General features: G+C 43.8%; 3 protein-coding genes and 2 long non-coding RNA genes across 10 annotated transcripts; 1 reads left to right on the top strand and 4 right to left on the bottom strand.

Annotated features, from left to right (window-relative positions):
- Positions 1-10,544: 10,544 nt before the first annotated feature.
- On the bottom strand, positions 10,545-12,866 carry LOC112221376. Its single transcript, XR_002949014.2, has 3 exons — positions 12,664-12,866; positions 11,975-12,120; positions 10,545-11,563 (listed from the first exon to the last, which is right to left on the bottom strand). It is a non-coding gene; the product is annotated as an uncharacterized LOC112221376 (long non-coding RNA).
- A 3,381-nt stretch (positions 12,867-16,247) lies between these two features.
- On the bottom strand, positions 16,248-26,111 carry LOC121840430. Its single transcript, XR_006079617.1, has 2 exons — positions 21,158-26,111; positions 16,248-20,549 (listed from the first exon to the last, which is right to left on the bottom strand). It is a non-coding gene; the product is annotated as an uncharacterized LOC121840430 (long non-coding RNA).
- A 28,891-nt stretch (positions 26,112-55,002) lies between these two features.
- LOC112221377 (RING finger protein 223) lies at positions 55,003-64,048 on the top strand. The gene is made up of 2 exons (XM_024383528.2): positions 55,003-55,577; positions 62,066-64,048. Exon 2 carries the CDS (start codon positions 62,165-62,167, stop codon positions 62,882-62,884), a length of 720 nt encoding a protein of 239 aa, XP_024239296.1. The 5' UTR covers positions 55,003-55,577; positions 62,066-62,164; the 3' UTR covers positions 62,885-64,048.
- Positions 64,049-66,864: 2,816 nt separating this feature from the next.
- Positions 66,865-181,422, bottom strand: LOC112221573 (tyrosine-protein phosphatase non-receptor type 11). Of its 5 annotated transcripts, XR_002949043.2 has the most exons (17): positions 181,081-181,420; positions 136,262-136,384; positions 112,860-113,054; positions 112,139-112,331; positions 110,740-110,859; positions 110,399-110,512; positions 106,177-106,273; positions 105,992-106,086; positions 101,248-101,403; positions 100,594-100,725; positions 91,657-91,811; positions 91,159-91,226; positions 90,717-90,868; positions 89,430-89,533; positions 89,128-89,255; positions 72,954-73,025; positions 66,865-69,102 (listed from the first exon to the last, which is right to left on the bottom strand). XR_002949043.2 is itself a non-coding variant. In XM_024383707.2 (16 exons), the coding sequence occupies exons 1-15, from the start codon at positions 181,092-181,094 to the stop codon at positions 89,165-89,167; spliced, it is 1,806 nt and encodes a 601-aa protein (XP_024239475.1). In that variant the 5' UTR covers positions 181,095-181,422; the 3' UTR covers positions 66,866-69,102; positions 89,128-89,164. The 5 variants fall into 5 exon arrangements, 4 of the variants coding, with proteins under 4 accessions (XP_024239475.1, XP_024239477.1, XP_024239474.1 ...); XM_024383707.2 differs by lacking the exon at positions 72,954-73,025 and having other exon boundaries at positions 66,866-69,102; positions 110,740-110,856; positions 181,081-181,422; XM_024383709.2 differs by lacking the exon at positions 72,954-73,025 and having other exon boundaries at positions 66,866-69,102; positions 106,007-106,086; positions 110,740-110,856.
- A 13,376-nt stretch (positions 181,423-194,798) lies between these two features.
- Positions 194,799-469,041, bottom strand: LOC112221492 (agrin). Of its 2 annotated transcripts, XM_042303574.1 has the most exons (35): positions 466,972-469,041; positions 464,566-464,604; positions 398,868-399,083; positions 367,285-367,509; positions 365,370-365,594; positions 361,083-361,289; positions 341,995-342,216; positions 332,156-332,353; positions 330,620-330,820; positions 303,993-304,135; positions 303,594-303,699; positions 301,349-301,468; positions 300,623-300,787; positions 294,302-294,445; positions 287,498-287,622; positions 287,226-287,331; positions 262,682-262,801; positions 259,479-259,606; positions 257,912-258,026; positions 251,726-251,845; positions 251,164-251,523; positions 247,516-247,708; positions 244,507-244,722; positions 243,881-244,110; positions 239,890-240,024; positions 236,496-236,586; positions 234,257-234,421; positions 233,439-233,550; positions 230,450-230,461; positions 227,011-227,127; positions 223,291-223,474; positions 222,901-222,988; positions 202,058-202,282; positions 201,221-201,324; positions 194,799-197,306 (listed from the first exon to the last, which is right to left on the bottom strand). In XM_042303574.1, the coding sequence occupies exons 1-35, from the start codon at positions 467,132-467,134 to the stop codon at positions 197,137-197,139; spliced, it is 5,490 nt and encodes a 1,829-aa protein (XP_042159508.1). In that variant the 5' UTR covers positions 467,135-469,041; the 3' UTR covers positions 194,799-197,136. The 2 variants fall into 2 exon arrangements, with proteins under 2 accessions (XP_042159508.1, XP_042159509.1); XM_042303575.1 differs by lacking the exon at positions 230,450-230,461.
- Between the last annotated feature and the right edge of the window lie 57,400 nt (positions 469,042-526,441).

Below are 526,441 nucleotides of genomic sequence, written 5' to 3'. Positions count from 1 at the left end.
ACAGAGCGGTTGAACAGAGCTGTTTTCAGCACGGAGCGGTTGAACAGAGCTGTTTTCAGCACAGAGCGGTTGAACAGAGCTGTTGTCAGCGGGGAGCAGTTGAACAGAGCTGTTGTCAGCGGGGAGCGGTTGAACAGAGCTGTTGTCAAGGAAACGAGTTTGTGTTTATACAGGACATCCCGCCCCCACCTACAGTCAACCAATCATGTCAATGCGGTGCGATACTGAGCCCTCCACTCTTACAACATTTTGGAGTCGCATGGAGATGCTGGGCAGAGTTGTATTTGGCCTCTGCGTGCCCCCTGAGGCTCCGCGATTGCATCACACGGAGCCTCCGACCACATTTTCGGATGAAACATAAGTTGGTTTTTAGTTGAGCACAAAGCAGGAGCCGTGTTGAATTTAAAAATATGAGAGTGGGCTCAGTCATAGCACAGCAGCAAACTCTTACAACATAGGGTCAAATTAAAGTGTCAAACGAGTAAAATTCCAATGATTGAGAGAACGTTAAGTGTGTTTTTACTATATTCCTCAAATGTTGGTTAAACATTTAAGAAATGAAAATATAATGAATGCAGGTTACATTATTATCCACTGTGATTCTAGTTGCATACAATTATTTTTGCCTTTTCAAATGAGGAACGCAACAGACAACTGATATGCCTCACTTTATATTTACAGTGGGGCAAAAAAGTATTTAGTCAGCCACCAATTGTGCAAGTTCTCCCACTTAAAAAGATGAGAGAGGCCTGTAATTTTCATCATAGGTACACTTCAACTCTGACACAAAATGAGAAAAGAAAATCCAGAAAATCACATTGTAGGATTTTTAATGAATTTATTTGCAAATTATGGTGGAAAATAAGTATTTAAGCTGAAACACTAGGATTCTTCTTAACCTCATTGAGCATTCTGCGCTGTGCTCTTGCAGTCATCTTTGCAGGACGGCCACTCCAAGAGAGAGTAGCAACAAAGCTGAACTTTCTCCATTTATAGACGATTTGTCTTACCGTGTACTGATGAACATCAAGCTTTATGCAAGTCAACAATTCTTAGATCTTCTGAGATCTCTTTTGTTCGAGGCATGGTTCACATCAGGCAATACTTCATGTGAATAGCAAACTCACGTTTTGTGAGTGTTTTTTATATTGCAGGGCAGCTCTAACCACCGTCTCCAATCTCGTCTCATTGATTGGACGCCAGGTTAGCTCACTCCTGACTCCAATTAGCTTTTGGAGAAGTCATTAGCCTAGGGATTAACATACCTGTTCCAACCTACACTGAATGTTTAAATATTCAATATAGACAAGAAAAATACAATAATTTGTGTGTTATTAGTTTAAGCACACTATGTTTGTCTATGGTTGTGATTTAGATGAAGATCAGATCAATTTTGATGTCCAATTTATGCAGAAAGTAATTCCTAAGGGTTTACATACCTTTTCTTGCAACTGTAGCAATGTGTTTAAGCACACTATTTGTCTATTGTTGTGACTTAGAGGAAGGTCAGATACATTTCTTTTTTTTTAACCAATTTATGTGGAAATCCATCATATACTTTTTCTTGCAACTGTATTCCCCCCCCCCAAAAAAAAAAATACAATATATGACAAAATAAATGTGCTCAGTGCATTAAGACTTACTTCCCATATGAAACATTAAAGAAATATGTTTGGTTGTTTTATCCTCTTCAATCTTTGCGATAAATAACTTCACGTTATTACAGGTAGACAGTAAAGGGTTCACTTCAGGGCTTTTAAAAGTACAGTAAGTAAACCAAATCAGTCAGCTAATTGCAATACGCAAAGTAAACTCATGATTGTATAGATGGAATAAACATTTTGTTAATTTGCAGTGAATATGAAAATCAGTTCAATCAAAGCATTTTCTGATTCCAAATCATATGCAAATTTGCTTCAACTTTTGTTATTAAAACTAAACTATCAGTAAACTTTGCCATCCAGTAAATGCTTTCGCCCAATGGTTTGTTTGTAGGGAATGAAAAAAAAAAATAAGATCATCCTGAGACATCTCACATTCAAAGAGACCAAAACATTCTCAGTACCCAAGGTGCATTTCTGATAAAGAGCAATGCCTGGACACTTCTGACAAAAAGTGTGCCATCTTCAGAATGAAGAATAATCATGTGCCTTTACCAGAAAGGATGTATGCTTTCCTTCTCTAGAAACATAGTCATGAGACAGTTGATGACTGGTGTTGCATCACACATACAGTATAGACATCCCTTTGCATGGGATTGAGATGAGCAAATACACCTCAGATGCTAAACTCACCTCTCCAAAGTTGGCTCACACTTACAGTGCAATATGACCTAAGAATCAAAATGGTTCAGAGCTGGAAAGACTAATACTGGTCTACTTCAGGTCTACTTTGCAGCTGACAAACATTAAAGGGATGGTTGGTAAAAAAATAAAAATAATAACTCAACCATTTGAATACAAAGGTGAAGTACCCCTTTAATAAATGCCTTGGGTTATTTTTTATTAGACTTCAGGTTGTTTCAGAATTGTTTTAAACTGACAAATTCCCAATATTGTTGCTTTGTTCAATTCCATTTTCTCAATGATAGTGAAGACTTTGTACAGATACATATGAGGATGTAAAAACCTTCTTTTAAACCAGTTATTAGATCAGATGTAAACACTTTCAAAGTAATATATGGACCCATAGTGTAAAATGTATGAAATCCAACTGCAGTCCACTAGATTAAGGATTTATATCTCCACTATATCTGCATGATTCTTTCCTTCTCCGTCCTCTCCCTAGCTGTGTTGATATGATACACGTCAAATTATCAAGAAGTTAACCTATATTTTGAGTCTGGTCCATTTAAATAAAAACTGACTCTCTAAAATTGAGAATTTGAAGGCCAATAACGTTGTTCACTCTTCATTACAATGTAAAATAAAAAAATAGCCAACGAGTAGACTATTCTATTGCAATTATAGAGCATCAGAAACGGATACCACGAAGCATAGACTGATAATGATGTGTAGCAACTCTTCAGTGCCAAGAGCCCAGAACTGGAGCTTATTGGCCACCAAAAGACAGGCTAAGATGTGTGCGTACGACAAATCTACTGCTTGCACAAGGTACCTCTTTTTGTTACACTTTGCTCTCAACGTCTGTGGCAGCAAAGTGTTTGATATAAATAATAAAATATAACCTTATAAATATAGAGAATCTAGGGCTGTGTATGTGTGTGTACACATGGCTGGTTGTCCGTTACTGTGTGCATGTGTTTTTCTCTGTGTTAGTGTTTTTCAAGGAGGGGGGGGTCAAAGGTGAATAGGCCTCCCCTCCCCCACCTCCTGGAAGAGTGAGGTGTAGAACTCCGGGTCCAGCAGCTTGTTGCAGTAGCGGTGCACATGCGGCGGGCTGTACGTCTCACTCTCAAGCCACTTCCACCGGCACACGTTGATCACCGTCTGCCGCACCAGGAACCCTGGGAAAAAACTGAGAAGAAAGTAACACCATGAGCCAAAGTGAAATGGGACTAGACTTTAGATGACAAAACCGTTAACTGCCGACACCTATCAGCATTCAGTTGACTTCAGTTTATTTAGTAAATAAACACTTTGATAAAAAAATATGGAAATCTGATTACCGCAACAGAGGAGACATTAAGGGCAAATGGGTTGAATGCAGCTTAAACATAAATGACAATAAGACCGTAGCATTTAATCTAGAGACAAGGGTAGAGAGAGAGTGGTCACCTAGTGGTCTGTCGCTGACCACTATGCCGTCCACGAGGGGAATGACCATGCTGAACTTGCCCATGGCCCTGTGGAGCCTGACCCGGAACAAACCCATCCTCAGGAGGTGGATGACAAGCAGAGGCATGTCCTTCTCCAGGAGCCCCGACCTGGGGAGGTAGGGGGAAGAGAAAATTGACATTCTATTCAAAAGCAAATTTGTGTTGCAGGGGATTTTAGGGCGTCATAACTGAAAATGTCCACAGTGGTAACCTACTGAAATTGTCATTCTACTTGACATGAATAAAAAATATTCCTTACTGCTGAAATGATCATATCTATACCGATGAACTATTATAGGTGCTACTTAGAAATAACTAAGAAGGATATAACTGTCAAGAGGAAGGCATTCCATTGAAATATTTGCTTGTACATCTGGCTCTTCAGTACATTACTCCTTTCACTATAACGGACTGCCATGTTTGGTATGTTAGCCTGGCTATGAGCCTGAGGGTTACTGTTTGGTTGGGCGTGGGCCTCAGGACCTGCAGGAAGTGCTGTTGTTAGGGTTCACCTCCAAACCTGTGCTGGTTTCCACCAAGAGATTAGACAGAGGGATGTTCTCTAGAGAAAAACAAGGGGAAACACCTTCAACAGTGTCTCACTTTGGTTTCTCACTTTGGTTAGGCAGGTACTGCTAACGGAACAGTAAAAACAAATGATGGGTGGTCTTATGCAAAATCATATGAGGACAGAAACACAGACGCAGGTCAGAGGGTGAACGTGTTATAAAGTGGTGCTCCACCCAGACCACAAGCACCTTGGTCTCAGGCCCCAGGGGAGGAGCAGTCTTTCCTGTAGATGATCTCTTGGTCTTCAACATATGACTCTGCTAGAGGAGAGAAGAGATCAGAGAGAGAGATGTCAATAGACCAGGCATAGAAGTGTCCAGAGATACCCTGAGATTTAATATTTTCCTCAAACAAATTCTTGAAGTTTGAAATTCTTTGAACATTTTATATATTCAAAATGAAGTAACGTTAAAGGTGCAATCTGGGATTCAAACAACAACAAACCCAAACAGCTGAGTAATGGCGTTGGAGAAATGTAACCAAAAGGGCCTTGGTTAGGGAGGTGACCAAAAACCTGATGGTCACTCTGGCAGAGCTCCAGAGTTCCTCTGTGGAGATGGGAGAACCTTACAGAAGGAACACCATTTCTGCAGTACTCCACCAATCAGGCCTTTATGCTAGAGTGGCCAGACGGAAGCCACTCATCAGTAAAAGGCACATGACAGCCCGCTTGGAGTTTGTAAAAAGCACCTAATGGACTCCGACCATGAGAAACAATATTCTCTGGACTGATGAAAATAAGATTGAACTCTTTGGCCTGAATGCCAAGCGTCACGTCTGGAGGAAACCAGACACAGCTCATCACCTGGCCAATACCATCCCTGGCTGCATCATGCTGTGGGATGTTATTCAGCGGCAGGGACTGGGAGACTAGTCAGGATCGAGGGAAAGATGAACGAAGCAAAATACAGATAGTTCCTTGATGAAAACCTGCTCCAGAGCACTCAGGACCTCAGACTGGGTTGAAGGTTCACCTTCCAACAGGACAGCAACTCTAAGAACACAGCCAAGACAACGCAGGAGTGGCTTTGGAACAAGTCTGTGAATGACTTGAACCCTATCTAACATCTCTGGAGAGACCTGAAAATAGCTGTGCAGTGACGCTTCCCATCCAACCTGACAGAGCTTGAGAGGATCTGTAGAGAAGAATAGGAGAAACTCCCCAAATACAGGTGTGCCAAGCTTGTAGCGTCATACCCAAGAAGACTCGAGGCTGTAATCGCTGCCAAAGGTGCTTCAACAAAGTAGAGATTAATTTTATTTTAAGTACATTTGCAACAATTTCTAAAAAACTGTTTTTGCTTTGTCATTATGGGTTATTTTGTGTAGATTGATTAGGGGGAGACACAATTTAAGCCAGTTTAGAATAAGGTTGTAACATAACTGTAACGGTTTTCCTCCTCTTCTGAGAAGGAGTAGGAAAAATCGGACCAATGCGCAGCGTGGTAGGTGTCCATATTTTAATGAAATGTAACCGAACACAAAAGAACAAGAGAAAGAAATGAAAACCGAAACAGTTCTGTATGGTAAAACACAGACACAGAAACGATTGCCAGCTGCCTCTGATTGGGAACCTTACCAGGCCAAACACATAGAACACAAAACAGAGAATGCCACCCCAACTCACGCCCTGACCAAACTAAAATAGAGACAGAAAAAAGGAACTAAGGTCAGGATGTGACAATAACAAAATGTGGAAAAAGTTAAGGAGTCTGAATATTTTCTGAATGCATTGTATATTTAGACTTCAATTTCAGCATATTGATACGGTCTAACTGGTAAAACTGCAATGTTTTCATTTGTAAAGTTCAAATAGAGTATAGTCTTGCATATCACAATATTCGATTGAATTATATATCGGCCCAGCCCTAAACTTAGCAAGAGTAATTCAATGTCGACCCTGTTGTTGTGACAGTTTTATCTTGTAATGTTTTAATTTTCCTGTTGTCACGAATACCACCGAAGGTGGCTACCCTTCCTGTTCGGGTGGCACTCGGTGGTCGTCGTCGCCGGTCTACTAGCTGCCACCGGTCCCAATTGAATTTTTGTTTGTTTTTGTCTAATTGTTTTCACCTGTTCCTTGTTGGGGTTTTGGGTTGAGTGTTATTTAAGTTTGTTTAGCCCGCTGGTGTTTGTGCGGGCTTGTGGTTATTTTACGTGAGTGGTGTTTGTGTACTTTTGGGTTTTCGCTGTCCGGTATTTTGGTAACAGTGGGTTTGGTTTCGATAACAGTGGGTTTTGGTAACAGTGGGTTTGGGTTTTCGCTGTCCGGTATTTTGGTAACAGTGGGTTTGGGTTTTCGCTGTCTGGTATCTTGGTAACAGTGGGTTTGGGTTTTTTTCGCTGTCCGGTATCTTGGTAACAGTGGGTTTGGGTTTTCGCTGTCCGGTATTTTGGTAACAGTGGGTTTGGGTTTTCGCTGTCCGGTATTTTGGTAACAGTGGGTTTGGGTTTTCGCTGTCCGGTATTTTGGTAACAGTGGGTTTGGGTTTTCACTGTCCGGTATCTTGGTAACAGTGGGTTTGGGTTTTCGCTGTCCGGTATTTTGGTAACAGTGGGTTTGGGTTTTCGCTGTCCGGTATCTTGGTAACAGTGGGTTTGGGTTTTCGCTGTCTGGTATTTTGGTAACAGTGGGTTTGGGTTTTCGCTGTCCGGTATCTTGGTATTTTGGGTTTTCGCTGTCCGGTATCTTGGTAACAGTGGGTTTGGGTTTTCGCTGTCCGGTATCTTGGTAACAGTGGGTTTGGGTTTTCGCTGTCCGGTATTTTGGTAACAGTGGGTTTGGGTTTGCGCTGTCCGGTATTTTGGTAACAGTGGGTTTGGGTTTTCGCTGTCTGGTATCTTGGTAACAGTGGGTTTGGGTTTTCGCTGTCCGGTATCTTGGTAACAGTGGGTTTGGGTTTTCGCTGTCCGGTATCTTGGTAACAGTGGGTTTGGGTTTTCGCTGTCTGGTATCTTGGTAACAGTGGGTTTGGGTTTTCGCTGTCCGGTATCTTGGTAACAGTGGGTTTGGGTTTTCGCTGTCCGGTATCTTGGTAACAGTGGGTTTGGGTTTTCGCTGTCTGGTATCTTGGTAACAGTGGGTTTGGGTTTTCGCAGTGGGTTTGTCTGGGTATCTTGGTAACAGTGGGTTTGGGTTTTCGCTGTCTGGTATCTTGGTAACAGTGGGTTTGGGTTTTAACGCTGTCTGGTATCTTGGTAACAGTGGGTTTGGGTTTTGGTAACAGTGGGTTTGGGTTTTGTCTGGTATCTTGGTAACAGTCTTGTCTGGTATCTTGGTAACAGTGGGTTTGGGTTTTGTCTGCTTGCAGTGGGTTTGGGTTTTGTTGCGTGTTTTGGGCTTCACCCATGTTTGTCCCTGTTACTATGATTGAGGACATTAAAGCTTTTTTCCCTGTCTACCTTCTGCTCTCTGCGTCTGACTCCACACCCATCACTATCCCGACGTTACACCTGTTATGGAGAATAAAAAGTTGGCTATAGTAAAACTCAAAACTTTGTCAGATATGTGCTGGTTAGCCAGCTAAAAAGCTAGCAACAGACTAAAACATTGTCTAGAAAGTTGTTTTTAGTTGCCTGTCTTGTGAGATTGACATATCCTAAATGCATTTGTAAGCAGATGGGTTTTTTGATGCAAAAAAAAGCAAAATAGAGAGCAGGTAACGTTGCTATTTGGACCAGACTGCTGAGATTTAATGCAGACTGACATTTGTTTGTTTATAGTTTTACATGAGGAAAAGGACAAGTTTAATGTCGGACAACAACAATAGAATGTTCATGATTTAATGCATGCCGAAGACTGTAAGATGAGAGGCGATGTTTATACTGAGGGGTTGGGAGGACTTTTAAACATTACCGCATTCATGCCTAGGTCAGTTGGCAGAAATAGAAGTAGTGGCTTTTTTGACGGCAATACCTTTCAGATATAAAGCTAAGGTTGGTGGGTTGGTGTTTTTTTGTATAAAAAAATAAATAACTACTATACATTGGCCATAAACTACATTTTCCTACCTTTAGTGTCTCCAAAGACAGGAAGCCGAAGTGAGAGAGGAAGATGAGTGCCGCCTGAAACTCATGGGCAGGCAGAGGGGGCTGTAGTCGGTCAGTGGGTCCGGGAAGGACTTAGAACTCCAGATGTCCTTGCTGTGATGCTCCAGGGAACACTCATACTCCATCTGCTGGCTCATAATGCTTCGCAGCCTAACATGCTGCATCTCCAGCTGAGAGGATGGAAAAGGTAAAGTATGTGTGAGCAGGGGCAACTGTAAGGATTCACACACAGTCATACACACCTCATGTTGTAGTGTTTGTACATATTAGTGTATGTACCCGTGACTGTACCCACCCTATAATCTTAAACAATGTAAGTAAACCAAGTTCTGCCATAACCATACCTGTAAACAAATTCAGAGCTGCAATCAAGAATAGACCAATGTGGGGTTCCCGAGTGTTGCAGCGGTATAAGGCCCTGCATCGTAGAGCTTGAGGTGTCACTACAGACCCGGGTTCAATTCCAGGCTGTGTAACAACCGTCCGTGACCGGGAGTCCCATAGGGCTGCGCACAATTGGCCCAGCGTCGTCCAGGTTAGGGGAGGGGTTGGCCGTTTTTTTTTTACTTGACTCGTCGCGCTCTAGCGAGTCCTTGTGACTTACGGTCGATTGTCAGTTGAACGGTGTTTCCTCCGACACATTGGCGTGGCAGGCTTCCGGGTAAAGCGGGCGAGTGTTAGGAAGCGAGTTTTGGCCGGTCATGTTTCGGAGGACGCATGACTCGACCTCTCCCAAGCCCGTTGGGGAGTTGCAGCGATTAGACAAGATTGTAATTGGATTGCAATTGGATTTCACGAAAAAGGGGGTAAAATACATTTTTTACATTTTATTTACAAATGTTAGAGCCCAACCGATATGGGATTTTTGGGTCTGAAACTGATATTGTTTTTTAGAGGTGGATTGAAAAACATGTATTTTTTTACATAAATTGTACTCCAAATGATTAACAGATACTCTAAATGATGACTTCTTAACTAAATATTAAATTAATATTATTGAAGAACATTTAATTTGTGGTTTACATGAAGCAACTATATTCTCTATACGAAAGTAAATACAAAACACTTGTTCAGTTTATCTTCTTAGGTACAACTTAAAATATTTGCATCCATGGCCGTGGATAAGAATGCAGAAGTGTTTGTGCTGAAGCACCACAAGCACACTAATAAACAAGAAGGGCTGAATAATTTAAACTTGGTCTCAAAGTAATTCTGAAACTGCACTGTTCACAACCTATGCAGTGAAATGCAGTAACATGCAGGTCATAATGTCACCACTAAATGGCAGCATTTGTATTGAGTAGATTCACTACAGTACATTACAACAAAGGTAATGGGTAGAATCACTTTATGACAACCTAGCAATGAGAGCTTGTTACGACAAGCACACGCTAGGTGCTCATTACAACAATATTTTCTTACTGAACCTATAATGTAAATTAAACTTTTATAGCCAATACATTTTGTATTGAATATCTTTCAACTGCAAATGGCACGCGCTGATGAATGAAAACATTAATGCAGGAATGCATGAACTTGCCGCACTGGCTTTAGTCACACACATTCTAATTTAGCTAGCTAGCTAACAATCTTATCTCATCATGAATGCAAGCATATGGCCTGAATGATAGATCTGCACCAACTGTCTTCATTTTGCAGATTGTATATTTTGGAAAACAAACTAAATAAGCCCACTAACATAACAGGCCCAGGCAGTAACTATTTTAATCAGGATGAGTATTCACTTTGGCGCCAGTCCAGTGTTTGTACATTAGTAGCACAGATTGCTAGCTAGCTAGTCAAACTACCTTGCTGGCTAGATAGCCAGGTAACGCTAACTAAGTGAGAATGTGATGAGGTCAGGCCTGCTCGCTTGGTGAAGTGTACTTTAGATTTTTTACTTATTTAAAATACACTGTTGCCTACTTTCTCTCACATTGTGACTTAGGGATGAATGATGTTCAATGAGCAGGGTGTAGAGCACCCTCTTCAGGGAACCATTGAAAAAAAAAATGTCCGCAAAGGAGCAGATGTATTGGTTCATTCTATGTTTATAAGATCAGCGCTTTATCAGTGGATTAAAGACCGATACAAATATTTCGGTGAAGGCTAATATTCGGCAGATAATATTGGTCAACTGGTTTATCGTTCGGGCTCTAATGTTAGTCTAATCAAATTCAGTATCTGAAGCGAAACACAGTGCCCCGGCTTTGATATAAAACAGCCCTCAGTTAGATAGTGAGGAAGAAACGTAACAATGTGAGTTTACTCCATGGAGTCCGAATTTATTTATTTTTTAAATCTCAGCTACAAGTGAATGAGACAACTGTGGACAAAAAGAATAACAAAGGAAACGTTTATCTCAATATGTAATGTACTGTAGGTTGCACGTGGTTTTTATAACAACTAACAGAAAGACAAGACACAGTATAGGAAAATAAAAACTATAAAATGAACAAAGACAAAGCTGCAATAAAAAGTTTGACAAAAAAACAAAAGAGACATGGAGGTGCCAGATCTGGTTGACCTTTGACCTGTCTGTCTCCGAAAGGATGGGACAACTCCCGCGTGGGTGATTATATTTCAGTATGCATGGCACACACACTTCATCCTGCCAGTTCATAGACGACACTTGATTCCACATCAATAAGAATGTACTATAGTAGCTGGTCTGTCTCCATAAGCGTGGGTAACATTATCATTTTACTCTCTTTATTCTCCACATCTAGGGTTTTGTCCAAAAGTCATTCACTTTAGAATAAGTTTACATTCAATTTGGACAGTGATAAGAGCTGCGTTCCAATATGATAAACTACTTTGACCCTCCTGTCCCTGCATTCTTTCCTTTATGATCATGGATAGTAGAAAAAACTGGATAGGTGAGAGAAATAAGATGAACATGTTATCAAGGTACTTTCATATCATTAGTCATGTAAGAGAGGATATGAGAAGACTAGGATAATCAAGAGTCTATTGGGGTCATGGTGGGGTCAACATTGTCGCTCACACCTCCTTGTTGACTATGTCGTCCAGGTCTGGAATGCAGACGTCAGCTTTGACCAGGGGGATCTTGTCCACCACCTCTGGGAAGGGCCTCTGCTTGATGTTGTAGCGGATCCCCACGTTATCCTTGGACACTGGGCTGCCCTCTGGGACAAACACCTGCTGTAGGAGAGGAGAGGATGTTCAATTAGTATTTATTATTATTATTATTATTATTATTATTATATAATACTGGGTATAACAGTTGTGTATTACTATAAGAGTAGAGTATGGAATCAGCAGAGATTTGAGAAATACTAGTTGGTGTAAACAGCTACCACAAAATAAATCATTTGAAGATGCAAATAATCGCTTGTTATTGTAGTTTGCTAGCCATTTCATTTCTAACATTTTCCTATTGGTAATAGGGAAATTGGTAACTTTTGTATGGAAGCAAAGCTCTCATACCCTTTCCACACTACTGAGCTGAGCTAAGCAAAGCCACGCTAAATTGTACTATGACAATATCAGAGCCAGAACAGTAAGGTTCGGGTTATTAAGGTAGTGTGAAAGGTTATACTCTGTGTGCCTCACAGACAGACTAAGGTGGACCAGTGGGCCAACTAACTGGTCTCCCCCTCTGGTTGGCCCGTGCTCCTCTGGGCTGGTGGAAGAGCTGCATGGTCCAGGTGTGTCGGCCGGTCACGCCCCGGATCAGGAAAGCCACTGACGGGCGGGGTCTGCCAGAGAGCGGAGAAGCGGTTACACCAGGGTTCCCAGTGCTTGAGACAAAATGGGTGCCTGACTAGCCATCTGCCATTGAGATGCCTACTCACTTTCATAAGCCAGTGTCCTATTTGCATTTATGTATCTGACTTATTTTGCTGTTCATTGTACAAGGTGAGTGTCATGATTGAGAAACTTAGCAAAACAAGCTTGATTTTGAGTAAAAAAAGCAACACAAGCATCAACCAACAGACACGACAATACGACAAAAACAACAGCAACATGCAACTACTTATACAACTGACAATAGTTAATAAACCTAGTTGTTACATGTCAAAATCAATGCAGTGCACTATGCTTGTAGTGAATGTGGTTATAGTAGGTGGTTATAGTGCTTATAGTGAATAAATTGTCCTGCACAGATGTGATCGCTATAAGAGGAATGTACAGTAGCTGCAGTCTATCCAAATAAAGTCAGTTTATCCAAATAAAGTGAAAGCCCAGCTCTTTTTAAAAAGGGAGGTCTGGTTTTGTCAGTTCTGCTCAGTCCTACTCACTCTGCTCATTGCCCAACGGTTGCTCCAGCATGGCCAGGATGACTGAGTTGTCCAGGACAAAGTAGCGGAGGTTTCTAGGTCCCGTGGCTTTGAGGCGGGCGTAGCATATCAGAGTATCCTCGTTCAGCAGGCTGCAGGTGGAGGCTGGGCCACTGGGGGAGGGGAAGGCCCCCAGGACCTGGATGATACCGTGACAACAACAACAAAACCAACGAGAGCGAGAGGAGGTTGGTTATAAAGTGGCTACCCAGACAGGAGCAATTAACAGTATTTATTTAGTTATTATTGGACATGTGCAATTTTGGGGAAAAATACAATGGTCATGTTCATCAAGGTACACCGTAGCAAAGTGTTTTGAAACAGAAAACAAAAATATATTTGTTAATGGACAAGTCTGGGCAGATACACCCTGAATCAACCATTTTCCTTCATTTTTATGCCTAATGAACACAACCCAGGTGTTTGGTGCACTGGTTTTAGAATCTCACCAGGAGAGGGTGGCCACGGCTGCATCCTTAACCCTAATGGAGGCCGGGATGTGCTCCTTCCCTCTCTTGTGCCTCACCTCCTGCTCTTGTTTAGACTTGCAGCCTGAGATACCCATCTCTACGATCTACAACACCTCCACCTGACAGAGAGAGAGACACAGGTCAAATACAGGCAAAACTCCACACATGGTCAATACCTCAGACATGGTCCTACAACAAACATAGTGGTCATATATGGTTAATAAACAAATAGACAAATATAGTGAGGTCCAAAGGTATTTGGACAGTGACATGTTTTGTTGTTTTGGCTCTGTATTCCAGTACTTTGTGATTTCATCCAAATCGGGTGAACCGTTGAAAAAATTGCTGTTGGATGCATTTGCAGTTTGTTTTGGTTGTGTTTTTAAGATTATTTTGCCCAATAGAAATGTAAATAATGTAGTGTGTTATTTTGAAGTCATGTTTATCGTAATTAGAATGTGTTTCTAAACACTGCTTCATTAACGTGGATTCAACCATATTTATGGATAATCATGAATTAATTAATCATGAAGAGTGTGAAAGGGAAATGCTAACCTCCCCTGTTATTGTAATGGTGAGAGGTTAGTATGTCTTGGGGGTATGATATAAACTGCTAACCTCCCCTGTTATTGTAATGGTGAGAGGTTAGCATGTCTTGGGGGTATGATATAAACTGCTAACCTCCCCTGTTATTGGTAACGGTGAGAGGTTAGCATGTCTTGGGGGTATGATATAAAATGCTAACCTCCCCTGTTATTGTAATGGTGAGAGGTTAGCATGTCTTCCCCTGGGTGAGAGGTTAGCATATGATATAAAATGCTAACCTCCCCTGTTATTGTAATGGTGAGAGGTTAGCATGTCTTGGGGGTATGATATAAAATGCTAACCTGGTGAGAGGTTACCCTGTTATTGGTAATGGTGAGAGGTTAGCATGTCTTGGGGGTATGATATAAAATGCTAACCTCCCTGTTATTGGTAATGGTGAGAGGTTAGCATGTCTTGGGGATATAAAATGCTAACCTCCCTGATTGTAATGGTGAGAGGTTAGCATGTCTTGGGGTATGATATAGGTGATAACTGCTATGTCTTGGTCTTCAGGTAAATTCTAACCTCCCCTGTTATTGGTAACGGTGAGAGGTTAACATGTCTTGGGGGTATGATATAAAATGCTAACCTACCCTGTTATTGGTAATGGTGAGAGGTTAGCATGTCTTGGGGGTATGATATAAAATGCTAACCTCCCCTGTTATTGGTAATGGTGAGAGGTTAGCATGTCTTGGGGGTATGATATAAAATTCTAACCTCCCCTGTTATTGGTAATGGTGAGAGGTTAGCATGTCTTGGGGGTATGATATAAAATTCTAACCTCCCCTGTTATTGGTAATGGTGAGAGGTTAGCATGTCTTGGGGGTATGATATAAAATGCTAACCTACCCTGTTATTGGTAATGGTGAGAGGTTAGCATGTCTTGGGGGTATGATATAAAATTCTAACCTCCCCTGTTATTGGTAGGTTCCTGAGAAACAGCCACGAACTGTCATGTTTCACTGCACATCAGTGGCGATTTTAGCATGTAAATCATGTGGGGCAAACTCCCCATTTTTTTTTAGATACATGCCAGCAAGCCATTACACAACACAACACTAAACAATACATTAATCGCACTATAAATCACTGGAGACTGAGACAGGAGGGGTCGGGAGACACTGTGGCACCGTCTGACGATACCCACGGAAAGGGCCAACCAGGCAGGATATAACCCCACCCACTTTGCCAAAGCACAGCCCTCACACCACTAGAGGGATATCTTCAACCACCAATGTACCATCCTGAGGCAAGGCCGAGTAAAGCCCGCAAAGATCTCTGCCACAGCACAACCCAAGGGGGGCGCCAACCCAGACAGGAAGATCATGTCAGTGACTCAACCCACTCAAGTGACGCACCCCTCCTAGTGACGGCATGGAAGAGCACCAGTAAGCCAGTGACTCAGCCCCTGTAATAGGGTTAGAGGCAGAGAATCCCAGTGGAGAGAGGGGAACTGGCCCGGCAGAGACAGCAAGGGCGGTTCGTTGCTCCAGTGCCTTACCGTTCACCTTCACACTCCTGTGCCAGACTACACTCAATCATATGACCTACTAAAGAGATAACTCTTCAATAAAGACTTAAAGGTTGAGACCGAGTCTGCATCTCTCACATGGGTAGGCAGACCATTCCATAAAAATGGAGCTCTATAGGAGAAAGCCCTGCTTCCAGCTGTTTGCTTAGAAATTCTAGGGACAGTTAGGAGGCCTGCGTCTCGTGACCGTAGCGTACGTGTAGGTATGTACGGCAGGACCACATCGGAAAGATGGGTAGGAGCAAGCCCATGTAATGTTTTGTAGGTTATCAGTAAAACCTTAATCAGCCCTTGCCTTAACAGGAAGCCACTTTAGAGAGGCTAGCACTGGAGTAATATGATAAATTTTTTTCGTTCTAGTCAAGATTCTAGCAGCCGTGTTTATCACTAACTGAAGTTTATTTAGTGCCTTATCCGGGTAACTCGAAGGTAGACAAAAAGTGACAAAAAAAATCTGCCTAATTTTTGGACAGGAAGTGTAATGCAATGTTACGTAGATGGAAAAAAGCTGTCCTTGAAACAGTCTTGATATGTTTATCAAAAGAGAGCTCAGGGTCCAGAGTAATGCCAAGGTCATTCAGTTTTATTTGAGACGACTGTACAACCATCAAAATTAATTGTCAGATTCAGCAGAAGATCTCTTTGTTTCTTGGGACCTAGAACAAGCATCTCTGTTTGATCAGAGTTTAAAAGTAGAACATTTGCAGCCATCCACTTCCTTATGTCTGAAACACAGGCTTCCAGCGATGACAACCTTGGGGCTTCACCATGTTTCATAGAAATGTACAGATTTGTGTCTTCCGCATTGCATTGAAAGTTTACATTATGTTTCCGAATGACATCAATGAGGTGTGAAAACAATTGTGGTAACTAAAACGGAACCTTGAGGAACACCGAAATGTCCAGTTGATTTGTCAGAGGACAAACCATCCACAGAGACAAACTGATATCTTTCCGACTTTGTGAAAATCAATATAGACTTTTAATACAACAGTATCATAAGCCGGAGCGGTCCGCGAAACACACACCCTTTTTCAGAGCCCTCGCCCTGAGTTATACACCTACCATATAAGTCCCTCCCATATGCAAATTAAGTTACATCCCAATCCATGCTTCCTGCTTGTTCAGCCCAATAACGCCCCCATCTGCTTTCCATTAGATCCTAATGGTGACAAGACCCTTGCTTTGACCCTTCACTCAGCTTAATGCATTCTCCTGTTTGTGTGTTATCTAGGGTCAGCAGACTATGTGTCTCTTCTGTTTTTAGCATGCTCAGCTATACTAAAAATACTATACATTTCTCTATGCTATAGGCTTGCTTTATCTCTGTAATTAACTCTGTGTGTCTTTTGTATGTGTCTTTCATCTCCTTTAGCTTTAGGGTGCCCAGCTGTTCTGGTCGCCTTCTCTTCATATGGTTGTCTAAGATCAAACAGACTTGTCTCCTGTGATGTGATTGATGTCTGTAATCCATCAGTTGGTCCTTTGGCTGACCCCCTCCTTAGACAACCTCTGACCTTTGTATGTCCAGCTGCCCTAGGCGTCTATGTGTTGCCCTCTCCCATGGCCCCACTCTGGCTTCCTGTCCTATACAATAGACAATGTATTTTACCAGAACAGGAAATGAACCCATAAGTGTATCTCTCTTGTGTTACTATAATCATGAATATAATCTCTCCCACATAACCAATTTCTCCCACATAACCCCCCTCTGGGGCTAAATAGCCCCATAATAATTCAAATATAACCCTAGGACGGTGAATGAGAATACCTGTGATAGACAATAAAACATAAAAACAGAGTAACACATATAATACCAACTGAACCAAACATCTCTAGTATTTCATAAGAGTAAAAGATCCAGTTATGTATAGAAACAACAAAAAATAATACATTACATTTTGTTGTAGCATGAGCACATAAGTACATAACCTCAGGCAAGGCTATCTTAGTTTATGTGAAAAAGAAAAAATATTTCAAAATAAAAGTGACACATCATTTTAAATTTAAGCTATCAACACGATCCTCCCTCTCAGACACCTCTCGAACAAACAGGATACCAACCTCTCTTAAAAGATTAAGGACATGGTCCATAGACACTTGTAACCGGGATATCCCACTGTTACCTTCATGTTTTGAAATTAACCTAATATTTAGAAGGCAAAACCAACTTCTAATTAAAAGAAATAGTCATTGATATACCTATCAAAAACATTCAACAAAACATACTAAAACACAAGACCACAAGCAAAATATAAATATTAAAACCATACATAGTACCCCTGTATTTACTATGAAAAATACCCTTTTTGTGGATATGTATCAGTTGACTGTCCTATGAATTTGGAATGTCAGCATATACATGTAAACCATCCTTATGAAAACCCTGGCAAGTTGTAACCACCTCCAGAGACCACTCCATACAGGCAGTTTGGATTACCAAAAGAGCAGTCAAGGGGTCCACCAACCACATTGCATAACTGTCCATTTCCATCAGTATAGTGGCCTGGCCTACCCGGCACAGGATCAACTATCACCGGAGTGTCAGCTCTACTTACAAACATCTGTTTAATCGTTGTCTGGATCACAAGTGATTTCACCCAGGGTAAAACACAACAAAATACAATACCCAGAGCCAATAACCCCCTCCCAGCATAAAGGCCATCCTAGCAAACATGGCTCCCCATTTCCCCAATGCTAAGTCCAACCAATCCCAAACATGAGAGTCCACCCCAGCATTTTCCTTAACCTCTTCTCTTAACCCTTTAAGTTTAGCCATAGTGATTGCAAAGAATCCATTAGGCGCAGTGTTATTGGGAATAAAGGTGCAACAATCATCCCCGAACATAACAAACTCCACCCTTCTCTGCCAAAAGCCAATTGAGAGCCTGTCTATTTTGCCAAGACATTTTACTGGTATCCTGTACCTGTTCCCCCAACGCCGTTAGAGCCGAGTCAGTATAGTTAATGAATCTCTGTTGGTTATAGTATATATAATTAATCCACTCTAAGTTCTTATTTGGTGTTATCCACAAAAATATAGATTCAAATACAGATTTAACTTCATCTCTTGCCTTGAACTCCTGAGGTACCCCTCTAGGCTGTCCAATTACATCAAGGTATACCTCAGTGTCTTTCTCATACGCCCTCTTAACTCTATAGTTAACACAGTCATCATGGGGTGATTCAATAATGGTAACCTGTTGAATTGCTCTAACTAAGGTACAAAGACCCGTCCACCCATCTGGCAGTACATTCAACAGTTTGTTATTTCCACACATCCAGAAACTATCCGCAATACCCCTGTCTTGATTGTTTAGCATAATAAGAGGTGGCGCAACCTGAGTTATTTTACCACACAACCCTTTTCTATTCCTCACCAACTCCTGCAGTCTCTAGTACCCAAATAGTATCACATTCCACAGTGGTGTTTCCTACATAAATACCTTCGGTGTTATGGCTGTAAAAACATTCACATTTACCTTTAATCACAGTGTTTCCATCTAACAAAGGTCCATTTCATTCAGTTCAAATGTTATAGACAGCACAATCCTTGTCACCCAACCCAGTGTTGTTCAACACAGTCCTTCCTCTAGTGCTCCCTTGGGCAATCCTACATTCTATGTCACACAAGGGAATAGAATACTTTCTGTTGGTACAATGATAATTTTTCCAATTTGCACAGTCTTTAAATGATGCTGGTTCAGGAACTATCATGAGATCCGACAAAGGTGATTTACTACACAATATACAATTGTCCATTCTGTGCTTGTTTGCTGTATACCTAGCCCATTTGTACCATTCATTTTTCACCTCTTCTTCCTGTGTGGTGTCCTTGAACGATTCTGAATCTGATACATCTATATCTGTCATCTTGGCAATGTTCTTGTCATGAGGTGGGTCATTAGAGTTTGAACATTTTTTTCCCTCCAAATGTCAACAAAGAACCCTCCTGGTTCTGATGCTTTCTAGCTACCACAGGCTCTTCCTGTTTAAGTATTGGCGTAAGACCAATTCTGAATGAGTGAGGAACTACTCCCTTCAGTCAATCTTGTTCTCATTATTTCCAACTATTAATATTTCACCTTCAACTGGTTCAATCTGATTCATGGTGAGCACCCACTCGTCCACTTCTTTGGTTAACGTCAGGTCACATCCTTTTGAGTCCCAAATGACTTCTCTCTTCTTTTGATGATATGTCCATCCACGAATGCAATCTCCGGTAAGGGTTTGATCCTTTTGTCTTCTGTTTTCCTGTTTCAGTTATATGTTGAGGTGGAACAAAGATTCTAACCTTGTCAGTCTTTTTAGATTGTTTGACTGGTCCCTCTCTTCTCTTCCTGTTTCCACCCTACATCTTGATTGTGCGTGAGTCTGTTGTTGTTATACTAGTGTTCACTGTTACTTCTGTTATGTCTATGTCATTGTTCTTCTGTTGTTCTAACTTCAATTGTTCATTATGGAGACAATTCAAGAGCTGAAAAGTAAATTTTTGGGGAAATTGCCATTTTCTTCAGCTCACTCGACTTTTCCTTCTCGTTAGTGGGGTCTCTCCTTCTTTCCTCCCCTGAAGCTCCCTCCTCAGGCCGGACTGGGCTTCCATTTGGAAGGTGTCCATTTCAGGGAAGAGATGTTCCCATTCATTAGGCAATAACTCGGAGCCCCTCTGTAGAGGGCTTCTGTCAAAGAGGCCTGCCCCAACAGGTATATCATCAGGAGTGGCAGACATGTTACCCCCTCCCACTTCTGGGCTTTCTGGCCATACTGGAGGAAACTTTGGTCGTTTGTCTCTTTTCTTTTCAGGCTCTTTTCCCCTTGTGCTTCTTCGGAGTGTGTTAGCTGATGCACTCTTTGTATTTGGTCTGCCATTTTCTTGAGTCCTTCTCTCCGTCGGGATTCGGGTGCAGTGGTTTAGATGATACCACGTCTTGCTTCCTTTCACTTGGACGGCCGTGTTTGTGGCCGTTGCCACCTCGTAGGGTCCTTCCCTCCTCGGCTGATCCCACTTCCTTCCGAACACTCGACCGTCTCCTGGTATCACTGGGAGAGGTCCTTCTGGTCTCCTTGGATCATCAGATGTGGAACCTCTCGTCCTGGTTCAGGTTTCTGCCTTCTTTCTGTGGGGCATTCATACTTAAAGACTTATGGCCTCTGTTCTACGATTACACCATACATTCTCTTACTTCCATCACTCATCACACAAACTGACATTCCAGCTGAAGCTGGAGAACCCTTCTCCATCTGGTTTCCTAAACAAAAGACTTGGAAAACAAAAGACACAACATAACAGTATTGACAATGTTATGTGTTATGCTTGACTGTATTCATAAATACTGAAATCTAAGACCATGACAATTCCCACTCTCTCTTCACCCGACTCTATGCTTTCAGGATGTGTTTCTGCTGGACTCTACAAAAATGGAGGCCCTAATTAGCTTCCTCATGCTTTTATCCAGTCTTCCCCTTTCGGCCACAGGTTCTGAGAGGTGTTCCCATGTCATTTTTTACTTAGTTCCCCAATTGCTCTATATCAACTGATAAGCATGTGCATAACCTTAATCAACATTATTTCTTCTTGAAGTAATTCAACACTGAATGGGCTTCCACATCGAGCCTTCAACATGTGGTTTAGGTACAACTACCCTAATATCTATCCTTATTCATATGATACATTATCAAATAAAACAAATAACCCCCAAACTCAACCCAGTATGTCTACAGTAGAATCTAGTCTCTCTCTCTCTCTCTCTCTCTTTTGTTTTGTTTCACGTCCTCTGTCATGGTGTTTTCAAGCTCTCCCAGTATTCAGCTGGACCTTACTTCTTGTGAAACTTATGCACCCATCAAAGAGAGACATGACGATCTTTACCACTGCAGGTACTGTAAGAAGTATATCCCCAGCCCAGTGTATCTTGATGTACACTCAGTCTCCAGAATTCAGCCCATGCCCTTCCATCTGGCGTCTTATGTGCTCTTTTCCTGGGAACATATTACTAACACTTTGGGTTATTTCCTGACAACAGACTTTCTTAAATAACGGCCCTATGTAAACATTCTGTTATGTAAACAGTCTGTCTCAAATACCTGGCCTCTTGTCACAAAAATATTCATAATGATAGCCAAATTATGGTCCCTACAGCAACTGCTGTAAGAATTGCATGTTTTCTAGTTGAAAGAATATCCAATCCTAACAAAACTAAGTCCTAAGCTTCTTCAAAATGCCCCTACTTATTACTTTTACCATAATCGAGGTGTGTGTAATGTTCTATTTATTTTTAGAATTGTCCCTATACCCTTACAAGACCAACTGTCCTTCCTTTTCTGTGAATTATCTTGTCTATTAATATACATTGTTTCTAGAAATAACACCCCCCCTTTGTTACCATAACACAGTCAATTTATATCAGTCTCCTCTCAGAAAAATACTCTTATTTTCCTCAAAACAAAAATAAATTGACCAAACTAGAAAAATAGTAAAGTAAATTATAATAACTGCATATTTGCAATAAATTACCACTATTTGTAATGTCTCCTTCATCCTTGGGTGTTATCACACAACAGACTATACTTTTTATTCAATTACTTATGTCATTCCAATGTATCACTCCAATTACAATGATATTGTAAAATAAAAGAAACAAAAACCTTTAATTTAATATTCTGCAAGTTCTGTCAACCAACCTGTCTCAGGATTAGTTTACAGAGTTTTCCCATATTCAAAACATAACTAAGTGTTGTTTATAAATTATCCAATCCAATATTCAGGATAACAGTCCTTAGTGTTTACTTTAACTCAAATTTTACCTATATAATACATCATCCCTTTAATATTAACTTTATACTAAAAACTTTTAGTACCAGTAACATCTATTTTATCATGCGCCCTTTTGCCTCTGTTTTTCTGTCATGAGCAGCCTGGTAACAAAAGGTCATTATCCCCTTTAGTCTTTCTTCTCCCAGTACATAGCACTCCAGAGACAGTTCACAGGTCATCAGACACAGTTGTCCCACACTATTCAGCCAGTAGGGTGGGTTTGAGTTTCACACACACTTGGTGTGATGATAATGCTTGGGAGAGACTAATGCATTCTGACATTACATTTCCATGATAACTCCCTTATTCTACTGGCAATCTCTCAGATGAGCTACAGATTATGTAGTTATCAACATAACCCTTGCAGAAACTCCCGCTCCAATAACCTATTTGGAGTAACTGTTATCCCTTGTTTACATATATTTCCATTTTATATGTAGAATGAACAATGCACATTTTGTATTTACCCAAAGACCATAACCCCAGGGAACTGATAATCTCTCCTATGAACCCATGTTTAATAAAAATAAACCTATTTGAATAACTAGTCAATTCAAGATTACCTCTTCATCTTTTTCCCCAAGGACAAAATAGAATTACAAAGTGATGGTACACTTTGAATATAGAATGGTGTTGCTCAATCATTTTATAATTCAATCCCACCTGTTCCAACAATTTCTAGTGAAGTTGATCAGTTTTCACAGGAAATTATTAGGGTTCAGGGCATTTGACACCATTCAAATGTTTTCACTCTCTTTTCTTTAGAAACATCTTAACCACACTTTCAAAAGCACTTCCATCCTTCTGCATACCCAGTCTAAAACTGAATTGAATAAACCATTGAAAATGTAACCCCTTTTCTTCTGGAAAAGAAATGTACATGTCGTTAACATTCACAATATTACCCTTTAAATCATCAAGCCAATAATAGTATTACACATACTAAAATTCCCTCACTTTTCCCGAGCATGCGACAGAAGCTCCAGCCATGCACAGAACGCACAATTCCTCCCTGCTCGGCCATCTGTATCCTACCCTTAGAAACTGAAAACACCCATACACTACAATTTGCTCTTCTTCCAACCACCTTCACCACGTTCTGCAATCCTTCATATACGTTTATTCTCCGTATTTTGACGCTGCTAACAACAACTTCCTCCACGCATTCAATCACCATTGTAACCGCCATTTTAATACAAAACGACTCCAAGTGAGGCTATTTGTAAATTACATCGGTACCTTACTAGAAGTTAGGTAAAACGTGATCTAGTACGTATTTTATCACATATAAACTGTACTCTCTATGAACCACTTTTTGATCAATCAGAGACTATACACCGCTTGGAGAAAACTCCATTCATACTTACCTTAGAACGATCAGCCGCTGTTCTTTTGAAAAGGGTGCTACCGCATTCCAGTGTCATCTTACACAAATTTTTCCCCCACCCTTCCCCCATCGTAATGCATTTCTGATGATAGAATGTTAATTAACATTAAAACGCTGGTAAGTTAAACTTTTTGTTATGGTTTTATGTGATTGTTCCAATTCATTCCTGTTTACCGGGCAATGTTACCCTACATTATCTGGTTTGCTCCTTCATATTCAAATTGAATTGGCAGAATTAACGTTCGCGTCTTTCAGCGTCTCTATGGCTTTATTACATTTCGCTATCCCTATATTCCAGGAAGAAACAATCCGTTTGTTTCCATGATACTATTTATTTTCCCTAAACACTCCCATCGCATTATACACTTTATTTACTATTTCCCAAGGCAGATCTACCCTACTTTCTCAAATAATAATTTATTAGTCACATCACTTAATACCCCTAGTAAAACCTATTCTATAATGTCTACAACTGTATTACTGAATTTTACAGAAGCCTTCATGTCTTATTCTAGTACAGCACCTCAAATATCACTGTGTTTTTATCTTTGCTTATACTATTACTTTAACTTTATTCAGTGTATTAAATCCTATTTCATATAATTTTCCTTCTAATACAGCTTATTTATAATGTAATGCACTTTCTTATCTCTCTATTTATCCGCTTGCTATTTTCTCTCTTAGCCTATTTTACTGTTTAATTCCTGAGGCTATTTTTAAATTGCAGCCTCCTATTTCGTTTACGGGGCTCGTGATATTTTTAATATGTATTCTAGACTTCTATTTTCATGCACTTTTCTCACTTTATTCTTAACCGCCTAGATTTATTTTAACCAGTATATTTTAATCTGTATATTTTTAAGTTATTTCTTCCTACTTCGCATTGAGAGTTAAATGCGCACTCTTTCTCAAATTACACTTAGTTAACTGTCAGAGAGGCCCGTGCATTCCCAGTTGGTCACAGACACACAGCCTGTTCTTCCTCTTCTTTCTAATCTGCTCATTCATCACAAAGAATTATATTATAGCATTCATTCAATCCCTTCGTTTTTACCTAAAAACGAAATAGTTTATTACCTAACTTAATTCACTTCCTCAACATAAGCTGGTATTATCCTATAGGATTTTTCACGCATTCCCTTCGTTTTTACCTAAAAACGACCTATAGTTTATCCCCTAGCTTAATACACTTCCTCTACATAAACTGGTATTATCCTATAGGATTTTTACGACATGACGAGACTACTGTCTAATCGGATCAGCTTGTCTTCATATCCTATTCATCCACCCCGTATTGATCTTTATTCTACGTTAGAGCAATATCGTGGCGCGACCTACTGATTTATAAACCCCCGTTTAGCTAGACGGAGCGTTTTGTATTCGCAGGATTTCCTTTTTCAGTTGAACGTCGCACAATCAGGCCAGCGTTCTTTCTGTGTTTTAAATATTCACCCGTACAGTCCTTCATTTTAAAGCGGTAGCCATGTGTATTTATTTACTAAATACTCATCCGTACAGACCTTTTCCTTGAAGCGGTAGCCATGAATATTTCCCTATCTACTTATCAATAAAGTAGCCTACCCATACAGTCCTTCAGCTAAATATTTTGAAGCGGTATCGTAGGATTTCTATAATTACTTAATTTATTCAGACCTTATAAGCAGGTAGTTGCAGCCCTGTGCCCAACATGCCGAATAACACACCTGACACCGTTCACAGCCCCCGCCTACTCACTCACTAAACATGCATGCACATTCATTATACAATTCCCAAGCTTACACACATGCATGCAAATTCATTGAATTTCAAAAAGTTCTTTCGTTTCTATAATTTTTAGGAAATTTTAGAGAGAGAGACCTACTTGACGCTCCTCTTGCTGAGGCAGGATCTCTGAAGCGATCTACGCAAACATTTCACTGTTGTCTTACCTTAGCTGGGTGGCCACCCTTGTTTGCCCAGATCGTCCAAAGATCCCGCTGCCAGCCAAGAACGTTTTTCAGTCCCTGACTCTCCTGGCAAAGCTCGCCAAGTCTGTGGTGGCAAATCGGTTCAAAAATGACACATCCAAGAACTTTGTGAAAATCAATATAGACTTTTAATACAACAGTATCATAAGCCGGAGCGGTCCGCGAAACACACACCCTTTTTCAGAGCCCTCGCCCTGAGTTATACACCTACCATATAAGTCCCTCCCATATGCAAATTAAGTTACATCCCAATCCATGCTTCCTGCTTGTTCAGCCCAATAACGCCCCCATCTGCTTTCCATTAGATCCTAATGGTGACAAGACCCTTGCTTTGACCCTTCACTCAGCTTAATGCGTTCTCCTGTTTGTGTGTTATCTAGGGTCAGCAGACTATGTGTCTCTTCTGTTTTTAGCATGCTCAGCTATACTAAAAATACTATACATTCCTCTATGCTATAAGCTTGCTTTATCTCTGTAATTAACTCTGTGTGTCTTTTGTATGTGTCTTTCATCTCCTTTAGCTTTAGGGTGCCCAGCTGTTCTGGTCGCCTTCTCTTCATATGGTTGTCTAAGATCAAACAGACTTGTCTCCTGTGATGTGATTGATGTCTGTAATCCATCAGTTGGTCCTTTGGCTGACCCCCTCCTTAGACAACCTCTGTGATCTTTTCCTCAAAGAAGTTCATGAATTTATCACTGCTGAAGTTAAAGACATCCTGTCTTGGGGAATGCTGCTTTTTTAGTTAGCTTTGCGACAGTCTCTTTGACACTACACGTTACTGTCTCTCCAAGCTAGTCGGAAGACTTCCAGTTTGGTGTGCCGCCATTTCTGTTCCAATTTTCTGGAAGCTTGCTTCAGAGCTTGGATATTTTCTGTATACCAGGGAGCTAGTTTCTTATGACAAACGTTTTTTGTTTTTAGGGGTGCGACTCCATCTAGGGTATTGCGCAAGGTTACATTTAGTTCCTCAGTTAGGTTGTTAAATTATTTTTGTACTCTGACTTCCTTGGGTAGGCGGCTGAAGTCTGGAACGGCATCTAGGAATCTTTGGGTTGTCCGAGAATTTATAGCACGTTGATCCTTGGTTGGGGTCTGAGCAGATTATTTGTTGCGATTGCAAACAAAATAAAATGGTGGTCCAATAATCCAGGATTATGAGGGAAAAACATTCAGATCCACAACATTTATTCCACTGGACAAAACTAGGTCCAGAGTATGACTGGCAGAGTAAGTCCGGAGACATGTTGAACAAAACCCACTGAGTCAATCGCTCTGAAAGTCTTTTGGAGTGGGTCTGTGGACTTTTCCATGTCAATATTAAAGTCACCAAAAATGTGAATATTATCTGCCATGACTATAAGGTCCGATAGGAATTCAGGGAACTCAGTGAGGAACGCTGTATATGGCACAGGAGGCCTGTAAACAGTAGCTCAAAAAGTGATTGAGTAGGCTGCATAGATTTCCTGACTAGATGCTCAAAAGATGAAAACATTTTTTTTTTGTAAATTGAAATTTGCTATCATAAATGTTAGCAGCACCTCCGTCTTCGCGGGATGCGCAGGAAGAAATGGCAGCTGTTTTACGGGCACCAAATCAGTTGTTTTTTTCGCATTATTTGTAACTTATTAAGTACATAATGTTTCTGCAACCATATCTTACGGCAAAAAATAGCTTCTGGATATCAGGACCGCGATCCCTCACCTCAGATTAGACTAAGATTTTTTCTTCAACAAACAAGATGCAGGCCTCTCGGGTGGCGCAGTGGTTAAGGGCGCTGTACTGCAGCGCCAGCTGTGCCATCAGAGACTCTGGGTTCACCCCCAGGCTCTGTCGTAACCGGCCGCGACCGGGAGGTCCATGGGGCGATGCACAATTGGCCTAGCGTTGTCCGGGTTAGGGAGGGCTTGGTCGGTAGCGATGAGACAAGATAGTAGCTACTACAACAGTTGGACACCATGAAATTGGGGAGAAAAAGGGGTAAAAAAAAACAACAAAAAACAAACAAACAAACAAGACGCAAAAGACAAACACCCGGCAGGGCCGACATCCCCGTTATTTGCAAGAGGAAGCGACGCAGGTACAGAGGACACATAGCCGGATGCCTGGTCAGGACCCGGTAAAGGCGAGTGGGAAAGCTGCCATTACTGTCAATACTACTTGCCAACGTGCAATCATTGGACAATAAACTAGACGAGGTACGATCATATCCTACCAACGGGACATCAAAAACTGTAATATCCAGAATCGTGGCTGAATGACGACATGGATATTCAGCTAGCGGGATACACGCTGCGCCGGCAAGATAGAACAGCACACTCCAGTAAGACGATAGCACACTCCGGTAAGACGAAGGTACTCCATTAAGTTTTCTGACGACACAACAGTGGTAGCACTGATCACCGACAACGACGAGACAGCCTATAGGAAGGAAGTCAGAGACCTGGACGGGTGGTGCCAGAATAACAACCTATCTCTCAACGTAACCAAGACTAAGGAGATTATTGTGAACTACAGTAAAAGGAGGACCGGGCACGCCCCCATTCTCATCCTCAAAAGGTTCTACAGCTGCAACATCAAGAGCATCCTGACTGGTTGAGTCACTGCCTGGTACAGCAATTGCTCAGCCTCTGACCGGAAGGCACTACAGAGCGTAGTGCCTACGGCCCAGTACATCACTAGGGCTAAGCTGCCTGCCATCCAGGACCTCTACACCAGGCGGTGTCAGAGGAAGGCCCTATAAATTGTCAAAGACCCCGGCCACCCCAGTCATAGACTGTTCTCTATGCTACCGCAGGGTAAGGGGTACCGGAGTGCCAAGTCTAGGACAAAAAGGCTTCTCAACAGTTTTTACCCCCAAGCCATAAGACTCCTGAACAGGTTCTCAAATGTCTACCCGGACTATTTGCATTGTGTGCCCCCCAACCCCTCTTTTTACACTGCTGCTACTCTGTTTATCATATATGCATAGTCACTTTAACTATACATTCATGTACATACTACCTCAATTGGGCCAACCAACAAGTGCTCCCGCACATTGGCTAACTGGGCTATCTGCATTGTGCCCACCCACCACCCACCAACCCCTATTTTACTCTACTGTTACTCTCTGCTCATCATATATGCATAGTCACTTTAACCATATCTACATGTACATACTACCTCAATCAGCCTGACTAACCGTTGTCTGTATTTAGCCTCGCTACTTTTATAGCCTCACTACTGTATATAACCTGTCTTTTTACTGTTGTTTCATTTCTTTACCTACCTCTTGTTTACCTAATACCTTTTTTGCACTATTGGTTAGAGCCTGTAAGTACACATTTCACTGTAAGGTCTAAACCTGTTGTATTCAGCGCACATGATTTGATTTGGTTACTAGTTTAAGGAGGTGAGGCCTCATTTAACACAGTAAATTCATCAGGCTTAAGCCATGCTTCAGTCAGGCCAATCACATCAAGATTATGATCAGTGAATAGTTAATTGTCTATAACTGCCTTGGAAGATTCCTCTCATAGCTTGATTTCCGACCCTACAGGGATCAATGACACCTTCAAATCTTTCTATTCCTTCCTGTATATGTCTGAATTTCCATCAGATACTGCCAATATGACCACATTTTTGGGTGAACTGGAGACTCCCACAGTTAAGGCTAAAACTGCAGATGACCTTGATTCCCCTCTCAGCCTTGAAGTTATTCAGTCTATCAAGTCAGTGCAGAGCAGCAGGGCTCCAGGGTCTGAGGAGTTCTTTAAGAAATTCTATACCAATTTAGATAAAAGTAAAGGGGCTATGTATAATGACTCACTTGAACGTGGCTCGTTGCCACCTACCCTAACACAGGCTTCAATAGTGCTTCTTAAGAAGGGAAAAGACCCCACTTCCTGTTCTTCATTTAGCCCCAAAAGTCTCCTTAATGTGGATGTAAAGGCGAAGGTGATAGCGAGGCGTCTGGAAGTCGTCTTACCAGGACTCATATCACAGGAACAAACCGGCTTTATAAAGGACAGATATTCCTTTTTTTAACATTCAGACGCTGTTTAACATGATTTATTCTAAACAATCCTCCAACTTCCCGAGGTGGTAATCTCCCTAGACGCAGAGAAGGCATTCAACAGAATTGAGTGGGAGTACCTATTTGCTGTTCTTAAAGTGTGGATTTGGATAGAAATTTAGCTCATGGATCAAGCTCTTGTATACATCTCCCCAGCCAGTGTCTGTACCAATGACACCTGTTCGGATTATTTTGCCCTGGAACGTGAGACACGCCAAGGCTGCCCACTGTCCCCTTTATTATTTCTCGTCGTCGATGAGCCCCTTTCAGTAGCTTTACAGGCATCCTCCTCCTTCCAAGGTGTAACACGGGAAGGAGTTGAACATAGAGTAACAAATCATCTGCATATTATGATAATCTATGTAAATAACCCGGTAACTTGTTTACTTTCGATCCTTTCTACTCTGGAGATCTTTGGCTCCTTCTCCGGTTACAAGCTGAATCTCCAGAAAAGTCAGTGCTTCCCAGTCAATCCAGCAGCGCTACAGCTCCAACAGACAGACTTGTCCTTTCAGCCGCTCTGGTTTCAAATACCTTGGAGTGAACGTAACTCGTTCATTACATGCTCTTTTTTCGCTCTCCTTCGTTCGCAAATTAAAACAGATTTTCCAATAGGAAGGATTAATACTGTAAAAAGGATCAATCCTCTAGTGCTTTCCACACTTAAGATTTGGTACCAGTTTTGACGACATTTATAAATTCTCAGCTGCATCTACTATGGGTCCTATTGATAAAATACACAGATAGATCTGAGAAATTACTGCTTTCTGTCAAAGTAATAGAGTCAATATGCCATTCCAGGCTTGGCAAGGGGGTGGGGCAGGGAAGCCAGAAAATTGGGAGGAGACACAATGCCTAATGCCTAGGTAACGGAAAAAGTGAGATGGAGGCAAAGAGTATTTAAAGGCCAAGTTGGGAAAACTAGAAAAAAGTATATTTACACAAGTCTTGGAAGGACTTAATACTTTCTCTTACTGGACAAGGAAATGTACAGAAAGCAGTCATTTCTCAGATCTATCTGTGTATTTTGTCATTGAACAAACACTCCACTAACAATTAAATCCGCTTGGGAACAGGAAATGGGTGTTGAATTTACACATGAGTGGTGGGATGAGGCGATTGATAGAGTACGCTCCACTACATCTTGTGCTCGTCTTGGTCTCGTACAATTAAGGTTTTACTGAGGGTGCATTTTTCCAAATCCAGATTGGCTGGCTGTCACGACTTCTGCCAAAGTCGTTGCCTCTCCTTGTTCGGGCGGTGCTCGGCGGTCGACGTCACCGGTCTTCTAGCCATCATTGATCCATTTTTCATTTTCCATTGGTTTTGTCTTGTCTTCCCACACACCTGGTTTCAATCCCATTCATTCCCTGTTGTGTATTTAACCCTCTGTTTCCCCTCATGTCTTTGTCAGAGATTGTTTTATGTCAGAGTTGTTTTATGGTTGTATAGGTGCGCGACGGGTCCTCGTACCCATGTTTATTTATGTATGTACATATTAGTGTTTGGAGCATGTTAAGTGGGCATTTATTAAAAGACTCCATTTACACTCCATTTGACTCTCCTGCGCCTGAGTTCCCTGCCACCTATACACATGACACTGGCATATATACAAATGTAAATTATGAGTGTGATAGATGTGACTAAGGTCACATGGTGAAACATGACATGTTCATTAGATGCTCTAAAGTACAAAATTACTGCGATTCTATTTTATATCTGAGGTGCTTGAATTTAACCTGCAGCCTTGTTCCTTGATAGCTGTTTTTGGTATTCCAGAAGACTTGTTCTCCTTGGACCCCAAACATGCCAATATTGTTGCTTTTACATCCTTATTAGCTCAACGTAGAATTCTTCTCCAGTGGAAGTCTGCTCAGCCCCCCTCTACTTCTCAATGGCTCAACAATGTAATGTTCTTCCTAAAGCTGGAGAAAAGTAAGTATTCTCATAGGGGTTCCAATGATACATTTGTTAGAAAATGGCAACAATTATATCATACTTTAATGGCTTGCAGAGGCTCCCCTCTGATAAGATGCTTTAAGATTTCCCAGTAGGTATTACCAGTAATCATTACATAATAGGTACAGTCATCAATATAATGCTATCAAGTTCAAGCAAGTTTGTCTTAGGTTTACTGATCATTTATTTATGTTTTTGTATTTTGAATCTGTATTGTTGTTTGTACCCCCCATATTCTTGTTTACTTGTTGTGAATTTTCTAGGACTAAATTGAGGGAGGGTGTGGGATGGCTATATGTGGTGATCAGGGTGGGTGGTTGGGAGGGAATCGAGGTGGGTGGACTGAGGTAGGGAAGGGACTAGGTGGGTTGGGTGGATGTGTTGTATGGAGGGAGGGTGGTTGAGATATGGTACAATCTTTGTACTTAGATTGATGTACATTTTGTAAAACTTTAATAAAAATATATTTTTTAAAAGACAACAAAAAGGGTTTCTTAAATAATCCCACAGCACCCCCTCCGCTCGCACCCCCCCTTCGCACCCCCTCCTGTCTGCACCATCCACTCACTTACAGATCAGTGATTATGTCAAGGAATTGAATGCATCACACCACCAGGGGGTGGACTTCTACCTTGTTACATCCATACGGTAGACATCATATGATAACGTGTATGTGACTTAAACATGTTCTGAATGTCTTATGTTCTCTCGTCTCTGAATGCAACCATTCTCATTGCTCTCTTTGTATTATTGCTCTCATGTAACATTATTCATGGTCCAAAGTCTTCATCATTCTAAATGATTTGTAAAGGGGCTCATGTAATATCAGGGGTTTCCAGTATGTTCCTTTACATTGTATTCTCTCCAAAGCATAGCACATAATTACTTGCATTTCTTGCCTTCATCATTCTTTGCCCTTATTATTACCAAGTTTGAGGATATGGTCATGGTAGCTTTGACTGTACCTTTTCCCTGTTTAAAATTGCTGTAATATTCTCTCCAATGACAGATGCCTTACGACTATTTTGAACTCAGCAACAAAGTTATTTTATCTATCTGTCACTCAGATAGGACACTCAAATTCAAAGGATATTACAAAAAATTGAAATCTTTCCATAAATGTGGTGTTCGAGGAAATTAGTTTTGTTTGAACACAGCAAGAACAAGACCGAAAGGATATACAGTATACCTGAGAGTGTACTAGATGAAAATACTGGTGTTTGTTGCTCTTTTAATAACATTGAAGGTGTCCTTGATGATCCAATATTATGTATTTGAAATATATTTCATACAAAATGGATGCAAGAGAAATTTGTCAAATGAGTGTTCATGCTCTTCTTCTTGAGAAAGGCTTCAAGATTGGTTGACATATTAAACCTTTTACCCATACTTAAAATAATTATTTTACAGTGTTGCTCGTCAAAGGCCGGCAAACCGTGCCAACATATCCTCCAAACCACTGCTTCCAGGGCATTGTCACTTTAATTCAACAGTTACCAGCATATTCAAAAAATGATTGACATGTTCATTAACTTTATTTTGATTAATTTATTCATACTATTTCATCCTTCCACAAGGCTATAGTCCTGGGGTTGCTACCCAGGCCGGATGGTCATTTGTTCAATTGGAATGTTTTGCCAGTCAAGGTTCACAAGTCGCTCATTGGATTGACAGGTTGCTATGGCAAACAAAAATGGTTGCTATGGAGGCTCTTCCCCTTGCTTGCTAGAAAACCACCTACTGGGTACACACATTTTAAGAAAGTGAAATGTCTGAATAATAGTAGAGCGAATTATTTATTTCAACTTTTATTTCTTTCATCACTTTTCCAGTGGGTCAGAAGTTTACAGACTCTTAATTCGTATTTGGTATCATTGCCTTTAAACTGTTTAACTTAGGTCAAATGTTTCAGGTAGCCATCCACAAGCTTCCCACAATAAGTTGGGTGAATTTTGTCCCTGAGCTATCCCTGAGCTGGTGTAACTGAGTCAGCTTTGTAGGCCTCCTTGTTCGCAAATGCTTTTTCAGTTCTGCCCACAAATGTTCTATAGGATTGGGGTCAGGGCTTTGTGATGGCCACTCCAATACCTTGAATTTGTCCTTAAGCTATTGTGCCACAACTTTGGAAGTATGCTTGGCATCATTGTCCATTTGGGAGACCAGTTTGCGACCAAGCTTTAACTTTGCTGTCTTGATGTTGCTTCAATATATACACACCATTTTCCCTCCTCATGAAGCCATCTATTTTGTGAAGTGCACTAGTCCCTCCTGCAGCAATGCACCCCCGCAACATGATGCTGCCACCCCCGTGCTTCATGGTTGGGATGGTGGCTTGCAAGACTCCCCCTTTTTCCTCCAAACATAACGATGGTCATTATGGCCAAACAGTTCCATTTTTGTTTCAACAGATTAGAGGACATTTCTCCAAAAAGTACGATGCTTGACCCCATGTGCAGTTGCAAACCGTGGTCTGACTTTTTTTATGGCGGTTTTGGAGCAGTGGCTTCCTTGCTGAGCGGCCTTTCAGGTTATGTCGATATAGGACTTTTTTTACTATGGATACAGATACTTTTGTACCTGTTTCCTCCAGCCTCTTCACAAGGTCCTTTGCTGTTGTTCTGGGATTGATTTTCACTTTTCGCACCAAAGTACGTTAATCTCTAGGAAACAGAATGCGTCTCCTTCCTGAGCGGTATGACAGCTGCGTGGTCCATGGTTTTTATACTTGTGTACTATTGTTTGTACAGATGAACGTGGTACCTTCAGGAAATTGCTATAAAGGATGAACCAGACTTGTGGAGGTGTATCATTTTTTTCTGAGGTCTTGGTTGATTTCTTTTGAATTTCCCATGATGTCAAGCAAAGAGGCACTGAGTTTGAAGGTAGGCCATGAAATACATCCACAGGTACACCTCCAATTGACTCAAATGATGTCAATAGACTATCAGAAACTTCTAAAGCCATGACATCATTTTCTGGAATATTCTAAGCTGTTTAAAGGTCAACTTTAGTGTATGCAAAAGTCAACTTAGTGTATGTAAACTTCTGACCCACTGCCATACAGTGAAATAATCTGTCTGTAAACAATTGTTCGAAAAATGACTTGTGTCATGCACAGTCGATGTCCTAACCGACTTGCCAAAACTATAGCTTTTGTGGAGTGGTTGAAAAACGAGTTTTAATGACTCCAACCTAAGTGTATGTAAACTTCCGGCTTCAACTGTAAATACATTGACTTAATCTGACTAACAGGTTGTTACATTAATCTAATAATCAGAACTGTGTATACATTGAAATTTCAATGTGAATTCTATATAGAAAAGTAAAATGTTAAGCCACAGTCCAATGACTGTAGCCTGAACAGTGACTCCTACTGGTATATGAGGAGTAATACACTTCAGTGAAAACAAGTTTACCATCCTGATGGCTAAGACCCTTTGGAAACAAGCTGTGTACATTTCAGCTGAGCTATTATGTCAACATATTTAGACATTGATCAGCTTCCATACTCATTTGCGTAGACAACCTAAATAACATTAAATAGTTGAAAGTAACTCTTAACTTTTCTTACACAAGCTGTATGTGACAGTAAATTGGGAGTGAGGTTGGGTTTATGCAGGCTACGTCGACATCTGATTTTCCCAACTAATGAAACCATTTCAATGTGTAGCTAGGTATACTATCATTCATTCATTCATGGTTGACTGGATCTTTGGAAGTTTAGAAGTAGGTACCATTAGCCCTATAAAGAGGATGCCATATTCATGATAATAATACACTTTTACCTTTGGATATTGTCTTGTATATGAAGGCTGGTTGCTTGATTTCAGATTTAATCTACCTAGTTTTTAATATGTTGGATTCACTTCTCCATCGCAACCAAAAATCCAAGTTGAAAAATAGAACTAAATCAAACTTTATTTGAAGTGCACTTAAAGTTTGATTTGATTGAGTTCTATTCTTTGACTTAGAATTTGGTTGAGATGTAGACGTGAATATAACATAATCATTCATTTGTAGACAGACTGAATTGTGAACCCAAACAAATATCAAATTGCTTTACCCCTCATATACCTGTAGTAGTCACTCGTCAGGCAGGAATTGATGGACTGGATTCACATACTGTAAGAAGAAACACTGTGCAGACCTTTTTATTGACCTGTCTTTCTAAAGCCTTCAACACTGTGGATTACTAATTACTTATTCAGAGGCTTTTATCAATTGGCGTCTAGCTGGTTTGAACATTTATTTAAAGGACAGAACGCAGTATGTTTATTGCGTGATAAATAAGGTTTTCTGGACATAACAAATGGTGTCTCACAGGGATCCATTCTTGGTCCCATTCTATTCACCAGTTGTGACTCGCCACCTGTACTAGGTCTTTGTAGCAAAATTTGAAATGGTGTTTTTTACATTGGATAAAAGTAGCGACTCAGAGCTACAAAATGGTATATCATACATTGCATTTGAGGAACAATGGGAAAGTATTTCTGCTTTGAAAGTTGATCAACTTGTAAATGCACTTTTGAGAAAATCACCTTTTAAATGTTTTGGTATCTTGTGAAGAACTATTCTTTGTATACACCCATTCAGCATTGTTTAAACCCTCTTAAGATTTAGCCCCACCCATCTATTTTTGCTCTCGGAGGGCTCACTTGACGCTATGGCCATGATTTGTTTACCTCTGGATAACATGAAAACAGCCTAACCAGCTCTGCTGGAAACATTTCATTATGCTTTTTTGCTGACGTTTACTGACACCGGCCATATTCAAGTGAGTTGTGCACACGTCACATAACGTTAGCTAACGAGCCAGCCAGCAAACGTTAGCTTGTTAAACAACAATGAACAAAGTGCTACAGTGCTGGGAGCTAACCAACCAGGTTCAATGTTAGCTAGCTAACATTGGACTCTAACCTGAACAGCACACGGCTCTGGGAAATGGATAATATGTCAGCTAGGGAGCCAACCAGATAACGTTAGCTAGCTAGCTAACAGTACACTTTAGCTTGAAATGAAACCACTTTCTGTCAAAATTAGAAACGTGTAATATCTGAAAATGTAGCTAGCTAACGATAGACTATCTTACCTGTATACATCATCATGCATGATGGACACGTCTCCCTGTCAGGAATGCCATACCACGGTTGCCCTGAGCTTGAAGATATAATCCAGAGACAGGTGCCTGGTCAGCTAGCACACACCACAGTGCCATAGCACAGGGCAATGGCATACACCACAGTACCATCCGCATACAGGTAAAACTTTTTAGTGTTTATATTTTTAGATAAAGCAATATTGTTCATCTAAAAAAAAGTTTTACCTGTATGCAGCCCTGTGGTGTATGATATTGACACCACAGCTGACCAGGCTCTGTAAGAGCTTTATTGCCCCACAGAAAGTCTTTTGTTGAACTGAAATTGATAGTTCATGGAGTTAGTATAGTATATATCATTTTCCAAATCATGTAAAAATGTATCTGATGATTTATACGTACTTTAGATGCCCTCATTGATTGTGTCCCCGCTTATAAATATCTGGGCATTTGGATTGACGAAAAGCTTTCAAAAAGCATGTTGATGAATTAGTTAAGAAATTAAGAAATAAAAAAAGGCTTCATCGATAGGAACAGGTTCTGTCTTTGGTTAAATAACAGAAAACAAATAATTCAGTAAACATTCATTCCGGTTAATGAACATTCGACATAATCTAACGTAGCAGGCGCAAAAGAAAACGCCTGAGCGGAGTTCCCACATTCGTATTTCAGTCGAAAAGGAAGCTAGTTTGAATTAGCTGTATCCCTGAAAACGCGGATACATCCGGCTGTTTGCAACTCCGCTGAGGGTGTCGTCTCTATGAATGCAGCTGCCACTGTATTGAAGCCACTGGACACAGTTTACCATAGCACATTGCTCGTTATTACGGGTAATAGTTTCAGTACACATCATTCATTGCATTTGGTATCAGAGTAGGCTTTCCCTCATTGAAGTCTCAAAGATTGACGCATTGCGCTCTTTTTGTTTATAAATCCCTCTTACATAAACTTACGCCATATCTTAACTCATTGTTAACCTTCAGACGTATAAGTTACCAGACCCTGATTCAGGGATGGCTAACCCTGGAGATCCCTTCAACCTCTACAGTTAGGTAAATCTGCATTTCGTTTTGTTGCAGCCCTCATATCTCCAAAAGTTTTAAAGTTGGTGGATTTGGTCCCTCTAGGGCAATTCCGACACAATTTACTAATGATTGTGTTATTGCTTTTATGTTTTTGTGTTTGCTTTTTATGTATTTTGTAATTGATGTACAGTGCATTCGGAAAGTATTAAGACCCCTTGACTTTTTTCACATTTTGTTTCAGCCTTATTCTAAAATTGATTAAATTCTATTTTTCCTCATCAATCTACACACAATACAGCATAATTACAAAGCAAAAACAGGTTTTTAGAAATGTTTGCAAATGTATACTTATTTTTTTAAATATCAGATTTACATAAGTATTCAGACCCTTTACTTTGAAGAAGCGATTACAGCCTCGACTCTTCTTGGGTATGACACTACAAGCTTGGCACACCTGTATTTGGGGAGTTTCTCATTCTTCTCTGCAGATTCTCTCAATCTCTATCAGGTTGGATGGGGAGTGTCGCTGCAGGGCTCTCCAGAGATGTTTGATCAGGTTCAAGTCCGGGCTCTGGATGGGCCACTCAAGGACATTCAGAGATTTGTCCCGAAGCCACTCCTGCGTTGTCTTGGCTATGTGCTTAGGGTCATTGTCCTGTTGGATGGTGAACCTTCTTGGTCCTGAGTGCTCTGGAGCAGTGTTTAATCAAGGATCTCTGTACTTTGCGTCATTCATCTTTCCCTTGAACCTTACTAGTCTCCCTGTCCCTGCCGCTGAATAACATACCCACAGCATGATGCTGTCACCACCATGCTTCACTATAGGGATGGTGACAGGTTTCCTCCAGACATAACGCTTGGCATTCAGGCCAAAGAGTTCAATCTTGGTTTCATTTTGTTCCATTCTGCTAGCAGAAGTGCAATCTTTGGAGAATAACATCGATGACCTAAGCGCAAGATTAAACTACCAACTACCATTCAAAACTGTAATATGTTATGTTTCAGAGAGTCGTGGCTGAACAACGACACTATCAACATACAGCTGGCTGGTTATACGCTGTACCGGCAGGATAGAACAGCGACGTCTGGTAAGACAAGGAGTGGTGGACTATGTATTTTTGCTAATAACAGCTGGTGCATGATATCTAAGTCTCGAGGTATTGATCGCCTGAGTTATAATATCTCATGATAAGCTGTAGACCACACTATCTACCGAGAGAGTTTATCTATATTTTTCAAAGACAGCACTCAATGAGTTGTATTCCGCCACAAGCAAACAAGAAAACGCTCACCCAAAGGCGGCGCTCCTAGTAGCCGGGGACTTTAATACAGAGAAACTTAAATCCGTTTTACCAAATTTCTATCAGCATGTTAAATATGCAACCAGAGGAAAAAAAACTCTGGACCACCTTTACTCAACACACAGAGACGCATACAAAGCTGTCCCTCGCCCTCCATTTGGCAAATCTGACCATAATTATATCCTCCTGATTCCTGTTTACAAGCAAAAATTAAGGCAGGAAGCACCAGTGTCTAGATCAATAAAAAAGTGGTCAGATGAAGCAGATGCTAAGCTACAGGACTGTTTTGCTAGCACAGACTGGAATATGTTCCGGGATTCCTCCGATGGCATTGAGGAGTACACCACATCAGTCATTGGCTTCATCAATAAGTGCATCGATGACGTACGTACATACCAGAAGCCATGGATTACAGACAAAATCCACACTGAGCTAAAGGCTAGAACTTCTGCTTTCAAGGAGCGGTGCTCTGTCCTGGAAGCTTATAAAAAATCCCGTTATGCCCTCCGACGAACCATCAAATAGGCAAAGTGTCAATACAGGACTAAGATTGAATCGTACTACACCGGCTCTGATGCTTGTCGGATGTGGCAGGGCTTGCAAACCATTACAGACTACAAAGGGAAGCACAGCCAAGAGCTGCCCAGTGACACGAGCCAACCAGACAAGCTAAACTACTTCTATGCTCGCTTCGAGGCAAATAACACTAAAACATGCTTGAGAGCACCAGCTGTTCTGGAAGACTATGATCACGCTCTCCGCAGCCGATGTGAGTAAGACCTTTAAACAGGTCAACATTCACAAGGCCACAGGGCCAGACAGATTACCAGGAAGTGTATTGCGAGCATGCGCTGACCAACTGGCATGTGTCTTCACTGACATTTGTAACCTTTCCCTCTTTGAGTCTGTAATACCAACATGTTTTAAGCAGACCACCATAGTGCCTGTGCCCAAGAACACTAAGGTAACCTGCCTAAATGACTACCGACCCGTAGCACTCATGTCTGTATCCATGAAGTGCTTTGAAAGTCTGATCATGGCTCACATCAACACCATGATCCCAGAAACCCTAGACCCACTTCAATTTGTATACCACCCCAACAGATCCACAGATGATGCAATCTCTATTGCACTCCACACTGCCCTTTCCCACCTAGACAAAAGGAACACCTATGTGAGAATGCTATTCATTGACGACAGCTCAGCGTTCAACACCATAGCGCCCTCAAAGCTCGTCCATAAGCTAAAGATCCTGGGACTAAACACCTCCCTCTACAACTGGATCCTGGACTTCCTAATGGGCCGCATCCCAGGTGGTCAGGGTAGGTAACAACACATCTGCTACGCTGATCCTCAACACAGGGGCCCCTCAGGGGTGCGTGCTTAGTCCCCTCCTGTTCTCCCTGTTCACTCATGATTGCACGGCCAGGCATGACTCCAACACCATCATTAAGTTTGCTGATGACATAACAGTGGGGCACCTGATCACTGACAACGACAAAACAGCCTATAGGGAGGAGGTCAGAGACATGACCGTGTAGTGCCAGGACAACAACCTTTCCCTCAATGTGATCAAGACAAAGGAGATGATTGTGGATAACAGGAAAAGGAGGACAGAGCACACCCCCATTCTCATCAACCTGCAGTGGAACAGGTTGAGAGCTTCAAGTTACTTGGTGTCCACATCACCACAAACTAACATGGTCCAAGCACACCAAGACAGTCATGAAGAGGGCACGACAAAACCTATTACCCCTCAGGAGACTGAAAAGACTTGGCATGGGTCCTCAGATCCTCAAAAGTTTTCACAGCTGCACCATCGAGAGCATCCTGGTTGCATCACTGCCTGGTATGGCAACAGCTCGGTCTCCGACCGCAAGGCACTACATAGGGTAATGCGAATGGCCCAGTACATCACTGGGGCCAAGCTTCCTGACATCCAGGACCTCTATACCAGGCGGTGTCAGAGGAAGGCCCTATAAAATGTCAGACTCCAGCCACCCTAGTCATAGACTGTTCTCTCTGTTACCGCATGGCAAGCGGTACCGGAGTGCCAAGTCTAGGTCCAAGAGGCTTCTAAATAGCATCTACCCCCAAGCCATAGGACTCCTGAACACTTAATCAAATGGCTACCCAGACTATTTGCATTGCCCCCCTCTGTTTGACCCTCTTACACCACTGCTACTCTAAGACCTTTGCACACCTGGATAGTACAATATTTGTACATTACTATTTGAATTGTTCTTCAGGCTCTGCCATGTCAGTTGTTGATCATTGCTAGACAACCATTTATGTCTTGCTATAGATTTTCAAGATGATTGAAGTCAAAACTAGGCCACTCAGGAACATTCAATGTCGTGTTGGTAATCAACTCCAGTGTACAGTGGGGCAAAAAAGTATTTAGTCAGCCACCAATTGTGCAGGTTCTCCCACTTAAAAAGATGAGAGAGGCCTGTAATTTTCATCATAGGTACACTTCAACAAAATGAGAAAAAAAATCCAGAAAATCACATTGTAGGATTTTTAATGAATTTATTTGCAAATTATGGTGGAAAATAAGTATTTGGTCAATAACAAAAGTTTATCTCAATACTTTGTCATATACCCTTTATTGGCAATGACAGAGGTCAAATGTTTTCTGTAAGTCTTCACAAGGTTTTCACACACTGTTGCTGGTATTTTGGCCCATTCCTCCATGCAGATCTCCTCTAGAGCAGTGATGTTTTGGGGCTGTTGCTGGGCAACACGGACTTTCAACCTCCTCCAAAGATTTTCTATGGGGTTGAGATCTGGAGACTGGCTAGGCCATTCCAGGACCTTGAAATGCTTCTTACGAAGCCACTCCTTCATTGCCTGGGCAGTGTGTTTGGGATCATTGTCATGCTGAAAGACCCAGTCACGTTTCATCTTCAATGCCCTTGCTGATGGAAGGAGGTTTTCACTCAAAATCTCACGATACATGGCCCCATTCATTTTTTCCTTTACACGGATCAGTCGTCCTGGTCCCTTTGCAGAAAAACAGCCCCAAAGCATGATGTTTCCACCCCCATGCTTCACAGTAGGTATGGTGTTCTTTGGATGCAACTCAGCATTCTTTGTCCTCCAAACATGACGAGTTGAGTTTTTACCAAAAAGTTATATTTTTGTTTGATCTGACCATATGACATTCTCCCAATCTTCTTCTGGATCATCCAAATGCTCTCTAGCAAACTTCAGACGGGCCTGGACATGTACTGGCTTAAGCAGGGGGACACGTCTGGCACTGCAGGATTTGAGTCCCTGACGGCGTAGTGTGTTACTGATGGTAGGCTTTGTTACTTTGGTCCCAGCTCTCTGCAGGTCATTCACTAGGTCCCCCCATGTGGTTCTGGGATTTTTGCTCACCGTTCTTGTGATCATTTTGACCCCACGGGGTGAGATCTTGCGTGGAGCCCCAGATGGAGGGAGATTATCAATGGTCTTGTATGTCTTCCATTTCCTAATAATTGCTCCCACAGTTGATTTCTTCAAACCAAGCTGCTTACCTATTGCAGATTCAGTCTTCCCAGCCTGGTGCAGGTCTACAATTTTGTTTCTGGTGTCCTTTGACAGCTCTTTGGTCTTGGCCATAGTGGAGTTTGGAGTGTGACTGTTTGAGGTTGTGGACAGGTGTCTTTTATACTGATGACAAGTTCAAACAGGTGCCATTAATACAGGTAACGAGTGGAGGACAGAGGAGCCTCTTAAAGAAGAAGTTACAGGTCTGTGAGAGCCAGACATCTTGCTTGTTTGTAGGTGACCAAATACTTATTTTCCACCATAATTTGCAAATAAATTCATAAAAAATGCTACAATGTGATTTTCTGGATTTTTTTTCTTCTCATTTTGAAGTGTACCTATAATGAAAATTACAGGCCTCTCTCATCTTTTTAAGTGGGAGAACTTGCACAATTGGTGACTGACTAAATACTCTTTTGCTGCACTGTACATTTGGCCTTTTGTTTTAGGTTATTATGCTGCTGGAAGGTACATTTGTCTCCTAGTACCTGTCGGAAAGCAGACTGAATCAGGTTTTCCTCTAGGATTTTACCTGTGCTTAGCTCTTTCGTTTCTTTTTATCCCCCCCAAAAATCCTTCCTTGTCTATGACAAGCATACCCATAACATGATGTTGCCACCACCATGCTTGAAATATGAAGAGTGGTACACAGTGATGTGTTATGTTGGATTTGCCCCAAACAATACACTTTGTATTCAGGACATAAAGTTAATTTCTATGCATTTTTTTGTTGCAGTTTTACTTTAGTTCCTTATTGCAAACAGGATGATTCTATACAGACTTCCTTCTTTTCACTCTGTCATTTAGGTTAGTATTGTGGAGTAACTACAATGTTGCTGATCCATCCTTACTTTTCTTCTATCACAGCCATTAAATTATATTTTAAAGTCACCACTGGCCTCGTGGTGAAACCCCTGAGCAGTTTCCTTCTTCTTCAGCAACTGAGTTAGGAAGGACACCTGTATCTTTGTATTGACTGGGTGTATTGATACCATCCAAAGTGTAATTAATAACTTCCCCATGCTCAAAGGGATATTCAATGTATTTTTTTTCATGCAGAAAAAAGCATAACAAATGTGCGTTGCATTCTGAAAATGCAGGTGTACAGACCATTACTTTCAATTTCAAGTTCCAAATGTTTATATTTAAACGGATTCGCTGTGATTATCCAAAAACGTTCAAACTGTTCAAACCACAAGCTTTCTCTCTGCGGCTCGGAGGGTGAGTGTGGCAGGAGTAGCTGTCAGTGGCATTTTCATTGCTAGGTTACATTTAAACCGGGGGAATATTTGAAGAAAAAAGCTTGCCTGAATGGAATGGCTAGCCAACATAAACAATTACGAGCCAATTAACACAAAGAACACTACTAGGGTTCTTTAACCCTTCTGCAAATCAAAATGAAAGTGAGACAGAGACTGCGAGAGACACTGTGACAGAGAATGTGACAGACAGAGAAAATGACAGACTGCAGCTACAGAGATAGCCAGGAAAGAGGACACTGCAGCTAATTCTAATGGCCCACAGAAACAGCTTAAATTGAAGGAAGAAGTAGTAGATGGTGTGAAAGGGAAACATATGTTTTGCTCTTTGTGAGACTTGGGAAAAATTATTCCTTCACCAGAGGCTGTGCAACATATCCGAAAGTGTATTAAAACTTCATGCAGATCAGTGACCACCAGGAAGCAGTATTGCTTCAGCCCTTACAAATTTTTAGGGGGAGTAGCCTAACATTGGAAGAGGCAGAAAAGCAAACAAAGGACTCCAAAATGGTACAACTGCTGACTGTATGGCAAAAAGAGGACATACCAGACAGCAAGTTTACAAGTTTAGCGCTGTTAAAAGAAAACGGATGCCCTGCCCTTCAGTCGGGTACCACCTACACCAGGGTTCCCCAACTGGCCGAATTTGGCCAGCGGATGGTTTTCTCCAAGGGATTGTAATGTAAGAAATCTGTTCCAAAGTATTCCCATGCATAATAGAGAGACACATTATCATATACAAATGTAAGCATGATTTGAAATTATTATATTTTAGTTAAACATCGTTCAAACAACATTCGTATCAAAGGGTTTTGATTTGAAGAAGGTTGGACTGGGCAGCAATGGTGCAAGTGTCATGACTGAAACGCAGGGGGTGGGTCAGAGATTGTAGGAGAGAAACTGTGGTGCACATTGTGCTGCGCTTGTGGCCTCAGATGCATCAAAAGGAACAGAGAAAATTGCCCGATACAAAGCATCCCAGTGCTGTGAGGTGGCTGTCCCTATCCAGAACAGTCGAGGGAATTCACTCCAATTGGCCTGTACTGGTGATGGAGATGGAAGAGGGCGCAGCAACAAAGAGAAATCTAATCGCCGAGGTCCTGCTGAAACGAATCAAGACCGAGAGCTTCGTAGCAATAACTCACTTCTTGCTAGATCAGCAGAATGAATACACCCCTTATCACATGCAAACACAGTTCACTTTCATAGCAACCACATACAAACAGCATGATCACACCATGGTGAGGCTGGAAGACAGCTAGTTTCCATCCTCCTCTGGGTACATTGACTTCAATACAAAACCTAAGAGGCTCATTGTCCCCCCCGCCTTCCATAGACTTACACAGTAATTCTGCCAACGTTTGGACGACGTCCTCCAACTATCAGAACTCTTGCAGCATGAACTGACATGTTGTCCACCCAATCAAAGGATCAGAGAATGAATCGAGTATTAAAAGCATAAGCTACAGCTAGCTAGCTAGCTAGTGGTGAGTAGTTGACTCAAAGCAAGAGAAAGACAATAGTTTAACAGTTTTGAACAAATTCATTTCTTTAATAATGAAAGAGAAGGTAGAGAGAGCTAGCTATATTTCTTTTCCTTTTTTCACTTTCACTTTCGTAGCTAGCGAATGCAAACACCCAGCTCAAACGTAGAGGGATGTTATGATAGCTAGGTATGATTCCAAAACTGGAACTCTTCCAAGTTAAGCTAAGCTTTTGTTTTTATTAATCTATTGCCGCCAGGGCCCATTGGTGTAACTGCTAAACTGCTTGCTGATGGTACACTGTGCTGCATTATTGTGATGGGTTTACTAACACACTAGTTATAGTAGCAATGTTGACTATGACATTAGCTAATATAGTGACAATGATTTAGGCTATGTGTAGTGGTGAGCGGTTATGATATTAAGGTTTGGCTTGGGAAAGGTTTTTTCGTCTGGTCACAGACAGTTGGTGAGTAGTCCACTGTCCACAAGCAAAGGGAAAAGGTGAGAGGAGGAGAGTGAGTATATGTGATAAGGAATTATACAATGAGCAAAGTGATCATGCTGTTTGTATGTGGCTGCTATGAAAGTGAACTGTGTTTGCGTGTGATCAGGGGTGTCTTCATTCCACCGATGGGGGCACTGGAGGCCCCAAATTTAATTTTGGTAGGTCACAAGCCATTTTTGACCAGGGTGCTAAAATGAGTTAATATATACTGAACAAAAATATGAACACAACATGCAACACTTTCCATGATTTTACTGAGTTACAGTTCATATAAGGAAATCAGTCAATTGAAATGCATTAATTAGGCCCAAATCTATGGATTTCACATGACTGGGCAGGGGCTGTGGAGTGCATTGGCCCATCCACTTAGGAGTCAGGCCCACCTACTGGGGAGCCAGGCCCAGCCAATCAGAATGAGTTTTTTCTCCAGAAAAGGGCTTTATTACAGACAGAAATACTTCTAAGTTTCATCAACTGTCCTGGTGGCTGGTCTCATGATCCCGCGGGTGTGGAGGTCCTGGGCTGGTGTGGTTACCTGTGGTCTGAGGTTGTGAGGCCGGTTGGACTTACTACCAAATTTTCTAAAACAACGTTGGAGGTGGCTTATGGTAAAGAAATTAATATGACATTTTCTGACAATTCTTTGCCAATTGCATGCTCCCTCAAAACTTAAGACATCTGTGGCATTGTGTTGTGTGACAAACCTGCACATTTTAGAGTGGCCTTTTATTGTATAACAATCATGGTGTTTAATCAGCTTCTTGATATGCCACACCTTTCAGGTGGATGTATTTTTTTGGCAGAGGAGAAATTCTCAGTAAGAGGGATATAACACATTTGTGCACAGCTGACTAGTTCATTTGCTAATGTTCAAACCAGAGTTTGTTTATTTGTTACATTGTGGTTACAATGAAGAATGTAAAATAATTAAATTAAATGAATCCTATTCCTAATTAATTAATCAGATGCGTGTTACGTGCTTGTTATTTTTACAATGCACCTATAGCGTTCTTATTTGATCAACACTAACGACTACAAGAATGTTGAGGCTAAAATATCGCTCAGATTATGTGATGTGATTGTATGTGATTATAATGTTTTCACATAGCACCCTCTTGAACTGACCCATATTGTCCTGCTTTCTAGAACACTGAGTATGTATTTATCGTCATTTTGTTTAATTAGAATGCAGGTGAACTCTATTAAAGTGCAGATTTTGTTGAGGGTCTATATTTTGAAAATGCAGTCTTTTGAAAGCTAATTTGAGTCCATGCAATTTATTATATGACTTGTTCAGCAATGTTTACTCCTGAACTTATTTAGGCTTGCCATAACAAAGGGGTTAAATACTAATTGACTGAAGACATTTCAGCTTTTAATTTTTTAGTAATTACTAAACATTTCTAAAAATATAATTCCACTTTGACATTATGGGATATTGTTTGTAGGACCGTGACAAAACATCTCACTTAAATCCATTTTAAGTTGAGGCTATGACACAACAGAATGTGGAAAAAGTCAAGGGGTGTGAATACTTTCTGAAGGCACTCTACCATAACGGCGCAGGGTCCTTCTTTGTGGAGAAGAAGAACAAAACCCTGCATCGTGTACTGACTAACGGGGCCTGAATGACATCACGGTTAAAAAACGTTACCCGCTTCCACTCATCGCCTCAGCTTTCGAGCCTCTCCAGGGGGCTACCATCTTCTCTAAGTTGGACTTCCGAAACACCTACCATCTAGTACAGATATGGCAAGGGGATGAGTGGAAGACAGCCTTTAACATGGCTAGCGGACACTACAAATACCTGGTGATGCCGTTCGGACTGACCAACTCTCCTGCTGTGTTCCAGGCCCTGTTAAACAACTTTCTCCAGGACATGTTGAACCGGTTCGTCTACCTTGACGACATCCTCGTGTTTTCCCACTCGGCTCAAGAACATGTCATCCATGTCAGACAAGTCCTCCAGCTTCTTCTCGAGAACCAGCTGTTCGTCGAAGCGGAAAAATGCAAATTCCATCGCTCCACCATCTCCTTCCTTGGGTACATCATAGCTGCAGGCAACATAAAGATGGATTCTGAAAAGGTGAGAGCGGGGTGGATTGGCTGCAACCCACCTCCAGAGTGCAGCTGCAACGCTTGGGGTTCACCAATTTCTACCGCCGGTTCATCCGGGGCTACAGCACCGGGCTTCCCCCCATGTCAACTCTCACCTCTCCCAAGGTCCCATTTACATGGTCTCCAGCTGCAGACAAGGCGTTCTTGGACCTAAAGCACCAATTCACTACCACCCCCATTCTAATCCATCCAGTTTGTGTTGGAGGGTTGATGCCTCGTATGTCGGAGTGGGGGCTGTCCTGTCCCAGCATTTGGCCCAAGAACAAAAGCTGCATCCCTAATCTTTCCTCTCCCATTGTTTTAACCCAATGGAAAGGAATTATGATGTGGGTAACCGGGAACCACTGGCGATGAAGATGGCAATGGAGGAGTGGAGGCACTGGTTAGATGGGGCAGACCATCCATTCATAGTATGGACAGATCACAAGAACCTGGATTATCTCAACATTGCCAAGCACCTCAACTCCAGGCAAGTTCGATGGGTCCTGCTGTTCACCCGATTCAACATCTACTACCGCCCGGGGTCCAAGAACAGCCTTGTTTCTGGAATGGGCTCATTCCTCTTGACTGGCCTGCCATCCTGGTTCCAGTCAGGCCCTGGCCTTTGTACGACAATGTTTTTGGTGGCCCACCTTGGTTCCTGACATCTCCACGTTCATCGCTGCCTGCACCGTATGTGCCCAGAATAAGACTCCTCGGCAAGCTCCAGCTGGCCTCCTTCAACCACTTCACGTCCCTCACCATCCCTGGTCATATATATCCCAGGACTTCATCACTGGTCTTCCCCCGTCTGATTGCAACATGGTTATCCTTACCGTGGTGGACCAGTTTTCCAAAGCCACCCATTTCATTCCTCTCCCCAAGCTACCCTCAGCCAAGGAGATGGCCCAGCTCATGGTGCAGCAAGTCTTCTGGATCCATGGACTTCCGGTGGACATGGTCTCCAACCGGGGTCCTCAGTTCTTGTCCCAGTTCTGGTTTGGAATTCTGGGCGCTGATTGGGTCGTCGGCAAGCCTGTCTTCCGGGTTCTACCCCAAGTCTAACGGCCAGTCGGAGCGAGCCAATCAGGACCTGGAGATGACTCTTCGCTGCCTGGTCTCAGCCAATCCCACCACCTGGAGCCAGCAGCTTGTGTGGGTAGAGTACGCCTGCAACACCCTCTCTTGCTAAGCCACTGGTCTCTCACATTTTGAGTGCTACCTGGGATATCAGCCCCCGCTCTTCCCAGAGCACGAGGGAGAGGTCAGCATACCCTCGGCCCAGATGTTCGTTCGCCGCTGTTGCCATACCTGGAAGAGAGCCCGGTCGGCTCTTCTCAAGACCACCTCCAGGTATCAACTACAGGCAGACCGCCACCAGACCCCAGCTCCCAGTTATCGTCTCGGACAGAGGGTATGGCTGTCCACTTGGGATCTGCCCCTCCAGGTAGAGTCCTGCAAACTGTCCCCCCGTTTTACCGGCCCTTTCTCCATCTCCAAGATTCTTAGCCCCTCTGCTGTTCATCTTCTGTTGCCCCGTACCCTTTGTATACATCCCACTTTTCATGTGTCTAGGATTAAACCTATGTCTCACAGCCCTTTGTCCCCTGCCGTCCTGTACCTGCCTGACTCTGACCTGTTCACAAATCTCTGCCTGTCCTCTACCTGCCCTTTGCCTGCCCTGTGTCTGCATCTGAGTCATATCCTGAGTCGTGATAACAGATGATGACTATGTTGAAATAAGATTGAGGTAACAACCTTTTAGTCAGGTTAAGTCAGTTAAGTGTTACTATAATGTCATTGTTTACAATGCTGGTTGAAATAAGATTGAGGTAACAACCTTTTAGTCAGGTTAAGTCAGTTAAGTGTTACTATAATGTCATTGTTTACAATGCTGGTTGAAATAAGATGAAAACAGTACTTGGTTGATTGTTTTTTTCAAATACAATATATTTTCCACATTGGTTCCACATCACAATACATTGACAAATTGCATTGAAACAACATTGATTCAACCAGTGTGTTTCTACTTGGGAAGTATCAGAATCAACCAATAGGAAGTCCTATGCAAATAACTTACATTAATTTTAACTCGGAGGTTCTGAGTTTTCAATAGTACGTGAATGCAGCACCACATATGCAGAGGATTAAAGTGTGTTCAAGTCGGACCTGAGGTAAAAGGAAGTATTATTGAACTGATGTTCAGCTCCAATGCTCATGCAGAGAATCTCTCTCCTCAGAACTAGGTCCTGTTCTTATAGATTTATAGAGATCACAATGTTGTATATGTGCCATTATGGCATCTGTGACAAAGTTACCTCCACTTTAAAATAATACATTTTCTTCTTCTGTTGATGTTAGAGAAAGAATTCTGATATTACTAGTGATTTAGCTCCACGTCAACTGCTGGAGACTTGAACCAAATCTTGTTTGTCATTATTTTATTGTGGCCACTATATGGCGGTGATATAGTTTAAAGCCATTTACAAACTAGGCAAACAAATTTGAAGAAGAAGACAATCAATGCCTTGATCATTGGCTGATCACTCCCAACCCATAGGGATCCCCACCCTATTGACAACTTTGAAATAATGGAAGCCCTCAATGGCAATGATCATGGGTTTTCTTTTACTACTGACGTGCAAAAATATAGGAGTATGTGACAAAACGCTAAATATTTCCAATAATAGTTCATTAGTATGTTTCAGATGCTATTCAATAAGGGGTAAATCCTAAATTCCCATTTACATCAATGCATGACTTAGGGGAAATGCAACATAAGCAAGTAATTCAACTAATCTGAAAGATCATATCTAGCCAAGAAGCCAATAGACGGTCACGCTATCCTACTGAAGAGTGACTCGTTCGCTGCATCAGAGATACATACTTTCCTATTGCAGAACCTATTATGCAAGATCCAGAAGGTCTTCGGAGACTCTCATGCGTTGCGCTAGCCTTCACTGTACCAAAATCATCTGTTAGCTCCGTTCACAGGCCCAGGCATCGAGGTCCCTGAGCTGATAAGCGGCTTAAAAATAAACAGCATCTTTGAATTGATATACATTGTATCCATGCTTGCCCTAGTTAGGGGGATACAGTATGATTCAAGTGTGAGGGTTTTATAGTTTAGTTGTTACTGGAAAGGATTCATCTCTTCATGGTGTATGCTAAACTGTGGAGCGCAGGTGAGTGTGGGCTGGCTGCTGGTAAATGGAGGGTGGAGAAAGAATGGCCTTAAGGTATATGATTTCTTCTCCAGCTCCGACCTGTTGAACTCTATCGATTCAGAGAAATGCTGTTCGGCATAAAAAGGTTACATAAGTTACATAATACATTGATCATCAAATGTAATCACACACTGCATATGAACTGAATTATAATGACCCATGCATTTCTGGTTAAACACTAACATACTCCGAAATATTAATGACTGATTAACTAACCCTGATATGACTTGTATTTGTAGCAAGGCATATTTCATATTTGAAATATACTTGCAAAATCACACCAATTATGAAGCACTCAAAAACAACAGTGTATACCACCAAAGTTGGCTTTTAAACACACATAACACCTTACAATATAGGTTTTCAAGACACTTACAATCGAAGCCCATGATGAACTTATGTTAAATGGAAACACATCTCCTTTTCCCTACTCTGGGCCCCAACAGGCCCAGAGTAAAATGTAGATAGTAAACCTAGTATTATTTATTTCCCCTTTCCTCGAGGGCAGCGCAGCAACCATTACTGCCCGCTCACGTGCGAGCATCATCAAGCTTCATCTGAAGCACCAAGCTTCAGCAACTAGTAGAATCAAACGGTCTTGTCATAGTCACTGTGTGCTCCGTTGCTTCTCTTCGGGACAGTCACTCATTTTAAAGGCTGGCAACATATTTACAGGCATGCGCACAAATTCCAGGTATTAGTTTATTATTTAACTTTTATTTAACTAGGCAAGTCAATTAAGAACACATTTTTATTTACAATGAAGGCCTACCCCAGTGCTGGGCCAATTGTGCACCGCCCAATGGGACTCCCAATCACAGCCGGTTGTGACACAGCCTGGAATCAAACCAGGGTCTGTAGTGACGCCTCTAGCACTGAGATGCAGTGCCTTAGACAATTGTGCCACTTGGGAGACCTTAAGTATTCCTCTGTTACCCCCTCTCCCTTCCCCCTAAGGCACATGCAAGCCCCCACACCTCAGCAACCAATAAATGGCTTGGGTGATATGAAACAGCAGTATTTGTATTCCAGTTACTAAATAACAGGTGGGCTACAACAGCTGTTAGCATGAGGCCAAAGTTAATGGCCCAGACCCATGTCACCCTGAACTGCCATGTGTTATTAAAACATGTACGGTTCCCTGAAGCAAGCGGATATGTGGTGCACCGTTTTCAATGCCCCACCTTGTGATACAACCACTCTTTCAGGATGGATGTCTTGATTATAATAGCAGAAAGGTTAAATAATGAGTATTTTGGATTATATTGTGTTGAATAGAAATTAATGGTAAATAATGAATAGTGTCACTTTGAAGTCACTTTTATTGTGAATAAGAATACTGTCAGGGGTGTGCGTACTGGTAGCGAAGTCAGGTGCAGGAGAGCAGAGAGTTGTGAACAGGCGCACACTTTATTTAGGCAGGAGAAACCAACAGACGGACACAACTGCGCCAAAACCCCCCGTCCAATTGGCAAAAGTGCCAAAAACGCGCAAACAGTCACAATAATTATGTACAAACAAATAAACATACCTCGTGACAAAACACGGAATAATACGACCACCAGTCTGGCACGTCAAAATGACACGTAAACACAAACAATATCACACAAAGACATGAGGGGGAACAGAGGAATAAATACATGCAGTGTGATTAGGGAAATGAAAACCAGGTGTGCAGGTAACAAGACAAAACAAATGGATACATGAAAAATGGAGCGCGATGGCTAGAAAGCCGGTGACGACGACTGCCGAACGCCACCGAAACAAGGAGAGGAGCCGACTTCCACCCGAACAAGGAGAGGAGCCAACTTCGGCGGAAGTCGTGACAAATAGAACATGTTTCTGAACACTTCTACATTAATGTGGATGCTACCATCATTATGGGTAACCATGAATGAATCGTGAATAATAATCAGTAAGAAGGTTACAGAGGCATACATATAATACCACCACAAAAATCGACCTCCTTTGTTATTGGTAATGGTGAGAGGTTAGTATGTTTTAGGGGTAGGAACTTTGTTCCTCTGTAACTTTCTCACTCATCATTATTCACAATTCATTCACGATACTATATTCTTATTTACAATAAAAGTGACAATGCATTATTTACCATTCATTTGTATTGGACACAACATAATCCGAAACACAACCAAAACATTCTGCAAATGCATCCAACAGGTTTGTAGTCATAAGTTTGATGTAGTCATTGTGTGCTAGGAAGATGGGACCAAATACTGATACTTTAATACACAATCATTTTCCAGTCATAAGTTTGATGTAGTCATTGTGTGCTAGGAAGATGGGACCAAATACTAATACTTTAATACACTATCATTTTCCAGTCATAAGTTTGATGTAGTCATTGTGTGCTAGGAAGATGGGACCAAATACTGATTTTAATACACAATCATTTTCCAGTCATAAGTTTGATGTAGTCATTGTGTGCTAGGAAGATGGGACCAAATACTGATACTTTAATACACAATCATTTTCCAGTCATAAGTTTGATGTAGTCATTGTGTGCTAGGAAGATGGGACCAAATACTAATACTTTAATACACTATCATTGAATTTGTCCAAATATTTATGACACCTTCAAATGGGGTGACTCGATAGATAAAGTGCTTTCATTTCTAAATGGTAAAAATATATTCATAAAACTACCCTCAAATAAAAGATGACATTCTGTACTGTCGCCTCATATAACACATTTGATCTCAAATTCTAAATGCTGGAGTATAGAGCCAAATTAAACATTTTTGTTTCACTGTCTAAATAGTGTATTATCCAGTGTTTTGTGTGACTGTTCTTAATGGGAGGCTGTTAATAGTAGGGCGCCTAGGATTGCAACATTCAAGTAACATTCAAGAAATGCAGAGGTTTTACAGAAATACTGGTTGGAGGGTTATGGAGTTCCTGCTTATTCCCTCCAGTGTCCAGAAATACTGGTTGGAGGGTTATGGATTTCCTGCTTATTCCCTCCAGTTTCCAGAAATACTGGTTGGTGGGTTATGGATTTCCTGCTTATTCCCTCCAGTGTCCAGAAATACTGGTTGGAGGGTTATGGATTTCCTGCTTATTCCCTCCAGTGTCCAGAAATACTGGTTGGAGGGTTATGGATTTCCTGCTTATTCCCTCCAGTTTCCAGAAATACTGGTTGGAGGGTTATGGATTTCCTGCTTATTCCCTCCAGTGTCCAGAAATACTGGTTGGAGGGTTATGGATTTCCTGCTTATTCCCTCCAGTGTCCAGAAATACTGGTTGGAGGGTTATGGATTTCCTGCTTATTCCCTCCAGTGTCCAGAAATACTGGTTGGTGGGTTATGGATTTCCTGCTTATTCCCTCCAGTGTTACAGAAATACTGGTTGGAGGGTTATGGATTTCCTGCTTATTCCCTCCAGTTTCCAGAAATACTGGTTGGAGGGTTATGGATTTCCTGCTTATTCCCTCCAGTGTCCAGAAATACTGATTGGTGGGTTATGGATTTCCTGCTTATTCCCTCCAGTGTCCAGAAATACTGGTTGGAGGGTTATGGATTTCCTGCTTATTCCCTCCAGTGTTACAGAAATACTGGTTGGAGGGTTATGGAGTTCCTGCTTATTCCCTCCAGTTTCCAGGAATCTTCCAACAAGGATTTCTTCAAAACCTGGGAATTTTTGGAAAGTTACTGGAATTTTGCAATCCCAAAGTGACCCAGGTAAACTTTCACGTGTAACCACAAATTAGTGTCCAAAGCAGAAGGGACTGCAATGAGCTTGTCAATTTATTGTCAATGAGAAACGCAGTCTCTGAGAGATGTGTTATGACAGTACAAACCCATTCATATGGTCTGATGCGCTGAGAATCTTATACTATTTTATGTGCGATCACACACAGTAGATGGGAAGGCCCTGAGAACAGTTTGATAGGCTGGGTGGTATCTGAACACTCCCAACCTTACCTTTCATAGGGTAAAAGCAGTGACAACATTTGATTTGATTGTCTCAGTGTGTTTTTGCACGAGTGTGTTGGTGGGATATAAGAGAGACAGAAAGAGCAGGAGAGAGAAAGAGAGGAGAGAGAGGGAAGGAGATGGGGAGTAAGGAAAGGGAGTGTAAGGTAGAGAGGAAACAATGTGTTGGATTCTCTTTAGCCTATCCCTCTCCCCTCCCCCTCTCCCCCTTGTCCTACCCCTTCAGACGCTCCCTCAAGGCCACCTTTTTGTTCCCCTGCCTGCAGTGTCATTGACATAGAGAGCTGAAAAGGGAGTCGGCAGAGTAGAGCAGGTGAGAGACGACCAACGGACAGAGATAGAAGGACCCCTGGGCTAATGCAAACACCTCATGCTACTGTGAAGGTTTGTCGGAGCACACCTGCAGCTTGCTTGACTTCCATTCGTTATCGCTTCCAATGACCAGGGAATACTGTAGCTGCAGAGTGATCCCCACAATTCACACCTCCTCCGTGGGACCCCCCCCAGTCGTCCAACTTGGCCTGAAGATGTGTTTTTGTCTACAGAAGGAAGAATCGATCAGGAAATACCTGTAATACACTAGAAAGAGAAAGAGGGTCATCTGACAATATTTTCACAATACAGGTAAGAGGAAACCTCAGCAGGAACTTTTCAACTTTTGTTGACCTTAGCTTATGTATACAGTGCAAACATATGAGATTCTCCCAACTGGTACAGGACAAAACATTTTTTGTTTTAGATTATGTTTTAACGTGTGGATCAATTAACTTCATACCAGAGCAAGTTTTTTGAGTAGAACTGTATGCTGTTGCACACCTCACGTTTCTGAGGATCAAGTTACGTGTACTTTAGAATTGGAGAACAGGTAGAGCAGCAATGGAAAAGAGAAAGGCAGTTCAACTGTCTATGCACCAGCTGACCTCAAAATACACACAGCTGAAGAACACAAAGGTCATGCTCCGGGGTGGACAAGTCATCTGGCATTTCGAGCATTCGGGGCCAGATATGGGCTGGTCAATTTTTAGCCAAAGTGGGCATGTCAACAAAAACAAAAGAGCTAAATGATTATTATCTGGCTAATAATGGAGGTCTCAAGGAATAAAATGGGCTGGTGTGGGGGCCTCAAGGGAAAACAGTTGGCTGTTGTGGGGGCCACTAAGAAAAAAAATGGTCTGTTGTGTGAGAAATTCCAGAGACGATTTCTGGTCCCAGTCCGCCTCTGGCTAGTCAGTTGAAAACAACAGCTGCTGCCCGAAAAAGTCAACACATAACTCTACCTGCTTTTCTTCGAAGAATCATAGGCACTGTAGCCTACTGCACTTAGCTTAGCTTACCATTTAAAAAGGATGACTTGGTAACACTTTAAAATAGCTTTAATGAATAAGCATTGATAAACTATTTTATATAAACTATATAAATTCGTATTTAATTAATTGTAAACATTGATACACAATGTATAAAGATTTATTCATGAAAGACGTCAAATGTTACCAATGACTGTAAACAAGCTAAGATTCCACTCTGAGAATCTGAAAAACACAACACTTAACAACACAAAATATCTCAGCTCAGGCAGCATGAATAGATTTGGAGGGCAGTCACAAAACCGCGTTACTCGGCTAAAATGGCGATAGGGTGAAAACGTGCCGCTGATATCCAAAGCGGTTCGTATAGATAGAGACAGGGCAGGCAGGGAGGGAGGGTTCAAACTTCAGGGAGCACCAGTCTGCAAAACAAAGGCTCTCCTTCCTCATGTTCCTGTGGTTTACCTAAAAAAGATTATATTAATGACTGTCAGTGGTCCCACACAATAAAATGTGCCCATAAGCACTGATATGTGGTTGGTGTTGTGGTTTGTTGACTGTTAAATAAACCTGATTGTTCCAGCTAGGAGTTAGGGAGGGTAAGCTGATCTTAGATCTGTGCTTTGGGAGTAACTTCTACCTGAAGTGCAAACAGTGGATTGGGATCGTGGGAGGTTAACAGTGGTATAACAAGTTTAACAAAGGCTGGAATTAAACCCATAGGCCACAGATAAGCTGCAGATATTCTCCTGGTCTACTTAGTTGATTATTTTACATTGTTCCCAACATCAGAGCAGTTGCTACATTGTAGTTTGCGTAGGAAGTTAGGGGATCCATCAAGACTTCTTTTGGGGGCCTCCAATTGTTTCTGTGTCTGAAATGGTGGTGGTGTGTGTGTGTGTGTGTGTGTGTGTGAGAGTGAGAGTGAGAGAGAGAGACAGAGAGACAGAGAGTGAGAGAGAGAGAGAGAGAGAGAGAGAGAGAGAGAGAGATACTGTAGATAGAGAGAGAGACAGGAGGCCTGGGCAAAGGCTGGCACTGCAGGAATGCCAACAGGTAGATGGAGCCATGAAAGGACAGGAAGAACAAGCAGACACATTGTACCAGCCGGCTGGCAGAGCTGGGCCCAGACAGAGAGGGGTAGGGCTGCTGTGTGTCAAGGGGGAACACATGCAACTCAACCCCCCCCCCGAAACCTCCCCATCACAGCTACTGTACACCTGTCCTGTACCTACTAGCTACCTACCTATCCTTCATTAGCGGAACACAGGTGTCAATCACACCCAAACCAATACCAGTAAGTTTGTCATTTGTCAGGAAGTGGCATATGTAGTTACAGTGCCTTCAGAGAGTATTCACACCCCTTGACTTTTTCCACATTTTGTGGTGTTACAGCCATGATTAAAAATGTATTATATTGAGATATTTTGTCACACACATTATCCCATAATGTCAAAGTGGAAATATGTTTTTAGAAATCTTTACAAAGTAATAAAAAATGAAAAGGTGAAATGTCTTGAGTCAATAAGTATTCAACCCCTTTGTTATGGCAAGATGAAATAAGTTGAATATCCCTTTCAGCAAGGGGGAGTTATTAATTACACTTTGGATGGTGTATCAATACACCCACAAAGATACAAGTGTCTTTCTTAACTCAGTCGCCGAGGAGGAAGAAAACCGCTCAGGGATTTCACAATGAGGCCGATGGTGACTTTAAAACGGTTTAATGGCTGTGATGGGAGAAAACTGAGGATGGATCAACAACATTGTAGTTACTCCACAATACTAACCTTGTACAGAATAAAAATTGTACAGAATAAAAATATTCCAAAACATGCATCCTGTTTGCAACAAGGCACTAAAGTAATACTGTAAAAAAATGTGGCAAAGTTATTCCCTTTTTGTCCTGAATACAAAGTGTTATGTTTGGGGCAAATCCAATACAACACATTACTGAGTACCACTCTCCATATTTTCAAGCATAGTGGTGGCTGCATCATGTTATGGGTTTGCTTGTCATTGGCAAGGACTGGGCAGTTTAGGATAAAAAAATACATGGAATGGAGCTAAGCACAGGCAAAATGCTACTAGAAAACCTGGTTCAGTTAGCTTTCCACCAGACACTGGGAGATTAATTTACCTTTCAGCAGGACAATAACCTAAAACACAAGGCCAAATATACACCAGAGTTGCTTACCAAGAAGACAGTGAATGTTCCTGAGTGGCCGAGTTACAGTTTTCATTTAAATCTGCTTGAAAATCTTTGGAAAGACTTGAAAATGGTTGTCTAGCAGTAAATCAACAACCAATTTGACAGAGCTTGAAGAATTCTTTAAAGATTAAGGGGCAAATGTTGCACAATCCAGGTGTGGAAAGCTCTTAGAGACTTACCCAAAAAGACTCACAGCTGTAATTGCTACCAAAGGTAATTCTAAGATGTATTGACTCATGGTATACAATACTGGATGGCTTAATGGCTAATGTTTGTGGTACAATAGTGGTGGTGCTATAACACTATCTGGCTATTTATCAGACTGATGGTTGGCTGGGTGACTTTGAGGCTCTGGCCAGAGGGAGGTCCCTGTAGAGGGTGCCCATCCTGACGTCTGCGAAAACTGGGAATAACAAAGAGCTCTGTGTCCATCCCTAGTACTGCCTGATGAGAGTCCCACATAACTGTTCCCCACTCACTAGAAAGATGCTTTCAACAGCTGGGCCTCATTCAGCCGGTGCACAGCGTTTGTGAAATGCTCAGATATAGATCATGTCGGTTTCCTGATCGCCCTCGTAAAAGAGGTTTCTTTAACTCAACGGCCTTTCCTGGTTAAATAAAAGTGAAATAAATGATATATTTGATGTAGAACAAAAAAGCCTCTGACAGGAAGAATGAACAATCGTGTCAGCTCTATTCATAACATTTCTATCTACAACGTTTCCCTGATGAACATTGCCCAGGGGATGCAAGAGGTTGCCTAATGACTTTACAGTGGGTTTAGTTGGTAGTAAGCAATGATGTACAGTACCAGTCAAAAGTCTGGACACACCGACTCATTCAAGGGTTTTTCTTTATTTTTGTACTATTTTCTAAATATAGATTAAAAAAAATATATTTTTGTTATGTTTAGCTCACATAATATAAGTTAAAAGTATGCATTAAAGTGTCTGTAGTAGAGTCAATGTATCAATGTAAAGGTCTCCAAAGACTGATGGCTGCACGGTGGCTTCAATACAGCGCCCCAATACGAAAGAGCTGAAATGTGAGTGGTTCTGAACACCTCCTGAGTCCGTGTTTCAGCTACAGACTTTTTGTTGCCCTGGATACGCCCATAGCAGCCACACGCCTCTGTGGTAGAAGGGAGCTGTGCTAAAGCACAGTTTGTGAGACAACATGCCGAAATAGGTTGTTCTCACGGAAACATCTCCAAAGTCCAAACGGTTTGAGCTACAGACAATGACCTCTTCATGGAAAGCTTAGACACTCACGAACACGCTCGAGTTGTCTATTTAGCTCGATGGTCACATCCGCACAGGACTCATTAGAATGGAAGGTGTTTTCTCCATAGAAGATCTTAAAGAAGTATTTCATTGTGATTAGCAAAGCTGAGCAAAGCTGGTGAAACCCTATTGTACATGTTCCAGTTCATTATTATTATGTTCCTGTTTTGGTGAAAAAAATGCTTGTGAGATGAAAAGGCCCAGGACTGTGCAATTTAGCAAAAAAAAAAAAAAAAAAAAAAAGGTAATTCTCATTTTGTCTGTCATAGTTGAAGTGTACCTATGATGAAAATTACAGGCCTCTCTCATCTTTTTAAGTGGGAGAACTTGCACAATTGTTGGCTGACTAAATACTTTTTTGCCCCACTGTAGTTGCTGTCACAAACTCCAAATTGAACACAGTTGTCACATACTATTTGAATATTCATATCCCATAGAGCAAATATTTTCTGTATTTACATAATTCTTATAAATGCTGTTTTTAAGATCAGGTTTTTGTTTGGTTGACCTCATTTTTGTTGTCACAGTATTCAACTGATGAATGTACATTTTGATGTCAAAATGCATTTGATAGGATGATTTGGATTGGGACCGAAATACAGTTGAAGTCGGAAGTTTACATACACTTAGGTTGGAGTCATTAAAACTAGTTTTTCAAACACTCCACAAATAAATTTTTTAACAAACTATAGTTTTGGCAAGTCAGTTAGGACACCTACTTTGTGCATGACACAAGTAATTTTTCCAACAATTGTTTACAGAAATAAATTGTAGACCTCCACGAGTCTGGTTCATCCTTGGAAGCAATTTCCAAACGCCTGAAGGTACCACGTTCATCTGTACAAACAATAATATGCAAGTATAAACTCCATGGGACCACGCAGCCGTCATACCACTCAGGAAGGAGACGCATTCTGTCTCCTGGAGATGAACGTACTTTGGTGCGAAAAGTGCAAATCAATCCCAGAACAACAGCAAAGGACCTTGTGAAGATGCTGGAGGAATTAGGTACAAAAGTATCTATATCCATAGTAAAACGAGTCCTATATTGACATAACCTGAAAGGCCGCTCAGCAAGGAAGAAGCCGCTGCTCCAAAACCGCCATAAAAAAGCCAGACTACGTTTTGCAACAGCACATGGGGACAAAGATCATACTTTTTGGAGAAATGTCCTCTGGTCTGATGAAACAAAAATACAACTGTTTGGCCATTTTGACCATTGATATGTTTGGAGGAAAAAGGGTGAGGCTTGCAAACCGAAGAACACCATCCCAACTGTGAAGCATGGGGGTGGCAGCATCATGTTATGGGGGTGCTTTGCTGCAGGAGGGACTGGTGCACTTCACAAAATAGATGGCATCATGAGGATGGACAATTATGTGGATACATTGAAGCAACATCTCAAGACATCAGTCAGGAAGTTAAAGCTTGGTCAAAAATGGATCTTCCAAATGGACAATGACCCCAAGCATACTTCCAAAGTTGTGGCAAAATGGCTGAAGGACAACAAAGTCAAGGTATTGGAGTGGCCATCACAAAGCCTTGACCTCAATCCCATAGAAAATTTGAGGGCAGAACTGAAAAAGGCCTACAAACCTGACTCAGTTACACCAGCTCTGTCAGGAGGAATGGGCCGGAATTCACCCAACTTATTGTGGGAAGCTTGTGGAAGGCTACCCGAAACATTTGACCCAAGTTAAACAATTTAAAGGCAATGCTACCAAATACTAATTGAGTGTATGCAAACGTCTAAACCACTGGGAATGTGATGAAAGAAATGAAAGCTGAAATAAATAATTCTCTCTACTATTATTCTGACATTTCACATTCTTAAAATAAAGTGGTGATCCTAACTGACCTAAGACAGGGAATTTTTACAAGGATTAAATTTCAGGAATTGTGAAAAACTGAGTTTCAATGTATTTGGCTAAGGTGTATGTAAACTTCCGACTTCAAATGTATGTAAATATGTAAAAATACATTACATTTATACACCTTACTTTATGATAAAATTCCACCAAATGCTGAATTATTTGGGACTACCGTGAGTGTAATCTCCTTAAATTAGGTCAGAATGTAATCATATTCTGAAGGGAATAACATAATGGAACTCCGCCTGCAAGAGGACGTAAACCTTTATGACCTACTGTATAATATGCTCTTGAATGAAATCCTGTTAACCATTTGGGATTATGTACACACTGCTTGATGCTAAAAATACATTTTACATGGTGTCTGGCCCGTTATTTTTACTAGAAACTATCTGAACAGGTCATTAAAATATAAATAATCTGGATTTTCATTCATTCTCAGATAATCCACACCAAAAACAAAGAAGAGAAAGGGGGAAAAAGAGGGAGTGCCAATCAAGACCAAAGAAAGGGAGAAAAGGATACAGAACACCCCTTCAAGATGGCGCAGATCCCTCAGATGTGGCACACCAAGGTGATGCCCCAGGAAGTGAATGTGGACCTGGACAAAATGGTTGCTTTTGGTAGCCAACCCGAGTGCTCCATCTGCTACAACACCTATGACAATGTCTTCAAAACGCCCAAGCTGCTGGAGTGCACCCACACATTCTGCCTGGAGTGCCTGTCGCGCCTCATGGCCATTTCTCTAGGAGAACAGGAAGGAGGCAGCAGCAAGATCCCTTGTCCATTCTGCCGCCACCCTACCCTCCTAACCGAGGAGGGTCCACCTGCCCTGGCCACCAGCCAAGAGGTACTGTGTAAACTGCCCAGCCACCAGCAGCACGAGGAACCTGTGTGGCTTGATGGGGAGAAGCTGTGCTACAAGCGGCCACTGGAGGCCAACCCCGGAACACCCAGCTCCACCTCAGCCTTCTGCATCTCCATCGACATCGGGGCCAGCAAGGCAGGTGAGGTCCTTGCTCAGACATGGCCCCAGCACATAGGCTTCCTGGAGCGTCTGAACGGCTGGAAGCGGCTGCTGCTCTTCATCGTGTTGATGGTGCTGCTGGTGGTCATCGTGCTGTGGCCCCTGCAGTGCATTGTCACCACGGGCAATATGCGCTGCATGCCGCGCACCGTGGGCTCAGGACACGGCTTCACCGCCACCACCGCTACCCCATTCACCAGGATACACAGTCTCACAAAGGGAGCCTTTAATTAAATGACAAGATATGTAGTAGGCCAGATACCTGGTTCACAAGTCCACAGATCGCCAGAGTGCTTATTGAAAAGCACATGGCCATGTGGTTAAGGCCCACGGCCGTCAGTTAGGGGCTCGTAAGGAAGCATTTCACGGTAAGGTCTACACCAAATTTGATTTGATTTGAATCAAAGAAGACTGAATATAGAACTCAACGGTTTGAGACTGCACACTGCACAATTGTTTTAGCAATTGATAACGGTGTGCTCAGTGTCATTTTTCTGACAAGAAAGTTACAAATAACATTCATAATGAAATTCATACATGAATTCCAATCCTTGCACTTTGATTTAACTGATATTGTTTTGAGATTTTCCTTTATAAAATTGTTATTTTGCATTAAAAATATAATATGTGGATTAAATATGTTGTAATATTCAGACACAATCTGGGTGAAATCTATTCATATCTACAGTATCAGAATTGTTGGCCACAGTACAACAGTATAGGTAATTTTTTTCAAAACAAATCCGTCCGACATTACTTTCACAACAAACTGAAAGCATTATTGTTGTGTATCCAAGTCAGAGCAGACATTGAAACTCAATACCTTAGAAATCTCCACTCAAAATGTTCAGTTAAAGAACAAAGTTCAGCTGTCTTATCTGATTTGAAAATAATTGTATGCCAAACCACAATGCTGAAATTGTAAGTGTATATACATGTATAGTTCATTGTACTTTTCTGATATATATTTAGTTTACAATACTACAATAAAGGAAAAACAACACAGGCATGGTCTAGGTTTAGGAAAATATTGCATAGCTTTGTACAGCACTTACCTAATCAGGATTGACTAGAATGACATAGACATGAATGGTTGGTCTTGGTAGGAACTAATGATTCATGGTGTTTCCCACTTCCTGTTAGAATCTGTTTATTTCATTTGTATTAAATATATTGTTTCTTATTTTTTTACATTCCAAAAACAAACATATACATACTAACAACTTACAGACACACACAAACAATGACTACATCTCCTCTGCCCAGACCTGCATGCTCACACCCCCATCTCTAGTGCCAGCATTATTGTTTGCCACTTGGCCTTAAATTGTACCAATTTGTTTTTCCTCTGTCACCCATGCCATTTCAACATTTCAAAAATAAATCATTTGTTTTTCCCATTGTGTCAATGATGGCGGATTGTTTGTCTTCCAAGTTTCTTTGTACGTTTTTTTTCAAGAAGTGTGATTCCTGTAAGTATCTTATCTGGGCACACACCATTTGACCAGTCATGATTTTCCTAACAAACAACCATTATTACTGTAAACTGCTTCAAAGGAAAAGTGAACCCTTCCTGCTACAGTAAGGAGTGGCCTTTCCAGTTAGGGGTTCTCTCTTTACAGTAGTGAGTGGTCTTTACAGTAGTGAGTGGTCTTTACAGTAGTGAGTGGCCTTTACAGTAGTGAGTGGTCTTTACAGTAGTGAGTGGTCTTTACAGTAGTGAGTGGTCTTTACAGTAGTGAGTGGTCTTTACAGTAGTGAGTGGCCTTTCCAGTTAGGGGTTCTCTCTTTACAGTAGTGAGTGGTCTTTACAGTAGTGAGTGGCCTTTCCAGTTAGGGGTTCTCTCTTCACAGTAGTGAGTGGTCTTTACAGTAGTGAGTGGTCTTTACAGTAGTGAGTGGTCTTTACAGTAGTGAGTGGTCTTTACAGTAGTGAGTGGTCTTTACAGTAGTGAGTGGTCTTTACAGTAGTGAGTGGCCTTTCCAGTTAGTGAGTTCTCTTTCACAGTAGTGAGTGGTCTTTACAGTAGTGAGTGGTCTTTACAGTAGTGAGTGGTCTTTACAGTAGTGAGTGGTCTTTACAGTAGTGAGTGGCCTTTACAGTAGTGAGTGGTCTTTACAGTAGTGAGTGGTCTTTACAGTAGTGAGTGGTCTTTACAGTAGGGAGTGGTCTTTACAGTAGTGAGTGGTCTTTACAGTAGTGAGTGGTCTTTACAGTAGGGAGTGGTCTTTACAGTAGTGAGTGGTCTTTACAGTAGTGAGAGGTCTTTACAGTAGTGAGTGTTGATATGAGGCTGATAAACAGCTACTTTAGAATGCAATAAAAAAGCTATAGAGAGACTTTTATTACCCTGTTAGACAGATATGCAAAGTTATAAGATAAGTGCTTTAGTTTATTTCCTCCTAAAATAATGCATTTCTTCCTCCTGAAAGGAAAATATATGGTTTTATGAAAGGCATGGACATTGATTGGCAAGTCACATTACAGCACACAAGAGCATAACAACAAAAGAGGAGTATAACTGAGTACAGGCTAACTAAATATGACATAAGACAATAGTTGCATTATTTGGTCTTTAGCTTTTACCTAAGAAATAACACATGCAGAAGAAAATCACTTCACATTTCCCTGCTTCTAAAGTCAATCATGTGCTAACTGTCCAAGGACATCAGCAAATCACATTACTACAGCACTCAAGAAGGCACTAAACTATCATTACATAGAGACAGGAATGAGCGGAGATCATATTTCCTTCATACATTTTTATTAAACTATTAAATATTTAATGATGTTGTTATTTCTGACCATCTCATTGCATCAGCGCTATATGCCTGGACAGAAGGCGTTTGGGTCAGTGCAACAGGGGGGGAACAGTCTTCATCCAAACACAGGAACAGTCAGTATACCACTACTCAAATCAGGCATATTGCAACCAACAAAGGAACAAGTATTTCTTTTTTTACTATGTCGACATCATATTCAAGTAAATTTAAAGAGCAGATATAAAATAACTGATATAATTACTGTATACCTCCAAGAACACCGGTTTAGCTTATAATTCATAATCATGATGTTATTATCAATGGTGTAATAACACCAAATAGACTCACAAATAATAATAATGATCTTATAGAAAACAAAATGCTTCAAAAGAAAATAGGAAATGAAAAGAAAACTTACAACACTGACGGCGTATACGTCGAGCAGACTATCATCATACTGAACTCTTTAAACAGCCATCCTGACAGTCACAGATCACAAGCCCTCAGCTAAAGGACTCAGAAGCCTCAAACAGAATTTCAAGTACTGTGTTAGGGGCTAATTTCCACCGAAGTAAAGTTTTCACTCAGTGAACATTTCTCATAAGTAGAAGTTAGGATTCGCCCCTCAATTTCTCACCACATAACAAAACGTTTGGACCCATAGAGGCAAAGTGAAATACAATACAAAATCATCAACATCATCATGATCATCAGTGCAACATAATTAAGAAAACAGAAAGCAAAAAATGCACTTTTCATTCATTGGGCAAGATTAGGAGTTAGGCAGGCAGTTGAACGACGGAGAGAGATAATTGCACAAAATGTTCAGTGATCACTTCAGAGTAGCATACAACTTAATTTCAAAATAGCTACAGCTACCAGTGATATCAGAATATACAGTGGGCTGGGACAGTGACACATTTGTTGTTGTTTGGGCTCTGCACTCCAGCACATCACATCTGAAATTATATGTGAGGTTAAAGTGCAGACTTCATCCATACCAGGTGAACCATTTAGAAATTACACCACTTTTTGTACATAGTCCTTCCCATTTTAGGGGACCAAAAGTATTGGGACAAATTCACTTATTTGTGTATTAAAATTGTCAAAAGTTTATTATTTGGTCTATATAGCATGCAATGATTACATCAAGCTTGTGACTCTACAAACTTGTTAGATGCATTTGCTGTTTTGGCTGTTTCAGATTATTTTGTGCCCAATATAAATGAATGGTAAATAATGTATTCTTTCATTTCGGAGTCACTTTTATTGTAAATAAGAATAGAATGTTTCTAAAAAAACTGCTACATGAATGTGGATGCTACCATGATTATGGTAGTCCTGAATGAATTGTGAATAATGATGAGTCAGTAAGTTAGACGCACAAACATGCTAACCTCTCACCATGACAATAACAAGGGAGGTTAGCATTCTGGGGGATTATGATATTTGTGTGTCTAACTTTCTCACTTATCATTATTTACGATTCATTCAGGACTATCCGTAATCATGGTAAAAAGTGCTGGTGTAGAGAGCCAAAACAACAAATAGTGTGACACTCAATGTAGCATGAATACAATATTGAGAATGACATATGCTACTAGGACTGATTTAGCTTTCTGAAATACAGACATTTCAGCTAAAAAGGGAAATACTGAAAATTCATACTTTCAGTATTACTGAAAGTTACTGCATTGGTGTTAGGATGAGCAAGAGACGATGTAGCAAATGCGGCCCTCAGATGTGCTGCCAAGCCTTAGTTAAAAAGGCCTGAACCATGTACAAGTACAGCCCGACTCACACAGCAGGTAACACAACCTCTATGCAGCCAAACAACCGGCTTGTTCAAAAGGATGTGTGGATCAATGTGCCGCTGGCTAAATCCAGTGTGAACACCTTCAACATTAGATTTTTATTCAAAATGCTAAGAATAGTTAGCATGACGTCTGTCAGAAAGAAGCCACTGCTGATGATGTACATGTATATTTAAGAATATATTACAGATATATATATCACAGCTCTTTGCTGTGCGGCGCCTCCCTCCTTATGACATCAGTAACGTCGGCTTTTACTCCCACCATCGTCAAGCCTGGATTATAGCCATCTTGTAGATAGCTTTTTGGAGATAAATCTATTATTTATTCTTGGGCTGTAGGCCATCTGGCCCAGTAATGTTTGGCTAAAGACTTCAGCGATAGCAGCCCACGTCAGTGAGCCAGGCTAGCATCCTGAATCCTCTCCTGTCCTCTCCCATCTTCTCCTATCTCTCGCTTGGCAGATGTTTAACACGGTTTGTTATGCCATTCGATCGGGATGAAAACCTTTGCAGACTTTCTCTGACGCCAACGTTGACCTCAAACTATGTTAATTTCCCGCATATAAACCAGGATCTGCAGAGCAAGTGCAGGGCAGAAAATTGTGCTTTTTTTGTCAATTCATAACAATGGAATTGGATCTTTCTTCCTTTGGAGGCAATAGCGCACCGCTTTTTCATTTTCCCCAATAAACAAAAACATAAAAAAACATACTGTGCATTACAAAATCACACCAATAATAACAACAAAATAAACAAGAATCCATTGAAAGGACACAGATTCAAACTAAATAAATAGAAACATTTCATAAGTAAGTCTGGAGAGGAGCTTGTTAATATTGACTGAATAGGCGCACAGCAACTGCAATGGTGGAATCCCGAAAGTAGATGAGCATGCACGTCTTCTATTGGCACAAGAGATCATCGGTGGGACAGGTGGGACAAACAAGTACATCTCAAATTATATTGAAGAAATACTTCCCTGTACAGAAATGGAAAATATCTTTGTGGCAAATGGAAAATCCCTTTGTCAGTGAGTTGGGGTATTTGATTTTTTTTAGCCCAACTCACTGACAAAGGGCCATTGCGAATACCCTGACTTTCCTCGACTTTCAAAATTAAGGTATGAGAGAGGGTTGAGTAAGCTTGTCTGCGCCAGTGCCTCACGTGGTAAAATCGCTCAACACTGCAGTAATGACTGCTGCTAGCAAGAATAGAACATTGCTGAAGTCTTTGATTCAAGTAGATGAGAGCCAGCAGAGAGAGAGAGAGAGAGATAGATAGAGGAGCAAATTCTGAGAGCGAGAAGAGAAATATTCTCGAAATCTTTCTTGTCCCATCCACCTCACGACGGAACACGACAGAGAAAAGCATCACTTAAACATTTAAACATTGATATCACACAAGAGTACACAATGGTTTGTTTCTTTTCTCGATTTAGTTTGAGTCAACAGAAATAAGCAAAGGACATTTGTTGGGCTGGTGGGATGGTTGATAGATAGGGGGTTTGGGTGGTGGGAACAACTGTGGGAGGAGGAAGGGGGTTACAGACACGTCTGTAGACAAGGCACTGTCAGTAAACGGTAGAGCCTGTAGAAGAGACATGAAGTCATGTGGAGGTCATAGAGAGAGAGAGAGAGAGAGAGAGAGAGGGATGGGGGATGATGATAGAAGGACAAGAGCCCTGCGCTACACCCCTCTCTCTGTGGAGGGGGGATGCTCTAGACAGCCAGCAGGGCAGCAGAAGGGGAGAGACTAGGAGGGGTCAGGACCTCCACCTTCACCCCAGGTAGGGTCCACCGCCAGGGGGTCCGGGGCCAGAGCTCCACAGGCCCCCCATGAATCAGGCGCTGGCGAAGAGGCACCTCTGTTGAAACTGAAGCACACACAATGGCACACCGTGTTACACAGAACCACTTTTAATAGAAATGCACACAATAAAACACAACTAATGAATCCTATAATCACTGATCCTTCAGAGCAAAGGCGTCGGAGGGGATGGCTTCCGTTTTACAGGCTCCTAACCAAATTGTGCTATTGTGTGTTTATTTGCATTGTTTGTAACTTATTTTGAACATAATGTTGCTGCTACCGTCTCTTAAGACCAAAAAGAGCTTCAAGGTATCAGAACAGCGACTAATCACCTCGAACTGGAAGAAGATTTTTGAGTCTGACACAAAGGATACACTGTTGCTCTTGGACCAGGCCCAAATCCCCTTCATTCGCATTAAGAAATGACAGAGATACAAGGGGACAGATCCGGGTGCCTTGTGAGAATTCGTCAGCAAGTGGGTAACCCGCCTCTACCATCCGTTCGATTGGCCAACGTTCAATTACTAGAGAATAAACTGGATGAGCTCCGTTCGAGAATATCCTACCAATGGGATATTAAAACCTGTAATATCTTATGTTTCACGGAGTCGTGGGTAAACGACGACACAGATAATATACAGTTGGCTGGGTTTTTAGTGCATCGGCAGGACAGAACAGCAATGTTTGGTAGGACGAGGGGTGGTAGTGTGTGTCTATTTGTCAATAACAGCTGGTGTGCGATGTCTAATATTAAGGAAGTCTCGAAGTATTGCTCGCCTGAGATAGAGTACTTCATGATAAGCTGAACACCACACTATCTATATTTTCCGTAGCCATCTATTTACCACCACAAACCAATTCTGGCACTAAAACCGCACTCAGCGAGCTATATAAGGCCTTAAGCAAACAAGAAAATGCTCATCCAGAAGCAGCGCTCCTAATGGACGTGTGCAACCAGAAGAAAAACAACTATAGACCACCTTTACTCCACACACAGAGACATGTACAAAGCTTTCCCTCGCCCTCCATTTGGCAAAACGGACCATAATTCTATCCTCCTGATTCCTGCTTACAAGCAAAAACTAAAGCAGGAAGTACCAGTACTCAATACGGAAGTGGACAGATGATGCGGATGCTAAGCTACAGGTCTGTTTTGCTAGCACAGACTCGAATATGTTCCGCGATTCATCCAGTGGCATTGAGGAGTATACCACCTCAGTCACTGGCTTCATAAATAAGTGCATCGACGACATTGTCCCCACAGTGACCTTACGTACATATCCCAACCAGAAGCCATGGATTACAGGCAACATCTGCACCGAGCTAAAAGAAAAGGGGGAATGCATTCAATTGAAATGTGTCTTCCACATTTAACCCCCTTCTGAATCAGAGAGGTGTGGAGGGCTGCCTTAATCGACATCCACGTCTTCGGCGCCCAGGGTACAGTGGATTAACTTACTTGCTCAGGGGCAGAACGACAGATTTTTACCTTGTCAGGTCGGGCTAAAGGCTAGAGCTGCTGCTTTCAAGGAGCGGGACACTAATCCGGACATTTATAAGAAATCCCACTATGCAAAGTGTCAATACAGGACTAAGCTTGAATCCTACTATACCAGCTCTGACGCTTGTCGGATGTGGCAGGGATTGAAAACTATTACGGACTACAAAGGGAAACCCAGCCGCGAGCTGTCCAGTGTAGCGAGACTACCAGACGGTCTAAAAGCTTTTTGTGCTCACTTCGAGGCAATCAACACTGAACCATGCATGACAGGACCAGCTGTTCTGGACGACAGTGCGATCACGCTCTCCGTAGTTGATGTGAGCAAGACTTTTAAATAGGTCAATGTTCACACGGCCGCAGGCCAGATGGCTTACCAGGGCGTGTACTCCGAGCATGCGCGGACCAACTGTCAAGTGTTTTCACAGACATTTTCAACCTCTCCCTGACCGAGTCTGTAATACCTACATGTTTCAAGCATACCACCACAGTCCCTGTGCCCAAGGAAGTGAAGGTAACCTGCCTAAATGACTACCGCCCTGTAGCACTCACGTCAGTAGCCATGAAGTGCTTTGAAAGGCTTGTCATGGCTCACATCAACAGCATCCTCCGGGGAACCCTAGACCCACTCCAATTTGCATACGCCCCAACAGATCCACAGATGATGCAATCTCAATTGCACTCCACACCGCCCTTTCACACCTGGACAAAAGGAACACCTATGTGAGAATGCTGTTCATTGACTACAGCTCAGCGTTCAACGCCATAGTGCCCAGAAAGCTCATCACTAAGCTAAGGACCCTGGGACTAAACACTACCGCTGCAACTGGATCCTGGACTTCCTGTCGGGCCGCCCCCAGGTGGTAAGGGTAGGCAACAACACATCTGCCGCACAGCTAATCAACACGGGGCCCCTCAGGGGTGCTTGCTTAGCCCCCTCCTGTACTCTCTGTTCACCAACAACTGTGTGGCCAAGCACGACCTGATCACCGACAACAATAAGACAGCCTATAGGGAGGATGTCAGAGACCTGGCAGTGTGGTGCCAGGACAACAACCTCTCCCTCAATGTCAGCAAGACAAAGGAGCTGATCGTGGACTACAGCAAAAGGAGGGCCGAATTCACAACGGGGCTCCAGTGGAGCAGGTTGGGAGCTTCAAGTTCCTTGATGTCCACATCACCAACAAACTATTATGGTCCAAACACACCAAGACAGTCGTGAAGAGGGCACGACAATGCCTTTCCCTCAGGAGACTGAAAATATTTGGCATGGGTCTCCAGATCCTCAAAAAGTTCTACAGCTGCACCATCGAAAGCATCACTGCCTGGTATGGCAACAGCTTGGTATCCCGACCGTAAAGCACTATAGAGGGTAGTGTGTATGGCCCAGGACATTACTGGGCCAAGCTTCCTGCCATCCAGGACCTATATACTAGACGGTGTGAAGGAAAGCCCAAAGAATTGTCAAAGACTCCAGTCACCCAAGTCATAGACTGTTCTCTCTACTACCGCGCGGCAAGCTGTACCGGAACGCCAAGTCCAGGTCCAAAAGGCTCCTTAACAGCTTCTACCCCTAAGCCATAAGACAGATGAACAATTAATCAAAATGGCCACCTGTACTATTTGCATTGACCCCACCCCCCTTTGTTTTTACACTGCTGCTACTATGCTTACTCACTTTACCCCTACCTACATGTACATATTACCTTGACTAACCTTACCTCGCACATTGACTCTGTTTTGGTACCCCCTATATATAGCCTTGTTAATGTTATTTCATTTTGTACTGTTGTTTATTTTGTAAATATTTTCTCAACTCTATTTTCTTAAAACTGCATTGTTGGTTAAGGGCTTGTAAATAAGCATTTCATGGTACCTGTTGTATTCGGCGCATGTGACAAATACAATTTGATTTGCAAAGTGTTTTTGTGATGTCTTTCCTCATCTGGAATATTTGTGGAACCCATTGACAGAGAAGTATTGATTATATGTCCATTTCAACTGTCTTGTATCTTATCAGACAACCAAACAGGCATTGCTATGATCTGAAAACTGAGAAATGGAGTTAAATTAATTGGAAAACACTGAACTTTCCGTCTTGTGCTGGAAGAACAAGCATGGACAGCTGCTTTTCTGTAGACACAGAGTTCTTTAATTTTCTAGAAAAACAAAAGTTTAATCTGGGCTGAGGATTGAATTCTGTTGAGATTTGATACTTAATTGTTTAAGCGTACCCGAGGAGCCCGTATATGCCACAATGACACAGTTTAACCTGCCTAGGTGTTTCTTGTTGCATCACAAGTTAAAGCGAGTAGGTTATTTTGAAGCTCTTGAAAGGAACATGACAGTATGCAGAAGTGCATCTTGGTTATGATGGTTTATTAACACTTGACAGATGAGAAGACATAACTGCTTACCTAACGTCTCTCCATCTGCGCCCGCTCACAGGGTAGCAGAGGATATATCCCAGGCCCACAACCAATGAGGACCTATCAATTAAGACAGTTATAACCAATCACACACATGCATTATTTGATCATGCACTGAACAAATGCATGCACATTTAACCAATGCACCACGAGCATAATGACACTGTTGTATAAATCAAAGCCAGTACAGAAGGGAAACCTAAGTGTGGTGACAACAGCTGATCACCTCTCTAGGTTTCTTCCTATGTTTTGCCCTTTCTAGGGAGTTTTTCCTAGCCACCATGCTTCTACACCTGCATTGCTTGCTGTTTGGGGTTTTAGGCTGGGTTTCTGTACAGCACTTTGAGATATCAGCTGATGTACGAAGGGCTATATAAATACATTTAATTTGATCACAACAGTAGATATTGCACCAATTTGATTCACACCACTTACATGACAGAAATGCCTATAGGGTGTTGCTGTATACAGTTGAAGCCGGAAGTTTACATACACCTTAGCCAAATACATTTAAACTCAGTTTTTCACAATTCCTGACATTTAATCCTAGTAAAAATTCCCTGTCTTTGGTCAGTTAGAATCACCACTTTATTTTAAGAATGTGAAATTTCAGAATAATAGTAGAGAGAATGATTTATTTCAGCTTTTATTTATTTCTTCAAATTCCCAAATGGGTCAGAAGTTTACATACACTCAATTAGTATTTGGTAGCATTGCCTTTAAATTGTTTAACTTGGGCCAAACATTTCAGGTAGCCTTCCACAAGCTTCCCACAATAGGCTGGGTGAATTTTGTCCCATTCCTCCTGACAGAGCTGGTGTAACTGAGTCAGGTTTGTAGGCCTCCATGCTCGCACACGCTTTTTCAGTTCTGCCCACAAATTTTCTATAGGATTGAGGTCGGGGCTTTGTGATGGCCACTCCAATACCTTAACTTTGTTGTTCTTAAGCCATTTTGCCACAACTATGGAAGTATGCTTGGGGTCATTGTTCATTTGGAAGACCTATTTGCGACCAAACTTGAACTTCCTTAGTGATGTCTTGAGATGTTGCTTTAATAGATCTACATAAATGTCCTACCTCATGATGCCATCTATTTTGTGAAGTGCTGTCACGACTTCCACCCGAAGTCGGTACTTCTCCTTGTTCGGGCGGCGTTCGGCGGTCGGCGTCACCGGTCTTCTAGCCATCATCGATCCACTTTTTATTTTCTATTTGTTTTGTCTTGTTTTCCTACACACCTGGTTTTCATTTCCCCTCATTAATTGTTGTGTATTTAACCCTCTGTTCCCCCCCCATGTCTTTGTGTGGAATTGTTTGTTGTAAGTGCTTGTGCACATGTTGAATGGTATGCATCGGGTTTTGTACCCATGTTGGTTATTTCTTTATGTCATTGGTTTTGCTATGAAACTGCTCCGGCTATGACCTAGTTCTGCTCTCCTGCTGCTGACTTCCCTGCCACCAGTTACGCACCCCTTACAAGTGCACCAGTCCCTCCTGCAGCAAAGCACCCCCACAACATGATGCTGCCACCCCCGCGCTTCACGGTTGGGATGGTGTTCTTCGGCTTGCAAGCCTCCCACTTTTTCCTCCAAACATAACGATGGTCATTATGGCCAAACAGTTCTATTTTCGTTTCATCAGACCAGAGGACATTTCTCCAAAAAGTATGATCCTTGACCCCATGTGCAGTTGCAGACCGTAGTCTGGCTTTTTTATGGCGGTTTTTGAGCAGTGGCTTCTTCCTTGCTGAGCGGCCTTTCAGGTTATGCCGATATAGGACTCATTTTACTGTGGATATAGATACATTTGTACCTGTTTCCTCCAGCATCTTCACAAGGTCCTTTGCTGTTGTTCTGGGATTGATTTGCACTTTTCGCACCTTGCATACTATTATTTGTACAGATGAACGTGATATCTTCAGGCGTTTGGAAATTTCTCCCAAGGATGAAGCAGACTTGTGGAGGTCTACAATTTCTTTCTGAGGTCTTGGCTGATTTATTTTGTTTTTACAATGATGTCAAGCAAAGAGGCACGGAGTTTGAAGGTAGGCCATGAAATACATCCACAGGTACACCACCGATTGACTCAAATGATGTCAATTAGCCTATCAGAAGCTTCTATAGCCATGACATAATTTTCTGGAATTTTCCAAGATACTGTATTTAAAGGCAAAGTCAACTTAGTGTATGTAAACTTCTGACCCACTGGAATTGTGATACAGTGAATTATAAGTGAAATAATCTGTCTGTAAACAACTGTTGGAAAAATTACTTGTGTCATGCACAAAGTAGATGTCCTAACCGACTTGCCAAAAGTTTGTTAAGACATTTGTGGAGTGGTTGAAAAACAAGTTTTAATAACTCCAACCTAAGTGTATGTAAACTTCAACTGTATATTCAGAGCCACATCCCTGTAATGCTTAGAGAAGATCTCATGTTAAGTCTTATTGAAGCATTGTGGACGTCCCGTGTGCTCCCTCTCCGGCCTCTAGAAGACCAGGCTGCTAGTTATGGCGTACACCTGTCACCATCGTTACGCGCACCTGCACGTCATCAGACTCACCTGGACTCCCATCTCTTCCCTGATAACCTTCCCTATGTATGTCACTCCCTTTGGTTCCTTCCCCAGGCGTTATTGTTTCTGTTTCATGTCTGTGTGCGGTTAGTGTTTCTTGTTTTGTATTATGTTACCTTTATTTTATTAAAAACACTCACTCCCTGAACTTGCTTCCCAACTCTCAGCGCACATTGTTACAGTGGAAGTAGGTACACCTACCTCATCTAAAGCCCACTCTTTGAGGGTGTAGCTACGGGCCACCAAGTGCTAATAGTCAGTAGGTAGATAATTTCTGAAATGCTTGATAGTGTATGTGATGTAAACAGGTCTACTTTCTTGGGGACCTGAATATTGACTGTTTTTCCATTAAGGTGTCCACTCGAGAAGAAACTTCTCACTAACTAGTGCCTATAATCTGGTTCAGATTATTAATCAACCTATAATGGTATTTCTAAACACTACAGGAACTATATCATCCACAAGTATTGATCACATTTTTACTAAGACTGTAGAACTTTGTTCTAAAGCTGTATCCATACCCATTGGATGCAGTGCTCACATATAGTGGTTATATCCAGGAAAGCCAAGGTTCCAAAAACTGGGCCTAAAATAGTATATAAGAGATCATACAAAATATTAAGCTGTGAATTATGTGGACGATGTTAAAAATATTTGTTGGTGTGTTGTGATTAATAAGGAGCATGCACACGTGGCAATTGATGGATTTATGAAATTGTTCTAAAAATTACTGATAAACATGCAGCTGAAACTGACTGTTAGAACTGACTGTTAGAACTACAGTATTAAGGCTCCAGGGATTGATGAGTAATTGAAAAAGTCTGCGGTTGAAAGAGATGGGGCAAAAGGAGTGGCAAATAAGTCTGTCTGCACATCTGAATGGCCAACTTTAATTGACTGAAATACAGTACCAGTCAAATGTTTGGACACACCTACTCATTCAAGGGATTTTCTTTATTTGTACTATTTTCAACATTGTAGAATACTAGTGAAGACATCACAACTATGAAAAAACACATTGAATCATGTAGTAACCAAAAAAAGTGTTAAACAAATCAAAATATACTTTATATTTCAGATTCTTCAAAGTAGCCACCCTTTGCCTTGATTACAGCTTTGCACACTCTTGAGCAGTATCAGCAGGACATTAGGCTATTTCGACCCTACAGGTGGTTATGTTATATTTTGCCCCATTGGGCTCCCGAGTGGCACAGCGGTCTAAGAAACTGCATCCCAGTGCAAGAGGTGTGACTGCAGTACCTGGTTTGAATCCAGGCTGCATCGAATCCGGACGTGATTGGGAGTCCCATTGGGCGGCGCACAATTGGCCAAGCGTCGTCCGGGGTAGGCCGTCATTGTAAATAAGAATTTGTTCTTAACTGTCTTGCCTGGTTAAATAAAACATTGTGGCTAACATTTATTTGTGTTTATTACTATACTCTATGTTGTGTGATGGTATATCATGGCTGAGTTGTGCCTCTCTGCAGCATTCTACTGTCTAATACCTATGAAAGAATGCTGTTAAATCAACTACAGCTCAGCCTTCAACACCATAGTGCCCTCCAAGCTAATCACTATTTTCAGGGCATGGGTCTGAACCCCTCCCTGTGCAACCTGGTCCTGGAATCCCTTACAGGCCGACCCCAGGTGGTGAAGGTAGGCAACAACACCGCTGCCACGCTGATCCTTAACACGGGGGGCCCAAACAGGGCTGCGTGTTCAGACCTATCCTGTATTCCCTGTTCACCCATAACTGTGGCCACACACCTCTCCAACTCAATCATCAAGTTTGATGAGATGCCTTGGCAGACTGCTGGCAGGAAAATAACCTCTCCCTCAATGTCAACAAAATGAAGGAGCTGGTCATGGACTACAGGAGACAGCAGTGCAGAGGGTGAAAAGCTTCACATTTCTTGGCCTGCACATCCCTGAGGACCTGAAATGGTCCACACGGACAGCGCCTCTTCAACCTCAGGAGGCTGAAGAAATTTGGCTCCTGACCCTCATAAACTTCTACAGATGCACCATTGAGAGCATCCTGTCGGTCTGTATGACTGCCTGGTATGGCAATTGCACAAACCGCAACGGCAGGGCTCTCCAGAACGTGGTGCGGTCATCCCAATGCACCATCGAGGGCACACTGCCTGCCCTCCATCTACCCACTACCGTGCCCAGTACCCTACTCTGCCCCTCGGGCACTAGCCAGCTATTCTCAGGTACTCTACACGCTGGTAGCTATTTATATGTCTGCTGTACTAGAGTTTTTATAATTTGTTATTATTCTGTGCTTGTTGACATTTACTGCATTGATTGATAGGAACTAGGAACATTAGCATTTTGCTGCACCTTCCATAACATCTGCTAAACTGTGTATGCGACCAATTAAATTTGATTTGCTTTTCTCTCTGTACAATGTTTTGTGTTTATACAACCATGTATGCCTTTTCTATTCCGAATTTCAGTCAGGCAAACATAGCTTTTCTTATTGTCTGATAGCAGGGATTCAGTTCATATTGGGTGTCAGGACCATTCGGTGTGAGTTCTGCTCAGGAATGCATCTGTCCACCTACTCTTAATAACTCTCTCTCTCCTCTCGCAGTAGCACAAGTTTGGGTCAACAGTGTTGGGTTTACATTACGCTTTTCCAGAGGTGGTCTGTGTGATGGCTTTTACGGGTTCTTCGGTCTGAAATACACTAAATTCCACTCCTTTAATATTGCAGGATCTCTCAGGTTCTGAATAAATGATGGACCTTCACATGTTAAGTTAATTGTATTCTCATACACACCGAGAACGAAAGAACTAGCAAATCAACACCAGTCATCATCACTAGAACTGACACTGCTTTGTCCTCTCTTCCATGTTACGCTATCTGCATGCTGAGCAGAGGCGGCACCTGGCTAATCTCTGATCAACATTGATGCTGGCAACCAATGACAAGATACTGTAACTCATCACTTCTCTGGCTCCTTCATCAGCGCTGCGGGCTAGCTCTGAGCTATGGGCCGCCCACTCCTGCATCAGCGCTGCAGGCTAGCTCTGAGCTATGAGCCGCCCACTCCTGCATCAGTGCTGCAGGCTAGCTCTGAGCTATGGGCCGCCCACTCCTGCATCAGCGCTGCAGGCTAGCTCTGAGCTATGGGCCGCCCACTCCTGCATCAGCGCTGCGGGCTAGCTCTGAGCTATGGGCCGCCCACTCCTGCATCAGCGCTGCGGGCTAGCTCTGAGCTATGGGCCGCCCACTCCTGCATCAGCGCTGCGGGCTAGCTCTGAGCTATGGGCCGCCCACTCTTGCATCAACGCTGCTACTGCTTCTAAAATCGCTCCCGGCTGCACCCTCAAAATCATGGGCCTATTATCCTGTTCTGCCTAAGCCATTACACTTGGTTGAAATGCTGAGATTGTGGGGCCTACAAGAGTTCCTGCAGTAATTGCCAATATGGTCCAGTAGATATGCTGGTTATCCGTACTGCATCGAAATTTGACATATAAAGCTGTTACATAGCTGCATGTGATTGGCTGGGTCATAGGTAGAATATCCTCATGTACCAAGAAGATCGCTCATCCTGCCTCAGCGAGGCCACCTGATGGTGCATCTATATTTCAGGTAGTTGGCTGTGTTCACAGGTAGAATATCCTCATGTACCAAGAAGATCGCTCATCCTGCCTCAGCGAGGCCACCTGATGGTGCATCTATATTTCAGGTAGTTGGCTGTGTTCACAGGTAGAATATCCTCATGTACCAAGAAGATCGCTCATCCTGCCTCAGCGAGGCCACCTGATGGTGCATCTATATTTCAGGTGGTTGGCTGTGTTCATACATAGAATATCCTCATGTACCAAGAAGATCGCTCATCCTGCCTCAGCGAGGCCACCTGATGGTGCATCTTTATTTCAGGTGGTTGGCTGTGTTCATAGGTAGAATATCTTCATGATCCAAGATGAAAGCTGATCTTGGCTCAGCGAGGGCATCCGGCAGGACGTCACTATGGCAAGTGCGTTCATACCACTGGAGGCTGCTGAGGGGAGGACGGCTCAAAATAATGGCTGGAATAATGGCTCCTGTGGTTCATACTACTTACAGTTGCCTATTTAGATATTTCCCATGTAGTAAGATGCCTCATTGAGGGTACCCGGCGTTGCGTCATATGTCTGCATTAACTCATGCTACAGATAGTTAGTATTCACACACAGGCCTAGTCGGCATTCATGTAACGGTACAATGACCTTCGCTGGTCTATTGACAGCTCTTAAATGGCATATTATGCCATACACACAGTTAATCATCTTGCTGTTTTCGGGGATTTGGTATAGCATATCGTGCTCCCTGCCTGTAGTCATTTTATAATTTTTATATGACGGTTCGCTCTGGCAGTGAGCTACCCTGAAGGAGCAGAGCCTAATGCCAAGATTACACATTGTAACTTTCTAATAAATGCTTAAACTTACATGTGTTGTTTTCTTTCTGAAATAAAACAAAGCCGGCACAGAAGGGAAACCTGAGTGTGGTGGCAACAGCTGATCACAACAGCGGATATTGCACCAATTGGATTCACACTACCTTCATGCAGCCTATTTAAGTTGGCCAGTTCTACACATCCTTCCCCGATGATGGATGTCACACACGCTGGTGTGTCTTGGTGTGTCTTGCTGCCATTGGCGTTGCTGCCTACTAGTTAGTCGCTATACCTGCTGTTTTCTGAAATCCCACCACCAGCCTCCACCTGTTTCTTCCTTCAGGGGATTTGGTACAGCATATCGTGCTCACCGCCTGTAGTTGTTTGATCATCTTTATATGACGGTTCGCTCTGGCGGTGAGCTACCCTGAAGAAGCAGAGCATAGTGCCAAGACTATGCATCGTAATATTTTTTAATAATTGAATAAACGTATACGTCGTGTTTCCTTTCAGAATGATCTCATACACAACATTACCCTCACCCCACCCAGTGTTTTTCAGATAGCGGCTCTACACTCTTACAAAATAGGGTTCTTTGGGGTTCTACATAGAACCTTTAGGTTCTTCAAATAAAATTGTATTTGTCACATGCGCCGAATGCAACTTGTGTAGACCTTACAGTGAAATGCTTACTTAATTACTCTAACCAACAACACAGTTTTAAGAAAATACCTCAAAAAAAGTATAAGCTAAGAATAACATATATTTAAAGAGCAGCAGTAAATAACAAGAGCAGGGCTATATACAGGGGGTACCGGTACAGAGTCAATGTGTCAATGTGCGGGGGCACCGGTGTCAAGGTAATTATGTACATGTAGGTAGAGTTATTAAAGTGGCTATGCATAGATAATTACAGAGAGTAGCAGCAGTGTGTGTGTGTGTGTGTGTGTGTGTGGGGGGGGGGGCAATGTAAATAGTCTTGGTAGTTAGAGTCTTTGACAATTTATAGGGTCCTTCCTCTGACACAGCCTAGTATAGAGGTCCTGGATGGCAGGAAGCTTGACCCCAGTGATGTACTGAGTCATACGCACTACCCTCTGTAGTGCCTTGCGGTCGGAGGCCGAGCTGTTGCCTTACCAGGCAGTGATGCAACCCGTCAGGATGCTCTCGATGGAGCAGCTGTAAAACCTTTTGAGGATCTGAGGATCACATGCCGCATTTTTTCAGTCTCTTGAGGGGGAATAGGTTTTGTCATGCCCTCTTCACAACTGCCTTGGTGTGCTTGGACCCTGTTAGTTTGTTGGTGACGTGGACACCAAGGAACTTGAAGCTCTCAACCTGCTCCACTGCAGCCCCGTGGATGAGAACGGGGGCGTGCTCAGTCCTCCTTTAGTCCTGTAGTCCACAATCATCTCCTTTGTCTTGATCACGTTGAGGGAGAGGTTGTTGTCCTGACACCACACTGCCAGGTCTCTGATCTCCTCCCAATAGGCTGCCTTTTCGTTGTCTGTGATCAGGCCTACCACTGTTGTGTCATCAACAAACCTAATGATGGTGTTGAAGTCGTATTTGGCCGTGCAGTCATGAGTGAACAGGGAGTACAGGAGGAAACTGAGCACGCACCCCTGAGAGGACCACGTGTTGCGGATCAGCGTGGGGGATGCGTAGTTACCTACCCTCCCCACCTGGGGGCAGCCTGTCAGGAAGTCCAGGATCCAATTGCAGAGGGAGGTGTTTAGTCCCGGGTCCTTTGCTTATTGATGAGCTTGGAGGGCACTATGATGTTGAACGCTGATCTGTAGTCAATGAATAGCATTCTCACATGAGTGTTCCTTTTGTCCAGGTAAGAAAGGGCTGTGTGGAGTGCAATAGAGATTGCATCATCTGTGAATCTGTTGGTGCGGTATGCAAATTGGAGTGGGTCTAGGGTTTCTGGAATAATGGTGTTGATGTGACCCATGACCAGCCTTTCAAAGCATTTCATGGCTACAGATGTGAGTGCTACGGGGCGGTAGTCAATTGGGCAGGTTACCTTTGCTTTCTTGGGCACAGGGACTGTGGTGCTTGAAACATGTTGGTATTACAGACGCAGGGAGAGTTTGAACATGTCAGTGAAGACACTTACCAGTTGGTCAGCGCATGCTCGGAGTAACCGTCCTGGTAATTTGTCTGGCCCAGCGGCCTTGTGAATGTTGACCTGTTTAAAGGTCTTACTCACATCGGCTGCGGAGAGCGTTATCACAGTCATCCGGAACAGCTGATTCACTCATGCATGTTTCAGTGTTACTTGCCTTGAAGCGAGCATGGAAGTGATTTAGCTGGTCTGGTAGACCCGTGTCACCTGTCAGCTCTCCGCTGTGCTTCCCTTTGTAGTCAGTAATAGTTTGCAAGCCCTGCCACATCCGACGAGCGCCAGAGCCGGTGCGGTACAATTCGATCTTAGTCCTGTATTGACACTTTGCCTGTTTGATGGTTCGTCGGAGGGCAATGCGGGATTTATTATAAGCTTCTGAGTCCCACTCCTTGAAAGCGGCAGCTCTACCCTTTAGCGAATGTTGCCTGTAATCCATGGCTTCTGTTTGGGGTAGGTACGTACGGTCACTGTGGGGACGATGTCCTCGATGCACTTATTGATAAAGCCAGTGACTGATGTGGAGTACTCCTCAATGCAATCGGAAGAATACCGGAACATATTCCAGTCTGTGCTAGCAAAACAGTCCTGCATCTGCTTCATCTGACCACTTTTTTTATAGACTGAGTCACTGGTGCTTCCTGCCTTAATTTTGGCTTGAAAGCAGGTATCAGGAGTTATGGTCAGATTTGCCAAATGGAGGGCGAGGGAGAGCTTTGTATGCGTCTCTGTGTGTAGAGTAACGGTGGTCTAGAATTGTTTCCCCTCTGGTTGCACATTTAACCTGTTGCGACGAGCAATCCCGTATCCGGGAGCGTAATTATAGCCTCAAGCTCATTACCATAACGCAACGTTAACTATTCATGAAAATCGCAAATGAAATGAAATAAATATATTGGCTCACAAGCTTAGCCTTTTGTTAACAACACTGTCATCTCAGATTTTCAAAAAATGCTTTTCAACCATAGCTACACAAGCATTTGTGTAAGAGTATTGATAGCTAGCATAGCATTAAGACTAGCATTCAGCAGACAACATTTTGACAAATCAAGAAAAGCATTCAAATAAAATCATAGCATTCAAATAAAAGAATAAAAGAACTTCAGATGTTTTCAATGAGGAGACTCTCAGTTAGATAGCAAATGTTCAGTTTTTCCAAAAAGATTATTTGTGTAGGAGAAATCGCTGCGTTTTGTTCATCACATTTGGCTGAGAAAACCCCCCGAAAATTCAGTCATTACAACGCAAACTTTTTTCCAAATTAACTCCATAATATCGACAGAAACATGGCAAACGTTGTTTAGAATCAATCCTCAAGGTGTTTTTCACATATCTATTCGATGATAAGTCACTCGTGGCAGTTTCGTTTCTCCTCTGTTCAAAATGGAAACATGCACGCACCTGGAGATTACGCAATAGTTTCGACGGAGGACACCGAGCGGACACCTGGTAAATGTAGTCTCTTATGGTCAATTTTCCAATGATATGCCTACAAATACGTCACAATGCTGTAAACACCTTGGGGAAACGACAGAAAGTGTAGGCTCTCTCCTTGCGCATTCACAGCCATATAAGGAGACATTGGAACACAGCGCCTCAAAAATCTGGCTCACTTCCTGTATGAAATTTCATCTTGGTTTCGCCTGTAGCATTAGTTCTGTGGCACTCACAGACAATATCTTTGCAGTTTTGGAAACGTCAAAGTGTTTTCTTTCCAAATCTGTCAATTATATGCATAGTCGAGCATCTTTTCGTGACAAAATATCTTGTTTAAAACGGGAACGGTTTTTTCATCCAAAAATGAAATACTGCCCCCAGAGGTTCAAGAGGTTAAAATGCTGATAAAAATTAGGTAAAACTGATTGAAGTTTCCCTGCATTAAAGTCCCCGGCCACTAGGAGCGCTGCCTCTGGATGAATGTTTTACTGTTTGCGGAATACAGCTCATTGAGTGTGGCTTTAGTGCCAGCCTCGGTCAGTGGTGGTATGTAGACAGCTACAACAAATACAGATGAACATTCTAGGTAGTTAGTGTGGTCTACAGCTTATCATGAGATACTCTAACTCAGGCAAGCAAAACTTTGAGACTTCCTTAGATATCGTGCACCAGCTATTGTTTACAAATATGCATAGGTCCCCGCGCGTGTCTTACCAGAGGCTGCTGTTCTGTCCTGCCGATAGAGTGCATAACCCGCCAGATGTATGTTCTTAATGTCATCGTTCAGCCACGTCTCAGTGAAACATAAGATATTACAGTTTTTAAATGTCCCATTCGAAGGATAGAAAAAGTTAGGTTACTTTAATTTGCCACTTTACAAGCTAGCCAGCTAACTCTCCCAAATAAATGTACTTTTTTATTATGAGATATGCCAAACAGAGCTACAGACCCAGCCTGACATTGGCAATTAGCTAACTGTTTCTTATAATTTAGTATTTCAGTGTGGAGTCAATTGAAGGGACTAGCCTATGTCACATGAAGCCATTAGAAGACTGTTGCTGACTGAGAGGAGGATTGTAGAAATGATTTATAATAAATTGTGTTTAATAAGTCTTGGTGATTTAATAACCTAGTTAATCATTACATGACATTTAACACACTATTTATGTTTTGCTCAGTCTGACAGTAACCCAGAACTATCAGACGATCTCTCTTTCGGCTGCTGCTGACAGCTGCTGCTGACATGTTAGTTGTTCTTCTACATCATAATAATTATATCTGTACAGAATTTTGTCTTCATTTTGTCAGATTAACTCTTGTTTATTTCTAAATATTAACTCATGTTTTTTATCCTTTCTTCTTCTTCTCTGGAACCAGTCAAGCAGGTAGCCAAGTGGGAGTTGGACCTGTGGTCGAAAGGTGGCCGGTTAGAATGAAGGGCCTGGTGCTGGGAAAAACAAACGTGTGGAATCATTCTGACAACTGTAGGGGTGCTGGGTTCACATTCTTAAAACATTCCCCTACCATTGGGCCCTCTCTTTACAGGGGCACTGTATGTAGCTTGGACCTCTGCTCGTCTCAACTGTATGTGTGAGGTCTGCTGTTTGGGGGGTTGGGGGGGGGGCAGAGCAGAAGACACATTTTGTTGTTCACTTTAACTAATGGACAAAGAATTGTGTTGTAAAGAAGTCAGCCAGTGTTGACGTGGGCCGTCATTCAAATAAAGAGATGGCTTTCTTGCCACCAGTGCATATTACCAAACTGTGTTTGCATATGATGGGTCCTCAAGGTCCTGGAGTGGCCTAGCCAGTCTCCAGATCTCAACCCCATAGAAAATCTTTGGAGGGAGTTGAAAGTCTGTGTTGCCCAGCAACAGCCCCAAAACATCACGGCTCTAGAGGAGATCTGCATGGAGGAATGGGCCAAAATACCAGCAATAGTGTGTGAAAACCTTTTGAAGACTTACAGAAAACATTTGACCTCTGTCATTGCCAACAAAGGGTATATAACAAAGTATTGAGATAAACTTTTGTTATTGACCAAATACTTATTTTCCACCATAATTTGCAAATAAATTCATTAAAAATCCTACAATGTGATTTTCTGGATTTTCTTTTCTCATTTTGTCTGTTGAAGTGTATCTATGATGAAAATTACAGGCCTCTCTCATCTTTTTAAGTGGGAGAACTTGCACAATTGGTGGCTGACTAAATACTTTTTTGCCCCACTGTGTATATATATATATATATATATATATACACACACACACACTACCACTGGTGGAACCATGTCTTGTCTTATGCAGCTGTATGACCCAATGGGTGAATAAACTTGGTTAAAGCTTTACTAATCGTCCATGAGTTTTACTTGGTTCATTTAGAACTGGTAACCATAATGTTTGACATTGTCTTACCTTGTCTGTTGATCATGTCAATGACAATAAATGAAAAAAATTATGCTGGTATTATTTTGTCCATTTTGTCCATTCAATTATATTCTTAGCTCAAAATATCACTATTTAATAGTAGTAGCCATAATTCATTAATGGCACCACGCAGGGTTCAATATGGAACCATTTTGGTTAATTTATTTAACTACGTAAGTCAGTTAATTAAGAACCATTTTTATTTTTTTACCTTATGAACAAATTCTTATTTACAATGATGGCCTAATGGGGAACAGTGGGTTAACTGCCTTGTTCAGGAGCAGAAATTACAGAAGGGGAGGGGAGCTAGGGGATTCGATCCAACAACCTTTCGGTTACTGGTCCAACGCTCTAACCACTAGGCTACCTGCCGTCTCAAAATTGATCGAATACATTTTTTTTCTCATCCATCTACACACAACAGGGAAGCATGTTTTTATAAATGTGTGCAAAAGTATTGAAAATGAAAAACACATATCTAATTCACATGTATTCACATGTATTCAGTGTAGAAGCACCTTTGGCAGAAATTACAGCTGTGAGACTTTCTAGGTAAGTCTCTAAGAGCTTTCCACAACTGGATTATGCAACATTTTCCCATTACTCTTTAAAAAATTCTTCAAGCTCTATCAAATTGGTTGTTGATCATTGCTTGACAAACATTTTCAGATTTAAGTCAAAACTGTAACTCGGCCACTCAGGAACACTAGGCTACATGCATGTCCCCAGTCCACCTGGCTGTGCTGCTGCTCCAGTTTCAACTGTTCTGCCTGCGGCTATGGAACCCTGATCTGTTCACCTGATGTGCTACCTGTCCCAGACCTGCTCAACTCTCTAGAGACGGCAGGAGCAGTAGAGATACTCTGAATGATCGGCTATGAAAAGCCAACTGACATTTACTCCTGAGGTGCTGACCGGTTGCACCCTCGAAGACAACTGTGATTATTATTTGACCATTCTGGTCATCTATGAACATTTGAACATCTTGACCATGTTCTGTTATAATCTCCACCCGGCACAGCCAGAAGAGGACTGGCCACGCCTCATAGCCTGGTTCCTCTCTTGGTTTCCTCCTAGGTTCTGGATTTTCTAGGGAGTTTTTCCTAGCCACCGTGCTTCTACACCTGCATTGCTTGCTGTTTGGGGTTTTAGGCTGGGTTTCTGTACAGCACTTTGTAACATCAGCTGATGTAAGGAGGGCTTTATAAATACATTTGATGGATTGATGACAGCCAAACCCAGCCAAACACTAACCTGAACGACACTGGGCCAATTGTGCGCCGCCCCCAGGGACTCCCAATCACAGCCAGTTGTGATATATCCTGGAATTGAACAAGGGTCTGTAGTGACGCCTCTAGCACTGAGATGCAGTGCCTTAGACCGCTGCGCCATTCAGGCTCTTCATTGAAGAAGAGCCTCTAAGGTTCTGATCAAAGAACCCTATAAAAGGGTTATCCAGTATAAATAACTTTATGGGTTCCATGAAGCAAGTAATAGAACTAATTCTAAGAGTGTAGCATTTCTTTCAGTTGTAGATGGGTAAATCTGATTCAAATGTTGAGGTTAACTATTCTGTTTAACATCTATAACCCCCTGACCGCCACATCTTCTGTTTGTTGTATTTTATTTTATGTGAGCCGTTTTTTATGACGCAAATGACATTTATGTCAAAACAGACAATAAAATGCTTTCTTATCCATCTTATCGTAAACTCTTCTTCGCCCATAATGATTATTCACTGGGGAGGCAGGTGCCATACATGTACCACAACCAGGTGGTTAGAGCGTCGGGGCAGGAACTGAAAGGTTGCTAGATCAAATCCCTGAGCTGACAAGGTAAAAATGTGCTGTTCTACCCCTGAACAAGGCAGTTAACCCACTGTTCCTAGGCTGTCTTTTTAAATAAGAATTTGTTCTTATTTAAAAAAATATATATATATATACTGCTCAAAAAAATAAAGGGAACACTTAATTTGATTGCTTTTCTGATTTTCGTGACAAAGCTTCCTGCTGCTAGCTGGACATAATGCTATGCTAGGCTATCGATAAACTTACACAAATGCTTGCTGTAAAGCATAATTTCAAAATCTGAGATGACAGGGTGATTAACAAAAGGCTAAGCTGTGATTCACTATATTTCACTTGTGATTTCATGAATATGAATATTTTCAAGTAATATTTTTTGTCTGTTGCGTTATGCTAATTATTGTCAGTTGATGACAATTCTCCCGGATCCGGGATGGGTAGTTCCAAGATTAAACAATAAAATGTAACTCCTCACAGCCCTCCATGTGCTCACCAGAGGTAGCCTGACTGCCATTAGGTACCGAGATGAGGTCCTCAGACCCCTTGTGAGACCATATGCTAGTGCGGTTGGCCCTGGGTTCCTCCTAATGCAAGACAATGCTAGACCTCATGTGGCTGGCGTGTGTCAGCAGTTCCTGCAAGAGGAAGGCATTGATGCTATGGACTGGCCCGCCCGTTCCCCAGATCTGAATCCAATTGAGCACATCTGGGACATCATGTCTCGCTCCATCCACCAACGCCACGTTGCACCACAGACTGTCCAGGAGTTTTAGACTGTCCAGATGCTTTAGTCCAGGTCTGGGAGAAGATCCCTCAGGAGACCATCCGCCACCTCATCAGGAACATACCCAGCCGTTGTAGGGAGGTCATACAGGCACGTGGAGACCACACACACTACTGAACCCAATTTTGACTTGTTTTAAGGACATTACATCAAAGTTGGATCAGCCTGTAGTGTGGTTTTCCACTTTAATTTTGAGTGTGACTCCAAATCCAGACCTCCATGGGTTGATACATTTGATTTCCATTGATAATTTGTGTGATTTTGTTGTCAGCACATTCAACTATGTAAAGAAAAAAGTATTTAATAAGAATATTTCATTCATTCAGATCTAGGATATGTTATTTTAGTGTTCCCTTTATTTTTTTGAGCAGTGTATATTTCTATTACTAATTAAGCTGTGTATTTTGGTGCCTGTCGGCTGGTTAACACATTATATAAATCAAATAGAGTGATTTAAGAGTATATGGAGGAGTTGCTCAATAAAAAGTGATCAATTATTTATTTTAGAAAATAACAATAACACCACTTAAATATTGTTATAAGCACATATGAGCCTTTATAATGCCATAACTAATAATTAAACAAGCCACCGTAACAGAGTACTCACAGAGAGGTTGAGAGAGGCAGAGGTCCGTGGCTGGACTTCACCTCCTGGTTTTACTGCTGCTCCCGCAGGTCTTTGGGTTCTTGATGTTTAAGTTCTCATACACGCTGGACGGGTTGTCATCCATCACCCTGCATCACACAAACAGAACATGGTGAGCTGAAATTCTGTTTCATGTTCATTCAGACAATGTTCATTGGGTGTGGATGAAATAATATGAAGGAGATAGAGTGTGCATTTAGAGAGAGTAAAGCAGCATTTGTCTGTGAACTATGAGCAGTGTGTGTATTTGCAGGGCTACTCACACAGAGGAGGAGCGTGACACACAGGTCATGTTGGGTTTTGACCGGGCGTTGGTCATCTGGGGGTATTTGATATTGGAGTACTCCCTCTCCTTCGTTTTGTTCCTCTGCAAAGTGTCCACAAGAAGCCATGTTTTTAGAACTTGAAAAGGAAGATCGGTAAACATTGAGACAGGGTAGCATATCACGCACCTGGCCAACATGCTTTGCTTGTTGACACGCTGAAATGTAGTACCCGTAACTTGATTTTTCAACTTGATTGTTCCTTTGAATCAAGCTATTATAAAATGCTTGGGTCTCCAACTGTAAGGCAATACCTAAGCTCCAGACAGTCCCTTGAGAGAATACAGTGCCTTGCGAAAGTATTCGGACCGAAGCTTTCTTCTTGCCACTCTTCCATAAAGGCCAGATTTGTGCAATATACGACTGATTGTTGTCCTATGGACAGAGTCTCCCACCTCAGCTGTAGATCTCTGCAGTTCATCCAGGGTGATCATGGGCCTCTTGGCTGCATCTCTGATCAGTCTTCTCCTTGTATGAGCTGAAAGTTTAGAGGGACGGCCAGGTCTTGGTAGATTTGCAGTGGTCTGATACTCCTTCCATTTCAATATTATCGCTTGCACAGTGCTCCTTGGGATGTTTAAAGCTTGGGAAATCTTTTTGTATCCAAATCCGGCTTTAAACTTCTTCACAACAGTATCTCGGACCTGCCTGGTGTGTTCCTTGTTCTTCATGATGCTCTCTGCGCTTTTAACGGATCTCTGAGACTATCACAGTGCAGGTGCATTTATATGGAGACTTGATTACACACAGGTGGATTGTATTTATCATCATTAGTCATGTAGGTCAACATTGGATCATTCAGAGATCCTCACTGAACTTCTGGAGAGAGTTTGCTGCACTGAAAGTAAAGGGGCTGAATAATTTTGCACGACCAATTTTTCAGTTTTTGATTTGTTAAAAAAGTTTGAAATATCCAATAAATGTCGTTCCACTTCATGATTGGGTCCCACTTGTTGTTGATTCTTCACAAAAAATACAGTTTTATATCTTTATGTTTGAAGCCTGAAATGTGGCAAAAGGTCACAAAGTTCAAGGGGCCGAATACTTTCGCAAGGCACTGTATATACTGCAATACTGCTGTTGGTACGGTAGTTACTAGTACCTTTAGTAATAAACAACTACTCGTCCACTGCTAATATACAGTAACTGTGACTAAAAGGGCCACTTTTACTGCTAGAATACTACTACAATATTACAGAACTATTTCCACTACTGTTTGGTAGATACCTGCTCCTCCTCCAGTCTCTTCTGTGCCGTGTCAATGTACTGCTGGACGGCCATGTAGATGAACTTATACTGGGCCTCCGTCTGCACCATGCCTGACCGCTGCTGACGAACCCTCTGGATGGTCTTAGGGATGTCGATGTCACAGTCTAATCCTGAAACACACACACACACGAGCACGCACACAAACACACGTAGCATATTTAGCACGGTTACACAGATCTGTCCCAAATCCTAATCTCTACTCCATGCAGAGCAATCCAAAAACACAGTATCACAGCCGTAACGCTTGGATAGGACCGATATCAGAGCTGTAAGGTTTGGACAGGACTGATAGAGCATTAACGCTTGGACAGGACTGATGTCAGAGCCGTAACGTTTGGCTAGGACTGATTTTATAGCGGTAACGTTTGGTTAGGAACCATAATGTTTGACATGGTCTTACCTTGTCTGTTGATGATGTCAATGAGAATGTCAATGACAATTATGGTGCCTGTTCTCCCAATTCCTGCACTGGGGGAGGGGGGTCAAAGGAGACAATAGCACTATGTTACTACAATTAGGTAGTACTTTCATAACAGACATAGACTCAAACTGCCATTTCGCTAAAGTTACACTTACAAATGTGACCAAATCTATAAGAAAGACAGTTGTGCTTTATACTAAAATGTGAAAATAAATCCTACTTTTTGGTCTGTTAAATTTATAGTATATCACAGATTCATGGTCAACTTTTGATGTATACAGTCCTAGAATACTAGACCCATAGTTATATATTTATGTTTATCTTTCCATATCACATGAGAGTGTTCTCCCAAACAGTCATCACAAACAGACATGCATTTAGGCTCTAAAATAACTGCTTTTATGTCAGTAGGGCTTGGAAAGGTGTTGCATCTGATACGTGCCATCTGTCACAATGTGTGCCCTCTGTCTGTTTTACCTGCAGTGGACCACAATTGGTCCGGTGTCTGGAATGGCGCTCTGCGTGCGGTTGACCTGCTCCAGGAAGCTGAGCACTCCCCCAGGCTCGTTGGGCACGCCATGGTCAGGCCAGCTCAGATACTGGTAGTGCCAGATGTACCGCACCAGCTCCCTCTACAGATGGAGAGAGGTAGCACTACAGTTTACAGGCCTATTTCAGCAGTGTTCACCTGGCGAGGGGAAATTCAGTTACACACGAATAAATGGAACTTCCTTCCCTTTTTATGCACTTCTCTCTACATGTACTCTGACCTTGAATTTTGGGAAACGCATATATCACTGTTCTAAATGCATGTTTCTGTCACTCCCTGATCTGTTTCATCTTTGTGACTGTCTCCATCCCCTTCCAGCTGTCACACCCTGATCTGTTTCACCTGTCTTTGTGACTGTCTCCATCTCCTTCCAGGCCCATCTTCCCCATTATCCCGTGTTCTCTGTTGGTCTGTTGCCAGTTCGTCTTGTTTGTTCGGGTCAACCAGCGTTTTGTGTCTAAGCTCCTGCTTTTTCTAGTCTCTCTTTTCTCGCCCTGACTGACCGAGCAGACCTGGGGCAGCTGCGCAACACCATATCCTCCCAAGGAGCCTTGGTAGGCACACGGAGTTGCTATGTGGGCTGATGGAGGGGGTCCAAACGTTGGCTAAGTGCCATGACCGGGCGTTGGACATGCTGCGGGAGCAATTCCGCGGGTTGGCTGGGGGGCAGTCTGCCATGGTGGTAACCCCACCACCCCTCAGTAACTCCTTCCGGGAGCCCTGGTTACCTCCCCCGGAACGCCTAAATGGAGAGCCAAGCACCTGTCGGGCGTTTTTAGCTCAGAGTGTCCTCATTTTCGAGCTTCAGCCCTCCTCCTTCCCTGAGTTCGGATTTTCACACGTTGGCAGCAGAGAGTGCGTGGAACCCGTAAGTATTATTATTCGACAAGTTCCTGCACGGCGTCTCGGGGGGGGGGTTAAGGACAACCTTGTGGCTCGGGAGTTGCCCACGGATCTAGACTCCCTCATTGCCTTAACCATCCACATCAATGGGCGATTGCAGGAACAATGCCTGAATTTGACGTCACTCACACATCCAGGGATTCCACCTCGCCTCCAAGCCATCCCGGAAGTCCCCGACGGTCCCGTGGCCAAGAGCACCCGAGATTTCCGACCTTCCTCGAGATTCACAGAACAGGCCGGGGCACTGTTTCCCGAGCCAGTGCAACTAGGCAGAGCTGGGCTGTCACCAGCGGAACGGCAACATAGGATCGGTCGGGTCACTCATAACACCACTCCCATCAACATACATGTTTCAGGGAATCACAGCGAGACCAATCAGTTCCTACTCATCAACTCCCCCCAGATTCCCGTGGTGTTGGTATTGTCCTGGCTCCAGCGACACAACCCACTCATCAACTGGTATACGGGTGCCATCATGGGCTGGAGTCCGTTCTGCCACGGCCATTATCTGAAGTTGGCGCAACCTGCCCCGGGACGTCTTCCTGGGTCCTCGGAGGTGGTTCCAGATCTCTCTGCCATCCCCGCGGAGCACCAGGACCTCCGGGAGGTGTTTAGCAAGTCCCAGGCCACTTCCCTTCCGCCGCACCGCCCCTATGACTGTGGGATTGACCTTCTCCCTCGTGCAACACCGCCCCGGGGGCATCTATACTCGCTGTCTTGATCTGAAACCGAGGCTATGGAGGACTACATTGGGGACTCCCTAGCTAATGGATTTATCCGTCCCTCCTCCTTTCGCACTAGCGCAGGGCTCTTCTTCGTGGAGAAGGACAAGACCATGCGGCTGTGCATTGACTACCGGGGACTCGATGACATCACTGTAAAGAACCGTTATCCGCTACCTCTCATTTCCTCGGCCTTAGAGTAACTCCAGGGTCACACTGTGTTCTCCAAGTTGGATTTACCTAACGCCTACCACCTGGTGAGGATACGAGAGGGGGACGAGTGGAAGACTGCCTTACAACTCAGCCAGCGGCCACTACGAATATCTGGTCATGCCCTTTGGCCTCACTAACGCCCTTGCCGTGTTCCAGGCTCTGGTGAATGACGTTCTCCGCGACTTGCTGAACCGGTTCGTCTTTGTCTACATTGATGACATCCTTGTCTTCTGCCACTCCCCCCAAGAACATGTGCTCTATGTCTGGCAGGTTCTCCAGTTGTTCGTTAAGGTGGAAAAGTTCGAGTTCCATCGCTCCAGCATTCCCTTTCTGGGCTACATCATCTCTGCTGGGAGTGTCAAGATGGATCCCAGAAGGTGAAAGCGTTGGTGGATTGGCCCCTGCCTACGTCCAGGTTGCAGCTGCAATGCTTCCTGGGGTTTGCCAACTTCTATCGCCGCTTTATCCGGGGTTACAGCACCCTGGCCTCCCCCCTGTATGCCCTCACCTCTACCAAGGTTCCGTTCACGTGGTCCACAGCTGCTGACTGGGCGTTCCGGGACCTTAAACATCACTTCACCACGGCTCCGATCCTGGTTCATCCGGAACCTTCCTGTCAGTTCGTGGTGGAGGCCGATGCTTCGGACGTTGGAGTGGGGGCTGTTCTGTACCAACGTTCTGCACGGGACTTTAAGCTGCATCCCTGCGCCTTCTTCTCCCACCGCCTCGCAGAAGAATTACGATGTGGGGACTCGGGAGCTTCTCACGGTGGAAATGGCATTGGAGGAATTGAGGCACTGGCTCGAAGGGGCATAGCATCCATACATTGTGTGGACCGACCACAAAAACCTGTTTTATCTCCGTACCGCTAAGCGCCTCAACTCCAGGCAGGCGAGATTGGCCCTGCTGTTTACCTGGTTCAACTTTTCCCTCTCCTATCGGCCGGGGTCCAAGAACATCAAGCCCGGATGCCCTGTCTTGCTGCTATAACCCTCACAGCTTCCACCTTGTGCCTGGCGACAGAACTCAGCTGGGGTATCGGGAAGCAGGTCCGGGAGGCGCAGCGGTCCCAGCCGAAACCTGGGTGGGGCACAGATAACCGGATGTTCGTACCTGACACAGTCCACTCTGCGGTCCTGGAGTGGGCCCATTCCTCCAGGCTTGCCTGCCACCTGTGCTCCCAGCAGACCCTGGCATTTGTATGACAATGCATTTGGTGGCCCATGCATTCATCGCCGCTTGCACCATGTGTGCTCAGAACAAGACTCCTCAGCAAGTTCTGGCTGGCCTTCTGCAACCTCTGCTTGTCCCTCACCATCCTCGGTTCCACATATTCCTGGATTTCGTCACAGGTCTCCCCCTGTCTGAGGGCAACACTGCCATCCTGATGGTGGTCGACCGGTTTTCCAAGGCCACCCAGTTCATTCCTCTCCCCAAATTACCATCAGCCAAGGCGACGGACCAGCTCATGGTGCAGCACGCCGTCCGGATCCATGGACTACATGGTCTCGGCCTACCGACGTCGACATACCTTCTGCCCAGATGTTTGTCCACCTGTCGTCGTACCTGGAGAGCCCAGTTGGTCCTCCTCAAGACCACCTCCAGGTGTCGACGACAAGCAGATCACAATCGGACCCCAGCATCGTCTCAGGCAGAAGGTATGGCTATCCACCCAGGATCTGACCCTCCGGGGTGGAATCCTGAAAACTCTTCCCCCCCACTTTATTGGCCCGTTTCCCAACTCTAAAATGATCAGTCCCTCTGATGTTCGTCTTCTCCTGTCCCGTACTCTTTGTATACACCCCACCTTTCATGTGTCCAGAGTCAAACCTACGTCTCACAGCCCTTTGTCTCCTGTTTCCAAGCCCACCCCTCTCCCCTGTCTCATCGACTGCCAACCGGCTTACACGGTGAGGCATCTCCTGAAGGTTCGACCTCGGGGCAGCAGATTCCAGTAATTAGTTGACTGGGAGGGCTATGGCCCGGAGAAGAGGTGCTGGGTCCCCGCCCGGGAAACCAGGCCTCATCATGGATTTTCAACGACTCCCCGGTCAACCAGGTAAGCGCCCAGGTAGGACGCCAGGTGGCACCCCGAGAGGGGGTGGGTACTGTCACACCTGATCTGTTTCACCTGTCTTTGTGATTGTCTCCACCCCCCTCCAGGTGTCACTCATCTTCCCCATTATCCCCTGTGTATTTATACCTGTGTTCTGTGTTGGTCTGTTGCCAGTTTGTCTTGTTTGTTCGAGTCAACCAGCATTGTCTCAGCTCCTGCTTTTTCTAGTCTCTCTTTTCTTGCCCTCCCGGTTTTGACCCTTGCCTGTCCTGACTCCGAGTCCGCCTGCCTGATCACTCTGCCTTACCCAGACCCTGCCTGCCGTCCGGTACCATTCCCCGACCTCTGGTTTTTTGACCACTGCCTGTCTTGACCTGCCCCTGTTAGGACAAACTATTGTTTATTCGACGTGGTCTGCTTCTGGGTCTTCCCTTCATACCTGATAGTATCAATATGTTGAAATTTAAGTCAAAATATATGCATTCAGAAATGATTTCAACTCCTTAACTTTTTTGTTACATTTTGTTATGCTGCAGCCTTATTCTAAAATTGATTAGTTTTCCTCCCTCATCAATCTACACACAATAGGTTTAGACATTTTAGAAAATGTATAACAAATAAACTGAAATATCACATCTACAGTTATTCAGACCCTTTAATCTGTACTTTGTTGAAGCATCTTTGACAACTGTTTGAGTTGGCTTTGTAGTCCAGCACTTTGTATTTGAAATGATACAATGACCTTGAGGTTAAAGTGCAGACTGTCAACTTTAATTTGAGGGTATTTTCATCCATACAGGGTAAACATTTTAGAAATTAAATAACTTTTTGTTCATAGTCCCCCCCATTTTAGGGGACCAAAAGTATTGGGACATATTCACTTAAATATGTATTAAAGCAGTAACAATGTAAGTATTTGGTCCCATATTCATAGCACGTGATAACTACATCAAGCTTGTGACTAAATATTTGTTGGATGCATTTGCTGGTTTGTTTTGGTTGTGTTTCAGATTAGTTGGTTCCCAACTGAAACTGTAAATGTGTCATGAGTCACTTTTATTGTAAATAAAACACTTCTACATTAATGTGTATGCTACCCTGATTAGAGACAATCCTGAATGAATCATGAATATTGTTGAGTGAGAAAGTTACAAACCCACAAACATCATACCCCCAAGACATGCTAACATTTCACTCTGACAATATCAGTTGACAGTAGCATTTTTGGGGGTATTTGGCGTCTAACTTTCTTAGTCGTTATTCGCGATTCTTCAGGATTATCTGTAATCATGTCAGCATGCACATTAATGTAGATATGTTTAGAAACTTATTCTATTCTTATTTACAATAAAAGTGACATTTACCATTAATTTCTATATGGCACAAAATAATCTGAAACAAAAACAGCATCCAACCAATTTGTAGAGTCTCAAGCTTGATAGTGTATCACTGGCCCAATACTTTTGGAGCTCACTGTATATATAATTTTATTAACTTAGTGTTGAGAATTAGAATAATAGAACACACAGGCTTCAATTTCAAAATGTGGTTGGGCGTCAGCAACTTCTCTTATGTCAGTCTCTGACACTCACCCACACCCACTAAATATGTTTTAATTGGTCAATTAGTTTAGCCAGCTATCTAAAATTGTAGTAATCGTGGTCGAATTACCGACCAGGTGGCCCCCATTTATTTTGTTAGTCACTCTCATATATTAGAAACAGCAAACATTCACTATAAAACTGCTAATTTTTCCCTCTACTCTATAGCAAAATGTGAAAAATTAATAATGCCTAATTCTCTCTACACCCCATGACAAAGTGTAGAATTGCAGGAAATTAAATATATATACATAAACACACACACACCTCGCTGCTGTCAATAAGGGGGCTGCTAAAATGTTTTGCTTGCAAGGTGGGGGGGCCATCCCCAACAACATGAGGCTAGGGCCAGCTCCGACTGCATGTGTTGCTACTGTATGTATGTCGGTACAGAGACCCACGATGCCACAGCAACCTCTCATGAGTTTAGATTTGTTGTGGCCCCCATCCCCATCAAAGTTGCACATCCCTGTTTTAGCTAAATGAACAGAAAAAACAATTGAACACAAACTTCCTGTTCAAATAGGTAGGCCGCCCATTGGGTGTTTTCTGGGGTTGAATTAAATGTATTCAGTGCGCGCAATGGTCCCACACAAGCAAACCAGGTTCCAAGTCTGAATACCAACTACTGAGAAGTGCGTAGGAAAGGGGTACATTTCCTATGTCTGAATCGGGCCCTTATGACACGATGCAGAAAAAGGAACTTAATAAGGAACTGCACCTGCTGATCTGGCCTTGTTTTTTTGGCGCCTCAAGAAATGCTGTATCAGAAATCAAATGTGATTTGGGGTGTTTCTTGAGTGTGTCCTTGCCACCACCAAGACACACCCATCTGTCAGAACTTCGCCTGCAGCTGTCCCCCCCCACTCAATAACCACAATCAAACCACGGCAGCTGGAGTTCAATAACTACAGGCAGATGTATGAGGAGATGCCGGAGGAAACATTGAACAGGTCAGTAGCCTTCAGAGTAATATGAGAAGAATGCAATTGTTGAATTTATGTAGATATTCTAAACAAAGTGCTTTGATAACTTTCAAATGTAGTTACAGATCCATGCAGAATAAACAACCCTTTATATAATACAATATAAGCAGTGTTTTACAAATACAGTATAACAAAATACACCTTTCATTGTCATTCCAAGCCGATACAGATACTGTGCCTATCTGCATTTTGTCTGGTGGTAATGGGGCTACCTTGGCTAACATGCCAAAGTACCTTCCTGTGTGGTGTGCCGTATACAACAGGAGTTCCTTGATCCTGGTGCAGAATACATAGAGTTTCTCCCTCCCCATACTGACTGATACCAGTCAACCCAATAATAAAAAAAGACAATACAAGTAAAGGTTGTCTAGTAAAAAATGTATGCAGAGTGCCAGGTCCATTTAGAGACATCAGTCTTCATCACGTCATCTTGCAAGTCTCCATGTGCTGGCTCCATACATGTTTCTGTGAACACAGAGTCACTGTTCTATTACCAATGGGCAGTTTGTCAGATATCACCTATCCCAACACACATCTACCATGTTGAAGTATGAACAGGTCATACTAAACCTACCTAATTCTTGTCTCCCCATCGACGACCATTGGTGAGGAGGCAAGAAGCAAGTTCTTTGCCAGTGCCCCATTGATGGGCATCGCAGCATTGATGAGCTCCTGACCCCTCAAAGATACTGGTCGGTCAAACATACAGAGCACTGATTAGATTATCAATGGTGGTTATGATTAGCTGTATTCACCTTTCTATTTCACCTCAGATATCATGATATGTGAAGTGAAATGGTAAACTCAGTGATCAGGGTGGTTCCACAAGGCTTAAGTTATGAAGGCGAATTGGGACAAAACTCGAACATGTTTTGACCTTTGACCAGGTAAAATGTCACCAACCTGATTCAAGTGTCCTCCCTGTTCCGTTTTATAGGAATGCTCACAGCGAGGGGATGTCTGTGTGATGCTGAGGGTCCCCTTGCTGGTCTTCTCTATGTTGCATGTTCTGCTGCAAACTGGACATCTCTTAAACAACTGCAGCAGTCAATCCTCATAAACAACGTCCTTTATCTTATGAGGTGGTGTTGACTGGGAGGGCCTGTGACAGGGTGATACAATAGACAGCCAAGTGGTAAATAGCATTTTGTTATAAAGGACAACGCTTTTTGATAATGCACTTAACAAAAATGCCTGTACTATTTGTATCTGCTTGGCTGGGTAATTAACCTACTAGTTTATCAAACGGTATGTTTTAATAAAACTTTCCACATAACACATTGTTGATGAAGCTGTCTGTGTCATCAGGGCAGTACCTTGGGTCAATTTAGTTATAGATTGTCACTAGTTAACACAGCCACAAAGTCATAAACCCTGCCTATTTTTACAATTTCTCTTAACCTAACCACACTGCGAACCTCAGAATCTAATTTTATTGGTCACATACACGCGTTTAGCAGATGTTTCTCTGGTGTAGAGAAATGCATGTGTTTCTAACTCCAACCAACAGTACAGAAATATCTAACAATTTCACAACACACATCTAAATTAAAGAAATAGAATTAAGAATATATATATTTGGACGAGCAATGTCAACCACCTTATGCCTAACCTTACATTAAACTCATTTTTGTTTTTAACCATTGTTATTCTAGTCCATTTGGACTTTGTAGCTGCGGTAACTAGTGGAACCCCTAATTCTATGCTTTACAGATGTAGACTGACTTGTAGGCTAACATTAGCTAGCTAGCCTTCCTCACCAACATTATAAAATGATAACGTGACATAACCAACAGTATCCAGACAATACACAGTAAACTAGTATGAGCTACGACCTAACTATGTTGTAATGAGGTAATTAGCTAGCTACTATAACGTTAACTAAAACTTTTGCTAGCCTGCCTCGCTTCATCACAAGATAGCTACATAACATCATTTAAAATCGTTAGCTAAATTATAGCAGAGGGGTCATTATATTCCAGTGTCTCTGGTTATACTTACAATACTAGGGTCCTTCAGCAGGGCACGCAAACCATATAACTTTGGCTGTGGAGACATGGTCAATCCGTACATGGCTTTTCAGTCAGCCGTCCTTTAAACGCGTTGGGGCAATGAAACACGGCCCCCCCCCAGTCAATGAAGGGAGGCGAAGTGGGTGCAGGGGCGATTTGCACGTTGAGCTTTGCAAAGTAGTGCATTACTCAAATGTTACGGTGGTCACTCAGAAATGGCCTATGTAGTACCTGTTAATTATATATGAATTTATACAACCAGAAATAAACCTCCCCCCATCACAAGTGGCCTTAGTTGAGGTGTAATTTACTGTGCTATACCAAATGGTACCAATTTTATACAGATCCTTCTTAAATGTATGTGGTCTTACCCTGTCCAAACGCGTCACCTCCAATTCCCTTAGGATGTAGTCTTGAGCCGGACACTCCTCCACGTTCTTCACACTCACTTTCCCAAACTCCTTAGTGGCGTTGAGGTCGGGCCAGTAACGCACACACTTGTTCTGTCGAGGGAAAAGTGGAGCATTACACAATCTAGCACTTTTACGACCAGTTTAGCTGTCATACTATCCTGGTCATCCCGGAGATTGGCCGACAACAGCTGTTTTGGATTGGAGGAGGGGGGAGCCAAACAATGTATTGCTAGCCTCCTGAAGTTCAGTTCTGATAAGCATCTATCTGTCCATACATGCACCCCATCCACTGATGTACTCCTAAACAGAGATGGTGTCAGTGGGAGGCTTTAATCCTCATCTAAACAGAGATGGTGTCAGTGGAGGCTTTCAAGCTTACAAATAGTATTACATGGACTTAATAGGAATGCCTGTTCTAATACATTTACTTATTTTTTCCCCTTTTCCCCTTATATCTTTTATTCAAATTCTGAATGTCTAACATATCTTTATGTATTTGTTGGAAGAGCAAACTGGGATCCCCACCATGGGGGAATGTATGTGGTTCCATAGATGATATCATTATCACCGGACCAGACTTTGGACCCAGTAATTCTACTTCTATGCCCTCACCCGTCCTCTCTCCATCTCCTTGGTGGTCATGACAATGACGTGTGTGTTTTCCTGGTAGACCATCTTCCAGAAGTCCACCACCGTGTTCTGAAGGCAGCCCTGGGTGGCGATGAACACCTTGCCCTCCTCCACGTGGCGGCCCTCTTCATGCATACTCTGGGCAAGAGAAACATACAGTACTTCATTCATTTCCTGTCTTCATTCATGATGAACAGATGAACATTGGTAACCTGGTGGTGGTTCAGTCTGTTTGTGCTTTAACCAACTCCTCGCTGTGTGTGATAGTTCATTTTCATGCCAAACATAGAAGAGTTGGCTACGACAGCACATAGGCTACAGTATGGGAGCAGGCCATTCACACCCTCTGCTTTGACACTCCGAATTGAGCTCAGGTGCATCCAATTTCCTTTGATCATCCTTGGCACTACAACTTGGAGTCCACCTGTGGCCAATTCAATTGTTTGGACAGGATTTAAAAAGAAACACCTATCTCTATAAGGTTCCACAGTTGACAGTGCATGTCAGAGCAGACATTATACCATGAAGTGCAAGGAACCCTCCGTAGAGCTCTGAGAGAATTGTGTTGAGGCATACAATACCAGTCAAAAGTTTGGACACACCTCCTCATTCAAGGATTTTACTTTATTTGTACTATTTCCTACATTATAGAATAATACTGAAGACATGAAAGCTATGAAATAACACATGGAATCATGTAGTAACCAAAAAAAAGTGTTAAACAAAACCAAATGTATTTTATAATTGAGATTCTTCAAAGTAGCCACCCTTTGCCTTGACAGCCTTTGCACACTCTTGGCATTCTCTCAATCAGCCTCACCTGGAATGTTTTTCAAATGGTCTTGAAAGAGTTCCCACATATGCTGAGCACTTGTTGGCTGCTTTTCCTTCACTCTGCGGTCCAAATCATCCCAAACCATCTCAGTTGAGTTGAGGTCAGGGGATTGTGGAGGCCAGGTTATCTGATGCAGCACTCTATCACTCTCATTCTTGGTTAAATAGCAATTACACAGCCTGGAGGTGTGTTGGGTCATTGTCCTGTGGAAAAACAAATGATAGTCCCACTAAGCTCAACCCAGATGGGATGACGTGTCACTGCAGAATGATGTGGTTGCCATGCTGGTTAAGTGTGCCTTGACTTCTAAATCAAATCACAGACAGTGTCACCAGCAAAGCACTCACACACATCACACCTCCTCCATGCTTCACGGTGGGAACCACACATGCAGAGATCATCCGTTCACCTACTCTGCATCTCAAAGACACAGCAGTAGGAACCAAACATCTCAAATGTCGACTCATCAGACCAAAGGACAGATTTCCACCGGTCTAATGTACATTGCTCGTGTTTCTTGGCCCAAGCAAGTCTCTTCTTCATATTGGTGTTCTTTAGTAGTGGTTTCTCTGCAGCAATTTGACCATAAAGGCCTGATTCACACGGTCTCCTCTGAACAGTTGATTTTGAGATGTGTATGTTACTTGAACTCTGTGAAGCATTTATTTGGGCTGCAATTTCTGAGGCTGGTAACTCTGTGAACTTATCCTCTGCAGCAGAGGTAACTCTGGGTCTTCCTTTCCTGTGGCGGTCCTCATGAGAGACAGTTTCATCATAGCACTGATTGTTATTGCGACCGAACTTTGGAAAAAAAATCTAAATTCTTGTAATGTTCCAGATTGACTGACCTTCATGTCTTAAAGTAACAGACTGTTGTTTTTCTTTGCTTATTTGAGCTGTTCTTGCCATAATATGGACTTGGTCTTTTACCAAATAGAGCCATCTTCTGTATACCACCCCTACCTTGTCACAACACAACTGATTGGCTCAAATGCTTTAAGTTAAGAAAATCCACAAATGAACTTTTAACAAGGCAAACTGTTCCTCGAAATGCATTCCAGGTGACTACCTCGTGAAGCTGGTTGAGAGAATGCAAAGCTGTCATCAAGGCAAAGGGTTGCTACTTTGAAGAATCTAAAATATATTTTGATTTGTTCAACACTTTGGTTACTACATGATTCCATGTGTTATTTCATAGTTTTGATGACTTCACTATTATTCTACAATGTAGAAAATAGTAAAAAATAAAGTAAACCCTGGAATGAGTAGGTGGGTCCAAACTTTTGACTGGTACTGTATATCTGGTGAAGTGTATAAAAAATGGAAACTTTCCACACACCATACAAGACCACAGTGGTCTCCATCATTGGGAAACATTTGGTACTACCAAGACTGCCAAGAGCTAGCCGTCTGAACAAACTGAGCAACTGGGCAAGAAGGTCCTTGGTCACAAGGTGACCAAAAACCCCATGACCACTGACAGACATACAGAGTTCTTTGGCTGAACATATAATTTATCTGGGAGAACATGCCAGACGGACAACAGTCTCTACAGCACTTCACCAATCAGGGCTTGGTGGGAGGGTGGCCAGACGGAAGCCACTCTTGCTAAAAAGGCACATGACAGCATGCCTGGAGTTTGCAAAAAGGCATGTGAAAGACAGAGCATAAGGCAAAAGATCCTGTGGTCTGATGAGACAAAAATGTAACTCTTTGGCCTGAATGCAAAGAGCTATATTTGAAGAAAACCAGACATAGCTCATTACCCATCTAACACCAACCCTACCGTGAAGTATGGTGGTGCCTAGCATCATGCTATGGGAATATGGGGATGCTTTTCAGCAGTGGGAACTGGGAGACTGGTAAGTATAGAGGGAACAATGAATGGTGCCAAATACAGACAAATCCTTGATGAGAACCTGCTTCAGAGTGCAAACAGACTGGGGCTGTTACAACAGGACAATGACCCCTAGCCAAAGCAACGATGGAATGGCTTCAGAACAAGAATATGAAAGTTCTTGAGGGGCCCAGCTAAAGCCCAGACTTGAATCCCATTGAAAATCTGTGGAAATACTTAAAGATTGTTGTTCACTGCCACTCCCCATCCAATTTAACAGAGCTTGAGAAAATCTGTAAGGAAGAACATCCCTAAATACAGATGTGCAAAGCTGAGAGACCTACCCAACACAACTCAAAGCTGGAACAGACCTACCCAAGACAACTCAAAGATGGTACAGACCTACCCAAGACAACTCAAAGCTGGTACAGACCTACCCAAGACAACTCAAAGCTGGTACAGACCTACCCAAGACAACTCAAAGCTGGTACAGACCTACCCAAGACAACTCAAAGCTGATAGAGACATACCCAAGACAACATAAAGCTGATACAGACCTACCCAAGACAACTCAAAGCTGATAGACCTACCCAAGACAACTCAAAGCTGATGGACCTACCCAAGACAACTCAAAGCTGATAGACCTACCCAAGACAACTCAAAGCTGACAGACCTTCCCAAGACAACTCAAAGCTGACAGACCTACCCAAGACAACTCAAAGCTGACAGACCTACCCAATACAACTCAAAGCTGACAGACCTTCCCAAGACAACTCAAAGCTGATAGACCTACCCAAGACAACTCAAAGCTGATGGACCTACCCAAGACAACTCAAAGCTGATGGACCTACCCAAGACAACTCAAAGCTGATGGACCTACCCAAGACAACTCAAAGCTGATAGACCTACCCAAGACAACTCAAAGCTGATAGACCTACCCAAGACAACTCAAAGCTGACAGACCTACCCAAGACAACTCAAAGCTGACAGACCTACCCAATACAACTCAAAGCTGACAGACCTTCCCAAGACAACTCAAAGCTGATAGACCTACCCAAGACAACTCAAAGCTGATAGTTCTACCCAAGATAACTCAAAGCTGATACAGACATACCCATGATGACTCAAAGCTAATAGACCTACCCAATACAACTCAAAGCTGATAGACCTACCCAAGACAACTCAAAGCTGGTACAGACATACCCATGATGACTCAAAGCTAATAGACCTACCCAATACAACTCAAAGCTGATAGACCTACCCAAGACAACTCAAAGCTGGTACAGACATACCCATGATGACTCAAAGCTAATAGACCTACCCAAGACAACTCAAAGCGGATAGACCTACCCAAGACAACTCAAAGCTGATAGACCTACCCAAGACAACTCAATGCTGTAATCACCACCAAATGTGCTTCTACAAAGTATTGACTCAGAGATGCAAATACTTATGTAAATGAGATATTTCTGTATTTCATTCAATACATTTGATTAAAAAAATATATTTTTAAAACTATTTTCACTTTGTCATTATGGGGTATTGTGGGTGAGAAAATAAAAATATTTAATGAATTTGGAATTCAGGCTTTAACACAACAAAATGTGGAATAAGTCAAGGGGTATGAATACTTTCTGAAAGCACTGTAAGTGTTAGGGGCAAATCAAGTTCAAGCAAAATGTTCACTTTTCTACTCGGGCCGGCACCCTTGTCTTAGTGGACCAAGGCTGGACCTGCTCTCGCTTGGGGTCAAAGCCAGGTCACTGGTACTTTTCAGCTGTCATTTACATAACAATAGCTAACTGTGAACTTTAACACTTTCTAACAAAGCAACTGTTTTGATTATACAGAGGTTGTTGATTCTGCTCTTCACAAGTCCTCACTGTCAGCCCTAGCTATTGAAACAATTTCCCAAGTATAACATAAGGGTGTATACACTAGTGTAACAGTCGAAAAGCAGAATTAGTCATGCATTGATGTCAATGGGAGATTAAGGGAAAATTTGATTAAAATGGAAGTTAGGATTCGCCCCTAAGAGCAATTATTCCACTCACACTTCCAGAACTCACTCTGATGTAGTTGGCGTTGATGTAGTCGGAGCCAGGCACATCTGTGTCTGCTTCCCTGATCTCCACCCGTGTGGTGTCAACTGGAACACAGATAGACCGGGATTAGGGTCATTGGTCACACACACAGGGAGGTTTTGTAGACAGGAGGTTCAGGTCGATATCTCACTCACAAGGGAGGATGTTCTTGTATCTGTTTTTACTCTTGTTCTCTGCTCTCTGCCCTTCTTTCCTGGGGTAGAGGAGCTTACACTCCTGCTGCTGTAGCACCTGGAAGAAGAGAGAAGAGAACAAGGTGAGAGAAAGTCAGACAGAGGCAGTATATGAAATGGCATTCCCTATTGGCAATCTAGTGCAATACTTTTGACCAAAGTCTAGGAAGTCATTTTGGAGTGAAGAGTCTAATCTGAGCCATAAAAAATCCCTTAGACCCAGGTATCCCAAATGGCACCATATGTGCCAAGATATAGTGCACTACCTTTGATCAGGGCCCATAACCAGACTATGACAGGAACCAGTGGTGACCATCTTAGAGTTAACAATAATGTGCTGTGTGTTGTCCTTCAGGAAATGCCTCATGAACATACTGGATTTATATCATCCAGACGAGCTTCAATGCCATACAACTCTCCTTCTATGGCCTCCAACTGCTCTTAAATGCTAGCAAAACTAAATGCATGCTCTTCAACCGATCGCTGCCCGCACCCACCCGCCCATCCAGCATCACTACTCTGGATGGTTCTGAATATGTGGACAACTACAAATACCTAGGTGTCTGGTTAGACTGTAAACTCTCCTTCCAGACTCACATTAAGCATCTCCACTCCAAAATTAAATCTAGAATCGGCTTCCTATTTCGCAACAAAGCATCCTTCACTTATGCTGCCAAACATACCCTCGTAAAACTGACTATCCTACCGATCCTTGACTTCGGCGATGTCGTTTACAAAATAGCCTCCAATAATCTACTCAGCAAATTGGATGCAGCCTATCACAGTAGACTGTGGGGCCACAGTGTCTCCTGACCCCTCCTGTCTCAGCCTCCAGTATTTATGCTGCAGTAGTTTATGTGTCGGGGGGCTAGGGTCAGTTTGTTATATCTGGAGTACTTCTCCTGTCCTATTCAGTGTCCTGTGTGAATTTAAGTGTGCTCTCTCTAATTCTCTCTTTCTCTCTCTCGGAGGACCTGAGCCCTAGGACCATGCCTCAGGACTACCCGACATGATGACTCCTTGCTGTCCCCAGTCCACCTGGCCGTGCTGCTGCTCCAGTTTCAACTGTTCTGCCTTATTATTATTCGACCATGCTGGTCATTTATGAACATTTGAACATCTTGGCCATGTTCTGTTATAATCTCCACCCGGCACAGCCAGAAGAGGACTGGCCACCCCACATAGCCTGGTTCCTCTCTAGGTTTCTTCCTAGGTTTTGGCATTTCTAGGGAGTTTTTCCTAGCCACCGTGCTTCTACACCTGCATTGCTTGCTGTTTGGGGTTTTAGGCTGGGTTTCTGTACAGCACTTTGAGATATCAGCTGATGTACGAAGGGCTATATAAATAAATTTGATTTGATTTTGATTTGATTTGACAGTGTCATCCATTTTGTCACCAAATCCCCATATACTACCCACCACTGCGACCTGTATGCTCTCGTTGGCTGGCCCTCGCTTCATATTCGTCGCCAGACCCACTGGCTTCAAGTCATCTATAAGTATTTGCTCGGTAAAGCCCCACCTTATCTCAGCTCACTGGTCACCATAGCAGAACCCACCCGTAGCACGAGCTCCAGCAGGTATATTTCACTGGTCACCCCCAAAGCCAACTCCTCCTTTGGCCGACTTTCCTTCCAGTTTTCTGCTGCCAATGACTGGAACGAATTGCAAAAATCCCTGAAGCTGGAGACTTATATCTGCCTCACTAACTTTAAGCATCAGCTGTCATCAGCGATCATTGCACCTGTACATAACCCATCTGTAAATCGTTCACCCAACTACCTCCTCCCCATATTGTTTTTGTTTTTTTTGCTCCTTTGCACCCCAGTATGTATCTCTGCTTGTACATTTATCTTCTGCACATCTATCACTCCAGTGTTTAATTGCTAAATTGTAATTATTTTGCCACTATGGCCTATTTATTTCCTTACCTCCCTAATCTTACTAAATATGCACACACTGTATATAGACTTTTCTATTGTGTTATTGACTGTACGTTTGTTTATCCCATGTGTAACTGTGTTGTTTGTTTCGCACTGATTTACTTTATCCTGGCCAGGTCGCAGTTGTAGATGAGAACTTGTTCTCAACTAGTCTACATCAAATCAACTGTAAATTTCGGTGTTCCTCAAGGTTCCGTTTTGGGACCACTATTGTTTTCACTATATATTTTACCTCTTAGGGATGTTATTCGAAAACATAATGTTAACTTTCACTGCTATGCGGATGACACACAGCTGTACATTTCAATGAAACATGGTGAAGCCCCAAAATTGCCCTTGCTAGAAGCATGTTTCAGACATAAGGAAGTGGATGGCTGCAAACTTTCTACTTTTAAACTCGGACAAAACAGAGATGCTTGTTCTAGGTCCCAAGAAACAAAGAGATCTTCTGTTGAATCTGACAATTAATCTTAATGGTTGTACAGTCGTCTCAAATAAAACTGTGAAGGACCTCGGCGTTACTCTGGACCCTGATCTCTCTTTTGAAGAACATATCAAGACCATTTCAAGGATAGCTTTTTTCCATCTACGTAACATTGCAAAAATCAGAAACTTTCTGTCCAAAAATGATGCAGAAAAATTAATCCATGCTTTTGTCACTTCTAGGTTAGACTACTGCAATGCTCTACTTTCCGGCTACCCGGATAAAGCACTAAATAAACTTCAGTTGGTGCTAAATACAGCTGCTAGAATCCTGACTAGAACCATAAAAATTGTATCATATTACTCCAGTGCTAGCCTCTCTACACTGGCTTCCTGTCAAAGCAAGGGCTGATTTCAAGGTTTTACTGCTAACCTACAAAGCATTACATGGGCTTGCTCCTACCTATCTCTCTGATTTGGTCCTGCCGTACATACCTACACGTACGCTACGGTCACAAGACGCAGGCCTCCTAATTGTCCCTAGAATTTCTAAGCAAACAGCTGGAGGCAGGGCTTTCTCCTATAGAGCTCCATTTTTATGGAACGGTCTGCCTACCCATGTCAGAGACGCAAACTCGGTCTCAACCTTTAAGTCCTTACTGAAGACTTATCTCTTCAGTGGGTCATATGATTGAGTGTAGTCTGGCCCAGGAGTGGGAAGGTGAACGGAAAGGCTCTGGAGCAACGAACCGCCCTTGCTGTCTCTGCCTGGCCGGTTCCCCTCTTCCCACTGGGATTATCTGCCTCTAACCCTATTACAGGGGCGTCACTGGCTTACTGGGGCTCTCATGCCGTCCCTGGAAGGGGTGCGTCACCTGAGTGGGTTGATTCACTGATGTGGTCATCCTGTCTGGGTTGGCGCCCCCCCTTGGGTTGTGCCATGGCAGAGATCTTTGTGGGCTATACTCAGCCTTGTCTCAGGATGGTAAGTTGGTGGTTGAAGATATCCCTCTAGTGGTGTGGGGGCTGTGCTTTGGCAAAGTGGGTGGGGTTATATCCTTCCTGTTTGGCCCTGTCTGGGGGTGTCCTCGGATGGGGCCACAGTGTCTCCTGAACCCTCCTGTCTCAGCCTCCAGTATTTATGCTGCAGTAGTTAATGTGTCGGGGGGCTAGGGTCAGTTTGTTATATCTGGAGTACCTCTCCTGTCCTATTCGGTGTCCTGTGTGAATCTAAGTGTGCATTCTCTAATTCTCTCTTTCTCTCTCTCTCTCTCGGAGGACCTGAGCCCTATGACCATGCCCCAGGACTACCTGACATGATGACTCCTTGCTGTCCCCAGTCCACCTGGCCGTGCTGCTGCTCCAGTTTCAACTGTTCTGCCTTATTATTATTCGACCATGCTGGTCATTTATGAACATTTGAACATCTTGGCCATGTTCTGTTATAATCTCCACCCGGCACAGCCAGAAGAGGACTGGCCACCCCACATAGCCTGGTTCCTCTCTAGGTTTCTTCCTAGGTTTTGGCCTTTCTAGGGAGTTTTTCCTAGCCACCGTGCTTCTACACCTGCATTGCTTGCTGTTTGGGGTTTTAGGCTGGGTTTCTGTACAGCACTTTGAGATATCAGCTGATGTACGAAGGGCTATATAAATAAATTTGATTTGATTTGATTTGATTTAAATGGTTAAATAAAGGTGAAATAAAAAAAATATTTAAAAAAATTATCTTGATCTTGACTTTCATGTTTTGGAATATTAGGTGTGATTTACAATCATTTAAATACACTGGCGGTAATGATGATACCACCACTCTTGTACCTCAAACTCTTCCCAGAATCCCTGTTTGGGCTTCTCTGAGTTGTCTGCCACTTTGTTCAGTTCCTTCACCCTGTTCTCAATGTTGGCTGCATTTATCCTGGTGGCATTGAAGGGCTTCCGTTGGGAAAGGAAGAGCAAAACATTAACTCCATGGATGATTATATGATCCACCCTTCACATTAAATGATATTGCTAATATAGAATTTGCAGCTCACCCATACTTGGAATGACACATAATTAATATACTTAACACATCTGGTTTTATCATAGTAGAACATAAAAATGGCAGTACAACATTGTTTTATGTGCGGCTGTCTGAATGCACTGGTTCAGTCTCTCACCTGTTTGAGGTGAACAACAATTCCACTCTTCTCCACCATGGGGTTCTTCTTGTAGTGATCCACCAGGTCAGCCAGCGTGTCAAACCTCTCTCCTCCACCTACGTCATACTTCCCATCCTGCTAGAAACACACAAAAACGAATGTTATTTGTTTGCCCTTCTAGCTGGACAGTTAGCTTGCCTACAAGCCTGCTATCCCAGCCTGCCATCCCTGCTATCTAGCCGGATAGACCCTAGCCTGCCTGCTAGCTTACTAGCCCTACAAGCATACTAGTCCTTACTAGCTGGTCATGGCTAGAAGGGATGCAGATAATGTCAAATTGATGTCAAAAGTTGCATGTTTGAGTCGCATCGGGGAGCATTTTGGCATTTTCATTAACCCTAACCCTCTTCCCTAACTTTAACCTTATTCTCCTAACCTGCTACGTTAATTATCCTAACATCTAAGATCCACCACCATATGGTGTTATTTTCTGCTCAAGCATTCTCATTTCGACACCAAACCCACCACTGGTGTGAGTGGCCAAAGAGCTCTTTTTCATGTCATCCAACAAATATAAAACACCTGGAGTTTGCTAAAATGCATTGGCACCGGTGCTTGGGTCAGATGACATGAAAATAGAGCTCTTTGGCCACTCACACCAGGGGTGGGTTTGGCGTTGAAATGAGAATGCATAAGTAGAAAAGAACCCCATACCTACTGTAAAATATGGTGGTGGATCTTTAATGTTACAGTATGTGGCAATTTCCATCCACTGGTCGTGGGGCTCTTGTTTAAGGTCAACGGCATCATGAACTTTACCCAGTACTAGAACATTTTAGCCAAAAACCTGGTTGACTCTGCCGGGAAGCTGAAACTTGGCCGCAAGTGGATCTTCCAGCAAGACAATAACCCCAAGCACACATCAAAATAAACAAAGACATTTTTAATTGGCTACAAAATATATATTTTTTGCAATGGCCATCTCAGTCACCTGTGGTTTGAATTGAAGAGGGCAATCCATAAGAACAGACTAAGTATATCAAGGGTCTGGAAGGATTCTGTATGGAGGAATGGTCTAAAATACCTCCGAATGTGTTCAACTCATAAAACATTTTAGAAAAAGGCTCAGTGCCGTTATCCTCACATTGTGAGGTTATTGAAAGGTATTGAAACAGAGGTGTCAATAATTTTGACCCCTACCTTTGAGAAAAAAAGTATTACTTGTTAAACAAAATCTATTTCTCTGAGCAATTGTATTAGTATACAATAGTAGAACTGCAACAAATGTTGAGCATGCAATATAGCTCAGTAGTTGGATTACTTATTATATACACAGTTATATTTTTTGCTCATCTTTATCAAGGATGTCAATCATTTCAGACCCCACTATACATGTAAAGGCCCTAGCTGGTCTTACCTGGTAGCGAATCATGACATGGGTGACCTTGGTCTTGCGGTCTACGTTCTCGTGCTTCTCCTCGTTGGTGAGGACAGAGAGCACAAAGTCACCTGGTTTGCTCTGGCTCTCCCGTACCAGGAAACTGCCAGGCTTGCCCTTGTCCATGAGCAGCTTCTCAGCGTCACGCCCAGACAGGTGCCCGTGGTACCACCTAGTGTAGTTCGGTAGACAATTTATGACTATTATGTTTGAAAATACTAATACTATTAAAAAGCAATGAAGAATTGGGAAATGGAAATCACCCCAACCCCGCCGTTTACGTGTAATTGTTTACATAAGAAATTGAAAAATGTGGGTGTTTCTGAATGTGTGAGTTTGCACGTGATGGTGTTTACAAAGAAATCCGAATTGTGTGTTTGTGTGTTTTTCTGTATGAGAGCTTGCACATGTAAATGTGTTGGAGGTTCCGGCAAGAGCGCTCAGCTGGTGTTTCATGGAGAAACCATCCTCAACAGGGATCACACGTTGTTTTTGGAGCTTGATACAAACTGATACACTGTGCGTTACAATGTGTAGAGACAGAAATGCCAGCATAGATATGTTTGAAGATTATAACAGGGTCTGTGTGTGTGTGTGTGAATTTTATTGTAAATGTTGTGTCTGTGGTTGTTTTCATTTGTGTGTGTGTGCAGCCATCTGTGTGCATGCATGTGCGCTGTGCGTGCGTGTGTGTACGTACCTCTCGGAGGTTGGGTCCTTACAGTTGAGTGGGTACTTGAGCTCGATGACGTCTCCGTTCCTCTCTCTGAGAAGGTCGTGCTGCTCTGTGTAGTACTGCACCAGCTCTGCCAGCGTGGCAAACTTCTCCCCTCCATACAGGTCGTAGTAGTCCCCTGAATTCTGGATCTTAATGTGGGTGACCTCATTGTTCCGCCTGACACACACACACAGAGGAGAGTGATTGGAGTCAGGGTTAGTCATAGTGCACATTGTTCAGATAGATCACTATATATTATGTAACAGGTGCACCCTGCAGCATGTAGCAGAGGTTAGGTTAATAGGGTACCCCTGTTCTCTCTGTGTGTGCGATGTGAGTCCTGCTGAAAGGATAATGTATTCTAGCCACAGGTCGTGCTCAGAACCTATTTGGAAACGCAGCAGTGTCTGTCATTTGTGTATGAAAAAAGTATGTGTGGGTATGGCACACACACACAGAGAAATCCAGGACTTGCATTTTAAATAGTAGGCATTTTGTGTATGCGGTATGTAGTATGTGAAACTTCTGAAATGTTATATGCTTTAAATGCCAGGATGTCATACTCATTTCGCTTTTCATCGGGTAGACTTCATTGTACACTGCTGAGGAAAAGACTCGTCTTTGGAAACTGACGCCTGTTTGACAACAGCTGATAATGTCACGTCCTGACCTTAGTTCCATTTTTATGTCTCTATTTTAGTTTGGTCAGGGCGTGAGTTGGGGTGGGCATTCTATGTTTTTGTTCTAGGTTTTGTATTTCTGTGTTTGGCCTGATATCAAGCGCACAGTGTCGCCAGTACATGCTCATAGCCCGGTGCGCTATAGGCCAGCCCCCCAGTCAATGCGAGAGTGGTCATCCAGCCAGGGCGTGTTGTGCCAGCTCAGCGTGTTTGGTCTCCGGTACGCCGTTTCGGCCCAGGGTATCCTGCGCCGGCGCTGCGTGCTGTGTCTCCGGGGAGCTGGGAGGGTGCAGTGCCGGGCGAATGTGGGGATTGAGCCTAAAGGAGAGGTGCGAGTGGAATGCACCAGAGCTCCAGTGCTCCCCCACAGCCCGGTCCATCCGGTGCCTCCTCCACGCACCAGGCCTCCTGTAGGTCTCCCCAGCCTGGTGGGTCCTGTAGCAGCCCCACGCACCAGGCTGTCTCTCCGTCTCCTCACTCCAGGTTCTCCCGCCTGTCCGGCGCTTCCAGAGTCTCCCTCCTGTCAGGAGCTGCCAGAGCCGCCCATCAGACAGGAGCCGCTGGAGCCGCCCGTCAGTCAGAAGCCGCCAGAGACGCCCGTCACTACGGAGCCGCCCTTCACTCCGGTGCTGCCGGAGTTTTCCGTGTATTCGGGGCCCGCTGTAAGGGTCCCCAGTCCGAGGTCGGCGGTGAGGGTCGCCACTCCAAAGGCGCCGTTTAAGTGGGCCAAGACTAAGGTGAAGTGTGGTCCACGTCCCGCGCCAGAGCCACCACTGGGGACAGATGCCCACCCAGACCCTGCCCTATGGGTTTAGGTTTTGCGGCCGGAGTCCGCACCTTTGGGGGGAGGTACTGTCACGTCTTGACCTTAGTTCCTTTTTTATGTCTCTATTTTAGTTTGGTCTGGGCATGAGTTGGGGTGGGCATTCTATGTTTTGTTCTATGTTTTTGTATTTCAGTGTTTGGACTGGAATGGTTCCTAATCAGAGGCAGCTGTTTATCGTTGTCTCTGATTGAGAACCATACTTAGGCAGCCTGTTTTCTGTTTTGTGTTTCTACACCTGACAGGACTGTTTGGTTTTCATTCATTCTCTTGTTTTTTTGTTTTGTGTTCAGTTGAAATAAAATTTAACACTTACCACGCTGCGCATTGATCCGATCCTTCATACTCCTCGTCAGAAGAGGAGGAAAACCGTTACAGATAATCAGCTGAGGGGACACGCTTTACCAAAATGCAATTGTGCATTAGATGAGGCATTCTCGGTAGGATGAGCCTAGTATCCTGATATTTGTAACGGTTCTCTTTTGGTGAAGGAGAGTCCAACCAAAATGCGGCGTGTAGATTGCGATCCATGTTTAATCAACAAACGTCAAACACGAATCAATACAAAAACTACAAAAAAACAACAAACGTGGAAACGTAACGAAAACCGAAACAGCCCTATCTGGTGAAAACACAGAGACAGGAACAATCACCCACAAACACACAGTGAAACCCAGGCTACCTAAATATGGTTCCCAATCAGAGACAATGACTAACACCTGCCTCTGATTGAGAACCATATCAGGCCAGACATAGAAATAGACAAACTAGACATGAAACATAGAATGCCCACTCAGCTCACACCCTGACCAACCAAAACATAGAAATATACAAAGTAAACTATGGTCAGGGTGTGACAGTACCCCCCCAAGGTGCGGACTCCGGCCGCAAAACCTGAACCTATAGGGGAGGGTCTGGGTGGGCATCTGTCCGCGGTGGCGGCTCTGGTGCTGGACATGGCCCCCACTTCACCGTAGTCTTCCTCCACCTTGTCCGCTTCCGTGACCTCCTAGCCACGGCAACCCTACTTAATAACACGGGACAGAGGGGCAGCTCGGGACTAAGGCAGCTCGGGACTGAGGGGAAGCTCGGGAGTGAGAGGAAGCTCAGGAGTGAGAGGAAGCTCAGGAGTGAGAGGAAGCTCAGGAGTGAGAGGAAGCTCAGGCAGGTTGATGGATCTACCAGATCCTGGCTGGCTGGTGGTTTCGGCAGATGCTGGCTGACTGGCAGATCCCGGCTGACTGGCAGATCCCGGCTGACTGGCGGATCTGGAAGAGTCTGGTTGACTGGCGGATCTGGAAGAGTCTGGTTGACTGGCAGATCTGGAAGAGTCTGGTTGACTAGCAGATCTGGAAGAGTCTGGTTGACTAGCAGATCTGGAAGAGTCTGGTTGACTAGCAGATCTGGAAGAGTCTGGTTGACTGGCAGATCTGGAAGAGTCTGGCTGACGGGCAGATCTGGAAGAGTCTGGCTGACTGGCAGATCTGGAAGAGTCTGGTTGACTGGCAGATCTGGAAGAGTCTGGTTGACTGGCAGATCTGGAAGAGTCTGGCTGACTGGCAGATCTGGAAGAGTCTGGTTGACTGGCAGATCTGGAAGAGTCTGGCTGACTGGCAGATCTGGAAGAGTCTGGCTGACTGGCAGATCTGGAAGAGTCTGGCTGACGGGCAGATCTGGAAGAGTCTGGCTGACTGGCAGATCTGGAAGAGTCTGGCTGACTGGCAGATCTGGAAGAGTCTGGCTGACTGGCGGATATGGAAGAGTCTGGTTGACTGGCGGATCTGGAAGAGTCTGGTTGAATAGCAGATCTGGAAGAGTCTGGCTGACTAGCAGACCTGGAAGAGTCTGGCTGACTGGCGGATCTGGAAGAGTCTGGCTGACTGGCAGATCTGGAAGAGTCTGGCTGACTGGCAGATCTGGAAGAGTCTGGCTGACTGGCAGATCTGGAAGAGTCTGGCTGACTGGCAGATCTGGAAGAGTCTGGCTGACTGGCGGATATGGAAGAGTCTGGTTGACTGGCGGATCTGGAAGAGTCTGGTTGAATAGCAGATCTGGAAGAGTCTGGCTGACTAGCAGATCTGGAAGAGTCTGGCTGACTGGCGGATCTGGAAGAGTCTGGTTGACTGGCAGATCTGGAAGAGTCTGGTTGACTGGCAGATCTGGAAGAGTCTGGCTGACTGGCAGATCTGGAAGAGTCTGGCTGACTGGCAGATCTGGAAGAGTCTGGCTGACTGGCGGATCTGGAAGAGTCTGGTTGACTGGCAGATCTGGAAGAGTCTGGTTGACTGGCGGAACCTGGCAGACTGAAAGATCTGGCTGCTCCATGCTGACTGGCGGCTCTGGCTGCTCCACGCTGACTGGCGGCTCTGGCTGCTCCATGTAGGCTGACAGCTCCTTGCAGACTGGCAGCTCCTTGCAGACTGACAGCTCCTTGCAGACTGACAGCTCCTTGCAGACTGGCAGCTCTGGCTGCTCCATGCAGACTGACATCTCTGGCTGCTCCATGCAGACTGACAGCTCTGGCTGCTTCATGCAGACTGACATCTCTGGCTGCTCCATGCAGACTGACATCTCTGGCTGCTTCATGCAGACTGGAAGCTCTGGCTGCTTCATGCAGACTGACAGCTCTGGCTGCTCCATGTAGACTGACAGCTCTGGCTGCTCCATGCAGACCGACAGCTCTGGCTGCTCCATGCAGGCTGGCAGCTCTGGCTGCACTGAACAGGCAGGAGACTCCAGCAGCGCTGTAGAGGAAGAAGGCTCTAGCTGCACTGAACAGGCGGGAGACTCTGGCAGCGCAGGAGAGGAGAAAGGCTCCGACAGCGCTGGAGAGGCGGGAGACTCCGACAGCGTAGGAGAGGCGAGGAGCGACTGTAGGCCTGATGCGTGGTGCTGGTACTGGTGGTACTGGACCGAGGACACGCACAGGAAGCCTGGTGCGGGGAGCTGCTACCGGAGGGCTGGGGTGTGGAGGTGGTACTGGATAGACTGGACCGTGCAGGCGCACTGGAACTCTTGAGCACCGAGCCTGCCCAACCTTACCTGGCTCGATGCCCACTCTAGCCCGGCCGATACGAGGAGCTGGAATATACCGTACCGGGCTATGCACCCGCACTGGGGACACCGTGCGCACCACTGCATAACACGGTGCCTGCCCGGTCTCTCTAGCCCCCCGGTAAGCACAGGGAGTTTGCGCAGGTCTCCTACCTGGCGTAGCCCTTCTCCCTGTGAGCCCCCCCCAAGAAATTTTGGGGGCTGACTCTCGGTGCTCTCCTCGCTCGCTGCCTCCACCTGTTCCCATGGAAGGCGATCCCTTCCCGCCAGGATCTCCTCCCATGTATAGCAACCCTTGCCATCCAATATATCGTCCCATGTCCAATCCTCATTGCGCCGCTGTTGCTTCTCCTGTGGCTCCTGCCTGTTGACATGCCGCTTGGTCCCGTTGCGGTGGGTGATTCTGTAACGGTTCTCTTTTGGTGAAGGAGAGTCCAACCAAAATGCGGCGTGTAGATTGCGATCCATGTTTAATCAACAAACGTCAAACACGAATCAATACAAAAACTACAAAAAAACAACAAACGTGGAAACGTAACGAAAACCGAAACAGCCCTATCTGGTGAAAACACAGAGACAGGAACAATCACCCACAAACACACAGTGAAACCCAGGCTACCTAAATATGGTTCCCAATCAGAGACAATGACTAACACCTGCCTCTGATTGAGAACCATATCAGGCCAGACATAGAAATAGACAAACTAGACATGAAACATAGAATGCCCACTCAGCTCACACCCTGACCAACCAAAACATAGAAATATACAAAGTAAACTATGGTCAGGGTGTGACAATATTTGTTACTTACTGCATTTGTTTTTACTAAACAGTATGTAGTACGATTAGTACACAGTATGCCTTTCTTACAGACAAATGCCCAAATCGCCCTCTAGTGGCTTCATGGGTGGAATGCTATTCATATTTTTAGTTTTATAATTAAATCAACATTATTTCCAAAAACCCTCTGGAAAGCCAGTGTTTGTTTCTATGTCAAACATTTGTGTTATATTTCAGACTTATGTGATGTACAATACCAGTCAAAAGTTTGGACACACCTACTCATTCAAGGGCTTTTCTTTATTAGTACTATTTTCTACATTGTAGAATTATAGAGAAGACATCAAAACTATGAAATAACACATATGGAATCATGTAGTAACCAACAACAACAAAAAAGTTAAACAAAACCAAATATATGTGAGGTTCTTCAAAGTTGCCACCCTTTGCCTTGGTCACAGCTTTGCACACTCTTGGCATTCAACCAGCTTCATGAGAAATGTTTTTCCAACAGTCCTGAAGGAGCTCCCACATGTGCTGAGCACTTGTTGGCTGCTGTTCCTTCACTCTGCGGTTCAACTCATCTCAATTGGGTTGAGGTCAGGTGATTGTGTAGGCCAGGTCATCTGATGCAGCACTCCATCACTCTCCTTCTTGATCAAATTGCCCTTACAAATCCTGGAGGTGTGTTGGGTCATTGTCCTGTTGAAAAACAAATGATAGTGGGACTAAGTGCTTACCAGAAGGGATGGTGTATCGCTGCAGAATGCTGTGGTAGCCATGCTGCTTAAGCATAAATACATAATAATACATTTGAAAAAATCAGCGTCACCAGCAAAGCACCCCCATACAATCACACCTCCTCCTTGCTTCACGGTGGGAACCACACATGCAGAGATTTTCCGTTCACCTCTGCGTCTCATAAAGACGGTTGGAAACAAAAATCTCAAATTTGGAAATCACACCAAAAGGACAGATTTACACCGGTCTAATGTACATTGCTCGTGTTTCCTGGCCCAAGCAAGTCTCTTCTTATTGCGGTCCTGTAGTAGTGGTTTCTTTGCTTCAATTCGACCAAGAAGGCCTGATTCACAGTTTCCTCAGAACAGTTGATGTTGCGATGTGTCTGTTACTTGAACTCTGAAGCATTTATTTGGGTTGTAATTTCTGATGCTAGTACTGTTCATGAAATGACCAAATAGGGCTATCTTCTGTATACCACCCTTATCGTTTTTGTGTGTCTCAAATGCATTAAGGAAAGAAATTCCACAAATGAACTTTTAACAAGGCACACCTGGTAATTGAAATGCATTCCAGATGACTACCTCATGGAGCTGGTTGAGAGAATGCCAAGAGTGTGCAAAGCTGTCAAGGCAAAGGGTGGCTACTTTAAAGAATCTCAAATATATTTTGATTTGTTAAAGCTTTTTGGGTTAGTAGATGATTTCATAGTTTAAGTCTTCACTATTATATCAAACGGAAGGACCCTTGCTGGGCTATAACTTCATGACCCCCCACCCCCACCTGAGAACCCAATTCAGATCCCTCCAACTTGAGGAGGGCATATGAGGTATGCGGTCAGCTGTAGGGCTGGCTCAGGGAAGAGGACGCCCCTGCCTTGCATAGTCCCGTGGGACATCTTAATTGGGCATGGGACACAAGCTAAGGCTTGATCACCCTTTAGCTGGCCACCTTTGATGAGGGTGTTTAGTGATTAAAGGCCGAAACACCCACTGATTCGAAGGCACACTACTGAGGATGTGTCCCAAAATTTACATCTTAACCCAGTCTAAGAAATAAACCTCCCATGCCACTCTGTCAACATCACGGCAAATCTCATGTGAGTGCATTCCATCTATTGGCACAATGGACAGTTTTTAACATCTCGTCCCGTGTTTTATGATTCTGATCATCTGGACCAGTCCAGTGACTGCTGTGAAAGGACAGCTGACAACATAGGAAAGTCTGTGTGACAGCTTGGAGAGACAGCTGACCGGAGGGAATAGACCCGACTGGGGCTGTCATGGGCTAGCTACCCATGTTGGCAGTCTCCGACGCTGTTTCAGTATGTTGGAGACACCCGCTAAGTGCTACTGAAAGTCAACAAAGGAACATACCCCTAGAGCCTGCGAGAGCTGGGGCGCAAGATGGCTCAACGACTGATCACACGGTTACGGACCCAGGAACGGAAACGACTACGAGTAGGAACACAGCACATGAGACAACCATAACAGCAGCAGGACACACACTTCAGGTGTGCAGCTGTGGTTGGGAGAGAGTAACATCGGCAAGGGGGTTAAGGATCCATCAAGGGAGGAAAAGGTGCTTGGGAGAGCAGAGACAGGGACCTCGCATTGACCAGTACTTCTTACGAAGCAGCCAGTCAAATCAGTCGAATGAAGCACAGTGACGGGACGCAAACCAAAGTTTGCAGAGCATCAGCACCCCTGTAACCGAGGAGGATAACACAAGCACAGAAATGCCGGTGGGTGAACTCACCCAACCACAGAGACCTCTAAAAGAGGAAAAGATCAAAGGGCACAGACCGAGTGTTTAGTGGCCCAAAGCTGTTGAAAAGAGAGAGTGGGAAACAATCAACAACGACCTGACAAAAATCTTGGAACAACAGGTAGGAACAGCAGAGAAAAAGCTTGAAAGGATGGGAGACATTATCTACCACTACGGAGAAGAGCGCTTTGGAGTAAACGAAAGGAGAAGTGGCAAGACACCACCCGCGCCAGCCAAATCTAGGAGGCAGCAGGAGATCGAGATACTTGTCAGAGTGAGAAGGCAGCTGAGGAAGCAGTGGAAGAAGGCCTCTGATGCAGAGAGAGAAGGTTTCATGCTACTCCAAGCAGACATTAAATGTCGGCTGGCAACCTTGCGAAGAGCGGAAAACTTAAGGAAACTTCGTAGGAAGAAGGAACACTCAAGAACACGGTTCTATAAAAACCCCTTTAAGTTTGTCAAAGATCTCTTCGCAAAGGAAAAGTGCGGAATCCTAAAAACTCCAAAGCCTGAACTGGAAGAACATCTGGAAAAGGTCCACCAGGACATGAAAAGGCATGAGCAGATAATCATCCCACATGACATCCCACCTATTCAATCACCAGAATTCAATCTGGACACTGACCCTCCAAAATGGAGGGAAGTAGAGAACGTTGTCCGAAGAGCAAGAGCGGCCTCGGCTCCTGGGCCTAATGGAGTACCGTACAAGCTCTACAAGAACGCCCGGATGTTCTACGCTTTCTTTGGAGGCTCATGAGGATAGTGTGGCAGAAGGAAATAATACCAAAGGCATGGCGAAGGGCTGGTGGTGTGCTAATCCCGAAAGAGAAGGATGCGACAGACATCAGTCAATTCCGACCAATCTCCCTTCTCAACGTCGAAGGGAAGATCTTTTTCAGTATAATAGCACAGAGGCTGTCCACTTATCTGGAAAGGAACAAGTACATTGATACATCTGTACAGAAAGCAGGCATTCCTGGTTTCTCTGGTTGCCTGGAACATACTAGTATGATTTGGCACCAGATCCAAACAGCTAAGAAAGACAAGAGAGACCTCTATGTCATCTTCCTCGACCTAGCCAATGCCTTTGGCTCAGTTCCCCATGAACTCCTCTGGGAATCCTTCAACATTTTCCACGTACCAGAACCCATCACAACACTGGTAAAGGCCTATTTCCAAGACCTGCAATTGTGTTTCACAACACCTGACTTTCACAACAACATGGCAGCGCTTGGAAGTAGGCATAATGGCAGGCTGTACAATTTCTCCTCTGGCATTCACTATGGCCATGGAAGTCATCATCAGGGCATCGAGATGGGTGGTCGGCGGTGAGAGAACTAAGGAAGGGCTCCGTCTCCCACCTATCCGAGCATACATGGATGACATGACTACACTGACCACCACTGCAGCATGCACCAGGCGGCTACTTGTAAAACTGCAGGATAACATCAAGTGGGCCCGGATGAAAATCAAGCCAAGCAAATCTCGAAGCATCTCCATAGTCAAGGGACAGCTTAAAGATGTGAGGTTCTGCATTGGAGATGACCCGATACCAACGGTGTCTGAGCAACCCATCAAGAGCCTGGGTAGATGGTACAACGAAAGCCTCCGGGATAAAGCTCAAGTTCAGCAAGTAAGGCAGGATATCGCCGACGGTCTTGAGAACATCAACAAGACCCTACTGCCTGCGAGGCTCAAGCTTTGGTGCCTTCAGTTTGGACTTCTCCCCCGGGTAATGTGGCCACTCACCGTCTATGAGGTCCCAATAACAACAGTGGAGAAGATGGAGCGAACCATTACCTCATACGTGAAGAAATGGCTGGGTGTCCCACGATGCCTGAGTAACACCGGCCTCTATGGCAAAGGGGTCCTTGAACTACCTCTTACAAGTCTAACGGAGGAGTACAAGTGTTCTAAAGTAAGACTTCAGATGACATTGAAGGACTCCAAAGACCAGACCATTAGCAAGGCTGCACCTCCCCTACAAACTGGACGGAAATGGACATCATCCAAGGCTGTGCAGCAAGCAACATCAGCCCTGAGACACCAAGACATTGTGGGGAATATCCAGCATGGAAGAGGAGGCTTTGGCCTGGCAGCAAGCAAACCAACGTTCCATAAGACAACAACATCTGAACGCAGGAAGCTGGTGGTCGAGGAGGTGCGCAGACAGGAGGAGACTGCAAGAAGTGCAAAGGCTGTCTCTCTTGCTAAACAAGGGCAATGGATGCGGTGGGAAGGCCTGGAGAGGAGAAAGATCAACTGGAGTGAGCTTTGGCAAATGGAGGCAAGCAACATCAGCTTCATCATAAGAGATGTTTATTATGTGCTTCCATCACCAAAAAATCTACATCAATGGTATGGCGAGGACTCGACCTGCACCCTCTGCCCAGCTCCAGCGACTCTCAGGCATATAATGACAGGTTGCAAGACCAGCCTCTCACAAGGCCGCTACACCTGGAGGCACAATCAGGTCCTCAAGATCCTGGCTGCAGCACTTGAGACCAAGAGGAGTGCAACCAATTCATTACCTCCAAAAACAAGCAATCCCGTCAAAACAACAACATTCATCCGGGAGGGACAGAAAAGGCCCAAGTATCCTCCTACGAAGCCAGAAACTGGACACCTAGCCATGGCCCGGGACTGGAAGATGCTTGTCGATATTGACCAGCAACTAATTTTTCCATCTGAGATTGCTTCTACCAACTTTAGGCCAGACATGGTACTCTGGTCCCCTTCACGAAAGGCTGTGTATATCATAGAGCTCACAGTCCCGTGGGAAAACTCTGTTGAAGAGGCCTACGAGCGTAAGAAACTGCGTTACACAGAGTTGGCAGCAGACGCAACTCAGCGTGGCTGGAATGCAAAAGTCTGGCCAGTTGAAGTGGGATGCAGAGGATTCGTGGCTTCTTCCACCATCAAGTTGCTGAAAGAACTTGGAATCCATGGACAGGCTCTGCGGCAGACCGTCAGAGCAGTTTCTCAAGCATGCTGAAAGAGGCAGCCAGTGGATCTGGATCAAACGGAAGGACCCTTGCTGGGCTATAACTTCATGACCCCCCACCCCCACCTGAGAACCCAATTCAGATCCCTCCAACTTGAGGAGGGCATATGAGGTATGCGGTCAGCTGTAGGGCTGGCTCAGGGAAGAGGACGCCCCTGCCTTGCATAGTCCCGTGGGACATCTTAATTGGGCATGGGACACAAGCTAAGGCTTGATCACCCTTTAGCTGGCCACCTTTGATGAGGGTGTTTAGTGATTAAAGGCCGAAACACCCACTGATTCGAAGGCACACAACTGAGGATGTGTCCCAAAATGTACATCTTAACCCAGTCTAAGAAATAAACCTCCCATGCCACTCTGTCAACATCACGGCAAATCTCATGTGAGTGCATTCCATCTATTGGCATAATGGACCGTTTTTAACATCTCGCCCCGTGTTTTATGATTCTGATTCTAGTCAATATAAAGAAAAACCCTGGAAAGAGTAGGTGTGTCCAAACCTTTGACTGGTACTGTATATAAAGTGCAAAATTGGGATGCAAACTCATGAGAGCATCAGCTGTTCCGGGCGACTGTGTGATCACACTCTCCGCAACCGATGTAAGTAAGACCTTTAAACAAGTCAACATTCACATGGGCTGACCAACTAGCAAGTGTCTTCACTAACATTGTCAACCTCTCCCTGTCTGAGTCTGTAATACCAACATGTTTCAAGCAGACCACCACAGTCCCTGTTCCCAAGAACACTAGGGTAACCTGCCTAAATGACTACCGACCTGTAGCACTCACATATGTAGCCATGAAGTGCTTCGAAAGGTTGGTCATGGCTCCCATCTACACCTTTATCCCAGAAACTCTAGATCCACTCCAATTTGCATACAACCTTAATTAACAGATACTGATCTCTACAGCCCTCCACACTGCCCTTTCCCACCTGGACAAAAGGAACACCTACTGTATGTGAGAATGCTATTCATTGACTACAGCTCAGCGTTCAACACCATAGTGCCCTCAAAGCTCATCAATAAGCTGAGGACCCTGGGACTAAACACCTCCCTCTGCAAATGGATCCTGGACTTCCTGACGGGCCGCCCCCAGGTGGTAAGGGTAGGTAACAACACGTCCGCCATGCTGATCTTCAACACGGGGGGCCCTCAGGGGTGCGTAGTCAGTCCCCTCCTGTACTCCCTGTTCACTCATGACTGCACAGCCAGGCTTGACTCCAACAGGCCTGATCACAGACAACGACGAGGCAGCCTATGGGGAGTAGGTCAGAGACCTGGCAGTTTGGTGCCAGGACAACAACTGCTTCTTCAACGTGATCAAGACAAAGGAGATGATTGTGGACTACAGGAAAAGGAGGACCGAGCACGCCCCCATTCTCATCGACGGGGCTGTAGTGGAGCAGGTTGAGAGCTTCAAGTTCCTTGGTGTCCACATCACCAACAAACCAACATGGTCCAAGCACACCAAGACAGTCGTGAAGAGGGCATGACGAAACCTATTACCCTTCAGGAGACTGAAAATATGATGGTTCATCACCCCAAAAGGTTCTACAGCTGCGAGAGAGCATCCCTCCCTGGAATGGTAACTGCTCGGCTTCCGACCTCAAGGCACAACAGAGGGTAGTGCGTACGGCCCCGTACATCACTGGGGCCAAGCTTCCTGCATCCAGGACCTCTATACCAGGCAGTGTCAGAGGATGGCCCTAAAAAGACTCCAGCCACCCTAGTCATAGACTGTTCTATCTGCTACCGCATGGCAAGCAGTACCGGAGAGCCAAGTCTAGGTCCAAGAGGCTTCCAAACAGCTTCTATCCCCAATCAAACGGCTACCCAAACTATTTGCATTGCCCCCCCATCTTTTACACTGCTGCTACTCTCAGTCGTCATCTATGCATAGTCGTTTTAATATCTCTACCTATATGTACATATTACCTCGACGAACTAGTGTCCCCACACTCATTGACCAGTACCCCATGTATATAGCCTCACCATTGTTATTTTACTGCTGCTCTTGAATTATTTGTTACTTGAAATGTTTTGGGTATTTTATTTTTTTATACTGCATTGTTGGTTAGGGCTTGTATTCGGCCAGAGTGTTTGTGTTCATGTACATGTCTGCGCGTGCCTGAACAGAGCAAGAGAAAACATCACGAAAACCCACATGACAATAACAGGTTGATGTGGTCTGCGGTACCGTGAACACCCAATCATTTCTGCACAGGAGTAAGAACAACCTTATCAGACAAGATTATTTCTTTATAATACCCTGTTGATTTTGAGTGAGTATTTGTTTGTGTTCATGTACATGTCTGAGATTATTCCTTTATAATACCCTGTTGATTTTGAGTGAGTATTTGTTTGTGTTCATGTACATGTCTGAGATTATTCCTTTATAATACCCTGTTGAGTTTGAGTGAGTATTTGTTTGTGTTCATGTACATGTCTGAGATTATTCCTTTATAATTACCGTATATTTTGAGTGAGTATTTGTTTGTGTTCATGTACATGTCTGTCACGTTCTGACCTTAGTTCCTTTGTTTTGTCTTTGTTTATATGGTCAGGGCGTGAGTTGGTGTGGGCACTCTTTGTTTGTTTTTCTATGTTTGGTTTATGTGTTCGGCCTAGTATGGTTCTCAATCAGAGGCAGGTGTCGTTAGTTGTCTCTGATTGAGAATCATACTTAGGTAGCCTAAGGTAGCCACCTGTGTTTTGTGGGTGTTTATTTTCTGTTGGGCACAGCCGGGTGAATATCGCCGCCCCAAGGCTGAGCTGGAGGCAGCGAAAGCCGAGAGGCGGTGGTATGAGGAGGCAGCACGGCAGCACGGCAGCGCGGCTGGAAGCCCGAGAGGCAGCCCCAAACATTTATTGAGGGGGGGCACACGGGGAGTGTGGCGAAGGCAGGTTAGAGACCTGCGCCAACTTCCCTTGCATACCGGAGAGAGAGAGGGACCGGGCAGGCACCGTGTTATGCGGTGGAGTGCACGGTGTCCCCGGTACGTGTGCATAGCCGGTGCGGTACATTCCAGCTCCTCGTATCGGCCGGGCTAGAGTGGGCTTCGAGCCAGGTGCCATGAAGCCGGCTCTACGCATCTGGTCTCCAGTGCGTCTCCTTGGGCCGGCGTACATGGCACCAGCCTTACGCATGTTGTCCCCGGTTCGCCAGCACAGCCCAGTGCGGGCTATTCCACCTCGCCGCACTGGCCTGGCTACGGGGAGCATTCAACCAGGTAAGGTTGGGCAGGCTCGGTGCTCAAGAGCTCCAGTGCGCCTGCACGGTCCGGTCTATCCGGTGCCACCTCCACACACCAGCCCTCCGGTGGCAGCCCCCCACACTAGGCTGTCTCTCCGTCTTCTCCCTACAGGTGCTCCCGCCTGTCCAGTGCCGCCAGAGCCTTCCTCCTGCCCAGCGCCGCCAGAGTCTCCCGTCTGTCCTGAGCCGCCAGCCAGCCAGGAGCCGCCAGAGCCATCAGTCAGCAAGGCCATGCCGGAATCGCCCTTCACTCCGGCGCTGCCGGAGTCTCCCGCCTGTCCAGCGCTGCCGGAATTTCCCGTCCATTCAGGACCCATGGCTAGGGTCCCCAGTTGGAGGTCGGCGGCGAGGGTCGCCGCTCGTAAGAGGCCATGGGGGCGGTTGAGGAGGCGGACAAAAACTGTGGTGAAGTGTGGTCCACGTCCCGCGCCAGAGCCGCCACCGCGGACAGACGCCCACCCAGACCCTCCCCTATAGGTTCAGGTTTTGCGGCTGGAGTCCGCACCTTTTGGGGGGGTACTGTCACGTTCTGACCTTAGTTCCTTTGTTTTGTCTTTGTTTATATGGTCAGGGCGTGAGTTGGGGTGGGCAGTCTGTTTGTTTTTCTATGTTTGGTTTCTGTGTTCGGCCTAGTATGGTTCTCAATCAGAGGCAGGTGTCGTTAGTTGTCACTGATTGAGAATCATACTTAGGTAGCCTTTTTCCACCTGTGTTTTGTGGGTGTTTATTTTCTGTTCTGTGTTTTGTTTCACTGTTCAGGATTGTTCGTTTGTCGTGTATTGTTTTGTTTCAGTGTTCATTAAAACCGTTTTAATATGAACACTTAACACGCTGCACCTTGGTCCTCCTCTTTTTCTCCCGACGACGATCCTTACAATTTCTGAGATTATTCCTTTATAATACCCTGTTGAGTTTGAGTGAGTATTTGTTTGTGTTCATGTACATGTCTGAGATTATTCCTTTATAATACCCTGTTGATTTTGAGTGAGTATTTGAGAGCAACTGGTTTTCACTAAATGCAGATGGCCAGGGAGCACAGATAAGGTCAAAAAACAGTCGGACACTTTTCAAAATACACAGCCACAAAGAGACACAATGTCACAAACACATAGCATGCTAAACCCGAAAGTGAAAAATTAGGCCTAGTTGAAGATAATACTTTCTTTACACATAGCATGCTAAACCCGAAACATTCTTATCAGCATGGAAACAAGAAGTGAAAAATTAGGCCGAGTTGAAGATAGTACTTTCTTTTTCCATTTCCAGTGAAAATTTCAGAGCAATATTTGTCTGCAGCAAAAGGCCGAACCAATGCACAAACATGCATTTTGTCTTAGTACACCTACACATGTACAAGTCGGTTTTTGAGCCTGCAGCAAACCACAACTCCCACTCCACACACTTTTACAAAAAAGATCATGCTGTTGCTAGCGATCTAACTCAGGAAGTTAGAAAAGTGACAGAACTGCACATTATGCTATCTGATATCTAGCTTTAATGCAATTAGCTAGCCCTCTCTCTGCAAATTGATGATCAAGTAACAGTCATATAAAGTGGAACAAATCCTATTCCCTCCCTCTCATCCATCTTTCTCGCCCATAAACCTGCATTCTCTCCTTCCCTCCCTCTCATCCATCTTTCTCTCCTATAAACCTGTATTCTCTCCTTCCCTGTAATTGTGTTATGAATGTTTGAGTGGAGCAGTATGCCTCCCTGTCTGTGGCTACTAATGGCCCGTGGCGGCTGCACTGTGTGTGTGTGTGTGTGTGTGTGTGTGTGTGTGTGTGTGTGTGTGTGTGTGTGTGTGTGTGTGTGTGTGTGTGTGTGTGTATGTGTGTGTGTGTGTGTGTGTGTGCGTGTGTGTGCGTGTGTGTGCGTGTGTGTGTGTTTGCACCATGCTGGTTGTGGGAGTTTAACACAATTAATGACGTCGCATTGAGCCAAACATCCATCTAGATTTTACACTGCGAATGGGATAGGTCTCTTGCAGACTTGGAGACATAGCACACAATCATTGTGCCATACAGCATTCATTAAGCTGCTTTTGACCATGGCAAAATCAAGTAATGCTGTTGTACAGAGTTATGTGAATATTGTTTTTGGACATACAGTGGAGTCTTTTTTCAGATGCCTTGATAAAGCTGAGCAAAAAGACTGCATAAAATAAATACAAATATGGAGCTCAAATAAACATTTGAGCTCTATATTTGTATTTATTTTATTATATATATTATATATATAAAATATATATTTGTATTTATTTTATTATATATATTATATCTATAAAATATATATTTGTATTTATTTTATTATATATAATATATTATATATATATATATATATATATATATATATATATATATATATATATATATATATATCTAAAAAGGTAGGGGTCAAAATTATTGGATCCCCTGTTTTCAGTATTCCTGGATAACAACACTGAGCCTTTTATAAAATAAGGTGTTGATATTGGAGAACACATTGGGAGGGATCTTAGACCATTCCTCCATACAGAATCTTTCCAGATCCTTGATATCCTTCCTCTGAGTTTATGGACTGTCCTCTTCAATTCAAACCACAGGTTTTCAATGTGGATCAAGTCAGGAGACTGAGGTGGCAATTGCAAAATGTTGATTTTTTTTGGTCAATTAAACAATTTATTTGTGGATTTTGACATGTGCTTGGGGTTATTGTCTTGCTGGAATATCCACTTGGGGCCAAGCTTCAGTTTCCTAGCAGAGGCAACCAGGTTTTTGGCTAAACATATCCTGGTACTTGGTAAAGTTTATGATGCTGTTGATCTTAACAAGGGAAGCAAAATAGCCCCATAACATCAAAGATCTAACAATCTAACACTATGTTTTACAGTAGGGATGAGGTATTTCTGAAAAATTTGAATTTTTATTTTGAAGGCCAAACCCACTGCTGGTGTGCGTGACCAACGACCTCTATTTTCATGTCATCTGACAATAGCACCACCTGGAGTTTGTTAAATGGCATTGGCACTTGGATTGGACCGGTACTATGGTCATAGAGGTCTTTGTCCGTGCACAGCAGCAGTGGGTTTGGCCTTTGTGCTTCTGGCACAAGAACAGTCCTCACAAGAAAAAGGGTTAGGTTAAGGTTTAGAATTAGAGGTTAGGGAAAATATGATTTGCACGGGAATCAATTGTTTGGTCCCCACAGGTATAGTAAAACAAACGTGTGTATGTGAAGGATCTGTCTACCTACAAGCCCTTCTGACTACAAGGATGGAGGCTGCTGCACTTGTTTTAATATATCTGGAGCAACATTAGGTCATCATCAATCTTCAATGGCCCACCCATGGTTCGAGAAGAAAGAACACACAATGACACTATTTAGTGCCTATTTCACCCTTTCCTTTTATCTACTGGCTTCCTATCTCTCTAAAACGTGTGTATCAAACAGGCCTTTGGACAGATTCGAACACATGTTGACATCAGTATACAGTGGGGAGAACAAGTATTTGATACTCTGCTAAATCGGCAGTGTTTCCGACTGGTAGAGGTCTGTCAGTTGTATCATAGGTACACTACAACTGTGAGAGACGGAATCTAAAACTAAAATCCAGAAAAAAACATTGTATGATTTTTAAGTAATTCATTTAAATTTTATTGCATGACATAAGTATTTGATACATCAGAAAAGCAGAACTTAATATTTGGAACAGAAATCTTTGTTTGCAATTAACTACGTTTCCTGTAGTTCTCGACAAGGTTTGCACACACTGCAGCAGGGATTTTGGCCCACTCCTCCATACAGACCTTCTCCAGATCCTTCAGGTTTCGTGGCTGTCGCTGGGCAATACGGACTTTCAGCTCCCTCCAAAGATGTTCTATTGGGTTCAGGTCTGGAGACTGGCTAGGCCACTCCAGGACCTTGAGATGCTTCTTACGGAGCCACTCCTTAGTTGCCCTGGCTGTGTGTTTTGGGTCGTTGTCATGCTGGAAGGAGGTTGTTGGCCAAGATCTCGCGATACATGGCCCCATCCATCCTCCCCTCAATACGGTGCAGTCGTCCTGTCCCCTTTGCAGAAAAGCATCCCCAAAGAATGATGTTTCCACCTCCATGCTTCACGGTTGGGATGGTGTTCTTGGGGTTGTACTCATCCTTCTTCCTCCAAACACGGCGAGTGGAGTTTAGACCAAAAAGCTCTATTTTTGTATCATCAGACCACATGACCTTCTCCCATTCCTCCTCTGGATCATCTAGATGGTCATTGACAAACTTCAGATGGGCCTGGACATGCGCTGGCTTGAGCAGGGGGACCTTGCGTGCGCTGCAGGATTTTAATCCATAACGGCGCAGTGTGTTACTAATGGTTTTCTTTGAGACTGTGGTCCCAGCTCTCTTCAGGTCATTGACCAGGTCCTGCCGTGTAGTTCTGGGCTGATTCCTCACCTTCCTCATGATCATTGATGCGCCACGAGGTGAGATCTTGCATGGAGCCCCAGACCGAGGGTGATTGACCGTCATCTTGAACTTCTTCCATTTTCTAATAATTGTGCCAACAGTTGTTGCCTTCTCACCAAGCTGCTTGCCTATCGTCCTGTAGCCCATCCCAGCCTTGTGCAGGTCTACAGTTTTATCCCTGATGTCCTTACACAGCTCTCTGGTCTTGGCCATTGTGGAGAGGTTGGAGTCTGTTTGAATGAGTGTGTGGACAGGTGTCTTTTATACAGGTAATGAGTGGAGAACAGGAGGGCTTCTTAAAGAAAAACTAACAGGTCTGTGAGACATGGAAATCTTACTGGTTGGTAGGTGATCAAATACTTATGTCATGCAATGATTTTCTGGATTTTTGTTTTAGATTCCATCTCTCACAGTTGAAGTGTACCTATGATAAAAATTACAGACCTCTACATGCTTTGTAAGTAGGAAAACCTGCAAAATCGGCAGTGTATCAAATACTTGTTCTCCCTACTGTATGAGTGCCGAGGGCAGAGTCAATAACCACCAGACCACCATGGCCACGTCTCTGTTACATAGTATCCAGTGAGAACACAATCCACTTATCAAAATGAGATGAATCAACATTCTATTAGGTCAATTTGGCCAATGCATTTCATTGATTGAATCTATAAATAGCCCGACTGCAATGGAAATATGTCTAATGGAAATGAATGGAGGCAATGGCATACGTAATACGGGGAGAAAATCCATCCACAGTCCCGGCTAATGCCCTCTAAACCTCTCCTCTGACTAAGAGCATAGAGATGTATAAACACAACATGATACTAGAACACACACCACTAGAACAAAAGTTGTGGCCTATGTTCCCAAAATATTTTCACTAAACGAAAACAATGAATAAACAAGGCATTTCTTTTAATCTGAGAATTGCATACACAGAGTATACTAAACATTAGGAATACCTTCCTAATATTGATTTGCACCCCTTCTGTCAAGTTGGCTGGATGTCCTGTAGGTGGTGGACCATTCTTGATATAATTCTTCTTTAACCTGTCTCCTCCCCTTCATCTACACTGATTGAAGTGGATTTAACAAGTGACATCAATAATGGATCATAGCTTCCACCTGGTCAGTCTATGTCATGGAAAGAGCAGGTGTTCATAATGTTTTGTATACTCAGTGTACATGCGCTTCACAATTACATGCTTGGCTGTGTAAATTCTCACTCCCTCAAAATGTAGCATAGAGCTATGGTTGCCAAGGCCTCTCCCATAACAGAACACACTGTCTACTTAACCACACATTGTGGTCTACTCCGGCCACTACTAGCAGAAAATGTATTTACCCCTCCCCCTTCCCCTGCCATCCAGCCCCCTGCCCAGGCCAGGAAAGGGAGAGGGGGAGATAAGCGAAGGGAGCAGCAGGGAGAATGAGATAACAGCCCATTGGAGTACCAGGGCGTCCATTAAAAGGAGAGTCAAGCTGGACCCCCCTAATAACACGCTGGTAAGAAGAAACACTAACGACATGGTAATCACTCTCCTGTTGAGTGTGTGTGTGAGAGTGTGTGTGTGTGTGTGTGTGTGTGTGTGTGTGTGTGTGTGTGTGTGTGTGTTTTGAGATTGTTTGTGAGTATATATGATTGAGAGAGCGTGTGTGATATGAGTGTGTGTGAGAGAGTGTGTGTGATATGAGTGTGTGTGAGAGAATGCTAGAGAGTGTCTGTGATGTGGGAGTATGTGTGAGCATACAAGTAAGAGACCGTTAGCTTGGTCACACTGGACCCTGGCAAGCTTAGGGCCCAATTCCGATTTATTAAATTACACCTTTCTTACACACGCCTTTCCTACACACTTCTCAGTAGTTGTTATTCAGACTTACCTTATGAAGATGTGTAACGGGCTTTGCAGGCGTGGTTCCCTTGTGTTCACTGAATAATACATTTAACCACTGAAAACCTTTCCACTTGGTGGCCAACAGATTTTTCCATTCAATAGGGTTTTCAGTAAATGTATCTTAAGACATCCCTTCAAATACGGTGTACCTAGTAGTTTGAATTTTGTCATCAGACTCAATAGAATATCTTGAGAGAACGGGTTCACAATATTAGGGATCAATGAAAGAAAGCCATCTATAATATATGCATATTTGTCTCTGTTTCTGCACCCATTGGTAGATTTAAAAATACTCTCATCGTGTAGATTATTTAAGGGTAGGAATGTATTTTACAGGTTTGCCTAGCATTTACACACGGAAGAAAGAAAGCGGTGGTTTGATTCAGTCAGAAAATTGCTACATTCAGATCTTTAACCCATGGTAATGTTGGAAGATTAGTTTACATTGAATTACAATAGGCTGTACCCTCATCTATTGCCTGCACTAACTAACTGTGTGATGACACAGCCAAGTAGTGTCATTCGTCAGGTTCAAACTGTTACGGCTTGGTCTGCGCTCCGCTCCATAACCATTTAATGAACCTACATGTCTTTTCTCTGTATTACCAACAGTTACTAATGATCCTGAGCAACAACCACATGGCCATGACGGAATTCACAGAGAAAGCAAATTAAGGTAAACAAAACAATGTAATTAAATGGAATGATAACACAGGCTATACTAACTAAAGGGAACTAGCAATACATTGGCTGTTTAATATGGGTTGTTACAATACATACAATTTAAATTCTGCAGAATGGAACACCATTTCAAAACACTTTACTGTGGGAAAGTTCATACGATTACATATGACTGGTTTATCATTTGCCTCCTGTGATTTATGAGGTAAATATATCTAAAACAAGTGTCACTTATATTTACAATTCCTTTAACCAAACAGATTACTAATTTCCCAAGCTGTTATCAATAGCTATTATCAAGTTGTAAATTACAGTGCAATGAGAATGGGGTTATTTCTATCGGAAAAAAATTAAGTAGATGCTGACAGGTTCGCTGGACCTTATTCATAGTTTCCTCACGCGTAACGGTGCAGAAATTAGGGAATTACTGTAAATCAAGGTCAGAATACGGCGTATCTAGCTAGACACACCTCTGCCACACCTTAATTTATTCGATCGCCACCCAAAATGAATATCAGGTGAATAGCACGCTATTCCATTGCTTAAGTTCCATTGCTTAAGTTCAAGGTCAGAAACCTCAGAGAAAAATGCATAAACATTTAATTACGTTCCATTTACGCACGCTAAACTCGGGTCGGAATTGGGTCCTTGGTGAATAGGCAAGACATAGCTGAATAGTCGCAAAGAAAAGTGTAAGTGAGTAAGTGTAAAGCATAAGTCTCATCAGCTCATGAAAGCTGAAGAAGATTTTTGTATTTCTCACCGTAAGCCAAGAAATAAACTCGTATGCATTCATGTTGGTACGTAGCCTACTTTCAAAACAGTGCAGACACAAAATAAAGCTGTCAATGCTCTAGATAGCACTATTCTAACTACTTCCCCCTTCCCCCCACCAAGCTAGTCCAAACTGACCTTACTGTACCATGGGGGGGCATAAATCACACAGCCCACAGGAAGGTGGTGGAGTGGGGGTGAGGGAGGGCTGCTGTTAGCCTGCACTATAGTTTAGCCACAGGCCCTGTGGTCTGAAGAATAACAAATACATGCAATTTAGCCTGGTGACTGCAAACACACACAGGCAGTTAGGCAGCCCTCAGTCACCACAAAGCCACATAACACCAGGGGCAAGCAGGGTCAGACCTCGACATGGGCCCCCGGCCTTAATGTTATTAAGAGCTACTGCCTGGACTGGCATGGCTGCCACACTCACTGCTGTTACCAGCCTAACAACCTTCATTCACTTTCAAGGTTGCTTGATCGAATCCCTGAGAAGACAAGGTAAAAATCTGTCTTCTGCCCCTGAGCAAGGCAGTTAACCCACTGCTCCTCGGGCGCCGAAGACATGGATGTCGATTACGGCAGCCCACGCACCTTTCTGATTCAGAGGGGTTGGGTTAAATTCAGAAGACACATTTCAGTTGAATGCATTCATTTGTATCCCCCTTCCCCTCTACCCTACATACACTCCCCCCCCCCTCTCTCTCTCTCACACACACACTCCTCTCTCCCTCACTACTCAAGCCAACCTCTGCTAAAGAGAGTGAGCTAAAGGACGGTGCTGGACCTTTTCCATGAGCTCGTCTGACTGATAAGCCTCTTAAAAGCTTCCGTTGCCCATGCAGAGGCACTCTCTATCCTGGCGCTACAGGAAATCACAGAGGCCTGCTGTTTACCAGAACTCCATGTTTCTCTTTTGTATCTCTCCAACTACAGAGCTGACTGTTCATAATTCAGTGAAATGTAATGTCATGGGACAGGGTTAGACCTGATGATTTCATACATGGGGTCAGTGGCGTAAGTCAATTCTTGTGAAAGGCTATTTACGACCAGTTATCGCTTTCTTTTCAACCGAGGAGGGAAACAAACTTTTTCCATTTCGTAGAAACGTGAGAGAATAACAAACTACGCATATTTCAAGCTTGAACTCCCACAAGCTGTGACTGTTCACCCAAAGGCAAGGCTCTTGCTCTCTCGCTAGCTTGCTTACTGGGAAGCGATCATTTCCCATTCCTTGAGGCTTGACTCACGAGACAATTTGCTCTGAATGATTAAATTACACCAGGGATAATGTTGTGGAGCATGGGCCGCTAACGCTAGGATAAAGAGCTAGGCTAAAGTGGTGGACTAAAGCACTAGCAGAGAACCATGCTAACACAGAACATTCACGAAACATTACCTAAAGGTTCTCCCTTGGTTATTTGACAAATAACTTAACCAGATTGTTATTGGGACCAACATTTGTTAGCTGGGAACATGGAGGCCCCTACCTGATAGAGAGAGTAAAATCTCCCGGGTTGCTCTTGCTCGGCCGAGCTAGGAAACTGCCATGGACCCCCCGGGTCAAGAGGAGCTGCTCTGCCTCGATTCCGGTGATGTTGGGGTGGAACCACCTGGAAGAACAGAGAGAGAGAGAATAGTTGAGCACAAACGCCAAATCCAGAGTCACTGCGCCAGAAACAGTGTTTCTCAATGTACCTGATTCAAATGATCAACCAGTTGAATCAGGTGTGTTACTGCTGGGCTAAAAAGAAACAGGGGCCCCTCCAGGAGCTCACTCATCAATCAATCGATCATTTCCCAGTAAAATATTCAGTTTGGTGACACTAGTCAGAAACACATAAACCATAAGAGTTAACCTTTTGGAGAGCAGAACCCAAAACTACAAATGAGGTTTGAGTAGTTAGCTAAGTAACTTTGGTCAACAAATGTGGCTCACCTTTTAGCCTGCTCTGGGCCAAGTTAACTCCATTTATCTTGAATGAAGTGTCTGAGATGTGGGTTTGCTTCCTCTTGCAAAGACTGTCATCCCCTTGTTAATTGAGTCATTTGAGGAAGATGACTGATTCAATATTTTGTTTAATCAAATATTTTTTGTGTACATTTGTTTAAAAAAGTATTACACAATTAGTGATTTGTTTTGTTTTCCAAATTGTACATTTTTCACGCAATTCTATTTTGAAATTTGCAAAATGCAAACTGACAGCCGCAACCAACCATAGACATTTAATCCATAGATGGCAGTTCCCATTCAAGTTAAAAGAGCATTATGTAGATGTTTTTGTAAGGGTCCAGCCCAGCACTGGTTGCAGATACGGGTGGCAAACGTTTAGCCAAGCGACAAATTGATGAGGCTTAGGGAAAAACCAGAGTAAATATCGGTAACTATTTGAATCGCTGAAGAGAAGTTATGGCCCTAAAAGGGCTGAAGTCTGATGCAGAGATGGCCTGTTTTCTGCTTGACAGATAACGTTACCAAGACGTTGCATCAGCTACAGGAGCTAGCTAGTGTTAGCTATGAATGGAGAATCTGGGTTAGCTTTATGCTATCTAAATTATATGGCTGTCTTGATAAATTACTACATGGTATTTATGATCTAAGACCAGTCAGGATATTGACATAAACATGTGTATTTGACAGTCATGATCATTTAGAACCTATTTACATTTACATTGCTGAATTTTTGTTGTTGTGTGTTGATGGTTAGCTAACATTTCTTGTGCATTTCTCTAATGGCGCTTGGCTGTAACGAAAGTAGCTGTAATGGTGCTCGGCAGTATAGTTGCCTCGTCTTTTTGAGACTCCAAGTGACTATCGCTATTACAGAACATTACTGAAACAATGCTAGCTAGCCAGTTAACATTATGTAGCTTGGTAAAGAGCTGACAAGTAAGCTCACTAGCTAGGTTTTATGACATACATTAGCAAGCTAGATATGTGATATAATAATGGGACATGAGTGAAATAAAAATGTAATTTCTCATGTTCTAGTTATGAAAAGGCCCCACCACAATCCACTCCAAGGGAAGTGTTACCTCTGCCTGCTTTATCAAGCATTGGAGTGGCATCCAGCACCACACTGTCAGACAGCAAAGAACACATGCTTCATTTCAATAGGAGAATAGCTAGATACCTTTTTCCTATTCCTTTCAATGATGGGTAGTGTGAACTTTGTGTGCATCATTTATGGTTGGTTTCTGTGTTTCTCTTTGAGCCTGCCTTCTTTGAGTAGCCTATGTGTAGGTTTATCTCTCTGCTACTGTCATGTCTCACTCTCTAGTAGTCAAAATGTTTGCCAGTAATGAAGATACTATATTCTTGGAGTATAACCAACTGTCTTTTCTAAAGGGGGGGATGAGTTTCTGAAGTAGCCTGGAGTTGTTGATCTAGATGGGAGCACCATAGAGGCAACAAAAGGCGAAAACAGGCAACAAGGTTTTTTCCGTTAACTATTCCAAGACATTTTCACCCTATATGTGTGTTGCCAATACTGTACAGATCTTATTCAGTGAATTTACATTTTTTGTAATGTTCTATCACTTCTATTTATCCTGATGAATATGAGCATCTCCGAAGAGACCATAGAAGTAAATGAAGAGGTCAATGACCTAATGTAAGACTGTTCTTAATATTTGTGATGTGCTAGTGTATTTACTTTTGTTGTTTGTATTTATAATTGACCATTACAAAGTACATTTGGAAAGTATTGACTTTTTCCACATTTTGTTACGGTACAGCCTTATTCTAAAATGGATTAAATTGTTGTTTTTTCTCATCAATCAACACAATACCACGTAATGGAATAGTAAAAATACATTTAGAATTTTGTTGCAAATGTATGAAAGACAAAAGGATTCAGACCCTTTACTTTGTACATGTACTTTGTTGAAGCACATTTAGCACCGATCATAGCCTTGAGTATTCTTGGCAATGACACTATAAGTTTGCCACACCTGTACAGTCATGGCCAAACGTTTTGAGAATGACACAAATATTAATTTTCACAAAGTCTGCTGCCTCAGTTTGTATGATGGCAATTTGCATATACTCCAGAATGTTATGAAGTGTGATCAGATGAATTGCAATTAATTGCAAAGTCCCTCTTTGCCATGCAAATGAATTGAATCCTAAAACATTTCCACTGCATTTCAGCCATGCCACAAAAGGACCAGCTGACATCATGTCAGTGATTCTCAGTGATTCTCTCGTTAACACAGGTGTGTGTGTTGACGAGGACAAGACTGGAGATCACTCTCTCATGCTGATTGAGTTCGAATAACAGACTGGAAGCTTCAAAAGGAGGGTGGTGCTTGAAATCATTGTTCTTTCTCTGTCAACCATGATTACCTGCAAGGAAACAGGTGCCGTCATCATTGCTTTGCACAAAAAAGGCTTCACAGGCAAGGATATTGCTGCCAGTAAGATTGCACTTAAATCAACCATTTCTCAGATGATCAAGAACTTCAAGGAGAGCAGTTCAATTGTTGTGAAGAAGGCTTCAGGGCGCCCAAGAAAGTCCAGCAAGCGCCAGGACCGTTCCCTAAAGTTGATTCAGCTGCGGGATCAGGGCACCACCAGTACAGAGCATGCTCAGGAATGGCAGCAGGCAGGTGTGAGTGTATCTGCACGCACAGTGAGGCAAAGACTTTTGGAGGATGGCCTGGTGTCAAGAAGGGCAGCAAAGAAGCCACTTCTCTCCAGGAAAAACATCGGGGACAGACTGATGTTCTGCAAAAGGTACAGGGATTGGACTGCTGAGGACTGGGGTAAAGTCATTTTCTCTGATGAATCCCCATTTCCGATTGTTTGGGGCATCCGTAAAAAAGCTTGTCCGGAGAAGACAAGGTGAGCGCTACCTTCAGTCCTGTGTCATGCCAACAGTAAAGCATCCTGAGACCATTCATGTGTGAGGTTGCTTCTCAGCCAAGGGAGTGGGCTCACTCACAATTTTTCCTAAGAACACAGCCATGAATAAAGAATGGTACCAACACATCCTCTGAGAGCAACTTCTCCCAACCATCCAGGAACAGTTTGGTGACGAACAATGCCTTTTCCACGATGGAGCACCTTGCCATAAGGCAAAGGTGATAACTAAGTGGCTCGGGGAACAACACATCAATATTTTGGGTCCATGGCCAGGAAACTCCCCGGACCTTAATCCCGTTGAGAATTTATGGTCAATCCTCGTTAAACTATAAATCAAAATCAAGAAAGTCGCACACTCCATGTACAATCTCCCAGCAATTTAATGCGTATTTACCAATGTTTCTGCATCAATGTGCCTTCCTCAGGGAAAGAGGCACTGAGTTTGAAGGTAGGCCTTGAAATATTTATCGTTAGTCAGCACCTCTACACAAACTATTATTCTGGGTGTGCGCCAGCTCATGTTTTTTAATGTATTTCAAGGCCTACCATCCAACTCAGTGCCTCTTTGCTTGACATCATGGGAAAAATTGTAGACCTCCACAAGTCTGGTTCATACTTGGTAGCAATTTCCAAATGCCTGAAGGTACCACGCTCATCTGTACAAACAATAGTACTCAAGTATAAACACCATGAGACCACGCAGCCATCATACCTCTCAGGAAGGAGACACGTTCTGTCTCCTAGAGATGAAAATACTTTGGTGTGAAAAGTGCAAATCAATCCCAAAACAACAGCAAAGGACCTTGTGAAGATGGTACAAACAGGTACAAAAGTATCTATATCCACAGTAAAACGAGTCCTATATCGACATAACCTGAAAGGCCGCTCAGCAAAGATGATGCCAATGCTCCAAAACTGCCATAAAAAAGCCAGACTACGGTTTGCAACTGCACATGGGAACAAAGATTGTACTTTTCTTTGAAATGTCCTCTGATGAAACTGTTTGGCCATAATGACCATCGTTATGTTAGGAGGAAAAAGAGGAGAGGCTTGCAAGCCCGAAGAACACCATCCCAATTGTGAAGCACGGGGGTGGCAGCATCATGTTGTGGGGGTGCTTTGCTGCAGGAGGGACTGGTGCACTTCACAAAACAGATGGTATCATGAGGGAGGACAATTATGTGGATCTATTAAAGCAACATCTCAAGACATCACTCAGGAAGTTAAAGCTTGGTCACAAATGGGTCTTCCAAATGCCCAATGACCCCAAGCATACTTCCAAAGTTGTGGCAAAATGGCTTAAGGACAACAAAGTCAAGGTATTGGTAGTGGCCATCACAAAGCCCTCAATGCCATAGAAAATGTGTGGGCAGAACTGAACAAGCGTGTGCGAGCAAGGAGGCCTACAAACCTGACTCAGTTACACCAGCTCTGTCAGGAGGAATGGGCCAACATTAACCCAACTTATTGTGGGAAGCTTGTGGAAGGCTACCCGAAATGTTTGATCCAGGTTAAGCAATTTAAAGGCAATGCTACCAAATACTAATTGAGTGTATGCAAACTTCTGATCCACTGGGAATGTGATGAAAGAAATAAAAGCTGAAAATTCTCTCTACTATTATTCTGACATTTCACATTCTTAAAATAAAGTGGTGATCCTAACTGACCTAAGACAGAGAATTTTGGTATTGTGTGATTTTCTGGATTTTTGTTTTAGATTCCGTCTGTCACAGTTGAAGTGTACCTATGATAAAAATTACAGACCTCTACATGCTTTGTAAGTAGGAAAACCTGCAAAATCAGCAGTGTATCAAATACTTGTTCTCCCCACTGTACACCTGTTCTGAGAGGCCCCATAGTCTGCAACACCACAAAGCAAGGGGCACCACCAAGCAAGCGGCACCATGAAGACCAAGGAGCTCTCCAAATAGGTCAGGGACAAAGTTGTGGAGAAGTACAGATCAGGGTTGGGTTATAAAAAAAATATCAGAAACACTGAACATCCCACGGTGCACCATTAAATCCATTATTAAAAAATGGAAAGAATATGGCACAACAACAAACCTGCCAAGAGAGTGCCGCCCACCAAAACTCACAAACCAGGCAAGGAGGGCATTAACCAGAGAGGCAACAAAGAGACCAAAGATAACCCTGAAAGAGCTACAAAGCTCCACAGCAGAGATTGGAGTATCTGTTCATAGGACCACTAAGCCGTACACTTCACAGAGCTGGGCAATATGGAAGAGTTGCCAGAAAAAAGCCATTGCTCTAAGAAAAAAATAAGCGAACACATTTGGAGTTCTCCAAAAGGCATGTGGGAGACTCACCAAACATATGGAAGAAGGTACTCTGTCAAATGAGACACAAATGTAGCTTTTTGGCCATTAAGGGAAATGCTATGTCTGGCGCAAACCCAACACCCCTCATCACCCTGAGAACACCATCCCCACAGTGAAGCATGGTGGTGGCAGCATCATGCTGTGGGGACGTTTTCATCGGCAGGGACTGGGAAACTGGTCAGAATTGAAGGAATGATGGATGGCGCTAAATACAGGGAAATTCTTGAGGGAAACCTGTTTCAGTCTTCCAGAGATTTGAGACTGGGACGGAGGTTCACCTTCCAGCAGGACAATGACCATAAGCATACTGCTAAAGCAACACTCAAGTGGTTTAAGGGGAAACATTTACATGTCTTGGAATGGCCTAGTCTAAGCCCAGACCTCAATTCAATTGAGAATCTGTGGTATGACTTAAAAATGGCTGTACACCAGCGTAACCCATCCAACTTGAAGGAGCTGGAGTAGTTTTACCTTGAAGAATGGGCAAAAATCCCAGTGGCTAGATGTGCCAAGCTTATAGAGACATACCCTAAGAGACTTGCAGCTGTAATTGCTGCAAAAGGTGGCTCTACAAAGTATTGGCTTCGGGGGGGTCAATAGTTTATGCACGCTCAAGTTCAGTTTTTTTGTCTTAATTCTTGTTTGATTCACAATGAAAATATTTTGCATCTTCAAAGTGTTAGGTATGTTGTGTACATCAAATTATACAACCCCCCAAAATCTATTTTAATTCCAGGTTGTAAGGCTACAAAATAGGAAAACTGCAAAGGGGGTGAATACTTTTGCAAGCCACTGCGTAATCAAAATTTCCCAGAAAGCATGTAGTCCTTGGCTCAGACAGTGTAGTAGTGTGGGCTCAATAGCATCTCATTAGTGTGCAAGATCTTGAGAATCAGCTGTACATGTGATAGAAGAGTGCACTGTACATGTGATGGAAGTTTAACCAAAATATGCCACAATACCTAGAATTGCCACTGTTATAAGCTAACTTTTTCTTGATGAATTTAAGCAAAATTCTTAATATGGTATTTTCTGTAAAATTCTAGAACCAATTTACCTGCATAGACCTGGCACAAGTCATTGGTGGGGTGATATTTGAACCGTACAATTATGTTATGTGGAAACCAATTTTCAATATAGACAAATGTCTAAAATGTGTAAAATAGTGCATTTTTAAACTTTATATCCAAAAAAAGCTAATATGCAAACAAACTCATGTAAAAATATGATTTATTCAAGAACACTTTCAGATGTATAAATAAAATCTGACATTTTCCCATTTAAACTTTGTTGTGTCGGGAGAAAGTGCAGTGATGACACTTTTGGGAGAGAAATAAACAACCTTTAGAATCTTTGATATGACATGGTGTGCCCAGTAAGAAGGTTCTTCTTGATGTCTTGAAGATGCACCTGGCAGGTGTTTGTGTCCAAATGCAAACTGAGGGAGAGCTTGTGTTCTGTTCACAGCAAGTGACATGATGCCATATTAATGTCATGCCAATAAGTGTCTGGCAACGGATACTCTTTGGGCATAACGTTAGTATGTCATCATGCCAAACACTTTGAGAATCCTAGCGCCCAGGGTGGAACCCAGTGTACTGTGAATGGGGATCAGGGAAAGTAGTGTCCCTGATTCTCCAAACACAGAGACTGGGGATGACAACTCGGTTCCCTGCACCAAGGGAACAAAGCTGCCACATCACAAACTGTGTAGACAGCATGCCGGTACTCCCGGGTGTCATCTCCAGCCTCTGCTGCATCAGCCACTGCCAACACTATGCCGCCTGTTCAAACGTAAATATCCGTTGTCTAGGCAGTAATGGGCGAAATGTGGCAGCTGGATTACACAGAGGTCTGGTCCCAGACCACAACACTTCCTCCCTCTCTCTGTCTGTAGGCAGCTCCCCGTGGGTGTTTGAGTTGTTTGTTTGAAAATAGCCTAACTGGTGTTGTAATAAGCCAAGCGTCCACGGTGTGAGAGAAAAATAGGGATATCTCCTTTAAGACTGGCAGCCATGGCTAGTGTACACATGAGTTTAACAGTCAAATTGCCAGGGTTAGAGGTTCCAAAACTCTATGGATTGTATGCCTATGGCCACAACGCAATAAGCTGTTCCACGGATAGAAGAAGGAGCGATTGTCACACCCTGACCATAGTTTGCTTTGTATGTTTCTATGTTTTGTTTGGTCAGGGTGTGATCTGAGTGGGCATTCTATGTTGGATGTCTAGTTTGTCTGTTTCTGTGTTTGGGCCTGATATGGTTCTCAATCAGAGGCAGGTGTTAGTCATTGTCTCTGATTGGGAACCATATTTAGGTAGCCTGTTTTGTGTTGGGTTTTGTGGGTGGTTGTTTCCTGTCTTTGTGTTTGTTGCACCAGATTGGGCTGTTTTGGTTGTGCCACGTTTATTGTTTTGTAATATGTTCATGTTGAGTTTCCCTTTTATTAAAAAAACATGAACTATAACCACACTGCATTTTGGTCCGCCTCTCCTTCCCAGGAGGAAAGCCGTTACAGCGATAGCAGTGGGGAAAAAGGTGCTTGTGCATTGGTAAGCACACCAAAGACGGCATAAATGATAAGTCATGAAATAAAGACTTCTAAAAGTCTATTTCAATTTGCAAGAAAACTTCTTTTTTAAATTTTGATTTCAGCACAAATGAAAATGTGTCACTGACTCGCCCATGGATTGATGTTTCAGCATTGTCTCAATGAAGTGTCTGGCATTCGACTAGCCATGCACGACATGAATGCACAGTTACAAGCCTACTAGAGTGGGGGGCAGCTGGATGAGCAATATCCACCATCATAGTTCAGTTGAAGCCTGATCTGCAAGGTGAAGCTGACCTAGCTTTATAAAAGCCTGAGTTGATCTAGTTTACTTCGTAGTATACCACTCAGAACACCAACGTTTACAGAACTTAAGATAACTGGCAAATGCTTACTTCCTGTGTTATATAACCAAACAGAGAGTAAAACAATTTACTCCACCCAGCTCACATTTGGATAACCATATTGTTCACCATCAACAATTACACATTTGGATGCTACATTGTCCAACAAGAAAATGTACAGAAATACACCACAAGCATAATTGCATGGCTCTGGTCTGTGCCCTTCTATCACTATCTCCCTTTCTCCATATATCCTAACTATTCTTTCATAAAAATGATATTTTTTTTTATATGAAAGGGGATTGTGACTCCTCGTGGTATCAAATGATCAATAGAGGTCTGAGAACTTCCAACAAAAACAAGTTTTGTGGTTATGTATAAAAAGCCAACATGGAATTATTTTTCTCCTCACCATAACGTATATATTTTTCATAATTATGAGGTTAATATGCTAAATTACTCTGGGTCTAATCTATGACCTATTCAATTCGCAGGGCCCCTTTCCACAAGTGGTTGCTATAGCAAATGGAATTCACTATTGTGGCTTTTTCAAGGCTAGTTTAATGTGTGAACCCATTTGTATTAGGCATAATGAATTGGGTCTACATGAAAAAACAAAAACAACTGCTAACATTGATGAAGCCTATTGTGATGATGTTGTCTTGAATCAAAAACAGAGCTTGTGGTCAGTTTTGTTGATGCTCAAGGGTGGATTGAGAATTTCCACAAAACACTGTGTTGAATATGTCTGGATACACTCTTGGAGGAATACAGTGCAATGTTCTGGTATCAGACTTAAAGGCACAATTTGTAGCTTCTTTGTCCACGAGACAGAATGCACCAATGGTTGCTGCTTGAACAAACCATAGAGATAGATAGAGGACTCATTTTTATATCTGTGCCATTGTAGTGTCTGTGACAGAATGGGAAGCGCCATTGAGGCTACAACCCATAGGAATCCAAACAGTTTACTATTTTAATACAGCGGAAACCCTCAATGGCGCTGCCCATGCTAAAAAGTAATTTTGGCCACTAGAGGCCTCTATCATTCTCTATGGAACAAACACACACACACAAAAGTGTCAATGTAATCCAATCAGTGAGCCATATATTCACAAAGGCCCACTTCCTGAGTCCTGCCAGGTCAATACATGACTCAAAACAAACTAAAGTTGAGCTGTCAAAATATCAGTAGCCTATGAATATTAAAAAGACAACTGCTGGTATTGCAACACTGTCAGTAGCCTGTTATGCCTTACAACAGCAGAAGCAGAACTTCAAAACCTAGTTCGCTACTTATGTTAAAGAATACCACACTTTTATACAAACGTTTGCAATCTCGATCTGTTGCTTCAGCATCCAAACTATTTAGCTAGGAAAAGCCTGATTATCTAAGAAGCTGCATCCTGATTCTCCACACTTCCCCCAAAGTATGTACTTGAACCCCGTCATGGATTTACAGTGATATGTACTGGTGGTGTAAACTACACCAATACTTTCTGAACACCGTTTACAGTTCTTCACTGTTTACCAGTGGAGGCTCCTCAGTGGAGGTAGAGGAGGTCCATCCTCCTCAGTGAATTTCATAAAATAGAAATTGTGAAACATTAAAGTGTTCCTTTTTAGATAAAACAATACTAAATATATTCACGTCACCAAAATAATTGATTAAAACACACTGTTTTGCAATGGTCTGCAGTAGCATCAACAGCACTCTCTGGGGTAGCACCATGGTGTAGCTGGGGGACAGCTACTCTCCGTCCTCCTCTGGGTACATTGACTTCAGCAGAAAACATAGGAACCTCATGGTTCTCACCACCTTCCATTGACTTACAGTACACAGCAATTATGACACATTCTGGAGGACGTCCTGCAACCTATTAGAGCTATTGCAGCATGAACTGACATGTTTTCCACCCAATCAAAGGATCAGAGAATGAATCTAGTACTGAAAGCATAAGCTACAGCTAGCTAGCACTGCAGTGCATAACATGTGGTGAGTAGTTGACTAAAATAGAAAGACAGTTCTGAACAAATTAATTTCTTAAAAAATGAAGGAGAAGCAAAAGAGAGAGAGAGAGAGAGAGATTCTGTTGTATTTTCTTCACTTTCACTTTCTAAGCTAGCGAATGCAGCTAGCTAGTTTAGCCTACTCAAACACCCAGCTAAAACAAAGAGGAATGCAGTGTTAGGTAGCTGACTATGGCTATCCAACACTCTTCCAAGTCAAGGTAAGCCTTTGGTTTTATTCATTTATTGCCACCGGGGCCAGGGGCACTGCCAGGGATTTTGGGCCCCATGAAAATATATCATATTGGGCCCCACCCCCACAGGCCACACCAACCCTGCGCAATTGCTGTAACCACACACCTCCAGAAACCAATCGACCCATTCAAAGCTTTAAATAACTCTACCTTTGCAGGCTTGCAACTCTCTTGTAGTCCAATATTTACTGTACGATATTTACTGACAGTGAGCTGTGAAAATATAACACTGTGCAGACATGCATGCAACATTCTGCATACAGTGGAATTCACTATTTGATGCAAGACTGATACCCTCTATAAGAAATGTGCAAAAGTCCATATTTTACAGTCTAAATGTAATTTTAATGGTAAAACTCTTGAATGGAAAATTCTCTTAACATTAATGAATAACTTAAAATAAATATAACTTAAATATACATTAACCTCTTCAGTTAAAATAAATTAACATCATCATCTATAGAATGATATAACAAACAAAATAATAAAATCAGCAGCAGATTTTTGAACTAAGTACACATACCAACTAGACAATAAGCAGCTGTAAAAGTGGAAAACAAAATGGAAATGAAAAGGCCTGATGGTGGCTCTAGAGGAAAGGTCAAGTGGTCACCCAATCAATAGGTTTCTTCCACTTGGGGTCTTGATTGTGCATAACTAATGTTATGGCAATCCAGCCATTACTTTGAGATTTATCTTGTTCTCAGTCCGTTCTCAGTCTTGTTCTCAGCCTGTTCTCAGCCTGTGGGCATCAGATGTGTAGTGATCCAATATCCACAGCCATGCCATTTAACAGTTATCACTGGCCCTTGCTCAGCCTTACTCACCAAGAGCCCAGCGCTGAGCCTTGCTAGCAAATTCACTGATCAAGTCTTTGAAGTCCAGCTTTCTAGCTAACTGACTTTCAATGGACAGCATGGCAAGACTGCAAAGCCTGTCCTGGGACATAGTGGATCTCAAATACTTCATCAGTTTTAGCTCACTGAAAGCTCTCTCGCCACCAGCAACAGTCACAGGCAGTGTGCAAAATATATGTAAAGCAATGCACACTTCTCCAAAAATGCATCATACAAATTGCAAACAGCTGTTGTGTTGAGCACTGAAGTCCACAAGTGAAGGGAAAAGGGATAAAGTGTGTAGATGCGATAAAGAATTATACAATGAGCAAAGTGGTCATTGTACACCTATTTGGCCGCCTTTCCATGTGTAACTCTGTGTTGTTGTTTGTGTCACACTGCTTTGCTTTATCTTAGCCAGGTTGCAGTTGTAAATGAGAACTTGTTCTCAACTAGCTTACCTGGTTAAATAAAGGTGAAATGTGCCCGCTATGAAAGTGTTTGCGTGTGATCAGGGGTGTATTCATTCTGCCGATTCTGTTAAAACGTTTCTTAAACGGAAGCAAACAGAACAAAACGAGGATAAACGTGCCTGAATTTGTCCAACAGAAACATTTGTTTGCAACTGTTTGGACTAATGATTACACGCTAGATACAGGCCAGAGTGTGCAAGGTGGAATTGAATGTCTCACTGTCTGTCACCTTGATTACTCGACCTGCGCAACTATCTTGGGAACTTTCATTCTTATCATTTTTTTATAAAACTCCACACACACAATCTTTGCCAGATCAGGCCTCTATGCCATGGCACAAAAGTGAGTATTTGGGTATATTCATGTACATTTGAGTCATTTAGCAGACACTCGTATCCAGAGAGACTTACAGTATATGTTTTACTAGGTATCAGCAGTCAGTGCTAACAGAGGAGAAACAAGTCAAGTGTTACTTCACAGAAGGCAAGGGAAGGGGTGAGGGGGTTGCTGTGGGTTATATACGATGTAGGGTTTCAAATGTTTTTGGGTAGATGGGCAGGGACTCTGCGGTCCTAGTTTCAGGGTGAAGCTGATTCCACCATCGGGGTACCAGGACAGAGAAGATCTTAGACTGGGTTGTGTGGGAGCTGCTCATGTTTATATTTAGGAGACAAACCTATGACCAGTAACAGGAAAAAATATTTTTTTTTCATCTTACAATTACTATTAATAAACTAAGGAGATCAACAGACATGTTAACACTCAATCTACTTACAAGCCTTGTGAGACTTTCGTACAGCCTTCAAGCAGCCGTGAAACGCACATCCTTTCATATTTCTGTTTGATGGCAAAACTGTGGATCCAATTTAACCGGACTCTTGGGGAGCTTGAGCTCAACTGCTGGGCAAACATCTAAATTGATAAAAGTCCCGGCAATGTCAACAGAGTAAACTAAGTCCTTGGAATGGCGGGACGTTGTCCTGTGCCTTTGCTCCGAACCTCCGGTGCAATGACACTCAGATCAGGATAAATCAGGCTTTAGTGGCGGCTCGTCATTCGCAAAGCAGACGTGAGAGAGAGAGAGAAACAGAGGAAGAGAGAGCAAGAGAGCAAGAGAAGACATCAGTAGACAGTAGTAGAGCTGATGGAAGAGGGAACAGACAGGGCCAAAGCCCCGTAAAGCCTCAGACATCTGGGGAGCGACACTGGCCCAGATTGCAACTGACCCCCTTATCCAGCCGGGTACCAGGCTTATTTCTCATTCTAAACCCAGGAGATTACTGAGAAACTTTTCAAACAGCAGCAGGCAAATTGTAACAGATTACAACTGGCATTCAACAAGGGATTAGACACAAATACATGACAGGGGGGAATTGAACAAGGCTCTGCATCATCAAAGGCCCATGCTCTGTCATGAACAATATATTGGGATATACATCAATGAAAGGAGCATGTGTAGAGATCCAGAAACACGCCTGACGTATTGTAGAATAGGGGTCACTGCAGGATCCACCTGATTCTCAATAAGCAAGAGACTGTCTAGCCCAGGCCTACTGTTGATATGGTGTTATAGGGCTGAACATTTTGAATAGCCAATGTTTGGAGGAGCGCGTCTTTGGTAACCGGACAAGAGGGGCTCTTTGGAAATGAGGATGGATACATGCCAAATGGAGATTGCATTGCAGGTAGGCCTATGTGAATTGTGAATCATGCAAAATCAGGTTGGCAAAAGCCTCACGAGTAGACCATTTAGAAACCCTAAAGCACTAAATAAACTTCAGTTAGTGCTAAACACGGCTGCTAGGAACTTGAATGGAAGCAAACCAATTACCCCAATGCTAGTCTCTCTACACTGGCTTCCTGTTAAGGCTAGGGCTGATTTCAAGTTTTTACTGCTAACCTACAAAGCATTACATAGGCTGCTCCTACTTATCTTTCCGATGTGGTCCTGCCGTACGTACCTACACATACGCTATGGTCACAAGACACAGGCCTCCTTCCTGTCCCTAAAATTTCTAAGCAAACAGCTGGAGGCAGGGCTTTCTCCCATAGAGCTCAATTTTTATGGAATGGTCTGCCGATCCATGTGAGAGACGCAGACTCGGTCTCGACCTTTAAGTCTTTTTTGAAGACTCATCTCTTCAGTAGGTCCTATGATTGAGTGTAGTCTGGCCCAGGAGTGTGAAGGTGAACGGAAAGGCACTGGAGAAACAAACCGCCCTTGCTGTCTCTGCCTGGCCGGTTACCCTCTCCTCTGGGATTCTCTGCCTCTAACCCTATTACAGGGGCTGAGTCACTGGCTTACTGGTGCTCTTCCATGCCACCCCTAGAAGGGGTGGGTCACTTGAGTGGTTTAAGTCACTGAAGTGATCTTCCCGTCCGGGTTGGTGCCCCCTCCTTGGGTTCGTGCCGTGGGGGAAATCTTTGTGGGCTCAGGATAGTAAGTTCGTGGTTGAAGTTATCCCTCTTGTGGTGTTGGGGCTGTGCTTTGGCAAAGTGGGTGGGGTTATATCCTGCCTGTTTGGCACAGCCCGGGGGTATCGTCGGACAGGGCCACCGTGTCTCCCGACCCCTCCTGTCTCAGTCTCCAGGATTTATGCTGCAATATTTTATATGTCGGGGGGCTAGGGTCAGTCTGTTATATCTGGAGTATTTCTCCTGTCTTATCCGGTGTCCTGTGTGAATTTAAGTATGCTCTCTCTAATTCTCTTTTTCTCTATCTCTCTTTCTTTCTCTCGGAGGACCTGAGCCCTAGGACCATGCCTCAGGACTACCTGGCATGATGACTCCTTGCTCTCCCCAGTCCACCTGGTCGTGCTGCTGCTCCAGTTTCAACTGTTCTGCCTACGGCTATGGAACCCTGACCTGTCCCAGACCTGCTGTTTTCAACTATCTAGAGACAGCAAGAGCGATAGAGATAGTCTGAATGATCGGCTATGAAAAGCCAACTGACATTTACTTCTGAGGTGCTGACCTGTTGCACCCTCGACAACTACTGTGATTATTATTATTCGACCCTGCTGGTCATCTATAAACATCTTGGCCATTTTAATTTCCACCCATCAGGGTCAGAAGAGGACTGGCCACCCCTCATAGCCTGGTTCCTCTCTAGGTTTCTTCCTAGGTTCTGGCCTTTCTAGGGAGTTTTTCCTAGCCACCGTGCTTCTACCCCTGCATTGCTTGCTGTTTGGGGTTTTAGGCTGAGTTTCTGTACAGCACTTTGAGATATCAGCTGATGTATGAAGGGATTTATATATACATTTGATTGATTGATTGACATGGATTGACTCCTTGGCTAATTCATGGCCAGGATAAGAAAGACACCAGATGCATTGCTGTTGAACCAGCTTTCATTATATTAGGGTAAGTGTAGCATAGTATAAACGAAATGGAAAACAAGCAATTGTTACTGTAAAATAACTTAAATGCCGATAGCTTACACAGAGTTTTTACACACATCCTAAATAATAACAGGAGTTTTTAAACACATACTAAATAATAACAGGAGCTTCCTAAAATAAAAATGTTACTTTTTCTCTGTCTGAAATTTCAGCAGCTTCATGCTGCGTCTACCAAGCTATCTAACTGAACTATTTAGACCCCTTAACCTTTTCCACATTTTGTTAGGTTACAGCCTTATTCTAAAATCGATTAAATAGTTTTCCCCCCTCATCAACCTACAGACACGCAAAAAATGTAATAAATGTATAAATACATAAAAAACTGAAAGAATACATTTACATAAATATTCAGACCCTTTACTCACTACTTTGTTGAAGCACCTTTGGCAGCGATTACAGCCTTGAGTCTTCTTGGGTACAAGCTTGCCTCACTTGTACTTGGGCAGTTTCTTCCATTCTTCTCTGCATATCCTCTCAAGCTCTGTCAGTTTGGATGGGGAGTGTTGCTGCACAGCTATTTTCAAGTCTCTCAAGAGATGTCTGATCGGGTTCAAGTTCTGGCTGTGGCTGGCCCACTCAAGGACATTCAGAGACTCCTGCGTTGTCTTGGCTGTTAGCTTAGGGTGTCGTTGTCCTGTTGGAAGGTGAACCTTCACCCCAGTCTGAGGTCCTGAGCGCTCTGGTGCAGGTTTTCATCAAGGAGCTCTCTGTACTTTGCTCCATTCACCTTTAGCAGCAATTCAAGCCTCGAGTCTTCTTGGGTATTATACTACAGATCCTCTCAAGCTCTGTCAGGTTGGATGGGGAGAGTCACTGCACATCTATTTTCTTTCCAGAGATGTTGGATTGGGTTCAAGTCCGGGCTCTGGCAGGGCCACTCAAGGAAAGTACGGCGTCTGGCTTTGAAAAACCTAATTATGCACCTTGAGCTGTATGGACACCACAGAAAATTGGATATACAGTTAGGTCCGAAAGTTTTGGCACCTTTTGATAAAGATGAGCAAAAAAAGACTATATAACATAAATAATACATATACAGAGCTATAGTGTATGCCCCCGCCCAAAATGAATATAATTTATACTAATAGAATAGCTAAGAAAAAATAGCTAAGAATATGTATTTAGTTTAACAAGTAATACTTTTTTTATGATAGCAGTCAAAAGTATTGGCACACCTGTTTTCTTTTTCAATCAAATATTTTTCAACACCTCACCTTGTGAGAATAATGGAACTGTGCCTTTTTCTAAATGTTTTATGACTTGGGAGGGATCTTAGACAATTATTTCATAACGAATCTTTCCAGATCCTTGATATGTTTTGTCTGCGCTTATGGGCTGCCCTCTTCAGGTTTTCAAAGGGGTTCACAGGTTTTCAATTTTGTTTGCCACAGATTTTGTGGTCAATTAACAATTTCTTTGTGGATTTTGACGTGTGCTTGGGGTTATTGTCTTGCTGGAAGATCCACTTGCAGTCAAGTTTCAGACTCCTGGCAGAGGCAACCAGGTATTTGGCTAAAATGTAAAAGGACCCCAGGAACAGTGGAAGCAAAATAGCCCCATAATTTCGAAGATCCTCCAGCATATTTTACAGTAGATATGGGTTTCTATTCTGTATATTTTATAATCATCTGTTTTATAACAGTGACACTTGTTACCAGTCATTTCCCTCAAAGGGATTGGGGTGGAGTGGCACATTGGTACTTCAAATTGTTAGAGGAGTGCCTACCCCTCCCTAGTCCTCTGTTATTTAAAACCTGCATGCTGGACTTGTTTATTGGCCCTCTCATCCCTTTTCGGAGGACAAAAGTAACTTTCTTTCACTTTTTTGTTTCTATAGCTGTTTTGTGATGTTTTACACACATTTTACATACAGTTCCTTCAGAAGGCTATAATCGCTGCCAAAGGTGATTCTAACATGTGTTGAGTTATGGGGTTGAATACTTATTTCATCGAGATATTCGTGTTTTTTTAGTGTTTTTTTTTACAAATGTGATAATTTTTCTTCCACTAACATTAGAGAGTATTTTGTGTAGATCATTGACAAAAAAATAACAATAGCATCAATTTTAATCCCACTTTGTATCACAACAAAATGTGGAAAACTTCGAGGGGTGTGAATACTTTCTGAAGGCACTGCACATGGTACTTTTAGCAAATCAAACCAAATCAACCAGAATCCAAGATGGCAGCATGCACTGTATAGTTGTTTGTCTGTGACTAGTAGTTTTTAACCTATTCATTCATGGTGGAGCAAATCTACACTTTCCTTGCTGTGTAGTGCAACTATTTTGTTTTGCTGGTGTAAAGATCCCAGGTCTCGCTCAACTCTGATCTTTTTTTTACCACTATTTGCACTTCCCTACTCGAAGTTTACCAAAGTGACCCTCTCTCAGGCTGGCCTGGGTTCTATCCTCAGCCTTCCCTCCGCGGAGTGTCTCGTCCAAGCTGCTCCACTTTGCTCTCCACCTGGCAGTAACCTCGACAATCCCCAACCAGTTCTCTAAATCGACACCCAATCTACTCACACGCGCACACACTCACATACACTCATACATACTCAGTGTCCCTCTCTCCCTTTACATTTCCTTGGCCTCGATTTCTTACATCTCTCAGAGAAAACACCAATTTGTGGTATTGCGCACTGACTTTACTGGAGAAAATGAACATCTGACAGTGTGCTCACCCCTACATTAGACATTGTGTCTGCGGGCACTCACACTTTTTCCACTCGAGCGACTCGTCCAAGTGCCGATGCATTTGTGTCATGATGTGAGCAGTACGAACTAGTGTCACTACCATTACTGTTTTGCATTGTCTAGAATATATCTTGTGGAATTCGCTTGCAGTAGGTCTCTTAAAAAAAGAGAAGCCGTGCAAGGTTATGAAACAGAGGTGCCTAGATATTCTTCTTTTGTTGATATCAGGTAACGTGCAACCTAACCCTGTGCCCTGTGTCTCCAAACCCCTCTGATTTTAAATCAAGATCTGGTTTTTGGTATTTTTCATTTAAATGTACGCAGCCTGTTGTCTAAAATTGGATTGGTTAGGATTGGGGCTAAATCAACTGACGCTATTTGTATTTTCTGAAACCTGGCTCAGCAAGTCTGTTCTTAATAAGGATATTTGTATAAATGGTTACAATGTGTAATGCACTGATCGGGGTAAGAAAGTTGGGTGTGTGGCTATATATGTAAAAATTAAATTCCCTGTAAGTGTGGCAAGTCTGGAACTATTTGTAAACATTTGGAATTTCTTGCTTTGAATCTTGAGGTTTCAAATTGTCTCTCTATAATTGTAATTGGCTGTGATAGACCCCCTCTGCATCTGTGAATGGAATGATATAGACCCCCTCTGACCCCCCCTCTGCTCTCTGTATCTGTGAATGGATGTTATAGACCCCCTCTGCTCTCTGTATCTGTGAATGGCTGTTATAGACCCCCTGCTCTGCTCTATGTATCTGTGAATGGATGTTATAGACCCCCTCTGCTCTCTGTATCTGTGAATGGCTGTTATAGACCCCCTCTGCTCACTGTATCTGTGATTGGCTGTTATAGACCCCCTCTGCTCTCTGTATCTGTGATTGGCTGTTATAGACCCCCCCTCTGCTCTATGTATCTGTGAATGGATGTTATAGACCCCCTCTGCTCTATGTATCTGTGAATGGCTGTTATAGACCCCTCTGTATCTCTGCTCACTGTATCTGTGATTGGCTGTTATAGACCCCCTCTGCTCTCTGTATCTGTGAATGGATGTTATAGACCCCTGCTGCTCACTGTATCTGTGATTGGCTGTTATAGACCCCCTCTGCTCTATGTATCTGTGAATGGATGTTATAGACCCCTGCTCTCTGTATCTCTGTATCTGTGAATGGCTGTTATAGACCCCCTCTGCTCTCTGTATCTGTGAATGGCTGTTATAGACCCCCTCTGCTCTCTGTATCTGTGAATGGCTGTTATAGACCCCCTCTCTGCTCTCTGTATCTGTGAATGGCTGTTATAGACCCCCTCTGTATCTGTGAATGGCTCTGTATCTGTGAATGGCTGTTATAGACCCCCTCTGCTCTCTGTATCTGTGAATGGCTGTTATAGACCCCCTCTGCTCTCTGTATCTGTGAATGGCTGTTATAGACCCCCTCTGCTCTGCTCTCTGTATCTGTGAATGGCTGTTATAGACCCCCTCTGCTCTCTGTATCTGTGAATGGCTGTTATAGACCCCCTCTGCTCTCTGTATCTGTGAATGGCTGTTATAGACCCCCTCTGCTCTCTGTATCTGTGAATGGCTGTTATAGACCCCCTGCTCTGCTCTCTGTATCTGTGAATGGCTGTTATAGACCCCCTCTGCTCTCTGTATCTGTGAATGGCTGTTATAGACCCCCTCTGCTCTCTGTATCTGTGAATGGCTGTTATAGACCCCCTCTGCTCTCTGTATCTGTGAATGGATGTTATAGACCCCCTCTGCTCTATGTATCTGTGAATGGCTGTTATAGACCCCCTGTATCTCTGCTCTCTGTATCTGTGAATGGCTGTTATAGACCCCCTCTGCTCTCTGTATCTATGATTGCCTGTAATAGACCCCCTCTGCTCTATGTATCTGTGAATGGATGTTATAGACCCCCTGCTCTGCTCACTGTATCTGTGAATGGATGTTATAGACCCCCTCTGCTCTATGTATCTGTGAATGGCTGTTATAGACCCCCCTCTGCTCTCTGTATCTGTGAATGGCCTGTTATAGACCCCCTCTGCTCTCTGTATCTGTGAATGGCTGTTATAGACCCCCTCTGCTCTGCTCTGTGAATGGCTGTATCTGTGATTGGCTGTTATAGACCCCTCTGCTCTCTCTGTATCTGTGATTGGCTGTTATAGACCCCCTGCTCTGCTCTCTGTATCTGTGAATGGCTGTTATAGACCCCCTCTCTGCTCTCTGTATCTGTGATTGGCTGTTATAGACCCCCTCTGCTCTCTGTATCTGTGAATGGCTGTTATAGACCCCCCCCTCTGCTCTCTGTATCTGTGAATGGCTGTTATAGACCCCCTCTGCTCTATGTATCTGTGAATGGCTGTTATAGACCCCTCTGCTCTCTGTATCTGTGATTGGCTGTTATAGACCCCCTCTCTGTATCTGTGAATGGCTGTTATAGACTGTATCTGTGAATGGCTGTTATAGACCCCCTCTCTCTGCTCTATGTATCTGTGAATGGCTGTTATAGACCCCTGCTCTCTGTATCTGTGAATGGATGTTATAGACCCCTCTGCTCTGTTATAGACCCCCTCTGCTCTGTCTCTGTATCTGTGAATGGCTGTTATAGACCCCCTCTGCTCTCTGTATCTGTGAATGGATGTTATAGACTGCTCTCTGTATAATGGCTGTTATAGACCCCCTCTGCTCTCTGTATCTGTGAATGGCTGTTATAGGCTGTTACCCCCTCTGCTCTCTGTATCTGTGATTGGCTGTTATAGACCCCCTCTGCTCTCTGTATCTGTGATTGGCTGTTATAGACCCCCTCTGCTCTCTGTATCTGTGAATGGCTGTTATAGACCCCCTCTGCTCTCTGTATCTGTGAATGGCTGTTATAGACCCCCTCTGCTCTCTGTATCTCTGTGTATCTGTGAATGGATGTTATAGACCCCCTCTGCTCTCTGTATCTGTGAATGGATGCTCTATCTGTGAGACCCCCTCTGCTCTCTGTATCTGTGAATGGCTGTTATAGACCCCCTCTGCTCTCTGTATCTGTGAATGGATGATATAGACCCCCTCTGCTCTCTGTATCTGTGAATGGCTGTTATAGACCCCCTCTGCTCTCTGTATCTGTGAATGGATGATATAGACCCCCTCTGCTCTCTGTATCTGTGAATGGCTGTTATAGACCCCCTCTGCTCTCTGTATCTGTGAATGGATGATATAGACCCCTGCTCTCTCTGCTCTATGTATCTGTGAATGGATGTTATAGACCCCCTCTGCTCTCTGTATCTGTGAATGGATGTTATAGACCCCCTCTGCTCTATGTATCTGTGAATGGAATGTTATAGACCCCCTCTGCTCTATGTATCTGTGAATGGATGTTATAGACCCCCTCTCTGCTCTCTGTATCTGTGAATGGATGTTATAGACCCCCTCTGCTCTCTGTATCTGTGAATGGATGATATAGACCCCCTCTGCTCTCTGTATCTGTGAATGGATGTTATAGACCCCCTCTGCTCTCTGTATCTGTGAATGGATGTTATAGACCCCCTCTGCTCTCTGTATCTGTGAATGGATGTTATAGACCCCCCTCTGCTCTCTGTATCTGTGAATGGCTGTTATAGACCCCCTCTGCTCTATGTATCTGTGAATGGCTGTTATAGACCCCCTCTGCTCTATGTATCTGTGAATGGATGTTATAGACCCCCTCTGCTCTCTGTATCTGTGAATGGCTGTTATAGACCCCCTCTGCTCTCTGTATGTATCTGTGAATGGCTGTTATAGACCCCCTCTGCTCTCTGTATCTGTGATTGGCTGTTATAGACCCCCTCTGCTCTCTGTATCTGTGATTGGACTGTTATCTGTGACCCCCTCTGCTCTCTGTATCTGTGAATGGATGTTATAGACCCCTCTGCTCTCTGTATCTGTGATTGGCTGTTATAGACCCTCTCTGCTCTCTGTATCTCTGATTGGCTGTTATAGACCCCCTCTGCTCTCTGTATCTGTGAATGGCTGTTATAGACCCCCTCTGCTCTCTGTATCTGTGAATGGCTGTTTTTGACCCCCCTCTGCTCTCGGTGATGCACTTTCTTCTCTGATGCCCCTTATGTCTAAACTTCTTTACAGTGAAATTATCTTTTCATTTTTGTTGAAGTTTAGGCATATTTTCTTATTATTCTGTTCAAATATTTTTTATTGAACACACACAAGAATGGTGTATAGGTATTTTGTAGAAAAGACAAGCATGCAATTCTTATATAAACATAAAAGAGCAGATAGATACAAAAATACCCAGAGTAATATGTACAAAATAAGTTATTCAAAATAAGACATACAGAACATACTGTATCTACCCCCCCGCCCATCCATCATTCAAGAGAGGAGAGGCTGCCAGATTTGATAAAATGTTGATAATTTATTGCTTAGAATATATCGAATTCTTTCTAAGTGTAGAGTGTTTGCCAACTCACTGAGCCATAATTTGGGAGGGAGCTTCCTTCCTTTTCCAAAACAACCAGATATTTTTTTTTTGCTGAATGAGACGAGTTGTTTTGGGGACTGGTTCATCTGTTTACGGTTTCTGACACTCCCAGGATGATCAGAAGTGGGTCTGGGTTAATTGAAGCTTCCAGAACTTCAGAAAGGATCCTAAAAATTCCATACTAATAACCATATAAGTTAGGGCATAATGCAAAGCAGTGGAGTAGTGTACCCTCTGCAGCATGGCATGTATCACACAAAGGATGTATCAGGAAATATCCTATGTTGCTTAGTTTTAGAATAGTGTAATATGTGTAATACCTTGAATTGTATGAGACAATGTCTGGAGTTAATGGAGCAGGTGTGGATATACTCCAATCTATCTTCCCAATCTGCCACAGAGATGTCAGTCCCTAGCTGCCTTAAAACCTCTTAACCTCTAGTGACACCCCATCCCGTGAACGGGACCGTTGTCATCATCTGACACTAATTAGCATAACGCAACGGACATAAATCTTCCTAGAAAATATTCCTATTCATGAAAATCACAAGTGAAATATATCGGAACACAGCTTAGCCTTTTGTTAATCACCCTGTCATCTCAGATTTTCAAAATATGCTTTACAGTCAAAGCTAGACAAGCATTTGTGTAAGTTTATCGATAGCCTAGCATAGCATTATGCCTTGCTAGCAGCAGGCAACCTTGTCACGAAAATCAGAAAAGCAATCTAATTAAATCGTTTACCTTTGATGAACTTCGGATGTTTTCACTCACGAGACTCCCAGGTAGATAGCCAAAGTTCATTTTTTCCCAAAATATTATTTTGTAGGTGAAATAGCTCCGTTTGTTCTTCACGTTTGGCTGAGAAATCGACCGGAAATTGCGGTCACGACAACTCCGAAAAATATTCCAAATTAGCTCCATAATATCAACAGAAACATGGCAAACGTTGTTTATAATCAATCCTCAAGTTGTTTTTCAAATATCTATTCGATAATATATCAACTGGGACAATTGGTTTCTCAGTAGAAGCGATTGGAATAATGGCTACCTCTGTATTTAACGCGAGAATTTCTCTGGGAGCATCAGGTGACCTTGCGCAATGAAGCCGCCTACGGGTATTCTTCAACATAAATGCGTAAAACTACGTCACAATGCTGTAGACACATTGGGGAATACGTAGAAAGCGTAATCTGGATGATAGGGCATTCACAGCTCAATAGGGACGCATCGGAACGCAGGGCTTTCAAAAGATGAGTCACTTCCGGATTGGATTATTCTCAGGCTTTCGCCTGTAACATCAGTTCTGTTATACTCACAGACAATATTTTTACAGTTTTGGAAACTTTAGAGTGTTTTCTAACCTAAGCTGTCAATTATATGCATATTCTAGCATCTTGTCCTGACAAAATATCCCGTTTAATTTGGGAACATTATTTTTCCAAAAATGAAAATACTGCCCCCTATTACCAACAGGTTTTAAGGATCGGAACCTTTTTTAAAATTTTCGCCTAAAATGGCATACCCAAATCTAACTGCCTGTAGCTCAGGACCTGAATCAAGGATATGCATATGCTTGGTACCATTTGAAAGAAAACACTTTGACGTTTGTGGAAATGAGAATTGAATGTAGGAGAATATAAGACATTAGATCTGGTAAAAGATAATACAAAGGAAAAAAACTAGCTTTTTTTTGTTTTTTTGTACCATCATCTTTGAAATGCAAGAGAAAGGCCATAATGTATTATTCCAGCCCAGGTGCAAATGAGATTTTGGCCATTACATGGCAGCAGTGTATGGGCAAAGTTTTTTGACTGATCCAATGAACCATTGCATTCCTGTTCAAAATGTTGTATCAAGACTGCCCAAATGTGCCCAATTTGTTTATTAATAACTTCTCAAGTTCAAAACTGTGCACTCTCCTGAAATAGCATGGTATTCTTTCACTGTAATAGCTACTGTAAATTGGACAGTGCAGTCTGACAAGAATTTAAGCTTCCTGCAAATATCAGATATGTCTATGTCCTGGGAAGTTTTCTTGTTACTTACAACCTCATGCTAATCGCATTAGCCTACGTTAGCTCAACCGTCCAGTGGGGGACACACCGATCATGAAGAAGTTTTAATGGCATCTGTAGAAGGTGTGCTAACAGATTGAAGAGCGTCATCTAGACGAGATATCAGTTTGCCTGAGATGGGCCCAATTTTTATGCATCCGTCAAAAATGGAATTTTTTGCATTTCCAAATGTCAGAAGATGTTTTCTAACAGTCTCTAATCTGTAGGTATCTGAAAAAGTTATTTATGGGAAGATTATAGGTTTCCCTCAGCAAATCAAAGGAGACAAATGTCCCTTCTAAATATAGATCCCCTATGGTATTGATCCATAGTTCTCCCCATCGCTCAAAGGTGTTATCAAGTTTGGGGGGGGGGCAAAGGAGTGATTCCTGGCAACAGGGAGCAGGAATTATATTCGTCTGAGGTCAAAGTACACTTTAATTTGCTTCCAGATTCGGGCTGTGCTATGTATAATAGGATTGTTACTATGAAGTGACATTTCCAACTTGACAGGTGTCAAAATCACAGCGTCAATAGAGAAGGGGTGGAAATCCTCACAGTCCATACTAAGCCAGCAAAAATGTAACAGCACCGAGGTTAGCGGCCCAATAGTAAAATATAACATTTGGGAGAGACAATCCTCCTTCCATCTTGGATTTGCTGGGTACAGAGAAAATATTTTGCAATTTTAGCTGAAAGAAAGTGGTTATTTTTGTAATGTTTATCCATAGATGGATGACTAGCATTCTCCCTATCCAGTAGGTGAATTTGTGCCTCCAATTCTACCATTTTTCTCTGTTTTACCTTCTCTTGGCAGCCTGAAAGGACATGATACAGCCTCTCAAAAAGCCTCCAGTGTTTCCCACAATAATGCTGTGGAAGTCTCTGTGATGTTATTGGTATCAAAGAAAAATGTAATTAGTTCTTTAAGATGTTCACAGAATGTTGGTTCTGTGAGGAGTTGAGGATTCAACCTCCAGACCCCCTCATTTGATACGATGTCACACAATCTAAGGGAGAAGGTGAGTGGACTGTGATCAGAAATTATAATATCATGATATCTCACATTACAGGTATAAGGGAGTAATTTAGCATCAACCAAAAAGTAGTCAATTCAGGTATAAACATGGTAAAAATGAGAGTAAAAGGACTATTCCCTACCCGTAGGGTTGGAGATCCTCCAAGTTTCAAATAAGTTTGAATTTTTTATGTAGGTATTCAAGAATTTGCTTGAATAGGAGGTAGCGGTACGCTGGGTAGAGGATCTATCCAAATATTGGGCAAGCACACAGTTACCTTGACTCTCTTAATTGGTTCATTTAAACTTGACATTCCAGGAAGTAAATGTAAGCCCCACCCTCCTCTCGTTTGTAATTTCTATGGTGGCCTGCATAATGTGCAACTCAATAAAAAGGTATGAAAGCGCATCAAACTATCAAGAGCAGCATATGTAGCACCTACACCCAAGCAGTATCCAACCGATCAGTCCCCCCCAGCAAACCCCCTTAATCACCAACCTGTCCCCAACCCTCCCCAACATTTACCTTCCCCCTCAATCAACCTTCAACAAGCATATACAAATAGAAACATTGTATAAAAAAAAAAGTTAAACTGTCTGTCCGATGTCAAAAATGCACGGCGCGACCTCGAACGAGAGGTAAAACAAAAATTAAATCCTAACTATACATTCACCTCTCACTATCCTAGAACATCTACTAACATATGAACTAAGGAGGCTCCCGCAAATCAAGTGTTCATTTAGCATCTAAAAAAACAAACCAGAATAATAGTAATAAACCAAAACAGAATAAGTTGCAACATAAACGTATTACGCACTTAACCAACAGTGCAGTTCAAGAAGAGTTAAGAAAATACTACAAATACTACAAAATCCTACAATGTGATTTTCTGGATTTTTTTCCCTCATTTTGTCTGTCATAGTTTAAGTGTACCTACGATGAAAATTACAGGCCTCTCTCGTCTTTTTAAGTGGGAGAACTTGCACAATTGGTAGCTGACTAAATACTTTTTTGTCCCACTGTACATAAGTTCTGTTATACTCACAGACATGATTCAATGTGTTTTCTATCCAAATTTACTAATAATGTGCATATCTTATATTCTTGGCATGAGTAGCAGGGAGTTTAAATTGGGCACACTATTTATCCAAAAGTGAAAATGCTGCCCCCTATCCCAAAGAGGTTAAGGGCTTGTAAAGTAAGCATTTCACGGTAAGGTCTACACTTGGTGTATTCAGTGCATGTGACAAAGTTTGATTTGATGAACATTAGCTGTAATATGTTGTCAGTGAAACTTATTGGTCGGCAGTAGGTCTACAGTGTCTTCAAACGACCTCAGCCAAGGTCTCAATATGGGCTCAATTCAATATTTAATCCATTTGTCTCCTACAAAATGTAATCTCTGGTGCACAGACGACTTGGTGAATTCTCATCACTCCATGACAATGGATATTGGTGTCACGCCCTGACCGTAGATTGCTTTGTATGTTTCTATTTTTTGTTTGGTCAGGGTGTGATGTGGGTGGGCATTCTATGTTTGTATGTCTAGGTCTTGTATTTCTATGTTTTGGCCCGGTATGGTTCTCAATCAGGGACAGCTGTCTTTCGTTGTCTCTGATTGAGAACCATACTTAGGTAGCCTGTTTTCCCACTGTTAGTTGTGGGTGGTTATTTTCTGTTTAGTGTTTTCACCTTGCAGGACTGTTTTCGGTTATTCCTATTGTTATTTTGTATCTTCGTGTTCAGTTCAGTATATTAAAAATGAACACGTACCCCGCTGCATTTTGGTCTGACGATTCCTCTTCTTCTTCCGATGAATACTGTGACAATTGTAGACATTTTCCTCTCTGGCTTATGAGAAAAATAATCGATTCACATGCACTTCTTTAAATATCAACATAAAGGTTTTCTGGTTCAGTTCTTGTCCTTTGTTAAGGTAATTGTATTCTGTGTGGGGAACAGATGACACACTGTGCAGATGCCCTGTTCTGGCAACTGTTCAACACCCATCTTCAGCCACCCCTTTGGCTGGTACAGGTGTGTTTGGGTTTGGCATCGAAGCGTGTAAGTATTTATCTTTGTCCAAGAGTTTCAAATTGACTTCAATCTTGGTAGCCTGAGAGAGCTAGTTCAACTTTGGGTTTAGCTAGCTAATACTGTTGAAAGTGGGATGTATGGTTGTAGAACCAATGGCATCATGTTGTTTTTAGCTTAAAGGGATAGGATGGAATCTCATTACACCTTAATATCTATGCGTATTTAAGTCTAAAGCACAAAAAAATTTTACTTCCCAGGAATATTTGATTGACTGGTGGTTTGTACACTATCGTTCAAAAGTTTGGGGTCACTTAGAAATGTCCTTGTTTTTGAAAGAAAAGCACATTTTTTGTCCATTAAAATAACATCAAATTGATCAGAAATACAATGTAGACATTGTTCATGTTGTAAATTGATATTGTAGCTTGAAACGGCTGATTTAAAAAAAATGGAATATCTACATAGGCGTACATAGGCCCATTATCAGAAACCATCACTCCTGTGTACCAATGGCACGTTGTGCTAGCTAATTCAAGTTTATCATTTTAAAAGGCTAATTGATCATTTTCTGAAAACCCTTTTTGAAATTACGTTAGCACAGCTGAAACTGTTGTTCTGATTAAAGAAACAATAAAACTGGCCTTCTTTAGACTAGTTGAGTATCTGGAGTGTCAGCATTTGTGGGTTCAATTACAAAATGGCCAGAAACAAAAAACTTTCTTCTGAAAATCGTCAGTCTGTTCTTGTTCTGAGAAATGAAGGCTGTCCCGAGAAATTGCCAAGAAACTGAAGATCTCGTACAATGCTGTGTACTACTCCCTTTACAGAACAGCGCAAACTGGGGTATGTCTCTATAAGCTTGGGATATCTAGCCCCTGGGATTTTTGCCCATTCTTCAGGGCAAAACCGCTACAGCTCCTTCAAGTTGGATGGGTTCCAACTGGTGTACAGCAATCTTTAAGTCATACCACAGACTCTCAATTGGATTGAGGTCTGGGCTTTGACTAGGCCATTCCAAGACAATTAAATATTTCCCCTTAAACCACTCGAGTGTTGCTTTGGAAGTATGCTTAGGGTCCTTGTCCTGCTGGAAGATGAACCTCCGTTCCAGTCTCAAATCTCTGGAAGTATGAAACAGGTTTCCCTAAAGAATTTCCCTGTATTTAGCGCCATCCATCATTCCTTCAATTCTGACCAGTTTCCCAGTCCCTGCCGATGAAAAACATCCCCACAGCATGATGCTGCCATCACCATGCTTCACTGTGGGAATGGTGTTCTCCGGGTGATGAGGGGTGTTGGGTTTAAGCCAGACATAGCATTTGCCTTGATGGCCAAAAAGCTCAATTTTAGTTTAATCTGACCAGAGTACCTTCTTCCATATGTTTGGGGAGTCTACCACATGCCTTTTGGCGAACACCAAATCTGTTTGCTTATTTTTTTCTTTAAGCAATGGCTTTTTTTCTGCCCACTCTTCCGTAAAGCCCAGCTTTGTGAAGTGTATGGTTTAAAATGGTCCTATGGACAGATACTATGGACAGACACTCCAAACTCCACTGTGGAGCTTTGCAGCTCCCTCAGGGTTATCTTTGGTCTTTGGTCTCTTTGTTGCCTCTCTGATTAATGCCCCCCTTACATGGTCTGGGAGTTTTGGTGGGCTGCCCTCATTTGGCAGGTTTGTTGATGTGCCATATTCTTTCCATTTTGTAATAATGGATGAAATGGTGCTCCGTGGGATGTTCAAAGTGTTGGATATTTTTTATAACCCAACCCTGATCTGTACTTCTCCACAACTTTGTCCCTGACCTGTTTGGAGAGCTCCTTGGTCTTCATAGTGCCGCTTGCTTGGTGGTGCCCCTTGCTTAGTGGTGTTGCAGACTCTGGGGCCTTTCAGAACAGGTGTATATATACTGAGATCATGTCACACTTATATTGCACACAGGTGGACTTTATTTTAACTAATTATGTGACTTCTGAAGGTAATTGGTTGCACCAGATCTTATTTGGGGGTTTCATAGCAAACGGTTTGAATACATGCACGCACCACTTTACGTTTATTTATTTTTTCAAATCTTTTGAAACAAGCTATTTTTTTTTCATTTCACTTCACCAAGTTGGACTATTTTGTGTACGTCCATTACATGAAATCCAAATAAAAATCCATTCAAATTACAGGTTGTAATGCAACAAAATAGGAAATACGCCAAGGGGCATGAATACTTTGTAAGGCACTGTATTTTCATTATTTTTAATGGAAATTAATTTTAAGAAGAGCTACTGGCACCGATTCCCCTCGAAGGACACCACTGGGGGCATCATATTCACAAAGCTGGAAGAATTGTTTACGCGGCAAGGTCTGCCATTCGAAAAAGGGGCTCCTGCTATGGTGGGCAGACACAGGGGTCTGGTCAGCTGGTGAAGGAAATGAATGGCTTGCATTGTCTCATCCATCAGAGTTTGCCGTGTGCCAGACTAAACAGTGAGCTGAAAGATGTGTTGGGTAAAGTAATGCGCATAATCAACTTTATCAGAGGGACATCAAGTACCCACCAACGTCTTTTATGCAAGTTTGTGACAGAATCAGAGGAGGCCACCCAAAGATCTGCTTCACAATGACGTGCGCTGGCTGAGTAAAGGAAAAGAGCTGGAGCGGTTCTGTGAGCTGCATGACCAGGTTGTGGATAACAAAATATTTAAAAACTAAAATGAGGGCAGCAGTTGACCACCACCTTATTCTGGAAATTGAGTAATGTTTCTTTTTTGGCTGACATTCTGTCATAGTCGTGGACATGGTGGAAAAATTGGAGGCCTCTACTAGGGAGCTTGAGTTGTTTGATCTGGACTTGTCATCTGGAAGGCTACTGCACTTCAGCACACAGAATAAACAACAGACAGAGGGACTAGGCATTGTCACAGAGGTAATCGAAGATTTCCTCAAGCAGCTGAGGGACAACTTATCCACCAGATTTGAAGACTACAGCATGCCCAAGGACATCATTGTGTTTGTACGTGATCCTCTCACAGTCTGCCCAGGTGGAGAATTCTCCTCCCTTGCTAAGAACACGACACCCTCGCTGGATGAGGCCGCAATTTAACCTATTGGGTGTGCTCAGGAGTGCCAAGTCCTTGTGTGCATTTTGGGAGACTTACTCAGAGGAATACAGCACAATAAAGAAACATGCATTTTATGTGCTAACAATGTTTTTCTTGACCTGTGAGTCCTCCTTTCCTGAAGACAGCTTTGCACACTCTTAGCATTCTCTCAACCAGATCACCTGGAATGCTTTTCCAACAGTCTTGAAGGAGTTCACACATCTGCTGAGCACTTGTTGGCTGATTTTCCTTCACTCTGCGGTCCAACTCATCCCAAACCATCAATTGGGTTGAGGTCAGGTAATTGTGGAGGCCATGTCATCTGATGCAGCACTCCATCACTCTACTTCTTGGTCAAATAGCGCTTACACAGCCTGGAGGTGTGTTGGGTCATTGTCCTGTTGAAAAACAAATGATTGTCCAACTAAGCGCAAACCAGATGGGATGGCGTATCACTGCAGAATGCTATGGTAGCCATGCTGGTTAAGTGTGCCTTAAATAAATCACAGACAGTGTCACCAGCAAAGCACCATCACACCTCCTCCTCCATGCTTCACGGTGGGAACCACACAGAGATCATCCGTTACTTACTCTGCGTCTCACAAAGACACAGTGGTTGGAACCAAAAGTAGAACATTTGGACCCATCAGACCAAAGAACAGATTTCCACCGGTCCATTGCTCGTGTTTCTTGGCCCAAGCAAGTCTCGTCTTGTTATTGGTGTCCTTTAGTAGTGATTTCTTTGCATCAATTCGACCATGAATGCCTGATTCACGCAGTCTCCTCAGAACAGTTGATGTTGAGATGTGTCTGTTACTTGAACTCTGTGAAGCATTTATTTGGGCTGCAATTCCTGAGGCTGGTACTCTAATGAACTTACCCTCAGTAGCAGAGGTAACTCTGGGTCTTCCTTTCCTGTGGCGGTCCTCATGAGAGCCAGTTTCATCATAGCGCTTGATGGTCTTTGCGACTGAACTTGAAGAAACTTTCAAAGTTCTTGGAATGTTCTGCATTGACTGAACTTCATGTAATAAAATAATGATGGACTGTCATTTCTCTTCGCCTATTTGAGCTGTTCTTGCCATAATATGGACTTGGGTCTTTAACCAAATAGGGTTATCATCTGTATACCATCACTACCCTGTCACAACACAACCCATTGGCCCAAACGCATTAAGAAGAAATTCCACAAATTAAAAAGGCACACCTGTTAATTGAGATGCCTTCCAGGTGACTACCTCATGAAGCCGGTTGAGAGAATGCCAAGAGTGTGCAAAGTTGTCATCAAGGCAAAGGGTGGCTACTTTGAAGAATATAAAATATATATTTGTTTAAAATATTTGTTTAACACTTTTTTGGTTACTACATGAGTCCATGTGTGTTATTTAATAGTTTTGATGTCTTCACTATTATTCTACAATGCAGAAAATAGTAAAAAATAAAGAAAACCCTTGAATGAGTAGGTGTGTGCAAACTTTTGACTGGTACGGTATAATATAAATGTGGGTACATTTGTGGACAAAATTCTTAATTACTCAACCTATTTGTGCATCTAACTTTCTCACTCTTCATTATTTACTATTCATTCAGGATTTTTCGTAATCATGGTAGCATCCACATTAATGTAAAAGTGTTTAGGAACATATTCTATTCTTATTTACAATAAAAGTGACTCCAAAATGACTGTAAGGGTAACTGGTGGCAGGGAAGTCAGACGCAGGAGAGCAAAACCAACGGCATAAAGAAATAACCAACATGGGTACAAAACCCGACGCATACCAGTCAACATGTGCACAAGCACTTACAACAAACAATTCCACACAAAGACATGGGGGGAACAGAGGGTTAAATACACAACAATTAATGAGGGAAATGAAAAACAGGTGTGTAGGAAAACAAGACAAAACAAATGGAAAATTAAAGGTGGATCGGCGATGGCTAGAAGACCTGTGACGTCGAACGCCACCGGTGGTGCGCCGCACGGCAGTGCAAACCCAAAGGCTTTCTGGCGCAGCATGGCGCACTGAAGGTGAACATGAGCGGCGTCCCATGTCTCCTCCGCGCGCCGGAACCAGTCGTCCACCGAAGGAGCCTCGGTCTGACTCTGATGCCAAGGAGCCAGAACCGGCTGATACCCCAGTACGCACTGGAAGGGGGAAAGGTTAGTGGAGGGGTGATACAGCCCGACAGGATGCTCTCGATTGTGCATCTGTAGAAGTTTGTGAGTGCTTTTGGTGACAAGCCGAATTTCTTCAGCCTCCTGAAGTTGAAGAGGGGCTGCTGCGCCTTCTTCACGATGCTGTCTGTGTGGGTGGACCAATTCAGTTTGTCTGTGATGTGTACGCCGAGGAACTTAAAACTTACTACCCTCTCCACTACTGTTCCATCGATGTGGATAGGGGGGTGTTCCCTCTGCTGTTTCCTGAAGTCCACAATCACCTCCTTAGTTTTGTTGACGTTGAGTGTGAGGTTATTTTCCTGACACCACACTCCGAGGGCCCTCACCTCCTCCCTGTAGGCTGTCTCGTCGTTGTTGGTAATCAAGCCTACCCCTGTTGTGTCGTCCGCAAACTTGATGATTGAGTTGGAGGCGTGCGTGGCCACGCAGTCGTGGGTGAACAGGGAGTACAGGAGAGAGCTCAGAACGCACCCTTGTGGGGCCCCAGTGTTGAGGATCAGCGGGGTGGAGATGTTGTTGCCTACCCTCACCACCTGGGGGCGGCCCGTCAGGAAGTCCAGTACCCAGTTGCACAGGGCGGGGTCGAGACCCAGGGTCTCGAGCTTGATGACGAGCTTGGAGGAAGTGAGTGCTACGGGGCGGTAGTCGTTTAGCTCAGTTACCTTAGCTTTCTTGGGAACAGGAACAATGGTGGCCCTCTTGAAGCATGTGGGAACAACAGACTGGGATAGGGATTGATTGAATATGTTCGTAAACACCCCAGCCAGCTGGTCTGCGCATGCTCTGAGGGCGCGGCTGGGGATGCCGTCTGGGCCTGCAGCCTTGCGAGTGTTGACACGTTTAAATGTTTTCCTCACGTCGGCTGCAGTGAAGGAGAGTCCGCATGTTTTGGTTGCGGGCCGTGTCAGTGGCACTGTATTGTCCTCAAAGCGGGCAAAAAAGTTATTTAGTCTGCCTGGGAGCAAGACATCCTGGTCCGTTCTTTTTGTAATCCGTGATTGACTGTAGACCCTGCCACATACCTCTTGTGTCTGAGCCGTTGAATTGAGATTCTACTTTGTCTCTATACTGACGCTTAGCTTGTTTGATTGCCTTGCGGAGGGAATAGCTACACTGTTTGTATTCGGTCATGTTTCCGTTCACCTTGCCCTGATTAAAAGCAGTGGTTCGCGCTTTCAGTTTCACGCGAATGCTGCCATCAATCCACGGTTTCTGGTTTGGGAATGTTTTAATCGTTGCTATGGGAACGACATCTTCAACGCACGTTCTAATGAACTCGCTCACCGAATCAGCGTATTCGTCAATGTTGTTGTTTGATGCAATACGAAACATGTCCCAGTCCACGTGATGGAAGCAGTCTTGAAGTGTGGAATCAGATTGGTCGGACCAGCGTTGAACAGACCTCAGCGTGGGAGCTTCTTGTTTTAGTCTCTGTCTGTAGGCAGGGATCAACAAAATGGAGTCGTAGTCAGCTTTTCCGAAAGGAGAGTGGGGCAGGGCCTTATATGCGTCACGGAAGTTAGAATAGCAATGATCCAAGGTTTTTCCAGCCCTGGTTGCGCAATCGATATGCTGATACAATTTAGGGAGTCTTGTTTTCAGATTAGCCTTGTTAAAATCCCCAGCTACAATGAATGCAGCCTCCGGATAAATGGATTCCAGTTTGCAAAGAGTCAAATAAAGTTTGTTCAGAGCCATCGATGTGTCTGCTTGGGGGGGAATATATACGGCTGTGATTATAATCGAAGAGAATTCCCTTGGTAGATAATGCGGTCGACATTTGATTGTGAGGAATTCTAAATCAGGTGAACAGAAGGACTTGAGTTCCTGTATGTAGTTGTGGCCGCACCACGTCTCGTTAACCATGAAGCATACGCCCCCGCCCCTCTTCTTACCAGAAAGATGTTTGTTTCTGTCTGCGCAATGCGTGGAGAAACCAGCTGGCTGCACCGACTCCGATAGCGTCTCTCCAGTGAGCCATGTTTCCGTGAAGCAAAGAACGTTACAGTCTCTGATGTCCCTCTGGAATGCTCCCCTTGCTCGGATTTCATCAACCTTGTTGTCAAGAGACTGGACATTGGCGAGAAGAATGCTAGGGAGTGGTGCACGATGTGCCCGTCTCCGGAGTCTGACCAGAAGACCACTTCTTTCCCCGTTTTACGAAGTCGTTTTTTTGGGTCCATTCCGTTGTCCTGGGTGAAAGGCAGAACACAGGATCCGCTTCGCGAAAGTCACATTCTTGGTCGTACTGATGGTGAGTTGACGCTGCTCTTATATTCAGTAGTTCTTCTCGACTGTATGTAATGAAACCTAAGATGACCTGGGGTACCAATGTAAGAAATAACGTGTAAAAAAAACAAAAAACTGCATAGTTTCCTAGGAATGCGAAGCGAGGCGGCCATCTCTGTTGGCGCCCGTTACTCTCGGGGTGAAAACCTGAGGTAAGGCTGATCGAGACCCCCAGATGTTCCATGAACGCCCTCCAGACCCTCGAAGTGAACTGGGGACCCAGATCAGACACTATGTCCTCAGGCACCCCGTAGTGCCGGGAGACGTGTGTAAACAAGGCCTCCGCAGTCTGCAGGGCCGTAGGGAGACCCGGCAGAGGGAGGATGCGGCAGGATTTAGAAAAACGGTCCACAACAATTAATGAGGGAAATGAAAACCAGGTGTGTAGGAAAACAAGACAAAACAAATGGAAAATGAAAAGTGGATCAATGATGGCTAGAAGACCGGTGACGCCGACCGTCGAACGCCGCCCGAACAAGGAGAGGAACCGACTTGTGACAATGACACAATACATTATTTACCATTAATTTCTATTGGGCATAAAATAATCTGAACCACAACCAAAACAAACAGCAGATGCGTCCAACAAATTTGTCACAAGCTTTATGTAGTCATTGTGTGCTATGAATATGGGACCAAATACTTAACTTTTTACTACTTTAATACACATAAGTGAATTTCTAATAGGTTTACCCGATATGGATGAAAATATCCTCAAATTAAAGCTGACAGTCTGCACCTTAACCTCAGTAATTGTATCATTTGGAGCTCACTGTATATCCTCCAAATGCCACCGCTGCCACCAGTTGTTACTTGAGCTATGGTTATGAGCAACAATCTATGAACATATATGGCATTCTGTGGTGCTGCCATCTTGAATACACAGTCTCATGGGTTTTATTGTGTGTTGACTGGGGTCCCGTAGACTACTGTAGACCTTGGGTTGTTGACTGGGGTGCAGATTAGATTTAATATTATTGTTTTCACGGGCCATGGAAAAACATTTCTCTACCAATCGGAAAAGAATGCCATGTGTTACTATTGTACATTAAGTCACACCAGCACTGCTTTCATTCATGTCATCTGATGAAACAATGGCAGCCCACTCAGACCATTCAGTCTTTGAAACTGTTCACCATTGTTCTATAATAACAACCAGCAAACAAAATGACTTGCATCTTTTATGCACAGTTTATACAACAGTTTTAGTGAATCACGTAGTAGCACTACACATGCAACAATGTTCAAAGAGCTTTGTTTGGTTTGCTTTTAAATTGGAACAAACACCCGACAATGTGCCCGACACTTAAACACAAGCAAAATACCTTTGTGTCGATTGCAGGTCAAAGGACAACAGAGAGCGGTCAGTAATCACTTTCTGTTTCGGGTTCTAGTCTGTCTAGTCTGCAACCCTCACCTCAGCACTAAACACACACTAACAAACAAATGCACGCACGCACAGACGTGCACACACACACACACACACCTGCTGGCCTGCTAATGAAGATCAGACAGGAGGTCACCCCCTGTTCGACCCCTGACCCACTCAATGGAACAAATAGCACTGCTCACCAATTACTGCACATAATCCTTCCCTCTCTTTCTCTCTCTCTCCCTGGCTTGACCTGGCCTGGGATCACACTGCCCAGGTCTGTTCACACACACTTGGCAGTTCAGCAGGGTCAATCCCCTCAAGAAGCCCTAACACCAAATGTCCGCCAACAAGCACACCCACCCAGTACTACCCAGTCTACTCCAGCCAGATCCTCCAAAATGCACACAAATTCATGAACTATCAACCATTGAAGTGTGAGACTAACTTGACCTAGTGCATTGCACTAGAAACACAACGACAGCAACTTACTGGTAAGACCCAATGCATGTGGGTGACTAAAATACATTTTAATGTCAGGAAGGTTTTTTCCCCGACCTCACCATTCTGATTGGAGCTTGTCAGAGCCCCCTGGTTCAGTTCCCTCAGAGTTTAGTAATCCAGCCCCTAAACGGTTACACAAGGAGGTGAACGGAGGGAGGGAGGAACGAGGGGGAAGGGCTGGGACTTGTAGGAGTGCTGCCACTGTGGGTTGGAACGAGAGAGGCGGGGGCGTTTAATCTGGGATTTGGATGAGTGCGAGCGGCCCTGATAGTACGATACAGGCGCTCCTATCGGCTTCGGAGCGGCTATCAGGCTGTCCCTCGGGACTTACATGATGCGGCACCGTCGACATGCCAACCAAAGACTCCAACTCTTACTAATGCCTTCCTTCCTTGAAGGACAGTGGTTGCCAGTTCCCAAAGCAAGGCTGATAGAAAGGCCCAGTCTACATGCGCAGTAGGACATTACTGACCACCGAGCCTAGTAAGGATGTACAACATAGAAAACTATCCTAGGTCTCTCTGTATGTTCTCTAGTAGCATATTGGAGTTTAAGTTGCTGTTATGTGCTAGATAATGTTGAACATAAAGTACTATTGGATATAGTAGCCGATAGTAGCTGGCCTTACATGAGTTAGGTCCAACACCTTAGTTCCGGCATTTCCGAATGATGCTGATGGAAAAAAAAGTATTACGTTGCAACACAATATTAAATGCATTTTCATCACAAAAATGATATCTGAAATAGGGAACAGTGAAACAAATGGAAACTATTTCAAAATGATCTAGAAATGAATCAGATCAGGTACATGATTAACGCCTGAAATTAGGCATGCCAATGATTGTGCTCTCTTTTGCATTCTCTTTGAGCATTGCAAGATACATGACTATTTAAGTTTGAGAGGAATAAGCAATTGCTACTGCATGTCAACCAAGACATGGTGGATGAACAAAGATAAACATGACCAGGACAAGGACAGAACCAAACTTTTCAATTCTAACATAAAGATACCCTCAGCTTTCAATGCTCAGCTATGCCATTTACTTGTCCAATTCTAAAGACGTTTACTGTACATTAAATATATAAATCACACTGAAGTGAAGAAACTAGCAGACTTTCCCCAGAAAGCTCATGTCACTAGCAGCATGTGCCCAGATAGGAAGCCATGAGGCCAGGCCAGCTTATTAAGTTTCCCCTCGTAAGCTTCCTGCTTATGCCTGATCCAGTCCCAGGGGTCCTATTCAATCTGCCATGAAGACGCTAATGGTTAGCAAGTACACCCTCAAGACATGAGGCCTGCAGGCTCCTCTATGGCCTTTCATTGGCGCATGGAGAGACATGACATTTTATAAGCATTGTTCTAAGACATGACAAAGGCTCATACATGCTTATAACAAGTTACAAGGAATTATACCTGGATATTTTAGGTAAAGTGTTACTATGACATGCAGTTAAAAAACAATACACCAATGTGATGTGGTAGGAATGGACACCAGAATGGGATTTCTTTGTCAAACTTTGAATTGGCTGGTTATTGTGTAAGTCTGGGGCCAATGCGTTTGCCCTTTCTCTTTTTCTTTGTGCAGAGTTTAATGATTAACTGGAAGTGTCCATGCTAGCCACATCTCTCACTGAGAAATCCCTTTTTGCAAATAGATCAGCTTGAACAGATGTGCCCCACCAAAATGGAGACCCTTGTTTGTCATTTTGTTTATGAATATATTTAACAGATTAAGACAACTTGACTTACTATACTATGAATTCAACAAGTAAAAACCATTTGCAGTATAAAAATACCTGAAGCGGGCCCTTTCTGTGGTGTCCTCGCGCTACAAATATCATCTCTCTATCCTCACAGAACACGACTGCAGGAGTGACGCAGGGAATTTCCTTTGACAACTACCAGGCCCTTCAATTTCCCGTATCAGGCATGGAGCACTGGCCGAAAGAGAGAGCGAGAGAGAGAGAGAATAGTTTTGAGCACATAATCCAGAGTCACTGCGGCAGAACCAGTGTTTCTCAATGTGCCTGATGCGAAACTGTCAATGAGAGACTGGTATAAGACATGAAGACATACAGAGAGGGAGAGAGCAAACTGTAGAGTGACAGATGGAAGAGAGAGCAACACAGTCAAAAAGCCATGGCTCAGCGGGTTGAACACAGCACAGAGTACAGTGCTAGCTTGCACAGACAGACAGGGGAAACAGAGGCCCCATGTGCATACATCACGCCCGCTCTCTATTCGCTTACATAATGTCTCAAGATCAGTACAGCCTGGGCTATTTAAAGCACTGGCTAGGCCTGGTGACAAAAAGGTGATGTACTTAGTGCCCCCAACGCTGCATGAAAGCTCCGTTAGGGCTATATTGGTCACAGACAAGCCCCGGGGTGTGGATTTTGGTCATGTTACTGGTATTTTTAGAACAGCTGATAATCCTGCGGTATTTACCTGCAGTGCAAACCCACCCTCAGCGGCTAGATGCCCCACATCACTATGTAGTCAGCTAGCGGTTAGCAGCTAACTTAGCGCTTTCAAGTTGCACATGAAATGCGTATTTGAAGGTATGCATATGGACTAGCCCCCTCTGTTTTGAGGGGATGGCTAACTACTCTGCCTTTTTGAGTGCAATGATATTGAACATCTGGGTAAGAGGGCTTTTAGACTTAATGGGCAATCCATTTAAATTGCATGAGCAGAGGCTATGCACACAGTTTGAAGAGAGAGCAAGCCGTGCTACTCTGGTTACATGGAGCTACAGGTTCAACTGTGGCCAGACAAGTGTAGCATTGGTGGTTTAATATAACCTGACCATTACACATTGTCTGTGATATTTAACCCATTTTGAGAGTGTTGCGCTATCTTGATTAATTTGATGATGGAAAAACCTAACTTCCCAAACCTTGGATAACATTTTTGAAGCAAGATGTTGATCAATCACAATTGGGAAGAAAGCAGATATGAAAAACTGATAAAGCTTGGACAGCTATATCCTCTTCAAAATGTGACTTTAGCAACTGGTAGCTAAAATGCATGTTATTGTAGTTTAAATTGGTGAAATATTATGAAGCCAGAAATGTGCACATTTAAAGGGATAGTTAACCCAAATCAAAGTTTATCAGACATGTTCATACTTCAAGCTTGTGAGCTACCCTTTAAATGGCATCAGTTAGTCATTCGCCAGTAGCAGTAACTTTGATCTAAACGTGGTGGCTTAATCTCCACACACACCCATGTGGAAAGTCCAAGAATGAAAAAAGAATAGCATTAGTTTATGAATCATACAGCTACAAATAACAGAAGAAACATATTTCATAAATCCCAAAATATCCTAGAGCAAACCAACCATCAAAATGACAAACTGGCGGATGCATTTGAGAGTGCTGTGGTTATGCATCAAACAGTTGCTGGAAATTATATCAAAATGACAAACTGGCGGATATATTTGAGAGTGCTGTGGTTATGCATCAAACAGTTGCTGGACAAACTGGCGGAAATTTGATATCAAAACAGTGAAATTATATCAAACTGGCGGATACATTTGAGAGTGCTGTGGTTATGCATCAAACAGTTGCTGGAAATGATATCAAAATGACAAACTGGCGGATATATTTGAGAGTGCTGTGGTTATGCATCAAACAGTTGCTGGAAATTATATCAAAATGACAAATGGCGGATACATTTGAGAGTGCTGTGGTTATGCATCAAACAGTTGCTGGAAATGATATCAAAATGACAAACTGGCGGATATATTTGAGAGTGCTGTGGTTATGCATCAAACAGTTGCTGGAAATTATATCAAAATACATTTGAATGCTGTGGTTATGCAAATGGGTGGATACATTTGAGAGTGCTGTGGTTATGCATCAAACAGTTGCTGGAAATGATATCAAAATGACAAACTGGCGGATACATTTGAGAGTGCTGTGGTTATGCATCAAACAGTTGCTGGAAATGATATCAAAATGACAAACTGCTATATTTGAGAGTGCTGTGGTTATGCATCAAACAGTTGCTGGAAATGATATCAAAATGACAAACTGGCGGATATATTTGAGATATCAATCAAACAGTTGCTGGAAATGATATCAAAATGACAAACTGGCGGATGACTGTGGTTAAAAACAGTTGCTGGATATATTTGAGAGTGCTGTGGTTATGCATCAAACAGTTGCTGGAAATGATATCAAAATGACAAACTGGCGGATATATTTGAGAGTGCTGTGGTTATGCATCAAACAGTTGCTGGAAATGATATCAAAATGACAAACTGGCGGATATATTTGAGAGTGCTGTGGTTATGCATCAAACAGTTGCTGGAAATGATATCAAAATGACAAACTGGCGGAAATATTTGAGAGTGCTGTGGTTATGCATCAAACAGTTGCTGGAAATGATATCAAAATGACAAACTGGCGGATATATTTGAGAGTGCTGTGGTTATGCATCAAACAGTTGCTGGAAATGATATCAAAATGTGATAACCTAAATCAAACGCAGCTGGAGGGAAGATGAAAGGATTTGACTGTATTGGTAATTATAGTATGGCTATAACAGCTTTTATTGTGAATTCCTGGACATTTTGGATGGGCTATCTTACATCTCCACATTGGCCTGTTGTTTTCCTGAGGGCTTCTCCACCCCGAATGACTCACTGTTTTCCACAGTTTCAATCCATTTCAGTGAAAGACTCGTTCCACAAACAAAAGAGCCCAAAGAGATTTCCAATACTGGAAAACTTGGAACCGCTTTATCTGAAGAGCACCAGGATGGACCGGCAAAACGTTCTAGGTATGAGAACTCCTGCTTTAGCGAACAATGTCAAATTGGTATGACACATGCAACTCCATTGTGATAGGCATCATGTCAAGCTTATTACAGTGTTATTGTGGCAATGTGCAAGCCAACCTCCAGTAATGTGTTACTGAATGATGAAAGAAGAGGGACACACATGGTTGTCGAAATGTTGTGAATTCTGGTGCAGGGAATAAATCACTCAGGAGCAGCATTATGTACAGCACTGATTTTAGAACGTTTTGCATGCGCCTTACTCAAAACGACGCCCTTCATTCAACTGTCACTAATAGTTATGAAGTACTTTGCATTTGATGATAAAAGGCAAAACACACTAACTATTAATTATTGGTTGATCTGAAGTAAAAACTGACGGACTCAAATGTTTGACTGCTAAATAGTAAGTTCAGAAGCAGACGGTCTTTCCAAGATGGCACCCAGACTATTGTTCAGATGAATGTGTCAGAAACTGTTCCCCTGTGGCTCACAGGAGCAGGAAGTACTGAACCACAGACTAAACAGAACAGATGACAAAGGATGGAAACAAACACCCACTAACCAACTAGGTTGTCAGGATACCAGCATTGTGATACTCAGAAATATCATGGCATTAAAACAAAACATGAAGCACACTTCATTTATTGAGTGTCACATTTTCTTATTTGCCAAGCTATTAAGGACTAAAGCGATTGGACTGCTTTTATGTTTTTCTTTCTTTGCCATGGAAAATAAAAGTTTCATAATTTTGTGATACTGGTATCGTGACAACCCTATAATCAACAAACTCCAATTCAATGCTACTACTGTTTCGCCAACCAACGTCATATTATCAGTGTCTCCCAAGCATGAAAATACATGTAGGCTATTGTTTGTCCATAGTAAAGGCTCGACACAAACTCCCTGAGAACCTAAAAAGACACGTTAGAAAGTTCTCAGGGGAACGAGCCGATATGTTTACTTCACAACAACTCCTTTGTGATGCATACAGACTAACGCCAGATCCAGGCAGTATTAATGAAAGCTGTTTTATAAGCAATTATTTTAGCCAAACTGCCACATGGATGAATTACACCCCTTTGTTCTCAAGCAACAGAAATAAATGTCATTGGACCGCATTGCTAAACGACGTTGTTGTTATCTAACATCCATTAATTTGTTTGCACAGCTTTGCTTCTACAGTGGCAATCCCGTTTGGAAACGTTGATGTGATGCATCTCTCTCATTTAGAGCGTACTCATATAGGGGTGTCTGTGTACACTGTCAACTCTTAGATTGCTGACATGGTCAATGTTGATGTTATTTTGTGTACTGTAGACTTATCTCCACTTGCAGGTACTTGCAGCTGCCCACCTTTAGACTACATGTCAAAAAAGTGTTTACATAACTACAGTACACAGCTGGACAGGTAGGATTACACTTACACACTTACCAGAAAAGCATAATATGTATGGTGTTTGAGCTAGTACATAAAGATAAATGTATTGATTGAAATGGCAATCAATAGCCTTTGCTGAACTCAATTACAAACTGCAGTTGTAATTGAACAATTTACGGTTGAGCTACAATGTTTTGTGGCGGTTATGCCTGCCTAAAACAAGTAATGGATAGCATAGGCCTACCTAAACCCCATTCTGATGATTGTACTATTGTCTTATGAGACTGACACTAGGCTACATTTGAAAATGACTCTTTTACTGGGTTAAAACTATCTTATTTCCTACTGATATGACTGATATGAGGGGACACGCTTCAGTTGATAACTTAATTGTAAATGTGTAATATTGACCAGTCCTGTTCAGATTACAAAAAGTCAGTGAATGAAATACCTCACTGAACAAACATACCAAACATCATCATTTAAATCAAGGCCTATCTGTAAGTGTGCTGTGCTCTAGTGTGCTCTAAATGGTTCAACAATAATCTCAAATCTCAATGTGAAGACTAATTAATTAATGAAGTTTCTCAAACATCATAGAGAAATACTTTGTAAAACAACCACGTGTCAATTAAGACAGTAATGTAAGCTAGTCTACAGTAGCCTCCCAAATAGTTAATAGCGGTTACTTGTTTTAGGTTTACAAATCATGCAAATGTTTGTTCTAACAGGTTTTAACCACATTGAGGTAAAAATGCAACACGTATTTCTGATGTAACCAAACCAAAGTGTCATTCATTTGTGGCCTATCCCATTGTTTCTAAATACAACAACTAGCCAGCTCGATTCAACCTACATTTGAACAAGTATGTTGCATTCCAACTACAAAAACAGAGCTTGCATTCTGCAAAAGCCAAACCAGGGACCGTGATATCATAGCTCAACTCCTGGTGGTTTCCTGCACAGCAGAGAGAGAACTAGTGTGCTATAGCAAATAAGACCCTCCTGGTTTTCAAATGAACAGTTGTCGTTTTATATCAATCTATATTCAGGAGTTTTGCCATGTCCCACAGCCTTACAAGCGTAAACTAGCCTATAAACTAACTGTATATGACAATGTTATTGTAACTCTGAACTTACAGTCAATAACTTGTGCCATACCAAATACAAGATGCCGACAAAAGCAAAAACAATACCACTAATTGAAGCAACCATTGTGGGCTTTGTGCGTTTTAATGGGTCAAAACGTCAACCTGCAAGTCCAACACGGCATGTCCCGGGAATAAATCGTGATACGCTGTTATAGTGGGTGAAAGGACTATTCCCGGTTCCTTCCATTGGTTTCGATAAAGCCGGTCTTACCTGCGAGACGTCATAGCAGTCTTGGAAAGCTGTCGTTGAATGAGAAGGGAAAGTCAAATAAAGCAAGCCTTCCCTTTAGGGCTTCGCGGTGTCGCTGTTGGCGAGCATGCACTGGGGAGAGCGTTTGTAGAACAAGGTTCAACTCCAAAGACAATATCCCCGGATAACCCGCCTCCAAAGCCCACAGTCAGGGATACTCATTCTACTAAGGGTCGGTAGGGCTTACACAAAGACTGAAGTGTGTCGTTAAAAATATATATATATACTGTGTCCATAATATCCACTTGGTTCATGTCAGATCGCTTACAGGTGGAATAGCAGAACAATGAAGAACAGACTGAAGGCGCGTGGGCTTGTGTCTGGTGCATGCGTGTAGAGGCCTATTGCCTATCAAACATTTGTCTGTATTATATCATCTAATTCAATATTATATAGCCTCTAAAACCAAAAGGGGAGGGCAAGCAAATTAAAGACAATTTTATATAATCTCAATCATGACCTACTTATCACTAGATGGGACCTCACATCATATTAGTGCAGTCCATGAGAAGGTAACTAGTTGAAATAACATTCTGTATCCTAAATGCTGCCAATTTTCGTATTTAAATGCATGATTACACAAGTCTTGATAAGAAAATAGCCCTCCACGAACTCCCTTTCGAGTTATTAATAGCAACAATGCAAGGATAATGGCAAACCTATTTAAATCTTCTGCCTGCCTCTGTCCACTTCATCTTACAATGGCATGAAGGCAAGTTGTAGGTTGCAGAGAGAGAGAGGGAGAGAAGCACAGAAACAGAGGGAGACAAAATAAGATAGACAGATGTAGAGAGAGAAAGGAGAAAGGGGAGAAGGGGGAAGAGGCCAAGAGAGAGGCCAAGGAAAATCACAGGGGTGAGAGAGTTGAATGTTTACTGTTCATTTTTATTGTTTATTTCACTTTTGTTTATTATCTACTTCACTTGCTTTGGCAATGTTAACACATGTTTCCCATGCCAATAAAGCTCCTTGAATTGAATTGGATTGAGAGGCAGGGGGAGGGAGATACTGTAGAAATGGAGAAAGAGAGAGAGAGAGTTCACAAACACAAACAGACACCACAGAGCCCCAGGACAGCAACACAATTAGACCCAACCAAATCATGAGAAAAACAAAAAGATAATTACTTGACATATTGGAAAGAATTAACAAAAAACGGAGCAAACTAGAATGCTATTTGGCCATAAACAGAGAGTACACAGTGGCAGGATACCTGACCACTGTGACTGACCCAAAGTTAAGGAAAGCTCTAACTATGTACAGACTCAGTGAGCATAGCCTTGCTATTGAGAAAGGCCAATGTAGGCAGACCTGGCTCTCAAGAGAAGACAGGCTATGTGCACACAGCCCACAAAATGAGGTGGAAACTGAGCTGCACTTCCTAACCTCCTGCCAAATGTATGACCATATTAGAGACACATATTTCCCTCTGATTACACAGATCCACAAAGAATTCGAAAACAAACCTGATTTTGACAAACTCCCATATCTACTGGGTGAAATACCACAGTGTGCCATCACAGCAGCAAGATGTAGGGCAACCAGCAGCAAGAAAAGGGCAACCAGTGAAGAACAAACACCATTGTAAATACAACCCATATTTAAGTTTATTTATTTTCCCTTTTGTAATTTAATCACTTGCACATATCGTTACACTCTATACATACATAATGACATTTGTAAGGTAATTTTTCTTTTGGAACTTTTATGAGTGTAATGTCTACTGTTAATATTTATTGTTTATTTCACTTTTGTATATTATCCTCTTCACTTGCTTTGGCAATGTTAACATATGTTTCCCATGCCAATAAAGCCCCTTGAATTGAATTGAATTGAGCGAGAGAGAGAGTGCTCCTCAGTCAGAGCTTCCATGGCTGCAGCAGCATTGACGTCACCAGGCTGTGTGGTTATCAACAGAGGTTAATCTGCTGGGGAATGGGGTTATGCAATTGTCTGAAGCCACAGGGCTTTCTCTCATCTATGGATTTCCTTTGCACTGATACAGTGGGGAGAACAAGTATTTGATACACTGCCGATTTTTCAGGTTTTCCTACTTTCAAAGCATGTAGAGGTCTGTATTTTTTATCATAGGTACACTTCAACAAAAATCCAGAAAATCACATTGTATGATTTTAAAGTAATTAATTTGCATTTTATTGAATGACATAAGTATTGCAGTATCATTGCAGTATCCATAATCAATAATTAATAAGTGTATTTATTTGACAAGAATGCACCTAGTCAATCACATCAAAAACCTGAATTCCAATAAATTACATTGTTTTAAAGAAATCGAAATAATAAACAACGCATACATATGCCTTTTATACTATACATAACATAAAGACATCTGACTTGAAGTATTAATCAATGCCACAAACCTCGAACATCGAAGAGCACCATATTAATTATTATCACTATCTGAGAACAAACATATTCTTCTGCTTTTCCATTTTAGGAATTAGACCAGCTATCACGACTTCCGCCAAAGTCGGTCCCTCTCCTTGTTCGGGCGGCGTTCGGAGGTCTTCTAGCCATCGCCGCTCCACCTTTCATTTTCCATTTGTTTTGTCTTTTTTTCCTGCACACCTGGTTTACGTCTCCTCATAATTACTATGTGTATTTAGCCCTCTGTTCCCTCCATGTCTGTGTGGGGTATTGTTTATTTGTCGAGGTTGGCACGCTTCCGGCTGGTTAGCTCCAGGTTTTATGTATACCTGTGTTTTGTGGCAGCCGGTACTTTGTTCTTTGTTTGTGGTACTTTGTGCTGCCTTACTTGTTTTGGGCATTTGGTTTTGGTGACGCTGTTGCATTCTGGTCTTACTATTTGCCTCAGTAAAGTGCTTTGTGTTCACTCATCTCTGCTCTCCTGCGCTGGATTTCCATGTACCAGCTACACCCACCGTTGACACCAGCACAAATAACACAAAATGTAAAACGTCATATTGTGATTTTGGGTGAGTGAGTTACAAATTGAGAAACAACTGGATGCGTAAGGTAGGTTTAATATAAAATATTACAGTGGCTTGCGAAAGTATTCACCACCCTTGTCATTTTTCCTTTTTTGTTGACTTACAACATAGAATTAAAATAGATTTCTGGGGGGGGTTGTATCATTTGATTTACACAACATTCGATTTACACAACAATTTCCATTTGTTTTGTCTTTGTTTTACACACCTGATTTCAATTCCCCAATTACATGTTCATTATATAACCCTCTGTTTTCCCCCATGGTTTTTGTGTGTGTTTGTTTTATGTATTTCGGTCCTTTTGTATGGGATTGGTATTACTACATGTATTTGGTAATTTTGAGGAAAGTTACTTTTATAACTCATGTTTGCTGTCCTGCGCCTGACTCCTCTGCACCAGCTACACACAGACTTTTACACCCCCCAAAGTAAATACTTTGTAGAACCACCTTTTGCAGCAATTACAGCTGCAAGTCTCTTGGGGTATGTCTCTATAAGCTTGGCACATCTAGCTACTGGAATTTTTGCCCATTCTTCAAGGCAAAACTGCTCCAGCTCCTTCAAGTTGGATGGGTTCCGCTGGTGTACAGCAATCTTTAAGTCATACCACAGATTCTCAATTGGATTGAGGTCTGGGCTTTGACTAGGCCATTCTAAGACATTTAAATGTTTCCCCTTAAACCACTTAAGTGTTGCTTTAGCATTATGATTAGGGTCATTGTTCTGCTGGAAGGTGAACCTCCGTCCCAGTCTCAAATCTCTTGAAGACTGAAACAGATTCTCCTCAAGAATTTCCCTGTATTTAGCGCCATCCACCATTCCTTCAATTCCGCCATCCTTGGTCTCTTTGTTGCCTCTCTAATTAATGCCCTCCTTGCCTGGTCTGTGAGTTTTGGTGGGCGGCCCTCACTTGGCAGGTTTGTGTGTGGTGCCGTATTCTTTCTATTTTGTGGAATAATGGATTTAATGGTGCACCGTGGGATGTTCAACGTTTTGGATATTTTTTTATAACCCAACCCTGATCTGTACTTCTCCCCAACTTTGTCCCTGACCTGTTTGGAGAGCTCCTTGGTCTTCTTAGTGCCGCTTGCTTGGTGGTGCGCCTTGCTTAGTGGTGTTGCAGACTCTGGGGCTTTTCAGAACAGGCGTATATATACTGAGATCATGTGACAGATCATGTGACACTGATATTGCACACAGGTGGACTTTTTTTAAACTAATTATGTGGCTTCTGACTTCATAGGGGCTTCATAGCAAACGGGTTGAATACATATGCACACACCACTTTTCCGTTTAATATTTTTATTTTTTATTTATTGAAACAAGTTATTTTTTAAATTTCTCTTCACCAATATGAACTGTTTTGTGTATGTTTGTTACATGAAATCCAAATAAAAATCCATTCAAATTGCAGGTTTTAATGCAACAAAATAGGGAAAATGCCAAGGGGGATGAATACTTTTGCAAGGCACTGTAGGTTAACTCCAGCAGAATTAGAAACACATTTAACAGACTCAAAAACAGGCTGACATGCCTACGAGAGAACAGTCTATGACTTGGGTGACTGGAATCTTTGACAATTTGACACCGCCTAGTATATAGGTCCTGGATGTCAGGAAGCTTGGCCCCAGTGATGTACTGGGCCGTACGCAGTACCCTCTGTAGCGCCTTACGGTCAGATGCCGAGCAGTTGCCATATCAAGCAGTGATGCAACCGGTCAGGGTGCTCTCGATGGTGCAGCTGTAGAAATGGGGGGACCCATGCCAAATCTTTTCAGTCTCCTGAGGGGGAAAGATGTTGTTGTGCCCTCTTGACAACTCTCTTGGTGTGTTTGGACCATGATAGTTCGTTGGTGATGTGGACACCAAGGAATTTGAAACTCTCGACCCGCTCCACTTCAGCCCTGTTGATGTGAATGGGGGCCTGTTCGGCCCTCCTTTTCTTGAAGTCAACGATCAGCTTCTTTGTCTTGCTCACATTGAGGGAGAGGTTGTTATCCTGGCACCACACTGCCAGGTCTTTGACTTCCTCCTTATAGGCTGTCTCATTGTTGTCGGTGATCAGGATGTTGTGTCGTCAACAAACTTAATGATGGTGTTGGAGTCGTGTTTGGCCACGCAGTTGTAGGTGAACAGGGAGTACAGGAGAGGACTAAGCTCACACCCTTGAGGGGCCCCCGTGTTGAGGATCAGCTCCACTGCAGGAGCCTCGGTCTGGCTCGGACGCCATGGTGCCAGGACTGGCTGGTACCCCAACACACACTGAAAGGGGGACACGTTAGTAGAGGAGTGGCGTAGTGAGTTCTGGTCCATTTCAGCCCAGAGGATGTATCTCGCCCACTCCCCTGGCCGATCCTGGCAATACGACCGCAGAAACCTACCCACCTCCTGGTTCACTCTCTCCACCTGCCCATTACTCTCGGGGTGATAACCGGAGGCCAGGCTGACCGAGACCCCCAGACACTCCATGAACATCCTACATACTCGGGACGTGAACTGGGGACCCGATCAGAAACGATGTCCTCCGGCACCCCGTAGTGCCGGAAGACGTGGGTGAAGACGCGGGTGACTGCCTCCGCAGTCTGTAGGGCTGTAGGGATACCGGGCAACGGGAGGAGACGGCAGGACTTAGAGAACCGATCCATAATCGCCAGAACCGTGGTGTTTCCCTGAGACGGGGGAAGATCGGTCAGGAAATCTATGGATAGATGAGACCATGGCCATTGTGGAACGGGGAGGGGTTGTAACTTCCCTCTAGGAAGGTGCCTAGGAGCCTTACTCTGGGCGCATACCGAACAGGAGGAGACATAAACCTTAACATCCCTAGTCAAGGTGGGCCACCAATACCTCCCCCGAAGGCTCCCCACTGTCCTCGCCACCCCAGGGTGACCAGAGGAGAATAGGACGTGAGCCCACCGAATCAGTTGGTCCCGGACACCAAGCGGCACGTACTTTCGCCCCGCCAGACACTGAGGAGGCGCGGGTTCCGCCCGTAACGCCCGCTCGATGTCCGAGTCCACCTCCCATACCACTGGTGCTATCAGCCTCGAGGCGGGAAGGATGGGAGTAGGTTCGGTGGACCTATCCTCCGTGTCGTAAAGGCGGGACAGTGCATCAGCCTTCACGTTCTGGGAGCCCGGTCTATAATATAATGTAAACCGGAACCGGGTGAAGAACATGGCCCACCTTGCCTGACGTGGGTTCAATCTCCTAGCTGCCCGAATATACTCCAGATTCTGGTGGTCGGTCCAGATGAGAAAGGGGTGCTTAGCCCCCTCAAGCTAGTGTCTCCACACCTTCAGAGCCCTGACCACCGCTAGCAACTCCCGGTCCCCCACATCATAGTTACGCTCCGCTGGGCTGAGCTTCCTTGAGAAGAAAGCGCAAGGGCGGAGTTTTGGTGGCGTACCCGAGCGCTGTGATAGCAGCACGGCACCCACCCCACCCACCCCAGCCTGGGAGCCGCTACCTGGCCAAATCCCCGGATAAACCTCCGGTAGTAGTTGGCAAAACCCCGCCAAATGTACCTCTGTCCCAGAGACTCCGTGACATATGTCTCCATAGCCAACGTCTCCTCTTGGGACAATGGGTACACGTGACTCTTGGGAAGCGCAGCGTTTACCTGGAGATCTATCGTACAATCCCTTCCCGGTCGCTGAGGTGGTAATTTAGTCACTTTCTTTTTACTTAAAGCGATTGCCAAATCGGCATGCTCGGGGGGAATGCACACCGTGGAACCCTGGTCTGGACTTTCCACCGACGTGGCACCGATGGAAACTCCCAGACACCTTCCAGAACACTCCTCTGACCCCTGGAGAACCCCCTGTTTCCACAAAATTTTAGGATTGTGCCGGGCCAGCCAGGGAATCCCTAGCACCACTGGAAAAAAAAAAAAAAAAAAAAGTTAAGGAAACAAGTCAAGACAAACATGTGGCCAGCAGGGGGTTCTGGGTGAGTTTGGTGCTGACTCACCTGGGGTGATCGGGAAGTATTCCCCCTGCCATCTCTACTCCCAGACGGACCCCCGCCAGCACCGATCGGCCGTGTGTCCTCTCCGACCACAGCTGGTGCAGGGTGGGCCTCCGCCTCCGGTACCTCTCGGCACAGCCCCACCAACTCCATCGGAATGGGAGCGGAGGGGCTGAGTGGTGGAACACACAGGACCCTCTCCGAACGCCCGCGGGTTACCCTAACCCTAACCCAGCAGATTGTCCAGTCGGATGGACATATCAATCAGCTCATCATGGGAAAGAGCAGTGTCCCGACACGCTAGCTCCCTGCGAACGTCCTCCCGGAGACTACACCGGTAGTGGTCAATAAGGGCCCTGTCGTTCCACCCAGATCCTGCTGCCAAGGTCCGGAACTCCAGCGCGTAATCCTGGAGACTCCCCTTCTCCTGCCTGAGATGATATAGTCGTTCTCCACTATAACAGCACTATACACTAACATACAGCAGCACGCTCGTCTCTAACCAACAACAGGTGCTATCAATAAACATATAAGGAGGGGGAGGAAAGAAACCAGTGGCAGCTAGTAGACCAGCGACGACGACCGCCGAGCGCAATCCAAATGGGAAGGGGAGCCACCTTCGGTCAGACTCGTGACAGAAGCAGTATAGGGAAAATAGGTGAAGGTAGGTTGTGTTTATAGAGGTAAGATGCAGAAGTGTCCGAAGTTGAGGGAGCATGAGATGTAAAAGGAAAAGTGTGGAATAAGGGGCAGCTTATAAACATAAAATAGGGTGCTGGAGTGCTTCTGCACCCCTTATATGCTGTTGTCACAAATATCCGGCCCATGTCCAGTCATACTCGGGGCCTCAGCGTGTGTCCCTCGACGGCATTCAAATCGTGGTGATCGAGTGTCTGTGAATCACAACGTTAAAGACGATGAGTGATCACAGCATTTCCACAGATTGAACCATACATAATACAACTTAATCATTGAGGTCAGCATTTTGTTGATAACATGGTGGTTTACGTGTGTGAATGATGGAAGAATCTTATCCCAGCTGTAGGTCCATTTGAGTGTGTGTGGTCACTGTACATCAACCAGTACTGGGACCGTTGGAGACTTGGGATGTTTGCTCTCAAAGTGCTGTTTGAATGTCTTTGGGTCTGCGTCTATAAAGGTCAAGTACAAAATGGAGGAAGTTCATCTGTGGCTTAGATTGAATAAAAAAAATGACACAAATGATGAACAAAGCAATGCAACCTTCTACACACTCCAGCACCCCATTTTATGTTCTACACATACGAAAGACTATACCACAAAGGCCAGTACAATAGCTTACAAATGGAAAGGAACCTAATGGCACATACAGTACCAACCAATACTACACACCCGACAGACAAGGCAGGTGTGGACCAGCGCTGCCTTGGCTGCAGTCTTCTGGTCCGCACCTGCTCTGTTCTTCTTAGCAGCCTTTGCATCAGTCAACAAGTTCAACTTCAACTTGAGAGTGGAGCATGCGGTATGTATACCATTGTGCAGAATTACTTAAAATAGTGGACAGCACCAGATCTGAATGGCAGGAGACAGTATTAGCTTTTTGTTCCAACCCAGATCATACCTGATTACAAACCGTAGCCTATCGCCGTAATTTGTTATGTTGATTATGGTCAATGTTATGGTCAATGGATTATGTTGATCAGGTGTTAGAGCTGGGCTGGGACAAAACCTTTCACGGACTCCTGCTCGTCAGGACTTCCTGCCAAACAAACCAAAGCATGAGAAAAGTCTTCCAGGTTGCAACTGTTTATCTAGTTGAGAGGTGATAAGACTCAGGCACACCCATTGGTTCTGGAATAGAGAAGGTGCAAATAAGGTTTGCAATTTGGCATCAATAATATGACAGTAATTCTAACTCAAAAAACAAACGTGAATACCAACTAATTTCAAACCCACCGTAGCATGTAGGACTAAATAAGGTTTCATAACCTTGCCTACTAGGGCTGGGAATTTCCAGGGATCTCAGGATACGATATTATCAAGATACTTAGATAGCGATATGATATGTAAAGTGACAAGAACAAGTATTTCAACCCTTTGGAATTACCTGGACTTCTGCATAAACTTGTCAAAACATTTGATCTGATCTTCATCTAAGTCTTCTTCATCTAAGTCACAACAATACAGTCTGCTTAAACTAATAACACAAACAATTATATGTTTTCATATCTTTATTGAACACACGTGTAAACATTCACAGTGCAGGGTGGGAAAAGTATGTGAACCCTTGGTTTTAATAACTGGTTGACCCTCCTTTGGCAGCAATAACCTCAACCAAACATGTTCTGTAGTTGTGGATCAGACCTACACAATGTTCAGGAGGAATTTTGGACCATTCCTCTTTACAATTTGCCTTCAGCAATATTCTTGGGATGTTTGGTGTGAACCGCTCTCTTGAGGTCAGGCATCACAATTGCGTTGAGGTCAGGACTCTGACTGGGCCACTCCAGAAGGCGTATTTCCTTCTGTTGAAGCCATTCTGTTGTTGATTTACTTCTGTGTTTTGGGTCATTGTCCTGTTGCCTCACCCAACTTCTGTTGATCTTCAATTGGTGTGCTGTGCCTTTTTTTCTCCACACATAGTGTTGTCTGTTCCTTCCTTCCAAACAACTCAACTTTAGTTTCATCGGTCCACAGAATATTTTGCCCGTAGCTCTGTGGAACATCCAGATGCTCTTTTGCGAACTTCAGACGTACACTGTGCTCTTGCAGTCATCTTTGCAGGACAGCCACTCCTAGGGACAGTAGCAACAGTGCTGAACTTTCTCCATTTATAGACAATTTGTCTTACCATGTACTGATGAACATCAAGGCTTTTAGAGATACTTTGCAACCCTTTTCAGCTTTATGCAAGTCAACAATTCTTAATCTTGGGTCTTCTGAGATCTATTTTGTTCGAGGCATGGTTCACATCAGGCAATACTTATTGTAAATAGCAAACTCAAATTTTGTGAGTGTTTTTTATAGGGCAGGGCAGCTCTAACCAACATCTCTAAGCTCGTCTCAATGATTGGACTCCAGGTTAGCTGACTGACAATTATCTTTTGGATAAGTCATGAGGGGTTCACATACTTTTTCCAAACTACACTGTGAATGTTGAAATTATGTATTCAATATATACAAGAAAAATACTATACTTTGTGTGTTATTATTTTAAGCACACTGTGTTTGTCTATTCTTGTGACTTAGATGAAGATCAGATCTAACTTTATGACCAATTTATGCAGAAATTCAGATAATTCCAAAGGGTTCACATACTTTTTCTTACCACTGTATTGTGATTCTCACTAACCTTTTTTTCAAATTTGTATTTATATATATTGATTCGATGTAATTGTTTTACCCCTTTTTCTCACCAATTTTGTGATGGCCAATTGGTAGTTACAGTCTTGTCCCATCGCTGCAACTCCCATACGGACTCGGGAGAGACGAAGTTCGAGAGCCGTGCATTATCCAAAACACTACCCCGCCAAGCCGCATTGCTTCTTGACACAATGCTCGCTTAGCCCAGAAGCAAGACGCTCCAATGTGTTGGAAGAAACACTGTTCACCTGGCAACCATGTCAGTGTGGATTGTGCCCAGCCCGCCACAGGAGTTGCTTGAGCGCAATGGGAGAAGAACAACCCGGCCAGCCTAACCCTCCCCTAACTCAGATGACTCTGGGCCAATTGTGCGCCTCGTCATGGGTCTCCCGGTCGCAGCCGGATGCCACACAGCCTGGGATCGAACCAGGATCTGTAGTGACGCAGCTAGGACTGCGATGCAGTACCGTAGACTGCTGCGCCACTCGGGAGGCCTGATTCTCACAATTCTATATGTATTGCGATTCGATACTGTGATTTTATTGCGGTTTGACATTCCAAGCATATTGCTCAGTACTTGTCTGCTGCAGAGAGACAAGAGAGAACATGAGAAAAGGAGTTCTGATCAGTCAGGGAAATAAGTTTTAAAAACACGTTGGCTCACTATTTCTTAGTTTTTATTTTAAAAATTACAAATCGATACTTGGAGTCTAAGTATTGATATAATATCATCCACAATAATATTGTGATGTATCTGTATTGATTGTATTTTTCCTGCATCAATATTGCCTGCTAGCTCTACTAATGATCTGCTGTAAAGAGGGTAACAGCAAACACAGTAAAGTAAATAATACTAGGGTAGCTACTGTACAAGTTAAGTAGTACTTGAAGTAGGCGACCCACCCCTCATCCACAGATACAAACACTATCAAGGATGCCTAGTTCACCATCTAAATTATCAAACGAGTTAACTAGCAAGCTGCCTTGTTGGTTTCTAAATGCCAAAGAAAGCTAAACTAATTTTTTCATGCATTTAAATGGCTAGACAGACAGCTAATGTAGCTAATGTTTTACGGGTATTATAGCTCATACTGTGGTACTCTATACCGCACCAGTAACACAACACAGTGGGAATTCTGTTGAATTCAAATGTAATAGATATGTCATTGCTCTTTTAGGGAATTCTAGGGACGGGTCTTAAAGCCAAAATAGATAACTTGAGAGCCATGGAGAAAGGTTTGTTACATTTTCACTTAACAGAATATTCTCGGAGGACCTGAGCCCTAGGACCATGCCTCAGGACGACCTGGCCTGATAACTCCTTGCTGTCCCCAGTCCACCTGGCCGTGCTGCTGCTCCAGTTTCAACTGTTCTGCCTCTGGCTGTGGAACCCTGACCTGTTCTCCGGACGTGCTGTTTTCAACTCTCTAGAGACAGCAGGAGCGGTAGAGATACTCTGAATGATCGGCTATCAAAAGCCAACTGACATTTACTTCTGAGGTGCTTACCTGTTGCACCCTCGACAACCACTGTGAATATTATTATTTGACCCTGCTGGTCATCTACGAAAATTTGAACATCTTGGCCATGTTCTGTTATAATCTCCACGTGACACAGCCAGAAGAGGACTGGCCACCCCTCATAGCCTGGTTCCTCTCTAGGTTTCTTCCTAGGTTCTGGCCTTTCTAGGGAGTTTTTCCTAGCCACCGTGCTTCTACACCTGCATTGCTTGCTGTTTGGGGTTTTAGGCTGGGTTTCTGTACAGCACTTTGAGATATCAGCTGATGTACGAAGGGCTTTATAAATAAACTTGATTTGAATATGCCGTGGACATGTTTGAGGTTGAGTTTACTAACAGAATGTTGAGAATGTATAGAGAGGACACTGTTGTGCAGACCAAGGCTGGGTCCAAATACTTTGAAATGGTTTCCTTCACCCATTTCCACTGTCCTTCCCTCACTCATAGTTAAACTGATAGATCCACTAAAATGGACTACAATGGAATGAGCAGATTTATGTGACATGCTATGTGACATCCAGGTTGCCATTGACAGAAAGGTGTGTGGTGGCGGAGAACGAGAGGTGCAAGACAGACAAATGATTCATCCAGATCCAGACCATTAGTTGGTGTAATGGGATACTTTAAATGAATTAGGAAACGTAAGGCGTTTCACACTACTGAGCCGAGCCGAGCCAAACCAAGCTGCTTTAAGCTGGCCTGGTTAAGCGTCCGCCCTAGTTGCTGGAACCATTACAATCATGCTCTGTTTGGTTTGGGTAAACAGTCGGCAGTCGGCATGATAAAAGAGCCCATGGGATGGGGTGACTGTGTATGCTGACTGTAGCTCAATGTTCATCAGCATAGAACGGTCCCATAGAACCAGGCCAAGACCTCTCTCCTCTCTCTCTGTCCCGATGTGATTGGTTCCAGGCTGATATTTTCACCCTGAGACTCAAGAGTCCTCTGGTCCAAAATAAAGTCCCAGAAAAAGAAACAAAAGGGACTCACATAGAGTCTGATAGCAGGACAGTCCTTGTTACCGACAGAAAATAGAGCCTTTATTGCAGCCAACCCCGGCCCAGCTAGAAACCCCCCAGCTAGAACCCCCCACAAAGAGAAAAGATCCCTCTTATCCGAGCTCGGATCATTTCATCATTACTTCACGTTGGACCGCAGAAATCAAACACAGTCAGTTTTTATTTGTGCAGTTATGTCATGAGAAAGGCTCATGGATGAAATTGCTTTTCCCCCCACACATCTCCAGGCTCGCCGCCTCTCTTCTGCTGCTCAAGATATCTACTGAAGGCCCGGCATTGTTGCATAATTCATAAATCTCCTTTGACCTATGTAAAAAAAAAACATTAATAATGTATTCCCTGTTAAAAATAACAAATCTTGAAATGTGCTTAGCTGGCTGGAGGCTTTACACTCTGATGCCAGTCCAAAATCCCACTTGAGTTGAACTCAGAATAATAATGAGATTGGCATTGCTGCCTGCCTGTCCATCTAATTTTCTCACCCCAAGCACATGTTGACATTCCAGCTTGACATTAGTCCTGAACTCAAAGTTATCTGTGGAGGTACTCGTATGTTGGATGTGTGCCCTACACGAGTTCTCATTAACCTATGACTTGAATTATAAAGGCCGCAGTTCATACTACACAGACAACTCCTAATTTATATTTATATAATTCAACCATCCAAGAGTAACTACATAAGATTTGTTAGGAGTCATTAACACTTTAATAAGCATGAGTAAAATATATGTTATTGACATACCGTGTACAGTAAGCGTCGATCAATGTTTAGGTAGTGCTTATGAAGCCGTTAAGTAATCCTAATGTTGTTTCGAACGGAAGGAGATGGATTCCACGGAGACAGGCGACAGAGTCAGGTCTGTTTGACATTTTATTTCATGGTGGTAGGAACAAAAGACAAAGGTAATAAAGTTAGTAATGGTCAGGTCATGCCACTCTTACTCGGTGCACTGCCCTTCAGGAGCGTCTCAATCAAACAGTAGTTTAGAGGCCAGTCGATAGGGGAATCCACTTGAAGACAAAGGAACAGAAAATAGATTCAAACAGTAAATAGTACATTTTCTGTAAAAGCCAGAGGCAGACATTTTTGAGGCTCTCTGATGACTTGCATGAGCATTATTATGAATTGAATTATTACATATTCATTTACACGATGGGGTTGATGAGGCTAGGATGCTGGCTAAAATAAGAGCACAGAACAGTATGGACAACGACTTTGTCAACCGGTGAGCCGTTGAACTGTTTTAAGGCAATTCATAGACAGTTTCAACTCCCCCGACATTAGATTGTGCCCGTCTTACTCTTGAGCCAGTGTCACTTCTGAGTGTCAATAACACAGGACACATTCCACAACTACTGGAATAGGTCCCATTCAACAGTAATACAACATAGAAATGCAGTGGTGTAGACCATACAAACGCACACACGGTTACTGGTCTTAGCTTTGGAAACTAGTCCTTGATTTGACTCAAAAGCCATATGCTTCAATGCTCTTCCCCTTCCCTTCCCTTCCCCATTGACATAAGAACATAATTATTGTGTGTAAGTGAACAGACAAGTCAGACTTCTTGGTTCCAGTGTATAGTACTAGAAACATAACCTCCACAGTTTTACACAATGCTAAATTTACACGTACAAAATGGCCGCCTTTGTTTCAGAAGGGGGAAATATGAAGTGAACAATATTGCCAAGTATCTTATGTATCAAAACAGAGTGGGTTTATGTCAGTTTTTGGATGTTACAGAATTCATCTTAATACAAACCCATGTATTAGTATGTTTATTTGCAATTGCAATTATGTTTGGGATTTTTCTTAAAATTTTGCCGCCCAATATCCCAACTTATCACATTATCCCCTTTCCAACAGCAAGAGATGGACCCCTTTATTTTAATGCAAGAGTATAAACCAGTTTTCATTTCAATATGAGAAACATTTTTTTACTCTGAAGTTTGAAAGATTGAAGAATTTCATTGATGACTGAACATTCCATGACTGAGCATTGAAGGGTCCCATTGACCACCTGGGTATGACATCTCTCCTCTTCCTGTATTTAGCCTTATCTTACAGCTCCTCCATCAGGCCAGATGTGGTAAAAACAACAACTTGTTCTGTTACACCATAAAAAAAAGGACCCAGCCAAATGAAATAGTTCTACAAGCTCAGTGAAATCAGGTGAGAGTAAAATAATCCACTTGACCGCTGACACGTTCGCCTCAGAAAAGGAAAAGATCTGGCGAAACTAAATCAACACCGCAGAAACTGCATGCAACTAGTGGTCATTGTTAGCTTTACTGATTGCAAAATAGAATATGCACAACACATGAGAAGCACAATACATGAGAAGAGAACCAATCTTACATATTCACAGTCTCAGGTATTTATATACTCTATATTTATTACATTTATTTATGTAAATTATTATTACATTTCTTGATTGATGGATGTTTTGAAATAATGATATGTAAGTTGTTCTGGAATGCAGGGCACTTTGTCTTTGTTCAAAAATGAGACTTAGACATTGGTTCAGAGCCAACTGAGAGTATTTGCGCTGTATGAGGAGTTTTGAAGAGTTTGATCAGGCGGTTTCTGAAACTCAGTCTTAACTAATATGGAATACACTTGTGTCCTATCAGGGGCAAGCAGAGGGTTCTATGAAACCAGAGTTGTGTTCATGAGGCACCAATAAGACAGGCTTGTTTTCGTTGCAAAATGTTGTAAAACATTTTGTAACAGTGTGCTCTAACGAACATGACACAGGTATCTGCAGTATGTCTACTGCATTTGCCTCACACGGGAATGTTTGTATGTAGAGTTAGGGTTATGTCTATAGGCTGTGTTGGGTGGTAGTGACTGATATGACACCAAGACGAGGCAATAATAGAGAGGACCAATGTGGTTCACCAGTGTTCAAGCAATGAGCGATATGAAGGTTTTGTTCGTGTTTGTTTGAAAATAACAAATACAATTAATACAACTTTCGCTTGTCTTGCGACGCCACACAAATGTACGCAAGGTATTTACACCGGCCTTTCAGGAGGGGGATAATGAATGAACGAAACATAACGAAACAAAATAAAAACTAATTTAAACAATGTATTATTTTTTTCCAATATAAAAAGCGATGATAATTATACAAAAATAGAACTTAATTACAGCATTAGACATGTAGTTTATGAAGGGGGTGGTTTAACCAGGCTATTTTTTGTCCTCAGAGGCGGAACAGTGTAATATTTTGGGGCTATTGAGTGCGTCCTCCACCAGGTGAAGCCCCATGCCGTCCACCACCACATTCTTTACACAGCCAACGAAGCCCGTGCTGTAGGCCTTAGGCAGCCTGCGGGCCACCATCAACTCCTCCAAGCCACCTGGAGACAGAACGAGAGAGAGAGAAGGGAAGAGAAAGAGGGCGATTTAGAACAGTGTCTGAGGTGCATGGACAGACATACAACACAAGCATGCACCCCAGCACTCCCACAGATTGAGGTCACATCCTTGCATCTCCCACAAAGCAGCATGTGTCCTGCCACAAAGGATAACTAACTGCTGTAAAGTACTGTGTGATGTTGACCCTGGCATTAGATGATGAGAAAGAGACATGTAGCTCTGGTGAACAGGAACGAACTGCATATCAAACAGGTGGTCCTTTCTGGAGGCCTGCTCGAGCAGTACAGTCACTAGAAATCTCCATTCACTCCAAGGGGAGCCCGTCTTCTGATAAATCACCTGGATTTATCTTTCTCTCGTTTTCTGTCTCTCATTCACTCCAAGGGGAGCCCATCTTTTGATAATTCACCTGGATTTATCTTTCTCTCGTTTTCTGTCTCTCATTCTCTCTCAAACACTTTCACACACTCTTTGTCTATATCTCTTTCCCTCTCAAAGACACTATTTTCCACTTATTTCCTCTCTCGTCCCTCTCCTGCTTTCGTCCCTGTTTCATCTGCTGCGCCGACTTGGCCTTTCCGTCAAGCTCTTTTCTCCTTCTCTCTGTCCCCTCTAATCGGATTGCGTGCCTCTGAATTGGGGATCGACAGGGCTAATTTTATGCGAGTAAAAGATTAATTAATGATGAGCAGTGAAAGAGAAGGATTTAAAAGCGAGGAGCTGCTTGATGTGAGGCCTACTGAAAGGATAATGTATTCTAGCAGTGGGGCGTGCTCGGCACCTGTTTGGAACCGCAGCGGTGTGTGGTGTGTCAGTGTGTGTGTGCGCGCGCGTGCATGTGTGTGTGTGAGAAAGAGAGGGATTATGTGTGTCCTTCCACCTGCTGGCTCTCCTAACTCAAAACACCCACACACACCTTCCCAACACCTTACACGACCAAATGCATTTCAAGGAAGAAAAAAAATCTACCAGCGCCATTTCCCCAGAATATTCAATCTATCAGCGTGTGCTACTTCAAAAGCCATTTCGCTGAGCGAAGTTCAGGTCAAATGGAACTCAAAAAGATAACAGGCAGACTTCTTTGGTCGTTTCAAATTCCAGAGAAAAGAAAACTTTTGAGTTTAGTCAGATTGCTTTTCACTTCTCAAATCAATACCGGAATAGAGTTGGACACTCTTTCCAGACCGTCATCTTACATTTATGACCAATTCTTTTCATGCCAGCGAGTTCTCTCACATCCACTGCAATGCATAGTGAGCGCATTCCTCATTTCTGGCACACATCTACCATTGTTACAGATGGAAATGTACTGTGTGTGTCGAATTTCAGGTTAACCCTATGTGTTGCTCAACAGTACCTCGGTCACTAGTCCATGTCCGTTACACTATCAGAGGGAAGTTAGACCTAGTATTATCAGCGTTTACTCACTTGTTGTTTTTAGAAACAGCATGTTAGTGTCTGACGGATTGGTATATGGAGGACTCATGACTGCATGGCCAGGCACGACTCCAACTCCATCATCATGTTTTCCGATGACACGACAGTGGCAGCATTGATCACCTGGTATGGCAACTGCTCGGCCTCCGACCGCAAGGCACTACAGAGGGTAGTGTGATTGGCCCAGTACATCACTGGGTCAATTAAGCTTCTTTCCATCCAGGACCTCTATACCAGGCGGTGTCAGAGGATGGCCCTAAAAATGTTCAAAGACTCCAGCCCTCTAGTCATAGAGTGTTCTCTCTGCTGCTGCATGGCAAGCGGTACCAGAGCACCGAGTCTAAGTCCAAAAGTCTTCTGAACAGCTTCTACCCCAAAGCCATAAGGCTCCTGAACAGCTAATCAAAGGGCTTCCCAGACGATTTGCATTGCCCCCTCTCTTTTATGCTGCTACTCTCTGTTTATCATCTATGCACAGTCACTTTAACTCTACCTACATGTACAAATTACCTCCATTACCTCGACTAACCGGTGCCCCCGCACATTGACTCTGTACTAGTACCCCCTGTATATAGTCTTGCTATTGTTATTTTACTGCTGCTGTGTAATTATTTGTTAATTTTATTTTTCTCTTTACAGTTGAAGTCAGAAGTTTACATACACGTTAGACAAATACATTTAATCTCAGTTTTTCACAATTCCTGACATTTAATTCTAGTAAAAAATCCCTGTCTTAGGTCAGTTAGGATCCCCACTTTATTTTAAGAATCTGAATTGTCAGAATAATAATAGAGAATGATTTATTTCAGCTTTTATTTCTTTCATCACATTCCCAGTGGGTCAGAAGTTTACATACACTCAATTAGTATTTGGTAGCATTGCCTTTAAATTGTTTAACCTGGGTCAAATGTTTCGCGTAGCCTTCCACAAGCTTCCCACAGTAATGTGGATGAATTTTGGCCCATCCCTCCTGACAGAGCTGGTGTAACTGAGTCAGGTTTGTAGGCCTCCTTGCTCGCACACTCTTTCAGTTCTGCCCACAAATGTTCTATAGGCTTGAGGTCAGGGCTTTGTGATGGTCGCTCCAGTACCTTGATTCTGTTGTCCTTCAGCTATTTGGAAGTATGCTTGGGGTCATTGTCCATTTGGAAGACCCATTTGCAACCAAGCTTTAAGTTCCTGACTGATGTCTTGAGATGTTGCTTCAATATATCCACATAATTTCCCTTCTTCATTATTTTGTGAAGTGCACCAGTCCCTCCTGCAGCAAAGCACCCCCACAACATGATGCTGCCACCCCTGTGCTTCATGGTTAGGATGGTGTTCTTCAACTTGCAAGCCTCCTCCTTTTTCCTCCAAACATAGCAATGGTCATTATGGCCAAACAGTTCTATTTTCGTTTCATCAGACCAGAGGACATTTCTCCAAAAAGTACAATCTTTGTCCCGATGTGCAGTTGCAAACCGTAGTCTGGCTTTTTTATGGCAGTTTTGGAGCAGTGGCTTCTTCCTTGCTGAGCGGCCTTTCAGGTTATGTTCATATAGGACTCGTTTTACTGTGGATATAGATACTTTTGTACCCGTTTCCTCCAGCATCTTCACAAGGTCCTTTGCTGTTCTGTGATTGATTCGCATTTTTCGCACCAAAGTACGTTAATCTCTAGGAGACAGAACGTGTCTCCTTCCTGAGTGGTATGACGGCTGTTTGGTCCCATGGTGTTTATACTTGCATACTATTGTTTGTACAGATGAACGTGGTACCTTCAGGCCTTTGGAAATTGCTCCCAAGGATGAACCAGACTCGTGGAGTTCTACTCGTGGAGGTCTTGGCTGATTTCTTTTGATTTTCCCATGATGTCAAGCAAAGAGGCACTGAGTTTGAAGGTAGGCCTTGAAATACATCCACAGGTACACCTCCAATTGACTCAAATGATGTCAATTAGCCTGTCAGAAGCTTCTAAAGCCATGACATCATTTTTTGGAATTTTCCAAGCTTTTTAAAGACAGTCAACTTAGTGTATGTAAACTTCTGACTCACTGGAATTGTGATACAGTGAATTATAAGTGAAATAATCTGTCTGTAAACAATTGTTGGAAAAATTACTTATGTCATGCACAAAGTAGGTGTCCTAACCGACTTGCCACAACTATAGTTTGTTAACAAGACATTTGTGGAATGGTTGAAAAACTATTTTTAATGACTCCAACCTAAGTGTATGTAAACTTCTGACTTCAACTGTATCTATTTTTTACTTCACTTTGTTTCCTTAAAACTGCATTGTTGGTTAAGAGCGCATGTGACAAATAAACATTTATTTGATTTGTCTGTCTGTCGTGTGTCTGCATGTGTGCATTCCCATCTGGGTGTGTGTATGTTTGTACACCTGTGTCTGCCTCTGTGTGTCTGTTTCACTGTGTGTTAAACCTAAGACCTGTTGCGGGCTTATTAGTCCACCTACCCAACCAGAGAGCTCCGTCTGTGTCCAGCTGAGTGGCTGTCAGGGGCGACGATCCCGTGACTGCTGCCTCGTTGCCCACCTGGAGAGATCCGTCCCTACGTGCTCTGAGAGAGGGGGAGGGGGCAGAAAGGGGGAAGGTAGAGGGAGAGGTGGGAGATAGGGAGAGAAAGAGGGAGTTGTTTACTGGCTTGTAGTAAAAATCAAGTCAGATGGCTATGTGCTTAGCAGGTGATTGAGCGAAAGGGGAGAGAGTGGATGCATCCGAAATGGCACCCTATTCCCTATATTTTGCACTACGTTTGACCAGAGCCTGTATGAGCAATCGCCAAAAGTAGTCCACTGTATAGGGAATAGGGTGCCATTTCAGACACAGACAGTCACCCAACAGTGTGTTGGAGGCATCGCTGTCATTCCCACGGAGCTGAAATGAGACCAACCTCCATGGATTTAAAGGTATGAAGTCTTCACTATGTGGTAGGATGATGCAGGTTTGGAGTATGCGATATGACAGAATGGGTTGAGATAACATTCATAACCCCACATTTAAATGCTGTGTCATGAAAGCTAACCCAAAGCTAGATTGTCGGTTTGCTTACAAGCTGAGTGAAATTGAAGGCAAATATGAAAACCACACACTCTGTATGCTGAACACTACGTTGAACATTTCATGACTTCCACTGTTCGGTCATTTTCTATCACTAATATAAACATTCACTTAGGGCTAAATCCTGACTTCCACCCAAGTCAAAGTTAGTCAAGTTGAAGTTAGGATTTCCGCTAAAGCAAAATCACAAATACAAGCTATCCTGTTTAATGTCCCGTTAGCCGTCGCCTTACCTGCTGGCCTTGATGCAGATCCAACTGTTAGTGTTGACGCGCACCGTCGAGCGAAGCACCACAGGCTTGGAGCCCAGGTCATAGGTCATCTGCACGCGGCCATCCACAATGGCCAGGGCGATATAGTCAGAGCGCTCCACGCCCTTGCCGCTCCACAGCACCAGGCCCTGTGTGGCCTCCGTCTTGATGCTCAGCTCAAATTTGTTCACCAGCAGGGCCTTCTCACTGCAGGGCAGGGGGAGGAGCTTTAGAATGACTTATATTATTGGAGAGCAGAGTAAGTGAGGTGATTGTGAACTATGAAGTAGTCAACGTTTGCATACTGGCTGTGTTGCTTGTACGTATGAACCCCAAAGAGGTGATTCAAGGTTGATAGTGACGGGATGCATTCTAAATGGTTACCAGGGATGGCTGTGTCCTAATACAATTCACTGGTTTCCTAATTCCTTGTCTTGCTTCCTTCATGACAACTGATCTGAAAGCACTTGAGTGGGTCATGTGAGAAACCTCTTAGCCAGCCCTGCTTATGAGGCAGAGAAAAGTCTCTCACTCACTCACTCACTCACTCACTCACACTCAGGTGGTGGTTGAGGCGGGATGCACTCACTCACAAGGATCTCAGTCTCTGAACTGCCAGTGCTACGGGGGAGTCACTCACTCACCTGGGCACGCTGCACTCACTCACAGCTCACTCACTCACTCACTCACTCACTCACTCACTCACTCACTCACACACTCACTCACTCACTCACTCACTCACTCACTCACTCACTCACTCACACTCGTTAGGTGGTGGTTGAGGCGGGATGCTGGGGGGTTCAGTGCTGTTTGATCTCAGTCTCTGAACTGCCAGTGCTACGGGGGAGTCAGGGAGCTGGGGAGAGGGGTGGAGACTGGGACATCCTGGGCCTTCCTATGGGGAGCGCTGCATGTCACTGCCACAGCTGTCGCTACTCTGTGAGTGGGCTGCTGCTCAGAGCCTAGCTGGTGTGGTGGTTTGCATACGCCCTCTCTCACACACACACACACACACACACACACACACACACACACACACACACACACACACACACACACACACACACACACACACATGCACACAGCTCCATTTGGTACAGACCTCAAACAAAAAGACTCCAGAAAGGAGGCTATTTTTAAACAGCTCCTTTATTCTCCATTGTTTCCTTCAAGAGATGGATATCAAGAGATTCATGTGTTTGTGTTGTGTGTGTCACTAATCGGGTTCGCTGTAATGTACTGTGAAGTCGACAAGGTACAACAACTTTTTGAAAAGGATCGTAATTTCTTTTTTTTTGACAAACAGGCAAAGCACACAGAACAGAGAGCACACAACACAACACAACACAGAACAGAGAGCACACAACACAACACAGAACAGAGAGCACACAACACAACACAACACAGAACAGAGAGCACACAAGACAGAACAGAGAGCACACAACACAACACAGAACAGAGAGCACACAACACAACACAGAACAGAGAGCACACACACAGAACAGAGAGCACACAACAGAACAGAGAGCACACAACACAACACAGAACAGAGAGCACACAACACAACACAGAACAGAGAGCACACAAACACAACACAGAACAGAGAGCACACAACACAACACAGAACAGAGAGCACACAACACAACACAGAACAGAGAGCACACAACACAACACAGAACAGAGAGCACACAACACAACACAGAACAGAGAGCACACAACACAACACAGAACAGAGAGCACACAACACAACACAGAACAGAGAGCACACAACACAACACAGAACAGAGAGCACACAACACAACACAGAACAGAGAGCACACAACACAACACAGAACAGAGAGCACACAACACAACACAGAACAGAGAGCACACAACACAACACAGAACAGAGAGCACACAACACAACACAGAACAGAGAGCACACAACACAACACAGAACAGAGAGCACACAACACAACACAGAACAGAGAGCACACAACACAGAACACAGAACAGAGAGCACACAACACAGAACAGAGAGCACACAACACACAGAACAGAGAGCACACAACACAACACAGAACAGAGAGCACACAACACAACACAGAACAGAGAGCACACAACACAACACAGAACAGAGAGCACACAACACAACACAGAACAGAGAGCACACAACACAACACAGAACAGAGAGCACACAACACAACACAGAACAGAGAGCACACAACACAGAACAGAGAGCACACAACACAACACAGAACAGAGAGCACACAACACAACACAGAACAGAGAGCACACAACACAACACAGAACAGAGAGCACACAACACAACACAGAACAGAGAGCACACAACACAACACAGAACAGAGAGCACACAAGACAACACAGAACAGAGCACACAACACAACACAGAACAGAGAGCACACAACACAACACAGAACAGAGCACACAACACAACACAGAACAGAGAGCACACAACACAACAGAACAGAGAGCACACAACACAACACAGAACAGAGAGCACACAACACAACACAGAACAGAGAGCACACAAGACAACACAGAACAGAGAGCACACAACACAGAACAGAGAGCACACAAGACAACACAGAACAGAGAGCACACAACACAACACAGAACAGAGAGCACACAACACAACACAGAGAGCAGCAGAGAGCACAACACAACACAGAACAGAGAGCACACACACAACACAGAACAGAGAGCACACAACACACAGAGAGAACACAACAAGAACAGACACAGACAACACAGAGAGAGCACACAACACAACACAGAACAGAGAGCACACAACACAACACAGAACAGAGAGCACACAACACAGAACAGAGAGCACACAACACAGAACAGAGAGCACACAACACAACACAGAACAGAGAGCACACAACACAGACACAGAACAGAGAGCACACAACACAACACAGAACAGAGAGCACAGAACAGACACAACACAGAACAGAGAGCACACAACACAACACAGAACAGAGAGCACACAACACAACACAGAACAGAGAGCACACAACACAACACAGAACAGAGAGCACACACAGACAACACAGAACAGAGCACACACGAACAGACACAACACAGAACAGAGAGCACACAAGACAACACAGAACAGAGCACACAACACAACACAGAACAGAGAGCACACAACACAACACAGAACAGAGAGCACACAAGACAACACAGAACAGAGAGCACACAACACAACACAGAACAGAGAGCACACAAGACAACACAGAGAGCACACAACACAACACAGAACAGAGAGCACACAAGACAACACAGAGAGCACACAACACAACACAGAACAGAGAGCACACAAGACAACACAGAACAGAGCACACAACACAACACAGAACAGAGAGCACACAAGACAACACAGAACAGCACACAACACAACACAGAACAGAGAGCACACAAGACAACACAGAACAGAGAGCACACAACACAACACAGAACAGAGAGCACACAAGACAGAACAGAGAGCACACAACACAACACAGAACAGAGAACACACAACACAACACAGAACAGAGAGCACACAACACAGAACAGAGAGCACACAAGACAACACAGAGAGCACACAACACAACACAGAACAGAGAGCACACAACACAACACAGAACAGAGAGCACACAACACAGAACAGAGAGCACACAACACAACACAGAACAGAGAGCACACAACACAACACAGAACAGAGAGCACACAAGACAACATAGAGAGCACACAACACAACACAGAACAGAGAGCACACAAGACAACACAGAACAGAGCACACAACACAACACAGAACAGAGAGCACACAAGACAACACAGAACAGAGCACACAACACAACAGAGAGCACACAACACAGAACAGAGAGCACACAACACAACACAACACAGAACAGAGAGCACACAACACAACACAGAACAGAGAGAACACACAACAACAGAACAGAGAGCACACAAGACAACACAGAACAGAGAGCACACAACACAGAACAGAGAGCACACAACACAACACAGAGAGCACACAACACAACACAGAACAGAGAGCACACAGAGAGCAACACAGAACAGAGAGCACACAACACAACAGAGAGCAGAACAGAGAGCACACAAGACAACACAGAGAGCACACAACACAACACAGAACAGAGAGCACACAAGACAACACAGAGAGCACACAACACAACACAGAACAGAGAGCACACAAGACAACACAGAGAGCACACAACACAACACAGAGAGCACACACACAACACAACACAGAACAGAGAGCACACAAGACAACACAGAACAGAGCACACAACACAACACAGAACAGAGAGCACACAAGACAACACAGAGAGCACACAACACAACACAGAACAGAGAGCACACAAGACAACACAGAACACAGAGAGAGCACACAACACAACACAGAACAGAGAGCACACAACACAACACAACACAGAGAGCACACAACACAGAACAGAGAGCACACAAGACAACACAGAGAGCACACAACACAACACAGAACAGAGAGCACACAAGACAACACAGAGAGCACACAACACAACACCAAGATCACACAAGACAGACATGACATGTACACGACACGAGTCTGCTCAGCAAACAGACAGAGTCTTATGGGAGCACAGGGGGTTATCCACAAAGGGCAGGAGGACAGGAGAAAAGGAAGAAAAGAGAAAATGACCCTTGAATAAAGTTTGATTTGATCCTCTCATTGGGCCGGCCAAAAGTGGTGCTACTGCTAATGAGCTAACGGTGGTGAAGAGACTGGACGGATTGTTTAACCCAAATAATTATTTGAGGCTTTTCATTTAGTTTCTGTTCAGGTATGACCAACCGAACTTGACGCATGTTTATTATTCGACCCAGCAGAGAGGAAGGAGTGCAACGTTTCTACATTTGGATTTGAGATTTCCAAAGCATAACTAATCTTTCTAAAATACACCATTTAAATTCACTCAAGCAAAAATGCACAAAACAGAATGACTAATGAATTTAGTCATAGAAATCCTTTAGACAAACGGTCAGTAGCAAAACACATACAATATTTGGACTCCTTTCCCCTTGCCTGGGTAGAAGGTTCAATAAATCTTCAACAGCCTGGGTAGGAGGTTCAATAAATCCTCAACAGCCTGGGTAGAAGGTTCAATAAATCTTCAACAGCCTGGGTAGGAGGTTCAATAAATCCTCAACAGCCTGGGTAGGAGGTTCAATAAATCTTCAACAGCCTGGGTAGGAGGTTCAATAAATCCTCAACAGCCTGGGTAGGAGGTTCAATAAATCCTCAACAGCCTGGGTAGGAGGTTCAATAAATCCTCAACAGCCTGGGTAGAAGGTTCAATAAATCTTCAACAGCCTGGGTAGGAGGTTCAATAACAGCCTGGGTAGGAGGTTCAATAAATCAGCAGCCTGGGTAGGAGGTTCAATAAATCTCAACAACAGCCTGCCTTGGTAGGAGGTTCAATAAATCCTCAACAGCCTTGGTAGGAGGTTCAATAAATCCTCAACAGCCTGGGTAGGAGGTTCAATAAATCCTCAACAGCCTTGGTAGGAGGTTCAATAAATCCTCAACAGCCTTGGTAGGAGGTTCAATAAATCCTCAACAGCCTTGGTAGGAGGTTCAATAAATCCTCAACAGCCTGGGCATGAGGTTGAATAAATCCTCAACAGGATGGATTTTCAGAAAGAATAAGGTCCTCAGACTAAGGATATATTATACTGTATTTATACTATACTGACTAGTCTTAATTATGTTTCGGACTCCTGGTTGCATAATACATTTCCAAAAAGGGACAACGTTTGAATTGAATTGAATTAAGAATTTGATGTGAAACAATACATGATTTAATATGCAACCAAGTTGTCTTACTTTGGGATTTACTTACTGGATTTGATTAATATTATGGAGTCGCGTCTTCTATGCTTCTTTTATTCCTTTTTGAATAAGTCTGAAAAAGGGCTGTGCACCCCATTGCCTTTAGGTGGGAGAAGTAAACAGAACATTGCTAAACATTGCTAAACTGGATATGATTGGGGACTGAGCTCTGCTGTCTTAATAGACCCGGGTGCGATTGCAACAGCTTATGGGGATCCAGATAAACAAATTAAAATATAATACTGTCTCTATACGTGGCCCAGTATATAGAGAAGTATAGAGAAGTCTGGCCCTCCAATAATTTCTCTATGGGGCCCAGTGTACAGACTGGTGTGCGCCCTATTATACTTCTCTAAATGGGGCCGAGAGTATTGAACTGTGGCCCTCCAATACTGTTTCTATGGGGCACTTTCTGACCCTTGAGTAGTGACAAGTTAGGCTGCCGACCTGAGGGGGGTTGTGTCGGGGTGGGATGCAGAAGGGTGGGGAGGCAGCATGCTAGCGATTGGTTGGACAGCGCTGGCTACAGGCTCCAGGACACTCACCTCTGTTCCGACGGGTTCTCCAGTGACTCTGGACTTTAAGGGAGCAGGGGAGAGAATGGAAGGGCGTGCAGTAAGCGGACGGAGGGAGGTGGAAGGAGGACCCACAAGGAACCTTACAGGGTGATGTACTATATAGCATCGTCAGCATAGACAAGAGCCTCAGTGATCAGGGAGATGTGTTGAACAGAGTAAGTTGTTGCCGGAGAGATGGGAAAACATGTCTAGCTACCTTCCATGGTCCATACTAGCATACTAGCCAATGCATTACTACATTCTAGGTAGTATGAACACAGGAAATAGAACACATGTTATGAGTTTGGCTCTGGAGCTGTGATCACAGAATCATGGCTCTCTCTGGATATTCTGTTCCCATCCATACAGCCAGCTGGGTTCTCAGTACATTGTGCTGATAGAGAACTCTCTGGGAAGAAGAAAGGCGGAGGTGTATGTTTCATGATTAACTACTCATGGTGTGATTGTGGGAACGTACAGGAACTCAAGTCCTTTTGTTCACCCGACCTAGAATACCTCACAGTCAATGCAATACCTCACAATCAATGCCGACCGCATTACCTCCTTAGAATTTTCTTTCTTGGTTATCGTCACAGCCGTGTATATTCCCCCTCTAGCCGATACATGACAGCTCTCAAAGAACTACACTGGACCATGTACAAACTGGAAACTGCATAACCTGGGGGACATTTATTATAGCTGGGAATTTGAATAAAGCAAATCTGAGGAAAACACTACCGAAGTTCTACCAACACATTGCCTGCAGAAATCCTCTCCCTTCCAGGATGGCTACAAGGCTCTCCCCTCACCTCCCTTCGGCAACTCCCTTTCGCTCCTGCCTCCCTATAAGCAGAAACTCAAACAGGAAATACCTGTGCTAAGGTTTATTCAATGCTGGTCTGATTAAGACTGTTTTGATCACGCGGACTGGGACATGTTCCGGGTTGCTTCTAGAATAACATTGACATGTACACTGACAAGGTGACTGAGTTAATCAAGAAGTGTATAGGGGATGTTGTTCCCACTGTGATCACTGCATATAACCACAGCAAGGTGACTGGGAATATGGTAGGGTATAAACAGTCCAGTTATGCCCTCCGTAAGGCAATCAAACAGGCAGGACGTCAGTACAGAGACGAAGTGGAGTTGCAATTCAATGGCTCAGACACAAGATGTATGTGGCAGGGACTCCAGAAAATCATGGATTATAAAGAGAAAAACAGCCACATCGCGGACAGCATGTTAACCCTTGAAAGGCTGCCGGCCCAGATGGCATCCCGAGCAGCATCCTCAGAGCAGGCGCAGACCTGCTAGCTGGAGTGTTTATGGACATATTCAATCTCTTCCTATCTCAGTCTGCTGTCCCCAGCAGAGACGAGTTAAGGATCATGTCACCTTCACCGACAGCCTAGACCCACTACAATTTACATACTGCCCTAATAGATTCACGGATGATGCCATCGCACTACACACTGCCCTATCCCATCTTACCTAATGTATGTAAGAATACTGATCATTGACTACAGCTTCAGCCTTCAACACCATAGTTTCCTCCGAGCTCATCATTAAGTTTGGGGTCCTGGGTCTGAACCCCGCCCTGTGGAACTGGATCCTGGACTTCCTGACAGGCTGCCCCCAGGTGGTGAAGGTAGGCAACAACGCCTCCACTACACTGAACCTCAATACAGGGGCCCCACAAAGGTGCGTCCTCAGCCTCGTTCTGTACTTCCCTCGTTTACCCATGACTGCGTGGCAACGCACGCCTGCAACTCAACAATCAAGTTTGCAGGTGACACAAAAGTGGTAGGCCTGATTGCCAACAACGACAAGATGGCCTACAGGGAGGAGCTGGCCCTGGTGGAGTGGTGCCAGGACAAGTGGAATTCTGGAGATGTGATATTTTTGTTTTTATATACTCCTGACTCGGACAATGCTTGTCCAAATATTTCTGCTTCTTAATTCTATTATTTTAGATTTCTGTGTACTGTTGTGTATTGTTAGATACTGCTGAACTGTTGGAGCTAGGAACACAAGCATTTCGCTTGTGTATGCGACCAATACAATTTGATTTGATCAGAGACACTGTAGCCCTGGTCCAGGAGCAGTAAAGCACAACCACACCACCACTGGGACTCGGGGAGGGCCGGGCAACAATGTCATGATTTTATGATTCATTTGCCAAACCATTTTTCTTTTGGGGATAATCACATTTTCCACCATTATAACTGAGTCTGATGACAGTGCTGTGTGTGTGTGTGTGTGTGTGTGTGTGTGTGTGTGTAGTGGCTATTATCAACTTCCTTGAGAGAAGGAAGCACCAAATGAGAAAAATTGGGAAATCAACAAAAATGGGGAGAGAAAGAGACAGGGCCCATATGATTTGGTTGCTCCAATATTGGGGCGTGAGGAAATTGACCCAAGCTTTCAGAAGAGGAATGAAGACCAATCTAGGCTACAGTAAATAGTAACAGCATCATTAGCCCAGGGTGATACAGCGCTGGTCTGTGTGTTGTAATAACATTGCTATAACATTCCTCTGAGGAATTAATTGATCAATTTATGAATCTCTGTTAAACACCAGATCATGTTGAATCGATGACACTCGCTCGGAGAGATTGGGCTGGCTCTGGTTTGGACCATAATCGCGCCCCTCGCTCTTACAGGAAGTGACAACTATTGAAGCTCCTCTGGCCAGTCCGGCTCGAAGGACCATGATTATCACTCTAACGCAGGGTTGGCCAAACTCCAAGAGGTGCACGTCTAGTTTTTAGCATAGCACCACAAAGCTGATTCAAATAATCATAAAGCTTTGATCATTTTCATTTGGGAAATGCTGTCCTAACGGATTTTGATACCAGCTGCCACATTGTTTGGGCTGGTCTCAAAGACGCCTCGATTTGAAGTCTTTCTTTGTCACGCCCTGGCCATAGAGAGGTTTTTATACTCTATTTTGGTTAGGTCAGGGTGTGACTAGGGTGGGCATTCTAGTTTCCTTATTTCTATGTTAGTGTGGTTCCCAATCAGAGGCAGCTATCTATCGTTGTCTCTGATTGGGGATCATATATAAGTTGTCATTTTCCGTTTGGGTTTCGGGTGGGATGTTATTTTTTCCTGACAGAACTGTGCGCTTTAGTTTTCACCTTTTGTCATTTTGTCATCACAGTGTTTTTCCACGCTGCTCTTTGGTCTCATTTTGACGACAGCCGTTATGTTTTTAAAATGATTTTCAAGAATGTGAGGCAACTCCTTAACATGTCAGCCTTCCTTTTTCTCAGCATCCAACTTGATAAATATTCATAATTGCAGTTAGAGATTGAACTAAGTGTGAATGACAGGGGCTTAAATGTGGATATCGAATTCTCTGGTGAATAAGCTCGGCATAATTCAACCTAAAACCAACTTCCCCGGTTAGTTTTTTTAATCAAATCAAATCTTTTATGAAGTTACTTACCAAGCTAATGCCAGCAAAAAGGAAACTAACAAAGTAAGATCTAAGTGTTGCCCTGGAGGAGTCCACTACCTTGCAGTTAAGCCTTTACACTCGTGGGAATTGGCCTATATGGACATGGCTAAATTGACATGTTTCTTACAAAAGAAATATGAAAAGCAGATGCATAAGCATGGTACAGTTTGGAGATTATGGAAAAATTATTAGACCAAAGTTGACACAACAATTCCCCTGACACAAGACTGAATCCAAACATTACACAGTTGATTGTCTGTGCCTTTTACATTTACTGTTCTTATCATGTCATTTGTTGACAACGAAATCAGAAAATACTCTGGATACATTCAGTAACACGATAAGAATATTCATGGAAAATGTTGGGAAGGTGCAACATAAGACAAAAACAAATTACAAGGGTTTGACTGAGATAGCTAACTGGTGTCTCCAAGTAGCCACACACTTCTCTAAGTGTCCTCAGTTCCTAAGTCATTTCAATGCACTTTTATGACTCAAAGAAGAGTCCTCAACAATAAGGTGATTTTTTGAGCTCTCCTAGCTGTGCCGTTGAGGAATTAGAGCAAGCCCACTTGTTTGGAACACAACCCTGCATCCCCGCCATCACACGATTACTGTTGTTGTTCACGCAATCCAAAAACAGCCCATTATACAGTGCATTCGGAAAGTATTCAGACCCCTTGACTTATTCAACATCTTGTTACAGTTGAAGTCAGAAGTTTACATACACTTAGGTTGGAGTCATTAAAACTCATTTTTCAACCACTCCACAAATTTCTTGTTAACAAACTATAGTTTGTCGGTTAGGACATCTACTTTGTGCATGACACAAGTAATTTTCCCAATAATTGTTTACAGACAGATTATTTCTCTTATAACTCACTGTATCACAATTCCAGTGGGTCAGAAATGTACATACACTAAGTTGACTGTGCCTTTAAACAGCTGTGCCTTTAAACAGCTCCAGAAAATTATGTAATGGCTTTAGAAGCTTCTGACAGGCTAATTGACATAATTTGAGTCAATTGGAGGTGTACCTGTGAATATATTTCAAGGCCTACCTTCAAACTCAATGCCTATTTGCTTGACATCATGGGAAAACCTAAAGAAACCAGTCAAGACCTCAGAAAAAAAATTGTAGAACTCCACAAGTCTGGTTCATCCTTGGGAGCAATTTTCAAATGCCTGAATGTACCACGTTCATCTGTACAAACAATAGTATGCAAGTTTAAACACCATGGGACCACACAGCTGTCATACCGCTCAGGAAGGAGACACATTCTGTCTCCTAGAGATGAATGTATGTTGGTGTGAAAAGTGCAAATCAATCCCAGAACAGCAGCAAAAGACCTTGTGAAGATGCTGGAGGAAACAGGTACAAAAGTATTTTTTCCACAGTAAAACGAGTCCTATATCCACATAACCTGAAAGACTGCTCAGCAAGGAAGAAGCCGCTGCTCCAAAACCGCCATACAAAAAGCCAGACTACGGTTTGCAACTGCACATGGGGACAAAGATTGTACTTTTTGGAAAACTGTCCTCTGGTCTCATGAAACAAAAATAGAACTGTTTGGCCATAACGACCATCGTTATGTTTGGAGGGAAAAAGAGGGAGGCTTGCAAGCCGAAGAACACCATCCCAACCGTGAAGTACGGGGGTGGTATCATCATATTGTGGGGGTGTTTTGCTGTAGGAGGGACTGGGGCACTCCACAAAATAGATGGCATCCTGATTTAGGAAAATTATGTGGATATATTGAAGCAACATCAAGACATCAGTCAGGAAGTTAAAGCTTGGTCGCAAATGGGTCTTCCAAATGGACAATGACCCCAGGCATACTTCCAAAGTTGTGGCAAAATGGCTTAAGGACAACAAAGTCAAGGTATTGGAGTGGCCATCATGAAGCCCTGACCTCAATCCTATAGAAAATGTATGGGCAGAACTGGAAAAGCATGTGTGAGCAAGGAGGCCTACAAACCTGACTTAGTTACACCAGCCCTGTCAGGAGGAATGGGCCTAAATTCACCCAACTTATTCTGGGAAGCTTGTGGAAGGCTACCCGAAATGTTTGACCCAGGTTAAACAATTTAAAGACAATGCTACCAAATACTAATTAATTGTAAGTAAACTTCTGACTCACTGGGAAAGTGATGAAAGAAATTAAATCTGAAATAAATAATTCTCTCTACTATTATTCTGACATTTCATATTCTTAAAATAAAGTGGTGATCCTAACTGACCAAAGACAGGGAATTTTTACTAGGATTAGATGTCAGGAATTGTGAAAAACTGAGTTTAAATGTATTTGGCTAAGGTATATGTAAACTTCCGAATTCAACTGTACGTTACAGCCTTATTCTAAACTTAATTAAATTGTGTTATCCCCCTCATCAATTTACACAAAATACCCTATAATAACAAAGCAAAAACAGTTTTTTAGAAATGATTGTACTTTACTCAGTACTTCGCGATTTCAGACTTCTTGGGTATGTTTCTCCCATTCTTCTCTACAGATCCTCTCAAGCTGACAGGTTGGATGGGGAGCGTTGCTGCACAGCGATTTGGAAGTCTCTCCAGAGATGTTCGATCGGGATCAAGTTCGGCCTCTGGCTGAACCACTCAAGGACATTCAGAGACTTGTCCCGAAGCCACTCCTGCATTGTCTTTGGCTGTGTGCTTAGGGTCGTTGTCCTGTTGGAAGGTGAACGCTCTGGAGCAGATTTTCATCAAGGATCTCTCTGATCTCTCTGTACTCAATCCTGACTGGTCGCCCAGTCCCTGCTGCTGAAAAACATCCCCACAGCATGACGCTGCCAACACCTTGCTTCGCCTTTGGGATGGTGCCAGGTGTCCTCCAGACGTGACACTTGACATTCAGGCCAAAGAGTTCAATCTTGGTTTCATCAGACCAGAGAATCTTGTTTCTCATGGTCTGAGAGTCCTTTAGGTGCTTTTTGGCAAACTCCAAGCGACTGTCATGTGCCTTTTACTGAGGAGTGGCTTTCATTTAATTTGGCCACTCTAACATAAAGGCCTGAATGGTGGAGTGCTGCAGAGATGGTTGTCCTTCTGGAAGGTTCTCCCATCTCCAAAGAGGAACTCTAATGCTCTGTCAGAGTGACCATTGGTTACTTGGTCACCTCCCTGACCAAGGCCATTCTCCCCCGATTGCTCAGTTTCGCCGGACGGCGGCCAGCTCTACGAAGAGTCTTGGTGGTTCCAAACTTGTCCCATTTAAGAATGATGGAGGCCACTGTGTTCTAGGGGACCTTCAATGCTGCAGACATTTTGTTGTTCCCCTTCCCCAGATCTGTGCCTCAACACAATACTGTCTCGGAGCTCTACGGATAATTCCTTTGACCTCATGGCTTGGTTTTTGCTCTGACATGCACTGTCAACTGTGGGACCTTATATAGACAGGTGTGTGACTTTCCAAACCATGTCCAATCAATTGAATTTACCACAGGTGGACTCCAAATCAAGTTGGAGAAACACCTTAAGGATGATCAATGGAAACAGGATGCACCTGAGCTCAATTTCAGGTCTCATTGCAAAGGGTCTGAGTACTTCTGTAAATAAGGTATTTCAGTTTTTGTATTTATCTGCAAAAATAAAATAAAAAAACTGTTGTTGCTTTGTCATTATGGGGTATTGTGTGTAGCTTGATGAGGGGAAAAAAAAAGATTTAATCAATTTTCGAATTTCGATAAGGTAACAAAATGTGGTAAATCGGAAGGGGTCTGAATACACTGTAAATCGCATACTGGGTCAGGTGGGCATCATTTGACAGCTTGTTCTATTGCTAACTTAACTAGTTAAGTTATAAAATATGATCTTACAGTGTTAGGCTTTCACAGGGTAGAAACAGATCATAATTCTGGTGCGCATAGAAAGAAGTAATGCGTGCATTCAGGTGAGTGTTCACCGGCTATTTTTGAGAGACAAATAGACAAATATAGGTTCATTCTGTTCAGAACAACCTAGGCTCCATGCCATCTTGTAACTGTACATCAAACATCGGGATCATAAACGTTGACACTGTAGATGACATGAGTTTTATGCTATGGAAATGTATAGTGCATCACTTGCTTGTATGACATCAAAGTGGTATTTATTAGAATCCTCAATGTCTCATCTTTCAAAGTACATCGAGTCCTCTTAATTTACAGCATTTTCCTCACTCAGACAACTACAAATTTGCAAAAGTTGCCCAATTAGCGACAGGGATGGGAGCACTTTATTGAAGCGTGCGGTGCTCAAATTCAGAATGGCTGTCAGGCAAAAAACCCATACAGCGCTGTAAGTGGCAGAGCCTGAACTCTGACGTAATTTACAGCATTTTACCACTGCGTTCCAATTTAGGCACTTATTAGTGCCAAAATCTGCAATTTTCAACCCGTATATGGGTATGAGTGTAAAGAGTTAAGAAGGGGTTAATTTCAACATGACAGTTAAAAACATCCAATTTACATATTTCTGGTTCTGGTGAAAGTAGTTACAACCATGCATACAATATAGCACCTTCAATACAGCACTCTTTGCTATGAGCTTGAACACAATGCATCTGGTACACATGCAGTCATGCGTTCATTTAGACTGGACTATGATGAGCCATTTTAATGAGAAAAGAGAAAAGCCTGGACAAAATCAAATGATGGGCATGGAGTTTGAATGTCCTGTAGGCCTATTTTAAACCTAATACACATGATAGCTATCTGCACAGGTGAAGATGATGAAGATGATATAGGATAAATAAATAAAGAATCTATTACTTTTGTGTTAACTATCGTAATGTATTTAGAGTTGGGTTAGTTTGTCTTTGACTGTGAAGGTTCTGCATCTCTTTAAGTCTACTTACTCTGGAATGTCATTGGTCAGTTGGCTTGAGTGCATCAGAAAGACAGACAAGGAACACTCATGAGACAGACAGAGAGACAGACAAGAGAAAGAAGTGGACAGACAGACGGACGGCAGGACATACATCTGACAGGCTCAACCAGGACAACAGCAGAGGATACAGACATATCCTACAATTGTCTCATAGTTTCATAGTGTGTGTGTGTGTGTTCATAAGACCACAAATTCAAATTCACTGTCTGTTTCTCCATTTTCACACCCTGGAGTGTTGTGTTTTGGGAGGACTTGCAATGGATCTTGATGGTTAGTCTTATGTTCCATGTCTTTTCAGGTTCCTCGTCACAAACATTTAATGCATGCCAAACTGCGGGCGTGTGGTGGACGTAGATGGATGGAAGAGGATACAATGTATCAGCGGTAGCCTGGAAGGCAGGATGCGTTTCTCTCTCATTCACACCTTGTATTGAAACCATTTACACTTACATCATCCAGCTTCTCCTGGTATAGCTAGCGTGTGTTTAAATGGAAATCGACACTTTAGGACTGCTATTTTGAGGGGACACAGTCGCTCGTTGTGTATTTCTAAAAGAAGCTTAAATTATATCAAATTTTAACCAAGTATAGAACAAAGGGCTGCTATGGTTGTTGTGAAATGCATGGTGTGTGTGTCAAATCAGAGCGTGTGGGTGTATGTGTCTGTGGTGTACAGCAAGCAAGGGGGGCGCTCGGGGCATTGCCGTAATTGTTAGCCAGTCAGCTAAATGAGCTAAATTCATTCAAGACCAGTGAAACAGCGCAGGGGAAGTGGTCGAGCTATCAGCTAACGCCAGGCTCACTTCCGAAGCCTCTAATGGGCCTGGAATAATCAACCCTGTCACCACCACTTACTGCAGTGGAATATGAATGGGGGGCCATTAACCATTTCTCTACTACCGGTTAGCATGGGAGACCAATTCACTTAAACCAATTAAACCTTAACTAAATGACTATCGCCCCGTAGCACTCACTTCTGTCATCATGAAGTGCTTTGAGAGACTAGTCAAGGATCATATCACCTCCACCCTACCTGACACTCCACTCCAATTTGCTTACTGCCTCAATAGGTCCACAGACGACGTAATCGCGATCACCCTGCCCTATCCCATCTGGACAAGAGGAATACCTATGTTAGAATGCTGTTCATTGACTATAGCTCAGCATTCAACACCATAGTACCCTCCAAGCTCATCATTAAGCTTGAGGCTCTGGGCCTCAACTAGAGGTCGACCGAATATGATTTTTCAACGCCTATACCGATTATTGGAGGACCAAAAAAAGCCGAAATCGATAAATCAGCCGATTTTTGTAAATATATTTGTAATAATGACAATTGCAACAACACTGAATGAACAATGAACACTTTATTTTAACTTAATATAATACATCAATAAAATCAATTTAGTCTCAAATAAATAATGAAACATATTACATTTGGTTTAAATAATGCAAAAACACAGTGTTGGAGAAGAAAGTAAAAGTGCAATATGTGCCATGTAAAAAAGCTAACGTTTAAATTCCTTGCTCAGAAGATGAGAACATATGAAAGCTGGTGGTTCCTTTTAACATGAGTCTTCAATATTCCCAGGTAAGAAGTTTTAGGTTGTAGTTATTATAGGAATATTTCTCTCTATACCATTTGTACTTCATAGACCTTTGACTATTGGATGTTCTTTTAGGCACTATAGTATTGCCAACCTAATCTCGGGAGTTGATAGGCTTGAAGTCATAAACAGCGCTGTGCTTCAAGCATTGCGAAGAGCTGCTGGCAAACGCAGGAAAGTGCTGCTTGAATGAATGCTTATGAGCCTGCTGCTGCCTACCACCGCTCAGTCAGACTGCTCTATCAAAAATCAAATCATAGATTTAATTATAATATAATAAACACACAGAAATACGAGCCTTAGGTCATTAATATGGCCAAATCTGGAAACTATCATTTAGAAAACAAAGCGTTTATTCTTTCAGTGAAATACGGAACCGTTGCGTATTTTATCTAACGGGTGGCAACCCTAAGTATAAATATTGCTGTTACATTGCACAACCTTCAATGTTATGTCATAATAATGTACAATTCTGGCAAGTTAATTACGGCCTTTGTTAGGAAGAAATGGTCTTCACACAGTTCGCAACGAGCCAGGCGCCCTAAACTGCTGCATATACCCTGAGTCTGCTTACACTGAACGCAAGAGAAGTGACAATTTCAGGCACCGCATTGATTGCAACGCAGGACAAGCTAGTTAAACTAGTAATATCATCAACCATGTGTAGTTAACTAGTGATTATGTCAAGATTGTTTTTTATAAGATAAGTTTAATGCTAGCTAGCAATTTACCATGGCTCCTCGCTGCCTGCACTCACATAACAGCTGGTCAGCCTGCCACGCAGCCTCCTCCTGAATTGCAATATAATCGCCCATAATGCCGATTACCGATTGTTATGAAAACTTTAAATCGGCCCTAATTAATCGGCCATTCCGATTAATCGGTCGACCTCTAGTCTCAACCCCACCCTGTGCAATCGGGTCCTGGACTTCCTGAAGGGCCACCCAGGTGGTGAAGGTAGAAAACAACATCTCCACTTTGCTGATCCTCAACACTGGGGCCCCAAAAGTGTGTATGCTCAGCCCCCTCCTGTACTTCCTGTTCACCCATAACTGCGTGACCAATGCATGCCTCCAACTCAATCATCAAGTTTGCAGATGACACAACAGTGTTAGGCTTGATTACCAACAATGACAAGACAGGCTACAGGGAGGAGGTGAGGGCTCTCGAGGGGGTGTCAGGAAAACAATCTCTCACTTAGCGTCAACAAAACAAAGGAATCAGCAGAGGGAGCCCCCTATAAATATCGACAGGACAGCAGTGGAGCAGGTGGAAAGTTCCTCCTCCATCACAGACAAACTGAAATGGTCCACCCACACAGACAGTGTGGTGAAGGCACAACAGCACCTCTTCAACCTCAGGAGGCTGAAGAAATGTGGCTTGTCACCTTAAAGCCTCACAAACTTTTACAGAGGCACAATTGAGAGCATCCTGTCGGGCTGTCGTCAACAACCGCAGGGCTCTCCAGAGGGTGGTGTGGTCTGCATAATGCATCACCGGGGATAAGCTACCTGCCCTCCAGGACAACAACCACCCGAACCACTGCCTGTTCACCCCGCTACCATCCAGAAGGCAAGGAAATTACAGGTGCATCAAAGCTGGGACCAAGAGACTGAAAAACAGCTTCCATCTCAAGGCCATCAGACAGTTAAACAGTCATCACTAACTCAGAGGCAGCTGCCTTCCTACAGACTTGATATCATTGGCCACTTTAATCAATAGAACACGAGTCACCTTAATAATGCTACTTTAATAATGTTTACATATCTTGCATTACTCATCTCATATGTACAGTGGGGAGAACAAGTATTTGATACACTGCCGATTTTGCAGGTTTTCCTACTTACAAAGCATGTAGAGGTCTGTAATTTTTATCATAGGTACACTTCAACTGTGAGAGAATGAATCTAAAACAAAAATCCAGAAAATCACATTGTAAGATTTTTAAGTAATTAATTTGCGTTTTATTGCATGACATAAGTATTTGATCACCTTCCAACCAGTAAGAATTCCGTCTCTCACAGACCTGTTAGTTTTTCTTTAAGAAGCCCCCCTGTTCTCCACTCATTACCTGTATTAACTGCACCTGTTTGAACTCGTTACCTGTATAAAAGACACCTGTCCACACACTCAATCAAACAGACTCCAACCTCTCCACAATGGCCAAGACCAGAGGGCTGTGTAAGGACATCAGGGATACAATTGTAGACCTGCACAAGGCTGGGATGGGCTACAGGACAATAGGCAAGCAGCTTGGTGAGAAGGAAACAACTGTTGGCGCAATTATTCGAAAATGGAAGAAGTTCAAGATGACGGTCAATCACCCTCGGTCTGGGGCTCCATGCAAGATCTCACCTCGTGGGGCATCAATGATCAATGAGGAAGGTGAGGGATCAGCCCAGACCTACATGGTAGGACCTGGTCAATGACCTGAAGAGAGCTGGGGCCACAGTCTCAAAGAAAACCATTAGTAACACACTACGCCGTCATGGATTCAAATCCTGCAGCGCACACAAGGTCCCCCTGCTCAAGCCAGCGCATGTCCAGGCCCGTCTGAAGTTTGCCAATGACCATCTGGATGATCCAGAGGAGGAATGGGAGAAGGTCATGTGGTCTGATGAGACAAAAATAGAGCTTTTTGGTCTAAACTCCACTCGGAGTGTTTGGAGGAAGAAGGATGAGTACAACCCCAAGAACACCATCCCAACCGTGAAGCATGGAGGTGGAAACATCATTCTTTGGGGATGCTTTTCTGCAAAGGGGACAGGATGACTGCACCATATTGAGGGGAGGATGGATGGGGCCATGTATCGCAAGATCTTGGCCAACAACCTCCTTCCCTCAGTAAGAGCATTGAAGATGGGTTGTGGCTGGGTCTTTCAGCATGACAATGACCTGAAACACACAGCCAGGGCAACTAAGGAGTGGCTCCGTAAGAAGCATCTCAAGGTCCTGGAGTGGCCTAGCCAGTCTCCAGACATGAACCCAATAGAAAATCTTTGGAGGGAGCTGAAAGTCCGTATTGCCCAGCGACAGCCCCGAAACCTGAAGGATCTGGAGAAGGTCTGTATGGAGGAGTGGGCCAAAATCCCTGCTGCAGTGTGTGCAAACCTGGTCAAGAACTACAGGAAACGTATGATCTCTGTAATTGCAAACAAAGGTTTCTGTACCAAATATTAAGTTCTGCTTTTCTGATGTATCAAATACTTATGTCATGCAATAAAATGCAAATAATTACTTAAAAATCATACAATGTGATTTTCTGGATTTTTGTTTTAGATTCCGTCTCTCACAGTTGAAGTGTACCTATGATAAAAATTACAGAACTCTACATGCTTTGTAAGTAGGAAAACCTGCAAAATCGGCAGTGTATCAAATACTTGTTCTCTCCACTGTATATTCTGTAATCTATATTATCTACTGTATCTTAGCCTATGCTGCTCTGGCATTGCTCATCCATATATTTATACATTCTTATTCCATTCCTTTATTTAGATTTGTGTGTGTTAGGTATTGTTGTGGAGTTAGATTACATGTTAGATATTGCTGCACTGTCAGAACTGGAAGCACAAGCATTTTGCTTCACTCGCAATAACATCTGCTAACCACGTGTGTGTGACCAATAACATCTGCTAACCACGTGTGTGTGACCAATAACATCTGCTAACCACGTGTGTGTGACCAATAACATCTGCTAACCACGTGTGTGTGACCAATAACATCTGCTAACCACGTGTGTGTGACCAATAACATCTGCTAACCACGTGTGTGTGACCAATAACATCTGCTAACCACGTGTGTGTGACCAATAACATCTGCTAACCACGTGTATGTGACCAATAACATCTGCTAGCCACGTTTATGTGACCAATAACATCTGCTAGCCACGTGTATGTGACCAATAACATCTGCTAACCACGTGTGTGTGACCAATAACATCTGCTAATCACGTTTATGTGACCAATAACATCTGCTAACCACGTGTATGTGACCAATAACATCTGCTAACCATGTGTATGTGACCAATAACATCTGCTAGCCACGTGTGTGTGACCAATAACATCTGCTAGCCACGTGTGTGTGACCAATAACATCTGCTAATCACGTGTATGTGACCAATAACATCTGCTAGCCACGTGTGTGTGACCAATAACATCTGCTAGCCACGTGTATGTGACCAATAACATCTTCTAGCCACGTGTGTGTGACCAATAACATCTGCTAGCCACGTGTATGTGACCAATAACATCTGCTAGCCACGTGTATGTGACCAATAACATCTGCTAGCCACGTGTATGTGACCAATAACATCTGCTAGCCACGTGTATGTGACCAATAACATCTGCTAGCCACGTGTATGTGACCAATAACATCTGCTAGCCACGTGTATGTGACCAATAGAATTTGATTGATTTGATTAGATTACCTCTTGGTGACGGCGTTGTGGTACTCGATAAAAGTCCGGCCGTCAAAAACAATGGACTCCGACTCCCCGGCGGACTTCTCCAAGATGGCTGCGAGGAAGAGGAGGAGTAACATTGGATGAGATCACATGAATCAATAGGAAACATGGCTCCTTTAATTGGAGTCAAGGCAGTGGATGGTGATGAATTGGGATGGTTCTAATTAAAGTAAAAGGAACAGTAGGGCACACGGCCAAAGTGAATATGTTTGGTAAAGTACATGTGTGTGTAGTTCGTGTGTGTTAACGTGTGCAAACTGTTACGCTAACCTTCAAATGGAAACATTGTAAGACTAGCGTGACATCAACATTACACCAACAGAAACGTTGAATTCAGGATCTTGGTTCACTCACTGTTCTGACAGGCTGTGCCCGTGAAGCCGTGGGGGCACACACACTCGTAGCTCTCAAGCATGGGGTTGCAGAGACCCCCGTAGTGGCAGGGATCCCGGCTGCACGGGTGGCCCTTAAACATTGCCACGTCACTGGAGTGCAATGCGTTCTCCTGCCGCAGGATGGGAGTGCCCATCAGGGTGATCTGAGGCGGGATAGAGAGGAGGAGAGGGGACTTAGACCTGTCATAGTGCAGTGTGTAGCCTACATAGGACATACATGACATACTGAGTTTTTCCTGACCACATGACCTACCTGACCTGAAATCCTCTCGGCCCTAAAGGCTAAAACTAGGGTTCAGAGTCTTTCCTGGTCAAGTGATATGGTCAGGACTATCTTGGTATCCTAGCCAAATAACTTACATCGAAGATGCATCTGACATACAGTGCATTCGGAAAGTATTCAGACCCCTGGACTTTTTCCACATTTTGTTATCTTACAGCCTTATTCTAAAATTGATTACATTGTTTTCCCCCCCTCATGAATCCATACACAATACCCCATAATGACAAAGCAAAAACAGTTTATTTTTTAGCAAATGTATTAAAAATAAGAAACGGAAGTACTCAGACCTTTTACTCAGTACTTTTTTGAAGCACCTTTGCCAGCAATTACAGCCTCAAGTCTTCTTGGGTATGACGCTACAAGCTTGGCACAACTGCATTTGGGGGGTTTCTCACACTCTTCTCTGCAGATCTTGTCAAGCTCTGTCAGGGTGGATGGGGAGCGTCGCTGCACAGCTATTTTCAGGTCTCAAGTCCTGGCTCTGACTGCGCCACTGAAGGACATTCAGACTTGTCCCGAAGCCACTCCTACGTTGTCTTGGCCGTGTGCTTAGCGTTGTTGTCCTGTTGGAAGGTGAACCTTCACCCCAATCTGAAGTCCTGAGAGGTTTGGAGTAGGTTTCCATTAAGGATCTCTCTGTACTTTGCTCTGTTCATCTTTCCCTCGATCGTGACTAGTCTCCCTCTCCCTGCCGTGGAAGAACATCCCCACTGCATGATTCTGCCACCACCATGCTTCACTGTTTGGATGGTATTGGTCAAATAATGAGCTGTGTCTGGTTTCCTCCAAACGTGATGCTTTGCATTCCAGCCAAAGAGTTTAATCTGGGTTTCATCAGACCAGATAATCTTGTTTCCCATGCTATGAGAGTCTTTAGGTGCCTTTTGGTAAACTCCAAGCGGGCTGTCATGTGCATTTTATTGAGTAGTGGCTTCCATCTGGCAACTCTACTATAAAGGCCTGATTGGTGGAGTGGTGCAGAGATGGTTGTTCTTCTGAAAGGTTTCAGTGAACATCGGTTTCTTGGTCAACTCCCTGACCAAGGCCCTTCTCGAACGATTGCTCAGTTTGAATGGGCGACCAGCTCTAGGAAGAGTCTTGGGGGTTCCAATCTTCTTCCATTTAAGAATGACGGCGTCCACTGTGTTCTTGGGGACCTTCAATGCTGCAGACATCTTTTGGTGCCCTTCCCCAGATCTGTGCCTCAACACAATCCTGTCTTGGAGCTTTACGGACAACTCCTTCGACCCCACGGCTTGGTTTTTGTTCTGGCATGCACTGTCAATGGTGGGACCTTAAATAGACAGGTGTGTGCCTTTCCATGTCCAACCAATTGAATGTACCACAGTTGGACTCCAATCAAGTTGGAGAAACATTTCAAGGATGATAAATGAAACAGGATGCACCTGCGCTCCATTTCGAGTCTCATAGCAAAGGGTCTGAATTGTTTATGTAAATAAGGTATTTCAGTTCTATTATAAATGTGCAAAAATGGCTAAAAACCTGTTTTCACTTTGTCATTATGGGTTATGGTGTGTAGATTGATGAGGAACATTTTTATTTCATCAATTTTAGAATAAGGCTGTAGCGTAAGTAATCTGAATACTTTCCAAATGCACTGTAGATACAGCACCAGCCAAAGGTTTGGACACACCTACTCATTCATGGGTTGATCTTTATTTTTACTATTTTCTACATTGTAGAATAATAGTGAAGACATCAAAACTATGAAATAACCCATATGGAATCATGTAGTAACCAAAAAAAGTGATATTTATTTTAAATTTAAAAATATATATTTTATATATATATATTTAAAATATATTTTAAATTTTAGATTCTTCAAAGTAGCCACCCTTTGCCTTGATGACAGCTTTGCACACTTTTGGTATTCTCTCAACCAGCTTCATGACGTAGTCACCTGGAATGCATTTCAATGAACAGGTGTGCCTTGTTAAAAGTTAATTTGTCTGAATGTTTTCCTTCTTAATGCATTTGAGCCAATCAGTTGTGTTGTGACAAGGTAGGGGGGTATACAGAAGATGGCCCTATTTGGTAAAAGACCAAGTCCATATTATGGCAAGAACAGCTCAAATAAGAAAAAGGGAAATGACAGTCCATCATTACTTTAAGACATGCAGGTCAGTCAATCTGCACATTTCAAGAACACCAGTCTCAATGCCAACAGTAAAGAGGCGACTCCGGGATGCTGGCCTTCTAGGCAGAGTTGCAAAGAAAAAGCCAAATTGGCCAATAAAAAGAAAAGATTAAAAGGGCACAAGAACACACACACTGGACAGAGGAACTCTGCCTAGAAGGCCAGCATCCCGGAATTGCCTCTTCACTGTTGACATTGAGACTGGTGTTTTGCAGGTACTGTTTAATGAAGCTGCCAGTTGAGGACTTGTGAGGCATCTGTTTCTCAAACTAGACACTAATGTACTTGTTGTGCACTGGGGCCTCCCACTCCTATTTCTATTCTGGTTAGTGCCAGTTTGCACTGTTCTGTGAAGGGAGTAGTACACAGCGTTGTACGAGATCTTCAGTTTCTTGACAATTTTTTGCATGGAATAGCCTTATTTCTCACAAGAAGAATAGACTGACAAGTTTCAGAAGAAAAATCTTTGTTTCTGGCCATTTTGAGGCTGTAATCGAACCCACAAATGCTGATGCTCCAGATACTCAACTAGTCTAAAGAAGGCCAGTTATATGGCTTCTTAAATCAGGACAACAGTTTTCAGCTGTGCTAACATAATTGCAAATGGGTTTTCTAATGATCAATTAGCCTTTTAAAATGATAAACTTGGATTAGCTAACACAACGTGCCATTGGAACACAGGAGTGATAGTTGCTGATAATGGACCTCTGTACGCCTATGTAGATATTCCATTAAAAATCTGCCATTTCCAGCTACAATAGTAATTTACAACAATGTCTACACTGTATTTCTGATCAATTTGATGTTATTTTAATATGCAAAAAAAGTTGCTTTTCTTTCAAAAACAAGGACATTTCTAAGTGACCCCAAACTTTTGAACGTTTGTGTAGATTCAGATTTTACTGTGTTGTATTTCGTTCTGCGGAACTGTGTCAGTACAGTTCAACACAGCGGACCTTACAATAGCTGGGGTCACTGTAAAGGTCATCATGTTTAGGCAGATAGTTATTGTCCATCACTAAATCGTGTTAAAATATATGTATCCATGTCTAAGGTGGATTCAACATTGTGTGACAGTTAAAAGACGTCAAAAACCTACCTATTTTAAATGAAATCATTTATAGTTGTTGATAATTGGTAAAATGTATAGGAACTTTTGCACAACCTTTTGAACAGGGTGTCTAGCAAAAAAATATCTGCTTTTGTGTGAATAGTGTGTGTGGGGACAGGATACTCACCTTCTGAATGGCCCCCTTGAAGCCATCTTTGAGCGAGGCGGCTCTCGCTTGCCGGCTGAAATCAGGAGCACCACCCACGAACAGAGACTCCTTCAGGTTGAGAGCGGTGTGTTGGTTCTGGAGATAGGACACAAGTGTTAGAACCCTATAATAACAGGGTATGGAACCCTACAACAGGTACTAAAACCCTACCACAAGGATTAGAACCCTACTAGAGACTAGAACCCTACCATAACAGGGACTAGAACCCTACCACGTGGTCTAGAACCCTACCACATGGTACAAAACCCTACCACAGGGACTATAACCACACCTGATCAATTGCTTCTGTTTGACTCAAATGAGACTAGTTCTTTTTGTTTTTGAGCCATACAGTAGCACAATGAGACTAATAGCTGTCCCAGCGAAGAATATTTCTCCTTTGAAAGATATGTCTATATAGTGCATGCAGGACAATTCACTAACTGTGCTACCTCCTTTTCCACATCAATACACTTGATCAAATACGTATATTTGATTTCTGTGCAACTCTCCAAGCAGTCAATTATTTGTTATCTGGTACAAAACACAACAAAAGGGCTACATTAGAAAGTCAGCTGGTGCGGCTGGAGTGACAATATGGATGCCGTTATTTTTATGAATGTCTCTCTAATGAATGAGTGATTGTACTGAAGACCTTTCCGGCGCCGAGCGAGCAGCAGCCTATAATTGGCCGTTAATTTGTGTGGTGGAGGACCATGAAATCAGGTTCATCCAGCAACCCGCAGGGGACTTGGCTTCAATTACGAAAGAGAAAGTACAGGCCCCCTCTTCGGGAGGAATTGCGGATATTTCTTTTTATGTAGGCCAGTAATTACCAGAGGGAAAATATGAGGTTATTGGTGTAAAAATGATGGAAGTTGCCAAGTAAACATGGGTAGTGTTTGAGAGCTGGCATGAGATTGTGCTTCTATTTGAGATGGGAGCTGGAGGGTGGAGGCCAGTGGGGCTTCGCTAACCCCACGGCTGTGTGGTGCACCTGGAGTGGGCTGCAAAAGCCCAGTCAGGTGGGTCACCTACAGTCCAGCTATGCCTGCCTCTTGTGGGAAGGACTAAGTGCCCACTTTAGCTGAAGGCGGGTTGGGATCAACTCAACCTGTTTTCGATACAAGTTGACATGCAATTCTCTCAGTTACATTGTAAAATGATTTGGATATATACATCCAGTCCATTATTATGAAGTTGTACTTTGGCCATCATATAATAAACATGGCTTCTGTCAATTTGAAAGGTCATATTAGATTCCTGAATAGGAGAGAATTGGAATGATATACTCTAACTCTGGTAACAGACCAGTATATCTAATGGCATGGGTGTTGTTGGTAATGCCAGTGCTGTTATGTTTGAGTGATTGAGTAAGTGAGTTGATGATGTAGAACGTTTTGTTTCTCTTTCGAGAAGAGAATGTTGCTGACAAAAGAACAGCCCTGCTTGGCACCTCACTCTCATTCTTCTCTCCTTGATCTTCCTCTCACTCTCGACTGCCACACGATGTCTCTGCCCACGCAGCCTTTTCTCATCAACTGCGTTGCGATCTTTTCATCCCAATTCCCCAAAAACACAGATTCCGATTTTGATGCACTAAACCATTCACACCAAGTCCGAAGAATTTGCATAACATCACCAACGCTGCTGAGATCATTCTCAAAGGCAATTCCTTGTTCAAAGTGGCTAGAGAGACATTTAATGAGAAGCAAATCATACAGTAGGCTATTGGAAAAATAATATGCTACTGAAAATATTAGGATAGGCTATTCATCCTATAGGATTAATCATGAATGGAGAATGGCTACGTTTCATTCAATCATTCAATAAGATGGAGGAGATGCTGTACATCATGACATTTGCTGACTTAAGTTCTTTCTGTTGGACTAAAGAGATTAAGCCTAGACAGGCTAAGCCTATTTTAGGAAACTTTCTGAATGGACATAGAACATTAGCGAACTCATACACGCAGAGCCACCTAAAAGGACCCATCAATCAAGGCCGCCTGAAGCGCATCTCACTCAGACATAAGCAAATCACGTTTCTCCTTTCCCAAAAACGTTTTACTGCAATAACCTTGCCTTAGCTTCAAATCACTTCTGTAGGATATCAAAAACGAGTCTATAAGATAATGCTAAATCAATGTAGCCTATCATGTAAATTGACGAGGAACGGAGACAGAGAGACAACCTTGATTTAGGGTATATGAAGATGTAATTGACAACCATTAGAAAATAGAAACACATGCACACAACTTATCCATAGCCTAACGATCACCCGTTGATACATTTTTTGAAGCAATGGGTGGTTATGTTAACACTACATTTGACCTTTGAGTGCTTTATCTAAATCTGTGCAACCACTTATAGAAAAAGATCAAGTCTGGCAGATGGTCGCCTAGATTCACTTTAGCAGGCATATAATACATTGCCTAATGTGTAGGCTATACGAATTATGCATTCATATATTAACTAACTTAACTTGCACATCTCCTTTTTCACTCCTCACGGAATTCACACATCTCCACTGGCAACTCCACTGGCAACTCTCTTCCCCCTTCTCTCTAGCTCTTGAATGAGTAGCCTCTATATTTAGATACTGACCAACGATACAGTTTGAAATGTATTTCAAGTAAGAACAAAACATGTACTTATAGGCCTATTCAAGGAGAGAAGCATTGATCGATCCCCTTGCTTGCTGAATGTCTAGAAAATCGGCTAAATCGTTGGCATAGAACTGGTGGGGAAGTTTGAATGGCGAGAGCGATGTGTAGCAATTTGGCTAAAATGACACCGTGCTCCACTGAAGCATTGCAAATGTAAAAACCAGGCCGAGAGAAATGAATGAATGAATTCTTTCATTCACACAATGAACCCACAGACCTGTCAGTGCGCCGCCTGCCCAGATAACAATCACTATTGGTCAACAGCTTATTTTAACATGTGAAAAGACACAAAAATAGAACCTGTTCCCGAATAAATAAGTGACGGATTGCGGCAGCACAGTATTTCACAATTGGTGTGAACGGTGTCATAAACAAGACATGCTCTTATAGAAAAAAAATGTTGAAATTATTCAGACGAAAATAACGGACTTAGTGAGAAAGGGCCTTAAAGAAGTTTCATTGTAGCGAGGCACAATGGCGGTCAGAAAGATAACTGCCTCCCTCACCCCCTCCTTCCGCCTCCACAGCAGATGGACTGATTTGAAAGCCAAACCTACTTCTTTAACAAATGTCTCTACTTTGGTACAGTGTGTGAGATGGTCGTACTAAATACAGACCCTTCTCCCCTGTCAGTTCTATAGTCTAGTAACTGTCGTATGGTGGAGCATGGGGATGAGAAGTGTCGAACTGAAATTGGAGCTGAAAGTGGAGATATGAAATATGTCAAAGGAGGTGGATGGGTCTTATTACCTTGCGTGATTTCTTAGTTTCCAGACAGCACACAGTAAGAGAAAAGAACACGGGAGGGGAAAAAGGTTATCATAAAAGGTTATCAATGGACATTGGTGTGTGGAGAAACAGGCAACACACACACTCAAATACACACCCCGGACCAACATAAAACTGCATAACAACAACACAAACTGTGAAGCCTGAAGGTCATGGACAAGACAGAAAGGCTGCCACTGAAAATAAATGAGAAACAAAAATTGTGCTTAAGGAAGTTGCAGCTGTGGCTCATCATTTGGATCCACCATATAGCCAGCCAATGCAGACAGTGTTATTTCTGTTTGTGTGCAAAAGCATGCATGGATTTGACGGGACATTTGGTCTTTTTAAAATCTCCTTCTGGATTTTACTGAAATATTCTGTTTTTAGATGTCCCGAATCACTGAAATTCCTGTCCCAGGAAGATGCTAGGCTCTCTGAGTGCAGTGGGACTTCCTGGCTCCCATCTTCATTGTAAATGCAGGAGTAGGAGAAAATTAGCTGCCAACTATATCCTGCATGGGGCCTCTATGCATTGAGCTCCTCCATCACTAGCCTCCACTCATCCCTATCCTTCTCACCCGCTCCCTGTTCTCGTCTTTTAATACGATTTTCTGCCTCCTTTGCAGTAGGGAAACACAATTACTTTACGGAGGACAGGAAGACAAAAAGAAAAGAGAGAAAAAGTGACAGCACGCATTCTGGAGGTGGTGGCTTTGGAGTGTACATGTTCCTAATCACAAATTACACTCTTTAATATGATTGGATGACTTGCAGACATACTGTACTTGGCTATTAGATTGCTCTCACTTATGTACCTGGTTTATTGCTTGATTATCATGATTTATTTTTCCCATCTCTCCATCTATACATCTACTTCCCTAGAGTTTAAGAGCATGGGTCAAACTAATGTAATAATGATAATAACTGCACTTGTGCATGTGACAATAAAACTTGCATGTACATATTAATGGGCTGCACTATCGGAGATCTTTGCTTCACTAGGAGCTAAAAGGAATAAGTAAAGGCATACTAATTGGTGCATACCACTCAGGCCACAGAGGTTGTTTTTCGTGACTGCAACAAATAAGAACGAGATCATACTTCTGTGTAGGCATTTCAGTAGAGGCAAAGATGGCAGATAAAAGGGATTCTAAGGAGGAGGGAAATAAGACGTTTCCAACTCAGAGACCGCCTGTCAAACGTGCCCTTTATGTCTCCAGCGTACTATTTCTTAACGTGACGAGCTATCAGAATACAGTGGAATGTGTTTTCAAACACAACCCTGGTAGCGTGTATGTCCTTATGGACGACTGCAACTAGGTAAGCGTTTTGTAGAGTCAGCTCTGGTGTGTTATCATCATTTCACTCTGGGAGTAAAGAGTGCACTGAGTTGAACAGCTCCATTGATAAGGGCATGCATGCATTAGAGGTCGACCGATTAATCGGATTGGCCGATTAATTAGGGCCGATTTCAAGTTTTCATAACAATCGGAAATCTGTATTTTTGGACGCCAATTTGCAGATTAAAAAAAATATTTTTACATTTTTTATATACCTTTATTTAACTAGGCAAGTCAGTTAAGAACACATTCTTATTTTCAATGACGGCCAAGGAACAGTGGGTTAACTGCCTTGTTCAGGGGCAGAACGACAGATTTTCACCTTGTCAGCTCGGGGAATCCAATCATGCAACCTTACAGTTAACTAGTCCAACACAACAAGGTCATGCCACTCTCTCGTTGCACTCCACAAGGAGACTGCCTGTTACGCAAATGCAGTAAGCCAAGGTAAGTTGCTAGCTAGCATTAAACTTATCTTATAAAAAAACAATCAATCATAATCACTAGTTAACTACACATGGTTGATGATTTTACTAGATATTATCTAGCGTGTCCTGCGTTGCATATAATCTGACTGAGCATACAAGCATCTAAGTATCTAACTGAGCGGTGGTAGGCAGAAGCAGGCGTGTAAACATTCATTCAAACAGGACTTTCGTGTGTTTTGGAAGCAGCTCTTTGTTGTCCGTCAAGCATTGCGCTGTTTATGACTTCAAGCCTATCAACTCCCGAGATGAGGCTGGTGTAAACGAAGTGAAATGGCTAGGTAGTTAGCGCGCGCTAATAGCGTTTCAAAAGTCACTCACTCTGAGCCTTCTAGTAGTTGTTCCCTTTGCTCTGCATGGGTAACGCTGCTTCGATGGTGGCTGATGGTGGCTGTTGTCTTTGTGTTCCTTGCTCGAGCCCGTTAGGAGCGAGGAGAGGGACGGAAGCTATACTGTTACACTGGCAATACTAAAGTGCCTATAAGAACATCCAATAGTCAAAGGTTAATGAAATACAAATGGTATAGAGGGAAATAGTCCTATAATTCCTATGATAACTACAACCTAAAACTTCTTACCTGGGAATATTGAAGACTCATGTTAAAAGGAACCACCAGCTTTCATATGTTCTAATGTTCTGAGCAAGGAACTTAAACGTTAGCTTTCTTACATGGCACATATTGCACTTTTACTTTCTTCTCCAACACTTTGTTTTTGCATTATTTAAATCAAATTGAACATGTTTCATTATTTACTTGAGGCTAAATTGATTTTATTAATGTATTATATTAAGTTAAAATAAGTGTTAATTCAGTATTGTTGTAATTGTCAGTATTACAAATAAATAAATAAAAATAGGCAGATTAATCGGCAGCGACTTTTCTCCAATAATCGGTATCGGCGTTGAAAAATCCTAATCGGTCAACCTCTAGTATGCATGGCCAAGGATATGGTGCTACAGTGACACGCATGTACACAAACACACACAGTAGCGCAGGCTAAGTATAAGCAAGGCTGGATATTGCCTTTTATGCTAGCAGCTATACAGAGTATATTCACATCCAGTTTGCCTTGCATGCTAATAGCTAGGCTAATCATAAATCATGATAAGCCTAGAATGCTAGCTCTCTCTCTCTGTCTCACCGGCGACTCTCCCCTGACTGGGTCCTTTCCGTTTATGTTGATCTCTCCCTTGCGACTGGCCCTCTCCAGATTCACTGTGTTCCACACACCCATCTTGATCTTATCTTTACTCCTGCATGAGAGGAGCAGACACAAACGAGCCAAGAGGTCAGGGACGTCTCAAAGCAACACACACAAGTACAATCCAAAATCAAGAGACAACAATAACCCAGTTACCAAGGACTCCTGGGCCGTCATTGAAAATAAGAATTAGTTCTTAACTGACTTGCCTAGTTAAATAAAGGTACAATTAAAATAAATAGGTGTCTAGACTAGAGTTGCTATGGAGTTCTAGTTAAGAGTCGTTATGGTGTTCTGGACTAGTTGCTATGGGCTAGAAGATTAGTCTAGGGTTTCAGACTAGAGTCACTATGGGGTTTCAGACTAGAGTCACTATGGGGTTTCAGACTAGAGTCACTATGGGGTTTCAGACTAGAGTCACTATGGGGTTTCAGACTAGAGTCACTATGGGGTTTCAGACTAGAGTCACTATGGGGTTTCAGACTAGAGTCACTATGGGGTTTCAGACTAGAGTCACTATGGGGTTTCAGACTAGAGTCACTATGGGGTTTCAGACTAGAGTCACTATGGGGTTTCAGACTAGAGTCACTATGGGGTTTCAGACTAGAGTCACTATGGGGATTCAGACTAGAGTCACTATGGGGATTCAGGCTAGAGTCACTATGGGGTTTCAGGCCAGAGTCACTATGGGGTTTCAGGCTAGAGTCACTATGGGGTTTCAGTCTAGAGTCACTATGGGGTTCTAGTGTGGTGCCCACCTGATGACGGCGGGGCCCTTGCCCAGGTCGTAACGGAACTCCAGGATGCCGTCGTTGAGGGAGAGGGAGATGAAGTCCCCTTTGCTGTCGGTCTTCTGGCCATTGTAGAATATCATACCGTTGGATTCGTTGGCCATGAGCACCACCGTCATGCTGACCTTTTGGCTGCAGACAAAACACAAACATGAGTAAACAACCAGGCACAGACAAAAACACATACAAGAATAAACAAGCGCCAGACTAAACGTAAAAAACAACAGTAACCAAACAACAGACAGAAGACCAACAACAATGGTAAACAAACACCATCGCGGAATGGAGGCCAGACCTGGTATTACAACTTAGAGATTTTTTTTCAATTTTCGCCTAAATGACATACCCAAATCTAACTGCCTGTAGCTCAGGCCCTGAAGCAAGGATATGCATATTCTTGGTACCATTTGAAAGGAAACACTTTGAAGTTTGTGGAAATGCGAATTGAATGTAGGAGAATAAAACACAATATATCTGGTAGAAGAAAATACAAAGAAAGTAAACACTTTTTTCCACCACCATCTTTGAAATGCAACAGAAACGTCCCAGTTCCAGCCATCACTCTGCTTGTAATTCCAATGGTGTCCACAAGATGGCAGCAGTGTATGTGCAAAGTCTCAGATGGATTACTTGAATTAGGAGTGAATGATATGACATTTAGTGTTAAGTCACCCAGGTACAATTGGGCAAATCGTGAAGGAGACATTTGCATTCATATTACATTTTTCTGCAAGAATATAGTCACATCGGTATACTTGGAGTTTAATTTAGCTTTTCCAGTATTAGTAGCCATGTTATGTTCAACATTTGCAAAACAACCCGATTTCATAACTCTGAATAGTCTTATCATTTTTGGCCAAAATGAAAAGGCATGCTGTCGTACAAGGTCAGTAGCAACATTTTACAACAGATACAGGGTTTCCGGATACTCCTGTAAAGCCCAGCTCATTGGCCATCTAGCTAGCTTTGTTTGACCCCGATTGGTGCTTATTTGACAAAGTTAGAGTTGTTCAAGTGAAGACCGCCGGCGTCATCGGAGTGCCATGAAGGCGTCGCTTTCTGACCAAATATGGTTTTCATATAGGATATACTACACCCCTAATGATATTGTGAAGTCTAGTTACGTTCTAGGATCTCTGAGGAATACATACGAATGTGATTTGACTGGTTGAAATAAAGTTAAAGATGAGATTTTCACAGATTCCTTTCTTTGCAAATCGAACGAGTGCAAATACAAAATCGATCGTGCATGCTATATGGACCTTTTTAGGATATGAAAAATGATTTTATCTAACAAAACGACACTTCATGTTATCTCTGGGACCCTTTGGATGATAAATCAGAGCAAGATTTCAGTATGTAAGTACACATTTCACCTTCAGAGGTCAATTTATCAAACCTATCGCGGTGACAAAAGTATTTTGTTGTTAGGAGCTCTCCTCAAACAATAGAATGACATTTTTTTCACAGTAATAGCTACTGTAAATTGGACAGTGCAGTTGTATTAATAATAATTTAAGCTTTCTGCCGATATAACACACTTATATGTACCGGCATTTGTCGTTTCTCTAAAATCTGCAATCGTGACACAAGGAAAGAGCAACCTCGTCATTGAAAATAAGAATTTGTTCTTAACTGACTTGCCTAGTAAAATAAAGGTAAAATAAAATAAAATAAACAAGGCGCTGCATGATTTACAACTGTCCCGTTGATGGGATGCCTATCCCTTAAACACTTGTCTACCATGCCTGTCTGTCTATCTGGTCTTTACATAATGTAACAATGTTGTATGTGACGGTAGTTGTGTGTTCTTTTGTGTAACCTACACAAGACTGAAAATAATTCCCACCATAGAGGACAACATAAACATTTCATTAATTATATTTCTATGGAATACTATTTCTAAGCAGCAGGACAATGATCTGTTCTGTTCCATTTAATTATATTCAATTCATCACCAGACTGTCCTGCTGGAGGCACAGCTTTAAGTATCTATCTGCCATTACATCAAGTTACAGCTCCCGTGTACCTACTCCTGGAGATCAATATGCCTTTACGATACAGGACCAGAATACACTCAAATATCAGTGACGGTGTCTTTGTGGACACATATGGTGTTGTGCATGTAATGCGTGGAGTGTGTGTGTGAGTATAGGTGTGTGAGTATATGTATGTCTGTGTGTAGTGAAATTTGCATTTGACTTACTGGAGATTGTGACCGTAGGTGTGTAATCCCTTCAGCTCCAGGTAAGAGTCACCACTAAAGAACGGCATGTAGGCCCCTTTCTTGTCCGACACTGAAGATGAAACACAAATGGAATGCATTTACAACAGTCATCCTTACGATAGCACTATGCATGCTTATGACAGTAAGAAGGCTTATACAGTCTGTCAGAGGCACGTTGGCTGAAGTAAATGCTACCCACCCAGGCGGTCCATTTTGGATAACAATGGTGGCCTAGTCTTCACCCACACCGACACACACACAAACAGACAGTTTGGGGCTGCGAGGCTCTTTTCTTTGCTAATTAGTCGGGATTAGCTAACTGAGTCAGGGAGGGGAGGCAGACGGAGATGAGAAAGCTAATTAGCCATTGTGTAGGAAACAGCTAATGACGGAGAGGACAATAGGAGCACTGCTGCAGACACAACAAGGAAGTCTGCCGTCAAAGCAGCTGTCATAAAAAGGAAAGGAAAGAGCAACCTCGGAACTCAGACAGTGGATAAGGAGAAGAGTTCGGTTTCCTTAGCTGAATGCACACACACACACACACCTTGGTCACAAGCACATTTGAGGGGAGAATTGCACTTATGGTTTAACAGACTGGCTATGTTTCTGCCATAAGGCACAGGGACTCAGATAAGTGAGTGACACGATAAAGGGAGATGGACAGTTGGAATCTAAAATCTCACACGAGTTCCAGCGAAGCAACTCTATATAGTTGAATTGGGGACAGCAGCCAAGTACTAGGGAAAAACACTCTTGTACTTAGTATTAGTGAGTATAACTATGTCTACCAAGGGCTTCCTTCGAGTAGGCAGTTGGCGACACCACCTGTCTTTAACTGTTCCCAGTACAGCCCTTAAAGCATATTCGGCTGAATGATGGTTCTGTTACGTGATCCAGATCTTGTGTAGGCCAGACACTCAGGCTGAGTGACTTCTTCATTAATCAACATGGGAGGACTGATGTCATTAGTCATCTCATTGATCTAATTGAAGCCCTCAGAGTGTGAGATGCTCTTTCCCTCACAATGATTTTCAGTTCACCCCAATTGATTTTAAATCACCTGCTAACTGGGACTTACGGTAAGGCGAGAGGCGGTTCTCCTCAGGTGTTTGTCGAACCAGTCAGGTTAGGAAAGCACGTGTGTGTGAGTGTATGAACAAGACTGTGCACGTTTGTCTTTGCCTGTGTGCCTACGTACTAATCAATGGACTTTTAACTTTTGAACACCAACCTTCATTGTTATACATGTCGTCAAATATTCTCAAGCCTTTATATTCTGAAAACATCCATGAGAATTTCAATGAGAGGTGGTGGAGGAAAAAAGAGAATGAAAACCACTGCAAACACGTCGACAAAAGTGCTAATGAAAAACTTCAAACACAGCTCTGGTACATTAGGGCTCCCCAGCCGATGGACCATGCTTCTTCCCCAAGGAGCTAAGTAGAGGCGAAAGCATTTGAACACAACACCTGTGTGCGGAAAGGGGAGCAGGAGAGAGACGGAGAATGGCCACGGTAAGGATCTGTAACAAACTAAGCCAATGCGCTAACAGCCTGATAGACCAATCGCAGCGAACCCGCTGTGCGCCGGACACCCTGGAGGCGTGGCTTGTCTCTCTGCATTTAATCTCTCTCCCGAATCAAGATGGAAAAATGGAGCAGCACGACACGGAGAAGAAAAGAGCGGAAGAGGGAACATTTAAAATGTGGGAGATCTTCCACACTGAATCCTGACTGGATCATTGAGGTAGGATGATAAGCTTGGTGTTTTATTTTTTAAGTCAAATGTTTGTAGTTTAAGTAGCGATGATACGACACATAAATACTGAAGTCAAACACAGACTGATGTACATACTGTACTGACATGCTTTATAAACTCAGCAAAAAAAGAAACGCCCCTTTTTTATGACCAAAGATAATTAGTAAAAATCCAAATAACTTCACAGATCTTCATTGTGAAGGGTTTAAACACGGTTTTCCATGCTTGTTCAATGAACCATAAACATTTAATGAACATGCACCTGTGGAACAGTCGTTAAGACACTAACAGCTTACAGAAGGTAGGCAATTAAGGTCACAGTTATGAAAACTTAGGACACTAAAGAGGCCTTTCTATTGACTCTGAAAAACACCAAAAGAAAGATCCCAAGGGTCCCTGCTCATCTGCGTGTACGTTCCTTAGGCATGCTGCAAGGAGGCATGAGGACTGCAGATGTGGCCAGGGCAATAAATTGCAATGTCTGTACTGTGAGACGCCAAAGACAGAGCTACAGGCAGACAGGACGGACAGCTGATCGTCCTCGCAGTGGCAGACCACGTGTAACAGCACCTGCACAGGATCGGTACATCCGAACATCACACCTGTGGGACAGGTACAGAATGACAAGAACAACTGCCCGAGTTACACCAGGAATGCACAACACCTCCATCAGTGCTCAGACTGTCCGCAATAAGCTGAGAGAGGCTGGACTGAGGGCTTGTAGGCCTGTTGTAAGGCAGGTCCTCACCAGACATCACCGGCAACAACGTCGCCTATGGGCATAAACCCACCGTCACTGGACCAGACAGGACTGGAAAAAAGTGCTCTTCACTGACGAGTCATGGTTTTGTCTCACCAGGAGTGATGGTTGGATTCGCGTTTATTGTTGAAGGAATGAGCGTTACACCGAGGCCTGTACACTGGAGCGGGATCGATTTGGAGGTGGAGGGTCAGTCATGGTCTGGGGCGGTGTGTCACAGCATCATTGGACTGAGCTTGTTGTCATTGCAGGCAATCTCAACTCAGTGCGTTACAGGGAAGTCATCCTCCTCCCTCATGTGGTACCTTTCCTGTAGACTCATCCTGATATGACGCTCCAGCATGACAATGACACCAGCCATACATATTTGTCGCCAAACCCACTGGCTCCAGGTCATCTATAAGTCTTTGCTAGGTAAAGCCCCGCCTTATCTCAGCTCACTGGTCATCATAGCAGCACCCACCCATAGCACGCGCTCCAGAAGATATATTTCACTGGTCACCCCCAAAGCCAATTCCTACTTTGGTTGCCTTTCCTTCCAGTTCTCTGCTGCCAATGACTGGAACGAATTGCAAAAAATCACTGAAGCTGGAGACTCTTATCTCTCTTACTAACTTTAAGCATCAGCTGTCAGAGCAGCTCACAGATTATTGCACCTGTACATAGCCCATCTGTAAATAGCCCATCCCACTACCTCATCCCCATATTGCTATTTTTTTTTTCAGTTGACAGTGAGAGGACGTTTCTTTTTTGCTGAGTTTATATCTCAGATACATGCTCACTCTCTCTCAAACACAGACACAAAAGGTTCAGCATTGGGGATTTAACTTCTTTAAAAAGAGGTGCCAGTACCTTGCTCACAATGGAGTCCCTCGCGGCCCATGGGACACTCACACTTATACCCTCCTTCTGGTTGCACCTGACACTGGGACGATGGGTGGCATCTGTTAGGCTCGCATGGATTGTGGGTGTCGGCGCACGTCGGACCTATATTTCACCATCATCAAATTACAAAAAAAACACCCCAAGTTAGAACTCAAACCACAGAATCTTTATTCCATCTTCTCTTATAAAAACCACGGTTGTATTCATTAGGCACCAAAAAGGGAAATACATGACAAAAATGGAGGGACTACCTGAACTTGGGGCAGAAGACAAATTACTGCTGTTTTCTGTAACATATGGACAATTAAGTTGTATTCTAAGAAACTTTTCCATTTTCTATTGCAAACCGTTTTGCTACGGTATGCCCTAATTAATACAACCTAGGCCTTTCAGACCATTTTCCCTTCATTCCATAATTTCCTCAGTAATAGAGGTCCTTTTCTAATAGGATTTAGAAAGATTAAGGAAAGACCCAGGCACCCTGTCTTGCTGTTTTGCAGTCATGCATATGGAGACGGTTCTTGGCTGTGGGAGAGGTGTCTGAAATGGCTCCCGGATGGCTAAATTGGCTTTGCCCTACGCTAGCCAGGACGGATCCCAATTCAGCTGGCATTATTTAAGTAGCCAGAGCTGCCTGAGGCGAGGAGAATGCTGTAATTAACCCCTTCCGCTGAGTTCTATTACACCCTTTCTCATCAATTTCTCCTGTTACTCACTCTCTCTCGCACACACATACACACTCTTTCTATCGTCTCTCTCCCTCCCTCTTACTCCATCTCCCTCTCTCTCTTGTCTCTGACCAACTCTCTCGTTATCTCTCTCAGAACTATCTTCTTGACCCTAACCAGTCAGGCTTCAAGGCAGCTCATTCAACTGAGACCGCTCTCCTCTGTGTCACAGACGCTATTCCGCTCTGCTAAAGCGGACTCGCTCTCTTCTCTTTTCATCCTCCCAGATATAACTGCTGCCTTCAACAGATCCTCCTCATCACCTTCTCAGGGTTGGGTTTCTCAGGATCTGCAAACACTTGGATTGCATCCTACCTGACAGGTCGCCTGTGACTGCACTACGTGCTCTCACTACTGGTGTCCCCCAGGGCTCGGTTCTAGGACCTCCTCTTTTCTCTTTACATCAAGTCACTTGGCTCTGTCATATCTTCACATTGTGTCTTCTATCATTGCTATGCGGATGACACTCAACTACTCTTCTCCTTCCACTCTTCTGACGCACAGGTAGCGACACGCATCTCTGCATGCCTGGCAGACATCTCAGCTTGGATGTCGGCCCACCACCTCAAGCTCAAGCTCGACAAAACGGAGCTACTCATCCTCCCGGGGAAGACCTGCCCGCTCCAAGACCTCTCCATCATGGTTGACAACTCCATGGTGTCCCCCTCGCCGAGTGCAAAGAACCTTGTCGTGACCCTGGACAACACTCTGTTGTTCTCTGCAAACATCAAAGCAGTGACTTGCTCCTGCAGTCACTGCTTTGAAGAGTACAACCTTTCCTCACACAGGTAGTGGTGCAGGTCCTAATCCAGGCACTTGTCATCTCCTGTCTAGACTAATGCAACTCTCTGTTGGCTGGGCTCCCCGCTTGTCCCATCAAACCCCTGCAATTTATCCATAAATCCGCAGCCCGCCTTGTGTTCAATCTTCCTAAGTTCTCCCATGTCACCCCACTCCTCTGCACACTCCACTGGCTTCCAGTCGAAGCTCGCATCATCTTCAAGACCCTGGTGCTTGTCTATGGAGCAGCAAGGGGAACTGCCCCTTCGTGCATTAGGCTATGCTCAAACCCTACATCCCAACCCGAGCACTGCATTCTGCCACCTCTGGTCTCTTGGCCCTCCCACCCCTATGGGAGGGCAGCTCCCACTCGGTCCAGTCAAAGCTCTTCTCAGTCCTGGACCCCAATGGTGGAACCAGCTTCCCTCTAAAGTCAGGACAGCCGAGTACATGCCCATCTTACGAAAACATCTGAAACCCTACATCTTTGAAGAGTATCTTAAATAACACTCACTCTGCCCCTGACACTGCACTTGGACCACTGTAAGAGAGGAGAGAGGGGTAAAGGCCAGGCGATGGGGAGCATTTGGTTATAGTCTTCAATGGGTTCCTTTACTGCACTACACCTAATCCCAAGTCTTAAACAAGACAGAGGCAACGTGCTGTGAGCTTTTGAAATGGCTAAATTCTGACTGCGGTTTATTCCTCAGACATTGGTTCAAATAGTATTGGCTCGCTTTCAAATACCTTTGAGCAGTTGATTGAGCCTAAGGAGGAGTGCAGTGTGGGGTAATCACGGGTCCAAAAAGTTGGAGCCGTTCCGAAATGGATCTGGGGCTTTCCCACCCAGACCCGATATGCATAAATAAACAATGTAATGTAGAGACCCGTTTCGAACAGACCCGAAGAGAACTAGAACCATTCCGTACAGACCTGGTCGGGCCCAGATCCGATCCGAGTGGGGGAAGCAGCAAAAAAGTATTTTATAAGTTACTTTATTAACCGGAGCTGATAAAGCGCAAGAGGAAGGGAGATGCCTCTCTAGTAGGCGGGGGAGGGGCCATACTGTGAGCGAGTGACGATGTGAGGGAGGGAGGTGCCGCTCTAGTAGGCGGGGAGGGGCCATACTGTGAGCGAGTGACGATGTGAGGGAGGGAGGTGCCGCTCTAGTAGGCGGGGGAGGGGCCATACTGTGAGCGAGTGACAATGTGAGGAGGGAGATGCCGCTCTAGTAGGCAGGGAGGGGCCATACTGTGAGCCAGTGGCAATGTGAGGAGGGAGGGAGGTGCCGCTCTAGTAGGCGGGGGAGGGGCCATACTGTGAGCGAGTGACAATGTGAGGAGGGAGGGAGATGCCGCTTTAGTAGGCGGGGGAGGGGCCATACTGTGAGCGAGTGACAATGTGAGGAGGGAGGGAGGTGCCGCTCTAGTAGGCGGGGAGGGGCCATACTGTGACCGAGTGACAATGTGAGGAGGGAGGGAGGTGCCGCTCTAGTAGGCGGGGGAGGGGCCATACTGTGAGCCAGTGACAATGTGAGGAGGGAGGTGCCGCTCTAGTAGGCGGGGGAGGGGCCATACTGTGAGCGAGTGACAATGTGAGGAGGGAGGGAGGTACCGCTCTAGTAGGTCGGGGGAGGAGCCATACTGTGAGCGAGTGACAATGTGAGGAGGGATGGAGGTGCCGCTCTAGTAGGCGGGGGACGGGCCATACCGTGAGCCAGTGACAATGTGAGGAGGGAGGGAGGGAGGTGCCGCTCTAGTAGGCGGGGGAGGGGCAATACCTTGAGCGAGTGACAATGTGAGGAGGGAGGGAGAAGTGAGAGACGGTAAACAACCAAGCCGACTCGCGCCATAGTAGACTAATAGCTGCCTTAGCTAGGCTATTTATCATCAAATATGAGTACATGGTACCCGTCTTGTCTGCATCAAACCGGGAGAAGCTAATTAAGATAGCTAATGTTAGCTAGCTAGGCTAACTGAGGTTGCAGAGCATGCGCTTTCTCATCCTAGAGTTACAAATAACAACAACTCCAATTCAGAATATTAAGATGCAGCCTTTCTGTTGGCTCTTGGTCGTTGAAGCCTAACCCTCTACTTTAACTTCTAATTCCATCTTCCATTGGTTAGATAGCTACTAAGTTTTGCCACACAGGGAGAGAGGCTATGACCGTAGCCTATTGCAGCAATGGCTGGCCAACCACAAGCTACACACGCCACGGTCCACACAAAGTGAAAAGCAAGAGCAGCAACATAATCTCTCTCTCTCTCTCTCTCTCTGAGGTCTGAGTCATGTTCATTAGGGCATGCAACAAAAAAAACATTTTGAAACGTGTTGCAATGGCATTTCTCAATGGACAAGTCCAGGTAGTCCCTTGATGTTGCGATCCACTTTCAGACGTTTGGTGCCTAATGACCAGGACTGTTGTTTGAAAGAAAAAGTGTTTGGCTGACCGGAGTAGCTGTTGATGCACTTGCAGTGGAACATCTCAGCCTCCTTGACCTGGCAGGAGGCGCTGTTCTTACAGGGGTTCGGCTGGCACGGGTTGTTGCCGCACTCGCCTACGCCGGTGCCGTAGAGCACGTTGCCACCCTTCTCCTGCAGGTTGTACACCAGGTTGTTGACGTCCAGCGTGCGAACACAGCCAACAAGACCTGTACCGGTGGAGGTCCTCTCCTTCACACTAAGAGAGAAGGGGATGGAGAGAGCGGGAGTGGGAGAGAGAGAGAGAGAGAGAGAGAGGGAGTGAGAGAGACAGAGAGAGCAAGAGAGAGAAAGAGTGTGAATGACAATATACCATCGGCCATTCAATAGTTATTTAAATCAACTTAGTGAAAAATAGGAAAAATAAACACAGGTGCTAGACAGAAAAAACAAACAATGCTCTGCTAATGCTCACTGTGTACGCGTCTCAATAAACCAATATGGTACCGGAGAGTTCCGTACTGTACTGGTTTTATATAACTCAACAACTCCTTTCTCCATCAATCTCCCTTTCTCTAAAAATATACTAATACATTACTAATTATATATTGCTAACATACAACCATACTAATGCCATCTTCATGTTAGGCCTTACTCTGTCATCATGTCTTCGGGCACCCCTCCGATGAAGAGGTGTGTGTCCAGGTTGAGGCCGTCGGTTCCGGGGGGGCTGGCGCCTTCGATGTGGAGCTCGTCATCCACGCTCAGCACGGCGTTGCGCCGGTTCCTCGTCACCACCAGCTGGTACCAGCGACCCTGCTTCACCTGGACTTTACTGACTAGTGTGCCTGTGCCCGAGCCGGTGTTGAACCTAGGGATGGGTAGCAAACCATCATCTTTATATAATATGTTCAATAGAGAATCTGCATTGAAAGATGATTTTTAATCCAGGAATAGGTTAAAATCTGGATACAGGAAACTGGCCCATACTGCATATGTTTTTCAGTATATACATTTTTTTAAAGGAAGCAGATTAGAGGTTCATAGGTGCACCAGCTACACCTGATTAACTGCCCTACATGTACCGAAGGAAAACTTGGTTGAGAATTGATGGTATTATATTTCTCATGTAGTAACCAAAAAAGTGTTAAACAAAACAAAATATATTTGAGATTTGAGATACTTGAAAGTAGCTACCCTTTGCCTTGATGACAGCTTTGCACACTCTTGGTATTCTCTCAACCAGCTTCATGAGGTAGTCACCTGGAATGCATTTCAATGAACAGGTGTGGCTTTGTTAAAAGTTAAGTTGTGGAATTTCTTTCCTTCTTAATGTGTTTGAGCCAATCAGTTGTGTTGTGACAAAGTAGGGGTTGTATACAGAAGATGGCCCTATTTGGTAAAAGACCAAGTCCATATTATGGCAAGAACAGCTCAAATAAGCAACAGGAAATGACAGTCCATCATTACTTTAAGACATGAAGGTCAGTCAATTACGGAACATTTTAAGAACTTTGAAAGTTTCTTCAAGTGCAATCGCAAAAAACATCAAGCGCTATGATGAAACTGGCTCTCATGAGGACCGCCACAGGAAAGAAAGTCCCAGAGTTACCTTTGCTGCAGAGGACAAGTTGATTAAACTCAGATTGCAGCCCAAATAAATGCTTCACAGAGTTCAAGTAACAGACACAGCTCAACATCAACTGTTCAGAGGAGACTGTGTGAATCAGGCCATGGTCAAATGGCTGCAAAGTAACCACTTATAAAGGACACCAATAAGAAGAAGAGACTTGCTTGGACCAAGAAACACGAGCAATGGACATTAGACCGGTGGGAATCTGTCCTTTGGTCTGATGAGTCCAATTTTGAGATTTTGGGTTCCAACCGCCATGAGACGCAGATTAAGTGAATGGATGATCTCGCGAAGCATGGAGGAGGTGTGATGGTGTTGGGGTGCTTTGCTGGTGACACTGTCAGTGATTTATTTAGAATTCAAGGCACACTTAACCAGCATGGCTACCACAGACTTCTGCAGTGATATGCCATCCCATCTGGTTTGCACTTAGTGGGAATATCATTTGTTATTCAACAGGACAATGACCCAACACACCTCCAGGCTGTGTAAGGGCTTTTTGACCAAGAAGGAGAGTGATGATTGCTGCATCAGATGACCTGGCCTCCACAGTCACCCGACCTCAACCCAATTGAGATGGTTTGGGATGAGTTGGACCACAGAGTGAAGGAAAAGCAGCCAAAAAGGGCTTGCATATGTTTTAATTTAATTTTAACTTTATTTTACTAGGCAAGTCAGTGAAGAACAAATTCTTATTTTCAATGACAGCCTAGGAACAGTGGGTTAACTGCCTGTTCAGGGGTAGAATGACAGATTTGTACCTTGTCAGCTCAGAGATTTGAACTTGCAACCTTTCGGTTACTAGTCCAATGCTCTAACCACTAGGCTACCCTGCCGCCCCAGGGGAACTCCTTCAAGACTGTTGGAAAAAGCATTCCAGGTTAAGCTGGTTGAGAGAATGCCATGATTGTGCAAAGCTGTCATCAAGGCAAAGGGTGGCTACTTTGAAGAATCTAAAATCTAAAATAGATTTAGATTTGTTTAACACTTTTTTTTGTTTACTACATGATTCCATATGTGTTATTTCATAGTTTTTATGTCTTCACTATTATTATACGATGTATAAAATAGTAGAAAATTAAGGAAATCCCTTGAATGAGTAGGTGGGTCGAAACTGGACTGGTACATCCCTTCAAATTAGTGGATTCGGCTATTTCAGTCACACCCGTTGCTGACATCTGTATAAAATAGAGCACACAGCCATGCAATCTCCATAAACAAACATTGGCAGAAGAATGGCCTGAAGAGCTCAGTGACTTTCAATGTGGCAGTCAGTTCATCAAATTTCTGCCCTGCTGGAGCTGCCCCGGTCAACTGTAAGCGCTGTCATTGTGGAGTGGAAACGTCTAGGAGCAACAACGGCTCAGCCGCTAAGTGGTAAGCCACAAAAGCTTACAGAACAGGACCCCTGAGTGCTGAAGCACGTAACGCGTAAAAATCGTCTGTCCTCGGTTGCAACACTCATTACCGAGTTCCAAACTGCCTCTGGAAGCAACGTCAGCACAAGGACTGTTCGTCGGGAGCTTCATGATATGGGTTTCCATGGCCGAGCACCCCCACACAAGCCTGAGATCACCATGTGCAATGCCAAGAGCCCTGACCTCAAACCTATTGAACACCTTTGGGAAGAATTGGAATGCCAACTGCGAGCCAGACCAAATTACCAAACATCAGTGCCTGACCTCACTAATGCTCTTGTCCCAGCAGCAATGTTCCAACATCTAGTGGAAAGCCTTCCCAGAAGAGTGGAGGCTGTTAGAGCAGCAAAGGGGGACCAACTCCATATTAATGCCCATGATTTTGGAATGAGATGTTCGACAAGCAAGTCTCCACATACTTTTGGTCATGTAGTGTATATGTCATTTTTTTACTCAAACCACCCGCAGACCGGATTGGACACCTCCATGGGCCGGATCCGGGCCGTATGTTTTTACACCCTGATCTACAGCTTGCTATCAATGCCATTTGACACAATTGAACCTCTTCCTGTTTTGTCCCTTCCTGTTCTATCACCTCCACCCGTCCACTCACTTGAGCTCCACCTTGCCATTGACCAGGGTGAGAGACAGGAAGTCCTTCTTGCCATCCTGGCCGTTGAAGAGCAGGATGCCCGTCATCTCGGCCACCCTGAACTCCATTGCGATGCGGACTGTGTGATAGGCCCTCATGGTGTCGAAGGCCAGATAGGACTTACCCCCGAATGACGGGATGAAGTATGTGATCACTGGGAAGAAGAGAGGGGTATTTATTTTTGGTAATACAAATTATCCCACCGATGACATGCTTTAAAAAAATCTTTGAGCTAATAAAATTCATAAAATAAAAAGGAAGGTTTTACATCTTCTTAGTCTACTTAATCTTAGTCTGAGGTGGTTTTAACCTTCCAGACTTGAAATTGTATCAACTCGCTACCCAAGTCTTTTACTTGCGACATATAGTTAAATGCATCAAAGAGAAACAATGGGTATATATTGAAGATGCTCATGCTCACCGCCAGAATATTTTTACATGTCTATTTTCAAAGGATAAAGCTAAGAACATTAACTTCATAGTAAAGAACACTAACAATATGGAAGAAAATGAAATGTATTCTACAATAACCAATATCCCTCTCTAAAAACACAACCTTAAGGTACAATCCTTGGAAAGCTTTTCAGAATTCACAGATAAATTGGTCCACATGGAACACTAAAGGCATGGAAACCGTAAATGACTTGGTAACAGGAAATACATGTATTACCGTAACAGAATTAAAAGGTACCAATAAAGATAGTTTCAAATACATGCAACTTAAAAGTTATATATCACAAACTTTTGAGTTAAAATCTTTTGTACATCAGAGCAACCTTGAGGGAATCTTATTTGAGTCAGAAAAGGATGTTCATATGATAGATAAGATATACATAATCATAACGACGTCGTAATCCATGCTTTCTGGGAATGCTATAAAGTCCGGAGTTTGTGGGCGAAACTACAAAGTGAAGTATTGCAAAGTCCGAAGTATTGCAATGTAAACTTACTTCTAATCCGCTGTCTGTATATTTCAAGATATAGCATATGGGGGTGTAGTGAGATACCCAATGGGTTGGACGATTCTCTTCTCATCACTCATCTTGAAAAAAAAGTATACTAAAAACGACTAAAAACTTGGAGGTCAATCCGCCATCATTGACACAATGGAAAAATCTAATGATTTATTATTGAAGTAGCATCGGCGACAAGAAAAATGTATTGGTATAATTTAAGGCGAAGTGGTCAACAATAATGCAGGCACTGGGGACAGGGGTGTGAGCATGCAGGTCTGGGCAGAGGAGATGTAGTCATTGTTTGTGTGTGTCTGTAAATTGTTGTTCGTACAGTTGGAGACAAGAGCCTAGTTAAGGTAATATAGCCTAGCCTAGGTAGGTAGGTCATACAGTAAGCTCAACATACAGATGTGTGGAAAGAGAGAACCTGTTACTTACAGAATATGTGCTGGTGTGTATCGTCAGGTAGAACGCTCAAGACAGCTTGATGATGCGTTTTCGATTTTATACTTGGAGTTTTGACATGAACGCACACACACACAAAACTAAGATTCCTTATGGAACCATTGTTATGTGAGATATGGATCACTCCAATATATTGGTACCACACCGCGGCGGAGGGATACATCAGAGGTGAGGATTTACAGATATACTCCTGTTTCACAGCTGGGGTCCGCCCCTATATAAAGATCCCATGATCACAACACACGTTCTCTAGCACTGTAGAGAATTGGAGTGATCCATATAATTTACATACGTAACCTTCATTATGTTTCACTATATTGAATCACTCCAGAGTGACTTGGCCAGGCAGCGCGGGACCGAGACGCAGGGGCCGTCGATGTGGAAGGGAGGTCCTGGCACAGTCCCAGGAAGGGGAGGCAACGCCCAGGACTGCTGAACCAACCGCAGAGGGAGGTGCCACATTTACCCAATAGTGCCTAGCAAAAATGTAAGAGGAAGCCCAGCTGACCGCAGCACAGATATCAGCGAGGGGCACTCTTCTCAGTAGTGCCCAGGACGCAGCCGCACCTCGTGTTGAATGTGCCACCACAGATCCCAGCACTGGACTTCCAGCCAAGAGGTATGCTGTCGTAATCATGTCCACAGATATCAGCGAGGGGCACTCTTCTCAGTAGTGCCCAGGACGCAGCCGCACCTCGTGTTGAATGTGCCACCACAGATCCCAGCACTGGACTTCCAGCCAGGAGGTATGCTGTCGATCCAGTGATAGAACCTCTGCTTTGATAGCCCAGCCCCCAGGGCTCTCTCATCATAGCAGACAAAGAGCTGGTCTGTTGTTCCCCCTGACCGTGTCCGCTCCACATAGGCAGCCAGTGGCAGAGGGTACAGGGCACAGCATGCCGGAGGGAGGCGCAGACTTCCCTGCCACTGCCGGGGGGTCGTAAGCAAAACCTTGGGGAGGAATGAGGGGTTGGGACGGAGAGATTATACTCCTCCCCCGGGGTCCATCCGGTAGCACACAGAACTTACTGAAAGAACATGGAGCTCACCCACCCTCTAAATGGAAGTAATCGCTAACAAGAAAGCCACCTTCATAGAGAGGTGTTTCAGGGAGGCAGACTACAACGGTTCGAAAGGCGGCTTTGCCAAAGCTGCCAAGACCACATCCAGATCCCAGCTCGTCATTGAGCGGGTCCTAGCTGGACGCAGGCAACGAAACCCCTTCATAAACCCGGAGAACAAAGGATAGCGCCCCACCGGCCTGTCCATCCACCCCACAAGGCAGGAAGATATAGTGGCCAAATACCCTCTCAGTGTAGAGGCTGCCAAGCCCTCATCCAAGCGAGACTGTACCTCAAACCATTTCGGATGTCTGCCGAGAAAATTAAAGAGAATGTGTGTCTATATATAGGTGCAGACCCCAGCCGTGACACAGGTGTACACGGGAGTAAATCTGTAAATCCTCACCTCGGATGTATCCCTCCACCGCATACACACTTGTTTGTCTCACTCTGCCATTACATTATCATCTTTGTTCTCCAAACTCAACAAACTCCTGAGTCATCTGTTTCTCTGTCCGCCTTTCTTTGTCTTGGGAGACTGTAGGCTGATGAAATCATCTTGTCTAATGATTTGATTGATTGAGGGAGGCTATGGGGCTGTCACTCACACACACTCTGACTCGAACACACATTTCCACCAGTTAATCCCGATCAAAGCAATTAGTGTAAATTATTTTAAGATGCAGCTGCGTGAGGTAATTTCTTATCGGAGAAACTAAGGGGAAAAAAGCTCTTGAGATTGCTCTGACAGCACTCAACAGTTGATTTTGACGCTCGGCACAGCAGACACTGATTTGATATCAGTTTACTTTAGTGTTGACTAGTAGAGTCTGATAGACTCGTTGGTTATTTACCTAGTAGTGTAGCAACGTTGATAGAGGTTGGATATCTATTGAGTCAAATAGACTGGAAGGTAAGCTGTATGAGTATGTGCATTATCTTTGATGCAAGCTAGGGTTCAGTTCAGCACTGTCATTTCAGGACATCAATACTTAAATAGAAACCTACTGTTCTCTTCCAGGATTGTGATCAATTCCATCTCCCTTTCAAAGTTCAGAGATGGAACCTAAGGTTTGTGTTTGTTTGTGTGTGTTGGTCAAGGAGGAGGGCGAGGGGGCACCACTCACATTTCTCGCAGACAGCACCCCCTCTCCCGGCAGGGCAGATGCAGGTGAAATCGGCGCCGTCGTCCTCGCATGTGCCGCCGTGGCGGCAGGGGTGGGAGTCACAGGGCTGCTGGGCATTGGTGTAGTGGGGCACAGGGCTGGTCCTGTGGAGGGGGGTGATAGTAGTGGTGGGAGTGGGGGCCATGGTAGGGGCGGCGGTGGTCCGGCGGCTGGTATAGGGACGGCGTGTGGTGCCCAGGGGACGGCGTGTGATGAAAGGGGAGTTGGGGGGCGGCAGCGTGGTGCTGGTGGCAGTGCTGGCAGTGGGGGTGGTGGCGGTAGCTGTGGTACTGGTGGTGAAGTAGGGGAGGGAGAACAGGCCTGGTAGACAGATGAAGAGAGGGAGATTCAGAGAAAGAGAGCAAATGTCAAGGAGCATGTCAGTCTTGGACTTTGATACAAGAACCAAAAAATGTCTACTCATGCTCGCATCGTCCTTCCTAAGAACATTGCATGTCCTCTCATGCTTCATGTTTGTAATTACATGTAAACAACGCAAGCCAATCCCCTGGGTGTGTCCTACCATAGTTGTTGAAGCGAATATTCTCCTCCTCTGGCTTCTTCACCACAATGGCTGTCTCCTTGGCTGCCTTCAGCTGCTTGAGCAGGGCTCCTTCAATGTCCTGCACCGTGAACCTGGTCTCTGTGGGACAACATGGAGGACAAAGACGTTCACAACAACCCAGAGGACACCACTCCACTAGGACAGCTGTACTTTACATATTTTATATATCACAGAGCTAGCACACCTGATTCAACTTGTCGACTAATTATAAAGCCATTGACTAGTTACAGTAAATTAGTTCCAAGGCTACCACAGAACTGTGAAACATTTGGTCCCAGAGGAGAGGTTTGAGAGACACTTAACTAGAAGACAGAGAAGCAATGTCCTGAAACGGCAGGACATTAGGAAATTCATTCCCCTCCCTCCATCCCATTGCAGTAAATATTAACGAGAGCGATCGAGGCCGCTTGCGACAAGACAACGACACACCACGACACACGACCGTCCAACAAAGTTTCACTAAGGTTCAGATGAACCTTTCTCATAACATTTATTTCAGATGGCCATATGAAATGGCCGACGCAGAGTTCCTTTATGGCAGCGTCTATTGCGTGGATGTAAAAGACACTGAGCGGAGCCAGTAAAAAGAGAAGAGGCGTGGAGAAGGGCAAGGTTTTTGGAGGTTTAATCCAATAGGGGAGAGGCACTAAAGCCTTGTTCACATTGGAAGTTCAAATCCAATTTTTTGGAATATCCGATTCTAATCTGTTATTTTTCCTTCAGGATGAACGGCTAAAAAGCACATGGAATCTGATATTTCAAGGCACATTTCAAACCACCTTCGTAGATAGTTTGAAGTCGGATGCAAATCTGATTCCTGTCCATGCGACTTGTATCTGAATGATAAAATCTGATTTACTTGCCCTCAAGTGTTTTTTATACTTATTTGGCATATTTTGTTGCTTGCTAGCTACTCTGTTGACAGTTAGGTAAGAACATGTGGTTGCTAACTCGTTACCTAGTTACACTAGCTAGCTACACTACATGGCCAAAAGTATGTGGACGTGCTCGTCAAACATCTCATTCCAAAATCAAGGGCATTAATATGGAGGTGGTCCCCCCCTTTGCTGCTATAACAACCTCCACTCTTCTGGGAAGGCTTTCCACTAGAACATTGCTGCAGGGACTTGCTTCCATTCGGCCACAAGAGCATTAGTGTGGTCGGGCACTGATGTTGGGCGATTAGGCCTGGCTCGCACTCTGTGTTCCAATTCATCTCAAAGGTGTTCGATGGGGATGAGGTAAGGGCTCTGTGCAGGAGAGTCAAGTTCTTCCACACCGATCTCGACAAACCATTTCTGTATGGACCTCGCTTTGTGCACGGGGGCATTGTCATGCTGAAACAGGAAAGGACCTTCCCCAAACTGTTGCCACAAAGTTGGAAGCACAGAATCGTCTAGAATGTCATTGTATGCTGTAGTGCTAAGATTTCAGTTCACTGGAACTAAGGGGTCTAGCCCAAACCATGAAAAACAGCCCCAGACCACTATTCCTCCTTCACCAAACTTTACAGTTGGCACTATGCATTGGGGCAGGTAGTGTGCTCCTGGCATCCGCCAAACCCAGATTCGTCCGTCGGACTGCCAGATGGTGTAGATTGATTCATCACTCCAGAGAACGAGTTTCCACAGCTCCAGAGTCCAATGGCGGCAAACTTTACACAACTCCAGGCGACGCTTGGCATTGAGCATGGTGATCTTAGGCTGCTTGGCCAAGGAAACCCATTTCAAGAAATTCCCGACAAACAGTTATTGTGCTGACGTTGCTAGCAGAGGCAGTTTGGAACTCCGTAGTGAGTGTTGCAACTGAGGACATCGGATTTTTACGTGCTACATGCTTCAGCACTTGGTCCGGTTCTGTGAGCTTGTGTGATCTACCACTTCGCGGCTGAGCAGTTCTTGCTCCTAGACATTTCCATTTCACAATAACAACACTTACAGTTGACCGGGGCACCTCTGGTTGGAAAGGTGGCATCCTATGACGGTGCCATGTTGAAAGTCACTGAGCTCTTCAGTACGGCCATTCTACTGCTAATGTTTGTCTACGGAGATTGCATGGCTGTGTGCTCGATTTTATACACCGGTTGCAACGGGTGTGGCTGAAATAGCAGAATCCACACATTTTGGCCGTGTAGGGTAGTTGACTACCGTGCCTAGCCAACAAGCAAAGGTGACAACAATTGGTTGTTAAATAACTTCTGAGTGATAGGAAGCACAAGCACAACCACTAATCAACCTACACTACTGTGCACACACCCGTAGTTACTATGACAACTAGCGTAGCCATGTCAGCAAATGACTGTTGTCTGAACACACACACATCCGAATTGACCACTTGTAACTTGTTGTTTGGACAATCAGTATTCCAAAACAGAACTGATTTGAGCATTAAGACCTGCAGTGTGAACAATGCTTAACAGCACTCTGGGGCTGAAATGAACCCAGTTCTGAAAGACAACGCCACCAAGCTCACTGAGAGGATTTGTTTTGTTAGTTTTTCCCTGTTGGCTCTTACAAATAACAAATACAGCCCACGTCTGAAAAAGAGAATAACAATGAAAATAGCATAGCCACGGTCTAGTGTGTTTTGTAAAATGGAATGACTTCCTGAACAATAATGCCAGTGCAGTGATACACTGCCGTAGCCTTTTGCTTGGCATTTAGAAACGTGTTTATATGTTTAATGAATGTGCTACACTAGCCATAACTGTCACAGTAATACTCTGGACCTAGTTTTGTCCCATGGAATAAATGTTGTGGATCTTTATGTTTTTCCTCAAAATCCTGGACTATCGGACCACCATTTTATTACGTTTGCAATTGCAACAAATAATCTGCTCAGACCCCAACCAAGGAGCATCAAAAGTCGTGCTATAAATTCCTTGATGCCCTTTCAGACTCCCTCTGCCTACCCAACGATGCCAAAGGACAAAAATCAGTTAACCACCTAACTGAGGAACTCAATTTAACCTTGCGCAATACCCTAGATGCAGTTGCACCCCTAAAAACATTTATCTTAAGAAACTAGCTCCCTGGTATACAGAAAATACCCGAGCTCTGAAGCAAGCTTCCAAAAAATTGGAACGGAAATGGCGCCACACCTTCCTACTAGATTGGAAAGACAGTACCGAAGAGCCCTCACTGCTGCTCGATCATCCTATTTTTCCAACTTAATTGAGGAAAATAAGAACAACCCAAAATTTATTTTTGATACTGTCACAAAGCTATCTAAAAGTAGCATTCCCCAAGTGAAGATGGCTTTCACTTCATTAGTAATAAATTCATGAACTTCTTTGAGGAAAAGATCATGATTATTAGAAAGCAAATTACGGACTCCTCTTTAAATCTGCGTATTCCTTCAAAGCTTTGTTGTCCTGAGTCTGCACAACTCTGCCAGGACCGAGGATCAAGAGAGACACTCAAGTGTTTTAGTACTATATCGCTTGACACAATGATGAAAATAATCATGGCCTCTAAACCTCCAAGCTGCATACTGGACCCTATTCCAACTAAACTACTGAAAGAGCTGCTTCCTGTGCTTGGCCCTCCTATGTTGAACATAAGAAACGGATGTGTACCAAACTCACTAAAGGTGGCAGTAATAAAACCTCTCTTGAAAAAGCCAAACCTTGACCCAGAAAATATAAAAAATGAATCGGCCTATATCGAATCTTCCATTCCTCTCAAAATTCTAGAAAAGGCTGTTGGGCAGCAACTTACTTCCTGAAGACAAACAATGTATACGAAATGCTTCAGTCTGGTTTTAGACCCCATCATAGCACTGAGACTGCACTCGTGAAGGTGGTAAATGACCTTTTAATGGCATCAGACCGAGGCTCTGCATCTGTCCTCATGCTCCTAGACCTTAGTGCTGCTTTTGATACCATCGATCACCACATTATTTTGGAGAGATTGGAAACCCAAATTGGTCTACACGGACAAGTTCTGGCCTGGTTTAGATCTTATCTGTCGGAAAGATATCAGTTTGTCTCTGTGAATGGTTTGTCCTCTGACAAATCAACTGTAAATTTCGGTGTTCCTCAAGGTTCCGTTTTAGGACCACTATTGTTTTCACTCTATATTTTACCTCTTGGGGATGTCATTTGAAAACATAATGTTAACTTTCACTGCTATGCGGACGACACACTTCAATGAAACATGCTGAAGCCCCAAAATTGCCCTTGCTAGAAGCATGTGTTTCAGACATAAGGAAGTGGATTGCTGCAAACTTTCTACTTTTAAACTCAGACTAAACAGAGATGCTTGTTCTAGGTCCCAAGAAACAAAGAGATCTTCTGTTGAATCTGACAATTAATCTTAATGGTTGTACAGTCGTCTCAAATAAAACTGTGAAGGACCTCGGCGTTACTCTGGACCCTGATCTCTCTTTTGACGAACATATCAAGACTGTTTCAAGGACATCTTTTTTCCATCTACGTAACATTGCAAAAATCAGAAACTTTCTGTCCGAAAATGATGCAGAAAAATGTATCCATGCTTTTGTTACTTCTAGGTTAGAGTACTGCAATGCTCTACTTTCCGGCTACCCGGATAAAGCACTAAATAAACTTCAGTTAGTGCTAAATACGGCTGCTAGAATCCTGACTAGAACCAAAAGATTTGATCATATTACTCCAGTGCTAGCCTCCCTACACTGGCTTCCTGTCAAGGCAAGGGCTGATTTCAAGGTTTTACTGCTAACCTAGAAAGCATTACATGGGCTTGCCCCTACCTATCTTTCCGATTTGGTCCTGCCGATTTGGTCCTACCTACACGTACGCTACGGTCACAAGACGCAGGCCTCCTAATTGTCCCTAGAATTTCTAAGCAAACAGCTGGAGGCAGGGCTATCTCCTACAGAGCTCCATTTTTATGGAATGGTCTGCCTACCCATGTGAGAGACACAAACTCGGTCTCAACCTTTAAGTCTTTACTGAAGACTCATCTCTTCAGTGGGTCATATGATTGAGTGTAGTCTGGCCCAGGAGTGTGAAGGTGAACGGAAGGGCTCTGGAGCAACAAACCGCCCTTGCTGTCTCTGCCTGGCCGGTTCCCCTCTTTCCACTGGGATTCTCTGCCTCTAACCCTATTACAGGGGCTGAGTCACTGGCTTACTGGTGCTCTTTCATGCCGTCCATAGAAGGGGTGCGTCACTTGAGTGGGTTGAGTCACTGATGTGATCTTCCTGTCTGGGTTGGCGCCCCCCTTGGGTTTTGCTGTGGCGGAGATCTTTGTGGGCTATACTCTGCCTTTGTCTTCGTCTCAGGATGATAAGTTGATGGTTGAAGATATCCCTCTAGTGGTGTGAGGGCTGTGCTTTGGCAAAGTGGGTGGGGTTACATCCTTCCTGTTTGGTCCTGTCCGGGTATATCATCGGATGGGGCCACAGTGTCTCCTGACCCCTCCTGTCTCAGCCTCCAGTATCTATGCTGCAGTAGTTTATGTGTCGGGGGCTATGGTCAGTTTGTTATATCTGGAGTACTTCTCCTGTCTTATCCGGTATCCTGTGTGAATTTAAGTATGCTCTCTCTAATTCTCTCTTTCTCTCTCTCGGAGGACCTGAGCTCTAGGACCATGCCTCAAGACTACCTGGCATGATGACTCCTTGCTGTCTCCAGTCCACCTGGCCATGCTGCTGCTCCAGTTTCAACTGTTCTGCCTGCGGCTATGGAATCCTGACCTGTTCACCGGACGTGCTACCTGTCCCAGACCTATTATTTGACCATGCTGGTAATTTATGAACATTTGAACATCTTGGCCATGTTCTGTTATAATCTCCACCCGGCACAGCCAGAAGAGGACTGGCCACCCCTCATAGCCTGGTTCCTTTCTAGGTTTCTTCCTAGGTTCTGGCCTTTCTAGGGTGTTTTTCCTAGCCAACGCGCTTCAACACCTGCATTGCTTGCTGTTTGGGTTTTTAGGCTGGGTTTCTGTACAGCACTTTGAGATATCAGCTGATGTACGAAGGGCTATATAAATACATTTGATGATAACATTTGCCATACTATACCATACAGTAAGGGCTGGTTTCTTGGACTAAGAAGCACTTTCAAAGGACAATCTCCATTGAACATGCTTTTTAACCTGTGCCCGGGAAACTGGCCCAGAGTGTGTTCATCATTACTTTTTATCAAATAGTTTTTACCTGGGTTGAAGTGGGCCTCGATGAAGGCCAGGATGGAGTTGCTGGGCGCCAGGCTGCGGACTTGGACACTCATGAAGTCCTTCTGCACCTCTGATTTACGGAACAACTCGTTCAGCTGAGCCAGGGAGGAGAAACACATTCATTAGTACATACAATAGACAAATATTTTGCAGTTTAGGTTGTCCCTCCCTGTTTCAGTCTGTTGTGTTCTGTTTCGTGCATAATGAATACAACCAGGATGATGAATGAGCGAGGTAATGAGCTCTGTGCAGTGGCTCATCCAATTTGAGTGCAGTAAAACTCATTTCCCGGAAGGATGGGGGAAGACTATGTCTGCATCCAAAATGGCACCTTATTCCCTGTATAGTGCACTACTATTGACCAGGGCCCCTGTTCCATTTGGGACGCAGCCTATGTCAGGGAATAGGTCTTCTACTGTGTAGAGCACATTGGGCCTGGTCTGGGTGCACAAATTGACATTTAGCTGCAGATAGGGGTATAATTACATGAACATGTTTTTTTCTGAGGCAGTGGTAAATGTCAGGTTAGCATGGCACACGCTGGCTGCTGATTGGTTTAGCTTCTGATTCACAATGTGGGTGTGTGCCCAAATGAAGTCTAAGTCACTGTCAGGAAGTAAATAAGCTTGTAATCCACATGGTTTCATGCTTCCCTACTAGAGAGAGCATAACATTCATCATGTATCTCACTCTGTTGGCTCAAGTTGAAACCTTGAGGGAGACATAAGGCGCTGTACCAAGTACCTGACCTAATTCTTGTTTATTTTCAAAAATAGAGCTAACTCCTGCTGACCACTCATCGCAAGAGATTTTGAAGCACACACAATTGGGTTATTCTCCTGATCCTCCTCTGTTCACTCCAAATGATTTGTATGGGGGTGAATGACATCACTCCCACTACACTATATTTTCTATACTAGCCTACTGTATGTTTATGTCTCTGTACATACTCCTCAGGTACCCCTGCTGGGTAGAGGGCGGGACTGCAGGTAGCATAACAATACCAATCCGTGTGTGCCCAGACACAAACCCCCACACGGACACACTGAACCAGAAACATGGCCACCTCTCCCCCTCTCTAGTTTTAACCTCAGGTGATATCCACACACAGTCTCTAGCAGACAAACACACACAAGGGGCTAGAGGGATGGTTTTGCTATCTAGTGCCACAGCTGGCCCCCACAAGGCGTAGGATGCACACACATACAGACACACAGTCACACACCGAGTGTTGTGAGGTGGTAGATTAGGCTTCGACGCGGGCCAGTGACACCATTTCAACAGCTGGCGAGAAGCACACGTGTGCGTGCGCCCACACACACACACACACACACACACACACACACACACACACACACACACACACACACACACACACACACACACACACACACACACACACACACACACACACACACACACACACACATGCAATGTCCCCGTTTAAGAGCAAGCATTAACTTTGACAACCCACACTTGTTCGACAGACCGTTTTTGAATCACTGACTATGGCAGCTAGTTCTGTATGTAGGGGGGTTGCTACTCACAGCACTCTCGATGCTCCTGGCCGTCTCGCCAAACAGCTCAGACTTGGGATCCTCCATCTCAGGGGTGTAGAAGACCTCCTGGCCCTCCACCTGGTCCAAGTGCAGGAAGCCGCTGAACCGCATGGTGGCTGGGAGGAAATGGTGTCACACACAAGTTATAAACGTTTACTTTCTGTACCTGTGAGGCATGCGGTGCCCTCAACTACCCGCCCTCGGCTTCAGACAGTGACCATTTGGGTGGGGTAGTGCCAGTCTGGGGTTAGTGATGGAGTGTGTGTGTGTGGGGGGGAGGGTTAGTGTGGTTGTTTTTTATGGTGGGTGTGGCTGTGGAGTTGAGGGGGCAGAGCCTGTGATTGGCTGCAGCGGAAGTGGAAAGAGTGGATGGTGGGATATGAAGGAGGAATGAAAGAAGAAGAGAAGAGGAAGAGCAGAAGGGCAGGGGGTGGAGTAATGGAGGCATGGAGGACTGAGTAGAGAGAGAGCTCAGTTAGACAGACAGGAGATATTGACACACATATTACAAAGACAAGCAGAGAGGGACAGACAAGACAACACGCATAGCAAATATTAAGAAAATGTTCTAAAAGTCTCCAGCTTTGGCAAAGACAGTCCCACACCTTGCCCTTAAACATCCCCATTTCCCTGTTCAAAATCCTTCAACCCCCAATGGCCTCTTGCTATTGTTCCGGCAACACAATGGCAGGGAGACTCAAGACATCGTGAAAGAGAAGAGTGAAATAAAGCAGGAAGCAGGAGAGAAAGGGGGCTGGAGAGGAGATGAGGAGAGGCGCTGATGCTGAGGTTTCATGCCACGGCTCATAATCAGCTGAACAAATTGCCCAAATCAATCATGGTGCCCTGTTTGGAGCTCGCCTGAAAAAAAAAGTGAAGAGCATTTGTATGATTATCGTGGAAGATAGCCATAATTGTATCCTAATGCCGCCAAACCGGTGACTGACAAAATTGCATGATAAGGACTTTTTTTGGCCGTTGTCTCCGCACGACACACATCGATTCAAATCTGATGGGGCAGCTATTAAATAGGAACAAATGGGGAAGGTTTGGATGGAGAGCAGAAAAAAGAGGAGAGGAGAGCAATAGATCAGATTATTTTTATATGGGTAGAAGACAAAACAGAGGAGGCCATTTTTCCGACGAGCAGCAGCCGTGATGGACAAAGAGAGGGATGGGGAATTATCAGATAAGGTTGAACTGTGAAACTTAACAGGCCTTGTCTGAGTTTAACTTGCCACTCGCAACTTGCATTGGGAAAGTGGACAGAAGCTTTGTTCTTAGTATTAACATATTCAACTCTGACGCCCTCTGGTGGCATTTTGTAAATGACTCATAATATTGTATACTACCCTCATAAAGTAGATTTAATTTCAAAACTATAAGTCCTACAAACACATGATTAGTACTGTTAGAAAGGTAAGGACTGTGGGATTATGATAAAGGGGGATGATAAAGGGGGATCAGAAACAATGTGACTATAACAGAGCCTTAGATACAGCAGATAAAACAAATGTGTTTGTGTGTGTGTGTGTGGGGGGGGGGTCACAATTGAGAGATTTGAATGTCTCGGTTTAACATTAAATATGCAAACAATTATTGTTCCAAAAGGCTGTTTTTTATGAAAAAACCTAATGGTGTCTCTCTAAACATGCACAAATTCCCAGACAGGACATGTGCAATGTAATTTTTCGTATTACAGGAATCATTTTTCATCTTACTGGAATGATATACATATGAGCAGCAGGGAACTGGCAGGTAGCCTAGTGGTTAGAGCGTTGGACTATTAACCGAAAGGTTGCAAGATCAAATCCCCGAGCAGACAAGGTAAAAATCTGTCGTTCTGCCCCTGAACAACTGTTCCTAGGCCGTCATTGTAAATAAGAATTTGTTCTTAGCTGACTTGCCTAGTTAAATAAAATAAATTAGGAGAAAGCTGAAGTCTCTACCTGACTCTACCTAAATATATCCCGTCTGATTCCCAGTTTGTCCAGTAGGAGAGCACATGATGTCTCTTGGCAACTTCAACTTCGTCACCGTGCCAAAATGGCTGAACAGACACTACTTTTCCTATTGTAAACAAGTGAGATAGTTTGATTTCCGTAAAGACAATGGCTGTAGCTTTCAAATGGTACGTCACTTTCTAATTTCTGACAACAAAAAAAGCTTTTTAAATGGGAAACCATGCGCATGATACATATACTGTAACTGATGCAAGTTATTACACTTTTCAGATGTTTCAATGGTGTGGCAACAAAGTCAGAGTAATTGAAATCACTCCCACTGATGCTTATCTGGGCTAGACAGAAAAAACAAATATTGCGACTACGAGGATGCATAAAAATGTTTGCACTTACTGTAGAGATTTTGGACGGTTAAAGGAACACAAACATGATCAAAATGTCCATTTGCACACCAATAAAATTTGTCCACACCTTCTGGTGATCGTTTACAGGGCGATCTAAAGTTAACTACGCTTGTTTTCGCTAGGAGTTAGCAAATAGCGGTTAGCTCCTCTCCTCAGAGAGATCACTTACACCATCAATACAGGAGGAAAGTAAAGCAAGACGCTCCGCTGATAGATATTACACCTTGCCGGTCGCCATGGACTTGTCAGTTCCATCCTAATGAGTGTGATATCATCCTTTCTCAGGAGTAGAAATAGGTCTGGCGTATTGATTAAGGAGCGATACACTCTATAAATCGGTAACTCTTTGGCAGAATGAGCTATCGATCGACAAAGGGTGGGTGTGACACCGTTAGCGCCTCGCTACTGCTGACAAATGGATGTTTGTGTATTTCGTCATTGCGTGATGTGGCATACTGCAGATGTACTGTACCGAGACTGTATTGTAGTGCTAATAGCGTGATTTCATTTCATAGACGGTAGCGACTGGTAATGTTGGTGTGATTTCATTTCATGGACGGTAGCGACTGGTAATGTTGGTGTGATTTGATGTCAAGGACGGTAGCGACTGGTCATGTTGGTGTGATTTGATGTCAAGGACGGTAGCGACTGGTCATGTTGGTGTGATGAGAAAGAAGCAACACAGCTCTAGATTTTATATGAGCACATTGTTTCATATCCAATAGTCCTCTTCAATTTCAAGTGTACCTCCTAAAGGGGTTGAAGAGAGGTGAGGTGGTAAGTATAGGAGGGGAACAGGAGAGGGGGGTTGTGGGGTACTTACAGGGGCATTTGGCTCCCTCAGGGCTGCTAGAAGCCGTCTTGCCATCAGGACAACAGCCGAAGGGAGTGTTGTCACACGACGAGCGGTCCTCCGCTGTGGGGATGGTGGTGGCTGTGGGGTCTAGGGGAAAGAGAGGAGGGTTCATAATGCTTCATAACACCTCATAACACTTCATAATGATTCGTAACACTTGTAACACATCTTAGATCTGGCGGTGGTGGCTACAGTCTAGGGAACTAGGGGAGAGAGAGGAAGAGATTCATAATGCTTTATAGCTCATTTTAATGCTTCATAATACCTTTGTAACCCCAACCTCGGAGAAGCTGCATCTGGAGCTCATCTCCATTATGAGAGCCATACTGTAGTAGCTACATAATGGGCTGCATACCGTTATAATGGCACTAAGTACTTTGTGATGAGGGTTGATGAATAACCACGGAAACAGCTAATCTCTTCCACTGATTGGGCGATTGCTATCTGCACATTTCCACTGATTGGCAGATGGCAATCTCCAAACACTTTGTCCCAGAGAACATTGCCTTTGCTATAAATCTAGGAATACCCTGACCTCATCTCCAATGGGGTAAATTGGCTACTCTTACAGTACACCAGGGAATGGCCTGCACCCGTTTCTCTCTTACGGGGATAGGTTTCTCTGTGGAGCAGCTTAACGGTCACCCTAAGATTAGAAATGATCGTAGAGCAAACAACCGTGGCTTGCTGAATAAGTCGTTAAGACGTCAAAGGGGGAAGGTTGTCTCTTCAAGGACTCCCTGTCATCGCACTCTGAGTGAAACACCCGCCGCTAGGACAGGAGTCTGTGGAGAAACAACTCTAGGTCAGGGATTGGAAGGAAGGGAGAGAATGATGGAGGGGAGTGTTGGCGTCTACAGGGCATCTGTTGGCACATGGATTTACGGACCACAGCAATTGAGTTGGGAGGATGGGGGTGTAGGGAGGTGTGCTATTGCTCCATTGGGAGGCAAACACAGATCTACCCAACCACAACCACCCCCCTGTTTACATAAACATACAACTAGACACACAGACACATAGGAGACCCAGGTCTCCTTGGCAGACAGGCCATGTGTGCCAGGCGTCAGCGAGCGCTCCGGTCTGCTGGTGACAAGAGAATAAATCTGCAAGAGGGAAAAGCGTCAGAGGAAGCGCTGAGGCTCTTGTTCCATCAATTCAGGAGTGTCAAAGCAAGCTGTTGGGTCACAGAGCTTTGGAATGGTAAAAAAAGCTGATTGAAAAGGGTTAGTCTACAGGTCTCTGGAGTGTGGTGCTTGGTGGAGTGGTTTAGCTATAAGGCCAGAATGCCGTGGAGGGATTTTACTGTGTAGAGTGAGAGTTGTGTTCCGTATCACTATGCTGCAATGACAAGGTAAGACAAATTCTTATCAAGCTATCAACTCAGCCTTGAAACAACCCCCCAACATAAGCCAATAATCTCATCAACTTTCTGTTTTCCATTTCTACAAAATCTGTTATGTGGGGAGAGAAATGCTTCAAATATGAAAATAGCTTCTTATTTTAACAGAATGGAGGATACTGTAACAACAATTTTCGTTTGGAACACATTCTTGTATTTCTCTGCTTAACATTTGGATTAAACTGAATGCAAAGGACACTTCGAAAACACACTTCTGTTGTGGTGACATAACATCAGATAATGACATGTATAACGTCAAACAATGACATGTTTAAAATGTAAGCATGACTTTGTTTGATGTTATACATGTCATTATTATCAGTTTAATCCAAATGCTAGCTAACATTGAACCTGTTTGGTTAACTTTAGCTAGCTATAACAATTGAGATTTAAGTAAATTGTTTAGCTAGCTAGCTAATTAACGTTACATGTCTAAACAAAAGACCCCAAGTTAAAGCTTGCTGTTAGCTAGCTAACGCTAGCGGAGGTTAGATGGCTGGCTTGCTAGCTAACATTGAACCTGTTTGGTTGACTTTAGCCTGTTTGGTTGACAATCGGTTTGATTTGCTTGCTGTTAGGGTGACCAGATGTCCCCGGAGTCCCCGTTTTTGGTGGCCTGTCCCCGGCTGGTGCTGTCCCCGGAAATGTCCCCGTTTTTAACTGTGCATTAAAAACAGACTGCAAAGTGAAATAATATATACTCACTCTTCTACTAACTACATGTTGGGGCATAGTTTTAGAGAAAACTGCTGTGGAAAACTCGTCCAGAAGCTAGCAAGTATCAAGTGAATCCACAACATCACCACAAACAAACAAAGTTAAACTTGTTTGAGATACTAGCTAATGATGTTATAATGTCACAATTTATTATATAGATAGATGCTCTGCTTTATAAGGTTTTAAATAGGCTATGCTAGCTAACATTAGCTATGTCGATCTAGCTAGGTTAGCCAGCTACTGTCATGGTAGCTAGGTTAAAAAACGTTCACATGTAAACATGCAGTGCTATTTTGAAAATATGATTATATTCAATTCATGCACAATTAATTATGATAATATTTATTTGTAGATTACAATTTTAATGGTTTGGCATTATAAGTAGTGTGAAAATATATTTGGACATTTTCATGGATAATATTAGCATAATGTTTTCTGTTAGAGAGTGGAGAGGGAGGAAGACTGGATAAGAAGAAGAGTGAAAGAGATAGAGGAGGAAAGGTAAAGATATGATTACAGAGCCTGCCAATTTATTATTCTAAACCATTTTTTTTAGATAAAATACAAAAATGAGGCAAGCAATGGGAATCTATTAACCAAAGTATTTGATCTAATAGTAAAGGAAAAATGAAGGGACTAAAAAGAGTGAAGCGAGGAGAGTGTGGAAGAGTGAGGTGGAAAGGTAAAGAGAAGGAAAGGAAGAAATAGCTGGAGTGGAGAAAAATTGGAGAAGAAAAGGTTAAGAGAGTAAGAAGAGTGACACAAGGAGAGTGAAGAAGAGCAGACAGAGGAGGTACAATGACTCTTTCCAAGAAACGGAAATGCCATTTTAAAGACAACATGATGAGAGAATTTCCATGTATACGCTCAGGTCAAGACGATAGAATGGTTCACTGCACCCTTTGTAATTCCTCTTTTTCAATAGGCAGCGGGGGAAGAACGGCAGTGGTAGAACAACAGCAGACGAAAAAGCATAAAGCCTCTCCGATTGCCCGTGTTGGTATGCACTCTGTCACCACATTCTTCAAGCTGTGCAGGAGGGTGTCTTTGCATACCACACTATGCGACACAATCATAGTTACAGATCTATGGACTGCACAGCACAACTGACATGAAAGCTTTATGAGCCGAAGTGTACATGTGCTAGGACAAAATGTGAAGCCATAGTGAGTAACGTGTTAGCACCATGGGCAACTACTTTGGTAAGACAGGACCTAGACCAGGTTGAATTTGTGTCCTGTCCATTGATGCGTTCAATCATGGACATGTATAGCTGCTGCCAGATACAGTGTGGCAAAAAAGTATTTAGTCAGCCACCAATTGTGCAAGTTCTCCCACTTAAAAAGATGAGAGAGGTACATAGGTACACTTCAACTATGACAGACAAAATGAGAAAAAAAATCCAGAAAATCACATTGTAGGATTTTTAATGAATTCATTTGCAAATTGTGGTGGAAAATAAGTATTTGGTCACCTACAAACAAGCAAGATTTCTGGGTCTCTCACCTTTTTACGTGGGAGAACTTGCACAATTGGTGGCTGACTAAATACTTTTTTTGCCCCACTGTATATGGTGGCAACACATCTGTCGAAACAAAACTGCTTGATTTTGTTGAATTGAAAGGAGAAACAGCAGAGGAGATTGCAGCTGAGGTCCTGGTGGTCATCCAAAAATGTAACCTGCAAAACAAAGTTGTGGTATTCTCTGCCGACAACACAAATACCAACTTTGGAGGACTGAATAGGCCGGGGAGGGTCAATGTCCATACCAAAGTTAAAAAGGCTCTGAAGCGGGAGGTGATTGGCTGAGGTTGTCCTGCCCACATCATTCATAACAGCGGGGTGAGGTGATTGGCTGAGGTTGTCCTGCCCACATCATTCATAACAGCGGGAGGTGATTGGCTGAGGTTGTCCTGACCACATCATTCATAACAGCGGGAGGTGATTGGCTGAGGTTGTCCTGCCCACATCATTCATAACAGCGGGAGGTGATTGGCTTAGGTTGTCCTGCCCACATCATTCATAACAGCGGGAGGTGATTGGCTTAGGTTGTCCTGCCCACATCATTCATAACAGCGGGAGGTGATTGGCTGAGGTTGTCCTGCCCACATCATTCATAACACGGCCAGAACAGTTTTGGTAATGATTCCCCTTGGTGTTGAGTACCTGCTCACAAAGATATTTGGATATTTTCATATTTTCACCGTCAGAGTAGAAAGTTTGTTGGCCACAGTGTCTCCTGACCCCTCCTGTCTCAGCCTCCAGTATTTATGCTGTAGTAGTTTATGTGTCGGGGGGCTGGGGTCAGTTTGTTATATCTGGAGTACCTCTCCTGTCCTATTCAGTGTCCTGTGTGAATCTAGGTGTGCGTTCTCTAATTCTCTCTTTCTCTCTTTCTCTCTCTCTCTCGGAGGACCTGAGCCCTAGGACCATGCCCCGGGACTGCCTGACATGGTGACTCCTTGCTGTCCCCAGTCCACCTGGCCGTGCTGCTGCTCCAGTTTCAACTGACCTGAGCCCTGGGACCATGCCCCGGGACTGCCTGGCATGGTGGCTCCTTGCTGTCCCCAGTCCACCTGGCCGTGCTGCTGGACCTGAGCCCTGGGACCGTGCCCCGGGACTGCCTGGCATGGTGGCTCCTTGCTGTCCCCAGTCCACCTAGCCGTGCTGCTTCTCCAGTTTCAACTGTTCTGCCTTATTATTATACGACCATGCTGGTCATTTATGAACATTTGAACATCTTGGCCATGTTCTGTTATAATCTCCACCCGGCACAGCCAGAAGAGGACTGGCCACCCCACATAGCCTGGTTCCTCTCTAGGTTTCTTCCTAGGTTCTGGAATTTGTCTTTCATCAGTAGAACACGCCTGCCTCTCCTCCACCAGTTATACAAGGAGAATGGTCTAATGCCTCACATCAAAAAGAGAGCTGGCCCAAGCAAGCACAGGTTATACCTGAAGCATGAGGACTTGCAGCGAGTGGTGAACTTCATCAACAACTACGCAGAGAATAATGCAGTAATATTACCAGGACGCTACTCAGGACACAAACACTTTGGTGGAAAGCTGCTGCCATCCCATGTGACAAAAGCAGCAGTGTGGCATATCTACAAGGAATCGATGACAACACTTCGCATGTAAAGCATAAACACATTTTGATTATTTAATTGACCTCCAACATGATTGGCACTACTTTTATTGATCTCACATTATTTCTGTATTTTCTAGAGGTACGTGTAGTCAGGCTGTCTTCCTTCAGGAATCTGTGGGGACAATTGCTGCCCCACATCTCAAGCACTAAGCCCAGGGCAGATCTTTGCTGGCAGTGCCAGAGGAACAACTATCAGGTCTTCAGATCTGCCAATCTGCCAGAAGCTGTTAAGTTTGTGCTCTGCCACTGTGCCTGGCGGACCATGCACAAACTCCACCACAGTCTGGACTTTCACTTCCTGATCACAGGCCACACCAAGTTCTCCCCCGACTGGTGCTTCGGGATCATCAAGCAGAGCTTCAGAAATACCAGAGTGAACACTTTGTCTGAGATTGCTGGTGTTGTGAAGGACAGCACTGTGACAGGGGACAACATCCCACAGCTGGTTGGACTGGAGGATGGTACGGTGCTGGTGGAAAGCTATGGTTGGCAACAACACCTGACTCCGTATTTCAGGCCGCTGACACAGATCAAGCAGTACCAACACTTCAGATGAATATCATTTTCATTAAATTGTATGAGGTTATTATTCTTATCTAAACTTGGGAGGTGAATTGATGTTATGCTATTTCCTGTTTTACAGCTTCGGTGCTCTGGAGCCTGGTGTTGTTGTCACCAAGAAGTGTTCGGACTCGGGACCATGTTTTAGCTGCTGTGCAACACTGACATCCTTCCTCCCACAGGTGGTCTGCCTGTACAAGCACCACCTGGACTGGACACAGCTAGACAAACTTATCTTTTTGAGAAGATCGGGGAGTTTTGTGACGAAGAGGCTATGGACATCACATGCCCTGCACCAAAGTCAAGGGCATGACAGAAACAGGCTCTCGAAATATAGATTCGCTTGTTCATGCGTTGTTCGGACGAACCAGTCATCAGCACTATCTGCAGTGCTTCGATTCAAATGACTCTCTACGAACACACACGCCATACATTGCTGCAACTATATATATATTTTATCCTGCTGCTCAGCCACTTTTTCCCTAATTGTATGCATACAACTACCTCGTCTATCACTATCGTTATTAATATTGTTCGTGTACATACTGTATATTATTTTATTCATATTATTTCTGATATTGCTACTATGCAAGTAACCATTTGGCTGTACCATTTACATCTTCCGTAGAGACCCATCCACTTCGCAAGACTAATCAATATTCATTTTATATATAAATATTTTGCATTGTGTGGTCGTAACATGATTTTGTAACATACCCCACAGACTCACTAAACACAAATGCTTCGTTTGTAAATTATGTCTGAGTGTTGGAGTGTGCCCCTGGTTATCCGTCAATGAAAAAAAATGAAAGAAATTGGGCCGCCTGGTTTAAGGAATTTGAAATTATTTATACTTTACTTTTGATACTTAGGTACATTTGTGCAATTCCATTTACTTTTGATACTTAAGTATTTTTAAAACCAAATACTTTTAGACTTTTACTCAAGTAGTATTTTTCCTGGGTGACTTATACTTCAGTCATTTTCTATTAAGGTTTCTTTACATCTGGACACTTTCTGTTTACCTGGAATTCTTCCTTATTGTAGGTGTTACCATTTTTAGTCTTAATCTTTACTACACTACCCACTGTTTAGCACATGACCTCACATGTGAATCCTTAACGTGTTAGGGCTAGGCAGAATACTGCCCCTTTTGGATGAATTGCGTGCCCATAGTAAACTGAAGAAAAATCTGTCCAAAATTGCTAATATATGCATATAATAATTATTATTGGATAGAAAACACTCTAAAGCTTCTAAAACCGTTTGAATTATGTCTGTAAGTATAGCAGAACTCACAGGGCAGAAAAGACTGAGTGTCGCGAGAAAATGGAAGGTGACCAGAGCACGCTTTTTGGAGAGACGTTCTTTTGTTCCAGAATGCCTGAGACGAAGCAAGAATGTCCGATAGATTAGATAATTGTTTTGTACGTTTAGAACATCCTAAAGCTTGATTCTGCACTTAGTTTGACCAGTTTAGTCGACATATAATATGTAATTTTGAAGTTTTGATGCGCAACTGTTCGGGACCAGAAGTAATTTTGGATGCATTTCAGCTGGAACTCATAGCATACACTACTATAAAGGCACACTAAGTGAAACAAAACGATGTATTGGGTAAGTATGACTCCTTCCACTACATTCTGATCGAAGACCATCAAAGGTAAGGGAATATTTATGTTGTAATTTTGTATTTCTGTTGACTCCAACATAGCGGAGAAATATTGCTTACGTCTGAGCGCCGTCTCAGATTATTACATAGTGAACTAATTCTGTAACGTTAAAAATAAATGTAACACAGCGGTTGCATTAAGAAGCAGTGTATCTTTCTAACTATATGTAGAACATGTATATTTAGTCAAAGTTTATGATGTCTATTTATGTTATCTGGCGGCACTATCTTTAATTTCTCTGGACATTTTTGAGTATTTTCTGAACATGAAGTCAATGTAAATGGAGATTTATGGATATAAATGGCATATTATTGAAAAAAACATAAATGTACTGTGTAACATGTCCTATTACTGTCATCTGATGAAGATTTTCAAAAGGTTAGTGAATGATTTATTTTTTAATCCCGCTTTTATAATTTTATATTTTCTGGGACAAAATGGCTGCCTCTTGTCTTTGTTTCGGTGGTGGTCTAATATAAATATGTGGTGTGTTTTCGCCGTAAAACATTTAAAAAATCTGACATGCTGGGTAGATGGACAAGGTGTTTATCTTTCATTTGAGGTATTGGACTTGTTAATGTGTGGAGGTTAAATATTTCGAAGAATATTTTTGCATTGCCTGCACCACGGTTTCAGCTGAAGGGGGGGGTGGCGGACCCTGAGAGGGACGCCCCGCTTTAGAGATGGGTGTGGCTAAAGCTTAAGAGGGTGAACAATGCTGAATGGGTGTAGACAAAGGAGAGTTCTCCAGTAGGTACCAAAACATTCAAAGGCCTTTTTCTCAAAAGTGTATCAACTTCCAAAGCAGAATCACTTTCCCATTGTTCCTCAAAAATGCAGTGTATGGGGGATCACGTGACCCTTGAACGAGATGGCCGCATGAACTAAGAGCTCCGCTAACTAATTAGCCTCCAAGAAGAAGCTAGCTTCAGAAAAAGCTAGCGCCATTAGCCAGGAGCAAGAGGACCTGCTCCCCCCCGAGGCCCAACGAATGCCAACCTCGCACTCTGTCGAAGACATCCTTTCTGGGTTGAGATCCCAATGTACAGAATTCAACACTAAATTAGATTAATTCTCATTAATTCTCAGCTCAGTGCGATAGGGGGCAAGGTGACAATCCTGGAAAACGCTTTGCCTGACTTCAACAACAAGATGGACGCGCCTGGACGAGGCAGAGGGGCGAATCCTATCCATGGAAAACTTGACAGATGCCATGGAAACAATAGCATATGCTAAAAAGCAGAGAAAACAGAGGACCTGGAAAACAGGGGACGAAGGAATACTTGTGTTCTATTAAATCTGGGCGAAAAAGAAGAGGGAAACATGCCACTGATCCGCTACCTGCAAGACAAACTTCCAGAGTGGCTCCACCTGTCCACCGACAGGCCCATAGAACTCGAGAGAACCCACTGAGCACTAAGGCCCCCACCAGCAGCCAGACAACCACCGCGCCCAATCACCATACGTTTCCTGAGATTCACCGACAAGGAACAAGTCCTACAGGCGGTGAAAAACAACACCATCACAGTGGAAAACGCCAACCTCACTTTACACCAGGACCTGTCAGCTGGAATACGCCGAAAGCGCCGAGAGTTTGACGAGGTGAAGAAATACTCCATTGACCGAGGCATCTTCAGGGGATTCAAATACCCAAACGAGCTCAGGATTTTTCACCAAGGAGCCTTTGAAAGACAGTCCTGGTCAATGAGAAACGGACCATTGATTGAATGCGATTAATGCTATTACTAAAGGAGGTAAGACAACATATAGCCGATATCCAAAGACCCACCCGCCCCGCTAAATGTCATTATAGCCGTCAAATTAATATGTATTTTCCTTTAGCTGAGAGGGATAGGCTCTATAGCCTAACCTAGGCCTACTAATGTTTCAGCCTACTTTTATTTCCTTGTTTTTGTGTTGCTATAGGTAAATGTAGGCTGGGCTATTGATTTTATGTTCTCCCTCTTTTAATGTGGTCTGGACGGGGGCTACGTTGTCATTTACTCAATGGGGGGCGGAGAGGAGAGGATGAGGCATTTCTTTGGTGGGGAGAGGGAGACGTTTTGCGTTGCTAACTGTTCACGTTTTTTTTTTTTTTTTTCTGAACACAGAATTGAGACTGAGCGGGGGGTAATAGATCCAACGGGATATGTTGAGTTGTTAGGGAACTCGGCTGGGGTGTTCAGAGATTATTATTTTATGTACACCATTTATTTTCCTTTTATGTGAACGCAGCTGTAATTACTATCCACTTTTACCCAGAGATGACTTGCACTAAAGTTCGATTACTGTTCGATGACGATGACTAGTACCTTAAATCTATTGACATGGAACTGCCATGGTCTAGGGCATGTAATAAAACGGAAAAAGATACTATGTGCTCTAAAAAAGGAAGGAGCAGACATCGCACTATTACAAGAGACACACATCTGTGATGCTGAACATGCCAAACTCCGCAGAGCTGAGCTTGGGTGGGACAGGTGTATTTCTCATCTTTCAAATCAAACAGCAGCCATACTTATCCATAAGAATGTTTCATTCATAATTGACAAAAACATATCTGATCCGGAGGGGAGATTTATTTTGATAACTGGGTCACTATATGGTCAACCAATTACTACCTTAAACATATACGCCCCTAACACAGATACTCCTGCTTTCATGTCAAAAATGATAACCCTGTTCAATGAGCATTGTGTTTCCTTTGGCATGGTGGCCGGAGATTTTAATTGTACCCTTAACCCAACCCTAGACAAATCATCTCAAGTCCCCACCACAAATCCTAGATCTGCAAAGATGTTGAAATCTCTTACTAAAGAGATGGGACTGATAGATATCTGGAGAGAGACTAATAGCTCATCTATGGACTATACATACTACTCTAATGTCCATAACACCTACTCTCGTATAGATTACATTTTTATCACAAAGATTTTCATAAATTTAGCCACATGTACAATCGGACCCATAGCACTTTCAGATCACGCCTTTGTCCACCTCCGCTTTGACCTCTGCAAAAACATCCCGAGGACAAAGAGCTGGAAATTCAACACCTCCATGTTATCAAACGAAGCGTTCCATACATTGGTAACTACATGGATAGACAACTACACACAAGATAACAAAGATTCTCCTGTTTCTCCGGCCACAATGTGGGACGCTGCCAAAGCCACACTAAGAGGTCATCTAATTGCATATGCTTCCTCTAAGAAAATAGCAATGGAAGCATACAGGTTAGATCTTGAGATGGAGCTGGAATGCTGTGAAAAAATACATAAACAATCCCCAGACAGCACCTCCTGGAGTCACCTTAAAGCAGCCAAAGCCAAACTGAATTTGGACTACACTCGGGAGATAAAAAAAAGTTTTCTTTACTAAACAGAAATACCATAAGTATAGCAATAGGCCCAGTAGATTGCTTGCTTACCAATTAAAAAGGAGCAGTCAGAGCGTACAATCATGGCTCTCAGAACAGCAGAGGACAAGGTCACATATGACAAAAAAGATCAATTGAACTTTTCATGATTTTTACCAAACAAATACCTCTGAGAGAAAACACACGGAGGCAGAACTCCACTCTTTCCTAGAGGGAATCTCGCTACCTAAACTATCAGAGACCGACCAAGAAGATCTCAACTCCCCCTTCACTCCTGAGGAGATCCTGGAGGCAATTACCTCCATGCCACCTAATAAGTCCCCAGGCCCAGATGGATTCCCCAGAGAGTTCTACAAAGCTTTTTGGATCCAGCTCAGTCCTATCTTCATGCCAATGCTGGAGGATTTTTGCAAAAACGGAGTTCCTCCAGACTTAATGCACACAGCTCGCATTACAGTGTTGCTCAAAAAGGACAAGGACCCCCTATCCTGCTCTTCCTTCCGGCCCATAAGCTTGTCGCATTTCGACTACAAAACACAGTAATTACCAAATTGCTCGCCAAAAGTCTAAACACTCTTCTTCCCAAAGTAATAAAACGGACCAAACTGGATTTATTAGAGACCGATACTCTTCTGATAACATTCACCGTCTTTTTGATATTATTGATCATGTAAACGCACAGAAGACCCCTGTCCTGCTGGCTTCACTGGATGCTGAGAAGGAGTTTGACAGGATGGAGTGGAGCTTTCTGTTTTCAGTCTTAGAAAAGTTCAATATGGGCCCAAATTTTATTACATGGATGAAATCACTATACTCTCATCCAAATGCCATGGTGACTACTAATGGACTGAACTGACAGATTCCCTCTGGAACGGGGCACAAGAAAAGGGTGCTCGCTGTCCCCCCATGCTCTACTTGTTGGGGGCGGAGCCTCTGGCAGAGCTGATAAGGAGCAATCCATGTATTATGGGTGTTTCTGCAGGCGGCCTGCAGCACAAGATTTCGCTTTATGTGGATGATGTCTTGCTCTACATATCCAACCCTGAGAAATCCCTCCCTCTCATTTTAGACACAATTGTTCAGTATGGCAAGTTTTCAGGTTATAATATCAATTTTAACAAATCCACTGTCTGCCCTCTCAATATTACTATCACCAGCTCTATGAAGACACTATGTCTGTTCCAATGGAAGACACAGGGGTTCCAATACCTCGGGATCTTCATAACACCAGATCTAAAAAGACTTTTCAAGGAAAATTATCTTCCACTCCTGGATCGAATAAAGAACGATCTCCAAACCTGGATCTCCCTCCCAATTAGCTTAGTAGGAAGAATTAATGTCATCCGTATGAACGTCCTCCCTAGACTGAACTACTTATTTCAGATGCTCCCATGCTATCTCCCAGTTTCCTTTTTCACAACAACTAACCAAAGCATCACCAAATTTATATGGGGCAATAAAAAACCTAGGATCAAGTTTTCCACTCTATCGAAACCTGAATCTAAGGGTGGTCTTGCCCTTCACTCTCTTCAATTGTACTACTGGTCTGCCCAAATCCGCAACATGCTAACATGGATCACATCAACGTGGATTCAGATAGAAGCCCAATCCTGTGGTTCATTGCCCTTAAGCTCAATTATATTCATTAATAACTTTAGTGAAGTGAGCAAAATAGCCAAAACCTTTGTGATTTACAGCACCTTACTAGCGTGGAGGGACTGTAAGAAATACCTGGGCATTTCCTCCCAAATATGTTCTCATTCGCCTATAGTATGCAACCCAGACTTGCCAAAAGCCCTGAGGAATGCCAACTTTAATCTTTGGCATACTCTAAGAATCAGGACCTTTTCAGACCTATTTCATCAGAAAACCACTACACTGAAATCCTTTCAAGAGCTCTGCAGTGAATTCAATGTGCCAAGATCCCTTTAAAAAAATATTTCTTCAAATTAGATATGTCATTTCCTCATTTACTTCCAAGAGGAGGTTTAGAACTCAGTTTAAGGAAGTTGAAACCCTGCTTGTCACAGCTCAATCCATTAAAGGCAAAATATAATCTATAGACTCCTTTCTGAGAAAGGAGGCTCCTCCTTTACTCCTTTGAAAATAATCTGGGAAAAGGACCTTGGTCTGACTATCAGTGATGAGTTATGGGCGGAGGTTTGCAACAGGGTATACTGCACCTACTCATGTAAAAATGAAAGAATCTTAATTACAAATTTTTGTACAAATTTTATTACACTCCTTTGAGACTCCATACAATGAAAACAGATATGTCTCCTAACTGTAAAAGATGTACCTCTGAAAGTGGAACCTACAGTGCCTTGCGAAAGTATTCGGCCCCCTTGAACTTTGCGACCTTTTGCCACATTTCAGGCTTCAAACATAAAGATATAAAACTGTATTTTTTTGTGAAGAATCAACAACAAGTGGGACACAATCATGAAGTGGAACGACATTTATTGGATATTTCAAACTTTTTTAACAAATCAAAAACTGAAAAATTGGGCATGCAAAATTATTCAGCCCCCTTATGTTAATACTTTGTAGCTGCGATTACAGCTGTAAGTGGCTTGGGGTATGTCTCTATCAGTTTTGCACATCGAGAGACTGAAATTTTTTCCCATTCCTCCTTGCAAAACAGCTCGAGCTCAGTGAGGTTGGATGGAGAGCATTTGTGAACAGCAGTTTTCAGTTCTTTCCACAGATTCTCCATTGGATTCAGGTCTGGACTTTGACTTGGCCATTCTAACACCTGGATATGGTTATTTTTGAACCATTCCATTGTAGATTTTGCTTTATGTTTTGGATCATTGTCTTGTTGGAAGACAAATCTCCGTCCCAGTCTCAGGTCTTTTGCAGACTCCATCAGGTTTTCTTCCAGAAAAGTCCTGTATTTGGCTCCATCCATCTTTCCATCAATTTTAACCATCTTCCCTGTCCCTGCTGAAGAAAAGCAGGCCCAAACCATGATGCTGCCACCACCATGTTTGACAGTGGGGATGGTGTGTTCAGGGTGATGAGCTGTGTTGCTTTTATGCCAAACATAACGTTTTGCATTGTTGCCAAAAAGATACATTTTGGTTTCATCTGACCAGAGCACCTTCTTCCACATGTTTGGTGTGTCTCCCAGGTGGCTTGTGGCAAACTTTAAACAACACTTTTTATGGATATCTTTAAGAAATGGCTTTCTTCTTGCCACTCTTCCATAAAGGCCAGATTTGTGCAATATATGACTGATTGTTGTCCTATGGACAGAGTCTCCCACCTCAGCTGTAGATCTCTGCAGTTCATCCAGAGTGATCATGGGCCTCTTGGCTGCATCTCTGATCAGTCTTCTCCTTGTATGAGCTGAAAGTTTAGAGGGACGGCCAGGTCTTGGTAGATTTGCAGTGGTCTGATACTCCTTCCATTTCAATATTATCGCTTGCACAGTGCTCCTTGGGATGTTTAAAGCTTGGGAAATCTTTTTGAATACAAATCCGGCTTTAAACTTCTTCACAACAGTATCTCGGACCTGCCTGGTGTGTTCCTTGTTCTTCATGATGCTCTCTGTGCTTTTAACGGACCTCTGAGACTATCACAGTGCAGGTGCATTTATACGGAGACTTGATTACACACAGGTGGATTGTATTTATCATCATTTGTCATTTAGGTCAACATTGGATCATTCAGAGATCCTCACTGAACTTCTGGAGAGAGTTTGCTGCACTGAAAGTAAAGGGGCTGAATAATTTTGCACGGCCAATTTTGTTAAAATAATTTGAAATATCCAATAAATGTCCTTCCACTTCATGATTGTGTCCCACTTGTTCTTGATTCTTTACAAAAAAATACAGTTTTATATCTTTATGTTTGAAGCCTGAAATGTGGCAAAAGGTCGCAAAGTTCAAGGGGGCCTAATACTTTCGCAAGGCACTGTATATGCATGTATTTTGGAGCTGTAGAGAGATTGCCAGATTCTGAACAGAGTGACTTGGGAAATGTGCAGATACATGTTGTGTAAGGTGCTGTAAAATCTAAAAACTAATTATTGGCTCGTTGTCTCAGCGAAGGCTAGAAATAGCTAATAAGAACCATGATAGTGCTGCTGCAAGTTTTATATATGTTTTTTTCAAGTGTTCTTTGTGAGTACGTGTAGGTATGTAGGATATGTGTGTGTGTGTATCGGTGTGAATGTATGTATGTATATGTGTATGTGTATGTATATGTATATATATATACATATATATATATATATATATATATATATATATATATATATATATATATATATATACCAACAAAACATTATTATTATTTTTTTAGATCTTTTATTTTAATTGTATTTTTTAAATGATTATTATTATTACATATATTATATATTTAAACTTTTTTTTTAAGCCTGTCACATCTGTGAATGTGGAATGTGTTTTGTTGGTTGATTGAAAAACAAGAAAACTTAATAAAACTTTAAATTGAAAAAAGAATACAGTGTGTGATATACCATTTTGTAGCTCTGAGTCTCTACTTTTTACCATTGTAAAACACAGAAATTCAAATGTTGCTACATAAGACCGAATCTAGGCGGTAAGTCACAAATGGTGTATGATGTAGCAATGACATATCAAACCTTGAGTCAGTTCAGAGGCCCATATTCAACCTAGGGATGTGCACGGTGGAAGCCAGAAAAAATAAAGCCCTATTACTTCCTATGTGTTGTGATAATTGGGTTGTTTGCTCTATCTACCTGTTAGTTCATATGCTTTGACACTGTGATGTACTGTATAGGCCTAAGGCCGAGACAATAAGAATACATTTATTTCATTACAAAACCGGAGAGCAATCGGTGAAGTCCACAAAACATATTGCATGTAACAAACAGTTACGTGATCTACAGCATGGTCAAGCAAGTTTCCAACATTGTTGGACTACTACTGATTTAGAAATACGGAGAGTTACCGCAAGTCGCAAAGAAAACACTTAGCGCTTCCTCCACTATTCCAACATCTAATCATCAATGCTTAGTCTAATACAATGACAACTAAAATATACCAAAAACGATTTAGTCCAATCAATGTAAGTTAAATATCATATGGCTGTCCATGGTACTGATTACTTTGTGTGTGTGCGTGCGTGCAATTGGGACAAAAAACATGTTGACTCACCCTACTTGTAGAGAAATTCCAAAGCCTTCCTCCTCTTTCATGTTGCCTAAACGGTCTATGAATCTGTCATACAGTACACACTTTTAGTTTTTGTTGTCCTAGACTACCTGGCTCAAATGCTTGCTCGCTAGCGTAACTTCCTTTCATGGGCAACACTGTTGCAGGCCAGCTGGTTAACATTAGCATACTACATCTAGCTACATCCTCTCAGACCAGGTGCACAATGTATGAATTTCTGGACCCTATACCACTATCATTAACATTGTACTCAGCTGTTGGTGTTCAGGAGCTTCAACATTTGACAGGACGTAAAGGAAAATACTTTGTGTGGCTGCGGGAGTTGTACTGAAGACCATTTAGAAAGTGTGGATCAGAATCACCGTTATAATCATTGGTAGAAGAACAAGCATTTCACTGGCAATACCATCTGTTAACCATGTGTATGTGACAAAATACATTTGATTTGGTAAGTACGGAGAATGAAGTAAAACAAGACCAAATCCTTATCTCCATCCATGGCTAATATAGCTAGCTAGCCACCGGAGGACAATGATGCAACAATTGAAGTTTCTTTCTGTCAATGATTTTTGACTTCTGATGTGATGTGATTGGTCTGAAGCCAAATCCAAAACTGGCATCCCTTGACACTTTTTTTTGGCTGCGCCAGGGCCATCTAAAGCTGAGCTCACTCAGCACTGATTGGCTAATATTTTATATATTCTTTTATCAAGGGAAGACAAATGCTTGCTAGCTTCCCTTGCATTCAATGCTACGGGAGTCAACGATTTCATACTCTTTTTGGCCAGACAGCATCAGATAGATACGCTACTGTGACAGAGACACACTGCTTCGTTCACTCAGATGCTTTCTTCAGTGAGATACATTCAGCCTCTTGCTTTTTGAAGGAAATTTATGAAACACAGAGAGATGAAAGATACATTATTTTGTATGTTTTTTTCCCTTGGTACTTTTTTGGGGAAAGCTTGGCTTCCCTTGGCCAATCAAAGAGGCTCAATGTGTAGCAAGGGGAGTGAGATTTCACTAATGCAATGCAGATGGAATAAAATTACGGAATTAAAAAGTTAGTGAAATGACAAGGAGTAGGCTTTAAAGAGCAACCAAGAGGTAGCCTGTTTTATCTGAATTGGGTTGGGGAGAAAGCGCAGAATGTGGCCTCAATTAGCCTAGCTAGATATAGATGAATGACACTATTCAAATAGTGAAATTATTTCAAACCCCCATCTGTAATTCAACCCTCCCCTGACCTCTGACCCTTGACCCCCTGTGGAGCAGAATAATGGGTTATGAAGTGAAATAGCTTTGATTTACCAACTGGCTCCTCTCCGCTCGCCTCCAGGACTCTGACGCCGCTACCCTCTTCCACCTCCTCCACCTGGTCGTCTCCGCTGGGCTCACCGCTCCCTGAGTCCTCGAAGGCTGTAGGGGAGGAGCCAGGGCTGGTGTGGCTGGGTAGGCGAGGGGTGGTGGAGTGAGGTGGGTGGTGGGGGGTGATGACGGGGTGGTTGGTGGTGAGCGGTCTCTCAGTGGACATGGGGGGCGGCAGGGCCTCCACGAATGAGGCTAGTGGCCCCTCGGTTTCATCATCGTCCCAGGGAGAGTATGATGTGTCATGGCGCGGCGACGTAAGCCTGACGTGGGAGGGGGTGGTGGCTTTTGCGCGGGGGGTGGGGGGTAAGGGGTGGGTCGGCTGGCAGGCTCGGTGATGCTTTCTGCATGGGGAGGGAAGGGAGGAGGAGAGGAAGCAAGGAATGGATGAATGGGTAAGCAAAGATGAAAATCTGTTTTTTATTTTCTTCTCCCTATAGCCCCTATTTCGATTGTACACCTTTACCTCATACTACTGCTGTACCCCTTATGGTTGTCTTTTGTTTTCTGGTCACGTCAGGCACCTGAGCACCCAATACTGACCGACACACAAGAGCAGAGGCCAGACTTATTGCAATATGAAATATACATCTAAAATAGAATTGAAAAGCTATGCACATAGGAACGGAAATTCTGGATGAAATCTTTTAACCCCATATGACTTAGGAAGCAAAACACACCATGAAAATAAGAACATCTTACACTGAAGTATGCCAAAGGATGGCATACTGTTGAGTTCAACTGCACTGCAGTCTGTGTACAGAGAATAATAATGTGCCCTATATAGGGTTAAACTGCACTGCAGTTTCACTGGTGTGTGTGTGTGTGTGTGTGTGTGTGTGTGTGTGTGTGTGTGTGTGTTTGTGAGGCATGTGTGTTTGTTCAGTGTGTCTGTGTGTATATGTGCCGGTGTTGGTGTGTGTCTGTGGGTATGAATTATATATACATATTCAAATGTTGCCCTCTTGTAGCGAAGCTTTAATCACAGACAGTCAAAGCCTCTGGTGATGAATGATTGATATAAATGGGGCAGAAATAGCAGGGTTTAACTCCGGCTTCAAAGACTCCAGACTCCGCTCACAGCCGCACAAGCATCCGTCAACTCCGCCGCGAATGGCAGCCTTGTCAACACAGTCACACACGCCATCCAAAAACTCTCAGAAATCCTTTCCTTGACGTCGCCAGAGAGAGGGACCCGCTTTTCTTTCAGCAGAAACCAGCATTACCCATGCAATGCCTTGGGTACAAAGACAAACATGTATCGGATAAAACCGATAAAATAGGAGAAAAACTCCTGAGGGAAAGAAGCGAGTCAAGAGCTGGAGGGATGGGAGACTCTTTGTAAGTGTAGCTGCTAGGATGGCGGCAAACCAGCCAGGCGTCACTTAATACTGACGCTCCTACTTTACCCCAGCCGTTGTTTGTGCAGGGCAAAAGAAAAACCTCCTACGGTATATTATTTCCATCTCATTGGAATTCGGCAAACATTATGTGTAGGATTTAATTGCACACTAATAATCTCCTATTTGATAGGCAATTACGCCGTGAGGTGTGAAATGTGATACCTTGATGAGGCGCTGGATGTTATCAGCCAGGCAGGCACCCCACTATCTCCCATCCTGCTAGGCTCCAGAGGAGGGAGGCAGAGGAGCCAGCCTGCAGATACAGTATGTCGGCTTAGCCCAAGAGTGCATCTATCAATTGCTGTCGCCGTGTGCGAGGCGGTGGTATACTTTGCTTTTCCTCTTGGCTACACCTGTTACTCAGGTGCTGTGTTACGGCCGGGAGTCCTTCGACGGGCGAACGCTCGAAGAGGGGTAAAATAAATAAAAAACAGATATAGAAAGAAAGGGAAGGATGGACAAATGGCAGCGCAGTCAGTTCAGTGGAAACTTTCCTTAATCAGGTTTAACGCTCCATTTGCTTTTTTTCCGAGATGCAGGCGGTTATATCGACAGGCGGGCGGGGAGACAAATCATTGTCATCTTCACTTGTCCGGGCTGTGTAGTCATCTTTGAAAGGCGGTTATTAAGATTGTTTGCCATGTCTGCCATGCTCAGTGGGGAGGAGGAATCAGATATATGAAAGTCGACAGAAAAAGGGAAAGAGAAAATGGAAGAGAAGAAGAAAAACGAGCGGGGGAGAAAGAGAGAGACATGAAAAGAGGGACGGAGGAAATAAGGTGAACAAGTTCAGAAAAAGTGTTCAGGGAAAGTATGAGGATGGCGTGGGAGGCATAAAAGACATTAAGGCAGAAAACTGATGATGTCATATGCTAGTGTTCACTGCAAATTTGCGTCAAACCTTCAGGTGATGACAACATATGGTAGAACCAGTCCAATGGTCAATGTCTGGACACGATTGGTGCCAGAAGTTCCTCATTTGTTCAAATACCCCCCTTTAGTGGCTTGTACCTCACACACTTTCACAGGTTTCCCCATGGTTTGCTTCATCTAGCTCTTAGAATAGCCAGAAGCAGAAATGCTGTGTTGTGTAGAGAAGACTCAAAGTGCTTGTCCCTTAGCATGGGCGGAGAGATGGGTTAGATCACAAGTTCACAGTAGTAGCCATTTGATGTAGTTTCTGCAGAACTTGCTTCAGTGTGAAATGGCATAGGTCTTCAGCAGTGGTTCTGCGCTAGCTATTAGCATTGAAGTTGTTTCTGTCATTTGTATTTAGAGCTGCATCAGATCAGCGGAAGGTGAGGAGCGGTGGCAGGGTGAGGATGCTTGAATGCTAATTTGCACCCAGTCGCACGTGAAATGAGCTCGATCTAACCTCCAACCTGGGCCACCACCTACGGCGTGACCGCATCTGGGGGAAGAAATTAAACAAACTGCTGTGACAAATTGTGTTCATCTGGCTTCCCCTTGGGCTCAAAGAAAGCGAGCGAGAGAGAACTCTTTCTCCTTCCGAATGAAGCCCCACACTAGGTAAGGACTTACATACTACCCATCTCTCCATCGCCAGGCAACAAAGAATGAGTCTGGAGTGAATTTCATTGGTAACCGACGGCGTCAGATCGCTAATGACCAGATCAAGGTGCTGTCGGCCTCTCATAGAGCAAATTACTCTTACTCCTGTGCAGGGACGCAACCGGTTTTAGATATAATGGAGTGTATATCATTTAATTACTATATTATATATTAATATTATTATTATATACACTCCAAACAGCCTACCTGACCACTCGGAGGCGTCCACATGGTCCTAAAGCACACCGTTGCCTCGTTTTGTATCATATTCCTATGATAGAACGGGGGGACAAAAATGCTATTTCAGAATGTCCCCAGTTTAAGTTGCACCCCTGCTCCTGTGTACCTGCATGTATGAGGCCGCCACACAGCACTATTTCAGAAGCCTTGGTTAGGGGTTGAGGTGGTGCCTTCGAAGCGTTGCACCTACTTCAGGCCTGACAAACTGCACCAAGATCAGCATGGAAAAGGAAGGTACCCACCAGAGGTCTTCATGGGTTCAACAGACCCTAAATTCTGAGATCCGACCCGGGATCCGAAAAACAAATGATAGTCCCACTAAGCGCAAACCAGATGGGATGGCGTATTGCTGCAGAATGCTGTGGTAGCCATGCTAGTTAAGTGTGCCTTGAATTCTAAATAAATCACAGACAGTGTTACTAGCAAAGCACCCCCACACCATCACACCTCAATGCTTCACGGTGGGAACCACACATGCGGAGCACAGCCATTCACCTACTCTGTGTCTACTCTGCATCTCACAAAGACATGGCAGTTGGAACCAAAAATCTCACATTTGGACTCATCAGCCCAAAGGACAGATTTTCACCTCTCTAATGTCCATTGCTCGTGTTTCAATGCCCAAGCAAGTCTCTTATTCTATCGGTGTCCTTTAGTAGTAGTTTATTCTCAGCAATTCGACCATGAAGGCCTGACTCATGCAGTCTCCTCTATCTGTTACTTAAACTATGAAGCATTGACTTGAGCATCAATTTCTGAGGCTGGTATCCTCTGCAGCAGAGGTAATCCTGGGTCTTCCTTTCCAGTGGCGGTCCTCATGAGAGCCAGTTTCATCATAGTGATTGATGGTTTTTGCAACTGTACTTGACATTTTCCGGATTGACTGACCTTCATGTCTTAAAGTAATGATGGACTATCGTTTCTCTTTGCTTATTTGAGCTGTTCTTGCCATAATTTGGACATGATCTTTTACCAAATAGGGCTATCTTCTGTATACCACCCCTACCCTGTCACAACACAACTGATTGGCTCAAACGCATTAAGAAGGAAAGAAATTCCACAACTTAACTTTTAACAAAGGCACACCTCTTCATTGAAATGCATTCCAGGTGACTCCCCCATGAAGCTGGTTGAGAGAATGCCAAGAGTGTGCAAAGCTGTCATCAAGGCAAAGGGTGGCTACTTTGAAGAATCTCAAGTATATTTTTATTTGTTTAACACTTTTTTGGTTACTCCATGATTCCATGTGTTATTTCATAGTTTTGATTTCTTCACTATTATCCTACAATGTACAAAATAGTAAAAATAAAGAAAAACCCTGGAATAAGTAGGTGTGACCAAACTTTTGACTGGTACTGTATATTATTTAGTATATGCAAAGACAAGATTAAAACAATAATAGTCTGATGGGTGATAATATCACATGTGAATGATGCCCAGCATCAGGCAAGAAATATAGAATTTTTTGTTGTTGACTTTAAAAAAAAATCACAGTCGCACACTTCATGTAGCCTAGCCCATAGGCGTATATATTTTGATACGGTTTGATTCACAACTAAAGTGGCCAAACAACTTCTTAAAATGAAGCACATTAATCCGCTTTACAATAGGTGTAGAGCCTAACTGGTATATATAAGCAGCACTTCGGTTTCAAGTTTGGGGAAGATCATTTTCACCATAAAAAAGTCCCCTTTGTAATAAAAGAAATACATGCATAAATCAGCTTTGCGGTCACTTTTGATAATGGTGTAATCCTGCTAATGGAACATTTGTGTTTATAGCCTAATGCCGTGTGCGCATTGCTGCGTTTTTTTCTTCTTCTTTTTTTGTTGTTGGAATTTGACCTTTACCATTTCGTGGTATCCAATTGTTTTAGTAGCTACTATCTTGTCTCATCGCTACAACTCCCGTACGTGTTCGGGAGAGACGAAGGTTGAAAGTCATGCGTCCTCTGATACACAACCCAACTAAGCCGCACTGCTTCTTAACACAGCGCGCATCCAACCCGGAAGCCAGCCGCACCAATGTGTCATAGGAAACACCGTGCACCTGGCAACCTATTGCTGCGCTTTTAATGTGAAGAGACAGACTCATAGTTTCTCAACCTTTTAAGCAAAACATTGTCATCTGTTGAGTCATGCTTGTTGCTTAAAACACTTTATGCTAGTGGTTGTATTAATTTGGGTTTCTTCGCATCCCACAACTGTCTCAGACTATGTTTGGAATATTTCTGAGTGGTCCAGCGAAAGCCCGGACTTGAACCCGATCTAACATCTCTGGAGAGACCTGAAAATAGCTGCCCAAGAAGACTCAAGGCTGTAATCGCTGCCAAAGGTGCTTCAACAGTAAAGGGTCTGAATACTTATGTAAATGTGATTTCAGTTTTTATTTTTAATACATTTGCAAATATTTCTAAAAACCTGTTTTTGCTATGTCATTATGGGGTATTGTGTGTAGATTGATGAGGGGAAAAAACTATTTAATTCATTTTAGAATAAGGCTGTAATGTAACAAAATGTGGAAAAAGTCAAGGGGTCTGAATACTTTCCGAATGCACTGTACACACTGTGGGTGTGATATATATATATATATATATATATATATATTAATATCATACAGTGGACACCTAGGCCTTTAGGCCTGTCTAGATGCATGCAATGCCCTGATGCATTTAGTGCTCAAATCTCCGACAGCTGAACCGTGAGGTGTACAATTATTGTTTTAGGAAAGTAAAAACCAAGCAAATGGCTATAAAGTTGTCATTTGTTTCACACCGTTTTTAAGGAAACGTAACTATGGATCATTTGGCCAATAGCCTATCGCGCGTTTATTGAGGTTTCTTTCACTCTGTCTTTCTACTCTCGGATCTGAACGGGTCTCGTGGATCCAAACCAGCATGGGTCCATTGAGGTTCGTATTTCTACTGGCCTTTTCGGAGTGGGTCTGACTCTCCTTGGGTCCATTTGGAACAGTTCTCCTTTTACATTTTGTTAAATTTATGCATATCGGTCAGGTGGGAACGCCACGGATCCATTTCAGAATGAGTCCAACTTTTTGGACCCGTGAAGACCTCTACCCACAACCTCTATTCCAAACCAGGTATCAGAAGGCTTACTCTTCCCCCCATCCTCAAGCATCACGCCAATCTCCCCTCTGATAGCTGAACAGTGGTGCACTCATCCGGCTAAAAGCTGCGAAGGGGATTGCCCACTGAGAATTTGGGAGCTAAACCTCCCTAATCCGCACAGGGGTGCAGGGAATCAAACAGTAAAATGTCAACCATTTATGGGCGATTCAGTGGCTCAGGCTGCAGCCAAACGGTCGTTTCTCTATCTCCAGGGGAGCATCTTGGGCTTCGTTTCTCTCCCAAGAAATTGTTTTCGCCCTTCCTCGCTCCTCTCTGTCAGCCATCCGAAGCAGGGAGGATGATGGTAAAGAGCCTCAGCTGTCGTCGTGTGCGCTCACAGGTATGTTGACGACACGCCAGCTGGTCGTTATTTCCACAAGAAACCTTGTGCTTTACTGCAAATTCTTGGCACATATAGAGCCCACACACACTAAAATACAAACACTTGACGATATCTGGTACAGTCAGTCTCAAAAACTGTTTACTACAGTAATGTGTAAAGTAAAATTTGTATACTTTAAAGTATAGCCATGGAGGCTATCCAAAGACAAACCTCGGTGAAAGACACAGTGAAGCACTACTGCACCAACCACAGAGGACACAACCCAAACCCTTTTCTCTTGGCCTTGACAAGGAGAGAAAGAGGACAGTTGGTCTTTCCAACGCCTGTGGCGTTATTCATTATCTTTTGATATGGGCCTGACAACAGGAGAAGGACATTCCCTAGTATGATGTATGGAGGCCAGACAGAGCTCACCTGCACACTGGCCAAAGTGTTCCACTCTGATGTGCTTGTCCCGCCTACAGGCAATGGTGCTCAGCTGGCACTGGTCAGCGTAGGTCACCCCATCAGAGCCACACACCTGCTCAGGGGAAAAAAATAGAAACAGGCTAGGATCACAGCTTGTTAACTCTATGCCTGCTTACTACCGACCACTTTAGGCCGATCACAAGCTCAGTAGTTCCAGATAAAGTGTTCTGGATTCTGTGATGAATTTCTGACATAGAGAGGATAATGTAAAGGCCCACCTTGGTCTTGTTCATCTCGTCACAGTCGGGCGAGGGGCATTCACAGTGGGCTTGACCATTGACCTCAACACAAGACGCACCAAACTTGCAGTCCAGCTCATTACATGAGGTTGGGGCATCAGCACCTGAGATGCGAATGAAGGGGTTAAAATCAACTCATGGGTCAATGGATACCATCACTGTCCATCATATGAATGTGTATTCATGGTCCAAATCATGATGCTGAAATTAACTGCTCTGAATCCTAGTTGATAATCACCATAATAATGTATATGCATGGTACCACTTCCACATACATACAGGGAGGTCCAAACGTCATGTGACAGTGACAATTGTTGTTGTTTTGGCTCTCTACTTCAGCCCTTTGGATTTTGAGTGATACAATGACTATGAGGTTAAGGTGCAGACTGTCAGCTTGAGGGTATTTTCATAAGCAAATACAGCATCGTTTGTACATAGTACCACCATTTCAGAGGACCAAAAGTATTGGGGCAAATTCAGTCTATGTGTATTAAAGTAGTAAAAAAAAGTATTTGGTCCAATATTCATAGTACGTAATGACTACATGTGACTCTACACATTTGTTGGATGCAGTTTGTTTTGGTTGTGTTTCAGATTATTTTGTGCCCAATACAAATGAACGATGTATTGTGTCAATTTGGAGTCACTTTTATTGTAAATACGATGATACGATAATACAATGATTATGGATAGTCCTGAATGAATCTTGAATAATGATGACTGAGAAGGTTACATACGCACAAATATCATACCCCCCCCCCCCAAAATGCTAAACTCCCCTCTGAAAAGTTAGCATGTCTTGGGGGTACGATATTTCTGTCTCTGTAACTTTCTCACTCATCATTATTCACACAGTCAGTGCTGGAGGACAGAGCCAAAACAACAAAACATTTGTCCCTGTCTCAATGCTCTTGGACTATATAGAAACATGAGTAGGTTATGCAGATGAACTATTGTTATGCTTTCCATACACGAATATATTAATGATGAATCTTTAGTATAAAGTAAATGTGTGGACTCTTTTCAAGACAATAAAAAAGGATTTGGTCTCATTCCGTCATGTTTGTTGTGTTTGGGGTCAGGCGCCTTCACGGCACTGATCGTTAAAATGGCGCCGGAGGAAATGGCAGCAGTTTTATGGGCGCCCAACCAATTGTGCTATTATGTGGGGGGTTTTCGCATTATTTGTAACTTATTTGTACATAATGTTTCTGCAACCGAATCTTACGGCAAAAAATAGCTTCTGGATATCAGGACAGCGATCACTCACCTCGGATTAGACAAATATTTTTTCTGCAACAAAGACGACGCACAAGACATTCTCCAAACACCCCACAGGACCGACATTCCGTTACTTGCAAGAGGAAGCGACGCAGGTACATAGGACAAAGAGCCGGATGCCTGGTCAGGACCCGGCGAAGTCGACTGGGAAAGCTGCCATTACCGTCAATACTACTTGCCAACGTGCAATCATTGGACAATAAATTAGACGAGGTACGATCACGAATATCCCAACAGGACATCAAAAACTGTAATATCCTATGTCTCACGGAATCGTAGCTGAATGACGACATGGATATTCAGCTAGCGGGATATACGCTGCACCGGCAGGATAGAACAGCACACTCTGGTAAGACGAGGGCAGGCGGTCTGTGCATATTTGTAAACAACAGCGCGAAATCATGGCTGTTTATTTACCACCACAGACAGATGCTGGCACTAAGACCACACTCAGTCAGCTGTATAAGGAAATATGCAAACAGGAAACCACTCACCCAGAGGCGGCGCTACTAGTGGCCGGAGACTTTATTGCAGGGAAACCTAAATCAGTTCAACATAATTTATACCAACATGTTAAATGAGCAACCAGAGGGAAACAAATTCTAGATCACCTTTACTACACACACAGAGACGCGTACAAAGCTCTCCCTCGCCCTCCATTTGGTAAATCCGACCACAACTCTATCCTCCTAATTCCTGCTTACAAGCAAAAATGAAAGCAGGAAGCACAAGTGACTCGGTCTATAAAAAAAGTGGTCAGATGAAGCAGATGCTAAACTACAGGACTGTTTTGCTACAGGACATGTTCCGGGATTCTTCCAATGACATTGAGGAGTACACCACATCCGTCACTGGCTTTATCAATAAGTGCATCGAGGACGTCGTCCCCACAGTGACTGTACGCACATACCCCAATCAGAAGCCATGGATTACAGGCAACATTCACACTGAGCTAAAGGGTAGAGCAGCCGCCTTCAAGGTGTGGGACTGGAAATCATGCTAACCCTGCAACGAACCATCAAACAGGCAAAGCGTCAATACAGGGCTAAGATTGAATCATACTACACCGGCTCCGACGCTCGTCTTATGTGGCAAGGCTTGCAAACTATTACAGACTACAAAGGGAAGCACAGCTGTGAGCTGCCCAGTGACACGAGCATACCAGACGAGCTAAATCACTTCTATGCTCGCTTTGAAGCAAGCAACACTGAGGCATGCATGAGAGCATCAGCTGTTCCGGATGACTGTGTAATCAGGCCCTCCGTAGCTGACATGAGTAAGACCTTTAAACAGGTCAACATACACAAGGCTGCGGGGCCAGACAGATTACCAGGACGTGTGCTCCGGGCTTGTGCTGACCAACTCGCAGGTGTCTTCACTAACATTTTCAACATGTCCCTGACTGAGTCTGTAATACCAGCATATTTCAAGCAGACCACCATAGTCCCTGTGCCCAAGAACACAAAGGCAACCTGACTAAATGACTATAGACCTTAGTACTCACGTCCGTAGCCATGAAGTGCTTTGAAAGGTTGGTAATGGCTCACATCAACACCATTATCCCAGAAACCCTAGACCCACTCCAATTTGCATACCGCCCAAACAGATCCACAGATGATGCAATCTCTATTGCACTCCACACTGCCCTTTCCCACCTGTACAAAAATAACTCTTATGTGAGAATGCTATTCATTGACTAGAGCTCAGCGTTCAACACCATAGTACCCTCAAAGCTCATCACTAAGCTAAGGATCCTGGGACTAAACACCTCCCTCTGCAACTGGATCCTGGACTTCCTGACGGGCCGACCCCAGGTGGTGAGGGTAGGTAGCAAAACATCTGCCACGCTGATCCTCAACACTGGAGCTCCCCAGGGGTGCGTGCTCAGTCCCCTCCTTCACTCACGACTGCATGGCCAGGCACGACACCAACACCATCATTAAGTTTTCAGACGACACAACAGTGGTAGGCCTGACCACATACAACGACGAGACAGTATATAGGGAGGAGGTCAGAGACCTGGCCGTGTGGTGCCAAAATAACAACCTATCCCTCAACGTAACCAAGACTAAGGAGATGATTATGGACTACAGGACAAAGAGGACCGAGCACACCCCCATTCTCATCGACGGGGCTGTAGTGGGGCAGGTTGAGAGCTTCAAGTTCCTCGGTGTCCACATCAACAACAAACTAGAATGGTCCAAACACACCAAGACAGTCATGAAGAGGGCACGACAAAGCATATTCTCCCTCAGGAAACTAAAAGGTTTTGGCATGGGTCTGAGATCCTCAAAAGGTGCCTCAGCTGCAACATCGTGAGCATCACTGGTACAGCAATTGCTCGGCCTCTGACCGTAAAGCACTACAGAGGGTGTGTTTTTTATTTATTTTACCTTTATTTAACTAGGCAAGTTAAGAACAAATTCTTATTTTCAATGACGGCCTAGGAACAGTGGGTTAACTGCCTGTTCAGGGGCAGAATGACAGATTTGGGTTAGGGTTAGGGCTAACCCTACCTTGTCAGCTCGGGGATTTGAACTTGCAACCTTTCGGTTACTAGTCCAACACTAACCACTAGGCTACCCGGCCCAGTACATCACTGGCACTGGGGCTAAGCTGCGTGCAATCCAGGACCTCTACACCAGGCGGTGTCAGAGGAAGGCCCTAACAATTGTCAAAGACCCCAGCCACCCCAGTCATAGACTCTTCTCTCTACTACCGCATGGCAAGCGTTACCGGAGTGCCAAGTCTAGGACAAAAAGGCTTCTCAACTGTTTTTACCCCCAAGCCATAAGACTCCTGAACAGGTAATCAAATGGCTACACGGACTATTTGCATTGTGTGCCTTCCCCCCCAACCCCTATTTTACGCTACTGCTACTCTCTGTTCATCATATATGCATAGTCACTTTAACCATATCTACATGTACATACTACCTCAGTCAGCCAGACTAACCGGTATGTAGCCTCGCTACTTTTATAGCTACTGTATTTAGCTATCTTTTTAGTGTTGTTTTATTTATTACTTACCTATTGTTCACCTAACACCTTTTTTGCTCTATTGGTTAGAGCCTTTAAGTAAGCATTTCACTGTAAGATCTGTTGTATTCGGCGCACGTGACAAATTAACTTTGATTTGATTACTGGTACTTTGACCAAGGAACCTGTTTGAAGCAACCACTGGGTTGCATCAGCAGCAACAACAGGGGCTAAGAATCATTGCCATGAGCCCCTGAGGCATCAAGTGTGGGCTCTCCTCTCTGCGCTGACCTAACTGTTGTGCAGAGAGCCTCCTCTCGGCTTTCAAGTGCGGCCCCCCCCACCCCACCCCACCCCACTTTGTGCTGGGACTATTGACTTCATTAAGCACTTGACTTCCTGTCAATAGCTGACGGTGGATCTTAACGAGACAGTGCCTGGATAACACAGCGGGACCTTCCCCTCTCAGTTGTGTATTCATTAGGTTAGGTTGCCATTCATATAGACATTAGAATGGAGGGCTAAATTAATGGATACTGGATAAATATTTCCCAAATATTGTATTAGGTACATCCATCTAGTACCAAGTCGGACTCCCCTTTGATTCCAGAACAGACTGAATTATTTGGGGAATGGATTCAACAAAGTGTGGCATTCAAATATTTATCAATTCGTATCAAGAGACCTAACGTGTGCCAGGAAAACATTCCCCACACCATTGTAACCATCAGCCTGTACATCAGGCAGGATGGAGCCATGGACTCATGCTGCTTACACCAAATCCTGACTCTGCCATCAGCATGATGCTACAGGAACTGGGATTCGTCGGACCAGGCAATGTTTTTTCACTCCTAAATTGTCCAGTGTCGGCGATCGTGTGCCCACTGGAGCCGCTTCTTCTTCTTTTTAGCAGATAGGAGTGGAACCCTCTACTGCATTATAGCCCATCCGTGACAAGCACCGACGAGTTGTCCGTTCCGAGATGTTGTTCTGCACACCACTGTTGTACTGCGCCGTTATTTGCCTGTTTGTGACCTGTCTGTTAGCTTGCACGATTCTTGCCATTCTTCTTCAACCTCTCTCATCAACGAGCTGTTTTCACCCACAGGACTGCCGCTGACTGGATGTTTTTTTGTTTGTTCTACAATTTTCTGTAAACCCTAGACACTGCTAGCTGTGCCACTTAAGATCCTGGTTCGAGTCCAGGATCTGTCGTAGCCTGCCGCGACCGGGACTGCGCACAATTGGCCCAGTATTGTCCGGGTTAGGGGAGGTTTTGGCGGGCAGGGATGTTCTTGTCCCATCGCGCACTAGCGACTCCTGTGGCGGGCCGGGTGCAATGCACGCTGACACAGTCGCCAGGTGTACAGTGTTTCCTCTGACACATTGGTGCGGCTGGCTTCCGTGTTAAGTGGGCGTTGTGTCAAGAAGCAGTGCAGGTTGTGTTTCGGGGGACGCACGGCTCTCGACATTCGCCTCTCCTGAGTCCGTATGGGAGTTACAGCGATGGGACAAAACTGTAACTACCAACTGGATGACATGAAATTGGGGATAAAACTGTGATAAAACTGAGAAAGGGATAAAAAAAATAAAACCCTAGACACCGTCGTGCGTGAAAAGCCCAGGAGGACAGACGAGGTACTGAGGTACTGGAACTGGCACACCTGACTCAATGTCTGTAGGAGCAAACCATTTTTGTGAATGGGGTTGTGTACTTAATAAACTGATATTTCCCATTCTGATTTGTTTTTCCTTCAAATAACAGAATGAAAAATTACAGCTACAACAACAGCCATTGTTGTCAAAGACTCCAGCCACCCTAGTCATAGACTGTTCTCTCTGCTACTGCACGGCAAGCGATACCAGAGCGCCACGGCTAGGTCCAAGAGGCTTCTAAATAGCTTCTACCCCCAAGCCATAACATTCAGACTCCTGAACACCTAATCAAATGGCTACCCAGACGACCTGCATTGCCTTCCCCCCCTTTTACACCGCTGCTACTCTCTCTTATCATCTATACATAGTCACTTTAATAACTCTACCTACATGTACATATTACCTCCATTACCTCGACTAACCGGTACCCCCGCACATTGACTCTGTACCGGTACCCCCTGTATATAGTCTCGCTATTGTTATTTTACTGCTGCTTTTTAATTACTTGTTCATTTTATTTATTTATTTGTAAAAAAAAAACATTCTTACTGCATTGTTGGCTAAGGGCTCATAAGTAAGCGTTTCAGCATACAACACTGAATACTATTGTATTCGGCGCATGTGACTAATACAATTTGATTTGATTGTTATTGTACTGCAGCCGCTTCACTTTCTGATACTTCTTAATGCTGATAAAACAGGTGGCTTAGAGAAAAATCCATTGAGTTCATGATTTCGCTTCTGCAAGGCCGCTCCCTGGATGAGAGGAGTTACAGGGACGAGACGAGAGCCGAGGGGTTGCCATGCTCTGTCGGTGGCGCGGTGAGTTAACAGGTGGTGCACGTCAGTCAGCAGGGGCTCCCTGTACCTGTGTCGCAGCCGCTCCTGCCCATCTTACTGCCGTCGGGGCACACATTGCATTTCATGCCCTTCACTCCAGTCTTGCAGGAGCACAGGCCTGACATCTGCTCGCAGTCGTCCCTCACCGAGCCCACTGCGTCGCAGTTACACGCTGGAACACCGAGGGAGAGAAAGAAAGAGAGGAAGGGAGATATAAATAGGGAGAAGGAAGGAATGGAGGAAGAGAGAGATGGAAACAAAAGGGTAAGTGGTACTTAATGACATACAGTGAATAACAATCCACCACAATGCAAGATAAAGAATATTGATTATCCAGCTTAACTCTTTCCCTAAAACTCTTCAAGATTTTCTATTGGGCTTTTCAGTTCGGAACTAGACTTAATCTATGTCATAGAAACAGGCCCGCTACACTCATTCAGGCCCCCTAGGTTGATGTAAATCTCAGCGCCTCGGTGTCGGGACTGGAGTCATAGATAGTTCAGGCAGAGGCCAGCCAGAGTCCTGAGGCAAGTGGGTAGTTGGGCCAATAAGATCACAGAGAGCCTCCAGGCCCCAAGGAATAACATCAACCCCATCAAACCCCATCATGGTCCTGGAATCAATGTTTTCCCCCCTGCTGAACTCTGTACTGATGTACTGATGTGTGTACTGTTTGCTTGTCCGTGGGTAAACCCCACAGGTCAGGCTACAGTGGAGACGGATACAAGCTCCTGCTGTGGACTAAATAGCTCAGCGGGTCTTCTACTGTATTACCAAGAACTCTGTTCACATGTAGGATAGTATTCAAAAAGGATGACGGACACACAGCCACACAAAGGAATTGAGGCAATGTCAAGTGCAGTTGTGTGACAGCTTTGACAAAGCTCTGATTCTTGGGTCTCTGTTTTTTTCTTTCAAGAGGTTATATTATGTAAATCTAGTCCTTTTTCTTATTTTTCTTCTTATGAACTCTGTGGCTTCAACAATAAGCATTCATTTTTCAACTTAATCTCTTTACAGCCAAGTGCTACACTTAACTAATATAACATATTTGTCTTACAGAAGGGAATACATACATATACGGGAGCCAAAGATCCTTGAATTACAAGCGCCAGAGTCTTGTAACTGTACTACACAGGAACATTGTTTCATTTCAAACATTGTTTCATCCTGCCGGAAGAGGATCCGGCACCTCACCGTTTTGGACCGTTTCATTATAGATCCTATTTGGCCAGATCCGGTACCTTTCGTGGCTTGAAAAATAATCGTAACTTTTTGCAATGTAAACATTTTGATAAAAGCGTTCAAAGTTAATTTGAGTTTCCTCAATATTCTAAGAGTTGATTCCGGCTTATGGTTTGCGCAACACTGCAACCAACACTGAACCAACATATAAATGCAACATGGAACAATTTCAAAACATTTACTGAAGAGGCTTCCTGAGTGCTGGCTGTGCCACTAGAGATTCTGGGTTCGAGTCCAGGCTCTGTCGCAGCTGGCCACGACCGGAAGACCCATAGGCAGGTGCACAATTGGCCCAGCGTCGTCTGGGTTTGGGGAGGGTTTGGCCGGCAGGGATGTTCTTGTCCCATCATGCACTAGCGACTCCAGTGGCGGGCCGAGCGCAGTGCACGCTGAACTGTCGCCAGGTGCATGGTGTTTCCTCCAACACATTGGTGTGACTGGCTTCTGGGTTAAGTGGGTCAAGAAGCAGTGCGACTTGGTTGGGTTGTGTTTCGGAGGACACACGGCTCTCGACCTTCGGCTCTCCCGAGTCCGTACGGGAGTTGCTGCGATGGGACAAGACTGTAACTACCAATTGGCTACCACGAAATTGGGGAGAAAACCGGGTTTAAAAAAAACTACCCTTACTTAGTTACAGTTCATATAAGGAAATGTAAATAAATTCATTAGGCCCTAACCTATGGATTTCACATGTCTGGAAATACAGATATGCATCTATTGGTCACATATACAGTCAATCAATCAAATGTATTTATAAAGCCCTTCTTACATCAGCTGATGTCACAAAGTGCTGTACAGAAACCCAGCCTAAAACCTCAAACAGCAAGCAATGAAGGTGTAGAAGCACGGTGGCTAGGAAAAACTCCCTAGAAAAGCCCGAACCTAGGAAGAAACCTAGAGAGGAACCAGGCTATGAGGGGTGGCCAGTCCTCTTCTGGCTGTGTCGAGTGGAGATTATCACAGAACATGGCCAAGATGTTTAAACGTTCATAGATGACCAGCAGGGTCAAATAATAATAGTCACAGTGGTTGTAGAGGGTGCAACAGGACAGCACCTCAGGAGTAAATGTCAGTTGGCTGTTCATAGCCGATCATTAAGAGTATCTCTACCACTCCTGCTGTCTCTAGAGAGTTGGAAACAGCAGGTCTGGGTCAGGTAGCACATCTGGAGAACAGGTGAGGGTTCCATAGCCACAGGCAGAACAGTTGAAACTGGAGCAGCAGCATGGCCAGGTGGACTGGGGACAGCAAGGAGTTATCAGGCCAGGTAGTCCTTGAGGCATGGTCCTAGGGCTCAGGTCCTCCGAGAGAGAGAGAAAAAAAGAGAGAGAGAATTAGAATTAGAGAGAGCATACTTAAATTCACACAGGACACCAGATAAGACAGGAGAAGTACTCCAGATATAAATGACTAACCCTAGCCCCCCGTGCCTTTGGAAAGTATTCAGACCCCATTACCTTTTCCACATTTTGTTAGGTTACAGCCTTATCCTAAAATTGATTAAATCGTTTTTCCCCTCATCAATCTGCACACATAATTCATTAAAAATTTAAAACTGAAATATCACATTTACATACGCATTCAGGCCCTTTACTCGGTACTTTGTTGAAGCACCTTTGGCAGCGGTTACAGCATAGTCTTCTTGTGTATGGTGCTACAAGCTTGTCACACCTGTATTTGAGAAGTTTCTCCCGTTCTTCTCTGCATTTCCCCTCAAGCTCTGTCAGGTTGGACTGGGTAGAGTCACTGCACAGCTATTTTCAGGTCTCTCCAGAGATGTTCGATCGGGTTCGAGTCCAGGCTCTAGCTGGGCCACTCAAGGACATTCAGCCACTCCTGTATTGTCTTGCCTGTGTGCTTAGGGTCGTTGTCCTGTTGGAAGATTAACCTTCACCCCAGTCTGAGGCCCTGAGCACTCTGGAGCAGGTTTTCATCAAGGATCTCTCTGTACTTTGTTCCGTTCATTTTTCCCTCTATCCTGACTAGTCTCCCAGTCCCTGCCGCTAAAAAACTTGCCCACAGCATGATGCTGCCAACAACATGCTTCACTGTAGGGATGATTCCAGGTTTCCTCCAGACGCTCCTCCTGACGCGTGACATTCAGGCCAAAGGGTTCAATCTTGGTTTCATCAGACCAGAGAATCTTGTTTCTCATGGTCTGAGTGTCTTTAGGTGCCTTTTGGCAAACTTCAAGCGGGCTGTCATGTGCCTTTTACTGAGGAGTGGCTTTTGTCTGGTCACACTACCGTAAAGGGATGATTGGTGGAGTGCTGCAGAGATGGTTGTCCTTCTAGATGGTTCTCCCATCTCCACAGAGGAACTCTGGAGCTCTGTCAGAGTGACCATCGGGTTCTTGGTCAACTCCCTGACCAAGCCCTTCTCACCCGATTGCTCAGTTTGGCCGGGCGGCCAGCTCTAGGAAGTGTCTTGGTGGTACCAAACTTCTTCAATTTAAGAATGATGGAGGCCACTGTGTTCTTGGGGACCTTCAATGCTGCAGACATTTTTTGGTACCCTTCCCCAGATCTGTACCTCGACACAATCCTGTGTCGGAGCTCTGTAGAAAATTCCTTTGACCTCATGGTTTGGTTTGTGCTCTGACATGCACTGTCAACTGTTGGACCTAATATAGACAGATCTGTGCCTTTCTAAATCATGTCCAATAAATTGAATTTACCACATGTGGACTCCAATGAAGTTGTAGAAACATCTCCAGGATGATCAATGAAAACAGGATGCACCTGAGCTCAATTTCGAGTCTTATAGCAAAAGGTCCGAATACTTATGTAAGTAAGGTATTTCTGTTTTTTATTTGTAATACATTTTCCAACATTTCTAAAAAAAAAATGTTAATTTTGTCATTACGGGGTATTGTGTGTAGATTGCTGAGGATTTAAAAATATATATTATTAATCCATTTTAGAAAAAGGCTGTAATGTAACACAATGTGAAAAGAGTGAAGTGGTTTGAATTCTTTCTGAATGCACCGTACCTAAAAAACAGGTAGGGGTGTGGATCAGAAAACCAGTCAGTATCTGGTGTGACCACCATTTGCCTCATGCAACGTGACACATCTCCTTTGCATAGATTTGATCAGGCTGTTGATTGTGACTTGTTGTCCCACTCCTCTTCAATGTCTGTGTGAAGTTTCTGGATATTGACATGAACTGGAACACACTGTCATACATGTTGGCCCAGAGCATCCCAAACATGCTCAATGGGTGACATGTCTGGTGAGTATGCAGGCCATGGAACAACTGGGACATTTTCAGCTTCCAGGAATTGTGAGCAGATCCTTGCGACATGGGGCCGCGTATTATCATACTGAAAGACGAGGTGATGGCGGAGGATGAATGGCATGACAATGGGCCTTAGAATCTCGTCATGGTATCTCTGTGCATTCAAATTGATTTTGTTGTCCGCAGCTTTTGCCTGCCCATACCACAATCCCACCACGTTGACACAATGTTGACCGCTCCCCCAAACGACACCATACAAGCTGTCAGCCATCTGCCTGGAACAGTTGAAACCAGGAATTATCCGTGAGGAGCACACTAGTCCAGAGTGCCAGTGGTCATCGAAGGTGAGCATTTGCCCACTAAAGTTGGTTACGACGCCGAACTGCAGTCAGGTCATGACCCTGGTGAGGACAACGAGCACGCAGATTAGCTTCCCTGAGATGGTTTCTGACAGTTTGGTTGTTTCTTCGGTTGTGCAAACCCACAGTTTTGTCTGGGTGGCTGTGTAATGATCATGATCAGATCATGCTGTTTAATCAGCTTCTTGATATGCCATACCAGTCAGGTTGATGGATTATCTTGGCAAATGAGAATTCTCACTAACAGGGATGTGCACAAATGAGAGAAATACGTTGTTTGTGGAACATTTCTGGGAAACAACACTTTACATGTTGGGTTTATATTTTTGTTCAGTGTATGTTTGAGACCAACGCGTGGCTGTGTGAGAAGTGCGCCTGTATCTCTCACAGAACTAGAATGAGATTCACTTTCTATGATCTCTCTCCCTCTCTCTGCTCTGATAGACATGAGCCTGCAAACTCTCATCTCTTCAGAGTTGCACTTCATCATTTATTTCCTGATAGAATCATAACCGCGGGAAGGGTGCTGGAGGTGCCGCGGCACCCCTGACAATTTGAAATACATTTGCCATAGTTATAGAATTACTACTGCCTGTTCAGAAACAAATAAAACAAACAAATACAACAAACAAATAATTCAGAATAGCCTACTACACCATGAGAAGGCCTATCATTTATCAATAGCTTCTGAAATTTTGTGTAGCCCAATAACAAAGCATAGCCTACAGTCGGGAACACGCAGCAAATCTGTCAGTGAACAACATGCAGACAAAACAGGCCTTTATGTCAAACACAATCACAGGAAAACACAGGTTGGAAAGCAAATGGCTCCTGCTGAAAAGAGAAGACAATGCTGTTGGCTACCAGAATATTTGATCAACATCCAAATAGTGTTTTACAAAGTAAAACAAGAGACAGATAGACTTCTGGCATGAACGCATCGGCCATCACCGGCGAGTGTGCTGCCCATCATTGGGTGAGTCAGTGAAACTGGAAAGCAGTTTTAGAATGATGATTTAGAATGATGATGATTTCCTCCTCACATTGTAACCTACAATATGTGTTTCACCACACACCTAGGCTATTGATGGTTTCAAGACAAGGTCGTTTTTATTGATCTCCGATTTCCAGTGTCATTTAGATCATTTGTGCAGTATTAAAGATACTGCAAAAGTCTCCAGTCATGTAAAATGGTGCAGAGTTGCATGAAATCCGTTTATAAAAAGCAACATTTTCACAGCTACTAAAAATGTACCCCATGTGTGCAACTTCTGTAAGCGCCTATACTCTACTGCTCTATACCACTATGCAAATCCGATGCACTGCTTTATTATAAAGGTACATCAGAGCTACCCAGGTCACCCTCCTCTCGTGCTCACTTTTGGTTCCAGCACCTCCCGATTTACAAATTAAGCAGTGCACAGGACCAAAACTCTTCTGTTCCCTACATCGGGACAGTTAATGTGAAGAAAACAGAAAGCAGCGACGTAGGAGGAGGTCTCTTACGTGTGCAGCCGCTCAAGTTCTCTGTGACAATGCCACGGAAGTTCCAGAAGCCTGGATCACAGCGGTCGCACTTCTGTCCCCCGACGCCGGGCTTACAGGAGCACTGGCCGCTGCCCGGGTCACACGTCCCCTTGTAGGAGCCATACGGGTTACACTGGCACGTACCTGGGGACACAATAAGGATAGGACTGAATGGATGATTTTATTAATGAGATCATTTTACACAGCTAAAACATCAAAACAACAACTCTCCAGTCTGAGGCGATGCCAGAGGGGGATCAGATGAACCACTAAAGGACGGTTTCCCAAAAACTGATTAAGCTTAGTCCGGGATTCAATTGCGTATCTCAACTGAAAGCAGCAGAGGCTGCTGAGGGGAGGACGGCTCATAATAATGGCTGGAATGGAGTTTAATGGTGTGAATGGTATCAAACACAAGTTTGACACCATTCCAAATACTCCATTCCAGCCATTATTTTGAGCCGTCCTCCCCTCAGCAGCACTGACTGAAAGAGCTTTTAATCCAGTACTAGACTTGAATCTGTGTCCTGGAAACCGGCCCTATACGTAGACCTTCAAATATCACTACATATGCAGGTTTTCCTTTCCAGCAAATGTATGCTAGACTGTTTGAGTGCATCAATAAGTTAATACCATTGTGATGGATATAATACAAGTGGTCACAGGTGAGAGATCAGATGTCAGGTAAGAGGTTGGCACACTTACTGGTGCATCCAGCGAGTCCCACACCAAGGGCCGCCGTCTTGTTGTCGCGGCAACAGCCGTAGACTGACTGAATGCAGCGTTGTGGCGCTGTCAGCTCCGGTGGAGAGGTGGCTGAAATCGCTGATGAGATGGGAACGAGGATGGAACAAAAGAGGGAGAGAAGAAAAGATAAAAACAAACTTTTTAGAGTGACAGTGAAGGCTCTTTTAAAAGGAGTTAGAAGACACATTCTCTGAACAACGTGCAACTTCTAGCGAACAATGAGGTTCACCTCGAGGGCCAGAGGTGAAAAGCTGGCATCTGGCTTCTAGATAACAATTCTACTTTCCCAATCCTGACAATGGCTCAAAATCAGGGAGAAATTATGCCATTACCTGAAAACAAACAATGGTGTTCCAAGTGGAACAGCTGACATTTGCCACATCCTAGGAGGCCTATTCTCTTCATTTGTTCTCCTGTGAAATTGCAGCATGCGACACAACATCTCTACAAGCTTTCAGAAGCAGAAAACAACAAGTCTGCGGCTGAATGTGATGGACTGGGCCAATCTGTGAGCGTATGTGTGTAGTTGTTTTGTCTGTGCGTGTGCCAAATTCCAAGCCGACGTGACAGCTCGAAAAGAAAACCCACATACAACACACCCTAAACAAATATGTTACCCAACAGAGACTTGTGTATAAGGGAAATGAGAGCGCGAGATGGAAGGATGGAGGGAAAAGAGGGAGGCAGGGAGGTGGTTCAACGGCCAAGGCAATATATTATCTTATCGCTCAAACTCTCTCCAAGCCTTGGATCAAAATGGCCTCCACTCTCTATTTCTTTCTTCCTCTCTTGTGTTTCTCATTTGGAGTTTGGAGGCTGCAGATACCGGCCCATAAATCACACTCTTACTGGTGTGGATATGAGCCGAAGCCTAATGGTGATGACTAGCTCTTTCTTTTTTCAGTGCTTTCCCACTCCAGTGATGGGCTTTGGACACAGTTCATTAACTTGCCACTTTTCAGTGCTCCTGCTACTATCTGTACTGAGCCTATTAGGGCAAGGGAGAACTTTTAATTTCATATGTTCTTCAACCCTTCAAGGGTTTTCCTCTTCAGTGGCCATTGTCTGGCATAATGCAGTTCTCCCTGATGTGAGAGTATTACTCTCTCTATCACAAGGTCTGCTGCTGCCACGGCTCTGTACAGGTAGCCTTTGTATGTCTCCTAGGAGAGAATTGAGTGCCTCTGCACGTAGCAACGGTATATAGCACAGGATCTTTTTAGACCTCATGAAGACTTGAATCACTGACCCAGTTATCCGATAGAAAATGCAAAATAGGACAGCTTGAAAGTTCTTCAGAGACAGCTGTCATAGATCAAAGAACTCCCAGAGACACTACACATAAGTTGTTTATAAACAACATAGGACAGTACAAAACAACAAGATCGTGTTGAGGTCAATCCCTGTTTGTTTTGTCTAGTTCGTGAAAGCCATCAGGAGCTTTTCTTGAGTGTGTCTGAAGGCTTGGAGATCAAACCATGGTCAAAGACAAGTTCCTGCATGTATAGCTAATGAAGAAGGGCCCAATGAGATTCCCATTGATCTGAGCTTTTTGGGAGAAGAAGAAGAGGACCCAGAGCTCGCACACCAATAGCATTCCACAAGAAAAGGGATTGATTATCCGCAGATGGTGGAGAAGCGTGACAGAAAGCAGCCAAAATGCCAGCTTAGCAGGGACAACTCTACAGGGATGCGAGTGTGAAATCCGAGCGTATCGCTCTCTTCTCTCCCTATCTTTTTCTCCCTCCCTCTTTTTTTAGGACAGCTAGGAATCAAACAGGCTGCAGTGATCATACAGAATCTTTTATGTGCCTTTGGCTTCACTCTGGCCTACTACAGAAACGTCTCTATACTGTCTCTTCAGTTAAAGCTTGTGGTTTGCACTGCCAAGGCAGAGACTCGAGTATAACTAGTGTTCCCTGCTGAACTGCCTAGCACCTGTGGTGGATGTCTCTAGAGAAATAGGAGCTTCTTCATGTTGAGCCTTTGGTAGCCACATGCACGTTGAGCCATATGTAGCCACATTGAATCTGGGAAATGACACTGTGTTGGATATGTTACCACCAAAGTGCTATTCAGAAGAAACAACAGGATTTCTGGGCGTTGCTTTTTGGCAAAGTAGTAAACTGTGTGAATCCCCTGTACGAGATGGATTATTACTCTGGCTGATCTTAGATCATTTATGGATGTCCAGGCAGCTCACCTGTGCAGGGTCCCTGATTCTGGATCAGCAGATGCCCTTGCCTTTCGCAACTGGCCTTCTTCATCTCACACTCGTTGCTGTAGGTCTTCCCATCTGAGCCACACACCTGAGGAGAATTGTAGTCATACGCATATGAATGCTGGAACATAGCAACGTTTGATAGCAATTTCATTTCAAATGACTTCATGTACATAGTTCATTTTCAAGCCATGTGACAAATTCCATCTAAATATGAAAATTGAATAGCACTAATATTAACTGAATGTAAATGTCAGATGTCATGCATTCATTATCTAGGAATTACATAGGCATGCGTGAAATGAAAACCACCACTATTTAAGTAAAACCCAAGTAGAGGGTTGTTGTTGGGAAGGCTAAATTATGGAGGTTAAGGCTTACCAGGTTGCGAGGCATGCGATTGCAGTCGAAGTCACAGACACAGCGGTCATCCTCTGTGTCCTCGTCCCACGAGCCTCCAAACGTACGACACCTATCCTGTTCACAGCTCTCAACACCTGAGGCCGACCCTCCTGAACCACACTCTGCAAAGACAACACACAGAGAAAAAACTGAAGTGGTTATTAACAGCCCAGCACAGACACACATTTTAAGAACCCCTAACCTTTTGAAACATCAGTAAAAATGCCTTCCATCTTTGTCTTCCCCCCCCAAAAAGTTAATGGCAGAGTGTTTATACATTCAGAGCACGCCATCTTTTGATGTTGGAATTTTCTTCACGTTGGCACTGAGATTGAACCAAAGGCGCTGCTGGAAGTACAAGATAATGACCAACCATGGAGAGAACCAGCAATTGACAAAATAAATTAGGCACAACATTGCTGCGCCACCAGTGAGGCATCCTTTACATTTCAATTAAAGTTGAAGATAGAGGGAGGAGGAAAATATTATCACTTGCATCCCTGCGAGGGGGAATCAATGCAAGAGCCTGTTTCATGGACACAGATTTCCTGATATGAGGAAGCCACTAATTGCACAGTGTTCTGTAAGATCCAATTATCAATCTACTCCAGTAGTGCTGAACGGTTAGGGCTTTTTGAGGTCCCTTTCGGTTTGATTATAAAAAAATATTATTTTTTAAATTATTTTTTTATTTCAATTTTTTACATTAAATGCACTATGCATTATGTGGGTTGAATGCTGTAACAACACAGACTATCAATAAAAGTCCCATGATGGTAGTGACTGCCCATGCCTGCTGATCACTTATGAACCATCATTTATACACATTACTTTAATAAAATATTTTTGTTATTATGTATATTACGTTTGTTTTATTTGATGACTTTATTTCATTCCAAGTCATCATTTCAGCCCAACAGAGCTGCTGCCTACGCTGTCTGACAAAATCACTATTTTAGTAGTTTTTCTAAATAAACATACTTTTATGACTGCTGAATACAAACTATTAATCACTTAGCTCATGTATTTTCCGGTAGAGATCCCTCAAAGAAACTGCTCTATGTATCCCCTCTTGTTCTTGCATATGATCTGATTTATCTCTAGAGAAACTGCAGTGCAATCCAGGTCGCAATTGTAAATGAGAACTAGTTCTCAACTTGCCTACCTGGTTAAATAAAGGTGAAATAAATAAAATAAATAAACAAATGTGCGCATTGAGGTCACCGAATAAAACAGAATGAAATTCAAATAATTAATCCGATGTCGGTCAATAAGTTGTTTAAAAAACGAAAAATACACCTTTTCACCAGACTTCAGAGAAAAGTAATTCAGATGCTTTTTGTATTGGCGACTGTGGAAGGTAAACTTTTAATTTACTGTGAAACGGTCAACTTCACTGGATCAAAGAGGCGTTTTCAAAGAGCCGTCCTTGAAATGTTTATGAAAATGGTTCTTCAGAGAGCGGTAACAAGGACAAACGACCATCCGGAATTATTTCCAAAGATCGGAGACTTATTAGAAAGCTGAAAAAATATTGGAATAGAGATTCCATAAAAATATAACATACAGCACCTTCAGAAAGTATTCACACCCCTTGACTTTTTCCACAATTTGATGTGTTACAGCCTAAATTTAAAATCAATTAAATTGAGATTTTGTGTCATTGGCCTTCAGTGGAATTATGTTTTTCAAATTAATTAAACATGAAAAGCTGAAATGTCTTGAGTCATTAAGTATTCAACCCTTTTGTTATGGCAAGCCTAAATAAGTTCAGGAATAAAAATGTGTGTCACGACTTCTACCGAAGTCGGTTCCTCTCCTTGTTCGGGCGGTCGACGTCACCGGTCTTCTAGCCATCGCAGATCCATTTGTCATTTTCCATTTGTTTTGTCTTGTTTTTCCACACACCTGGTTTTCATTCCCTCATTACGTGTTGTGTATTTAACCCTCTGTTCTACCCATGTCTTTGTGTGGTACTGTTTGTTGTAAGTACTTGTGCACATGTTGACTGGTCCGCGTCGGGTTTTGTACCCATGCTGGTTATTTCTTTATGTCATCGGTTTTGCTATGAAACTGCTCCGGCTATTACCTAGTTCTGCTCTCCTGCTGCTGACTTCCCTGCCACCAGTTACGCACCCCTTACAATGTGCTTATCAAGTCACATAATAAATTGCAGGGACACTCACTCACTGTGTGCAATAATAGTGTTTAAAATGATTTCTGAATGACTGCCTCTTCTCTGTACTCCACAGATTTGTATTATTATTATTTTTTAAATGTAACCTTTATTTAACTACTCAAGTCCGTTAAGAACTAATTCTTATTTACAATGATGGCCTACCCCGGCCAAACCCAGACAACGCTGGGACAATTGTGCGCCACCCAATGGGACTCCCAATCATAGCCAGATGTGATGCAGCCTGGATTCAAACCGGGGACTGTATTGATGCCTCTTGCACTGAGATGTAGTGCCTTAGACTGCTCCACCACTGAGTGGTGCAGTGAATTTCAAACAGAGATTCAACCATAAAGACCAGGGAGGTTTTCCACTGCCTCGCAAAGAAGGGCACTTGTTGGTAGATGGGTATGAAAAAGGAGACATTGAATAGCCCTTGGAGCAATTCAACTTTGGACAGTTTATCAATATACCCAGTCACTACAAAGACACAGGCGTCCTTCCTAACTCAGTTGCCGGAGAGGAAAGAAACTGCTCAGGGATTTAACCATGAGGCAAATGGTAACTTTGGCTGTGATAGGAGATAACTGAGGATGGATCAACAACATTGTTGATACTCCACAATAATGACCTAATTGACAGAGTGAAAAGAAGGAAACTAGAGTAATACTGCAAAACATGTGGCAAAGTAATTCAATACAAAGTGTTATGTCTGGGGCAAATCCAATATAACAGTTTACTGAGGTCCACTCTCAATATCTTCAAGGGGCCGTTGACCGTCATATCTTCAAGCATTGATTTGATTTGATTTGATTTAGTGGTGGCTGCATCATGTTATGGATATCCTTGTAATTGTTATGGACTTGGGAGTCTTTTAAAGATAAAACAGAAATGGAATAGAGATAATCACAGGCAAAATCCTAGAGGAATTAGTCTGCTTTTCACCATGATGAATTCACCTTTCATCAATAACCTAAAACACAAGTCCAAATCTACACAGGAGTTGCTTACAAGGAAGACAGTGAATGTTCCTGTTTCGGCCTGAGTTATTTAAAAAAAAATTTTAACCTTTATTTAACTAGGCAAGTCAGTTAAGAACAAATTCTTATTTTCAATGACGGCCTAGGAACAGTTGTTTAACTGCCTTGTTCAGGGGAAGAACGACAGATTTTTACCAGCTCGGGGATTCAATCTTGCAACCTTTCGGTTACTAGTCCAACGCTCTAACCACTAGGCTACCTACAGGTGACTTATATCTACCTGAAAATGTCTGAAAAGACCTGAAAATGATTGTCTAACAATGTCCAATTTGATAGAGCTTAAATAATTATGAAAAAAAGAATGGGGTATGAACGGTGGGAAAAGGACCACACTAAGTATGATCCCCAATTAGAGGCAACGATCATCAGCTGCCTCCAATTGGGAACCATACAACAACATAGACATTCAAGACTAGAACATCCCCTAGTCACGCTCTGACCTATTGCACCATAGAGAACCCAAGGGCTCTCTATGGTCAGGGCGTGACCATAGAGGGCAGGGCAGACTCCGACCACAAAACTAGCGTCCGGGCAACTAGCGTCGGTGGCAGCTCCGGTGCGGGACATAGCTCGGACTGCGGATCGGGCCCTGAAGCCGGGCAGGACACCGTGACCGAACTGGGCACCGGAGCAGAGGAAGGCTCCGGCCATGGAGGAGGACTGGACGCCGTGCCTGGACTGGGCACCGGCGCAGAGAAAGGCTCCTGCCATGGAGAGGGACTGGACACCGTGCCTGGACTGGGCACCGGCGCAGAGGAAGGCCCCGGCCATGGAGCGGGACTGGACGCCGTGCCTGGGCACCGGTGCAGAGGAAGGCTCCAGCCATGGCTCCGGCGCAGGAAGCTCCGGGCTGTGGAGAGTCACTGGAAGCTCTGGGCCGTTGACCGTCACTGGAAGCTCCGGACCGTTGACCCTCACTGGAAGCTCCGGACTGTGAACCGTCGCTGGAAGCTCCGGACCGTTGACCGTCACTGGAAGCTCCGGACCGTTGACCGTCACTGGAAGCCCCGGACCGTTGAACTACACTGGAAGCTCCGGACCGTTGACCGTCACTTGAAACTCCGGGCCGTTGACCGTCACTGGAAGCTCCGGGCCATTGACCGTCACTGGAAGCTCCGGACCGTTGACCGTCACTGGAAGCTCCGGGCCGTGGACCGTCACTGGAAGCTCCGGACCGTTGACCGTCACTGGAAGCTCCGGACCGTTGACCGTCACTGGAAGCTCCGGACCGTTGACCGTCACTGGAAGCTCCGACCATTGACCGTCACTTGAAGCTCCGGACCGTTGACCGTCACTTGAAGCTCCGGACCGTTGACCGTCACTGGAAGCTCCGGACCATTGACCATCATTGGAAGCTCTGGACCGTTGACCCTCACTGGAAGCTCTGGGCTGTAGACCGTCACTGGAATCTCCGGACCGTCACTGGAAGCTCTGGACTGTGAACCGTCGCTGGAGTTTCCGGGCTGTGGACCGTCGTTGGAAACTCCAGACTGTACACACTCACTGGTGGACGGGGAGCCGGCACAGGACGTACCGGGCTGGGGAGGCGCACTGGAGGCCTGGTGCGTGGAGCCGGCACAGGTGGCACCGGACTGATGACACGCTCTTCAGGGCGAGTGCAGGGAGCCGGCGCAGGACGTACCGGGCTGGGGAGGCGCACTGGAGGCCTGGTGCATGGAGCCGGCACAGGACCTACAGGGCTGAGGAGGCGCTCTTCAGGGCAAATGAGCTGCAGAATACACCTAAACAAACATCTCTCTCTCTGAAGAATGATGCAAGTTATCCTTTTGATATCCTCCAGACCAGTTATAATGCTTATTGTACAACACTTAAAACCAGATGTAAAGTACTAGGGAGCCCAAATGCCTCTTTTGACCATCTGAATCACTCCCATCTGTATTGACGGGGTGCGCTAGCAAAGCCCCCACTGGCCCTAATGGGTAAATCAATAGTGTAGTCGTGGAAGTGCCAATTAGCATAACCCATCTTCTTAAGTGGATTATGGGGCAGGTCACTATGTAGCGAGCGGTGCAGGGACAAGAGGAGCAGCAGTCCGTCTCCTCAGCCTGATATGGGTCATCAGCAGTGGACTCTGACAGGCTCGAGGGGTCGATAGAATGGAAGGGAATTCACTTTATTGGGATTCGCTATCATTGTGACTGTGTTGATTATGATGAATGGGGATGATAAAAAAGGATTGTAAAATGGATTTGACACCACTATATAAGAGGCCATTTTGTGAGTCTTCTAAAGCTTAATGCGATATTGCATTGCAAAATGTCTGTCAGCACCATACGATGCATGAGTCAACTGACCACAAAGCAGCTGTTAAATAAACAAGGCCCCGGCCTGCCTGGCCACCTGAGTCCATTTATGCAAACTTGCCATGAGAAGGGAAATGTGGGAGTGTGGGAGTGTGAGCCGAGAGAGCCTTCACAACCCGATTCATATTCTGCTCATGCACGTCCAAACTCAAGGAATATAAAAATATAAAAATAAACCTAAGAAATGGAATAAATAAAAGTGAAGAGAGGGAGGGAGTTAAACAAAGGAGGGGGCAGTAATTAGCTGTTGGTCTTTGATGTGGCTGCCACCCGCACTGCCTATGAACCTTTTCATTAGCAGAGAAGATGTCTGCATCAGCTATTCTCCCAGCACCCGTGTCTGCCTGCTTCTTTTACTCAATCATGTCATAACCAGAATCCATTTAGCCAAGGGATCGCCATTAAGCTGAGCAAATACACTACGGTGGAGAGAGGAGAAAAGAAAAAACGTTTTGCTCTATTTTAAAGAAGAGCTGGGAATTGGCTAAGCAAATAAAAACTGTAGAAGCAATAGAGGAAGTAATGTGTGATTTACTAATAGGATGAGGTGATGACTAGAGGGAAGTAGAAGACAGGATAATAGGGTGGATTATGGGAAGTAAAGTAGAGAAAGGGGTGTGACCTACATGGCCTGAGTCACCCCAGTACTATCAATATCAGGGCCAGGAAACACGCCTGTCTGTAAAAAGACACTGTACCAAGATCATGACCCGTGTGAATGTCAACATGACCATTTTTCATCTGTCACAAGTCCCCTTTGTGCTTGCACATCTCCGTACAAGGGCTGGGAATTGCCAGGGACCTCACAATACAATATTATCATGATACTTAGGTGCCGATACAAAATGTATTGCAATTTTCACAATTCTACATGTGTTGCGATACTGTGATTTTTTTTGCGATTCGATGTTCCAAACATGTTGCTCACCATGTCTGTTGCAGAGGGACATGGGAGCCATGAGAAAACCAGTTTTGATCCGTCATGTAAATAAAAGTGCTGGAAAATTATCAAATCAAATGTTATTTGTCACATGTGCTTACTTACAAGCCCTTAACCAACAATGCAATTTTAAGAAATATACAGCCAACAAAAAATAAATAAAGTAACAAATAATTAAAGAGAAGCAGTAAAATAACAACAGCAAGGCTATATACAGGTGGTACCGGTACAGAGTGAATGTGCGGGGGCACCGGATAGTCGATGTAATTGAGGTAATATTTACATGTGGGTAGAGTTATTGAAGTGACTCATGCATAGATAATAACAGAGAATAGCAGCAGCATAAAAGGGGGGCAATGTAAGTGTCACGACTTCCGCCGAAGTCGGCTCCTCTCCTTGTTGTTCGGACGGCGTTCGGCGGTCAACGTCACCGGCTTTCTAGCCATCGCCGCTCCATTTTTCCATTGTTCCATTTGTTTTGTCTTGTTCTCTGCACACCTGGTTTACATTCCCTAATCACACTGCATGTAATTATTCCTCTGTTCCCCCCCATGTCTTTGTGTGGAATTGTTTTTGTTACGTGTTTCGTGTTACACGCCAGGCTGGTTTTCCCCCTGTATTCCGTGGTATTTCACTAAGGATGTTTAATTGTTAAACATTTGCTTATTTTTGTGACTGTTTCGCACCTTGCTCTTTCTACCTTTGGATGGAGGTTTTGACGCAGTGGCATCTGTTTGTTTTATTTGCCTCTGCCTAAATAAAGTGTGCACCTGTTCACTCTCTGCTCTCCTGCACCTGACTTCTCCACCAGTAGCGCACAACTTTGACAGTAAGTAGTCTGGGTAAACATTTGATTAGATGTTCAGTAGTCTTATAGATAGGGGGTAGAAGCTGTTTAGAAGCCTCTTGGACCTAGACTTGGCGCTCCGGTACCGCTTGACGTGTGGCTTGCCGTGTGGTAGCAGAGAGAACAGTGTATGACCAAAAGGAAAATGGAGAACAAGCTATAAAGGAAAAATACTGGAGTTTTGGTGCAGTTACAGCCAACTAGCTCAAAGATATTGCGATAGTCAAAATGATATACTGTAGTATATCGTCAAAAGTAATATCCAGGACCTCCCGAGTGGTGCAATGGTCTAAGGCACTGCACCGCAGTTGTGCCACGAGAGATCCTGGTTCTAGTGCAGGCTCTGTCGCAGCCAGCCGTGACTGGGAAAACCATTGAGCAGTGCACAATTGGCTTAGCGTTGTCCGGGTTCGGGGAGGGTTTGGCCAGCAGGGATGTTCTTGTCCCATCGCGCATTAGTGACTCCTGTGGCGAGCTGGGTGCAATCCATGCTGACACGGTCACCAGGTGTACGGTGTTTCCTCTGACACATTGGTTCGGCTGGCTTCCGAGTTAAGCAGGCGTTGTGTCAAGAAGCAGTGCGGCTTGGCTTGGTTGTGTTTCGACCTTCGCCTCTCCCAAGTCCGTATGGGAGTTGCAGCGATGAGACAAGACTGTAACTACCAATTGGATACGAAGAAATTGGGGAGAAAATAATTAATAAAAGTAATATCCCGATATGTAACCAGTGGTGTAAAAATACTTGAAAGTACTAGTTAAGCCATTTTTGGGGGTATCTGTTCTTGACTTTACTATTTATATTTATGACAACTGTTACTTTTAGTTCACTACATTCCTAACGAAAATGTTTACTCTATACATTTTCCCTGACACCCAAAAGTAATGTTTTTGAATGCTTAGCAGGACAGGAAAATAGTCTAATTCAAACACTTATCAAGAGAACATCCCTGGTCATCCCTACTGTCTCTGATCTAGCGGACTCCCTAACCCTATGCTTCATTTGTATATTATGTCTGAGTGTTGGAACGTGCCCCTTGCTATCCGTAAATAAATACACATTTAAAAAATGGTGCTGTCTGGTTTGCTTAATATAAGGAGTTTTAAATGATTTATACTTTCACTTTTGATACTTACAGTTGAAGTTGGAAGTTTACATACACCTTAGCCAAATACATTTAAACTCAGGTTTTCACAATTCCTGACATTTAATCCTAGTAAAAATTCCCTGTTTTAGGTCAGTTAGGATCACCACTTTATTTTAAGAATGTGAAATGTCAGAATAATAGTAGAGAGAATGATTTATTTCAGCTTTTATTTCCTTCATCACATTCCCAGTGGGTCAGAAGTTTACATACACTTAATTAGTATTTGGTAGCATTGCCTTTAAATTGTTTAACTTGGGCCAAACGTTTCGGGTAGCCTTCCACAAGCTTCTCCCAATAAGTTGGGTGAATTTTGTCCCATTCCTCCTGACAGAGCTGGTGTAACTGAGTCCGGTTTGTATGCCTCCTTGCTCGCACACACTTTTTCAGTTCTGCCCACAAATTTTCTATGGGATTGAGGTCAGGGCTTTGTGATGGCCACTCCAATACCTTGACTTTGTTGTCCTTGAGCCATTTTGCCACAACGTTGGAAGAATGCTTGAGGTCATTGTCCATTTGGAAGACCCATTTGTGACCAAGCTTTAACTTCCTGATGTCTTGAAATGTTGCTTCAATATATCCACATAATTTTCCTTCCTCATGTAGCCATCTATTTCTGAAGGGCACCAGTCCCTCCTGCAGCAAAGCACCCCCACAACATGATGCTGCCACCCTCGTGCTTCAAGGTTGGGATGGTGTTCTTCGGCTTGCAAGCCTCCCCCTTTTTCCTTCAAACATAACGATGGTCATTATGGCCAAACTGTTCTATTTTTGTTTCATCAGACTAGTGGACATTTCTCCAAAAAGTACGATCTTTGTTCCCATGTGCAGTTGCAAACCATAGTCTGGCTTTTTTTATGGCAGTTTTGGAGCAACGGCTTCTTCCTTGTGTAGTGGAGAACCGTCTCAGAAATATAACACTCTTAAAAGAACTAAAGAACAAAGTAGCAAAACTGAGCCTTTCCATGGAAGGACCCTATCACAAACACAACAGTGCTGAGCCCCTCCATGGAAAGAGACCACTCTCATATTACAGAGTCCTGCCTTTATAGGATTCTGTCTTTGCATAACGTATAGAGTCCCCTCCCTCTATATGAAAATAGCTTCCCTTGACCTTTCATTATTTTCTTCTCATCTCAGAGCTAGTTCACGCCCACTAACGCTCATATGTGCTTTTGGTTGGGTTATAATGATGGTAGACCTCTTTCCATGTTCTAAAAATAATGTATGTATTGCATGCTTATGTTTCACGTGTTAGTCATCAGTTATCTTGCTTCCATCTTTCTTCCTGTATCCTCCTGACTATAGTACGTCCAGCTGTCATAAATGTTCGTATGGTCTTGGTTAATGTACTCTTTCAAAAATAGAGTATAGCCTGGGTGTCATAAGGCCTGGGTGTCATCTTCTCTTAATGTGCATGTCCTTGCTATTTCAGCCTGGTAACTAGACCTATTTAATGCTCATCTCTCTCCTTAATGGTTCGCTCCAACACTTGCTGAGCAGCCATTCAGGTTATGTCGATATAGGACTCGTTTTTACTGTGGATATAGATACTTTTGTACCTGTTTCCTCTAGCATCTTCACAAGGTCCTTTGCTGTTGTTTTGGGATTGATTTGCCCTTTTCGCACCAAAGTACATCCCATTCTAGGAGACGGAATGTGTCTCCATCCTAAGAGGTATAATGGCTGCGTGGTCCCATGGTGTTTATTTTTGCAAACTATTGTTTGTACAGATGAACATGCACCTTCAGGCATTTGTAAATTGCTCCCAAGGATGAACCAAACTTGTGGAGGTCTACAATTATTTTCTGAGGTATTTGGCTGATTTCTTTCGATTTTCCCATGATGTCAAGCAAAGAGGCACTGAGTTTGAAGGTAAGCCTTGAAATACATCCACAGGTACACCTCCAATTGACTCAAATGATGTCAATTAGCCTATCAGAAGCTTCTAAAGCCATGACATCATTTTCTGGAATTTTCCAAGCTGTTTAAAGGCACAGTCAACTTAGTGTATGTAGACTTCTGAACAACTGGAATCATGATACAGTGAATTATAATTGAAATAATCTGTCTGCAATTTGTGGAGTGGTTGAAAAACAAGTTTTAATGACTCCAACATAAGTGTATGTAAACATTCCGACTTCAACTGTACGTATATTTTAGCAGTTACATTTACTTTTGATACTTAAGTATATTTAAAACCAAATACTTTTAGGCTTTTACTGGGTCCCTTCTACTTTTACTTGAGTCATTTTCTATTAAGGTTTCTTAACCTTTACTCAAGTATGGCAATTGTGTACTTTTTCCACCACTGTATGTACCTATATAGACTTCCCCCCACTACTTCATACACGTCTGTGTTCTGAAGTGTATTAGGGGGGATCGAAAACAGTGTGGCCTTGGTCAGTCCAGACACGCTGGTGGCTTGTTGCTCCGGACTTGTGTTTGTTTTCGCACCATTTGTCAGCCCCTCAGACAGACTGCTGCTGAAGGATGTGAATCCAAATAAACCCCTGCTACAGAAAGAAGGATAGAGTGGCAGGGAGAAGAGAGAGAAAGAAAAAGGTTTCAGGATAGATAGATACAGGTGCTGGTTATGGATGGATGCTGCGAAGGAGGATAAACCCCCTGATCTTCTTTTGAAGAGCTCTTTTCCACATATCTCTCTCTCTCTCTCTCCATATTGGTGGGTGGATAGTGCATCACCGTGTGATATCCCAACCCATAATCCTGTTTAGTAAATGTGAATTCAATTAAAATGGGCCGGGACCCCAAGGTGATGCACTATGCTAACCTGCCACTTTGTCAGTGTCGACAATGAAGCTGAGCCCGGGCCTAGTCGAGTGTGAAATTAAACAGGTGATAAATTCCCCCGTACAGCCAACAGTGGGGACACTGTCATTTTTCATTACCACTAAATAAAATGGGGAGAAAACACTTCCATTTCTCCTTGTGACTAATGAATATGATTTTTAAGTTCGGTCTAAATAAACAAATAAATCACTCATTCAATTCTCTGGAGTTGGAGAATTCTGCCGGTACTAAGCTACTACCCCATGAACAAAGCCCTGGCTTCCAGTTGAAAGGCGGGTTGTGGGTTAGTTTTTTATTTTATTATTTAAAATGTATTATATTTATTATTATTATTTAACCAGGTAGGCTAGTTGAGAACAAGTTCTCATTTGCAACTGCAACCTGGCCAAGAAAATCTGCTAAACATGTGTAAGTGACAAATAAAATTTGATTTGATTTGAGATAAAGCAAAGCAGTGTGACACAGACAACAACACAGTGTTACACATTTAATAAACAATAAACAAGTCAATAACACAATAAACATGTCAATGACGCAGTAGAAAAAAGAAAGTCTATATACAGTGTGTGCAAAAGGCATGAGGAGGTAGGCAATAAATAGGCCATAGGAGCGAATAATTACAATTTAGCAGATTAACACGAGTGATAAATGAGCAAGATGATGATGTGCAAGTAGAGATACTGGTGTGCAAAAGAGCAGAAAAGTAAATAAAATAAAAACAGTATGGGGATGAGGTAGGTAGTTTGGGTGGGCTATTAACAGATGGAGTATGTACAGCTGCAGCGATCGGTTAGCTGCTCAGATAGTTGATGTTTAACCTCTCTGCACACAGTGGGATGAAATTCGACAACATACGGTGATCGCTACATAAATAGTCATATTTAACATTCATGAAAATACAAGTGTCTCACATGGTTCGAAAGCGTAGAATCTTGCTAATCCAACTGTGATGTCAGATTTAAAAAAGGATTTACTGCGAAAGAATACGATGCGATTATCTGAGGATAGAGCCCCATAAAAAACAACTATTTCAACCAGCACAGGCGTAACAAAATCACAAACTGCAATAAAATAAATAGTTTACCTTTGACGATCTTCCTCTGTTTACAATCCCAATGCTCAATGTTACACAATGAATGGTCTTTTGTTTGTTAAAATCCATTTTTATAGCCTAACACGAAACATTTTGTGAACCGTCTCATTCCATTTTCGACAACACATTCGATGTAAATACACACACAGAACGTGACTTTTCCAGTCATGTTTGGTTTCATTACAATCAACTGTTTGTTTGTAACACAACCAAACCTGATGGGTCATTTCGCGGGACGTATTGACTGAAAGAAATTGATTTGAAGACAACAAGTAATGACATCGTTGTGCACTAATGATAGGACCTCTGTTTCGTGTATTGACTGTATTTTAACCCAATGACCACTGATCGTCTTGAAATCTAGCTGGGTAGATAGCCAATGAGCTGAGGTAAACGGCAATATGTAATGTTTATGTGTTGGAAGACCAACCCATGCAGTAAACTCCGGCATAAAGAGGTTCATTCGCCATTGAAGATTCATACCGGAAGGAGCCACGCATGTTACGCACAGCGTTGTTTTGGTAAAGCGCATTTTCAGCTGTTTATATATCAATCAGTATGGCGACTAAGTCAGGGAAAGCTAAATCTAGGTCTAGATATACAGATGTACACACAATTTTAGAAGAAATTGATCGGGAAAGTGAGACAGAGATTGTTGGAGGACGATTCATTTAGCGATTCCCAAATGGAGGAATATTTCTTGAACGGAAAGGGCATCGTTTTGGACTGGTAAGTTTTTCTCATGCCAATGCCGTTGTTTGAAATTAATAATATAAAATATTATTTGTGAAACGAAATAGCCTATTTGAGGCTGTTGAGGGGAGGGCTGGCCCACAACAATGGCCAAAGTGAAATGGAGACAGTAGATACAGCTGGTCTGTTGTAATATAATAAAGACAGTAGATATAGCTGGTCTGTCATAATATAATAGACAGTAGATCTAGCTGGTCTGTCATAATATTATGAGACAGTAGATCTAACAGGTCAATAATAATATATTCAACCTTATGTTCTCTGTACTCTATATATATCTGTTTATTATACCTGTTGATACAGGGCTCATATGTGAAACTATTCTAACTGAACATTTTCACAGTGACACTGACTCCGAATGGGAGCCCCCAGTGCCAAGGTTTCCATCCCCCACTGAAGCTGGTTCATCCAGCTCCTGCCACAAGTAGTGTTCATCTGCCCAAATGTATTTCTGCAGGCATGGATGTGCCTCAGGGCCAAAAGGGCACAGAATGGAGGCGTCGCTGTGTTCTTTGCAAAATGAAGTCCCCCATCACATGCACCACATGCTTGGTGACCCTCTGCTTTACAGCAGAAAGAGACTGCTATGGCACCTGGCATCAGCAGCACAATATTGTGTAGAGGACTGAGGGTCTTCCAAATAATGAAAGTGTTATTTTGTAAATGTATATATTTTCTTTTCATGTTTTTCTCAATTTTTTGGGTGTGTGTGTTAGAATACCATTTTGGTATTTTGTATATAGTTATTCCATTCAAAATGTAAAACTTCACCAATTTGGCCACTTGGGTACATTTAGGCTACTTGTGTGGGACACCTGGGGGACTTCATGATACATTTTCATGTAGCACACTCATTTTGGAAGTTATCATTCTGAAACTTTGCACAAGTACTGTTGCCCTCTTATGTCTTTCACTGAAATTGTCCCCATCATCCTATCTGAATGTTTGTTTTGTCTTGTTTTGTCTTGTTCATTTTAAACAAAAATATATTTTTTCATTGTATTATCTAAACCAGATCTATTGTGTTATATTCTCCTACATTCAACTCACATTTAGACAAACTTCAAAGTGTTTTCTTTCAAATGAAACCAAGAATATGCATACCCTTGGTCCTGGGCCTGAGCTACAGGAAGTTAGATTTGGGTATGTCTTCAGGCGGAAATTGAAAAAAGTAGGGGGGTAGCTGTAAGAGGTTTTAAAGTTGGTGAGGGAAATAAAAGTCTCCAATTTCAGCGATTTTTGCAATTCGTTCCAGTCACTGGCAGCAGAGAACTGGAAGGAAAGGAGGCCAAATGAGGTGTTGGCTTTGGGGATGATCCGTGAGATATACCTGCTCGAATGTGTGCTACGGGTGGGTGTTGTTATCGTGACCAGTGAACTGAGATAAGGCGGAGCTTTACCTAGCATAGACTTATAGATGACCTGGAGCCAGTGGGTCTGGAGACTAATATTTAGCGAGGGCCAGCCGACTAGAGTATACAGGTCGCAGTGGTGGGTGGTATAAGGTGATTTGATAACAAAATGGATGGCACTGTGATAGACTACATCCAGTTTGCTGAGTTGAGTGTTGGAAGCTATTTTGTAGATGACATCGCCGAAGTCGAGGATCGGTAGGATAGTCCGTTTTACTCGGGTACGTTTGGCGGCGTGAGAGAAGGAGGCTTTGTTGCGAAATAGAAAGCCGATTCTAGATTTGATTTTTGATTGGAGATGCTTAACTTCTTGGATATAGGGGGCGCTCTTTTAATTTATGGATAAAAAAACGTGCCCGTTTTAAGTGCAATATTTTGTCGCGAAAAGATGCTCGACTATGCATAGAATTGGCAGCTTTGGAAAGAAAACACTCTAAGGTTTCCAAAACTGCAAAGATATTATCTGTGAGTGCCACAGAACCCATGCTACAGGCGAAACCAAGATGAAACTTCAACCAGGAAATGGGCAGAATTTTTGAAGCTCTGTTTTCCATTGTCTCCTTATATGGCTGTGAATGCGCCGGGAATGAGCCTGCCCTTTCTATCGTTTCTCCAAGGTGTCTGCAGCATTGTGACGTATTTGTAGGCATATCATTGGAAGATTGGCCATAAGAGACTACATTTACCAGGGGTCCGCCCGGTGTCCTTTGTCTAAATTGGTGCGTAATCTACAAGCTGCACGCAGTCATCCAGTGATTGAGAGGAGAGAGGAGGCTTTCAACGAACGATATATCATGAAGAGATATGTGAAAAACACCTTGAGGATTGATTCTAAACAACGTTTACCATGTTTCAGTCGATATTATGGAGTTAATTTGGAAAAAAGTTCGGCGTTTTGATGACTGAATTTTCGTTTTGTTTTGGTAGCCAAACGTGACGCACCAAACGGAGCAATTTCTCCTAAACAAATAATCTTTCAGGAAAAACTAAGCATTTGCTATCTAACTGAGAGTCTCCTCATTGAAAACATCTGAAGTTCTTCAAAGGTAATGATTTTATTTGAATGATTTTCTGGTTTTTATGAAAATGTTGCCTGCTAATGCTAACGCTAAATGCTACGCTAGCTGCGCTAGCTGTTACACAAATGCTTGTTTTGCTATGGTTGAGAAGCATATTTTGAAAATCTAAGATGACAGTGTTGTTAACAAAAGGCTAAGCTTGAGAGCTAGCATATTAATTTCATTTCATTTGCGATTTTCATGAATAGTTAACGTTGCGTTATGGTAATGAGCTTGAGGCTGTATTCACGATCCCGGATCCGGGATGGCTCGACGCAAGAAGTTAATATGAGTCTGGAAGGAGAGTTTACAGTCTAGCCAGACACCTAGCTATTAATAGTTGTCCACATATTCTAGGTCGGAACCGTCCAGGGTGAGGATGCTAGTCTGGCGGGCGGGTGCAGGCAGCGAACAGTTGAAAAGCATGCATTTGGTTTTACTAGCATTTAAGAGCAGTTGGAGGCCACGGAAGGAGTGTTGTATGGCATTGAAGCTCTTTTGGAGGTTAGTTAGTGCAGTGTCCAAGGAAGGGCCAGATGTATACAGAATGGTGTCATCTGCATAGAGGTGGATCAGGGAATCACCCACAGCAAGAGCGACATCATTTATATATACAGAGAAAAGAGTTGGCCCGGGAATTGAACCCTTTGGTACCCCCATAGAGACTGCCAGAGGTCCGGACAACATGCCCTCCGATTTGACACATTGATCTCTGTCTGCAAAGTAGTTGGTGAACCAGGCGAGGCAGTCATTATAAAAACCAAGGCTATTGAGTCTGCCGATAAGAAAGCGGTGATTGACAGAGTCGAAAGCCTTGGCCAGGTCGATGAAGACGGCTGCACAGTACTGTCTTTTATTGATGGCGGTTATGATATAGTTTAGTACCTTGAGCGTGGCTGAGGTGCACCCGTGACTGGCTAATGAGGCCAGATTGCACAGAGGAGAAGGTACGGTGGGATTCGAAATGGTCAGTGATCTGTTTATTAACTTGGCTTTCGAAGACTTTAGATAGGCGGGGCACGATAGATATACATTATATCAGACCATACGCCGTGCACTGCATCAAATTCGTCTGCATGGCTGTCGTCCCAGAAGGAAGCTTCTTCTAGAGATGATGCACAAGAAAGCCTGCAAACAGTTTCCTGAAGACAAGCAGACAAAGGACATGGACTACTGGAACTATGTCCTGTGGTCTGATGAGACCAAGATAAACGTATTTGGTTCAGATGGTGTCAAGCGTGTGTGGCGACAACCAGGTGAGGAGTACAAAGACAAGTGTGTCTTGCCTACAGTCAAGCATGGTGGTGGGAGTGTCATGGTCTGGGGCTGCATGAGTGCTGCCGGCACTGGGGAGCTACAGTTCATTGAGGGAACCATGAATGCCAACATGTACTGTGACATACTGAAGCAGAGCATGATCCCCTCCCTTTGGAGACTGGGCCGCAGGGCGGTATTCCAACATGATAACGACCCAAAACACACCTCCAAGACCACCACTGCCTTTCTAAAGAAGCTGAGGGTAAAGGTGATGGACTGGCCAAGCATGTCTCCAGGCCTAAACCCTATTGACCATCTGTGGGGCATCCTCAAACGGAAGGTGGAGGAGTGCAAGGTCTCTAACATCCACCAGCTCCGTGATGTCCTCATGGAGGAGTGGAAGAGGACTACAGTGGCAACCTGTGAAGCTCTGGTGAACTCCATGCCCAAGAGGGTTAAGGCAGTGCTGGAAAATGATGGTGGCCACACAAAATATTGACACTTTGGGCCCAATTTGGACATTTTCACTTAGGGCTGTACTCACTTTTGTTGCCAGCGGTTTAGACATTAATGGCTTTGTGTTGAGTTATTTTGAGGGGACAGCAAATTTACACTGTTATACAAGCCGTACACTCACTACTTTACATTGCAGCAAAATGTCATTTCTTCAGTGTTGTCACATGAAAAGATATACTCAAATATTTACAAAAATGGCAGGGGTGTACTCACTTTTGTGATATACTGTAGGTCTGTAACAGTTTGGGTCTAGGGTGTCACCCCCTTTGAAGAGGATGATGACCGCGGCAGCTTTCCAATCTTTAGGGATCTCGGACGATACGAAAGAGAGGTTGAACAGGCTGGTAATAGGGGTTGCAACAATGGCGGCGGATAGTTTTAGAAAGAGAGGGTCCAGATTGTCTAGCCCAGCTGATTTGTACGGGTACAGGTTTTGCTGCTCTTTCAGAAGATCTGCTGTCTGGATATCGGTGAAGGAGAAGCTGGGGAGGCTGGGCGGGTAGCTGCGGGGGAGGTGGCTGTTGGCCGGGGTTGGAGTAGCAGGGAGGAAGGCATGGCCAGCCGTAGAGAAATGCTTATTGAAATGTTCTATTATCATGGATTTATCAGTGGTGACCGTGTTACCTAGCCTCAGTGCAGTGGCCAGCTGTGAGGAGGTGCTCTTGTTCTCCATGGACTTTACAGTGTCCCAAAACATTTTGGAGTTAGAGCTACAGGATACGAATTTATGCTTGAAAAAGCTATCCTTTGCTTTCCTGACTGACTGCGGGTATTGGTTCCTGACTTCCCTGAACAGTTGCATATCGTGGGGACTATTCAATGCTATTGCAGTCCGCCACAGGATGTTCTTGTGCTGGTCAAGTGCAGTCAAGTCTGGGGTGAACCAAGGGCTATATCTGTTCTTAGTCCTGCATTTTTTGAAAGGGGCATGCTTATCTAAGATGGTGAGGAAATTACTTTTAAAGAATGACCAGGCATCCTCGACTGACAGGACGAGGTCAATAACCTTCCAGGATACCCGGGCCAGGTCGATTAGAAAGGCCTGCTCGCAGAAGTGCTTTAGGGCGCATTTGACAGTGGACAGGCAGATACATAGCGGATATAGGCAATGAGGCAATGATCGCTGAGATCCTGATTGAAAACAGCGGAGGTGTATTTGGAGGGCAAGTTGGTCAGGATAATGTCTATGAGGGTGCCCATGTTAACGGACTTAGGGTTGTACCTGGTGGGTTCCTTGATGATTTGTGTGAGATTGAGGGCATCTAGCTTAGATTGTAGGATGTCTAGCTTAGATTGTAGGGTGTTAAGCATATCCCCGTTTAGGTCACCTAACAGAATGAACTCTGAAGGTAGATGGGGGGCGATCAATTCACAAATGGTGTCCAGGGCACAGCTGTGAGCGGAGGGGGGTTGATAGCAGGCGGCAACAGTGGGAGACTTATTTCTGGAGATGTTAAAATTTTAAAATTAGAAGTTCAAACTGTTTGGGTATAGACCTGGAAAGTATGACAGAACTTTGGAGGTTATCTCTGCAGTAGATTGCAATTCCTCCCTCTTTGGCAGTTCTATCTTGACGGAAAATGTTGTAACTGGTATGGAAATCTCAGAATTGTTGGTGACCTTCCTAAGCCAGGATTCAGACACGGCAATGACATCAGGGTTGGCAGAGTGTGCTAAAGCAGTAAAAAAAACTTAGGGAGGAGGTTCTGATGTTGACCTGCATGAAACCAAAGTTTTTTTCGATCACAGAAGTCAACAAATGGGTGTGCCAGGGGACACGCAGGGCCTGGGTTTACCTCCACATCACCCGAGGAACAGAGGAGGAGCAGGATGAGGGTACGGCTAAAGGCTATCAAAACTGGTCGCCTAGAGCGTTGGGGACAAAGAATAAAAGGAGCAGATTTCTGGGCGTGGTAGAATAGATTCAGGGCATAATGTGCAGACAGGTATGGTGGGGTGCGGGTACAGCGGAGGTGAGCCTAGTCACTGAGTGATGATAAGAGAGGTTGTATCTCTCGATAAGCTGATTATAATGGGTGAGGTCACCGCATGTGTGGGAGGTGGCGACCAAGGAGGTATCAGAGGTATAATGAGTGGAACTAGGGGCTCCATTGTAAACTAAAACAATGATAACTAACAGTGTCATGACGTTGGCCTGGGGGGTAGGTTTATGACAGTCATAAATACCTCGTCCCCCCTTTTTCCTCTCTCTACCCTACTGAGGTTACATTTGCAAAACCCTTGGTTAACATAGAGATTCTGGAAACATCAGAAGGTGGGGGGAAATAAACTATATTCTGGTAATCTGAACAATTGAACATATGCGGTGGTACTTGATGAATATGATGTCAGTGGCATGAACTCTACAGTGGAAAGTCTACACATCAGAGTTATCGGATTCACATGGAATTGTTGTTCAATTTAAATGTTTGAATATGAACTTAGATAACTACAGAACGAAGCCAACATCAGCATGAGCTTTGGTTGCGAATGGTATGACTTTTTAACTCTTATTAACTCTTATTCACTACAGTAGTGATACCTCCAGCCGTTGAGTTAGCAACAGCAGCTGCAAACGAAGGTTAGGAAAGAACAGACAGACGTTAACCATGACAGATAAGTTTGAGACCGAAAGGAGCAAGTGCGACACTCACGTGTCCAAAATCAGTACTCTAAGCGCCCAAGTGGACTCTGCAATGCAGCAGAATACCACCCGTAGGTACCATCTGGAGGAAATCCAGAATGGTCACGCTCCACAGCGTGATATTAATTATGGAAAAAATATTTTATAGCATGTAGTATATAGCATAATAGCATGTCATATCTGTTAATCCGGCATAGCCAAAGACACGACAACAGTATACAGGGCATATTGACATATGAGAGAGACATACAGCGAGGCAAAAAGTAATCACAGGTGTTGATTTGGAGAGCTAGCTAAGACAACAACGGGTGAGACAACAACAGCTAATCAGCTAAAACAAGAACAGGTAAAATGGCGATGACTGGGCAGAGAGGGTCGGTTAACTACACACTGAGTTCGCGGCTGCGGCCGACAGATAAATAAAATAAATAAACAAAACAAAATAAACAGAATGGAGTACCGTGATTAATGGACAGTCCAGTGGACATCTAATCAGCTAATCTGCTAAATTGTAATTATTCGCCTACCTCATGCCTTTTGCACACAATGTATATAGACTCTTTTTTCCCTACTGTGTTATTGACTTGTTTATTGTTTACTCCATGTGTAACTCTGTGTTGTTGTCTGTTCACACTGCTATGCTTTATCTTGGCCAGGTCGCAGTTGTAAATGAGAACTTGTTCTCAACTAGCCTACCTGGTTAAATAAAGGTGAAATAAAAATAAAATAAAAATGTAGCCAAGTGATCATAGGGTCCAGGGGGCAGCAATAGATGGAACAGGGAAGCCGCGGAATAGTCGCTACTACGCTAGCATGCGGGTGACACGGCGTAGCAGCAGTGATCTGGTGCCAAGGTCCAGAGCTTACGGCAAGGATCTGGGGGAGTAGTGTGTTCTAGCCGTGTTTCGGTGGAGTCTGGGTGAACAACTGAGTAGGCCGGGAGGTGGGAGGTCGGCCTCAGGGATAGCTTCGGTACTGGGTAACTCGGTGGGTGCTAGCTAGCTGCGAAGATCAGGAGTAATGGTCCAGGGATTACGGCAGGAATCCGGCGTTGTAGTGGAGAGACAGTCTGTTACTGGTAGGCTGGCGAGTGTTATCCAAGCTAAAAAAAAGGGCTGGTATCTGTGCAGAAGGTAGAGGCGGCTAGCAGTGGCTAACAATGACTAAATAGCTTGTAGCTAATTAGCTGTTTAGCTTCTGATGGCTAGGTGGGGCAAGAGGAACGGTGACAAGGCGTGGAATAACGATATGGGGCACAGTGTGTGTGTATGTGTCTGAGTGTGTGTGTGTGTGTAAATACTATAGGTGCTGCTTGTGCGTACAATGATGATATGGGGCAGTGTGTGTGTCTCTGAATGTGTGTGTATATACTACAGGTGCTGCTTGTGATTATAGTGATGATATGGGGCACTGTGTCTGTGTGTGTGTCTCTGAATGTGTGTGTATATACTGCAGGTGCTGCTTGTGATTATAATGATGATATGGGGCACAGTGTGTGTGTGTGTCTCTGAATGTGTGTGTATATACTATAGGTGCTGCTTGTGCGTATAATGATGATATGGGGCACAGTGTGTTTGCGTGTGTCTGAATGTGTGTGTATATACTACAGGTGCTGCTTGTGTGTATAATGATGATATGGGGCACAGTGTCTGTGTGTGTGTCTCTGAATGTGTGTGTATATACTATAGGTGCTGCTTGTGATTATAATGATGATATGGGGCACAGTGTCTGTGTGTGTGTCTCTGAATGTGTGTGTATATACTATAGGTGCTGCTTGTGATTATAATGATGATATGGGGCACAGTGTCTGTGTGTGTGTCTCTGAATGTGTGTGTATATACTATAGGTGCTGCTTGTGCGTATAATGATGATATGGGGCACAGTGTCTGTGTGTCTCTGAATGTGTGTGTATATACTATAGGTGCTGCTTGTGATAATAATGATGATATGGGGCACGGTGTGTTTGTGTGTGTGTCTCTGAATGTGTGTGTATATACTATAGGTGCTGCTTGTGATTATAATGATGATATGGGGCACAGTGTCTGTGTGTGTGTCTCTGAATGTGTGTGTATATACTATAGGTGCTGCTTGTGCGTATAATGATGATATGGGGCACAGTGTCTGTGTGTCTCTGAATGTGTGTGTATATACTATAGGTGCTGCTTGTGATAATAATGATGATATGGGGCACGGTGTGTTTGTGTGCCCACGTGTGTACTATATGTGCAGTGTGTGTATCATGGCACATTTCTTTCTGCTACACATACAAAAGGTTACTCAATTCAGTCAATGAGATCATTTTAAATCGACCACAACCAGCTGGGAGTTAACAGCTGGCGGACAGAGCTAGATAATGGCTCAGTGGCTCAGTGAGAGAGAGAGAAAACCCAGGACAGACTACTCTCACCCATTTACCCCCTTCCTCCCTCTGTCTATCTCTCAGTCCCTCCATCTACGTAGCTCTTTCTCTACCCTTCCATCCCTATATCTTTATCTCCCCCTCTTTCCAACTCACCATCTCTCAATTTTCTCCCTATCCACCTCTCCATCTCTCCCCTTGTCTATTTTCCCCTTCTCCATCATTCTCAGAATTTCTGGCAAGTGAAATTTGCTCCGCATTTACACTTCCTCAGACGATGACGATAGTCTCGGTGACGGTGACTACGTCTGGCCACAAGGGACTATCGCTGACGTTGTATGCATGACAACCATACGGTGACAAAGACACCGAGAGAGAGAGATGATTGTCAGAGGGGAGCAATAGAACCTCTGGAACTGTGCCAGTAGGACAGAGGGGAGCAGTAGAACCTCTGTAACTGTGCTAGTAGGACAGAGGGGAGCAGTAGAACCTCTGGAACTGTGCTAGTAGGACAGAGGACAGCAGTAGAACCTCTGGAACTGTGCCAGTAGGACAGAGGAGAGCAGTAGAACCTCTGGAATTGTGCTAGTAGGACAGCAGAGAGCAGTAGAACCTCTGGAACTGTGCCAGTAGGACAGAGGAGAGCAGTAGAACATCTGGAACTGTGCTAGTAGGACAGAGGGGAGCAGTAGAACCTCTGGAACTGTGCTAGTAGGAAAGAGGGGAGCAGTAGAACCTCTAGAACTGTGCTAGTAGGACAGAGGAGAGCAGTAGAACCTCTGGAACTGTGCTAGTAGGACAGAGGGGAGCAGTATAACCTCTGGAACTGTGCTAGTAGGACAGAGGAGAGCAGTAGTACCTCTGGAACTGTGCTAGTAGGACAGAGGACAGCGGTAGAACCTCTGGAACTGTGCTAGTAGGACAGAGGAGAGCAGTAGAACATCTAGAACTGTGCCAGTAGGACAGAAGGGAGCAGTAGAACCTCTGTAACAGTGCTAGTAGGACAGAGGGGAGCAGTAGAACATCTGGAACTGTGCTAGTAGGACAGAGGAGAGCAGTAGAACCTCTGGAACTGTGCTAGTAGGACAGAGGAGAGCAGTAGAACCTCTGGAACTGTGCTAGTAGGACAGAGGACAGCAGTAGAACCTCTGGAACTGTGCTAGCAGGACAGAAGGGAGCAGTAGAACCTCTGGAACTGTGCTAGTAGGACAGAGGAAAGCAGTAGAACCTCTGGAACTGTGCTAGTAGGACAGAGGAGAGCAGTAAAGCCTTTGGAACTGTGCCAGTTGGACAGAGGAGAGCAGTAAAGCCTTTGGAACTGTGCCAGTTGGACAGAGGAGAGCAGTAGAACCTCTGGAACTGTGCTAGTAGGACAGAGGAGAGCAGTAAAGCCTTTGGAACTGTGCTAGTAGGACAGAGGGGAGCAGTAGAACCTCTGGAACTGTGCTAGTAGGACAGAGGAGAGCAGTAAAGCCTCTGGAACTGTGCTAGTAGGACAGAGGAGAGCAGTAAGAACCTCTGGAACTGTGCTAGTAGGACAGAGGGGAGCAGTAGAACCTCTGGAACTGTGCTAGTAGGACAGAGGAGAGCAGTAAAGCCTCTGGAACTGTGCTAGTAGGACAGAGGAGAGCAGTAAAGCCTCTGGAACTGTGCTAGTAGGACAGAGGAGAGCAGTAGTACCTCTGGAACTGTGCTAGTAGGACAGAGGGGAGCAGTAGAACCTCTGGAACTGTGCTAGTAGGACAGAGGAGAGCAGTAGAACCTCTGGAACTGTGCTAGTAGGACAGAGGGGAGCAGTAGAACCTCTGGAACTGTGCTAGTAGGACAGAGGAGAGCAGTAAAGCCTCTGGAACTGTGCTAGTAGGACAGAGGGGAGCAGTAAGAACCTCTGGAACTGTGCTAGTAGGACAGAGGAGAGCAGTAGTACCTCTGGAACTGTGCTAGTAGGACAGAAGGGAGCAGTAGAACCTCTGGAACTGTGCTAGTAGGACAGAGGGGAGCAGTAGAACCTCTGGAACTGTGCCAGTAGGACAGAGGAGAGCAGTAGTACCTCTGGAACTGTGCTAGTAGGACAGAGGAGAGCAGTAGTACCTCTGGAACTGTGCTAGTAGGACAGAGGACAGCAGTAGAACCTCTGGAACTGTGCTAGTAGGACAGAGGAGAGCAGTAGTACCTCTGGAACTGTGCTAGTAGGACAGAAGGGAGCAGTAGAACCTCTGGAACTGTGCTAGTAGGACAGAGGAGAGCAGTAGTACCTCTGGAACTGTGCTAGTAGGACAGAGGGGAGCAGTAGAACCTCTGGAACTGTGCTAGTAGGACAGAGGAGAGCAGTAGAACCTCTGGAACTGTGCTAGTAGGACAGAGGAGAGCAGTAGAACCTCTAGAACTGTGCTAGTAGGACAGAGGAGAGCAGTAGAACCTCTGGAACTGTGCTAGTAGGACAGAGGGGAGCAGTAGAACCTCTGGAACTGTGCTAGTAGGACAGAGGAGAGCAGTAAAGCCTCTGGAACTGTGCTAGTAGGACAGAGGAGAGCAGTAGTACCTCTGGAACTGTGCTAGTAGGACAGAGGGGAGCAGTAGAACCTCTGGAACTGTGCTAGTAGGACAGAGGAGAGCAGTAGAACCTCTGGAACTGTGCTAGTAGGACAGAGGGGAGCAGTAGAACCTCTGGAACTGTGCTAGTAGGACAGAGGAGAGCAGTAAAGCCTCTGGAACTGTGCTAGTAGGACAGAGGGGAGCAGTAAGAACCTCTGGAACTGTGCTAGTAGGACAGAGGAGAGCAGTAGTACCTCTGGAACTGTGCTAGTAGGACAGAAGGGAGCAGTAGAACCTCTGGAACTGTGCTAGTAGGACAGAGGGGAGCAGTAGAACCTCTGGAACTGTGCCAGTAGGACAGAGGAGAGCAGTAGTACCTCTGGAACTGTGCTAGTAGGACAGAGGAGAGCAGTAGTACCTCTGGAACTGTGCTAGTAGGACAGAGGACAGCAGTAGAACCTCTGGAACTGTGCTAGTAGGACAGAGGAGAGCAGTAGTACCTCTGGAACTGTGCTAGTAGGACAGAAGGGAGCAGTAGAACCTCTGGAACTGTGCTAGTAGGACAGAGGAGAGCAGTAGTACCTCTGGAACTGTGCTAGTAGGACAGAGGGGAGCAGTAGAACCTCTGGAACTGTGCTAGTAGGACAGAGGAGAGCAGTAGAACCTCTGGAACTGTGCTAGTAGGACAGAGGAGAGCAGTAGAACCTCTAGAACTGTGCTAGTAGGACAGAGGGGAGCAGTAGAACCTCTGGAACTGTGCTAGTAGGACAGAGGGGAGCAGTAGAACCTCTGGAACTGTGCTAGTAGGACAGAGGGGAGCAGTAGAACCTCTGGAACTGTGCTAGTAGGACAGAGGAGAGCAGTAGAACCTCTGGAACTGTGCTAGTAGGACAGAGGGGAGCAGTAGAACCTCTGGAACTGTGCTAGTAGGACAGAGGGGAGCAGTAGAACCTCTGGAACTGTGCTAGTAGGACAGAGGGGAGCAGTAGAACCTCTGGAACTGTGCTAGTAGGACAGAGGGGAGCAGTAGAACCTCTGGAACTGTGCTAGTAGGACCGAGGGGAGCAGTAGAACCTCTGGAACTGTGCTAGTAGGACAGAGGGGAGCAGTAGAACCTCTGGAACTGTGCTAGTAGGACAGAGGGGAGCAGTAGAACCTCTGGAACTGTGCTAGTAGGACAGAGGAGAGCAGTAGAACCTCTGGAACTGTGCTAGTAGGACAGAGGAGAGCAGTAGTACCTCTGGAACTGTGCTAGTAGGACAGAGGGGAGCAGTAGAACCTCTGGAACTGTGCTAGTAGGACAGAGGGGAGCAGTAGAACCTCTGGAACTGTGCTAGTAGGACAGAGGGGAGCAGTAGAACCTCTGGAACTGTGCTAGTAGGACAGAGGGGAGCAGTAGAACCTCTGGAACTGTGCCAGTAGATCCACAAAGGATTGACATTGTGAACTAGGCTGCTACTTATGAAGCAAGTCATGTTTAAAAAGCACTCTGTGTCTCATAGTTTCGATTTTCTCTTCCCGATCAGTAGTGGCCACAAGTACATTTTTTCCTGACAATGGGAGATACTTACAGTATCAATAGGGATTGATCAACATCATCAGCTAACAACAGTAGCTACCAATACAAAGTGGACAATGACAAACGTCAATGGAAAGAAAATATTATTAAAAACAGTTTATATTTCCTAAAGCCTACCTTCTTCGCAGCTGCCGAGCTTGGCCACCTCGATCTTCTTCTTGAGGACGCAGGATGCCAAGCCCAGCTCGCAAGTGTTGTCATAGGTCATGCCGTCGCTGCCACACACAGGCGAGAGAGCCTGGCCCTGGCACTGCGTGCACTCACACTTGTTCTGGATGCATTGGGCCCCCCAGGCACACACAGCGCTGCCACAGGTCTCTGTAAACGCACATAAGGGTTATAGGTGACTATGCAGTGGAATCATGAAGAAAGAATATCCCTGCTAAAATACAACAGAGATACAGGTACATTACTTTAATAAGACATAGACACTGCACAGAAATATAAATGCAACATGTAAAGTGTTGGTCACATGTTTCATGAGCTGAAATAAAAGATCACAGAAATGTTCCATACACAAAAAGCTTATTTCTCTCAAATGTTTGGCACACAGTTTTTTCCATCTCTATTAGTGAGCATTTCTCCTTTGCAAAGATAATCCATCCACCTGACAGGTGTGGCATATCAACAAACTGATTAAACAGCATGATCATCACACAGGTGCTACTTGTGCTGGGGACAATAAAAGGCCACTCTAAAATGTCACACAACACAATGCTAAAGATGTCTCAAGTTTTGAGAGAGCATACGTTTGGCATCCTGACTGTGGGTATGTCCATTAGAGCTGTTGCCAGATAATTTAATGTTCATTTGTCTACCATAAGCCGCCTCAAACGTCGTTTTAGAGAATTTGGCAGTCCGTCCAACCGGGCTCACAACCGCAGACCACATGTATGGTGTTGTGTGGGCGAGTGGTTTGCTGATGTCAACGTTGGGAACAGAGTGCCCCATGGTGTCGGTGGGGTTATGATATGGGCAGGCATAAGATATGGACAATGAACACAATTGCATTTTATCAATTTGAATGCACAGAGATACCGTGACGAGATCCTGATCCATTGTCATGCCATTCATCTGCAGCCATCATCTCATGTTTCAGCATGATAATGCACAGACCCATGACGCAAGGGTCTGTACTCAATTCCTGGAAGCTGAAAATGTCCCAGTTGTTCCATGGCCTGCATACTCACCAGACATGTCACCCATTGAGCATGTTTGAGATGCTCTAGATCAACGTGTACGACAGCATTTTACAGTTCCTGCCACTATCCAGCAACTTCACACAGCCATTGAAGAGGAGTGGGACAACATTCCACAATCAACAGCCTGATCAACTCTGTGTGAAGAAGATGTGTCGTGCTGCATGAGGCAAATGGTGGTCACACCAGATACTGACTGGTGTTCTGATCCACGACCCTACTTAAAAGATAAAGGGATGTGTTACAAACAGAATCTGTGTTTCCAATCCATAGATTATGTCCTAATTTATTCATTTCAATTGACTGATTTCCTGATGTGAACTGTAACTCAATGAAAAACTTTGAAATTGTTGCATGTTGCGTTTATATAGTATATTTGTACCACCACACTGCTGGTAGGAACAGACAGGCACACAGACGCAGCACACACACACTTGGCGGTAGCATTACTCACTGCATTCTCCCTGGGCGAGCACACGCAGGTCAAGCTGCTTGGAACAGGCGCGCACGTGGAGCTCACACTCGCTGTCATAGGTGGAGCCGTCGCTGCCGCACACCGGTTGGTGGGACTCCACGCACTCCTGCGGGCACACACAGCTGCCCGACTGCCCATCGCAGATCGCCCCGAATGAACAGTTGGCACACGCCTCGTCTGGAGGGAGACAGGTAGGAGAGAGTTAGGGTCTGAGGGAGTAAATAAGACCAGTATGGGTAACATGGGGAGAGAGTGAGAATGTGTGTGTGTATATGTACAGTGGGGCAAAAAAGTATTTAGTCAGCCACCAATTGTGCAAGTTCTCCAACTTAAAAAGATGAGAGAGGCCTGTAATTTTCATCATAGGTACACTTCAGCGTAGCCTAGTGGTTAGAGTGTTGGACTAGTAACTGAGAGGTTGCAAGTTCAAACCCCCAAGCTGACAAGGTACAAATCTGTCCTTCTGGCCCTGAACAGGCAGTTAACCCACTGTTCCTAGGCTGTCATTGAAAATAAGAATTTGTTCTTAACTGACTTGCCTAGTTAAATAAAGGTTAAAAAACTATGACAGACAAAATGAGAAAAAAAATCCAGAAAATGACATTGTAGGATTTTTAATGAATTTATTTGCAAATTATGGTGAAAAATAGGCATTTGGTCACCTACAAACAAGCAAGATTTCTGGCTCTCACAGACCTGTAACTTCTTCTTTTAGAGGCTCCTCTGTCCTCCACTCGTTACCTGTATTAATGGCACCTGTTTGAACTTGTTATCAGTATAAAAGACACCTGTCCACAGCCTCAAACAGTCACACTCCAAACTCCACTATGGCCAAGACCAAAGAGCTGTCAAAGGACACCAGAAACAAAATTGTAGAACAGCACCAGGCTGGGAAGACTGAATCTGCAATAGGTAAGCAGCTTGGTTTGAAGAAATCAACTGTGGGAGCAATTATTAGGAAATGGAAGACACACAAGACCACTGATAATCTCCCTCAATCTGGGGCTCCACGCAAGATCTCACCCCTCACCTAGTGAATGACCTGCAGAGAGCTGGGACCAAAGTAACAAAGCCTACCATCAGTAACACACTACGCCGCCAGGGACTCAAATCCTGCAGTGCCAGACCTGTGCCCCGGCTTAAGCCAGTACATGTCCAGGCCCGTCTGAAGTTTGCTAGAGAGCATTTGGATGATCCAGAAGAAGATTGGGAGAATGTCATATGGTCAGATGAAACCAAAATATAGCTTTTTGGTAAAAACTCAACTTGTCGTGTTTGGAGGACAAAGAATGCTGAGTTGCATCCAAAGAACACCATACCTACTGTGAAGCATGGGGGTGGAAACATCATGCTTTGGGGCTGTTTTTCTGCAAAGGGACCAGGACGACTGATCCGTGTAAAGGAAAGAATGAATGGGGCCATGTATCATGAGATTTTGAGTGAAAACCTCCTTCCATCAGCAAGGGCATTGATGATGAAACGTGGCTGGGTCTTTCAGCATGACAATGATCCCAAACACACCGCCAGGGCAACGAAAGAGTGGCTTCATAAGAAGCATTTCAAGGTCCTGGAGTGGCCTAGCCAGTCTCCAGATCTCAACCCCATAGAAAATCTTTGGAGGGAGTTGAAAGTCCGTGTTGCCCAGCAACAGCCCCAAAACATCACTGCTCTAGAGGAGATCTGCATGGAGGAATGGGCCAAAATACCAGCAACAGTGTGTGAAAACCTTGTGAAGACTTACGGAAAACATTTGACCTCTGTCATTGCCAACAAATGGTATATAACAAAGTATTGAGATAAACTTTTGTTATTGACCAAATACTTATTTTCCACCATAATTTGCAAATACATTCATTAAAAATCCTACAATGTGATTTTCTGGATTTTTTTTTTCTAATTTTGTCTGTCATAGTTGAAGTGTACCTATGATGAAAATTACAGGCCTCTCTCATCTTTTTAAGTGGGAGAACTTGCACAATTGGTGGCTGACTAAATACTTTTTTTGCCACACTGTATGTGTGTCAGGGAATTTAGTGAGTGAGTGAGTTAGTGAGTAAGAAAATGAGAGAGGGGACAGATAGAACCACAACCGTGGTGTTACCATGATGCCATGTTTTTACCTAACCACTCGAAAGGCTGGTCATGTCAAGAGGCCCCCAGATGGCCTGCAGACTTTACACATCTGCACGTTTCAGTGGATGATCTGAACTGAGAATACTGACAAGAATCCTCTCTTTCCAGATTCCATTTAGTCTGATCCTTTGCTTGTTTTCCATTCAGTTTCTTACCCTCTGCCTTGCATTGCCTACTACCGACACGTTGAGTATATCAATGATGGGAAACTCCCCCTCCCCCGTGTTATTAACCTGTTAATTACACCTTATTACATATGAATTAAGTCAGAAAATCAGCCCGTGTCACACAGGCACTCAGTTATCCCGGCCTAGGGGCCTGATTCAAATATACATGCAGGCACCCCAAAAATAAAATGTGGTTGAGGTGGCAGCCAGCGGTGATGGAGATCACTGTGACACTGGCGTGCCGGACCCAAGGGCTATAAATCACGGTGAGTGTCGTCCTTTATCAGGGCCCGTGTCCCAATAAAAGGTTTCGCTTCTTCATCTCCCTCCTCCTGGCTCTGTCTCGCTCCCTCTGTTTCAGCCAGTGCTGCCGGCCGTTGGTGTCGGCTGATCGGGACACACCCAGCTAACCGGACCCAACCGGGCTGCCTTATTGGCTGTATACATAGGGCCTTGATAGCTAGCACTAACAGCATTAACGCGGTGGGGCGACGTGTCTGACGGGGGGGGGTTGTAAAAAGTGGCCTTGAGGAGACAGCCATTTCGAGTGATGGATAGAGAGCGAGACGGTGGGGAAACGAAAAGCTAAAGAGCCTCTCCAGCCTCAGAACATTACACATCCTCTCAGACGAATAATAATAGTCCAGGAGACACGAGCTACAACCGGGGATGGAGGGAGGAGTTGTTCTATAACACGAAGAGAACGAGAGACGTTTGTTTAGTGAAGGGCTCTAAAATAGCCCAGCCGATAAAATATAGTCCCCAGCCGATAAAATAGTCCCCAGCCGACCTCCCAGTGTCTGCTCTATTACTATCACTCTGTCCCTCCTCTCCTCCCTTGATTTACCTCTCCTCTTTTAACTTCCTCCCCACTCCTCTCATGTCTCTCCCTCTCTGTTGCCTGTTTATATTCTCATATTATACCATCTACTATTACTATCGCTCTGTCCCTCCTCTCCTCCCTTGATTTCTTGATTTACCTCTCCTCTTTTAACTCCCTGACAACGAGTAATGTATGCATTGTTTGCAGCAACTGTGAAACACATGTTTTTTTCTGTTCTAATATGACTTCTCTCTCCTCTCATCTATATGTAGAAAGTGCCTTTCGGAGCGACTGATATCCTTCTGTGGTCTTTTAGCATGTGTGCCTCTGCCTCGTCCAGCCAGCCAGATACACAAGGTCACCCGCCACTCAGGAGGAGGAAATACAACAGAATAATAAAACATGTCACTTCTCACTATCGGACCAGAAAAATCTAATGCATATACCATGCATATAGGCCACACACGCACACACACACACACACACACGCACGCACGCACACACACACACACACACACACACACACACACACACACACACACACACACACACACACACACACACACACACACACACACACACACACACACACACACACACACACTTATCTACCCCCCTCACCCAGTATGCCAGTGACATGAACGGGCCGTGATAATTAAGCCAGATAATAGTGGAGACGGAGGGAGGTGATGACTCAGTGGAGTTTGAAGAGGCTTGTGTAAAGCAGTGCAAACAGCCCAGAATAAACCAGATCACCATCATCATTCCTAGAGCCTCGCCAAGCACTGCCCGCCTGCCACTTTTATTGCCCTGTTTCGCTGACTCCTGTTTCTGTGTGGACTCACTGCCATCCATAGTACTGTGTGTGTGTGTGCTGTGTTACACAAACATGGAAAGGCCCGATTCTTCCTCGCCTTTTTAAATGAAGACTATTCATTACCCCCCCGGCGGCGCCACGGCGAGACCTGTCTACCTAACGCTGGCAGCATGAACACAGTTGAGTTTGCCCACCCGGCTCACACATTCCTTTTGCTGCATTTCCCATTGGAATACATCCTTATGCGCATAGATTCCAATTTGGAAGGGAGGAAATAATAGTGGAGTCACATTGGCCCCTCTGCCAGCAACACTGCAATGGATTAAACATGAAACTCGAGTTGAAACAGGGGGTAGAGCAAGCGGAGAGCTAGCGTAACTGTGCTAAGCCAAGCCAGGCAAATGTCATCTCTCTCTGTGTGCTGGTGGTGGCAGATGTAACTGCACACGGTGGCTAACAGTGGCTAACAGTGGCTAACAGTGGCTAACGGTGGCTAACGGTGGCTAACGGTGGCTAACAGTGGCTAACAGTGGCTAACAGTGGCTAACAGTGGCTAGGGTATTGGCAGTCTGTGTTAATGGCTGATAAAGGGCCTCAGGCATCTCTATTACTCTGTATTATTGGTCCCTCCAGGAAATTGCAGGGATGTTTTGTGATATTTGCTGGCAAAAACGCTTGATTTTGCTGCTGCAATTCTGACAATTTGCATGGCAACATGCAATGATTTTGTCCAATGTGTTGCTGAAATGCGCTGACGAGTGAAAACGTTTGTTGAAGTGTGACTTGATTCAACCATATTATGAGGTAAATGTGCGTGATTGGCTGAAATTGCAAGCCCTCTTTTTGTACTATGGTGATGAGTCAGTTTTATGCGATAACATTGCGTTGATTTTACTACACTGCTCATAAAGGGAACACTAAAATAACACATCCTAGATCTGAATGAATGAAATATTCTTATTAAATACTTTTTTCTTTACATAGTTGAATGTGCTGACAACAAAATCACTCAAAAATTATCAATGGAAATCAAATTTATCAACCCATGGAGGTCTGGATTTGGAGTGACACTCAAAATTAAAGTGGAAAACCACACTACAGGCTGATCCAACTTTGATGTAATGTCCTTAAAACAAGTCAAAATGAGGCTCAGTAGTGTGTGTGGCCTCCACGTGCCTGTATGACCTCCCTACAACGCCTGGGCATGCTCCTGATGAGGTGGCGGATGGTCTCCTGAGGGATCTCCTCCCAGACCTGGACTAAAGCATCCGCCAACTCCTGGACAGTCTGTGGTGCAACGTGGCGTTGGTGGATGGAGCGAGACATGATGTCTCAGATGTGCTCAATTGGATTCAGGTCTGGGGAACGGGCGGGCCAGTCCATAGCATCAATGCCTTCCTCTTGCAGGAACTGCTGACACACTCCAGCCACATGAGGTCTAGCATTGTTTTGCAGTAGGAGGAACCCAGGGCCAACCACACCAGCATATGGTCTCACAAGGGGTCTGAGGATCTCATCTCGGTACCTAATGGCAGTCAGGCTACCTCTGGCGAGCACATGGAGGGCTGTGCGGCCACCCAAAGAAATGCCACCCCACACCATGACTGACCCACTGCCAAACCGGTCATGCTGGAGGATGTTGCAGGCAGCAGAACGTTCTCTACGGCGTCTCCAGACTCTGTCACATGTGCTCAGTGTGTACCTGCTTTCATCTGTGAAGAGCACAGGGCGCCAGTGGCGAATTTGCCAATCTTGGTGTTCTCTGGCAAATGCCAAACGTCCTGCATGGTGTTGGGCTGTAAAGCACAACCCCCACCTGTGGACGTCGGGCCCTCATACCACCCTCATGGAGTCTGTTTCTGACCGTTTGAGCAGACACATGCACATTTGTGGCCTGCTGGATGTCATTAAGCAGGGCTCTGGCAGTGCTCCTCCTTACACAAAGGCAGAGGTAGCGGTCCTGCTGCTGGGTTGTTGCCCTCCTACGGCCTCCTCCACGTCTCCTGATGTACTGGCCTGTCTCCTGGTAGCGCCTCCATGCTCTGGACACTACGCTGACAGACACAGCAAACCTTCTTGCCACAGCTCACATTGATGTGCCACCCTGGATGAGCTGCACTACCTGAGCCACTTGTGTGGGTTGTAGATTCCGTCTCATGCTACCACTAGAGTCAAAGCACCGCCAGCATTCAAAAGTGACCAAAACATCATCCAGGAAGAATAGGAATTGAGAAGTGGTCTGTGGTCACCACCTGCAGAACCACTCCTTTATTGGGGGTGTTTGCACAACAGCATGTGAAATTTATTGTCAATCAGTGTTGCTTCCTAAGTGGACAGTTTGATTTCACAGAAGTGTGATTGACTTGGAGTTACATTGTGTTGTTTAAGTGGTCCCTTTATTTTTTTGAGCAGTGTATTTTATTTTAGGGTTCAAGTTCATGGCATGCATTGAAACGTGTATCTTTTTCGTGGCTTTCTTTTGCAAAATAACTATGAATAAACATAATTATTTTCAAATAATTGTCAACATACAACATCACAATAAGGTGTAGGGCATTCACTGTATTGCAGGGAACAATATTAGGTCTATTTTTCTCCAGAGCACTAGCTCATTGTTCCCTTATTGGCACAGACGCTAGCCTAGCTTCTAACTAACATTAACTAGCTGTCACGCTAGCCAGGTTTCCTTAGCAGCTTGTACACAGCCCACATCCCTTGCAGATAGGACCACGGATTGCCCCGGAAGTGTGACTGTTTGAATCACTGTTGTTTGTTGCTGTTTCCATCTGCTCTGTGACCTGCCCTGTCTGGAACTGTGAGGAGTAACAGCATAGCCTACATTACTAGCAAGACATAGACCAAAGACGATGGAAGTACCGTTGGGGACAACGGTGTCTCTTTATCACAGGTGAAGGAAATTTTAAACAAACAAAAAGAATACTACAAACAGTTTTTACAACAACAAGAAAATAGCTTCAAGTGTTTTGTCCAAATACTGGAGTTGCCAACTAATAAAATAATGGACGACCTGACCAGAGAGGTCCAGGACCTGAAGAACAGTTTGCAGTTCTCCCAGGTTCATATCAATGAGTTCACAGTGCCTACAGCAAGTATTCAGTATTCATTAGAGGTTGACCGATTAATCGGAATGGCCGATTCATGTTTTCATAACAAAAATACAGATTTGCCAATTTTTTTTACACCTTTATTTAACTAGGCAAGTCGGTTAGGAACATATTCTTATTTTCAATGACGGCCTCGGAACGGTGGGTTAACTGCCTAGTTCAGGGGCAGAACGACAGATTTTTACCTTGTCAGCTTGGGGATTCGTTTTTGCAACCTTCCGGTTACTAGTCCAACGCTCTAACCACCTGCCTTACATTGCACTCCACGAGGAGCCTGCATGGCAGGCTGACTACCTGTTACGCGAGGGCAGCAAGAAGCCAAGGTAAGTTGCTAGCTAGCATTAAACTTATCTTATAAAAAACAATCAATCTTAAACATAATCACTAGTTAACTACAAATGGTTGATGATATTAATAGTTTATCTAGCGTGTTCTGCGTTGCATATAATCAATGCGGTGCCTGCCTCTCAGTGAATCACAGCCTACTTCGACAAACGGGTGATGATTTAACAAGCGCATTTGCGAAAAAAGCACTGTCGTTGCACCAATGTACCTAACCATAAACATCAATGCCTTTCTTTAAAATCAATACACAAGTATATATTTTTAAACCTGCATACAGTAAGGGGAAAAAGTATTTGATCCCCTGCTGATTTTGTACGTTTGCCCACTGACAAAGAAATGATCAGTCTATAATTTTAATGGTAGGTTTATTTGAACAGCGAGAGACAGAATAACAACAAATAAATCCAGAAAAACGCATGTCAAAAATGTTATAAATTGATTTGCATTTTAATGAGGGAAATAAGTATTATTTGAGAAACCAAGGCTGTCGAGTCTGCCGACGAGGATGTGGTGATTGACAGAGTCGAAAACCTTGGCCAGATCAATGAATACGGCTGCACAGTAATGTTTCTTATCGATGGCGGTTAAGATATCGTTTAGGACCTTGAGCATGGCAACCACAACATTCAGCAACGATACGCCATCCCATCTGGTTTGGCTTAGTGGGACTTTTTTTTTTAACAGGACAATGACAAAACACACCTCCAGGCTGTGTAAGGGCTATTTCACCAAGAAGGAGAGTGACGGAGTGCTGCATCAGATGGCCTGGCCTCCACAATCCCCCGAAAAATTGAGATGGTTTTGGATGAGTCGGACCGCAGAGTGATGGAAAAGCAGCCAACAAGTACTCAGCACATGTGGGAACTCCTGCAAGAGTTCCCACAAAGCATTCCAGGTGAAACTGGCTGAGATAATGCCAAGAGTGTTCAAAGCTGTCATCAAGGCAAAAGGAGGCTATTTGAAAAATCTCAAATAGAAAATATATTTGGATATGTTTAACACTTTTTTGGTTACTACATGATTCCATATGTGTTATTTCATAGTTTTGATGTCTTCACTATTATTCTACAATGTAGAAAATAGTCCAAATAAAGAAAAACCCTTGAATGAGTAGGTGTGTCCAAACTATTGACTGGTACTGGATGTGTAACTGATAGATACACACACACACTACATGTTCATGTTTTTAAATGTATGTCAAATGTAAAGTCTTTTGTCTGTAATGTATTTTCTGTTATGTGTCGGACCCCAGTAAGACTAGCTGTCGCCATTGGCATCGGCTAATGGAGATCCTAATCCAATCAAATCAAAAGCTATTACCTGTTTAGGACCAAATGGCTACATGCAGGCAACATGCATGAACTTTACTAAGTAGCCTATAAGAGAAGAGAGAAGTGAAGAGATGTAAATATTTATCTGAATTTGTTCACGTCTGGGCTTAGTTAGTCTACACATGACATGTCAGCCTACTGTACATGTTCCTTACTGTGCAGATATATGCCTCTGCCGTAGACCACATCTACAGTAAAATAGAATTGTATTCAAACTAAAGCTGCAGAGAGTGAACTCTGGCTGATGACTAAGAGGAAAGGATATGGAATGGAAGAAACGGGCGCAAACAGTTTGTTGATAAAAGGAAAATGTTAATCATTGCCATCATCAATGACCCTTTATGGGAAAATGAGCACTAGAGATGCCATTAACAAGTCTAGCTAAAATGGCTTCGTCAAGTGGACTAACCAAACTTTAGGGAAGAAAAAGAAAACAGGCAATGAAATGAGTGCAGGCGGAAGCCAGGATATTTTTAGCCCGGTGCTTCGAGAGCAGACAAAGACTCATGACTCAGTCAGCATTTAAACAGTAGGAGCATGGCTGTTCCCCCTCTCATTGGAAGTAGATCGCATCTTCAACCAGAAAGGTCAATAATAGGGAAATTGCAGGCTTTAGCCATAGACTTCCAGTCATTACACTAAAGCTACTTAGCAACTTCCTTCCAACAGAGACAACAAATGGATTCCACAAGTTCATCTGACTCTGGGGAAGTAGACAAAGGGCCTCATTACCAAAATCCAGAAGTATCCCTTTAAATATCTGCTCTGAATTAAGATCTAAAGATGCCTGCAGAAGGAATGAGGTGATTGGCTCGAGAAACTACCTCTAACCGCCTTCATACTGGACACAGAGACATATAAATAGAATCCACCAGTTCATCTGACTCTGGGGAAGTAGATAAAGGGCCTCATTACCAAAATCCAGAAGTATCCTTTGAAGACCAGGAGTTTTTCTCTGACCACATCACATAACCTTACACCCTAGGGCCAGAGTTATTCCTGTTTCCTGGTCATGTTACATGGTCAGGCATGTACAGTATACAGACCTAGTGTACTACTGTATAGTCTGGTACTCACCGCAGGGTCCTCGGTGCTGGATGTGGATCTCCCTCTGCAGGGCGCAGCCCGTGGCCCTCATCTCACAATGGCTGCCGTAGCTGTGGCCGTCACTGCCGCACACTGGGTCGGGTGTCTGGAGGCAGGCTTCGGGGCACTCACATACGGGCTTGTCGTTCTTCACCACGCACACAGCGCCAAACTCGCAGGCCTTTGCCAGGCACGGGCTGGGCGCGTGGAGATCTGAGATGGGAGACAATTGGGGTTAGCATTGATGGGGGTGACTGAGCAGTGAGAGAGGTTGAAGGAGAAGGATGGGAATTGAGGGGTTAGGGGTTGAAAGAGGGGGGCGGGGGCTAAAGAGAGGAAGAGTGGGGTACTCGGCATAGTTTAAAAATGGAGTAGAGGTTGATCAAAAGGTTTGAAAGAAGGGGGTTGGTGGGTCAATTTTTGTAATACCTTTATTTAACCAGGCAAGTCAGTTAAGAACAAATTCTTATTTTCAATGACAGCCTAGGAACAGTAGGTTAACTGCCTCTTCAGGGGCAGAATGACAGATTTGTACCTTGTCAGCTCAGGGGTTTGAACTTGCAACCATTCTGGTTAATAGTCCAATGCTCTAACCACTAGGCTACCCTGCCACCCCAGTGTGAAAGTACTGATAACCCCCCCACCCCCTTTTTCTGTACCTGCACAAACCTATGGTCAGGTCTGAACATGTACCAGACTCTCATCCATAGTACTTGATTGATACTACCTGTATCAATCAACTCCCTCCAGGTAATCTCATTGGCCCTGTCCCCTCTGTATGAGCCAATCACAGGTGGCAGACACCTCTGTATGAGCCAATCAGAGGTGTCTGAGCACATTGTAAAAGCCAATTACAGGTGACTGACCACTCTGTATGAGAAACCCACACCCTAAGGTATATGGGTAAAAACCATAGACGGTAGAAAATAACTGTCTTTTTCTATTTATGGGGAAGTAAACGGCGCTGATTAATTGTTTCCAAGTATGCCGTTCTTCAAATGAGGCCATTTGCATCTCACACAGAGAGAGAGAGAGAGAGAGAGAGAGAGAGAGAGAGAGAGAGAGAGAGAGAGAGAGAGAGAGAGAGAGAGAGAGAGAGAGAGAGAGAGAGAGAGAGAGAGAGCTATCGCTACGTGGATAGAAATGAGAGGGAGGGAAGAAAAGCAACAGAGGAAAAGAAGAAAAAAGAGAGCTCTCTGATGAATAATTCACAAAGCTCCTGGGCAGAGATAGATATGAAGAAGTGGGAGAACATCAGAAAGAACATCAGAGAGAAGGTGTATACATGCCACTCTCTTCTCCGGCCGCTCCACTACCATTTATTTATTTTTACCTTTATTTAACTAGGCAAGTCAGTTAAAAGAACACATTCTTATTTACCCCGGCCAAACTCGGACGACACTGGGCCAATTGTGTGCCGACCTATGGGACTCCCAATCACGGCCGGATGTGATACAACCTATAACTTCATTAAATTGGGGGTTAGCAAAGAGACTGCCTGGGCTTCTGAGGGGAGGAGTGGGATGGCGTTCCGTGTGGTGCCGGTTCTGCCATTGCCAGGCGAGTTGGGAAGTGGGTCAGGATCGGGATGAACGAGTAAGAAACATGTAGTTCCACAATGTGATCTGAAGTGATCCAGCTAATGTTGTTTCATCATCATTGCCTCCTTATCCTTCTTCAACCCCCCAATCAATTCTTCATCAAAATTGTTGTCGAGGTTAGATGTTCAGGTCACTGCCAAAATAATGGAAAAACTTTACAAAATGAGGGATGCCTCCACACAGGTGCGGTTCCTAACTAAATTAAGTAATAAGCATCCGATCATGCTAAGGGTCATGTATAAATAATTTCAGGCCATTATTTTGGCTACCAGGGCTACGCCGCCATAGGATGACAATGCCCCAGCCACAAAGCATGAGTGGTCATTTAATGGTTTGATGAGAATGACAACGATGCAAACCATATGCAATGGCCGTCTCAGTCACCAGATCTCAACCCAATTGAACACTTATGGGTGATTCTGGAGCAGTGCCCGGAGAGAGTTTTCCATCAACAAAACACCAAATGATTGAATGTCTTGTGGAAGAATGGTGCTGCATCCCTCCAATATAGTTCCAGACACCAGTACAGTTGTGGCCAAAAGTTTTGAGAATGACACAAATATGAATTTTCACAAAGTCTGCTGCCTCAGTTTGTATGCTGGCAATTTGCATATACTCCAGAATGTTATGAAGAGTGATCAGATGAATTGCAACCATGACGAACCCTCCACCTCTAAATCGATCCCGCTCCAGAGTACAGGCCTCGGTGTAACCCTCATTCCTTCGATGATAAACAGAAATCCGGCCATCACCCCTGGTGAGACAGAACCGTGACTCGTCAATGAAGAGCACTTTTTTGCATGTCCTGTCTGGTCCAGCGACGGTGAGGTTTGTGCCCATACGCGACGTTGTTGCCGGTGATGTCTGGTGAGGAGCTGCTTTACAACAGGCCTACAAGCCCTCAGTCCAGCCTCTCTCAGCCTATTGCGGACAGTCTGAGCACTGATGGAGGGATTGTGCGTTCATGGTGTAAGTCGGGCAGTTGTTGTTGTCATCCTGTACCTGTCCCGCAGGTGTGATGTCCGGCTGTACCGATCCTGTGCAGGTGTTGTTACACGTGGTCTGCCACTGCGAGGACGATCAGCTGTCCATCCTGTCTCCTTGTAGCGCTGTCTTAGGCGTCTCACATTACGGACATTGCAATTAGTTATTTATGGTTCATTGAACAAGCATGGGAACCAGTGTTTAAACCCTTTATAATGAATATTTGTGAAGTTACTTGGATTTTTACGAATTATCTTTGAAAGACAGGGTCCTGAAAAAGGGACGTTTCTTTTTTACTGAGTTTACAGTTGAGTTTAAGCCGTATGCTGAGTTTACATACTGCTTAAAGCTATACAGACTAAATCAATTATGTTTGTAAATGATATGACAATAAGTTGGTGGTAAGTTTTTGTTTGTTGAGTGATTCAATTGGCTTTAGAATAGTAGCTTCTGCTTGTGACCAGCATGTGAGGCAATATCTCAGATGTGAGAAAATTATAGCGTGCATTTATAATTTAGTGGCCTCCAGAGGAAGGAAATGTCGTATACAGTTGAAGTTGGAAGTTTACATACACATAGCCAAATACATTCAAACTCAGTTTTTCACAATTCCTGACATTTAATCTGAGTAAACATTCCCTGTTTTAGGTCAGTTAGGATAACCAGTTTATTTTAAGAATGTGAAATGTCAGAATAATAGGAGAGAATGATTGATTTAATCTTTTATTTCTTTCATCACATTCCCAGTGGGTCAGAAGTTTACATACACTCAGTTAGTATTTGGTAGCATTGCCTTTAAATTGTTTAACTTGGGTCAAACATTTCGGGTAGCCTTCCAGAAGCATCCCACAATAAGCTGAATTTTGTCTCATTCCTCCTGACAGAGCTGGTGTAGCTGAGTCAGGTTTGTAGGCCTCCTTGCTCGGACATACTTTTTTCAGTTTTGCCCACAAATGTTCTATAGGATTGAGGTCAGGGCTTTGATGGCCACTCCAATACCTTGACTTTGTTGTCCTTAAGCCATTTTGCCACAACTTTGGATGTATGCTTGGGGTCATTGGCCATTTGGAAGGCCCATTTGCGACCATGCTTTAACTTTCTGACTGATGTCTTGAGATGTTGCTTCAATATATCCACATAGTTTTCCGTCCTCATAATGCCATCTATTTTGTGAAGTGCACCAGTCCCTCCTGCAGCAAAGCACCCCCACAACATGATGCTGCCACCCCCGTGCTTCAAGGTTGGGATGGTGACTTCGGCTTGCAAGCCTCCCCCTTTTCCTCCAAACATAACGATGGTCATTTTGGCCAAACTGTTCTATTTTTGTTTCATCAGACCAGAGGGCATTTCTTCAAAAAGTATGATCTTTGTCCCCATGTGCAGTTGCAAACTGTAGTCTGGCTTTTTTATGGCAGTTTTGGAGCAGTGGCTTCTTCCTTGCTTAGCGAACTTTCAGGTTATGTCGATATAGGACTTGTTTTACTGTGGATATAGATACTTGTTTACTCCAGCATCTTCACAAGGTCCTTTGTTGTTGTTCTAGGATTGATTTGCACTTTTCACACCAAAGTACGTTCATCTCTAGGAGACAGAATGTGTCTCCTTCCTTAGCGGTATGACGGATGCATGGTCCCATGGTGTTAGTTTGTACAGATGAACTTGGTACCTTCAGGCGTTTGGAAATTGCTCTCAAGGATGAACCAGATTTGTGGAGGTCTACAATTTGTGGAGGTCTTGGCTGATTTATTTCGATTTTACAATGATGTCAAGCAAATGAGCACTGAGTTTGAAGATAGGCCTCCAATCGACTCAAATGATGTCAATTAGCCTATCAGAAGCTTCTAAAGCCATGACATAATTTTCTGGAATTATCCAAGCTGTTTAAAGGCACAGTCAGGTTAGTGTATGTAAACTTCTGACCCACTGGAATTATGATATAGTGAATTATACCTGAAATAATCTGTCTGTAAACTTTTGTTATAAAAATTACTTGTGTCATGCACAAAGTAGATGTCCTAACCGACTTGCCAAAACTATAGTTTGTTAAGAAGAAATTTGTGGAGGGGTTGAAAAACGAGTATTCATTTTTATTTATTTTTTATTTCACCTTTATTTGAACAGGTAGGCAAGTTGAGAACAAGTTCTCATTCACAATTGCAACCTGGCCAAGATAAAGCAAAGCAGTTCGACACATACAAGAACACAGAGTTACACATGGAGTAAAACAAACATACAGTCAATAATACATAATAATAGATATTAATGACTCCAACCTATGTGTATGTAAACTTCTGACTTCAACTGTACATCTGTCATCATTCTTACCAGACTTCAGTCCTTTTTTCAAGGAAAAATCCCGTTCTATCATCTGCCTAAAGAGGTCCTCGTTGAACCATTGTAGAGAGGTTTCCGTCTTGGCTTACGTTGACATTTCCTTAGTAGAAGAGGTATCCACTTTGTCAATAGCTGACAGAAATGTTCTGTATCCAGACTCTGAGTCTTCATTGCTTTACAGATCAGACCAGTCAATTTGACTTACAGCTGCATCATAGTTACTCTGCTCACTTTTCAGGATTTTTTGTTGTATTGTTGCACATTAATATGGTTCTTAAATGTCTTTTTAGTGAGCTTTCTAACCACCAGTGTAACATTGTTGTCAGATATGCCAGTTAGTAAGTTACTGGACTTAGTTATTCAATCAGGTCTGTTAGTAAACACCAGATCAATTTGAGTATGGGATGACTGTGTTACTCTGGTTGGACCTTGTATTTTTTGAGTCAGGTTTTTTCTTGCAAGTTTTATTTTCCCAGTTTATATTGAAATCGCCCATGAAGATGATCTCCTTCTTATGATCACATTCTTTCAAGCATGACATTTAGATGGTCAGCAGATTGCTCTCATTCTCTTGAATGGGTGGTTGGAACGGATTGACAGTTGAAACCCCAAAGCCCCGGGAGACTGTGACGTATGTCCTCATCTAGCCAAGCGGACAGGAGAATTATGCAGGGTGTCGAAGCCATGCGAGGGAGGCTCATTGACATGTCTTGCGGGTGGGGGCATAACGCGGCAGGGTAGCCTAGTGGGGCGGCAGGGTAGCCTAGTGGTTAGAGCGTTGGACTAGTAACCAGAAGGTTGCGAGTTCAAACCCCCGAGCTGACAAGGTACACATCTGTCGTTCTGCCCCTGAAGAGGCAGTTAACCCACTGTTCCCAGGCCGTCATTGAAAATAAGAATGTGTTCTTAACTGACTTGCCTGGTTAAATAAAGGTTAAAAAAATAAATAAAAAACGCGGCATGTTGGCTGTTAGGGAGAAAGATTATAAGCCAGGGGAAGAGGATGTGAAGATGCATTTGATCCACGGCTTCCCAGCGAGCGCGAGGGAGTGCTGTCATTACCCTGATTATTATGGGATTAGACTAGCATCTCAACAGGCGCTCCGTTTAAGAAATCACTGTCGTTTCATTTTGAAAGCACAGGTGCATTTAATACTCTTAATATTCCCCTCCCCTGGGCCTCAGCCTTGCGCTCTTCCTTCAATCATCAACAGATAGCAGAAGGCAATTTACCTATGTGGCGCTATCTTGCCAATGGAATACCAGTGACGTCTTCTCCAGCTGTTAGGAAGAGAGGCCCTATGTAGCAGTTTGATAGATAGAATCATGTCTAAAATCTCAGGATTGTGGTGGCTTCCCAGCTCACCATTGTGTTGGGGTGTAGTTTGGCTGCAATGTAGAGGGTCCGCACACAACAAAGAACGTTTCTAAGTTATTCTATGCTTATCGTCAGTGTCATAGTGTCTCTTCACAGGACAAGAAAGGCAACCTTGATTCGGCACTTAAAGAAAAAGGGAACAGCAAAACAACAAGATAAGGGCCTGGCTTAAGAATGGAGCATTGCCCACCGGCGACCATAATTTAACAAATCTAAACTGATCATGTGCAAGGATGAGCGAGGAGACAAGGCTCTCAGTTTTTGTAATTGGAATGTTGCGGCTTAAACAGTGGAACACTGCTATTGATTTCTGTGTTGTGGGAATGCCGGTGGTTCGAAAGAGCTGCGAAATTGGCATGTAAATATATAAGTAGTGGAACTGTGGCTAATTTTGCCAGGCTTCAGAAAAAGCTATTCTGCCTGATATTTATTTTCTCACTGTGTGTATGTAGCGCTGGAAACAGAGGGCAATCGACACACACACTCATGGCCTTCAAATGGATTCACCGACCCATTTCCCAAGGCCCAGCTCCCTAACATGCAACTGCAGTCTCAGATAACGCTTTTGTCCCTGGTTCTCTTTGTTTCTACACCAAAAAATAAGATGAAAAGAATCCAAAAAGCTCTTTATTCTTTAATGCGCAATCCTTCTGGAGGCACATTTTTTTTATTCCAGATTTATTAAATAGAAGAAGCAAAACTCCCACAGTTCTCGGTGAAATAATCTTAGTGAGGAGAGAGAGTGTAAGATTAGAGACTTTGAGAAACGTCCAGCAGCCCTTATACCCGGCTTTGGTAATTGAGATGGCTTACATATTCTCAGTCGGGGAAAAAAATCTTAAGGAACTGAAAGCGTCTTTTCTCCTTCAGAAACAGTGAGGGAGACTTGGAAACGGCAGCCTGCCATCCCGGAGGCCTGGGTAGTGATGGTCGTGGTGGCTGTGCTGTTCAAGGACTGGAGCTTTCGCAGTCATATGCCTCAGGAGAGCAGGACATATACTGGGAGGCTGCAGTAGTCAGTCACATACAAGCATCAAATGCACACATAATATTTAATGTCCCCTCTGTGTTTATCAGATGAAAGAGACAAGACAATGGTATGTGTGTAAGATTCAGAGTGCCACAAATCTAATCAAAGAAGTGAGAGAAAAAGGTGTGCCGTGGAGAGATGGCTGTAAGTGAGTGCATCGCCGAAGGAGTGGTCTTGGAGATGAGTAACTCTCCTCTGATCAATAATTCGGCTCCTAGCTGAAGTAAAGAAATCCCAGTGGATTCTCTACGGAAGGACAATGTGTCTGTCTCAGAAGTGGCGACTTGGGAGTCTGAATTCTGCCTCCACTTTGTGCCCTTTTCCCACCAGTCTAGGCCATGCTCCCTCCCTTCGCTCCCCTGCTTTCCTTTTCCTTTTAATTAGTCTGATATTTTATATAGTTGCCATCCCCGAGATTAAAACCAGGGGGATTAAAACTCTTGTCGGAAGAAATGGGCTTCTGGGGTGCTGCTGGTATGCAGCACTATGGATCGCTTTAGAGAACCATTACTGCCGCTGGCCTACCCACTGACAGACGTTCTGCTACATGTTTACCCCCCCACAACCACAAATGTTCCGCTGCCCGTCTTTCCCCAAGAGAGGCGTTGCCTCTTCCCTTCTCTCACTAAACTGTCACATTAGTCAAGATTTAGAGGCGAGCTGAATGCACTCGGCGGGCGTTCTGTATATAAGCCAGGAGAGATGGAGTGTCATGTTCTTAGCCGTGTTTGCGTGGGTAATGTATGCGGTTCAACACTGTACATATGGATGTAAAAGCAGGGAGATTATATTTTTGTGGTCGAGCATCTCCTTACTCATGCATATGTAGATTGGAATCTTCCTTGCTCCCTGGTCCATTTCAGGATTACTCCCAATGTCACGATAAGAATCAGAGAAAACCCCTCCCCATGCTGTCAGTAGCCAATCGGATGAGAGAGAGGCGGGTGTCAGTGCCACCATTGTAGAGAAGCAGCCAAATGGGAAGCGCCCTTACTCAGTTTTGTCGGTGCTGCAGGGGGGGGGCTGCCACCCATGTCTCGCTAGCAGTGAAAACATTTATGGAACATATTAAAATAGGTGCCAGAACGGGAGAGAAAAGGCTAAATATTAGCATATAGTGAAAGGAAGGCCCGCGGGCCCTGTTTCCCTGCTACGGAGCACTTATCACAGAGTAATGGCTGCAAGGGGACAAAAACAAACACCTTAGTCCTCCACTTGCTTTTTAAAACCCCAAACACGCTTTATCTACCAGACGACACAGATGAAGTGAAATACAGCGAAACAGAGGGTGAGAGAGAGGGGGTGGGAGAAGAGGGGGAAATAAAAAGAGGGAAATATAGAAAAAGCAAAAGTAAATGAGGACAGAGAAAGACAACAATGAGGGAACACATACAATGGTTCTTCCTTTAAAAGTTGTGTCGTACTGCAGCACAGCTTGCGGGTTGCCGCAGAATTCTATTTCATGTTATTGAAGTGTCAGCCATTGTTGCCATTCTATTCCAAGAAAAAGGAAAAAGGAAACCCTCAGGAAAATATGGCGCTGTACAATGGAACTGGTCGGGAGTAGGCTACTAAGTGACAGTGAGTGAAAAGCAAAACAATCCTAACATTTCCACACCCTAATTGTATTCTAACCAATACCCAAACGGAGATTCAGTGAAAATAAAAATCTCATTGATTTATCAAGACCAGGCCCCATGCTTGTCTCAGAGCGGCGTGAAACGGTGCTGAAATAGTTGACCACACGCAGGTTGGCTGTTGCTCCAAATCCTATCATAACAATTGGATGACTTTGGGTGTTCCAGTAAGGAACCACGTGTTGCCTTCATTAGCCTACTTTATTCCACTATTTCTGTCATTCAGTGATATTTATTCCCATAGTAATTTGTTTTGGATCCATCCAGATGTCGTTAGAAAACAATGCATTGTCCTGCTGATAGCCCATCAAGGGTGGGCTATCACAGTGCTATTCGCCTGTGTTACGCTGAACGCGAAAGCCCCGGAAAATAAACAGGTAACAGGGCCGGCCCTCCCATTAGACAAGATTAGATGGCCACCTGTACAACATTCTTTAGCACCATGAACAGGATCTCTATTCATTTAAGTGAGCAGATTAGGGCTTTCAGGTGAAATGGAAAATTGCATGTGAATTCATAAACCATGTGCCATTGAATCGTTACATCGAAAATCTCTTCCTAACTATTTTGCGATCTATATGGCACAGGTGTCAATTTTCTGGTCTTTAAATGAAACTGGTATATATTTTTACTTATCACAATTTTCTGGTCTTTAAATGAAACTGGTATATATTTTTACTTATCACAATTTTCTGGTCTTTAAATGAAACTGGTATATATTTTTACTTATCACAATTTTCTGGTCTTTAAATGAAACTGGTATATATTTTTACTTATCACAATTTTCTGGTCTTTAAATGAAACTGGTATATATTTTTACTTATCACAATTTTCTGGTCTTTAAATGAAACTGGTATATATTTTTACTTATCACAATTTTCTGGTCTTTAAATGAAACTGGTATATATTTTTACTTATCACAATTTTCCGACAGACAAGTTTGCGTTTCTTACTTTTCCCCCCTTCCACTTGATAAAGGTTCCAATTGATACATTTTTATCAATTAGTACATTTGAGTTTAACCACAATATTTGTTTTATTATTTGTTCTGTATTTTCTGGTGGTTTAAACTGAAACTTTCTATGGCTTGTTTAAAAAATAACAATATTTTGGAGATGATTTCGTTTTTGAAATAACCGAAAGTCAGCGGTTATAATCTGAATAAAGGAAAAAAGGCCATTCTTGAACATGGGGTGAGACATTCTTACTAATTTGTAAATAAAGGCAGTTTGTTATTTGGAATTATTTATTTCTGTTTTTAGAGGGAGAGAAACCAAAAGCCCACCGTGCCTATTTTTGGAAAATCGTCAGTCCACATGTCAAGTGAAATTCCCCCATTGAATTTATCCAAGTTCTCTCTTAACTCCAGGACCACCAACAGTTGTTTGTTTTTGTTGCCTGATGCAGGACTCTAGTGCCAGAGAAGATCAAGCTGAAAACACCTCCATTAATTTACGAAAAGTCCATTTGTGCCACAGTTTAGACTACCAAAAGGTCAGCGTTCTAAGTCCCACTTGTGAAGGTGTGATGCAATGACAGAATGCCACCATCTACCACTAACTGTTGCAGCATAAGCTCGTAACTCTTAAAGGAAGAACCACTGTACACACACAGAGGGCACACAACAATACATTGTGAGAGAGGAAGAGGGAGGGAGGGAGGGAGGGGAAGGAAGGAAGGAAGGAAGGAAGGAAGGAAGGAAGGAAGGAAGGAAGGAAGGAAGGAAGGAAGGAAGGAAGGAAGGAAGGAAGGAAGGAAGGAAGGAACAGACAGGGTAAGGGGAGGGGTGGCTCACCAAAGCAGAACCCTGCTATACCCATAAGGCCTGGTGACTGCTGCAACTCTGCCACTACTGAAACACACACACACACACACACCCTCATCACCACACACACACACTTCAGTCCGCTATGGGCCACGTTAAATTTAATCCCTAGTACCCCTGCCATACCGTCAACCTGACTCCCAGAGCAACTACACTAATTAGATTCATTACCAAACATCACTGGAGGTCCTCGCTGGGTTTAATAGCTACTCAGTCTATTATTGTTGACTAGTGTCGTCGCGTGGCGGAGATGCTAATCAAATCAACATGCAAATTATAAATATTCACCGGAGAGGCTTGTGTATATGCCATTTAGCAGGCACTTTTTATCCAAAGCGAATTACAGTCATGTGTGCATACAGGGTGTCACCGTAGGTGCACTTTTCTCCCCAGTTGTCCTCCTTCCCCGAAGCTCTTTGTCAATGACAATGTCTCTCTGGCTGAGTGATTCTCTGTTAACCTCTGGGAGGAGAGTGCGTGTGTGAATGTGCACACACACACACACACACACACACACACACACACACACACACACACACACACACACACACACATGCATGTACACATACACACACACAAACAATGAGCCAATATTGCACCGCTCTCAAACGGTATTCAAACCAATTATCTAACCATCTAACTAAGTACTTCACTGTCTGTCTGTGTGTCTGTCTGTGATCCGCTGTACCATCTAATGTGTCCCTGTCTCGCTGCAGTAAAAGCTGTCTTTGAGCGCTCTGGGTTAAGGCAGACACATCTTAAGCCCCTTGGACTTTTTTCATCTGAGCATCTGGGGAATGCTATGAACTGGCCACTCACAATCCACCGCCATTCATCTTTAAAGTGGCTATCTCATGACAGACTGACCTCGGACACATTCCCGTGGAAGACCATTTGGGCTTATATATCAAACAGGGCAACATTGTATTTTTCAGCTTATAAAATGGTTGTGTCCAGTGTTTCTCAAATTGTTTACGGCACTGACCAAATTTCAGGTCTTGAACGTTGTGAAAATGTTGTGCAACTCCCAGCGCACATTTACTGTGAACACTGAGGCTGTACCCGCTCTAAGTTACAGTTTTACTGTGAACACTGAGGCTGTACCTGCTTTAAGTTACAGTTTTACTGTGAACACTGAGGCTGTACCCGCTTTAAGTTACAGTTTTACTGTGAACATTGAGGCTGTACCTGCTTTAAGTTACAGTTTTACTGTGAACACTGAGGCTGTACCTGCTTTAAGATACAGGTTTACTGTGAACACTGAGGCTGTACCTGCTTTAAGTTACAGTTTTACTGTGAACACTGAGGCTGTACCTGCTTTAAGTTACAGTTTTACTGTGAACACTGAGGCTGTACCTGCTTTAAGTTACAGTTTTACTGTGAACACTGAGGCTGTACCCGCTTTAAGTTACAGTTTTACTGTGAACACTGAGGCTGTACCTGCTTTAAGTTACAGTTTTACTGTGAACACTGAGGCTGTACCCGCTTTAAGTTACAGTTTTACTGTGAACATTGAGGCTGTACCTGCTTTAAGTTACAGTTTTACTGTGAACACTGAGGCTGTACCTGCTTTAAGTTACAGTTTTACTGTGAACACTGAGGCTGTACCCGCTTTAAGTTACAGTTTTACTGTGAACACTGAGGCTGTACCTGCTTTAAGTTACAGTTTTACTGTGAACACTGAGGCTGTACCCGCTTTAAGTTACAGTTTTACTGTGAACACTGAGGCTGTACCTGCTTTAAGTTACAGTTTTACTGTGAACACTGAGGCTGTACCCGCTTTAAGTTACAGGTTTACTGTGAACACTGAGGCTGTACCTGCTTTAAGTTACAGTTTTACTGTGAACACTGAGGCTGTACCTGCTTTAAGTTACAGTTTTACTGTGAACACTGAGGCTGTACCCACTTTAAGTTACAGGTTTACTGTGAACACTGAGGCTGTAGCTGCTTTAAGTTACAGTTTTACTGTGAACACTGAGGCTGTACCTGCTTTAAGTTACAGTTTTACTGTGAACACTGAGGCTGTACCTGCTTTAAGTTACAGTTTTACTGTGAACACTGAGGCTGTACCTGCTTTAAGTTACAGTTTTACTGTGAACACTGAGGCTGTACCTGCTTTAAGTTACAGTTTTACTGTGAACACTGAGGCTGTAGCTGCTTTAAGTTACAGTTTTACTGTGAACACTGAGGCTGTACCTGCTTTAAGTTACAGTTTTACTGTGAACATTGAGGCTGTACCTGCTTTAAGTTATAGTTTTACTGTGAACACTGAGGCTGTACCTGCTTTAAGTTACAGTTTTACTGTGAACACTGAGGCTGTACCTGCTTTAAGTTTCAGTTTTACTGTGAACACTGAGGCTGCACCCGCTTTAAGTTACAGGTTTCCTGTGAACACTGAGGCTGTACCCACTTTAAGTTACAGTTTTTACAGTGACCAAGTAGGCTACTGTGGCTATGTGATCATAATGTAGACCTACCAGAGTGGCCTACCATCAAAAACAATGGAGAAAATGCATCCCATAACATTTTAACATGTAAATAGCTGTTCTATCATTCAGCCTACAGTAGTAGTGTGGTGTTCAATGTAGGCCTACATTCCATGAGACTTTTGAAAAAACAAAACATGCAGGGCTTTACATTAACCTGTTTATCCACTTGTCTTTCAGACAAGGAGGTGACTGAACATGTTGTTGGGTTGTTTGGTGCAAGAAACCGCTTTACAAAATAAAATGCATTAATTATGCTACTCTCTGCTACTTAGCTTATTCAAGCCTGTCTCAAAATTCAACACTGCCCCTTTAAGACAAAAACTCTTTACCTGACTAGCTTTTCAAAGAAATGTAGACGTGTTGTGCTCTTGCAGGAAGCAATCACTCTCCTATTGCTGAATACAAATAATCTATAACTGGACTAATAACTCAATAACTAGCAAAAGACTATAAACAAAACGAATACGTGGCTACATGCAGCTCTTGCTTTGATCTCAAAACTAACGCATCTACTCACGACCACAGCTGTAAACACAGTCCAGTTAAAAGTAAATGGCACAGATCCATATATGGCAATGGTCTATTTGCATATAGGCCTACTGCAGCTGTGATTGGTTATGCCGCACCGGTCCGAGAAGTTTGTTTCGGTATGCTGCATTGAAAAGGGCAAATATTGTGTTGATTCGATCACAATTGTCACAATTGTGGCAAAAAAAACTCAACAAAGTTGCGTTAGGTTCAATCTCGTGCGCCTCTCCGTGGGCTGATATTTCTTCTGCGCTTTGCGCCGCAGTCCCAGGGGAGTAGCGCAACGGTCTCGGGCTACTGCTTGCAGAACATTGGTTGTGTCCGTATGATTAGGGAAGTTTGTGGCCCCCTCATGGGGGACAAGTGGCCCTTGAGGGATACAAAGAGTGAAAGGGCGGATGCCAGTCAAATTAGGGGGGTTGTCACCTCACTCACGATTAGGTGTCATATATGGAAATATTTTCAGCCCTCCATACGGCTTGTGGTGTGACTGATCGATAAACTAGCACCATCTCACGGCCAATAAGAGAGGAGTGTGTGTGGGTTTGGGATAGTGACAGCCATGGCACCCCATCATCCCAGTTTTTCGCTCTCCAACCATCCCACGGTCGACGCTCTTAGAGCTTTCGGGAAGTGACAAAAGGCCGGCCAGTGACAGGCAGCAGACGATGGAGGCTGAACCACTTCAGGCTCATTGGGGTGCATGTAGAAGACTGTACACACACCAGGAATGCCAGAACAGCAGCTGGATGGGAGGACTATAGATGAAAAAGGACAGCAGGGACCTTCACTTCTGCACTGTGTGTGTGTGCTTGCGATCACTACTTCTGATATACAGTAAGTGATTTTAAGTATGTTTTAGACTGCCATTGAAGTTAGCAGGGGACTGTGGTTCCCAGAGGTGGCATGTGGTTTGGCCCAGTAAGGATGAATCAAGCTCCTTTGTGGAGTGTGTGTGTTGTGGTTAGGATGGAAGTACAATGGCTGCCACGGTCACAGTGATGAGAGATAGTGTGTCCTTTGCTGCGTGGCACAGCTGTAACTGTAACCTGTCCTCTGACTATGCTATTGATCGCTTCGTGACAAGGAGGCCATTTAGGCACAGGCACTGTCACATACAAAACAGCTGCACACACACACACACACCCAAAGACGCCTACACACACAAAACCAAACATACACACACACACCCTCTCACACATACTACTCCCACAACTAAGCCAACAGCCTCGGCACCTCACTCCTCTCCTTTTGATGTTGAATTAAATCTGAAAGGAGATTTAAATCTAAATCTCATCATGTCGTCAAGCAAATATGCAAATGTCAATAGAAACGCATTGAAAAACGTACTGTAACTCGCGACCGGCTACAATACGGCGAAAAGAACGTGACCGTTTACGTTGTCAGAAATAATTAAATACAATTTTAAAAAACAGAACCACCGCAGACATTTCACATGTTAATTTATGAGTGACAAAAAGACAGGGGAAGAGATGAGAAAAAACTATGCTAATGAGTTGCACCATGATACTGTGAAGCTTCAACGTCACCTCGCCGAGTACAACTTAATATTCAGATAACCAACCAGAGTGAGATAGAGATATCTGTCTGAGGAGAACCACAACTGTGGTCGCGCATTTAGCTCGTCTATCGAACACAGACACTCTACATCAGGGGTAGGCTATCTCTACCCTGTGAGAACCACGGTGGGTGCAGGTTTTTACTCTGGCCATGCAGTAACACACCCATCATTCTACAAAATCAACTCATGGTAGTTTTCGATCAAGGCTTTGATTTGCTGAATCGGGTGTGTTACTGCTTGGCAGGAGCAAAAGCCTGCATCTGTTCCGGATGGCCTTCACAGCGGTATAGTTTGCCCACCGCTGATCTAATTCTACATATAGTTAATTGATTATATAAAGAAGTTGAGAGACCTAGTCAGCAGGCACTTACAGTGGGGAGAACAAGTATTTGATACACTGCCGGTTTTGCAGGTTTTCCTACTTACAAAGCATGTAGAGGTCTGTAATTTGTATCATAGGTACACTTCAACTGTGAGAGACGGAATCTAAAACAAAAATCCAGAAAATCACATTGTATGGTTTTTAAGTAATTAATTAGCATTTTATTGCATGACATAAGTATTTGATACATCAGAAAAGTAACTTAATACTTGGTACAGAAACCTTTGTTTGCAATTACAGAGATCATACATTTCCTGTAGTTCTAGACCAGGTTTTCACACACTGCAGCAGGGATTTTGGCCCACTCCTCCATACAGACCTTCTCCAGATCCTTCAGGTTTTGGGGCTGTCGCTGGGCAATACGGACTTTCAGCTCCCTCCAAAGATTTTCTATTGGGCTCAGGTCTGGAGACTGGCTAGGCCACTCCAGGACCTTGAGATTCTTCTTACGGAGCCACTCCTTAGTTGCCCTGGCTGTGTGTTTCGAGTCGTTGTCATGCTGGAAGACCCAGCCACGACCCATCTTCAATGCTCTTACTGAGGGAAAGAGGTTGTTGGCCAAGATCTCGCGATACATGGCCCCATCCATCCTCCCCTCAATACGGTGCAGTCGTCCTGTCCCCTTTGCAGAAAAGCATCCCCAAAAAATGAGGTTTCCACCTCCATGCTTCACGATTGGGATGGTGTTCTTGGGTTTGTACTCATCCTTCTTCTTCCTCCAAACACGGTGAGTGGAGTTTAAACCAAAAAGCTATATTTTTGTCTCATCAGACCACATGACCTTCTCCCATTCCTCCTCAAATCAAATCAAATCAAATCAAATTTTATTTGTCACATACACATGGTTAGCAGATGTTAATGCGAGTGTAGCGAAATGCTTGTGCTTCTAGTTCCGACAATGCAGTAATAACGAGCAGGTAATCTAACTAACAATTCCAAAAAAAAAACTACTGTCATACACAGTGTAAGGGGATAAAGAATATGTACATAAGGATATATGAATGAGTGATGGTACAGAGCAGCATAGGCAAGATACAGTAGATGATATCGAGTACAGTATATACATATGAGATAAGTATGTAAACCAAGTGGCATAGTTAAAGTGGCTAGTGATACATGTATTACATAAGGATGCAGTCGATGATATAGAGTACAGTATCAACGTATGCATATGAGATGAACAATGTAGGGTAAGTAACATTATATAAGGTAGCATTGTTTAAAGTGGCTAGTGATATATTTACATCATTTCCCATCAATTCCCATGATTAAAGTGGCTGGAGTAGAGTCAGTGTCATTGACAGTGTGTTGGCAGTAGCCACTCAATGTTAGTGGTGGCTGTTTAACAGTCTGATGGCCTTGAGATAGAAGCTGTTTTTCAGTCTCTCGGTCCCAGCTTTGATGCACCTGTACTGACCTCGCCTTCTGGATGGCAGCGGGGTGAACAGGCAGTGGCTCGGGTGGTTGATGTCCTTGATGATCTTTATGGCCTTCCTGTAGCATCGGGTGGTGTAGGTGTCCTGGAGGGCAGGTAGTTTGCCCCCGGTGATGCGTTGTGCAGACCTCACTACCCTCTGGATCATCCAGATGGTTATTGGCAAACTTCAAATGGCTTGAGCAGGGGGACCTTGCGTGCGCTGCAGGATTTTAATCCATGAGGGCGTAGTGTGTTACTAATGGTTTTCTTTGAGACTGTGGTCCCAGCTCTCTTCAGGTCATTGACCAGGTCCTGCCGTGTAGTTCTGGGCTGATCCCTCACCTTCCTCATGATCATTGATGCCCCACGAGGTGAGATCTTGCATGGAGCCCCAGACCGAGGGTGATTGACCGTCATCTTGAACTTCTTCCATTTACTAATAATTGTGCCAACAGTTGTTGCCTTCTCACCAAGCTGCCTGCCTATTGTCCTGTAGCCCATCCCAGCCTTGTGCAGCTCTACAATTGTATCCCTGATGTCCTTACACAGCTCTCTGGTCTTGGCCACTGTGGAGAGGTTGGAGTCTGTTTTCAAACATGTGCAGTTAATACAGGTAATGAGTGGAGAACAGGAGGGCTTCTTAAAGAAAAACTAACAGGTCTGTGAGAGCTGGAATTCTTACTGGTTGGTAGGTGATCAAATACTTATGTCATGCATTAAAATGCAAATTAATTTCTTAAAAATCATACAATATGATTTTCTGGATTTTTGTTTTAGATTCCATCTCTCACAGTTCAAGTGTACCTATGATAAAAATTACAGACCTCTACATGCTTTGTAAGTAGGAAAACCTGCAAAATTGGCAGTGTATCAAATACTTGTTCTCCCCACTGTATAGGCATTTGGCATAGCTAAAGTCAGTGCCCGGGTGGCACGAGAGAGGTTGGGCATAGGGCGCGGGGGATCTACATGCGCTCTGCCATGCTAGGGTAGCAGTGTACCATCATAGGCTGAGGGTTGAGGGGAAAGTGGGGAAAGGGGGTTGGGAGATGGGAAAGGGGTTAACACAACAAAACACAGCACTGGGAAGAAGAGGAGCTCCCCATCCTCACGGACGGATGCTTTCTTCCTCCCGCAGACACAGTAGGGCTGCAAGGAGGGTGCACAGAGGAGAGACAAGAGCGACAGCTTGGAGTGTTGGGAGAGAGAACGTACTACTCCGTTATAGAGAGAGAGAGAGTGAGAAAGGGAAAAACTAAAAGAAAGAGAAAAGAGAAAGAGGAAGAGAAAGGAGAAAGACAACCACCCCTGTTTACTCCAATTGGAGGAGAGTCTCTGACCCCCCAAGTGGTCAGTGTCCACCAGAGGTCAAAGGTTGAACTCTCCCCTGCTGAAGTGAGGGGTGTGTCCCGAACAGCGGCAGATGTCACACGGACAACTACAGACAGACCACTGAAATAGAAAGAATACCTGTTTAAAAAGGAAGCCGCACAGACAAGAAAGAGACCGACGGAGACAGACAGGCAAGACAAAACTTAGTGTTGTGAAGAGAGAGAGAGAAACCATTGAAGTGGAAGACTGGCACTACCGGGGAGGTAGGAGGACATGAACGAAACATGAAGGCTCTTGTGTTTCATGTGTCACGTGATGGCGGAGCATGACGGGCATGAGGTAGATGGGGGATGAAGGGAAACGTGGTGGTCATATTAACTTCCTGTCTTTTCGCTTTTTCACCTCTCCTCCCACCGCACACTACTGACAAGTCAAGACACAGACAGAACAAACACACATACAGTACGTACACAGATCAGGAGGAGCCAACCAGAGGGAGACAGAGAGAGAAAGACCAGAGGCTTCTCCCCTTTACCCCCCTCCTAGAGGTCCTGACTCACCACACGGGCCTTGCTGCTTGACGGGGATGTGGGCTTTAGCCAGGCACTCGGCCCGTCGCCGCTCACAGTCGTTGACGTAGCTGCGTCCGTCTTTGCCGCACAGCGGCTTGTAGGTCCCGTCGCACTGGATAGGCTCGCAGGAGCAGCGCACGCCTAGACGTTCCACCTGGCACACGCCATTGAACTTGCACTCCACCTTGCACATCTCTGCAAAATGGACGAGGGACATGGTTGTTTCTCGTTTTTAATGTTTAACTTTCCTCTGTAAAGCATGTTGAGACGTTGTAATAATGGACTTAAAATAAAATGTGACTTGAAATGTGATGCAGCAAATCAGTCGACGAATCGAGGCAATCTTAGAGAAGGTTGAGTCGCATTCAGAACTTCAAATTCATTATGTTCTCCATCACTGGATCAAATGTGTACATGAATTCAATTCCTCTCTTTTTCTTTCCTGTAAAGTGGTCATGCTGGAACCTAATTATGGAGCTGCCTTCTTTGGGAGTCGAACATTAGAGGGACGTACCGTATGATGTCATTGATCTACATTCCAAATGAAAGGACTGTTGAAATACATTTTCTTTTTAGAAAACTAAAAAGTATTATGCCTATCCATTTCACTTCAGTAAAAGACAGATAGAGAATGGGTTCCTGTTAACTTGATCGAGAACTAAATAAATTCACAGGAACACACAGTGCTAGGCTTCTACTGAGAAGTTGAAGTCCCATATGTATCCACATAATAGCGGTCTTTATCTGTACTCAAGCTTGACTACAAAATATTGCTGACAAAAGAGAGTCGGTGTGTTGCAGGGCAGAAACTGAGAATTATTTGAAGCACAAAACCACAGTTGTGTGTAGTAGAGTGCATCACACCGTGAGCCTATGTCTTTAACTCCATGGGGAGTCTCAGATGTGTGGAGGTGAGAGCAGAAAAGCTACAGACACAGTGGTCTACTGAAGCCCCTAACACACAACAGGAACATTGGATTACTCCAGATCGGTATCATCTATGATGATGATGGCGCCGGAGGAGATGGCTGACGTTTAACGAGCTATTGTGTGTGTTTTTTGGGGTTATTTGTAATTTATTTTGTACATAATGTTTCTGCCACCCTCTCTTAAGACCGAAAGAGCTTCTGGATATCAGGACAGTGATTACTCACCTCGAACTGGATGAAGATTTTTTCTTTAACGAGTCGGACGCAAAGGATTTAGTTCAGACAATCAACAAGGCCCAAATCACCATCATTCGCATGAAGAAGAGACGGGGACGTAGGTCGGATTGCCTTGTAAGGATCCGACGGCGAGTGTGTAATCCGCCTTTACCATCAGTCTTATTAGCCAATGTGCAATCATTGGATAATAAAATGTATGAGCTTCGATCAAGACTATCCTACCAACGGGACATTGAAAACTGTAATATCTTATGTTTCACCGAGTCATGGCTTAACGACGACATGGATATCATACAACTGGCTGGGTTTTCGGTCCATCAGCAAGACAGAACAGCTGCCTCCGGTAAGACAAGGGGTGGTGGTACGTGTCTATTTGTAAACAACAGCTGGTGCACGAAATCTAAAATTAAGGAAGTCTCAAGGTTTTACTTGCCTGAGGTAGAGTATCTCATGATAAGCTGTTGACCACACTTTTTACCTGTCTATTTACCACCACAAACTGATCCTGGCACTAAGATGGCTCTCAACGAGCTGTATAAGGCCATAAGCAAACAGGAAAATGCTCATCCAGAGGCAGCGCTCCTAGTGGCCGAGGACTTTAATGCAGGGAAACTTAAATCCATTTTTACCTAATTTCTACCAGCATGTTACATGTGCAACCAGAGGGAAAAACACTCTAGACCATCTTTACTCCACTCACAGAGACGCCTACAAAGCTTTCCCTCGCCCCCCCATTTGGCAAATTCTATCCTCCTGCTTACAAGCAAAAACTATAGCAGGAAGTACCAATGACTCGCTCAATAAGGAAGTGGTCAGATGACGCAGATTCTAAGCTACAGGAGTATTTTGCTAGCACAGACTGGAATATGTTCTGGGATTATTCAGATGGCATTGAGATGGCACATCAGTCACTGGCTTCATCAATAAGTGCATTGATGACATCATCCCCACAGTGACGGTACGTACCCCAGCCAGAAGCCATAGATTACAGGCAACATCTGCCTGTAATCTGCCTGGGCTAAAGAGTAGAGCTGGCGCTTTCAAGGAGCGAGACACTAACCCGGATGTTGATAAGAAATCCCGCTATGCCATCCTTCAAACCATCAAACAGGCAAAGCGTCAATACATGACAAAGATTGAATCGCACTACACCGGCTCCGATGCTCGTCGGATGTGGCAGGGCATGCAAACTATTACGGACTACAAAAGGAAGCACAGTGACACGAGCATACCAGACGAGCTAAATAACCTCTATGCTCGCTTCAAGGAAAGCAACACTGAAGCATGCATGAGTGCATCAGCTGTTCCGGATGACTGTGTGATCACAATCTCCGTAGCCGATGTGAGTAAGAGCTTTAAACAGGTCAACATTCACAAGGCCACAGGGCCAGATGGATAACCAGGATGTGTACTCCGAGCATGCGCTGACCAACTGGCAAGTGTCTTCACATTTCAACCTATCCCTGCCTGAGTCTGTAATACCAACATGTTTCAAGCAGACCACTATAGTCCCTGTACCCAAGTACACCAGGCTAACCTGCCTAAATGACTACGGACCCATAGCACTCACGTCTGTACCCATGAAGTGCTTTGAAAGGCTGGTCATGGCTCACATCAACACCATTATCCCAGAAACCTTACACCCACTCCAATTTGTATACCGCCCCAACAGATCCACAGATGATGCAATCTCTATTACACTCCACGTTGCCCTTTCCCACCTGGACAAAAGGAACACCTACAAGAGAATACTATTCGTTGACTACAGCTCAGCGTTCAACACCATAATGCTCTCCAAGCTCATTACTAAGCTAAGGACCCTGGGACTAAACACCTCCCTCTGCACCTGGATCCTGGACTTCCTGATGAGCCACCCCAGGTGGTAAGGGTAGGTAACAACACATCTGCCACGTTGATCCTCAACACGGGGGCCCCTCAGGGGTGCATGCTCATTCTGCTCCTGTACTCCCTGTTCACCCATGACTGTATGGCCAAGCACGACCCCAACTACACATCAGTAGTAGGCCTGATCACTGACAACGATGAGACAGCCTATAGGGAGGAGGTCAGAGACCTGGCAGTGTGGTGCCAGGACAACAACCTCTCCCTAAATGTGATCAAGACAAAAGAGATGATTGTGGACTACAGGAAAAGGAGGACAGAGCACACCGCCATTCTCATCGACGGGGCTGTAGTGGAGCGGGTTGAGAGCTTCAGGTTCCTTGGTATCTACATCACCAACAAACTATCATAGTCCAAACACAGCAAAACAGTCGTGAAAAAGGTCACGACAATGCCTATTCCCCCTCAGGAAATATTTGGCATGGGTCCTCAGATCCTCAAAAAGTTTAACAGCCGCACCATTAAGAGCATGCTGACTAGTTGCATCACCGCCTGTTATGGCAACTGCTCGGCCTCCGACCGCAAGGCACTACAGAGGGTAGTGGGTACGGCCCAATACATCACTGGGACCAAGCTTCCTGCCATCCAGGACCTCAATAACAGGCGGTGTCAGAGGAAAGCCCTAAAAATTGGTAAAGACTCCAGCCAGCCTAGTCATAGACTGTTCTCCTTGCTACCGCATGGCAAGTGGTACCGGAGTGCCAAGTCTAGGTACAAAAGGCTCAACAGATTCTACACCCAAGCCATAAGACTCCTGAACAGCTAATCAAATGGCTACCCGGACGATAACCTCTGCCCCCACACATTGACTTTGTACCGGTACCCCCTGTGTAAAGCCCTACTAGTGTTATTTTATTGTTGCTCCTTAATTTAAATAAAAAACATTTTTTTTATAGTTTATTTTGGTAAATACTTTCTTAACATTTATTTTTCTTAAAACTGCATTGTTGGTTAAGGGATTGTAAGTAAACATTTCACTGTTATATTTGGCACGTGACAAATAAAATTGGATTTGATTTGATCTACTGTAAACCTGACTGTGCAGTAAACCTGTGCAGAAGGCCCAGAAAAGCCTTTGTGAGCCCTTATCAAGCAAACCATCTGGTGTCATGCATGTAACACAACACAGCTTGTAAAGAACATGGTAAGTTATCTATCGGTCAAGGCAGTGCAGTTCGTGTGTGCGTACATGAACGTGCTGGCTCACCTTGTTTCTTACAGCGGCCCGGGTGGATCTTCCTGAGTTCAATGCCCTTCTGCATGCCCGTCCTCGTCATATGGCACTCGCTCTCGTACGTCTGGCTGTCACTGGCGCACAGTGGCTCATTGACAGGTGGGCAGGACTCCGGGGGGGCAAAGGTCAGGGGCTGGCGGGTACGTGGCTCCACCCGGCACGCCACATTCAGACTGTTCTCGCTGTCTTTGCAGGGGTCTATAAACAGGGGAGAGAAAGAGAGAGGTTAGTGGTAGGACATGATTATCCATCACCAGGGATATGCTGGAGATAGGCCTGCTATCAACACAGGCTGCCCTGGAAAGACAAAGTGGAAAGCCAAGAAGCCCATGGATCTAAGAGGACGACAGGCTGGCAGCTGGCGCTGGTGGCCATATCAACTGTAATCATAATAGAACTGGGGAGATGCTTATTGAAATAGAAGCTGTTTGCCTGCTCAACTTCGTCTCATCTCTCTACACAGTCTTGTATAGAGCAAGGGGACACAAAGGATTTATGTACCTCTGCGCCGCATTAAAACACTGCCAAGCTGCGAGCAATTCATTCGAAACAGCACCGAGGAGGATGAGACCAAAAGGATGGAGAGAGAGAGAAAGGGAAAGAGAGGGAAAGGGAGAGAAAAGGCCCTGGCTCGAGAAACAAAGAGCGATAACAGGAACACAAAAGTGACAATGGTAGCTTGACTTCAACAGCCCGGGCGGGGCAGGCAGGACAACAACAGGGCCAATGCCAGCAACACATTGCCAAGGTCAGGGATTGTAGGGATTGTGTATATTAGCACATTGGAATCGCTAACACAGGAGTATATAAAGACCATTACCAACTCTGTTTTTTTTTTGCAAAAATACCTGACGCCAGAAATGCAATGATGCAACACAAGCCCAGCTATTATCCCATTTGCAAAAACCATTATCTCCCATTAACAAACCAGAACGGCTTCCAGGATTCCTGCACTCTGCAGTCAAGCCCCCACCCACCCCGATGAGGCAATTAGACATACAGACAGTGGAGGTGCTGGCTAGCCTAGCCCCAGCTGTATATATAAAGCATCACCATGTGTCTGACACTGGCGAGCCAGTTGAGACAGCCAAAGCTTGGACAGAATCGCTCAGGAAGATTTAGGGGCCCACCGGGCCGGCTCTCCTGAGAACCCAGGCCTCCCCCTAGGGGTAAGGCAACATGGAACCTGGTCACACCGGCTTTGAAAGGATATATATTCGAGCCGTCCTCTGGGGGCCTGAGACTCCATCTCCCTTCCATTTTGTAGTCTCTCAGGGTCTCACTTTTGGAGACGCTAGTTTGTCTGGTTAGCTCTATCTGGCTCTTTCTCTCGGCGCAAATGTCTCGAAGTCAGACGTCCTCAGGAGAAAACTACCAAAACAAACAGCGGGTGACACAAATCAACTCTCAAAATGGCTAGCTCTAAAAACAAGTGGCTGTGTTTGTCGACAGTGAATAATCCACACAGCTGGAAGAGTTGGCATGAAGAAAAAAAAGCTATGAATTTGAAAAGTAGTCACATGATGTCAGAGAGATACAATGAAACTCCAGCGGGATGTGAAGAGAGAGCGAAATAAAAAAGAAGCAAAAAAGAACAAAAGAAAGGAGGGGGGGGGAGGGAGGGAGGGAGGGAGGGAGGGAGGGAGGGAGGGAGGGAGAGGGAGGGAGGGAGGGAGGGAGGGAGGGAGGGAGGGAGGGAGGGAGCGAGGGAGAGAGTGGGAGGGAGGGAGGGAGGGAGGGAGGGAGGGAGGGGAGGGAGGGAGGGAGGGAGGGAGGGAGGGAGGGAGGGGAGGGAGGGAGGGAGGGAGGGAGGGAGGGAGGGAGGGAGGGAGGGAGGGAGAGGGAGGGAGGGAGGGAGGGTAGAGGAGAAGTATACGAGGGGACTCACTGCAGTATCCCTGGTGCTGCAGGCGGAAGTTCTTCTGGGTGTGGCAGGCTTGCTTGTAGAGCTCGCACTCGTTGCGGTAGTCTTGGCCGTCACTGCCACACACCACCTGCTCGGGCTTACCGTCGCAGCTCAGCGGGCACATGCACTTGGCCGACAAGGAGTCCGATGACTGGATGCAGGTGCTGCCGTAGCTGCAGGTCACCTCACTGCACGGGTCCTCCAGGGCTGCAGGGAGGGAGAAGACAGAGGTACTGTAGGTATTAGGGTTTGTGTGTGTGTGTGGGTGGGGGGATTCTTCTACCTTTGTGCGGACCTAAAATCCCCAAAAGTCCCTATAAGGATAGTTAAACAAGGAAAACTCTCCCTCGTAGGGACATTTCTCACATCAAGATGAGGACAAAGGCTAGGGTTATGAGTTACGTTTAGGGTTGCGGGTTAAAGTTAGGGTTATGGGAAGGGTTAGGTTTAGGGAAAATAGGATTTTGAATGGAAGTTCATTTTAGGTCCCCATGAGGATAGAACAACGTGTGTGTGTGTGTGCGTGTGTGCGTGTGTGTGTGTGTGTGTGTGTGTGTGTGTGTGTGTGTGTGTGTGTGTGTGTGTGTGTGTGTATGTGCTTAAGGGTGGGGGGAGTGTTGTGTATGGGTTATGCAGGAACTCTTGACTCAACTATCACAGCCATTATCATGTCAACCCTGATGGTCTTTTATTGACTGAAACATTGGTTGAAGATCCATTGAAAACAATTTGGAGAATCCAAGAAGGCCAGGGAGCTACAGTGTCTACCATAAGTAGCACAACAATGTAAGCAAGTTCCATAGAGGTTTAAATACACAATGTACACATAATACCTTTTCACATCAGCTTGTCAGCCTATTTGTGTGCAGATGGAAAAAGTGCAGTGGATGGGTTACTCTGGGCTGAAGAACTACTTGACAGCCCCGACTAAGGATTCCCAGACGGTCATAGATGGCTGGCTGTACAAACAACTTGCATTAATTTGCTGTCGGCCAATTGAAGGAGATTTTGCATTCACAATACAATCTGAATTGCTATGCTTTAGCGTGCTCTTCTTCTGGCAGCCGAGGGGAGCCCCTGAATGTGTACTTTTCTGAAAAGAAGAAAGCAGTATTTCCCTACAGAGAACTTTGTTTCCAGCAACTTAATAAACAACACTGCCACTCTGGAGTGACTCATTCTGCCGATGTGAGTGGGTGGAACTTCTAATTTAGCGGACGTCTGGGACCGACGGAGGTATTTTGGTATCTCATGTTCTCGACAAAGTAGCGCCATCAGATTAAGATCCCCGATACATATTTATGACAGGCATTAAAACAAACACTCTCTATGAGCACGAAGCACCAGGGAAGTGGGGTTCCTCTGACAAGAGCAGAGACTCTCATTTCGTATGCACTGCCACTTTTGGAATACTGTTTATCCGTGTCCAATATCCCTATTTTGTAGCAATGCTTTGTCTATGAATTTCATTTCAGGGACGGATGCTACGATATAGTAATCCATGAACCTTCAGTGTACCCTTTCTTGTTTTACCCCCCCCCACCCCTATCGCCAATTAAAGAAAGTCTTATTCCTCCACTTCAGGCGATGTTTGTCTCAGAAGACTGTGTTCCACTTCTTTCGGTGGATCTTGGGGGTCGACTCTCGTCGCCTTAATGAGAGTCTAGGATCTGGGAGACGGAAGAAGAGTGCTTTTTTCTGTGCCGTCGGATCAAAGTCTCACACATATCCCTCACATCTTGACATATTTTTTTCTCTTTCTACCTCTCTCGTCTTCAAATTGTTTCTAGACATGGCGGAGTGGTGTCGCTAACGAATGTGTCTTTGTTTCAGTTCGAATTCGACGTGTTGCTGCAAATGGAGCAGGCCAACTGGTGACAGTTATTACCAACCAGAGTATGTGTGCGGAGCAGAGGCCATAATTGATTTTGGCCCAATAGGACTGGCATATTCCCACGTTCAAGGAGCTTTCTGTTTTGATTTGGTTATTTTGCCAAACAACCTTTAGGCATACTTACAGGAACAAATAAAATAAAACAACTTTATTCCATTTCATATGAGATTCTCCAACATTGGCTTTGATTAAATGTCCAATATCCTCGCCCACGTGGACATTCTGTAAGAGTAATATATATGGGCAATTATTTGATGGTCAAACCACATTCTGTCCCCTATCAACACTTTTTAAACTTTTGGTTACAGACAGAATGACATAAGAAAGTAGTCAAGACGACTAACTTGATTGAGCATCCTCCTTGTATATCTCACGAGGTCAGGATATTTAATTTAAGCTTCCATACATCCACTCGTTCCAATATATCTATGTCATTCGTGATTTCCTTAAGTGCATGTGCGTGATAGTTTGTAGTGTGATTTCCTTTATGGTCCATAGAGGTATTTTAAAGAGTATTATAATCTCCCACCATAATAATAGAGTCGTGGATTGCTTGTAGGGTTGATCAATTATTACATACACTACCATTCAAAAGTTTGAGGACATTTAGAGATGTCCTTGTTTTTGAAAAAAAAGCGCATTTTTGTCCATTAAAATAACATCAAATTGATCAGAAATACAGTGTAGACATTGTTCATTTTGTAAATGACTATTGTAGCTGGAAACGGATGATTTTTAATGGAATATCTACATAGGCGTACAGAGGTCCATTATCAGCAACCATCATTCCTGTGTTCCAATGGCACGTTGTGTTAGCTAATCCAAGTTTATCATTTTAAAAGGCTAATTGATCATTAGAAAACCCATTTTTAATTATGTTTGCAAAGCTGAAAACTGTTGTCCTGATTAAAGAAGCAATAAAACTGGCCTTCTTTAGACTCGTTGAGTATCTGGAGCATCAGCATATGTGGGTTCGATTACAGGCTCAAAATGGCCAGAAACAAAGAACTTTCTTCTGAAACTCGTCAGTCTATTCTTCTTCTGAGAAATAAAGGCTATTCCATGTGAAAAATTGCCAAGAAACTGAAGATCTCAAACAAGGCTGTGTACTACTCCCTTCACAGAACAGCGCAAACTGTCCCTAACCAGAATATAAAAAGGAGTGGGAGGCCCTGGTGCACAACTGAGCAAGAGGACGAGTACATTAGAGTGTCTATTTTGAGAAACAGATGCCTCACAAGTCCTCAACTGGCATCTTCATTAAATAGTACTGGCAAAACACCAGTCTCAACATCAACAGTGAAGAGGCGACTCTGGGATGCTGGCCTTCTAGGCAGAGTTCCTCTGTGCAGTGTCTGTTCTTTTGCACATCTTAATCTTTTCTTTTTATTGGTCAATCTGAGATATGTCTTTTTCTTTGCAACTCTGCCTAGAAGGCCAGCATCCCGGAGTCGCCTCTTCACTATTGACGTTGAGACTGGTGTTTTGCCGGTACTATTTAATGAAGCTGCCAGTTTTTGCCCCCATTGTCCTTGTTCCACACAACTTCATCAACATTTTTGAACGAGTTTCCTGTAAACAATAGATATTATATTCCTTCGCTTTTAGCGAGGTAAATACTGATTGTCTTTTTTTATTATCTGCTAAGCCATTACAATTATAACTGGCTATACTTATTTCACCATTTACCCTAATGCGATACAAGTTTCAAATATATTTATCATAATATATGTTTGTCAACTCACCATTAAAAAGTACCATAGTGATTGAGTGTCCATTTCACTACACCATGATATTTGCATTGCTACTAAGTAAACCTCCAATTGTTCCCCACTATTCCACCAGCTAAAACCCTTCCCCATCCCAAGTTGGGTTATCATCTCAGTGACCAGCAGACCACCCCCATCTCCCCGAATCCCAGGGCCCCCGAAAGACCGGGACTCATCCTTCGAAAAGAGCACACAATGCCACCCACAGAACAGACGCAGATTAATGCCTAAAGCATTTCCATCGCTCTCACCTCAATTTGCATTATATATTGCTTGTAAAAAATATATATCCAGTATCAGTCAAAAGTTGACACACATACTCATTCAAGGGCTTTTCTTTATTTAAAATGTTTTCTACATTGTAGAATAATAGTGACGACATCACAACTATGAAATAACACGTATGGAATCATGTAGTAACCAAAAAAGTGTTAAACAAATCCAAATATATTTTAGAAGTGAGATTCTTCAAAGTAGACACCCTTTCCCTTGATGACAGCTTTGCACACTCTTGGCATTCTCTCAACCAGCTTTATGAGGTAGTCACCTGGAATGCATTTAAATTAACATGTGTGCCTTGTTAAAAGTTAATTTGTGGAATTTGTTTCCTTCTTAATCCGTTTGAGCCAATCAGTTTTGTTGTGACAAGGTAGGGGTGGTATACAGAAGTTAGCCTTATTTGGTAAAAGACCAAGTCCATATTATGGCAATAAAAGCTCAAATAGGCAAAGAGAAATGACAGTCCATCATTACTTTAAGACATGAAGGTCAGTCAATACAGAACATTTTAAGAACTTTGAAAGTTTCTTGCTTCACAGAGTTCAAGTAACAGACACAGCTCAACATCAACTGTTCAGAGGAGACTGTGTGAATCAGGCCATGGTCGAATGGCTGCAAAGTAACCACTTATAAAGGACACCAATAAGAAGAAAAGACTTGCTTGGACCAAGAGACACGAGCAATGGACATTAGACCGGTGGGAATATGTCCTTTGGTCTGATGAGTCAAATTTTGAGATTTTGGGTTCCAACCGCCATGAGACGCAGATTAAGTGAATGGATGATCTCCACATGTGTGGTTCCCACCACGAAGCATGGAAGAGGTGTGATGGTGTTGGGGTGCTTTGCTGGTGACACTGTCAGTGATTTATTTAGAATTCAAGGCACACTTAACCAGAATGGCTACCACAGCCTTCTGCAGTGATATGCCATCCCATCTGGTTTGCACTTAGTGGGAACATAATTTGTTATTCAACAGGACAATGACCCAACACAGCTGCATGCTGTATAAGGGCTTTTTGACCAAGAAGGAGAGTGATGAGTGCTGCATCAGATGACCTGGCCTCCACAATCACCCGGCCTCAACCCAATTGAGATGGTTTGGGATGAGTTGGACCACAGAGTGAAGGAAAAGCAGCCAACAAGTGCTTAGCATATGTGGGAACTCCTTCAAGACTGTTGGAAAAGCATTCCAGGTGAAGCTGGTTGAGAGAATGCCAAGAGTGTCTAAAGGTGTCATTAAGGCAAAGGGTAGCTCCTTTGAAGAATCTGAAATATAAATTATATTTGAATTTGTTCAACACTTTTTTGGTTACTACATGATATGTGTTCCTGAAATGTTTTGATGTCTATTATTCTACAATATAGAAACAATTAAGAAAATCCCTTGAATGAGTAGGTGTGTCCAAAATTTGGACTGACACTGATTTTTTTTTATATATACAATACATCTTAATTTCCACAATAAACAATAATAATTGTTAATAATAATAATAATACACATAATAATGTTGGTAGTTCGTGCAAAGGATTGTTACCTATCACCAAAATGTACAGAAAAAAACGAACATTTTTGGCAAGCAAATATTATTTAGGCAAACATTCATTGTGAATCATCCTAAACCCAACAAAAAAAGAAATGTCCTCCCACTGTCATCTGCGTTAATTTTCAGCAAACTTAACATGTGTAAATATTTGTATGAACATGAGATTCAACAACTGAGACATAAACTGAACAAGTTCCACAACATGTGACTAACAGAAATGGAATAATGTGTCCCTGAACAAAGGGGGGAACCAGCTGGTGTGGCCACCAGCTGCATTAAGTATTGCAGTGCATCTCCTCCTCATGGACTGCACCAGATTTGCCAGTTCTTGCTGTGAGATGTTACCCCACTCTTCCACCAAGGCACCGGCAAGTTCCCAGACATTTCTGGGGGGGAATGGCCCTTGCCCTCACCCTTTGATCCAACAGGTCCCTGACTTGCTCAATGGGATTGAGATCCGGGCTCTTTGCTGGCCATGGCAGAACACTGACTTTCCTGTCTTGCAGGAAATCACACACAGAATGAGGAGTATGGCTGGTGGCATTGTCATGCTGGAGGGTCATGTCAGGATGAGCCTGCAGGAAGGGTACCACATGAGGGAGGAGGATGTCTTCCCTGTAACACACAGTGTTGAGATTGTCTGCAATGACAACAAGCCCAGTCCGATGATGCTGTGACACACCGCCCCAGACCATGATGGACCCTCCACCTCTCAATCGATCCCGCTCCAGAGTACAGGCCTCGGTGTAACGCTCATTCCTTCGATGATAAGCGCGAATCCGACCATCACACCTGGTGAGACAAAACCGCGTGAAGAGCACTTTTTGCATGTCCTGTCTGGTCCAGCAATGGTGGGCTTGTGCCCATAGGCGACGTTGTTGCCGGTGATGTCTGGTGAGGACCTGCCTTACAACAGGCCTACAAGCCCTCAGTCCAGCCTCTCTCAGCCTATTGCGGCCATTCTGAGCACTGATGGAGGGATTGTGCATTCCTGGTGTAACTCAGGCGGTTGTTGTTGCCATCCTGTACCTGTCCTAGAGGTGTGAAGTTCGGAGGACGATCAGCTGTCCGTCCTGTCTCCCTGTAGCGCTGTCTTAGGCGTCTCACAGTACAGACATTGCAATTTATTGCACTGCCACATCTGCAGTACTCATGCCTCCTTGCAAGCATGCCTGAGGCACATTCACGCAGATGAGCAGGGACCCTGGGCATCTTTCTTTTTGTTTTTTCAGAGTCAGTAGAAAGGCCTCTTTAGTGTCCTACATTTTCATAACTCTCTCCACAAGTGCATGTTCATTAATTGGTTATGGTTGAACAAGCATGGGGACAAGTGTTTAAACCCTTTACAATGAATATCTGTGAAGTTATTTGGATTTTTACGAATTATCTTTGAAAGACAGGTTCATGAAAAAGGGACGTTTCTTTTTATGCAACAGATGTGGGTTACACACACACTCATACACACTCAACCCCTTTCCCGCACAAACAATCATAAGCTCAGATGCTCAACAGTTGTTCCATCCCAGAGCCCAACTCAAGAAAGGACTTAGTTTACAAATGCATATACAGTTGCAGCTGTTTGAGAAGGCCTCCAAAATTGAGCAAATTGTCAAGTCCTAGGTGATGGAGATCAGGTACACCCCCTTCCCCTGAAACACACACATGCTGGTCCCCCGTTGTGACCATTTCCCTAAGCATCTCTGTGCAGTCTTTGATTATTTTGTGCAACCAGAGTGTGACTGCAGCTAGTGTTAGTGTAGCTCGTGTTGCCAGCACTGCCACTACCTGGGTGAGAGCAACCCACCGGAATCCCCACCGGCTAGGTACAAGGTCGTCAAGGTTCTCATTTGCAACTTTAAGAAATTCCTTGTATATTATGCTCTCCCATCAGGGGGCTTTGGCTTTGTAGGACCAACCCTGCCTGGCAGGCTCAGAATCTTGAGGGGGCTGTGTTGCTTTAGTAGGTCTTTGACCACATTCATCTTTCTGATTTGGCTGCATATAGGCTACTTACAGTAGGTTGATAGAAAATATAAGCACTTCTCCTTAGTGTATGGGTCTCTCAGGTGGGTGTCTAGGGTATAGGGTTGGGGACCATTCCATCAGGATAGGACAGTAAATAAATAAACCATTTTTATTATTTATTTTAAAATGTTTCTCCCATTCACCTTTTCATGTTTATTCAAATATTTTTCATTAAATTCCATATGGTTTGGTTTCAATACTTAAAAATCAATTGATAGGTCCAGGTAGTCACAAAAATAAATCGGTGTTGGTTAAATTGTGATTTAATGAATGGAGCGAATTTGGAGCGGGGAGTTTCTTTTTCCCGTGAGCATGAGGTGGTTTTTAGCAGAGTAAGGACATGATCCAGGAGTGATGATTTCAACCACTCAACTCTGCTCACATTCTCTGTTACCACCCTGAACATGAGTAAAGGTAGATGCAGGCCCATAGCAGTGCACCATTAAGCCAGCACATGTGATCAATCTCCGCATTGCTCTAACCTCAGAAAGACGAGCCACATTACAAAAAGCTTTTAAAAAACATGGTTAATGTAGTTGTGGAATGATTCATTGACTGCAAGTAAAAGAGAAAGCACAGCAAACCAAAAGTCAGTACAAGTCAGAGGGGTTTGGCTGTATTTAGGCATTCATGTACAGATCGTAAATACAAACTCAGCTGAGGCATAGACACACACCTCTATGACTGCAACGGACTCTAAACCATGTAGACAATTGAACCATGTCAGACACATTGTCCATGCCCGAATACACTTTAAATGCCAGGATGCTATGCTCATTTCAGCTTTTCATTGTCCATGCCCGAATACACTTTAAATGCCAGGATGCTATGCTCATTTCAGCTTTTCATTGTCCATGCCCGAATACACTTTAAATGCCAGGATGCTATGCTATGCTCATTTCAGCTTTTCATTTCGGTGCCCGACCACACTTTAAATGCCAGGATGCTATGCTCATTTCAGCTTTTCATTGTCCATGCCCGAATACACTTTAAATGCCAGGATGCTATGCTATGCTCATTTCAGCTTTTCATTTCGGTGCCCGACCACACTTTAAATGCCAGGATGCTATGCTCATTTCAGCCTTTCATTGTCCATTCCCGAATACACTTTAAATGCCAGGATGCTATGCTCATTTCAGCTTTTCATTGTCCATGCCCGAATACACTTTAAATGCCAGGATGCTATGCTCATTTCAGCTTTTCATTTCGGTGCCCGACCACACTTTAAATGCCAGGATGCTATGCTCATTTCAGCCTTTCATTGTCCATGCCCGAATACACTTTAAATGCCAGGATGCTATGCTCATTTCAGCTTTTCATTTCGGTGCCGGACCACACTTTAAATGCCAGGATGCTATGCTCATTTCAGCCTTTCATTGTCCATGCCCGAATACACTTTAAATGCCAGGATGCTATGCTCATTTCAGCCTTTCATTGTCCATGCCCGAATACACTTTAAATGCCAGGATGCTATGCTCATTTCAGCCTTTCATTGTTCATGCCCGAATACACTTTAAATGCCAGGATGCTATGCTCATTTCAGCCTTTCATTGTCCATGCCCGAATACACTTTAAATGCCAGGATGCTATGCTCATTTCAGCTTTTCATTTCGGTGCCGGACCACACTTTAAATGCCAGGATGCTATGCTCATTTCAGCCTTTCATTGTCCATGCCCGAATACACTTTAAATGCCAGGATGCTATGCTCAGTTCAGCTTTTCATTTCATTGCCAGGACTAAACTTTAAATGCCAGGATGCTATGCTCATTTCAGCTTTTCATTTCGTTGCCCGACTACACTTGCGTCCTAAATAGTAGGCTGTTTGAGTAAGCAAAAAAAAGTATGTGACATTTCGAAAAAGACAGTAAATGGCCGCTTGTCATACTCATTTCGGCTTTGACAACAGCTGATCATTTAGATGTAGGGATGTGCTACCGAATACAAAAAGCATAGCGGTAAACAACATAACGCGCATGATACATTCTCAGTATGTGAAAATGTAACTTTTTTATAGTATGTGCATTTTCTAAAATCAAGTTTTAAATGCCAGGATGCTATGCTCATTTCAGCTTTTCATTTCGTTGAATTCGCAGCACAATTTTGGGGAATTTCACAGTCACAATGCATTGGAAGAGAAGCTAGTTTTGATACTTTAGATCTCTTTAAGTTAAAAGCCCGACAACTTGTAAGTCATATTTTATCTTCTTAAAATGATCACGACTATTTCATCGTAACGTCACATCTTTGAAAACAAATCTGCAGCCTGCTGCCTGCCATGCCTTCAGCTAGCTAGCTACATCACATGACAAACAGTATGTGGACACCTGCTCTTCGAACATCTCATTCTCATGGGCCAATATTGAGTTGGTCCCATCTTTGCTGCTATAACAGCCTCCAGTCTTCTGGGAAGACTTTCGACAAGTTGTTGGAACATTCCTGCGGGGACTTTCTTCCATTCAGCCACAAGCGTATTAGTGAGGTCGGGTACTGATGTTGGGCGATTAGGCTTGGCTTGCAGTCAGCGTTCCAATTCATCCCAAAGGTGTTCAATGGGGTTGAGGTCAGGGCTCTGTGCAGACCAGTCAAGTTCTTCCACTAACCTTGACAAACCATTTCTGTATAGATCTCGCTTTGTGCATGAGGGCAATGTCATGCTGAAACAGGAAAGGTCCTTCGACAAACTGTTTCCCCAAAGTTGGAAGCACAGCATTGTCTAGAATGTCATTGTATGCTGTAGCGTTAAGATTTCCCTTCATTGGAGCTAAGTGGCCTAGCCCGAACCATGAAAAACAGCCCTGACCATTATTCCTCCTCCATTAAACTTTACAGTTGGCACTAAGCATTGGGGCAGGTATCGTTCTCCTGTCATCCACCAAACCCAGATTCATCCGTCGCACTTCCAGATGGTGCTTGGCATTGCACATAGTGATCTCGGTAATGAGTGTTGCAACCGAGGACAGACAATTTCTACGCGCTATGCTCTCCAACACTCGCCAGTCCCGTTCTGTGAGCTTGTGTGGCCTACCACTTTGCGGCTGAGCCGTTGTTGCACCTAGACATTTCCACTTCACAATAAGAGTACTTACAGTTGACGGGGGTGGCTCTAGCAGGGCAGACATTTGACAAACTGACTTGCTGGAAAGGTGGCATCCTATGACAGTGTCAAGTTGAATGTCACTGAGCTCTTCAGTAAGGCCATTCTACTGTCAATATTTGTCTATGGAGATTACATGGCTGTGTGCTTGATTTTATACATCTGTCAGCAACGGGTGTGGCTGAAATAGCCGAATCCACTAATTTGAAGGGGTGTCCACATACTTTTGTATATATAGTGTATGTGCTCTAATAGGACTAGAACCTGTTACTGTTTGAACAGTTACATTAGCTATAGGGTTACTTGCTTGCTGTTGAGCGACAACTTAATATTTAACATTATCCTAGGGCTTGTGTTCAAACTGTTGCAGGGTCTGATGACAGGTATTTAATTAAGTGACGACCACGGCAGGAGAAACGCCACAACAAAAGGTTGAGTAAGTCATGTGGCCACTGCACTATTCAGTGCCACTAGCTATAGCTAACGTTAGTCACGCATAAGCCTACATTCAAATTAAATTAAATGTTATTTGTCACATGCTTTGTGAATAATATGTGTAGAAGAACAGTGAAATGCTTACTTCCAACAATGCAGACATACAGAAAATAGAGATGTAATAGAAAAGTTCCCCCCAGAAAAGTGTAATATTAAAATTAGTAAAAAATACACAATGAGTATTGATAACTTGGTGATCTACACAGAGTACCAGTACAGAGTAGATGTGCAGGGCTACGAGGTTATTGAGGTAGATAAAGTGAGTAAAGTGAGAGATAATAAACAGTAGCGCATGTGATGAGTCAAAAAAGTTACTAGAAAAAAGGGTCTGTTCTCATTGAAAAGAATAATAAAATGTACTGTTGGTGTTTTACTTTTAATATTTCAAAATAAAAAATGCAATCGCACATTTGAGCTATCTTGTTGCAGGTGTATGGTAATAATAATCATTTATTTAACTTTTCATAATCTCAAAGTGCATCAAAAACAAAAACAAGCAAAACATCATCATGAGTAGCCTAGCTATATTTGGCTGGGTCAAGCAAAGGTGGAGAGGGACGGTTCATGGCTTGATCAGGGAGATGGCTGCTGGAACCTCCCTGAGTTGTGTAGCCACTGGACCTCTCCTTCACAATATAATGTATGATGCCCACGTGGGTGATGCCTCAGCAGCTCTGGGCACCAGAAAGCAAAGATGCAAAGAGTCAAAATTTGTAGTGTTGACCCTTCTTTTTCAAGACCTCTGCAAATCCACCCTGGCATGCTGTCAATGAACTTCTGGGCCACATACTGACTGATGACAGCCCATTCTTGCATAATCAATGCTTGGAGTTTGTCAGAATTTGTGGGTTTTTGTTTGTCCACCGGCCTCTTGAGGATTGACCACAAGTTCTCAATGGGATTAAGGTCTGGGGAGTTTCCTGGCCATGGACCCAAAATATTGATGTTTTGTTCCCCGAGCCACTTAGTTATCACTTTTGCCTTATGGCAAGGTACTCCATCATGCTGGAAAAGGCATTGTTTGTGACCGAACTGTTCCTGGATGGTTGGGAGAAGTTGCTCTCGGAGGATGTGTTGGTACCATTCTTTATTCATGGCTGTGTTCTTAGGCAAAATTGTGAGTGAGTCCACTCCCTTGGCTGAGAAGCAACCCCACACATGAATGGTCTCAGGATGCTTACTGTTGGCATGACACAGGACTGATGGTAGCACTCACCTTGACTTCTCCGGACAAGCTTTTTTCCGGATGCCCCAAACAATCGGAAAGGGGATTCATCAGAGAAAATGACTTTACCCCAGTCCTCAGCAGTCCAATCCCTGTACCTTTTGTAGAATATCAGTCTGTCCCTGATATTTTTCCTGGAGAGAAGTGACTTCTTTGCTGCCCTTCTTGACACCAGGCCATCCTCCAAAAGTCTTCATCTCACTGTGCGTGCAGATGCACTCACACCTGCCTGCTGCCATTCCTGAGCAAGCTCTGTACTGGTGGTGCCCCGATCCCGCAGCTGAATCAACTTTAGGAAATGGTCCTGGGGCTTGCTGGACTTTCTTAGGTGCCCTGAAGCCTTCTTCACAACAATTGAACCGCTCTCCTTGAAGGTCTTGATCCGATAAATGGTTGATTTAGGTGCAATCTTACTGGCAGCAATATCCTTGCCTGTGAAGCCCTTTTTGTGCAAAGCAATGATGATGGCACGTTTTTCCTTGCAGGTAACCATGGTTGACAGAGGAAGAACAATGATTTCAAGCACCACCCTTCTTTTGAAACTTCCAGTCTGTTATTTGAACTCAATCAGCATGACAGACAGATCTCCAGCCTTGTCCTCGTCAACACTCACACCTGTGTTAACGAGAGAATCACTGACATGATGTCAGCTGGTCCTTTTGTGGCAGGGCTGAAATGCAGTGGAAATGTTTTTTGGGGGGGATTCAGTTCATTTACATGGCAAGCAGGGACTTTGCAATTCATTGCAATTCATCTGATCACTCTTCATAACATTCTGGAGTATATGCAAATTGCCATCATACAAACTTAGGTAGCAGACTGTGTGAAAATTAATATTTGTGTCATTCTCAAAACTTTTGGCCAAGACTGTACACAGTATGCAGTTTAAGTAATAGGCCAGTCATATTTTGGACACGGCCACTGAAACCCACTGAAACCACTAGCAACTAGTGAAGGATTTACATTGGTTTGCTTTCCCTTCCCTTTGTCCTTATTGAATATACCGTCACATTCACATTTTCTCTGTCGCCTTCGCAGGTGCCTTGACAGGAAAGAAGGGCGAGAAAGAACAGAGGGCGTCGCTTTGATTTGAATGTTAAGGGGCTTGTCCAGTTACGGAGCCCCTCGCAACCGCAGCCTTAAGCCTTTCCTCTCAGACTCAGACAAGGAGGCAAATTGCCTGGGCGAATGCGACTGGCGTAAACAAGCAGAAAGCGCCGTCCCAAAAAGCTTCAGAGACTTCCTGCCTGTATTTTCTCATTATTATCATTTGAAAGGCTGGAGAAGTCGGAGGATGAACAGTCACATGGCTCCTAAACTAGAACGCTCCTCACTGCCAATGAGCTCATCTCGCTGAGAAGCAAGCGGTGGTGCTGAAGTAGTAGGCACAAGCCAGGTGAGACTTGGGATAATAACAAGCGGTATAGAGGTAGAGAATTAGAGGAATACTGCAATGCTGAAACATTTACTTTAGCTGAAGAAGACATGGTGAGTAGGGGGACACAAGCCTGCACTACAAAAAGCATTACAGAGTATACAGCATAGAGGAGAGGAAGCAAGGTGATCTCCCAGGCAGTGAGGCAGGCCGTCTTCAGTGTCTGTTTTCTCCCTGGCTTTATTAATGCTTCATACACATTCATGAATTCAACGTTTGTGAATCACAAATAAATAAAAATATTAAACTCAATATCCTAATAACAATTCAAAATTATAGAATTCAAATACAATTTTCATTTGGCACTGAAATCGCTCCACAGGGGAGGGGGATTGGGCAGAATCCTCTAATCGCTACATACACCTGAACAAAAATTTTAAACAACATGTAAAGTGTTGGTCACATGTTTCTTGAGCTGAAATAAAAGATCACAGAAATTGTCCATACGCATTTCGCTCAAATTTTGGGCACAAATTTGTTTACATCGCTGTAAGTGAGCATTTCTCCTTTGTCAATATTATCCATCCACCTGACAGGTCTGACATATCAAGAAGCTGGTTAAACGGCATGATCATTACACAGGTGTACATAGTGCTTGGGACAATAAAACGCAACTCTAAAATGTGCAGTTTTGTCACAACACAATGCCACTGTCATGTCTTCAGCCGAATTCGGTTCCTCTCCTTGTTCGTGCGGCGCTTGGCGGTCAGCGTCGCCGGTCTACAAGCCATCGCTGATCCACTTTTCATTTTCCATTTGTTTTGTCTCAAGTTTTGAGGGAGCGTAGAATTGGCATGCTGACTGCAGGAATGTCCACCAGAGCTGTTGCAATAGAAGTGAATGTTCATAGAAGTGAATGCCGCCTCCAATGTCGTTTTAGAGAATTTGGCAGTACGTCCAACCGGCCTCACAACTGCAGATCGTGAGTAACCACACCAGCCCAGGACCTTCACATCAGGCTTCTTCACCTGCGGGATTGTCTGAGACCAGCTGGTTGTGAAAACTGTGTCAGAAACCATCTCAGGGAAGCTCATCTGAGTGCTCGTCGTCCTCACCAGGGTTTTGACTTGACAGCAGTTCGGCGTTGTAACCAACTTCAAACTGCAAATGCTCAGCTTCAATTGCCACTGACATGCTGGAGAAGTGTGCTCTTCACAGATGAATCCCAGTTTCAACTCTACCGGGCAGATTCTTGTGTTATAGGCATCATGTGGGCGAGCAGCTTTCTGATGTTAACGTTGTGAACATTCCCCCCCTTGGTGGCAGTGGGGTTATGGTATGGGCAGGCTTTAGCTATGGACTACAAACACAATTGCATTTTATCGATGTCAATTTGAATGCACAGAGATACAGTGACGAGATCCAGAGGCTCATAGTCGTGCCATTCATCCACCGCCATCACTTCATGTTTCAGCATGATAATGCACAGTCTCATGTCGCAAGGATCTGAACACAGTTCCTGGAAGCAGAAAATGTCCCAGTTCACCGATCGACATCTATGAGAGTGTGTTCCAGTTCCCTCCAATATCCAGCAACTTCACACACACATTGAAGAGGAGTGGGACAACATTCCACAATCAACAGCCTGATCAACTCTATGCGAAGGAGATGTGTCGTGCTGCATGAGCCAAATTGTAGTCACACCAGATACTGACTGGCTTTCTGATCCACGCGCCTACCTTTTTTTAAAGGTATCTGTGCCCAATAGATGCATATCTGTATTCCCAGTCATGTGAAATCCATAGATTAGGGCCTAATGAATTTATTTAAATTGACTGATTTCCTTATATGAACTGTAAGTGGAAATGTTGAAATTGTTGCATGTCGTGTTTCTATTTGTGTTCCGTGTACAACCCGCAGGTGGGGAACTAGAGCAGGGTATTCAACAGGGGGTCCGCAAAAATATATATATATATGAATAGAAATATTTTTTTACTTCAATGTTTTTATGAAAATCCCAAAATAATGAACACATTTTGAATGACATACCTACTGCAGAAAAGAGGAGACTATCTTCTTTCTAATGATTTATCAAATCCTAATATAAAGGAAATTACACTCACTGGAGCCAATTTTACTCACTGAGGTATCTGACATAGGCTTTGAAAAAGCACCTGCGAATAGGCTACCAGTGAGGCACTCTTGGCATTCTCAACCAGCTTCATGGCATAGTCACTTGGAATGCATTTCAATTAACAGGTGTGTCTTGTTAAAAGTTAATTTGTGAAATTGTGAAATTGCTTTCCTTCTTAATGCGTTTGGGCCAATCAGTTGTGCTGTGACAAGGTAGGGTTTTTATACAGAAGACAGCCCTATTTGGTAAAAGACCAAGTCCATATTATGGCAAGAACAGCTCAAATAAGCAAAGAGAAATGACAGTCCATCATTCCTTTAAGACATGAAGGTCAGTCAATGTGGGGAATTTCATGAACTTTTAAATTTTTGTTCATGTGCAGTCGCAAAAACCATCAATCGCTATGATGAAACTGGCTCTCATGAGGACCGCCACAGGAAAGGAAGTTTCTAAACATAAATAAAAACTCTGGAATGATTAGGTGTGTCTAACCTCTGACTGGTAGTGTAGGTGTTCCTCTTGTCCAGGTGAGAGAGGCCATAAAGAAAAACTCTGGAATGATTAGGTGTGTCTAACCTCTGACTGGTAGTGTAGGTGTTCCTCTTGTCCAGGTGAGAGAGGGCAGTGAGATCTCCTTTATCTTATTGGTCACAATCTTTATGCTACTCACGGAAGTTCACTCGTAAACAATTCACCTAAATCATTTAGATAATTTATCAAAAGCGACAGACAGCTATTTGAGGATGTGTTTAATTTAAGTTTTACAGCACCCTGAATTTATACTACCAATTTAGACCCAATCACCGTCTTTTCAAAAGTAAGTTACTACATCTGGTGGAGTTTGTAATATTATCTTTGAAATGTGCTTTTACATGACGAGTGATTCAATGTAGTGACCTTTGAAATGATGGATGCGGGATCATTTTAAAGTAGTTATAATTCATGAACTGTTGGCGATGGTAGCATGATAAACTAACAAAAATATACATTTTCATCAACATTTTGACCTTTAAATTTGTACTTTCAGGGATAAAATTGATAAGTATATGCAAAAATGTAATTTTAGCCTGTGGTGCCGAGCATTAAAATGTTGATGACTTTTTTCTCCTTTCCATTTTTATTCACCTGAAGAAATATCTTTTTTTATAACGTATGATGGGGGTCCCTGGGTCACCGGTTTGCCTCGGAGGGCGTCTCTAGGCAAGAAAAGGTTTAAGACCCTGAGCTAGAGAAAGAGGGAGAAAAGATGAGAGAGTAGAGAGCAGGGGATGCAGACAATGAATAAAAAGCCCCTCCTCCCCAGCATCCACTTGCCCCCCCAACCACAGACAACACACAAAGCATCGCCCCTCCCCGCCCCTCTATGTTGCCCTCACGTTGTCCATGTGCCGCCGCCCCACTCCACTGCCGCTGTCAGCCCAATAGCTGGGAGATGATTTGCCCATTTGATGTAGTTCTTCAAAGACCTTATTTGACTGCAGCTGTCTCTCTCACTTACATGCTTTTGAGTCTGGAAAATCGGCCACAAAAAACTCGCACTACAGAGAAGGACTCCTGGATGCACTCAAGGGCCAGGGGTTTGGACATTTTTCTCCAGCCTGTTGACAAAAGAGCCACCATGTTTGTAGTGATATTTGTGGTTGGCCAACATCTAAGAGCTGGAGAGGGAGGGGAGTATGTGGGGGGTGCTCCTTTAAAGGGGGAACCACTGTTTGCCCCAGAGCCTTTGTTATTGTTTTTATTTTGTTGATCAAACGGAGGTGAGGAGCATCCAGAAAAAAGCGCATTTTCTGATTATCATGCAAAAAACTGTTTGCAGAAGTTTTGTTGTTAATGTAATATTCCAAACAGAAGTGTCCGTTTCACCTATTAAGGAGTCCAGCTTTAACAGGATTTAAATGTCTGGATTTCTCTTAATGTGTCAGCTGGGGGAGGGGGGGTGCTATAAGGTTTGCCATTGATAACTGACTGGTACCCTCCAATGTTGTCTTCAAGAGAGTGGATAGGCTAATTGAAGCTTCATTGTATCATCATTTAGCATTAGCCATATAATGACCCCAAACAATAGGCAGCAGTGTGTGCTGGAGTGTATAGTACTCTGAACTGGCATATAATATTAACGGGTTAATGAGTCAAAGGCACTGTGAATAATGTCTAATAACGCTAGGTCTCTGCCACACACACAATCAGGTTTTTGCATGTACACACACGCTAAAAGTCATATTAAAAGGCTAATAACTCTGTCACTTACACACAGCAGATAACCTTCTTAAATCTAAACACTTCAGCCCCGTAGTACACTGCATTTTCAACATGAAAATAATTCAATATCTCAGCTGTAGTTTTCACTTCGTTCTGTGAGCTGCACGCCAGACAGAGGAGGAGAGCGAGGAGATAGCGGAGCACAACAAATGAGCCCGTTGATACATTCCAGTGTGAAAAACAAACAGGAAGCCCGAGTTCCTATACTGACGGTAGTATTGTCAGGATACTAGAATTTTTACTTCGATACCATGTTTAGTTTCACAAAACGATAACACAGCAAAAAAAAGAAGGCATATTAGCCAAAGTCACAGAATGGCACATGAACATATTTCATAGAGCCTAACAACAATGATCATTTATTTGAATTGTAAATCTCTATTAATGAACTGGGTAAATAAAGATGTAGCATAGGCCTATAGCAGTGTGTGAATGCATCGAATTATTGAGCTTGTTTTGGCTGATTTCATGGGGCTACAGATGACAATCTATTTCCCTTCCGTTTGGGACTTAATTTATTGTACTGATTATTTTTTTCAAATATGTGCTGTCTCATTAACCAGTAATGACATCAAGGCAGGAGCGGGCTGGCCAGTTGGAGCACAGTCAGTTTTGCTGAGGCAATAGATCATATTTGGGAGACATGTGGGAGAGACCAAATGAGTGAATGAATAACTTTGCGGGCAGCAATCATCTTTTCTGTTTATTTTTTATTTTTTACCCCCTTTTTCTCCCCAATTTCGTGGTGTCCAACTGTAGTTACTGTCTTGTCTCATCGCTGCAACTCCCGTACGAACTCGGGAAAGGCGAAGGTCGAGAGCCATGTGTCCTCCGAAACACAACCCAACCAAGCCACACTGCTTCTTAACACAGCGTGCATTCAACCCGGAACCAGCCGCACCAATGTGTCGAAGGAAACACCGTACACCTAGCGACCTGGTCAGCGTGCACTGCGCCCGGCCCGCCACAGGAGTCGCTAGTGCGCGATGAGACAAGGATATCCCTGCCGGCCAAACCGTCCCTAACCCGGACGGCGCTAGGCCAATTGTGCGCCGCCCCATGGTCCTCCAGGTCGCGGACGGCTGCGACTGAGCCTGGGCTTGAACCCAGAGTCTCTGGTGGCACAGCTAGCACTGCAATGCAGTGCCTTAGACCACTGCGCCACCAGGGAGGCCCTGTGTGGTAATCATCATTGAAATCAGTGACAAAAAGTATGGTTTACAAATTATTAGTAGTGAATTGATGTGAGCTTTAGCTGTCAGGTAGCAAGAAACGTTTGCCTACAATAGCTCAAACTACTGGTACATTCCTGCATTGTAAAGTGTTCTAATGTATTGTCATTGTTTTACAAACCGTAATTAACAGTTTCTAAATTCCTGTACATGCCGTGTCACATTTATTCTGTGCATCATGAGTGGTGAGCTAACATGATGCACCCGTCTCCCAGTGCAGGCTAGCAATGAGTAAGTGGAGCAGGCGCCGTGCTCACTATAATATAGGGTCATCTGCCCTGATATAGACCAGCTTGATCTGTGAAGCACCAAAAGTAATACAACAAAAATTGATTTAATCCATTTTGAATTCAGGTTGTAACCCAACAAAATGTGGAATAAGTCAAGGGGTATGAATACTTTCTGAAGGCACTGCACACAGTATTAACCTGATGGAGATGGGGGGGGGGCAGGGAGAACATGAGATTACTCTGAGGACGATGGGGAGAGGGTAGGATGAAACACAGCTAGAGAGAGAGGGGGGAAGAAAGGAGAGAGGATAAATGAGAGGGAGAGTATTCAGGCAGCAAAGAGTACAGAGAGAGACACTCTCCCATAAATGGTCGGAAGAAAATGTGGCATCCTCCGATTGCTATATACAGTTGAAGTCAGAAGTTTACATACACTCAGGTTGGTGTCATTAAAACTTGTTTTTCAACCACTCCACAAATGTCTTGTTAACAAACTATAGTTTTGGCAAGTCGGTTAGGACATCTACTTTGTGCACGACACAAGTCATTTTTCAAACAATTGTTTACAGACAGATTATTTCACTTATAATTCACTGTATCACAATTCCAGTGGGTCAGACGTTTACATACACTAAGTTGACTGTGCCTTTAAACAGCTTGGAAAATTCCAGAAAATGATGTCATGGCATTAGAAGCTTCTTATAGGCTAATTGACATAATTTGGAGGTTGGAGGTGTACCTGTGGATGTATTTCAAGGACTACCTTCAAACTCAGTGCCTCTTTGCTTGACATCACAGGAAAATCAAAAGAAATCAGCCAAGACCTCAGAAAGAAATTGTAGACCTCCACAAGTCTGGTTCATCTTTGGGAACAATTTCCAAATGCCTGAAGGTACCAGACAACAGCAAAGGACCTTGTGAAGATGCTGGAGGAAACAGGTACAAAAGTATCTATATCCACAGTAAAACGACTCCTATATCGACATAACATGAAAATATGCTCAGCAAGGAAGAAGCCACTGCTACAAAACCGCCATAAAAAAGCCAGACTACGGTTTCGAACTGCACATGGGGACAAAGATCGCACTTTTTGGAAAAATGTCCTCTAGTCTGATGAAACAAAAATATAACTGTTTGGCCATAATGACCATCGTTATGTTTGGAGGAAAAAGGGGGAGGCTTGCCAGCCGAAGAACACCATCCCAACCGTGAAGCACAGGGGTGGCAGCATCATGTTGTGCTTTGCTGCAGGAGGAACTGGTGCACTTCACAAAATAGATGGCGTCATGAGGGAGGAAAATTATGTGGATATATTGAAGCAACATCTCAAGACATCAGTCAAGAAGTTATAGCTTGGTCGCAAATGGGTCTTCCAAATGGACAATGACCCCAACAATACTTCCACATTTGTGGCAAAATGGCTTAAGGACAACAAAGCCATCACAAAGTCCTGACCTCAATCCTATAGAAAATTTGAGGGCAGAACTGAAAAAGTGTGTGCTAGCAAGGAGGCCACTAAATCTGACTCAGTAACACCAGCTCTGTCAGGAGGATTGGGTCATAATTCACACAATTTATTGTGGGAAGCTTGTGGAAGGCTACCCGAAATGTTTGGCCCAAATTAAACATTTTAAAGGCAATGCTACCAAATAATAATTGAGTGTATGTAAACTTCTAACCCACTGGGAATGTGATGAAAAAAATGAAATAAATCATTCTCTCTACTATTATTCTGACATTTTACATTCTTAAAATAAACTGGTGATCCTAACTGACCTAAGACAGGGAATACTTTTACTAGGGTTAAATGTCAGGAATTGTGAAAAACTGAGTTTAAATGTATTTGGCAAAGGTGTATGTAAACTTCTGACTTCAACTATACTTCCACATTTCACGAGCAGGAAAGGGGAAGAGAGAGAGAAAGAGAGATGAAGACAGAGATATACCATATAGAAAGAGGTGAGGATGAGTTACCATCATTACCTGTGCCCACTTTCCATTCAATCAAGCCTAATCCATAAGCATTGCATAGTAGATGATGATGGACTAATCATGGGCATTTTACTCATCCTACTTTATCCTACTTTATCTCCACGTCCACACACACTCCCAGACAAGTTTGTCACCATTTTGGTTTCCTCACTGATATAAAATGTTCCATTGACTCCCAGCTTTTCCTTCCATATCTGATCTTGTTTTTTGTTTGGCATAAGGGCAAGACATTAACCAACGTCAGTGGATTACTGAGGTGAGCCGAATAAAATAATACTAATTATAAATAATAAATTAATAATAAAAATGTGTCAAACCAAGCTTCTGCTTGTCATTGTGTGTGTGCGTGGTGTGCTTTTTAATGTGTGAGCCGGCGCCATAATCTGTTATCTACATTTACATTCTAGTCATTTAGCAGACACTCTTATCCAGTTAGTGCGTTCATCAAACCCAAGTCCTCTCGAGGTTACGGGAGAAGGAGAGAAAGAGACAGGGATATGTTTGGAAAGGATCTCAAAGCTCTACAGGATGAGCGGGAGGAGGCGAGGGAGGCAATCAAATTAAACACACTACTGTTACCATCTGGAACCCGCTAGGAAGAGTGGGATTCTCTGTGTTGGGTGGGGGTGAATTGGGTTATGTGTGTCTGTGTCTGTTTGTGAGTATGTTTGTTAAGTTGGTGCATAGGGAAATCGGCACAGTGCCCCTTGTGGCAAAAGTAAGAACTGCCATTGAATACATTGAAAATACATGGTCATAGAGGAGAATAACAATTACGATAAAGGAAAAGTGACTTCTTCACAAAATAGAGGAATACAAAGACAAAAAGACATAGAGAATGAGAAGGCATCAGCAATCATCCTGAGAGTGGATTATGGTCACCAAGACAGTCGCGAAGAGGACACGACAAAACCTATTCCCCTCGGGTGACTGAAAAGATTTGGCATGGGCATTCAGATCCTCCCAAATCCTGACTGGTTGCCTCACTGCCTGGTATGGCAACTGCTCGGCCTCCGACCGCAAGGCACTACAGAGGGTAGTGCGAACGGCCCAGTACATCACCGGGGCTGAGCTGCCTGCCATCCAGGACCTCTATACCAGGCGGTGTCAGAGGAAGGCCCTAAGAATTGTCAAAGACTCCAGCAACCCTAGTCATAGACTGTTCTCTCTGCTAACGCACGGCAAGCGGTACCGGAGCGCCAAGTCTAGGTCCAAGAGGCTTCTAAACAGCTTCTACCCCCAAGCCATAAGACTCATAAGACCATAAGACCTAATCAAATGGCTACCCAGACTACCTGCATTGCCTTCCCCCTTTTACACCGCTGCTACTCTCTGTTCTTATCATCTATACATAGTCACTTTAATAACTCTACATACAAGTACATACTACCTTAACTAACCGGTGCACCAGCACATTGACTCTGTACCGGTAACCCCTGTATATAGTCTCGCTATTGGTATTTCACTATTGCTCTTTAAATTAATTACTTGTTACTTTTATTTCTTATTCTTATTTGCATTTTTTTTTAAACTGCATTGTTGGTCAGGGGCTCCTAAGTCAGCATTTCACTGTAAGGTCTACCTGTTGTATTTGGCACATGTGACTAATAGAATTTGATTTGATTTGAATCAGTCAGTGCGTCACATTACAGCCGCTACAGTAGGGCAGCAGAGCTGAGACCCTACTGATGGGGCCAGCAGCCAGGTTAAATGGCTGAATGACACCTCACAGAGATGACTAACACCCAATTAAGAGAGAGAGAGAGAGAATCCGAAATCTACAGTTGAACCCATCCATATGACAGAAAATGTGGATAGCCAATATCAGTCATGTGTCATCTGTTCCTTTATTCCTCAACATTTCTATCTCCATTTAAATATCAAGATATTTCAGAAATGACCAAGAGAAAACTGGCCATCCACACATGAAGAGCTGAGTGAGTCATTTTGAATTATGAATTGAAATGTCTAATTTCGCTGACATTTTTTTATCGTTATGCCCCCCTCCGTCTTTGTCTTTTCCTAAAAGAAGTTTATTTAACATACATAATGTAGAAGAAAAAGAAACGCACACCTATTTAGGCGAGGTGCTGGCTAGCGGAGTAGAAAACCTGAAAATGAAGGAGAGCCGCACACTCTAGGAGCTCAGATGCAAAAATGCAATGTCAAGTTTACCAACAAATGTGCTGCTTCCATCAGGCCTGTTGTGACATGTTTTTACCCGACATGTACTTTACTCACATGGACACCTGGATGGAAACCTGGTTAGTGAGAGAGAGAATGGTAGGAGATGGAGAGATACATACACAGTGAAGGAGGGGAGAGAGGAAAAGAGAAAGAGGAAGGATAGAGAGAATGGTGATGGTAGAGGGGAGAGGGGAGAGGGGAAAAGAGAAAGAGGAAGGATAGAGAGAATGGTGATGGTAGAGGGGAGAGGGGAGAGGGGAAAAGAGAAAGAGGAAGGATAGAGAGAATGGTGATGGGGAGAGGGGAGAGGGGAAAAGAGAAAGAGGAAGGATAGAGAGAATGGTGATGGGGAGAGGGAGAGGGGAAAAGAGAAAGAGGAAGGATAGAGAGAATGGTGATGGGTAGAGGGGAGAGGGGAGAAGAGAAAGAGGAAGGATAGAGAGAATGGTGATGGGTAGAGGGGAGAGAGGAAAAGAGAAAGAGGAAGGATAGAGAGAATGGTGATGGGGAGAGGGGAGAGAGGAAAAGAGAAAGAGGAAGGATAGAGAGAATGGTGATGGGTAGAGGGGAGAGGGGAAAAGAGAAAGAGGAAGGATAGAGAGAATGGTGATGGGGAGAGGGGAGAGAGGAAAAGAGAAAGAGGAAGGATAGAGAGAATGGTGATGGGGAGAGAGGAAAAGAGAAAGAGGAAGGATAGAGAGAATGGTGATGGGGAGAGAGGAAAAGAGAAAGAGGAAGGATAGAGAGAATGGTGATGGGGAGAGGGGAAAAGAGAAAGAGGAAGGATAGAGAGAATGGTGATGGGGAGAGGGGAGAGAGGAAAAGAGAAAGAGGAAGGATAGAGAGAATGGTGATGGGGAGAGGGGAGAGAGGAAAAGAGAAAGAGGAAGGATAGAGAGAATGGTGATGGGGAGAGAGGAGAAGAGAAAGAGGAAGGATAGAGAGAATGGTGATGGGGAGAGGGGAGAGAGGAAAAGAGAAAGAGGAAGGATAGAGAGAATGGTGATGGGGAGAGGGGAGAGAGGAGAAGAGAAAGAGGAAGGATAGAGAGAATGGTGATGGGAGAGGGGAGAGGGGAAAAGAGAAAGAGGAAGGATAGAGAGAATGGTGATGGTAGAGGGGAGAGAGGAAAAGAGAAAGAGGAAGGATAGAAAGATGGTGATGGGGAGAGGGGAGAGGGGAAAAGAGAAAGAGGAAGGATAGAGAGAATGGTGATGGTAGAGGGGAGGGGAAAAGAGAAAGAGGAAGGATAGAAGAATGGTGATGGGGAGAGGGAGAGGGAGAAGAGAAAGAGGAAGGATAGAGAGAATGGTGATGGGGAGAGGGGAGAGGGGAGAAGAGAAAGAGGAAGGATAGAGAGAATGGTGATGGGGAGAGGGGAGAGGGGAAAAGAAGGAAGGATAGAAAGATGGAAGGATAGAGAGAATGGTGATGGGGAGAGGGGAGAGGGGAAAAGAGAAAGAGGAAGGATAGAGAAATGGTGATGGTAGAGGGGAGAGAGGAAAAGAAAAGAGGAAGGATAGAGAGAATGGTGATGGGGAGAGGGGAGAGGGGAGAAGAGAAAGAGGAAGGATAGAGAGAATGGTGATGGGGAGAGGGAGAGGGGAAAAGAGAAAGAGGAAGGATAGAGAGAATGGTGATGGTAGAGGGGAGAGGGGAGAAGAGAAAGAGGAAGGATAGAGAGAATGGTGATGGGGAGAGGGGAGAGGGGAAAAGAGAAAGAGGAAGGATAGAGAGAATGGTGATGGGGAGAGGGAGAGGGGAGAAGAGAAAGAGGAAGGATAGAGAGAATGGTGATGGGGAGAGGGGAGAGGGGAGAAGAGAAAGAGGAAGGATAGAGAGAATGGTGATGGGGAGAGGGGAGAGGGGAGAAGAGAAAGAGGAAGGATAGAGAGAATGGTGATGGGGAGAGGGGAGAGGGGAGAAGAGAAAGAGGAAGGATAGAGAGAATGGTGATGGGGAGAGGGGAGAGGGGAAAGAGAAAGAGGAAGGATAGAGAGAATGGTGATGGGGAGAGGGGAGAGGGGAGAAGAGAAAGAGGAAGGATAGAGAGAATGGTGATGGGGAGAGAGGAAAAGAGAAAGAGGAAGGATAGAGAGAATGGTGATGGGGAGAGGTCGAGAGAAATACAGTGCGGGTGTGAAAGAGGAGACGGAGAGAAAGAAGGAGAGTGAGTCTAGTCTATCAACGGTGCGTGAGGCAGGGCATGCTCCAGGGCCACTCTACACACACACAACACACACACACACAACATTGATCTCCCCATCGATCTGGGCGCTCCAAAATAAATTCTGAGGCACGGGCGCTCGCTGGGTTTCCATCTCCTCCCCACCGCAGCTCTCCGCATAGGTTGGGAGATCGAATGTTTACCCGTCTCTCTCTGTCGGCTCCAGGTTCAATATTAGGAGAGCTAACACAGCTCGAGCTCTCCCAGCCTCCTCTCAAACACACAGCGCCCCCAATTTCTCTTCATGTTCTGCTGAACGGTAACCCTGGATAAGTGCCGGCTGCCTTCTGTCCCCTCCCCCTCTTCTTTCTATCGCTTTTCTCTCTGTTCTTCCCTAAAAACGTCAGTTCTCACACTTGAGGGCCATTCAAACAGATTTAAACAAAGCAGAGCACCCTGTTTTTTTAATTCAAATGATATCAGGCCATTATCAGCACGCTGGACCAGTGGACTAACCCATAGAAATGTGGCTCCCAAATTACCCATTTTAGAAAGAGGGAATTAATGAAAAGAGCTGCTTAGGATGGGATGTCCATGAAGGCCAGTGCTGGCTGAGTTATGTGCACACTATTATTTCAGTACAAAAACCCACTAAACTGTTCAGATGTAGCGGCCGTACATTGACTTGGTATCTGGAGTGGCCAGAGGCTCAATCCAGGCCGTTATCTTACAGCGCAGTACAATACAACTTGAATACTGGCATTTGCTTTAATATGGTATTATACATTATCCATGCCTTGCCCATTCAAATGGGAGGGCCATCAACATGTAATGAGAAAAAAATATATGGTCCCACTTTATAGTGCTTATGACGACTTTAGGAATGCCCTACGAAGCCTTTATAAGTTGTGGTTTGTTTAAAGTGTGAAAAATATGAAGAAATACAATAAAACCTTAAGGACTGCTAAATAGTTGGTTAAATAGTTAAACAATAGCTACCCGGAACATCGGCATTGACCCTTTTTGCACTGGTCTCTTGACTCATCACATACGCAACTGTTACTGTTAATAATGATCTATCTACCCAGTCACTTTATCCCTACCTATATCTACCTTACCTACCTCGTACCCCTGCACATCTACTCTACTCGGTACTGGTACCTCATGTATGTGTTATTAATTCTATTTTTTCAGACTATTTCTGTTGTTGTTGTTTTTGTTTGGGGGGGGGGGGCTGTAAGAAAGAATTTCACTGTTTAGTCTATAGCTGTTGTTTACGAAGCATGTGACAAATTGAATTAGAAGTGTGGTACATGGCCAATATGCCACAGCCAAAGGCTGTTCTTAAGCAGGACGCAACGTGGAGTGCCTGGATAAAGCCCTTAGCCGTGGTATATTGGCCATATATCACAAACCCCCCGAGGTGCCTTTTTGCTATTATAAACTGGTTAACAATGTAATTACAGCAGTAAAAATAAATGTTTTGTCAAACCCATGGTATATGGTCTGATATACTACGGCTTTCAGCCAATCAGCAGTCAAGGGCTCGAACCACCCAGTTTATTATGTCTGATATCCCTCGGCTTTCAGCATCCAGGACCTAAAGTACCCGGTTAATATACTTATAAAACATATACTTCTCTCTTCACTCCCTCCCTACAGCAGATCTCTCCACCATCCCAGACAACAACATAATACCCGCCAGTGTGAGCTGCCTGGACCTTCTGTGCTGACAAGATGTATTGGATGGAGAAAGAGAATAAGAACCTGTCATCCAGTTTCCCCTGACCCGCTGCGCCCCTCTCTATGCTTCTCAACTTCTAGTTTGCTATTTTTTCTCAGTGTGAAACTGTCAAATGGAACTCTTTTATATACAGAAGTACAGGGTTTGTCATTTGGGATTAAACTGCTGTCCAGCATCTCTCATTGTAGACTTTAAATGCATCTTGAAGAAGGGACTCTAGATAAGAGCATTGGATAAATCAGACTGAGTAGCTACATAGCTCTGTGTTGTATGATTTCCCCCCAGAAATGAATACATTTTATTAATCCTTGAAAGCCTAATATTACCAATTACTGTGTACATATACACTCTGCATTCAAAATCAAATCAACGCTAAGTATCTTAAGTAGCTCCTAATGCCTTATTAATGACTGATTGAGTCGTTAACATACACTACCATTCAAAAGTTTGGGGTCACTTAGAAATGTCCTTGTTTTTGAAAGAGCAACACATTTTTTGTATATTAAAATAACATCAAATTGATCATAAATACAGTGTAGACATTGTTCATGTTGTAAATGACTATTGTAGCTGGAAACGGCAGATTTTTTATGGAATATCTTCATAGGCATACAGAGGCCCATTATCAGCAACTATCACTCCTGTGTTCCAATGGAACGTTGTGTTAGCTAATCCAAGTTTATAATTTTAAAAGGCTAATTGATCATTAGAAAACCTTTTTGCAATTATGTTAGCACAGCTGAAAACTGTTGTGCTCATTAAAGAAGCAATAAAACTGGCCTTCTTTAGACTCGTTGAGTATCTGGAGCATCAGTATTTGTGGGTTCGATTACAGGCTCAAAATGGCCAGAAAAAAAATACTTTCTTCTGAAACTCATCAGTCTATTCTTGTTCTGAGAAATAAAGGCTATTCCATGCGAGAAATTGCCAAGAAACTAAAGATCTCGTACAATGCTGTGTACTAATCCCTTCACAGAACAGCGCAAACTGGCCTTAACCAGAATAGAAATAGGAGTGGGAGGCCCCGGTGCACAACTGAGCAAGAGGACAAGTACATTAGAGTGTCACGTTGAGAAACAGATGCCTCACAAGTCCTCAACTGTCAGCTTCTTTAAACAGTACCCGCAAAACACCAGTCTCAACGTCAACAGTGAAGAGGCGACTCCGGGATGCTGTCCTTCTAGGCAGAGTTCCTCTGTCCAGTGTCTGTGTTTTTTTGCCCATCTTAATCTTTTTTTTTATTGGCCAGTCTGAGATAGGGCTGTTTCTTTGCAACTCTGCCTAGAAGGCCAGCATCCCGGAGTCGCCTCTTCACTGTTGAAGATCAGCACTCCTACTCTGAGACACTTTGTGGATATGGGCCCTGTACACCGTAGTCCTCACTGGTCATAATCAATACAGAAGCAGCATAGTCACTAAATCTCCCGATGCAGATCTGGTTCATCAGGAGGAAGTTGCTCCCCACAGGCCACCATCGCCCTTTACCCAGAACTCCACTGTGCTCCCAGCGGGTAAGTCTGGATAATTATGGGCCTTTTGATGGCTGTATATGGCCTGTTCCTCTAGCTGATGTAATTACCTCACTCTCTATCGCTCTCTTTATCCATATCTCTCTCTCTCTTTATCCATCTGTCTTTCTTTATCAGTTCTCTGTTTGTTTCTCTCCCCGTCTCTCTCCCTTTCCTCCCTCTCTCTTCCCTCCATCCCTCCCTCCCTCTCGCTCCCCCTTCCATCCCTCTCTCCCCATTCCCTCCCTCCCTCTTTCTCTCCCTTCCCTCCCCCTCGCTCCCTCCCTCTCTCTGTTTCCCTTCCTCTCTTTCTCGCTCTCTCTTTCTGTTCCTGTTTCCTTCCCTCTATCTGGCAAGCCCTTTAGTCACACAGGCCCTGCTATTAGCCAGCCACTAGCCAGCACAGCAATCAGCTGATGGATTAGCATTGTAGCGACAGCATAGAGGGAGAAAAACACGACACAAAGCCCATTGTAGCATATTGCTTTGTGCTTTCAGCCCTGCAAACCCCTAGTGGGGTGGCTGGTGCTGCTATGCTAACTAGTGGTGGTTACGATGAGCCAAATAGGCTTCACTGGTATCATATGTTGGCTCTGGACCGTGGTAGACAGACACAGCGTGCGTCGAGGTGTTTTGTCATCTGGTGGCTGGTATAACTTGTGATAGAAGACATAATGGCATTTCTAATAGGCTTATGGCAAGTTTCTAATACTGTATCTATGTGATGACGTAACAGCTTCTTTACTCGCAGAGGTACAGAACATGCCACTGTACTGCAGCGCAATGCTAGCAGGACTCATTCCGAAGGTATGAAAGAGCACAAAAGACTACAATGGACTCAATAGTAGCTAGCGTGATGCTAGCTGAGAAACTATACAATACATCAGGGTACAGCTCTACACAGCACAACACTGACTGAAGCAGACTGAATAGTACCATAATGCTAGCTAGGACTCTCTATACATAAGGGACCGTATAGACCGTACAGTAGTAGTAGACAAAACTGACTGAACAGTAGCTAGCGTAATGATAGTTAGCTGATCTCACCGTACAGTAAATACAACACTGAACAGTAGTAGCTAACGGGATGCCAATGGACTGAAACAGACACAGTGCCTTCAGAAAGTATTCATACCCCTTGACTTATTACACACTTTGTTGTGTGACACACTGAATTCAAACTGGATTACCCATCTACACACAATACACCATAATGTCAAAGTGAAAATAGGTTTTTAGTAACGTTTATTGAAAATTAAATATTTACATAAGTATACACACCCTTGAGTCAATAGAATCCCTTTGGGAGTGATTAAAGCTGTGAGTCTTTCTGGGTAAGTCTCAAAGAGATTTGCACACCTAGATTTTATCATATTTGCCCATTATTCTTTTCGAAATTCTTCAAGCACTGTCAAGTTGGTTGTGTATCATTGCTTTTCATTGCTTTTCAAACTAACTAGGCCACTCAGGATACATTCAATGTCGTCTTGGTAAGCAACTCCAGTGTATATTTGGCCTTGTATTTTAGGTTATTGTCCTGCTGAAAGGGTCATTTGACTGTCTATTGTCTATTGGAAAGCAGACTGAACCAGGTTTCCACTAGGATTTTGCCTGTGCTTAGCGCTATTCTGTTTATTTTTATCCTGAAAAACTCTGTAGTCCTTGCAAATGCAGCTACTGTACCACCATGCTTGAAAATATTAAGAGTGGTACTCAGTGACGTACTGTGTTGAATTTTCCCCAAACATAATGCCTTGTATTCAGGACTTAAAGTACATTTCTTTGCCATTTATTTTGCCCTTATACTTTAGTGCCTTATTGCAAACAAGATGCATGTTTTGGAATATTTTTGTCTGTACATGAGTCCTTCTCTTCACTGTCATTTAGGTTAGTATTGTAGAGTAACTACAATGTTGTTGATCCATCCTCAGTTGTCTCCTATCACAGCCATTAAACTCTAACTGTTTTAGTCAGCATTGGCCTCATGGTGAAATCTCTGAGCGGTTTCCTTCATCGCTGGCAACTGAGTTAGGAAGGAGGTCTGTAGTATCTTTGTAGTGACTAGGTGTATTGATACACCATCCGTAGTGTAATTAGTAACTTCACCATGCTCAAAGAGACATTCAACGTATTTTTACCCATCGACCAATAGGTGCCCTTCTTTGTGGGGCATTGAAAAAACCTCCCTGGTACTTATTGACTCAAGGCATTTCAGCTTTTCATTTTTGTAAAACATCATTTTAACATGATTCCACTTTGACATTATGTGGTATTGTGCCAGTGACACAAAATCTAACTGTATCAATTTTAAATTCAGGCTCTAACACCATTTTTTGGGGAAAAGGGGGTGGGAATACATTCTAAAGGCACTGTATCTAGCATGACGTGCTAGCTAGCAAGACTCACCACAGGGTCCTTTGCGCAGCACCTTGATGCGCTGCTGCGTGTTGCACTGGGCCTTCTCCAGCTCACACTCATTGGAGTAGGTCGAGGAGTCCGAGCCACACACAGGCGCCACAACCGACGGACACACCATCTTCTTGCAGACGCACTCTGTCTTGGAGGGGTCAGCCGCATCACGTTCACATACTGAACCGAAGCCGCATAGCATTCCTCTGCAATCTGAGGAGAAATAAAAAATGATCCGTTCAGAATGGATTTGAATGTTTGATTTGACAGAGATAGAGAAAAAGAGCAACGCAGTATGTTATTTGTGAGGGAGGAAATGTCCCAATGGCCAACGGGAGTACAACTTTCAGACCGTTCAAAAACACTTCAAAGAATGCCGTTACTGAACGTTGAAGGGCCTTATGCTACATAACAGTTGACACTTGACAAAAAACAGAGTTAACGACTAGTTTACTCTATATATTCATGGGTTAAACAGCTTCGTTACAACTCCAAATACAGGAGCTACATACAATATCCACCACATACCTACATCTTTATTGACCCCTGTAATATAGACGTCAGCTTGGTACCTTTGAGCATAATTCATCTGGCCAGTGTCCACACATCCATACCACTACACTAAAGCTGACTTAAACAGCAGGTAACTCTCACAGGTAGTGGATTTGAATAGAAATCAATGAGACTGACGGAGGACAAAGCATAGTCCTTCCTGGCTGAGCTTAGGAGGGCCCTGATCTTAAGTCTCCTTTGTTCTGAGCTTTTGATGGCCTTTGCGGCCCCTTCGGATGCCCCGCCTCTCCTATTTAGCCCCCCTCCACAGATCTCCCCCAGCTACGTCTTATCACTGGTTCCCAGGCCAGTGCTGAACACGAGTGGGCATGTTCACTTGGACTAGCCCGGGCAGCTGTCTGTCTCGCTCTCACTTGCTGTTGAACACTACACTACACACTCATGTACGCACACACACGCACACATATATTAACACACAGCTCTGTTATGTGTGTGTGTGTGGAAGGAGAGGGCAGCATCTGTTCCCGCATCTGTCTTAGGCTTCCAGATCTCTTTTTCTACCCCCTCTCCATTGACAGGTGAGTGTGTGTGTCTGTGTTACAGTGAGAGAGGACAGGCGAGGGCTTCCGTTCTCAATGTGAGACCACCTGAGGAACTGGGGCCTGACAGATACCTGAGCTAGTCTTTCTTTCGTTGAAGGGGGAAGAAAAGAAAGAGAGAGAAGAAAGAGAGAGCGTGTGTGCATTTTGTGTGTGTACTTGCAGTGTGTGTGGGGGGGGGGGCGAGTATGAGAGGTGCAACTATGTAGTCTGACAGCACATGGTCAGTAATGTGAAAACCATGTCAAGACTCCTTCAATGCTCGTCTCTCCTCTAGTGCCTGTGAACAATGGCTATATGGTTACTTTCAGCTGGCAGATCACCCCACAGGCATGTGTGTGTGTATTGTGTGTGTGTGTGTGTGTGGATGTGTTTAACTATACTTGTGAAGTCCCCACAATAATAGTAAACAAACAAACAAACAAAAATTGACCAACTGGGACATTTGACTTGGTCCCCACAAGGTCAAATGCTATTTCTAGGGATTTTATGGTTAAAGTTAGAATTAGTGCTAGGGTTAGAATTAGTGTAGGGTTAGAATTAGTGTAGGGTTAGAATTAGTGTAGGGTTAGAATTAGTGTAGGGGTAGAATTAGTGTAGGGTTAGAATTAGTGTAGGGGTACAATTAGTGTAGGGTTAGAATTAGTGTAGGGGTAGAATTAGTGTAGGGTTAGAATTAGTGTAGGGTTAGAATTAGTGTAGGGTTAGAATTAGTGTAGGGTTAGAATTAGTGTAGGGTTAGAATTAGTGTAGGGGTAGAATTAGTGTAGGGTTAGAATTAGTGTAGGGTTAGAATTAGTGTAGGGTTAGAATTAGTGTAGGGTTAGAATTAGTGTAGGGTTAGAATTAGTGTAGGGGTAGAATTAGTGTAGGGTTAGAATTAGTGTAGGGTTAGAATTAGTGTTTGGGTTAGAATTAGTGTAGGGTTAGAATTAGTGTAGGGTTAGAATTAGTGTTTGGGTTAGAATTAGTGTTTGGGTTAGAATTAGTGTAGGGTTAGAATTAGTGTAGGGTTAGAATTAGTGTAGGGTTAGAATTAGTGTTTGGGTTAGAATTAGTGTTTGGGTTAGAATTAGTGTAGGGTTAGAATTAGTGTAGGGTTAGAATTAGTGTAGGGTTAGAATTAGTGTTTGGGTTAGAATTAGTGTAGGGTTAGAATTAGTGTAGGGGTAGAATTAGTGTAGGGTTAGAATTAGTGTAGGGTTAGAATTAGTGTAGGGTTAGAATTAGTGTAGGGTTAGAATTAGTGTAGGGTTAGAATTAGTGTTTGGGTTAGAATTAGTGTAGGGTTAGAATTAGTGTAGGGTTAGAATTAGTGTAGGGGTACAATTAGTGTAGGGGTACAATTAGTGTAGGGGTACAATTAGTGTAGGGGTACAATTAGTGTAGGGTTTAGAATTAGTGTAGGGTTAGAATTAGTGTAGGGTTAGAATTAGTGTAGGGTTAGAATTAGTGTAGGGTTAGAATTAGTGTAGGGTTAGAATTAGTGTTTGTGTAGGGTTAGAATTAGTGTAGGGTAGAATTAGTGTAGGGTTAGAATTAGTGTAGGGTTAGAATTAGTGTTTGGGTTAGAATTAGTGTAGGGTTAGAATTAGTGTAGGGGTAGAATTAGTGTAGGGGTACAATTAGTGTAGGGGTACAATTAGTGTAGGGGTACAATTAGTGTAGGGGTACAATTAGTGTAGGGGTACAATTAGTGTAGGGTTAGAATTAGTGTAGGGGTACAATTAGTGCAGGGGTACAATTAGTGCAGGGGTACAATTAGTGTAGGGGTACAATTAGTGTAGGGGTAGAATTAGTGTAGGGGTAGAATTAGTGTAGGGTTAGAATTAGTGTAGGGTTAGAATTAGTGTAGGGTTAGAATTAGTGTAGGGTTAGAATTAGTGTAGGGGTAGAATTAGTGTAGGGTTAGAATTAGTGTAGGGTTAGAATTAGGTTTAGGAGCTAGATTTGGAACTTTAAATTACATGCTGGTGGATTTCTTTCTACCCAACGGAGAACATCCCATTTGAGAGAGAGAGCATGTCCAGTGTGTGGCTTTAATGGATGAAAATGCCTTGTCCTTGTAATGCTCACTCTGTTTTGGGGAGCGATCATCCATAATACATGATGTCATGCTCTCACTGGTGAGAGAGGGGTGTGTGGACTGATATGGGATAGTTAGGTATGACAGTGTTGACAGAAATTACAAGAAGGACAACTCTAGGAACTGCTTAGATGTTAGAGGATGCTAGACAGTTCGCGATTAAGTCATATTGTTAGTAAAAAACAATGTGTTTACCTCAGAGTTAGTATTGTATTACTTCCACTATGTGTTGCATGATTATTTCATCTTCATACTGTTCTTTTCTCTCTCTGTGGGACTGCAACAGTGGGACTGTGTGATATTGAGTTAACTGTCTCTTACGAAAAAACATTGCAGTCACAGTTCAGTATATGTTCAGTGTTTGGAAATTGTTCACAAGGATGAACCAGACTTGTGGAGGTCTACAATTTTTTTCTGAGGTCTTGGCTGATTTCTTTCGATTTTCCCATGATGTCAAGCAAAGAGGCACTGAGTTTGAAGGTAGGCCTTGAAATACATCCACAGGTACACCTCCAATTGACTCAAATGATGTCAATTAGCATATCAGAAGCTTCTAAAGCCATGACATCATTTTTGGGAATGTTCCAAGCTGTTTAAAGGCACAGTCAACTTAGTGTATGTAAACTTCTGACCCACTGGAATTGTTATACAGTGAATTATAGATTATTTCACAACAATTGTTGGAAAAATTACTTGTTTCATGCACATAGTAGATGTCCTAACCGACTTGCCGACTTGTTAACAAGATATGTGTAGTGGTTAAAAAAATGAGTTTTACTGACTCCAACCTAAGTGTACGTAAACTTTCGACTTCAACTGTATATGAGCAAAAAATATTACATTTTATTTGGAAATGAAGGGCCTTTTTATATAATACATTTGAATTCGGAGGGCAGAAATGATTAAATATTAATGCATTAGACCTCTCACTGAAGGCACCAGTCATACAAAAGTTATACTTAAATCTGAACAAATTTTCGAGCAAATTAGTAAGAAAGTCTCACCCTGTGTCAAGAATGGCCTTTTTTCCTATATTCAGATTACAACCTCTCACTTTCGGTTTTTTGAAAATGTAATAATCTTCAAAATATCGCTATTTTTAAAACAAGCCATAGAAAGCTGGTTGCGATTTCAGTTTTATTCACCAGAAAAGAGAGAACAAATAAGATCACAGAGGGTTTTGTTAAGGATTGTCTCTGAAATGTGAAAAAGAGGTTTGATGGATTCAGGGAAGCTCACCATTCATGTGTTTGTGGTGGTTGCAATAATGATTATTTCTGTTCACTTTACCAGCTTAAATGTTGTTTTGTTTCAGCTGAAGCTGCTGATCTAGGCAGGGACATCGGGATGTCGGCGAGTACATTTATACATTTTAAAGTAGCTGCCTAGTTAAATAAATAACTGTCCCTTGGGCCAAGCCAGATAGAAAGCAGTTCAAGTAAATGTATGATAATGCAATGAATAACAATATAATTATATAGTGATACACTACAGTACTAACTGTTTACTCAAAAGTGATATACAAAAACACAATCATTGGTCTGAGAGGACATCTGCTCAGCCATTTCAGAAATGTGTTGGACCAGTACATGACAGAAAGCGAGAATATGTTACATGGTAAAATACACTGAAATAAGCTGTGTAATTGCCTGATGTCTTTAAATGAGTCAGGTTTAGGGAATATATAGTTTCATTAATCATGTACATCAATGAAGACAGACATTTGATTTACAGTTCGAAAACAACCCTGTATGTACTGTACATACTTTAGCAGAGCAGATGTCAAAGCCTGCACACACTGTATCAAATCAAACGTTTGTTTGTCACGTGGGCTGAATACAACCTTACAGTAGCTCTGCAGTAGATGGGTTGGGCCCGTCTCACACCATACGATGCTGGCATCTTTCAATTTCATCAAGAAGCAAATGACATATAGTACACGACACAAACAACTATGCCCACAAACATTTTGTACAGACAGTGTGTTTACCTGGAAAGCTCCATAATGTCTGACCACATACAAGGTGGGAACAAATGAAAGAGGCCGAGTCACTCTGGCATTATCCATTCAAAGTGCAGCACATTACCACATTCCTGCACTCACATTTGTATGTGCAAAAAGGTGTGTGTGCTCATAAACACACACAGGGTATACTATTTTCTTCGTCCTTTTCTCCTTAGTTTTACCCTGACAAACATTGTGTCTGCCCTCTTTCTCTGACCACGGAAACTGGCATATGTATGTCCCCCTGCTGTGTTTTGTCCATGTAGTCTGTCTGTATGGATGCAAAGGGAGAAATTTACCAAAGGCAATCATGTATACCAAATTAGGAAACAGGATTATTAGGTAACAAGGGAGGGCTCTCTTGCTGAAACGCTATTGAAACATCAGAGGGCTCATTCAAAAGGAGGGAGAAGGGAGGGGGGGGGATGTGCTGAATTTTGAATGGACTATGGCCAAAAGCGAATCTCGAGGTGAATCTCAAAAGATTTTCCTTAATGTTTTGCACCCTCTTCTCTCCTTGGCTGTCTTCTGTTCTCATATTGAAGGTCATGGTCCAAAGGGTGGGACCTCAGATCCTATCCTCCAATGCCTTTTAAGAAGAAGATAAGAGGATGGAAGGAATCCAAGGAAAGACAAGATCTTAAGGTAACATCTAATTTGAAGGACAGCACCGCTTGGATCGGCGCTGTTGCCTTACACCAGAACAGCGTGACTCCTACTAGCCCTAGGACACCACAACAGTCAACAGTGTGAAAAAATGATTGATTGCTTATCCAGTGATCATCTTTCACTAATACACATTTAGTTAACACTACAACCGCTAAAACAGTCATTTTGACTGCTCATTATTTGTATTTTTTGTATTACTCTGCCATTATTAAAGTCATGCCCCCCTCCTTATTTTCCTAAACACTGTCGGTGTTAGAATTGTACTGGAGTTATAACCAGTTTTAGGAGGGCATGCCATTTTTTTACGGTTTTCACTCGTTGCCCTTCTTTCTCCCAACAGTTAAAAGTACAGTGCCCAGCTAGTAATCACTTCGAAACTGAACCTAAACCGACACTATCCCGAAACTAATTTCACACATACCGAATAACAAATGAAGTAAAGTATGAGAAAGGGAGTGAATGGGTGAGTTGATGAGCGAGGACAACGTCATCACCAATTGTGAATGAAGAACAGGGCGGACCCTTCTATTGTACTCTGGCCCACTTGGAGTAGGCTACACAGTGAGAGTGTGCGCAAACTTTACATGCTAAACGGCCTTCAATATCTGGGAAAAGCTCCACATCGGGCAGCAAGCGAGTGTCGGAGTATGTGGTGATGAGGCTTCTGGAACTTTACATTGGCAAGGGGAGACATGACACTATGGACAATTGTCACTTGACTGTCATTGGCAAACAAGTTACTAAGAAATCAAGCCTGGCCGGCCGCATAAACAAAGTGAGACGGGAGCTCCCTCCCCTGAAGAATGACAAGACAATGGGGACACAATAAAGAGAGAACCGGAGACTATTAAGCACTGCGACCAAATAAAGGTATGTCAAAGTGCGTCAAGCAAGTGAAAATTACGAAGATTTGTGTCAACTGTGAGGACAAGGGATAAATGAAATCCATCTGATGCCATTGCGTGAAAACGCACACAATTAAACAGTAATGGACTATTTTTGACTGCTTTCATATCGACACAGCAGTACCAGTCAAAAGTTTGGACACACTACTCATTACAGGATTTTTCAATATTTTTACTATTTTTTACATTGTAGAATACTAATGAAGACATAAAACTATGAAATAACACATATGGAATCATGTAGTAACCAAAACAAAAAGCTAAACAAATCAAAATATATTTGACTTTTGAGATTCTTCAAAGTAGCCACCCTTTGCCTTGATGACAGCTTTGCACTCTCTTGGCATTCTCTCAACCATCCTGGAATGCTTTTCCAATAGTCTTGAAAGAGTTCCCATATGCTGAGCACTTGTTGGCTGCTTTTCCTTCACTCTGCGGTTTAACTCATCCCAAACCATCTCAATTGGATTGAGGTCGGGTGATTGTGGAGGTCATCTGATGCAGCACCATCACTCTCCTTCTTGATCAAATAGACCTTAAACTGCCTGGAGGTGTGTTGGGTTATTGTAATGTTGAAAAACAAATGATAGTCCCACTAAGTGTTACATCTGCTCCTGCCACACCCTCTACTGCTCATCATGTGTCTCCTTGACCTGCCCCTACTCCCCCAGTGCTCTGTCCCTCTCCCTCTCTCTCTCTGTATCTGATTGTGTGGGCGGAGACAGGTGTGCTGGAGTCAGAGCAGATCCCAACCAGCTGCAACCTGTTCCATAATCAAGACCTCAACAAATACTCAGTCCTTCCACTTCCACACTGCCAGATCATAATCTCTGCTCAGTCAGTCTACATTTCTAGCTGTTTGTTACTATTTAGATCCTGTTATCCTGTTGTGCCATGCCTGACACGGTTTTCCTCTCCGCTATAGTTCTGCCCGCTCTGACTCTGGTTCATGTCTCCAGTCCCACGTCTGCTCATCCTGCTACTCTGCCCTGGATTCCCCACTCTACTACTCCCTTGGATTCCCCTCCGGACCTGCTTACTCTGTCTCAACCCCTCTCGCTCCAGCCTCAGTCTCCCGACCTGCTTACCCTGTGCCAACCCCTCTCGCTCCAGCCTCAGCCTCCGCACCTGGTTTCCTGCAACCCACCCGAGCTTCTCCTGGCCTGCACTCCATCTTCCCCCTGTGTTTCAATAAATACCTTGTTTACTTCATCCCAGTCTCCTCGTCTGAGTCTGGTCTTGGGTTTCCATGTTCCACTTTGCGTAACACTAAGGGTCCCAGTAGTGACGGACTGTCATCTCTCTTGGCAAATATAACATATTTTGATTTCTTTAACACTTTTTTGGTTACTACATGATTCCATATGTGTTATTTCATAGTTTTGATGTTTTCACTATTATTCTACAATGTAGAAAAGTCAAACTAAAGAAAAACCCTTGTATGAGTAGGTGTGTCCAAACTTTTGACAGGTACTGTATAACAAGCAGTATCAACCTAATAAAAATGCTATTGTGTAATTTGAAATAAAAAACATCATATTCTAATGTTAGCCAAGGCTTTCATAAACACAACCAAATGATTATTTTTGAGATAGCATAAATTAAATGTATTAATTACACTGTTCGAATGTTTCCGTCAGAATGACTGCTCATTAGCTTTAAGGGGGGTCCCTCGAGGCCCAGTGGTTCTAGAGTTAAAGGACCAGTATGCATTGAACTTTATGCCCATTTGTACTTTTTGTATGTTTCCAAATTTGCCGCTATTAGAAAATGTATTGTGTTAAAATGTATAGTGTTGCTGAAGAGGGCAGCAAAGGGCAAAACTACATGCTACAACTTTAAACAAGCTATGAATATTGTGTGCTCTTACTATTGTCCAATTCTTCATGGCAACCACTGACTGGACAACAGTATTCCTGTCAAAATGGCCCCAGTCTCTCTTGACCATCCATCTGTGCATAGCCTAAATGCATAGCCTAAATGCATACTATATCAATAATAACAGGTTTGGGGTCAGTTCATAATTACATTGAGAATGTTTTAAATTCCAATTAAATTCTTGAATTTAAAAGGAATTTTAATTGAATTAGTAAACAGGATACAGAATTGTAATTATAATTTGAATGTAAGTAAATACAATTGAATTCAGTGAAATTCCTATTGTTAGGGAGGAGAAGATAAAAGCATCTTTTCATTATATCCAGCATCTTTCACTGAATCACATTCTACTTCCTGTCACTCAAATACTACATCTTGTGGAGTGTGGCCAATTCAATTTAAATTTCAACTCATGAGTTGAATGGGAGCAAATTCCAAAATTCTAAATGGTGCCCGAACCATGATTAATGGATGTTTTATTTTAATGAATGCTCTGTTAAACACTGGTTGAGACACCTGCAAGGCATGGAACCCTCTGGAAACACTTTGCGGACTGCATTGACCTCGTTCAGGTCTCTGTCGAACATCACACATCTCAATGAAAACATATCCGCATCTCTATTTAAAATGCACCATCTCCTTCATATTGGTCACGTGCATGGTTCTTTTAAAATCCTGGGATAGCCTGTTCGAATGTCTGCAAGCACACCTCCAGCACATCTGTAGTCTCCTCACATACAATGAAGTAAGCAACAGGAATTCCACACCCATGATGCTGAATGATTAATGCATAAAATGTGTAACCGCAAGCTGTGATTACTTTGTAGGTTGCATCCAGGAAAACCATTCCGTTTCTATCTTTGGCAAGTTGCTCCATCTGCAGTACAATGAGTAGTGTTTGTTTGGTGGAGTGGAACAGTGGTTGGTAGAACATTTGAACATGTTGAACATCCTGTTGAAGGTCAGAATTGACCAGTCTGTCAACGCCGATGCTGTCATTCTAATCAAGCCTGGTGTCGGAGGCTAGAGAGCTTTGGATGTTCCACACATCTTTTGGTGTCAGGTAGAAACATCTATCAGACACATTGTGATGACCCTCTTCTTTAGCCCACTGTGTTGCCTTCAAAAGCACCTCAGTTGTGGTGCAGTGTTGACCTATCCACGCCGCTACGAAATGCATCAATGTGTGATTGATGCAATTGATCACATTCTCTGTGCTTTTGTCCAGGCCATGACCATTGTGGCACAGTTGTTTCTACACAATGACCCCTTGAAAACTAACACTGATGACAGAGGAGAAACAGATGTAGCTCTTACAAAGAACTGAACTGACTAACGCATTTCTGCTCACCAGTTGTTTCATCCGGTTTCAAAATGGGAACGACTCACTCGCAGGTTGGGGTCATTAGGAAAACGCTATTTTTCTATTGCTATTCCGCCAGTGAATGCCGGATCCGCCCCTAAGCACTCGCTCTTAGATTCCATTTTGGGTTAGAATAATCTAATTTGGTGTAAGGATGTACGCTGGGAGGCGTGAAGCAAGTTCAGGGAGTGAATACATTTAATAAATAAATGAACAAAACAAGAAACACAAACAGCGCACCGACATGAAACAGCAACAATGACGCCTGGGGAAGGAACCCAAGGGAGTGACATATAAAGGGCAGGTGATCAAGGAGGTGATGGAGTCCAGGTGAGTGTCATTATGCGCGTAACGCTGGTGACAGGTGTGAGTCCTAATGAGCAGCCTGGTGACCTAGAGGCCGGAGAAGGAGCACACGTGACATTTTGAAAATCTAATTTTGTTGACAAATGCTAAGGTTAAATGCAATATCTTCTCCGGGCCTAGATGTTATGTCAAGGGCTGAAAGCGGCGCACTCAGAGGTAGGCAACTGATTCATAGTATGGCAAAGTTGTGTGTCGGTCCACCGCCACAGCGATAACACTATTTACAGCAACGCACCAGAAGGTCCGGGAGAAATACAGATGAACATTGTCTTTGTGCCTGTAGAATACATCTGCCTAAAAAGTCCATTGATCTTTTACTTACAAGCTCCCAGGGGATTGATGCAGTCAAATATTGATCATACAAAGCATAGCGAGTGAGTGAGGAAACATCTGCTCACGACGAAGAAAAGAAAAAAACAGACATTCGTACTTTTCAAAAACTTTCTTTCCCTCCTTTCTACAACATTATTTCAACGAGCAAGGTCTATTACCTTTTTCATTCCCCTTCTGGACTGAGATTGTGTGTGAGTGTGCGCTTGTATTTACTCATTTCCACGTATAAAAGACCAATCAATTCCCCTCCCGCTCATTGAGCTTCCTGAGCTGTGCCGGGGTTGCTGACCTGGCTCACACCTGCATCAACTTATAATTTATCACACAAGCACACACTGCAGCACAACAAACACTCCCACACAGTTTCCCAGACCCAGACAGAAAGAGGGAGGGGAGCTGGAGGGAGAGAGGAAGGAGAGTGCACAAGACCAGATGGACAGAGTTGAAAGAGATAAAGACAGAGAGCAAGAGAAGATGGTGAGAGGTTAAAGGGAGACTGAGAAAGAGCGAGAGAAAAGATAGAGCAAAGAATCAGAAGAAATAAAATACAACTATACTGAACAAAAATATAAACATAACATGCTACAATTTCAAAGATTTTACTGAGTTACAGTTCATATAAAAGGAAATCAGTCAATTCAAATAAATAAATTAGGCTCTAATCTATGGATTTCACGTGACTGGGCAGGAGTGCAGCCATGGGTGGGCCTGGGAGGGCATAGGTCCACCAACTAGAGAGCCAGGCCCAGCCAATCAGAATGAGTTTTTCCCCACAAAACGGCTTTATTGCAGACAGAAATACTCCTCAGTTTCATCAACTGTCAGGGTGGCTGGTTTTAGGCGATGCCGGAGATCAAGAAGCCAGATGTGGACTGGGCTGGCGAGGTTACACGTGGTCTGCGGTTGTGAGGCCGGTTGGACGTACTCCCAAATTCTCTAAAACGACGTTGGAAGTGGCTTATGGTATAGAAATTAACATTAAATTCTCTGGCAACAGCTCTGGTGGACATACCTGCAGTCTGTATGCCAATTGCACGCTCCCTCAAAACTTGAGACAACTGTGGCATTGTGTTGTGTGACAAAACACAACACATTTGACAACAGCCTTTTATTGCCCCCGCACAAGGTGCACCTGTGTAATAACCATGCTGTTTAATCAGCTTCTTGTTATGCCACACCTGTCAGGTGGATGGGTTATCTTGGCAAAGGAGAAATGCTCACTAAAAAGGATGTGGACCAAATTGAAGAGAAATACGTTTTTTGTGCGTACGGACCATTTCTGTGATCTTTATTTGATCTCATGAAACATGGGACCAACACTACATGTTGCATTCATATTTCTGTTCAGTATAAATAGGCGCGTAATATGTAACTTGCTCCTGAACAGAACCATGCATGTTTTCTCTCAGTGTTTCCAACAGTCTACTCTATCACCCCCCCATAAGGCTGTCATAAGCATGACATAAGATGTCATATGCAGGCATAAAAACCTGTTATGACCAATATTCCATGGGGTCAAATTTACCTGGCGTGCTGCACCAGCACACAATTTTGCACCCGTTATTTTCAAGTGGGAATACAAATTGAGAAAAATCAAACTAAATGTATTTACTCTACACTTTGTTATATTCCCTTTTGATAATAACAGGTGCAAACAAATGGTACAGTAAATCAGGCCCGAAATATGGAACCTTGTGACATCTGTTCTGTCACGCTCATGGTGACAAAGTACAGTGTAGTATCAGAGGGATCATACCCCATCGGTGATAACTCTTCATCAAAATGAGGCTGCCGGGATACTTTGCATCGCTGCGTGTCAGTGAGACAAAGAGAGGACAGTGGGAGAGAGGGAGATCGAGAGTGAAAAAGGGAGATAGAGAGAGGCAGAGGAGGAATCTGAACAATAAGGGAGAGAAAGACAGGGGCATATATTTGGAGAGAGGGAGAGGAAGAGAGAATGGGTGTGAGAGAGAGGTAAGTGAGAGTGAAAGAGAGGAAGGAAGAGTGGGATTTGGGAGGACGTCTTCCTCATGGACACCTCAGAGAGCGACAGAGAGAGTGAGAGTCAGAATGGATGGGCCCTGGTCCCCAGTTTAAATAATGGAGATGTGGCCCTTATCCTGTCACCCTTCATCTCCGGCACAAAGGAAAGTGGAGAGCAGCGCGGCTCTAAAAAGATGACAACGTGATGCAATATACATGACTAAATCCCCGGCGCCTGCCACATGCACACACTGCTACGCGAGATTCAATTATTCAACTCATCCACCGAGTTGTTGGAGAGGAGTGCTCTCCCTCTCACCATCTGAACATAACTTCCAAGCCCTCCCAAATAACTCCCCATGGTATGGTGTGCATCTTTTCACAAACACACGTTGCCGTGTTGCTTTAGGGTTTTTGCTTACGGTGAGATCCATAGCCTCATGGAATCTAACGTTGTCCCTTAACGTTTTCTCTCGCTCTACATTTCCCATTTTGCTCTTGTGCTCTCGCTCCATCTCTCTCTCCGTCTCTCCCCCCAGTGTTTCATCATCAAGCTTTCTATGTTACATGAAAAAGAGAGAGAGGATGTTGAAGAGAAAAGACTGAGGGGGAATCTGCCTCTCAGTCAGTGTGTCAATGTATGGGTACCAAAGGCATTCTCCCATCTCCAAAAACAGCCTCATCTCCACCATGGCTCTGCAACTCCCCTCAACAAAGACAGGGGTGGAAAAGGAAACTGCTTCTCTATGCTGGCTCTACAACGGGAGTGGTGAGGGACTTCAGGGGTCCTTCCTAGAGAAGGCCCAAGCCAGTGGCAGATGGCTTTACTCTGTGTGAGTGTGCCTGTAGTTCTATCTGGTGCAAAAATGGTTTCACTGGGTAAAAGGATAAAAGTCCTATACTTCTCCATGCTCTTCCTAATCACCATTGGGATTGAATAGGATAGAATGATGCTTTTTAGATAGAGGAGGAATTTTAAGGTAGCCTCGCTACACTCACCATTCTGTTTGAAGTGAAACAGAATGAGAGCTATCGTGAGACAAGGCTAATTTTAAGGTAGCCTCGCTACACTCACCATTCTGTTTGAAGTGAAACAGAATGAGAGCTATCGTGAGACAAGGCTAATTTTAAGGTGGTTTGAAGATGGAAGTTGCTCAACCTTGTATGGTTTGTGTTGTTTCATTTTGGCTTTTACTAAGTTTGTTTGAGAAGGAGGACTGTGAAAATGGTTCTGGATGTGAGATGTTGCCATTTGAAATGACTTGAGAGTTTTGATAATGGAATTTTACAGTGCCAAACCTCTACCCCCCCCCTGGTAGTTTACCACAATCAGAAAGAAGAGATTAATTCTTGGTAATGAAATAGAAAAAAGCAGGTCCATAAAATTGCCCTATAAGAATTGACCTTCCCGCCTACCTGTGAGTGCCCTAATTTGGTGCCCTATAAAGAGCCCCCTATAAAGCAGCTCTTGGGCCCCAGTAGACAGTCCCCCCCCTCTCGCTCCTCTTTCAGACAAAGCTCTCCATCACTCTCCATCCCCTCCATCTCTCTCCACGCTCTAATCGATAACCGTGGCTCAGAGATCAATACTTCCACAAATCACTTCATTTTCTCTTTTTCTCTCTCCCTTTCCCTCTCTCCCTGGCTCTTCTCCCAGGTGGTGAGAGAAAAAGAGAGGGAGATGAAAAAAAGAGGGCTGTCAATGTAAAATGCGACCTAACCCTTCTCCCTTTCCTTCTTTCCCTTCCTTCGTTCACTCCCGTGCCACAGAAAAACCAAAGAGGAGTAACACACACACACACACACACACACACACACACACACACAAAAGAGGGAGTAAGCACCAAATAAAGGCCATCAGAAGGAGCCTGGTACTTCAGATCTGCCAAGCTCAATTTAGAGGCTGTCAACCCGCCCCCTCCCTTTCTCTTCTCCATCAGTCTCTGTATCTTAATAACCGTGAGAGGTGAACGTAGCACATGATTGTGTTATTTTCAGAGAGTCAAAGCCCATGCTGCCTATCCATCACTCTGAACTTCACTCCCTCTCAGCCGGGGAAAGCGAGCAGCAATATGGGGCCCTAAGACTCAGTTGTACACGCCAGCGAGTGGGAGAGTGGATGGATCTTGGACGGGGGACAGCTGTTCACATTTCTAGGACGTGTCCCATGCACCGGCGGCTAGCGTTAGCAATCGCCGCCGCTAGAAAATTAATTGCCATCAACACAAAAGTAGGTAAAGCTTTCCACGCTTATGTGCTTTTCATTATACTCTCGTGCCTCAATGTTGAGGCTTTGTAACATTTCCTGCCAGGATAAAGTGGGAAAGAGACAGGGATTCTGGGGGAATGTGGATAAATATGCGCTTCTCTTCATTTGTCTTAATTTGCCCTCTTTGGCAGCGTTTAGCCCATTCTGAATGAAGCACGCTGCTGTAGTTGGCCACGAATGGATGCACATATTGGGGGAAAGACAATACTGAAAATGCAAACACACACTCAGCCCAACATGTACACACAAACAGAGGTTTACTGCAAAAAATACATGACAATAGGCAAATTCACAGAGACAACAAACATTGAACAAACACATACATTCATTTTGTGTTCTTGTTTTCCCACTGTCTTTGGCATGGGCAGATGTGCTTATTAATATACAGCACATTCCAGGCAAATTCATCCCATACATTTCCTTCATAAGGAAACAGACCACATGACGAGCCATGTGTCTGCCACCAAAATCAACCGCTGCCACTGCACAAGAATGCATGGCATGCAACCATGCACAGATCACATTACATATCAAACCAATTCTATGACGCTCCTTAGAGCATTATATTTCTATGAGGATCTGCGTAGAACTGCATATTCAATCATTTCTGAGCATCCAACTAGAATTTTATATTAAAGAATTTCATTGAAGGTTTACATAGCATTACTAGGATGACCTATATATCAAATCAAATTTCAAATCAAATGCATTTAAATAGCCTTTCTTCCATCAGCTGATATCTCAAAGTTGTTCATTTTTTCTGAGGATCCATTTAGTGGTGCATATTGAAGCATTGAGGATCCATATAATGGTGCATATTGAAGCATTGAGGATCCATATAATGGTGCATATTGAAGCATTGAGGATCCATATAATGGTGCATATTGAAGCATTGAGGATCCATATAGTGGTGCATATTGAAGCATTGAGGATCCATATAGTGGTGCATATTGAAGCATTGAGGATCCATATGGTGGTGCATATTGAAGCATTGAGGATCCATATAATGGTGCATATTGAAGCATTGAGGATCCATATAGTGGTGCATATTGAAGCATTGAAGATCCATTTAGTGGTGCATATTGAAGCATTGAGGATCCATATAGTGCTGCATATTGAAGCATTGAGGATCCATATAGTGGTGCACATTGAAGCATTGAGGATCCATATAGTGGTGCACATTGAAGCATTGAGGATCCATATAGTGGTGCATATTGAAGCATTGAGGATCCATATAATGGTGCATATTGAAGCATTGAGGATCCATATAGTGGTGCATATTGAAGCATTGAGGATCCATTTAGTGGTGCATATTGAAGCATTGAGGATCCATATAGTGGTGCACATTGAAGCATTGAGGATCCATTTAGTGGTGCATATTGAAGCATTGAGGATCCATATAGTGGTGCATATTGAAGCATTGAGGATCCATATAGTGGTGCACATTGAAGCATTGAGGATCATATAGTGGTGCATATTGAAGCATTGAGGATCCATATAATGGTGCATATTGAAGCATTGAGGATCCATATAATGGTGCATATTGAAGCATTGAGGATCCATATAGTGGTGCATATTGAAGCATTGAGGATCCATATAGTGGTGCATATTGAAGCATTGAGGATCCATATAGTGGTGCACATTGAAGCATTGAGGATCCATATAATGGTGCATATTGAAGCATTGAGGATCCATATAGTGGTGCATATTGAAGCATTGAGGATCCATATAGTGGTGCACATTGAAGCACTGAGGATCCATATAGTGGTGCATATTGAAGCATTGAGGATCCATATAGTGGTGCACATTGAAGCATTGTGGATCCATATAGTGGTGCACATTGAAGCATTGAGGATCCATATAGTGGTGCATATTGAAGCATTGAGGATCCATATAGTGGTGCACATTGAAGCATTGAGGATCCATATAGTGGTGCATATTGAAGCATTGAGGATCCATATAGTGGTGCACATTGAAGCATTAAGGATCCATATAGTGGTGCATATTGAAGCATTGAGGATCCATATAGTGGTGCACATTGAAGCATTGAGGATCCATATAGTGGTGCATATTGAAGCATTGAGGATCCATATAATGGTGCATATTGAAGCATTGAGGATCCATATAGTGGTGCACACTGAAGCATTGAGGATCCATATAGTGGTGCATATTGAAGCATTGAGGATCCATATAGTGGTGAACATTGAAGCATTGTGGATCCATATAGTGGTGCACATTGAAGCATTGAGGATCCATATAGTGGTGCATATTGAAGCATTGAGGATCCATATAGTGGTGCATATTGAAGCATTGAGGATCCATATAGTGGTGCATATTGAAGCATTAAGGATCCATATAGTGGTGCATATTGAAGCATTAAGGATCCATATAGTGGTGCATATTGAAGCATTAAGGATCCATATAGTGGTGCATATTGAAGCATTAAGGATCCATATAGTGGTGCATATTGAAGCATTGAGGATCCATATAGTGGTGCATATTGACCATTGACTTTTTGCACAGTTTGTTATATTGAAGCATTAAGGATCCTTATTCATTAAAATCCATATAGTCATTTTCCATCATCATTTGAAGCATTACATCCATATCTCATATCCATATCAAAGACCTTGACTTTTTACACAGTTTTTATGTTATTATTCAAAATGTTAATTTTTTCCCCTTTTTGAAATATCTCATAATGACAAAGTATACAGACTTTTTAATTGCAAATGTAAAGTTTTTTGTTTGTTGAAATACCACATGTACATAAGTATACAGACTCTTTACTCAGTACTTTGTTGAAATACCACATGTACATAAGTATACAGACTCTTTACTCAGTACTTTGTTGAAATACCACATGTACATAAGTATACAGACTCTTTACTCAGTACTTTGTTGAAATACCACATGTACATAAGTATACAGACTCTTTACTCAGTACTTTGTTGAAGCACCTTTGGCAGCGATTACAGCCTCTAGTCTTCTTGGGTATGACGCTACAAGCTTGGCACACCTGTATTTGGGGAGTTTCTCCCATTGTTCTCTGCAGATCCTTTCAAGCTCTGTCAGGTTGGATGGGGAGCGAAACATGACTATTTTCAGGTCTCTCTAAAGATGTTCGATTGGGTTCAAGTCCGGGCTCTGGCTGGGCCACTCAAGGATATCCAGAGACTTGTCCCAAAGCCACTCCTGCATTGTCTTGCCTGTGTGCTTAAAGTCGTTGGAAGGTGAACCTTCGCCACCCAGTCTGAGGTCCTGAGCAGGTTTTCATGAAAGATATCTCTGTGCTTTGCTCTGTTCATCTTTCCCTCAATCCTGGCTAGTCTGCCACCACCATGCTTCACTGTAGGGACAGTGCCAGGTTTCCTCCAGACGTGACGCTTGGCATTCAGGCCAAATAATTCAATCTTGGTTTCATCAGACCAGAGAATCTTGTTTCTCATGGTTTGAGAGTTTTTAGGTGCCTTTTGGCAAACTCCAAGTGGGCTGTCATGTGCCTTTTACTGAGGAGTGGCTTCCGTCTGGCCACTCTACCATAAAGGCCTGATTGGTGGAGTGCTGCAGAGATGGTTGTCCTTCTGGAAGGTTCTCCCATCTCCACAGAGGAATTCTGGAGCTCTGTCAGAGTGACCATCGGGTTCTTGGTCACCTCCCTGATCAAGGACTTTCTCCCCCGATTGCTAAGTTTGGCCCGAGCGGCCAGCTGTAGGAAAAGTGTTAGTGGTTGCAATCTTCTTCCATTTAAGAATGATGGAGGCAACTTTGTTCTTGGGGATCTTCAAGAAATTATTTGGTACCGTTCCCCAGATCTGTGCCTCGACACAATCCTGTCTCTGAGCTCTACGGACAATTCCTTCGACCTCATGATTTTTGCTCTGACATGCACTGTCAACTGTGGGACCTTATATAGACAGTTGTGGACCTTTCAAAACCATATCCAATCAATTGAATTTATCACAGGTGAACTCCAATCAAGTTGTAGATGCATCTCAAGGATGATCAATGGAAACATGATGTACCTGAGCTCAATTTTGAGTCTCATAGCAAAGGGTCTGAATACTTATGTAAATAAGGTATTTCTATGTTTTATCTTTTATAAATTTGCAAAAATGACTAAAACCCTGCGCTTGCTTTGTTATTATGGGGCATTGGGTGTAGATTGATGAGTAAAAACGTAGCGAATGCACTGTATATTATCAAGCATTTCTATGAGGATGAGGTCTGGGAGGCTTAGTGTGTCAGACGGTAAAAGTACGTAACCCATTGGAGACCAATGCTACGGTGAGAGGAGAGGAGAGCACAAGCCTACTGTGGGGAAGGGAGAGAATGGCTGAAGAAGATCGGGGGTGAGGTGGAATTTCAATCTGCAGGGCCCAGTGTAGTGAGAATGGCCTTGACACCAATCTCCTGCCCATCAGTTCACCACTGGGTTAATCCAATCCACTGGGATACTTAGATCCACACACTCACTATGCTCTGTGTGTCCTGTTCACTAATGAAGGGCCCTTTGAAGGTCCGTAGCGCTGGGGAGTGGAATGGCCAATTTTCTGTCGCCCATTTTCCATGATATCATTAAAGGGTACTATTAAAGTAGGGTGTGTGTGTGTGTGTGTGCTCGTGAGTATGTGTGTAGGGGGAGAGGGTTATTATTTATGTGCTATGTGTGTGTGTGTGTGTGCACATGTTACTTTATCTGTAAGAGGTAAGAAAAGGAACATTGTAGCCTTGCCTATAATTGAGGAAAGGGCCAGTCTTTCGCGTCACTGTGGCTTTGATCAAAGCTGATCTTTGTTCCTCTCTGTCTCACCCGGCCACTTGAAACCATATTACTACCACACTGCAAGTTAGCACAGCTAGGCTATCCTTGCAGCACATACTAGCTCCCAGAGACCCAGCCTAGTGTCTTTCAGCTGGGCCCAATTCTATTTATACCCCACCCCTTGACCCTTCAATGTTTTGCAGATCTGTAAGGTGAAACCTAACTAGACCTTTCAGAAACGCTAATATCAAGGGGTTAGGGGGAAAGTGGAGGAGTAGGGAGCGATTTGGGACCAGCTATCTTTCTCTCTCATGCAAACACAAAATTGCCTCTATATACCTTTTCTATTCCCTTTCTCCTTCACACACACCATCTACTCAGTCCCTCCATCTCCCTCCCTCGGCTCTAGCAGGGCCGTGGTGGGGTGGTAGAGGGCTCTGGAGCAGCTGCGGATGGGAGCGCCCCCTGAGCCCAGACATGTTTTCCACCGTGTAGGGAACAGATGGAGCCCCCCCCCCACACACACACACACCAGTTAAACAACTAATTCCTCCCCCTTCAAGGAGAGAGAAAGAGGGAGAGAGATAATTTGGCTTGTCGACATCAGAGTGCTGTGTCATGCAAACATCACCTTTTTTATAAAAAAACACACATACCCAAAGAGGTATTATGATAATGGTGTTACTTGGAGAGTGGACACCCTCGCAGGACACATATACACCCACCCACGGGAGAGGTGCACTACATCACGGTTAGCTTTGCTCTTTGACAAGTGGAAGAGAAGTCAGCCCACAACATAATTAGCAGGTGCCCTCAATCCATGCCGATGCCTGTGAGTGGCAGAGAGAGGAAGAGAGAGAGACTTGTTTCTTTGTCATTACATTCTGCGTTAACTGAGCACTTCACGTTAAATAAAGCAGCTCTGCAATGGCTTGGAATGAACAGATGATAAGGACTGTGTGTGTTCTAATTTGGGCATAAAGGGGTCGTGTGTGTGTGTCCGTGCATGCGTACACAGAGGGAGGCTTTCAGTGTAGTGCCAATGGGAGCATGTTGACGTTAGGCTCTTGACAGGATCAATATAGTGTGGAAACACACACACACACACACCCCACACACACCCACACACACACACACACACACACACACACACACACACACACACACACACACACACACACACACACACACACATCCAGTGTCACCCTGGAATGAGTAGGTGTGTCCAAACCTTTGACTGCTACTGTCTATAAATGCAGGGACACACAGCATGCGATCACAGGCTCACACAACACCTCTCAGCGGAGCACTGCTAGATGCTCAGCGTTGAGACAACATGGTTGGACGTTTCAGACAGAGCTGCTGACCGCTGATGTGTGTTAAGAGGCTCAGCTGCAGCTCTGGCCCATTGCACAGCGGGGGGCCACAACAGTCTGTAGTGTAGTAGTGAGACAGTACAGGGCGCCCAGGGGTCTCTGTGTGTGTAATGGTGTGTGCAGTAAACTGGAACAGAGTTAAAAACCTACTGCTGATTCACCATCCTCCCCAGGACAGTGTGTGTGTCTTCCCTCTGAAGAATTCTCTCCAGTGTATCTGTGTGATCTCAACTCCCTGGGCATTACACTCTTTTCCAAACCGCCATTCCCCCTCCTTCTGCTTACTTGGACGGATCTCTCACACTCACCTTCGCACTCCCCCTCGCTCTCTTCCTCTCTTCCTTCCTCTGTCACCTCCAGCTTCATTAGTCTCTATCTCTACACCTCCCATCTTCTCAATCTCTTCTTCTCCCCCAACCCTTTCGCTCTCACTACCTCTCTCCGTCTCTCTATCTCCTCTTCCCTCTCTCCTTGAGCTGTAGTGGTGCGGGATGCCACAGAAAACGGTCTCGGATTCACTGACGAGCTCTCCAGATATCACACCTCCCGCACCTCTCCACACGGCACGCTACGCTCATTGCCTAAATCACAGGCAACTAAGGCTGATTACACTAGTATATTATGCTAACGTATCATTGGGGATAACATCAGGAAGCATTAGACTAGCGCCAGCGCTAACTTAGCTAATGCGTTACAGATTGGAGAGAACGTCCAAAAACAACTGTATAGGCTATGGGGTGATCCATTCTGATTTTTGGAACTATTCAAAGTAAGTAGGAATGAGATCGTAACTGGTATTTAATTTCAGACATTAACAAAGAAGGACAGAGATAAAGTGGCAGTTTTCCCAAAATGGCCTCATATCAGAGTATACCAATGTTTAACCTACGTAGAGCCAAGGAAGACCAGCCAATGCTGTTACGTCCTGATCTGTTTCACCTGTTCTTGTGATTGTCTCCACCCCCTCCAGGTGTCGCTTATTTTCCCCAGTGTATTTTTCCCTGTGTTTCCTGTCTCTCTGTGCCAGTTCGTCTTGTATGTTCCGTCAAGTCAACCAGCGTGGTTTTCCCGTACTCCTTTTTACTATTCTCCTTTTTCTAGTCCTCCCGGTTTTGACCCTTGCCTGTTTCTGGACTCTGTACCTGCCTGCCTGACCATTCTGCCTGCCTTGACCACGAGCCTGCCTGCCACTCTGTACCTCCTGGACTCTGATCTGGTTTGGACCTTTTTGCCTGTCCACGACCATTCTCTTGCCTACCCCTTCGGATTAATAAACATGGTAAGACTCCAACCATCTGCCTCCGGTGTCTGCATCTGTGTCTCGCCTTGTGCCTTGACAAAAGCACTATAGAGATCACAGTGGTGTGTCAGACGCTTTTTGTTAGTAATAAACCTAAGGGCCACATGACACACAGAGGTCTGCATATAAATAACATCACTGTAGTCCAAGACAGACAAGAATGTCCACCTTACCAGCTCTTTTCTGGCCTCCGAAGAAAAACAAGCCTTATGCCCATTTGCTAACTGCTAATAGATTGAATTGGAACAGTTATTTTAGACTATTCTAACCTGTCATTACTGTTTAAAATAGTCTCGTGTTCCCAGGCTCTGCTCTTTGTGAGCGTGTGAAGTGACACCTAATAGCTGGGCGGCCACCTGCCGGCAAGTTTAACACGGTGCACAATGACATGGGCGCTTTGCGCGGCCATATCCAACCGTCATTTAGGCTGTCATTGGAATGAATGGAATGAACGGGATGGCAGAACCCTGATGGTCTGGATGTGTGTGTGTCTGTGTGTGGCAGTGTGTACACAGGCAGTGTGACAAAAGCAAACGGGCGTCAGAAATTCTCACAACACAGATAGACAGCTAGAAGATAAGTGGTAATTAAATTACACTGAACAAAAATATAAAACTCATCATATAAATTGTTTGTCGCATGTTTCATGAGCTGAAATAAAAGATCCCAGAAATGTTCCATCAGCACAAAAAAGCTTATCTCTCAAAAGTTGTGCACAAATCCACCTGAGAGGTGTGGCATATCAAGAAGCTGATTAAACAGCATGAGCATTGCACAGGTGCACCTTGTGCTGAGGGGGAAAAAAGGCCACTCTAAAATGTGCTGTTTTCTCATACAACACAATGACACGTGTCTCAAGTTAAGGAATCATACAATTGGCATGCTGATTGGAAGAATGTCCACTAGCAGTTTTCAGAAAATTAAATTGTAATTTATCTACCATATGCCGACTCCAATGTCATTTAAGAGAATTTGGCAGTACGTCCAACCAACCGCAGACCATGTCTAACCACACCAGCCCAGGACCACCACATCCGGCTTCTTCACCTGCGGGATCGTCTGAGACCAGCCACCTGACCAGCTGATGAAACTCAGGATTATTTCTGCCTGTAATAATGCCCTTTTGTGGGGAAAAGCTCATTCTGATTTACTGGGCCTGGCTTCCCTGTGGGTGGGCCTACCCCTGCCCAGTCATGTGAAATCCATAGATTAGGATCTACGGAATTTATTTAAATTGACTGATTTCCTTATATGAACCTTAACTCAGTAAAATCATTGAAATTATTGCATGTTGCGTTTATATTATGTTTATATAGCCAACTGACGTCAATGCATGTTAACACTAGCGAGCATTTATTGACAGTTTCAATATTGCACAATGCATGTGTCACGCCTTGGTCTTAGTATTTTGTGTTTTCTTTAATTATTTAATTATTTGTTATAGGCCAGGGTGTGACATGGGTTTATTGTGTTGTCGTATTGGGGTTTTTGTAGGCATTGGGATTGTGGCTGATTAGGGGTGTGTCTAGCATAGGCTTGGCTGCCTGAGGCGGTTCTCAATCAGAGTCAGGTGATTCTCGTTGTCTCTGATTGGGAACCATATTTAGGTAGCCTGGGTTTCACTGTGTATTTTGTGGGTGATTGTTCCTGTCTATGTGTTTGCACCAGATAGGACTGTTTCGGTTTTCACTTTTCATTATTTTGTAGTTTCCGCTTGTATTGTTTTTTCCTTCATTAAAATATATCATGAATCACCACCACGCTGCATTTTGGTCCGATCCTTGTTCTACCTCTTCGTCAGAGGAGGAGATAGAAGAAAGCCGTTACAGCATGTTAACACTAGCCAGCATTTATTGACAGTTTCAATATTGCACAATGCATGTTAACACTAGCGAGCATTTATTGACAGTAACAATATTGGACAATTCATGTTAACACTAGCAAGCATTTATTGACAGTTTTAATGCAATGCAGTTTTCATGGATGTCGTTAAAGCTAGAATCCTAAATTGTGTCATGACTGTCCTGACCAGGTCAGGTTACAGGAGACCACAACCCTACAGATTATCTCTCAACCCCAAAAGAGGAGGAGAGATCTAGGGGTCTGAAGATGTGGGGGGTTTTATGACCCCTCACACCCCTGGTAAATCTCAGGCCACAGACAAATTCCTTTGTCCTGTTACTATGGAGAACCAGCCTCAGAACATTAAACATGAAATAAAGGGACTTTGAAACGATGGTTTCCGTCAGCCACAATGGTGGTCATATGACGATAGATGGAATATGAAAATGTATGTAATTTTTGTTTTGTTATTAAAGGTTAATAGATGACGTTATTACAAAAACATTGTAATGTGAAGAGTTTTCCGAGTATATGCTTGATGTTTATACATTATACGTTGTATGGAAAATATCCAAATCAAAGAGAATGTTTTGGGGAAGATGAAATGTTAAGTTAGTTGTCTAAAATTGGATTTGAATAAAATCTAGACCTTGCCTCATTAACTTGGTAAGCCCAGAGAATTGCCCTAAAGGCGGTTACGCCCACTTCTGACCCAAGGGTATAAAACCTGTCAGTATAGAATTTACAGGAAGACTACGTGACCCAAGCTGGAGCAAGGTCTAAAAAGTCAATGAACCCAGAACGCAACGCAAGTTTGAAGACAAATAAATCCTTTTCTACTCAAGCTACGGAAGAGTAGCTGTGTCTAAGCGGGTGAATTCAAGTCGAACCACCTAGCCTCCGTCTCCCATCAAATCGTGGTATCTAAAGGGTTTCATTACTATGCTGTGAGCTCTGAGCTACAGAGCTGTCTGTCCTCAGAAGACCCCTTCCAGAGCAAAGGGTGAGGGAACAGACTCCTAAGCCAAAAGGACACTGACATCAGAAGGATGGTCAGAGAGGTGCGCCGGAGTAGTGCGTCATCGAACAGCTGAAGGCCTACGCAGAGAATCCTCAGAGACCATCCCCACGTAAATACATCATTATATTCTGACCCATAAAAGTGGCAGTTTGGGGCAAGGCTAGGGTTAGAATAGCATAGCTGACAAATTCACCAAATGTATATTTCTCTTGTGTAATTTTTTTTTTCTCTCTTCTGAAATCCCCATTGTGGGTAACACGCGCCATAGTGTGTTGGCCCGTTATAATAAGTTCTAATCAATAACCTATAATGTGTTTGTCTATGTGTATCTTTTATTATCATTTTAGCTTTTTAGTAAATAAATGTTAAACTAAGATTGATGTGGTACGAATTCATTGGTGAGACCCGGGTCCGTGCAGATTCACGGGCTATACGACGTTCAGAACGAGATTGGTAGAGGCAACTGGTTAATTAGCGGCTGTTGTAAAATCGATATTCTGATATTCTTTGAGAAAATTTGGGAAATAGAAACTCAATAAAAACTAGTTTTCCCATGGTGCCCCAGGTTAATGAGTTAATAATTGCTGGATTCAGTTAATCACGCAATTAGAAACTTTTAATCATTCGATGAACAACAGTCATCACATTAACTAATACAACATCACGACAGTTGCTACATCCAATATTTGCACTTATGAATTAATAATATATACCCATTGACTCCTGAAGAATATAACTTATAAATTCATCAGGAGCTTAGTTCAACTGTTGTACCCCAAATATAAGCTTGTTATACTCTAATGTTAGTAAAAAAAACACATGGTTAAAACTAGACGTTTTATATCATGGATGGTCAGTCATTGTAAACATTTCGCCTTACATTTTAGAGTGGTTGTATCCCATCCCTCAGCTTTTTTTCTACCAAAAGGATTTCTATGAATATGGACATCATGAAAAGCGCTATATAAACCTCATATAATATTATTAAAATTAGCTGAATATCCATCTAGGCCTAGCTACTGTCTCAAGTCAAAAGCCCTGTTCAATTCTTTCATGAGATTTGAGACAGGGATAAAGCCAGCTAAGCTATATATAGGTAGATACCTTAATAGACCTTTTCTCCAATTAAATGTAGGCCTGAGTAATTATAAGCCACTGGTACAGAGACACGCCTGAACTGCACTTCTCTCTTCAGATGTGGAGGATTACTCTCCACAAAAACAAAAGTCTGTGACCATCTCCTGCACACCTACACGACACCAGTCTTCTCTCCCTCTCCCATCTCTTTATTACTCATCGTTGTACCAGTTCTCTCTCCCTCTTCCATCTCTTTATTATTCATCTTTTTGCCAGTCTTCTCTCCCTCTCCCATCTCTTTATTATTCATCTTTGTACCAGTCTTCTCTCCCATCTCTTAATTACTCATCTTTGTACCAGTCTTCTCTCTCTCCCATCTCTTAATTACTCATCTTTGTACCAGTCTTCTCCCCCTCTCACCCTTCCATCTCTTTATTATTCATCTTTGTACCAGTCTTCTCTCTCTCCCATCTCTTAATTACTCATCTTTGTACCAGTCTTCTCTCCCTCTCCCAACTCTTTATTATTCAACTTCATACCAGTCTTCTCTCTCATCTCTTTATTATTCATCTTTGTACCAGTCTTCTCTCTCATCTCTTTATTATTCATATTTTTACCAGTCTTCTCTCCCATCTCTTTATTATTCATCTTTGTACCAGTCTTCTCCCCCTCTCCCCCTTCCATCTCTTTATTATTCATCTTTGTACCAGTCTTCTCTCAATCTCACATCTCTTCATTACTCATCTTTGTACCAGTCTTCTCTCTCTCTCTTCCATCTCTTTATTATTTCATCTTTGTACCAGTCTTCTCTCCCTCTCTCATCTCTTTATTATTCATCTTTGTACCAGTCTTCTCTCCCTCTCTCATCTCTTTATTATTTCATCTTTGTACCAGTCTTCTCTCCCTCTCCCACCTCTTTATTATTCATCTTTGTACCAGTCTTCTCTCTCCATCTCTTTATTATTCATCTTTGTACCAGTCTTCTCTCCCTCTCCCATCTCTTTATTATTCATCTTTGTACCAGTCTTCTCTCTCCCATCTCTTTATTATTCATCTTTGTACCAGTCTTCTCCCCCTCTCCCTCTTCCATCTCTTTATTATTCATCTTTGTACCAGTCTTCTCTCCCTCTCCCATCTCTTTATTATTTCATCTTTGTACCAGTCTTCTCTCCCTCTCCTGCTTCCATCTCTTTATTATTTCATCTTTGTACCAGTCTTCTCTCCCTCTCCCATCTCTTTATTATTTCATCTTTGTACCAGTCTTCTCTCTCCTGCTTCCATCTCTTTATTATTTCATCTTTGTACCAGTCTTCTCTCCCAACTCTTTATTATTCATCTTTGTACCAGTCTTCTCTCCCTCTCCCATCTCTTTATTATTCATCTTTGTACCAGTCTTCTCTCCCTCTCCCATCTCTTTATTATTCATCTTTGTACCAGTCTTCTCTCTCTCTCCCATCTCTTTATTATTCATCTTTGTACCAGTCTTCTCTCCCAACTCTTTATTATTCATCTTTGTACCAGTCTTCTCTCCCCAACTCTTTATTATTCATCTTTGTACCAGTCTTCTCTCCCTCTCCCATCTCTTTATTATTCATCTTTGTACCAGTCTTCTCTCCCTCTCCCATCTCTTTATTATTCATCTTTGTACCAGTCTTCTCTCCCTCTCCCATCTCTTTATTATTCATCTTTGTACCAGTCTTCTCTCCCTCTCCCATCTCTTTATTATTCATCTTTGTACCAGTCTTCTCTCCCATCTCTTTATTATTCATCTTTGTACCAGTCTTCTCTCCCTCTCCCACCTCTTTATTATTCATCTTTGTACCAGTCTTCTCTCCCATCTCTTTATTATTCATCTTTGTACCAGTCTTCTCTCTCTCTCTCTTCCATCTCTTTATTATTTCATCTTTGTACCAGTCTTCTCTCCCTCTCCCATCTCTTTATTATTTCATCTTTGTACCAGTCTTCTCTCCCTCTCCCATCTCTTTATTATTTCATCTTTGTACCAGTCTTCTCTCTCTCTCTCTCCCATCTCTTTATTATTTCATCTTTGTACCAGTCTTCTCTCCCTCTCCCAACTCTTTATTATTCATCTTTGTACCAGTCTTCTCTCTCTCTCTCCCATCTCTTTATAATTTCATCTTTGTACTAGTCTTCTCTCTCTCTTCCATCTCTTTATTATTTCATCTTCGTACCAGTCTTCTCTCCTTCTCCCAACTCTTTATTATTCATCTTTGTACCAGTCTTCTCTCTCTCTCTCCCATCTCTTTATTATTCATCTTTGTACCAGTCTTCTCTCTCTCTCTCCCATCTCTTTATAATTTCATCTTTGTACCAGTCTTCTCTCTCTCTTCCATCTCTTTATTATTTCATCTTCGTACCAGTCTTCTCTCCTTCTCCCAACTCTTTATTATTCATCTTTATTATTCATCTTTGTACCAGTCTTCTCTCCCTCTTCCATCTCTTCATTAGTCATCTTTGTGCCAGTCTTCTCTCCCTCTCCCATCTCTTCATTATTCATCTTTGTACCAGTCTTCTCTCCCTCTTCCATCTCTTTATTATTCATCTTTGTACCAGTCTTCTCTCCCTCTTCCATCTCTTCATTAGTCATCTTTGTGCCAGTCTTCTCTCCCTCTCCCATCTCTTCATTATTCATCTTTGTACCAGTCTTCTCTTCCATCTCTTTATTTTTCATCTTTGTACCAGTCTTCTCTCCCATATCTTCATATTCATCTTTGTACCAGTCTTCTCTCCCTCTCCCATCTCTTTATTATTCATCTTTGTACCAGTCTTCTCTCTCTCTCCCATCTCTTTATTATTCATCTTTGTACCAGTCTTCTCTCCCAACTCCCAACTCTTTATTATTCATCTTTGTACCAGTCTTCTCTCCCTTCCATCTCTTTATTATTCATCTTTGTACCAGTCTTCTCTCCCTCTTCCATCTCTTTATTATTCATCTTTGTACCAGTCTTCTCTCTCCTCTCCCATCTCTTTATTATTCATCTTTGTACCAGTCTTCTCTCCCATCTCTTTATTATTCATCTTTGTACCAGTCTTCTCTCCCCATATCTTTATTATTCATCTTTGTACCAGTCTTCTCTCCCTCTCCCATCTCTTTATTATTCATCTTTGTACCAGTCTTCTCTCCCTCTTCCATCTCTTTATTATTTCATCTTTGTACCAGTCTTCTCTCCCTCTTCCATCTCTTTATTATTCATCTTTGTACCAGTCTTCTCTCCCTCTCCCATCTCTTTATTATTCATCTTTGTACCAGTCTTCTCTCTCCCATCTCTTTATTATTTCATCTTTGTACCAGTCTTCTCTCTCCCATATCTTCATATTCATCTTTGTACCAGTCTTCTCTCCCTCTCCCATCTTTCATTATTCATCTTTGTACCAGTCTTCTCTCCCTCTTCCATCTCTTCATTAGTCATCTTTGTACCAGTCTTCTCTCCCTCTTCCATCTCTTCATTATTCATCTTTGTACCAGTCTTCTCTTCCATCTCTTTATTTTCATCTTTGTACCAGTCTTCTCTCCCATATCTTCATATTCATCTTTGTACCAGTCTTCTCTCCCTCTCCCATCTCTTCATTATTCATCTTTGTACTATTCTTCTCTCCCTCTTCCATCTCTTTATTATTCATCTTTGTACCAGTCTTCTCTCCCTCTTCCATCTCTTCATTAGTCATCTTTGTGCCAGTCTTCTCTCCCTCTTCCATCTCTTTATTATTCATCTTTGTACCAGTCTTCTCTCCCTCTTCCATCTCTTCATTAGTCATCTTTGTGCCAGTCTTCTCTCCCTCTCCCATCTCTTCATTATTCATCTTTGTACCAGTCTTCTCTTCCATCTCTTTATTTTTCATCTTTGTACCAGTCTTCTCTCCCATATCTTCATATTCATCTTTGTACCAGTCTTCTCTCCCTCTCCCATCTCTTCATTATTCATCTTTGTACCAGTCTTCTCTCCCTCTCCCATCTCTTCATTATTCATCTTTGTACTATTCTTCTCTCCCTCTCCCATCTCTTTATTATATTCGTCTTCTCTCTTCAACGAGAACTCCTCCAGTGTATACACACACACGCGCTTCAATAATTGATACATCTTTCACCGCTTCTCCTATAAAGTCTGATCAACACCACGATTACATTCACACTGCTTCACCCCAAACCCTGGCTCAAGAGATTTCTTTCATTTTTTCACTGCTGACTATAACCAGATATAAAGTATGTAGAAAAAGTAATGGACCTATATATATTTGGAATAAATTAATCTTTGGGAACTAACAATCACCAAATTAAAAGCTAGACAGTCAGGGAGGATTTAAAATACCCAAAACAATGAATTTAGCAGTATATCATTTGGTTTACAACTGTAACCTTTTCTCACAGCTCCATGGAGCCAACTGGCTGGCCACACCCCCTGCCACGCCCACCACCTATAGCCATCTAAACCTCATCTCTGGGTCCATTACATTACACACTGCCCGTCCTTCCGTTGGTGGCCTTAGCGTCAGAGAAAAACAACAGCTAAGAAATCAACATGGAGGGAATGTGAGGTCCATTTTTGCCATTTCAGGGCAATTTTAGGTGTCCCATGTGCTGCTGGTGTGACTTTTGTAAGGGGGTTTTGAGTTAAAGCAGATTGTTCTTCGGTGGGTGTGTTACGTTACGTTGGTGCTGAGAGTTGGGCAAATGTGTGAATTTGAGAGCGTGTGTGTGTGTGTGTGTGTTTGTGTGTGAGAGAGAGCGAGTTACAGTGTATGTATCTACACGTGAGAAAGTGTGTGTGTGTGTGTATGTATCTACACGTGAGCAAGTGTGTGTGTGTGTGTGTGTGTGCAGCAGAGTGAGATGGGGGTTAGAAGGCTGGCGGTGAGAGTGTATGTGTGTGTGTGTGTATGAGTGTGTGCAGCAGAGTGCGATGGGGGTTAGAAGGCTGGCAGGGAGAGAGTGTGTGTGTGTGTGTGTGTGTGTGTGTGTGTGTGTGTGTGTGTATGAGTGTGTGCAGCAGAGTGAGATGGGGGTTAGAAGGCTGGCAGGGAGAGAGAGTGTGTGTGTGTGTGTGTGTGTGTGTGTGTGTGTGTGTGTGTGTGTGTGTGTGTGTGTGTGTGTGTGTGTATGAGTGTGTGCAGCAGAGTGAGATGGGGGTTAGAAGGCTGGCAGGGAGAGAGAGTGTGTGTGTGTGTGTGTGTGTGTGTGTGTGTGTGTGTGTGTGTGTGTGTGTGTGTGTGTGTGTGTGTGTGTGTGTGTGTGTGTGTATGAGTGTGTGCAGCAGAGTGAGATGGGGGTTAGAAGGCTAAAGTGTGTGTGTGTGTGTATGAGTGTGTGCAGCAGAGTGAGATGGGGGTTAAAAGTCTGGTGGAGAGAGCGAGAGAGTGTGTGTGGGTGTGTGTGTGTGTGTGTGTGTGAGTGTGTGTATGAGTGTGTGCAGCAGAGTGAGATGGGGGTTAGAAGGCTGGCGGTGAGAGTGTGTGTGTGTGTGTATGAGTGTGTGCAGCAGAGTGAGATGGGGGTTAGAAGGCTGGCGGTGAGAGAGTGTGTGTGTGTGTGTATGAGTGTGTGCAGCAGAGTGAGATGGGGGTTAGAAGGCTGGCGGTGAGAGAGTGTGTGTGTGTGTGTGTGAGTGTGTGCAGCAGAGTGAGATGGGGGTTAAAAGGCTGGCGGAGAGAGCGAGAGAGTGTGTGTGTGTGTGTGTGTGTGTGTGTGTGTGCAGCAGAGTGAGATGGGGGTTAGAAGGCTGGCGGTGAGAGAGAGTGTGTGTGTGTGTGTGTGTGTGTGTGTGTGTGTGTGTGTGTGTGTGTGTGTGCAGCAGAGTGAGATGGGGGTTATAAGATGGTGGTGAGAGAGAGTGTGTGTGTGTGTGTGTGTGTGTGTGTGTGTGTGTGTGTGTGTGTGTGTGTGTGTGTGTGTGTGTGTGTGTGTGTGTGTGTGTGTGTGTGTGCAGCAGAGTGAGATGGGGGTTATAAGATGGTGGTGAGAGAGTGTGTGTGTGAGTGCTGTGCCCATAGGTTTGTCCTCTCATTAAAACTTGAATAGCAGAGGGTTAGAGTAGAGAAACACTTCCAACCACAGAACCACAAAGGAGGCTTGAGGTTTATACGGTACATACCTCCCATGCATTATTTGGTGTATGTTCGCTTATATAACCCCTGGTCTGTAGACATTTATGAACGTTTGCTCTCTTCATGTGACATCGGTGGGCTACGCTTGTTACTAGATGTTGCAAAGATTCTTAGCCTCTTTGATGGTGTCTGTGAGATGAATGGGAAATTGGAGGAAGGAGAGGGAATGAGGTCAGATTCTAATCTATGACATGTCTCTCTCATGTCTGTCTGTCTGTGTGTGTGTGTGTGTCTGTGTGCGTGTGTGAGAAGCCATTCACCGAGGCAGCACTTCCATATCATCTTTTGCAAGGGGACCAGCATGAACCAGTGTAACAAAAGTCACAGAGCCTCAGGAAGCCACACAAATCTATATCCTGGTTTGTGTGTGTGTATAATTTGACCTCCGGGCTTTCAAAGACAAAGCTTTGCGTCAGAGCTGTGCTGGAGCCTCCATGGCATTTGAAACAGTTTGAGAGCTGAAATGGGTTTGAGAGGACGATATCGTCTAGAAATACAATAGAGTACTAGTGTTCACTCCTTAATGGACTTGAGGCTGCTATTGTGGGAAGAGTCAAAATAGTCAAATCATGATATGCTTTGACAAGAGTATGAAGTAAATCAGGTGTAAATCAACGAGAGAAAATGATTGAGACGGCACAACAAAGCTGTATCATGCATCGTATCCAGCACTGTATCCAGCACTGTATCAAGCATCGTATCCAGCACTGTATCATGCATCGTATCCAGCACTGTATCATGCATCGTATCCAGCACTGTATCATGCATCGTATCCAGCACTGTATCATGCATCGTATCAGCACTGTATCAAGCATCGTATCCAGCACTGTATCATGCACTGTATCCAACACTGTATCATGCATCGTATCCAGCACTGTATCCAGCACTGTATCAGCACTGTATCAAGCACTGTATCAGCACTGTATCAGCACTGTATCCAGCACTGTATCAAGCATCGTATCCAGCACTGTATCAAGCATCGTATCCAGCACTGTATCAAGCATCGTATCCAGCACTGTATCATGCATCGTATCCATCACTGTATCATGCATCGTATCCATCACTGTATCCAGCACTGTATCAAGCATCGTATCCAGCACTGTATCATGCATCGTATCCAGCACTGTATCAAGCACTGTATCAAGCAGCAGCACTGTATCAAGCATCGTATCCAGCACTGTATCAAGCACTGTATCCATCACTGTATCATGCATCGTATCCATCACTGTATCATGCATCGTATCCAGCACTGTATCCAGCACTGTATCATGCATCGTGTCCAGCACTGTATCATGTATCGTATCCAGCACTGTATCAAGCATCGTATCCAGCACTGTATCATGCATCGTATCCAGCACTGTATCCAGCACTGTATCAAGCATCGTATCCAGCACTGTATCAAGCATCGTATCCAGCACTGTATCCAGCACTGTATCATGCATCGTATCCAGCACTGTATCCAGCACTGTATCAGCATCATATCCAGCACTGTATCATGCATCGTATCCAGCACTGTATCATGCATCGTATCCAGCACTGTATCCAGCACTGTATCAAGCATCGTATCCAGCACTGTATCAAGCATCGTATCCAGCACTGTATCCAGCACTGTATCAAGCACTGTATCATGCATCGTATCCAGCACTGTATCCAGCACTGTATCCAGCATCATATCCAGCACTGTATCATGCATCGTATCCAGCACTGTATCATGCATCGTATCCAGCACTGTATCATGCACTGTATCAAGCATCGTATCCAGCACTGTATCATGCATCGTATCCAGCACTGTATCATGCATCGTATCCAGCACTGTATCAAGCACTGTATCATGCATCGTATCCAGCACTGTATCATGCATCGCAGCACTGTATCAAGCACTGTATCATGCATCGTATCCAGCACTGTATCAAGCAGCACACTGTATCATGCATCGTATCCATCACTGTATCATGCATCGTATCCAGCACTGTATCATGCATTGTATCCATCACTGTATCAAGCACTGTATCAGCACTGTATCAAGCATCGTATCCAGCACTGTATCATGCATCGTATCCAGCACTGTATCCAGCACTGTATCATGCATCGTATCCAGCACTGTATCATGCATCGTATCCAGCACTGTATCATGCATCGTATCCAGCACTGTATCATGCATCGTATCCAGCACTGTATCAAGCATCGTATCCAGCACTGTATCATGCATCGTATCCAGCACTGTATCATGCATCGTATCCAGCACTGTATCATGCATCGTATCCAGCACTGTATCATGCATCGTATCCATCACTGTTTCCAGCACTGTATCATGCATCGTATCCAGCACTGTATCATGCATCGTATCCAGCACTGTATCATGCATCGTATCCAGCACTGTATCAAGCACTGTATCTACACTTATCTACGGCACAAGAGGAGGAAATATATAGAAAATAATCTAAAAGAAAACAGAGGAGAGGGAAGATCCCTTTTATCCAGTGTAGAAGAGCCACCAGTACTATAATCCAGCCCATTTTCCCCCAACAACTCCATCTGCCTATGGTGAAACCGTCATTTAAAAAAAAACAGTGCAGTCAAAAAAGTGATTTTCCTGTGTTTTATATACATTTCCACACTATAAGGTTAGAATAATAGTGACATTTTTTAAAATGATAATGCCGTTTTATTAATTAAGGGCCATTTGTAAAGAGAAGTTTTGGTCTGCCTGGCGACATCACCAGGCAGAATAAGAATAGACAACAGCTAGTTCAGGGTACATATCCCTCCCATTACGCTCGTCCAATTCATCCCTCACTCAGATCCCAGACAGTCAGAGGTCAATTCTTTCTTGAAAAACTGCTCTTTGTTAACAACCTATTATTGTTCATTTTTGACCACCATTTAATTTGTTAAAAATAACAGTAAGGTAGTTAATTGTTACCCAAATGATTTGATATTGAGATAAAAATGGCTGCATTGGGCCTTTCAACCCTGCCCAGGGCAGACAAGCCCTGAGGGCCACGGTCGAGAATAGGAGATGACGAGAAAGGGAGGGGTGGAGGAGAGGAGGATGGAGAGATGTGAAGATTAAAAGGGAAGTGTGAGAGGGAAGGGGAGCAGCCGAGCGAGGGGTTGAGGGGAATTTCAATTCCAATACTGCATCACTGGCATGTGAATATAGACACAATTGTACTGTGAATACGGAAATACACCACATGACCAAAAGTATGTGAACAGCTGCTTGTCAAACATCAATATGGAGTTGGTCCCCCCGTTGCTGATATAATAGCCTCCACTCTTCTGGGAAAGCTTTCCACTAGAACATTGCCGCAGGGACTTGCTTCCATTCAGCCACAAGAGCATTAGTGAGGTCAGGCACTGAGGTTGGGCGATTGGACCTGGCTAGCAGTCGGCATTCCAATTCATCACAAAGGTGTTCGATGGGGTTGAGGTCAGGGCTCTGTGCAGGCCAAGTTCTTCCACACCAATCTCAACAAACCATTTCTTTATGGACCTCGCTTTGTGCACAGAGTCATTGTCATGTTGAAACAGGTAAGGGCCTTCCCAAACAAAGTTGGAAGCTGAGAATAGTCTAGAATGTCATTGTATGCTGTAGCATTAAGATTTCCCTTCACTGGAACTAAGGGGCCTAGCCCGAACCATGAAAGACAGCCCCAGACAATTATTCTTCCCCCACCAAACTTTACAGTTGGCACTATGCATTGGGGCAGGTAGCGTTCTCATGGTGTCCGCCAGCAGCATACCACCCTGCATACCACTGCTGCCTTGCTTCTGAAGCTAAGCAGGGTTGGTCCTGGTCAGTCCCTGGATGGGAGACCAGATGCTGCTGGAAGAGGTTTGGAGGGCCAGTAGGAGGCACTCTTTCCTCCATCTCATGCTACCACTAGAGTGAAAGCACTGCCAGCATTCAAAAGTAACCAAAACATCAGCCAGGAAGAATAGGAACTGAGAAGTTGTCTGTGGTCATCACCTGCAGAACCACTCCTTTATTGGGGGTGTCTTGCTAATTGCCTATAGTTTCCACCTGTTGTCTATTCCATTTGCACAACAGCATGTGAAATTTATTGTCAATCAGTGTTGCTTCATAAGTGGACAGTTTGATTTCACAGAAGTGTGATTGACTTGGAGTTACATTGTGTTGTTTTAGTGTTCCCTTTATTTTTTTGACCAGTGTACATTTCGTTGAGCTCTTCAGTAAGCCATTCTACTGCCAATGTTTGTCCATGAGATTGAATGGGTGTGTGCTTGATTTTATACCCCTGTCAGTAACGTGTGTGGCTGAAATAGCTGAATCCACTCATTTGAAGGGGGGTCCACATGCTTTAGTATATTTAGTGTCATAAATGTTTCTGACTGACAGCATGATGGAGAATGTCTGACACCACTTTAGAAGGAGCTCCTCAGTGAAATCACTGACTCCAGTCATGTCAATATATTATACTGTCGATTTCTGATCTCGCTTCTCTCACTCCCTCTCCCCTTTTCACTCTCAAACACACACTCATGCATATGCGCAAACACGCATCCGAGAAAACACACAAGCGCATACACACATACACACACACAAATACACACATGCATACACATACAGAAAAACGTGCGCACGCACACACACACACACACACACACACACACACACACACACACACACAGCGGCTGGGAGGCTTCCCTCAGGTCAGCTCGTTATTTCAGGACCTGAAGACACACTGTTTGTCCTGCCCTCCCCCAGTGCACCTCAGGGGGCCAGCGAGTTCAGCTATGACTAATTGACAGGAATTAAACCTGTGTTGCCTCACTTTCCACACACAAATACGCTTCCATACATACAAAAACACACAAACACTCAGTGGGTCGTCAGTGTCAGAGTGGCTACAGGGACCGTGGCTGTGTGTGTGTGTGTGTCTGTTGAGACCTGCGTAGTCTCGCGTAGCCATACCTCCACATAACGGTATTGTCACGCCACTCCTTTGGAGGTCTGGAGAGTTTAGTATTAGCCGAACGGCAAGACTGGTCTGCTGGCCTCCCACATGCTGTACAAAGGATGCTGCATCACTGTTATGTTCATCGCGGTTTCTGACCAATCGCGTCGAGGAAGGCATTACAACTCCTCTACATGAACACTCTACTAAAAAAAGAGACATTATGGCGTGTCTACCGACAGGCTATGGTAAAAGTTTAGTGTATCAAGTGTGGCCGACAGTCTGCAAATTAAAGTCACCATAAACATGGCCTACATGAACATATTTTTATGGGGTTTGAAATAGCTGATTTCCCGGCGGTCCTCACGCACTGCTGTAGTCCCGCCCAAGCAAGGCAGGGATTAGGGAGGTTCCTGACGAGGCTAAGACGTGCTTGGAGAGAGCAGATTGAGCTCAGAGAGACAGCTGGAAGAGATCACTCCTGTCAAGACACCAAGGGATTCCTCATGGTTAATATAATACACTGCACATGTGTGGGATGGGTGAGTATGTGTGTCACAAGACTCCCTTACACCAGAGGCCTTGTTCTTCATCATTCTCTCTATGTGTGTATGTTGTAGAGCCTATTGCAACATGAGCTTACGTTTACTGTTGTCACGATACCAGAATTTTTACTTTGATACCGATACAAGGTTTAGTATCGCGACGCTCAACACCAAAACTTTACACGATACCAAAATTAAACTGCAAATATAAGAAAGCGTGGAGGACAAAATTGATTTGATTTGTCTGTGTTTTTTTTTTTTGCTTTCAAAATCACACTTTTTAATTGAAAAATAACTCCACAACAACAAGCTTAAAACTGGAATCCTTCATTTGCGATATTACAATAACAAAGAAGTTACTGCAAACAATGAACACTTATTTTCCCCTCAAACATCATTGCACACAATATGTACTGCAATATTGTTAACCGTGCTGCATGACACTCCCCAGCTCAGCAACAAAAACATTAACAACGGTAGTGGGGCGGACAGTTGTGTTGTTTCCCCCTACTGAGGAATCCAACTTTTAACCAGGGGACCACATTTGAGGTCTGGGAAAAATCGAATTAGTGTTCATTTAAGTGGACATGCAATTAGCACTGTTCGCTTAGCAGTGTTTCTGTAGTGCACGTGATGGAGTAAAACAAAATGGCCAATGGATTGATGCAAATAATCATGATTCTGCCAGGTAGGCATAGGCTACTTTATAGTTAACTTTTAATTAAGAAGGTTTTTGGAAAATCTACACAAAGACGGTTATCATTAGTGATAGAGATACGCACACCAGACACACAGACAGGGCCGTTGCCTTTTCAGAAAGTTGTGAATCACTGATGCATTCTGTTCATGTCTTATGCTAGGCTAAACTTGGGCAAATCAATTCATTGTCTAATAAGTTCAATACCTGCATATCACTGCTGGCTTGATTCTGAAAATAAGCAGGGCTGGTCCTGGTCAGGGAGACCAGATACTGCTGGAAGTGGTGTTGGAGGGCCAGTAGGAGGCACTCTTTCCTCTGGTCTAAAAAAAAAAAAAATATCCCAATGCCCCAGGGCAGTTTTTATTTTATTTTTATTTATTTCACCTTTATTTAACCAGGTAGGCTAGTTGAGAACAAGTTCTCATTTACAACTGCGACCTGGCCAAGATAAAGCATAGCAGTGTGAGCAGACAACACAGAGTTACACATGGAATAAACAATTAACAAGTCAATAACACAGTAGAAAACAAAGGGGGAGTCTATATACAATGTGTGCAAAAGGCATGAGGAGGTAGACGAATAGTTACAATTTGGGGATTGGGGACACTGCCCTGTGTAGTGTGCCGTCTTTCGGATGGGACGTTAAACGGGTGTCCTGACTCTCTGGGGTCATTAAAGATCCCATGGCACTTATCGTAAGAGTAGGGGTGTTAACCCCGTTGTCCTGGCTAAATTCACAATCTGGCCCCCAAACCATCACGGTCACCTGATAATCCCCGGTTTACAATTGGCTCATTCATCCCCCTCCTCTCCCCTGTAACTATTCCCCAGGTCGTTGCTGCAAATGAAAATGTGTTCTCAGTCAACTTACCTGGTAAAATAACAGATAAATAAAACAATAAAAAATAAATTTAGTTGATTTCCAAATATGAGACATTTGATAGAAGAACCAGAAATAACAATATTCTAGTACCGAGACGTTTTTCATTTTGTAGTATCGAAAAATCACACTACTTACACTTATATTAAACATTAGCATTGCATGTGTGCAGGATGTCTGTCTGAATGCGTGTTTCTGTCTCTATGTGTGGTCTGAAAATATGTCTTGGTTACTGTAGATGTAGTTAATACCAGAAATCTTGTGCTAGTGGCTACAGCTCACTAATATTAAGGCCGGGACGATACCAGTATCACAATACTCATTAGTATTGTGGCAAGGATACAAAACAAGAAGCAGATTTAACTTCTTTAGGAAAAGCCCAAATGTTGGAAACAAACATCATTATTGTCACGCCCTGGTCTTAGTATTTTGTGTTTTCTTTATTTATTTGGTCAGGCCAGGGTGTGACATGGGTTTATTTTGTGGTGTGGTTTTGTATTGGGTTTTAGTAGGTTTTGGGATTGTGGCTTAGTAGGGTTGTCTAGTAAAGTCTATGGTTGCCTGAGGCGGTTCTCAATCAGAGGCAGGTGATTCTCGTTGTCTCTGATTGGGAACCATATTTAGGCAGCCATATTCTTTGAGTGTTTCTTGGGTGATTGTTCCTGTCTCTGTGTTTGTTGTCACAAGTTAGGCTCAGTCACTTTGGTTTTTATTTTTTCCTTGTTTTGGAAGAGAAGAGAACGAGCGCCATTCTCCTTGCGGAGATGGTGCTAAATACATCAACACGGTCGGTCCCTGGGATTGGGCTGGCCAACACGATTCGGTTTGCTTGGAAGGAAAAGGAGTTGGAGCCTTTAGGACGTGAAACTTTTGGAAGGATAATATTGATGGGGATTCTAAAGCTGACGGTGAAGGACGTGTTTTGTTTCCAAGGCAACTCGTTGGAGGGAGCATACGACGTGGCACTATATACAGAGGAGAAACACGATGATATCCTGAGAAGGGCAAGAGCAGTGGGAGGTGAGAGGCCGATGAGCCACTATGAAATAACAAGCCTGGCGAAGAACAACTTTAGGGTTGTAACTGTCAACATTTACAACCCATACGTTAAGGACGAAGAGGTGAGGGCCTTTCTGGGGAGATACATGGATAACGTCTCCTCAGCAAGGCACCTCAAAGACTCCCTTGGGTTTTGGAATGGGAGGAGAGGCTTCCAGGCCCTCCTCAGGGAGGACCCAAAGGGACATGGTGGCTACCTCCATCCTCCTGCTATGTTCTCCCTAGGGGCTGACAGGGGGACGTTGTTTTATGCACGTCAGCCCCCATTTTGCAGGCGCTGTATGGCCTACGGCCACATATTCGCCTCGTGCAGCACAAGAAAATGCCGATTTTGTGGATCTGAGGAACACGAGGCGAGGGATTGTGACAAGCCTAAGGCGTGCCACGGGTGTGGCTCGTCTGCACACCTGTGGCGTGGGTGCCCGGCTCGTCAGAGGTCATATGCGTCTGCGGCTGGTGGGGGAGCAGGAGCGGGGGATGGGGGAAGAAGAGGAGCGGAAGGAAGCACGCCTCATGACCAGAGTACAGGTCCAGAGGGGAAGGCCGCAAGGAAGGAGGAGGAGCAAGAAGCGGCGGATGGAAGAGAGAAGGAAACGGAAGGCACGGGAGTAGGAGAACCAGGAAAAGCGGCGGAAGAAGGCAAACGAGTGGAGAAGCATGAGAGAGAAGAAAGCGAGGGAGGAGTGTTGGAGAAGAAGACGGTGGAAGAGCAAGTGGACTGGGGGGAAAGTGCCCTGGTGGAAGAGATGAGGGGTATGGTGGAGGAGCTGGCGGGGGGGGGGGTGGTATCTCTCCACTGCCGCCATCACCAAAGAAGAGAATGAAGAGGAGGGTGCGATTGGCCGACAGTGAGAGGGAGGGGATGGCCAAGAGAGTGATGGGGGTGGGAGAAACCTCTGGGTTGCTGCTGGTTTCCCCAGGCCCTCAACTTCTGTTGGGTGGGGACACACATAACAAGACTGAAGACTGGGTACAGGAGGAGGTGGGGAGTTTTTTGTTTGGGGACTCAGCCTCCCCAATTTTTTTCCAAACCAGCTGCAGCACTGGGGAGGGGGAGGAGTGTGGGGATAGACCCAGGGTGCAGGGCACCCCGGAGCCAAACACTATTCCTGCATCCTGGGTTGATGAGATGGAGGAAGAGGGGGGGATGTCGGGAGTACAGATGGTGTTCTCACCGGTAGATATGGAGCAGGGGAGCATCGGGTGAGTCTCCTGTTTTTGTTTTTTTTCTGTCTGGGTTTAGAATTTGAGTGTATTACATGATTTTATTTTATTTTTTCATGGCATCTAATTTTACTTTTGTTAGTTTAAATGTAAGGGGTTTAAGGGATTTTGTTAAGAGGAGGGCGGTTTTTAGTTATTTGGAGGTTGTGGGGTTTGATTTTTGTTTTTTACAGGAGGTTCACCTGAGGGATGGAGGGGATGTTAGTAGGTTTAAGAGGGAGTGGGACAAGGGGGAGTCAGTTTGGGGTATTGGGGGTGCACTCATCGGGGTAGGGATTTTGTGTGGGCACAGGGAGGTAAAAGTGGAGGATTCTTTTGTGGTAATGCAGGGGAGGGTTATAGGGGTGGATGTCACAATAAGGGATTGTAAATTTAGATTAGTGGTGGTGTATGGGCCACAGGTGGTGGCAGACAGGAGGGAGATGGTGGACTGTCTGACGCCCCTGTGTGTCACAAATAGGAAATTAGTGATAGGGGGATTTTAATACAGATTTAGGAATAGGGGGATAGCAGTGCAGGCGCCATTACCAGGCTAATGGCTTGCCATGGTCTGGTTGATGGTGGTCTGCACACTACTCCGAAAATGGCCGGTCCTACATGGCGCAACTCCAGGGGGGTTGAGCGGAGGCTCGACTATATTTTTGTACCCAGGTCTTTGGGTAAGTTGTCTGGGCGGCTGTTGCCTGTTTTCTTTTCGGATCACGACGGGGTGCTCCTGCAGGTGGGGTCGCCAGTCTGCCTCTTTGGTAGGGGGTACTGGAAGTTAGATCGGGATGTGCTGGAGGAGCAGGCTTTTGTTGACGGGTTTTATGGTTTCTTTTGGAGGCTTGAAGGCCTCCGGTCCATGTGCGAGGGGGTGTTAGAGTGGTGGGAATTAGTTAAGGTGAGGATTAGGGCTTTTATAATAGGGTATTGCAAGAGGAAAAAAAGGGAGGAGAGGAGGGAGGTGGATCGTATCCAAAAGTTAATTGAACTCGAGTACGAGGCAGGCAACCTCGGCGGGTCGTTTGACTGGGAGAGATCCGCAACCCTAAAGGCGCAGCTCAGGGAGTTGCAGGAGCGGAAGGCTCGAGCTTTCCTGGAGCGTGCGCATAGTGGCTTTCTAGAACACAATGAGACTTGTTCTGCTATGTTCTTTTTAAGTCGGTTAGGGCCAGACAGAGTAGGAAGGTAATGCATGGCGTTAGGGAAGAAAATGGTAGTATAGTTAGAGAACCAGAGGATATGGTCAGGGTGACAACTGATCATTTCCAAGGTTTATTTAAGGAAAGGGAAATAGATGTAGAGCAGGGAAATGTGTTTTTAGAACACTTGTCCAGGCGGTTGCCGGAGGACATTAGAGAAGTGATGGAGGCCCAGATTTCACTAGAAGAGGTTGAGAGCGCTCTTAGGAGGATGGGAAAAGGGAAGGTGCCTGGGATGGATGGGCTGCCGGCTGAGTTTTATCTCAAGTTTTGGGGTATACTTGGACCAGTGGTCCTCGAAGTCTTGAAGGCCATCCTTGAGACGGGGGTCCCGGGGGGATCAATGGCTGTTGGTGTGCTGTCACTTTTATATAAGAAGGGGGAAGTAACAGACCTTGGCAACTGGCGGCCATTGACCATGCTGTGTGTAGATTACAAGCTACTTGCAAAGGTTTTAGCAGACCGGTTGCGCACAGCCCTTCCCTACGTCGTCCATGAGGATCAGACGTGCGGGGTAGAGGGCCGCTCTATTAGATGGAACCTACAGTTAATCAGGGACTCCATCGCTTGGGTTGAAGATAGAGGACTGCCTTTAATGGTAGCAGCGCTAGATCAGGCGAAAGCCTTTGACCGCGTGAATAGATCCTTTTTATTCAGAGTGTTAGGTCGATTAGGATTTGGGGAGAAGTTCATAGGATGGATTCGTACATTATATGTCGGAGCGGGGTGCCGAGTTAGTGTAAATAGTCACTTGGGTGACGTTTTTGACCTCTCGTCTGGGGTCAGGCAGGGGTGCCCACTCTCGGCTCTCCTCTTCGTTCTGTACATGGAGCCTCTGGGGGCTGCCATTAGGGCAGACACAGGGGTGGAAGGCTTGTTGATCCCTGGAAGTGGTGGGCTGCGTGTTAAGATGACGCAGTACGCCGACGACACTTCCTTGCTGCTGTGCAAGGACTCGTGCCTGACAAGGTCCCTTGCCATCTTTGGGGATTTCACCCGAGCGTCGGGAGCGGTTCTGAACCATGCAAAGTCTTCCGTCAAGTTTTTCGGTAGATGGCGCGGTAGAACGGATGTGCCTGGGGGGTTATCTCTCTGTGAGGGGGCCCTGAGGATTCTCGGGGTCCATTTTGAGACCTCCGGCTCAGCGACGCTAAACTGGAACATGCGTATCGCAGTGGTACAGAGGAAGCTAGCAATGTGGAAGGCTAGGTATTTGTCTTTTATGGGCAAAGTCCTGGTCCTAAAGGTGGATGTGTTGCCGTCTCTTTTGTATTTGGCGTACATCTACCCATTGCCGGCTTGTCTGAGGAGGCCTCTAGTGAGGCTTGTGTTTCAGTTCATGTGGAGTGGCAGGTGCGAGTGGGTCGCCAGGGCACGCATGCTCTGTCCCATCGGGGAGGGAGGTAGGGGGGTACCACATTTCCCCCTCAAGCTGGACGCAATTTTTGTTTCTTTCTTGTTAACGGAGCTTGCTCATCCAGTGATACACCCGTCCGGTTACCTCCTGCGGGTGTTCTTCTCGTATCAGGCGAGAAGCGTAATGGTGTGGTCTAACACGGGTCCTCGGGCGGAACAGCTGCCGTGGCACTTTGGTCATGCGGCCAAGTGGCTGCGTGCACACCCTGAGGTTGAAGTTGCCCGAGTAGGTTTAGATCACAGGCACCTGTACGAGGAGGTCAGAAAGGCAGGGAGTCCGGCGCCTGTAGTGGGCATCTCGGAAGTGGTCTGGGAGGGAGTGCAGGCGCGGGGTCTGGACAACAGGCTCAAGGACCTGAATTGGTTGAGCCTCCATAAGTGCTTGCCGGTACGTTCCATCTTGTACCGGTATAGTTTGGTGCAATCCCCCACCTGTCCAAGATCCTCTTGTGGCAGGGAGGAGACTGTGCGCCATGTCTTTTGGGACTGTGCCTTTGCCGGAGTAGTATGGGCTAGGGCACTGGTGTTGTTAGGTTTGGTAAGGGGGATTTTGTATTGACGTGGGCCAGGTTAGAGAGAGGTGTAGGGAGAGCGAGAGGGACGGATAGGGACAGGTTTCTGCTCTGGCTTCTCATGAGTCTCTTTAAACGGGGGCTGTGGGAAGCCAGGCAGAACATGGTGAAGACAGGGAGAGATTGGGGGTGGAAGGGATAGTGAGGAGGGTGGAAGGAGATTTGAGGGGGAGGATGAAGAGGGAGGAGAGGAAGTGGGGGCAGCATGCTGCTCGGGAGAGGTGGAAGGGGGGTTTAGGGCTGGGTGTCATTTAGATTTGTAAGGGGATAGATTAGGGACGGGGAGATAGGGAAAGGTAGTTTGTAGGGTGACGGGGAGGGAAGATGCTCCCCTGAGGTTTTGTTTGGGGTTTTTGTTTTGTTTAGTTAAATTATAATACCATTGTTGGAGTATGTATGAAAATTATGAGTTGTAAAGAATGAATGGTATTGAAGGTAATAAATTATTTTTTATAAAAAAAAAAATAAAAAAAAGATAGGCTCAGTCACTTTGGTTTTTCTTTTTTCCTTGTTTTGGAAGAGAAGAGAACGTGAGCCGGGTGCGCCATTCTCCTTGCGGAGATGGTGCTAAATCCATCAACACGGTCGGTCCCTGGGATTGGGCTGGCCAACACGATTCGGTTTGCTTGGAAGGAAAAGGAGTTGGAGCCTTTAGGACGGGAAACTTTTGGAAGGATAATATTGATGGGGATTCTAAAGCTGACGGTGAAGGACGTGTTTTGTTTCCAAGGCAACTCGTTGGAGGGAGCATACGACGTGGCACTATATACAGAGGAGAAACACGATGATATCCTGAGAAGGGCAAGAGCAGTGGGAGGTGAGAGGCCGATGAGCCACTATGAAATAACAAGCCTGGCGAAGAACAACTTTAGGGTTGTAACTGTCAACATTTACAACCCATACGTTAAGGACGAAGAGGTGAGGGATAACGTCTCCTCAGCAAGGCACCTCAAAGACTCCCTTGGGTTTTGGAATGGGAGGAGAGGCTTCCAGGCCCTCCTCAGGGAGGACCCAAAGGGACATGGTGGCTACCTCCATCCTCCTGCTATGTTCTCCCTAGGGGCTGACAGGGGGACGTTGTTTTATGCACGTCAGCCCCCATTTTGCAGGCGCTGTATGGCCTACGGCCACATATTCACCTCGTGCAGCACAAGAAGGCGAGGGATTGTGACAAGCCTAAGGTGTGCCACGGGTGTGGCTTGTCAGCACACCTGTGGCGGGGTGCCCGGCTCGTCAGAGGTCATATGCGTCTGCGGCTGGGGGGGGAGCAGGAGCGGGGGATGGGGGAGGAGGGGAAGGAAGCACGCCTTATGACCAGAGTACAGGTCCAGAGGGGAAGGCCGCAAGGAAGGAGGAGGAGCAAGAAGCAGCGGATGGAAGAGAGGAGGAAACAGAAGGCACGGGAGTAGGAGAACCAGGAAAAGCGGCGGAAGAAGGCAACCGAGTGGAGGAGCATGAGAGAGAAGAAAGCGAGGGAGGAGTGTTGGAGAAGGAGATGGTGGAAGAGCAAGTGGACTGGGGGAAAGTGCCCTGGTGGAAGAGATGAGGGGTATGGTGGAGGAGCTGGCGGGGGGGGTGGTATCTCTCCACTGCCGCCATCACCAAAGAAGAGAATGAAGAGGAGGGTGCGATTGGCCGACAGTGAGAGGGAGGGGATGGCCAAGAGAGTGATGGGGGTGGGAGAAACCTCTGGGTTGCTGCTGGTTTCCCCAGGCCCTCAACTTCTGTTGGGTGGGGACACACCTAACAAGACTCAGGACTGGGTACAGGAGGAGGTGGGGAGTTTTTTGTTTGGGGACTCAGCCTCCCTGATTTTTTTCCAAACCAGCTGCAGCACTGGGGAGGGGGAGGAGTGTGGGGGTAGACCCAGGGTGCAGGGCACCCCGGAGCAAAACACTATTCCTGCATCCTGGGTTGGTGAGATGGAGGAAGAGGGGGGGATGTCAGGAGTACGGATGGTGTTTTCACCGGTAGATATGGAGCAGGGGAGCATCGGGTGAGTCTCCTGTTTTTGTTTTTTTCTGTCTGGGTTTAGAATTTGAGTGTATTACATGTTTTTATTTTATTCTTTCATGGGGTCTAATTTTACTTTTGAGGAGGGCGGTTTTTAGTTATTTGGAGGGTGTGGGGTTTGATTTTTGTTTTTTACAGGAGGTTCACCTGAGGGATGGAGGGGATGTTAGTAGGTTTAAGAGGGAGTGGGACAAGGGGGAGTCGGTTTGGGGTATTGGGGGTGCACTCATCGGGGTAGGGATTTTGTGTGGGCACAGGGAGGTAAAAGTGGAGGATTCTTTTGTGGTAATGCAGGCGAGGGTTATAGGGGTGGATGTCACGATAAGGGATTGTAAATTTAGATTAGTGGTGGTGTATGGGCCACAGGTGGTGGCAGACAGGAGGGAGATGGTGGACTGTCTGACGCCCCTGTGTGTCACAAATAGGAAATTAGTGATAGGGGGATTTTAATACAGATTTAGGAATAGGGGGATAGCAGTGCAGGCGCCATTACCGGGCTAATGGCTTGCCATGGTCTGGTTGATGGTGGTCTGCACACTACTCCGAAAATGGCCGGTCCTACATGGCGCAACTCCAGGGGGGTTGAGCGGAGGCTCGACTATATTTTTGTACCCAGGTCTTTGGGTAAGTTGTCTGGGCGGCTGTTGCCTGTTTTCTTTTCGGATCACGACGGGGTGCTCCTGCAGGTGGGGTCACCAGTCTGCCTCTTTGGTAGGGGGTACTGGAAGTTAGATCGGGATGTGCTGGAGGAGCAGGCTTTTGTTGACGGGTTTTATGGTTTCTTTTGGAGGCTTGAAGGCCTCCGGTCCATGTGCGAGGGGGTGTTAGAGTGGTGGGAATTAGTTAAGGTGAGGATTAGGGCTTTTATAATAGGGTATTGCAAGAGGAAAAAAAGGGAGGAGAGGAGGGAGGTGGATCGTATCCAAAGGTTAATTGAACTCGAGTACGAGGCAGGCAACCTCGGCGGGTCGTTTGACTGGGAGAGATCCGCAACCCTAAAGGCGCAGCTCAGGGAGTTGCAGGAGCGGAAGGCTCGAGCTTTCCTGGAGCGTGCGCATAGTGGCTTTCTAGAACACAATGAGACTTGTTCTGCTATGTTCTGTAAGTCGGTTAGGGCCAGACAGAGTAGGAAGGTAATGCATGGCATTAGGGAAGAAAATGGTAGTATAGTTAGAGAGCCAGAGGATATGGTCAGGGTGACAACTGATCATTTCCAAGGTTTATTTAAGGAAAGGGAAATAGATGTAGAGCAGGGAAATGTGTTTTTAGAACACTTGTCCAGGCGGTTGCCGGAGGACATTAGAGAAGTGATGGAGGCCCAGATTTCACTAGAAGAGGTTGAGAGCGCTCTTAGGAGGATGGGAAAAGGGAAGGTGCCTGGGATGGATGGGCTGCCGGCTGAGTTTTATCTCAAGTTTTGGGGTATACTTGGACCAGTGGTCCTCGAAGTCTTGAAGGCCATCCTTGAGACGGGGGTCCCGGGGGGATCAATTGCTGTTGGTGTGCTGTCACTTTTATATAAGAAGGGGGAAGTAACAGACCTTGGCAACTGACGGCCGTTTACCATGCTGTGTGTAGATTACAAGCTACTTGCAAAGGTTTTAGCAGACCGGTTGCGCACAGCCCTTCCCTACGTCGTCCATGAGGATCAGACGTGCGGGGTAGAGGGCCGCTCTATTAGATGCAACCTACAGTTAATCAGGGACTCCATCGCTTGGGTTGAAGATAGAGGAATGCCTTTAATGGTAGCAGCGCTAGATCAGGCGAAAGCCTTTGATCGCGTGAATAGATCCTTTTTATTCAGAGTGTTAGGTCGATTAGGATTTGGGGAGAAGTTCATAGGATGGATTCGTACATTATATGTCGGAGCGGGGTGCCGAGTTAGTGTAAATAGTCACTTGGGTGACGTTTTTGACCTCTCGTCTGGGGTCAGGCAGGGATGCCCACTCTCGGCTCTCCACTTCGTTCTGTACATGGAGCCTCTGGGGGCTGCCATTAGGGCAGACACAGGGGTGGAAGGCTTGTTGATCCCTGGAAGTGGTGGGCTGCGTGTTAAGATGACGCAGTACGCCGACGACACTTCCTTGCTGCTGTGCAAGGACTCGTGCCTGACAAGGTCCCTTGCCATCTTTGGGGATTTCACCCGAGCGTCGGGAGCGGTTCTGAACCATGCAAAGTCTTCCGTCAAGTTTTTCGGAAGATGGCGCGGTAGAACGGGTGTGCCTGGGGGGTTATCTCTCTGTGAAGGGGGCCCTGAGGATTCTCGGGGTCCATTTTGAGACCTCCGGCTCAGCGATGCTAAACTGGAACATGCGTATCGCAGTTGTACAGAGGAAGCTAGCAATGTGGAAGGCTAGGTATTTGTCTTTTATGGGAAAAGTCCTGGTCCTAAAGGTGGATGTGTTGCCGTCTCTTTTGTATTTGGCGTACATCTACCCATTGCCGGCTTGTCTGAGGAGGCCTCTAGTGAGGCTTGTGTTTCAGTTCATGTGGAGTGGCAGGTGCGAGTGGGTCGCCAGGGCACGCATGATCTGTCCCATCGGGGAGGGAGGTACATTTCCCCCTCAAGCTGGACACAATTTTTGTTTCTTTCTTGTTAACGGAGCTTGCTCATCCAGTGATACACCCATCCGGTTACCTCCTGCGGGTGTTCTTCTCGTATCAGGCGAGAAGCGTAATGGTGTGGTCTAACACGGGTCCTCGGGCGAAACAGCTGCCGTGGCACTTTGGTCATGCGGCCAAGTGGCTGCGTGCACACCCTGAGGTTGAAGTTGCCCGAGTAGGTTTAGATCACAGGCACCTGTACGAGGAGGTCAGAAAGGCAGGGAGTCCGGCGCCTGTAGTGGGCATCTCGGAAGTGGTCTGGGAGGGAGTGCAGGCGCGGGGTCTGGGACCTGAATTGGTTGAGCCTCCATAAGTGCTTGCCGGTACGTTCCATCATGTACCGGTATAGTTTGGTGCAATCCCCCACCTGTCCAAGATCCTCTTGTGGCAGGGAGGAGACTGTGCACCATGTCTTTTGGGACTGTGCCTTTGCCGGAGTATGGGCTAGGGCACGGGTGTTGTTAGGTTTGGTAAGGGGGGATTTTGTATTGACGTGGGCCAGGTTAGAGAGAGGTGTAGGGAGAGCGAGAGGGACGGATAGGGACAGGTTTTTGCTCTGGCTTCTCATGAGTCTCTTTAAACGGGGGCTGTGGGAAGCCAGGCAGAACATGGTGAAGACAGGGAGAGATTGGGGCGTGGAAGGGATAGTGAGGAGGGTGGAAGGAGATTTGAAGGGGAGGATGAAGAGGGAGGAGAGGAAGTGGGGGCAGCATGCTGCTCGGGAGAGGTGGAAGGGGGGTTTAGAGCTGGGTGTCATTTAGATTTGCAAGGGGATAGATTAGGGATGGGGAGATAGGGAAAGGTAGTTTGTAGGGTGACGGGGAGGGAAGATGCTCCCCTGAGGTTTTGTATGGGGTTTTTGTTTAAATTAGTTAAATTAAATTAGTTAAATTAGTTAAATTAAAATACCATTATTTGAGTATGTATGAAAATCATGAGTTGTAAAGAATGAATGGTATTGAAGATAAATAATTTTTTATTTTAAATTTTTTTTTAAATTTAAAATTAAAAATTAAAACAATAGGCTGTATAGGTTTTCACGTTACGTTTCTCGTTTTTGTATTATCGTGTTTTTTCATTTATTAAACATGTATGGAAATTACCACGCTGCATTTTGGTCTGACTCTCTTTCACCCGAAGAAAACCGTAACAGAATCACCCACCACAACAGGACCAAGCAGCGTGGTGACAGGCAGCGGCAGCAGGAGCAACCAAGGTTGGATTATACGACTTGGGAAGAAATAGACAGGTGGGCGGTCGACCCAGAGAGAGTGCCGGAGCCCACCTGGGATTCGCTGGAGCAGTGCGGAGAGGGCTATAGGAGAATGGAGTTGAAGAGACAAGCACGGCGGCGCAGAAGGAAGCCCGAGAGTCAGCCCCAAAACTTTCTGGGGGGGGGGGGCTCAGGGAGAGTGCGGCAGAGTCAGGGTTCAGACCTGAGCCAACTCCCCCTGTTTATCGTGAGGAGCAGCGATCACAGGACTAATGGACGTGGGAGGAGATATTGGACGGAAAAGGACCCTGGGCACAGCCTGGAGAATATCGCCGCCCCAAAGAAGATCTGGAGGCGGCGAAAGCGGAGAGGCGCTGGTATGAAGAGGCAGCACGGCGACGCGGATGGAAGCCCGAGAGTCAGCCCCAAAAATGTATTGGGGGGGACTCACAGGGAGTATGGCTACGCCAGGTAGGAGACCTGCGCTAACTTCCTGTGCTTACCGGGGGGCTAAAGAGACCGGGCAGGCACCGTGTTATGCTGTGGAGCGCACGGTGTCTCCAGTGCGGGTGCATAGCCCGGTGCGGTACATACCAGCTCTTTGTATTTGCCGGGCTAGAGTGGGCATCGAGCCAGGTAAGGTTGGGCAGGCTCGGTGCTCAAGAGCTCCAGTGCGCCTGCACGGTCCGGTCTATCCAGTGCCACTCCACACTCCAGTCCTCCGGTGGCAGCTCCCCGCACCAGGCTTCCTGTGCGTGTTCTCGGCCCAGTACCACCAGTGCCAGCTTCACGCACCAGGCCTTCAGTGTGCCTGTCGGAGTCTCCCGCCTGTTTAGCGCTGCCAGAGCCTTTCTCCTCTCCAGCGCTGCCGGAGTCTCCCGCCTGTTTAGCGCTGCCAGAGCCTCCCGCCTGTTTAGCGCTGCCAGAGCCTTTCTCCTCTCCAGTGCTGCCGGAGTCTCCCGCCTGTTTAGCGCTGCCAGAGCCTTTCTCCTCTCCAGCGCTGCCGGAGTCTCCCGCCTTCCAAAACATGCATCCTGTTTGCAATAAGGCACTAAAGTAATACTGCAAGTAATGTGGCAAAGAAATTAACCTTATGTCCCGAATACAAAGCGTTATGTTTGGGGAAAATCTAACACAACATCACTGAGTACCATGTTTCATATTTTCAAGCATGGTGGTTGGTGGATGCATCATGTTATGGGTATGCTTGTCATCGGCAAGGACTAGGGAGTTTAAAAAAATAAAAACAAATGGAATACAGCAACACACAGAGGAAAACCTGCTTCATTCTTCTTCCCAGCAGACACTGGGAGACAAATTCACCTTTCAGCAGGACAAGACAACATTGAATGTTCCTGAGTGGCCTAGTTACGGTTTTGTCATCAGTTAGAGTTTTGACATAAATCAGCTTTAAAATCTATGGCAAGACTTAAAAATGGCTGTCTAGCAATGATCAACAACCAATTAGACAGAGCTTGAAGAATTTGGAAAAGAACAATGTGCAAATATTGTACAATCCAGATGTGCAAAGCTCTTAGAGACTTACCCAGAAAGACTCACAGCTGTAATCGCTGCCAAAGTTGATTTGGACACATATTGACTCAGGGGTTGAATATTTATCTAATCAATTATTTGTGTTTTATTTTTCATATATTATTTTTTTTTACAAATGCTAGAATTTTTCTTCTACTTTGACAGAGTATTTTGTGTAGATCGTTGACAAAATGTAACAACAAAATAAGGAAAAAGTCAAGGGGTGTGAAAACTTTCTGAAGGAACTAAGTACAGCATATCTTTATGATTTTACATGAGCTTAATTCATAAAACAATATCATTAGGTAGAGCCTTATCAAATGTGTTTTATTTTTGGCCTGATTCTGTTCGTTCCCAAATTCTGTTTTCACCGTTTTCTTTTGCCTTGTTACAGTTTGTCACCGTTTTTGTGTAGGTCTTTGCTCTCAAAATCACCGTTTTTATTTTTTTTTAAACCAACACATTTGGATATTGTAAGTCCACAACAATGCTTTAACCACATCAGGAGACCACTTTTGAGGTCTGGAAAAAAATCTGAAAATGATTTATTTTTGGGTGTAGTTACTCGTTTATTCAAGTGTGCACCTTGCAAGCGGCTGTTGTTTAACAGTGGTTTTGTAGTGCACATGTGATGCTACAGTTTTTAAAACAATTACCCAGTGGATTGATGAAAATAATCATTCTTCCAGGTTGGCATAGGCTACTTTGTGGATAACATTTAATTGAGAAGGTTTTTGGGAAAGCCTTCCCATTTACCAGAAGACTGTTTTTATTAGCATCATCGCTAACGGCTACACAAAGTGATAGACAAGCACACCCACACACAGATAGGGGCATTTTCATTGACTCTTCAGAAAGTTGCAGGAGATACAAATCACTGATGCATTGTGTTCATGTCTTATGATACACTTTGGCTAATCAATAAATGTTTTTATACATTTAGTTGATTCCCTAACTAAGGTCAATACATTTTTGAAAATGGTCAAATTCCATTATAGTGCCTGGATTCCGTGTCCTAATGATCATATTTGGACCAGAATGAGACTCTCCACTAGTTATTGTTCCTGCAGTGATGATTCACCATCTTCATCAAATGTTTTCATAATTTATTTGCAGATAATCTACAAATGCAAATTGGGGAGCCAAATAAACATCTCTATCCCTGAAGCAATTCAGTAGGCTACACTGACTCAATTTAGTGTCACTATCTGGCAAGCCCTACATCCTCGGAAAGGAAACCTAGGAAATCCTGATGGACATACAGTGCCTTCGGAAAGTATAGACTTTTTCCAAATTTTGCTACGTTGCAGTCTTATTCTGAAATTGATTAAATCAAATCCTCAGCAATCTAAACACAATACCCCATAATGACAAATTGAAAACAGTTTTTTTTAATGTTTTGCAAAATTAATAAAAAATAAAAACAGAAATACCTTATTTACATAAGTATTCAAACCCTTTGCTTTGAGACTCGAAATTCAGCTCCTGTGCATTCTGTTTCCATTGATCATCCTTGAGATGTTTCTACAACTTGATTGGAGTCCAATGATTGGACATGATTTGGAAAGACGCATACCTGTCTATATAAGGTCCCACAGTTGACAGTGCATGTCAGAGCAAAAATCAAGCCATGAGGACAAGGGAATTGCCCGTAGAGCTCCGAGACAGGATTGTGTCGAGGCACAGATCTGGGGTTAGGGTACCAGAAAATGTCTGCAGCATTGAAGGTCCCCAAGAACACAGTGGCCTCCATCACTATTAAATGGAAGAAGATTGGATCCACTAAGACTCTTTCTAGAGCTGGCCGCTCGGCCAAACTGAGCAATCAGGGGAGAAGGGCCTTGATCAAGGAGGTGACCAAGAACCTGATGGTCACTCTGACAGAGCTCCAGAGTTCCTCTGTGGATATCAGAGAACCTTCCAGAAGGACAACCACCTCTGCAGCACTCCAACAATCAGGCCTTTATGGTACAGTGACCAGACGGAAGCCACTCCTCAGTAAAAGGACATGACAGCCCACTTGGACTTCCTCAAAAGGCACCTAAAGACTCTCAGACCATGAGAAACAAGATACTCTGGTCTGATGAAACCAAGATTGAACTCTTTGGCCTGAATGCCAAGCTTCACCTCTGGAGGAAACCTGGCACTATCCCGACAGTGAAGCATGGTGGTGGAAGCATCATGCTGTGGAGATGTTCTTCAGCGGCAGGGACTGGGATACTAGTCAGGATAGAGGCAAAGATGAACAGAGCAAAATACAGAGAGATCCTTGATGAAAACCTGCTCCAGAGCTCTCAGGACCTCAGACTGGGGCGGTTCACATTCCAACAGGACCACGACCCTAAGCACACAGCCAAGACAACGCAGGGGTGGCTTCGGGAAAAGATTGAGTGGCCCAGCCAGAGCCCAGAATTGAATCCAACCAAACCACTACTGGAGAGACCTGAAAATAGCTGTGCAGCAACGCTCCCAAACCAACCTGACAGCGCTTGAGAGGATCTGCAGAGAAGAATGGGAGAAACTGCCCAAGTACAGGTGTGGCAAGCTTGTAGCGTCATACCCAAGAAGACTCAAGGCTGTAATCACTGCCAAAGGTGCTTCAACAAAGTAGTGAGTAAAGGGTCTGAATACTTGTGTAAATGTAATTTTTTATTTGTAATAAATTATCAAACATTTCTAAAAAACAGTTTTTGCTTTGTCATTATGGGGTATTGTGTGTAGATTGATAAAGGGAAAAAAAACAATTTTAGAATAAGGCTGTAGCCTAAAAGAATGTGGAAAAAGTCAAGAGGTCTGAATACTTTCCCGAAGGCACTGTATATATTCCCAGTCATGTGAAATCCATAGGTCAGAGCCTAATGAATTGATTTCAATTGACTGATTTCCTCATATGAACTGTAGCTCTGTAAAATTATTAAAATTATGTTACGAATTTGCATGAAATTGCATGTTACGTTTATATTTCTGTTTAGTATATATTGTATGGCCAATATTATTTTATACTAATACAATTGCTCAGAGAAAGAGATTTTGTTTAAGTAATGAAAAGGATAGGGCTCAAAATGATTGACACCACTGTTTTCAATACCTTTCAGTACCTCCTCACCTTGCGAGGATACGACACTGAGCCTTTTTCTAAAAAAAAATATGCAATTGGAGAACACGTTGAGAGTGATTTTAGACCATTCCTATATAAATAATTTTTCCAGATCTTTGATATCTGTCATGTTTGATAGAATACATGTTGGACCAAGGCGCAGCGGATGTTGATTTCCACATTATTTATTAGAAAGTGAAACTAAGTAAAGACAAAAACAAATAAACAATAAACTAACAACGAACCGTGACTACAGAGATGCTACGTGCAATAACTCAAAACAATATCCCATTAACACAGGTGGGAACAAACACTACTTAAATATGATCCTCAATTAGAGACAACAATTACCAGCTGCCTCTAATTGGGAATCATACAAATCACCAACATAGAAAAACAAACCTAGATCCCACATAGAAATAATAAACTAGACTAACCCCCCAGTCACGCCCTGATCTACTCTACCATAGAAAATAAGGACTCTCTATGGTCAGGACGTGACTATATCCTTCGTCTGCTCATATGGACTACCCTCTTCAACTCAAACCAATGGGGATGAAGTCTGTAGACTGAACATGTTTGATTGTGTGGTCAATTAACCATTTCTTTGTGGATTTTGATTAGTCCTTGGAGCTATTGTAGGGATGTGCATCTCTCCTTTCATTAACGATTCGATACGCGTCTTGACGCATGGGCTCCGATACGATACAGTAACGATATTTTTTTGTTTGAAATTATTCGGCACCTGAGCTGAGCCCTTGGGCAGACTGAGCATCTACCACCTCACTATCAGATTAGGGGTGGGGCAAATGTATGGTTTTTGTCCCCCCACTTCTTATCTGAACTCATCATCACCCACTGATTTCGTTTTTGCAGATTGAAAATGTTTTGAGCTAGTACTATGTCAATATATATCTCTAGAAATTAGCATGGTATTTAGACAATTAATATAATGCAGTTTTGGATTTTACCCGTCTCGAAAGCAAATGGTTTAGACCATTTGGAATTTGACAGAGAGCTTCTACTGCTCTGAGCAATGAATGCGAAATGACTGTTGTCCTTTATGAAATTACCCTGTTCATGTAACAATGACCAAATACACCGACTCTTTAAGCAAAACTACCAAAACTATTTGTTATGGTGAAACTGAACAATCTAAATAAAATCTGAATGATTAAAAACCCCAATCAGCAGTTGGATACAAGTTGGGTCCACTCTAGTAGGCTACACAACTCTGGTAAAACACCGTGTTCTACAGTGCATTTAGTAACAATGACCCAGGAAATTACATTGGTTGTCACTGAACTAATAAATCCTATGATTTGAAATTGTGAAAGCCATTTCACAAGCATCTGAATGCTGAAGGTGCCAGATGAATTGCATATTACAAGACCAGGGATAGGCCGACCTCTCGTTGGCGGGAGCATCTGTGTCTCGCGCACAGTTATTCGACAGTCATAGGCAGTTACATGCATAAAGGTTTGAACTGAAGGAGAGTACCCATTCATTCAGTCAACAGATGATATATTTTCAGAAATAATACAAAGAGTAAAACAATATTAGTGAACCGATTAATACGTTTAGAATCAGTTTTCTGACCGATGCATTCTTAATTTGGATTGGTTTGGGCTCCCACAGACTGATGCACTCATATCTTAAACATTTGATCCTGCACCGATGAGTATCGGTGAATCGTTGCATCCCTATGTTATTGTCTTGCTGAATCATTGCTGCCAAGTGTCAGCCTCCTGGCCAAAGAGCTCTATTTTCATTTCATCTGACCATAGATAGCACCGCCGGGATAAACGGCACTGGCACTTGGATTGGAACCGGGGCTGTGGTCAGATGACCTGAAATAGAGCTGTTTAGCCATGCACACCAGTGGTGGGTTTGGCATTGAACAACATATGCAGAAAATTAGGTACTCCATTCATACCTTTGATGAAATAGGGTGGGGGATCTTTGATGTAATGGGGCTCTTTTGCTTCCACTGGTCCTGGGGCCCTTGTTAAGGTTATGGGGCTCTTTTGCTTCCACTGGTCCTGGGGCCCTTGTTAAGGTTATGGGGCTCTTTTGCTTCCACTGGTCCTGGGGCCCTTGTTTCCACTGGTCCTGGGGCCCTTGTTAGGTTATGGGGCTCTTTTGCTTCCACTGGTCCTGGGGCCCTTGTTAAGGTTATGGGGCTCCTTTGCTTCCACTGGTCCTGGGGCCCTTGTTAAGGTTATGGGGCTCTTTTGCTTCCACTGGTCCTGGGGCCCTTGTTAAGGTTATGGGGCTCTTTTGCTTCCACTGATCCTGGGGCCTTGTTAAGGTTAATTGAACCATGAACATTACCAAGTAGGCTACCAGGACTTTTTTTGCCAAAACCTGGTTTCCTCTGCCAGGAGGCTGACACTTGGCCGCAAGTGGATCTTCCAGCAAAACAATAGCCCCAACCTAATTGTCAGAGTCGTGTGTATAGGTGGCAGGGAAGTCAGGCGCAGGAGAGTCAAACGGAGTGTAAAATGGAGTCTTTTAATGAATGTCCACGTAACATGCTCCATAACACTAATAAGAACAGAATATTAACAAACATGGGTACGAGGACCCGTCGCACACCTATACAACAAACACAACACTGACAATAAACAATCTCTGACAAAGACATGAGGGGAAACAGAGGGTTAAATACACAACAGGTAATGAATGGGATTGAAAACAGGTGTGTGGGAAGACAAGACAAAACCAATGGAAAATGACAAATGGATCAATGACGGCTAGAAGACCGGTGACGTCGACCGCTGAGCACCGCCCAAACAAGGAGAGGCAACGATTTCGGCAGAAGTCGTGACACTAATTGACCACAAAATCTACATTTTGCAATGGCCATCTCAGCCTCTGGACCCTATTGAAAATCTGTGGTTTTAATTGAAGACCGGCAGTCCATAAGTGCATATGAAGGATATCAAGGATCTGGAAAGGTTCTGTATGAATGAATGGTCTAAGATGCCTCCCACTGTTCTCTAACTCATACACCATTTTAGAAAAAGGCTCAGTGTAGTTATCCTTGCAAGGGGAGGGTGCTATAGTATTGAAAATAGGGGTGCTAATCATTTTGAACCACATCTTTTTTTTATTACTTGTTCAACAAAATCTCCAGTAGTGGAAAAAGTACTCAATTGTCATACTAAGTAAAAGTAAAGACACATTCATAGAAAATGACTCAAGTAAAAGTGAAGTCACCCAGTAAAATACTACTTGAGTAAAAGTCAAAGTACTTGGTTTTAAATATACTTAAGTATCAAAAGTAAAAGTATAAATCATTTCAAGTTCCTTATATTAAGCAAACCGGACAGCATAATTGTCTTTTATTTTTTAAATTGACACTCAGACATAGGTTAGTGAGTTCACTAGATCAGAGGCAGTAGGGATCACCAAGGATGTTCTCTTGATAAGTGTGTGAATTGGACCATTTTCCTGTTAAAATGTAACGAGTACTTTGGGTGTCAGGGAAAATGTATGGAGTAAAAAGTACATTCTTTTGTTAAGGAATGTATTTAAGTAAAAGGAGCCAAAAATATAAATAGTAAAGTACAGAGCCAAAACACTACCTAAGTAGTAGTTTATACCACTGAAAATCTCTTTCTCTGTATAAGTGGCTTAGAATATGTGGACAACTACAAATACCTAGGTGTCTGGTTAGACTGTAAACTCTCCTTCCAGACTCACATCAAACATCTTCAATCCAAAGTTAAATCTAGAATTGGCTTCCTATTTCACAACAAAGCATCCTTCTCTCATGCTGCCAAACATACTCTCGTAAAACTGACCATCTTACCGATCCTCGACTTCGGCGATGCAATTTACAAAATAGCCTCCAATACCCTACTCGATAAATTGGATGCAGTCTATCACAGTGCCATCCGTTTTGTCACCAAAGCCCCATATACTACTCACCACTGTGACCTGTACGCTCTCGTTGGCTGGCCCTCGCTTAATACTCGTCGCCAAACCCACTGGCTCCAGCTCATCTACAAGACCTTGCTAGGTAAAGTCTCCCCAGATTACTGCACCTGTACATAGCCCACCTATAATTTAGCCCAAACAACTCCCTCTTCCCCTACTGTATTTATTTATTTATTTTGCTCCTTTGCACCCCATTATTTTTCTACTTTGCACATTCCTCCACTGCAAATCTACCATTCCAGTATTTTACTTGCTATATTGTATTTACTTCACCACCATGGCCTTTTTTCTGCCTTTACCTCCCTTATCTCACCTCATTTGCTCACATTGTATATAGACTTATTTTTCTACTGACTGTATGTTTGTTTTTCTCAATGTGTAACTCTGTGTTGTTGTATGTGTCGAACTGCTTTGATTTATCTTGGCCCGGTCGCACTTGTTCTTAACTTGCCTACCTGGTTAAATAAAGGTGAAATAAAAAAATAAAAATAAGGATAAAATAATACAGTTTTCCCATTTCTTTTAAAAATATAGCTCAGTATTTTTTTCTAATCTTTATCAAGGGTGCCAACAATTATGAACCTGACTGTATTTCAGACTTCAGGTATGACAGAGATAGGCTAGATGTCTGTTGTCCAGAAATCCAACCCCGTCATCGTCAGGAGTTGATCTACCCACTCTCTGACATGCTACAACACCTTCATACACTGGCTGTTCGTGGGGGTTTCGCGAGGGCAAGGCAAGCTTGATCGGGCCGACATGTCTGGGCATGTCAAAATGCCCCCGCTGCCAGTATCAACAATTAATGTTGGCCAAGGAATCAGGAACAAATCGGCTCAGCGGGGTGAATCCCTGCCAGTCTAGGCATGTTCCTTTTGACCCACATATATTTCTGTCTCTCCTTTCTCAGAGCGCAAATCAATACTCGGAGGCGCATCACACCGCTGCTCAGTGAGGCTGAGTGGGAGCCTTGTCAGAGAGTCTGATGGCTGATGACGGGGGGGGGGGAAGATGTCAAAACTCGCCTGATTTGTTCCTCCTGGTTGCCGAAGATCGCTTCCAGTCGAGCTCTGCTGTGTATACGGAAAGATGTTTATGCAAGCGTCTGCTGACTCCACAGAAGTACAGAAGAGCGACAGACTTTCCGGGGGAGAGACGTACAGAGAGTACAGTTTTGGGTGGATGCATCTGTATACTTTTGGAGGCCAACAAACTTTGCCCTGATAACGTCAAGGCAAAAAACACGCTGATGCTTCTCGTCGAGGTCTAGGAATGACAAGCCAATCTCGTTTCTCACTGAACAAAATTATAATCTGGGGTATAGAGGAGCGTTTATAGTCCTTTGATATCTTGATATGACCCCATCCGCAGTATCCCACCCCAAAAAAGTTGAGGTTGATGTGTGGCCTCTTTGTGATAAATCTATGACACGAGAAGATTTAAGTAAAAATAGGCAACTGTAATAATGAATTCTGCCTCTATGCCTCTCTGAGTGAGGTGTACTGTCAAGAACACAGGGAAAGCTTCAACTGTTTTTTTCTCCTCAGTTTTTCATCAAAGTGGAGTTTGTGGACATAGGGGAGGGGATGGGGATCTTTCGAAACTGCTACAGAGAAAGTTTTGTCACATCTTTTGAGAGGCAGAAGTGTTCTGGGATGAGGGTAAGTAATCCTACAATCACCTTCGTTGAAGAAACCCTCTCAGTCCTCGATCAAATCACTTTTCAACTCAAACACCCATGTCTGCTGGTAGAGTATCCTCCAGGGGACACTCTCGGTGACAAACGCCAAATTGAAGGATTCACAGCTGGTGTATTCATTACTGCCAGGAGAGGTGTGTGGGAGACAGCTAGCTAGATGAATCCAGACTGTAGGTAGCTCAGGTTTCCCATTTGGTTTTCTTGTTTTTGTCTTTGTGGCCCAATTTCGTCCAGATACATTTTGTTTGAGGGACAGTAGACCTCTCTGTCACCTGTTGGTCATCACTTCACTTGAGAGTTCACTGACAAGAGGTGGCAAGACAAATGCCAGGACCCGACCAATTGGTGCTCTTCTTGCTTGAGTCACTGGCTTGAAAGCCATAATATCAAATATAATAGTAAAATCATAATCATATTAACACCATATAATATGCCATTATAGCAATCGGCCTGTCAAATAGGAACCTTATAATACGTTTAATAGGAAAACATAGCAAAGACCAAGGCAGAGAGCCAGAGAAGTGTGTGTATACAAAATGCAAACTTCTCTCATTATAAACATGACACTGACAACCTTGGCTAGCTAACCGCAGCTCTATGCAATAGACCCTCCCCAAAGTCCAACCCGTGTTGTTCTACGTCGCGCGACGGACTGAGGCTCTCTGTGGCTGGGTCACAACTGTCTTGTTATTATCTGGAGACGACAGGCACTAATTATTGTGTACCGAGCGCTTTGAGCTGCAGCAGAGAGGGACTAATTAAAGGGTGCTTTGTGACTCACTTTTCGACTGGTGATTAGCACTCATTTATTGGGTAGGTTCTGCTGTCTAACTGTAGGTGGTGGGCTCCATAAATACTGTGCAACTGCTCTCGACATGCGATGCAAAGACAGCAGAACCTCAGTGGCCTTCTATAAGCATTCTAGTTCTGATCTACCAATAGAAAAACACCTCTCCATCTCTCCTCACTAACTAGGATAAATCGTCTGCATAATAACAAGTTCAGAGACGAAGATATTTAAAAAAATGCTTTAATATCTTCTCTCTGATTTTGGTTAATTAAGTATGTGGGAGTGTGACCTTGGAACTGAGGACAAGTTCAGCGGAATGGCCCCCTTCTGTAGAACAGATGTGACTAATGGTGGAGCTACATACAGTGGGGAGAACAAGTATTTGATACACTGCCGATTTTGCAGGTTTTCCTACTTACAAAGCATGTAGAGGTCTGTAATTTTTATCATAGGTACACTTCAACTGTGAGAGACGGAATCCAGAAAATCACATTGTATGATTTTTGCATGACATAAGTATTTGATCACCTACCAACCAGTAAGAATTCCGGCTCTCACAGACCTGTTAGTTTTTCTTTAAGAAGCCCTCCTGTTCTACACTCATTACCTGTATTAACTGCACCTGTTTGAACTCGTTACCTGTATAAAAGACACCTGTCCACACACTCAATCAAACAGACTCCAACTTCTCCACAATGGCCAAGACCAGAGAGCTGTGTAAGGACATCAGGGTTAAAATTGTAGAGCTGCACAAGGCTTGGATGGGCTACAGGACAATAGGCAAGCAGATTGGTGAGAAAGCAACAACTGTTGGTGCAATTATTAGAAAATGGAAGAAGTTCAAGATGACGGTCAATCACCCTCGGTCTGGGGCTCCATGCAAGATCTCACCTCGTGGGGCATCAATGATCATGAGGAAGGTGAGGGATCAGCCCAGAACTACACGGCAGGACCTGGTAAATGACCTGAAGAGAGCTGGGACCACAGTCTCAAAGAAATCCATTAGTAACACACTACGCCGTCATGGATTAAAATCCTGCAGCGCACGCAAGGTCCCCCTGCTCAAGCCAGCGCATGTCCAGGCACGTCTGAAGTTTGCCAATGACCATCTGGATGATCCAGAGGAGGAATGGGAGAAGGTCATGTGTTCTGATGAGACAAAAATAGAGCTTTTTGGTCTAAACTCCACCTGCTGTGTTTGGAGGAAGAAGGATGAGTACAATCCCAAGAACACCATCCCAACCGTGAAGCATGGAGGTGGAAACATCATTCTTTGGGGATGCTTTTCTGCATAGGGGACAGGACGACTGCACCGTATTGAGGGGAGGATGGATGGGGCCATGTATCGCGAGACCTTGGCCAACAACCTCCTTCCCTCAGTAAGAGCATTGAAGATGGGTCAACAACCCGAAACACACAGCCAGGGCAACTAAGGAGTGGCTCCGTAACAAGCATCTCAAGGTCCTGGAGTGGCCTAGCCAGTCTCCAGACCTGAACCCAATAGAAAATCTTTGGAGGGAGCTGAAAGTCCATATTGCCCAGCGACAGCCCCAAAACCTGATGGATCTGGAGAATGTTCTGTATGGAGGAGTGGGCCAAAATCCCTGCTGCAGTGTGTGCAAACCTGGTCAAGAACTACAGGAAATGTATGATCTCTGTAATTGCAAACAAAGGTTTCTGTACCAAATATTAAGTTCTTCTTTTCTGATGTATCAAATACTTATGTCATGCAATATAATGCAAATTAATTACTTAAAAATCAAACAATGTGATTTTCTGGATTTTTGTTTTAGATTCCGTCTCTCACAGTTGAAGTGTACCTATGATAAAAATTACAGACCTCTACATGCTTTGTAAATAGGGAAAACCTACAAAATCGGCAGTGTATCAAATACTCGTTCTCCCAACTGCACAAGCCTTGGATCTGAGGACAAGTTCAGTGGAATGGCCCCCTTCTGTAGAACAGATTTGACTAATGGTGGAGCTACATTCAAGGCTTGGATCTGGAGCATCTACCACCATGTCCCCACAGGACAACATTCAGCAAGTAATGTGAGAGTGGCTAGTGTATTAGGGCCATCTCTAATTGGCCCACTATTCTCACCAGAAGCTAAATGACCCGCAGACACTGTGTCCCTCAGAGCCAACTGAAGACCACAGACGGCTACTGCTGCTCCTTTATGTTTCCATAAAAACAATCCTTTGCCGCTGACTGAGAGCCTACACAACTATTGGAAATGTAATTAAGGCTGGCAGCAGAGCCTTTTAAATGCTTGACTAGTGCAGAAACAAACTGCGCCCTTCAGACAAGCCAAAACTTCCATATGAGCGCGGCGGCGATCGATAAGAGCCACCGTTTTCTGAGGGAAAATGCAGAGGGAGGGGGAAAGATGCATTGCCTCACTTGACTGCCCTCAGTTTCTCACCCGCACATACTTAACTTGGCTCGGTGACACGAAAGCTCTTCTCCTAGAAAGCGAAATCACTTGTCGAAGCAATCTCGTGTGTCATTAAAAAGTAAACAAATATCTGCGGCGGTTCATGATGCTGCGTGACTGGACCTTTGGAGCATCTCGCTTTTGATGGAGGGAAAACCGGAGACATCTCTCTCCTCTCAACAGGTATTAAGGTGAGGCGAAGTTGAGAAACGCTTCAATCAAGCTCAATTACTCAGCAGGCGTATACCGCGGACACTATTTCACATCGACAAAAGTAATTGTCATGGCTCAGCGAGACAATCATATCTGTTGTCTAAAGCCACTATAAAGTGATACATTTTAACACAACAGCTCCCTTTCTCACAAACAGCTTTTGCCAATGGCCAACGTCTGAAGCTAGTGATTGAGCAATTATTGGACAGATTTGTCTAGCCCCCAGCAGTGCTTTTATTCACAGCTTCTGTAGATAGAGGCTTGGATCATGAGCCAAGCTTTGGCTTTGTAGCCCCTACACTGTGTGTAAAGCTACACATCTCAGCACTACCAGGAGTCCACTGGTCTGTACCAAACAGTGTTTCACGAGCTTGTAGCATTTACATCAGGTATCCAAAGCAACTAACAAGAGCAATTATGGTTAAGTGCCTTGCTCAATGGCACAGGCAGATTTATCACCTAGTCGGCTCGGGGACTTGAACCAGCGACCTTTCGGTTACTGGCCCAATGCAATTAACTGCTAGGCTACCTGCCACCCTAAATATTCATGACGGAGCTAGAAACCAGTTGTTTCCCTCCAATTAAAGAGTGTGGAGATCCGCCATTTGCCAATAAATGAATGGCTCTCGTAGCACGCCCAGCAAACAACTGAAACAATAGCCCTGCATGGAGATTCCCATCTGTGGAATTAGGCCGGAAAGCGAGGCGTATATCAGGACTGGGCGTAGTGGAACAACTGAAACAATAGCCCTGCATAGAGATTCCCATCTGTGGAATTAGGCCGGAAAGCGAGGCGTATATCAGGACTGGGCGTAGTGGAACAACTGGAACCTCCGTGTGTCCCTGGCCTACATTTGGCAACAGCTAACGGGAGGAGAGGAGTGAGGTTCTGATTGGGGAAGAGGGAAGAACTACTAGTATTACTGAGTCATGAGGCTGGAAACACTCTAGTCTAGCAGCTAAGAGACACATTCAGTTATCAAAGACCAGAAGCGACGACGTGTCTCCCATGCTACGGTGGTGGTGGTCCAAACTGAAAGCATCAGCCTTCAGAGAGGTGAAGAAGCTCGCTTCAAAGCCTGAGAGAAGTGAAGTCATTATTGGTAGGGGAGCCAAAACGGTGTGATCAGCCGGTGAAGGTAGGGTAATGTTAGTGAGAGAATTCCCAGAGGACTTACCGTCAGGAGGCTGGGCTGGTGTGAAGTGAACAGGTTTGTCTGGAGGAGATAAAAGAGAGACAGGGAGTTAGAAAGGGTTTTTTAGTTAAGGGAAGACTGAAGGACTTTCCCATGGGGTGAGCCACAGTAATTGAGTTGCTCCAAAAAAGAGCAGAGATGATACTCCTCTGGCTTGGGTTTATCGAACAGGTTTTAATGGAGTATCTGAGTGACGAGAGGTCCAATAGAGCTCACCAGAATGAACAATAATAATTGGTATTTTATGAAGAAACATACTCAGGTTTCTTTTCATTATTATCCTAGTAACCCTTTTCACGAATACATTTAAAAGAAATACCTCAAATAGGCATATGAATACGTTTAAAAGAAATACCTCAAATAGGCATATGAATACGTTTAAAAGAAATACCTCAAATAGGCATATGAATACGTTTAAAAGAAATACCTCAAATAGGCATATGAATACGTTTAAAAGAAATACCTCAAATAGGCATATGATGAATGAAATATCCATTGAAGAGGACAACCTCTACACAGCAAAAAAGATTGGATCCCATCCCACCCCCCTGTAGGGTTTTTCTTTCCAAATCGGTGAGTTAGCTAATTGTCTTCTCCCTTATACATGGTCCTGCTGCAATAATGCATGTGTTATGTACGGTTATAGTCAAATAGTACCAGGGTTGGGGTCATTTCTATTTCAACTCCAGTTAATTCAGGATTTACACTGAAATTCCAATTCCAATTGTCTTCACTGAGAACCATGTTGAACTGAAATTTAGCGTACATTCTAAACTGAAATTGAATTGTGTGTATTTATTCCATGAAAATAACTCAAAATATATTATTTTTAATTTCTTTCCCTAAGTCTCCTTGTGCCATTGAAATGCTCCGTCTAATTGTGTGGGTGTCGATACAAATGATTACATATTTACATACACAGCCTTGATTGACGTATAGGATAGTCTAGACTTCGCATACCCATTTAAAAGTAGAAGGAGACATATGTAAATAAACAATGAATGTTCATTGGTTAGAAAATTCAGATCAGATTGTGATGTCATGATCTGGGCCAAAAACTCCATCACACCTGAACAGGTTGAAACTCCGGCCATTTTTTACAAACAGCTCTTTCACAATTTCAGAGTGTTATTTGGACCTCATAGTATGGAAATATCAACCAAAGAACAGGACATTACTTAACTGAACTGCCCCTTTAATCAAGATCTAATGCATTATTCTATTTGAATTATACTCTAGACAGTTTTAAACGGCTTCAGACTTAAACTGTATTTGACTGGGTGTTGATTCGTCTTGAACCTTCTGCTCAGACAACACATCTGACACAGGATTCTAGTACTCAGAAATAGCCTGGAATGTCTAATGCAGATGACACTGAATAAAGCAGTGCTGAAAATGCATACGTCAGGTACTGTGGTACACCTATGTGGGTGTCAGGAAACAAACTGGGACTCCAGTGATACTGGGGTGTTCCTATTTTAATCCCGTTGCACAGAGCCAATTAACACTCACTGATATAAAGCTTTGAAGACTTTACTGAAAACTGTAATTCAGGTAAAACACAAACCAATTAAGTGTAACTTCAAAGACAGACAGTCCCCATTATACAACTTACAGACAATATGTCACCCGCAAACACACTCCCACTCCAAAACGTCACTCTAGTGTCGCTTAATGGTAATGTTGCTGCTCATCTACCAGCCACCAGGCAAAGCACAGAAAGAAGCTAATCCACCATCAGACCATTTTCAATTTAGGCCGATAACCACTCCAAGTGGGGACATTGTCCATGCCAAGAGCTTTCTCTCTCGTCCAAAGTCATTTCATCTGGCAACTTTATCCCACAGTTCAAAGTAAATGCCAAAGGCTTTGGGGGAGAGAAAGGACTCAAAAGGAAGGCTGCTTGGGCTGTGCATTGAAGGAAAGCTGACTTTTAGCAACTGAGAGATCCCCCCACACACACACTTCATTCAGCCTCAGCCTTTCAGATACGCCGGCAGAGGTCAAGTGGACCAGTCTTTCATATCTTAAGGTAGAGACTTCAGACACTCTATGGTGTTGTACAGTCTATGTCAAATAAGCGACATCCTACTGACCCATTACTTTACCAAAAGCCATGCTTGCATACTCATTCAGCATTCCCCCATGTATACTTATACATCTGGCAAGCAAATGCACTCACGTAAAGCCTTCGCACTATTGACCAAGACACACAGACACATGTTGGCTACAGAGAGACCAAGGGAGTACGTTGTAGCATGGTGTGTGTGTGTGTGTGTGTGTGTGTGTGTGTGTGTGTGTGTGTGTGTGTGTGTGTGTGTGTGTGTGTGTGTGTGTGTGTGTGTGTGCGTGTGTGTGCGTGTGTGTGTGTAGTATAGGTTGACGTACAGTTGTTGAGGAAGAGCAGCACGGCGAAGCCCAGCGTGGAGGTGGCCAGCAGGATGAGACATATGTTACAGGGGATCATAAAGTAGCGCACCACCAGGGACACCTTGTGTTGGTACATCCGGTCCCGCTCCGGCGGCGGCGTGGGGTAATGGCAGCTGGTCATACTCCACTTCCAGAGTCCGTCCCCGACGGGGAGGTAACGGGGTGGGAGATGAAGAACCACGGAATAAAGATGACACGCGAAACGAGGCAAGAGGAGGAGAGAATGATAAGCTGGGTAATGGCTGGTAGATTCAGCTCTGACTCAAGCTGTGTTCCACTGTGGGGAGGGAGTTGCAGTTGCTTTCAGAAAGACACGGCCAGAAGCTTTTAGAGGTTTCCAGGCAACTAATTTTGGAAACTAATAACATCCATTTGTGGGAAGAGGACAGACGGGTCTGGGCCTCCGCTCCTACAGCCCCCCACCTGCCCACACTACCTCCATTTTAATCCAAGCACTGGAAGGGGACCACGACAGATTGTATGTGTGGGGAGTGAGTAAACATACAGTGTGAAAGTGTATGTATGAACCAACCACACGTATGTGCACCTGAAAGTTAAAGTAATTAAAGTAAAGTAATTCCACAGTAAGGAGCCTCCTTGATCTCTTCACCGGCTTGGTGAACAATTCCACTTCCCACTGGTCTCCCGGCAGCCCTCAAGACAAAATGAACCAGGCACCCCTGCGCTGCCACAGCATTCGTCAAGAGTAGCCCCTGGTGACTTGGCGGGGAGCATCTTCCTTCAGCCTCCTGTGGCTGATAAACTGGGAGCCTTGTGGCTAGAGCTCCGGCAGCTCTGAAGCTGTAAAGACATTCATTAGCAGCCTCCTTTTCTTTTCCTTACAAAACGCTACAAGTAAAACAAGAAGAACTGCTTCTTTGTATTCTTTGTGCCCGCAAGCTTATTGTTCCGTACAGCTCCAGTCAGCACCAAAATAAAGCCAGCAGTAACACGACTGTCTCCTCCGAGCACAGAGCTGCCCCTGTTGTCGCGCTAGCGTAATTAGCGGGTGGCTAGTAAGCAGCTGGCCACCACTCGCTAAACCATATGCTCTCAGGAGTGTGAAGGGGGATATTTTTTTCCACTACCCCCTTTCCTTGTTTCAAAACAATATGGCTCCCTTGCCACTCGCATTTGGGGGCCACCCCTGGGGTCCGGAGAAAGCAGGTCAGAAAAAAATGTAGAGAGTGGCGGGAAGTTGGGAGGGAAACTATTTACGTGCCCCTTCTCTGTCCCTTAGCGCAAGTCGCCTTCTCCTTAGCGCTGTTCCACCAGAGACCGGCTATACAGAGGTGACAAGCCACAGCCGACACTAACTGGAGAAAGATAAACACAAAGAAACAGAGAGATAAAAGAGAGAAAAACACTGTTAAGACATTAACAGAATCACTGAAGACTGTGTTTCTCTATCTTTCCTTATGTCCACACAATGGCATATTCATCCAAAAATAAAATGGGGGGGGGCTCTTGTTACTACCCTCTGTCCGAGAGTGTCACTCGGTTTTCTCCTTTTCTGAAAAACTGTCGCTTATTCACACATTTTTCATTGAGGTGAAGCTGCTCATTGAGGAGAAGCTGGCTCAATCTCGCTATTTTCTCAAGCATCCATTCCTCCTGTCTGTTCCTCTTCCAGAAGCTACTCCCGGTTCCTGACGCTCACCTTCAAGTTGTTCCTCCGAGGGACAAGGCCATTCACTGGCAGCCAAAACAACAACTTGGAGCTCCGCGTATTCATAGAGTACTCACAGCGCACATAGTCCCCAGGCAGCAGGTAGTCCACTGTGTCAATACACTTCGCTGCTTGGCCAGCCAAGCCCCAGCCAACGAGCGAGAGAGAGAGAAGCCAGCCAGCGGGCTGCAGATAGAGACAACCAGAGCAGAGCGGGAGAGTGATAGAGTGAGAGATGAAAGAGAAGGCGAGCGGTGGCGCCTGACACTTGGTCCACCTCTTGCATTTTACAACAGCGGCTGAGTGTGTCGTCTCTTGATCACCGTCACTATTCGGAGCAGTACTTCTCCCTGCCTGCCTCAGCTCTGACGAAAAGACAGCGTGGCGAGGAGAGGGGGAGTGAAAGAGAGGGTCTGTCTCTAACAAAGAGGGGAGGGAGAAGGGGAAAGATGAGGGAAAATAAAAGCTTCAGGGAATACTTGAGTCCTGTTGGGGTGGAGGGCAGCAACAGTGAAAGAAATAATAAAACTAGAGGGATTGGTGTCAAAGATGCGAACACCATCGTTTAATCCGCATGAGAAAGAAACTCCCATTCAAGTCAAAGTCAATTGAAAGGTTTCTGACACACAAAAAAACGAACATTTAATGACGTGAATTAATAAACCAAGGGGGAATCCAAATGCTAATCTTCTGGCAATGTGCCTTTGTAGAACCCCGTCTATACACTTCACATGAATAAGCCCAAATTCAATTAAAAACATGTTCAAACTGTTGATTTTTGTTTGCCTCGCTCATGACATCGTGCCACGTGTTTGTTCCCCTTTCCCCCATGATAAATAACAGACAACTGAATATCCCGCAGGTCTGGCGACTGATCTGAGGAGAACAAATTTGCACTTAAATCCATAGCCTGTAATTTGATGTGCTTTTTTAAAGAACTATTTACATTTCTGTTCAGACACTTGAGGTCAAAATCGTGGGGCGGTTCCGCCTTGTTTTGAAACACCCCCATACGTCAATATCTACTTACACCAACACAATAGCAAGTGATCATCCGAGCAACACAGATGCAAGGCGGCGTATATCAAATATTTATGTTCTTTCACTCACTCTCTTTCACCCGATCAATACCTCACACACACACACACACAATGCATAGACATGATTGAATGCGCACACACACGCAGACATGCGTAGACACACGCACACTGATGCATAAAGTAGCTGCAGTAATACAGAAAAGGCATGAGCAAACCATCTCATTGTGCCACACCTACAAACAAACACAAACCAGACACATTTCTCTCTCTCAAACACACACACACACACACACACACACACACACACACACACACACTGTGCATTTATTTCAGTCTCTCTCTGACATACACTCACACACACAGACGTGGTGGGGATCTGCTCTGGTCCTGCAGTCTGGAGGTAACCTCTCAGAGAACACAGGGTCACCCAGGTCCCTGTCAGCTCTGCTCTCGCGAGCAACATGACACCGTAGTCAGGTAGGTTTTTTCAGCCCAGAGGTCTGCTTGAGCCCTCTTCCATTGCACATCAAGGCTGAGTGATGGACTGGGAAAAAGAAAAACAACCTCTCTCTTTCTCCCTCTCCCCCTCTCTCTTAGACGTGGTACGGAAAGGGGCAATCAAATGATCTTCCTGCAGTGATCTACAGTACCTAAACCATGTGGATTCCATTCGGTAGAGGGCGCCACTGAGCCGTTGCTCTTCTGATCCACTCACTGTCAAGCCAACACGACCCAAATAAAATCCTCAGTTCACATCAAAGCTCATCTCTGATCAATTTTTAATGCTGATATTGCAAAAGGTTAACATCGATGTCAGAGAGCTTTGAAATGACTCCATTAAGGAGCCAAAGGAGTTGGACTGACCCCATATTTAACATGCTGATGGGCCAATCAAGAGGAGGTACAGTGACTTCACAAAGTATTGACACCCTTTTGTTGTGTTACAGCCCAAATCTAAATGGATTAAATGTAGATGTTTTGTCACTGGCCTACACACAATACTCCATAATGCCAAAGTGGAATTATGTTTTCAAAATGTCTACTAATTCATTTAAAATGAAAAGCTGAATGTCTTGAGTCAATAAGTATTCAACCCCTTTGTTATGGCAAGCCTAAATAAGTTCAGGAGTAAAATTGTGCTTAACAAGTCACATAATAAGTTGCATGGACTCACTATAATTTAAAAAATGTATGAAAATGACCAGGTAGGTTTTCTAATGCCTTGCAAAGAAGCTTACCTTTTGGTAGATGGGTAAATCAAAAAAAAAAACAGACACTGAAAATCCCTTTGAGCATGTTAATTATTAATTACACTTTGGGATGGTGTATCAATATACCCACTCACTACAATGATAAAGGCGTCCTTTCTAACTCTGTTGCCAGAGAGGAAGGAAACCGCTCAGGGATTTCACCATGAGGCCAATGGAGACTTTAAAACAGTTACAGAGTTTAAAGGTTGTGTTAGGAAAAACTGAGGATGGATCAACAACATTGTAGTTACTCTGCAATACTGTACAGGAAGCCTGTACAGATAAAAAATATTCCAAAACATGCCTTCTGTTTGCAATAAGGCACTAAAGTAAAACTGCCAAAAAATGGCAAAGAAATGAACTATGTGCTGAATACAAAGCGTTATGTTTGGGACAAATGCAACAACACATCACGCTTCATATTATCAAGCATGGTGGTGGCTGCATCATGTTATGGGCATGATTGTCATCGGCAAGTACTAGGGAGTTTATGATAAAAATAATCTAAATAGAGCTAAGGACAGGCAAAATCCTAGTGGAGACCTGGTTCAGTCTGCTTTCCGACAGACACTGGGACACAAGTTCACTTTTCAGCAGGACAATAACCTAAAACACAAGGTTGTTTACCAAGATGACATTGAATGTTCCTGAGTGGCCTAGTTACAGTTTTGACTTAAATCATTCAAATACCAACTTGACAAAGCTTGAATAATTTTTCATGAATAATGTGCAAATATTGCACAATCCAGGTGTGCGAAGCTCTTAGAGACTCGCTGCCAAAAAATATTCTATAATGTATTGTCTCAGGGGTGTGAATACTTATGTAAATGAGATATTTCTAAAAACTTGTTTTCACTAAGTCATTGTGGGGCATTGTGTTTAGAATATATATTGTGTCAAAAAATATATATTTAATCAATTCTGAATTCAGGCTGTAACATCAAAATGTGAAATAAGTCAAGGGGTATGAATACTTTCTGAAGGCACTGTACATTCAGCTTGTGTTATGTCTCTTTATTCTCGGAGCGCAAGATGCACCGTTTGGGTGATTGGTGACAAAAAGATTCGGATCAGAGTACATGTGAGAGCAGTGGAACGCACGTCCTGGTCTTCCAGACGACCAACGTCTCGAAGCGAATTGATTAAAGGCCATTTGAAACAGCTGCACGCCAACCCGAGTTACAACTTCGATTACGGTAAAAAGGGTTGTTTGTATTCAATGTTTGTGTGTGCAGTTGTGACATGAAGACAGTGTCTGATGTGACATGAATTATAGATGAGAAATTAGCTTTGTCCATAATCCAAAAGGAGGCAGGGAAGAGCTAAATTGAGATGGTCAAATTGCCTTGTGAATCCAGCCGTTCCGTCAAGCCCATGGAGACGCCCAGACGTTACGCCCTATCCAAGTTTCACCAGCAGGTGAGCGAATTGTCCGCCTCGGTATTAGCTCCAATCCCCATAAATTACAGCGTTCTGGTGTTCAGCAGATTCCCAGACTTCCCAATCAACAGGGTGTCCAAGCTGCCGTCCACGAATTTGGATGCGGGAGGGATTGTAGCTGAGCATGGCTAACATCATTATCCTTCATTGGGTTTAGGAGTCACAGAGCAAGAGCGAGCAGAACAGACCGATTGTTGAGTTTGGGGATAGTAATCTAAAGTGAAATCTAAGTGGGAACGGGGATGTACCAATGTTCTAAAGGAGGGTGGTCTTTTCTTTACACCATGACTCACGCCTTGACACATAGTAACGTGTTCATCCCTCCAGTTGCAATCAATGAGCATGACGGTGACGCCCAGGGCTGATCTCAGCCCACTCGTTGCAGAAGAAACTGGAGCTGTTCCGGGTCAAGCTCTGCTGTTTTAACAGCCATTCTTGACTAATTTAGTAGCTGTCTACAGCTGACCCTGGTCATTATTGGTGCAGCTGGATTGTTGCTATGGGATGTTATTCTGCTGTCTATAGCTGATCCTAGTTCAGTTACTACTCCTCACCACCAGCACGGCCATCCAGTCATAATCTCCCTCCCCTTCTCCTCTTCCACCCATCTCCACATTTCTTTTAACGGACCCCTCCAAGATGGCATTTCTTGGCACCTATGGTCATAACCTAAGGGTTGATCTTGGTCCTCCCACACCACTCCCATTGTGGCAGTACCCTGAAGGCTTAGCAGGGCCTATGTCTTGCCCCCTAGGCATCCCTGCCACCACTGCTACACTACTTTGTTAATGGAGAAGAGCTAACTAGCAGCAGCCACTCATTCATTAGCCCTGTGCTTTCTCAACGCCCCCCCATTAGTGCTAACAATAATGATCTGAGCATTTAATACCCTCTTTGCTCCACTGCCTCGCCCTGTTTATTCTTTTTTTTTTTATCCCAGGCACTTTTCTCTTAATGGCCCTTGAAGAAATTATTCCAATGGGTTTGCACAGAGAGAGAGAGAAAAAAGGGAGGAGGGTAATGTAGGAAAGAACTGCGGGAGCTTTGTAGCTAGCGCCGAGCTAGTTGGGGCCTCATGCTCTTTCATGTGGCGGGCATGTGGAGCGTGAATGTAAATGTGGCACTGGAGGATGGGGTGGTGTGTGTCAGGGTACAGACGGTGTCAGTCATCCAAGGAGAGAGCAGTTGTTGTTGGCTTTGACAGACCTGACATTGCAGAGGTACAGTGATGGAGCTGGGGTTTGATTCAGGTGTCAGTCTCTGGCCCCGGCAGTGATCTGTCAACTAGGAAGCATTAGGGCCAAGTTACACAGTCTATGCCAGAGGTGCACTTCACAATTCAGGCTCCTCCAGTTCCCTAGCCCGGCTAGCTATCGTTAGTTTGCTTGTTCCTTGATCAATGATTGCCACTGATTGGCTGGTGACTGAATGCACCTGGTTTCCCAGCTAAAAGGCAAACGAAAACCAGCAGGATCTTTGCACCCCTGGTCTATGCCATGGATACTACTGCAGATGTTGTGTCATGGTAACAGACAGTGTGAGACACTGAATGGCCACAGTAGTTTACCTGAAAGCTTTTTCCCCTGACAATGACCTGAGGTCAGAGTAGCCTACTATGGGATGGGTACCAAGTAGTTAGAGGTTGTGAACTGCAAAGGGATGAAGAGTGGCGTCGAGGGCTGCTGGTAAGATTGTGAACATCCTATCTCCAAAGCAAACAGTGCAAATGGCATGAGGGATATCTACCAACCCCACACACAGGAGGAACCTACCGACCAAAGCATGAGAAATTGATAAAAATGTGGCAGAACCTATTTATCATACCATACAGGAGCCAGTCAACAAAACAAAACGAAAAGAGTTGACTACAGAAGCTTGACATAAAAAATTGTGGCCAAACTGAATGGCCAAATTGAGCAATCGGGGGAGAAGGGCCTACGTCAGGGAGGTGACCAAGAACCCAATGGTCACTCTGACAGAGCTCCAGAGTTCCTCTGTGGAGATGGGAGAACCTTCAAGAAGGACAGCCATCTCCGCAGCACTCCAACAATCAGGCCTTTATGGTAGAGTGGCCAGACAGAAGCTACTCCTCTGTAAAAGGTAAAAGGCACATGATTTGACAGCCCGCTTGGAGTTTGCCAAAAGGCACCTAAAGGACTTTCAGAACATGAGAAACAAGATTCTCTGGTCTGATGAAACCAAGATTGAACTATTTGGCCTGAATGCCAAGTGTCACCTCTGGGGGAAACCTGGCACCATCCCTACAGTGAAGCATGGTGGTGGCAGCATCATGCTGTTGAGATGTTTTTCAGCGGCAGGGACCCTGGAGACTAGTCAGGATCGAGGGAAAGATGAATGGAACAATGTACAGAGTGATTCTTGATGAACATCTGCTCCAGAGTGCTCAGGACCTCAGACTGGGTGAAGGTTCACCTTCCAACAGGACAACAACCCTAAGCACTCAGCCAAGACAACGCAGGAGTGGCTTCGGGAAAAGTCTCTGAATGTCCTTGAGTGGCCCAACCAGAGCCCGTCCTTGAACCCAAACTGCCCAAGTACAGGTGTGCCAAGCTTGTAGCATCATACCCAAGAAGACTCTAGGCTGTAATCACTACCAAAGGTGCTTCAACAAAGTAGTGAGTAAAGGGTCTGAATACTTTCTGAATACACTTTAACAACAGTATGGCATCTCTACATGCACACACACTTCTCCACGTACACTTCTCCACGTACACTTCTCCACGCACACTTCTCCACGCACACTTCTCCACGCACACTTCTCCACGTACACTTCTCCACGTACACTTCTCCACGTACACTTCTTTACATACATGCATACACACGGGCCCCTTTTTACTTATCAAAGCTGACAGTGACAAGCTCTCATATGCTGGGACCTTTTCATTTGCATTTACAGTAATGAACTGGCTCTCTAACTCATACCCTTTCTCTCTATCCTCTACTCCCTGCTCATTCTCCATCAAGTCAGATCCTCTTAGATATCTGGGGGAATCTTAATTGGCACGTAATCCCCTTAGTTGAGAAGCCGTCCAAGAAGAAATGTCTATAAATTATTTATATTCCTAATCAGACGCCTCACATTCAACTTCTCTTGCAGACAGCTTCGTGTTTTCGTAAATAATTGCATTCCTTTTAATAGGATACTGGGAAATGAGGCCAGGGTTGGCAGAAAAAGATTTTTTTTAAACGAAGAAGATGAAGCGTTATAGTGATGAAATGAAACGTGTTCCTTGCAGACAGTGTAAATATGGATATATGGCATCATTGTAAAGAAACGTGTTCCTTGCAGACAGTGTAAAGATGGATATATGGCATCATTGTAAAGAAACGTGTTCCTTGCAGACAGTGTAAAGATGGATATATGGCATCATTGTAAAGAAACGTGTTCCTTGCAGACAGTGTAAAGATGGATATATGGCATCATTGTAAAGAAACGTGTTCCTTGCAGACAGTGTAAAGATGGATATATGGCATCATTGTAAAGAAACGTGTTCCTTGCAGACAGTGTAAAGATGGATATATGGCATCATTGTAAAGAAACGTGTTCCTTGCAGACAGTGTAAAGATGGATATATGGCATCATTGTAAAGAAACGTGTTCCTTGCAGACAGTGTAAAGATGGATATATGGCATCATTGTAAAGAAACGTGTTCCTTGCAGACAGTGTAAAGATGGATATATGGCATCATTGTAAAGAAACGTTCCTTGCAGACAGTGTAAAGATGGATATATGGCATCATTGTAAAGAAACGTGTTCCTTGCAGACAGTGTAAAGATGGATATATGGCATCATTGTAAAGAAACGTGTTCCTTGCAGACAGTGTAAAGATGGATATATGGCATCATTGTAAAGAAACGTGTTCCTTGCAGACAGTGTAAAGATGGATATATGGCATCATTGTAAAGAAACGTGTTCCTTGCAGACAGTGTAAAGATGGATATATGGCATCATTGTAAAGAAACGTGTTCCTTGCAGACAGTGTAAAGATGGATATATGGCATCATTGTAAAGAAACGTGTTCCTTGCAGACAGTGTAAAGATGGATATATGGCATCATTGTAAAGAAACGTGTTCCTTGCAGACAGTGTAAAGATGGATATATGGCATCATTGTAAAGAAACGTGTTCCTTGCAGACAGTGTAAAGATGGATATATGGCATCATTGTAATGAAACGTGTTCCTTGCAGACAGTGTAAAGATGGATATATGGCATCATTGTAAAGAAACGTGTTCCTTGCAGACAGTGTAAAGATGGATATATGACATCATTGTAAAGAAACGTGTTTGTTACAAAAGTCAGAGTAGATCATCTCCCCTGTGCTGTGCTACAGCAGCAGCATGTCCAGGGGAGATGTCTGTTGTTGAATTGAATTTATTTTGGGCAGCAGATATATACAACAAAATGCACAATGTGGACCCAGAGGATATCACTTGAAAGTATTCATTAAAACGCTTATTTCCAAAGTGGTCCTCGATGGTAAAACGAACTAACACGTAATGATTAAAAGACGAAATTACAAATAACCATAAATACATTAATTTATATTGACATCCTAAAAAGTGTCACTATTCACTGCACTTCTCCCTAACCTTAAAAATCAACCATATTCATTTCACATGAAAACAATCTATTCATTCATACCGATCCTTCAAATAAATACACCTGACCAGCAGTAGGGGCCACAAGGGACAAAGGAGACGTTTCTCTTACTTAGACAACCTTGTCCAAATGAAAAACTTTTAAAGCAATTTTTATTTTTATTTGCGTGATCTCCAAGGGAAGGTTATTCCATAGACAAATGCCTGTATAGAGAAACATGCTCCTCCCAATACTGTTTACTCTTGGGATTTTACAAGACATAACACTAGATCTGGTATTGTGACTGTGTTGGTTATAGACCAACCAACACAGAGAATAAACAGCTTACTATGGTCATGGTGTGACAGCTACATCATTTAGGCCCATGCATTTCCGTTTCATCAGGATAATATCATTGCTCCACAGTGTCAAAAGCTTTCTGCAGGTCTAACATGACCATACCGCTATAGTTCCCCTTCTCACTTTCCTGCTTGCTATGGTCAAAAAGGTGGAGAAGGCATGTATCAGTGGACAGAGCTGTTCTAAAGCCAGAATGTAGTTCAGAAAGAAGTTTTAGCTCAAGAAGGTATCCCTCAAGTTGATTAAAAACAAATCTCTCAACAATGTTGGATAAGGTGCTGAGGATCGACACAGGCCTGTAGTTTCCTTCATTTGTTTTACTGCTCTTTTTGTGGAGCGGAACCACCCAGGCTGTTTTGAGGTCATTTGTGATACCTTTGCTATGGTCAAAGTTGTAAATGAAAGACTGGCCATGGTTTCCAGGGTAGATGGGTAACTTCTTAACCAGAGATGAGGCTATAGTGGGAAAAAATTTGTTCAAATAATTTGCAACCTTTGCCTGGTCATAACATAAAACATCATCAATATCCAGGCCAATACTACAGGATTTTACCTTATGGGGAGTTTTTGAGCCAATGTCCTTAAACATTTTCCACAGTTTATGAGTTTTAGAAGTAGTCAGCATTTATGTAATGTTGGGATTTGGTCTTATCCATTGTGTATCTTGCCTGGTTTCTACAGTTAATATAACCGTCATAATCTTGTTGTAGATGTGTCCTTCTGAATCTGGCCAGGTAGCGATCCCTTTTCCTTATGAGGTCTTTCCCTTTTGAGTATTGTTTCATAGACCGTACCTTCGTGTATTTATTACCGGTCTCTAGTAGTAGTTTGGATGTCTTACGGGTACAGAAGGTTACCATATGATCACTAAAACCAATATTTAAGACTCCTGACTGACAGACGTTATCTTGATCTGATACAATAATCAAATCCAAAGTCCACACCCGGGATGGCTCAACAATCAGTTGTTTCAGTCCAAATATCAGATTAAAGTTGTACAAGGCATTTACTAGTGTACTTCTCTGGGGTGATAACTGCACATTTGTATTAAAATCGCCAAGCAGAATACATTATATATATTAGCAAATACATTGTGATCGCAGCAATTTGATTCAAGAAAAATCATGTATATTATTCTGCTTAGGAGGCTGATAGCAACACCAACAAGTATAGGACGACATTAAGGAAGATATCTACCCATGCAACCTCAAGAACATCCATTTTCAGATCTGAACGAGGGTTAAAATGTACATCATTCCCAGTAAAAACAAATACGCAGCCACCGTTTCGGTTTCGGGTTAATTCTATGAATTCTATAACCCGGTAGCTCAACCTCATCGTCCTCAATTGACCCATGTCTCAGTAACTACTGCAGCCCGTTTGTTAGAAGCAAGGAGTTTTCATTCCTCTAATTTCGGCAGCAGGCTCTGTGCGTTCACATGGATAAAATGAAGACCTCTCTGATTGAAACAGTCAAACATGTCATTTTCTGTGCCCACTGCTGATACATCAACTATCTCATCTAGATTGGACTCATCATCCCCGCTTGTGTCCAGCATCCCAATGTTTGGCACTGCATTTAAACAGCAAACATTGCAAACAAGAATTTTTTTTACTTTGAGACTTTACAGCTTCATCATATGACAAGGGGTTGATAGCTCCACACTTTATGTGAACAAACAAATCACAAACGTCACAAGCCACCGCTTTTGAATTCTTCCTTACGGTCTTACCACAGTTCGGGCATAGTTGTTTAGGTTGCTTTGTGGTGTTTGGGCCAGGACAGGGGTGTACATCGCCACAGAGTAGCAGGCTGAAGGTAACAAGCAGCTTGTTGGAGTTGTCAGTGGTGCTGCAGCGTTTCCTGTGTACATTCCCAGAGGGGCTCAGCTGTTCCCGTAGGAAAGGTGATATCAGGTAAAGTTGTTCATGGCCAAAGTTCACAATATGAAAGGGAAGGTTTCCATCCACGTCTTTCGGTGGAACGGGAGTTTGGGATAATCGTCAGAATAAATCAGAAACGGCAAAGCGAAACTTCTGGCAGGAGCCATAATAGTATTGAGCGAAACGATCCTGTTGTGCCTGCAGTAGACTGAGCCAGGGGGTCGCGGGGTCTCATTGACACAGGTGTTCGGGAGACGGCGGGAAACAGGCTACTTTCATCAGCCCAGAGACAAGCTGTTGCCGGGCGGAGGGTGGATCAGCCTGAACACAGCTCTAAGACAGGAATATCTCTTCCTAACCTTGAAACCCACTAACTGTCTGTCAAAGCAGCTTCTACAGACAACGACACACGCACAAACACACACACACACACTCTTTCATTGAAATAGCAAAAGGTGGATAAACAAATTGCCAAAATTTTGTGGACAGGGCTGGGAAAACTTGCTGGTGAGGTTGTTTGCCTCAGATGTTTCAATAATATACTTCTTAATGCTTGGAGACACCCTGCCAGGGCACAGGTGCTGAGGGATTGTTGTGAGGAGCACCTGATATTTGCTGTAGGGCTTGCCCCATCCAATCAAAGCCAAAACCTTTAAGGACACAGCCCCTTTGCTCTCATCTCTTCTATTGAGCCATGGCAACCAAAGAGACTCACTATTTCTCGACAGCTTGGACACAAAATACACTTCCTACTAGAGTCAAGGGTCGGGGTTAAACCTTGATAAACTCTTCCACTTTTAAGGCACCATAACATAGCTATGTTAGAGTCTTTATACTTGCCTAATGCGTCAGTTATTGTCGTTATGTATGCATGGGGTTATTCAATATGCCAGCAGCATACCACCCTGCATCCCACTGCTGGCTTTAACCAGCAGCAGACCACCCTGCATCCCACTGCTGGCTTTAACCAGCAGCAGACCACCCTGCATCCCACTACTGGCTTTAACCAGCAGCAGACCACCCTGCATCCCACTGCTGGCTTTAACCAGCAGCAGACCACCCTGAATCCCACTGCTGGCTTTAACCAGCAGCAGACCACCCTGCATCCCACTGCTGGCTTTAACCAGCAGCAGACCACCCTGCATCCAGCTGCTGGCTTTAACCAGCAGCAGACCACCCTGCATCCACTGCTGGCTTTAACCAGCAGCAGACCACCCTGCATCCCACTGCTGGCTTTAACCAGCAGCAGACCACCCTGCATCCCACTACTGGCTTTAACCAGCAGCAGACCACACTGCATCCCACTGCTGGCTTTAACCAGCAGCAGACCACCCTGAATCCCACTGCTGGCTTTAACCAGCAGCAGACCACCATGCATCCCACTGATGGCCTTAACCAGCAGCAGACCACCCTGCATCCCACTGCTGGATTTAACCAGCAGTTTACCACCCTGCATCCCACTGCTGGCTTTAACCAGCAGCAGACCACCCTGAATCCCACTGCTGGCTTTTACCAGCAGCAGACCACCCTGCATCCCACTGCTGGCTTTAACCAGCAGACCACCCTGCATCCCACTGCTGGCTTTAACCAGCAGCAGACCACCTGGCATCCCACTGCTGGCTTTAACCAGCAGTATACCACCCTGCATCCCACTGCTGGCTTTAACCAGCAGCAGACCACCCTGCACCCCAAAGCAGCAGACCAGCCTGCATCCCACTACTGGCTTTAACCAGCAGCAGACCGCCCGGCACCCCACCGCTGGCTTTAACCAGCAGCAGACCACCCTGCACCCCACTGCTGGCTTTAACCAGCAGCAGACCAGCCTGCATCCCACTGCTGGCTTTAACCACCAGACCCCCCTGCATCCAACTGCTGGCTTTAACCAGCAGCAGACCACCCTGCATCCCACTTCTGGCTTTAACCAGCAGCAGACCACCCTGCATCCAGCTGCTGGCTTTAACCACCAGACCACCCTGCATCCCACTACTGGCTTTAACCAGCAGCAGACCACCCTGCATCCAGCTGCTGGCTTTAACCAGCAGCAGACCACCATGCATCCCACTGATGGCCTTAACCAGCAGCAGACCACCCTGCATCCCACTGCTGGCTTTTACCAGCAGCAGACAACCCTGCACCCCACTGCTGACTTTAACCAGCAGCAGACCACCCTGCACCCCACTGCTGGCTTTAACCAGCAGCAGACCACCCTGCACCCCACTGCTGGCTTTAACCAGCAGCAGACCAGCCTGCATCCCACTGCTGGCTTTAACCACCAGACCCCCTTGCATCCCACTGCTGGCTTTAACCAGCAGCAGACCACCCTGCATCCCACTTCTGGCTTTAACCAGCAGCAGACCACCCTGCATCCCACTGCTGGCTTTAACCAGCAGACCACCCTGCATCCCACTGCTGGCTTTAACCAGCAGCAGACCACCCTGCATCCCACTGCTGGCTTTAACCAGCAGCAGACCACCCTGCATCCCACTGCTGGCTTTAACCAGCAGCAGACCACCCTGCACCCCACTGCTGGCTTTAACCAGCAGCAGACCACCCTGCATCCCACTGCTGGCTTTAACCAGCAGACCACCCTGCATCCCACTGCTGGCTTTAACCAGCAGCAGACCACCCTGCATCCCACTGCTGGCTTTAACCAGCAGCAGACCACCCTGCATCCCACTACTGGCTTTAACCAGCAGCAGACCACCCTGCATCCCACTGCTGGCTTTAACCAGCAGCAGACCACCCTGCATCCCACTGCTGGCTTTAACCAGCAGACCACCCTGAATCCCACTGCTGGCTTTAACCAGCAGCAGATCACCCTGCATCCCACTGCTGGCTTTAACCAGCAGACCACCCTGCATCCCACTGCTGGCTTTATCCAGCAGCAGACCACCCTGCATCCCACTGCTGGATTTAACCAGCAGTTTACCACCCTGCATCCCACTGCTGGCTTTAACCAGCAGCAGACCACCCTGCATCCCACTGCTGGCTTTAACCAGCAGACCACCCTGCATCCCACTGCTGGCTTTTACCAGCAGCAGACCACCCTGCATCCCACTGCTGGCTTTAACCACCAGACCACCCTGCATCCCACTACTGGCTTTAACCAGCAGCAGACCACCCTGCATCCAGCTGCTGGCTTTAACCAGCAGCAGACCACCCTGCACCCCAAAGCAGCAGACCAGCCTGCATCCCACTACTGGCTTTAACCAGCAGCAGACCGCCCGGCACCCCACCGCTGGCTTTAACCAGCAGCAGACCACCCTGCATCCCACTGCTGGCTTTAACCAGCAGCAGACCACCCTGCATCCCACTTCTGGCTTTAACCAGCAGCAGACCACCCTGCATCCCACTGCTGGCTTTAACCAGCAGACCACCCTGCATCCCACTACTGGCTTTAACCAGCAGCAGACCACCCTGCATCCAGCTGCTGGCTTTAACCAGCAGCAGACCACCCTGCATCCAACTGCTGGCTTTAACCAGCAGCAGACCACCCTGCATCCCACTGCTGGCTTTAACCAGCAGACCACCCTGCATCCCACTACTGGCTTTAACCAGCAGCAGACCACCCTGCATCCCACTGCTGGCTTTAACCAGCAGCAGACCACCCTGCATCCAACTGCTGGCTTTAACCAGCAGCAGACCACCCTGCATCCCACTGCTGGCTTTAACCAGCAGACCACCCTGCATCCCACTGCTGGCTTTAACCAGCAGCAGACCACCCTGCATCCCACTGCTGGATTTAACCAGCAGTTTACCACCCTGCATCCCACTGCTGGCTTTAACCAGCAGCAGACCACCCTGCATCCCACTGCTGGCTTTAACCAGCAGACCACCCTGCATCCCACTGATGGCCTTAACCAGCAGCAGACCACCCTGCATCCCACTGCTGGATTTAACCAGCAGTTTACCACCCTGCATCCCACTGCTGGCTTTAACCAGCAGCAGAACTCCCTGCATCCCACTGCTGGCTTTAACCAGCAGCAGACCACCCTGCATCCCACTGCTGGCTTTTACCAGCAGCAGACAACCCTGCACCCCACTGCTGACTTTAACCAGCAGCAGACCACCCTGCACCCCACTGCTGGCTTTAACCAGCAGCAGACCACCCTGCACCCCACTGCTGGCTTTAACCAGCAGCAGACCAGCCTGCATCCCACTGCTGGCTTTAACCACCAGACCCCCTTGCATCCCACTGCTGGCTTTAACCAGCAGCAGACCACCCTGCATCCCACTTCTGGCTTTAACCAGCAGCAGACCACCCTGCATCCCACTGCTGGCTTTAACCAGCAGACCACCCTGCATCCCACTGCTGGCTTTTACCAGCAGCAGACCACCCTGCACCCCACTGCTGACTTTAACCAGCAGCAGACCACCCTGCACCCCACTGCTGGCTTTAACCAGCAGCAGACCACCCTGCACCCCACTGCTGGCTTTAACCAGCAGCAGACCAGCCTGCATCCCACTGCTGGCTTTAACCACCAGACCACCCTGCATCCCACTGCTGGCTTTAACCAGCAGACCACCCTGAATCCCACTGCTGGCTTTAACCAGCAGCAGACCACCCTGCATCCCACTGCTGGCTTTAACCAGCAGACCACCCTGCATCCCACTGCTGGCTTTAACCAGCAGCAGACCACCCTGCATCCCACTGCTGGATTTAACCAGCAGTTTACCACCCTGCATCCCACTGCTGGCTTTAACCAGCAGCAGACCACCCTGCATCCCACTGCTGGCTTTAACCAGCAGACCACCCTGCATCCCACTGCTGGCTTTAACCAGCAGCAGACCACCTGGCATCCCACTACTGGCTTTAACCAGCAGTATACCACCCTGCACCCCACTGCTGGCTTTAACCAGCAGCAGACCACCCTGCATTCCACTGCTGGCTTTAACCAGCAGCAGACCACCCTGCATCCCACTGCTGGCTTTAACCACCAGACCACCCTGCATCCCACTACTGGCTTTAACCAGCAGCAGACCACCCTGCATCCAGCTGCTGGCTTTAACCAGCAGCAGACCACCATGCATCCCACTGATGGCCTTAACCAGCAGCAGACCACCCTGCATCCCACTGCTGGATTTAACCAGCAGTTTACCACCCTGCATCCCACTGCTGGCTTTAACCAGCAGCAGACCACCCTGCATCCCACTGCTGGCTTTAACCAGCAGCAGACCACCTGGCATCCCACTGCTGGCTTTAACCAGCAGTATACCACTCTGCATCCCACTGCTGGCTTTAACCAGCAGCAGACCACCCTGCACCCCTGCTGGCTTTAACCAGCAGACCAGCCTGCATCCCACTACTGGCTTTAACCAGCAGCAGACCACCCAGCAGACCACCCTGCAGACCACCTTGCACCAACTGCTGGCTTTAACCAGCAGCAGACCACCCTGCATCCCACTGCTGGCTTTAACCAGCAGACCACCCTGCATCCCACTACTGGCTTTAACCAGCAGCAGACCACCCTGCATCCAGCTGCTGGCTTTAACCAGCAGCAGACCACCCTGCATCCCACTGCTGGCTTTAACCAGCAGCAGACCACCCTGCATCCCACTGCTGGCTTTAACCAGCAGACCACCCTGCATCCCACTGCTGGCTTTAACCAGCAGCAGACCACCCTGCATCCCACTGCTGGCTTTAACCAGCAGCAGACCACCCTGCATCCCACTGCTGGCTTTAACCAGCAGCAGACCACCCTGCATCCCACTGCTGGCCTTAACCAGCAGCAGACCACCCTGCATCCCACTGCTGGATTTAACCAGCAGTTTACCACCCTGCATCCCACTGCTGGCTTTAACCAGCAGCAGACCACCCTGCATCCCACTGCTGGCTTTAACCAGCAGCAGAACTCCCTGCATCCCACTGCTGGCTTTAACCAGCAGCAGACCACCCTGCATCCCACTGCTGGCTTTAACCAGCAGACCACCCTGCATCCCACTGCTGGCTTTAACCAGCAGCAGAACTCCCTGCATCCCACTGCTGGCTTTAACCAGCAGATCACCCTGCATCCCACTGCTGGCTTGCCTCTGCAGCTAAGCAGAGTTGGTCCTGGTCGGTCCCTGGATTGGAGACCCGATGCTGCTGGAAGTGGTGTTGGAAGCACAGGACGAGGCACTCTTTCCACTGGTTAATAAAAAATATACAGTGGGGAGGACAAGTATTTGATACACTGCCAATTTAGCAGGTTTTCCTACTTACAAAGCATGTAGAGGTCTGTAATTTTTATCATAGGTACACGTCAACTGTGAGACACGGAATCTAAAACAAAAATGATCCAGAAAATCACATTGTATGATTTTTAGGTAATTAATTTGCATTTTATTGCATGACATAAGTATTTGATACATCAGAACAGCAGAACTTAATATTTGGTCAAATACACATGTATTTAAACCCGGGTCTGGTTCATAACTGACAACCTGGCCAGCTGTACTGTGGTATAGAAGATACAGGGATTCTGAATAGCAGCTCCTGCTTGCCTTCCAGTCACCAGCAAATGAAAAATCTCAAACAATTGGCAGAATTCCCAGTACGATGTATGCAACATTCAAGTTGCAGAGGTTTTTTCTGTGAACAGCAATTCCAGGCTTCATCACTGAACTGCATCAATGTGAAAAAGACGAGACATAACAATCTGTGTATGGACTTCGGCGCTCCATGCAGGCACTTTCCGATTGTTGACAATTCCCCCTGGGTGTAAGCCCAGACCTATACCATATGTGAAGGGAGATGTAGGGGGTAGAGAGAGGTGGGAGAGGAATAAGTACTGTATGTCATTACATTATCTTCCCCAGTACTCCCTCTCTGTCTTCATCATCCACGCCACGAAAGCTGTGACTCAATCTATGGCGAGAACGAGATGTCGCACTTTCGCGCAGCTGTTCACTCGTCTGTCTTCCAGAGGGAGAAGAAGAAAACAAACGCTAACACTCAACAGTGAGTTTGGCGTGGCGACGGCTAGTGAGCTCATCCATTATAAAAAATGCTAAAAACCGATAAACTAGGTAAATGATGAGGAACAACAACAATGACCAAAACGATGGCAGAGGCAGTTGAGTAGTTAGAGGCCTGCGGCGCGAGTGGAAGTGGCAGCCTGGAGTGGGTATTTAAGCCTGGAGTTAAACCAGACAGACGACTTGTAGTGGGGAATGGGGAGAGTCATAGCCATGAGGCAAATTCCACATCCTTACCTGGCAGCCCAGAGAAGTGACACAAGCCAACAAGGGCCCAGTGGTTTGCTAGGGAAGTGGGTGAAGGCTGAAACTGAGGCTTACAGTGCTTTGCGAAAGTATTTGGCCCCCTTGAACTTTGCGACCTTTTGCCACATTTCAGGCTTCAAACATAAAGATATAAAACTGTATTTTTTTGTGAAGAATCAACAACAAGTGAGACACAATCATGAAGTGGAATGACATTTATTGGATATTTCAAACTTTTTTAACAAATCAAAAACTGAAAAATTGGGCGTGCAAAATTATTTAGCCCCCTTAAGTTAATACTTTGTAGCGCCACCTTTTGCTGCGATTACAGCTGTAAGTCGCTTGGGGTATGTCTCTATCAGTTTTGCACATCGAGAGACTGAAATGTTTTCCCATTCCTCCTTGCAAAACAGCTCGAGCTCAGTGAGGTTGGATGGAGAGCATTTGTGAACAGCAGTTTTCAGTTCTTTCCACAGATTCTCGATTGGATTCAGGTCTGGACTTTGACTTGGCCATTCTAACACCTGGATATGTTTATTTTTGAACCATTCCATTGTAGATTTTGCTTTATGTTTTGGATCATTGTCTTGTTGGAAGACAAATCTCCGTCCCAGTCTCAGGTCTTTTGCAGACTCCATCAGGTTTTCTTCCAGAATGGTCCTGTATTTGGCTTCATCCATCTTCCCATCAATTTTAACCATCTTCCCTGTCCCTGCTGAAGAAAAGTAGGCCCAAACCATGATGCTGCCACCACCATGTTTGACAGTGGGGATGGTGTGGTCAGGGTGATGAGCTGTGTTGCTTTTACGCCAAACATAACGTTTTGCATTGTTGCCAAAAAGTTCAATTTTGGTTTCATCTGACCAGAGCACCTTCTTCCACATGTTTGGTGTGTCTCCCAGGTGGCTTGTGGCAAACTTTAAACAACACTTTTTATGGATATCTTTAAGAAATGGCTTTCTTCTTGCCACTCTTCCATAAAGGCCAGATTTGTGCAATATACGACTGATTGTTGTCCTATGGACAGAGTCTCCCACCTCAGCTGTAGATCTCAGCAGTTCATCCAGAGTGATCATGGGCCTCTTGGCTGCATCTCTGATCAGTCTTCTCCTTGTATGAGCTGAAAGTTTAGAGGGACGGCCAGGTCTTGGTAGATTTGCAGTGGTCTGATACTCCTTCCATTTCAATATTATCGCTTGCACAGTGCTCCTTGGGATGTTTAAAGCTTGGGAAATCTTTTTGTATCCAAATCCGGCTTTAAACTTCTTCACAACAGTTTCCCGGACCTGCCTGGTGTGTTCCTTGTTCTTCATGATGCTCTCTGCGCTTTTAACGGACCTCTGAGACTATCACAGTGCAGGTGCATTTATACGGAGACTTGATTACACACAGGTGGATTGTATTTATCATCATTAGTCATTTAGGTCAACATTGGATCATTCAGAGATCCTCACTGAACTTCTGGAGAGAGTTTTCTGCACTGAAAGTAAAGGGGCTGAATAATTTTGCACGCCCAATTTTTCCGTTTTTGATTTGTTAAAAAAGTTTGAAATATCCAATAAATGTCGTTCCACTTCATGATTGTGTCCCACTTGTTGTTGATTCTTCACAAAAAAATACAGTTTTATATCTTTATGTTTGAAGCCTGAAATATGGCAAAAGGTCGCAAAGTTCAAGGGGGCCAAATACTTTCGCAAGGCACTGTACATCGATCATTTGCAAAGAGTAGAGTGCTACACATTCAGCCAGGCACATGTATCACACACACCTACAAAATCACAACACGCCAGAAGTCACATACCACCTGTCACCATGCATGCACACACACGGCACACAGTCTACATATCAAACAAACAAACACAACAAGCTACTACTTTAATATGGTAGTCTCCCTCATATCCTTGTCTAATCGTAGAACTAGAGCAGATAGAACCTACAGGCCCCTCTACCTCCTACTAAATTCACATGCCCCTATTCGACGTGGCAGCAGTTTGAATTATTGCACTGTTGCTACGGTAACACACGGCATGCAGAAACTGTGGCGCTGCGAGACATATGGTCATTTGTGAGATTTAATTCATAGCCAATGCAAAGGAGGCTGCATGGCCTGGTTCACAATTGCACGGTGCTTTTGATAATTTGGGTCAGTGTCACCATATTTCTACGAGCAAAACAAAGGAAAACAGCTCTGCCATCTCTTCTGTCATTCATCTCCCTCTATCCTAACACTTGCGGGCATTTGCATTCTGTCGGGTTTAGCTATTCCCTTTCATTTCTTTCTCTCGTGTACTACATTTCCTGCATGATAACTTAGCAGCAATTTGAACACCGGCGTAGCACAGTGGCCGTGGATAATGCCTTATGCATCCAAAGTAGAGAGAAATCACATCGTTCAAAAGTCTACTTTGCTTCTCTGTTCCTTCCCTCCCCCATTTCATCCTCTCCAGTTTCACATAGAAATCCCACTGGGGACAATCAAATCCAGATTTTGTTATATGACCCTGGCAATCTCCCCTTTCCACCACTCTCCAACCTCACGACCCCAGAGGAAAACCCACCCTGATCATGTGACTGGCCTTTCCAAGGCAACAAACGATTTCCCTGGCCCATCAGCTCACTTCAGTGTCAAAGCTCACTCATGTGATCTTGGTCACCATCCCTTTAAGTAGTCCACCTTGGAAAACTTAAAAGGGTTTGTCATTACGTGTTCATTACCGTTCATGGCGTCAGACTGAGGCATGTACACAAGTCAGCTGGAAAATGGTCTGGATGTGTGCGATGTAGTGTGTGATTGAGGATCTGGGGCACCCTCCTTCAAGTGGAGTGACTGGTGGTAAAAATAGACCCGGTTGAAAAGAATAGGTTCATCAGGGCTCATTAGTGTGTGATGAATGACCTTGCTAAGGTGGCTCGGCTAGGAGACCTACTGCTGTTTTTATGCCCCGGCAGTTGTGGCCAACCTGGGGCATTGGGAGGGTGGGGGGGGTTACTTGCTCCCACAGGCCTGGTCTCTGAGTAATGCTCTCTATTATAACAGTGAGAGTGGGAGTGGGTTTGGAACACATATACACACGCAGGCACACATGTTCACAGAGACGCACACACAAACAAACTGCAGGCAATCAGATCTCAGGGGAAAAGGGGAGTCAGAGACAGGAGAGAGAGAGGGAGAGAGGGAGAGAGGAGGCAAAGAGTAGGGCAGTCGATAGGAGCAAGGGATACAAAGAGTGTGGTGGGAGGTCAGAAAGGCCATTTTTCATGTGTGTGGTACTGGTGTGGTCGTTAGCTGCCTCTGTCAGAGAGCAGTGAGAGGAGAGGTGGAGATGGAGGGAGGAAGAGGACAGAGAGAAGGGGACTGAGATGAAAAGATAAACAGAGACGGGAATGAGAAGGAGACAGCAACAAAAATGTTTAAAAAAATAAGGGAGCTGGGAAGGAAGTGTGGAGCTGAGGAAAGCCAAACAAAATGACTCAGGGGTGGGGGTGAGGAAAGTCAGTTAAGAACAAATTATTATTTATAATGATGGCCAAACCCGGACGACGCTGGGCCAATTGTGCCCCGCCCTATGGGACTTCCAATTACGGCCGGTTGTGATACAGCCTGGATTCGAACCAGGGTGTCTGTAGTGACACCTCAAGCACTGAGATGAAGTGCCTTAGACTGCTGTGCCACTCGGGAGCACTACAAAGATAGAGTGAGTGAATAATGTATTGGTGTAAGTGGTACCACAGCCAGCCGGTCAGAAAGAGAAAGAACAAGAAAATTTGAGAACGAGAGTGAAAGAGAGAAATTTAGCAGTATAACCGATCAGCTCCCAGCTGTCTTTTCGTTGAGTGTGTGCGTGCACATGTCCGTGCGTGTGCATGCATCAGCCTGTGAGTCTGTCCTTTTGGTGTGTGTGCATGATCTTGTGCTTGTGTGTGTAGTGCTGGCAGGCCTGGGAGTTCATGTCAGCTCCCCATCACTCTGTCGCTCTAGCAGCCAGCCAGACAGGCAGGGCTAGCTCCTGTGACAGGGCCAGAGAGGGCTGTTAATGCTGGGGAGAGGTCCTCCCTCCTCTGGCCAGGCCTCCTGCTCCACCCTTCTGCTCCTGGACACATCTGGACCAGGGTTGGCCAGAGCCAGAACCTGTATGTCCTCTGGGCCGAGGCAGTTAATAGTGCTCTCACTGGCTCTTAGAGGTGAGGCAGGCTAGCAATGCTAGAGCCAAGAAGCACAGTGTAATGTTTTAACATTGCATTACACTGCTGTTACGCTAACTATTTTGCGTATTACTCGACACTGCTTTTTGTGTTAATAATGAATCTTATTACAGGACACTGGGACTACACATTTGTATCGTCAGTGCATGTTCCATGGTCAAAATGGGTTTTATTGACTACAGTGGAATTGCAGGAGAGAAACATAGTAGAGAGCATCAATCTTGAATATGTATGAATGTCTACTGCAATCTGCAATGTGCCATATCAACAATGAAGGCTTTTGTACTTTGACAATCCCAATTTATTGCAGGATTAAGGATTCATAGCATTGCAATACAAAACATACCCTTGATTCTCCATTTCAGTCAGTCTGTCACTGTACAGCCCATACGCACACAAACCACTGGGTCAATATGTTGACTCATATGGCCAATCCACCGTCTGCCCAGCTTGGTCAATAAAATAGCACCTCCATCCTTTTAGCTCTTGGCACCATTCCATGTTAGAAGAACAACATCAACCACTTATTCCCACTCTCTAGACAATCTAGCTCTACGTCCTTCCACCACACGCATCATTCTCCATTCTATGGATTGATCCCACAGCTAGATTGTAATTGTCACGTACAGCTAGAGAAGAACAACCACTATGCATTCCTTCTATTTATGTACCATTCACCATTGTATTGGTTTGATTAGGCAGTTAGATTCTAACAGTCAGGTAGGCTACAGCTAGGAAAGAACAGCAACCATTTACCCCCTCACACTTTGGTCACTCTCTCATGATTCACACTCTCCTCTCTATTCATTCAGGCAGTTGTATTATTATTATTTATTTGGGGGGGGTAGATCAGCTTTAATAGTGCAGATAGATTGCGGCTTCTATCAATGTAATTGTCTGCATCATTTCCAATCCCCCATATATATATATTTCTTGTAAATATATCATTTTAAATATATATAATTTTGAAATGTATTATCCTACTTTATTACTTTCCCCTAATTCTACCACACCTCCTCTAATTGGAGTAAACTAATGAAATATATTTCTCTTCTTTATATCCCCTAACTCTACCACCCCTCCTCTAATTGGAGTAAACTAATGAAATATATTTATCTTCTTTATTTCCCCTAACTATACCACCCCTCCTCTAATTGGAGTAAACTAATGAAATATATTTCTCTTCTTTATATCCCCTAACTCTACCACCCCTCCTCTAATTGGAGTAAACTAATGAAATATATTTCTCTTCTTTATATCCCCTAACTCTACCACCCCTCCTCTAATTGGAGTAAACTAATGAAATATATTTCTCTTTATTATTTTCCCCTAACTCTACCACCCCTCCTCTAATTGGAGTAAACTAATGAAATATATTTCTCTTTATTATTTTCCCCTAACTCTACCACCCCTCCTCTAATTGGAGTAAACTAATGAAATATATTTCTCTTTATTATTTTCCCCTAACTCTACCACCCCTCCTCTAATTGGAGTAAACTAATGAAATATATTTCTCTTTATTATTTTCCCCTAACTCTACCACCCCTCCTCTAATTGGAGTAAACTAATGAAATATATTTCTCTTTATTATTTTCCCCTAACTCTACCACCCCTCCTCTAATTGGAGTAAACTAATTAAATATATTTCTCTTTATTATTTTCCCCTAACTCTACCACCCCTCCTCTAATTGGAGTAAACTAATGAAATATATTTAACTCTACCACCCCTCCTCTAATTGGAGTAAACTAATGAAATATATTTATCTTTATTATTTTCCCCTAACTCTACCACCCCTATCCTAATTGGAGTAAATAATGGACAACAACTCTTAGACTTCCACTTCCAGCTTATACATACATTTCACAGAGAGTATATTTTACATGATCTTTTGTTTGTTTTTAATCCCACCCTTCAGCTACCCTCAACCCCTCCCATCTACAGTGAGGAGAACAAGTATTTGACACACTGCTGATTTTGCAGGTGTTCCTACTTACAAAGCATGTAGAGGTCTGCCATTTTTATCATAGGTACCACTTCAACTGTGAGAGACGGAATCTAAAACAAAATCAAGAAAATCACATTGTTTTTTAAGTAATTCTTTGCATTTTATTACATGATATAAGTATTTGATCACCTACCAACCAGTAAGAATTCCGGCTCTCACAGACCTGTTAGTTTTTCTTTAAGAAGCCCTCCTGTTCTCCACTCATTACCTGTATTAACTGCACCTGTTTGAACTCGTTAGCTGTATAAAAGACACCTGTCCACACACTCAATGAAACAGACTCCAACCTCTCCACAATGGCCAAGACCAGAGAGCTGTGTAAGGACATCAGGGTTAAAATTGTAGAGCTGCACAAGGCTGGGATGGGCTACAGGACAATAGGCAAGCAGCTTGGTGAGAAGGCAACAACTGCTGGTGCAATTATTAGAAAATGGAAGAAGTTCAAGATGACGGTCAATCACCCTCCTCGGTCTGGGGCTCCATGCAAGATCTCACCTCGTGGGGCATCAATGATCATGAGGAAAGTGAGGGATCAGCCCAGAACTACACGGCAGGACCTGGTCAATGACCTGAAGAGAGCTGGGACCACAGTCTCAAAGAAAACCATTAGTAATACACTACGCCGTCATGGATTAAAATCCTGCAGCGCACGCAAGGTCCCCCTGCTCAAGCCAGTGCATGTCCAGGCCCGTCTGAAGTTTGCCAATGACCATCTGGATGATCCAGAGGAGGAATGGGGGAAGGTCATGTGGTCTGATGAGACAAAAATAGTGCTTTTTTGGTCTAAGCTCCACTCGCCGTGTTTGGAGGAAGAAGAAGGATGAGTACAACCCCAAGAACACCATCCCAACCGTGAAGCATGGAGGTGGAAACATCATTCTTTGGGGATGCTTTGGGGATGCTTTGGGGACAGGACGACTGCACCGTATTGAGGGGAGGATGGATGGGGCCATGTATCGCGAGATCTTGGCCAACAACCTCCTTCCCTCAGTAAGAGCATTGAAGATTGGTCGTGACTGGGTCTTCCAGCATGACAACGACCCGAAACACACAGCCAGGGCAAACTAAGGAGCGGCTCCGTAAGAAGCATCTCAAGGTCCTGGAGTGGGCCAAAATCCCTGCTGCAATGTGTGCAAACCTGGTAAAGAACTACAGGAAACGAATGATCTCTGTAATTGCAAACAAAGGTTTCTGTACCAAATATTAAGTTCTGCTTTTCTGATGTATCAAATACTTATGTCATCCAGTAAAATGTAAATTAATTACTTAAAAATCTTAAAATGTGATTTTCTGGATTTTTGTTTTAGATTCCGTCTCTCACAGTTGAAGTGTACCTATGATAAAAATGACAGACCTCTACATGCTTTGTAAGTAGGAAGACCTGCAAAATCGGCAGCGTGTCAAATACTTGTCCTCCCCTCTGTATTTCTAGCAGCCACATTTTTCCACTGCGCTGTGATGTTTCACAAAAGTTCTGAACCTTTCTAGTCTCATAGTCTCTACAGATTGTGAATTAAAAACAAACACCTATGCTAAGAGTAGGATATTATAGATCGATTGACTATGACTTTTCAAATCACCCGGCAGTTCTATTTGCACAGCTAATTCCAAGTAAATGTTGCAATTTTTCAGCCAATCCTGAACCTGCGACTAAAAACAAGCTACATATGGGCAGTACCAAAACAAGTGACCTAATGATTCGGTCTCTACGCAGCAAAATCTGCAGAGCTGAGATGGTTTTATCCCCCATATAATATTCTATTGGTTGCAAGAATTTTGGATAGTAATTTAAATCGAAAAACTACAACTTTTGAATTGTTTTGTGTATCTGATCATAAACCATGTGCCATGGTAAAGGGACATCGAAGTCTCCTCCCAACTATTTTGCAAACAGTATGGCGCAGCTGTACATTTTGGGGTCCTTAAATTAAACTGGTATACTTTTTTATTCATCACATTTTTCTTTAACTCATTTTGGTCGGAAATATTTTAAAGAGGAGAAAGATTTTACTGTATATTTTTTTATTATTATCAATTAGTATTTGAGTTTAACAATAATATTTGTTCTGTCTTTTCTGGTGGATTAAACTGAAATTACTTGCTTTAAAAATAGCGATAATTAGAAGTTTATTCGATTTTCAAATAACCGAAAGTGAGAGGTTGTAATCTGAATGGAGGGGAAAAGGGTCATTCTTACTAATCTGCTCGAGAACCATTTGGGATTTAAGTATAGTTTTTGAATGACTGAAGCCTGTAGCAAGAGGTCCAATTGCTTTAATATTGAATCATTTCTGCCCTCATTATATAAATAGGTCCATTTAATTTGAGGGCTTGCCGTCCCAAATAATATTTTTTTTGCTCATATCATTTAAAAAACAAGTTAGGTGTAGGTCAGACAGTTAGTGTAAGAGACAGGAACAGCTAGATCTCAATCTAGTCATTGTAGTTCTATATTTCCCTCCTAACTCATTCTCCATTCTATCAATCAGAGAAATATATTTAAACAGACAGGTACTTCTAAAAAAATAAATCCCTTCACTCTAGTCATTATAGCTCTATGTCCCCCTCCCCTTTCTCTCAGCGCATCATTCTCCATTTAATCGATCAGACGGCTAAATTATAATGGACAGGTAACAGCCGGTCCGCTCTGCCGACAGCAGAGGCCTGGTATATTGAAATGAACAAATTAAGATGTCTTCCTAGGAGAGAGAAGAGACCGTGGCACTTTGGTAAAAGGTTATTGTCTCTCAGAGGCTGAGGGCCCCCGAATAATTCACTCGAAAATCAATTTCCATCACCCCGTCCGTCACACATTCAGGCCGAATGATGGACAAAGAGAGAAAAAAACGTCTTTCCCCCCTCCTCTCTCCCTCTCTATTGACACCACCTTGCCACACCCTCAGCCAGCTGTTCATTGGCTAACAAAGGAACATTCGCGTCAGATAATATAAGCAGTATCGTGACATGAGAATGATGCTGATGCACTTTCTGTAATGAACATTTTACAAATAAAGTATTTTAAAAGCAGAGCCATTTCCCCATCGACAACACTCTCTAAATAAAAACTATTATTGTATGTGCTTATCATTGTTCAACTATTAATTGGCAAAATCAACAACTCGAAGGCCATAAACTAGTAATGTTAAGCCAATGACTCTATGGTGTGTGAGTACCAGTCTTGAACAAGTAGCATTGCCACAGAAAAGTTAACAAAGAGCTTGAATTGATTCATTGTTGGATTCAAGGTGGCTAAAGCACACCATCAAGCATAAGGTTTGTCACTTGTCCAAATTTCATTATGTTGTCTATTGTAGCGAATGACACCCCCCTCCTTCCACGTTGGCTCATTCCATCTTCATTATCCCACAGAAAACAAGAGAAATGGAGCTGATAATTGCAAAGAGGCGTGGGTGTTTAGGTGGATGGTAATTATTAAAATGGGGTACTCCTCAAGCAAGGCAGGCATGCAAGCAGAGATCTGTAGTGATGAGTGAGGGGCTGCAATGTTTTATAGGTCAGTCTAAATGTTTAATGCTTTATGTTGATGAGTTGATGCTCGGGTGTCCTCAAGAGACACACCAAAGCTAGGCTTGGTGAAACCCCCCACCCAAACACACACAAGTGCTCTCACAAATATGTGCACACACACACACACACACACGCAACAAATCCCTGCTCATTTTAAAACTGACCGCATGCCAATTAAACAGGCATGTGACAAGACAGACAAAAGTGCCAATTACGCCCCATCCCCCTTACAGTATATCCCTCCATCCTTCTCAATCTCTCTCACACACCCGCCTCCCTCCATCCAAACACCATAGGCCCTAATTGGATTTTTTTTCCCATTCTTCTCTATTTTATTCACTCCTCTTCTTCTCAAACATCTACATGACGAGGGAGTCAAAATGATGTCTCTTTAAGAGACGCCTGTGTAATATTCACACAGAAAGTGAGCGAGAACAAGTTCTCCAACTTAAAAAGATGAGAGAGGCCTGTAATTTTCATCATAGGTACACTTCAACTATGACAGACAAAATTAGAAAAAAAATCCTGAAAATCACATTGTAGGATTTTTAATGAATTTATTTGCAAATTATGGTGGAAAATAAGTATTTGGTCACCTACAAACAAGCAAGATTTCTGGCTCTCACAGACCTGTAACTTCCTCTTTAAGAGGCTCCTCTGTCCTCCACTCGTTACCTGTATTAATGGCACCTGTTTGAACTTGTTATCAGTATAAAAGACACCTGTCCACAACCTCAAACAATCACACTCCAAACTCCACTATGGCCAAGACCAAAGAGCTGTCAAAGGACACCAGAAACAAAATTGTAGACCTGCACCAGGCTGGGGAGATTGAATATGCAATATGTAAGCAGCTTGGTTTGAAGAAATCAACTGTGGGAGCAATTATTAGGAAATGGAAGACATACAAGACCACTGATAATCTCCCTCGATCTGGGGCTCCACGCAAGATCTCACCCCGTGGGGTCAAAATGATCACAAGAACGGTGAGCAAAAATCCCAGAACCACACGGGGGGACCTAGTGAATGACCTGCAGAGAGCTGGGACCAAAGTAACAAAGCCTACCATCAGTAACACACTACGCCGCCAGGGACTCAAACCCTGCAGTGCCAGACGTGTCCCCCTGCTTAAGCCAGTACATGTCCAGGCCCGTCTGAAGTTTACTAGAGAGCATTTGGATGATCCAGAAGAAGATTGGGAGAATGTCATATGGTCAGATGAAACCAAAATATAACTTTTTAGTAAAAACTCATCTTGTCGTGTTTGGAGGACAAAGAATGCTGAGTTGCATCCAAAGAACACCATACCTACTGTGAAGCATGGGGGTGGAAACATGCTTTTTGGGGCTGTTTTTCTGCATAGGGACCAGGATGACTGATCCGTGTAAAGGAAAGAATGAATGGGGCCATGTATCGTGAGATTTTGAGTGAAAACCTCCTTCCATCAGCAAGGGCATTGAAGATGAAACGTCTTTCAGCATGACAATGATCCCAAACACACCGCCCGGGCAATGAAGGAGTGACTTCGTAAGAAGCATTTCAAGGTCCTGGAGTGGCCTAGCCAGTCTCCAGATCTCAACCCCATAGAAAATCTTTGGCGGGAGTTGAAAGTCCGTGTTTCCCAGCAACAGCCCCAAAACATCACTGCTCTAGAGGAGATCTGCATGGAGGAATGGGCCAAAATTCCAGCAACAGTGTGTGAAAACCTTGTGAAGACTTACAGAAAACGTTTGACCTCTGTCATTGCCAACAAAGGGTATATAACAAAGTATTGAGATAAACTTTTGTTATTGACCAAATACTTATATTCCACCATCATTTGCAAATAAATTCATTAAAAATCCTACAATGTGATTTTCTGGATTTTTTTTTCTCATTTTGTCTGTCATAGTTGAAGTGTACCTATGATGAAAATTACAGGCCTCTCTCATCTGTTTAAGTGGGAGAACTTGCACAATTGGCTGACTAAATACTTTTTTGCCCCACTGTATATAATTAGAGCACCATAACCTATTTTGGAATGGGCAGGGGACAGTCACCTCATAAGGTACATAGCTAAATAAATCCCCAAACCAATTTATTCAATTGGCCTTACAATGGATTAATGCTTAATTTGGCAAAATAACGGAGGAATACACTAATGGAAAATGTAAATGTATTACTCAAGATTTCACAAGCCATTTCCAAATTACTCACAAAGACAATGAGTCAGGTGAAATCGTTTTTTTAAACAAAACAATACATTTCCTGCTTTATACGCAGTGGTGGAAAAAGTATCCAATTGTCATACTTGAGTAAAAGTAAAGATACCTTAATAGAAAATGACTCAAGCAAAAGTGAGTCACCCAGTAAAATACTATGTGAGTTAAAGTTAAAATATATTTTGTTTTAAACATACTTAAGTATCAAAAGTAAATAATTTAATATTCCTTATATTAAGCCAACCAGATGGCACAATTTTTGTGTGTTTTTTACATTTACGGATAGCCAGGGGCACTCTCCAACACAAACACAATTCGTGTTTAGTGAGTCCGCCAGATCAGAGGCAGTAGGGGTGACCAAGGATGTTCTCTGTTTAGTGAGTCCTCCAGATCAGAGGCTGTGGGGATGACCAAGGATGTTCTCTGTTTAGTGAGTCCTCCAGATCAGAGGCAGTAGGGATGACCAGGGATGTTCTCTGTTTAGTGAGTCCTCCAGATCAGAGGCTGTGGGGATGACCAGGGATGTTCTCTGTTTAGTGAGTCCTCCAGATCAGAGGCTGTGGGGATGACCAGGGATGTTCTCTGTTTAGTGAGTCCTCCAGATCAGAGGCTGTGGGGATGACCAGGGATGTTCTCTGTTTAGTGAGTCCTCCAGATCAGAGGCTGTGGGGATGACCAGGGATGTTCTCTTGAGAAGTCTATGAATTGGATAATTTTCCTGTCCTGCTAAGCATTCAAAATGTAACGAGTACATTTGGGTGTCAGGGAACAAATTCTTTAGGAGTGAAGTGAAGTAAAAGTAGTCAAATTTAAATACCCCCCAAAACGACTTAAGTAGTCATTTAAAGTAGTTTTACTTAAGTACTTTACACCCCTTCTTCTATGTTTGATTGTTTGGTTTCGTGTTTTCTCTTTAATCAATTGTCTATGACATCATGACATCAATAGTATACTGCCAACAGTATACAATTTGATTTGAACACGTAGGCAAAACAGTATTTTTACCATAGGATTTCTGTCTTCTCATGGTTTTCCAGAGGCTTCCTCCCACTCGAGTTATGTGGCGTAATTCCATTAGAGCTAAAGTAGTCCTTGCTCAAGCCTTCGTTATAAAGACCATATGCTCCATATCTATTCCTCTGCAATGTCACAAACAAGCCTCCAGGCGCTCTCGGGCATGAGCAAGAACTCAGCACCACAGCCAAAAATGTGTCAACATCAAAATTCATCAGTGTCAAGATGGTAATTGGTGCCATGGAACCTAGATCGAGTGGGATGCAACATGGTTCTTAAAAAGGAAGTCCATCTGACACTTCTCATGTTCCAGTAGCTAGGGGCGGGTGCTTCATTCTGAAATAGCGGTAAAACTGTATCTCTTGTTATTACATTCCAATTAGTATAACGCCCAAAAGCAGGCAAGAACAGCAGCATTTTGTGGTGTGTGAATCATTGAGAGGGCCTTGCCTACACAGGGAGGGGGTTTCAAATTGGCTTCATTTTCTAATGGAGTACTGTAGCTGGGTCACCTCAAACTGGGGCTTGAGTGACACGCATACAGTTGAAGTCAGAAGTTTGCATACATTTAGGTTGGAGTCATTAAAACTTGTTTTTCAACCACTCCACACATTTCTTGGTGACAAACTATAGTTTTGGCAAGTCGGTTAGGACATCTACTTTTTTATTTATTTTTTTATTTTACCTTTATTTAACCAGGTAGGCAAGTTGAGAACAAGTTCTCATTTACAATTGCGACCTGGCCAAGATAAAGCAAAGCAGTTCGACAGATACAATGACAGAGTTACACATGGAGTAAAACAAACATACAGTCAATAATACAGTATAAACAAGTCTATATACAATGTGAGCAAATGAGGTGAGAAGGGAGGTAAATGCAAAAAAGGCCATGGTGGCAAAGTAAATACAATATAGCAAGTAAAACACTGGAATGGTAGTTTTGCAATGGAAGAATGTGCAAAGTAGAAATAAAAATAATGGGGTGCAAAGGAGCAAAATAAATAAATAAATTAAATACAGTTGGGAAAGAGGTAGTTGTTTGGGCTAAATTATAGGTGGGCTATGTACAGGTGCAGTAATCTGTGAGCTGCTCTGACAGTTGGTGCTTAAAGCTAGTGAGGGAGATAAGTGTTTCCAGTTTCAGAGATTTTTGTAGTTCGTTCCAGTCATTGGCAGCAGAGAACTGGAAGGAGAGGCGGCCAAAGAAAGAATTGGTTTTGGGGATGACTAGAGAGCTATACCTGCTGGAGCGTGTGCTACAGGTGGGAGATGCTATGGTGACCAGCGAGCTGAGATAAGGGGGGACTTTACCTAGCAGGGTCTTGTAGATGACATGGAGCCAGTGGGTTTGGCGACGAGTATGAAGCGAGGGCCAGCCAAAGAGAGCATACAGGTCGCAATGGTGGGTAGTATATGGGGCTTTGGTGACAAAATGGATTGCACTGTGATAGACTGCATCCAATTTGTTGAGTAGGGTATTGGAGGCTATTTTGTAAATGACATCGCCAAAGTCGAGGATTGGTAGGATGGTCAGTTTTACAAGGGTATGTTTGGCAGCATGAGTGAAGGAAGCTTTGTTGCGAAATAGGAAGCCAATTCTAGATTTAACTTTGGATTGGAGATGTTTGATATGGGTCTGGAAGGAGAGTTTACAGTCTAACCAGACACCTAAGTATTTGTAGTTGTCCACGTATTCTAAGTCAGAGCCGTCCAGAGTAGTGATGTTGGACAGGCGGGTAGGTACAGGTAGCGATCGGTTGAAGAGACATGCATTTAGTTTTACTTGTATTTAAGAGCAATTGGAGGCCACGGAAGGAGAGTTGTATGGCATTGAAGCTTGCCTGGAGGGTTGTTAACACAGTGTCCAAAGAAGGGCCGGAAGTATACAGAATGGTGTCGTCTGCGTAGAGGTGGATCAGAGACTCACCAGCAGCAAGAGCGACCTCAAATATGTATACAGAGAAGAGAGTCGGTCCAAGACTTGAACCCTGTGGCACCCCCATAGAGACTGCCAGAGGTCTGGACAGCAGACCCTCCGATTTGACACACTGAACTCTATCAGAGAAGAAGTTGGTGAACCAGGCGAGGCAATCATTTGAGAAACCAAGGCTGTCGAGTCTGCCGATGAGGATGTGGTGATTGACAGAGTCGAAAGCCTTGGCCAGATCAATGAATACGGCTGCACAATAATGTTTCTTATCGATGGCGGTTAAAGATATCGTTTAGGACCTTGAGTGTGGCTGAGGTGCACCCATGACCAGCTCTGAAACCAGATTGCATAGCAGAGAAGGTATGGTGAGATTCGAAATGGTCGGTAATCTGTTTGTTGACTTGGCTTTCGAAGACCTTAGAAATGCATGGTAGGATAGATATAGGTTTGTAGCAGTTTGGGTCAAGAGTGTCCCCCCCTTTGAAGAGGAATCTCAGACGACACGAAAGAGAGGTTGAACAGGCTAGTAATAGGGGTGGCAACAATTTCGGCAGCTAATTTTAGAAAGAAAGGGTCCAGATTGTCTAGCTCGGCTGATTTGTAGCGGTCCAGATTTTGCAGCTCTTTCAGAACATCAGCTGAATGGATTTGGGAGAAGGAGAAATGGGGAAGGCTTGGGCGAGTTGCTGTTGGGGGTGCAGTGCTGTTGACCGGGGTAGGAGTAGCCAGGTGGAAAGCATGGCCAGCCGTAGAAAAATGCTTATTGAAATTCGCAGTTATGGTGGATTTATCAGTGGTGACAGTGTTTCCTGAGCATGAAGTAATTTTTCCCAAAATTGTTTACAGACAGATTATTTCACATATAATTCACTGTATCACAATTCCAGTGGGTCAGAAGGTTACATACACTAAGTTGACTGTACTTTTAAACAGCTTGGAAAATTCCCAAAAATATGTCATGGCTTTAGAAGCTTCATATGAAAGTCTTCATATGAGTCAATTGGAGGTGTACCTGTGGATGTATTTCAAGGCTTACCTTCAAACTCAGTTCCTCTTTGCTTGACATCACAGGAAAAAAAAAGAAATCAGCCAAAACCTCAGAATTTTTTTTGTAGACATCCATAAGTCTGGTTCATCCTTGGGAACAATTTCCAAACACCTGAAGGTACCACGTTCATCTGTACAAACAATAGTACGCAAGTATAAACACCATGGGACCATGCGGCTGTCATACCGCTCTGGAATGAGACACGTTCTGTCTCCTAGAGATTAACATATTTTAGTGGGAAAAGTGCAAATCAATTCCAGAACAACAGCAAAGGACCTTGTGAAGATGCTGGAGGAAACAGGTACAAAACTATCTATATCCACAGTAAAAATGAGTCCTATATCGACATAACCTGAAAGGCCGCTCAGCAAGGAGGAAGCCACCACTCCAAAACCGCCATAAAAAAGCCAGACTACGGTTTGCACATGGGGACAAAGATCGTACGTAAACGTCTTCTGGTCTGATGAAACAAAAATAGAACTGTTTGGCCATAATGACCATCGTCATGTTTGGAGGAAAAAGGGGGAGGCTTGCAAGCCGATGAGCACCATCCCAACCGTGAAGCACGGGGGTGGCAGCATCATGTTGTGGGGGTGCTTTGCTGCAGGAGGGACTGGTGCACTTCACAAAATAGATGGCTTCATGAGGACGGAAAACTATGTGGATATATTGAAGCAACATCTTAAGACATCAGCCAGAAAGTTAAAGCTTGGTCGCAAATGGGTCTTCCAAATGGACAATGACCCCAAGCATACTTCCAAAGTTGTGGCAAAATGGCTTTAGGACAACAAAGTCAAGGTATTGGAGTGGCCATCACAAAGCCCTGACCTCAATCCTATCGAAAATTTGTGGGCAGAACTGAAAAAGCGTGTGCGAGCAAGGAGTCCTACAAACCTGTTACACCAGCTCTGTCTGGAGAAATGGGCCAAAATTCACCCAACTTATTGTGGGAAGCATGTGGAAGGCTACCAGAAACGTTTGACCCAAGTTAAACAATTTAAAGACAATGCTACCAAACACTAATTTGTAAACTTCTGACCCACTGGGAATGTGATGAAAGAAAGAAATAATTATCTCTACTATTATTCTGACATTTCACATTCTGAAAATAAAGTGGTGATCCTAACTGAGCTAAGACAGGGAATTTTACTTGGATTACATGTCAGGAATTGTGAAACTGAGTTTAAATGTATTTGGCTAAGGTGTATGTAAACTTCAAACGTCAACACCAACCCCCCGACAAGATGGACTCCTCACCCTATTCTCCCAGGGGACTCTGTCAGACGTCATGGAGAGGAAATGGGGGCGATATGTGCAATTAAGGAGTGATGGGGTGGGGGGCACAGGGCCTCAGAGCTATGGGGCTAAGGGGTGGTGTGTGTGGAGGGTAGCGGAGGGGAGGGGGGTGGTATTTTCTGGGTCGAAAATGGGATGGTCTCTTAATCTGGGGTGTGGAGGACAGAGAAGAGGGGGCTGCTACACACGACACCAGATGCCCCCCCCCACTTAACGTGCCGCTGGAAAGATGTAGTCTTGGTTTGGGCTTTCTAGGTCTCACCTTAAAGGGATTGGAGAGATCGATACTAGGGGCTCTTAGAGGAGAGGAGTAGAGGAGAGGACCATGTTAATTTCACTGCCAATGCATCACCTCCCTCTGGTGGACGTCTTGAAAAGCACCTTGCAATTTAGGCAAGCTGCCACTCCAATGGAAGTGTCACAAGGAGGACACTGATGTTCCACACAAGCACACTACTTAGCATGCAATGGAAGTGTCACAAGGAGGACACTGATCTTCCACACAAGCACACTACTTAGTATGCAATGGAAGTGTCACAAGGAGGACACTGATCTTCCACACAAGCACACTACTTAGTATGCAATGGAAGTGTCACAAGGAGGACACTGATCTTCCACACAAGCACACTACTTAGTATGCAATGGAAGTGTCACAAGGAGGACACTGATCTTCCACACAAGCACACTACTTAGTATGCAATGGAGAAACACATTTTTTTGTGTGTCTGGAATCTTTTACTTCAGCTCATGTGACCAACACCTGACATGTTGCGTTCATATTTTTGTTCAGTGTAGAAATGTCACATCTTCACACTTTAAAGGGATCGGAGAGAACTCCTTCAGATGAACATGGTCTTCTAAGTCACACGCCTGACGAAAGAAAATACCTTAGAAATGAGGCTCCAATTATCAAGCAAACAGAGACAATGAGTGAGAAAGAAATAACAAGATAGACGGGGAAAAGTAAGTGAGCGATTCACAGTAGTATTCACATGGGCAGATGAACACGTGGTTATGGGAGGGTGTGAGAATGCCGGTCGGCTTCTTGCTGCAGAGGGAATAGGCAAGGAGACCAAGACACACAGTCAGTGTGGGGATAAGGGATTCATTCAAACAACATCCGGCAGGACAAAGGCAGGTGAGGGCAGCCAAAGGCCTGGCAGTGGTCCTGCACACACACCCAATGTCACGACCATTGACGTGCGGTCAGGGTAGGCAGAAAATGAATGACAAAAAGAACAGTAATGAAAAATAAATTCATTTACATTTTATAAATAATCATTTTATCATATTCATGTTTTTTCTGCATGAGAAAATCGATTTGAGAACTAGTACTTGACAAATTCGCAGTGATCTGATACAAAATGCACAAGGAGGCCAGGGGAAAGTCAGCCTTGTACCTTTCTCCGGCACTTCAAAAGCCAAACTCAATGCAAGGCATTGACATGACTTCGTGCCTATGGACAACATGTGTCAAATGTGTCCCATTCATTTTAATTGTCATCTCCTGCCTATGGACAACACACGTCATCTCCTGCCTTTTCTCCTGCCTAGCTCTCCTGCCTTGGACGTTTGTTTTACTGGGACAACACACGTAGCCTAAACTAAGGACAACACACGTCATCTGATCAGGATGGCTAACATATTGCATCAAACATTTTGAAACATTGTATTTTCACAACATTGTAACATTGAAAAACTGAGGGTGATAAGAGACGGAAGACCAACACCTGAGTTTAGGGACCCAAATCAAAGGAAGCGACAGAAAATAACATGATCGTTTCAATCTAAGGGGTATCAATGGAAAGACTGTCTCTGTATCTGTGCTGCTAACAGCCGACTACTGCATGCCCTGTCTGCTGTTCTCCACCAGAGACAGTGTGTGGACAAGAGCCAATTGCTGCAAAGTGAACCACTTGCCTATAGCGCCGAACATGGATGACAAATCTGTGTCTCACAACCAAAGCCAGAAAGTTCTTAAGATATTTGGCAGTTCACAGAGAGATCCGGCATTGAATTAACAATGGTGACTGAACATCAGCATGCACACAGCAAAGGTAAAAGGGAACCGTGAGACTCTGAAAGACCTAGCTAATTAATGCTACATCATGCTGCCTAGGTAAACAGGCATTTCGTGGCAACGATAAGTGTCAGCTCATCAAACAGGCCCAGGGGCAACTATGTGGAACTATGAAATGCCTTTGCTGAAAGAAAAATGACTGATATCAACCCATTTAAAGAACACCACTGTGTTTGCTTTTTGCTCATGTTTTCAATGACACAGACACGCTCTTCTGTGTTCTGCAGAACAAAGCGATGGATATGGGTTTCTGGGTTTCTATCAGCAACACAATGAAAGCACTGGAACTGCAGCGACAAGACTGATACTTTCCATGAGCGATTTGAGTAGAAATGCAATTAACTGGGCTTGGCAGGAAGCAAAACTCCTAGTAAACTGACAATAGGAGTAGAGAGGGCACAAATCTACTACAACATACTGGACCATAACAATGTTCAGAAGAGAGCCAGGTTTGACCACGTTGGTGAACATAATTTCCTTGGCTTAGTGGACTGAAAAAATATAAATAAAATGTCACAAAAGTTTGTCAAAATATGTCAAAATTCGATTTCATTAGACTTAAGGCTGACCTTGTTGGATTGTAAAGTTCACAAATGGTATGAGACAAATCACCTGGACAGCTTTTTGTTCTAGAATGACCTGACACAGACTGTCCCCGAGGTGACAAAGTTACTGCAGCTGGTCCTCACTATACCAGCCACAACAGCATCCGCTGAGAGGACATTTTCTGCACTGAAATGGATAAATACACAGTCAGAACTGGATAGATAAAGGACTACTCTCATCCCTTGGTATCGTCTCCATCCCATAGAGAACGAAAGACTTAAAACAGAGGGCCAACGAGGAAGAGATTTACAGTTCGGTCACTGATGTCTTTACCTGGAAGGACAGAGGGATGGACTTTGTTCACAAGTAAACGTAAGTGCCCGTGTTTATTTACAGTACCGCCGTCTGTTATTAATACATTACATGTCTATTGCGTAAGTATATATCTTAAATCAGTAGCGCTGACTACTAGGCATAGTGTGTGTAGTCTAGTAACTCTGTCTAGTAACGTTCAACCTACTCACTGGCATTTGGGTCGCTGTCTGTGGTGCTGAAAGTCACCTGTTTGTGCAGGGCAGATGCGTGGGGCACAAGCTATTAGGGCCTGTGAATGTGTGCCTGACAGTTGTGCCCCTACCTACTGCTGTTTGACGGTTGGTTGTGGTTCTTTGAAGGTTATCTTTGCGATCATGTCATATCATTAAAACACTGTAGCAAAAATCTGGTTTATGAGTGGTTGTTGTGCATAGTTCAATCGATCTACCTAATCAGGGTACCCAGAACCAAATCAGTTAAGGCTGTCACTAGAGACCACTATCTACCTGACTCAACCTGAACTGGCTACTGTCTGTATGCCAGATGATCAAAAACACATTCCCCTTTCTAAAAGCTGAACCCAGATCAGTTAAGGCTGTCACTAGAGACCACTATCTACCTGACTCAACCTGAACTGGCTACCGTCTGTATGCCAGATGATCAAAAACACATTCCCCTTTCTAAAAGCTGAACCCAGATCAGTTTGTCTGTGCTACAGAGGATACCAGTGCTGCTAGCAGCCATCAGAGGGCAATAGACCCACAGAATAGCTCTGTCCCAGATTACATAGGCTCATTGGCCAGGCTTGGATATCGAGTGTAGAAAAATACTGTGCTCTATTAAACCTCAAAGGCTTCAGAAATAAGAGCTAAGAGAGAGAGAATTGCGTTAAGAGTCGGTACTATAATTGAGAGGGAGTCTAAACAGCCAAACACCTGACCCAATAAAGCAAATGAGCCAGGCAGAGCAGAGCAGTGACAATGAGAGGGTTGTATTTGTGCTGTCTGTTTCAAGTGCTGCTTTGCTATAATGCAGCTATCTCTTATTAACAGTTCATAAAAGCTTATAAACGGACATCATGAACTACTTCAAAATGCAGTGACATTGACAGCTGACATCAGTCAGAGTGACAGGATAGGATTGATTAGTCCATCTGAGTGCCCTACCGACTCGTCCTGATGCACAACTCAACCACAGCCAGCCTGAAGCTGCTCCCAATGCTCCCTCTCCATGCTAATCATATGGGTTGGTGGTGGTGTTAGCATCTGGATTCTCACCTTGCACGCACAGACACAGTCACACACAGACACACATAAATACACTTAGACCCAGGGGCTGGAACCAGTTCAGGGAACAGAACTGAAAACCACAAAACAATGACATTTTGTTGAGGAACAGAATCAAAACAGGAAGAAAGTGATCTAAACCGTTCCATAACAGAACTGTTCTTTTAAAAGCATTGGAACCAGTTAGTAACATTAAAGCATGAGAAACAGGTTTTTTTTATGGTCCAACAAAAAAAGCAACAAAGCACCTATGCATAGCCCTCACTCTGTCACTCAGAAATGTATTCCAGTGTCTGCCTGTCAGATGAAAATCTTTGCCAGTGTGTGTGCGTGTGTAGGCTACTAACGTTACAAGCATGGAATTTTAATTAGAGAAGAATGGATTCACTTTTTTCAATGCTAGTAAAGGATACTATAGTTAACATGTTTCACGTTGGATTTATTACTACAAAAAGGTAAGATGTGTTTTTAATTCTGGTGCCACTCTGCACACAAAGCTTGTTAGCTAGCTAAAGTTAAAGGTGCAATATGCAGTAATTGCACCGCCATTTCCTGGTTGCTAAAAAGTCTAATATTTCTGCTAATTCCAGTTTATGTGACAAAACAAGCAATTGTTGTTGGCTCTCAGTGTGATTGTTGCGCAAAACAGAGAGATAGCCAATTTTTCTCCCGGTCCTAGTGAAAAGCCAACTGTCCCGGTTGATATATTATCGAATAGATATTTGAAAAACACCTTGACGATTGATTATAAAAAACGTTTGCCATGTTTCTGACGATATTATGGATATAATTTGGAATTTTTGTCTGCATTGTCGTGACCTCTATTTCCGGTGGATTCCGAAGCATAACGCATCAAACTAAAGGAGGTATTTGGATATAAAAAATATCTTTATGGAACAAAAGGAACATTTGCTGTCTAACTGGGAGTCTCGTGAGTGAAAACATCCGAAGATCATCAAAGGTAAACGATTAATTTGATTGCTAGGTGTACATAATGTTTTGTTATATATATATAAACTTACACAAACGCTTATTGTTTTCGCTGTGAAGCATAATTTCAAAATCTGAGACGACAGGGTGATTAACAAAAGGCAAAGTTGTGTTCCGCTATATTTCACTTGGGATTTCATGAATATGAATATTTTCTAGTAAGATTATTTGACCGTTGCGCTATGCTATTTAGCGTAGTTGATGACAATTATCCCGAATCCGGGATGGGTGGTTCCAAGAGGTTTACAGTCTGATGTCCTTGAAATAGAAGCTGTTTTTCAGTCTCTCGGTCCCTGCTTTGATGCACCTGTACTGACCCCGCCTTATGAACAGGCAGTGGCTCGGATGGTTGTTGTCTTTGATGATCTTTTGGGCCTTCCTGTGACATTGGGTGATGTAGGTGTCCTGGAGGGCAGGTAGTCTGCCCCCGGTGATGCGTCGTGCAGACATCACTACCCTCTGGAGAGCCTTACGGTTGTGGGCGGAGCAGTTGCCGTACCAGGCGGAGAAACAGCCTGACAGGATGCTCTCGATTGTGCATCTGTAGAAGTTTGTGAGTGCTTTCTGTGACAAGCCAAATTTCTTCAGCCTCCTGAGGCTGCTGCGCCTTCTTCACAACGCTGTCTGTGTGGGTAGACCCATTTCAGTTTGTCCATGACGTGTGCGCCAAGGAACTTAAAACTTTCCACCTTCTCCATTACTGTCCCGTCGATGTGGATAGGGGAGTGCTCCCATTGCTCTTTCCTGAAGTCCACGATCATCTTTGTTTTGTTGACATTGTGTGTGAGGTTATTTTCCTGACACCACACTCCGAGGGCCTCGTCATTGTTGGTAATCAAGCCTACCACTGTAGTGTCGTCTGCAAACTTGATGATTGAGTTGGAGGCGTGCATGGCCACATAGTCATGGGTGAACAGGGATTAAAGTTGAGGGCTGAGAACGCACCCTTGTGGGGCCCCAGTGTTTCCTACCCTCACCACCTGGGGGCGAAGCGTCAGGAAGTCCAGGACCCAGTTGCACAGGGCGTGGATCGAGACCCAGGATGCGGGGCGGGGGTCGAGCTCTGAGGATGCGGCTAGGGATGCCGTCTGGACCGGCAGCCTTGCGAGGGTAAACATGTTTACATGTTTAACTCGCCGTGGTGAAGGAGAACCCGCATGTTTTGGTAGCGGGCCGTTTTCCCCGGGGCGGCAGGGTAGCGGTTGGACTAGTAACCGAAAGGTTGCAAGTTCAAATCCCCGAGCTGTCGTTCTGCCCCTGAACAGGCAGTTAACCTACTGTTCCTAGGCCGTCATTGAAAATAATAATTTGTTCTTTTAACTGACTTGCCTAGTTAAATAAAGATAAAATAAAATAAATTACGGCCACAATGAGATGAAGAGCATTATGCATGTATATTCCTTCCTCCCATTTCTACAGCCAAATCACAGGTAGGAATTAGCAATGCGATGCAATATTTTATTATATAGTGAACAGTGTGAAGTGAAATTCAATGTGTGAATATCAGTGGCAGGTTTTTTGTGTAGCACATGACCATAACATTTAGAAAACAGGAACAAACAGCGCAAACGGAATGCTAGGCCACTGACTTTTTGCCGCCATCGATACTTGGCCTGGTATCATATCAATAATAGGCTTAGTGAATGAGCAGAGGATGTCATCAAATCTCTTTTCAAAATGGTTGACAAAGCCGTCCGCAGAGAGGGAGAAGGGAGGAGTTGGAGGATTAAGGAGGGAAGAGAAGGTGGAAAATAGTTTGCTAGTGTTAGAGGCAGAAGCTTGCATTTTAGAGTGATAGGAAGTGGCTTTAGCAGCAGATACAGAGGCAGAGAAGGTAGAGAAAGGATGATAGGTCCTCTGGATGTTAAATTTTCTTTCATTTTCGCTCAGCTGCCTGCAGCCCTGTTCTGTAAGCTCGCAATCCATCATGGTCAAACACTTGGGGCTGACAGTTGTTGCCCGGAAAGCAGAGCTCAATACTTGAACAATGGCTAAGCTCAGCTGTGTTGTGGCTAGTGAGCGAAGTGATTCACAACAACAAAAACTGCTGCCAAATAAATAGCTTTCTCCAGTGTTTGAAAGTCACTTTAAAAAGCTGTTAATGGAGTTTCAGCCCAGAGATGGAGTGATCGCTGGAGCGGAGGAAAGAGAGATTTGACATTGTTCTCTACATTTCCATCTTGCTTCTCTGGCCGAAACACGGTAGGCATTCAGTCTCCCTCTTCAAAACGCATGCAATCTTCACCAGAGTACATTTGTAATGGCACTGCTTTGACATGGCTAGCTAAATTACATGGGCCTAGTTAACCCTCACAACAACTGCTCCCCAGGCACCAATGACATGGACGTCGATTAAGGCAGCCCCCCGCACTTCTCTGATTCAGAGGGGTTGGGTTAAATGCGGAAGACACAATTCGGTTGAATGCATTCAGTTGTGCAACTGACTTGGTATCCCTTTTCCCAATGGGGGTCCGTCTACCAGCAGACCCATGCAGCTGATATTAAATCAAATCAAATTTTATTTGTCACATACACATGGTTAGCAGATGTTAATGCGAGTGTAGCGAAATGCTTGTGCTTCTAGTTCCGACAATGCAGTAATAACCAACAAGTAATCTAACTAACAATTCCAAAACTACTGTCTTATACACAGTGTAAGGGGATAAAGAATATGTACATAAGGATATATGAATGAGTGATGGTACAGAGCAGCATAGGCAAGATACAGTAGATGATATCGAGTACAGTATATGCATATGAGATAAGTATGTAAACCAAGTGGCATAGTTAAAGTGGCTAGTGATACATGTATTACATAAGGATGCAGTCGATGATATAGAGTACAGTATATACGTATGCATATGAGATGAATAATGTAGGGTAAGTAACATTATATAAGGTAGCATTGTTTAAAGTGGCTAGTGATTTATTTACATCATTTCCCATCAATTCCCATTATTAAAGTGGCTGGAGTTGAGTCAGTGTCATTGTCAGTGTGTTGGCAGCAGCCACTCAATGTTAGTGGTGGCTGTTTAGCAGTCTGATGGCCTTGAGATAAACAGAAAAACAGCTTCTTTCTGATACCACAATGTTTCATCAATCTTCTAATTGGGCTTTGAGGGATCCATCTTCCAATGCAGGTGAAAAGAACACAAAGCAGTGTTCTGTCACCAGACACTCCTACATTGTCAAAAAAGGGTGGGAAATACCTCAAAAGAACAAATGATGTCAGCCATGGATGTAGAGATAAGTGGCAAAAGTCATGTGCGATAGAGAATCATTCCGATATCCTGGTCCTCTATCCTATGTATCCTTTATCCTCATCCTATATGTCACCAATGTTTATGTCATTGCTGACTGCCATCATAATTGCATTCCTCCAATAGGAGTAAAAGCTATACCAAGACAACGTACATTCTGCTAGGTAGCTGTGTTGCATTCCAACCTCCAGGTGTTTTTTTGTATCTGGTTGTTTGGGGAGAACGGCTAATGAGGTCCCCGGACAAACGCGGCAGCAGGTGTGAGGTTCTGGAAGGGTCTGAAGGGTTGGTTAGACACAGCACACCTCCGTGACCCTGACCTCTGTTGTCCCCCTAATCTGAGAGCCTTCACCCCATTTGAGAACAAGCGTGCACACACACACACATAGACACAGACATGGACACACACACACAGACATAGACACACACACACACAGGGTTGTGTATTCCTTTAGGATTACATTGCTACACACACACTTTCCTCTCACAGGTCCCCCTTTCTCCTGTCCCTCCCATGACTTTCCTCCATCCTTTTGTTCATTCCTTGACTCTCGCAGGCTGAAAAATTTTCATTCCCATTAGGAAAAAGCAGGGACGATAGCTCGACTGAAGGGGGCTCTCCATCTTTTCACAGCACTCAATGGCAGAATGCGTGTGTGTGGAGAGAGCATTGATCTTTAACACACTCATTAACGGTAATTTTCAATTAGGCCCTAGCCCATTTAAAATGACAACATTCTCATAAGGAGAGAGAGTGGGACAATTATTACGCTGCCTTTTCAAACACAGTCTCTCTCACATGACCACCTTTGATGGAACTGGCAATTTCTTCTATAATGGAGCTAGGGTTATGATTGAGAAATAAAGGGCAGAAGAAATTGTGATGTCTTTCCTGGGAAATCACTGTACGTACTGTCTTGTTAAGATATGCCTATTTTATGCTATTACGAGATGCCGCCAAACTAAAATACCCAAACTGTTTTTTCTGTTCCTGGAAAATATTTGGGTTAAATAAATGCAGTGTTACTCCAATGATTTTTTAAAGCAGCGATGGTAAAGTTTGCATAGAGGGCCACACACATTTTCCTTCCTGCAATTCTACACATTTTGTCATGGGGCGGAGGTACATTTTTAAATTTTAAAGCTAGTCAAGTGTCCTGCACTTGAACACATTTTGCCATGGCTTATGTCGAGTTCTTATGCTATCTGAGTGACTCAAACATAACAGAATTAATGGGTACCCCATGACATTACATTTAATACATTTTGGATTCTCCCTGACTAGTTTTTATTCTGGTGGTTGTTAGTTCTCAAAATATGATCTTGGTTGTTTTTTGTAGTGGCAGCCACGAATTAGCAGTGGCGGCCCACCACTGCTAAATGAATATAGCGGAAACACTGACGTGCTTGTAATGCACTATGAAGATGGCATTCATGTGTGACCGATCCCCCTTTCAGGCAAGAGGACAGAAGCTGGTAACGAAAGTTAGCAGAGCATAACTTACCTGCATTGATCATTCTATGATCTTCAGATGGCAAAGCGAGGGGGGAAGAGAAAAGGGAAGACAAAAGACAAAATCAGTAAGTACTAATTGGAAAAACATAGGCACCATTTTAGACACTGGAATGAAAAGGGGCAGATGAGGATATTTGAGTGACACAGTGACAGGGAGAAGCAGAAAGGTCAGAGGTGGTGTTCGGGGTTGATGGACAAGCATAAACGCACACCTTCACAAGTCAACAACCCCATGACAACATGGGAAATGTGAGTTCCTGCTTTCATGTCAAAGTTTTAAAAAATTGGAATATACACAGGACCAGTCAAAAGTTTGGACACACCTACTCATTCAAGGGTTTTTCTTTAGTTTTACTATTTTCTACATTATAGAATAGTATATTATAGAATAGTAGTTAAGACATCAAAACTATGGAATAACACATATTGAATCATGTAGTAACCAAAAAAGTATAAACCAAAATATATTTTATATTTGAGTTTCTTCAAAGTAGACACCCTTTGCCTTGATGACAGCTTTGCACACTCTTGGCATTCTCTCAACCAGCTTCATGGAATGCTTTTCAATTAACAGGTGTGCCTTGTTAAAAGTTAATTTGTGGAATTTCTTTCCTTTGTAATGCCTTTGACCCAATCAGTTGTGTTGTGACAAGGTAAGGGTGGTATACAGAAAACAGTCCTATTTGGTAAAAACCCAAGACCATATTATGGCAAGAACAGGGGAACGACAGGCCATCGTTACTTTAAGACATGAAGATCAGTCAATCCGGAACATTTCATGTACTTTTTCTTCAAGTTCAGTCGCAAGTTACCTCTGCTGCAGAGGACTAGAGTTAACTGAATTTCAGATTGCAACCCAAATAAATGCTTCACAGAGTTCAAGTAACAGACACACCTCAACATCAACTGTTCAGAGGAGACTGTGTGAATCAGGCTTTCATGGTTGAATTGCTGCAAAGAAACCACTACTAAAGCACACGAATGAGAAGAGGAGACTTGCTTGGGCCAAGAAACACAAGCAATGGACAGTAGACGGGTGGAAATAAACTCAGCAAAAAAAGAAACGTCCTCTCACTGTCAACTGCTGTTATTTTCAGCAAACTGAACATGTGTAAATATTTGTATGAACATAACAATATTCACCAACTGAGACATAAACTGAACAAGTTGCACAGACATGTGACTCACAGAAATTGAATAATGTGTCCCTGAACAATGGGGTGGCGGGGGACAAAATCAAAAGTAACAGTCAGTATCTGGTGTGGCCACCAGCTGCATTAAGTACTGCAGTGCATCTCCTCCTCATGGACTGCACCAGATTTGCCAGTTATTGCTGTGAGATGTTACCCCACTCTTCCACCAAGGCACCTGCAAGTTCCAGGACATTTCTGGGGGGAATGGCCCTAGCCCTTGTGGCGGCCCTGAATTTTTCTGAACCGTCTCAGTGCTTCTCCTTCCAATAGGGTGCTTTCCCTTTAATTCCCAATTAAATAGCCAGCATCAGCTGCGCAAAAGTGGGGTTGTGATGGAGACGTGAATGAGGACGTGTTCAACCCTCAGTTCCGAAGCTTCTCTATTCCGTTTGTTTTGTTGCCTTTAAACGTGTGTTTTGTAGTCTAATAGAGTTTTACCCAGGATAGTCCGTGGACTACACCTCTCTGTTCTTCCTGGCCTTTCTCCGCTGGAGATCTGTTAGCGGATTGGATTGTCTGACTGACCGACTACAACCTTTGTGTATACGGTATTTCATTTGTTTTGATGTGATGTATACTGTGATGATTTATGTAGTTAGTTGGAGTTGAGGACTTAGTAAGAGTTGATACGCTTTAAAGTTCTGTGGTAAAATAATTGTTACATTGATTGTATGATTAATACTGGGTTTACGATACACTTGAATGAACGGACAAACATTGCGTGACAACGGTCACTTGAGTTCCTTGAACTCCTTTAACGGGCTGGACTCTTATTAGGCCCGAGGTACAGGACATTTCTGGAGGAACCAGAACTCATTGTGTTATATTATATGTGTGTGTAATCATTTATGTTGGTAATACAACCCACGCAAAATAATATAGTTGTTTTTTAAGTTCTTTCCAATTTTTTAAGGGTTAATGAAAAGTTTATTTCCATCCTGACTTTTACATAAGTCCTTTGTATTGGTGTAGACTTGACGGACCAGATGGGACTCATTCCCTCCCAAACCAAAAGGAGAAACCAATTTCTCTGGTAGGCACAAATCGATCCCTCTCCAGAGTACAGGCCTCAATGTATCCTTCATTCCGTCGACGATAAACGCAAATCTGACCATCACCCCTGGTGAGATAAAACCGTGACTCGTCAGTGAAGAGCAGTTTTTTGCATGTCCTGTCTGGTCCAGCCACTGTGGGTTTGTGCCCATTGGCAACGTTGTTGCCAGTGATGTCTGGTGAGGACCTGCCTTACAACAGGCCTACAAGCCCTCAGTCCAGCCTCTCCTTGCCTATTGCGGCCATTCTGAGCACTGATGGAGGGATTGTGCGTTCCTGGTGTAAGTCGGGCAGTTGTTGTTGTCATCCTGTACCTGTCCCGCAGGTGTGATGTTAGGATGTACCGATCCTGTGCAGGTGTTGTTATACGTGTTCTGCCACTGCGAGGACGATCAGCTGTCCGTCCTGTCCCCCTGTAGCGCTGTCTTAGGCATCTCACGGTATGGACATTGCAATTTAATACCCTGGCCACATCTGCAGTCCTCATGCCTCCCTGCAGCATGCCTAAGGCACGTTCACGCGGATGAGCAGGGTCCCTGGGCATCTTTCTTTTGGTGTTTTTCAGAGTCAGTAAAAAGGTCTCTTTAGTGTCCTAAGTTTTCATAAGTGTGACCTTAATTGCCTATCGTCTGTAATGACTGTTCCACAGGTGCATGTTCATTAATTGTTTATGGTTAATTGAACAAGCATGGGAAACAGTGTTTAAACACTTTACAATGAAGATCTGTGAAGTTAATTCAGAAAAATCTAATTATCTTTGAAAGACAGTGTCTTGAAAAAGGGACGTTTCTTTTTTTGCTGAGTTTGTCCTTTTGGTCTGATGAGTCCAAATGTGAGATTTTTCATTTAAATCACCGTGTGTTTGTGAGACACAGATTAGGTGAATGGATGATCTCCGCATATGGTTCCCACCATTAGTTGGACCACAGAGTGACGGAAAAGCAGCCAACAAGTGCTCAGCATATTGTGGGAACTCTTTCAAGACTGTTGGAAAAGTATTCCAGGTGAAGATGGTTGGGAGAATGCCATGAGTGTACAAATAAAATATATTTTCATTTGTTTAACACTTTTTTTGGTTACTACATGTGTTATTTAATTGTTTTGATGTCTTCACTAGTTTATTCTACAATGTAGAAAATAGTAAAAAATAAAGAAAAACCCTTGAATGAGTAGGTGTGTACAAACTTTTGACTGGTACTGTATGCAAACAAGATATTTCTGTATTTCATTTTCAATACATTTGCAAAACAAATTACAAATATGTTTCACTTTGTCATTATAGGGGATTGTGTGTAGATGGGTGAGGAAATAAAATGTGATCCATTTTGAATTCAGGCTGTAATAAGTCAAGGGTTATGAATACTTGAAGGCACTGTAATTACCAGAACATATGTGACCCGAGTCAGGAAACTAGGTGTATGTCGCATGTCATGACTTCACAGGAGAGCCGTGAAGTCGTTATCAAGAATATCAACAAAGAGGGTTGCCTCGCTTCTAGTCCATAGGAAACTATGCAGTATTCAGTTTATGAGAGTATTTTACTCGCTCATGTCTGGAATCCAGAATCCACGCTTCAAGAATGTTTTGATCACGCGGTTGGGACATGTTCCAGGTAGCCTCAGAGAATAATATAGATTTATACGCTGATTCAGTGAGTGAGTTTATAATCACATTTAACCACGGAAAGATGACCGGGAATATGGCCTAATACAAACAGTGTAGTTATTCCCTCCACAAGGCAATCAAACAAGCAAAACGTCAGTACAGGTGAAAAAGTGGAGTCGCAATTCAGCAGCTCAGTCACGAGGCGTATGTGGCTGGGTCCACAGGCAATCAAGGACTAAAAAAAGAAAACCAGCCACATCATGGACACCGACATCTTGCTTCCAGACAAACTAAACACCTTTGCTCGCTTTCAGGACAAGACAGTGCCACCGACGCGGCCCACTACCAAGGACTGCGGCCCCCCCCACCTCTCCTCCGTGGCCGATGAAAGACATTTAAATGTGTTAACCCTCGCAATGCTGCCGACCCAGACGGTGTGTTTACGGACATATTCAAGTCTGCTGTCCCCACATGCTTCAAGATGGCCACCATTGTTCCTGTACCCAAGAAAGCTAAGGTAACTGAACTAAATGACTATCACCCCGTAGCACTCACTTCTGTCATCATGAAGTGCGTTGAGAGACTAGTCAAGAATCATAACACCTCCACCATACCTGTCACCCTAGACCCACTCCAATTTGCATACCGCCCCAATAGGTCCACAGACGATGCAATCGCCATCACACTGCCCTAACCCATCTGAACAAGAGGAATACCTATTTAAGAATGCTCAGCATTCAACACCATAGTACCCTCCATGCTCAACATTAAGCTTGAGGCCCTGGGTCTCAACTCCGCCCTCAGCGATTGGGTCCTGGACTTCCTGACTTCCTGGTCCCCAAAGCACACATATCCCTGGGTCGCTCGTCTCTTCAGTTCGCTGCAGCTAGTGACTGGAACAGTTTTTTCAATCTCTTCATTCAAAGACTCAATCATGGACACTCTTACTGACAGTTGTGGCTGCTTTGCGTGTTGTATTGTTGTCTGTATCTTCTTGCCCTTTGTGCTGTTGTCTGTGCCCAATAATGTTGGCACCATGTTTTGTGCTGCTACCATGTTGTTTTGCTACCATGTTGTTGTCATGTTGTGTTGCTGCCTTGCTATGTTGTTGTCTTAGGTCCCTCATACATATACACACACATATACATATACACACACATATACATATACACACACACACACACACACACACACATATATATACACATACACACATACATAAATATATATTCCCAGCCCCAGTCCCCACAGGAGGTCTTTTGCTTTTTTCCTTTTGATAGGCCATCATTGTAAATAATAATTTGTTCTTAACTGACTTGCCTAGTTGAATAAAGGTTAAATAAATAAGCTACATTTCCTAATGTTTTTCTTAAAGTCAATCTGGCATTTTACCAGAGAAAAGTAAGCTGGCTACACAGAGAAATGTACCGTAGAAAAGTATCTACACCTCAGTCAGAGCGCTGAGAATACTGAATGTGAATTCTCATCCGAGTGGAGAAGTGCAACTGAAGCAGAAAAGTCTAATGTTGAGCGGAAATTACAATAAGAAGCATTCTAGATCTGCTTTTAGCAAGATACTTTGTGACATCTTTTTTATCTGCGTGAAAAACACAGAATTCTGCACTAACACAACCCCTAAGTTTAACTTGCTAGTTATCTAAGTAAGTGGCTGAATTAATAAGGTGACGGGACATCACATTGTGTTAGTTTTCTGCCGTGTTTGAGAAGTCAAAGCCGTTTGGATGCGTTATCTGTACAGCTGCCACTGTTATCTTACGTTTTTCTCCTTGCCGTTTTCAACCACTCTGCTCCCTATATTCTCAGAGCAGAGAAGGCAGGCCCGTTGCCCTAGCGACTCCAGACTCCACACAGACACAGCATGTGCACATGCTGCTCCAGAGCCAGTACTATTTTTCCTTCAGACAAGCATGCGTCAAAACATTGATCGTTTGCAAAATGTCTCTCGTTCACATTCACTTGTAAATGTCCAAACTCGCAAAAATGACATTCGGTAGCTCCTACATATATATGAATAACTTTATGAGATGGATTGCCTGCCTTTGAGAATCTATGTTCTGGCGCCGACAGAGATGGCCGCCTCGCATTCCTAGGAAACTATGCAGTATTTCGATTTTTTATGTTTTATTACATACTATTGGATATAAGAGCAACGTCAACTTACCAACATTACGACCAGGAATACAACTTTCCAGAGGCGGATCCTCTGTTTGGTCAAACACCCAGGGAAATGGATCGGATTCCATCCTGTGACCCAAAACAACTGCTCAGCAGAAGGGGCAGACAGAGCGGTCTTCTGGTCAGGCTCCGTAGACGGGCACATTACGCATCACTCCCGAGTATACTACTCGCCAATGTCTCTTGACAACAAGGTAGACGAAATCCGAGCAAGGGTTGCCTTCTAGAGAGACATCAGAGATTGTAACGTTTCTTTGCGCATCGCGTCAACAGAAACAAACATCTCTCTGGTAAGAAGAAGAGCGGGGGTGTATGCCTTATGATTGACGAGACGTGGTGTGATCATAACATATAGGAACTCAAGTCCTTTTGTTCACCTGACCTAGAATTCCTTACAATCAAATGCCGTCCGCATTATCTACCAAGAGAATCCTCTTCGATTATAATCACAGCCATGTATAACCCCCCCAGACACATTGAAAGAACTTCATTGGATTCTATGTAAACTGGAATACACATATCCTGAGGCTGCATTTATTGTAGCTGGGGATTTTAACAAGGCTAATCTGAAAACAAATTTTATCAGCATATCGAATGTGCGACCAGGGCTGATAAAACCCTGGATCCTTGCTACTCTAACTTCTGCGATGCATACAAAGCCCTCCCCGCCCTCCTTTCGGAAAATATGACCACGACTCCATTTTGTTGCTCCCAGCCTATAGACAGAAACTAAAGCAGGAAGCGCCCGTGCTCAGGTCTGTTCAACGCTGGTCCGACCAATCTGATTCCACACTTCAAGACTGCTTCGATTACGTGGACTAGCGTCGGACAATACGCTGATTCGGTGAGCGAGTTTATTAGCAAGTGCATTGGTGACGTCGTACCCACAGCGACTATTAAAACCTTCCCCAACCAGAAACTGATTGATGGCAGCATTCACGTAAAACTGAAAGCGCAAACCACTGCTTTTAATCAGAGCAAGGCGACCGGAAACTTGACCGAATACAAACAGTGTAGCTATTCCCTCCGCATGGCAATTAAACAAGCTAAGCGCCAGTATAGAGACAAAGTAGAGTCGCAATTCAACGGCTCCGACGCAAGAGGTATGTGGCAGGGTCTATAGTCAATCACGGACTACGAAAAGAAAACCAGCCCCATCGCGGACCACGATGTGTTGCTCCCAGACAAACTAAACTTCTTTGCTCGCTTTGAGGACAATACAGTGCCACCGACACGGCCCGCTACCAAAACCTGGGGGCTCTCCTTCGCTGCAGCCAACATGAGTAAAACATTTAAACGTGTTAACCCTCGTAAGGCTGCCGGCCCAGACGGCATCCCTAGCCGTGTCCTCAGAGCATGCACAGACCAGCTGGTTGGTGTGTTTACGGACATATTCAATCAACCTTTATCCCAGTCTGCTGTCCCCACATGCTTCAAGAGGGCCACCATTGTTCCTGTACACAAGAAAGCTAAGGTAACTGAGCTAAATGACTATTGCCTCGTAGCACTCACTTCTGTCATCATGAAGTGCTTTGAGAGACTAGTCAAGGATCATATCACCTCCACCCTACCTGACACCCTAGACCCACCCACTCCAATTTGCTTACCGCCCCAATAGGTCCACAGAGACCCTGTGTCTCGACCCCACCCTGTACTACTGGGTCCTGGAATTCCTGACGGGCCGCCCCCATGTGGTGAGGGTAGGAAACAGCATCTCCACCTGGCTGGTCCTCAACACTGGGGCCCCACAAGGGTGCGTTCTCAGCCCTCTCCTGTACTCCCTGTTCACCCATGACTGCGTGGCCATGCACACCTCCAACTCAATCATCAAGTTTGCAGACAACACTACAGTGGTAGGCTTGATTACCAACAACAACGAGATAGCCTACAGGGAGGAGGTGAGGGCCCTCGGAGTGTGGTGTCAGGAAAATAACCTCACACTCAATGTCAACAAAACAAAGGAGATGCATAGGAACAGCTCCCTATCCACATCGGCGGGACAGTGGTAGAGAAGGTGGAAGGTTTTAAGTACCTTGGCGTACACATCATGGACAAACTGAAATGGTTGCAGCAGCGCCTCTTCAACCTCAGGAGGCTGAAGAAAACACCCAAACTTTTACAGATGCACAATCGAGAGCATTCTGTTGGGCTGTATCACCGCCTGGTACGGCAATTGCTCCACCCACAACCGTAAGGCTCTCCAGAGGGTAGTGAGGTCTGCACAACGCATCACCAGGGGGAAACTACCTGCCCTCAAGAACACCTACACCACCTGATGTCACAGGAAGGCCAAAAAGATCAAGGACAACAACCACCCGAGCCACTGCCTGTTCACCCCGCTATCATCCAGAAGGCGAGGTCAGTACTGATGCATCAAAGCTGGGACCGAGAGACTGAAAAACAGCTTCTATCTCAATGCCATCAGACTGTTAAACAGCCATCACTAACATTGAGTGGCTGCTGCCAACATACTGACTCAAATCTCTAGATACTTTAATAATTAAATATTGGATGTAATAAATGTATCACTAGCCACTTTAAACAATGCCACTTTATATAATGTTCAGATACCCTACATTACTCATCTCATGTGTACATACTGTACTCTATACCATCTACTGCATCTTGCCTATGCCGTTCGGCCATCGCTCATCCACATATTTTTATGTACATATTCTTATTCATTCCTTTACACTTGTGTGTATAAGGTAGTTGTTGTGAAATTGTTACATTACTTGTCAGATATTACTGCACGGTCGGAACTAGAAGCACAAGCATTTCGCTACACTCGCATTAACATCTGCTAACCATGTGTATGTGACCAACAAAATTTGATTTGCAATCGTTTATTTCATTTCCGCTTGTTACCATATTTAGCTAGCAGCCTACATGGAAATTCGCTATTACTTGTGCTAATTTTGTTATCAGTCTGGTACCACACGCCCAATGGGCTTGATGCATTTTTCTTTTTAGCCATTGTGTGTACTAAGCCGGCAATACCGTAAATGTGCCCCTTCGAGGAGAAGAACAAACGTGAACCCCTCCCCACTCTCTATTTAACACTTTCACTTGCCGCCTCCATTTTCACCTGCTCTGAGGGCGGATAGCTGTTTCCAATGCAAGCGATTGGTAGGTGGAATTGAATTAGATCCTTATATCCTGTCGATTCCCGGTTTTGCGCCAGACACTGTTTGAAGAAACAAAATCAACTGTCCAATTTTTTCCACACCCATTTGCAAAAACTCGAAGCCACAATATCCACAACGTTTGCTACTCTCTGCCTCTCAGAAACGGCCTCTCAATCAGGAACAAAGAGCCACCCTACGATTCCGAGGCATTTTGTATCGCTGAAGCAAAAGGGATAGAAAAGTTTAAAACATGCGTGGGTCTGTTTGGAATCTGCAGGTCAGCAGTGATAGACGAGGGGCGTCCATCAGCTTCCAGCTGTGAAGCAGGTACACACCATTCTGCCCCCCTTTTCTCTAGCCACTTGAATAAATAGGGGGGCTAGCTAAGAAATTGGGTAGGGTAGGAAGGGTTCTTTTTCCCATTTTTTTTCAAGGTCCTCAGTGAACTTCCTGAGACAATAGCTAAAAGGACGCAAAGAGAAAGCAAAATTGCTTGTCTTCACCGCCGAGGCATCAGTTCAGTTGTCGGAAACGGCGTGAGGACCATGAAGACACACTCTCCCCTTCCCCTCATATCATGCTGGTCCCATTTATCTTCATTTCCGGGAAGGGGTGGGGTTAAAGGTTAATCTAAGATGATCGCCATTGAGGTTCGTACTGAGCGTCATTAACATATCTGGCGCCCAGGCCCATAATTATATGATAGAAATAGACGATGGAAATGTTAAAAGGATTCCTTTCGCTCAAACTGCCTCCTTTCAACAATGGGCACAATTTCACAGCGTGGAACTCCTCATTTCCGCTACGAGCCAGACGGCCTTGTTTAATTTAGTGTGAGGGACTAAATACCTCATTGTTCAAGGGCAAACAGGGGTGCTGGGAAGGACCCCCCAAGTTTAATCAATGAAAGTAAATTAGTGCAATTGTACGCAGATGATTTTTGGCATAATCACTTTTCCGTCAAGTTCGTCAAATTTGATTGTTCTATGGAATTATAGATGATTCAATTTCTCACTCAGCAACTTTGTCTTGCATTTACAACTCCTAAAAACATGTGATTCCCCTCCAGTATGAGTCATTATTCCACAACTCAGCAGAGAGATAGTGGAAGAGATAGCATGAGTACAGCTCCCTGTTTGGGTGCTGGGAGGGAGTTGGGTTATACACATTTTGACAAGAGGTGAGGGTCATAGGGTCCCTTGCTTCCCCTGAGTAGACTCCACTGGCGGATTTGCCTGGGTGAGTGATGGAGGTCAGGTGAAGGTAGGGTAGGAGCTGTAAGGGTGCATCGAGTGGCTAAAAACCCTCCCACCCAAGTGTATTCACAACCTGCTCAGCCACTGTTGATGTTAAATAATAAATAAGAGTCACACGTTTCTTAGATTCCTGCACTGTTGAGAGATGGGCTGCCTGCAGATCGGAGGGGGATTCACACTGTACCCAAAAAGTAATTGGGGGAACATTCAGAACACTCAGGCCTTCCATAAAGTGATGAGTCATGGTGTCACGATCTTGGAAATGAGCGAACCAAGGCGCAGCATGAGTATAGTTCCACATATTTATTTATTATTAAGTGAAAAGAACAAAACAATAACAAAACGTGAGGACGTAGTGCCCAAACACACTAACAATCAATATCCCATAAAACACAATAACAAAACGTGAGGACGTAGTGCCCAAACACTATCAATATCCCACAAAACACAATAACACAACGTGAGGACGTAGTGCCCAAACACACTAACAATCAATATCCCACAAAACACAATAACAAAACGTGAGGACGTAGTGCCCAAACACACTAACAATCAATATCCCACAAAACACAATAACACAACGTGAGGACGTAGTGCCCAAACACACTAACAATCAATATCCCATAAAACACAATAACACAACGTGAGGACGTAGTGCCCAAACACACTAACAATCAATATCCCATAAAACACAATAACACAACGTGAGGACGTAGTGCCCAAACACACTAACAATCAATATCCCACAAAACACAATAACAATCAACCCATGAGGACGTAGTGCCCAAACACACTAACAAACAATATCCCATAAAACACAATAACACAACGTGAGGACGTAGTGCCCAAACACACTAACAATCAATATCCCACAAAACACAATAACAAACGTGAGGACGTAGTGCCCAAACACACTAACAATCAATATCCCACAAAACACAATAACACAACGTGAGGACGTAGTGCCCAAACACACTAACAATCAATCAATATCCCACAAAACACAATAACACAACGTGAGGACGTAGTGCCCAAACACACTATCAATCAATATCCCACAACACACAATAACACAACGTGAGGACGTAGTGCCCAAACACACTAACAATCAATATCCCACAAAACACAATAACACAACGTGAGGACGTAGTGCCCAAACACACTAACAATCAATATCCCACAAAACACAATAACACAACGTGAGGACGTAGTGCCCAAACACACTAACAAACAATATCCCAAACAAAACACAATAACACAACGTGAGGACGTAGTGCCCAAACACACTAACAAAATAATATCCCACAAAACACAATAACACAACGTGAGGACGTAGTGCCCAAACACACTAACAATCAATATCCCATAAAACACAATAACAAAACGTGAGGACGTAGTGCCCAAACACACTAACAATCAATATCCCATAAAACACAATAACACAACGTGAGGACGTAGTGCCCAAACACACTAACAATCAATATCCCACAAAACACAATAACACAACGTGAGGACGTAGTGCCCAAACACACTAACAATCAATCAATATCCCACAAAACACAATAACACAACGTGAGGACGTAGTGCCCAAACACACTAACAATCAATATCCCATAAAACACAATAACACAACGTGAGGACGTAGTGCCCAAACACACTAACAATCAATCAATATCCCATAAAACACAATAACACAACGTGAGGACGTAGTGCCCAAACACACTAACAATCAATATCCCACAAAACACAATAACAAAACGTGAGGACGTAGTGCCCAAACACACTAACAATCAATAAAACGTGAGGACGTATCCCAAACAAAACACAATAACACAAAACACGTGAGGACGTAGTGCCCAAACACACTAACAATCAATATCCCACAAAACACAAAAACACAAACAATGAGGACGTAGTGCCCAAACACACTAACACAATCAATATCCCATAAAACACAATAACACAACGTGAGGACGTAGTGCCCAAACACACTAACAATCAATATCCCACAAAACACAATAACAAAACGTGAGGACGTAGTGCCCAAACACACTAACAATCAATATCCCACAAAACACAATAACAAAACGTGAGGACGTAGTGCCCAAACACACTAACAATCAATATCCCACAAAACACAATAACAAAACGTGAGGACGTAGTGCCCAAACACAACAAACAATCAATATCCCAAAAACAACAATAACACAAAACACGTGAGGACGTAGTGCCCAAACACACTAACAATCAATATCCCACAAAACACAATAACACAACGTGAGGACGTAGTGCCCAAACACACTAACAATCAATAATCCCAAAAACACAATA

Source organism: Oncorhynchus tshawytscha, linkage group LG22, assembly GCF_018296145.1.
Source record: "Oncorhynchus tshawytscha isolate Ot180627B linkage group LG22, Otsh_v2.0, whole genome shotgun sequence".
NCBI lineage: Eukaryota > Metazoa > Chordata > Actinopteri > Salmoniformes > Salmonidae > Oncorhynchus > Oncorhynchus tshawytscha.
This window is presented reverse-complemented; position numbering and strand designations above follow the sequence as displayed.

Bases quoted from the DNA above. Each gene is read 5' to 3' on its own strand.
- LOC112221492 (XM_042303574.1), bottom strand. From the start codon at position 467,134: ATGACCAGCTGCCATTACCCCACGCCGCCGCCGGAGCGGGACCGGATG. The intron at 287,332-287,497 runs GTGGGCCTTTAC...TCCCCTGAGCAG, and splicing joins ACGAGATGAACAAGACCAAG to GTGTGTGGCTCTGATGGGGT. The intron at 233,551-234,256 runs GTGGGCACCACA...CCTCTCATGCAG, and splicing joins AAGGGCCCCGCCGTCATCAG to GAGTAAAGATAAGATCAAGA.
- LOC112221377 (XM_024383528.2), top strand. From the start codon at position 62,165: ATGGCGCAGATCCCTCAGATGTGGCACACCAAGGTGATGCCCCAGGAA.
- LOC112221573 (XM_024383706.2), bottom strand. The intron at 113,055-136,261 runs GTAGGGGCCTCC...TGTGTGTGTCAG, and splicing joins GATTTTACTCTCTCTATCAG to GCGGAACAATGAGGTCACCC. The intron at 100,726-101,247 runs GTGAGGGCATAG...TTCCCTCGACAG, and splicing joins AGGAGATGGAGAGAGGACGG to AACAAGTGTGTGCGTTACTG.